Raw genomic sequence first — 576,716 nt, forward strand, 5'->3', positions numbered from 1 at the left:
AATTTTTATATACTTATATATTTATATTAAGATAAATTTATTAATAATATAAATGAAGATTTATATTGATAAAATATAATCTATATAATATTTTATATAATAGTTTCCCACATGAACTCTAGACAATGTAATGAGAGAGCAGAAAGATGTTATCCATGAGGGGTGAAGTAGGCATAATATAGCCTAAAATTTTAAGGTCATATGGCCTTAGGTCAAATTCCAATTAATTTAAGTATGATCCTGAGTCAAAAATTCTCTCTAGTTCAGTTACCTCCTTTATTAACTGGGAGAACAACAATATTATCTACTTTAAATAACTATTTTATGGCTGAAATTAGCCAATACCTATAAAGAATTTAGACCAGTGATTGACATGTAGTAAGGCCTTTTATTTATCTTTGACTACACAGCACAATTACATAAGAGAGATGGGACTTGAATCTGACTAGGAATCCAATCCTTGTTCCACTACGTCTTGGAATAATGTGGCTAAATTTCAGATTCTACGTGGCATGTTTTTAACATTTCCAGTTCACTGGCCCCAGAAACCCCTTACCCTAAGCTTCACGGATTCCTAAGAACAAACGAGGCTGCTTAGACACTAATGATATCTGCAAATTGGTCTAAGTGTGGATTCAAACATAATACCTATAGTCATGCTATTACATGGCAGAAATACGTGTTTAAACATCTGGCATTTTTCAGAAAGTTCATACTCAGAATAAGAACTGTTAAAAAAATACAAATACAGTCAGTCTGGAGCTTATCTCTTACTTTAAATCATCAAAGGACAGCCAAATCTCAACTAACTATGAAAGAATCAATGAGATAGTACTTACCTCCTCAAGGAAGAACACACAGACAGCTCATTTATTTTTCAAACCTTCACAGCAATGTGCTAGTGTAGGATTTCAGTGGCTAAGATTCTGTGAGTTGCTCAAACTTGCTCAAGCTTTCCTATATTTTTATTTAGAAGAAGAAAAGAAGGCATATTACATTTAACAATATGATAAATTCTGTGTACCCTTCAGTGGTCACTTTCTTGTATGACAATAAGTACCATAGAAATATTTGCCCTTATAAAAAAATAAATTTGAAAAGTACAGTCCCATTCTGTGTATATACGTGGTTTATGATTAAGAATGAAAGTAGTGTCTTCATGGTTCTGATATTTGAAGATTAATATCTACCCTTTTTTGTATAACCAGTTTATACCAAATAAAACAAAACCTGCCTCTCAACTCAGAGATAACTCTTTTAGCTTGTTAATATACATCCTTCTAGAATATACACACATACCCACTCACAACACATTTACATATATGTTTATGTTTCTCCCTTTAATGGGATTCACGTTATTTTTTAATTTTTTTTTTTACTTTAATAGCTTTAGAAGTATAAGTGGTTTTTGGTTACACAGATGAATTGTATAGTGGTGAAGTCTAAGATTTTAGTACACCCATCACTGGAGTACTGCACTTTGTACCCAATGAGTAGTTTTCTATTCCTTACTTCCTTCTTACCCTTCCCCCTTCTGAGTCTCCAATGTCCATTATTCCATTCTGTATGCCTTTGTGTACCCATAGCTTAGCTCCCACTTATAAGTGAGAACATACAGTATTTTGCTTTCCATTACTGAGTTACTTCACTTAGAAAAATGGCCTCCAGCTCCACCCAAATTACTGCAAAAGACAATATTTCATTCTTTTTTATGGCTGAGTAGTATTCCATGTTATATTTATAGCACACTTGCTTTATCCACTGATTGGTTTATGGGCACTTAGGTTGGCTCCATATCTTTGCAATTGTGAATTGTGCTGTGATAAACATGTTGTTGCAGGTGTATCTTTTTTTTTATTGGTTTTGCTCAGATACTTCATTCAGCCAAAAAATACCAGGAATCTATTATGTTTGGTATTGTGTACAAATACATATATATTTTTATACACCAGCATATGATACATGAGGAAACACATTCTTCCTCTAAATTGTATCTAATGATACGCATAAGGCTATTTCAGGTTAAATTTATACTACAGTTATTTATTTTACCAAGCATTATGAAGAAAGCATTTTGACATCCCAAACAGATATTTCTCTCCTTTACTGTAATATAATTTAGTCATAACTCAAGGTAATTCTGAGAAATTGAAATACAAGCAAAAGGAACAGTTCCGTAAATATCAATAAAGATAAACAAAAGACTTAAAGGGAGCAATGTGAAAACATGTCTGACTTTTCAGCTAGATCATTTAAATTTTTTCTTTCGCAAACAACTGAACAAAACCCCAAATTACCCAAATTTACTAAGGAAGTGGAGCCACATGATGATAATCAACACAAGAGTCTCTGCAGCCATCCGGAATTCAAGCTGTGCATACGGAGAACTCTGCTATTCCAAACAACTTGTATACCAGGGGTGATTCTCTATAATCCATTTGAGCTATGAGTCATTTAGGAAGCAAAATTAGACTTATTTTCCCCCCAAAGATTGTTTTTACTTGTCATTGCATGCTCATATACAGGGCTCAGAGCTGATGGATAACTTACTCCTAGTACCCTGCTTCCCAGAAATGGAGATAGCAGCATTGTGTTTTACCCAATGGATAATTTACTCTCTTGACTAATGACCACTTAGATAGCAGGCGAAAGGATTCAGATTTCTAAAATCTAATGGAAATTTAAGGTAAAAACTTAAACAAATATTTGTCAAATTATTAAATTCTTAGCGAGGCGATCACTAATGTTGATACAGAGCTACTAAAGAAAGATTTTTGGCACCCCTAAATTTATAAAAACTCATGCTAACTTAAGTTTAGGCACACTCAAAATTAATTTGAAGAATTCTAGCCTAAAACTATTTTGTAAATTCCATTCAATTAACAAATATTGAGGGACTGATAAAAACTACAAAATAAATCTTTGTTAGATGAATAGGTATCTCTCACATGTGTGGCTTTGGGTTAGACGTAAAGAATGCAAACCATAAAGGGACATGGAATTGTTTCTGGAGGAACCCAGAATTTAAAATGTTAAGAAATGTACACAGTAAATACATGGTATAGGAAGTGGAAGGTGATATATGTCTTAAAAAGATTGCTGGGACATTGTGCGACGGACACCAAAAGGGAGAAGTCATGGAAGAGGCAGAGTTGGAAGTGACTCTTCCAGGACTGTAATGCTTTGGACGTAAGACCTGGAGAAGGGTATCCCAGATACTCGCATGCAATGGCACAGAGGTAGGCAGATGCTGTCTGGTAGGAAATGGGACACCAGGGAATATTTGTGAGTAGGGAAATGATATGGTCAGGGTTTTGCGTGGGGAAAAGCAATTGGCAGAAAGTATTTAAACTGTGTGGGAGGGTGGAAAGGATGGGCGGGAGGGAATGGACTGCCTGCAGATCCCTGGAAATGCAGAGCTGGAGCTTGGGACCAGGCCAGAGTTGGGGATAAGAGTTTGGGAATCTGGGTGTCCTCTTCCTAGTGTTCATAATTGAGAAACCCCAAGAAGAGCAAAGGGCAGGGCAGTTTCTTGCTGGAGGGTGACAACATCAGAAGGGCCAACCTCCATGCCAAATATCCCGCCCAACGTCTGACACCTCAAAACAACAACAACAACCAAAACAAAACAAAACAAAAACCCACCACAAAACCAAAAACCCTCAGTACAAAGTAAGGCCACCTCCCCATAGCGAGGTGGGAAGTCAAGGTGCAGAGAATTAGAGAGGATAGCGCATTCCAGGGCATATCAGGGCTAAAACTAAGGCAAGGATGACATGGAGTATATTTAAAACAGTGTACTTGGTTCCAACAATGATAGACTGGATTAAGAAAATGTGGCACATATACACCATGGAATACTATGCAGCCATAAAAAATGATGAGTTCATGTCCTTTGTAGGGATATGGATGAAACTGGAAATCATCATTCTCAGCAAACTATCGCAAGGACAAAAAACCAAACACCGCATGCTCTCACTCCTAGGTGGGAATTGAACAATGAGAACACATGGACACAGGAAGGGGAATATCACACACCGGGGACTGTTGTGGGGTGGGGGGAGGGGGGAGGGATAGCATTAGGAGATATACCTAATGCTAAATGACGAGTTAAGGTGTGCAGCACACCAACATGGCACATGTATACATATGTAACAAACCCACATGTACCCTAAAACTTAAAAGTATAATAATAAAATTTAAAAAAACACTCAATAAACAGAAGATACAAGGAAAAAATAAATAAATAAGTAAATAAATAAAAATAAATAAAACAGTGTACTTGGACCTTCCTCAACAGCCATCCTTCTTGGTCTATAGAAACTCAGGAGTCCCAGCTTTAAATAGACTTGTCACGGCCTGCGTTCGTTTCTAAAAGGTGTTTTGAGCTACTTTGTTTTCCTGAAAGCCCCTGTAACCGTGCCAGCTGTCTCTATTTCGTGCCTGTGAAGGAGCACTGGAGTCAGAAATATGTAAGGCTCAGTGTTATTATTCAAGTTCATTGTCTTTACCGAGCCCTGGAAGTGGGTACAGGTCTAAGTGTTCACCCGGCGGCCTCGCCAAGGGGTAACCTGGCATAGTTTTCCAGCTGGTAAGTTGATAGGCAAAGGAAAGAAAGAAGGGTATGAAGAGCGCCCCCGTGAGAAGCAAGGGTTAAGGTTGCCACGGACCCGGCTTTACCCTCAAACCCAGGAAAGCCGGGTCACTCGGGGCTAGGGACGGCCCCCGAGCGAGCGGGGCTGCAGGTGCCCCGAGGAAAGTCAGATCTTATCTGCGCTCCTAGTTATCTGCGCTCCTAGTTATCTCCGCAGCTCTTTCTCCAGGAAAATAATCCTGGCACCACCACTCAGGAGCCATCTGTCTTCGCCCCAGTTCCCCGGGGTCGAGCAGTCAGCCCAGGGTCAGGGTCCTGCTGTGGGCGGGCGGGAGGACAGCCCTGCAGTTGGAAGCAGAAGGGCCGAGGGAATCCCGCGAAGCCGCCGGAGCGCGTCGCGGCGGGGCGTCCCGGGGCTTTCCCGGCCCCGGCTGCGCGGCAGCCGCGGGGGCTGCGTCCCTCTAGTCCAGTGCAGCCGGGTGGGAGCTGCAGAGCGAAGCAGGTGGGTGTGGAGCCAGGCCCGGGGCAGCAGGAGCGGCTGGCGCGCGGAAGCTGAGGGAGGCACCCCGCCGAGGTGTGGGCGGTGCCTGCCCGCGCCCCAGCCGCGCCCTGGGCACCAGAGCGCTGTCCCCGGCCGAGAGCACAGCTCCGGCGCTGCGAGGCAGAGCCCCGGCGTCCCCGGCGGTGCGCCGCCGGCTCGCGCAGCCCAGCCATCCCGCCCCGCCGCCCACCTTGACAGCCGGGAGCGCTGAGGAGGAAGAGGGGGAGGGGGAGGAGGAAGAGAAGGCGGCGGCCGCTCCAGCCCGCGGGTGCGCGGAGCGCGGGAGGAGGCGGAGCGGGAGGCTAGGGTGGCCGCAGCCCCGTGTGCGCGCCGGGCCGGCTAGCTGCGGGGCGGGGGAGCGGCGCCCCAGAGCGCCCCGCCTAGCCTCCCGCGCGCAGCCTCTACCCTGCTCCGCCACAGACACACACCCACCAAGCACCCACCGCCCTCCGCCCTCCGCCCTCCGCCCCCGCGGCCGCCGCCGCTGCGCCTCGGGCAGCCCCAGCGAGCGGCAACTCCCGGGCTGGCGCGGCTCGCTTTCTGGCTCCTTCCGCGCGGCGAGCTCAGCCCCGCTCGATTTTTCCTCTTCTGTTCCAGCCCTCTCTTGTCTGGGTGGCTGTGGCGGCGGCAGGGGGATGGGGACCCCGTGTGGGGAAGGGGGTGAAGATCGATGAAGATTATTGTTCTTTTAAAGGATGCCTTAGCTTCCTCCCACCGCCTTTCCTCTGAGCCTTCCTACTAGAGACCGTGAACCAGAGTCAGGGATGTAAAGACAGGGGGAAAGCACGCCAGGAGCTCCAGCCAGCCGGGGAGACCCTCCTCTCTGTGGAGGGGAGGGGGATTTCCAGCGACAGATCATTGGCGAAGGGGATCGTCGCGGGGAGAGGCTCCCCGGAGGGAGCGGGGAATCCCACAGCCCTTTGTGGTGCCCGAGCCCGTGCCGCCTGCTGAGCGGGGTCTGTGGGAGCTAGGTAAGTGGCGGGGGCATTGCTGCTCCCCGAAGGGGGTCTTCCTTTAAGAATGAATCATCGCGGCAGCCTAGCCAGACTTGAGTTGCTAAAGGAATTGGAAACTGCCATATGGCGCCCAGTGGACTTACACACAAAGCTGACTTAGCCCTGAGAGGGTTTTTAATGTCAGGCTCCTTCCCGGTGGGGAAGGCGCTCAAGTATTAGCCCCTGAAAAGCTTCCCAGCAGCCTGACTGGGAAGGGATGGGGATGTTATTTCTAGGAGCCGAGCTCTTGTTGCCTTCCGTCCATTTGTTGGTAAATGCCACACTCACATGCACACACTTGTGGGACTGGATTTAGGGAGTGTGATGTCTCTGATGTATGAACGATCCTCAGAACACAGAGACATGCGTGCATTTTATTCTTCAAGCGGTGCGCGGTCTCCGTTCTGTAGCACGATTCCTGAGAGGGAGAACGGGTCTCTAAGGAAAGAGCTTCATGGCTGTTTCCAACACACTCTGCTAGGGGACTTGGGAATACGTTTGCCCTGAATAGCACCAAAAGACATCGACCATTTGCCTCATCATTTGCTCCCGATGCTTAATGATCCTCTTCAAAATAGTATGCCGCCATCCATTTTCTCGAGTTGTGAGCATTTATGCGTATTCATTCATAAAAACTGTCAGTGTGCAATATGCACAAACATGCCATTTATGCAACATTTATGACTGCACATGTGTTTCAACAATAAGTAATAATGCATACAAGATTACATTGAAAAAAATTTAGTATGCACATACACTGGGTTAATTCCGCGCAGGTTCAACATTCCTTCTAATCAAGTTCTGTAGTAATGTCAAGATTTTAAGTATCGTATCACATTTTCATTTTTGCATTGATTAATTTTTTTATTTTGTTGGGAATCTGATTTTTTGAAACTGAGGGAAAGGAAGAGTAAGCATTTTATTGTTATTGTTGTTAAATGTGTAGTATAGTGTGGGTCGGAAGTCTCTTGGTTTATTTACCAATAAACAGCAATCAATATATTACATTTCATAGGACAAGCGAGAGATAGATTTCGGTCAAAAATCTTGTCTTACCTGTCAGTGCTGAATAACTTACAGGAAAGATTTTGTAAAAGAGGGTAACATTCTAAAGTTACATATAAAGAAAATAAAGTTTTGTTTTATCTATTTCAGTCTTTAGGGGCATGTGTGTGTGTGTGTCAATAAATATAAAGTTGTCCAAAGCTTAACGTAATACATGAATAAAACCCATCTAGACTAGACATCTAGGCTAGAGAGTTCTTTGTTCTTAAATTAACTCAAACCGTTTAGTAATTTGGCACATTACACATGTGTATGCGCATTTAATTGCTGTTTGAGGTGGTGTTTTTAATTTAAGGGCATGGATAAAGTGCTTACTTGTGTGATTGCATGGACTCTCTGAAAATACTGAAGGTCCAACGTAGAAATAACTTTCTTCCCCACTGAAGGAACAGTATCCTTATCACCTAGAAGAGTTAATATGCTTCCACAAAGTAAAAACCATAATCCCCTCCCTCTTGCCTTCAGGTTTAGAACAATTGTTTATCGCAAATAGAATTCTGTCTAATGTACCCTTCTTCCTTTTCTGGCACTACTCAGACTTTTGGAGAAAGAACTTGGCAGTTCTGTTTGTTTTCTTGCTCCTTTAACCTTCACCTTTCCCTCTCCATGTTAGTGTTCTCAAATCTCCCTCATACACAAACCCACACGTATCGACTCCAGAAAAATCACCCTCCTGCCTGCCACTTTGAGAGTTCTCATCTCACATCTTTCTTTTCTATTGCCTCTCTTTTCTTTTCTTCTGTTTTTCCAAATAGAATCAATCCATGCATCAGTTGAAACTATTTTGCATTTCACTGTTCTCCAAGTCCAACAATTCAACTTTCCAAGCATACATATTTACTGAATATTCAGAGGAGTTAGTAGAAATTATTACTTTATCCATTCCCTTCTGTTTGGCTTTTAAAACTTCATTGTTTAGGCAATAGGGCAACTTCCTGCCTTTTTAACACTCACTGTGATAATAAAAGTGAGATTGCTAGAAAAACGAAATGGCAGGATATGGTTTCGGTCACGTTTCCCAAGTTAATAGTGTGTCTGTCCACGTGTTTTATATACCTGCCTGAATGTCTACAAATGTGCAAGTCTGCAGAGCATCTTCGTTAAACGTTGAAAAATATTTTTTCTTGAATGCGTATCTGGCATTCTTATATGTTAGAGAGATCAGTATATGTGTATAACATATTGTGAAAGTAGACCCAAATCTAGGAAACCTATAAGATATATTTCATTCTGCCCTAATGCATTTTTTTCTTCATAAAGAACAAATTAGTTCCTTTAAAACTTGCTATCTCTTAAAGACTAATTCCAAAGGAAGATTCTTAACATTGATAGGAAATCTCATGCATATTTTAAGGAAAATATATAAAGGTAAGATATTCTGCTTATTTCAAAATGTAGTTGTTTGAGATTTGTTTATATTCTTCAGATTGATTTTGCATAAAATCATGATTTCTATTATTTTCACAGAAGCTTCAGACAGGTGGACAATACAAAGGCATTATGTGTGATTTCTTTTTTAGCCCAGAGTTTTGTTGTTGTTGTTGTTGTTGTTGTTGTTTTTAAGGCTAGAGATTATGGCCTTGTTACTCCCCAAGTGATAGAATAAACTTTATAGAGCAGAGCAGCATTAGATTTTTTAGTCACATTCTACAAGTATCTTTATAGCCTAGATCTGTAGACCATTCTGTTTCATTGCTTATTTCCTCCTTGTGCTTCTTAAATATGTATTCCCACCAACTCTTTACTGCAAGTACGGGTTGTGAGGCAGAAAGCCATGTGTGTGAGACGAGTAATCCCTTGACTTGTGTAAGCCAAACCCTCTTATATTATCTTAAAAAGTGCGTATTCCTATAGGTTGAATTTTAACTATCTTTGCTATCTGATTTGATGTCCCATAGCCACTCATTGACTCATTCATTAATTCATTTATTACTTACTAAATATATATATATAAGGAGAAGAGTGCTTGAATAGAATATAACAAATGTAAAAAATACAGAAGCTAGGCCCTGCTCCCAAGAATATTCTAGGGGGAAAAAAACTTGAAAAACTAATTGAAAAATCAGTTATAGTTCAAAATGAAAGATCTCTTTTATACAGAAATGCACTTAATAATTTTATACTTAGCAAATTAATTAAGACAAATCCATGAAGAGGATCATGAAAATTTTCACAAACTATGCATTTGGCAGTTGTTATAAAACAATAAAAATAATAGTAATAATAATTTCATTAAAATATTTAATTTTAAATGTAGAGTATTATGATTATAAGTAATACTATTTATTTTATTGATGTATATAAAATAAAGTTATTATTATAGCACTTACTTGAGGCACATACTGTTTTAAGCATTTTACAAATATTATTTTCATTCTTACAACCACCCTATGGTGTAGCTGTCAGAAATGCCCTTTATTATATAGATATGAAAACTAATGTTCAGAGACTTTTCTTAACTTGTCTAAAGTCATATAGGAAATAAATGGTAAAGTCAAGCTTGAACCTAGGCGCTCTGGCTTCACTTAACCACTATGATATTCAGAAGTGTTAAAAACGAGCCCAGGCAGAACAAGAAAAAATGCTTGCAGTTCCTAGATTTATTTGGAACTGTATCTTCTCACTCACCAAAGGATGCCCTGCTTATTAGTACAGGAGGATGCTTGAAAAAGGCCAAAAGTAAGAGAAAACCCCCATATTTTCAATATAAATTTGAAATAAGAAGGTAGTTTAGATTTTTATAATGTAGGTGGGATTTTATCTGAATGCTAACACCTTAGAAACTACTAGCTTTACAGTGACCACAGAAAATGAGGCTGGCTGATGCAGATGATCTCATTGGTCAGTTTATTTTCATCTTCAGGTTCTTTAAAAACAAGTTTGTGAATTATTTTGAACATAGTATTACAAATTTGTTTAATTTAGCTACTTTTAGAATTATTTGTTTTTTAAAAATTATTAGTTCTGAAATATAATTTTTTATGCATGTCCCCATTTTTTTCCCTGTGAAACATAACATGAATATTTCAATAGAAATTAAAATATGGTTACTTAACAGATTTACATACTAGTATAGTCTCTAGAATGCATTTATTTTATTAAGTGCAGAGTTACTATGATAACATTATGAAAACATAAATTGAGATTTTCATCAAGAAAAGTTTATATATTTGAAGAAAAGTTTTTTCTAAATAGCTACAACTTCTGTTTATGTGAACAATGTCATCCAGATTAAATTTGAAAGCTAAAATGATTAAATATTGCCTGCAGGAAGCCATAGAATCAAATATTTAGACATATCCTCATGATTGACATTTTAATTTTTCACACAATTATTAGGTCTTACAGGTTCAATCACATTGTATAGCCAACCTTGAACCTACAATTGGCTTATTAGATAAAATTTCATTTTAAAAATTTTGGTATTTTAGAACTTGTATACATTTCCTTATAAAAATAGTACTTTAAATGATGTTTAGGTCCTCAGACCAATCCACCAAAGCCCATTTAATAACTAATATACCTGAAGTACAGTACTGTTAGTATTAAAAAAACCCACAGCCAACTTAAAAATTAAAAATTAAAAATTATGTATGGCAATACTCCTGGGGAATCATTTGATTTACATAATGTTTATTGGCTTCCTTTGTGTGAGACTCACTTGAGATATGGAGGTGAATGCAGTACTGCCTAGGCCCACAAGGAGGAGAGAAAATGGAGAGGGTATTTGTACACAAGTAACTGACATCTGGCAGAATGAAGGAAACGATGTAAGACTGATAGAGGCAAAGCACTGGATAATTGATTCAGAGTTCTACCATGAAATCCAGGGACTGCAATCCCTTCAGGGTTCTCATTTGGTAGTTCATCCTAAAGGTATCTACTCAGCTTCTGTGTGCCAAGTCCTAAGCCAGTTATTAGAGACATAAATATGCATAAGACACTATGCACTCACAGCCTACATTTGTAGAGAAATAAATCACAACCAAATATTATAAATGCTATTGATAGAGTGGGATGGCAATTCAACGGAGTAGTTGTATGACAGAAGCATCCCAACAGTAAGAAAATACAGTTGCTTTGAATTTCTAAATATATTTAGAGTCACAACACTCTACTCAGTCAGATCCAATACCCCCTTTTTATAAGCAGTACTTTGTAATGTCCCCTTTACTTTCCTGAAATAATATTTATAGATAATAAATCATATCTACACATATAACATTTTAAAAAGCAATATAAATTCCCTATCTGTAATAGAAAGAGTAAATAAGAAGAAAGCAACTTAAGATAAAATAGTAGGCTTATCAATATGTGTATGCTCAGATATAACTACACTAAAAGATGTACTAAAATAGATGCTTGCTACTTAAAATGCATACGTTTGGATAAGAAGATAAGTTCAGATAAGATTAGAAGATAAACTTGGATAAGATGATAATATTCAATTGAATATTGGTAACACTTTTATATATTTGGCACTTTGAAATAAGAGCAAAATAAATATATTCATTGAGTGTGACAGCAGCAATTGCAAACAGATGTGGGTGTACTGGATTAATGAATCAGTTAACAGGAGCAGCATGATAGCTGGTGACATAATTTCCCAAAATGGTGAGCAAATCTTGGTGATAGCACCTTCTATCATTCCTAGAAAATTCCTGTGTAAAAACATGCTGTGAACAATAGGGCTAGGGTCTAGTCACAGATAACGGTAAGCAAGTTTTTTATTTACATATATGTCTGGTGAGATGTGTAAAAGTTATGGAGGAAGCAGGATTTCCTGCATTCTTGGGCCTTGCCCTTCAAACACTTGACAACTTTAGGAAACTCACTCAAAAGGATCATATTCCTCTCATTCAGCAGCACTGATTATGGCTATATTCTCCCATTGAAGAAAGCCAATCCAATTCTACTGTGTGGGTGGCTATTTTGAAAAAGCTGAGCACTCTATGTTTTTAGTATGAAGGTAAGTTTAGTGGCTGACTAAATACAAAATAAATAGCAACAAAATCAAACTATGTAGTTTGCTAAACATTAGGGACATCCTATTAGTGGGCACAATTTGATGATTTAATTATCACTGTGAAGAGTTTCATTTTCTACGTGGGATAGTCAGACAGGACTTCAGAGATGAAGTGACATCTAAGTTCATTTTTAAAAGTTGAGTAAGCATTCCCCAGGTGGAAAAGGAGGTGGATGGAGAGCATTCTAGGCAGAAGGAATAGCATTTGCAAAGCAATGTCATGAAAAGGGCTTGGCTGGTGACTGAAGGTCAGCATTGGCAGTTGTGGGGAAGTGATGGGAGACGAGGCTGAAGAAGGTTGAGGATTAGATGTGAAAGGTGTTTATGCCATCCTACATCATTTGGATTTTATCCTGAAAGGCAGGTTTTTGGGGGAGAGAGGGTCAATGGAAAATTTTTAAAAAGTGGCGTAGTCCACTTTATTTTTGGCAACAATCTCTGAGCTAATGTGAATAGGATGAACTTTAACAGGAGAAAAGATTGATACTTTGGAGACTAGTTAGGAGTCTTTCAAGGTATACAACTAAGATAATGTCTAAGACTTGCTTTAAACAGGAATGGCGAAGAAGGGGAGGAGGATTTGAATTCCTGACGGCAAACACTTGCAATCTAAGGGTCTCCAAGTCTTCCACCTCCCAATACAGGTCATAATAGTAGGCATTACCCTCCTTTTTTGCTTTTCACTGGTGATTGTATTAGTTGAGGTAACTTTAACTTCTAAACTTCCATATTTCAGTGGTTAATAGAGTGGACATTTAATTTTTGCTTATATGAGAGCCCAATGTATGCATTCAGTGCAGTGATTTGGGGACCTAAATCTTGCTCTTGATACTAGAAACATGAAGTTCTTTGCATGCAGCTGACATTGTGGAAGAGAATGAACATAGAGAAGGCACACCCAAGTAGTGACACACCTGGCTTCCATTCACATTCTGTTGAAGAGATAGTCACATTGCTCTGTCAGTATACAAAGAGGGCTGGAGCATGCAACCTCTGGGTGGGAGGCCACTTTCCAGTCATATTTCTGTATCATGGAAAGGGAAGCATAGATTTTGCTAAACAAAAATTCTACTATATTCTGCTCTCTGGCTACAGATAGGAAAACCTCAACCCCAGAAAACAACCTGAATCTCACCTAGTTACTGTATCCATCTCAAAGTCCAGGTTCTATGGCTGATGCCGAGTGCCCACCACCATTTAGTCTGGATATGGCCCCTCATTGTCTAGAAACTTTTGTACTAAAAGGCAAGTTATCAGCCTCCAATATACAGGCATACCTCATTTTTATGGTGCTTTGTTTTATTGTGCTTAACCGATGCTGCGATTTTCACAAATTGAAGGTTTGTGGCAACCCTGCATCACGCAAGTCTGTCGGTGCCGTTTTTCCAACAGTGTGCTCACTTCTTGTCTCTGTGTCACATTTTGGTAATTCTCCCAATATTTCAAATGTTATTGTTATATAGGTTATGGTGATCCATGATCAGTGATATTTGGGGCACCACGAGTTGTGCCCATATAAGATGGTAAACTTAATGGATGAATGTTGTGTGGGTTCCAACTTCTCCACTGACTGGCTATTCCCACAACTCTCTCCCTCTCCTTGGGCCTCCCTGTTCCCCGAGACACAACAATATTGAAAATAGACCAATTAATAACCCTACAATGACCTTTAAGTATCCAAGTGAAAGGAAGAATCACATGTCTGTCACTTTAAATCAAAAGCTAGAAAGGATTAAGCTTAGTGAGGAAGGCATGTTGAAAGCCAAGATAGGCTGAGAGTTAGTCCTCCTGTTCCAGTTAGCCAAGTTGTGAATGCAAAGGAAAAGTTATTGAAGGAAATTAAAAATGTTACTCCAATGAATACATGAATGATAATAAAGGAAAAAGAGTCTGATTGCTGATACGGAGAAAGTTTTAGTGGTCTGGATAGATCAAATCAGTCACAACATTCCCTTCAACCAAAGCCTAATCCAGAACAAGACCTTAACTCTCTTCAATTCCATGAAGGCTGAGAGAAGTGAGTTTTTCTGTGAGTTCTTCTTGGATATTGGTAAAGGCCCCCTGTTCTGGCAATAGGGCACATTCCTTCTTTAGACCCTGGTTTGCTATCTTAGAAGAAATTCTTTGTTCTTTGTTCTCTGTTCTTCTGTTTCTTCAAATAGAAGAAAAGTTCAAAGCTAGCAGAGGTTGGTTCACAGGTTTAAAAAAAATAAGCCATCTCCATGATACAAAAGTGCAAGGTGGGCCGGGCGCAGTGGCTCACGCCTGTAATCCCAACACTTTGGGAGGCCGAGGCGGGTGGATCACGAGGTCAGGAGTTCAAGACTAGCCCGGCCAACTTGATGAAACCCCGTGTCTACTAAAAAAATACAAAAAAATTAGCCAGGCATGGTGGCAGGTGCCTGTAATCCCAGCTACTTGGGAGGCTGAGGCAGAGAATTGCTTGAACCTGAGAGGTGGAGGTTGCAGTGAGCCGAGATTGCACCACTGCACTCCAGCCTGGTGCAGCACTGGAGTCAGAGCTGCACTCCAGCTCTGACAGCAGAGCAAGACTCTGTGTCAAAAAAAAAAAAAAGTGCAAGGTGAAGAAACAAGTGTTAAATACGGAAGCTGCGGTAAGTTACCCAAAATATTTAGCTAAGATCATTGATGAAGGTGGCTACAATTAACAATAGATTTTTAAAATTTCTTTAGAGACAGGGTCTCACTCTGTCACCAAGTCTAGAGTGTAGTGGCATGATCACAGCTCACTGCAGCCTTGAACTCCTGGGCTCATGGGATCCTCCCCCTTCAGCCTTCCAAGTACTTGGGACTACAGGCATGCACCACAACACCTGGATAATTTTTTTATTGAAAATTTCTTTAATTAAAAAAAGACAGGGTCTCACTGTGTTACCCACAACAGATTTTTAATGGAGATTAAACAGGCTTCTGTTGAAAGGTGATGCCATTTAGGCCTTTCCATAGCTAGAGAGGAGAAGTCAATGCCTGGCTTCAAAGTTTCAAAGGACAGGCTTACTCTCTTGGTAGAGGCTAATCTAGCTGGTGACCTTAAGTTGAATTCATTGCTTACTTTCTATTCTGAGAATCCTAGGGTCCTTAAGAATGATGCTAAATTTACTCTGCCTATGCTTTAGAAATGGAACAATGAAGCCTGAATGAACAATGCATTTGTTTACAGCATGGTTTACTGATATTTTAAGCCCACCATTAGAACCTACTGCTTATGAAAAAATTCTTTTCAAAATATTACTGCTTTTTGACAGTGTTTCCCATCACCCAAGAGCTCTGAGGGAGATGTACATGGAGATTAATGTTTTCATGCCTGCTAACACAGTATCCACTCTGCAGCTCATGGATCAAGGAATAATTTTGACTTTCAAGCCTATTATTTCATAAATACCTTTTATAAGGCTATACCTGCCATATATAGTGATTTCTCTGATAGATATGGACAAAGTTAATTGAAAACCTTCTGGAAAGGATTCACCATTCTAGATGCCATTAAGAACGTTTGTGATTGATGGGAGGAAGTCAAAATATCAACATTAACAGGAATTTGGCAGAAGTTGATTCTAACCCCCATGGATGACTTTGAGGGATTTAAAACTTCATTGAAGAAAATAACTGCACATGTGGTGGAGAGAAGTAGAATTAGAAGTGGAGTCAGAAGATATACATGAATTGCTGTGACCTCATAATCAAACTTGAGCAGAGAAGAAGTTGCTTCTTATGAACGAGCAAAGAAAGTGATTTCTTCAGATGAAATTTACTCTTGGTTGAAGACACTGTGAACATTGTTGAAATCACAACAAAGGATTTGGAATATTACACCAACTTAGTTGATAAAACAGAAACAAGATTTGAGATGATTGACTCGAATTTGAACAAAGTGCTAGTGTGGGTAAAATGCTATCAAATAGCATTGCATGCTACTGAGAAATCTTTTGTGAAAGGAAGACACAACTGTGCAAACTTCATTGTTGTCTCATTTTAAGAAATTGCCACAGCCACCCAAATCGTCAGCAGCTACCACTGAGATCAGTCAGCAGCCATAAACATCAAGGCAAGACCATCCATTAGCAAATAGATTACTATTCCCTGAAGGCTCTGAGGATTGTTAGCTTTTTTCCCCAATAGAGCATTTTAATTAAGGTATGAACATTTTTAATCGAAATAATATAAAATACTACAGTATTTTATAAACATTACCTTTACATGCACTGGGAAACCAAATATTTCTGTAACTTGCCTTATTGAGGTATTTGCTTTTTTGACGTGGTCTGGAACTAAACCTGTAATATCTCTGAGGTATGCTTGTATAATGATGGATGAAGTTTGGAATGATTGCCTTTAAAATTTCCATTTGGAAAAATGAACAATGGGAGACATAAACCAGTCATTGACGTGTAACATGGAAGAAGTCCTATTGGATATTGTTAAAGGCCCCCTGTCCTGGCAATAGGGCACATTCCTTCTTTGGACCCTGGTTTGCTATCTTGGAAGAAATTCTTTGTTCTGTGTAGTCCAGGCCACCTTCTGGGAGGTTCTTCATTGTCCATTACTCTCCATGGCCACATGCAAAATGGGTGTTGGGAAGTATACCCTTCCTGGAACTTATAGGGCCTTACAGGCCTGCTTCTTCCCAATCCAAGCCTAGATACCTAGAGGTGGTTTTAAAGTCATTGGGTTTTTTTTTCTTTTTTATTTTTTGTTAGGCCTGGCTCTTAATTTCTTTGACAATACAATTTCCTCAAAATTTTCATAAGTTACTTATGTATTTGCTTTCTGTCAGTTACACTACTAGCTACAGTGAAAGTTCTTTCCTATTCATAATTTTTGAAGCTGTTTCATTCCTTTGTTCATGTCTTATACACCCATGTCTTAAGTGGTTATGTTGGGTTCATCTCAAAAATAGGCTTGGGTGGTTAGGTCACTTTATTAATGAGATATTTACTGCAAGGCTGAGTCACTTTGTCGAACTGGGAGGTTATAAGGGACTTGTGTTACTCAAAGCCTTTTTCATTGTTATTTCTCACCCTTATCCTCCCTAAAGAGTGGGCTGTTGCAGCTTCCTGAGGTCTTCTGTTTCAATCGTTTTGTAATACTTTGCTACAGGCAGTGAGGAGCAACCACCACACAGTAACATTCTGGCTCTTTGCAATCTTTTTTTCTGAAGTTATAGACCTGCCTTCTAAGTTAGCACAGTTGTGCCAGGACATGGCAGGGTCCAGGCATTTCGTCTTCTATATCCCTTTCCTTGCTTGGGGCAATGCCACATAATTAGATTTTTGTAAAGGCAGCACTCCCATGTCCCCTAACATCAAGGTGTCAATGTTAGGATAATGCTAGCTCATCCTGTAACAAACACCAGAATGTTAGCGATTTGGCATAACAAAAGTATATTTCTCATTCACATAACAATCAAATGAAGAGTGCGAGAGCACAGAAAAGGCACGACCAGTTCTTAAACATCTTGACTCAGGTGTGACAACAACACTTCTGCTTATATTCCACTGATGAAAACTAGTCAGATACCACTCTATCTAGACGCCTAGATGAGGGGGCTGGGGGTAGGGGCTGTGAAATGTAATATTTGGCTCAACAGGAACTTCTCAGTGGCAATTATATAAGGTGAACTATAAATTTAAATAAACAACTGGCCATCCCTGCTGTCATCATATTTCTTCAAAATAAATTAGGGGGGAAAGTGTTTGAATTGCATCCACTCACTGGTTAATCCATGCTGTGCCACATCCTTCACCACACGCCTGTGTTCTCTTTGGCTCCTCTCAGACCTCTGGGATGTCTTCCTCTGGGACACATCTCCCTTCCTTCTCTAATCAATCAGTATTATAGTGCCCTCATATATAAAAGACTCTGGCTGAGTGCATTGGGATAAAGGATGGTAATTATAGCATAGACAAGAAACTAATTCTAATTAAATGTTAGATGTCACTGCTCCTAAAAATGCATTTACCATTCCTCATCACAGGAGTTTTCTCATTGGTCCATATCTCACTGGGGCCCAGGTACCAGCCATTTTCTGGACACTTCACCAGCCATTTGCTAGGTCTCTCTCTTCCTCTGGACACTTCCTCCCATCTCTTCATCCAGAGTTTTCCCACTATCCTTTCTCAAGATGACAATGGATGATTCCAAAAGACAGAGGTAGTTCATTATGCTGAACTATTTAACTCTTGTTTGCCTCTGACTTGCCCAAGGGCACTTGCCAGTAATAGCCAAATAGCCCATTATGTTTTTTTCTGAAATGAGAAAGCAATTCTTTCTCCAGGAGGACTTACTGCTTCTTATACTCTAACTGGCTGGAAATTGTAGCCAGCTTTTTACAGGTGCACATTCAGCTAATATTTATTAAACACTTTTCAGGTGTAAAGTACTCTGCTAGGTCATGAGGTTATGCAAACTTAGTCCTTACCCTTTCGAGGCTTATGGTCTGCCTGAAAACAAACATAGAACCCCTAGATCCCTTGCAGTGCTAATTGCAGTCAGTTTGCCCCAGGTCCAAACAATTGATAATTCTTTGGGTTGTGGAGTATTTTGAAAGGGATGGGGAGTAGCAGCATGCAGGCTGTGGTGTGCTGAATTGGGGAAGTTGAGACATTATGCTGTCATTATTTTTCAGAGATAAATTCTGTGCTCTGCTTCTGGTCACCTAGTTATTTTTTGCAGACTCCAGGTCTTAAGCTATGTGGTTCTTTTTACACTGCCTGCTCCTATTTTCTGACAGTCAGGAAAAGCCAGTCCTAAAAGGAGATCAGTCAGGTGTGGGAAAGTGGCATCTGGAGAGAATAGAGCAAATGACAGATGGCAATCCCAGTAGACAGGAAGTTAGACTTTCTTCCTAGGGAATGTCCTGGCCGAATATGGTAGGCAGTGTCTGGGAGCAGGCGATATTTGGAGATTCAGACAGGCAGGGCTGACAGAGACAGGCAGGGATAGAATGGTCCAGCCCCATAGGCTCAGAATGCTACTGCTGGAGGGGACATAGAGTTTAGGAAGAAGCCTCTTTTAAGTAGCTAGCAGGGGCCTACACAGTTAAGACATCTCCATTCTCAGGGAAACAGGGTGATGTTCACTTCATTAATGAAGGGATCCAGGCACAATGGACAGGACCATTTCTTACGCCATCACCAAAGCACCAACCCCACCTTCCTGATGTTCCACTATAGCTTACTAACTGGACTCAGCTTCTTTTCTTGTCCTCTCAATTAATTTTGCCCTTTGTTGTTGTTGTTGTTGTTTGTTTATTTTTTACAAAAAGCAAATCTGATTGTGTCACTCATTTACCTAAAACCCTTAAATGATTTCCCACTTTTCTTAGGATAAGGTCCTAAACCTTCAACTTGGGGGCCACCACATTCCTCCTTCATTTCCCAAAGCATCACTAGTAGAAAGCTGTTGTACATGACGGGCTCTGGTCAGTCTGGCCCCTTGTCGCCAGCATCATCTCAGGCCCCACTCATCCTTTGTTTTCTGTTAAAATTTCTGGCTTTATTTTAGTTCATCTGAAGTGCCCTGGGCTTTCTTGCTAGAAGGCCGTCTCGCATAGTTACTTGGGATGTTCTCTCTTCCCACTTTCACCTAATACATTCTTACTCATGTCTCTGAACTCAGGTCAAAAATCACTTGCTCAAAGAAGTCTTCTTGGCTCCCAGAGCAGGGGCGGTGACTCATCATGCCATCTTCTAGCACCCTGATTCCTTATGGCACTTACCCCAAATCTAACTTTAAAATTTCAGGCATTTACTCATTTAATATCAGCTTTCTCACACTAATATCAGCATCCTTTGCAAGAATATAAACTCAATGAAGGCAGGGACTGCTGCTTTCATGCACTTCTTTATCCACAGCACATGAAGTTGTGAGAGGTCACAACTCCATGCACATAGCAGATGCTTATTATTTGTTTGTTGAATAAATGAGTAAAGGAATGGATGGAGCTGGGGCCCAAGTCAAGTTCTAGGTCATAAAATGGAACCGGGAGCCCAGTTCCCAAGAACTGCTGTTCAGGGTAGGGCAGGATAGGACCAGAGCAAGTCTGCCTGATGATGAAGTGCCAAACCATGACCATGCACTATTTACACTCATGAACTCTTTATATTCTTCTTGAAAGGACCAAGATGGTCCTAAAACCCAAAAGGAAGTAGAGATTGTAAGCGGAGGCCCAGGGTATACCACTGCTGGGAATGGGAGTAGAGGTAGAAGGTGGTAGAAACACAATCAAGGCAAAACATGTTCTTCCAACAGAATTTTTTCTGCCATTCTTATTACGAACAGAACTTATTTCTTAAAGAACAGAACTCAGCCTCATAACTTCACAGGAAAGTTGTCTAGACCAGTGCTTCCCAATAGAACTTGATGTGATGATGGAAATGTTCTATATTAGTGCTCTCCAATACAGTAGTCACTAGGCACATGAGCTATTGAATATTTGAAACATAACGAGAGACTGAGAAGTTGAATTTTAAATTTATGTGATTTATGTTGAAATAGCCATACGTGACTAGTGGCTACCATGCTAGATAGTATATAGGTCTAGACTATTATTAGCATGAACTACCTTAAGAAACTAAGTTTAAAAAGCAGTGTGGTTTAAATTTTAGACATATTCATTTACAACCAGTGTTGGCCTCCAGTTTACTGTATAAACATGTGAGCAATCTTTGGTGCCCAGTGCCAGTTTGACTTTGATGAGTGTCTCCTAGGTACATCCTATTGAAGGGATTTGAATGAACTATCTGTTGTTTCTGTCCACTGGCACTGTTCTTTATTGAGGGCATTTCTATCTTTAGGCAGGTTGTAAAAATGTGAAGTATTGTACACATGTAGAACACTTTCTCTGTAAGTATCTATGTCATATGACTGTCTCACATCCACTTTTCCCAGGCAGGATTTTTTTTTTGTACCCTCCCCTCTTCTTTGTTTCTCTCCTTCCTCTCTTACTGTTTCCTTTTTTGACGTCTACAATGACAAAGATACAACACTGTGTCCTTTAACAAGTTCCTTTTCTTTTGCACGTTCATTTCTTTTCCTTTGTGCTTATTTCTATAAGCTGTTTTATCAGTTCAGATCCTTAACAACAAAAAAATTAAAAAAAACCACACAGACCAAAATACAGTTCAAATCATTAACAACAACAACAAAATCTGAGAAATGATGATAGCTCTTGGCTTGCTGATTCATACATTTTGGATATTGATCAGATATAATTTCAATATCAATATATGAAGAATTTAACGTAAGCCATTGCACTTGGTTTTTCCCAGTTTTCACCTAGATAACATGGTAGTTGCTTTTAGTCCTTTGAAATTGCCCATTTGTCTGACTCATGAGTTCTTCGCCCTGCTTTCCACAAATAAAAAAAACTTTCCAATGAGGAAATACCAGAATAAGAATGTGGTGTTTAGAAGGCAAAAATCTGAAATATCATAATAAAGTAAAATTTTCAAAGAAAGAGTCTATCTTTACTCCTTTTTCCCTAGTCTGAATAGCTTAGAACAAATGTGTCTCAGGGCTTTCATGCTAAATGTTCCCAGTTCATAAAATCGTGATTATTAATCAGGCTATCATTAAATATTAACTTACTTTTGAGATAAATGTCATTTTAAATTTGGAATCCTACTTTTTTTTCTAAATCTAAGGAGAGCATTTTCATTAGGCTTTATGGAAAGAGTGCACATAGAAAGCTTAGAAGCTATTAAGAAGCTACTTCTTAAACTTGGCTTCTGGTTTCATTCTAGCCCAGCCAAATAGTTTCCAGCATAATAAACACAATTTGTAAACATCTATATGAAGCTAAAGTAGAATATTATGGTAATCATTTTTGTCATTTTTTTAAATCTGGGGAGCTATTTTATTGAAGGCATTTTATAACATTCGGAATACAGTGCTTCATGGGTAGTAGATGCTCAATAAATATTTGTTGAATGAATTAGCAAATTAATAAAACCTCAAAGAGTTTTTAAAATTACAAATGGGGACTAAGACTATTGTGTCCATAAATGCATACTATATTCCACAAAGCCCCATGAATTAAAATATCCATGTCATTTGCTGGTACTTTATATTAGTTTCTCTTCTTTTACAGCAATACGTTTAAATCAGGGAGACAGTTTCAACTAGGTGCTAGTTAAATACATATTCAAGTCCATAATGTTATCTGGGCCTACAAAACACATGCTAGAACACAAAACCAAAAGTTCCTGTAATATTCTTTGCAGTGATCCTGTGGGTTTCTTGAGAGCAAAGGGCTACTTTACCCAATTTTGCATCATCCCCCATGCTCGATATATAGTGACAGTCAAGTAACATTGTTTTGGAAGGAGGAGACAGAATGAGAGGAATAATGGATCTAAATCCGTATTTCTTATTTATATTTTATGGTCTTTTTCCATTCTGACCATTATTGGAATAGTAGAAATTATAGACTTATGTTGTAGCCAGGAATCATTAATAATAAGGTTCAACTCGCCAGTATTTATAGGTTTCACTGGGTATGAGATAGTCAGATTACTCTTGCTTCACATTTTTTCTCTTCCATTGTTTAAATTGTATATTTATTTTTGGTGCTCTGCGGTAGCAAAGTCTAATACAAAGAACTAGGTTCAGAAGCAGGAGCTTTAGCTGCTGGCCCTGATGCTGAAAAGGCCCTGGGAAGATTGTTTAAATCTACCAGTGTTTTTCACCTAGTTAGAGTGGACCCCTTCTAACTATAACTTTTGTATTTTCAACGTTTAAAAAATATTCGTAGGCATCTATTTTGACCATAAATCTTGAATACTAAGACTATTAGCATTACTTCTGAAAGTCACATACTAAAACTTATGTTTAGTTTTTAAAATTCAGAGCTGCCAAAACAGTTGCCAATTCTACCATCTCTATCCATAAGAGAATTGTAACGTGATAGTAGATGTTATACATGTCATTCAGGCCAAGGGGTAGACAAAATATTACAGGAATTATTTATGTTCACTCTTACCGTCAATATCATGCTACTAGGATTGCTCAATATTGATCCCATATTTCTGCTTATTTATTATAGGCATCCAGAATCCTTCAATTCAAGGAAAATTCCCAGTGTCTTATAAGGTCAAGAACATGGTCTTTGGATTAAGATAATGCTGGGTTGGAATCTTGGAGGCAGCACCTCCTAGTTGTGTTGTGAGCAAGAAACTTACCTTTCTGAGCCTCAGTTTCTTAACCTATAAATAAAAGATAATAATACCCATCCCAAGGAGGGATGAGAAATAATGAGAATTCTCACCATGCGAATTAACTGCAATAAGCACAGTGGCTACATATAATAATCACTCAATATTTGGTAGGTGATGAAAATGATAATCATTAACAAAATTCACAAAGCAAATGAGATCATAACTTTGGCTCTCTTTCAGATACAACTCTAAGAATATCCCTACCTTCTAGGAAATGTAAATTTTACTTATGGGCATTTTGATCTTAAGCTGAAATAAAATCCAAATTGTAAAACCGAATCCACCACAATAGCTTATTTTACACCGACATGTTCTTTTATTGTAATCCTGACTACATGCAGCTTGCAAAGCTGAAAAACAGTGCTTTAAATATCACCATCTCTGAATCCAGAAAAACTAGTTCTTTCCTTGAAGAAAAAAAAAATGAAAAAAACCCATAACAATATTAAAGAAGAATTTTTTTTTTGGCATTTCATTTTGGTTTTAATTTGAATGTTTTTAAAGGTTTAAAAAGATTAAAGCCTCTTTTTAGGCTTATTGGCCATTTGGATTTTCTTTTTATTTTATTTTATTATACTTTAAGTTTTAGGGTACATGTATGTGCACAATGTGCAGGTTAGTTACATATGTATACATGTGTCATGCTGGTGTGCTGCACCCATTAACTCGTCATTTAGCATTAGGTTTTTTAAAGGAAAATAGAATCCATAATTTCACAACCCTTAACCACACTACTCCTTTCAATGAGAATAATAGCCTTCGTTTGTTTTTGAATATTTTCTCTCTTTGTCCATAGTAACATTCTCTGTTATATACTGTTGCAACCATAATTATTATGATTTTCCACACTGTTTTTCTCATTATTTATTTCAAGACTGCATCATCTGGTACAAGTCACGTGAACTCAGGGCTTCAGTTGGTCCATCTGTGGGTCCCTAATTTTTACATTTTTATTTTAGAAAATGTTGATGGAAATCGATAAGTTCATGTTCCTCACCAAATGCTTTGATATTTTCTTATCAAATTCTGCTGAATTATATTTCTAGCAGTAAATTTAACATCCTAAGATTCATAGATGCTAGTAGGTCATCTTGCCCATCTGCCTTACTTTTTTACCATTAATTATTTATTATTGTTGTAGCTTCCTAGTGTTTTACACAACAGAGACACATGGTAGGTTGAAAGAGGGGGCAGGGGAGAGGGAAAGAATATTTATAAAGTGCCATACACAGATGGATGGTTAAAAAATGCTGTTTAATGATCCTCACTAATGATAAGGATGGATGGAAAACATTATTCCCAAGGAATGTGGAGATGGTGGTGTCTATAGTTCAGGGAAACTCTTCCCTTTTCTATCTAATAATGAATAGAAATAATATCTAATAATGAATAGAAAAAAAATCAAGCATACAATCGATTTTGACAAAGTCCAATTTTTAAATTAATTCCATAATACCATTGATTTGTTAGAAACTTGTTTTTCATGCTTGAATCTAGAACACAGTGTTTTGAGTATGAGTAGTCAGGGAAAGAACAAAAAGGGACCTCCAGTTGATGCTATGCCGAGTGTCCCAAGGTGAATTTTGGAAGCGGTCTGCTTTGAGGCTGATGGTATGGTATCTTAGTCCTTTGGGACTATTACTACAGGATATCTTAGACTAGGTAACTTATGAACAGCAGAAATTTATTTCTCACAGTTCTGGAGGATAGGAAGTTCAAGATCAAGGTGCTGGCAGATTTAATGTCTGGTAAGGGCCTCTTCCTTAAAGATTGTGTCTTCTTGCTGTGTCAAGGACACAGGCAGCTCTCTGGGGCCTGTTCTATAGACACTAATCCCATTCATGAGGGCCCTGCTCTCATGACCTTATCACCCCCAAAAGGTCCCACCTCTTAATACCATCAACTTGGGAAGCAGGATTTCAACATAGGAATTCTGATGGGATGCAAGCATTCAGACCATAGTACATGGCCACCTGTGTATTGTGATTAGAATACATCAGGAAAGACTCTCACCTTTCCCCTCACGTGATTTTCCCATCCCAATTACTGCCCAGCATGTATTTCCATTATTGTAGGATTATTCCTTTGAGGCTTCGCATGGAAATAGATTCTATTATTCAGAAAGAGAAGAGACAATTGTTGACAGGTATAAGCTTATATTTTGAAGAAAAAAATGGACTCACTAACTTTGATGCATTCTTTTCTTTTACTTTTCTTTACTTTTTAATTGGTGAAAATGCCATCATATTGAAGAGACCCTCACCAGACATGAAATATCTTTCCTAGGAGTGAGTGAGTATAAGCTGAGAAATGGAAAATTCACTTGTACAACATTTTAAACTTAAGAAATTTACCAAAGTCAACTTTTTCCTATTCCTCATCAGTCCAGTGGAAGATGTAGATGAGTAGTAATCACACAGAAATCTCACAGAACCATAAAATTGCAGTGACAGAAAGCACTTGAGGTCCATCTTGTCAATATCCACAGACTAGGAGTTTCTCCTGTGCATACCTGACAGGTGATCACCTGGGTCTTCATGAACACTGCCACGCAGTGGGCCTGGTAGTTTTTTGAGGTAGCACTGTCCATTGTTGGGCAACAATAATTACTAGAGAGTTTTATATATGTACAAGTTGTTCTCTACCTAGTTCCAGGAAATCCAGCTCTTACTTTTAACACAGGCCTTGTTAAAGTTGGTAAATAAAGGTCATCAGAACTTCTAAATAAATTGGAGGTTATCCATAATAACTGGTATTATGTTAACCAAAATATCTAACAAAACAAACAAGATACTAGTGCTTTGAAATTTATTACTTATTCATTCATTTTTTGGGGGTAGTCCACAACATGTGTTAAGCATTCATATTAGGTGACACACTAGCTAGGTACAAAAGATGCAAATATGGATACAGAGATGTTTGTCAATTTTAAATAACTCACGTCAAGTAGATGTTTCCAGGTTTAAGCCCTCATGGCAACTTGTGCTTTGCTGTTGTTGCTTTTATTAGAATTGTAGTTAGTTGCTTGCATGCTTGTAGAATATCTGTCTACCTCCATGAGAATGTAAGCTGCACCATGTCAGAGACTGTGCCTCAAGCAGTGTAGGGGTTCATACATATTTGCTGCATGATAAGAAAGGATTCTAATTGAATAGTTATAATGAGAAAAGCACTGTAATAGATAAAACAAACTTCTAACCCACTGAAGCAGGAAAGATTAATTCTTTCTGGGAAGGTACTTATCCTTGATCTTGAATAATGAGTAAAAGTTTATTAGGTGGAAAATGCGGAAAAGAATATTTCATACGTGGAAGTCATATTGAATTTGGGGAATGGCAGGTAACACGAGGTAGTGGGAATGAGAGGAAACTGAATTTTAAATAAATAAGGAAGGACTTAATTAAACCCGATTATTTACTTTTTTAGTTAACTAATATTTATTGCACGTCACTTGGGGCACAATGATGAATAAGATCAGATGTGATCCCTGCCCTCCAGGAACTTAGAATCTAGTGAAGAAGATGGATATTTATCAAATAATCAAAGTAATCATCCCAACAAATATAAAATTGATGTTGTGACAAATGCTACTACAGATGAAAGGTACCTGGTTCTATAAGTTCTTACAATAAGAGGATTATTGGATCGTCAGGGAGGTCAGGGGACAATAAGATGTGATCCTTGAGTTGATATCTGAAGGTGAAGAGGGGAAAGAAAAGAAGTACAAATTCCCTGTTCCCTGTGGTAGAGGGAGAATAGCACATTAAAGAAATGAAAGAAGGATCTACAACAGAGAGAGAGAGAGGGCTGGGGGGAGCAGCAAGGGACATGTAGAAGCACAGAAGTAAGTGAAATATAGACCTTGAAGTCTTTGTATAGTGTTGTGTCTTTTTCTTTCTTTATTTTATTTTGTTTTATTTTATTTTATTTTATTATTTATTTTTTTGGAGATGGAGTCCCATTCTGTTTCCCAGGATGGAGTGCAATGATGTGATCTGGGCTCATTGCAACCTCTGCTACCTGGTTCAAGCAATTCTCCTGCCTCAGCCTCCTGAGTAGCTGGGATTACAGGTGCGCGCTACTACACCCGGCTAATTTTTGTATTTTTAGTAGAGATGGGGTTTCACCGTGTTTCCCAGGCTGATCTTGAACTCTTGAGCTCAGGCAATCCACCTGCCTCAGCCTCCCAAAGTGCTGGGATTACAGGTGTGAGCCACCGCACCCGGCCAGTGTTGTGTCTTAATCCTGAGAGCCAGGAAGCCGTGGGAGCATCTTCTACAAGAGATGGCCCTGACCTGCTGGTGTTTGGGCTGTAGTGTGCACAACTGACTGGAGAGATCCAGGGCAGAAGGAGGTTGTTATCATCAAAACCAGTGCTAGGGAAGCAGAGATAAGGAAAGAGCAGTTCTAGGAAGTGCACCTCTCTTTGCAAGAACACAATTAATTTGCTTGACTGCGGCCATTACCCTTTACTGAAACAAACAATATGTAGGAGATAACTCATCTCAACTTCGTGTAGTTTGGATTAGTATTTTGACATGGGGATAGATTAAGAAATAAAAGTTTTTTAAAACTCTGACTAGAAGGTGAAAAGCAAAGAATAATGAGGTGGGATTTAATGGAAAGAGACTTGTGTATAGACAACTAGAGATCTGGGTTCTAGTTCAAGCTCAGCAACTATCAACTGAGGTCAGCCAAGTCATGCGACCTCAGTTTTAAAAGATGTAAATAAAGAAATTGGACCAGATCATATCTAAACTCCCTTCTGCCACATTCTGTGATTTTAGTCTCAAAACATGGAGGTATATAAAGCATGACGTAATACTTAAGTCATAGAGACTTCTCAGTATTTGAGCTTTTAATACAGGCACATTACATATAATGTGTTTGATTATGGAGAAATAGGAACAGAATGATGATTTAAAGTGTATTTTTACTATGAGACAGAGCCCAACTGAGAAATAGTCCTTGTACATGAATATTACTACTAAACATTTCAGACCAATCATTACATGATCTAAAAGTTAATTTTTACTGGAAGAGACCTAACAAATTGTTCAAATCCTATCCAAATTTCATGAACATTTCCATATTTGGTTTCATAGAGGCTAAGTCTATCTTATGCCAAACATCCAAATGGAATGTAAAACTTATGTCATTCACCCAAACAGTGAATTGTGTCATCCACGTGGAATCAGGTAATGACTGAAGTTCGTGATTTATTTTTCAGGGTATTACTGGGTGGCCCATTGTTTCCCATTCCTTTCAGTAGTACCAGTAGATTCTCTGTTGGTTGCCTTCCTTATTTTTTTCATCACCTTTCATCTTTATCGCCTTCATTACACTGTGAGTCTGGGAAGACTTGCAAAAGGAAAGATTTAGAAGGACACACCTTGGACGCCAGTGTAAAGGGCACTTTTACCATCATAATAGAAAACCCACTAGCTGAATAGCTGAATGTAGATATAAAAATTTGAGCCCTTTTCTGTGTGCATTTTGAAGCACACTAAAAATTTCCAGCCATCACTATACCTTGTAGTCTATAAAAGGTCCAAGATGCTTTATAATTCAATATTATATTTTTCAGAATAAAGAAAGGTTTTTTTTCTGGTCAGCTATGTTTTATAAAAGGCCATTTTTCTAAAGACAAATCTGGTGTTTTATTCTGTAATTTTAGTGAACATATATGTTTAGGGCCTAGTTCTTTAAATAATTATCCTGATGAAGAAAAATTATATTACGGGGTCTAAACAAAATAGTTTATTTATAAATTTGGAGACAGCTATGATATTGAAAGATGCTCATATTACATATCCTATTTATTACTTGTCTTGTCCCCTTCTTATTGCAACACAATGCTTCCTTTGACCACTGAAAGGAAAGCTTTTAGGATTTCATCTGAGTGTATCTAAAAAAAGCATCGGTTATGTCAAGGATAAAAGTTCTAATTTTTTTTTTTTTTTGACACAGAGTCTTGCTCTGTCACTAGGCTGGAGTGCAGTGGCACAATCTCGGCTCATTGCAACCTCTGCCTCCCAGGTTCTGGCAATTCTCCTGCCTCAGCCTCCCGAGTAGCTGGGACTACAGGTGTGCGCCACCACTCCCAGATAATTTTTGTATTTTTTGTAGAGATGGGGTTTCACCACTTTGGCCAGGATGGTCTCGATCTCTTGACCTCATAATCTGCCCACCTTGGCCTCCCAAAAAAGTTCTATTTTTTTTTTAAACTAAGGAGAATATAGTTGTGCTAAATTTGAGGAACAAATTGATATTAGCAGCCTTTGATTGCAGAAAAGAAATGTCACCTTCCACTTTCTAAGGACAAGGACAGCATTTCAGTTATTTCTAGAACTTTATGTGTTAAAAAATAATAAGCAGTATGAAATTTATTAAATATTTCTGACCAGGTTCTAAAGTAATGCAGGTTGCAGTTTTGTTGAATTTCTTAGAATAGCTGAAAATTTCCAGGATCTTACATATATATATATATATATATATATATATATATATATATATGAATGATAGTTTTTAACTTGCTATAATGTTATTGGTTTTTATTAGTAAATTTTGGAGGTGCTTTTAAAAATTGCAGCCAACAATAGAATTAAAAAATATACATTGATTTAATCTTCAGCTAACAGTTACAATGCCTTTCTCTTCAGATATCTACTGCAAATCATCTTGTGGTTCTTTGAAACATAGTTTCTACAGAAACTTACTACTTAATGCTATACATGAAAATTTAAGAAATTGCCTTAGAGCTATATATGGAGTGATACAGACTTAAAGGTCTCAGAGATGTTTGTTTGCAGTGCCTGCTCAGCATGTTCTAGCAACACAAAAATGAAATGTTAAACATCACTTACAACTTTAGAAAGGTTTGCTTTTTATCTTCACAGGATCGCACATGTGACTTACCCTGCCTGGCTCCATGAAGGAAGTGTCAAGTGTATGACATAATGCTAGTATTTTTGAGACTATAGTAAACCCCACTCCCCCTCCAAACCTGGAGCCTCAAGCTGTAATTAGGATGCCATGATGAGAAAGTTGTGTTTTGTCAGTTTTGGCCCTGAGCGGGTGGCAGCATAATGCCACGCTGCTGTAGAAGCAGGGTGCAGCTGTGCAAAACTCAAATGTTTGTTGTTGTTTATTGTTTACAGAGCTGCTTTTTTTTCTGTAGAAGAGTAATGAAGGGATGGTGAGTACATTTGCACTGGCTGACTGATTGTAGCAAGCTTAACTTTCAATTGATTGAACGAGGTGAAATAAATGAACAAACTGCCAAAAGAAAATATTCACTAAGATTTTGCCCTTGACATGAAAACATGTGTTCTGAGGTCTCAAACAAAAGTGTCTTCTGTTTATACTGACAATTTATGTTTATAAATTATTCACAGTTGCATAATATCTACACAATTTAAGCATTGAATTATTGCATTTTATATTATACTTATATACAGAATTGAACTACATGATTAATTTTATGGGGTAAAAAATCATTATGATAGACAAATTCACTTATGAAAGTATATGTGAGAAAATGTAACATCATATCCACTTTAATTACGGAAATTAAAAACATAAATTTTGCGAACACTCTAGGGTCGTAAAACACAATACCCTTACCCACAGGGAACTGGCAGATTCATTGCTAGAAGTAAAATTAATATGGCAGAAAAGGACATAAATATAAAATGAAAAGTTAAAGGATGGAAAATCAACTAAACACTAAATAAAATAAATGAAACATTCATGATGTTCTGAAGGTAGTTTGTTTCAAGCCATGATAAATATTAAAGTAAAGGTTCTTGAAATGAAATATGAAAACCACCTTCCTCAAGAAACTAGACATGGAAAATGTTTCATTGACTGTGAGGCAGCATGATAAGTTTATTTCTATCTAAAGTAAGGATGGTGATTAGAGGGCATAGGGAGGTAAAAGGGGCAGAATCACAGTGAAAGGAAAAAATTAAGTGTCATAAGAAATAAAAGAATTTTAGGCATGGACATGCTACCACTTAATGGATGAAGAAATTAAAGTTCAATTAGCAATTGAGGGCAATGTGGAACTGAGGTGTTCTGAGCCTCAGACAGAGCCCCTTTTATGATCCCATATGACCTCCAATTCTGTTTAGATGTTTTTATCTCCTGGAAGGTATTTTCAGCCTAGGAGGCCTCTGTATTAAGATTGGCTACAGAAAACTTAATGAAGTATGTACAAGTCTGAAAAAATAGTTTGGTTTTGTGCTTGTTTAAGTGGCTGTGAGGATAGAAAGATCTAGGGATCAGGACAGGAAAGGAGGGAAAGCAAAGGAAGAAAGGTAGCATGTGGCGTTAACAGACATGGGGGAAAGTAAGAGAAACCCACAGAAGAAGAGATAGAAGGGAAAATGGCAAGCAGGCAAGCAGAAAGGCTCAGTGAGTTTCAAAGGCACTGTTGATCAGGGCTGATGCTCTGCAGCTTGCATTTATTATGGGCTTATTCTGAAGGCTTGATTAACTTTTGGAGCACTATTCATAGCTCTTCAACTGCTCAGGAACTTATGCCTTTGAGCCTGCACTCTTTATCAGGTAACAAGCAGAACATTCTGCCCAGGGAGAATAAAAAATCTTTTAACCATGGTAACAATAATAAGAGCAGATCATTTTTAAGTCTTAAGAAAATCAAATCAACAGGCCATTTTCTCACCCTTAGTTTCTCTATCCCTGCTATGAAGAAAGGGCATTGAATTTCAGTTTGTCTTTTATTGCGGGACTTGTAATCAACACTGGATCTCTTATAATAGAAAGTTCTTGATCAGTGAAGAAGATATTTTGAAAATTAAGTCTTATGACCTCTCTTCTCTTGAGACACACACCCTACAAAAAGGAAAATTCACTATACACAATGCACGTGAAATTATTTAAGACAAATAGTGACCTTACCAGTGACTATGATATAGCATTTCCTTTTTTAATGACTTTTTCAAAATAGCAAGTCACACCATGCCTTTGCCACAAACAAATGAGATATTTGTGTCATTCTGGAGTTAGTTCTCTTCCTGGAAAACCTCTTATCTGATATTATAATCAGTTAAAAAATGATTTATCTTCTTCATGTTAGTATAAAACATGGTGTTCAAAAAGTACATTTATTTTATTTTTATTTGTATTCAAATTCAAAATGCATCAGCTCGCAGTTTATTTATGTGGACAATTCAATGATTGATTGTTGAGATGACAGTGTACCTACAACTAAGTTATTTAGTGGAGACTCCACATTCAGATTAATCACTGGAATTGCCCCATCTCTAATATTTTCAGCTGTTTTTGCCTCATCCTGATAGTGTTGCTCAATTTTTAACATATATATATAGTTCATCATCACCTGAATATAAAGTTAGAACATGAACATCAGTGGCTCCAAAGACAGATGCTATGAGGTGCCTGTTATGTGTGGGTTGAGGGCTCAGTAGAGAAAAGTTTGGACCCACAATCCCAGGCCTGCCTTTATAATTCAATGGGAAAGACAGAACATATATGTAAAGAGAAAATTTAAAAGCTAGAATTTATTTAATAGACACTAATATAGCTTTAATCTTAGTTTTCTTTCAGTGCTTGGAAACCAAACTTTAGGGAGAAATATGAATATTCTTACTCTATTCAGATATACCTCCTTGTAATGAGCATTTCACATAAACAATCTCATCTAATCATCATAATACTGTACATGAAATAGATACTATTATCTTTATTTTGTAGATTAGAAAATTCAAGCCCAGAGAATTTAAGTTGCTTAGTCAATCATTATAGAGCTTCTTATTTTTGTAAAGATAAGCATTTTTGTCATGTGTGATGAAAATGTGTGTGTGTATATATATATATATATATATATGCTTAAAATATTCCTGTAACTCTGTAGTTGAAAAAACTCCTGCTGCAAGTATATTTATTGGCCACATTTAAAGTACTTCTTATATAGTCCATCTACATTTTTCATTACCTTGACTTATATTCATTCAAGAGAATCTTTGGCCTCCAGAACAATAAATAAATTTAACTTGCAGGATGAAGAAGCCAGAGGCATGCAGAAATTGGTGTGTATCCTAGAAGAGAGTTCTAATTATAAGGACCTCTTAAATCTAATAGTTTTTCCCTTTAGTATAAGCTGTTGACTGTGTGAAACATGATGTTTTACATTAAAGGTGGTATTTTGGATGAATTGCTTGAAGCTCTATGATTTTCTGCAAAAACATTATAGGGGAAGATAACTAAGAAGATGCTTGCTGCTGCAGATCAGAATAACAGATCAATAAGAGGGACTACAAGAGCAGTAATGCTTTAAAGAATTAGCACACAGGAGAAAAGAGCCATGAAGCAGAATACACACACACACACAACACACACACACACACAACACACACACACAACACACACACACATTCTGATGTATATTATATACACATAACATATAAACACAGATGCGTTTTAAATAATTGATCCCAATAACTCCATTTTTGCATTTTCTGGCCACATATATTACTTTTGTCAGCTCTCTTGTGGAAAATAATTAAAGAATGGATTAACTGTTTAATATTTATTAAACTCCTACACTGTATAAGCACTGTGCTTGGTGATAGGAATGTAATAATAGAGAAGATGTTCTTTGTCCTCAAGAGTTCCCAGCATACTATGGGAAAGGTATGTTGCAATGGTATGGTGGAAGTTTCATGATCCCAGAGTGGGAATATTATGGAGAGCTTTCTCTAGAAGGTGAGGTTTGAGCTGAGTCTTGAAAAGCAAGTACTAGTTAGTCAGAAGGAAACAAGAAAAATGTTTCTAGAACACAGTATGGAAAGGCCAGGAGCTTAAAAGGGAATGTTGTGTGCAGTCTGGGATTGCTGGAATATAATGATGAGGGAAAGACGAAAAGTGAAGGTGGAGAGGAGGCTGGACCTACTAGGACTAACTAGGCTTTAAAGTGCTGGTAGGACTTCAAAAATAAAATTCCAATAATGATGACATTTTGCAGAGTTTAAAGCATGTGAGTGGCAAGGTCAAATTTGTATCTTAGCAGAGCATTCTAATAGCTATGTGGAGAATGGTTTTTAGGTGGACAAAACCTGAGTTTGGGATCCAATTTAAGGCTGTATTAGAAGTGTAGGCAAGGGCTGGGCACGGTGGCTCATGCCTGTAATCCCAGCACTTTGGGAGGCCAAGGCCAGCGGATTGCTTAAGCTTGGGAATTTCAGACCAGCCTGGGAAATATAGTGAGACCCTGTCTCTAAAAAAAAAAAAATACAAAAATTAGCCAGGCATGGTGGTGCAAGCCTGTAGTCCTAGCTTCTTGGAAAGCTGAGGTGAGAGGATCACTTGAGCCCAGGAGGCAGAAGTTGCAGTGAGCTGAGATTGTGCAGTGAGCTGAGATTGTGCCTGGGCTACAGAGTGAGACTCTATTTCAAAAAAAAAAAAAAGAAAGAAAGAAAGGAAAAGAAGTCTAAGCAAGTAAGTGATGCTGAGAGTTCGAACCAGCATTGTGGTAATGGGAACCTTGGTAACAGTGTTGGAGGCCTTAAGCAATGGTTAGGAGGTATAATTGCTAAGACTTGGTGCTTATTTGGATGTGGATGGATGGATCAGGATTTCACAGAGTTTTAGTGAGGGTGACTGGGTATGGGGTGGGGAAGGCCATAAATCTGAGATGGAGAATGATCAGGAACTGGTTGGGCAGACTGGCACCTTGGTCAGTTTAGCTTAAGATGTCTGTGGTTTATCTAGAAGGAGTTGATCAGGGTGAGGTGCGGCGGCTCACCCTGTAACCCCAGTACTTTGGAACACTGAGGCAGGTGGATTGCTTGCACCTGGGAGGTCAAGACCAGCCTGGGCAACATGGAGAAACCCCATCTCTATAAAAAATATAAGAATTAGCCAGGTGTGGTGGCACGTCCCAGGTACCTGGGAGGCTGAGGTGGGAGGATCATCTGAGCCCAGGAGATCAAGGCTGCAGTGAGCTGTGATGGTGCCACTGCATTCCAGCCTGGGTCACAGAGAGAGACCTGTCTCAAAAAAAAGAGTTGATCAAGCACATGGATCTTTTAGTCTGCAGCTTGAGAAAGAGGTCTCTCATGACATGTTTGGGAGTTGCCAGCCTATAGGTATATATCACTGAATACACAACCTCTTCTGTGTAGTACACTGTGTTGTCTTTTCCCCCTTTCCTATATCCTAAAGCAAAGATACATATCTCCAAAAGTATGTAGACATTAATATTGTACCTTCTGGTTGTATTCAGTCGTTAATATTGTACCTTCTGGTTGTAACAACAGAATGATCCCATAGAACAGAAACACTCTAGGAAAATGCAAGTAACCAAGTGATTGTTGCTTTCTTCCAGCTTTGTCAGTGGAAATGCCTGCCCCAGAGGGATATTGCTTCAGTTGACCTCATTTTTTAAGGACCCTGGCTCTGCGGCTTTGTCCAGTTCAAAATGGCAGAAAAGGCTCCCCCGGGCTTAAACAGGAAGACTTCAAGGTCGACACTTTCCCTTCCTCCAGAGCCTGTGGACATTATCCGGAGCAAAACATGCTCCAGGAGAGTTAAAATCAACGTGGGGGGCCTCAACCACGAAGTCCTGTGGAGAACGCTGGACAGGCTGCCCAGGACGCGCCTGGGGAAGCTTCGAGACTGCAACACACACGAGAGCCTCCTGGAAGTGTGCGACGACTATAATCTGAACGAGAACGAGTATTTCTTTGATCGGCATCCAGGAGCCTTCACTTCCATTTTAAATTTCTACCGGACCGGGAAACTCCATATGATGGAAGAAATGTGTGCACTTTCATTTGGCCAAGAACTTGATTACTGGGGGATTGATGAGATCTACTTGGAGTCCTGCTGCCAGGCCAGATATCATCAAAAAAAAGAACAAATGAACGAAGAACTGAGGCGAGAGGCAGAGACTATGCGAGAGCGAGAAGGAGAAGAGTTTGATAATACCTGCTGCCCTGATAAAAGGAAGAAACTGTGGGACTTGCTGGAGAAACCTAACTCATCAGTGGCTGCAAAGGTATGAAACCCATAGTATTGCTTGCCTGTGTGTGGTCAGAAAAGATGCTACCTACGTTCTAGAGAGTATAAGTTTTTTTACTGTTTTGGTAACACAGAACAAAGTGTGGCTACACAGACAGTGAAAAAATCCTTTCCAAAATCTTATTTAGTCCAATATAGTCATTCATCCTGGTTAATGACATAAAATGGCATTACCCTTTCATAAATATTATTGTCTGTAGAAAGGGGCCTGGGCAACAGAGGATGAAAGAGAGTCCTGGTTTTCCTGGCACTGTATCAGGTTGGTGACTTGGAGGTTGAGGAGAAAGCCCTAGCTCAGACCCATCAGGCACTGAGTCTTGTGGAAGACGAGGGCCTGAGCTCCATCTTGAACAAAGGGAAGGTACTGTCACTGGAAGGAGAGGAGGTACCTCTTAGCCTGGCTATGTAGAGGTTCAAGGGAAGAGAGGAGAGCATGGCCCCAGGTAGCTCAGAGGGCAAGTGCCACACACATGAGGAAGGGACTGTTTTATTAAGCTGTGTAAAAAATGAGTCAATGTCCAGAATGCATCCACGTACCTCCCCTTTTGAGGCCTCCTTTAACAGTGCATGTTTCTGACTGTTAAATTTTATTTTTTTACAATTGAGGTATTACCATGTATCAGAGTTCATAAAATATTTGCTTAAAATGAAGGTAAATTCATATTTTCCCATTGTGACTGCATATATCTAAATCTCACAGTAAATTTTTTGTCACTAATTCCAGTATGTAATTCAACTGCATGATTCTGTTTGTCTAATTTTATCTAGAGCTTCCAAGGTTAGCTCAAACCAATTTTCACTCCATATATTTAGTTCTGTATTGCAGTATGAATGATAAGTAAAAATTCAAAAAGCCATCTTTAGCTGCAGGAGTATAGTATTGACATTTTGTGCGTAATGGATGAAAATAGAGTACGGAATGGAGAAGGGAAGAGTGTGTCTTCACATGAATTCTTTTGATTTACTGTTTTTTTCTAAAATCTTCTCTCGTGAACAGTAATGATTTCAGAATTTATAATAGAACATATGAGATTTTTGACTGGAAATTAAGATTCTACATGATAATCTATAGCACATAAATAATCAGCTAATGCAAATGATCATAAAACTGCTTTTTGTTTGATTTTCTTTCTGGTTGACTTCTAAAGGCATTTTACTTTCCAGCCAGGACATGCACCTAAGTGAAATAAAATGATATCTGTTGTGTATAACAAAGAAATGCATATTTCGTGGGAAATAGAAGACTTTAGGTTTTTTTGTAGTTTTGGATAAGTTGTTTACTTTCATTTTACTTGTAAAAAAAAAATGTGCCGCATTTGTGGGTTTTGATTGAGAAAGGCTACTGCTCTTTCCAATATCAAGTGTTTAGGTACATACTCGAGTTACTACTAAAAATATGGAGTGAATTTTGAAAATGAATGAGACAGATTCTGGATTTAAGTGAGTATTGTGGGTGTTAAATGAATTCTTTCAAGCCTTTAGGCAACTAAGGAATAAATCATTGTTCCATCAAAATTTCCAGAGAAAGTTAGCCAACTATATAAAAATAAAGCAATTAAGTCAAAGAAAGTTTGAAAGGTTACTGTGGTTTATTTGTTCATAATGACATTATTAACCTATATCTTAAGTTAAGTATTGTTACAGAAAAAATTTAAGATATATGTATATTTTCCTGAAGAATTTCTCACAAGGATAGAATAAGGTCAACAACCTGATTTCCTACACAAGGGAGTTCATTTAATCTATAAATTTTAGAAGAAATAGCCATTTCTTAATCTCTAAGAAGGTAACTATGACCATGGCTTATTATAGACCTTTACATATGTATCCAACATATTATTTAAATTTGCTTCAAATTATGTCTGTATGTATAGACAAGAAATCTGCCTACAAACTCTACCCAGCAGCCAAAGACATTGGTTTTGGAAAATTTTATGTAGTTATAAATGGTATATTTGTTTCCACATTGTTAATCAAGCTAAGTAAATCTTCACTATAAGTTGATTCTTTACTAAATTTCCATACAGGATTTATGTTTGTTTATTTATATGTCTACATTTTCCTCTCTGTTTGAATAGTGAAATATTATGGAAAGTATTTACATTTGATTATATAGTAGTTTAGTGAAATTATTGTTCATTTGTCTGAGGTTTAGAGCCTTTTAAAATGGCTCTGTGTGATGTCTTATATAAACCACTACCTTTTCCTGTACTCTTCTCGAGTCTTATAACTTGTTTTTTTTTTCTTTCTGGAGTAATTCTTGGTGAGAGAAGTGGTAATGCAGGTATGTGTGGATAGTATTTTCACAACTTAAGAAAAAGTAGTAATATTACAGCTGCAGTAGGGTGATATTCTAGCCCTCACTATTTACTTTATTGTATGGGTACATCAGGCTATTTTCTATGTTGTGAAGCCCTTGTGTAGGAATGCTTGGAACCTTCGTGTTTGTCCTCACTTGCTGAGGAGGTAAGATAGCTTTAAAGCAGAATATCTGTGGACCTTGCCTTTCCAGTTTTTGCTTATTCAGTATGGTAATTTAGTTGAACATATGCTGTATGTGTGCCACACACATTAAAGTAGATACTTAGACACTCCATTCTTTCCAGAATTTAAAAATATTCTTAAAATATTCTCTTATCTTTAACTGGGATTTCATATTATTGAAAATATTCTTGTGTTTTTCTCTTTTGGTTTTTATATAACTTAATAGATTCCTGTAATGAAGAAAGTATAAAAGCTATTAAGATTATTTGCCAGATCCCTAGTATGGAAGGAAAAACTTGACCCTCTCTGTCAGGTGTTGCATAACAGGCTAAAATATCTATTCTTTGATACGAAATAAAATACTCAATAATCAGTTAAGTAATAATTGTTCAGCCCATGCTATATGCATCCCCTATGATATAAAAAATTATTACAAGGTCAGTTGACCTATTATTTTTGTCTTTGGGTATTTCTCTGACAATAACAAGTCAACTCCTATGGAACATGTTCCCTGGTGTCACATAAGGAGCCACTTCTCTTACTTGGATGTTCTGGTGTATTAATAACTGAAAAAAAGCCAAAACAGCATTTAACAATGTGGTATATCTGAAATATTACATTTAACAAATTAACATTTTTGCACATATATAGAAAACCATGAAATATGGTCGTACTATTCAAAATATAATGACAGGGCTAATAGAAATACTTATTTCTTAGTTCTCTGGGATATGGTGTGATTTGGCAATGGGACACAGGTTTTTATCTGTATGATGGACTCTGTCATTTTTGACTCTTGTCAGTGTATCTTGGTGACTGTACATGTCCTCATATAGAAATAATGTACACAGTTTAAATTTGAGATGGTTTGTGAATGTGTGGCTCAGCTGAATGGGCCCAGGGCATGACTGGAACAACTCCCTGGGTTACCATGACAGGAATTGCTGGTTTTAGTGTGCCTTTCATAGGATCGTGCAAGGGGAAGAAAAGGGCTCAACTTGCTGCCAGTTTCCTGGGCAAAAATTGGAATTTGACTTGATCCTGTACCTCTTCCAGGCCAGGGCAATTTAGTCAGTCTCTGGACTGGAAACATTTTTCTCTTTTTTCCTTGGCCTCTTTCCAAAGAAACTGCAGTTGCTAGTTCCCTGTAAATATTGCATATAGTGACTTCAGTCTAAGAGGTGTTTAAAAGCATATTTGAGAAATGGGTCTTGTGGCAGGCAATATTCTCAGCCTTCGGGATGAAACAACAATCAGGAAGTAGCACAGCCCACCTGAGATCTGAAAGAAACTAGACTCATCAGTACCACACAGGGCCCACACTTTGGATGTCTTAAGAAGGTCAAGAACAAAGGAAATCAGCTGGGTTTCTGGCAAATCCAGCTACCTGGGTTCATGGCTGAGTCCTCTGAGGGAAGCTTCACTCTAAGAGCATAAGTGGATGTGTGTGCCGGGCAGTGCCAGACAACAGGCTGATCTCAGGTGTCAGGTCAGGAAGCTAGAACATAAGCAGCCCTTATTGGATAAGAACAGCAGGAGGCAAAATCTGCGGAAACACATTTCTATTCATCTGAACCAAACAGTGAGAGCACCCAGCAGCTTTTTCAGGAAAGCATACAGGTCAAGTGGGGCATCGTTTAGGATCTGCTTCCCACTCCTCAATTTCCTCATTAATCTGTAGCCACCACTTCCTCCCTCCCTTTCCCCCACTCCTCTCCCCGCTCCTCCTCTCTCTCTCAGGCTCTCTCTCCATCTCTCTCTCTCTCTCACACAGACACACACAGACACACACAGGCATATCTTGTGCCCCTCAGGAACTGGTTTTATTTTAGCTTAAGAAAAGGGGGGAATGATTGACTAGAGAAAGATTTCAACACTTTTTTTCATCAAAAGCTCCCTAAGGAGAAAAATGAAGTTAAATTGAAAAATGGAGTTCAGAGGGCCACAAATGATGGTACTACGTAAGTTTTTTTATTCCTCCTCACTAGCACCAGTTTTCTCCCCCTGAAAATGCATGGGACGGAGGGAAGGAGATGACCGCGTTTCCTGCCTGCATCTTACTCCCTGCACACATCCACAGGTCCATTGTCGTTGGCATGGTGCAGTGCGGCACCTGAAGGGCCAGGAGACCTTAGCCATCCTTGGATCAAGTCGGGAGCTGCTGGTGGCAGATGGGCAGTCTGTGCTTGGAAATTCAGCTCTCCACAGAGCCAGGGGTCCAAATTATGAGTTTCTTAGATGCTGGTACCTGTTTGGTTGCCCTGTTGATAACTCCTTGAGAACTAGTCCCCTATTCCAACTAAATTAGAGTGTAGGCCTTTCAAGCCACAGAAATAGTAAAAATAAAATAAAACAAAACAAAAACTCCTGTGTACTTATCAAGGAAGAAAAAATACATAACATTCTCATTCTATTTATAGTATATGGATCAGTTATTCTAATGCTTTGAATGAAAAATGAAGGAAGGCATTGGAACAGAATCATAAATGATTTTCTTTCAGTTCAAGAACAGAACTTTCACATGTTATGCTTGTAAGGAGATCCAGCCAAGTGAACAGCTTGGGCTGTATAACACTCTTTGTTTAGCTTTCTGATGACCATCTTAGTGATAAGAAAATATAACAATAGGCATTAAAACCACAAATGAGCCAAAAACATGAAGTGATGCAGTGTGAACAACACAGAAACCCCTCTACACTGAGGCCCTTCTGTGTACCGTGCAGTGCTATCCTCTACATTGAGGCCCCTCTGTGTACCGTGCAGTGCTATCCTCTACATTGAGGCCCCTCTGTGTACCGTGCAGTGCTATCCTCTACATTGAGGCCCCTCTGTGTACCACGCAGTGCTATCCTCTACATTGAGGCCCCTCTGTGTACCGTGCAGTGCTCTTCTCTACATTGAGGCCCCTCTGTGTACTGTGCAGTGCTATCCTCTACATTGAGGCCCCTCTGTGTACCGTGCAGTGCTCTCTACATTGAGGCCCCTCTGTGTACCGTGCAGTGCTCTCCTCTACATTGAGGCACCTCTGTGTACTACGCAGTACTCTCATTCTTATCTGCAGTGGGCTAATTAGCATGCCAGTCACACTGTTTCTGTATTGGTGGTTTACCATTTTCCTTTCTTTCCCTTTCCTCTGTGCATCTCATCTGTACAGATTAAGCAGTTTGTGTTCTTCCAACAACACAGCATAAGAGTTCAGAGATGTTAACAGGAGATGATAGAGTTTAAAAGAACTTGGCCAATCTGCAGAGGTTTAGCTTGAAGATTTGCTTTTTCCTTTCTTAAAATGTATCATCCATGAAGACTAACAGGTCATAAACCTGAAAGAAATAAGGCATAAGAAAATAAAACAGTTAAAATAGAAAACACCATTGAGTTTTGGTTTAAATGTCTCAAATATTCTGTTTTTTAGCTGCAGCGATCCTATTTCTAGATCCATGCTTCTCTGCTTTCCCGGAAAGGCTGCCCTGAAAACTCATCACTCTGTTCAGTTGGCTATGTTTGATCATGGGAGAGAAGGGCAAGAAAAGAAGAGGAAGTCATAAAAAGCTCATACCCCCACATCCCATTGTGACCTAAGGTGCCATAGGTTATGGAGATAGTCCTGGCTAATGCCTTTTGTCCCAGTCTAATTATTAATAGCATCTCTTTTTACTCTTCAAAGTGTCCCAGTTTGCACAATGAACTAAGTCATCACCTTGCAAGTGAATATTTTTGAAAAAGTAAATTACCCAAGAATCATGCACTTTTTGGTTCCTCTTTGCTTCTTGGTTGCATCTGAAGAGGGCCAGTCTTAATTTCCAAGCAGTTTTTCCATCTCTTTAGAAAAATCATTAGTTTTCATTAATATTAAAAGACATCAGATTCTTTTCAAGCTTTATTTTTTAAACCTCAATAAATACATTAATTATCATTTTCAACATTGAAAAAGGAGTTCTTTCTATATTACTTAGTGTTATCACAAAATAGAATACATCAACAGTATTTACATAGTCTGGCTTTGAAAATTTATATACACTGCTTTGATTATTAGTGGGTTTGTTTTCTTTATTTCAAGTGAGAAAGTTTGTAAAATAAATTATCTACTCTTTTAGGTAAGCGTAAGTGTTATTATGAAGGAAGGTTGCAATATTTAACACTGTCCACTTTGGAAGACTCTAGAAGGGTTTGAATAATGTTTTTGATTAGGTGTTCGTACCTGAGTTTTATCTATCATGAAAAGGAAGAAGACAAACAAATACTTTCCAAATGCTAAGAGTTTATAGGAAATTTCCCATGGAGCATATACCTGGACTTCAGGTAGCCACCCCATATTGTTTACTTTTAAGCATTTATGTTCTGTAGTGGAACTTCAGTCTGAAAGTTCATCTAATAAATACATGAAATTGCTTTGATTCCTCAAGGAGGTGGTTGCTCATTGTCTTATCCATGTTTATTTATATTGTTACTATTTAGCTTCTCCCCCACCCCTGCCCCAGCATGTTACAGAGAATCTCATAAGGATTGGTACATTGATATATATGGTATATATTGATATATTAATATTCATACTATTGATTAGCATTGTGATTGTGATATGGTATAGAAACAGCAGTTAGTTATACTGGGACTAAACATGAGAAGATGCTATTTTGAATGCCACTGATATTTTCCTTTTTCTTATCCACTTTTATATTTTATAGACATATTTGGCATATAATATGAAACAAAATATTCTCTTCCCAGAGAACCTATAGGATTGTTTGTTAAGGAATGTTGAATTAATCAGTTTTATTGAATATTACATATCACATATAAAATATTGAATATTTTATTGAATGCTAAATATTGCATAAATTGAGTCATGGAAACTAAACAGCTTTGGGCACTTTATTAATTTTTAATTCCTCTACATTTCTAGTTTGTTCCACAAAAGAGGCAGTCCACTAGAAATACATACACTAATTATTCAAGTAAAATTTAAAATAATTTAGAGCAAAAAATAGAACTAGAAGAAATGTATTTTAAATCATCACAGTAACTCTAGAGAATGCGTTGTTTTCCACAAAATGTTTCAAATTATTTTAATTAACAAATGACAATCTTATAATTTTTTTAAAGAGTTTGAAATTCATAAACAAAATATGTTCATAATTTTTAAAACTTGCCTTTCTGGCCCTACCTGACATTGCTAACTGATCCCAAGTAAGAGCCATTCCTAACAGAGAGACTCTGTCTGTATACCCATTTGAATTGATCATTCGGATAAAGGAAGGTGTTTTCCTTTATCATAATTAACAAAATTGATTTGAAAAGAATTGTGATCAAAACATGGTTCTATAGGAAAAAACAAAACAGCTGCTAAAGTACAATTCATGAAATAACCATAGATTACAATAGTTATTTTTGTTTTGAGCATTGACTTAGCATTGGTGGTTTGATTCTATTTGACAATAACCCCAGAGTTCCATGGCATTCGGTAATCTGTAATGCCCTGAGGCATAAATCTGCATTATGTATAATGTAAGCTTGGTGTATAGGAGCTAGTGACTTTGAGAGTGAGCGAGCTTAGCTGGTCACCCAATGCTGTCCACTTTACCCAATTTGTTTCTTTCTCCTCATTGTTATTTGCACTAGCTCTCGTTAAATGTTACTGTATTTATAAGGGAGATTATGTGGCATAGTAGAGATTTATAAAGCTCTCAGGACACATCCCTCATTGAAAATATTCTATCTCGGTATTCTAAGAGGTGGTAGAAGCTTTTCAAGATAACAGTAAGCTTGGGAATTATTTTTGCCCACTAACAGCCTGTTTGGTCATTAAAATCCTTTCTCCCTCTGCAGCAGGACAGAGAAAGATGAAGGTGACCCCAAGCCACACCAGCAAGCTGTTCCACATAGTATGTGGGCACTAGAGGCAAGTTGCACTTACTGTATCTATCAGCAACATCCAGTTCTTAACCTCCTTTCCCAGTGTCTCCTGGACCGTAGTTGATGATCACTTTAGAGTTTATAAGCAAAACATTGAGGGACTTAAAGAGACTGAGACTTCTCTGCAATTGCTATGTCAGGCTTAACACAAACATAATGAAGCTAGAATAAAACAGCTATTTATGGATGAATGAGGAACAGAGACATGTAGTAACTGGCACAGAGGCAGGAAATAGAAAAATGGAAGAGGAAGACATTTGCTTTCATCTCTCCAAAGTTTTTCCAGGAGATACTAGGAACTAACATCAGAACTATATCAGACTTTGCACCCATATAGTATTTATTTTTGGCTGTGCATATATCTAGGTTTAAGTTAACTCCTTAACTAATGCATAAAATGAATGTATTTTTCCACTTAAATCATCTCCTTTAATGTCTTTACAAAGTTTTAAGTAAAAGAATTCCTCTGGATATTACTAAGGACAGGTACCTGAACCCAACTGATGTTTGTCATCAAGTTTCTGTGTCTACGGTGGCTGAAGCCAGTAGCAGCAGCCCTCACTGAGTAGTACCCAGACAAAGTCTGTTGTATGTGCCCATGTGTGTGTGTGTGTGTATGTGTGTGTGTGTGTGTGAGAAAGAGATAGAGAGAGAGAGATGTTACTTATACATACTACCACCTCTTCATTAGAGTATGTTCTATTGTAAAGAACCCACCTGCAGAAAAAGCAATGAACTTCAGCATGTATTTGGCAATTTAGAATAGATGCAACTTTGTCATCCAAATAAGACAGTCAGCCCATTCAGAATACAAACTTTTGTGATAACCTGATAGGGCATGAAAATTCATAGGAAGTGCTCTCATGGTCCAAGAATAGAAGGAAGAAATATTTTTATTAGTCTCCCAAGATTTTGTTTCAGGATGCTAGAGGTCATTGCCACCCTAGATTTCACGCTTTAACTTCTCTCTCATTGGGTCACTCGTGATGCAACCACAAGTGTTGGATGCCACTTTAAACAGCTACTTCAAGCCTACGCCACAGCAGTGCCAAGGACAGCCAAGTCAACCCGGTGCAGCTCCAGACGGGTTTGCTTGGTTGCAGCATCCATCACTGCAACCAACCTCAGGATATTTACACAGGAGAGGAAGAACCCTAACCTTCAAGTCATCGTTTTAGCTTTAATCAATATACTATCTAGAGCTCAATTTGGAATACTGAAGGGCAGTTGTCCTATCTTGTGTCATCTAAGTTAAGTTCTTAACCAAATGGATTCTTCAAATATAGATTTTTTAAAACACTCACATTTTAGTTTGTATCTTAGAATTGCATTTGTATCTGGCAACATTTTGTATAGGACCATCTAACTTGTACATTCATGTCAGAGCATGTAGTTTTATTCAGGATTTGGTTGAATTAAAAAATAAATCAATGACACTCTGAAGAACAGCAACAGAGTCATGCTGTGATAAATTAGATGTATTTCATTAATACAATGGAAATTTACTTTGGGAAACTAGCAGAGGCCCTACATAATATCTCTGTGGTGAACAACCTGTTCTATTTCAGTGCATTTTTTAGTTTAGAGGCAGAAAAACGTTAGTTGGTAATCTTACTTTCTAAAAGGTGATAATTTGCCATACTACAGATGGAATGAACTATGTATGCAGTGAAAATATGAAATAGTAGGCCAGAATCTAGGATAACATGAATTTGCCATTTCATATTTGCTATGTAAAAAAGCTAACACACTTTATTATATTTCTTAAAAGAATTCTGCAGGTGTGAAAATTATTGTGTTATATAAGTAAAGTAATTGCATTATGAGTAATATTAAAATTCAAAGCAAAAAAAAAATTGGTTTTAAGCCCTGGTCTTTATTTTTCAGACTCTAACTCATGAGCCATTATAAATATTTTAAATTACATGGAATATTTACCAAGTGCTAGTCACACACACCTTTTAAAAATAGTTTTATATACAGATTAGCCTGAGGAAACTTTAAGGCAGTAAACTCTTTTGATAGGCAGATTTTAACAATATACCAAGTGTATTTATGAACTTAAAGAAATAAATATTATAATTGAAAAAAAACTGTTTTGGATTCTTTGTTTACCCATCTTGGTTGAGTTTTTTGGCAAATGCCAAAGCTTTGATGAGCTTTTCTCCCCCGTTGCACTTTGATGCATACATTTAAAAATAAGTGAGCCTGCAGATCAGATGACAGGCCTTTGCTGTTTATCTGACCTGGCTGTGGTGGGGTGGGTGGCCTCATGGTGTACTTTCTGTGCAGAAGAGGTTCTCTAAGGCACCATATTGCCACCAATGGGAACTTGGAAAATATCCAGATGTCATTTTCATTGCAGCACGGCCCAAATAAGGAAATGTCTTTCTTTCTTCCTTCAGCCATGATTTTATCTCTGCCTGAGGAGGTTCTGTTAATCTCTACATACCTGCTTCTTAGCTCCTTTCCCACTGCCTGCTCCGCTCAGAGCCCCACTGAGCCCCTCGAGAGCCCTCACCTAGGACTGTTTGGGTTATACTTTACTGAACAACTATTGATTTTCTACTGAATTTCTTTGGCTCCAATCAGACTTCATATTTATTTTTCATCTGATTGTAAATCTTTTCATGAGTTGATGTCTACTTAAATTTTCACAAAATTGAATATTGTAAGAGTCCGAATTGAAGAAGCTAGCTCACCCTCCAAATGGATTTCATTTGGACTTTAATCTATAAAGAAAGTGTGTGTTTTTCTTTATCCTAAAGCATCGGAGGCTAAGACAAGTAGAATTTTCTCTTGTCAACTCTTTAAAATCAGCATCTGCATAATACTTTTCCTCTTCCTTTGAGAGAAGCTGATTCTTCACCCACCCTCTGCCCTCCCTTAATCCGTGAACTCAGACTGTGCAAGTTAAGCTGGTTTTACTTTCCGCTTTCTCATAATAGCGCCACTATCCCCAGAGCCTTCTGTTTTGAGCAGAAATTTAACTCTGGGGAAAGAGGCTGTTAATTGATACCTAATACAGTAACAGATGCTTTCACAAGGCTGTATTAGCTTCTGTTTTCAAAGTCCTCTGTGAGGTATGGATACAACTTCCTAGTATCATCAGAGTGTTCTTGCAACCCTTACTCTATCTTCTTATTCTGAGACCAATTGTTTTCTAACAATACTGCTTCCTTCCCAACCTGGGGGAAAAAAAGGAACTTGTTCCCTGCAATCCAGGGTCATGAAGTGAAAAGCACTTTCTCACATCCCCTCAGTAATTAATATGACTTTCTCAAAACAGCAGGAGGGGAGAAATTTATATTTATATTGAGTGTCTGCTATGTGCCATACACTAAGCTTGTTGATTTTTTGGTGTTGACTCCACAACTTTTTCTGTAAAGGGCCAGAGAGTCACTATTTTCTGCTCCGTGGGCCATAAGGTTTCTGTTGCAACTACTCAGCTCTGCTGCTGTGGTGAGAAAGCAACCACGGGCACTATGGAAACCAATGGAAGTAGCTGGGTTCCTATAAAGCTTGACAGCAGGTGAATTTAGCCCACAGGCCATAGTTTGCCAACCACTACTTTATATCAATCCTATGAGAACACATCATTAATTGTATTACAGAGATTAGAGAGTTGAAACCCAGAAATATCAAATGTGTGTCGAGTGCCCCACACTAATGCCATATTGATATTCATACCCAGTCTAGCCACAGCCTGGCTTTCTCACAGTTGTATTTCTAGTTGTATTTTTCATTCCTTTCCTATCATTGTCCAATAGTCTCATCACTTCTTGATATTCACTGAAGGCTTTGGTTTATCACTTAAAATCATCTTATACCGCACCCACTTGCTATCCCACAGGACAACAGTGAATCATAAATTCCACCCTAAATATTTCACATTTCGAACTCTGTTACCATATGGATAAAACTAGTCTGTCTTTGGGATCTTGAATCCTATTTACAACCATGGAGCCCCCTTCCATTTCCCACTAAATCTACATTTTGTCCCTACTGCAAGTTCTCTTACCTTTACTTATCCTATTCCTTTTCTGCTGAGTTAGGACCACTGGATGCACTGCTATGATCTAGACCTTGATCATCTCATGCTTGGACTATTGTTGTAAGTCATGAACTGGGCATTTTCATTTCATTCCTGGCCTCCCCCCTCAATTCTAATCCATTCTCCATTTAGCCAACAGAATTAAAATATGTCTTTCTTGTGAGCCACTCCTGAATTAAAAACTGCAATGATTCCCCACTGCCTGCGATCTAGTCCGAACTCCTTAGCATTACATTTATGATCCCTCACAACCCTCCTATATAACCATATGCCTTACCACTTCTCAAACACAGTGCCCCAGGTGTTGCAGACTACCAACCATTCCTGAAGACAGGGCTCTGGTCTAGACAGGTTGTTCACTGAATTCAACAGAGTATTTCCACATGGCTATATCCATCCAGAAGGAACATCATTTTTTTCTAGTTTGCACAAATGTGCCTCATATACGAGCTGCAGCCACACCTGCACGTACCTGGCACAGTCACACCCCTATGGCCACCACTACTTCCTTCTCTGTCCTTCTTTCTGTCTCAGCTCATATGTCACGCTCCTGTGAGGTCTGCCTGATTTTCTCTCTAACCTGTTTTCCCCTAGTTCTCTCTTCATCCTTGTAATCTCATGATTTTGACTGTGCTGTGTTCAACTGCTCAGCTAGGTTGCAGCACTTGAAGAATCTGAACTGTTTCTTATCTTCAATTACTGATACCTAGCATAGCTCCTGACACATAAAGAACACTGACTGTGCCTCCAAATGACACAGGAGGGCAGGAATAACAGCAAAACTAAATGTTTCACGGTATTCCTATTTCTCTGTGAAGACTAAATAGCATAGATAGAGGTTGGGTATCTGATTCTAGCGATTAGACCTGAGTAATGCTGGGTTTGTTTTCAACAGTTTAAGAAAGCCGGATGTCTTCCTGGTTTTAAATGGTTGTACGTTTTCGATATAGGCTGAGAACCACAGATGTGGGTTTTACATTTTTACATTGTATAAACTCTCCATCTAAAATAGCAGTGTAGGCTGCTCTGTATGCTACAGGGTTTATGCAAAGAAAGGAATCAGGTGCTTCTGACAGGCAGGTTTGCAGATGCTTTGCTTTGCTTTGCTAGGGTTGCTCATTTGGTTATCGGAACTGTAGGCTCTGGGAACTCTTGTCATAGGTAAAGTGTAGCCTTTGTGTGGAGGAGAGCTTGATCTGACCCCCAGGGGATAGGCAGCCCTTCTACCACTGATGGCAGATGGATAGATCATTTATTTAGGTTCAACCATCCACCCTTTACAGGTCCTAGGCCCCAAGTGGAGTTTGTGAAGCAGGTTCAAGTGCATTGGTTACCAACTCGTCTGAGTCTAATGAGACACAACACCCCCACATATAAGTTACATGAAGCAGACTTATTACTTACAGATAGGCAGCAAGGGACAATAGAAACCTAGAAGTCAGGGCAAGCTGCATCCCCCAAGGCTCAGGAAAGCTGCCCAGGGCAGATGGAATCTTATCTGCATGTGCCCTACTTGCACTGCAGCAGAGGGACCGCAGAAGGCATCCTGTTCTGGGCTTTAAGGAACTAAAGCATTGGAAGGCATCCCATTTCTACGGGAGACTGGAATAGAGCCCTGGCTGTTCTGGCCAGTCCCTGTCTCAGATGTTGCACTTCCAGCACATTCTACAGTTATTCTAGAGAGCTACAAGCAAGAAAGGGGGGAGTCTGTGTTGGTACAAGGCCACCCGGGGGAGCTGTCCCTCAGAGCTATCCCAGTACTCAGGAGAAGTTACAAATGTGGATAAGTCCAGAGTTTGAATCAAGATAGACCTCCAAGATAATGTCTTTTTGTGAGGATTTGAAGATAGTCTGAAACAAATAAGTTCTTTTTAAAACTTGTACGATTTTAGAGACAAGATCTTGCTCTTTTCCTCAGGCTACAGTGCAGTGATGCCATCATAGCTCACCGTAACCTCAAACTCCTGGGCTCAAGCAATTCTCCTGCCTCAGCCTCCTGAGTAGCTGGGACTATAGATGAGCACCACCACACCCAACTAATTTTTAAAAAATTATTTTTTTTGTAGAGACGAGGTCTTGGGATGTTGCCAGCCTGGTCTCAAACTCCTGGCCTCAAGCAAGCCTCCCATGTAGGCTTCCCAAAATGCTGGGATTACAGGCATGAGCCACCATGCCCGGCTTTGAAAAAATACATTCTTAATGGTGTAATGTGAAAAGGGGAAATCAAGAATCTTTATTTTTACTACAAAAGGTAAAAGAATAATAATGGTATCAGCTTAGGGGAACTGACTTTCATTGTAATCCAAAAAAAAATTTTTTTTGGAAACTCCTAAGTTCAGGATTTAAATAAATATTAGGCATTCCTTTTTCTCTCAAAAATGCTTTTTATCAGCATGCTACTTGGTGATAAAGAATGTTCAATTCAAATATTATTCTGGTATTTCAGACCTTACTGATGGGATTCTCTAACTTAGCTTTTCAGAAAGAGCCTTAATCAGTCCCTTTTAAATTCTGACTTGTTTCAATTTAATAATTCATAAAATTATTGTTTGAAGAGTTATTTTGTGCATTAGAAATCTTTAAGCCTTATATACATCTTCTAAGAGTTTTAATGAGATAATTGCTAAGAGTAAAATTGTATTCACTTGTTTAAAGCTTCCACATGATATCTGTTTTTGAGTTTTTAGTAGATTGTATTATAAATTAATTCTTTCAAAATTCTGTGCCAAAAAAACAAAAAAAACCTGTCACATTATTTTCAGTTCTGCTGTTAATTATTTGTGCACTGATCAGAGGAAAAGCAATCTTTGAAGAGATCACAAGATTTTATAGAAGATGAAATTGATCAATATAAAATGAATGGAAAATGTTCTTTATACTAGCATAGATTTGAGTAAACTTTTATTCGGTATAGTATTTAGAATTTCAGAGGAGGGATCTAATTATGCAAATTTTATCAGATAGAGAAAGCTTTGTGAATAAGAGGAATAGAAAAATAAAGTAGCAAGAATAGAAAAATGGTTAGAGTAGAGGAAGAAAGTGTAAACAAAGGCAAAAGGAAAGAGAGGAAGGTGTCCAATGCATGCAGTGGTACTTTAGGGAAAATGTCGGTGGTAGGAATCAGGCCGAAGGGCCAGGGAGGGCCATGTACTGCCCTGGTTTGAGGCCCACCTGAGAGTCTCCATCCACACAGAAGGGCATAGGTGGATGAGGTTTGGCCTTATAGGTGTCAGCTGCTGGTAGGAAGCAGCTAGGTAGGCGGGCACACAGGTGAGGGGCACAGGCTCTGGGGTAAGACAAACTTGGAATGGAGGCTCACTCTGCCGCTTAACCACCTTGGTGACCTTGCTAAGCCTCAGATTCTCAGCTGGATAGTGAAGTGACACTAATATGTACCGAACACAGTGATTGTGAGGATTAAATGATCTAGTTAGCTCAATGCCTGGTACACACACACAGCTAGCATGTATTATGTTACCCTTATTACTCAAACTAATTTATTCTGAACCATCACAAAGAGGGATTTTTTTCCATAAATATTTATTATTCTTCTGTTGCAATTTGAGTAATCTTATTAGTTTGTGAAGGACAACATCTGCTTATAGGTAATAAACTATTTTTATCTGATTTTAGAACTAAACCCTTTAAAGGCAGTTAATTAATGTTTATTGACTTGTCCAAATTGTCATGAACATGATACTTTAGGTAAATGGATCCTGAAATACAAATTAAAATTTAAATCTTAAAGAGGCTTTTAAAAAAAAAATGGATTCTGTTAATAGAAAAAAAATGAAAATTAAACGAATGAACTGACCTTTCCAAAGTTTGCTTACATTATAGCATATGTATTTAAATGTTCCATTCTGATGGTTGCTGTCATGTTAATCACTGAAAATAATATAACTGCCTAGAAATTGAGCAACTGTAAATAGTTTTATTCTTGTTCACAAGCAGTGCCTTTGCTTTGAGAGAGGGAAGTGATCAGACTATCACTTTGCACTTTCTGGTAGGGCCTATTGGTTCTTGTTTCCTATGCAAGTATCTGTTAGTAGGGTATGAAATTGAACACAGATCATTGATCTAAAGCCTTGTCATTACGGTGCATTAACAGTAATATGTCTGATTGCAAATAATTATTTGGCTCAGGAAGAATTGGATTCAATGTAAATATATTCTCATCTATAAAATCTGTCCATGCTGAACTGCAAGAAGTCTTGAATTTATTCAAAAATGCTGTAATAACTAGGGAGTGATTAGAACGCCATTATTTATTTTTAAAAAGTTTTCAATTACTGGTGTTTCATAAGGAACCACATTTTCTGAATTTAAGATTGAAGTGGCACAGCATTTCTGATATGTAAATTTAAATAAAAATTATCTCACAATCAAAATTTCAGATGTCGTATTTAGATTAGCATTTGGTAAATTATCTTCTTGATTAAGAACAAGGTTAGGGAGTGCCTTGGGGCTGGTAGTTCATTTATTACCAGGTCTTAATTCCCCCAAATTATTTAAAGCAGTGCAAATATGTATAACATGACAGGATAATAAATGACTGAATGGATTGTGGATAGAGAGATAGACAAGATAAACTAGATAAAAAGACAGACTAGATAGATAGATAGGTGAAAGGAAAATATGGGTAGCAAAATAAAGACAAAACTGGGAAGACTGGCATATAAAAAATTCATAACACAAGTGCCTATTATACCTGGTGAGGGAGGATACAGACCGAGCGATTTTTAGTGCTAAAGCAAACAGGAAAACATCAATAAAAGGAACAAAATTCTATATAATCTATACTTTTCAAGCAGGGCACATGGGCCTTCTGTTACTAGATTCCTTTCTTAGTAGGTTCCTCCTACTAACAGGAGGTGTTTATGGTCAGCTCTTCAGGATGATCATCCATTTATTGAACAAATATTTACTGAGTACCTGCTGCTGTTCTAGATCCCTGGGAGTTCCAGCCTTGAACAGAACAAACAGACAAAACTCACCACCACCACAGAATTTTCATTCTTGAGGGACGAGATAGGCAATACACAAAATAAATGAATACATATATAACATATTAAAAAGATGTCAATAATATGGGATAAAATAAAGCAAGAAATGCAGTCAGCAAGTGCCTCGGGCTGGTAGTTTCATTTCAAATAGGTTTCCCAGGGAAAGCTTCACTGAAAAATATTTGCTTTTGAGCCAACTTCTGAATGTTTTCCACCTGGGGAGATTCTGTCCTTCAGGCACTTTGGCAATGCCAGGAGACTTTAATTTTCAACTCTGGGGGAGAGGTTGCTACGAGGCCAGGGCTGCTGCTGAACCTCCCACAGTGCACAGGACAGCCCGCTAGGACCAAAAAGTTATCTAGTCCAAAATGTCATTCCTGCCACTGTTGAGAAGCCCTGGTCTACTGCAAGGAGCCCTGGAGTGATCCTGGGGAAGCGTAGCAGGGCCTCAGCTCAGAGACATCAAAGGAGTCTAGAACCTGTAGGGCTGTGTAGCCTCTTAGCAGGGCTTTTGCCTTTTTTCCCTGAAAGATCATGGGAAGCCTGGGCGAGTTCTGAGCAGTAGTGATCTGACTCACATGGCACCAGGCTCCCCTCAGCTCCTGCATTGAAAATAGAGAATTGAAAAGATGAACCCAGAGACTATTGTAATAATTCTGGAGAGAGACTGAATCCCATTAAATGGTAAAACTATATAGAATGAGTGCATTTATTTATTCAATGAAAAATCATCTAAAATATTTACATTTCATGTCTTTCATCTTAAAACTGGGGTTTATGGGTACATTGTCCTAGATACCCATTTTTTTAATTATGAGGAAAAAAATGCTATCTTTCATAATTTAGATTTCAACAATTGCAGCAATAGAATATCAAAAAAAAAAAAAAACCCAAACCCAAAACCAAAAATACCTCTTTTTAAAGTTAAACCAGTTTAAGAATGCCAGTGGTGGTAGGTTTGTTTTCAGCAATCCTCCTAATTATCGTTGTTTAGTGCTGTCAAAAAAAAAAAACAAAAAAAAAAAACAACAACAGAAAAAAACCGTTTAGAGAAAAAGAACATTTAGACAAAAGTAAAACCAGGCACAGACAGATCTAGATACCTTTTTTAAGGGCCATTTAAAGAGGATTTTTTTAAAAAGTCAATCAGAGACAACATATAGATACACATACAAACAGGCAAAGCCAGACGAAGATAAATATGTGGGAGTCCATGAAAGCGGGGAGAGTTAAAGTCTCAGAAATGCCCTGGACCCTGTTTGGCTCTGGAGCCTGGGAGTGAGGCTCAGAGCTGACACTCCTAATGGCCTTTTCTCACTTCTGCTCCTCAGGGCTAGTTCCATTTAAATGAAGGATGCAGTCCTTTTTGTTTTTGTTTGATTATGGAACAGAGAAAAAACTATTGAAAAAAAACTCTTACCTTTTACTACTTCCCTAATTATAAATAGCAGTCATGATTTATAGGAAGTGAAAAATATATATTTTTTAAATTTAGACCAAGATTCACCCAATGATAACATAAACCACTCTCACCTGCCCACCCGTGCCCTTGCAGGAACATGGACTATGTATCAGGAAAACCACAGCAAATATCTTTGTAATTTTGATTTAGTAAACAGGTAAAATATTGTTTCTATTGAATGAAAAAGGCATGGTCTTATACATTTATAATGCTTAAAATCATGGAAAACCCTTTGGTATTTGCTTTGTGGTTATTTGCTCTTAACAAAAACTACCATCTGGAGCCCAGATTTGGAGTTGCTAAAGATAAAGAAAAAAAAAATCAGAAACCCTTGCTCCTTTCTCTCTCCCCATCTCTCCCATCTCTCTTGGCTCCCTAGTCCAGATTATCACAAAGAGGTTGAAGTCGTTTGGAGGAGGCCTCTGGAGCCTCACCTTGCTGAATATGGCTCTGGAACTCTGCCAGGGATGTACCCACCTCTTGTGCCATAGGCTGCTCGTCTCTAAGGTAGGGCGGTCATGATTTCTGTCCCATGGAGTCTTGCTGAAGACTGAGTGATTTAATACTTGTGACATGGCTTAGCATAATACCTGGCAAATAGGGAGCACTAAATAAGGGTGTTCTTCTTTTTTTTGTTATTGTTAGTTTCTGTCCCTGGCCAAGTGGCAGACTATAGACAAGAGATGCAATAAGCTTTGTACACAATTCCCAACTAACACAGAGGAATTGCCAGGAATTCCCTAGGAATTCTTCATAATATATAAGTTGATACAATTTTCTTTTAAGAAACTCCCATGCATTTATTTGTTTCTTCTTGACTGCATTTTCTGTGAATATATGTTCATTTCCTCAGTTAGAGCTTAAACCCCTTGAAGGCTTGTTTTATTTTCTTGTTTTATCTTCTCTCTCTTTCTGATGCTTAAATTGGTGTTTAGAGTGTGTTGCAAAGCATTAATCACATGATCAATAAATGCTTAGTTTTTCAATGTTTTCTTTATTTCTTTTTCTAGAGACAGGGTCTCTCTATGTTACTCAGGCTGGTCTTGAACTCCTGGCCTCAAGTGATCCTCCTGCTTCAGCCTCCCAAAGTGTTGGGATTACAGGCATGAGCCGTGATGCCCAGCGGATGTTTTCTTTAAAGACAGAGGTTATATCAATGGTGGAAAAAAGAGAAAAACCTAAGATTTTACATATGAGTGATTATGACAAAATATGATTGTTTTGTAACAGAGATCTATTGGTGTTTTTCTGAGCAGATTTGGAAAATACCTTATTTTGGCCAAATAATGGCAAATGACATTTGTTTGAATTTGTCATTTGATATTTTAAAAATCTAAATTTTCAAAAGAAAAAGGAAACTGGCAGTTTGAAAGACAGTAGTTTGAAACATTTAAAAGGGTATGGTATTTCTGTCTAGTCAGATCACTTCCAAAAATTAATTGCTATTTCTTATGTTCTCTTTCACTCTAAGTAGACTCTTATTAATCCACCAGCATTCCTAAAAAATGACATGGTGATGTTTTTCCATGTGGAGAAGAAAAAATGTCCACACTGTCAGATGCCTTAGGCTTACCAGAATGAATTCCTACAGCATTTCCATTCCCTACCTCTTATTGCAGAAAAGAAAAACTTTTATAAAATTAGCCACTTGGAAATCTGTGAGGCTGGTTACCAGTGTCAGACCCATTACCGTGTGTCAACTCCACTTTGAACAACTGTCTTTGAGGAATGAAAAGATTCCATTTGTAGCCACTTTTTATGGTTGAGGTTTTAGAGTTCCAGGTGGTAGTTAAATTAGAATTTCTCTATTGTATACAAAAGCCCTAAGATGATTGGATTAGTTCACCAAAAAGACAACAAAATTTATAAATTGAAATCATTTTTGAAACAAATGTGTTCAATGTTTTGTAATTCCTGCACTTAGTCACAGAGGGGGAGAAAAGAAAAATCTCTCAATAGAAAAGAACTAAGGAAATTGAAAAGCCTGATAGCCTGATAGTGCAGAAGGACACGATGTCTGGGAAACAGACAAGCATTAATTGTCTACCATAATACTTTTCATGTTATCGTATTTCAGTCGCACAATAATCCCCTGAGTTGGGTGCTCTCATTCTTACTTTTGAGGATGAAAAACTAAAGCTTAGAGAGATTAAGTAACAAAACCAGGGGCATTTTCAACTTGAAATTCTGTTTAGAGTAATTCCATCAGCCATGCTGTCCAGACATTGTAAACAACCCTCGAAAAAAGAAGGCAAACTATAGTCAACAATCCAACCACATCACATTTTTTAAAAGCTGCCTCCAGTCCTAGGACCTGGGTCACTTCCAGGGTCATTTATTCAATTTCCTAGCCATCAGGAAGTAAACTCTACAGAATGAATAACATATGATCCTCTCAAAGGTTGCTAGGTATTCTCAAACTTGGTGTTGGCCTCTTTTAATTCTTTATTAAAATACGGCCTATTGATAGCAAAGATGAATCTTAAATTTTCTGTTTGACTTTATACTACAGTGCATTGCTGTCAAGAAAGAAACAGTTCTTGAGATTTTTTTTCCTGGAATTTACTCAGTATGTTTAGACTGGATAGTGCAGAAATAACAAATCCTGACTTTGTGAACTTGATGAAACAGGTCATCAAAGCGTGGCTGCTTCAGGACCTTGTTTTTGTTTCCTGGCTTTTCACCCTGAATAACAATCCACTTGTCAGCCTGTCCACCTCCCGAGACTGAAAGCTTCTTGAAGACAGGGAGTATAGCTCTTAGCTCATGATTTCCAGCTCCTTGCACAGTGACAGCATGGTAGGTTCTCTGTGGATAGTGGCTCAGTGAAAGAAGCAGCGAATGACTTTGTTACATCTAAATACACTTATGTAGTCTTAGTCCAAATATTGAAAATGTAGGGGCCAGCTGCAGTGGCTCACACCTTTAATCCCAGCACTTTGGGAGGCCAAGGCAGGAGCATCAGTCTTTTGAGCCCAGGAGTTTGAGAGCAGCCTGGACAACATGGTGAAATGTGGGCTGTATAAGAAAAATACAAAAATTAGCTGGGTATGGTGTCCTGTGCCTGCAGTCCCAGCTACTCAGGAGACTGAGGTGGGAGAATTGCTTAAGCTGGGGAGGTTGAGGCTATACTGAGAGTCATCATGATCACACCACTGCACTCCAGCCTGGGCCAAAGAGCTAGACCCTGTCTCAATGGAAAAAAAAAGGAAAGAAAAGGAAATGTAAACTCCATAACAGGATGAAACTTTATTTTAAGTCACTTTTTATTTGTTAAAGTTGTTAAGGTTATTACATCTAGATTACATGAAGAAAATAGGGTTAAATATTTCTTTATAATTGGGCATGTGTCCATGAGCTGCAGCCAGAGTTAACTTTATAAAATGATTCATTGAAAATCTGAAAGAGAATGTATTTAAATGTCCATTCGCTTTCAAGAAAAAATAGTTAATGTTATGCTCCTTGTGCACTGTTTTTGTGGAACACATTTACTGAAAAGCCATTCTCCTGATTTTTGGACTAGAACAGAACTGGCTCTGGAAACATGGTCACATCTCTTAAACTTGAAAGTTCTGTCTTCCTCATAAATTTTTACAGTGGCACATTTTAGAGTTTTTGATTTTTATTTTCTAAGTTTTCTTCCAGTCTGAGGATTCTGAGTCTCTCTGGGTTTCTTTTCTTTTCTTTTTTTTTTTTTTTTGAGACAGAGTTTTGCACTTGTTGCCCAGGCTGGAGTGCAATGGCGTGATCTTGGCTCACCGCATCCTCCCCATCCCAGGTTCAAATGATTCTCCTGCCTCAGCCTCTCGAATAGCTGGGATTACAGTCATGCACCACCACGCCGGCTAATTTTGTATTTTTAGTAGAGACGGGGTTTTTCCATGTTGGTCAGGCGGACCTCAGGTGATCCGCCGACCTCAGGTGATCCGCCGACCCCAGGTGATCCGCCCACCTCGGCCTCCCAAAGTGCTGAGATTACAGGCTTAAGCCACCGCGCCCGCCAGGTTTCTTGTACTTTTCTCATCCCATTTTACAGGTGAGGGAACAGAGGCACAGACAAATTAAGAAACATGGCCTGTCAGGCATGATGGCCTATGTCTGTATTCCCAGTGCTTTGAGAGGCGAAGGCAGGAAGATTGCGTGAGGCCAGGAATTTGATACCAGCCTGGACAACATAATGAGACCCTGTCTCTACAATAAAAAAAAATTAAAAAAATTAAAAATTAGCCAGGCTGTAGTCCTAGCTGCTCTGGAGGCTGAGGTGGGAGAATTGCTTGAGCCCAGGAGTTCAAGGCTGCTGTGAACTATGATGGCACCACTACACTCCAGCCTGGGTGACAGAGCCAGATACCATCTCAAAAACAAGAACAACAACAAAGCAATAAAAAAAGAAACATGCCCTGAGTCACATAGCTGGTCAGTGGCTTAGCTAGGGATTGAACTCATAGTCCGATACCAGATTCTCTGGGCTGAATCACTGTGCACACTGCTCCACTCAGGCAGCAGTACAAAAACTTGGAGGAAAACATACCAACAAGGAGAGGACAGGCAACCCTAGAAAGGACAGGGAGCTCAGCTGAATAGGCAGTCCAGAGCCCACACCAACAGTTTATTTCTTATAGACCAAAACAGTATAAGGTTACCCTGAATGTGTGAGTGTAGGTTCCTTCTTCTGCAGAACATATAGAATGAATGATGGCAAATAAATGCATTAATTTAATTCACTTAGAAGATTTATTTGTAATTTTGGACTATGTGTCATCTATTGCCTGTTTTGTGTCAAAGTTTGTAGTATAGAGAAAAGTCTAAAAAAAGAAAAAAAGAAAAAAAAAGAGAAAAGTGTATATTTATCTTTTCAGCATATGCTCTCCTGTTAGTTCAGTATGTGAGTTAGAACAGTGCCTCTGAATAGGAGTGGCACCTCTCTATAAGGAGGCAGTGTGTGTGTAGGGGGATTGTCTCAGTGACTGTGGCACTATCAGTGCTTGGTAGTGGAGACTGGGATACTCTACTTCCTGCCTTGCTTACAGCCATCCTACGGAAGGAGGAGCTGATAGACTTCAAAAGCATGTCTAATTATCTAAACCTAGAACCTAATTCTGTTGACATATTTTTAAACTGAGTTTTAGTAAACACTGAATTTTTCAGGAATACAACAAAAGTGTAAATCTAAGACTGATTGTACTTTCTTTTGCTCTGAATTTTATAGGGATGTTCAGTCTTTCTGAGAAATTGCGTATCAGTTGCAACACTGCTCATGTTGTCTGAATCACTAATAACATACATCTGCAGATGCTGCTTTCATGGTGATTATACAACTAAGGGCAGGCATGCGACCACTTTATTCTGGTGGTCTAGTCTGAGCATTTACATTCTGGAAATACAGATTACTTTACTATAACTTATTTTCCTTTTGTCGCTTTTATATTATAGCTCATTAGGCTCTTATAATGATTTTTACAATGTATGTGTAGATTATCCACAAATTTCACTAAAGTATAGTAAAAGGGGCCACACAAAATGATGCTTTTCAAGGAGGTGTTACAAGTGATAAAATTCAGAATTCCTGGGTTCAATTCCATTTGGAGCCGTAGACACCCAGAGTCATTTTACTCTTCAAAATTTTAAAGCAATTTTAACCATAAGTAATTTAATGACCCAAGAATTACTTCCTTTTTAGGTATCATGTGGTACAACAAGGATATATATGTATACCATCTACCTGCTTTGTAATTGCTTTGAATTTTACCAAATCCAAAAACAAAATAAGAATGGCGGTGTCTTCCTGAGATTGTTCTCCTCATTTCCCTGCTGCCTTTTTTTTTTTTAGCTTCTCTCTGAAAGAACATTGGAATCAAAAAGGAGCTAATACCATTGAGCAAAAGGGCAAAGTTACTTCTTTTAAAAGAAAAGCTCATTTTTCACCATGGTAACCAGCATATCATATGACATACGTGCCACATGGCCCGTGAAAAGTGAATCCTTTCAGAAATGTATTTCTATCAGAGCATAATGAGCTTTCATATGAGTATAGCAAGGACTAGAATAAGGTGACACCTTAGGTTGATTTGGGTCAAATCATTCCTGTGATGTCTTGTAACAATTTATTTGCAGTTTGCAAGAGGTAACACTAGCATTTCATTTTTTAAAATGCTTAATGAAAGTGAACCATAGGCTATGAACACAAGATGAATGCATTCTATTGAGTCTTAGAAATGGCACGTTCCCTTTTCCTGTGTCACAAACAAGCAAAAAATCTGGGATTCATTCGATTTCTCAGGATGTGTATTTGTAGCTCCTTACGTACTCCAGTTAAAACAAAAACAAAAGTTAAAATCACAGCTAAGCATAGTATTACCATAGCCACTGCTTTCTTTTAATTATAGTAGCTAAAACCTTTGGTTCTGATTTAAATTTGACATTTAACAAAGGACTAATGAAGTAAAGGAAGAGGAAATCCTTTGATAAGTATGCGTCACACCTTGGGAGAGGTAAAAATGAAAATATTTCACTCAACTTTTAAAAATCCTTTACCCTTTTCACTTGGAGACACCTTTTGTTCAGTCAGCTCTTTTTTGTTAACTCCTTTGAAAATCTCTTGTAACTGTAGTACCTCCTAAGTGTACTTTCCCAATGCTAAGACACTTTATATTCAGTTGATCTAGTTTCTTAGGCATTCAGAGGTTTAATAGGTCCCTTAAGGCGCTGCGTAGCTTCAAATCCGATGACTCAAATAAGCACAGATTTCTATAGTCAGACACTGATCTGCTTCTTTCAGGGCATCCAATAGGATATTAATTGTTTTGGAGCTTAAAGATTTCTTTACAAATATGTAAATCAGCCTAATATACCTTAATAGTCTGGGACTGAGCTGGAAACTGATGCGTGCATAAAAGAAGGTGGACTTCTTTCACAAGTCGTAGAAAATTAAACCTGCTATCTACTATGGGAGTGAAATTTTATTCTAGTAATCCTAATGGCAAAACCGTAGAATTTCATGATGTGTTTAGGTATCAGTGAAGAAAAAGTCAAGAGTTATATATTTCTATTTCTGGATCCATTCCTTATTCTCCTCAAATTTTCCTGTTCACTAGACTTGAATTCTCAAGATTTTAAGGAGAGGATTCAAGAAAGATAAGATTCCTATGCATAATAGAGAAAATTCACTGAAGGGTAATCAGACCAGATTACCAATGGATTGAAGATATTGCCATATCTCATTCAACTTTGGATCCTGTGTACGTAGCATGGGTCCTAGTAGACATTCAGTGGATATTTAGCAAATTTAGATTATTTTGGCTATTATTTTATGCAAAGTTTTTCATTTATAATGTTAGCCTTTTGAATTATAAGAATAGTATCACTGAGAATAATCTTACATAAGTTTACATAACTAAAAACTAGATAATCTCTTGAAATGAATATTTAACTACATAAAGTATACATGCAAAACTTAAATCATAAGAAATTTACATTTTGGCTTAGGAGATTCACATTATTATTGAATTATGCTATGTCCATCTGCTCAAGTACTGGATATATTTAGGCTCTTGTGAGCCAAATTGAAAGATTCAATGGATTATTCATCTGCTTCATGCTTTGATACATAGAAACATAGAAAGAGAGAGTCATCTTCTCTGTTTCATGATAAGGAACTTGTGAAATCTGTACTTGGGTTAAGAATGACTTTGTGATTTTCCTCTACACTCTAAAAGAGAGAAAATGGAGTTAAATATAGTAGAGTAAGTGCTTGCATTAATAGTAAATTTAAGAATGGCTTTTCTTTTTCCTAACCTAATACCTCAAACAATATATCAGTATATATCTGCATGTCATAGGGGTTAGCTGAAAACTATTAAGACTTGGGGTTAAAAAACAGAAAAATGATTTAAGGGGTTAGAATTATCAACTCTGTGTGTGTGTGTGTGTGTGTGTGTGTGTGTGTGTGTAAATGGTTCATTTCTGCACGTAAAGTCTACCTAAAATTATGTTGTCTTTGGGGCTGCTCACAAGTATATTTTTTATGTGAGGCATGCCCACATGATTTACATTGGCTAGTGAAATATGAATATTGTAGTGGATGCCACTGCTGGAAACACACTTCAAGAGTCAATGTGCAATTTACACATTTCCTTTTTCTTGTCTTGGTGAATATGAATGTGTACGTTGAGATGGATCTGCCTTCAGCCAGGGTTTCTCAGTGACTTTGGTAGGTGAACACCCTGAAGGTCCATGCTAGACATATGTAGTGAGAATCAGAGACTTTTGTGCACTAAGCTTCTGAAATTTGGGGGTTTTTGTTATAGCAGCATAACCTAACCTAATGTAACATACCTTGGCAAAACCAAAAATATCCATACAGGTTATTTTTGTTTTGTTTCCCTGAAAGAAAATGCAAGTTGGTCTGGTGTAAGCATTTATAAGAGAATCTAAGGGAATAAAAATAAATAAAAGACTTTTTGAATTTGAGCTACTTTGAAATTTGTAGACTTTTATTTTAGGCTTCTTTCATAAAGTTGTCATAAGAGCAGACAACATATAAAAGGAAGTTTGGTTTGATTACATTGAGTATTTGGCATGCCTGATAGTCAGTGGTTGTAATGTAAATTAGAAAATAATGAGTACTATATTTAGTATTCATGATTGTTTGTCTACATCCTTTAAAGTTTGTGTAATATTTATGTTTTAGAAAGATGTACTAAGCCCTAAATATTTGTGTGGAGAGAAGTATTTTAAAGTATAAAAAACTATAAAAGACTTATTCAAAGACTTTTATTAAATTCTTCAAGTCCTTAAGGTACACTGAATTTTGTTTTGGGAGCTGTAGACATATTATGATGTGTTAGATTATCTCTTTGGTTATGGAAAAGGCAAAAGAAACTGGCTCTGTGGTCTTTAGCAACTAAAGAGAAAAGTGGCAATTCAGTGAGAGAGAAGACTAGCTTTTATGGAATGTGTCACTACTGAGGTCAGTATTGAGAAAAGTAGTGTATCTAGTTTTCTCTCTTATCTCTGCTTTAATTCCTGGGCAACTCTAGGGAGAGAGTCTAGAACTGATGTGAGATCCAGACTGGGCTCTGACCTGTTTCTCATTTTGTGATCCTTTAGGAGGCTGTGTCAGATATAGGACCACAGGGAGTAAGGGCCACTTCAGGGGCTGAGTGAATTTCCAATAACCCCTTCTTGACCTGAGCCATAACCTGCTGCCATGGCTGAATTGATTTTGTGGTGATCAATTGTTAAGGCCATTTTTTATGGCATTTAAAATGATAGAATCTGCTGGGTTATGGTTAATGACTTAAATATTGAACGAACCAGAGTCTGCCAAATGACTTTGCTCTGTTTATTGGGCTTATAGGAAGAACATTTGATTTTTTTTTCAGATGGAAAGAAAAAGAAAATTTCTGTGTAGAATGTCAGTTAATACAAACTTTTCACTAAGTTTCTGTGAGGATTGTTTCACTTAACTCAACAGTAATTAATTGAGCAGATATTATGCTAGATACCGTAAGGGTAGAAAGATAAGTGAAACTAGCCTCCATCTCAAGGAATTTAGAGTCTACCTGAGGAAATGATAATTTAGTTATATACCTCATCTTGGTATTGCAGATGACTCAGCTCTATTGATATATATGATAGCCTTCAAAGGATTTGAAACTGGCAATAAGAAGATAAAACAAGTTCCTTATTATTAAGAAGTTAAGATGTTTTCAATTTCCAAAAAGTTAAAAATTTACCTCTACTACAAGAAGCAAAGCAATTTGCACCCCCCTCATCCTCCTCAATCCCTGCCACTGAGCATTATTCAAATGGTCCACCCCCTTCTCTGGTCCAGTTATGCTTATATCACTAAGATATAAGTCAAATATATAGTCAGGTAGAAGAATTGTTAAACTGCTTTAGCTTGTGATGAATAGTCTTGGAGATTTGGTTGGGAATGTGTGGAGTGGGGGTTGGGGAGTTGACATTTCACATATATTTTGATGTTTAGAGAAACAAGGAAGCAGAGTACTTTATTTTGGTAGGTGTAGCCTTGGCTTTTGTTTTGGTAATGACCAAAATTTCTAGATGAACGTGTCAGTGGAAAAGCTATAAAAATTTCAGCAAGCTCTATGCTCATAACACAGCAGCGCTTTTCCATACCTGAGAATCACTGACTCAGCAGATCCAACTCAGTAAACATGCATAGTAAAAGAGTACAGATGCCCCTCATCCCTGCCCTACATGTTACTTACAGAAGAATTTCCTTGGCCAACTGACTTACTCTCTTTTTAAAACAGTATAATAAACCATTTTAAAGCATTTGAATAAGTAGTTTTAAATATTATAGCAGATTCAAAGCACCAAATTAGATTAGGAAAAACTTCCTTAGTGTATACACATTAGTCAAAAGTGATGGTTAAAAAACACCTAGCCAACAGAGGAGACAGAACACAAGAATTCGTACAAGAACAAAAGGCTCAGCAACCTGGGACCATTTAGGGTAAGAGGATTGTTCTTCATAGTTTGAAAGTTCCTGAGGGTCTTGCTATTTTACAGATCAGCCTTGCAGTGTGATCCTGTCACACAATGGAGAACAATCAACATCTTGCCATTAGCAACAACTCCTAACTCCCTAACAGAGCCCTTCCTGTGCACCTCCCCACCCCCAAGCTTCTACCTGCCCACCATCATTTCCCACTCTGTTCCAGCCCTTGAACTCACTCATGAGGCCCTCAAGTGCATCATGTGTCTCTTGCCTCTAGGTCTTTCTGATTGCTAATTCCTGAAATCCTTGCTAATTTCTTTTTTTCTTTTTTCTTTTTTTTTTTTTTTTTTTAAGACAGAGTCTCACTTTGTCACCCAGGCTGAAGTGCAGTGGCGTGATCTTGGCTCACTGCAACCTCTGCCTCCCAGGTTTAAGCCATTCTTCTGCCTCAGCCTCCTGAGGAGCTGGGACTACAGGCATGTGCCACCACGTCCAGCTAATTTTTGTATTTTTAGTAGAGACAGAGTTTCACCATATTGACCAGGCTGGTCTCGAACTCCTGACCTCGTGATCTGCCCACGTCGGCCTCCCAAAGTGCTGGGATTACAGGCATGAGCCATGGCGCCTGGCTGTCCTTGCTAATTTCTAAACATACTTGAATTCTCACCTCATATGTCACTAGCTCTGAGAAGCCTTCACAGAGTAAGGTGGTCCTGGTCATGTGTTCCCATAACACCCTGTATTCCCGTATTTGGCCCAGCCTACATTATATTGCAATTGCTTATTTAATGGTCTCAAGCAGGGTTGGTGAGCTCATGGACCAAATCCAGCTCTCGCTTATTTCTGAAAATAAAGTTTTAGTGGCACATAATCATGCTTGTTTCTATGGCTTTTTTCACGGTACAGTGGCAGAGTTCACTAGTTGAGACAGACAGTGTATGTCACACAAAACCAAGACCTATCTGGACTTTTCCAGAAAAAGCTTCCTGACTCCTGGTCTCAAGAACAAGCAATATGTCTACCATGTTCACCACCGAATCTAATAAAATTAAGATAATTAGTCAGCATCTATCATGTCCTAAGCAATGTCATAGGTGTTCATGTAACCTTCACAGCAGCCCTAGGAAGAAGGCATTATTATACCCAATTTGTAGTTGAGAAACTGAAAGGAAGGTGAGTAAATGATTTCTTAAATGTCACCAAGCTTAAATGGCTTACCTGGAATTTGACCTCACATTTCCTTTGCAGTAAGGTACTCTGATGTCAAGAGACTAGGTAATATGTCATCAGCAAAGAGCAGCCTCTGGCAGTAGAATGCAAGATTCAAATACTGGCTCTACCAAGTACTACTTTTCTGACCTTATCCAGGAAGTCATTGAATTGCTCTGTGCCTAATTTTCCACAGCTATAAGAGGTTGTTTACCCTCTCTGACCTTTTGTCTCCACATATGATAAATGCGATGATTTTAGTCTCTTACTGGGATGCTGTGAAGTTTAAATGAGATATTATGCTTATAATGTTTGAAGCACTTGACACGTATGAAACAATGAAGACATGCCCATCATTGTTACATAAGGCTGCCTCAAAATCCTTACTAATAGCTTCAGAATTTTCAAGAAATTGCATTCTATTTATAACTTACATTTTACCTAATTTCAAAGAGGATTTTCAGTGGTAATTTGTCTAGTGTTCTATATACTCTATAAAGGTAAGGAAGTGATTCAAGATATAGCCATATTAAAACAACACAAAGTATTATATCTTATTTTCTGTGATGGGCTAAAAAATCATCTTCCATCATTGTTGCCATGAACTTTGGCTACTTTTTGGAGTTTTCCAAATATCACGTGCATGATGCCAAATGTGATGCCTGAATCAGCATGTGGTTTACCTCCTAAGGATTTTCTGCTGGTTTATTTTCTGCTGATGTTATTGCCTCTGCTATTGGCCCAAACATTGCAGAAGCACTGGGAAACAGCCAACCGGCATGCTTGCTTGTTTGCTTGCTTGCTTGCTTGCCTTTTTTTTTTTTTTTTTTTTGAGATGGACTCTCATTCTGTCACCAGGCTGGAGTGCAGTGGCACGATCTCGGCTCACTGCAACATTCGCCTCCCGGGTTCAAGCAATTCCTCTGCCTCAGCCTCCCGAGTAGCTGGGACTACAGGCGCACGCCACCACACTCAGCTAATTTTCTGTATTTTAGTAGAGACATTAGTAGAGACGGGGTTTCACCATGTTGGCCAGGTTGGTCTTGATCTCCCTACCTTGTGATCTGCCCGCCTCGGCCTTCCAAAGTGCTGGGATTACAGGCGTGAGCCACCACGCCTGGCCCATGTTTTCCCTTTTATAAATGACAGGATCAACCCACTGCATAAAGGAATATGAAAGTCTGGAGTCTACAGCTTTTGGTTTTGTGTTGTTCTTGTTTCTTTGTTGTTTTCAGATGAAGCATCTGCATGTTATCAGGAACTATAAGAAAGTTTCATGAACATTTTTTAAAAGTAAAAATATGGCTACTCACTGGAAATACCATTCACCATGCCATTATAGAAATTGATTTTACAGTCTTGCTTCAAATCTATCCCAACTTCTTGAAAGTTAAACTTAGCAAAGAGGTAGAGCATTTTATTCATCAAATCACTGTTAGAAGAAGAATTAACTTTATTGGGTAGGTGAGTACAGTTTAGCCATAATGATGTAGTTAAGTTTGTTTGTACTGGTCCCATATGGGAATATTAATTTGTCCTGGATCCAGGGTTCTAGAATTCATCCCTAACTTTATCAGCCAGGAAGTCCCAATCCAAAAATGCTAAAAAAGAAATTAAACAAGTGCTGATGAGGTTGCAGAGAAAAAGGAATGCTTGTACACTGATGGTAGGAGCGTAAATTAGTTCAACCATTGTGGAAAACAGTGTAGTAATTCCTCAAAGACCTAAGAACAGAAATACCATTCAACGCAGCAATCCCATTACTTGATATATACCCAAAGGAATATAAATCATTCTACCATAAAGACACATGCATGCATATGTTCGCTGCAGCATTATTCATGATAGCAAAGGCATGGAATCAACCTAAATGTCCATCAATGGTAGACTGGATAAAGAAAATGTGGTATGTCAAAGCCTGGCAGAGACACAACAAAAAAAGAGAATTTTAGACCAATATCCTTGATGAACATTGATGCAAAAATCCTCAATAAAATACTGGCAAACCGAATCCAGCAGCACATCAAAAAGCTTATCCACCATGATCAAGTGGACTTCATCCCTGAGATGCAAGGCTGGTTCAACATATGAAAATCAATAAACGTAATCCAGCATATAAACAGAACCAAAGACAAAAACCACATGATTATCTCAATAGATGCAGAAAAGGCCTTTGACAAAATTCAACAACCCTTCATGCTAAAAACTCTCAATAAATTAGGTATTGATGGGACGTATCTCAAAATAATAAGAGCTATCTATGACAAACCTACAGCCAATATCATACTGAATGGACAAAAACTGGAAGCATTCCCTTTGAAAACTGGCACAAGACAAGAATGCCCTCTCTCACCACTCCTATTCAACATAGTGTTGGAAGTTCTGGCCAGGGCACTCAGGCAGGAGAAGGAAATAAAGGGCATTCAATTAGGAAAAGAGGAAGTCAAATTGTCCCTGTTTGCAGATGACATCATTGTATATCTAGAAAACCCCAGCATCTCAGCCCAAAATCTCCTTAAGCTGATAAGCAACTTCAGTAAAGTCTTAAGATACAAAATCAATGTGCAAAAATCACAAGCATTCTTATACGCCAATAACAGACAAACAGAGAGCCAAATCATGAGTGAACTCCCATTCACAATTGCTTCAAAGAGAATAAAATACCTAGGAATCCAACTTACAAGGGATGTGAAAGACCTCTTCAAGGAGAACTGCAAACCACAACTCAATGAAATAAAAGAGGATACAAACAAATGGAAGAACATTCCATGCTCATGGGTAGGAAGAATCAATATTGTGAAAATGGCCATACTGCCCAAGGTAATTTATAGATTCAATGCCATCCCCATCAAACTACCAATGACTTTCTTCACAGAATTGGAAAAAACTACTTTAAAGTTCATATGGAACCAAAAAAGAGCCCACATCACCAAGTCAATCCTAAGCCAAAAGAGCAAAGCTGGAGGCATCATGCTACCTGACTTCAAACTATACTACAAGACTACAGTAACCAAAACAGCATGGTACTGGTACCAAAACAGAGATATAGACCAATGGAACAGAACAGAGCCCTCCGAAATAATGCCGCATATCTACAACTATCTGATCTTTGACAAACCTGACAAAAACAAGCAATTGGGAAAGGATTCCCTATTTAATAAAAGGTGCTGGGAAAACTGACTAGCCATATATAGAAAGCTGAAACTGGATCCCTTCCTTACATCTTATACAAAAATTAATTCAAGATGGATTAAAGACTTAAATGTTAGACCTAAAACCATAAAAACCCTAGAAGAAAACCTAGGCAATACCATTCAGGACATAGGCATGGGCAAGGACTTCATGACTAAAACACCAAAAGCAATGGCAACAAAAGCCAAAATTGACAAATGGGATCTGATTAAACTAAAGAGCTTCTGCACAGCAAAAGAAACTACCATCAGAGTGAACAGGCAACCTACAGGATGGGAGAAGATTTTTGCAACCTACTCATCAGACAAAGGGCTAATATCCAGAATCTACAAACTCAAACAAATTTACAAGAAAAAAACAAACAACCCCATCAAAAAGTGGGTGAAGGATATGAACAGACACTTCTCAAAAGAAGACATTTATGCAGCCAAAAAACACATGAAAAAATGCTCACCATCACTAGCCATCAGAGAAATGCAAATCAAAACCACAATGAGATACCATCTCACACCAGTTAGAATGGTGATCATTAAAAAAGAAACAACAGATGCTGGAGAGGATGTGGAGAAATAGGAACACTTTTACACTGTTGGTGGAACTGCAAACTAGTTCAACCATTGTGGAAGTCAGTGTGGTGATTCCTCAAGGATCTAGAACTAGAAATACCATTTGACCCAGCCATCCCATTACTGGGTATACACCCAAAGGATTATAAATCATGCTGCTATAAAGACACATGCACACGTATGTTTATTGTGGCACTATTCACAATAGCAAAGACTTGGAACCAACCCAAATGTCCAACAGTGATAGACTGGATTAAGAAGATGTGGCACATATACACCATGGAATACTATGCAGCCTTAAAAAATGATGAGTTCATGTCCTTTCTAGGGACATGGATGAAGCTGGAAACCATCATTCTCAGCAAACTATCACAAGGACAAAAAAACAAATACTGCATGTTCTCACTCATAGGTGGGAATTGAACAATGAGAACACATGGACACAGGAAGGGGAACATCACACACTGGGGCCTGTTGTGGGGTCGGGGGAGGGGGGAGGGATAGCATTAGGAGATATACCTAATGCTAAATGACGAGTTAATGGGTGCAGCACACTAACGTGGCACATGTATACATATGTAACAAACCTGTACATTGTGCACATGTACCCTAGAACTTAAAGTATAGTAATAATAAAATTAAAAAAAAAAAGAAAATGTGGTATGTATACACCATGGAATACCATACAGTCATAAAAAAGGATGAGATCATGTCCTTTGCGGGAACATGGATGGAGCTGGAGACTATTATCCTTAGCGAACTAACACATGAACAGAAAATCAAATATCACATGTTCTCACTTGTAAGTGGAAGCTAACTTATGAGAACACATGGATGCATAGAGGGGAACAACAAATACTAGGGCCTAGCAGTGGGGTGGAGGGTAGGAGGAGGGAGAGGATCAGAAAAAATAACTAATAGGTACTAGGCTTAATACCTGGATAATGAAATAGTCAGTACAATAAACCCCCATGACACGAGTTTGCTTGTATAACAAACCTGCACATGTGCCTCTGAACTTGAAATAAAAGTCAAAAAAAAAAAAAGAAATTAAAATGGTAAGTTCTACTCACAACCATTTCTGTATTTTGGTCTTAAGACTGTATTGCTACCTGTAAAAAAAAAGGGTATCAGCAAACTTGTTCATTATTTTTTATATGTTTTAGTTGGCAAATTAAGAGCATTTCATTTAATGTTCTCTTAATTAACCCTAGTTTTAACTCTCAGTAGGAATTGACATACTTGACTTTCACCATTTGTGTTTATAACATTGGCCTTATGTTTGCTAGCAAGGGATTATCAATAATAAGCATTTTTTTCACGAAATGATTTCAAAGACAAAACTTTAGTAATTAAGTTGTTAATGTACATTCCAGTGGAGAGTATGGGAAATACTGTCATTAGATGTTCATCTATTAGCATTTTGCCTTGTCATTTAGAGAAAGGGGAGAATCATGAACCCTCTGAGTTTAGAAAAGGAGGCAAAATTGGAGGCACAGGCCTTTCATCCAGCAGTAATATTAGAAGTTCTGGTTACAAATGTTATTTGTTTCTTTTTGCTGGTAATATATACATGAAAAATGAATCTTTAACCCCCTTTATGTGAAGTTTAAATCTTGCATTAATTGCTGGATGGTGGGACTCGTTACAACTTGATTGATGACTGAACTTCCACTGTGAAGTGTTTAAGGGGCAAATATTCAGGCAAGATGAGTTGTCACTATGTTACTGGAAATACACCTATTATCCTGTCAAGGTAAATCTAAACTCTTGAAATAGGTACTAATGTGGTTTCTTGACCTGAGTGGCTTGAAATGCCAGTTCAGTACAGAACACTCTATCACAAAAACAATCCATTGAGAATATCACCCAAGCAGTATTTCAACAAGCCTAAGTGATGTTGGCAGCCAACTAATGAGGACATGAAGTCATGAACTGAAGCTCCACAGGCCTGCACAAATTTACACATGCATTTTAACTTGCTTTGATCTTCAGAATTGCAACTCAAGTTTGGTCAGCAATCAAGTAGTTGAAGGCTTATGCTTCTCTAGACACGTTCTATTTCTGTTCACTGTGTGCCTGGGTTGCAATGGGGGAGGGCAGTGAGGGGGAAGAAATCCTGGAAAAGCTTTGTTATCATTCCTGAAATGAAAAGTATTCTATTTAGCTTAGAAGCTTGATTCTTGATACTAATAACTGATATTAGGCAGCTCCAGCCATTTTTAAAAGCTATTGAGAGAACAAACCTGAGCATTTAATTCTCAGAACATCAGAATCAGTCACTGAGTGGTCTGTTGTGATTGTACCAGCCTAAATTTGGGGAGGTGGCCTCAAGTTTGTCTTCACTCCTTTTTTTCAGGGTTGCATGATAAAAGCAGTAAGTAGAATTTTGCTGCAGATGCTACTGAATCATGGCTAGAATTTTGCTGCCCTGCTAAATTTTAGTCAAAGGAGGACTGTGCATTTTGTATTATTTTGGTTTCTATCATTCTTATCAATATTTGTTCATTTAGCTTTATATAATTTCCATGTGAGAGATTAAATGAATCATGCTACCTTATTATATAGGCAGACTCTAGTCATTTTTTGCATTAAAGATAGGCACTATCTTTTGCATAGTAAAATGACTGTTGCTGAAGCCAAAATGTAGTGGCTTCAGCAATAGCCATTTTACTATGACTCACAATTTTATGGGTTGGGAATTCAGGCAGGGCATAGCTTGGCAATTTTTCAGTTGACCTTCCACTGAAGTCAGCTGGTTGAGTGCAGCTGACAGTTGGCTGATCTTTGCTCATGAGCCTGACACCTTCATGAGAGTGGCTGGAAGGCTGGGCTTATGTGGGATCCTCTCTCTTTCCATGTCATCTCCAAGTCTTTCCATATGATCTCTTCAGTAGAATAGTTCTTCTCCATCTCAGGGAATTCATGGCCATCTTTGATCTGTCACAAATGAATTAGTCAACTTAGTTTCCTTTGAGGTTAAGCACTAAAAAAAAAAAAAAGGCGACATGCCCGCTGATGTATACACACCTAATGTATACTTCATTCATACCTTACTTTGTACAGCCAGTGAAATTATCATCTTGAGTTGTACCTCTCAAATTTAACCTCAGGACATCTCTTGCACAGCCTTCTAACTGGTATCCTTGTCTCCTGCATCCTCTCCACTACTGCCAAAATCATTATACTAAAGCACATGTGTGATTGTGTTACTTCTCATCAATGGCTCCTATTGGTTTATAAAGCGAAGTCCAGTAGCCTTAGCCTGGCACACAAGGCCTTTCATTATTTGGTTCCAGTCTTCTTTTTAACCATGACACCCACCATTCCCTTCCCAGCTCACCCCAAAGCCCTTTGCTACCTGTCGTGTTCCATTGCACTCTGGCTATACTGTTTCCCAAATGCAACATGCCTTTGCATGACTATATACTTAGCAGCTCTTTTCTCCTTGAATATTATCCCTTCTCCCCATATCTACCTACTAATGTGGCCTATTCACCTTTCAAATTTCCATTCATATGTCACCTGCCTTGTACTCCCATAACACTGTGCTTACAGTGTCAGCACAGGAGCAGATCACTCTTTTGCTGATACTCATTTCTTGTGTGTCAGCGATGCAGAGCAGAGTAGTCAACAACACAGACTCTGAGCCAGATTGTCCCAAAGTGAATCCTGGTTTCACAACTTATTAGCTATACTGGGTTGATTAGTGTCCTCATCCTTCTAAAACCTCAGAATGTGACTGTATTTGGAAATAGGCTTGCTGCAGATGTCATCAGTTAAGATGACATCACACTGGCGTAGGGTGGCCTCTTACTCCAAACTTGCTCGTTTCCTTATAAGAAAAAAATTCAGAGGCAGACATGCACAATGTAAAGAGACACAGGGAGAATGCCATATGAACTTGGAGGTAGAAATTGGCATGATGCATCTACAAGCCGAGAAATGCCAAGTATTGTGGTGATACCAGAATATTGGAGAAAGATATGGTGTTGATTTTCCCCCAGAGGTTTCAGAGAAAGCTTGGCCCTGCTGACACCCTGATTTTGGACTTTTAGCCTCCAGAACTGTGAGAGAATACATGTTGCTGTTTAAGCCACCTAGTTTGTGGTACATTGTTATGGCAGCCCTAAGAAATTAATAAATGAGCTGTATGACTTGGAACAAGTTATTCATCCTGTCTGTATGTCAGTTTTCTCATCTGTAAAATGGTCATAATAATCAACCCTACTTCATAGAGTTTTATATACGTTAAACGAGTTAAGATGCACTAACTACTTAGAACACAACCTATACACAATGAATGCTCCATCTATAATCTATTACTGATACTTATGCATATGAATCCTTCTCTAAGGTAGAGATCATGTCCTATTTGGTTTCTGTACCTTTTTGAGGAGCATTATGACATAGCAGAAAGAGTCAGTGCTCAGAAAAACAAAAACCTTGAGATCAAGTTTGGGATGTGGCATTTAAGAGCCACCATGTGATTTTGGACAAGTTACTTAAATTTGAGCCTCAGTTGCCTTATCTGCAAAATAAACAAATAATGTCAACTTTGCAGTATTCTTATGGAAATTAAAATTAACATGTATCGGACACATAGTAGGTACTCAAATAATTAGAGCTGTATACTCTTCCCCAAAATCACCTAATGAAGTGTCATGAACATACTAGTTGCTCAAAAAGATGTTTTTAATTGGATCATAAATTAATTGTTTTGTACCCATTTAAATTAACATTTTTGGCAGTTCATTCTATATTTTTCTGCAAAGTGTTTTTGTGGTTTTAAATTTTGTGTCCTTTCACTTAGACTCCAAAGGTCATCCCTATCTTGGATTAGAATGCTGAGTTGAAGCACATGATTTTTAAAAAATGTATCTTGCATTATTTAATGAACTATCCATCAATCATACCTTCTCTTGTGTTTTGTGAAGGAGGAGAAAATGATTTTAACATTCTTGACAAGCTTTCCATGACTGCATCTTGATGCCAAGTTGGTTTTCTCTTGTTCTCATAACTTTATCAGCAGTCTTGCTTAGAATATTTTATTTTGTTCCTGTTGTGCTGTCACTTTGGAGACAGCCAATCAACCTAAGCATGGTTCACCATGGTGTGTGCCACTCAAACATGCAATAAGAAAGTATTTGCAGCACCAGGCTAGGAGATGAAGTTAATTAATAGAAGTAGGCTGTAAAAAGTCACTTGGGGAAAATGTCAGGAAGAAATGCAACGCCCCATTGCACTACAGCTGTGCTCATTACCAAGCCTGACACAGCACAGCTGGGACATGGCATTAGCAATGGGTGCCATGGAGGCCTGCTTGCTCCTTGGCAGCTGGTTATGTCTGGGCTACACTGGGGGCTCCACACTAGACATCATTAGGGGTTTGTAGTGTTGGTAGCTTTTGATTTTGTTCTTTGGGCCTATTTGTGTCATTACTACCAGTCTGAGACATGAAGATTTTTAACTACGGGGAAAACCATTGCATGGCTTTAAAGGATTTTCATAGGAGAAAAAGAAAACAGGATTTCATGAGAACCATGTGGTCTTATTAAGACAGCTTTCTAAGTCATTAGCAAGGAAAGGAAAGTCTTTCAACAGTTAGGTGTTACAGTTATACAGAGGGCTGTATTTAAGTATTTTTAATGCTGTAAAAAGTGCTTCAACCTTTGAAGTTACACACAAAATAATTTAGTCCCAGACCAATTTCATTGGAAATAAATATTCCAAATGAATCTTTTTTCCAATTTCAACTTTGTCAAGATATGTGGTTCAATAAATATTCTAATGGTGGCAGGTGAGCATAAATATAGAGAAGATGGTAATTAAATAGAATTTATCTTTATAGGAATATAAAAATCATACTTTTTAGGCTAACTTTTTGATAGAAGCTACTAAGATGTCACATCCTTAATATCTTCAAAACAAGGGGAATACTAACCCAGCAATTGAAAAAAACGACCAAAGGAGGAAGAAAATTGTCAAATTAATTGAAGAAAAGTAAATTGAAACAACCTACTTTTTCAGTTGTACACTGGCAAAGATTGCAAAGATTTTGAAAAACAGGACTCAAAGCTGGTGAGTATACAGAATACATTATCTCGCTAGAATAAGTTAAATTGGTATCATTTTCTAGAAAACAATTTAGCAGTATGTTTATATTCTTTGACCCAGTAGCTTTACTTCTGGAAATTAGTTCTAAGGAATAATAAGAAATTCACAGTATTAGGTGTAAACACTTCTCATAAAATTATTATAATAGGGAAAAACTAGAAGCAATTATAGAAGAATGACTAGATAGCAGTGACAAATCCATGGAATTCTGTACACTTTGATGAATATTTAATGATATGTTTACATACTCATAATCCAAGTAAAAGAAAATACAGAATTATAGATGGAATATTATACTATTGTATAACATATTTTTAAAAATGGGAAAATGCATCAAAGTTCTAATTATTATCTCTGCATGGCAGGATAATGGTGATTTGTGATTTTATTGCTATTAACATTTATCATACTAATTAGTAATTGTTATTTCACCATCAGAAACAAACAGCCCATTAATTTTTCAGCCTGGAGGCATTAGAGAGAGGTCCTCAGCTCCACATCCCCTATGGTATTGGTCCCTTCGGAGGCAGTTCACTGGTCGTTTGGGCCAGCATGTGATTTGCATGAAGGTCTGATAAGCCAAGGAGGAGAGATCATGAATAGTCCGCCAGGATTGGTCCCCACGGGGAAAAAGACCCAAACAAATGGATATCCACCCCTTCACTGCTGTGACCTGTGAGCACCAGGAGATGAGGTCTACCTTGCTGAGGGAGAGTAAAAGTTAAGGCGGAAAAGTGTATCTGAAATGAGAACCAGGTTCTAGATTCTAAGACATCGCTGGGGAATGAGTGCCTCTCCTATGGGCTGGAGGCTAGAGAAAAGCTGAGCTTCAGCATCTGGGAGAGCAGGCCTGAGGGATCAGTGTTGAGGACTGAAGTCAGGATCTATGGCGAAGAGTGCAGATTTGGCTAGAGAAAAGAGCAGGGCAAAATGAGTTATAGAGTGGTGGACTGTACTGTGTGTTGATGTAGACAGGAAAGGTGAAGAACTGGGTACCTGCCTCAAAAATGGGCCGATGTCTCCTGGGTTCCCTCTTGAGTTACTTCCAACACAGTTTTTGAGCAGCATGGGCAGTGGTAATGCTAAAGAGAGTGACACACATCAAAGGCAACCAGAGGAGCAGCAGTATTGGTATGGGGAGAGGGATGGAGTTGGAGGAACAGGGATGGGGCCAGTGGAGAGGCACATGAGAAGCAGAAGGAAGGAAGGTGGGCTTCCTAAAGTAGAAAGGACCATCCTTCTCAAGAATGATTACAAGGCACTCCAAGGACCCCTTGTTTCAAATGCAGTAATTTCGGGGAGAGAGATGGAGGGCTGGAAGTTTAGCAATGTATTTACTGGAGACTGAGCTAGAGAATATAATTGTGTTACCATTACAGTGACTCATTCTTTACTTTGCATTTCCAGGCTGGCATGTCCTGGCAAATGCAAATATATTGAAATGTATGAAGAATAATGAGGATAAAACATGTAAGTGTCTCTGTGCCTAACAGTAATACAATAAGCAAGGAAATATTTTGTGATTTATATTTTATGATCTGTTTAGAAAGTGTTCTTTAATCCTCAGATATAGCTATAGAAAATTCTCCTCTAGTCTCTAAAATTTTATCATTTCCATATTGAATAATTGCTTTTAGAAAAAATTTTATTTGTTATAAAATAGAGACCCATATATGCACTTAATTTAGGACTAAAGCAAGTTTGAATAACAATATAAAACACTAGAAATAAAATTTAATTTGTGTAACATTTTGAATTATAAAATTATAATTATGAAATAGAAGTGACTTATTTAACTGGGTTAGTACATAAAAATACAGAAATTCATCCACTCATCATTATTAAACATTTATTGACCATCTGCTGTATGTCAGGCACTGGTCAAAGAGCCAGCATTTGAGCAGGAACCAGGCAGATAATGTCCTGCCTAATGGAGCTTATATTCTCATGGGGGCAAGAGTTAGTGATCTGAAAATTTTTCAGATATTAATGAGCTCTTCAGGGATTTCAAAGTGGAGTGATGTGATAGAGACTTCTGGGTGGCTCCTCCAGATCTTGAGGTTGAAGAAAGCCCCTTGGAGAAGGAGTCTGCTTTGTGCACATCTGTGGCAGATGGGGGTGGGCATTCCTGGTGGAAGTGGACTGGCTGGAATAGGGAGGTGAGAGTGGGCAGAGAGGCAGGCAGAGGAGGCAGGACTTGTTCTGACTGCTGTGGGCAGGCAATGGAGGGGTTAAAACAGAGGTATTATGCTATCCAATTTCTATTTTTAAAAAATTACTCTAGCCCCTGTTTGGAAAGTGGAGTCTAGGGTAGCAAGAGGGGAAACAGAGAACATGTTGGGAGGCTGTTGAAACAGGTACTTGAGAGGTGCTGATGCCTTGGATGAGGGCTGTGGAACTGGAGATGGGGAAGTAAAGGCTGTAAGTTAGAGATGCCTGTGGGTGTGCTCCTGGAAGCTAGAGAGAAGACACAAGGGAAGAAGCTAGCCTCAGGGTACCACCAATGGTGAGGTATCCAGCAGGGGGAGAGGGCCAGCAAAGGAAACTGATAAAGAATAGAAATTACAATGGAGTCTCTCCAAGATGAGAGATAAGAATGTCTCAGAAAGCAAGAGATGAGACATCAGTTCAGCCACATTTAGGCCACCACTGGGCACATGAATTAACTCAAAACTAGTAGTTAAGAGTACATAGCTTCACAACTTGGCCCAACTTGTGAAGTTTGGGCTTCACCAGTTATCATATTGATGTCAACCATCCAAAGATCTTAAAAGGATGGTTACAAGGAGGAGTTAAGATGTTCAGACAAGTGATTTTACTTGATAACAATTTAGTGCAATTATGTATAACAAGTAATTTTCTATGATGAAGTATAATCTTAGGCACAAGTGATGTAGTGGGGAGTAGAATTGTTTCATAGAGGATTAGAATGAGAAGAAGTATGAGAGGTTATGGTCTAACACCTCTTTCATTTGTAAAGATGAGGAAACTGAGACCCAGAGCATTGAAGAGAATTTGTTCAACATCATATAGTAGCTAATTAAATATTCAAAGCTAGGACCTTGGTCCATGTTTCTTAGGTCAAGTATGTCCTTACCACTCACACACACATGCACTCTCATAAGTGCATGTAGCACATAGGACAATATAGCAGTAGTTGATAATTATTTGCTTTCAAAACTGATTTAAGAGTAATGCTGAAAAACAAACTCTCTTGAAGCATTTTCAAGTTTTATGCGATTCATAAAATTTCAGTCAACACTTCTTTTTCAAGAAGTTCCGTTATGAAGTGAGTTACATTTAACCATAGAAGAAGAAAAAAATGTATTCTTTCTGAATCAAAAAATTAGCATAATAGATATCTGCACTAGAGTTTATAATTTTCATTAGAGACAAGAGTTTTTTCTACAATGAATATTATTAGAATTTTCTGTTGCCCTTTTATTTGTGCTTGAACATAAGCTAGAGTAGACATAGATAATATCCGATTTGGAATTTACAGCAGAATCTGGTATCAGGCAAAAACACCAAGGAAGGAATATTTAATATTGTATATTATAATGTCAATTAGGATCAACTTAGTATAATTTTATTTGTAGTTCTTGGAATATTTGTAAAATATTTTAGACTACAGAGCACTATGTTTATGTGTGCACTTATGTAAATCATTTTTCATTAAAGTCCCCAGTCGAATAAAGCATTATCATCTAGACATCTTCAGTGCTGCCACACTGCGCAGACCCAGGACATCATTACATTGAAGTCCAGCATTCAGGGGCTGCTGTTCACGTGGAATATTTTCACAGCTCTCTCTGGAGTTGTACAAACTGTGGCTCTGGCTCTCTTCTTTCTTCTTATGTAAAAGATACTGAAAACCTAAAATAGATTTTTGTTGTACCTTCTAAAGTGTAATCACTTAATAATATTTCAAAAAAATTTGGTGACTTTTCTGACCACAGGGTTGGGATAAGACAACAGGAAAAAAAAAAAATCTTCAAATCAATGAATAGAAAAGGATTAGAGCAGGGAGTTGTTGGAGAGAAAAGATAATGACTCTTAAAGCTCTCCAAATCACATCTCTTGAAAAGTAGATGTTGTACTGAAATATAATCCCCTCTGCATGAAGGGTTTAGCATTCGAGTGTTCTTGCTTAAATCAGTGGGATTTCCTCCTCCAACTGATGTGCTTAAAAACCAAACTCTAAACTAAGTTAAGGAAAAAGTTTAAAACAGAATCTAGACTTTAAGCAATGAAATTAGGATAACATGAAGATTTTCCTCATATTTTTTCTTATTTATGTTCACCAAGTAGTATTTTTTAAAGCCTAGGTATGCAATTTGTTTGCCTCTTCCTGAAATTTCTAAGACAAATTATGCCTAACAAAAGGTTAGGGATATGATCTCTTATGTATGCAATAAAAATAACACTCATAATAATAGCAACCCAAAAAATAGATAGCACTTTCTATATGCAAGGCACTGTCCTAAATACTTAAAAAATTTAGTAACGTATTAATCCTCACAACTGACTCTATGATGTAAGGTTTATTATTAGTCTCATTTTAAAATGTGGTTAAGGAATTCAGACATCATTAAATTAAAAACTGAATCATTCTAAAGGAAAATGAAGGCAAATAACTATTATAATGAGTAAATTCAGAAGACAAGTGGTTTATGTAACATACAGGATTTTGGTAATTAAAAACCTATAAAAGCAAGACAGGCAGCTTATCTCACTGAAGGGGTAACAGAAAGACCTCAGGTGAAATCCAATGAGATCAGATTTGTCAGAAAAAATGATTTTGTCTCCAATCAGTAATGACCTTTCAGCCTGCCCTAGGGTTGAGGGAACACCTTCAAAACATTGACTTTATCACTGACCTGATGAAAATAATGGGCTCAGTCAATGAATCAAGACATGTATGTTGAGATTGCTCTAAATTTATGAATCTTGGATTGTAGGGAGTAGGGAGCACTGAAGAAAAGGAAAAAGAAAATCTATGTGCTATCCATTTTGAAACTGAGACCCATCTTTTAATCCTCAGAATGTTATTAGTATTTTCTTATAGATTCCTGACAATTATGCATATGGATGATGTTAAAATATCATTTTTAAAGTGGATTAATATTACAAGATAGATACCTGTATTAATTTTGCCAATACCTTTCACAAAAAGTCTTTTGTAATAAAAATTATCTAAACAAGTCTCTTAAATGTAGATAGGGTCACCGTATTTTCAGATGCTCCCCTGGGAATAGAGTTGACTCACTGCTTTCAAGCTTGCAACTCTTGGGTATTTGTGACCCCAGCACACTGAAGTTCGGTATCTGAATCTGCCAACATCTCCCTTGTTATTTTAATCACCTACGACGTTTGTATCTTGCAATATGGACTTTCAATGATCTGTATTTTCTATGATGAGAAAGACTCCCTTGCCATGAGGACTGCCCATGATCTTTTTAGGAACAGGAAGGCAGAGAGGATGTGTGTAGCAACCGGCTTTGCTGTTTACTGCATGGCACACTGAGCTCTTTACAATGGACTATGGAAGGGATACCTTCTATTTCATAGCACCTTTTAAGTGTATTGTTCTGCCAATTGCAACTTTTTGCCTTATATTGGTGATACCTGAGAATAAAAAAGATCAGGCATTGGCTCACTCCAGTTTGGCTTAAAATCCTGGGTAGCCCACTTGCTGCCCAACCTTAAGAAACCCATTTCTTTTTTCTGGATCCTCACTTTCTTCATTTTCAAATGGGAACAATAGGATTTGTGACAAGGACTAAATAACTATTAATCAATTAGTTAATATTTTTGCCTGAAACATGTCAAAAAAATCCTTAAACGCAAACTGTTATTTAAAATAGAAAAAGTAATGCCAGCTCGCTCACTCTTGAGTTCAAGTGAAATAGTATATAGAAACCTAAAAACTCCATAAAAACTTCAGATACTCTCAAGCAGTATATCCCATGCAATCATTATAAGATTTTACTTGAAACTTACCATCAATAAATTCTGTGACTTCTTAATTCACAGCAGTTCCAGTGATAGTAAGCATTAACATCATAAGCCTGACTATTGCCCCATTCCAACTTAATTAACACATATAAATGATTTATTGTTCTAAAATCAAAGGATTGAACAATGCAGTGTTCTCAGTGAAGAGTGACATTTAACCTGTCCACAAGTGACCAAAGACTTGTTATACAGATACTCAACTTTAGTAAATGTAAACATAAGCAACATAATCTTTGAAAACACAAGGAAGTAAAATAAAACTTAATGGAAGACTTGCTGGTGAATTTCTAGAGTCAGATGTCGCTTCCAGTTCTTTGTCATTCATACTGATGACATTTTGCCCTGCTTCCTTCCTTCTTTAAGTTTTCCATCTCTTTAAGCAAATTACATCATGGAAGATGCTATGGTAGTTAGAAACACTTGCCCCTGAAAATCTGGTTCTAATTTAGGTCTTCATAATAAACACATTGAAGCAGACAGTGTTAGGAACTGAGACATCAGGGTCAAAGTCTAGAACAAGATGAACAGAAACAGTTGCCTTGGGCTTTGTGGAGGTAAAATGGACATCTGAATGCTACTGGATGAAATAATTGATTTTTCCTGAGGCAAGTATGATTTTGGTCCTTAGAACTTCTAAGCTTTTTCAAGTTTTAACTTGCTAAGAATTATTTTTTTAATATAAAGTACAGCATGAGAAAATCAGCAGGAATGTTCTTTTCAGTAGATATCAAAGTTAGATTTTCTATGTTTTAACATTTTTGGAAAATTAAATATGACAGTATTGTTAGAAGATATGCTCTCCTGTGGAAATAACATTTCTATCAAGTTAGCATTATTTTATTTACATATGTGCCATGTGAACACACATGCACACAATCTCACAAATAAGTGTCATGGAATAAAAGAAAACTACATAACAATGGCTCAAGAACTGCCCCATGGTTACATATGGACTGTCTGTTTCTGTCCCACTGTATCATTATTGTGTTTTCCACACTATGGCCAGAGAGAGTGAATCTGAATTTAGAAAGATAATCTGAAAATAAAAGTGAAAACAGTGGATTTCAAACAGGCAATTATCTCCAGATAAATTCAATCATAGCAAGAAAAAAAACCCTACAAACAAGCAAAACCAACAAAGCAGGCGATCACATCTGGCCTCTGCAAGTCCTTAGGGAACCTGCCACTATGTCTATGATGACTGAATTTATATTCCTCAAAAAACAATGTTTTAAGTATCTTTCACACTGTTATCCAATATACATTGAGTCGCTGACAGACTATGAAGATTTGTCTTACGCACCTAGACAGATATTTCTAAGTAGTTCCATGTTTCAGCAGCATTTGACTTGGAAGAAACAAAATATAAAAATAAAATTCCTGTTATATCAAATTAATGTTTCACTATGTATTAAGATCTGACCATCTGTGGAGTGTGTTCAGTTGGTGATACATCATCCCTCAGTCTAAGCTGTACTACCAGAAGTGAATTTCAATCCACATTGGCCTTTCCTAGCCACTCAGGGGTATCCGATGACCATATTCACGCCTCCATTGTAGTCCCATTGTAAACCCTTGATGTGGTTGAACAGTGCACTTGTTAGTTGCTGTCATTGGCACATTGAGCATTCAGTTAGCAGAGTTCCTTTCTTCTGCTGTAAATTCAGAATGGTCCACATTTAAAATTCATCACCAGAATGAAGTAACGTGAAAGAGTGAATTTCTTGAGCTCTTGCAGTTATTCAGATGGGATCTTACCCGTTCTCAATACGCAGAGATTATGGGTTTAAACTCCCACACTGTTGCTGAGATAATGACACCAACTCAAAGCATAAATGTGGACGATCTAAATTTAGTCAGGTAGCAGTGGATTCTCCTGTAGAAATGCTGCCTTTCTGCTAGGAAGGATGAGGAAACGTAGCTAGTCACACATTGATGTAAATTAGTTTTGCTCCTGAAAAAGAGTGTAATGTACAATCTGCAGTAGGCAGCTCTTGTTTCTGATAACATCACAACCTCTTCTCCCAGTGCTGTTTATTGGGTAAAAATAGTTTTATTAGATATTGATTGGATGCCAAACAGCAAGGAAACACCTTTTAATTTTAAATGTATGTATTTTATAGATACAGAAAGATATCTATGATGTCTTTATATTAGTTTCTACCATTGAAGGATTTGTTGTCATCCTAAAGGGTCAATGCATGATGGTAGGTGTGGAATCAGAGAGGACTTGGGTTCAAATCCTAGCTCTACTCTAATAGCCCTGTGAAGGTAGACAAGGTTTTTTAAATTGGAAACTCAATTTCTTGTGCTGTTAAAGGAATCCTCCTCACCTGAGCATATTGTTCTTACAGTGAAATGAGATCGCACAGTGAAATGGGGGATTGAGCGCAGCAGCATAGATGCCAGTCTCTGACTGTTGTAGTTAGTGGACACAATTGCTCTTGTTCTCTGTGCTGAAGAGTAGGTGTTTATAAGGGCTCCTGCTCTTATAGGACTTTTCTAATAAGCATTGCTTCAGGATGCTTTAAATCTGTCATCTTGTGACTAGGTGCTCAAAGTCTTTGTCTCCCTTCCATTGGTTCTGTCCTTTCTGAAAACGTCTTCTTTCATTTCTTAAATAATTTCCTGTCCCCACTCCATCCTGACAGAAAAGTTCAGAGGAGACATGATTTCCTTGGAGACTCAGAGATGCCATAACTTACATATAACCACACAATGGCCCATGTGAGCTAGGTGGCTAAATGCTGAAATACTTTTGAGGGACCAAAAATATCAAAGAAGCAGAGACTATGTATTGTCCCTGGGAGGCAGGACCCTATGAGCAGATGATAGAAGTGGCTAAGGAAGCAGCATCAGTTCACACCATGAGGAGAGCCAAACCTCCCCACATAACACCAGCTGCCTGAGCAGGCCCTTGGACTCCACGTTTGCAGTGGGTAGGGAAAAGAAGGCCTGTCCAGAAAACAGGAGCATGGAGCTCCGTAGACCTGAAACAGCCCCAGGTCTGCCTTTTACTAATTACATATAATGGATACATCATTTGTTTTCTCTGAATCTAGGTTCCCTTATCTCCAAAATGAAACTCACGGACCTGTCTGCCTCTCACAGGGTAGTTATGAGAATGAAACAAGATGTTGTGTGTGAAAGCACTTGGCAACCTGTGGTTCTGCTTAATACCGACTGCTACATGGCTCTGAAATCACACACTGAGGGGCATACGAGGCAGAAGATGAAGCAAAAACTGCCTTTAATCCTCTGTAGTTTGGCTTCGCAGTTGTACGAGAATTCCCTAGGGTACTGGTTTAAAATACAGATTTCAAGGTTTTGCACCATAAGTTTCTAGTTTATTTGGCCCATGGTGGAGCCTGAAATCTGCATTTTAAACAAACATACAGGTGATTGGTTAGAGCTGGTTGGTCCCTTGGGCCACATTTTGAAAACTGCTGTTCTGCCCCTTAAGAGGCCAGATCACTGGGGATGGGTGTGTTTTGGGGGATTACTAAGAGCGAATAATGTGGAAAATCATATATTGTAGGCTGGAAACTTTGATACCTCTACTGTACTCTAAAATTTGGAAAGTTTATAACAAGTTGAATAGGGCAAAAAAGTTTTCTTTGCCCAAGTAAGGCACAGTTTTTAAAGGTGAGTGAATGAAATAAATAGATGAAGGAAGAAAGTCAGATAAGATCAACAGATTCGTTCTCAGTAGAGTCTTTAAGCTCTCAGCTGCAAGTATCATAACTTGCTTTGATAAGTTTTGTAAGTTAGTGAACAAAAGATAATTTAAGTTTAAGTTGAGCAGAAAATAATTTATTGCTTTTGAAATGCTGGCTGCCTTGTACAGGATTATCTCAATCTTTATCTCCAGTTCATGAAACCCAAGGCTACCTATTGACAAGGGGAAAAAAAGCTTTTCTGAGGTACATGAAGAGATTCAGGCATTTTAAGGTTCTCAATCATGTCACCTTTTCTCGCTTAGGTTTTAAGTCGAAGGATTCCTTTTGAGTTTGCACATTTTGTTGAAATTAAGTGGAGGGCCTTTCCAAATTGTCAGCTTTTATTTCTTGCCCTTTCAAGCTTCTATTTAGAATTGGTATAAAATTAGATCTGCAGTAGAACTATAGCTGTAATTTTAAAATCACTATGGATTTTGATTGTGCAAGTGGCATGCTTATGGCTAGTGGAAGCTAACAACAAAACAGTGTCACATATAATAACCTCATGAGTGTTAAGAGTTAATCTTACCAGGCTTTTTTTATTCCAATGTTTATGAAACTTTTAAATCACCAAAGTCAGCCACATCTCAGCCTGTATAAAATTCTCTAGCTCTTAGGCTTTTTTCTTTTTTCATTCAGGTCTCAGTTCATATATTAAATGTGGTTCTAAGGGTTCATCAAACTACCCCATGCAAAGGAACCCCTTTCATCTCTATCACTTTATTTGGCTTCATTTTCAAAGCACTGTCTGAATTGTCAAGCACTTCATTTCATGTAGCACTGTCTGAAATTTTCTTATCTGTGTATGCATTTATTTACTGTCTTCCTCTTCCCATGGAATGCAAAGGTTATCAGAGCAAGGACTTTTGCCTATTTAGGTTGTTGCTCTTTCTAGGACCTGAAGGTATACCTGGAGCACAGAGAGAAAATTAATAAATATTTACTGCATATATGAAGAGGAGGAGTTAATATAATAGGCACAGTTTTCTCAGAGCTCTGTATTCTGTCCTTTGCCTATTACTGAAATCTGATGGAGGAAGATTGGAGGGGCTTAAATGGATCTCACGGCTCTTACACATTGCTTAACTAAATGGCTTCCACAATTCCTCTCTCTTGTAATGCTCTGTGGCTTCACACCTCGAGCCAGGTGTCTGCTCAATTGTGATTTATGCAAGCCAGTTCCAAGTAGCAGTGAAATAGTGACTGAATAATAAAGGGTCACAGACACATCTGTGAGGCCAGGGTCAGGGGGAAATGGTCTGTGCCTTTTCATTTCCCTCTCTTTCCTCCACTTTTCTTAGCTAGGAGGTATCCTTATGTCACCTTCTGCCTGAAACCTGTATACTAATGTTGCCCCAATCCTCCCATCTTTCCAACATGATAGTTTCCCACCTGGTGTCTGAGCAGTATTTTGGAAGAAAACACTCTTATTTCCAATTCCAAAACAAAAATAGCCAGTGATGTATGTTGCAGAGAGAAAAGGAAAATAGGCAAGGACAGGATTTGAGATGGAGGCAAGAGAACATTGTTTTAGAAAGGCGGGGATTTGGCACCCAAATCAGATGTTCTGCCTTCTCCATCCAACTCCAGAAAGACCTGAAGAACTCTCATCTTTGAGTGGCAGGATCAACTTCCATGCCCTGAAATTTCCATTTGGTCCTCACTTATTCAACGTGGAGCAGAAACCAGTGCATTTTTGTCAGTATAGGCTAGCATCACAGAAGTGCAAAAAAAAAAAAAAAATGACAGTAGACTATAGCTCATTTTGATTAGTGGACATTTTTACGATAGACCCTTAATTATTCAGTCACTATTTCACTGCTACTTGGAACTGACCCTGTTTGTCTTACTCATCCAGGTTGCATGCCTTCCCCTTACTTATAAACTCTCCATCTAGTGGTTTTCCCAGATGCTAAATTCGCCACCTCCCCCCCGGCCCCGGCCCCAAGTAATAAACAACTAATTAAAAATAGAGGAAATTTTGGCAAGTGCTGTCTACAGCCTATTTTAGAAAACACACACCATAATATTATCTAAGCGGCGTCTGAAGCTCTTTAGTGAGGGTTATAACTATGTGGTGGAACGACTTCAGGGCTCACAGCATGGAGCATCGGCAGTGACATCTGGAGTCTTTCATTATGCAGTTGCTGGTGCTGCACAGCCTCCCACTCACCTTGGTACCTGCACACACTGCTGTTTCTCCTGCAGCCCCTTGTGTGGCTGCATCTGTATGGTGGGAAAGCTAAAAATGCCTACCGAGATGTCAATGTAGACTGACATTAGTTCATAATCCTTGCAAGATGCACATGTGTGTTAAAAAAAAAAATCCCAAAGAACTAACATCCCAAATGATTCAGGTTTCTGTAGGAACTAGAAGCAGAGAAGTAAGCTCAAGATCAAAACCAAATAGTGCCCCCAAATTATTTTTGAGGTCTTGTACCCTTAGAATCGGAGAAACTCTCCTTCTTTTTCTTGCCTATTAATTCACCCTAAGTATTAGTTTAAAAATATGTTTGCTGTGTTGTCATGTATCCAACTAGTTGATAAAACTACAAGATTTTAATAAACATAAATTTTTATTATTTTGCAGTTATATTGAAATAGAACACTAGTGAAAGAATTTTAGTTACTCATTTTTTTCAGAGAAAAGGTATTTTAATACGAACATTGTATATTTGGACACAGAAACTGCTATACACAACAAGAAACCATGATTTGATCAATTATGACATTATTATCTCTTCTAAAAACACAGAAATTACATTATTAAGCAATTACAAGAGGAAAAAGGAAGCCTGTAAAGTCCTATTCAATTTACTTTTTTAAGGAAAATGATGTTTATTTGACTCTGGTCACGGTTCCATTGTGTCTACTTTCTTTGTAAGTTCAGCTTCAGTGCTACCTAATTCTCTCTTTGCTTCTTCAATTTTCACTTGAGCAAGAGATGGATTCAGCATTAAATCTAAATAGAACTCCATTTTTTTCTTCAAAGGTATGGTCTATTGTTTTAACTCTGCCAGTTTCTCTGATACCGCTACTAGGGACTGATGAAATGGAGAAGCATCCATGCCTCTGGCTGAAAGTGACTCCTCTGCAGCTTTGATTTCAAATCTGAACTCCACTGACTTTGTTTTTAGAACATCCCTGTTCTGAAGATGACCGTCGACTTTGACCCTTTCCAAAGACAAATGAAACTCTACTTTCTTGAGATCCTCTTTTTGACATTTTTCCAATATTAATGTTGCAGTTAGTTTTTTTTCAAGATTTTCCCATTCAATCTTGATTTCTTCAGTTTGGGATTTTGTTTGAAAGATCAGATGTCGAATTATTCACTGCAGGGATAAACCTAGCTAGTGAGGTATCTTTAGTTTCAAGGGTGATGTGCTGTCAACCAAAGCATTCAGATACCTGGAACCAGTGCTGGAGAGATTGGCAGGGGAAAAGTTCACACTCTCCATGAGAAGGTCTTGAAGAGGCTTGGCTTCTGATTTATATTCACTTGCTTTCTGCCTGTTTCAAGTCATGTATTACCAGGTAGACATCCCTGTCCTGGAGCTTGTTGCATTCTAAAAGGTGGTGTAAAATCTCTAACTCATAGGTTCACCTCATACTATGGGTATGAGATTTTGAGTATGGGTATGAGGTAAATGGGATTACCTCCATTTTTTTTTTTTTTTAATCACACAGCAACCTGCACCTCTTTCTCCTCCTGGGGCTCCATAGCTGCCACTCCTGCCACTTCACATGGAACTCCTCAAGGAAGAAGTGCCCTGCAAGCCCCTTATTTACTAATTTTCATTTCAAGAATTTTATTTTATTATCTTCAAATTTTATTTTATCTAAATCTTATCATCCACAAAAAAAGAGTTTCTCAATATTTCACGGTGTACAGACATGGTCAGTTAGCTTCAGGTAACAAAATAATCTTCAAAACTGTAACAGTAAAAAGTTTCAAAACCATTTGGTTGATATGATTTATTAAAGGATTTAGTTATTCATTGGAGATGTTGATACCTTAGAGCTGTGGTAACTATCCAATATGGTAACTACTGAACTCTTCAAATGTAGCTAGTCTGAATTAATATGTGCTATAAGTGTGAAATACACAGCAAATTTATTTTAAAGACTTACAACAAAAAAGGAAATAGTTCATTTATAAATTCTTATACTGATTGCATGCTGCAATAATATTTTGAATATACTGTGGTGAATGAAATATATTATTAAAATTAATTTCACCTGTTTACATCTACTTTTAAAAATACCTCTTCCAAAAAAGTTAGTCTATTTCCATCACATAGCACTACTTTAGAGAAACAAAAGTTTCTGGTTACTCTACAGGGAAACAGTTAAAATATAATGTTGCCAAGGAAGACAGAAATCCAACAGGCAGTTTAGATGTTCTGCCAGAGAGCCTGATCATTGTTTCTCCAGAATCTACTGCAAAGACACCTCCTGAAAAGAAAAGGCCGTTTAATAGCACATGCTGATTCAAACCTGGGTCCCTCTTCTGCAAGATCAACCATATCAGTTAGTGCTATCTAGAAGTAGTTAATAGATCTTAAATTACTGGAACTAAAGGATACAAATGAACTAACATGTGCAGGAGAGGGAGACATTTCAGTGCCCTCTGAAGCTTGTCTGTGATAAAGCCCACTGTCCCTTTCTAACTGAAGCCTTTCCCTTTAGCAACATTGTTGTCCAAAGTTGGAAGGCCTTCCAGTACTGTATTTTATTTTATTTTATTTTATTTTTTTGAGATGGAGTTTCGCTCTTGTTGCCCAGGCTGGAGTGCAATGGTGCGACCTTGGCTCACTGCAACCTCTGCCTCCCGGATTCAAGTGATTCTCCTGCCTCAGCCTCCCGAGTAGCTGAGATTACAGGTGCCTGCTACCACACCTGGCTAATTTTGTGTTTTTAGTAGAGACGGGGTTTCACCACGTTGGCCAGGCTGGTCTCAAACTCCTGACCTCAGTTGATCCACCCGCCTCGGCCTCCCAAAGTGTGGGGATTACAGGTATGAGCCACTGTGTCTGGCCAGTACTACGTTTTAGATACATTAATTCATTGGATTACGTTTTAGGCCCTTAGACACAAGTGAATGTGGTCTCTGGACTTTTGTCTTTCTGAGAATTTTTTGTTTTTCTGTGAAACCTAACCATCTGGTTCGTGAATATTCCAGAATAGGAAATATTAATATAAAAGTGATTCTGTTTATATGAGTCTTCACTTTTGATACAAGAAATAAGACCACAAGTTTATGGGAATGTGTTTTTAAAAGAATCCTGCTAACATATGTACATTTCATCTCTTAACCCTTTCTGACCTGTATATTTTTATTTGTTCCAAGTGACTCAATCCCAACGTGTCAGTAACGACCTCCCATACATACCAAGAAGCTTCTGCCATCTGGTGGTATATGTGGAGGACGTGGTAGTCAAGATCCGCAGAAGGATCAAATCCCCCAGTCCAGATCCCAGCTTCCAGATCTGTTTTCTCAAAAAGCTTGAAAGATGGAATGGAGTATAACAACTTGACACCATCATCAGTTCAGCTAATGGTTGTTTCTCTTGCTTCCCAGAAAGTTGGTTTGTTTTGTCTTTTTATACCATAGTAATGACATCACTTGACTTGAACATTTCCCTGCACTCATTTTTAATTATTTATTTATAATTTTTTATTTTTAATGTTTGTGGGTACATAGTAGGTGTATATAGTTATAGGGTACATGACATGTTTGGATACAGGCATGCGGTGTGTGATAATCACATCATGGAGAATGGGCTATCCATCCCCTTGAGCCTGCACTCATTTTAATTAGCAGTCATTTTCTTTTTACAGAAATAATCTGGCGTTAACACCACAGTTTTAATAAAATTTAGACTAAAATTCTCAATGAATTACACAAGTAAAATAAGGATCTAACGAAATCTGTGGCATGATTTCACTATCCTTTGAAGCTGATTTTGAAAAGTTGTCTCTCAGTTTAATGTTGAAAGCTGGTCTTCATACATCTCATAAGTGTTTGTAGTATTCATGTAACCTCAAGCATAGGCAACATTTTCCTATTTCATGTTATTTCACCTGCTCTATTAGACCCTCAGACAAATTATATATGGTGAACAGTTTTCCCTTTAAAATATGTTTGTATTATCTATAATCAATTTTTTAAAAATCGTTTTGTCAATTAGTGCATATTTCATGAGTATCTATGATGTTACCAAGCCCTCTGGGAAATGTTGGGGATAAATTGATAAATAAGATAACAGTCTAATCCTTATGGAATGTACACAGAAAATAGACAGTGTTTGACTTTTCTGAGGCCTTTTTTTGTTCTGAAAAATAGGAATCAAAATGTTTGCATAGTTTCAATATGTTATAGACATTTTAAGTGGCGTATAAGTGATTTCAGAAGAAGAAAAGCCTACCTCTGTAACTAGTCTTCTCAATAACATCTACACAGTCTTTCACTGTAATCCAAGAGTATTGAGACTAATTGGAGCATTTCTTGACCCTCCAATAATAGGAGACATTCAAACATGGTATTAACATAATCTGCCATCATAGAGAACAGCTGAATTAATGTGATATGAATATCATGATCAACCTTGATGGAATAAACATCTTTGTACAGCTGCACAGTGAGATGGGGATGAAAGCCCTTTTTCTGTGTCAAGCTTCCAAAAATGGTTAATTAATCTGAATACTTTAGGTAAATTAAAAAAAAGAATGGAATGAAGAAGGATGTGAATAATCTAGATAATTAAACTCTACTGTGCACCTTCTTTGAAAGTTAGTCTAGGGTTTATGCCATAGGATTATGTAAGAATCTGTTAAGAGAGCTTATTGTTTAATTGTTCTGGTCTATATAACAGTGTTAACTAAAACATAACCTGTATTCAGTGGAATTTGGTTTGAAGTGGGTTTATCTCCGACCCCTATCTACTAAAATGCTCCATGCATCTTAGTTACCTGTAAGAAAGTCCCGTAGTAAAGCTCTGAGAGCCCCCAGACACCAGCACTTCTGTTTGGGATCTGTTACAGCTCCTGCTAGAACTTGCCATGTGGTTTTATTCAAGACACCATCTACCTGAGCTCGAATTTCTCTATCTATAAAACAAGGGAGTGGGCCCCAAATTCTGATTTTACCAAAATCAGAATACAATAAGAAGGAAACTGAAGGTTTACAAATATCATTTTTGGTGTGTCTTCATTGACTGAGTGTTAATTATACTGCCATTTCACTGCAGCATTTCTGTTGTAAAGACTTCTGTTCCAGTCAGTCAGAGTCAATCAGTGTTGAGGTTAACTTTCTCTGGCTGTATTGATTGGGTGAAAGTTATCCCCAAAGCTGGAGGAAGCAAATAAATTCCTTCTATCAACTTAAATTATAGCGATGCCTGTCACAATTTAGGGGCACTTCTTGCTATTTGCCTTTCTGGAGTTGTTTTGATTCCAGGAGTACAGAGACTTAACTCCAGCTTTGAAGGGGAGGGTTGGAGACGATTAGAGGGAGATACCTCTGAGCCCAAGGAAGCAGCATCAAGGACAGAGTGGGGAAGAAAACCAAGTGTCACTTATTGAAAAGCAAAGGCTGTGATCTGCAGTTTCTGGTTTGTTCTGATAGAAGACTTTGGAACCCAAACCATCTGGACACATTTCAGGGACAATAAAGAATTGAAAAAGGTTTTACAAATAGAAGGAAGGTGGATAGGTTATCAGGGGAAAATATGAGTCACAACCTAGTGAACTAGTTTAGAGGAACCAGGCTCCCAGCACACAGGAGGCCCTGACCAGATTAAAAAGATAACTCATTTGTCACATTTGTCTTCCTGGTCATATTCAAAAAGCTTCACCTGTATTAGGTTAATTAATTCTCATGACAACCACTACAGGTAGGTCTTTACTCTCCTTATTTAATACATGAGAAGATGGATTTATAAAGAAGTTAGGTGCCCCAAATCACAGTTGTGAAGCATCAGACCCACTGAGGCTGGCCCCAAAGACAGGCTCTCATTGGTACAAATGTCCTTTCTGGCTCCAGCTTTCTTAGTTCCCTCATGATCACCCCTTTCTTTCATGTCCCCCCAGATGCTTGAGTGCTTCCTGATCAGTATATAAGCATGTGTTCATTAGTTAAGAGTGCTTATGCTGGTAGGTAGCTTATCTACAAATCGTTACTAGAGACAGAATTAGGAGCCATGCCTCCTCCTCATTTCTCTACTCACTCTGCTCTTCTGTTTACATCAATCAAATCTCTATAATGTTCATATTAGTAAATTACTTAAACATAAGCTATTTTACAAATATATGCTAAGTTCTTAAATATCTTCATTCTGCCTCATGCATGCTTGGCTTTCTGTGCTAGTGTCTCAGTCAAAGCTATGGAATTGGATAGTTCGGGTAGAAAACTTCTCCAATTATCTATATGTTCAGAAAACTGGGAAAACATCCTCGAAGAAGAAGCACACATTAAGTGCCTTTTTCCTGACAGATTTTAGCCTACCACAGGATTTCAACCTTTTGTGCTTGGGGAAGTACTTTCTTCAACAACAAAAAAGATAACATTATGGTTCTGTGGTACATTGTGATGTCTCTCAAACCTTCTTCATAAGCCTGAGATGGCTTTTAACAAATGGTTTCTGCTCAGAGATATGGGGTTTTTTTTTTCATTGAACAAGGAATGGAAAATATGCTAATTATAATTGAATAATGGACTCAAAATTTAGATTAACCCTACCTGATCACACTAACAAGATACTGTGAGTCTGCATTCATTTGTTTGGTCAACACATCATGTTGAGCATTGCAGTAGGCAGATTGATATGGCGGTCCCCATGACCCCCACCTCCTGGTGTTCAAATGTGAATGGGGCCTGTGACTTCCTTAAAAACAACAGAGTAGGGCAAAGGCAGTGGGATGTACTTGGTTATATCACATAACATCGCAGTGCCCCTCCTGCTGGAGCCTCTCCTTGCTGGCTTTGAAGATGCCAGCTGCCATGCTGTGGGCTGCCCGTGTTGGGAGCCCACCTAGCCAGGAGCTGAGGGTGGCCTCTTAGAGCTGAGGGAAGCCTCCAGCCAACAGCTAGTGAGAAATAGAAGTCCTCAAGATCACATACATTAGGAACTGAATTCCACCAACAAAAGCAGATCCTTTCCCAGTCAAGCCCCATAGGAGACCTCAGCACCAACCAACAGACACCTTTATAGCAGCCTGGTGAGACACTAGTGGGAGACCCAGTGAAGCTGTGTCCAGACTCCTGACTCGCAGAAGCTGTGAGATGCCAGGCCTCTGTTGTTTTAAGTCACTGAGTTTGTGGTAATTTGTTATATAGAAACAGGAAACTAATACAAACACCCTCAGTATTCCAGACACATTTTGAGGAATTAGAAATGGAGCAGTGAACAAAATGAAGTCCCTGTTCTGAGGAGCTTGTATTTCAATAAATCTAAAACATAGACATTTTAGAAGCTTTAATTCATCTCAATTATAATTTCAAAGTAAAAACCTCAGTGGTCCCAAAATGGGAAAGAAAAATTTACTTAAAATATTTATCTTTAACTTTTATTATTATTTTTTGAGACAGAGTCTCATTCTGTCACCCAGGCTGGAGTGCAGTGGCGCAATCACAGCTCACAGCAGCCTTGACCTCCTGGGCTCGGGTGATCCTCCCACCTCAGCCTCCTAAGTAGCTGAGACTACAGGCGTGTGTGACCATGCCCAGGTTATTTTTGTATTTTTTGTAGAGACAGGGTCTCACTTTATTGCCCAGGCTGGTCTTGAACGCTTGGGCTCAAGTGATCTTTCTGCCTCGGCTTCTCAAAGTGCTGGGATTGCGGGCATGAGCCACTGCACCCAGAAAAATGAGCATTTCTTTTCTGGTCCAAAGGAGGAAAAATAATGCTGGACATATCTCAGCATTGACTTACCAGGTGATCTTATTCAAGGAAAGAATGGGAGGACAGGGGTTGTCAGCTGTAGAACACGAGTTCTCCATGGGCTGAAGCTTTAGAATCAGAACTTTGCAGTCCCATGATAATGCAGTCATACAGTATATGTCACTATTTCAAAAAAACAAAAAAAGATACTGAAAAGCTTAAATACATAACTGCCAAAAGTCACCAAAATAAGAAAAGCAATTTCAAAATCAGCTTATTGATTTGATTTCTATAGAAAGACCATTGTCTAAAAGAAAACCTAGGATTCATTCAGCATTTTCAGAAGATCCAAGTCACATTCATGAACAACATGTATGTTAGTTCTAGTGTCCAGACAAGACAGCTAAGAAGGGCTTGAATTTCCACACAAGCTACCTGGCTTTATAAGTAGCCCCAGAATGCCCAGGCACACGGGCCACAGAATGCCCAGAATACACAGGCCACAGTCCACCCTAGGCCCAGTGTCCAGCAAATTTGAACTGCCAGTCACTTGGGGGACCAGGAGCCTGTACTGTATTTGGGAAACCACAAATCTAAGGCCACATTCTATAGAATAGACTTAAAGGTTTTCTTGAAATTAATATGTAATCAATCACACTCAGAATATATTTGGGCAGCTTATATGTGCAATGTGTTACATGCAGCTAAATGACTCTAACATTTCTATTGCAGTGTACAGAAGGTGTTCATAGAGCTAGCTCTTGTTGAATTGCAGTTATGGTTGTTAATAACATGTGTTGAGCACTAGTTCTGTCTAGACATTGTGCAGAGCACTTTGATATGTTTTTAATTTTATTTTCTTAAAAGGATTATTGTCCCCATTGAATAGATGAGACTAAACCTTAGAAAGCCTAAGACACATACGCAAGATCCAACAATGAGAAAATGTTGGGGTTACAATTTTAATTCAGGCAGTCTGGTTGCAGAACTGGTGCCCTTGACCACTATGCATGGCACCTCCTGTTAATGTGACAAGCACAGTGTCAGATGCTGTGTTCTTTCATTTGTTCTTTATAACAACCCTGCAAAAGGTATTTGGGGGTCATGGGATGAGCCTTGAAAAACTCTTTCAAGTAATTAGTTTAAGAAAGAGGCAAGATATCGACATGCATCTTCTGATGCCATAATCACTTTTTACATAACCAGGCTAACTGGGGGCTCTAAGGGCTATTGTTCTAAGTAGGAAACCATTGTGTGTTAATATTTATCAAATATTTAGAAGATCAATCTACTTCCAAGACCTTCCCCATCAGTTTGATAATGCCTAAAATTCTAAAAGCTCATGCCAAATTTCTTTACCTTAAAGCTTTGAAATTATTCCTAGTCATTTACCCTTATCAGTCATGTATACTTTAGTAAGAATAAGTTTATCTCACTCATTCATGAAAGCAGATTTTTATGGAGAAGAGGATGCAAAAACTTGAGGATTGCAAATGCTGAATCTTCTTTAGAGAAGGAGGTCACTAGGAGTGAAGAAAAGGGCAGGTGATATTTAGCCTAATGGCTATCAGAGATATTAAGAACACTTTCTGGAGGTCTCAAATTTGATTTTTTTCTGTATAACTAATCATATTTTCTATCATAGACAACCTTGTGTATAACCTAGAAATGATAGAAAGTATATGATCCAAAAGCAAGGTACCATCAGTTCTACTCTGTACTTCTTTTGAAAATTGGAAATTGTCCCAACACATTTTGATACATTAGAGAACAATTTGAGCATAATGAAAATGTCTTGTTTTTTTAATGCATGATTTTTATCCATGATAACACTAGGTGAATGCAGAAAACTGCATCCAGATGAACAGAGCTGTGTAGGAATGTGCAAATTGCACACAGGCTCACACCTCAAACATCTGCCAGCTACCTCTGCTCACCATGTGCTTTGAGCCTCACCCATCCACATCTGGTGTTAGAACTTTCCTTCTGACTTCAGATAACTCTCCTTCCACACTTCATAATGACTTACTAACTGCAGCCTTTTGACACTCACTTCTGCAAGCAAACTCCAGGTCTGTTTTCAAGATAAAATATAGTATTTATTGTAGTATTTATGTATTTCTTAACAATTTAGCATGTGTAAAACTGTGTTATTTTTATTAGATTAAAAAAAATGTTTCCCTGATAAGTTTTTTTTGGCTTTTTGTTTTTTTTCTTTGAGACAGAGTCTTGCTCTGTCGCCCAGGCTGGAGTGCAGTGGTGGGATCTCAGCCCACTGCAACCTCCACCTCCCAGGTTCAAACGATTCTCCTGCCTCAGCCTCCTGAGTAGCTGGGACTACAGGTGTGTGTCACCATGCCTGGCTAATTTTTGTATTTTTAGTAGAAACAGGGTTTTGGCATGTTGCCCAGGCTGCTCTCAAACTCCTGGCCTCATGTGATCTGCCCGCCTTGACCACCCAAAGTGCTGGGATTACAGGCGTGAGCCATCACGTCTGGTCACTGATGAAGCTTTTAGCATCCATTTTTCTGATGAGTCCTGTAGGATTTTTTGCCCAGTGATTTTTAGGAATGTGTGTGTACATGTGTGACTTTATTGCAGAACTGACTTTATTGTCACTTATTATGCAGATTTCTCCTGTTAGGGGGTCTGTGTGTGTGTGTGTGTGTGTGTGTGTGTGTGTGTGTGTGATGCACTTAAAGGGGTAGCTGATAATTATTTGAAGTACTTCTTTTCACAGTGGTTTAGCAGGTTAGCAGATTTTTCCCAAGAAAAAAGAGCTAACCATGCATCAAAATAACACTTTTCTGGAGCATTTCTAGAGGATAGCTCCAAGGAATGATGCCCACTTCATCCTTTATTAAGGTTGGTATCTCAGGAGAACTTACGCTGATAAACATGTGTTGCCCCAGTACCACGGGAAAGCAGCTTCCAGCATGCCCCATTTCATTCTTATATCTAGCTAAATTTCTTTTAGGGTCAACATTTGGGAATAGGCCGAGCCCACCTCCTTGCACACATCTGCTGCTGAATAACATCCAAATGAGAGCCTCACTCTGAGGTTAAGGCCTTGGCCTGGTGACCATGCCAGCTCTCTCTTCTTACCTTTATAAAGTCCTGTATGCCTCCCTTCCTCCACATCAAATCTTCAGAAGTATATGTGTGCTTTTTGAACTATGTGCAGCCCGAGAATTTATGAAAGCTACAAATATAACGTACTTAACATTTTAGGCACTAAATAAATGCTAATATAACTGAGGAGTGTCAAACCAATTGTTAGGAAGTGAATGCAAGACAGTGACACCACAGACAAAAAAAGAAGACATTTGAAGCATTCGTGTCACACAATAGTCTTGATGTAGGGGAAAGCCAGGTATGGTTAAGTCTCAGAAATCCATGTCTTCTGAAGACTAAATTGAACTCATTCTCAAAGAAAAACTAAAGAGAAGACTCAGTGTTAACAATGGGAAGAGTCCTAGTAGCAGGAGAAATAGCCCCCACAGTGTCTGGTAACTCCTTATTGAGAGGCACTGATGTCACCTGAAGTTAATCCCAACTCCGCTTCCATCAGTCAGGTAAGCTCGCCCCTTATGGGAGTCTATGCTTTCTAGAAACTCCACACTTAACCATCTGTTCTCTCATTCTCTCTTTGTTTTACACAGTATCTCAATGAAAAACAAACTTCTCTTCCAGAATTTCCAAAATAATAATAATACCTATAACCCAACAGTCAGCCTTATTGGTCTGGCCTGAGTCTTTTGCCAGCCCTGGGCTAGTCATGATGACTGGTGTGGCTGGGAAAATGTGATGCTCTGATTGGCTATGCCTGATTCACATGCTCAGTTTGGAGCCAGGGAAGGAATCAGTTTCACTTGGATCACATGAATTGAGAATAGAAGATAAGCAGTTTCTCAAGGAAAATTGGGGTGCTGTCACTAGAAGGGCAATGGGTTCTGGGTAAGCAAGAACAACACATGGCCCCTTTAAGAACCTCCTAAGCCAGGCTCTGTGCTAGGCACTGAGCCTGTGAGAGTGAGCATGAAACAGAGCCAATGCCTTCCTCCAGTTTGTAGTGATTTGGATATTAATTCAGTAAGCACACAGGTAAGGAAACTGAGCCTAGAGAGATGAAGTCGCATTTTTCAATGTTGCACAGCTAGTTAGAGCCAACACAGTGTCTAGAAACTCTAAAATCATGGCCAATATTAAGATGCCATCTTGCCTTACTCATACAGCAAGCAGACCTATTTGAAGCATGGTTGTCTGTTAAGCACACAATTGTGTAGGATATTACTGTTATAACCAGTTGTATGCTGGAATTGACTCACACCAGCTGGTGCAAAATTATTGGGTACATCTCTTTCCTACTTAACATTCAGTGAAATAATGTTGGTAGCTTGAGATCAGCTATGGTGGTATTTACACTGTAGAAATTGGCAACCATCACCATGAACTGATTGTTACACCTTTACCAACATACCACCAGTTACCATGGTTATAGGAATTTAGTCTTCAAGCAAATTTTTTTTTCTTTTCTAGAGTATTTAATAAAATTCACATAATTATTGATACAGATGGATAGATGTGACAGGTCAGGAAGTTCTTAAACCATAGAATTTTTGTCTCTTTTTTCTTCCATTCTACTCCAAATCCCAAGGTCTTCAATCTTATATGTTTAGTACAATTTATATTTTATTTTCGTATTTGGTGCATGTTGATCAAAGTGAAACCACAGATGAGAGGGGACTACTGTACCACAAACTGAGCAGCTTAAACAGCAGAAATTTATTGCCTTTCAATTCTGGAGGCAAGAAGTCCTAGATCAAGGTGTCAGCAGGGTGTCTCTATTACTAAGGCATCTGTAGGTAACATGTATGAATCTTCAGCATCAGACTAGACCTTACTAATACTGATTTTTAGCATAACAAACAGACTAGACTTTAGCTATGTTCTTCTTAATTGCCCAAATTAGTGGCCAGTAACCTATACCTAAAGTTTTCAACTATCAGATTTGTCAGCATTGTCCTTTGTACTAGCATGCATTTTTTTTGGTAAAAGGGGAGAAAGAAGATACATCAGAACACCCCTTGATAAACCTAACTCAAAAAGAAATAAAGGCATTTGTATCAGTTTCTGTGGCTGCTGTCACAAAGTGCAATAGGCGCCCCTTATCTACAGGGGATACGTTCCAAGCCCCCCATGGATGCCTGAAACTATAGATAGTACTGAACCCTGTCTACAGTATGTTTTTTTCTATACATACATACCTATGATAAAGTTTAATTGATAAATTAGGCACAATAAGAGATGAACAACAATAATTAATAATAAAATAAAACAATTATAATAATATACTGCAATAAAAGTTATGTGAATATGGACTCTTCCTCTCTTTTTCTCAGAATATCTTGAGAGTTACCCCACGTACCTAAGGGTAACTGAAACCGCAGCAAGTGAAACTGCGGATCAGAGGAGACTGCTGTAACACAAACTAAGAGCCTTAAGCAACAGAAAATGTATTGCCTTGCCATTCTGGAGGCAAGAAGTCCTAGATCAAGGTGTTGGCAGGGTTGGTTCCTTTTGTGGGCTGTGAGGGAGAAATCTGTTTATGCCTCTCTCCTAGCTTCTGGTGGTTTGCTGGCAATCCTTAACATTCATTGGCTTTTGTGGCATCACTCCAACTCTGTCTTCATCTTCACATGGTGTTCTTGCTGTTTGCATCTCTGTGTCCAAGTTTCCCCTTTTTTATAAGGACATCAGTCATATTGGATTAGGGCTCACCCTAATGACCTCATTTTAGCTTGATTACATTGGTAAAGACCATATTTCTGAATGAGGTCACATTCTCAGGTACAGGGGTTTAAGACTTCAATGTAACTTTGTGGGGAGGACACAATTCAACCCATAACAGCATTGTAATTAAATTTTTAAATTGTCACACGCTAATATCAATAGATAAAATGTTCTTTGTCAAGCTAGAGTTCTAACAAGTAAATATTTCATTCCTTTTGAAAAACAGGTATTCCTACTGAGTTGATTTCCATGTTATTCAGAATGTCTTAACGACCTGGTCTTCAGCCTTGTGCTCCTTGTTCAAATGCAGCATTAATTTTAAGACAGGGCTCAGTCAACTCAGCCCACTGCCTTTTTCTGTATGGTCTACAAGCCTAGAAGAGTTTTTACATTTTTAAAGGGTTAAGTGGGCTGGGCATGGTGGCTTATGCTTGTAATCTCAACACTTTGGGAGGCTGAGGCAGGAGGATCACTTGAGGCCAGGAGTTTGAGACCAATCTGGGCAACATGGCAAGACCCCCATCTTTAAAAAAAAGATTTTTTTTTTAAATTAGCTGGATGTGATCACATGCACCTGTATTCCCAGCTACCTGAGAAGCTAAAGTGGGAGGATCACATGAGCCCAGGAGGTTGAGGCTGCAGTGAGCTGTATACTTACTACAGCACTCCAGCCTGGGAGACAGAGTGAGACCCTGTCTCAAAAAAATGGGAAGGGGCAATGGAAAAAAATCAAAAGACGAATATTATTTCATGAGGTGAAAATTATATAAAATCCAAATCTCAGTGTTGTCAATAAATAAAGTTGTATTGGCACACAGCCACACTCATTCATTTGCATATTGTCTATGGCTGCTTTCACACTACACAGGCAGAGTTGCAGAGTTGCAGAGTTGCAAAGGAGACTGTTAGTCTGAAAAACCTGAACTATTTACTCTCTGGCCATTTACAGGTAGGATGCTAATTTTGTTAACTATACCTCCCTCACAACTAATTGCTGCTGCTCCCGAATGACACAGCCTAGTCACTGAAGCAGACAGGCATCATGCTGCTGACCTTTGTGCTGTGAGGGGGGTGTCTTTATTCATAAATTATAGCATCATCATGATTCTGCCTATTTTGTTACTATCAGAAGAATCACGCAGCTAATTACTAAGCATTTAATTAGAAGTCAGAACCAATGCTGTTAATGGGCATGCTTAATATTCCATCGACAAAATTAACTGCTGGCATCAAAGGTGTGTGTGTGGTCATTGCCACCTCCAACCCCCGCCCAATATGGCAGCATTTTATGTCTATTTGTTAAACATAACTTCCATGTGTAACTTGCATCTTGAAATAATTTAGTTCCATTGAATCCACTGGGATTGTATTTAATCCTGTCTCTATTAGTTTTCTATTGCTGCCAAAGCAAATTACCACAAATTTAGCAGCTTGAAACACCACAAGTTTTCTGTCTCAGAATTTTCCAGGCTAGAAGTCCAGTGGGCTTGACTGGCTCCTCTGTTCCAGGTCTCACAAACTGAAGTCAAGATGGCAGCAGGGCCACATTTTTTTCTGGAAGCTCTGTGAAGAACCTGCTTTCACGCTCTTTCAGGTTATTGGCGGAAAGAGGAGCTGGTTTCTGCCAACAATCTGAAGGAGGGTGGTGGTCCCTGCTTCCTGGCTGGCAGTGGGTGGGAGCCTATCTTAAAGCTACATGACTCCTGCTCCCATTGCCCCCTCCATTTTCAAGCCACCAAGGGCATGTCAAACCCTTGCCATGCTTCAGATCTTCTCATGACTTCGGCCTCTAGCTGGAGAACAATCTCTCCTTTTAAGGGCTCATGTGATTAGATTGGTTTCTTTTGGGTAATCCAGGATAATCTCCCTATTTTAAGGTGCATAACCTTAACTACACCTCCAAAGTGCCATTCGCCATGTAACTTCACATATTCAGATTCCGGGAATTAGGGCATGAGTGTCTTTCAGGGGCCATTCTGCCTGGCACGCCTTCTCTGGGTTCTGTGTTCCTAACCTGAGCGTCTGCATCTCTGTTTTCTCTTAGAAGACTCTGAGGGATCAGCACTTGGCCCTAGGGACTGCACTTGCTTTTCCATTTTGGGAGCCCCCAGAAAGACTAGCCTTTGGTAGTCTCTTTCTATTGCAGAGTTGGCATTTCAAGTTAGTTTTTCATGGATGTATCACCATGTTATTCCCATGCAACACAATTAAATGACCCCAGCCACCACAGCTGAAAGCATTTATACTTAGTTATTTCATACAGCTGTGTTAGAAAACCACTGCATACATCAACTGTGATATAAACGTACCCTGCTAGAGTTGGGCAGTGAACAGCCTGCTTAGCCTGATGCTGCAGCCATGAAAAAAAAGGTCTGTGTGCATCTTGGTTGCCCATCTTCTTTCTCCGAAAGGCAAGAGCCAAGGAGTCAGACTGGAACACCTTGCCACTCTGAAGTTTAGAATACATCCATTTTCATGACTACTCAAATTATAGGTAAATTGTCACCTTGCTGTGCACTGTAATGTTTCTGGTTACCCATCTAAATCTGGTTGATGTCCACGTTTGGAAGAATTCCTTACATTTGATCCAAATGTAAGAAAACTTGAAGTATTTTGGAAGTTCAGGCTGAAATATAGTTGCATTTTGTAAATGCTAGATAGCTAATAACTAAAGGGAAATTCCAGCAAAGTGGAAGGGGAAGTAGGAATGGGGAATAATCTTTTTGTTCACTGGCCATGATCCTGGCACAGAGACCCTCAGAGTGCAGACTAGGATTTCTTAAACACTAACATGCTCATGAATCGCCTAAGATCTTAACATTCACATTCTAATTATCGAGTCTGAGATGAGGCCTGAAATTTCATATTTCTAACCACTTCCCAGATGACGCAACCTCTGTGAGTCTGTGGGCCACACTTTGAGTGGTAAGAATTTAGAGAATTTAGACTACCAACAAAATGAATCAATTTCTTCCCAAAGGGTTATTTTTTTCACACCAACTATTGTATCTAGGTTAAATGTATTCATATTACTGGCAAAGTCAAAGAGCTCAGCTTTCCTTTCCTTGCTTGGTATTAGGATTTAAGTATAACTTTAAGGAAGCTGCATTTCCTCAGCACAGGAAGAACAACCATGAAGAATGCCATTAGTTCTAATCAACTCAAACCTAATTAAAGAGAATAATGTAATTTAAAGTGAAAATTTTGATTCAAATAGGTTCTTGATGACAAGATTAGCATAAGAAGATAATTTCTTTAAAATATCTTAAGTATAGTTGGAGAATGAGACAATGTGGTTTAATGATTTGTGTTGATGGGGAGACATTTAGGGCCTGAACTAAAATATTCCCTTCCTTCATTCCCTCCTCTGCATCTCATTTAAGCCCCCTAGAATTCTTTGGAAAGCCTGGAGACATGCTAGCTTTTATCATATTGGGAGCTGGTCCAGGAAGTATGAATGTGAAATTTTAGCATTTGTGTAACTGCCAGCAGGTGTGGTCTGAATGTGTAGTGCAGGCACCACTTTCAGATTTCAGGGAAGAGCTAATTCCTCAGTAATGCTATGTGATGCTTGAAGCTTGGCGTGAAGGCTGGGCATTCCTGGGGGGGGAACTGCCTGCCAGTGGTCCTGATTCTGTGTCTGCTGGCAAGGCTGGATCCAAACAAGCTTCCTCTTCCCCTTTTTGCAGTCGGCTGCAAATCCTGAAGGTAGACAGAGGCAACACCCAAGAGGCTGACATCATGTCTTTCACCTTCCAAGATCAAAGGATTTAAGAGTGCTACTAAAGCAATGTAATTCAATTTATAGGAGATTCTGAATCACCAAGATTAGGCTTGGTTATCATGAAAATGGAGGAATTATCTTCTCAGGGATTTGTCATCCTGTCAGTCAGCTGAGTTTGCCTGGTTGACAGGAAAGGCCCCAAAGGAACTCCATGTGATTCTGCTGGGGAATATGAAGCCCAGTGTCGAATGAAGAGTGCCCCGTCTCTGCTGCTGAGATTGCACTGTGGTTTCGTGGGAAATGTTCCTAGGCTTCAGTTTTATATTCTCACCTCTAGTATTGTCAGGGGCAGCCACTTTCTGTTTTCATAGGATGGAGGTCCTCTGCAAATGCTGGTAAATGCACTGCAGTGTTTAATTAGGAAGAAGGATGTAGAAACTTTGTTTGGTGTGTGGCATATAAAGAAGAGAAGGTAAAGCGTCTCTGTCAACAAAGAATTCAAAGTGTAAGAACTCCTGGCTGCCTTCAGCCTGACAGAAAGTGTCTTATCATCTGTGTCTGCTCTGCGGCTTGGTGGCCAACAGTGCAGGCTTTAGAGAGAATCGGTCTGATTTCTGATACCTGCCCTACTACCTACTCGTTGTGTTACTGAGCAAATTTTAATTCCTTTGTGCCTCAGTTTCCTCATCGACACATTGGGAAGAGTAGTACTGTACTTTATAGGGTTTTCATGAGATTAAATAAGTTTACAGATCTGAAGCGATTAGAACAGTGCATGGCATTTATAAATGTGCCGGGAAGGTTAGCTCTTATTCGGATGCTCAGAGAACCCGAGGTAACAGCAGGGAAATCAGAAGACATGGGTTCAAATTCTGACTTTTTCATAGATTTAGGTCTATCCCAGTGTCTCTGAAATTCTTTGTAAAACATGGACTGTAATACCTATCTCCCATGGTTTTAGTTAAGCTGAAATAACAGTTTATGTGAAAGAGTCCAGCAATAAATCGTCGCTCAGGGACAGATGGTTGAAGTCCTACTTATTATAGCAAATATGTTATCCTAAAAGGTATTAAATTAACTGATAGCAAGCAAACTAGATTTTTATGTAAATTAGAAATCTATTTGCAGACAAGTGTCCATTATGAATTATGGAAAGGATACAATTTTCCTCTATTTAGCTCTAATCCTTTCATTTTGATTAGATTAGGTTATAATCCTGACAGTGACATTTATTGAGTGCTTTTTACTTTATCTCATCAGTCCTCAGTACACTCTGGCAATATTATGGTAGATAGTATTATGATCCCTGTTATACTGCATGTTGGAAATACGTGGCTCAGAGAGGTTAAGTAACTTACCCAAGGTCATACAGCCACAAAGAAGCAGAGGCAATGCTGTAGCCTAGTTTTCTTTCACTCCTGATAAAGTGCTCTTTAGAACTATGGTGTTTTCTCTACATCAAGTCAAATCTTATGGTCTCTTAGAGCAATTTTTGTCATGACAGTTCAAATTATAGATCAGATCTTAGTTTTAGTTCAAAGTCAGAAGCAAAGTAGTCAAATGAGAAGAAAAACAAACAGCCATAAAAGTCCGATATTGGCCCATTTCTGCCACCAACATGCCATAAGACTGATCATTGTTTTCCAGTCTTGAAATATCTTCTCCCCAAATCAGAGGCAGCCCCACAGTTTTGTTATAGAAGAGGCTTCTGGACACTATTGTGTCGAAAGGTAAGAGTGGTGGTTGATGCTCTTGCCTTGAGTGTAAATTTGCCAAGCAAGCATATAGTTTGTATTACAATACTATGCTTGCTAAGTGGTTTGGCATGCTTCATAGGTTTTGGAGGCTGAAGCCCCCCTGCCACATCACAGTCTTATGCCTCTGACTCAGTTTCTGCTAACAATAACCAAAGTATATGAGGATGCGATGGTTTACTGCACTGTGTGGCCAGAATTTAGTAGTGTTACTAGATTAAACCAGACCACAAAGAACAGTTCTACTCTTAAAAAACCTGTATTTTACAGTGGCCTGGTCAGGAAAATTCATCTGTTTTTGCTTAGCAAGTTGCACTAGGAGATTTAACAATTTAGTTCATTGCTTTTATAAACAGTGTTTTCCTTCCTGTCTCTGAATAGATCTTTTTTTTGTAGGGAAATTGGAGCTATCAATCTATCCAGTGTAATTTCATGCTTTTCTATCAGATGATCTCTACTAATGAATCAGGAAGCCTGTGTGTGGGCTGGGAGACGGGAGGGAGCAGAGAGGATATAGAATGAGGAAATGTAAACAGCACTGCCAGTGATGCTCATGCAGCGAAGATACGCCCCACCGTCACTGTTATAGCCTCTCTCTCTCTCACTTCTTTAAAAGCTAATTCTTGGAATCCTTGGCAGAACCCTGTGAGTCCCTCTTCTCTCATATCCCTTCCATGCAAATCACATTTAACAGACTACTTGCGTGGCTATGCACTTGACTAAAAGACTGTTCAACTACAGCTCACTAAAGACATGCCATCAAGGGATTGCACAGCCTCATAGGAGAATATGTGACACAGAGTAGGTGCTGAGAAGCCTACTGGAAGACCAGACAGGAAGGTAGTTGAGAGGGAGAAAAATAGAAATGAATGAGCTGTGGAATAAGAAGTAAGTTAAAAGGGCAAAGACTCATGGGCCATATGTCAGTGTTTCCTTCCTCCTCCTCTCACCAACTCTGAGACTGTGGCCAGCTTAGCCTTTGTGTTCTTATCTGCAAAATGGGATAATAATAATGCCAATCTCCTATTATTGTAAATATTGAGTGATAAAATGAATGGAAAGCAATTAGCACTTAGCACTTTTATTCATTCACTGTTAGAATTATCCCTTTCCCCCACCATCGTGGAGTCCAGTCTCCGCCATTCAGAACTCTGTAAGGGATCATTTAAGATCCTCTGACCTTTGAAATGGGTCAGGACCTATTCTTCTGTCCTTTCTTCTTTTTTCTGTTTATTTTTATCTTCCACATTACAGTGCAACTAGAGTGAGCACTCTAAAGTTTTCCCCTGTTCCTCTATGGAAATTCACAAAAGATTGGGAAACTACCATGAAGTGAATCCTTTTCACTCTCTAATCCCAGGGGCTATTTCCACCTAGCACACTGACCACCGGGCTTCCTAAGTGTTGCTGATTCTTTGACCTCTCTCTAAAAATAACTACATGATGATCTGTTCTTCACAGTTGAAGGTAAAGCCCCTCTTGTAGAAGCTGGGTTCTTCTTCTAATTAGCATTTCTACTTGTGTAGTTTTCTTGTATAAGACAAACATATTTTTAAGCTGGCCATAAAGTTGGAACTACCATCTAATTTCTGCCTCTGAAACAAAAATGACACAAGCCGGCAGTGTCCCCAAACCACTATGAAATCCAGTCTCAATCAAGTCCTACTCTTTTGTAGCTGGAAAAAACTCAGAAGCCATTTAATGCCATTTTCTCAATTTTATGGTTGAAGAAACTATATTGGGGAGGTTAGGTGACCTGCTAAGCATGTAGTTATTCTGGAAGAGCCTGGAACCTTTCCCACTACATTGCATTGTTTTCCATCCTCAAATGGAAAAACTCTAAATAAACACCCTTCTCACCTTTAGAGGATAGATGCCTGAAGGAAGTGCTTCCAAGCATTTCAGACAGTATTAAATCTATCACTCAACTTATGCAGATCACTGTGACTTCCTTGAATTTTCATTATTGGCTTCCAGGCACATGCGGTGTGCTTAAATCATCACCTATAAAGCTCCCTCCTTCTACCTCCAGTGATGGCATGGGCTGATAATATGAATTGGTTTTTACAATTTCAGATACTTCTATGGTTAAAAAAATCCATTTTGATAATATAGGAAGCTAGAACTATTGGGAGTAGGTCCCTGACCTTGGAAACTGATGAACACATCTTCCCCAGCTTGATCTTTGTTGCATCTGAGAAGAACCCTGGGCTGCATAACTCCTGGATCTGACCCAGCATGTTCTACCACCCACAGCAAAAGCACAGAGATATAACCAGCAGGACGCCTATTGATTAGACATCCACAAGTTATATTGCTGATTACCTACTCCTCAACCTTTAGGCAGGCAAACACGTTTTCAGCTCTCATGAAGTCATTTATTTTCATACGTCTTAATATTTCACATTTTCTTCCCTTGGTTTTAGACTTTTCTACCTCTGGCTGTGAGGTTTGCCTTGTGTATTATTGGCCCAACAGGGCCTCCTTAATCTGGTTTCTTTTCTGCCTTTCACCCAGATACTCTGCTGAATTACTCTCCCGGATAGGAGCATGCTCTTTCCTAAGGAGGGAGGTGCAGGGGTACGAAGGAATCTGTAACTTCATCCGAGTTTGGCTTCTTAGGCTTCATGATCACTGAGTAGAGCAGTCATTTGGAACCCATTCTGGTTGTTTTCTAAAGTCACCAAGGAAGCTTTGAAAAATGTAGGTGCCAGGCCCGCCAGAGACCAGTGAAACACGATTTCAAGGGAGAGGGCATGACATCGGTCTATTTTTTAAGTTCCCCAAGCTAATCTAATGGATAGCCAAGGTTGAGAGCTACTCACCTGGAATTTTCCTGTAGCAGACAATAAAACTAAAAATAGAAATAAGGAATGGAAACCCAAAAAGGTTAAACAGATGGCACAATGTCAAGAAAAGGAGAGCTGATAGCAGAGAAGGGGGACTGGGTGCGTGTCAGTATGTCATGATTTTTTTTTTTTACTGTCTTTTCAGGAGTCGTTGGTCAAATGCATCATTGCATGAGTCTAGCATTATAGCCCAAGATGGTATGGGGTGGCCCTGATTTGTGATAAAGAGGCTTTTTGGCCTTGTTAGGCAAGAAATGAAGGAACAAAGTGGTGTGTGCTTTGTTTAGTGGACAGTGACTATTACTGTGATTCTAGTTTATGCTTGCTGAAGTGAGCCTATTATTTTTATATTGGTCTTCCCATAAGACAGCAGCTTCTCTAATAATGGAAAGGTGCCTGTGCCAGACACACAGCAGGAGCTAAATATGTGCTTGTAAAATGAATCAAGGAGGAATGAGTAAGTGAACAGCTGAATTATACCTATGGACCAATCCTCTGTTTTGCTGGTATTTTTTTTTCTTTATTATGGTCATCAGTGATCCGATGTCAAGGCATATTGTGGAAGTGAAGCAACCCAAATCCTGTCTTCTCAGACTGAAATCCTCTAGAAAGTTATGACTTAGCCATTTTTAAGAAAATGCTGCTTTCAGTGGATATCTGTAGTAGCACTCAGTCCAGTGCTGCTGGAAACACTTATGCTGAGGAATATTGATTTTTTTAGAAACTTCATTAAAATTTATATTTTTAAGCTTTACAAAATCAGATCCTAAATAGGAGACTATAAGAAAGTCTGCAAAGTGACTCATGATAAAAAAAAATTAGGAAAAAGGAGTTTAATTATAGTTTATAAACTATTGATGTTACATCGTGGTTGGTTTTAACATAGCCAATAGACTCTTCATGATTTTGATGAAAAACTTTATCTTTAGACCTAAGATCTTTTAAATTATGCTATTATCAGCTAATCAATTAATTCAGTTTTATAGTAGAAGTGTTGCAGAACCAGTCTTACGAAAATGGTATAAAAGTAAAAGAAGTTGGTCTTCAGTGCCCTCTCTAGCCATAATCTTGTAACTTACATGGTAAGTGTTCATACTATGCACATCTTTTTAGGTATTGGGACAGGAGGTATGTGTGTAGGGGGCAGAGAAGTTGAGTAAAGGGACAATGAGAATTTTGAAAATGGAAGCAAAAGTGCAGATCAAGCTGTTGCTACCTTGTATAATTATGGCATTGATGAAACCACCCCAGGTTCCCTCTTTACAATCCACTAAAATTTTACTGGATGGAAAATCAAAGTACCATATATATGCTTTAATTTGGGAATGATTATTTTGGTGTTAATGGTTCCACTGTTGATAATACACTTGTTCTCTACTTGTAGATGCATTCATATTTTCTCATCCCTAAAGTTCCATTTTACAAAGCACCTCACAATATACTTATTTTTTCTGTCACTATCCAGGTGAGTTAAATCACATTCATATAATTAGTTATTTACTGTCTATTCAAGGGAGAGATATGTACTGTGTGTTTCTATGTTAGGCAAAAGAAATGGGCCTTCTAGATGTTCTGACCTTTACCTTCTTTCCTTGCTTAGTTACTCCCATTACTAAGGCTTCCAGTCCTTTTAGCCTTTGTTTCTATGTCACATTAAATTAATGAAACTAGATAACTTTGGATCTCCTTAAGCCATCTGAAACTAGATAAACCAATGAAACTAGATAACTTTGGATCTCCTTAAGTGAATGCCATGAGTGCATGATGACCAAACACTAGAATCTGGGGACAGACTGTCTAGATTTGAATCTTGACAATGCTTCTTCCTAGCAGCATGACCTTGGGCAGGCTACTTAACTAAGACTCAGTTTCTTCATCTGTAAAATGAATACAGTCATATTACCTACCTCATAGGCTAGTCTTGAGGATCAATAACATACTGTATATAAAAGAACATATGTAAGTGCCTAGGATAAGTGAGGAGCTAGATGGTTGTTAAGTACTAACTGCAGTACCAGGAATTTCATAGGAAGCTATAACAGCTACATATGTGTGCCTTCATAAGCCAGAAACACTTATTCAGTGAATTGTCAACTACTTATTAAACATGTCCTCTGAACATAGGACTCTGCTAAGCTCAGCTCAGGATTTGAAGCTGAACCTTGAAGTTTCATTAAGTAGGATTTAGTTAAGTGGAGAAGAAGACTGATCAACGTTGTTCAGTATGGCAGGTGGCCTCTAGCTACGTGTGGCTACTCAGCACTCAAAATGTGGCCAGTCTGCATTGAGCTATGCTGCCAGCATAGAATACACAGCTGATTTTAGAAACTTAATGTAAAAGGAGAAAATATAAAATATCTCATTAATAATTTTATATGGATTATATGTCAAACTGATAATGTTTTGGATACATTGTATTAAATGAAATATGTTATTACACTTTATTTTACTTATTTGTTTTTACTTTTTAAAAAGATGACTGTTAGAAAATTTAAAACGGCATATGTGGCTTCTATTGAATTTCTAGTAGGCAGCACTGTTTCAGATGGTGCAACTCATCCATCATTATAAAGAACACAGAAGCACAGGCAGTGAGCACGGTTTGTGGACTCACACAGCTTACAGTCTAGGAAAGGGACACAGTACCTTACATGACTGGGTTCATAACCTGTGGGGTTTGAGCTCACCTGTATCATTTGCACTCAGTGGTGGAGGTTGGAGGCAGGATAGTGGCAACAATGACTGTCACCCACCGAAAGCCCGCCTACACAACAGAAGAATTTTCCTAACCAGTTTAGAGAACTTAACAGCAAGTTTTGTTTGTCTTCTGCAAAACTGGGTATCAAAATAGTAAAATGAGGGTAAAACTGCTCGCTGCTGCTTCTGCAATCTTCAGAGCTTCTTTGTTCGGAGAAAAATTTCTTGCTTTGGTTTGTGTAATCTTTTGGCCAATATAGTTGAGACATATTTTGTAGTACTTTGTTGAAATAATATCAGATGTGAAATAAGCCAGAGTATAGAGGACTTGAAACAAGAATTAAAAAGGCACATTTTAAAGCTTTTAGCCTTGTCAAGAAATAGCTATTTTAACTTTCAGATAGATAGCTTTTGAGCCTGCCAAGTAAAGGAAACGAAATTTAAACTAGTCTACCAGAGCTTTATTTTTCTTCTCATATATGCCAAATTTGAAGTGGCTGTTCTGCCTTCCAGTCAAGAGTATGCTCTCATGGTGTTCCAGGTCTGCACAGTGGGTGCCTTCCACACACCCTTTCCACACAAAGCCAAAACCACACAACATCTTGCACCTTCATTTTTGGAAATAGAGAAAGGAAGGATGGAAAGAAGGGTGGAAAGAAGGAAGTGGCCATTATCGAACTTCTCGTATGTGCCAGGCCCTGTGCTAGACATCAGCATGTGTCACTGAGGAGGTATGGGATGGGCTAGAACTCCCTGGTAAGTAATTTAAGGTGTGAACCTAACAAATATCATCCCAGGACATCTGTGATGGTATGGCACACCCCAGACTCTGCATCAACTCCTAATCTAGACTGAAACCACATAGTGTTTACCTTAAAGTTTCTTTCTGCCCATTTTGTATGTCTGACTCATGGAGTGGCCTGAAATCTGCATATACCATTAAGAGCACTCCATGGTGTGGAGTGTGGCCCAGTCACTCTGTTGAGGTGTGTTGGCTTGCCTTTTGATGAGAATGCAGTGCTCATATTTGTGGCCTACTCATCATTTCCTTCTGAGCTTGTATCACTTTTTATCAATGCTAGGTTTTTCCTTCTGAAAATTATCTTTAATTCATGAATTCATAATGGAAAGTATGGAGACACTTGAACACTTCCCATCCAGATCTGATCTTTGAAGACTACTGGACTTATACATGAACAAAGGAAAACATATCAGATGGACCCATTTCTCTTTGCTCTGAGCAAAGGCTTGTAGAGAAAAGTTGTAAGGAAAACACCACCCCGTACTCAAGGAAAATATGAACCCTTCAAAAAATGTACAGAAAGGGAGTTTAAACTTTTCTAGAATGTTCCCAGCAGTTTGAAATTGGTTTAAATGAGGCAAATCAAAGGAAATAACTTTTGTTTGTCAGTAGGTTATAGTGCTTTGCAACATCTGGGAAAAGAATGCCCCTTCATTAATTGAATTGAATATTCAGTGAATAAGTAATGATAACATTATGGTCAGCAACCTAAATCTGTACATAAAATGCCATGTTCTTTGAAAGAGAGTTTTGTGCTGTATATGAACCAATTGTTTTCATACTCTGAAAACAATAATTCACACCAAAAACTTAATTACCCATGTGCACTATAACTATGCCAACCACATTAAACCCTGATTTTAAAAAGTTCACCCCCCCTTCTCTTTAGATGAATGCTAACTGGAAATAAAGTAGCATTTTTGTTTTGCTTTGCCCTGAATTGTGCTGCTGAGTGATATTAACTGGTTATTTACTGGATTTCTATCCTATGCTACTTATCCAGTCCTGACAATGCAGGCTGGGTCTTTACAATAAAAGGGAAAGAAATAAGGGATGAAAATTCATTCAACTTGCAATGTAATATGGTGGCACCACATACTGGAGCCCCCAAGTATCGCCACCATTCCTCCTGTAGTTTTAGAAAAGCCTTGCAAAATTGGAGCTGCCTTATTGGAAAGCCTACATGTTTGTCTGTGGAACATAAACATAGCCTCAGACTAGCATCTTATTTGAAGAAGTCTGGTTATAAAGTAGATAGCCATCACTTTAATTGTCAATTTAATATGTGTCAAGTGTTTTCTTGGATGTCAATTGTATTATCTTACAATTTAATTTTGATTTGTTGAGTACAACTTTCCCTGTGCCAGGTAGTTACTGAACTGCTCATGTACTTTATCTCATTTAGTCCTTGCCGAAGCCTGTGAGCTTGTTTCTCTTGCTTTACAAATAATGAAACTGATATTTAGAGAAACTGAATGACTTGACCAAACGAAATGAAAGTGAGGACTCAAGTCTAGGTTGGTTGACTCCAAGTCTCGATAGGCATGTTGGCTTTCCAGTATTCCAGGAGTCTATGCTGAAGGATGGAGAAAAGAATGCCCCAGATTGTAGTAGAGAAAAGCAAACAGTGCCAGAGTTTCCTATACAATCATCTTTTTAGAAATTAGAAACATTATATTTGTGATCTTTATGGAATATAATTGAGCCACAGCTCCATGATGCAGTCCATTGCCAATGAGCACTTGGAAGAGCCCTAACCAGTGTCACACCAGTGATGACCATCTCCAATATGGAATGATGCAAAATCCTAGATCCTATCTCCAACCTAAGAACCCTGTGCCATGGAGGCAGACATTCATCCCCAGGAGATGGCATTTTATGGCCTAAGTATATATACTAGGTCTGTACCACTTGTCATTTTACAGGCTCCTTACAGACCATATATTCTGTGGTTGGAATCCCTTGGCATCAGCTGCTCCCGTACTCTTCACATGAGCAGTTATGAGATGGCAGTAGTGCATTTTATGCTCGCAAGTGCATCATTTTTTTAAATATATCACAGCCCCAATCCTGCCTTAGCTAGGCATAGTAACAAAGCTGCTGTCTTCCTGTACTGCTAAAGGCAGACCCAGAGACAGTATTATATGTAGTTCACTTTTATTCACTTGGCTTAGCTCTTAGTGTTGTCAGAGCTACCGGGCTCCTATTTCAAAGTAACTTACGGGTGGCTGTGTTCTTCTGGAGCTTCAGAGGGGCACAGGACTGCTCTAAATGCTATCAGCTAAAGTGCCTGGTGACCTCACAACTAAACTGAATTATGTTCTGATGCTTTTTTCCAGTCTTTAAGTACTCATGAATTAAACCACACCTACTTTAGGATGAAACTTCAAATGGAAACATCAGTGATTCTCCTACCTTTACCAATTTTAGATAGTGATCCTTCAGTATCTAAATTTCTTCATTAGTAAATGACAGATGGTATTGGTGAGTCTTCACAACTGTGGTCATTGATATTTAACACATATTCTGTACAATATATTACAGGTTACAGAATGGTATGTTAGGCCACCTGCCACTGAAATGTCAATTGATGATCTTTTCCTCTTCAGTTTTTCATTAGTGTTGTCACAAGAATATTTCACCTTCATTTTAAAACATGGATGAAAGATTCACCATGTTGAGTTGGGGAGTGTTTTGGGAGTGTGAATCAACTGTGTTTTTACTATTGTTCTATGTATATTCAAGTTTAATAAATGTCAAGATACATATATACATATATGCTGATACAGGTATATCAGAAATACTATATATACTTAAATATATAATATCTTCAAATATATACATTTTATATATTAATGCTGTTTGAATTATATTTTGCTTTGTGTATTTGCATTTTTACTTACTGATATTTAGTGCTTAACATTTTATAATCCGTATATTATGAGAAGTCTAGTTAAGAGACATATTTTTTTCTAAAGTTCTTGTATCTTGTGGGTGAATATAGTGATTGTCCCTCAAAACTAAACTCTTTCAAAGAACTGAAGGATTGGCTTATAAATCTTCCAACATGTCTTTGGTTGCATGATGAAAGTTGTAAACATAATATTCAGACAAGGGTTATACTTCCCAAAAAATTGATCAAAAAGTAATTCTGTATTTAGCCTTAAAAAGGAAGGAAGTGCTGACATATGCTACAACATGGATGAACCTCGAGGACATTGTGTTGCGTGAAATAGGTCAGACACAAAAGGGCAAATATTGTGTGATTTCATTCCACTTATACGAGGTGTCTTGAGAAGGCAAATTCATAGAGGCAGAACATAGAATGGCGGGTATCAAGGGCTAGGGGCAGTGGACATAGGGAGTTAGTGCTTAGTGAGTATGAGGTGTTTGAGAAATTCATTCTAGTAGAAGTTCTGGAGTTAGTAGTGATGGTCACACAACAGTGTGAATGTGCTTGATGCCACTGACTTGTACAGAGATGCAAAAATGAGAATACGTGTTTATGAGAAAGCATTTTTTTTTGTACTGAAATCCTCTAAGGAAAGTTACAGTGATTCTATTTTCTTGGCCAAAGTTCCAAAATAAAAAGAGGTTAAGTAACCTCAAGATCACTCAGTAAATAAATGGAAGAGCTAAAAATGAAACGGAGGGTTTCCCGAGTCTCTCTTGCTCTGCGTCTTGATGAACACGTGAGCATCCTTCTCTGCAGCAGCGAGGTTGGCAGCGTGCATGAGGGGTTGGCAGGCTGAAGAGAATCTTCCATGTCCTAAAATAGTTGTGGAGTTCTAAAAACCTATCATGGCAAAGCAAACTCTGTTACAAATGCTGACTCCTCATCCCAGCTCTGGCACTCTCTACTAAGGAAACTAAGGAACTGAAGGAAATAGATGGCCTTTGAATAGCCACATTGTCATATCCTGATGAATTCCTGCTATTTAGATACTTAATTGTTTGGGTAATTTTTAGCATTGTTTTTCCTCTTTTATTTTAAAAAAAATAGCATCTGTGAAGTTTGCTAGAACTTTTTCGGTGCCACGGAAATTAATATAAATTTTAAAATCAATTCAATTTGCACATACATTAATTGAAATTCTTTGGACACCTACTCAGAGTTATAAATATAATAATTATATTTCCATGAAAAAATGAGAGCTCAGTGCTATCAAAGATAAACACAGCTGTACATTCATTAAAGCGGTGAAAACAGATTTTGTTCAGTAACCACTGACAGTGGGGGGCAGAAAGGAGTTCCATTCTGATTTGCGCAGAGGTGACTGGGTCTTTGAAAGGGAGAAGGAGGGAGTGGGAAGTGGGAATGAGCCTGGGCTCAAGAGTCAAAAGAAGAGAAAAATTACAAAGTGTTGGTCAGTGTAAATGCAATTAAGGCAGCTGTGCCCCCTAGCTGTCAATTATCTAAGTTAGGATTCTGTGCTTCCACCAGGACTGGGAAACAGAGGTTCTAACCTTCCTAATGATTACATTTCAAAAAAATGGCTTTCAGGTACTTGAGAAAGGCACTCTGAAGGTTTGATAGATACATGTAGATATCAGAGGGACAGAAGGATTCACAATTCAAAGTCCTTTTTAGTAAATGCCCTAAGAAAGAGTGGTCAGGGGCCAATGGTCAGGTGTAGGCTAGAATGAACTGTATATTCTTTTGACAGCCTTGAACTTTTGCAAACGAGAGCTCAAAAGGGGGCTGGATCATCCCAGGATGCAGCCCTAGGTTACTAGACTTCTCCTAGTGCAGAGGTGTGAATGTTCGTGTCGAGAGTTTCTGCAATACTCGGTACCCTTGATGTTATGTCTTTATAGGAGAGAATATAGTGACAGATGCAGGGATGACAACAAAAAGTTTGATTTTAAGCTGTGCTTTAGGTCTTCTGTGTCACATTAGATATGAGAATCATGAGTGAGTTTTGACTTTTGATAAATGCTTTGTCTATGGTTGACTGTGTTTGGAAGAAAGTATCAGTGGTTCATTGGCCTCATGGGATTCTCCCACCTCAGCCGCCTGAGTAGCTGAAACCACAGGCATTCACCACCCATGCCAAGCTAATTTTTTATTTTTATTTTTAGTAGATACAGGGTCTATGTTGCCTAGGCTGGTCGCGAACCCCTGGGCTCAAGCCATCCTCCTGCCTCAGCCTCCCTAAGTGCTGGGATTACAGGCATTAGCCACCACACCTGGCTTTTTTTTTTTCAGAATATAAATTAATAGTTTTGAGTAAAATATTAACAAATTTATATTAATGAATGAATGTTTGGTAATATATTCAGTTTTTGCCTTATTTTAGCTCACAAGCTGGAATTTCCCCCACTTAAGTAGGATATAAGATTTATTAGTCTAGCTGGAAAAATCTATATTGAATAATGCATATCAGAAAAAAAGAAAGAAATTATAATTCAGAAATGACATCTTGTCTAAATAGCTTTTATAAACAGATAGAAAACTATATTATTCACCAGACCAAATAGTAATACCTGAGGATTAATAGACAATATCTATAAAATAGGCACTACTTTATAAGAATTATGTTTGCTACTGAATTAATTTGATATTGTCCTCTTACATTGTGCAAGTTTTTTTATTTTTTTTTCTTGGATTGCATACTTTTCTCATCTTTACAGATATGTGCATAATACAAAACCATGCCTTCTGTGTTTTTCTATTAAAGACATTTTTATTGTCTCCTTTTAAAATAGGATGTTTTCATTATATCTAATAGCTTAAGAAAATATTTTTCTATTATTCCTCTGTATTTTACAGAATGGAATAAATTGTGCTTTTTTGACATCTTCTCACTCATAGCTTTCAGAACTTTTTCACTTTGAATTTATGGATATTGGTTTCTGCTTTCAAGTTATACATCACTGAATCTGTTTTTTCACTTGGTCTAAATGTCTCTGTGACAGATACTAGAACACCTCCCATTCACTTAAAGGATTCAATATCAGTCAATTTGCAAAGGTGAGATTGGAAGATGAGTCATGAGCCCTTTGGATTTCCCACTGAGTATTCAAGGATATAAAAATGGCAACAATAGACACTGGAGACTACTAGAGTAGGGAGGAAGGGAGGAAGGGTTGAAAAACTATTAGGTGCTATGCTCACTACCTGGGTGATGAGATGAACTGTACCCCAAACTTCAGTATCATGCAATATACTCATGTTACAAACCTGCATGTGTATCCCCTGAATCTAAAATAAAATAAAAGCTAATCTTTAAAAATAAAAGGTGATTTCCACTAATCATCAATGAGAATAGATACTTCCATGATGGGAAGTGTGGGGTCCAAAGTGTTGAGCAGTGTATTATGAGAAATATCCTAGCCCTCTGTCATAGACTAGCTCCCTTTAGAATCCCAGAGAACCCCTAAACAACATGATCTTTTTCTCTTTGTGGGGATTCTGAACAGTCCTAAACATGACATGATCAAGTGATTAATAATAGAACCACCTGGAATGACTCCAACAGGTGCAACCTTTAAATTGCAACCGAAAGGATGACTTTTGCATCTCACTAAACAGATGGTTCTCCTGCGAGTGACAGGTCTGTTCTTAATTAGCTGGTAATAAGAATGCAGTGAACTTGGAAGACCTACCAAAGGGAGCAACAGGGAGGAGTGATCCAGCGTTCCACCTCATTTCATGTCACTATGGATCATAAAGGAATAAAGCACCATTAAAAGGAAAGACAATTATACAGAGAAGCCTGTAAACTAGTCACTTACATAGTTAATTATTTAAATGAAATATGTGTTTGTGGGGAAAAAATAGTTAAGTAACACCCTGTAGCTATTTTATAGACCTTGCCTAGAAGTTTCTATATATAGCTTGCGTTTATTTTTACAAGTCCATTCAACTAATGATTCCAGATTTCTTAACTACCTTAGACACTTTTCTGAATTTCCAGCCTGGGACTTTCAGTCGCCAGATGCCTCAACCTCACCTTCTATCTCCCACTTAGTTGCCACCTTTTTCTAATAGTTCTGCCCCTGCTAACCTGCTCTTACAACAAAAAGAGACAGGAAATGACATTAGAAGAGCTCTGGCTTTGAGTGAGACATTTTCAGTACATTTCATCATTTAATCTTTCCAACAATCTCCATATCACTGATGAAGAAACTAAGATTCAGAGAGGTTAAGTAACTTCCTCAAGATCGTGTTCACAGCATTTATCAGAGCTAAGGGTCACCACCAGGTCTCTCTGATACCACCTGTACTATTCTCACTCTGCATTCAGCATCCCAAGCTCTTGTCACTGACTTAGTCACCCACTGATGAGAGAGTGTGTCTAGTATCTATAAGAGTCTGCTTGGAAAAGAGCAGTTTTAGGATTTATAAGGTATAGGTGTGCACATTTTTAAAAGGACAGTCAACATTTATCATGCTTTCTAAAGAATTAACCTTGCTTTCAATGTCTGTAAGCTCTGGTGAAGATTTAGAAATAAATACAAGGAGATAGATGTTGATAGAGGTCCCCCTCCCTGGTCAGAATGACTTTTAATCTTCCCATACAGACTTGTATTTACTATATGGCAGCCAAGATTTATTTAATAGATGAATACATTTGGAAACCTCTAGATAGCTTTGGAGCATTGGAAAATGAATTGTCAAAATTGACATTCATTTTCCAAACCCTAGAATTACCATGTTGCAAGGCTGTGGGTTGCATTGGAAAAAATGTCTTTTCCTGTGCTCTGCAGCATTCATTGAGAAAACTTCAGTGAAGAGATTATAGGGAATGAGGAAAACACTAAGCGTAGCCTAATACTTTTCTTTCAATATAAACATGTTTAGACTGTGTGCATGAGACATAGTTATATGTCATATTTCATTTTCTACAAGCCTTATAAAAATAATTTTATTAATATCCAATTTGACCTATAGTTGATTAAAGTCATTATTTCTGCTAGTAAATAATTTTCAATGAGGGCCTAGGGAGGCTATTTGGACAGAGGAATAATAAGCAATTTTGTCTTGGGAATTCTTTCAAAAGTTGCATTTCAATTAAGATGGTGTTGGATAACAAAATAGTTGAAGTGGAATTATGAATTTGAAGTACTTACCATCAAACACTAAAACAACTCATTAAACCCCTACTGTTAAAGATTACTTAACATTAACATCCACAGAGACTTTTTGCCCCCCAAAGTCAATGGAGGCAGTGCTGAGCCACACAAACCAGTGATAAAAGGCTCAGCAGTAACTTGGCTAGAGGCCCAGATGTGGTTCATCCACTATAAATTTTACTAGATAATCATAGTCAATTCCAAGCACTTTTTGAAAAATGCTCCTGTTTTTTGTCTTTGGGCACCAGATCTACATCCAGTCTATCCAGTAACCTTACACTATTAGGGAGAAATGTAACATCAATTTATTGTATCATTTCATGATACAATAACATTGGAACTGAGCATATCAGAAATTAACCCCTAATTTAGTATATGTAACTGTCTACTCAATCTCTTTATTTGAATGTTTAATAGACATCTCAAAGATGAACCCTTGAGTCCATCCCTCTCCCACATCACATGGGCATGATCCCATTTGCCCCATCTTGGTAAATGATACTACCTAGTGGTTTGAGTCAGAAAAATAAAGTCTTCTTGATTCTTCTTTGTGTCTCATTCCCTATGTCAACTTCTAAAGTCTATAAATTTCATCTCCATAATCTACTTTGACCACTTCTCAACACCTTCCCACCACTAGTCCAAGGCCCAAGCTTCATTAGCCCATGCAATGCCCTTGGACAAATTTTGTAAAGGCATCTCTTTCTCAAGGCAAAATCAACTGCTAGAATACTGGTATAATATACTCTTTCTCTAAAGAAAACATATCAATGCCCATCTGCTGAAAAGTTATTGTAATAAATATACAAGTCCATAATGCTCATGCTCATGCCGTAAATTGCACTTCTGGGATTGTGTCATGCAAAGCCCACAGAATTGTGTATGGCAGCCCTGAGTGAGGCCACCATCGTCCGATGTCTAGACTACTGCAAGAGCTATCTACCTGGCCTATATCCTCTCTTGCCCTCCTGCCACAGTCAGTGTTTTTCCATGGGGCATCTAGAATGGTGTTTTGAAAATTATATATCAAATTTTGTCCTTCCCCTGTTAAAAGCCTTCCAATGGCTTCAATTTATGCTCAAATAGAAAGTAAAATCCAAACTCCTTTCCATGATCTATAAATCTCACTAAGATCTGCCTTCAGCCTGTCTCTCCAGTCTTCCCTCCAAGCTCTCAGGCTGACATTTCATCAGTATGCATTGATAGGGCTTAATGACCGGTACCCTTTCTGACTGACTGGTGCGCTACCATGCTGGACATTAATATGTTTAGTATGTATTTTGACTCTGTTCATTTGGCTCTACTCATATGGATTTTGCGGCTCATGGACATTGCAAGCTTATTTTAATCTGTGTTACTTTCCTAGGGCTGCCCTCACAAATTACCACAAACTGAGTGGCTCAAAATAACAGGAATTTATTCTCCAACAGTTGTGGAGACTAGAAATCTGCACTCAAGGGGTCAGCAGTGTTGATGCCTTCTAGAGGCAGTGAGTGGGAACCCGTAGCCTGCCTCTCTCCTAGCTTCTGGTGTTTGCCAGCAATCCTTGGTGTTCCTTGGCTTTTGGCTGCATGCCTCCAATCTCTGCCTCTGTCTTCACATGGCCTGTCCCCTCCTCTCTGTGTCTGTATCCCCTTCCCTTCTTTCATAAGAAGAGACTTGTCATTAGATTTAGGGACTAATAAATTCAAGATGACCTTGTCCCCAAATTCATAATTTAATTTCATCCATAAAGATTCTTATTCCATTAAGGTCATATTCTGAGGTTCTCCATGAAAATATCTCTTGGAGGACCACTCTTCAATCCACTATACTTTGTAGCAGCTTTTGCATGTAAAATTTCTTCCCTGAATATTTTTCACCTGGCAGGACTGGCATTGTTCCTTTACTTTATCCCAGGTTCTTCTCAAGGAATAGTTCCTCAGAGAGGCTTTTCCTGAGTGCCCTAAAATAGCTTTCCCTTCTCCCTATCACTCTTGATTCTCTTATTCAGCTTTTATTTTTTTTTGTGACATTTTGATATCACCTGCCCTATCATTGGGTATTATTTATTTTTTGTTTATTGATTCTTCTCCTGACTATAAGCTCCATGAGGTCAGGAACTTTGTCTTCATCTCATTATTACCTAATGAGGAATCAGCAAACCATGTCCCACTGGCCAAACCTGACCTGCCGCTTGTTTCTATGAAGTTTGATTGGAGTACAGCCAAGCCCATATGTTTACATATCATCTATGGCTGCTTCCATGCTATAACAGCAAAGTTGAATCGTCATGACAGAGACCATATAGCCCACAAAGCCTAAAGTACGTGCTAGCTGGCACTTTACAGAAAACTACATGTTGATGGCATATGTGTCTGGGTTATGTTATATACTTGTTGAATATTTATTGTAAAGAGTTATTTCTAAGCGGAGAAATTTAATTTGGTTTTAGGGTTGACACTGAAGAGAAAGATATCTGGGTTCTTTTTTATCTGTTTCTAATTTAGAGCAATTCATAAATGCTAATTTCAGTGGTTAAAAGAGGAAGAGGAAATTCTGTTAAGACAAGATTAGAGAATGCACTTTTTAGATCACAAATTGCTTTAAAGGGTATGCCATCTTGTTTAATTTTCATAATGATCCAATTCAGTCAATATTATGCTCTCTGTTTCACAGGAAGATAAAATGAGGTCACCCAACTAGTAAGGGGCAAAGCCAGGACTCCACTGGGCTCTGACTTCAGGTTTCAGGGTCTTCTCTTTGCTTCTGTTCCACAGCAAATATCATCTTCCAAAGAGCGTAAACCTAGATACCTCACTGGGGCCATTTCATACATCCAACATTTTCTATGAATAAGTGTATATCATGAAGTATATCTCAGGCTTCTCAAATTATAAGCATTATCTTACATTTTAGCATAAGATGTAAAGATGAAAGAGTGACAGCTATTTCAGAGCATAAACAATGCCATCATTTTTGTATCCCCACAATCTCTAGAAGAGTGCAACATAATACCCAAGGGAGATAACCAATACTTAGTAAATGTAATTGTATTCTAATACCCAATACAATATAAAAAGAAGTGCTATCTAAAGGCCTGAGAAACTTTAAATATTTTCTTGAAATATCAAATGGCCGTCTAAACAATAAAATGATAGGTACATGGGTTTTCTTAAAAAATTTAGATTCTTTGTATCATTTACTGCTTTTTCAGATTCTTCAAGTATTTGCTTTACTAAAGGAATGTGAAGTAAAAAGGCAGTGAACATAGGTATTTTAAAAAGCAACTAGTGAACCTGAAAAAAGTCTCCTAGAACATGGGAAAGAAAGACAAAGCAGGAAAACTGTGAGAAAAAGATAAAAAATACTGCTGACGAGGTTACGGGGAAAAGGGAATGCTTATACAAAGCGAGTGGAATGTAAATTAGTTCAGCCACTGTGGAAAGCAGTTTGGCGATTTCTCAAAGAACTTAGAACTACCATTTGACTCAGCAATCCCATTGTTGAGTATATACCCAAAGGAATATGAATCATTCTGCCATAAAGACACTTGCATATGTGTTTCATCCCAGCACTGTTCATGATAGACAAGACATGGAATCAACGTAAATGCCCATCAGTGGTAGAATGGATAAAGAAAATGTGGTACATACACATCAAAGAATACTACACAGCTATAAAAAAGCATGAGATCACGTCATTTGCAGCAACATGGATGGAGCTGGAGGCTATTATCCTAAGCAAACTAACATAGAAATGGAAAACCAAATACCACATATTCTCACTTATAAGTGGGAGATAAACATTGAGAACATATGGACACAAAGAAGAGAACAATAGGCATGAGGGCCTACTTGAGGGTGGGGGATGGGAGGAGGATGAAGATTGAAAAACTACCTATTGGGTACTATGGTTATTACCCGGGAGATGAAGTAACCTGTACACCAAAGCCCTGTAACCTGCAATTTACCTGTATAACAAACCCTGAACCTAAAATAACTGTTAAAAATAAATAAATGAATAAATAAATAAAAGATCTGGAGGACAGAGCAAGGGATTCAATGTCTATATGGTAAGAGTTTTAGGGAATGACAGGATTAGTGAATGAAGAAGAGACATACAGATATCTACTACTTTCTAAAGTAAATAGAATAACTATAAACCAATAGATCTAATAGGTTCCCCAGAAAGGAAAGTTAATCAAACAGCAAACAACAAATATAGTTTTGACCATGATACATTAGGAATTCTGCTGGTATATGTAATATTATTTAAGGAGTAAAAAGGTGTTCATAATAATGATTAAGACTGTGAATAGAAAAGTGGAAATTTCACCAGTCACATTATTCTAAAAGATGGCATGGATACATCTACCTGAGACTCAGTCTTTTCTTGCTTTTTTATTTATTCATCTACAACATGTGGTTGCTGGGCAGTCGGTGCTAGATGCTGTTTTTACACAGCAGAATATGGCATGTTCCTTGTCCTCAGGGAGTACACAGTCAGATGAGAGACAATTTCAATAGATGTGGTCCTAAGAAAGGTCAAGAAAGGTTTCTTAGTAGAAGAGACTTTTGAGCCACTCAGGAAGGAAGGGACATTGTGGGCAGAAAAACCAGTGCATGCCAAAGCACAGAGGCAAAAGAATCCTACTTTAATTCTCAGAGTCCTGGGCTTTTCTCCACTTCTTCACCCCCGTACTTTCAATTTTGCAGCACTGGGACTTTCAGACCAACTATTTCTTAGGAAAATTGACATCTCCCTTCATTTTTTCAATGATATTTTCCAAATGAAGAAGTGTACAAATCAAGGCAAAAGATTAAAAAGGATAAAAAAAAGGACAAGTGTCTTAAAGACAAAGCAACTTGCACCTCTGAGAGTGAGCTATCCTCAGAAGTAAGATATTTAATATGAAATATTTTGCCTGTCTAATTCATTCAGAAAGCCCCAAGGCAGAAACCTGTTTACTCTATGGCTTATGCAATGCTGAATTGGCTGTCAACATTCGAGTCGTAAATAATAATAATAATGGCACACAAAAGCCAGGAAATGCAAAAGCAAAGGCTTTCATTGTAATGTTAACTCATCCAAATTGTACATGTATAATCTCTCTCAATATCTGGATAAACTTTCCAGGGCTGTTTTGTTATATGAAAAATGTGTAATATAGTCAAGTTACGATTATAATGAGAATCTTAGATTTTCACAATTTGGTCGTTTTCTAAGCCTTGTGGTTTAAAGCCTTCACATTATATTCACAGGAAGTTTCATGTTAAGGAATAGATGCAGACTATCTTTTGTATTTGTAGATAACACTTTTCTCCCTGTATAGAAACAATAGCACATGCACCGTGGAACCTAGTTTTTTTTCAGTAGAGGTCATAGATTTCCTCAGTGACTATCTCATCAGATCCAGCTTAGGACCAGCAGCTCACTTTCTCGTTATCGGGCTACCAGAAAGGAAGCATTGTGTTGCCTGAGACAGAAAGCTGATGGTTCATGTCCATAAACACATATGTGGGATGGAAGTCCCAGCCTCTAACTTGTTACTGGCCACAGGCTCTATTTCATTAGGGTAGAAAACCACCCAGTATATCTTCAAATTCACTTAACTAAATTACTTTTAATTCAATTTAATAAATATTTATTGACCTCCTCGGATATTTCTGTGTTTAAAACATATGGTAGGCACAGTGCAAACTACACAGATTGAAATACAGTTACTACTCCACAAACCCACAGAATTACAATCTGTAGGAATAGTGGTCAATTATACAGGGATTTAGCAAGATAATATACAACTAAAGAAGTATAAAGTACTTTGAGAGTTTGTAGGGAGAAATTACAGGAAAAGATCTGAAGCAAATTCTTAGAAAAGAAGCCACTAAAGATAACATTTTAAAGATGGACAGGATTTTTTTAATCAAAATTTATTCAGTTAATAACATATTAATCTTGAGTAAGTGTAGCCCTAGTTACACAAAAATATACTTTGAGTTTCTAATATCTCCAATTTCAAGATTACTCTTGTAAAACTCTTACTACATTCACGTTATGGAGAAGTTGTTAAACAGCAACAATTGAAATATCATCTTGAAACTAGTAAAGGAAGAAAATGGAACATTTATTCATGAAATTCACTTTGAAGGTACATTTATAAAACAGTCTCCTAAGAAATACAATTCTATCCAGTTTCCACTGAGCAATTGTATAATCACTCAACTACAGCACTGAAACTAAATGAGAGGAAATTCGAAATTACTTTGGAAAAGAAGAAAAAAAGTTTCTATGCTTCTGGATCAATAGGAGAGACTTGTTAAATAGTTCTAACAAGAACATTTGTCAATATAAAAGCAAAATAAGATGTAACCACTAATAAAATTCACATTTATATAATGTATATCTAAAAACATTCTCCTTAAAATGATAATTTTGGGGGTGACACAATTCGCACCCATATAAGACAGAGAATTTAAATGATAAATGTTGTGTGTGTCCTGACTGCTCCATCGATCAGCTCTTCCTCCATCTGTCTCCTTCTCCATGGATTTCCTATTCCCTGAGACCCAGCAATATTGAAATTAGGCCAATAGTAAACCTACAATGGCCTCTAAGTGTTCAAGTAAAGGGAAGAGTCACTTTTTCTTCACTTTAAATCAATCACAAACTGGAAATGATTAAGCTTAGTAAGAAAGGTATGTCAAAGCCAAGACAGGTTGAAAGCTGGGCCTCTTGAGCCACACAGTCAGCCAAGTTGGTAATGCAAAGAAAAAGTTCTAGAAGGAAATTAAAAGTGGTACTCCAGACAACACACAAATAATAAGAAAAAGAAACAACTTTATTGTTGATATGTAGAAAGTTTTAGTGGTCTGGACAGAAGATCAAACCAGCCACAACATTTCCTTATGCTAAAGCCTAATCCAGAGCGAGGTCCTAACTCTACAATTCTATGAAGGCTGAGAGAGGTAAGGAAACTGTTAAAGCTAGCAGAAATCTTGTCATGCTGTTAAAAGAAAGAAGCCATCCTCGTATCATCAAAGTGCAAGGTGAAGCAACAAGGGCTGATACAGAAGCTGCAAGTTTTCCAGAAGATCTAGCTAAGATCATTGGTGAAGGTGGCTACACTAAACAACACATTTGCATTGTAGATGAAATGGCCTTCTGTTGGAAGAAAATGCTATCTAGGAGTTTGATAGTTAGAGAGGAGAAGTCAAGGCCTGATTTCAAAGCCTCAAAGAACAGGCTGACACTTGTTAGGGGTTAATATAGCTGGTGACTTTTTAAGTTGAAGCCAAAGTTCACTTCCCATTCCAAAAACTCTGGGGCTTTAAGCATGATGCTAAATCCTCTCTGCCTATGCTCAATAAATGGAACAACAAAACCTGGATGACAACATATCTGTTTACAGCATGGTTTACTGACAATTTTAAGTACACTGTTGAGGCTCACTGCTCAGAAAAAGATTCCTTTCAAAATATTACTGCTCACTGACAATGCACTTGGTCTCTGATGGAGATGTGCAGGGAGAGGAATGTTGTTTTCATGCCTGCAAACACAACATCATTCAATTTTCAGCCCATGGATTAAGGAGTAATTTTGACTTCCAAGTTTTATTATATAAAAAAAATACATTTTATATGGCTACAGCCCCCATAGATAGTGATTCCTCTGATGGATCTCTGCAAAGTAAATTGAGAACCTTCTGGAAAAGATTCACCATTCTTGATGCCATTAGGAATATTCATGATTCACCGGAGGAGGTCAAAATATCAACATTAACAGGAATTTGAAATAAGTTGAGGGGTTCAAGACGTCAGTGGAGGAAGTGACTGCAAATGTGGTGGACATAGCAAGAGAACAAGAATTAGAATTGGAGGCTAAAGATGTGACTGAATTGCTGCAATGACACGATTTGTCTTTAATAGATGAGGAGTTGCTTCTTATGGATGAGCAAATAGTTTCTTGAGGTGATGGATGTGCTGTGAACATTGTTGAAATGACAACAAAGAATTTAGAATATTGCATAAACTTAGTTGATAATGCAGCATCAGGGTTTGAAAAGATTAATTCCAATTTTGAAAGTCATTCTACTGTTGGATAAAATGCTATCAAACAGCATTGCATGCTACAGAGATGCACATTGAAACTGTGAAATTTCATTGCACATTGAGATTCATGCCACATTGAAAGTAGAGTCAATATGGCGTACTTCATTGTTGTCTTATTTTAAGAAATTGCTATAGCTACTCCAACCTTCATAGCCACCACCCTGATCAGTCAGTAGCCATCAACAATGAGGGCAAGACCCTCCACCAGCAAAAACTCATTGAAGGCTCAGATGATCATTAGCATTTTTTCATAATAAAGTATTTTAAATTAAGGCTTGTACATTTTTTATTAGACATAATGCTATTGCACACTTCATAGTATAGTGTAAACATAACTCTTTTGTACACTGGAAAAACAAGAAGTTTGTGACTCACTTTAATGTATTTTTACTTTATTGTGGTGATCTGCAACTTAACCTGCAATGTCTCCAAGGTATCCCTGTAAAATTAAATGGACACAATTAACCTATGACATTCACATTTAAATACTCTAATTATAAAACATTATACTGAGAATTATAGTTATACCAAGCTTCAGTTGGATCCATTGTATAATCACTTAACAGCAATATAACTAATAGAGGAAACATCAAAATTATTTTCATCTTGTGGGTGAAAAGCCTCTTGCTGTGGTTCTAGACCTTCAGAAGGATGCTTGTTAAAGGAGAATGAACTTGGAAGGTGGCTTACTTTTTTCAAGTGGTAAGGTTGAAACTAAAGAAGGTTGCAAGTGTCTGCCAGCACATGGAGCCCCAGGAAGTGCTTTGGAGTGCCCTTGCAGAGGATGAAGGTGGTCCGATGAAGGAATCCTGCCTGAGAGTCCTTACCCCATCAGGGTGGCATCTGGTTCACGTGGGATGCTGGACCTGACTTCCTGTGCCATCACAACCAGATGCTCCTTTTTCCTTGAGGACCTGGCCACCCAGAGGATTCCCTGGTGGTTCTCACAAGCCCTACCAAATACCTCATTTCCAACATCAGAGACATAAGTATGCCTTTTGGAATGTTTAAATTCTTCCATGATAAATTTTGTCTGATTTAATCTCTCTTTTTAGGTTATTGAGATTTCTCTCAGCTGTCAGAGCTCTCAAAGTATCACCATGAGCTTTTCTTTCATGGGAAATAGCTGGCTTTGATAACAGTAATTTACTAGAGTTTTTGTAGACAGATTTTGGCTTGTATTTTCTACATGTCCAGTCTTTACTTGGATAGCTGATCTTGTCATCAGTTTTGGATAGATTCGCCTCTGTTTTTATGAGTTAAACTTGTTATTTATTGGATATTTAATGAAAATTCATTCTTTAATATAGTTCAGAAAGGAGCTAAAGTTTCTCCTGGAGTTTTTGCATCTTCCTTTCTAATGCTTTTCCCTAATTACAGGGATACTTTCTCAGCTTTAAGATTTCTAATTTGATCATTAAGTGCATCCATTATTTTGTCTTATTCAGTTAATTTAGTGTACATTCGGTTGCTTTTTTGTTTTTCAAATACATTTTTTTTTTCTTGAGATGGAGTCATGCTCCATTGCCCAAGTGGCATGATCTCAGCTCACTGCAACCTCCGCCTCCCAGGTTCAAGCGATTCTCCTGCCTCAGCCTTCCAAGTAGCTGGGATTACAGGCATCGGCCACCACACCCAGCTAATTTTTGTATTTTTATTAGAGACAGAGTTTCACCATGTTGGCCAGGCTGGTCTTGAACTCCTGACCTCAGATGATCTACCTGCCTCAGCCTCCCAAAGTGTTGGGACTACAGGCTGAGCCACTGCGCCTTACCTCAAATACATTTTTGACTCAGCCATATCAATTGTTTTCTTCAGAACTCCTTTTGATTTCTGTTCTAAGAGGTCTGCTTTCTCTGATGCATTTGTTATATCCAATTCCACATGTCCTCACCATTCGTATTGTCTTCTTCAAGAATAGCAACCCAGTCTCATCTTTAGCAAGAGATCATCTAGAAACTTCATTTGACGTAGTCATTTAAACTTGTCTCATAGATACGTTAGGATACTCTGCCATTTTACTGTTTAACGTGTTTGTTTCTTTCCATTCCTCATCGTTTTATGAAAGCCACTTTAACTTCCTTGAGGAGTAGAATTTTCATTCACAGCATCTTTTAGTGCTGTCTGAAGTTGTTCTTCATTTCTCTGATATATTTGAAGGCTGTTTTAGTTGCAGCTACTTAAAATTGGATGTGTGTTGATGCATCTTCTAAAAACTGAATCTTTCTTGTCATGTCAGGGGTCAGCTCAACTTATTCTAAATGTTTAGATTTCTCTTCTCAAAGGCCTGCTCTAAAAATCTCTATTTTAAACCCAAGTAGAGACCTGGAGACTTACAGCCTTTTATTAATGATCTCAGTTTTGTTTTGTCTTTGGTTTTGTTTTGTTTTCTTTTCTTTCTGATAATTTGTTGTAGAGTCTGGCTTCCATTAAAGTTGACTAAAGGCCTCAAATTTCTTTTTCAAAGAGGTTAAGCCTCTCAAGAATTTGATGTCTTCTCCTTGAAAGGCAGAAATTCCAGCATCCAGTTCTTCATCCTGCTTGCTTAAAGTAAACTTCCAATGATTAAACATCCTACCATGACTATCAGTGCCACCACTCCCATAGCAATCCATGGGCTCTGGGTCTGGTCTCAGGGCTCTGGCAGCACTACTGGCTCCTGGCATTGATCTCCAGGGCCAGCACAGTGCAAAGGATCATGACCACCTGTAGCTTCTCCGTGGCCCTGACCCTGCTTTTCAGGAACTCAGTGGCCACAACAGATTGTAGAGGGCACTGGGGAGCATGCCACCCAGGGCCAAACCAGTATAGGGCAACCAGCACAGGCCTCAGTGGGGCTGGGGAGGGAGGACAGTTTCTCCCAACATTCTCCACATCACGAAATACCTAGGTAATGATAATATCGCATGACACTGGGAAATATGAACTGAGGCTACTGGAGGATATGGATGATGGCTGGGGGCTCCAGCTACCCCAGGCCCTCAGGCAACTAAGAGCAGCAGTGTCACACTATAACCCATTTGGGTTACTGGTTGGACAACACTGTGGTGGAGGATTTCCAGACCCCTGATCCTGGTCAGTGCTCTTCATTTTCTTGAGTAAATATTTCATTCTGCAGTCCTGGAGATGTCATCCTACCTGTGGAGGTCACAGAAAACTGTGCTCTCGGTTCTTCCTTGTTCTGTGTCTGGCCTGCCTTGAATAGCAAGGGGAGTGGGACAGGAGGACTAATGGAAGGTTTGGCTTCTTTCACTCATTTTACATTTAAAAATGAAAGAGGAAGTAAGTGAGATTTTCATAATCCATACATTTCAAGAGTGTGCAATTCAACTATGAGCAAGGAAAGCATGATTTTCAGACTCTTTTTGAATATGGTGAAATGTTTGATGACATAGAAGTCTTCAGAAAACTGATGATCAGAATGATCATCTTTGATGCAGTGGCAAGAGTGCTGGGCCACCTGAGCTCCTCCCTACCATGGAGGCTGTCCCTGGGCACATTATACTAACCAACATTTATGGAACATTTCTGCACTCCAGGTGGGAACCAATTGCTTTACCGGGGTTAGCTCATAACGACATTATGAGATAGGTACTTATATTTTTAGTTCTTGTAGGTGGATTAACAAAGGCTTTTAGAGGTTCTATAACCTGTCTAAGGTTTGCACAACTAGTAGACACTTGATTGTAACCCATTTTTTAAATAATACAAGGCATGGAAGACTGAAAGTGAGGAAGTATTCCAAGTAACAAGTAGGGTGCTTTGGTTGAATATGGAATATATGTTGGATGTCATCAGAGAATAGTGGGAAGGTAATTTGGAATCATTATTTGTGGTAGATCTTGGGTAGCAGTGTTTTTTAAAAAGCTACTTAATTCTTCAGGCTGGAGTTTTGCACACTGCTTTGCTAAGCTCTGATGTTTCTGAATGTGTGCCATGCTGGGTGTTGGGGTAGAGTATTAGACAGTCATTTGGTCTATAGGCTCACCACTCCCACCCTACTTAAAGCAAAGCATTTCTACTTTCATCTGTATTATAATTTAGTATAACACTCATTTTCAAGAAAGGGTTCCATTGCTTAAGTATAAAAGTTTGACTGCTGTCTGGAACAATGAAAAGTCACTGGAGCTATTTGAGAGGGGAGATACATGATGCCAGATACGCTGCAGTAAGGTGCAGATATTTATGTGAGATAGATTGGTGCGGAAACAGGAAAGGTAGGACGATCAAAAAGGATGGTATTTACACTGAAAAAATAATAGCTTTCATATTTCTGTATTTTTATTGTTAATTTTATAAACAAAGACCTTAAACATTTTAAAGTATTACTTCCAAAAAGCAACTGCAGTTTGTCTGTTTGTTAGTGTAACATCATTGCCTCCTTCTGAGCCTCTTTCCATAAATAAATGGTCCTCCTCCTTCTTGCTTCAAAGGGAGCCCTGCCTTAAATGAAATTCTCTTTGAAAGCAGATGTCAGGCCATTTTAGCTTTTCAATATGCTTCAGTTTTCTGCTTTAGATTAAAGTAAAACAGGGAATTCATTCTCACTGCAGGAATTATGTGATTCACCTGGGCTTTCAAAGCTGTAAGATCCCAGGAGATCAGAATGAGGCTTACCGGCCTGTCTTTGTCCAGCGGATACCCTGTGTCAGCTCAGCTCCTGGCTCTTTTGCTCTGCAGCGCCCTCCTAGGTGAGGTCCGCACTGGTACTCTATGCAGGGCCAGCCCAGGGATTACGTAAAGGTAAAGTGTCAGCGTCTGAAGAAGGAAGAGTTTCCTACATTTTGTGCAAGGGGTGAATTTGAGTTCAAGCCAGCATGCATTTCTGTGCTTGAGAATAAAGTGCCGTAAACACATCCAGAGATAACATCCACAAACACCTGTCACTTCTCCCCCAATAGTTCCAGCAGTTTTCATCATCTCTGGTTCGATTAATGGCCTGCTGGCGAGGGTCAGCATAAAATGCCACCTCTACCAAATAAAACCCTTTTATGTCACAGAGACTGCTTCTATAGAATCTGTTATTTCAAAGGAAAGACTTCCCTTTCTGATTTGAAAGATCGAAAGCATCTCTTTCATTATAACATTAACACACATAACAAATCTTTATTAAGTACTTGTTACATTTCAGACAGTATTCTAGATACTAGGGATGTAGCAGTAAGCAAAACAAAAATCCCTACCCACCCAGTACTGCTTTCCAGTGAAGAGAAATAGACAAAGTAAATAAGTAAAATCACAATGTGTTAGAAAACGATAACTGCAAATGCATGAGACTAGTTTGGAATCATTAGGGATTGTAAGTTTAAGTAAGGTTATCAGGGAAGGCTGTGGAAGCAAACCATGTCGAGATAGGCTAAGGAAACAGCAAAGACAAAAGCCCGTGGCAGGAGAATGCCTGCAGTATAATATAGACAGAAAAAGAGCCAGAGAGACTGCAGTGCTGAGAGCCAAGGAAAAGGGCAAAAAAGGCCAAGGGGAAAGGAAGTGGGGAAGAACATCTAGGCCCAGGTAGGCACCAGCATTTACTCCATATCAGCTGGAAAGCCACCGGAGGGTATTGACTGGGGATGTGTGCTTGCCATAGTCTCACTTGCTTTTGCATATGACCACTTGAGGTGCTGCACTAATAGGGTGAAAAGGAGAGGAAGGAATAAGTAGACATGTGGCATTTGTGATAACCCAAACAAGAGGACCATGGTATTTGCTGGAGGGATGGTGAGAAGTCAATGGATACTGGTATAGGGCTTGACTGGAAAAAACAAGGAGGTCTCCAAGGCTTTTAGCTGCAACCACTGGGAGGGTGGAGTTGTCATCACCTGAAGTGGGAAACTGCTGGGGAAGTCGGATGGGGAGGAAAGAACAGAGCAGGCCTGTCACAGACCTGCTGCTTGTCCCTCCTATCCCCATTTAAAAAGTGAAAGAAAATGGTTTAGAACATCCACATATATATATATATATATATATGAAATTCCCAAATATTTTTAATCAACATTATAAATAACATAATAGAGGTGTATCATCAGGGTATTTGGGGAAAAATCTCTTATTCACCATTATACCCTCAGAACCTAAGGTGGGCCTGGCACAGAGCAAGTACTCCATGTGTATGCAGTTACTGAGTTCAATCGGATTTCCCAGTGTGGAGACTAACATGTAAGTTTGTTCTTAAATCGTTCCTGTTTTTATGGATATTTACAAATTATAGGGTTGTGTTACTCCCAGCCAAAAACTTAGTTCTATTCAGATGATTATGTTCTATTCAACTGAAAAGCAACCATAGCCCCAGCCAAAACAGACTAGCTGCCTCCCATCAAGCTAATCACTAACCACAGTCAAATTTTCCCCACCTAACCAGCTGACATGCTGTGAAAATAAACCGGTTATCACAGCAAATGATGGGGGTGGAGTTGTACACACTTGGAGAGGAGGGAACTGGCTCCCCGTGTCCCCTGGACAGGGTTTAGCGTCCCTTCTTTTCTTAACTTGCCACAGCTCCACTACTATGACCAATCATGACCATGTGTCTATTTTTTTTTAAGTAAAATCGGAAAGATATGTTCCTTTTCAAGACTACTTGACACTATGATCTTTTCAAATTGCTTTATGGGAGCCTTCAACTTTCTTTTCTTTACAAACAAAAATAATAACAATGCAATTAATACAATGAGATTCTTTATGCAGATGCTTCTGGCAGGCGTTATTTTCTCATCAGAAGTACACACCTGATACCATCTGCCTACGTGAGCAAGCTACATTTTCGATCCCTTTTTCATAGTTCTTTCTGCTGCTTAAAAGAGGGAAAAAAGGCCCTTCCACTTTATTTTATATATCTCCCACCTTGAGAAAGTGTGATTTTGCCCATTCTCTAAAAACTTTAGGAGAATAATAATGGTCAATATCTGTAACACTTTGAAAAGCACTTTTGAGTACATTATCAAGTGTAATTTTCATACCACTATCTTGATTTTGTAAAGAAGAATATCAAAAGCTTTGATTGAATTCTAAATGAAAGGTTTAGGAAGCAGTATTCTGTGGTGCTGTTTTATTCAGTAAGTTGTCTGAAATGTGGACAATTTTCTATTTTCTTCAGTGACCTTCAAATAAAAAATAAGAAGTTTTTTTTTTTTTTTGAGACAGAGTCTCGCTCTAGTCGCCCAGGCTGGAGTGCAGTGGCGCAATCTCGGGTCACTGCAACCTCTGCCTCCCGGGTTCAGGCTATTCTCCTGCCTCAGCCTCCTGAAAAAATAGAAAGATTTTATACTTCAGTTAATAATTAAATTTTTTTTCCTGAACATGAAAATTATAACTACTAGAAATTTCTTCAATTCTTATCTGTTTTTGTTGCTTTTATTTTTGGTTTTCCTTTCTACTTATAACACTGAAGTAGAATAAAAAAGAACACAGGTTTTGGAGCAGGATGTTCAGATTCTGTTTTTTCCACATAAGTGTGTGTGTGTGTGAGAGAGAGAGAGAGTGACAGAGAGGGATGGAGAGAGCAGAGAGAGACAGAGAGAAAGAGAGAAACTGAGATACTTCGGGCAAGTTATGTAAATTCTCTATGTCTTAGTTTGATCCTCTAAAAAGCAGGCATAATGATAAGCACCTGGCAGAGTCTTTGTGAGGATTACCTGGGTTAGCTCATGGAAAGCAGATAATACTGGGCCTGAAGCATAATAAGCTGCCTCTTTATTCTCTTCCTGTCCTCTGAATGATGGAGGTCCTCAGGGATTGGTGCTGATTCCTCTCTCTTGTATGTGCACACATTCTCTCTAGGTGGCCACACCCATTACTGTGCTTTAAGTATTATTCATCTGTCCACCTGCTTTCACCTCCTAAATGTATGTGTTTGATCCTCTCAGCTTAGATGTTTCACAGGATCTCAAACTTAACATGTCTAAATTTGAATTTTTTTTTTATCCCACAAGCATTTTCTTCCTGTAGTCTTCTTCGTTTTGGTAAATAACACCACCATCTGCTCAGTTAGTTAAGACAGAAACCTAGGAATCATCTGTGATTCATCTTTTCCCTCCCTCCTGAAATACAGCCCACTACCAAATTCTGCTTCCTCCATATCAGTATATATCTCAGATCTGCCAAGTCTCTTTATCTTCACTAACCTCCCTCACCCCAGCCCCATTTAAATCACCATCATCTCCTCCTGCATGGCTCCCTGAGCTCCTTGCTTCCATCCTTACCCAGTTCTAATGCCTTCCCCACATAGAAATTATGGTGATCTTTGGAAGATGTAAATCAGATGTCACCCTCTTACTTAAAACCCATTTAATGGAGTCTTGTTGCACTTAAAACATAAACTCCATAACCTTTAGAACCTTCACACCAGAGATTCCTCATGATCACGAATTCCTTACTCACTAGCCCCTGCTCTCACTGACTGTGTTGGGGGTCCCCAAGACCACTCTCAGGCTTAGTGATTCACTAGAAGGACTCAAATAACTTAGAAAACTAGTTGTACTCATGGTTATGGTTTATTGTGACAAAAGGATTTGGGCTGAAATCAACAAAAGAAAAAGACACATAGTTTGGAATGCAGGAGAAACCAGCCATGAACTTCCAGTTGCCCTCTTCCAGCAATCATACACATAGCACTTAATTCTCCCAGCATCGGTGTATCTGACAACACATATGGAGTACTGACAACCAGGGAAGCTCCCCTGAGCCTTGATATCCAAGGTTTTTATTGGGGATCAGCCACACAGGCATGAAGCACCCATGTGGCTGACCTTAATTCCTCAGTTTCCAGCTTCTCCAGAGGCCACATTGACACCACAAGTCCCCACCATAAATCACATTATTGACATAAACTCTCTAGTGTGGATTATGGCCCGTGTAGACAAAGACACCACTATCAGGCAGGGTATTCCAAGTATTTAGAGGTAGTTTCTTAGGAGCTGGTCAAAGGTCTGACTGTCATTTGGAATATACAGGGTTTGGACAACCCAGGCCTGCTAAGTTAATCCTTTACTGCACACTCACCAGCCGGCAGTTCCTAGAGCAGACCAAAGCCTTTTCCTCCTTGGGCCAGTGTCCTGTGTGCCTCCTCCTCGTTCTTCAGATCTTACTTTAAATATCACCTCTCCAAAGAGGCCATTTCTGACCACCTGACGTAAGTAGGTCCATTCCCTTTATTATTTTCCATCACAGAATCCTGCTGGAATGCTTTGAAAGATTTGAGTCATGATTATGTTTGTGTGTTCTTATTTACTTGTTTATTATTTGTCTCCCCAACTAGATCTGAAGATCCATGAGGACAGAGTTCATGTTATTCCTGTGCCTCACACATTGTGTGAGACGTGATTGTTATTCAAAAGACATTTGTCGAATGATGGAAGCTGTTATTTTTATATTATATATTTGTGTGTGTGTGTGTGCATGCATGTGTGTGTGTGTCTCTTCTCCTTGGATTTTATTAGTAATTTTAGTGAATGCTTTATAAATCTTTCTAATTTGGCATTCAAAGGTAAGGATTTTCTGTCTGCTATATCTGTAACCTCTTGGGTTAATTAGACTGACCTCGCTGGTCAGGAAATTTCTAGTTTCCATCTCTCCAGGTGTTTCTTTATGAAACTGCCCACTTTCTGAAGGAATGAGAGAGGACAGGCAGAAAGCTACCTGTTCTTCCAGCTCCTTTCCAGAATTACTGGCATAGCTCAAGATCCATTATGATCATTTGATCATCCCTCCATTTGCTTTGTGAATTGCATGTGTATGGCATTTACATTTCAACTGAACCAGTGCTATTCAGTGAGTTTCCTAGAATTAATGTATCATAGCTCGGTAAGACTTTAAAGTAAGTATGACATTTTGTTTTGAATTTGACTAATATATTTAACTAATGATGACTATAAAAATAACTGAATAAAAATGTATCTTTTTTAGTTCAAAAAAACTGACAGAAAAGAGATAAATACATTCAAAAGATTCTGATTCATAGTGATGTGTATAATTTTGGAAATGTCACTGTAATAAACAGAAACTTCTCTCAGTTTTGAAATTTAAAAAAAAACCTCTAATTGCCCATGGCAATTTTCAGAATATTCTTTTATTGTAATGAAATCATGTCACATGTATTTCATTCAGATTTTTTACAAGAATTTGAGAGACTGTAGTACTTTTAAGTAAAGCAGAGTTGTAAAAACCTTCTGTGAGTGCACATTTTCTATTTCAGTACAAAACCCTTGGCATGTCATTCAAGGATCTAGAGAATTAAGAACCAGCTTTTATGTACAGCCTCATCTTCCAATCACCTAGGACTAACCCATACCAGCCTCGTTGCCTACTTTTTCCAGCCCTCATATATTTTACGGTCTAGCTGGAACCCCCAGGGTTGAGAATATTGACTTGAACATATGAACAACATGAATGTGCCTAAGAGCTAATTAGCATCATACAGAGAACACCTGCCAGGAATGAAGAGAGCTGAGCTCTGGTCTCAGTCCTTCCTCTTATTAGCTGGATCACTTGACTACAGCTCACTGAGCCTCAGTTTTTTCATTAGTAGCATAAGGACATTGAACAAGACTATCTCCAAATTGCTTCCAGCTCTAAAAGCCTGGGTACTATCTTCCTTGTGTCGATAATCTGGAGGAGTGCATTAATTATCAAGAGATTCAGTTGTGCTCAACCACCCACGTGAACAATTCAACCTCATCAAAGGTGAATGACCAGCAAGTTGCTTCTAATGAGTGGTCACTGCTTTTAGAGATATATCAGTTTGAACTTCTCATTACTTTAGTGGTGCCTCCAAGGCTAATTACTCTCTTTGCTAGAACCTGGATTTGGAATAGATTAATTCTGATAGAAAGTTGTGGGGAAATTTTGAGAACTATCATTTATTGTAGAATATCTGAACTTTGCATGCACTTTGTCTGGCTTCCTATCAACAAGATTTCATGGGAACAGTCTGGGCTGTTCATCTCTTACCCACAGCTGTCTCTTTTTCAGAACCTCTCCACTCTCACTGCCATATTCCTAATTCAGATCCTCATTGTCTCCCACCTTGACAGTTTCAATGCCTATATGATTGCCCATTTCCTCTCCCTACTCAAGGCAGTTCTGTGCAGTGTGATCAGATTAATATTCCAGAAGTAAGAGTGTCTGTAGAAATAAGTACAAATTATTTGGCTTGCCATTCAAGGACATAAACAATATAAATCCAACCTGGCTTTAAGGTATATCTCCCAGGAATTAATCATTTACCTTTGCTCCAGGAAAATTGGATCACCCCTTGGCCCTAACCACGTCCAGCCTCAGCTACCTCTGTACCTTCATCACCCTCATTAGTTTTTAAAGTTCTGCAAGTTTTTAAATATTACCTCTCCCAAAACAGCTGAGATGTGTTACCTCTCACATGAAGACTTAATTTTCCAACTCCAAATGGATATGACCTCTCTCTCCTTTAAATTCATCTGTTATTATGGATGCCTCTCCCATAGTGCTCATATTCTGCCTTCTATTATTTTGTACCTACATAATAAAGTTACGGAATTTCAGAGCTTCAAGAAACCTTACAGAGTATTCTTATTTGACCGATGTTTTATGCATCCTACAGAATTCTAAACAGGGATGGAGGTTGAGTTTTTATCTAGCCTATTGCCTTCACTACAGATACTATCACTCACCTTCCCAACTTTGTACCATAGTGTCTTGCACAAAGGCAATGCACATTCCATATTTGTTGGATAAATTGGATGCAAATACCTCAACATGGAAAAATGATTGTAGATGTACAAATACTCTTCTTATTAATAATATTGTTGCAAGTTACTAATACTGTTGTAAGTTAATAATGTTGAGCATTATTACAGCCTGCAAAACCTTGATTCTTTGATTGGTTCATTCATCCAGCATTTATTGAACAACTACTCTGTATTAGGCACTGTGTTGGGTTATTGCCTTGGAGTACTTACAGATTAGCAACCTGCTTATTATGAGACTTGTGATTGAACCAAAGAGAAAAAGAGCCTTACCACTGAAATTATGGTGAGAAAAATTCCATCACAGCCTTAATATATGAAGGAGAATACAGCAGACTGCCAGCCATAATGCCTCCATCTTCCATCCTTTCCTGTATCTAGTTTCTCTTTCAATGTGACTCTGTAGTTTCTTACTTCAAAAGGTGTAGTGTATCTGATTTCCCCTTGATTCTGAGCTTAGCCACATGGATTGCCTTGGTCAGTATAATCTTAGCAGTTGTGCCACAGGCAGAGGCTTGAAAATGCACTTGCCTGCCTCTGTTTCCTCTCTTACTTCATTTCCATGATCACAAGAACATACTGACAGTAGCCTGCTGGAGAATAAGATAGTGCTGAGTTCCCCAAATCTTTTGAGTTGTAACTGTCCTGGGTCCACTTTTGGGCAGTTAACACCTAGACATGTGAGTTCAGCTAAGTCCAGGACAGATCAGTCTTGGCAGACTCATGGGCTAAATAAATGGATATTGCATCCCACTGTGGTTGAATCGTTGTTTGTTATGCACCATTTTGTGGCAATAGATAACTGATACAGTGAGAGGACAATCCTCAATCCTTCCCTAGCAAGGAAGTGACAATTCATTCAAATGTAGTGGTTTCTTGTTTGTTTAAATATCTAAAGGTGGCTAGATCCAATATTCATTGAATACACAAAGATATTCTGAAAAGTATATTTTGTTACAAAATTATGGCATTAAATTAGGTTAAATGAATTAGAACAATACAAAGGGCAGTTTTGGATCCTATAAAATTTCTCTATTTAGAAACGTAAAAGAGATAATACTTAACTAACTCATTTCCCTCAGGTTAATTAATGTAGACATTTCCACTACAGTTGCAGCAAATTAACATGGGCTGCTTCTCCACACCAGCAATTATCAACATGCTAACACATCCTGAATTATGGATGGTTTCATAAAATTTGACAATTTGACATTACTCTTTGAGAAATAATTCTAGTGGCACCATAAGGCTTTGGGCAATTGTGATAAATTAAGATGTATTTTTATCATAATTGGTCCTATTATCATTCACTGATATTTAATATAATCTATAGTGAAAGGTGTTTTTGATGTCTTGAATTTAACAAAAGAGCTCTTTTTTTTTTTTTTAATATAACAGCAACTGCTTCTAAGGTGTCCAAAGTCTTCTGTTTATTGTTAAGGTTTTTCCTCAAATGTACTGGCACTTTGGAAGCATAAATCTCAAACTCAAGTGCAATCTTCCTGACTCCTAGATAAGTGAGGATCTCATGACCATTAAAAATAATTCACATTCTTATAACTTATATCATGCATGCTGTTATTGATACATTGCAACATAAAAATAATTAGTAGTAGTATAAAAAGATCCAGAAAATAACAAGCATTAGTGAAGGTGTGGAGAAATTAGAACTCTTGTGCCTTGCTGGTGAGAAAGTAAAATGCTGCAGCTGCTGTGGAAAATTATATGATGGTTTCTTAAAGAGTTAAACATAACATTACCATATGATCCAGCAATCTCACCTCTGGGTATATACCCAAAAGAATTGAAAGCAGGGACTCAAACAAATATCTGTACACCAATATTCATAACAATGTTATTCACAATAGGTGAATCCACATTATTCACAAAAGGTGGAAGAAGCCCAGATTTCCACTAGCAAATGAATAGATGAGTGAAGTGTGGTGATATGGTTTGGCTATGTCCCCACCCAAATCTCATCTTAAATTGTAGTTCCTATAATCCCCACATGTCATGGGAGGGACCAGGTGGAGATAATTGAATCATGGGAGCAGTTTCCCCCGTCCTGTTCTTGTGATAGTGAGTTAGTTCTCATGAAATCTGATGGTTTTTTAAGGGGCTTCCCCCTTTGATGAGCACTTGTTCTTCTCCTTCCTGCCACCATGTGAAGAAAAACATGTTTGTTTTCCCTTCTGCCATGACTGTAAGTTTCCTGAGGCCTCCCCAGCCATGAAGAACTGTGAGTCAATTAAACCTCATTCCTTTATAAATTACCCAGTCTTAGGTATGTCTTTATTAGCAGTGTAAGAACAGACTAATACATGTGTTGTAGACTACAATGGAATATTATTCAGACTTTAAAAGTCATGACATTCTGTTATGTGCTACAACATGAGTGAACCTTGAAAGCATTATGTAAGGTAAAATAGCAGCACAAAAGGACAAATGTTGTCTTGTTCCACTTATATGATGTACATAGAATAGACAAATTCATAGAGACAGAAAGTAGAATAGTAGTTGCCAGGGTCTGGGGGACATGGAAATGGGGAGTTATTTTAAGGGATACAGAGTTTCAGTTTGAGAAGATGAAGAAGTTCTGGAGATGGATGGTGATCTTGATTTCACAACAAAGTGAATGTACTTAATGCCACTGAACTGTACACCTAAAAATTATTTAAATGGTGATTTTTATGTTAGGTATATTTTACCATAATTTAAAAAATGAAAGAGAAAAAACTATGAATTAGTAGTTTCATTGGCATCACATACCTTCCATGGTCATTGTGGGGACATTTTCCCTCTGCATCCAGATAGCCCTTCTCTGTTGGAAGAGCCAGCATGATGTGGTGTGATAGTGATAAGGGCATAGGCTATAAAGTCAGATGCATAACTCTGAACCCTAAGCATAGCTCTGATGACTGTGGGGCAAGTTAATTAACCTATTATTACCCTTAATTGTCTGTTCTGTAAATGGTGATGATAATATCTACCTAAAAAGGTGGTTTTAAAGTATTAAACATCTTGGAGTTCAAAGTGTTAGTTATTTTTCACTAAGCCTTCTGAATTTTCTTCATTTTGGTTTGCTAAACACCATTTATGTTAACAACATTTAAAGTTGTAAGTTTATTTAAAGATCAAGGACATATCAAGGTCCACTTAGGTGTTGGAAGAGTATACTGGCATTTCCCGTTTGCAGCTTTAGGCTCTTGAAGAAGCAGTGTACAATAAATAGGCTTTTATAAACATACTTTTATTCTTCAGCAACTTTAGCTTATCAAAGTTCAATATAAATAAAAAGATGCCTTGTAAATATCATCGTGATAAAGATTGTAATTCTCTTTTAATAATAAGGACGATGTGAAGTTATATGCTTAAATCACTAGCAATAGATACATGCCATTTGCTTTGTAGCTCTAGTGTTTGGCATATTTTAAGTATTTAATATATGTTTTGCATGGAAGGAAGAAACACTAACTTCTGACTGCTAGAGAAGGGTAGATTGAAAACTACAGGTATAGCAATGAAATTGTGCTGGAAGCATAAAGCCATCAAAGGAAGTTCAGTAGGTGAAAGAATTGTCAGAAAAGTTTATTTCTTGCTATTGCAGAGTGTTGGATATAGTCATACCAAATAAAAAATAAAGATTTTTTTCTCATCTAAAAATAAAAAAAGGTATTATGTAGGTATGAGAAATAAAACGTGTTCCTATAACAACCCAAAAGTAAATGTTATGGTTTCACTTTGCTGGAGGGGTTGACTTCTATTTGCTCCTTTAGTCATCCCTTTGCTTGCATACAACTAAATGTAGAAATGACTAATGGGGCTACAACACATATTGCAAGAGAACAATATGAAGGAAAAAATGGATCGTTTTCATCACAAAGCAATGTAGTATATCTAGGTATATTGGAAAAAAAACTTAATAAAAAGTGTTTAAGTATCTTTGCCAAGAATTTTTTTAATCAAAGCTTTTATGTTTATGAGTTTCCTGATGGAAGCAATGAGTAGCAGTCTTTGCTTAATTTGTTTCAAAGCAATATTGAAGAAAATTGAACAAAATATGCAATAAGAAAAATTCTGTGCTGGTCCCCAGGGTATGGACTATCTGACAATATAATAGATGTTTTCCATTTCCCTGTGTCTAGAAGTCTAGGTGGTTGCAGGCCATATATTACCTTTGGTTCACTCCCACCATTTTCCCTGACATTAATGGGAGGCTTGTTGCAGAAATAAGGCAATCTGCAGTTGGATTTTTTTTTTTGAGATGAGTCTCACTCTGTCACCCAGGCTGGAGTGCAATGGTGCCATCTCAGCTCACTGCAACCTCCATTTTCTGGATTCAGCGTGATCTCGGCTCACTGCAACCTCCACCTCCTGGTTTCAAGCGATTCTTCTGCCTCAGCCTCCTGAGTAGCTGGGATTACAGGCACGAACCTCCACACTCGGCTGATTTTTGTATTTTTAGTAGAGACGGGATTTCATCATGTTGGTCAGGCTGGTCTCGAGCTCCTGACCTCGTGATCCTCCCGCCTCGGCCTCCCAAAGTGCTGGGATTACAGGCGTGAGTCACCGCGCCTGGCCTGCAGTCTGATTTTTGTTTATGGAATGAGATCATTCTATCAGATGTAAGAGCTCCATTGTCCTTTGTTACACATTCAAGACAGACAAAAAATGCTAATAGCAATTATGTGAGTGCATTGGAGAAGAATTAAGACTCAGAAAAGTGTAGTGTTGAAAACATTCACTTAAAGACAGGGATATTTTCAGTAAAGCAGCAATAAACATTGTAAACTGGTTGAGTTGTTTTTGTTCATGTTATATATCTCCTCTACCTCCCAAACCTACTTATTTTTCACATATGCATGGAACTTCAAATTTAGAGGTGCAAATTTTGAGGAAATGACAATATTTCTTTTGCCAAGGTCTCCTTTGCAAAACCAAGTATGGAATTGCTAAACATGAAGAACTTGAAAACAGTTCATTTAAATCAGAAAGTAATTGGGTCCAATAACCAATGTGCATTCACCTAAATTACTATGGATAATAAAATTGTTGTACCTCTGTTCTGGGTTGTTAAAATCCACGTGCAGTATTTCTTCTCTCCCAAAAGCATCGTGGAAAGACTCCACCATATTCCTCCAGACTTGGTGAGAGTTTCTGCCTCTGATCTGCTCTCTCTGGTTCCTATAATCTTGCTCTTATTATCTTCTCCTTACACATCCACTAATCCACCATTCTAGGTGGTATTAAGAACTTTTTCATATACTAGATCATAACTCCTTAATTCTTAGATTGTAATTCCAGTTAGAACACTGCTGATTTGGGGGGATACATAGAACTTACATTTAAATATTAGTGGATTAGAACAAGAATCTCTGAAGAAAAAGTATTAACTATTAGCGGAATTCACTTGTAAGTTGACTGGCCAGTATTCAGCAGAGGTTTAGGTTAGTTGGGCAAGCAGGGGTTAACTTTCCAATGCTGTTGCCTTGTATTTCGTTGAGGAAATTTAAGCAATCACAGGAGAACTTCCACAGATCCCACTACCACCGCTAACCCTCAATGCATCTGAATCCATACACATTCTATTCCTTCCTTGCAGCCCTTCCACTTTATATTGGATCCTATTATGGGCTGAATTTTGTCTGTTCCCCCCACCCCTGCCAAATTCATCTGTTGAACTCTTAACCCCTCAGTACCTCACACAATGACATTATTTGAAAATACGGTGTTGCAGATGTAATTATTTAAGGTAAAATTAGGTCATGCTGGAGTAGGGTGGGCCCCTAAACCAATATGACTTGCATGCCTATAAAAAGGAGAAATTTGGACACAGACATGTACACATGGAGAACTCCTGTGATGCTTGGAGTCATGCTGCCACAAGCCAAGCAACTACAAGAAGCTAGGAGACAGGCCTGGAACAGATCTCTCCAGAGTGCCTTCAGAGGAGTCATAGTCCTGCTGACACCTTGATCTCAGACTTCTAGGCTCCAGAACTGTGAGACAATAAATGTGTATTGTTTCAGTCACTTGGATTGTGGTGCTTAGTTAAAGCAGCCCTGGGAATCTACTACAGACCACAACCTCTCAGCACCAAGCCATTGTCTTCTCCATCCTCAGGACAATTTCCCCTCTGCATGAGAATTCCCATCAGCACATAGGCATGCTGTAAGCCACCTCCAGCTATGGCCCTATTTCTTTGCTCCCTCAGATAGCAAAATTATTGAAGAAATTGCTTACACTCCTTCTCTCTACTTTCTTTCCTCCATTTTCTTTGGAACTGATTCCAATCAGGCTTTTTTCAAAACCGCTCTTAACCTCCACGCTGCCAAATCTAGGGCGCATATCTCAGTATTTATTTTATGCCATCTGTCAGCAGCATTTGTTTGGCTACCAGGATGCTTTCTCTTTGTGCTTCTCATGACTCATTGGCCACTTTTTCTTAGTCTCCTTTGATGGTTCCTTCCATTTTGCTGCCCTTAAACATTTGTATTTCAATTATATCTCAATGAAGCTTTTATAGAAATAAACAAATAGTGGAGTGCTTCAGGTCTTGGCTCCTGGACCTAATAAAATGCTCTGAATCTACATTCATTCTTAAATTAAAACATCCAGTCCTCCTGGCTTTAGATAAAATACCACTATACCAAGGCATCCAAATTTGTGTCTAGCTTGGACCTCACTCTTCAATTCAAGAATTGTCTATCTGTTACTAGACATCTATGTGTGTCAAGCAACTCAAATTAAAGCTGCCTCCCCTAAACTGGTTCTTCCTCAGTTTAAACAATGACCACTCTACTCTTCCTGTTGTGTGAACTAAAATTTTTGGACACATCCTTAGCCCTCCTTTTTGTAATACCCCACATCGATTATATGAGAAAATAACATATAACATTTAACCACTTTTCACCACCTCCGCTGCCTGTCTAAGCCACCATCGTCTCTTAACTCGTTTATTGCAAGATCATCCTAACTGAAACCATGTTGCATTAATAATTTCCCTGTAGCTTACATAGCTGCCTGGGAGATCCTTTTAAAACATAGTCACATTACCACCTGCAGTGGCTTCCATGTTACTTCCATCCAAAGTCTTTATCAGGTCCTCATAGAGTCCTGCAGGGTCCATGTGATTGTTTCTTCACTCATTCTGTTGCAGCCAATCTGGCCTCTTTGCTTCCTCCCCACCCCCGACCTCTGCCCAAGCATTCCAAGCATGATTCTAGCTCAGGGCCTTTGCACTTTTCTCTGCCTCTGATGCTTTTCTGCCAGGTGGCCATATGGCTCACTTCCTCATTCCCTTCAAGTCTCTGGCTCAAATATCATCTTACCAGAGAGCATTCTTTGATAAAACCCTTGCCTAGTTATTCTCTATCCTTCTTGCCTTATTTTGTTCGAAACAGCAACACTGAAAGATTTATGACGTCAGGGATTTTGTTTGTATCATTGGCCATTTAGAACAGATCCTGGCACATAAGTATGTGTTGAGTGAATTACTGAATGATCCAGGATTGGGCTTGACAAGGTGAGACTTCCAGGAACAGCCTGAGGTTTCTGTACTTCATTCAATGCTATGTTGTGCTCATCCTGCCCAACTATGCACCTCAATGTAAACCTTTGTTTGCTTCTCTTTATCCTGCCTAGGACCTTGCCATGGGTCTCTGTGCAGACTCTTGTGGTGATGCCCTTTGAGGAATCTTTTTTTCTCTTTATTTTTTTGGTGTCTGGATGAGTGCCCATCACATGGTCAATGAATGATTTTTTTAATGATTAAGTGTATAGTTGGTTTTTAGGCCTTTGATTTTGAGTCTTGAGCTATAATCCTGACCCAAATTGATTCTTTGGCTGTAATCTTATTTCATGGCAGGTTTGCTTTAAGGGGATTTAGATTGAATATTTTCCAAAATGTGATAGCTAAAACATGTTTTGGAAGTACGTTGTGAAACCTCAGTTAAATAACCTAAAGCAGTAAAAGCGACATCCAACTTTTAAGGAATAGTATGGACAGTGTTCTTATGTTCTTATTCATACACAGACTCACATAAGGCAAGTATCAACTTTGTTCCTTTCATGTTTATTAACGGGACATGCTCTTCATGTCTGGCAAGAGCCTTTCATCACATGATAATGAGATTCCACTTGGTCTTGGTCCACAACACTTAGCACATTACATCAGTATTTCTCAAGCGTTTCCACTGAAATACTTCAAATATCAGAGGAGAGCAACATGCATTCCTAAGGGTCTGGCTATGTAAACCAAAGAAGTTAACAGCAAATTCAAAAGTGTTTTATTATTACAATTTATGGAATTTTCCATTATACTCCAAATAAGCCTTGGAGTTTTTATGTTTTGACATAAAATATTATGAGATATTTCCAGTTAAATTATCTATATTTTGTCCTGAATCCTCAAAAGGAAACTGAAGATGAACCATGATTGTCTTGTGGCTTTGTGTAGCCCCTGAGACCTGTCATCACTCTAAATGCCTGATCTGGGGCTCACTGCACAATCTCTGGACAGCAGCAGCACTGACCATCCTTGTTAGATGTGACTCTGGCAACTATTGAACCAAACTAACTGCCTATGAAGACTGCTCCCTGATTATATGGCTGCTCTTGGCAGCTGATAACTTCCTGTCTGATCCAATCCTCATCTCTAACGGAATGATGCATCACTGTGTAATGGGTCCTGTTTTATTCATCCTGTTCTATTAAGCTAAGATCGATAATGCAACTAACATCCTGAAGGTTCACATTATACCCAAGTTTTACTATGGTGTCACTCACCTTGGCACAAGACTTAGTGTAATAATATTGAATACCTAATAAGATTGTAATTATCTGTACTTCTCAAGCACTACAACACAGTTTCAACTCTAATTCTTTTACAGGCTTTCCTGGGCCTGTACTACAGGGAATGAACCATTTGAGGTACCCTAAAGGAAGAGCTTACAAGGAAGGCATGGGTGGAAGTGTGAAGAAATGAAGCAGATGGGTTGGGGGATGGAGAACCTCAGTTTGAGGGAGTGTGGGAGGTGAACTCAGAAAGATAGGAAAGGTCAGATATGTACATGGGGCAATGCACATCTTACCTTCTCACTTGGCCCTAAATGCTGGAGTGACACAATTGGAATTCATCAAGTAAAAGCAACAATGCAGCCAAGGTGAGGCCATTGGAAGCTTTTGATCCAGAATGGGACATGATGAAAGCAGCATCGTATGGATGTGGATTGGTGAATCCTATATGGGCTGCTGTGGCATGGAACAGCTGGTAAAGCAGAGCTGAGGCTGTCCCATAGTCCAGGTGGGAGGCAGTGAGGTATTGAAGGGTAAGGAGAATGGGTTTGGGAGCTACCTCCTGACTCTGAGACCTCATCTATAAAGTGAGGATGTGACCTAGTTCACAAGGTCATACTGATGACTAATGAGATAAAATACAATAATGTTTAGCAGAGTGCCATGCCAGGCCCTCAGAAGTGCACGAGATAGAGTAGCATAGTGAGGCTCTGAACCTACTGCCTGGGTTTACATTCTGGCTTCACTACTATGGGCTGCTGGGTTCTGCTGCACAATCCTTAACTTCTCTGAGCTGCACCTTCTTCCCTGGAAGATGGGGAGAATTACAGAGCCTGCCTCAAAAGCTGGTTGTAAAGATTAGATATATTAAGTGTCCAATATGTGCTCATAATTGTATGCCCTCTACCCTCCTGTGATAGCATCAGACTGGGAGCCAAAGAAATAAAGGAGCAAACATGCAACAATTGAGAAGAACAGATGGGACTGACAACTGGTTTTATATTAAAGACTATGTGAAAAATAAGTCAAAGACGACCCTCAAAATGGTTACACTGGCAGAGAAGGGAAATCAGGATATTGAATGAGTTTGGCTTGGGGGACAAGGCTGTACAATGAGTGATGTTAAACTTGAAGAAACAGTGTAACAAAAAATTAAAAATTTTAAGAATAGAAAAAAGACAGCTTTAGAATAGAAAAAAGACAGTAGGAATATAAAAGGCAACAAAAAAAAGACAGCTTTTTTCTCTTGGCAGCTGATAAATTAAAAATTTTTAATTTTTTACTTTTTAAACTTTTTTACTAAGAACTAAGACAAACAAACACATTAACCCAGGCCTACACAGCACCAGGATCATCAATGTCACTGTTTTCCATCTTCACATCTTGTCCTACTGGAAGGTCTTCAGGGGCAATAACATGCATAGAGCTGTCACCTCCTAAGATAACAATGCCTTCTTCTGGAACACCTCTGAAGGACCTGCCTGAGGGTGTTTTACAATAAACTTTTTAAATAAGTAGATGTACCCTCTATAAAATAAGAATAAAAAGTATAGTATAACAAATACATAAACCGGTAACATAGTCATTTAATATAAAGTATTATGTACTATACAGAATTGTATGTGCTCTATTTTTATACAACCGGCAGCACAGTAGGATTGTTTACACCAGCATCACCACAAGCACGTGAATAATGCATTGTGCTAGGACATTGTAACTGCTACAGTGTCACTAGGTGATAGTAATTTTTTCAGCTCCATTATGATCTTATGGGACCACCATCATCTATGTGGTTCATCATGGACTGAAGCTCTGTTATGCACCACATGACTATGTAGTGATTTAACATCCCCTGGTCCTTCAGTGAGTGTTCTTTAGAAGACTCCTAAATCTAGGGATTAAAATTGTATTTTCAAGTCTTTAGCTTTGCTCAATTAAACGACATTTGACTTCACAGACTGTAACAAGAAGGGTTTCTATTTTCATGTTTTCTAGACATGTATGTTTAGTGTTCCTGAGATAGCATGTTACTATTAACCTGTCTGATTATACTATTTGTATGTAAAAACTAATTCATTTTAGAGAATAACTGTAGCTTAGCTTTTGAAATACATTATAATGTGTTCAGGTCATGATAAACGTCCTCTGGAGCATGGCTACCCCACCTAACATACGTAGCATAGTCTCCTGAAAAGCTCAACATGACTTACTGGGTGGCTATAGACCAAGGCAAAGAATATCTTATACTTTTCTAAATTATATATATTATTGATTATATCATACCTTTTGGAATTTAAGAAAACTGCTAACTAGTATTATAAAGGAGTTGCTAATTACAATATTAATATCATTATGTTCACCCAGGAATTTTCCTAAGCTCTAAAGTCAATTCTAGTAAATCCCAGGAAGTAAAAAATCCCATATTTGATTGTGGCTCTTTGTTGCTGTATTGCCTGACTCTGCCTCAGAGTTTTGTCAACACAGTTGTCCAGGAAGTCATGGACACTAAAGTTGAATTAAAACAAAAAAAAAAAAATGGAGAGGATTTCACTCTGTTGCCCAGGATGGAATGCGGTGGCACGATCATGGCTCACTGCAGCCTCAATTTCCTGGGCTCAAACAATCCTCCCACCTCAGCCTTCTGAGTAGTTGAGACTACAGGTGTATACCACCATCCCCAGCTAACTTTTATTTTTTTGTTGTTTTGTTTTGTAGAGATGGGGTCTCACTACGTTGCCCAGGCTAATCTCAAACTCCTGAGCTCAAGCAATCCACCCACCTTGGCCTCCCAAAGTGCTGGAATTATAGGCATGAGCCACCATGCTTAGCCTAAGGTTGAATTCTAATTGTCACCTAGGCAACTTTGATAAAATAACATCATTGAGATAAGATTGCTTCCAAATACTAGAAAAAGTTGTTTTGTGTTCTTGTTTATCGTGTATCTATATAATATGTTAAGTGGAGAGAGAATTAAAAGAATCACAGGCTCTGGTTTGATTAATAATAGGTGAATCCTTCTGAACAGTGTTTATCCTGGCATAATGAAAAAACTTTCTTATTCTTTCCTATGTAATGTCAGGAAATATGAAGTAAACAGCAGGGATGTAAAAGACACAAGTAGCTATCACCATTGAACAATGTTGGCACTGTCCCTAAGCCTTTTCCATTGCTTCTGACACTTTTTTTTCTATTCCCCTTCAAAGGTTTTGATTATTCATGCAGGTAAGCATTAATTCATTTACTTATTCCATAAATGTTTATTGATTTCTAGGCACTGTGCCAGGCCAGTATAGAAAGAAAGAAGAAAACAATAAAATCCATTTTTATTTGAAGTAGGGGGAGAGTTTGCAAGCAACTTAAAAAAATTAAAGAATCGAAAGAAGAACTAAGTTTTAGGAATGCCATGAATTAGGCTAACTCGTAGGATCTGGGTAGCAGGAATGAATGCACAGCTTCATCAGGGCACTGCTGCTGAAGTGTATCCTTCTACTAGAAGGAGCTTCTGATTGGCCTGGCCTAGGTCAGGAACCCACCACTTGATCAGGGAGAGCAGGACACCTTGATTGAAAGGTCCTCCAGTGGAGTTTGAGGAGCTCCCAAGTTCTGCTAGTAAAAGAAAAGAGAACAGATACTGTACAGGCAAAAAGAGCAGGTGCCTGCTACAGAGGAGGCTAAGTGGGTGCTATTTGTCTTACAGTGTGAGATACAGATAATTAGAGACATGGGCAGGGTGCTGCAGGAGTGCAGAGATGGGGCACTTAGGGAGGAGGAAATTAACTCATTAGGAGGCCATGGAAGATGGGGTTGGAAACGTTGGCAGGAGCTAGGTCATGAAGGCCTTTATATGGCATATTTGTGAGTTTATACTTTTTCCCTTGAATGATGGGTAGAGATTGAAGGATATTAATGAAAAAAATCACTTTAGAAAAATTAGTCTGCTGATGAGGCAGTGGGCACATTAGAAGGTAAGAGCTGGAGTGAGGTAATCAGTTAGAATAAATGGTGAGAAGTGGCCTAAAAACGGCATCCGTGGAGTTAGAAGGGGATGGGTTCTAGAGATACTTATAATCTACAGGGGTTGGTAACTGATTGACCAGGAGACATGAAGAAGAATTAGGATTCTGGGTGGCTTTCAAGTTCCTGGCTTGAGCCAAGCGTGTGGTCACTAATAGAAGAAATACAAAATAAGGTGTACCGTATCTGATTCATTGATCTGATGTTCCCCTGGGACATCTGGGTGGCACTAGCCAAGGCCGCAGTGTTGTAGAAGGATGTGAAAACCAGCGAGAGGTCAGGGCTGCAGATGTGGCAGCTGACAGTATATATAGGTGGTAGTTAAAGCCCTTGAACCAGGGGCAGAGTGCGTAGGAGTAAGGGGTGTAGAGTCAGAGTCCTTGGGAATCACAGTATTTAAGACGCAGGAGCAAGAAAGCAGGGTATGAGGAAAGAAGGAAGGTTAGCTGCCCCTGCATCACCCCCTCCTCACCCCCACCTACCCTCAAATGATAAGAAGGTTTGAGAAATCTGTAGAGATTCAATTATGTCCTTTTCTGTAAATAAAGCCCTAGTATAGTATATCCTGGTACCATGGGGAACTCTTGAATATGTTAGATTTAAAAAGAGTATTTGATCAGTGACCAACAGTTAAAACAGACTATCACTAGGAGGCTTAGAATTTATTAAGAACTGGACTGGCAGACCTGTATTGAGAGTAGAAAGTCACTGAGTAGATTTCTGAGATGTGTACCTCTCCCCTGAGATATTCACACAGATTTATTTTATGGGGTCCACCCAACATAATTTAAGTGTCAATTTTATTGTGCTTCAGCCCTGTGAACAAATATAGTCATCTTTATTCCTTTGCACTATTAATGTTTCCTCTCTAGATAATTTATGTCAAAACAAATTTAAGAGGTTTCCATGGAGTAGAAAAAATTATAATTTCACTAAGGCAAGGAAAAGGAAGAAACTCTTCTCTGAAGTACAACAGGACTTCATTGCTGTTCTAAAGCACAAATGTTGGATTTAAGAATATTATATCCTTCTTATAAGTCAGAAGAAAACTTCTGACATAAAGCCAACTGTGGCAGGCCATATAGAAATGAATTTGTATTCATATAGAAATGAATTTGTATCTGAAAGGAATGACTTGGCATTGGGGAAACATCACTCTTAAAATCAGCACCCCATATTCTTAGGGTGTTTTCAACAATTTCAGGGTTTTTTTTCTTCCAGTTCTGAAAAATATATATATAAAACATATGTTCATAAGGACTTGGGCAGTGTTAATTAATTCATTAACAAATATTATTAAGTTCGTGCGATATGCCATGCCTTGTCCTAGAAGCTAGATGTACCATGTTGAATCGTACCAACACGGTGCCTGTACTCTCGGTTTGCAGGGCAAGGAAAGACAATGTACAGTGTTAAAAATGAGGAGCGATGGGTGCTCTGACACTGGAAGTCCAGAGAGCCATGGGAACGAGTAACAAGCCTACCTAACTAAATGTAGGGGTCAAAGAAGGTAACTCAGAAGAGGAATGTTGAAGCTAAGACCTGAAGATGAGTGGCAGAGCGGTTGAGCCACGGTCTGAACGGGAAGGCAAAGGAATGCCAGTATAAGAAGGTCCAGGCCGGGTGCAGTGGCTCACACCTGTAATCCCAGCACTTTGGGAGGCCGAGGCAGGCAGATCGCCTGAGGTCAGGAGTTTGAGACCAGCCTGACCAACATGGAGAAACCCTGTCTCTACGAAAAATACAAAATTAGCCAGGCATGGTGGCGCATGTCTGTAATTCCAGCTACTCGGGAGGCTGAGGCAGAAGAACCGCTTGAACCCGGGAGGCAGAGGTTGCAGTGAGCCGAGATCGCGCCATTGCACTCCAGCCTGGGCAACAAGAGTGAAACTCTGTCTCAAAAAAGAAAAAAGAAGGTCCAGATGTCAGACAGCGTGGCACCTGGGCGCTTGTATGAAAACATAAGTTCAAGATGCCTGAAGGGCAGCACAAGAAAAGGAGAGTTCTCTTAATGCCAATCCTTTCTTTTTTTTGAGATGTTTATCTATAAGATTGTTTTTCCCATTTGAAACACAAAATATCTCAGTATATTGCTTTGTCAAGACTTTGACCTTTTTACACAGAAAGACATACTCTATCCCTTTGATAGAGTCTGCAGTATGAGCTTGTTGGAGTGTAGCCTGGGCGACCAGTGTCCTGCTATTCGTCTTATAGGCCTATTTGGGCTTCTCCAAGTTAACAGAATATGATCATCCTTTTTTGGACTTTTTTTTTTTGAAACAAGGTCTTGCTCTGTTGCCCAGGCTGGAGTGCAGTGGCACAATCATAGCTCACTGGCCCCTCTGACTCCTGGGCTCAAGTGATCCTCCTGCCTCAGCCTCTCAAAGTACTGGGATTACAGGCATGCACCACCACACCTGGCCAGGCAATTTTCTTATCTAAGAAACATGAAAGGGAAAGAGAAGCAAAGCTACAGGGCAGTAAGTTGGTATTGAAGAGAGCAATCAATAAATCATCTTGCCAGCATAGTAAGCAACCTGAAAACAACCTCAAACACAATTCATCATCGAGTGTTCGGTAATGACCTCTCAGAAATTGTTTCTTGTCACTGGGTGATAAATAATTTTCTAAGACTAATGTGGGATTGTTCACCCTATGGTAGAATTACATATCCTGGGTGATTTGGGTTAGAAACAGAGTCCTGGGCACAAAACTCAGAGATTAAACCCACGTCATTTTTATCCAGATCAATACTTAGAATTAAATGTATGACCTAAATAGCCATCTTAAAATTATTTTATTCTCCAGGACAATAGTCTTCTTCCAAGCTGGATGGCATGAAATAATGAGGATAGGCTGTCTCCAGATTCCTGTAGAATTCCCTGGAGAAATCTGATTCACAGGAGAGCTCATCTCATAGCATCAGTTACCTAGGGAGCTCTGTGGGAAGTCACTTGAGAATGCTACTGAGAATAATAAAAAGCATCCTCTCTCACTGACAGGAAGTTGATGATGCCTTCATAAATATTTGGAATGAATTAATATGATTCAATTTACTCTTTAATGTGGATGGTCTCTGATAGCAACATATTGGAATATCTGTTTCTAAAAACAAAGCAATTTTTAGAAACTCAGTTAATCAATACAGTGTTTTTCATGGTATTTTCTCATGACTTGGTGAGCATTTTTTGGAACAGTGTAAGTGTTTTTCTTTCAGCTCTGTTGTCATCACCCAATGGAAATTTTAGACAGCCTTTGTGACAATAGCAGAAAATTTTCCTTGCTAAAATGTTATTTTATTTTGTGGGTATATTATATTTAGCCTATTTTCAAGCTGGACCTGTCATCCTTCTCCCCCAGTGAGTGGTGAGAAAGCTGTCTAAGGAGATTCCAGCAAGTATGCTTTCTTGGGGTGGACATGTGGTTTTCTCAGTGGGGAGGGGTCACAACAATGGAACTCATAAAGGGTAAAACTGCAGCAATGAAAATACAAAAATAAGCCATAGTCTAAGTAGTGTGCCGTTAACCCTAAGGTCACAAACTCAATTGTTTCAAATATTTAAAGAATTAGTTGGTTCTTTCAAACTAAAGTTTTGTTTCTGTAATTTTGTTTTGACCTTATGCAAGTGATGGTTCTACAGTGTCATATTCTAGAAAGATAAAAGAGCCTTGGAAATGGAGACATTGATCCATATGCTTTTACTTGACTGTCTTTTAAAATAAGGTGCATGATGCCTCCATATCCCATGTTTTAGAGGCCCAGAAATGGCCTGCCCTAAGGAGCTATAGTTGGGAGTTGGGTTTCTCTCAGCCTAGGCAAAAGCAGGGGATCCTACATGGGGCAGCTGGAGAAGTTTGGGCTATGGAGCACAGTTCAGGCCAGAGTCTGTGAGACAAAGTGTGGAAAGACCAGAGGCCGAATCTCCTCTTTACTGGAGATAGAATCTCTTTGCTGGAGATAGAACCAAAGCCTGGAAACCTGAGAGGCAGGGCCCTGAGCGTTCACTGAGAGCACCACTATATTTGCAGCTCCTACATAAAGCATATCCTGGAATCTGTCCTCCACACTAATATGAAAATGATCTTTGTAAAATACCCATGTGATTGTCATGTACCTACTTGAAATCCTTCATGGTCCTGTAACTTTCAGGTTAAAAAATCCAAGAGCCCTTTTGAGCTCCTTAGCTTTCTGAACTGATTTCCTATTGTTCTCTGAGTTTGCGTGCATTGCTGTAGCCCCCAGGACCTATTCAACGTTCCCAAGTGCATCAGGCTGTTTCATCCCTCCCTATGGGTTTTTCCACTGGAATGCCTATTCTTCTTGGGCCATCATCTAGCTAATTCCTGCTTAACCTCCTTGGGTTGGCTGGGTTGAAAAAATATCTCCCCCAACAATACCCTACACCTGCCTTCATGATAGTATTCACCATGTTTTTCTGTAATTCTTAGTGTTTGTCTGTCTCCCCACTGCACCATAAGTTTCTTAAGGGCAGAGACCAGGGCTCATTTTACTTTGCATTTCAGTGCCTAGCAAGGTACTTAATAAATAATTGAATAAATATTGAATAAATGAATTAACTACTTTAGAGTGTAATTACCATAATTTTATAAAGAAAGGAGGAAGCTTAATTTACTCATTTTTTAAATTTATTTATTTTTTAGACAAGGTCTCACTCTGTTACCCAGGCTATAGTGTAGAGGTGTGCTGTCTGCTCACTGCAACCTCCGCCTCCCAGGCTCAAGCAGTCCTCCCACCTCAGCCTCCCAAGTAGCTGGGACTACAAGGGCACACCACCACAGCTGGCTAATTTTTTAAGTATTTTTTGTAGAGACGGGTTTCACCACGTTGGCCAGGCTGGTCTCAAACTCCTGGCCTCAAGCAATCTGTCTGTGTCAGTCTCCCAAATTGTTGGGATTACAGGCATGAGCCACCACGCCCAGCCTATTCATTATTTTAATTTGTGGTACATTATGTTTATAAATAACTTTCACATATTGAGGAAGGATAAATAAATGGTATAGATGGAAGTAGATATAAATGGAGATAGAGAGAGAGATATAGTACTTTAAAAGTTATTTCATTTGTGTAATTGTTCATCAATAAATATGGATTGACTAACTGTTATGTGACAAGCACTGAGCTTAGCAGTATAGAGAGAAAGTCATTTAGAGACAGGCCCTGTCTCCAAAACTCATTCTGGTGGAAATGAATAGACACACAAGCAATAAATGTAGTACATTTTGATAAGTACTGTGGTCAACATAAACTGAGTCTTGAACTTTAACATTTTACATTTAACATTGAACTTTATTGAGGTTAAATTTACAAATCATAAAATTCACCCATTATAAATGTATATATAACAATTTTTAGTATGTTTGCAGAGTTGTGCAAGGACTACCATGTCCTAATTTTAGGACATTTTCATCACCCAAAAAGAAAGCTTGTGTCCATTTGTGGTCACTCACTCTTTGTTCCTACTCCCAGCCCCAGGAAGCTGCTAATCTCCTTTCTGTCTCTATAGATTTGCCTTTTCTGGACATTTCCATAAATGGAATGGTACTGTATGTGATCTTTGTGTTTGGGTTTTTCCCTTGGCATAAGGTTTTTGAGGTTATCCATGTGGTGGCATATATCAGTATTTCATTCCTTTTTATTACCCGATAGCATTCCATTATAGAATATATCGCATTTTATCCATTCACCAGTTAGTGGACATTTGGGTTGTCTCCCTTTTTGTGCTAAGAACTTTGGAATTAAAAAAAAACTTCTTCTGATCGTGAGTCTGGCTTATGTTTTGCATTGCTACTTATGAAATCTGTCTTTATTTTACATTCGGTGACTAGACTGGGGCCTAATTTCTTTTATTTGTGATGCTAGAACAAAACTATTAGTTTTCCTGAAATTACTCATTCCATTAACAGGTCTGCATTAAAACCTTGCCCTCACCATAAAAAAAAAAATCAAACTTCTTAACAATTTAAAGCTAGGTAGCTGTAGTAGGGTGCTATAAGAAATATATTTTTTTCTGAAGCCAATCTGCCATATTTTCTGCATTCACTGAGCTTTGAAAGCTGGGAAGAATTTCATTTCATGTCACTCGCTCCCATGAATCGTACGCTGTTTAGAAATGGACATGTGTGAGACATCTTGATTCCTTTGAAAGTAGATTTATAAAATGCTGCCCAGTAAGAGCAACCATATGATTCCATAATTATTGTTTCCCAATAAGCTCCCAAGAAGCAAATTGCTCCCAAGAAGCAAATTGCTGTCATTACCAAATGTCATCAGTTAAATAAACTACGATCTTTGTGTCTGTAGACCAATTGAGGATCCCTCCTTTAGGGAAATAAAGCCAAAAATAAGTGTTCTATTTCTCAGGAAGTCTTCCTGCCTTTTGCATAGTCCTATACACATGCGTGCATCTCTCATAGCACTTGGCACTTTCTGTAATTCTTGGTCCCACTAGACTGGAATCTTCTTGCAGACATAACCAAGTCCTACTTGGCTAGGACCATCATTTCTGGAAGTGCCCAGTTTCAGGTTTCGATAGGACTTTAAACAACTTACCACAAAAATTTATGTGACCATTTTATTTCATTGTTTTATTAAATACATAGCTATACTTCTTTAACTTAAAAATATAAAAGTGCATTATGATTATTTCTTTAATTCAGATGCCCATGAGGGAAGCATGTAGAACTGTCTTTTCAGTATGTTTTAATGTCACAGGTGAAAGAAGAATCTCATAAATTCTCTCACATTTTAAAATCAGAAAGGGATGGTTGACTTCACATTTGCAGAATCCTCTGGCTCCATGTTCCTGAAAGTAATGACAACTGAATGTGTAGAAGTCCTGAGGGTATGCAGATGCCTGTCGTATTTGAAATACCCACGGCTGCCCCTGAACTTGCTGCATCAATGGAGCCAAGTGTCAAGTCGACTTGGTGCCCGTTTTCATATGATGGGCTGGTTCGACTCCCCCAGGCTAAGAGGCATTTAATCTGTTTCCCTTTTGAATTAAGTGTTTATATAACTTGACGTTTTAAAAAATAGGCTTTGTCTTCCCCAGTGCCTGTCATTTTCTATAATACTCTGATTTGAACTCTAGCAACGGACATCACTGTACTTCCCTGAGTACCAGACTTTCTCACAGCAGAAAAATGAAGTCGTGTAACTGTGAGGACACATAGTACCATTTTGGACCAAATTACCAGTTGACTTAAATCCTCTCATAACAGCCAATGTTGAAGTTGCCATAAAAAGAAAAGTCTTACGTACTTGAACTAATGCCATTTCAGTGCACGATGGAAAACTCCTTCCAGCTGATACCAGTTTTAGACACTGAAATCTCAGAAGGTCTAAGTCTTATAACTATTTTAGTGAATGTAACTGGTAGTTTTTTTTCACGCATAATAAGCTAATCTGTTTGCTGTAATAATATTCAACATCTGCAGGTGCCACATGTTAAGTACACATTGCAACTACAAGTGTAGCAACTTACTAAAAATTTGATATCCTCAAAAATTCTCAAGCCCAGACATTCAAATGGAGAACCTGGCAGTTTCTTGACTTTCCAAGGCTAATCATCAGGGAACTTGAATGCAGCTTCATTGTCATGGTTCATCCTCCCATTGATAGTTACATGCTTCATTCTATTTCATTTCTATTTCTTACTGTTTCCTTCTGTAATTTCAATATTTCCATGTGAGATGATTAAACACCACTAACTTTCTATTCCAGTGCAACTTGAAGTTCGTTGTTTGTCAGTGATTTGTGATGAGATAAATACAGAAATGGGCAGTAAGCATTGATATATCACAGTATGATTATATCTGCTGAATCTAATTTTTAAAATTGGAAGCTGGCCGGGTGCGGTGGCTCACACCTGTAATCCCAGCAGTTTGGGAGGCCGAGGCAGGCAGATCACGAGGTCAGGAGATCGAGACCATCCTGGCTAACACAGTGAAACCCTGTCTCTACTAAAAATACAAAAAATTAGCCAGACGTGGTTCTGGGCGCCTGTAGTCCCAACTACTCGGGAGGCTGAGGCAGGAGAATGGCATGAACCTGGGAGGCAGAGCTTGCAGTGAGCCGAGATCATGCCACTGCACTCCAGCCTGGGTGACAGAGCGAGACTCTGTCTCAAAAAAAAAAAAAAAAAAAAAAAAATTGGAAGCTTATATTTTGTACATCTTTGTCTGTTAATTGATTTTTCTATTAATTAATTTTTATTGTATTTTACAATCCTGTGAAGGATTGGAGGTAGGATGGGGAATTATATTCTTCAGCATAGATAGTTTAAGAAACACTGCCCCATTCCAGAGATATTTGGTTAGTGGGAAGAATGGACAGGTTCCCATGTTTCCCACCTGAGAATATAGTTTGTTGTTATTTGTAAAATTTAGTGTGAAAGTTCTTCTCCTCCAATGGTCTATAACATTAACTGTCTAACATTATGCCAACATCCAAGAATTATATTTTGGGATAAAGAGGCATTTGAATTCTAGGCTTGTACCCACCAAACTACTCCCCACAAATAAAGTCATTCCATCTCACGTACATAATTTCACAAATTATATAAGACAGCTTTTCTATTTCTATAATTGTATTCCATATTACTGGTTTTAATTCCTAATTTGCCATTATTAGTGCTAAATATTTTATTATTCATTATATTTTAATTATTATTTAATTATTTATTTATTATTTATTATTTTGTATTATTCATTATATTCATTTATATTTTAAAATATATTATGTATTTTCTAATATGCAAGATTTTTTCCAAGAGTATGAACTAAGAACAAAGCCTGGGTCTTTGAAAAATTTTAAGTCCGATAATAATACTGCTGATAACATGAGTCTCATGAGTTTTGTTTTGTTTTGTTTTAAGGATTTGCTCATGATAAAATTATATAACTTACTTTTGATAATGAAAAAATAAGATATCGTGATTATCATAATATTGTGATATCATTAGCCTGTGACAGCTGTCTTCTGGCCACCAGTCTTAGCTGCCTTGTCTAATTTGAACAAATGAAGAACAATTAGGTGCCCTTTGCCTTACCTCCTCTCGTTTCCTGCGGGCCAGTTTGCAGTTACAGCCAGACATGGTGGATGATATGTGTGTCTCTGTGTTTACATGGGAAGGGTGGGCAGGGCTTGGGAGCATGAACTTCCCACAGCACTTTTCTTACCCCAGTTTGTCTCTGTTCTTTGAACAAAGTGGAGACCACTCCTTTGGTGCACGGATGTCCTTTTGCAAAAGCACTCCTGTGACACCTCTTGTGTCTGAGCGTATACCTGCTGATGTGAAGTTCTGTCCTTCCTGTGCTCTTGTACAAGGTTCTCAGGGGCTTGAGAGACTGTGCCACACAGGGAGCATAAATCCTATTGTCTGTCAACCTGCACGTCCACCTCACAGCTGGGGAGAGGGCAAGCTCTGTGTTCTAAAAAAAGCAACAACTCCCTGTACAAATTGTCAGTCATTTGGCCTCAAATGGGTCCCAGGCTCAGAAATATATAGGCAGTTCGTAATATTCCAGAAATATTCTCAGAATGACTTAAAAGTTAACCAGTTTAACCTTATCTGTGGACGCCTGCTCTCCCAATAGTCACAGAGTTGTAGTTTGGGCTGGATGTGCCCTGAGAGGAAATAAAAGGAGAAGCAGAAAGAGAAAGAACCAGGGATGGGAGAGAGTACCAATATTCCTTGTGTCTGTCATTCCCTGCATTCAAGAACTATCAACCCTGCTTATCTAAAAATCAGCAAATTATCCTAAATCTGGATTTCCCTCAAACATAATACTGTGCCTTAGAGTTCGACGTTGTTTTTTCATTTCTTAAACTACAGGAACACTTATATCAAATCGAACACGATTCCAAAGATAATATAGAATGTTTATCTTAAGGACCAAATGATATATATACATTGGGAAAGAAAATAGAAAATCGATATCAAATTTGAGCATTTTAATATTATCTGCTGTCCCTATGAGAAGAGAAATAATTAATTGTATCATAACTACATCATGAACTATTAAAGGATATGGAAGTACTCTAGGCCTAATTTAATTTTTGTTTATTCTTCAAAGGTTATTTCTTAAAATATCCTCTTGCAGACATGCAAAGCCCTTTACTTTGCATAAGGTGGCTAGGACAAAGACTGGCTTTTAGAGGCAAATCAGTGAGTTTGCATGTGAGACGTGCCATATATACTCACAAATATATCCCTTTCTTCTTGTCTCTCCAACTGGAAGCCCTCCTCAGTATTCAGAAATACCAGAGTTTATATACCGTGTGCATTTGTCCTGTTTATGTATTCCTGAATTTTATAAAGAGAAATCTGCCTTAATCGATCATTCTAAAGACCAAAAATAAATCCATGATGTAGTAGCAGTTCTTAGTTAACAACAATTTTTTTAAATGTGTATGGAAACTCTTGATCAAAATATTCTGAAAGATGGAGACTTTTACATAGACAGACATTTTTAAAAAGTGTTCTCATATCTTCCCACAGATAGCAAAATAAAGGAAAATAAATACTAATTCATTAGTATGAGTCATTGATAAGCATATTTTTAAAAAATACTGAATTGTATTACCTTTATTATCAATCTGGATCAAGCAACAATTAATGGTAGTGGTTGTTTTCAATTTAAAAAGTTTTAGAGCATCTGTATGGCCATCTTTTTCTCATTAAGAAGGTAAGAGTACACTTTTAATTAATAAAACAAATAGTAATAAATTAATAAATTATTAATAAAATAAAATAGTTAATAGAATAAATAAATACCTTATTTGTTCAATTTATTGAACTCTATGTTTCAAGCTCTTAAACTGATATTTTTCCTCTGAAAACAAGAGCACCTACATTTTTGTCAAAATTAACTGTAGGTTATTAGCTTAACTGTATTAAGCTGAATCTTTATAAAATTTAATAATGATAAAACTTCATCATTATATGCCTGTATTCCCTTACCTGTAAAACAGGTTAATAACATACCAAGTTTAGAGGAATCATTTGAGGACTAAATGATATAATCAACATTAAGTAAAGAACAGTGTTTGGCATAAAGTCAGTGCCCAAAATATGCATATAGTTTGTTTGATATAAATAACTATCAACCTCTCTTATCATCTCCCCACTATTTCCTCCAGTTTGGGAAGGAAATGAAGAGATAAATATTTCACATTTTAATGAAGTAGAAGAGTCTTTAACAATGTATCTTCTACTTAGCAGCCCCTGTCAGCATCAGAAATTGTTTGCTTCAGTAATTTTCTTCTCCTGTTTTAGAAATAAAATATCTTCTTCAAAATTAGGGACCAGGTATTTAAATAAGTATAGAGTTTACTTAGAGAGTGACCTGTTTGTCCATGTTCATGATTATGTGACTATGACAAATGCTATCCAAGATGACAGATTTTTAAATATTAATCAAGTAATCTAACAAAATGTGCATTTAAAAAAAAGAGAGTCTTCTTAATCTATATTGGACATCTCCTCTGATTCATTCATGATCTTATGTTCAAAGGAAGAGGTTTCTTTAAACGATAAAGGTAGAGCCATCAGCAAATTAAACAACAGTACCAAATACCTACTCTTTTTTTTTCTGGCATGATTTTTCTATTGTCTAATTCACCTCATCAAATGTATTTCCTAAAACTGACTTTTGACACATCAGTGTATTCATAATCCCTGAGTGAATCACTGACAAAACTTTGGTCATTATTTAACAGAGCCAAGTTATTCCAGCAATTTCCTCATCCTGATTACTTAATGCTTTCTGCATCTGTTATGTGTTTTCCAAGACCTCTTGCAAATCTGGTATTAGCTGCACAAGGTGACACATCAGATTAGTAACAGAGATAGAATATAGATTGAGTTGAATCAGGGTCCTCGGCTGTAGCCCATGAACCACATTGAGAAAGTGATTTTCCTAAAGCGATTTAGTAACTGGTACTTGCAGAGTCATCTATTGGAGGCAGATTTGTGTAACCTTGTCAGGAGACGAGATGATAAATCTGATGGTTTTTGAAGTTTCCCTCCTTGCTTTCCTTCCTCTATTTTTACGTCCTTCAATAAATATTTATTAAGGGGTTTCTCTGTGCTAAGTGCTTGGGCAAGAGTTCAAGAGTGAATCAGATGTGGATCTTGCCCTGAAGAGGTTTATAATCTAGCTGGGAGATAAAGCAGGCATAAGGAGGATGCATGTGCTGAGTGGCCTAAGAGTTGCATAAAGTAATAGGATAATTCGCAAGCAAGAGATGATTTCAGTTCGGGGAATTAAGGAAAACATTAATCTCTTGGAGAACTTGATAAAGACGACAGACCTTTCTCCAGAAAAATATACCTCCCATTATGTATATAATCTCAAAGAGCTCATGGCACCACTGGAAGTGGTGTTGGGGGGTTATGATGTGGCTAGACCCTGGGTTAAGAATCTTTTTCTTAGAGAATGTGTATTGGACTAGAGCCTTCAAATCAGGTAGGATTTGGATGGGAAAGGTATAGTGGAAGAACCCGTGGATGGAGAGAGCAGCCTGAGGTCACCTGGAGTAAGTACAAGGATCTTCAGAAACAGCCGCATTCTGATCTTGGATTCTGCTGTATTATCTAAGAGCAGGTTTTCTGTATAAATCATTCTGCTAACTTTAGGGACCTTTATGAACCATGGACATGCTAAAAGTTTCTCATTTAGATAAAATTCATTTTCATCCATTATTGTTTTCCTCTATGGAGAAGGGTTTATTTTTTCTATATGCTAGTCTTTCTATGGGAAAGGCAAACAAAAAAGAATGACTCTGTGTAATTAATTTGTTGTTTTTCAAGATCACTTCTGCATACTTTTAAAATGGAGTTATCCTCCCAAGAAACTTTGCTACTTCATATTATCTGTCATTCATATGCAAGACTAAAAAGTATCGATCACAGCAAATTACTATTTAGTCAGTGTAAATATCACTACTGCCTTATTGTTGAAGCTTATTATGCTGTCCTTTGCCATTATTGGGGGTGTTTCAAAGCCTATAATCAAAATAAACAGACTGGTACAACAACTACTAAATGAACAATTCTCTTTCCGTAATATGTGAAACATGCCTTAGCCTTCCTGTCTTAGGAAAGAGTTGGTTAACAGCCAGCTCCTACAACTCTGGTGCAGATTGAGATAATACTTGTAAAATGCTTGGGGAAAGCCTCAGATTCATAGTAAGCACTCAGTAAGTGTCATCATCGTCATCATCATCATTAATTAATATTTCTACTTTTACCTTAGATATTATCTATGTCTTTTCATTACCTAATTCTCCAACTAAATGCTGCTCACATGCTATTCAACAAAGATTTTACCGAGGGAGTCATCGCTCCCTAAAAATTGGACTTATATTAGAAATAGCAGCAAGGTGCGGTGGCAGGTGCCTTTAGTACCAGCTAATCACTACTTGAGAGGCTGAAGCAATAGGATAGCTTAAGCCCGGAGTTCAAGGCTGCAGTGAACTATGATTACACCTGTGAATAGCCACTGTGCTCCAGCCTGGGCAACAAAGTGAGGCCTCAGTCACTAAAAGAAAACAGAAAAAAAGAAAAATAAATAGGGTCCACTATTCCAGAAAATTCAATTTCAGAGAGTTAAAATTAACTGAACAGATAATTTGGAAAGCAGTTATTCTCATTAAAAAAATGATTTTTTTTTCTAACATGAAGCAGCATTTGAATTACAGTTTCTTTCAATAAATTCCTCTAAAACTAGTTTTCTAAGTCTGATTCTTTTACCAGCAGCATCAGCATCATCTGACAGTTGTTAGAAATACCAATGCTGGGCCCAATCCCAGGCCTTCTGTATCTGAAATTCTGGGATTGGAGCTGAGCCACAAGCCCTCCAAGTGATCCTGATGTAGTGAGGTTTGAGAATCACCATTCTGCAATCACGCAAGAGAAACAAAGAAAGGGCATTCAAATAGGAAAGGAAGAAGTCAAACTACCTCTCTTCACTAACAATATGATTCTATACCTAGTAAACCTTAAAGACTGTCAAAAGGCTCCTGGAACTGATAAACGACTTCAATAAAGTTTCAGGATACAAAATCAATGTGCAAAAATCAGTAGCATTTCTGTATGCCAATAATGTTCAAAATCAAGCAAACTCAAGCAAAATCAAGAATCCAATCCCATTTGTAATAGCCACACACACACAAAAATACCTAGGAATACATGTAACCAAGGAAGATCTCTACAAGGAGAACTACAAAACACTGCTGAAAGAAATCATAGATCACATAAACAAATGGAAAAACATTCGACATTCATGGGGTAGAAGAATTAATATCATTAAAATGTCCATACTGCCCAAAGCAATCTACAGATTCAACACTATTCCTATCAAACTACAAACATCATTTTTCACAGAATTAGAAAAAACTATTCTAAATTTCATATGGAACTGAAAAAAGAACCCAAATAGCCAAAGCAATCTTAAGCAAAACGAACAAATCCAGAGATATCACATTACCCGACCTCAAACTATACTATAAGGCTACAGTAACCAAAACAGCATGGTACTGGTTCAAAAACAGACGCATATACCAACTGAGCAGAATAGAGAACTCAGAAATAAAGCTGCACACCTACAGCCATCTGATCTTCAACAAAGTCAACAAAAATAAGCAATGGGGAAAAGACTTCCTACTCAATAAATGGTGTGGGAATAGCTGACTAGCTGTGTTCAGAAGAAAGAAACTGGACTTCCACCTTTCACCAGATAAAAAAATTAACTCAACATGAATTAAACATTTAAATGTAAGACCGCAAACTATAAGAATCATAGAAGAAAACCTAGGAAAAACCATGCCTTGGGAAAGAATTTATGAGTAACTCCTTAAAAGCAATTGCAACACAAACCAAAAACTGACAAGTGAGACCTAATTAAACTAATGAGCTTCTGCACAGCAACAGAAACTATCAACAGAGTAAACAGATAACATACAGAATGGAAGAAAATATTGGCATACTATGTAACTGACAAAGGTCTGACATCTATAAACTATAAGGAACTTAAAGAATTCAATAAGCAAAAACAACGTCATTAAAAAGTGAGCAAACTAACTTACACTTCCAGCAACAGTGTAAAAGTGTTCTTATTTCTCCACAGCCTTGCCAGCACTTACTGTTTCTTGACTTTTTTAATAATTGACATTCCGGCTGGTATGAGATGTTATCTCATTGTGGTTTTGATTTGCATTTCTCTAATGATCAGTGATGATGAGCTTTTTTTCATATGTTTGTTGGCCACATAAATATCTTCTTTTGAGAAGTGTCTGTTCATACTCTTTGCCCACTTTTTGATGGGGTTGTTTGTTTTTTTTTCTTGTAAATTTGTTTAAGTACCCTGTAGATTCTGGATATTAGACATTTTTCAGATGGGTAGATTGCAAAAATTTTCTCTCATTCTGTAGGTTGCCTGTTCACTCTGATGCTAGTTTCTTCTGCTGTGCAGACGCTCTTTAGTTTAATTAGATCCCATTTATCAATTTTGGCTTTGGTTGCAATTGCTTTTGGTGTTTTCATCATGAAGTCTTTGCCATGCCTGTGTCCTGAATGGTATTGCCTAGGTTTTCTTCTAGGGTTTTTATGGTTTTGGGTTTTACATTTAAGTCTTTAATCCATTTTAAGTTAATCATTGTGGAAGACAATTTGTGGCGATTCCTCAAGGACCTAGAACCTGAAATACCATTTGACCCAGCAATCCCATTACGGGTATATACCCAAAGGATTATAAATCATTCTACTATAAAGACACATGTGCATGTATGTTTATTGCAGCACTATTTACAATAGCAAAGATTTGGAACCAACCCAAATGCCCATCAATGATAGACTGGATAAAGAAAATGTGGCACATATACACCAAGGAATACTATGCAGCCAGAAAAAAAGAATGAGATCATGTCCTTTGCAGGGACATGGATGAAGCTGGAAGCCATCATTCTCAGCAAACTAACACAGGAATAGAAAACCAAACACCACATGTTCTCACTCATAAGTGGGAGTTGAACAATGAGAACACATGGACACAGGGAGGGGAACATCACACACCAGGGTCTGTTGGGGTTTGGGGGGCAAGGGGAGGGAGAGCATTAGGACAAATACCTAATGCATGCAGGGCTTAAAACCCAGATGATGAGTTGATAGGTGCAGCAAAACACCATGACACATGTGTACCTATCTAACAAACCTGCACGTTCTGCACATGTATCCCAGAACTTAAAGTAAAATTAATTAATTAATTTATTTAATTTAAAAAGTGAGTAAAAGACATGAACACACACTTCTTAAAATAAGACAGACAAGTGGCCAATAAACATATGAAAAAATGTTCAACATCACTAATCAGAGAAGACAAATCAAAACCACAATGAGATACCATCTCACACCAGTCAGATAGCTGTCAAAAAAATAAACAAATAACAAATGTTATTGGTCAAAAGTCAAAAAATGACAAATGCTGGCAAGGCTATAGAGAAAAGGGAACACTTATACACTGTTGGAGGGAATTTAAATTAGTTCAGCCTCTGCGGAAAGCAATTTGGAGATTTCTCAAAGTACTTAAAACAGAGCTACCATTTGACCCAGCATCCCATTTTGGATATATATCTAAAAGAAAAAAAATCATTCTACCAAGAAGACACATGTACTCACACATTCATTGTAACACTGTTTACTATAACAAAGATATGAAATAACCCAAGTGTCCATCAGGGATTGGATAAAGAACATGTGGTACATATACACCATGGAAAACTACACAGCCATAAAACAGAACAAAATCTCGTCCTTTGCAGCAACATATAGTTAGCTGGAGGCCATTACTCTAAGCAAATTAACCCAGGAACAAGAATACCACATGTTCTCACTGATAAGTGGGAGTTAAACATTTGGGTACCCATGGACATAAAGATGACAACAATAGTCTCTAAAGACAACTAGAGGTGGGAGTGAGGGGAACAAGAGTTGAAAAACTAACTGTTGGGTGCTATGCTCATTACCTGGGTGATGGCATCAGTCGTACCCAAGTCTTAGCATCACACAGTATACCCATGTAATATACGTGCACAAGTACCCCCTGAGTCTAAAATAAAAGTTAAAATTATTTTTTAAAAAAAAGAGAGAAAATGACCACTTGAACACATTTCAAACCAAAACCAAACAGGCACTGTTGGTTACACATTTAAAATGTTATTTAACCATTTTCTTTACACTTAATATTCAAGAAATTAACCAGTTACATAAAAGCAAGCACATCTCATAGCAGTGGAAGTCATTTAATGACAAAATTATCTATTCATAACACCATCCTCTAGCATCTTCACTGCCCTGCTTTCCACAACATGTTGATACTGCAGAGATGCAGTATGAGCTGTGGTATTTTACCTTACACCTGTCCCTTTATGTAGATTTTTTAAAAACTTTCCTCTACTTCCATTTTTTTCATACTTTCTAGATTAGGAAAGAGGATAGGCTGGAGTAGGCAGAATTATCATTATCAATACTATTTTTAAGAATTTATCCTAAGGAAATAATTGTGCATGAGTTCAAGTGTACAGAGATTCAGGTATAAGGACATTAATTGAGGGTGATTATCATAGCAAAAAATGGGAAACACCTAAATGTCCAATAGTTGGGGGAATGGTTGAGTGATTTATGGAACACACATAAAAGGAAAAATTGTGCAACCATTTAAAATTATATGGACATATCATTTATTAAGTAGAAAAACTTACAAAGCAGTACTTTTTCATATAGAATAGATATGTAATATTGTACATTTGAACATCATGTTATCCAAAACATTAACAATGATTATTTTTGAAAGGTGAGATTACAGGAAATTTTAGCTTTCTTCTTTTCAATTAGGTGTATTTTCTAAGTTATCTACAATGATTATCTTAACTTAGGAAAAAAAATACTTAGCAGAACACAAAACTTCAGACAAATTCATCTTCATCTCTGTCACTGATAATGAAGCCAAAATCCCACCCCAGCACTATGTCACAACATGATCTTCTCAGAGGATGCACATACCAAAACATAAATTAATTTTCCTGGGTTCAAATTCTGTGCCAGCTCCTTTTTGAGGCTGGAGGAACTCACTCAGCACTGCTCTCATTTCCAGTGAACTCAGTTTCTTCCCTACCCTCCGCTTGTCATTTTCCAGGGAACTCCCCACTGAGACCAAAACATAGAGGAGTTTCTGAACATGAGCAGCACTGCTCATCTTAACACCAAACAAATTGTGCCAGCAGTATGGAGTCTGTACCAGTATCCTAAAATTATAAACATGCTCTATAGGTGGCCTGGTTTTGTTTTCATTTTGTGTTATGTCCCTCAGAGTCTGGAAAATAGGACATGAAGTCAATTACTTTGCTAGTGGCCATTCAGAAAGCTTGGATTCCTTGCACATTGGAAAGGAGGGGAGGGCTGACCTTATCAGACCCAAACTGTCTCAGACCACCACTCTTGGAAGGAAAGAAATAATGTGGAAATATTGAATCATGATGTTCATTTAATTCAAAAGTCAGCTTCCGCCAGGAATCTGCTAGAAAAAAATAGTGGACTTGAGCTGTTAAATGTTGTGGTTTGTTTAAGGGAATCCTTTCAGCCTGGCTGACAGCTCTGGCAGGAAGTTGTGATGTGGAGCTGCTATTATACCTTAGAAGAGGCTCTGGAAGCAGCTGTGTCACCAGGTGTTAGGGGAGAATGCCGGGTGTCCTATGGATTTCCAGGGATCCACTCCCCGTGGCATGTCTTTCCATCTGCTTTCTGTGCACTGCGTCTGGACTACCCTTCTGCACAGTGACCTGGACCCGCCTGCAGACTGACAAGGAGCATTAAGGGACCACTTCCGCAGCTCATTTCTATTAAGAAAGCTTTTAGATTTGTTTTTCATCTTGCTGGAGCAACAATTGAGAGCTCTTATGTAAATATCAATGAAGGCTTAATCAGAAGGCCAGCAACATCAGCGTATAGAAATTAAAGGCCTTTTCTTTTCCTAGCTACGCCATTTTCTGCATAATTCTAAGCTCAATCTGGTGCAATTGGGAGGCAGGAGTTTAACCATCAGCTTACACAGAATGTTACAAACACTCCCACTATTGTGAGATAAGAGTAGCAAGGTTCAGCTTCTGGGAAGCCTCTCAAAGATGGAGATTGGCAGGCAGTAAGTGATTAGGAAGTGCCCCTGGACTCAACACCTGTGGGAGAACATAGAGGAGCACAGAGAGCTGGACTGGGCAGGGGAAGAAGTTGAACTTCAACATCACTGCCACAACCTCCAGCTGGTCTAGAGCTAGGGTGATCTTTCACAATTGTCAGCAGTTAGGGCAAGGGGCACTGGGCCTGTATACCTCTACACTGACCAGTCCTTGGGTACAGTGTGTCCCATGATCTTCGACCAAGTAGCTCTCTTCAGCCTCAGACAGTTCCCAGAGAGGGTCTCAGCTGAGAGCTGCTGGCTGCATGTACTTTCAGCATCAGAGAGGATGAGGGCTTCTGTGCCAAGGTCAGGGTAGGAGAGAAGCTGGGCCATGCCTTAGTGTCTACTATAAAGAATAGCTACTCCCCCCACACAAAAAAATCTCACTGTAATAGGTGGCTAAAATAAAACCATGGGAGTAGCTCTGGGACAAGAGATATGAAGTCATTGAATGCCATAAAAACAACTCATGAAAACGATGTGTGATTAGGAAGGAAGCACTGGACTGAAGGATATGTCATTCTTAGAGAGTTAATAATCCTTCCATGCATCATTCTATTAATTTCACTCTTAGTAGTACATTGCCTTTGATTCTATGCTTAAAAATGTAAACATAGTAGATGAAGTTCACAGAACTAGAACCAAAGCTGATGTCTGCATTTGAGTTTTCAGTGTACAGTTTCCAGAGGGTAGTCATCCCACACGTAAATCTCACAGCTCGAAATTTATCTTGGATAATGTCAGTGACCATGAAAAACAGATCTTTGCTACTAGAGTTAATTGAGAGAGTTCAAGTCCCAATTATTTTATCAGTCATTTAGTCAGTGGCATTTATTGAGCAAATAACCTTTTATATAAAGGTTGTAGGGCACTACCAAAGTGGAATGGCATTAATGACTACTAACATTTGGCTCATTCTTCATTCTCTATAGAACATTTTAGCATAATTTTATCTCATTTAATGAGTTGTGTTAGTGTCCCAGTTTATAGATTAGGAAAGTGGAGTTCAGAAAAGCAAGTAACTTGCCCAAAATCAACTATTAAGGGCTATTATTACCCTAAAATTTTGCCAGGGGTCTTCCATCTGAAAGGAGTTACTGAAATGGCAAAACTATTACAGCTCTCTCGGAGATACTGTCAGAGAAAGCTAGTGTGTGTGTGTGTGTGTGTGTGTGTGTGTGTGTTGGTGAAACAGCCAAGTAATCCTAGACAAAGGGCACAGATAAGATGAGCAGTGTGTCCCCAAAAGGACCTCAGCTTTCAGAGGGACTCTCCTACCTAGCACCAAAACTATGGAGTAGGCTTCAAGATAAATCAGGAGTTACTGTCTTGAGTGATGTCTTTAAAGATGAGGAATTTAGCAGTGACTCCAAATACAGTCATCCTTCAGTATACACAGGACTTGATTCCAACCCTCCCTCTCCCTCCACAGGTAACAAAATCTGCAGATGCTTAAGTCCCTTATATGAAACAGCATAGTATTTGCATATAACCTATGCACACCCCCCTTATACTTTAAATCATCTCTAGATTCCTTATAATACCTAATACAATGTAAATGTTACGTAAACATTTGTCATACCATATTTTTTAATTTAATTTTTTATTGTTGTATTGTTATTTTTTCTTGCTTTTTTCCCAAATATTTTTCATCTGTAGCTGGTTGAATCCTTGGATGCAGAACCCATGGGTACAGAGGGCTGACTGTATGAAGCTGTGGGAGGTAATAAAGCCTAGGGTGGTTTAAATCTTATTTAGCTCAGATGGACCCTCTCTTTCTGCATGAGTGAGTCCCTTTGACATCTTTTCTCACTTCCTCACTATGTTCTTCAGCTAATCATTTTTGGGGACTGAAGCTTGAGCTATTTACCAGTAGGGTGATTTGGCTGAAGATTTGTTATCCCTGGAACGTTTTTCTTGAGATGGCCCCTCTCTGTTGCATACAGGCTTAATAAAGTTGTCTAAGCCCACCTAGTTATCTTGTCCTGATTTTACATGTAGGAACCATCTCCCATCCATTAACTTCATCAAGGAATTCCCTCCCATACATGGTCCAATCCAGTTTATCTGATAGAATGTAAAGTCAGAGTAATGACAGATGACATTAGAAGGCATTTAAGCTAGATCTCACTCATGTAGAGAAGATTAATAACATTGGAGACACTCTGCCTGGGCAGAAGTAAATCTCACTGGCAGGTTGTGCAAGTGTCTGTAAAGATGGAAGTGAGGGAGGTGTTTTTCCAACCTGCTGTAAGTTTGGGTGTAGTGTAGTGGTAGGGTAGCTCAGTAGACAGGAGGAACTCACTCAAAATTTGTTGGCTGGTGGAGGAAGACAATCAAGCCAACTAAACCACAGCATCTGGAGAATATGGGTGTCCATGGATCTTAAGAGACACCAGAGTTGGTTTGTGTGACATGTGTAGCATGAGAATGAAGTGATTGTTACCAGGGTGTCTGATAGCAGATAATGGCATCCCAAGCACCCTCAATGGGAGAACTGAGAGTGCAAACAAGAGGCTCAGTTTGTAAAGACCTGAGGTGCTATGCAGGTTGTTCAGACAGGTTCAGACTTACAGAGACAAGAAGAGGACCAGGTTCCTGATTGTGCTACTATATGGAGAGTTGGTTACAGGACTAGGGCAGAAGGCCCATTCCTAGATCTGAGGCTCCTCTATTAGTAGGAGCCAACAGCAGACCTGGCTAGGGAGGGAAAGATGGCAAACAGCGACTCCCAGAGAAGGCCCCTCCAGGGCCAAGGCAAAACTGAAAGACTGTGAAGAAGCCTGCATCTGGTCAGCATAGAGTGCAGGTATCTGTTGAAATGAGTCTAAAACTCTTCTGAAGAAAGACTCTGATCCTTCCCTCCTCTCACTAAACTCAGCCAAAGTCCAGAGTTTCCACAATTAAAAATAATTGCTACAAATAATTGTAGCACTGTTCTAATAGCTAAATATTGATACTTGGTTATAGATCTGTTGATGGAAGTGCATCATGGATTTTGGCTCAGAGTGTTGGTTTCAAACCATCAAATACAACATTTTTAAAAAGTAAAAAAAAAAATAAGTGTAGTCCACAGTGACCCATATTAAATAAAATGCCTTTTCTTTAAGGTGACTGTGAATTGTTCAGGCATCAGGATTGCTGTTTAATTTCCCCAGAAAGGTAAATTACCAGTTAGTGTCATGGTGCCAGGTTTTTCCTCATGCATATAGGCACAGGGATTTATAGCTTTTTACAAAACCATTTCTGGAGTCTTATTGTTTCTATCTATACACACTGCTGTGCTGAACACTCCATGAGTTAGGAAAATAAACATGACTGGTCTTTTCATTGTCTCACATATAATAAAAAATATGCTGATAATTTTTGTGTACTATAAAATCCCCTTTGAAGAATAGGGATGGGTAAAGTTGCCACAAATTTCTTAAAAATAACAATTGGGCCTTATTGCTTTAAATCACATACTTCTCAAAAACATATTTCCAGAAATTAACCTGCTTTAACCTACCCACAGTCCCAGTCTCTGTTCATGAATCTGTTTGTTAAGGGTTTGTGCTGCTCATTGCCTGACTGGTTCTCTGCTGAATTGCTCTTCTGTTTTGCTGCCTACTTCCTGTGATCAGCTCTGGGACTTCTTTGTTAAATACCAACCTTGTACTCCATTCTGCATATTACCTTGTAAAAGTTGGTGCTTTCCAATTAGTACTTTATGCGATTCGTAGGAACCACGAGAGGTTATTTAATCTCAAACCTTGCCTTCATAAGGCAGAAGTAAACCATCCCAGAGAGGTAAGAACCTGAATTACAAAGACATCCAGAGAAAGTAATTTCACAACTTTCCTTATAACCGACTTTAATGTTTTAAAAAATAATAACCCTCACAAAAATAATAACCCTCACAGACAAAAAGTGGCTCTGCTTAAAATCTTTAATTTAGGTTCCTCATGCTGCAATTTAAATTCTTCTTGGGAGCCCAGAGAAGATGAAAAATAGTTGGTGGATGCGTTTATGTTCCAAAGGAACCTCCTAATTGTCCCCGTATTTCGCTTCTCCTTTAACGACCTGATCATTGATCTGCAAGCATAGCTTTTTGTTTGGTTGGGTTCCTTGGGTCTTTTCTTTAATCTCCATTTCCACAGAGCCTCAAATGGAACAAAAGGAGGCATGGTGTGTCAGTGATATAAGCTAGACAGTATCAGAAGGCCTGACCCCACTCCCACAAACACATGCTTCAGGGGAGCATTCATCTCCACACATACGGAAGTCCTGCCAACATTCAACACCCATAAAGAGGCTATCCAGAACTCAAAAACGAAAAGTGGCACACTGTCTAAATAAGAAAACAGAACGTGAGTAAGGTTTAACGTTTTTCCTGCTCACAGTGTTGTTGCTGTTCTTTTCTAATTTTCCTAATCATCTAGATATGATTTGGGAAATACACACTTTTGCTTTCAAGGAAATCATCAATTAAGGTATCAGCCAGCAGGAAACAGACCACAGAACACATTCACATTAGGGTAATTTGAGGGCAGTGCAAAAAAAGGGACCTTTTACAAAGGTGGAGAGGGAGAGGGGAGCCCCAAGAGGTGGTGTTTAGTGGCTCTCTTCCTACCCCAAGGCCTGAAGAGTTGAGGAAACCAGAACCCAGCCACAGAAGGACTGTGTATAGAGAGGCCCAGACAGGAGCTGAGACCTGGGGCCATGGAGGCATCCAGACCAATGTGACACCATAGCCCACTGCAGCCAGTCTCTCCCCAGCACACCCAGTGGCTAACCCCAACAGGATGCTGGAGTGCAAAGGAACCTGCTGCTGTGGTCCAGTCCAGGTAGCCTTCCGGGGCCAGAGCAAGATATCGGGAAGGGTGGGGAGAGAACTTGGGGAGCAAATGAAAGATTTCCAGCACAGATGGTAAGAAGAAATGTGGCTTCTTATGAGAATTTGTGTTCTCTATTTGGCTTAGTTTCTTTTTTTCTTTGGAAAGGACATTATTTCAACAGTGCAATTGTTGGACAAACAGCTAAGCGCTCGTGGAGGTGAATCTGCAATTTTGTTCTAATTTGCTGAGATCATCTAAAATGACTTATCCTAGTACAATAAGGAATCAATAGTTGACTATGGTCTGGAAGTTGCCATTGATTTCAGAGAATGCCATCTTCTGGTGCATTATCTTAGAGTGAATGCTTCTCTCATCAAGGGTTGAAACAAGCCTCAAATCTCCCTGCAAGCTTTTCTGTACCAGTGTTAATTATTCAGACATTTTACCCTTTAACAGTGGAAAGAGTGATTACTTTTCAGTCTTTGATTTCAGTATCTCCATGAGTCTGCCTGTTCCTCACTCCCCTCAGCCAAGAATCAAATGCAGACTTGTTTTATGTCAGTCTTGTGGTTAAATATCTTTCCTAGTTCCTACCTTTGAAACTCACAATAATGTCTTTTTGCCTCTATTTTTTCTTAATAATGGGAGCAATATGTTTCCAAAGTCTGACACAGTTTAAAGAATGAGAATCTGGCATAAGGTTATTCTTATTCCTATCCTATTTTTATCTGCAGCCTTAGTTACATGAGAGATTTTAGAAATCAAACTCTCTCCCAGGATCCCCTTTCTACCTTGTGGACATGAATAGCCAAACATGTAACTTGGCTATATATCCTGCCAGATTGTTAAGGAGCCACTAATAAAAAATGGCAGGCACTGAAAAAAGAGACACATCGTTCACCCTTTGATAATACTGCTCTAAGTACTAACATTATTTACTTCCCCTTTACATATTTTCATCAAGCAGCCAGCTGTTTGAGCCTAACCTCTTCAGTTAAATGTATCTAGAAGAACAGAAATAAGATTTTTTCTACAGAAAGAAAAACAAAAGTAAAAGAAAAATCTCCCTAAGCTGTCTCTATCACTTTCTCTGTGAAACAAAAAATTTTTAAATTTACATTGGCATGTGGTAAGGACAAGAGAAGATTCTCAAAACAAAATTTCTAACTGTGAAATTTGGCTAGCCTTCTGTATTAGACCATTTTTGCATCACTATAAAGGAATACCTGAGACTGGGTAATTTATGAAGAAAGAGATTTAATTGGCTCACAGTCCTGCAGGCTGTACAGGAAGCATGGTGCCGGCGTCTGCTTGGCTTCTAGGGAGGCCTAGGGGAATTTTTGCTCATGGCAGAAGGTGAAGCGGGAGCAGGTGTGTCACATGGCAAGAAAGAGAGTGAGAAAATGAGAGGAGAGATGCCACACACTTTTAAATAACCAGATTACTCTTCAACTAACTGAGTGAGAACTCACTTATCACCTCAAGGGGATGGTGCTAAGCCATTCATGAGGGATCCACCCCGCTGATCCAGTCACCTCCCACCAGGCCCCACCTCCAGCCCTGGGGATTACATTTCAACATGAGAGTTGGAGGGGACAAACATCCAAACCATATCACCTTCTTAAATAACCAGATTCTTGCAGTCTCCAAGCTTTCTTGTCAAGCATGGCTCTGTTTCATGATAATGGAGCCACTACGTTACTATGTACCCGAATGTACAGATGTTTCTTCCAAAGATGCTTCTTAGAGCTGAGTGGTTGCACAGTCATGGGAAATGCCTGGCCTGATCCTGAATGAAGCTGTAAAGTAGGGGCTGTTGACTTTGTCACCTCCTGCATTTTCAGTAACCCATACCCCAGGTGTCCATGGCCTTCAGTCTGCACTTCCCAGTCCAGGGAGCCTATTGAACCACTCCCCATCATCCATCAAGACATTGTTATCCTGCGTGCCCATGTTCTCAGGACCATGTTAGCTGGCAGATATTTTAGGGAAATAAGGAATAAATTTTCAACCATCCATGAGTGAGCTATTTAAATTTTATAAGGGCTTCTCAGAGACCCTAACACAAAGGAACATTGGTGATTTAAGGGCAGTTATGCCATCTGGGCCCCTTCAAATCACATGCCAAAAGATGTGGCTAATACTTTGCAATTCTACTTCATTTCTCATATATCATCTCTTTCAAATCATATAATAATCCCCAAATAGGAAACTAATACTTGAAAATGATAAATACTTCAACTAAAGACACCAATTAGAGCCAAAAATGAGGCCTTAGTTATCGTGCATGCTCTGCATATATATATATATAAAACTAAAGAAGGGTATGTGTGTTTGCGTGTGTGTGTGTTGAGGAAGAGCAAAAACTAAAGGAAAAGTGGATAGGAAGAGCAAGCAGGCCCATGTACCTCAGTAATGGCAACAGTCAGCCTCACACTGAGCTGACTTACCAGTGGCCTGGCTACAATATCCCAGACCCAATCACATAGTGAAACTACCCAGGACTCTTCAGTATGGCCAGAGATGCTGTATTATGTATTACGTTACCTCCTTGGTTAGATACAAAGAAAAATTTCTTAAGATGTTATTAAACCTCCAAATATACTTCTGAAAATCTCTAGATACTTTAGAAAGAAATTTAAATTTCATCTTAAAATGAAAGTAAAGGTTTTCCTCAATGGGAAACAATGGATTAGAAGGCCTCTCAAAGCTATTTAAGTGGATAGAGAAGTCAGAGTGCTATTTCCTCTTTATTCGTTCATCAATATTATGAACTTCATCGATCAACATAGGCTAAGTTATGCTAGTGACAAACAATACCAAAATCCCGGCAGTCTGTGATGGCAAGGATTTGTTTCTTGCTCTTGTGTCCATCAATGATGCTGAGCAGAGGGGCTCTTCTGAGCATCGCTCTCACTGCAGGACCCTGACTGATGGAGCAGCCAGTATCTAGAAAGTTGCTGATTCTCATGGCAGAGGAAAAGACAGCTGAATAAGGTCTTGGACTGACAATTGATTACTCTGGACCAGAAGTGGTACCTTTTGCTTCCACACAAAACTACTTGGCCAGAGCATCTGCACAGCCCAACACAACCATGGGCAGGCCAGGAAGTGCAATACTGCCATGTGCCCAGTTGGCAAATACTCCCAAGAGCCAGAAGTATCTGTGAGCAGCACTCGTGACTCCCATGCCATGCCTGCATGCGCCAGGCCTCCTACAAGGTCCGGGCTCACCGTCTCTCCCGCTGTGGCCTGTGCATTCACACTGAAGAGTCTATCTATAAACTGGGAACTTCAGTAACATTTAATAAGGTCTGCAATAAAGGATACACAAGAGCATATAGGAGGGAAACCCTTGCTCATTTTTCAAGATTCACAGGAGGCCTTTTAGAGAACATAATATTATATTTATGATGTACCCTAGAGGATGAATAGCCAGGCAAAGACAAAGATGGTGCACAGGGTTCCTGACAGAGGGCACAGCATGTCCAGAGGCCAAACACCGGGATCTTGAGGGGACCATTTAAAAAGTTAATTAACTTGGGACAGGCACGGTGGCTTACGCCTGTAATCCCAGCACTTTGGGAGGCCAAGGTGGGCGGATCACTTGAGGTCAGGAGTTCAAGACCAGCCTGACCAACATGATGAAACCCCATCTCTACTAAAAATACCAAAAAATATTAGCCAGGCTTGGTTGCAGGCACCTGTAATCCCAGCTACTCAGGAGGCTGAGACAGGAGAATCTCTCAAACTTGAGAGGCAGAGGCTGCAGTGAGCTGAGATCACACCACTGCACTCTAGCCTGGGCGACATAGCAAGACTCCATCTCAAGAAAAAGAAAAAGTGAATTAACTTGCCTTCTGTCCTAATGGATTACTTATTTAATATGTTACTTATTCTAAATGTATGCTCAAATATCCTTTTAATTTGCCTTCATTTAATGATGACCACTTTCTATAAAAGAAAAAGCACATAATTGGTAATAGATATTTTATCTTGTAGACTCATATGAGCAAGCTCAGTGCAGAAAGAGAAGGCAATGAGGTGATAGGAAGAGAGGAAAGGAAAAGGGAGAGAAGAAGGAGCATATTTTTAAGGACATGCCAGGTGCCACATCAGGCTGTAAGGCCTACCCCCAGTCTTACTGGTGGAATAGATAGTAGTGTCTTACTCACAGGTTCCTATTTCACTGGAAGGTTTCTTACCCTCTTTTATCTTATGATATGCTTTTTGTTTTGAAGAAAGTTGGCCTGGTGGCATAATTCAGAAGGCCAAACTCCTCTAGGGGCTGGTCCTGTGACCTAGGCTAACTTTTAGTTGGATAATGTGGTTTTCTTTGGTAACAATTATGTAACAGGAGCTATCACTGACTGGATGCTTATTAAATGCCACAGTCAGTGGTCCAAGCTTTACATGTGTTATAGTTTAATGTGCTTCAATATTCTTACATTTAATAACAACTTTGTCATAAAGTTATTCATTTTGACAATAAATCTTTAAGGTGAGTATTGTTGGCTCTTGAGCCAAGATGGCCGGATAGGAACAGCTCCAGTCTACAGCTCCCAGCATGAGCAACGCAGAAGACAGGTGATTTCTGCATTTCCAACTGAGGTACTGGGTTCATCTCACTGAGGAGTGCTGAGCAGTGGGTTCAGGACAGTGGGTGCAGCGCACTGTGCATGAGCCAAAGCAGGGTGAGGCATCGCCTCACCTGGGAAGTGCAAGGGGTCAGGGAATTCCCTTCCTAGTCAAAGAAAGGGGTGACAGACGGCACCTGGAAAATTGGGTCACTCCCACCCTAATACTGCACAATTCCAACGGGCTTAACAAATGGCACACCAGGAGATTATATCCCGTACATGGCTTGGAGGGTCCTACACCCACGGAGCCTCGCTCGTTGCTAGCACAGCAGTCTGAGATAAAGCTGCAAGGCGGCAGCAAGGCTGGGGGAGGGGCGCCCGCCATTGCCCAGGCTTGAGTGGGTAAACAAAGTGGCCAGGAAGCTCAAACTGGGTGGAGCCCACCAAAGATCAAGGAGGCCTGCTTGCCTCTGTAGGCTCTACCTCTGGAGGCAGGGCACAGACAAACAAAAGACAGCAATAACCTCTGCAGACTTAAATGTCCCTGTCTGACAGCTTTGAAGAGAGTAGTGGTTCTCCCAGCACCAGCTTGAGATCTGAGAACGGGCAGACTGCCTCTTCAAGTGGGTCCCTGACCCCCAAGTAGCCTAACTGGGAGGCACCCCCCACTAGGGGCCGACTGACACCTCACACGGCCAGGTACTCCTCTGAGACAAAACTTCCAGAGAAACGATCAGGCAGCAGCATTTGCGGTTCACCAATATCCACTGTTCTGCAGCCACCACTGCTGATACCCAGGAAAACAGGGTCTGGAGTGGACCTCCAGCAAACTCCAACAGACGTGCAGCTGAGGGTCCTGACTGTTAGAAGGAAAACTAACAAACAGAAAGGACATCCACACCAAAAACCCCTCTGTACATCACCATCATCAAAGTCCAAAGGTAGATAAAACTGCAAAGATGGGGAAAAAACAGAGCAGAAAAACCGGAAACTCTAAAAATCAGAGCGCCTCTCCTCCTCCAAAGGAACGCAGCTCCTCACCAGCAACGGAACAAAGCTGGATGGAGAATGACTTTAACAACTTGACATAAGAAGGCTTCAGGAGATCAAACTACTCCGAGCTAAAGGAGGAAGTTCGAAACAATGGCAAAGAAGTTAAAAACTTTGAAAAAAAATTAGATGAATGAATAACTAGAATAACCAATGCAGAGAAGTCCTTCAAGGACCTGATAGAACTGAAAACCACAGCACAAGAACTACATGATGAATGCACAAGCCTCAGTAACCAATGCAATCAACTGGAAGAAATTGTATCAGCAATGGAAGACGAAATGGATGAAATGAAGCGTGAAGAGAAGTTTAGAGAAAAAAGAATGAAAAGGAACAAACAAAGCCTCCAAGAAATATGGGACTATGTGAAAAGACCAAATCTACGTCTGATTGGTGTACCTGAAACTGACGGGGAGAATGAAACCAACTTGGAAAACACTCTGCAGGATATTATCCAGGAGAACTTCCCCAATCTAGCAAGGCAGGCCAACATTCAAATTCAGGAAATACAGAGAATGCCACAAAGATACTCCTCGAGAAGAGCAACTCCAAGACACATAATTGTCAGATTCACCAAAGTTGAAATGAAGGAAAAAATATTAAGGGCAGCCAGAGAGAAAGGTCAGGTTACCCACAAAGGGAAGCCCATCAGACTACCAGCGGATCTCTCGACAGAAACTCTACAAGCCAGAAGAGAGTGGGGGCCAATATTCAACATTCTTAAAGAAAAGAATTTTCAACCCAGAATTTCATATCCAGCCAAATTAAGCTTCATAAGTGAAGGAGAAATAAAATACTTTACAGACAAGCAAATGCTGAGAGATTTTGTCACCACCAGGCCTGCCCTACAAGAGCTCCTGAAGGAAGCACTAAACATGGAAAGGAGGAACAACCGGAACCAGCCACTGTAAAAACATGCCAAATTGTAAAGACCATCAAGGCTAGGAAGAAACTGCATCAACTAACAAGCAAAATAACCAGCTAACATCATAATGACAGGACCAAATTCACACATAACAATACTAACCTTAAATGTAAATGGGTTAAATGCTCCAATTAAAAGACACAGACTGGCAAATTGGATAAAGAGTCAAGACCCATCAGTGTGCTATATTCAGGAAACCCATCTCACGTGCGTAGACACACATAGGCTCAAAATAAAGGGATGGAGGAAGATCTACCAAGCAAATGGAAAACATAAAAAGGCAGGGGTTGCAATCCTAGTCTCGGATAAAACAGACTTTAAACCAACAAAGATCAAAAGAGACAAAGAAGGCCATTACATAATGGTAAAGGGATCAATTCAACAAGAAGAACTAACTATCCTAAATATATATGCACCCAATACAGGAGCACGCAGATTCGTAAAGCAAGTCCTTAGTGACCTACAAAGACACTTAGACTCCCACACAATAATAATGGGAGACTTTAATACCCCACTGTCAACATTACACAGATCAACGAGACAGAAAGTTAACAAGGATATCCAGGAATTGAACTCGGCTCGGCACCAAGCAGACCTAATAGACATTTGCAGAACTGTCCACCCCAAATCAACAGAATCTACATTCTTTTCAGCACCACACCACACCTATTCCAAAGTTGACCACATAATTGGAAGTAAAGCACTCCTCAGCAAATGTAAAAGAACAGAAATTATAACAAACTGTCTCTCAGACCACAGTGCAATCAAACTACAACTCAGGATTAAGAAACTCACTCAAAACCGCTCAACTACATGGAAATTGAACAACCTGCTCCTGAATGACTACTGGGTACCTAACGAAATGAAGGCAGAAATAAAGATGTTCTTTGAAACCAACAAGAACAAAGACACAACATACCAGAATCTCTGGGACACATTCAAAGCAGTGTGTAGAGGGAAATTTATAGCACTAAGTGCCCACAAGAGAAAGCAGGAAAGATCTAAAACTGGCATCCTAACATCACAATTAAAAGAAGTAGAGAAGCAAGAGCAAACACATTCAAAAGCTAGCAGAAGGCAAGAAATAACTAAGATCAGAGCAGAACTGAAGGAGACAGAGACACAAAAAACCTTTCAAAAAATCAATGAATCCAGGAGCTGGTTTTTTGAAAAGATCAACAAAATTGATAGACTGCTAGCAAGACTAATAAAGAAGAAAAGAGAGAAGAATCAAATAGATGCAATAAAAAATGACAAAGGGGATATCACCACCGATCCCACAGAAATACAAACTACCATCAGAGAATACTATAAACACCTCTACGCAAATAAACTAGAAAATCTAGAAGAAATGGATAAATTCCTTGTCACATACACCCTCCCAAGACTAAACAAGGAAGAAGTTGAATCTCTGAATAGACCAATAACAGGCTCTGAAATTGAGGCAATAATTAATAGCTTAGCAACCAAAAAAAGTCCAGGACCAGATGGATTCACAGCCGAATTCTACCAGAGGTACAAGGAGGAACTGGTACCATTCCTTCTGAAACTATTCCAATCAATAGAAAAAGAGGGAATCCTCCCTATCTCATTATATGAGGCCAGCATCATCCTGATACCAAAGCCTGGCAGAGACACGACAAAAAAAGAGAATTTTAGACCAATATCTTTGATGAACATTGATGCAAAAATCCTCAATAAAATATTGGCAAGCCGAATCCAGCAACCCATCAAAAAGCTTATCCACCATGATCAAGTGGGCTTCATCCCTGGGATGCACGGCTGGTTCAACATACGCAAATCAATAAACGTAATCCAGCCTATAAACAGAACCAAAGACAAAAACCACATGATTTATATCTCAATAGATGCAGAAAAGGCCTTTAACAAAATTCAACAACACTTCATGCTAAAAACTCTCAATAAATTAGGTATTGATGGGACGTATCTCAAAATAATAAGAGCTATCTATGACAAACCCACAGCCAATATCATACTGAATGGACAAAAACTGGAAGCATTCCCTTTGAAAACTGGCACAAGACAGGGATGCCCTCTCTCACCACTCCTATTCAACATAGTGTTGGAAGTTCTGGCCAGGGCAATCAGGCAGGAGAAGGAAATAAAGGGCATTCAATTAGAAAAAGAGGAAGTCAAATTGTCCCTGTTTGCAGATGACATGATTGTATATCTAGGAAACCCCATTGTCTCAGCCCAAAATCTCCTTAAGCTGATAAGCAACTTCAGCAAAGTCTCAGGATACAAAATCAATGTGCAAAAATCACGAGCATTCTTATACGCCAATAACAGACAAACAGAGAGCCAAATCATGAGTGAACTCCCATTCACAATTGCTTCAAAGAGAATAAAATACCTAGGAATCCAACTTACAAGGGACGTGAAGGACCTCTTCAAGGAGAACTACAAACTACAACTCAATGAAACAAAAGAGGCTACAAACAAATGGAAGAACATTCCATGCTCATAGGTAGAAAGAATCAATATTGTGAACATGGCCATACTGCCCAAGGTAATTTATAGATTCAATGCCATCCACATCAAGCTACCAATGACTTTCTTCACAGAATTGGAAAAAACTACTTTAAAGTTCATACGGAACCAAAAAAGAGCTTGCATCGCCAAGTCAATCCTAAGCCAAAAGAACAAAGCTGGAGGCGTCAAGCTACCTGACTTCAAACTATACTACAAGGCTACAGTAACCAAAACAGCATGGTAGTGGTACCAAAACAGAGATATAGACCAATGGAACAGAACAGAGCCCTCCAAAATAATGCCGCATATCTACAACTATTCGATCTTTGACAAACCTGACAAAAACAAGCAATGGGGAAAGGATTCCCTATTTAATAAATGGTGCTGGGAAAACTGGCTAGCCATATGTAGAAAGCTGAAACTGGATCCCTTCCTTACACCTTATACAAAAATCAATTCAAGATGGATTAAAGGCTTAAACGTTAGACCTCAAACCATAAAAACCCTAGAAGAAAACCTAGGCAATACCATTCAGGACATAGGCATGGGCAAGGACTTCATGACTAAAACACCAAAAGCAATGGCAACCAAAGCCAAAATTGACAAATGGGATCTAATTAAACTAAAGAGTTTCTGCACAGCAAAAGAAACTACCATCAGAGTGAACAGGCAACCTACAGAATGGGAGAAAATTTTTGCAACCTACTCATCTGACAAAGGGCTATTATCCAGAATCTACAATGAACTCAAACAAATTTACAAGAAAAAAACAAACATCAAAAAGTGAGCAAAGGATATGAACAGACACTTCTCAAAAGAAGACATTTATGCAGCCAAAAAACACATGAAAAAATGCTCATCATCACTGGCCATCAGAGAAATGCAAATCAAAACCACAATGAGATACCATCTCACACCAGTTAGAATGGCAATCATTCAAAAGTCAGGAAACAACAGGTGCTGGAGAGGATGTGGAGAAATAGGAACACTTTTATACTGTTGATGGGACTGTAAACTAGTTCAACTATTGTGGAAGTCGGTGTGGGGATTCCTCAGGGATCTAGAACTAGAAATACCATTTGACCCAGCCATCCCATTACTGGGTATATACCCAAAGGATTATAAATCATGCTGCTATAAAGACACATGCACATGTATGTTTATTGCAGCACTATTCACAATAGCAAAGACTTGGAACGAACCCAAATGTCCAACAATGATAAACTGGATTAAGAAAATGTGGCACATATACACCATGGAATACTATGCAGCCATAAAAAATGATGAGTTCACGTCTTTTGTAGGGACATGGATGAAGCTGGAAACCATCATTCTCAGCAAACTATTGCAAGGACAAAAAACCAAACACCGCATGTTCTCACTCATAGGTGGGAATTGAACAATGAGAACACATGGACACAGGAAGGGGAACATCACACATCAGGGACGGTTGTGGGGTGGGGGAGGGGGGAGGGATAGCATTAGGAGATCTACCTAATGCTAAATGATGAGTTAATGGGTGCAGCACACCAACATGGCACATGTATACATATGTAACAAACCTGCACGTTGTGCGCATGTACCCTAAAGCTGAAAGTATAATAATAATAAAATAAAATAAAAACAGGTGAGTATTGTTATGGGGTTCCTCCCCTCTTTCTTCTGAGTAAGAAAACCGAGGTTTAGAGAATACTATGGGAATAAATTGGCCGGGTCATAAGGTGAGATTTTTTCCCCCACCTTTTGATAGATCTGAATACTTCCTCAAATGTCAAGATAAGGGTTATGGCAAATAGTAGTAACAAGAGACTTTAGAAAACATCTCAAGAAAACATCTGAAGAGAGGCAACAGTGTTTTTTGTTTTGTTTTGTTTTTTTGTTTTTTTTGTTTGTTTGTTTGTTTGTTTTTGCTGGTAAGTTAGACCTGGAATCAAGTCTAACCTTGCAATGGGAATACATGGAATATTCTCTCTAATCACTGTTTTAAACTCCTTTTGATATTTCCCTCGACCTGCACATAACCCATGGTATTAGCCACATCTATAAGGAAAAACTCAGCTCCCAGTAAATCCTGACTTTTCCATGTTCTTGTGGAAATAGTGGAAGCACTGGGAAGATATGGCCCTGCTCTCTTAGTCTCTGAAACTCAATTTTCTTGCGGACAAGAAGCATAAAACAATCTACTTTGTCTATCTTTTAATGTACAGAGAATAATGACATTCCTTTCATCTCAGATCTTTCCTGCTGAAAATATCCTGTTGTGTTTATTGCTAAATAGATTTCTTTAGCAATTAGGCACTTACCAATTTAGTATGCCAAGTGGCTAGCGTTTTCATATGTATATTAAAAAAAACTCTAGATTACCTCTTACTTTTCTATCTGCCTAAGTCATTATAAATGTCCTCCTATTGGTTTCCTTTTAATTTAAAAGTAGAAAAAAGCTTCTGGGCCTGAAGGTTCAACACTTTCCTCCTTTGCTCTGCTCCCTCACCATCTACCAGGGAGGCATCATGAGCAGGGAGTGGCATTTGGCACTTGCAGTACTTTAGTGGCTTAAAAAAAATAAAACAAAACAAAAGAATGAAAAAAGAAAATTTGATTGTAATTGAAAAACAATGAGCCAAAAAGACAAAAGGAAAATCCTAGGAAAAATGAATTTCATAAGAAAATATAACAGGAAAAAAAAGATGGTTAAGAAACAGATGGTAAGATGGCCAGTCTTTCCTGTCTGTATTCTGAAGAAAACCCTCAGAGGCTCTGAAGCATTCATGATGGTGCTCCTTGATGTCTATGAAAAATGGAGCCCAAAGCAGTTAATGACCAAGCCTGGGCTAATTACCCATTTTATCTCCCTGCACGTTTCAGTCTCGCATCAACACACTGTACCATAAGTTTTTAAGTATATATTTATGCTGTCTTCTTCAGAGATGAGCTGTTAGCCACTGAACTCCAAACATGACTAAGTCCCGATCTCTCAAGGTACACTGATATCTTGGTGCTTGGAAGGAGATATATTAGCCGGTCAGTTTACTGAGACTCAGTTTGGAGGTGTCAAAAAGCAAGAGATATTGGTCATGTATAGAAGACATGTATTCTTCTTTCCATTTCCTCATCTGTTCTGGAGAAAACCTCTCTGCATCTTAGTCCTTGCTGTTTTGCTGTAATTCTTCACCTGACAGTGGTTTCTCTAAATTTCCCTCAGAATATGTCTTCCCCAATTTCTTTAAACTCATCTTCAAAAGGAATCTTTCTTTCAAAAGCCCTTCATGGTCAAGTTTATCTCCTTGCAAAACTTTTCCCGACTCTCCACACTCTTCCCATCATATTTGTTTCCTCACTGTAGTCACATTTTCTGTTTACCTCTCTTGTCACCTTCATCATAGTGCATTACACTTAGTTGTCTGCACTCTCTCCCCTACTCAGTCATGGGTCCATTCATCTTGGTGTCCCCAGGGCGCAGCACAGTGACTAGCACATAGTAGACACTTGATAAAAACTAGTTGAATGAGTGAATGAACATAATGAACATAGGTTGGGTTTTGTCATTTGACAGACATTTATTGAGCAACTACTGCATGCCACGGTACTCAATCTCAATAATGTATGATCCACCCTAGATACTATAAATTATCAGTGAATCTAAATACTTTTCGTTATAACTCTCATGCTTTTCCAAGTACTTATTACTTAGACATAAATTTTCTGAGTAAGTTTTCTTCCATTTCTATTAAGTCTTCACATTTTGTTTTGTACTGTGTAGATACAATAAAACTAGCTGATCAGAGCTTTTTAAAGATTGGTAAGAGAGAGATGAAGTTTCATTTAACCTTGGCCTTGAATTCACAAAGAACTCCAAATTTGGACTTTGTCATAATCTCTAAGTGAGGCTATGCCTACATTGAAGATACACTAAAAAAACTGAAACTTTAAAATTGAAACTGAAACATCATCTAACATCATCCTTTTATCCCGTTCTTGGCTCACACAGCCTCTGGTGTATATACTGCTATTGCTATGACACACGTTTCTTTATTGGATCTCTCTCAAGCCCAGCCTACATACACCACATCATCCGGGGGTTGCTGTCTTTGCTGGTGAACTCTGCTGAATGGTGATAATGTGGAAATGAGTTCAGTGTGCTCTTTCCTCCTTTAAAATAGAAGCGTCATGAGGGCAAAGACCTCTTCTCTTTATTCCAGCCATATTCCCACTATCTAGCAAGAAATCTGGTAAATAATACATCCTCAATATTGTTACATCTCTGCTACCTAAAAGAAAGTGAGAGTAAGGTTATTGACTGGGCTAATGTAAGAAACAAAGGAAAAATAAGATGTCAAAGGCAGAAGGAATGGGAAGGTAACAGTGGCTCAGTGGTCAGTATAGAGCCATTCATCCCTGGTGCGGGACTCTACAGTTAACTCTGTGCCCTCACAGACATGAAATCACCTTACTCAGACCCCACCCTGCACCATCATTCTCATTTAACAAATGCAGACATTGAGTCTGCATGGAGCAGGGAGGGTCTGGAATCAGTCGTGTGGCTTGAAGTTCCTTATTCTACCCACTACGGCCCCCAAAAAGCAAACATGCACCTTCCTCTTTGACATAACTGGGCAATAGAAACTTGAACCAATGGCTTCTGTGCTCCTTCTCTGAGCTCCAGACCTAAATATACAGCCGCCAACTGGACACTTTCCCCTGAATGGCCCAAGAGCAAGCTGTCCGAGACTAAATGCACTCTTTTCTCCATTGAGAGTCCGTGCTTGATCCATTTCCAGCATGTGCTGTCTTAGTGATAACCACCCTAGTTTTCACAGCTATGCCAGCTGGGAACCCCAGGATCCTCCCTGAAGTCCCCTTGCCACATCTATGAAAGCTATCATCAAATCCTGTACATTTGCCTCCTCATATCTTCTCAAATCTGACCACACTTTCTCTACCACCATCATCTGTGCAGGCTATCCTGGTGGCCAACAACCCCAGCAGCATGCACCTCCTCACCAACCTTCCTGCACATTCTCTGGCCCCCCTTCCAGTCTGTTCTCCACCCTGCAGGCAGAATGATCTTCCAAACTGTAAATCTTACCTGCCAAGATCCTTTCAAATGGTTGGATGGCTTCTCATTGCTTGCACAATTAAGGCGAATCACCATGATGCCCAAAGGACCTGCTGCCTACCTCCCTCTCCCACTATCCTCTGAACCAGCCATGGGGGCTTCCCTCCTTCCCTGGGATATGTAGTGCTCCCCTCTAGCCCAGAGGCTTTGCATGCGCTGGGCCCTCTGCTCAGACTGCTCTTACCACTCTCTTTGTCTAGCTAACACCTGTTATTCCTTTGTAGTACTTGTCAGAGTTGTATCTTATGGGGTCATCGAATCAGTGTCTGTAAGCTCCAGAAGTCCAGGGTGTGTCTCTTTCTGCTCACCCAGGACAGTAAATGCTGATTAAATAAATGGACAAAATGGTTCTAGGCATATGCAAGTTAAAGCAGACTTTGCTCTAGATGCCTAGAATATCTCTTTTGTTTCAGAAAAATTAGGGAATTAAAATAAGCATGCCTAGAAATCTATTGACAAAATCAACTACATTAAATACAATATATGTATTATTGATTAACAAATTCAACAAAAGTATTTAGTGCCTGCTATGGAGAATGCTAGATTTTGTACATACTCCAAGCCCTGTTCACATTCTCCTAGTCCATGCACACAGAAAACCTCATCATTAGAAAGAGCTCTGTCTTTTTCTCACCAGTCACTTGAAAATTTAAACTGCCCAAAGTGCTGAGAAGAGCCAACCTCCCTTCTTCTTTTGACATTAGTGACGTTATAAACAGTGCATATTCTTGCGAGAATTAACATTTGCCTGAGAGGACTGAGAAGTATTTGATTTGAATATGTCTAGTAATTTGGAATTTTTGCTTTTTATACTGTTTGATTATGAAATGATTAGTTAATTAAATTGGCAATTGGACAGGGAGATGCACAGAAGTGAAATTCCTCTTAAATTACTCACCCTCCATGCCTCACTTTAAGTAGAACATCAGAATGATTGCATTAATGCATGCTGAGAGTATGCTTTGCACGAGGTGCTTATTTGAACTAAAACATATTTAAAATGGGGTAACACTAGAACTAAAGAAACTAAAATTCTTAATAGTCACTAAAAAACTACATCTTGTTGTCCCAAATGAATTGACCATCCTTATTTCTTCAGTGTCCACTATAAAAACCATCTCTTGACAAACCTCAGACTGTGTGCGCTCTCACAGGAAGTGATTGTCCTCATGGTCTCCCTGGACACAGGAAGTGATTGTCCTCTTGGCCTCCCTGGAGCCCCAATCCCTCCTGTGTCCCACACTCCCACTCCTGGGAGACCCGGTGGGCTCTGTTGTCATGTTGGTAGCCACTCAGCTTCTGGTGTCAGTCCCTCCTCTACCTAGCCTCAGACACTAGGTAGAATTGCTTCCCTTACTCTCACAATCTAAGGGCCCCAAATACAAAAGGCCCGGTGTGGTCATATTTTCTAATCCAAACCTGTTGGACATGCACTCTTTCAGAGACCCAAGAAATGGTAGAATTTTCCAAGCCCACCCTAGGACATTCAGTTATGGAAACATTCTGAACCAGATTTCTGTCACTGGCAATTATCTGAAGAGGCTAGAGGGCTTAGCCGTGACTTGTTAAATTAGAGCAAGTACTCTCTATGTGTGCATTTCTACCATGATCACTTCCTGTATCGATTTTTTTTGGGCAGATTATGAGTAACCAATTTCTCCCTGGCTGTTCTATCACAATGTTTATTACATCTTGTGCCTGGGAAGTGGCACTGCTTTCCTCATTCCTTTATTCAGTTTCAGAGTACCTTCCTCATATGAGTTAGAGCTTCTCATCTTCTGCTCAATTACTCTCTGGTCCTTTTATTTGTTCTGCCCTCTTGTCATGGTGTTATAGCAGTATTTCGTCTTCCTTGAGGATATCACGTGTCACTGTCTGCTTTGTATTTTTGTTGTGTACCCACAGTTCTGTAAATTAAATATGAGTGAGTGGTTATGGCCAGGAAAATCAATCTTTAAACAAATTAATATTTCAATGCCAGTTGTACAGCTATTCCTCCATTTAATGTGTGTCTTGGCTTACAAATGGAGGACAAAGAATGTATCACTTTGGAAAAACTTAAATCAAAGTGAAGATAAAGAAAGCAAGCCAAATATGCCATAAGATTTTGAATCTGAGTGTTGGAGGAGAGCTAGTGCCTTAATTGGTAGAGTCCGGATATTTTAAGACAAACAGCTGCACCTTTATTTGATTTCTTTTCCGGCCATATCATTTTCATGATATGGAAAGTAGAATATGAATCACCATACCTACCTAAAATTGCCAAATACAATATTAGGACACCACGTTAAATTTGAATTTCAGATAAATAACAATAGTATGTCTCGAATACTGCATCAACATACTTATACTAAAAAATTATTAGTTGTATATCTGAAGTTCAAAGTTAACGATGCATCCTGTATTTTTTCTTGCTAATTCTGGTAATTCTACCAGATACAGCAGTTGTGAGAAATTAAAGCAATTTCCTGAGATAATGTAAATGGACAGATCTAGCATAATACCTAACACACAATAAGTAAATATATTAATTTCCCTTCCCTTTACTAGAAGTCACAGGTTGTCATTCTGATAATAATATTTTTTATTCAGAGAAATGGTTTAGTTTTGAGAGCTTTAACACCAAAGACATGCTACTTTTTATTTTTTATTTTCCTAACCTTGGAGATATCACATTTACTTCCACAAAATTGTTTTAAGGTTTAGTTGTCTTTACATCTCTAGAAAATCAATCACTCCCCTTCTCCATTTGAAAAAAATATGTTTAAAAAAGAAAATTATTATTTTGTTTGCAGCAAAAGAATAATTTTTCTCCCCCACCAGATTATTCCAAAATTAAAATATAGGCAAGAAATGCCAGGTATTTTGAAATTTTCATATTTTGATTGTACCTCAAACAGGGTATTTGTGGCAAATGCACATATTTTATTTCCTTTTCTGTCTAATGAAAGATATTTCTATCATTATTTGTAACAGTTCTAGGCATGGAGCCAGCACATTGATTACTAGCAATTTAAAAGAACAAGAAGAGTTGTAGTGTTGGGGCCAAGTGAAAGTCAAATTCAATCTAGCAAATTTTCAAAACTGAACTAACACTTAGGGAAGTCGGCTCTCTCTTCTGCTCGTGGGAGCATTGTAAGTTTTCTAGAAGGTGGACTGGCATATTTGGCTTGCTTTCTTTGTCTTCATATATATACACACACACACACACACACACACACATGCATATATATATGCATGTGTGTATATATATGTGTGTATATATATATATATATATATATATATATGCATTCTTCTGAAATGAACCACTTCTGTAGAGAGAGAGAAACTAAACTGCCTCAGCTCTCATCGTTTGCTTGCCGGACCTCCTTTCCAGCCCCCGTCCTTCTGCCCAGACTGTGAACTCCATAGGAGCAAGGTTTATCTTATTTTTTCCTTGTATGCACAGTAACTTACACATAGTAAGCCCTTAGTAATGATTTGCACACTGAATTAATTTTGAATGAACTGAGTATAGGATTTGGTTATCCTAAATTAATTTTTTAAAAGGCCTCTAAAAGCACATACCCTTTTGTCCAACAGTTCTATAAATTTATGCCAAGTACAGAGGACTTTACATTTGCAAAGATATGTGATGAGGATGTTTATCACAACTTTATTATACTACTGCGAAGTGCAAACAACCTAAATATCTACTGTGGAGTGAACTGCGTCCCCCTGCAAATTCATATGTTGAAGCCTTAACCCCCAATGTGTTGGTAGTTGGAGATGGGACTTTTAAGAGGTAATTAGGTTAAGATGAAATAAGGATGGTGGAGCCCCCATGATGGGGTTAGTCCCCTTGTAAGAAGAGACACCAGAGAGCTTGCTCTCTATCTCATCCTGCCATGTGAGAACATAGCAGGTTGGTGGCCAATCACAAATCAGGAAGAGACCCCTCAGCAGAAACCAACCATACTGGCACCTTGATCTCAGATTTCCAGTCTCCAGAACTGTGAGAAAACAAGTTTTTGTTGTTTAAGCCACACACTCTATGGCATTTTGTTACGGCAACCCATGCTGACGCAGACCAATATCTAAGAGTAGGAAATTGGTTATATAAATGATAGTAAATACATACATAGATGATTGTGCAGTCATTCTTTAGCAGACTTGTAATATGGGAACATTTTCATTATGTTTAAGTGAAAAGCCAGACTATAAGACAGTATTAACTATGGTACTATTTTTTATAAAAACTAATTTATATACACATACGACATATCCAATTTATTTTAAAAATAGAAGGTCACATATCAAAATGTGAACAAATAATTGTTTCTAAGAGATTGAATTACAGGTTATTTGTCTTTCGTTTTTCTTTGTGCTTTTACAAGTTCTGCATTTTAAATATTTTTTACTTTTGTAATCAGGAAAATCAATTAAGAGATTTTTTTGTTGGTTGTTGTTAATGAGCCAACATCCATTCCAGGAAGTGACATTGAAAATGAAGAGGCAGCTCAGGAGGTACCTTCAGGAGGTACCTTCTCAGACCCAGGAGTCTTGCTGCATGAGAACAGAAAGCTCCCAGCTCCAGCCAGTAGCCTCTTGATGTACTAAGAGACAGAGTTCAGAGCTCTGATAGCAACGTGAACCTCACCTAATGAAAATGCTCTCTATTTGACTCTCTTTCTGCTTTTTATCTAATCACTATTCACTTGCCAATTTCCTGGATATTTTTGCTCATTGGATTAAAAAGACTAGTAAGCTAAAAAAGAGTCAGGAAATCTTTAACAAGTAGAAGCAGAAAGATTTTTTAATGAGCTAAAGAGACCTTTAGAAATTGAAACGAAATGGAGAGAAATGTTTCAAGCAGAAAATGACTTGGCTTTTTTATACATCCCCCCCAGACCTATTTTAAATCCCCAGTACACTCACTCATTTGCCTAATTTCCACACAGTTTGAAAATTTGTTTAGCTATCAAATATTTTAGCAATAAAACTGAAAACTCAGAAATAGGGATAAGGGCCTCATCTTCCCTTTGCTATTGTAGTAAGCTCATTAACCAAGAATTTTGCTCCTCTTTTCTTTGTTCTTTTTTGTCGTACAGCTCATTATAGTAGCACATATGTATAACTTTACTGCACTGTTATAAAGTGGAAGCATTTTTATAGCTTACATTCAAAAGCCAAGTAGAGCTACCAGTCTATGTATTTGCTAGGTGACCCTCAGCCCTCAGCATAGATAAAGTCTTTATACCTTGGCATCTTGTTTGAAGTATTGGCAAAGTCTGTATATAATGGGAAAGGCTGTGGTTCTCTTACATTGTCACAAAGTATGTGAAGGAACCATTAGCCAGGAGAATTACATGGACTTCCTGTGAAATGGCTGATGGCACACAAATTCATAGTAGAATAAGTCACAAGGAAGATTAGACAAGAGATCATATATCATGACTGAAAAACACAGAATGTAACATTGAAGATCCTTTATATAAGAAGGAAATAGACTTGCTAGTATTTCTAGGAACTGATTACAGATTCTTTAGCTATTTTAAAGCATAGTTTTATGGAGTGCACATAAATAATAGTCTTAGCAATACGGCACATTTTTCCGTTTATAGACTTTATTTGACTACCAGAATTATATATCCAAAAAATGCAAGGAAAATGAAACTAATTTGGAAAGCATAAAAACCAGTTCAAAACTGCAGAAAACAGCATGCAGTCTCCTTGTTGGGTAACTTGTAATTGTCCTGTTACCTGAACCATGTTGCAGTTATGAAACCTTGCAGAAGAATGGAGGCCAACTCTCCTTTTAATTCTAGGGCTTCCAGAAATGTCCCTGTTCTCAGTTTGTCTCTGTTCTCCAGACATTTCTGCTCAGTTTTTAACTTGAGAGAATGGAAATAAACGTTAACCCCATGTATTGTTGACTAAATATTCGGGTCAAATATCTGTATTATTTATAATGCTTTCATTTAGCCTGGTTAGGTATGGCACTCAGTTATTCCTCACAGAGAAGCTGATCAAGAAATGTCATACACGGCATTCCATCCTGTTCCTGTTAATCCTGCTTTCTGGTCTTGTTTCTTTGATCTATACATTCATCTATAAGAGCTAGATTAATGAATAATCATTCAGGACTAGTTAAAACAAAGACTAGATCAGACAAACCAATGAACACCTACATGTATTATGTTTCAAGCACCATACTCTTCTAAAATATAAAATGAGACTGTAGCCATGGTCTGTGACACCAGCAGATGTAGATAGATATCTATGATATAATATATAATGTGATACATACTATAATGGAGGCATTAATATAAATATGGGAAAATTAGCTGCACCTAAATTAATAATTAATTTTTTACCTGTAAAGCAAAGGGAGAGGGGAGGGAAAGTAATACAAGAGAAGTTACTGAAAAGGAGTAACATTTAGACTGGGCCTGGAAGTATCGTGAGGTCTTTGCCAGAGAAAGCAACACAGGGTATTGCAAAAAGAGCAATAAACCATTTGTTTATAACTGACATTATTCTTCAAAGAATTTGAGGTGAATTTAAGTTAAGTGGTTTATCTTGCAATAAAGTAAATAAATAAAACTTTAGTGTTAGGAAACTATAAACAAGAGTACAACGTTAAAGACTGGGTTTAGATTAGGATGCATGTGAAGACCATGATGTCTTTCACAGTTAACAAAAACTGAGAGATAAACCTGTGTCCTGGCAATTAAAGTGATCAAAGAAACTCTTTGTAACTTGGGATCACTATTTAGTTGTGCTCCAGCTCTGGGTGTCAGTTTGTCCTCTGCACAATGAGGAGTTCCCACTGCATGGAGTTGTGGTAAAGATGGTGTAAAGCACATGGCCCATAGGAAGTGCTGAGGAAATCTCAGTTGACCTTCAGACCTAGTGTCCATTGACTTTGCATATTGTTCTGCTAGGAATGCACACCAATACTATTCCAGTGGTCCATTTTCTATTTTTTTAATTTGGAAATATTACTTTGGGCTTCTGCTCCAGCATTTTGGATATAGAGGACCCTGAAGGTTAAAAACTGACTCTTAAATGCAAACTCACAGGGAGGCCAATTTCCTGACCATACACGGGTTCTCAGAAAGAGAAATCTGCAGTAAATTGTCACATGTGAAGTTTCCCCTTGATATCAGTATATTCCAGAACATCCTTTCCTCTTAGCAAATGTTTGAGGAAGGCAAATCCATTTTATGAAGTACGAAGATAGTTGACAATGTTCAACAACTCCATCTCCTAAGAATATTTGGGTCTTGCCGGACGCGGTGGCTCATGCCAGTAATCCCAGCATTTTGGGAGGCCAACACGGGTGGATCACCTGAGGTCAGGAGTTCGAGACCAGCCTGACCAACATGGAGAAATGCTGTCTCTACTAAAAATACAAAATTAGTTGCGTGTGGTGGCACATGTTTGTAATCCCAGCTACTTGGGAGGCTGAGGCAGGAGAATCGCTTGAACCCGGGAGGTGGGGCTTGCGGTTAGCTGAGATCATGTGTCATTACACTCCAGCCTGGGCAACAAGAGCAAAACTCCGTCTCAAAAAAAAAAAGATTACACACATATATATATACACACATACCTACATATAAATATATGGTCTTAATGGGGGGCAGAGAATAAACTTTTAATTTGGTCATTTCAGTTCTTTGATAAACATGGGGAGAGAAATTTTCCTGATAATTCTGTGGTGCTGTTGTTTTTGGTGTTGTTTAATGTAAAGTTCCTTCTTGATGCCCCTAGACATCATCCCACATAGGAAGCCCCCAATTCTGTCTGCTCCTGAGGGGAGAACTTATGCTATACATTAGTAGCAAAACTTTCATTGTCGCCTAGAGGGTGGGGGAGGAGTTGAGCTTGTTAAGGGCCAACTAGAGCCAAAAGTACATTTATAGTTTTGCTTTCTATGCATCTCCCCTTGCGACTTTTCTTATCTGTAAGCAGTCAACTGCCATTCCAAATACATTTCAATAAATTTTAACCTGGATATCTAAAAGAGCCTTTGATGAAATCTAGATTAATTTGTATTAATTTCAAATTAAATGTCAATTGAATACTAAAATCATATTAGGAAATAACAGTGTATCATGCTTATCTTAATGATTGATTAATTATACCTGTTGTGATTTGCCTTTTTTATTAATCTAGCAAAGTCTTGCTGAGTTCATAATAAGGCAATAACTCACAAACTAATTCATTTGTCCTGGTTCCTTCACAGTCAATGTCATTTTTTTTCATTTTCCCTTTTTAATAAATAGTAAGATGTGAAGGGAAAAAAGCCATTAGCTCTTTCTTAGATACTTTTACTTTGAATACTGAACCTCCAAAGATAAAATGGCAGAGTTAAATCTTCTAAGTAAAATATAGTATGTGTAGAGAGAAAGAATATAGCATATAATTTTTTAAACATCAGAATCATAACGTGTAATTAAGCCCAATGTTGAACTACTGAAGACCAGCCAACTTGGACAATTTCTTATAATCGTATTTTTAAGAAATTGTTCAGATAACTCTCACTAAAACAAACCACCTTAGACTATTAAAAAAAATGAGAAAACTTCATACCAGAAGAAGATGTTCTCCTCTACAAAAGCAGTGGTGCAGGGGCTTAGCTTTCCTGACCAGGAAGCCATGGTTAACCGTTCTTCCTATTCCTTCCCTTCTGTTGTGTGTCATTTCACTAAGGGCTAGGAAATGATTGCTGGATGTGAGATGTGGATCCTTAATGATTCTGTTGCAGTGGCCAGAAACTCACACTTCAAAGAACTGGTCTATAAAGGTGGATTGGATGGAAGGGTGAGTGAGTGAGTGGGGAAGATGGAGAGAGTAAGAGGAAAACATCTTGCATCGTACATATATTATCCTATACTTTCAGAGGATAAAATGTTTTGGCTACTCACATGTTTCATTTGCAAGAAAGTCATCATATATATCAGTGATGAATAGTTCACTTAAGAATTAACATACAATTAAATACACTGAAGACAAAACCATATTGGACATAATTAATTTCTTTTAATGATTCAGAAGGCATTTCAGAATCTGGCAATCCTCATTTTGAACATCAATCATCATTGTATGTTAAACATGGAAGTATCTGCCAAGAGAGTTTGCCCATTAACCAAGTGTTACTGTGCTTTTAAAAATATTTCACAGACAAGAAGACAGCAGCTTCATATAAAAGTTACTAGTTTAGGAGCTGCTTTGGGCAAGGCCACTTCCTCAAGGATAAATACTGTGATGCAGTGTGGCGCTTAGTCACAAGTGAGAGGCAGTGTTCAATGTGAGTGTGAACATATCATTTGACCTTTCTCAGCTTCCGTTGCCTCTCAGGCAATGTGGAATGCTAAGGCCACTCCTCTCAGGACAACAATGAGAAATGAAGAGGAGAGAAAAACAGATCATAAATCAATATATGTCACAGAACTTCTAATGGAAAGTGTTCTATGTTTGTACAAATAATTGATTTTAGAAATTCTGATTCTTTGATGTCATGCCTGGTAAGCTAGATCTTTGCCAATTTCAGTCTTGTGAGTCTGGGGCCACTTTGGTTTCCTAGGAACCAGCTGCCTAAAGATTGTCTCTGCTGAAGTCATATGTGGCATCTGGTAGCGCCCATGAGTTTAGCTAATTAATCTTTGTAGAATAGAAAAGGTTTCTACACAGTTAGATGTGAGTTCCCTGCTGAATCTCCTCCTTCAGATGCCAAGAGGAAGCCTCTGTTGGAAGTCACTGCAGCCAAGTGGATTCTATCTGGTACAGGGTGTTTTGTTTATTTCCCACAGAATATGTTTTCTTTTTTTCTGTTGGCCTTGGGAGTTGAGCTGTCTGCCGTAGTAGCTTTCTTACTTGTCTGTACAGTTGTCTATTCAGAGGCAGCTTATTATGTGTCTAGCTGCAGGTCTTTAGTTGGAAGGTGCTACTCCTTAGCTAGAACCTGTGAGCACTACAGTTTATCGGTCTGTCAACTCAAACTCCAACTTTACAAGTGAATGTGAGGCAGAGCCCGCTTATGTGACAAGCTGTAGTGGTGTAGTGAGTCTTCACTCCTCCCTGACTCTGCTGCTGAGAGGCAGCCCACAGGCTTCTAGGGAATGTCTGGCAACATTGTGCTGGTCACTTTCTATCCTTTGAACATTTAGACATTGCAAGAATATGTGACTAACAGAATTGAGATATTAGTTGATAGCTAGATTTGTTTTTCAAAGGATTTTTGACTGCAAGAATTGATGAGCTAAGAAAGTACTTAGAAGCACCTAGCCAGCCCATATTTACAGCAACTGAGATGTTTCAGCCATTGCTGGTGATCCTGTGGACTTGGGGAAAGGAGTAGGTTGCATAAGCATGACTTCCATCTATTAACTGTTTTTCAACCATGCTTGAGATTAATATTAAGTATAAGGCATTATATTAAAAATAAGATGTGTAAGAGCATCTTGTACCTCTCTAAGACTAGGCTGCCTACTCAGCCCTGGTGCTATGATGGTACTCCATGAGATGTCCCTGTCATAAAGTATATCATCCTGCACTATCACTGACCTGTGACTCACCTCTCTCCCCAACTAAAATGTAAGCACTTTGAGAGTAGTAATTTTATCTTTGCATCTCCAGCACCTAGCACTCTGCCTGATGTGTTGAAGATGCTAAAAAAAAAAACAGAACAGATAAATGCATGAAAAGATAAATTAACATGTAAGAGAAAGGGAGTAAGGAGGGGAAAATAGAGAGAAGGTATGGAAGAAAGTAGAACAGAAGGAGGGAAGGTCATACAAACGTGAAGGTTATTGTTATTTAGTCTGAGCAGATGTTATACTAAGAGTTGTAACTTCATTTATCACCTTTAAGCTATGTGTTCACATAGTGTGTTTAGTTTTCAAATAAAGATTTAGCAAAATGATATCCCTTTATTTACTTTTCACTTACATTGTCTTTTTAAAATACAAGCCAACTAGATTCAAGAATTTTGACTTTGGCTTTGATGTGTGAGACAAAGTGTAGATAATTGACATACTCACCTCAACCAGGATGGACTTTCAACCAGGACATGCAATGAGTCTTCCATTCTTGACCAAACAGGAGGCAGCCTAGCATAATGGCTGAAAGCATGGGTTCTGCAATCAGATCTGAGTTCAGAGTCTACTCTACCACTAATTAAATATATACCTTTGAATATGTGATTTATCTGAGTCATCATTTCCTCATCTGTAAAGCAGGGATTATAATGACTGTGATATAGGACTGTCAGCAGACTCAATGAAGTTGTGCCTGTAAAGCATTCAGAATGGTACCCGGCACCCTGTAGACATGTTCTACATGTTGACACTCCAAAACCATCCCTTTCCAAGAAGGTAGTCATTAGGACAGCAAGGAAGAGGAGTGTTCTGAGCTGATCACCCCAAGCTGCAGTTTCTGATGTAGCCCCTGATTTTCGATGTAGCCCCACGTTTGGTGTGGATGACTCGAAGGCACCTGCTATGAGCACTGAATTCTTGGAGGTGGGAAGGGAGACAGGGTGGTTGGAGGGGGAAGCCTGACATTGAAGTGAACTAAATCTGTGCAAGTGGCTATTTTTGTCAGCCCAGCCACAGTGGGTGTGTGATCGGGCGTCTACTTTTGATCCAGCTCTTTTTATAGATGCTGCTTTTTCTTAAAGGCAACTCTCCTCAATCCTCTCCCAGGCTGCTGAGCTGATTTGGAAGATTGCTTACGGAGTATTTATCATCTGCAATCTGGAATAGAAAACATTTAGATTAGTAATTAGATACTCCTTTAAGATGTAAAAGCAGTCTCATTATCAACTGTAGCATAGATTCAGCGTAACGGTATTTTATCCATAAAGACTACAAACACAGCATTATCATTTCAAAAGTGCTTCATATTGTCAGCCTAGGCTCAACCTGTACAGGCAGCTTTGGTGAAAATAAGAGCCAACATCAGTACATCCCAGCAGCCGATTGTCTTTATTCTTATAATGAAACTTTGACTTCAACCGTTTCAAAATATATCCCCATTATTATCACTCAGACTGGTTCACTTAGAATCCCCTAGCTCTTTCCAAAGAGCATGTATATGAAGTTACAAACTGTTGGATATAAAGGGAGGACATCTGTGTCATTTGGTGCTTTTAAATATTTTTTAAAGAATTGTCTGAAATCTTTCCTACCTGTATTGACACACTGAAAAGGTATTTTTAAGAAGCTGGATGCTACTATGATGCCTGAACTACAGGATCCATAATACGATACCAGGTGTGTCTCTGGTAACCATGGGTGAATATTCCCTGGGAGAAGAAAGCTGAATGAGGCTCATTGCCATGTCCCCTGAATGTCTTCAATACCAAGTAGACTGAACACTACGTCTTGAAAGAGGAAATCAGCGTCAGTCAGTGAAGGCGTGCTCTAGGGGATTACCTGGCTGTATGGTGCATGGAGCACCTCATAATAACAAGGAAGATTTTCGACAGCTTCAGATAAAGGTCAGCCGTTTTAGAAAACTCTGAACTCTTTTCTCCCTTGTTCTTCCCCACCAGGGCCAGGCAGGTGGTCCATGCAGGCTTGTGCTAATGAATTCGGCAGCTTGTACTGTAAGAAGTGCGTTTTCATTACTATGAACAAAACAGGCTGCAGGGGGAATTTGATAGGTGGCTTCCACTCAAAGGACAAGATGCATTTATCTGAAGGCAATTCAGTGGTTTATAATGGACAGCAGGGCCCCTTTGTCTCCTTGTCACAATCTTCCTGTGAGCATCACCATGATTCATAGTCAAATTATAGTCACTTTATACCAACCCAGCTATTTAAATCACAGACTCCCCAATCCACCGTCTTCACAATTCTAAATGGCATCCAGGAGTGAAGTTCCATTATTTAACACAAATTGTACAAATAAGAATTGGTCACCAGGAAGTGACTTTTTTGATTATTTCTTGTGCTTTGCTATAGATAAGTATTGAGGCTTTTAAAAGTACTTTGATTAGAATCACATCATTTCCCAGAAAGACATATTATTTTGCTCATAAAAGTCATTGTGTATCTTACCAAAAAAAATGGCAATAATTTCCTATTTCCCACAAGAAATCTGTACATCACCCTTGATACTCAGCTCGGGTAAAGGTCTCACATGCAAAAACAGCTGAGGTGATAATGTAACAAGGTATTGTCTAGATCAGTGATTCTCAAACTTTACTGTGTGGTAATGTCATCTAGTACAATCGGCAAAAATTCAGACACTGAAGCTCATTCCTACTTCATCAAGGCTGGCCTTTCTATTCTGTATGTTCTCTCCAGGTATTAATACACATTTGACTAGCTAATTTTATTTGCTTAGTATATTAAGAAGAAGAACAATCCTGGTCTGTCTTTTGGGAGCAGTAGGGCACAGTTTGTGTAGGAATATGCATATAATAGACACAGTATGCATAGCAGTCTTTTACTAAATGGATTGCCAGTCCCTTCGTCTCTTGATTTGTTCAGATCCAGCATGATTGCTGTTAATGGATGTTGTTAAGATGTATCGCAGAAACTGGGCAGAGTGGGCCAAATTTCATCTTTCATATAAATTATAGCTTCCCAGTAAATCAAACTACAAGTTGATAGACAAGTTGTTTGATGATTGCTACTGCTTAGAGAATACGGTATGGAAACAATTTCCATATATCTATGCAGGCCCACAAGATTTTAATCTGTGATTCCAAAATTCCAACAACACTGAAAACTGAAATATTTCTCAAGTTTTACACCAAAACTCACTTGACAGCAAAACTTGGCCTGAACTGATGTGAGGCTACTAATAGCCTTTACTTATTGTATAATTACACAACTTAATGTGAATATTGAAACATTTCACTGAAAAAATATGAATGATTTGGATTCTCTGATGGCCATGTTACACAGATTCAATATATACAACCTATTGTCTCTCCATCATTTAAAAAAAAAAAAAAGCTTGAATTCTAAAATATATCTGGCCCCAAGATGTTTGGATATGAGGATGTGGACCAGAAATATATTATTCTATTTTGATGACGGAGAACTGGAGGACTTGTCTGCTACCTTGGTTTTATCCCAAGAGTTGTTATTAGCAAAATTCAACAAGATAATCAGTTTCCAAGGTTCATTAGTTGAAACCTAAAATGATTAACTCGTCTTGAGAATCCATGACAAGTGTTAATGTTCATTTATTACTCAACCGTGGATTCTCCTTACATTTGTTTGACAAGATGCCATGTTTGAAGCAAACAAAAAAAGAGTTTGCTTGGTTTTCAAATTCATTTCTTATTATCCCCTACCTTCCAGCCAACTCTTTCAGCACCCCCGCTTCAGTCTCTAACTAACAAGATACAAGGATAATGCATTCTAAATTAACTTAAAGTTTATAACTGAAATTGAAATGAAGGTAAATACAATGGTAAAAACTGAGCCAAGTTAACATAACATGTGATTAGTTATTTTGGAATGATGTCAGAGATTTCTTTGGGAGCACTCTACTGCAGCGGACCTCAACTGCTGAGAAATTTAGTATTATTCCTGCTATAGTAAATGTACTGGTGATTGCTTGGAAGATATGCTCCTTGAAAGAATATACATATATAAATATTTTTCTATCCTTGTATATACATTTATATATGTTACATGTTAACCTAAATAATTTATAATTGTGCTTTACAATTGTGCAGCATTGAAATGTAGTTGCTATTGTGTTTTTTTTTTTTTTTTTGCTCTTTTGTTATGGTTGTTTTTATTTGTATTATTAGGCACACAAGAAACCAAGGTGACTGAAAATTTACAGTTAGTAAAAAATACTCTTTCTCAGGATATTTAAGCATAAAATAAGCTTTGTGAAAGAGTCAAATGATAGTTCTGATTTTTTAACATAAGCTTGGATTATAGTTTAGTTTGCAAATAATTTCTGAACTAAATAAACAGCAATGTACTTGCCTTCCACCTAAGGACCATTAGTTGTGATTGATCACATCTGGATTTTGCCAACTATATTAAGCAATAAATGCTCCTTATGGGCAAAATTGATAGCCTGTTCTGATTAAAATCTTGGCTTCAATTCAGAGTTACTGTGGGACAAGGTTACACCTTCACAGCTTGTAAACATGGCTACTTAGCAGTGTTCATTAATGCAAATTAGTTGAAGAGAAATGTTCTCAATAGTAGTATTTAAAGAGAATGTAGATCCTTCTGTGATGTTTTCTAGTACATAGCCAGATTCAATGTTTAGTTTCAACTATTATAATTGGCAAACTTCATGGCAGCATGGAAGACATCATGATTGAGGTATTGAGTTGCAAATTGAGTCCTCTGCGGTAAGATGGGAAGATTACTAAATTTATTAGTACTAACTAGTATTGGACATGGCAATGGGATGGACTGGGGCAACAGTTGAGGAGCACTGTCTTGCTGTAGGTTCAAGAACAGACAATAGTCTGCATTCCTTCTCCTCAGAAGAATACACAAAACTCAGTTCTTCATGGTTACAGAGCCTTTAACTCCTAACATTTGTTTTTCAGATTCCCTAGTTTTGATGGCATTTCTACTATAATTTAGAAACACCTCTATCAGGTACCACTAAAAAAATATCCGAATGAGATGCAGGATTTTCCTCATTTTGGAAATGGTGGCCCTAGACCCACTTTAGCCTTGCACCATGCATGTATAATCCAAGAATTTCCAGACTATTTATATCAAAAATATACCCTTTTACACAAATTGACATACTCTAAACCAATATAGTTTTCAGAGATTCTTTAAAAGAGTTCTCAACTTGAGGGGCTCTCTGAGAGATGGGGTTTGGGTAGCCCATGCTCTGTTATATGTAAGAATTGTGTATTTTCTCCTGGAAGATGATCCATAATGTCCACCAACTTCTCAGAGGCTCCATGACACCTCAAGAAAGGTTAAGAGCCCTCATTTTAGAGGAAATGGCTACCTACAATTTCTGAACTACAAACATGTATCTTTCTGCTTTTATTAGAAGTTTGTGCCGACCTTTAACTTACCCTGAACTCTGACTGTAGGCAGGAAGCCCCTCTGGGAATTGATCACCAAATCATAACCTGAGTGCTCATTCTATCAAAAGTGACTTCTAAGATTGTTTCCTGATGCTTAAAGGACTGTTGTCTAAGTTGTCTTCTAAGATAGCAACTGCCAGCCCCAAGTTTGTTTCCTCCTTCTCAGCTCTCTCCAGTGTTTGCGTCTATCCTTCAGAGCCAGCCCCAGCTATGTGTCACTGAATATGCCAATGCATTAATGTGGGGAGCCACATAAAGCCCTTTATGCCCTCTGCCAATCCCTGGGAGAAAAGCAAGTCATCTCTACTCCACTCCTTGCTGTCCTGCTGTAACTGCACACTGTTGGCATGTGGTGATTAAGATTAATTGGTTGCTGAGACTTGGTGGTTCTGGCAAAATGCAGCTCAGTACCAGGGCACAGAGGGTCAAGTTTGAGCATCCCTGGCAAGATAATAACACACTGAACCAAGAGTTAAGTTTAAAAGAGTTTTATCATATTAAGTAACATCTATCTTCTAGCCAGAGTTTTTCTTCAATAGGGGCATCTGGGAACATTTTGACATAGGATGTAGTTTTCATTTTGATATCAAGTTTAATAGGTTTTTTAAAAAATTATTTACATATTCCAACTATACCATTTATTAGGATTAAAAGATTCTTTTCTTTCTCTTTGAATTTACCTTTCAAGTAACAAGTGACTGATCCTGGCTTTAGGATATATTGTGGGTTTCAGTGTATCTGTTTATCTCACCCATATCCTATATGGTTTCATAGATATCACCCCATAATCACTCTGACCTACTATGTTCTCACTCAAAGTTTCTTCTTTTATAGTCAAATATTTCAACCCTCTGGAAGAAAATCTGCCTACCATCTGTCTCCTTCCAACCCCCACCCCCCAGAACTGGAATTCATTTAATAAATATTTATTGAACACCTATTATGTGCCACGGTTTCACATTAGGCACTGGGGACAAAAATATCAATGAGGTATGGATCCTTACTCACTTTTTGAAAACTATGGTGACAGGGGAATTAGACGAGTAGAGAAGTTTTTCAATACTTTGTGAAATTGCTGGCATAGGGTTAAAGACATAGATACAATAGAAAGAAATTGGAGGACACAAAACTTTTTAGGGAATAGAGAAGACTTCTTAGAGGAGAAAACTTTTAAAGAAACATGTAGGAATTAAGCAAAAGCGAGTGGAAGTGCATTTCAAGCAGAAGGAATGGTCTGGAGGTGCAAAAACAGATGATAAATCTGGAAAATTACATATGGTTTGGTAGGGCTGGGGCTTTGAGTTTATAGAAGAATGTGCTAGAAGATGAGCCTGGAAAAATAAATAGAGACCAAGAAAAAGGATTCCCTAAAACATGCCAAAAGATTTGGACTTTGTCCTGTAGATCAAAGGAAGCTTTGGAAGAAATAGAAAGGGTACTCAATCATCAGTTCTATCAGTAGTACCATATTGTTCACCCTTTTATTTTTTGTTCTGATTGTTTGATGGGAATTCTAACTTTCTAACTAAACAGAAGAGAGAAACCACATAAAGTTGTGCCATGTACAATACTGTACACAAAACAGACATTTAGTGAATATTTGCTGATTGATTTATTGGAACAGTACAACTGCTTCTAGATAGCTATACTTTGGGCCTAGTATAATGATGTAATGAATAGCATTTTGTAAATACTCTTCTGAGAGTTTCAGAGTCTGTCTGTTAAGAAAAAAAAATACTTCCTTGTGAACGTATGTGTTGTATCTTCTTCTTTCTAAATTTGCTTGATATTGATATTCTTTGAGCCTGGCTAATATTCAATGGTAGTTAAATTCAGATCAAGTTGAATTATTTGTATGATGTTTGAAATTGTGTCATATCAAACAGGTACTGTTTTTATTGACATATTGACACTGACCCAGAAGAGAAAATGAGGTGATCATTCCTGTAACAGATTCAGAACAAGATTTATGGCTAGTGGATATAAACAGGGACCCATGTGTTGAACACTAGGGCTCTTGGAATGCCTCAGATCAAGATTCAGCTCTCAATATAACTGGCTAAGGCTTCAAGTTCTTCAATAAGAAATTGAGGCCACTGTCCCCTACTAAAAAGTGAATATGGCAGAGGAAGATACCCTATTAAGCCATAGTAGTCATTCATATCTCATATGAATAGGCTTATAAAACCCTTCCCAAAGAGCAATTTCTCATGGGGAAAAGATGAGAGGCCCATGAACAAATGGCTGCCAAAAGGAAGGGGCAGAGCAGGAAAAGGCTAGATGGAGAAATACAATCTTGACTTTCTTCACAATGTGCTTCCAGTCCTGAACTCTCCTTTGAATGCTTTAGTCTGAATTACAGCCAAAGAAAATCCCTCAGCCTATCTTTAAATCCTAAATACTGACCTTTCTTCTCACAAGATCTTATATTTGTCAATTCTTCCAACTACAATCAAGCATTTTGAAATTTATGTGACTTAACTATTTTTTAATATTGACAGGTAGAGATTTGCAGCAAGAGAAAAATGAATTATAAATTGTTCCATGGTTTACATCCTGAATATTGTAACTTTGGGTATTTTAATTGATGTCTTAGATGTCTCACAGTTTGTAATCTGTATTTCTCTACTCTCAAGACATGTTTACTTTTCAGATCCATTTTCAAACTGTGAACTGAAATACCGAAATACTGTTGATTACTAAAATGAAGAGTTTTCTCTTTCCATTATGTTTTAATTTCATGTGTTTTCTATATATCCCTTTTTGATTGTAATCTGACATTTCATAGAAGCTGATTCTGAACACATTGATTTGAAAGGAAGAAGACCAGATTTGGAGCCTGCCTTCCAGCCTTGTATTCTGCCACTTCCCCACGAGCACCTGGCTTGTGAACTACCTGCAGTTTCTAGAATGTTCCATGTACCTTTGTACTTAGGAGCCTTACCTTTGAAAACCTCCTTCTGCCCCCTGTTACCTGCTAAGTTCTTACTCAGCCTTTGATACTCAGTTCAAAATCAACTCTTTCTTTACTGCCCAGGTAGAATTAGTGACTCTCTTATCTGTGCATATATTTCTTTTATTATTATTATTATTTCAATAGATTTGAAGGAACAGGTAGTGTTTGATTGCATGGATAAGTTCTTTAGGTGTTATTTCTAAGATTTTGGTGCACTCATCACCCAAGCAATGTACACTGCACACAGTGTGTAGTCTTTTATTCCTCATTCCACCCCCTCACTCTTCCCCCTTGCCCCAAAGTCCATTGTATCATTTTTATGCCTTTGCATCCTCATATCTTAGCTCCCACTTGTAAGTGAGAACATATGACATTTGGTTTTCCATTCCTGACTTACTTCAATTAGAATAATGGTCTCCAATTCCATCCAGGTTGCTGCAAATGCGATTATTTTGTTCTTTTTTATGGCTGAGTAGTATTAAACCACAATGCCATACCACCTTACTCTTGCAAAAATGGCCATAATTAGAAAATCAAAAAATAATAGATGTTGGTATGGATGTGGTGAAAAGGGAACACTTTCTACACTGCTGGTGGGAATGTAAACTAGTACAACCACTATGGAAAATAGTATGGAGATTCCTTAAAGATCTGAAAGTAGAACTACCATTTGATCTAGCAATCCCACTATTGGGTATCTACCCAGAGGAAAATAAGTCACTGTATGAAAAAGACACTTGCACGTGCATGTTTATAGCAGAACAATTTGCAGTTGCAAAAATATGGAACCAGCCTAAATGCCCATCAACTAACATGTGCTTATATTTCAAATTGTGTATATTTCTGCTACCCTGTTTTTACATTATATTGTTATGGTTTCAATGAAGGCTTCTTTAGATTTTGCATAGTTTAAAACTGTATTTGTTCACCATTGATCTTTGAATCCCATTCTTTCCGTCTGAGTAGAAGTTTCTCCTTCTTGAAGTACATTCTTTAGTAATTCAGCACAGGTCTGTAAAAATTCGTGTAGTCTTTTTCTGAACATGTTTATAATATTGCTTTCTCACTTGAAAAACAGTTTAGCTAGGTAGGGGTTGTCTTTGCTTAGGATTCCTAATACCATAAGGGTGGTATAAATTAAGACTTTACACCCATGGCTGGTGCAGCCTTGGGATTTCTATTTATCACTGGAGACACCTCCCACTTCACCACATTTCAGAGCCACAGGCAGAATACGCTGGCCTGCTGCCTCTCTGGCTGGCTGATCCCTCATGCCAGCTATGGGCATCCAGGTGGCCTCTAACTTCCCACACCACAAATAATGTGGTGATCAACCTCCTCATCCCCTTAGGTACTTGTATCGGAAGAACGTTTCCTGTCCTCCTGTGCGTGGAAGGGGCATTTTCTCCAGAGACCTGGCTTTCTGCAGCATTCTTCATCCCAGCTTCCACTCACATCTCACATCTCCCATCCTTGGCAGAGTGGGCCAGAGCCAATGCACGGGATCCTGCAGTCAGCCTATGACTTTACCCATGACGTCTGACGATAAATTCTTCTTTCAGACTTGGCTCTGTATTTTTAAAAAATGATAGCTACACTTTAACAGCATTTATAAATGTTGCCATTGGGGTTGGGGTGGAATCTATACCAGCTCTGTCCCATATGTTCCCAGGACTAGAAACATGGTATGGGCTATGTCTCACTCAGCCATGAGCACCTTTCAGGCAGATGACGACTCTTAGTCATATTTTATTTTTAATGAAGTGCAGTCTACATCCATAAATAAAAGAAAGAGGACATGGGCTCCAGGTGAAACCATGGATATGTCACTTACTAGTATTAGAATGATGGCCTCAGCCTGTTCATATATAAAATGAGGACCTTGAATTGCAGCTAAACATTCTGAAAGATATTTTCTAGCTGTAGTATATTATGACTTTAAGAAACATTAAGACAATTCCTTATGAAATGTTAGACACTAAAGTTGCCTGTCCATAATCGAGTTATAAATGTGGCAATATTCTAGGCAGTTATGGCCCAGAGAGAAAACACATGACTACTTGTGTGTGTCATCTCTAACTGTGACCTGTACCTTCCCTAGTATACGTTGAGTGTGTTGCAAAAGACTGCGTGTGTTTATCTAGAGAATAAATATTCAGGTGGAATGCCAATTTCCCTTTAAAAGCACATTCTTTATTTCAAAAGACTGTATTGGATGGCAGTTTAAAAGGGATCGCAGCTAGTTAAATTTAGGGTGTTGAACAAATTCCAATCCAAGAATAATCCTTGGCGCTGAGCCCATGGCATTTTTATTTGATTCTAAATTGGATAAATTGTAACTCATTTAAATTACTTGCTTTCTGTATTTTTTCTTCTGAGACAGGCAACCAACCAATGGTATTTTTTCTGTCTTTCACAAGACAGTGAAATTATGACATATTGTATATATACTATCACATTTCCTGTAAGTTTCACATATTATTATACAGATTCAACTATACTTTAAAATATGTCAATCACATCAGATAAAATCCTACTAAAACTTTGCCCTTAGAAAAATATGAGAAAATAATTGCTCCATGAGTCTTTTTCCTGTAGTTAAGATGGCCTTATATTTCATAATGTAGTTTTAGTGAATTCGGGAGCCCTAAGTCTTATTTTCCTATATATTTTTCACCAATTTCTTTATCAGATTTTGTATTCTTCTTTTTATTGGGTGGGGGGCTTTACTTTATGCTTCCAGAGAGACAATATTAACTTTTAAAAATAATATAAAAAAAGAAACCAGCCTTTTATCTATTTTGTTGAGACGGTTGAAAGTGATTTAGGGATACTATTTGAAATTGGGAGAGGATAGATCCATAAAGCCGGGAATAAGAGAAGACCAAGTGCAGGACTTTCAATGAGACCTAGTAGAGAGCAGAAGGAGCCACAGAAATGACTGCAGTTTGCTCTTTCATATGTGTATGTGACTCAGTTTCCACAGTTTCTTAAGAGAAGAAATGAGTATTGTGCATTTCCTAAAAGCCTCATACCACCTACCACAGTGAGCAGCACTTGGTGAATGCTATTCCACCATTCATCCAGTAATAACTGCCAGTTACTATTCCATGGGCCAAGGACACAGTGTAAACAAGGTAGCTGTAAAGCCCATGTCATCACAGTGCTTATGTTAGGGTTATTTGTGTGGGAGAGGTGGAGACAGAAATATATTTATAACAAAATATAGGAATAATATAATATCTGTAGCAGTAAGCCCTTTAAAGAAAATAAGCCAAGTAATGGGCTAGGAAGTAGCTCCAGGATGGGGCTAAATAGAGGAAAGATGGGGAGCCTTTCCACTCCCTCTGGATACCTCTGGAAGGAAGTAATACTGGAGCTAAACTGTCCATGCTGAGAAGGAACTGCCATGTGAACTGCTTAGGGCCGAGCATCCCAGAGAGAAAACACAAGTGCCAAGGACCTGAAGCGAGAACAAACTGAGAACAGCTGAGCAGTAGTAAAAAGGCTAATGTGGCTGGAGCCTAATGCACAATGACAAGAAAAAGCCATAGGGGTAAGCCAGATCCTGAGGGCCCACAGCCAGGAAAGTTGTTTGAAATGTATTCTCTTTGCAATGGGCTTATAGGCTGCCCCACTGGATCCTGTGTGTCTTGTCCTTCCACTGCTGTGGCTACTGCCAGCTTTGCTGAGCTGCATGGTCCTGGTTGACAGAGTCCAAAGAGACTTAGGACATAGGCAGAAAGAACCCAGCACACTGCTACTGCAGCTCTCTCTTTCACCTCCTGAATTAAATGTGCATGTTGGGATCCCTCCACCTCCCTGATCCAGAGAGAACTGGTGCCAACTACCCACCCCACCTTGGGAAAGAAACCTAACAAGTAGAAAAGCTGCACTAATAAAATAAATCTGCAATAAGGAGTTTTTTTTATCCTAAAAATATGTGCAGTGTTAATTAGGAGAGAAGGAATGTAAGAGAAAATGAACATGCAAATTTTTAGGGCATGCATGCTCCTAGTTACCCAGGGGTTAAGGGCACAGTCCTCCATAAGACTGTCCTCATTTCAGACACCAGCCACAAATTCAGAGCCCCAGAGCCATGCTCACTCATGACCAACTGGCCACAAATTCAGGCATTCCTACTACCTTTGTAGGTTTGATAATTGACTAGAAAGAACTCATTGGAAGCACTGTGTTTGTGATTATAGTCTTACTGAAAAAAATACAAATTAGAACATATACACATAGGGCAAAATCTAGGGTGATTTCAACCATGAAACTTTCATCATTCCCCTCTCAGCACATTGATATGTGACAGTATGCAACGATTTGCCAACCATGGACATTCAACCTGGGCTTCACTGTCCAGAGTTTTTAATGGGGTTTTATTAAATAGGCAAGACTGATTGGATAAGAGATCAGAAGGTTGATCTCTGATCTCCAGCCCCTGCTGCCCTCCCCAGAGATGGAGTTGATATCACCTGGCTTGGAGCTCCCACCCTTTAATCACATGGTTGGTCTTCCTGGCATAGCCAGTCCCCTTCCTGAGTCACTTCATTTGCATAAACTATCAGGCACCGGCTCAGAGGCCCACCATGAATAACAAAGACACTCTTATCACTCTGAAAATTTCAAGGGTTTAGAGGCTACCTCCCAAGAACCAAGGACAAAAGCCAGTCAAATTTTTGCTTGCATACTAAAACTCTCAAATCAGATTTGTAATCAATTATCTATTCTGTGTACTAGTCCTGAGTACAATTTAGGTTGCTTGAGTATTGCAGAAGCAGTACTTGTTGCTTGAATTTCATGGCAGGCTAGAGCTGTGGGATTTAAGGCATCATTATAAAGTACTACAGATTTTTGTTATTCATCCTAGGCATTAAGCACCCCTTTCCCAAGCAGTATTTCTGTGTGCTTCTTTCCTAGCTGACAAGCATCATGATGCTACTACCTCTCTCCTCTACCAAGTGCATGTTGTATATTTGCCTATACCTGGCAAATGTTACATTGAGCAGATGACATCAATATTATGAAAAGTGGTGAGAGAAAGGCAACCCTAGCTTGTCCTTTTGTCCAATTGAAAGTGGTCATAAATAGAACCTCAATGTCCTTAACATTTAGAACCAGAAGCTGCTGAAAACTCTTTAAAATGTTCTTGTCTACTAAAGAAAAGACACCAACAAACAAAGAAATATAAAACAAACCTGGGTGACTCAATGGGGAGATCATGCAGAGAATTTCATGTCTGACGGCCTAATGGTCTGGGAGACATGTGGCTTCATCTACTGGTTTTCCAGATGACCTTGAGCGATACACAGAAACTCTGCCTTCTGTGCTTCCCGACATGTGTGACAGCTGTAAGGTACAGCCTCAGAATGATTGCACTGCTCTTTGAACGGCTGCAATATATCTTTCTGTGATTGCTGGGCCTGCACTGACCTGAAGAACTCTGTGGGAGATGATGGCCACATGACGGCTAATTTGAGGTGGAGAGCCACAAAATTGAATCACCCAAATGTTTCCAAGCAGTGCGTAGACCAACCATCCAGAAAACTAGATTTTCTTCAAACTAAATTTTATTGTCTTGGCGCCTCAGTTTAATACCCCTTCTCACTATTCCAATTCATTCCAAGTGAAGGTTTTTCTAATCACAATTCCTGAGGAAATCTGATGTCATCTTAATGGGTTTAGTGGGGTGTTTTAAAAGGGTACCTGGGATTTGTTTATTGAGATGTAGAAAGACAACCAACATGGAAATGATTGTCATGAAAGAAGTTTTTTTATACTCACAGATCCCTAGAAATGGGAGGCATGACACATATTTCACCACCACAAAGGGAAGCCCCAGGGGCTGTCAGGAAGCAGAGGGAGAGGGAAGAAACAAGAGCAGGAGCCATTGTGGTTTCTGCCAAAGGAACGGGCAAGGCAGGGCAAACAGGTTTAGTACTGGCTAGTTTGAATAATTTCAGCGGGCTCTGGGAAAGAGGAGCTGTCCCTAGTTGCATGGTGCCTGGCCCCATGGTGATTAGGGCAGATGGACAGTGAGTGGCCCAGATCGTAAGAGCTTGAGCTCCATAGAGGAGGTGGTTGGGGGTATGGGCTCTGACTGGTTGGTTTGCACATGAAAGGCAATCTCCAAGACAAGTTGTGTACTGTCTGTGACAGAGGCAGTCCCTCCAGGGTCAGTCCTTCCAGGTCAGCAAGGTCTCAAATCTCAAAGTGTTACCAGAAAGGGGTCCCAATCCAGACCCCAAGAGAGGGTTCTTGGATCTCTCACAAGAAAGAATTTGAGGCAAGTCCATAGAGTAAAGTGAAAGCAAGTTTATTAGAGAAGTAAAGAAACAAAGAACCTAATTTATTTCCTGAATTAGAGATTCTGTAGGTTCTGTATCAATAAAACCCCTTGACTTTGCAAATCCAAAGTCTGAAACTACAGTAAGAAAATATATTTCTGAAAGAATACTGTGATTATTTCTAAAAGCAAAGGAAACGAACAAGATAATTGTCAACTTACCGTAATATTGTCATGCTTAGCATAAAGTGCAAACCTAGATGATGCACTTTTTATTTTAGAGAGCAATTGAAATTATATGTTGACACCTTTTTATCCACTCAGTCAAATAAAGCAACTGCAGTTTTCTTCTGTTTAGGAACAATCTGGTGCTTCCATCTTCAAAACTGCTATTTACTTATCAACAGCTTTGTTCAGCTCCCCTGCTCTTTGGTCAAGTGTGAAATTAGAATGAAAACAGGGTGGTACCCACAGATAGTAAGATAATAAAAAAAGGCAAAGAAGGAGTAAATAAGGTGATTAGAAGAAATAAGCAATATAATTTAAAAGTGGACATGGATTACCTTAATTTAACATGAGTTTAATTTTTATTGTTATAACTTCTTTGAACATCCTGCATGTTAATTTCCTCATTGGTTCAAGTCTCATTGACCTGAAAAACGTGAAGTATTTTTTTTCCTTCTGAAGACACTTACTGAAGTAAATGTAGCCTCTAAGATGATTTTATGTCATTCAGCCTTGTTCTATCAGATAAGCTTCAACAGACCTCCCAGCCTTTCTCTGTTCTGGATGATTGCACACCAAATCCATTAGAGGAGCAAACTGTCATTGATTCATTTTATAATATTGAATTTTGTCATGATAAATCTCATGCTATTTTTATTTCAAAGATCTGTAAGCATTCAGTGCTTTGAGGGGAAGGGTCTTAGAGAAGAAGGATGAAGTTAAGTAAATTAATATTTTTCCAATCCTACTGAATTTACAGAGTACTGAACTCACTTTGGTTTTTTTTTTTTGTTTTTTGTTTTTGAAATTAGAAGCCAAAAAACATGGAGTTTTATTATAATGGTTTATTCGTTTTAAAAATCTCTGATTTTTTAAATTTTATTTTTATAATTTATTTACTGTTTCTTACTTTTATTGAGTGACAACAATATTATATACTTATTGTGTACATGATTTGAAATATGCATACATTATGAAATGGCTCAGTGAAGCTAATTAACATATGTATTACCTCACATACCATTTTTTTGCAGTGAGAACACTTAAAAATCTATTCTCTGCAATTTTTGAAACACAATACATTGCTATTAACCACAGTCACCATATTATTCAATAGATGCCTTGAACTTATTCCTCCCGTCTAACTGAAATTTTGTACCCTTTGACCAACACCTCCCAACACCCTTCCTCGTAATGGTTTTTTCTGATGTACATAATGTGTATAGTACTCCAGAACCTCAGGGTCTTTTCTAGTCCACTCATAGATTCTACTCTGACCAATCATTTTCGTTTTCATTTTATTTATTTATTTATTTTTTGAGACCAGGTCTCACTCTGTTGTCCAGGACAGAGTGTGATGATCACAGCTTGCTGCAGCCTCCAACTCCTGGGCTCAGTTGATCCTCATGCCTCACCCTCCAGAGTAGCTGGGACTATAGGCACATGCCACCGTGCTCTGCTAATTTTTTTTTCTTTTTAGAAGAGACGAGGTCTCAGTCTCATTATGTTTTCCAGGTTGGTCTCAAGCTCCTGAGCTCAAGCAGTCCTCCCACCTCAGCAAGGGATTCCAAGAGTGACCCACTGTGAGTGGCCTGACCAGTCATTTTCTCTGAGAGTGTGAAAAAAATGATTTTTAGCTGGTGAATGTGTTTTTATGATAAGAAATGATCATTGTATTTTTATGGACTCCATAGATAATGTCCTTTGCCCATCTCAGCAAAGGAACAAGAAACTATTTTTAAACATAAATATAAATACTTATAAGCCAACCTACTTATTATTGCCTGGAACTGTTCAGACAAGAGAGGTAACATTTTACACCCAAAAAACCATGATATTGCTTTAAAAGATTTTTTTACTATGTAATATTTGGCATATACAAAAAAGTAATATATATATATAATATAACATATATTACTTTTTTGTATATGCCAATATATATTTGTATATATACAAATATTATATATATAATATATAATATATAATATAATTATATATACACAATATAATTTTGTATATATTATATAATATATATTATATAGTATATATTATATATAATATATATTATATAGTATATATTATATATAATATATATTTTACATATAATATATAATGTATATAATATATTGTATATTTTACATATAATATATAATATATATTATATATTATATATATTATATAATATATATATATTTTTATATATATATACATCCATGTTTTAAAACATAATAATAAATTAAATACTCATGAACCAACCAAACAAATGAAGGTGTAGAATATTAGTAATATCTATGTGCCCCTTCCCTGCCTCCCCACACTCACAGAGGTCCACTAGAGTGAATTTTGTGTTTATCAAAGATTTTACCATCTATATTTACAGACTTAAACTACATACTCCTTAGCTGTGCTTCTTGTTGAGCATTATAAAAAGTGACATCATACATAGTGTCATAGTGACTCTACATAGTCACAACTGTATATAACCTTCTGTGACTTGCTTTCCTCCATAACATTATGTGTCAAATATTGATCTATTTTGTTACATGTCACTGAACTTCATTCATTTTTTCCTATTGTACAGCATTCTCTTATATGGACATCACAATTTACCTGTTCTCCCAACAGTGGATATTTGTGTTGTTTCCAGTCACTTGCTGTTATCTCAGTGCTTATAAATGATTGTTTCTCTTACACCCAGGAATTCCATTCCTGGGTTATGGGTTATGCTTATTATGCTCACCTGCACAGTTGAATTTCAAATTGTTTTTCAAAGTGGTTAGACCTCCTTCTCCTTCATCAGCAATGTATCCCATTGGTCCTTTGTATGTCAAACTTAGCAGTCTAAGGAATAATTAATGTTTGCATCACTGAACTGATTGGGAATACTTGTTTCTGTGAGTTACTTACTTTTCAAGGTCTCCAGAGGAGACTTTCAGGCCTTAGTAAGGTCATTACAGCACATTAATTTTGCCTTCTGGGTTTCTTTACTTGGTTTTACTTTAGTTTGCTCACAGATGCCCCTTCCAACCAAGCACCAGGTGCTTAAGGTTTTCTTCCATAATTAGTTCCATCAACAGTTTTTGTTTTTTGTTTCCTGAATACACGTGCGTTAATGGCTACGTGTACTTTCCTACTTATAAAGGGCAATAACCACCTTATCAACAATAATAATATTGACTAACATTTATAAAAATCAAATGATATCAGTCACTCACTTATCCTTCTCTCCAGTTTCAGCCAGGAAACAAGTTAAATCGAGATATGATATCGCATTTCTGCTTGTAAAATTGTGTTGGAGAAATGGAAAAACTTGGCCCCATCCTTATTCAATCTGTCTCCAGTTACTCCTGGAGAAACCTAAGAAGGCTACCCTGCCTGTATCAGGGGTCAGGCCCTGACTTGAGACTATCACTTGGTAGCAAGAAGCTAAGGAGGAAAGGATATTCAGCTTCAAGGGATGCAGGTAGGAAGCAGAAGACAGAGACAGACAGACAAGAGTTGGAGACTTAGGATCCCTACATTTCAGTGTAGCAACCCCACCTCTGGAAGCCATGGCCCATTGCAAGCCAGACTCACCACAATCACATAGCTCATCCCTCTTCCTATGGAGGAAATGGACCACTCTATTAAACACTCTATATACATTATCCTATTTAATTTGTAAAACATTCTTATGCATGGATATTAATATTTCATTACAATGTTATAGATGAAGACACTAAAAGATTACAGACATACTGATAATTTCATAGCTAAAAGTGATAGAGCTGAAATTTGAACTCAAGTCTATTGACAACAGAACCCAAAAGTTTAGCCTCTTCCCTATACTGCGTCTTCTTAACAGGAACCTTCTGGAAACCCTGCCTTCATTCAGCAAACTAACTATGCTAAGGTAAAGACCTGGCACCAAGGCAAGTCATAAGGAGATGCCTCAGGACTTCTTGGTTCCCCTAAAAATATATATTGTGCAATCGTCTTTGACTTCAGAATTCCAAATTCAGCATTGAAAAACTAGTTTAGTAATGTTTCCACTTAGACATTTTAGTACTTAATTAAATGAATACCCATGTGAGGCTTATTATGTGCCTGGCACTCTTTGGATTGCCATCTGAGCCCCCACCTACATGCACATGTACACACATGAACACATATACACATATGCCCATACACACACAAAATGAAAAAAAGACATATTGCCCACCCTCAAGAAGTTTGAAAGCTAATGGAGGCCAGGAGGGAAGAAGGAGAAAACATTTCATCCAACAACTTTAAGTGTCTTCTTTAGACAGAGCGAGGCCTGTGGTGTACCTGGGAGAAACATGAAGAAGGAGATGGATGCAAGAAATATTCAGGATTCAAATGATTGGGTAGCCCAGTGCATACTGGTGTGATAGAAGTGAATGGTGAGGTCTGGGTGAACTCCCCACTTTCAGGCTTGGATGGCCAGGTGGTATCATTTGCCAGGAAAAAGAATAAATGGGGGAAGAATAGGTTTAAGGGAAACATGGTTAGTTAAATAGACAAGTGTGAAAATGGCTGTAAAATAAAGCCACCATGAAAGATGATCATAAAACTCTGTAGCTATTACCATAGAAGCTATGATAGTTAATTTCATGTGTCACCTTGACTGGATCAGAGGTACCCAGATGTCTAGTTTAACATTATTTCTGGGTGTATTGGTGAGGTGTTTCTGGAGGAGATTAGTACTTACTCCATAAAGTAGATGGTCCTCTTTAATGAGAGTGGGCATCATTTAACCTATTGAGGGTCTGAATAGAACAATATGCAGAGGAAGGAATTTGTCCTTCTTTTCTCCCTCACTGCTGGAGCTGGGACATCTCTTCTGATCCTCTACTGCACTCAGACTGGGAGTTACACCATTGGCTCCTCTAGTTCTCAGGCCTTCGGGCTCATACTGGAAGTACACCACCAGCTTTCCTAGTCTGCCTTGTTCAAGGAGCTTAGAGTCTAGTCCAACTTGTAGATGGCAGGTCGTGGGATTTCTCAGCCTCCATAATCACATGAGCTAATTTCTTATTTTATATGCATATATCGATATAGATATATTTCCCATTGGTCTGCTCTCTGGAGAACTGTGAATAACACAGAAGCTAAGGGCTTTTTACCAAGATAAATGATCATTACTCCAATTTCTAATCCTTCCAAGATATCACACACACTCTACTCAGGTTCTTCCAAGACACTGTTCACTGAACTCTCAGACAGGACACCTAAGCTCTCATGTGTTCCCATTTGCTTCCTTCTAGAATATCATAAAATCAGTGCTGACATTTAGATGACATATTTCCATTTTTTTTAGCTTCTGAGACCTCAGTCTATGAATCAAAATGTTAAGCACTGAAGGAGAGATTCTGTCCTGAATATGTCAAGCTGACAACGTGAGGAAATATGCATTCTTCTTAAGACTGCTGTATTTTCTTCTTTTAGAGGTATCTGGATAGCAAACCTGGATCTTTGAATAGAGTTGAATAGATTTTTGTTGGTAGGAGTGGTGGTAAAAATCCATGTTTTCTTCAGAACATTAATTTTCATTCATTCATTGTTTCCTTTGACTTAAAGTCTTTAGTTCTGCTTACTAATGAGTTTATGTTGATACCACAATATGATATTAAATATGTGACATAACATCATAATGATCATTTTAGCAACATCAGTTTTATAATAGTACAATCGAACACATTTTTATTTAGCAACTCTTATGCCTGGCAATATAGTAGTGAATCAGGCAAGTGCAGTGTCTGCCTTGTTCAAGGAGCTTATAGTCTAGTCCAGAAGAGTCATTGAAAAAGTAGTTGCAGCTGGGTTGAGAGTTACACACTGGGAAGTACAGAATGCTATAGGAACCTGGAAGAAGAGGATGTAACCAACTGAGTAGCTTGTCAGTAGCGAACAGCTTTTATTTGACCCTCATATCAACTATGTGCAATAGGTTATCCCATTTTAAGTTTGAGAAAGCAGGCTCCATGAGCTTGATAGACTTGCCTTCATAGTTAATAAGTGTTTAGGACTAGAATCAAACCTTTTGTTCCAATCCGCAAGCTCTTTCCACTAAACCACTGCAGAATAGCAATCATGATTTAGAAGAAATTAATCCTAGATATGGATAAAAGTGAGTATTAGTCACTAGCCAATCAAAATTTAGCCTTAGAAACTCTTCCTTTTTCCTCTCTAGTCATCCAACAGAACACACATTAAGCAATATGTTCTTGGTGATTTTCTGCTTATTTGAATCTGTGAGAACTGGATCTGGAGTCCTGCAGCATTGCACCTGTTGGGTGAGGGGAGGCGCCTGCAGTTCAGGTACTGCCCATGTGGAGCCTGAGAACAGAGTCTCCCTGGGAAAGTACAAAGACAGATTGGCTCCTGGCAAGAGCTTGGCCTGGAACTCCCTTAAGACTCATCAAGCCCACTCTGAACTGGAGCTATCAAGTTTGAATAGGTGCATGGAATCACTACTGGAGGACTCTGAAAAATAAATTGTAACAGGCCAATTGGGGAACAAGACCAGAACCTGAGGTACCACTATGGCAGTTTCTCATTTTCCTATGGAATTTCACAGCCTGGAATCAAGGAAGCCCAAAGCCTGGAAGGGGACCTTGAGTATGGACAGAGAGAATGCCAGGAGAAGCCCCCTAGGTCTAACTCAAGACATGCAAAAGGGAAAACCAATGAAATTTTTTCCTCTCAATTATTTGCCTGAACTCCCAGACAGTTCCATTGCAGCAGCCACAACAGGAGTCTAGTCTGCAGGTCCCTAAAACCCTGAGGGAGGGGACCCTTCCATTGTAATTCAAGGAGCTGTAATCCCAAAAGGGTATGGAAGACCTACCACCTCTCTGCCCTCTTGCTTAGCCCTGAATGTAGGTGCAGTTGCAGCAGAGTTGTGGCTAGACCCCAGCTTTTCGGCTGTCCAGAAGACAGAAAATGAATAACTTAGACTTGAGTAAAATTTATAACTGTTATCTTGCAGAAATACTGTTAAGAAAATAAAAAGACAAACTGTGGTCGAAAAGTAAATGTTTGCAATTCATATATCTGATGAAGGACTTGTGTGCTGAGCATTTAAAGAACTCTTAAGACTCAGGAGTAAGTAAACACATTCAGTTGAAAAATCAGCAAATCAGAAGAATTCCATGAAATTTATATAAGTCCGCCCTCAAGGAGAGGGAGCAGAACTACCCACTCCTTGAGTGTAGGTTGTGCATAATGACTTCCTTCCAAAGAGTGCACTATGGAAAGGGGGAGGGATAACTTTACAATGGAGAAGCCTGACACACACCACCTGAGCCAGATGATCAAGGCCAACATCAACAGTTGGTAGAAGATACTCTTGGTAAGATATGATGGGAATGGCATTTTTCCTCTGTGGCCTTCCTCCCCCAAACCCACAATCTCAGTCTAATATTTAATTAGAAAAACATGAAACAGATTTCAATTGAGGGGTGTTCTATAAAATAACTGACCAGTACATCTTAAAATTATTACAGTCATCAAAAAAACAGGGACGTCTAAGTAACTGTCACAGCCAAGAGGCCTAAGGAGACATGATGACTAAATGTACTGTGGTATCCTGGATGGGATGCTGCCACAGAAAAAGGACATTAGGTTAAAGGAAAGGAAATCTGAATTAAGTGTAGACTTTAGTTAATAATGATGCATCAACATTGCTTCATTAACTGGAACAAATGTACCGTATTTTTTATGCAAGATGTTAATCACAGGGGAAACTGAAGACATGATGTAGAGGGACTCTACAATATATGCAAATTTCTTACAAATCTAAAACTGTTCTAAAAAATAAAGTTTATTTTCTAAAATTACATTAAAAGGCAAAAGAAATGGCAAACGATTTGACCAGACACTTCTTCAAGGAGGATATATGAATGGCAAATAAGCACATGAAAAGCTGCCCAACACCTTTGCTCATTAGGGAAATGCAAGTTAAAACCACAATTAGATATTACTACACAATACCCGACAGTACACAATTCTAGAATCCAAGAGGTCTTAGTTGTCATTTGTACCCAGTGTGCTTACGAATGAAGGATTGTTGCTTGTTTTACAAGGCAACTGTTTTGGCTTTCTTAAGCCAAGAGAAACTTTCCATTCTTGAAAGTTCATTGACAAGGAAAACGGTTCCCCCACCGCACCCAACTCCCTACTCACTACAACACCTCCCTGTGTGCAGGACGGGTATAGGAACCGGTAGCATCTTCATCCTGCAGGGAGGCTGGCTGGGGAAGCTGTGTCCAGGAGTCCTGCCAGCTTGGGAAAGCTGGCTCCTGTAGCCCTCCTCAGCTGTACATATGATGCTGCTTTCTGGCCATGACTACCAGAAAAGGTCTGGATCTTCTCACAAGTGGATCAGTCGAGAAGTGGTCTGTATAAGCCTCATGTGCCAAGAAAAGCCCAGCTCATTGTAGTGGGAAGGACTCCATGGGGTCCGCAGTCAGGAGCAGGCTCTGAAACACCTGGAAGCAGGTCACAGCCTTCCACAAAGCAGGAGCCCTGTGACACCACACAGGCTAGTGAGTTGCTAGGAGCAGTGGCTCCCTCTCACTTCCTGCCATTGCTGCTCTATCCCTCCCTTCCTGTCTCCCTATCCCCTGTCCCATCACACTGCCCCAGTCCTCAGTTATCCTCCACTCTGAGTCTTACCTCTGTGATATCTTATACCAGTATCCTATGTCCTGTATATGAGCTTGGGTTTTATGTGACAGAGGTAGTGCAAAGACAGTGATTGGAACAACAGTTTAGACCCATGGTTCTTGACCTTGGCTACATACTTGAATCACCTATGGAGTTTTTAAAATTCCAATGCCTAGAACTGCCCTGGCTAATTATAACATATTTTGGGAAATTGGGAGCCAAGCATCAGTATTTTTCTAAAGCTTCCTAATTGATTCCAATGTTTGGCCAAGCTTAAAAAGCCACCAATTTAATCGAAAACACAGTAGAGGAAAGTAGGGAAGTTATTGGTCTAGCTATAGCCTCTGGCCCTTCTTACAGCTCAGTTGGAAAGTTCCTGCAGTAGGTCAGGTAAGAGGATAAGAACAGCAGTAGTGATGAAGAGGTGGGACAGCTTTGAGTGATCATGAAAGGTGGGATCAGCAGACCAGAGCTTTCAGGAGTCATTGAATAGGGAGTCAAAGAGGGGTCTAGAGGAGGCCATGCATTCAGATTTTATTAAATCAGTATAAGGAAGGCAGGAAGATGAGGAAAATGGTTTTGGTTGTGGACATGTTGGATGTCACATAATTCTGGAGCTATCCAGGTGGCATTGTCAGATGCTTAGAGGAGAGTTGGGCCAGAAATATAATTTGGAAATCATTGGCAGAGCATGATACTTAGAAGCTTGGGAGTCAATGAGATTATCTTAGGAGAGCAAGTGGAGTGGAAAGGACAGAGCCTTGGGGAGCGCCAATGTGCTTAATGGGAGGGCAGAAGAAAAGCCAGCCAAGCAGACTGATAAAAAGAGAACCATGAGAACTGTCATGAAAGACAAAGGAGCAGACAGTTTCAGGAGGAGAACTCAGCAGGTCCAAGGCTGCTGCTAGATCCAGTATGGTGTCTATTGAATTGGCAATGTGAAGGTCAATGGGGACTTACACTAGAGCATTTTAGCTGACCACAATGGGGTTGGAGAGGGAAATGAGGAAAGGGAGACAGCAAATATAGATTACTCTTCTGAAAAACATGGCTGTGAATGGAAAGAGATGCTCAGTGGTACCTGGAGGAAAAGGCAGAATTCAGGGAGGAATTTTCTTTATCTGGTGAATTTATAAGGTATAGGGAAAGAGATTGAAACTCTTACCAATAAAGAGATTGAAACTCCAAGAGAGAGATTGGTAATTGATACATCAAGGATCCTTAGTGGGAGGGAGGGATAGGTATTTAGAGATAGTGGAACTTTGAGCACAAGGGACCCCTTTGTTTTATTTATTTTATGTGCGTGTGTGTGTGTGTGATCCTAGAGAAACAAAAAGGGTTTCTTGAGGGAAGATTATGGTATCAACACACTTTTATTTGAGCCTCCTTGTAGAAGGCCAGGGTTGGCACAATGGGGGCTGATGCTGAAGTTTGGGCACTGACAGCAAAGGAAAAGTGAGACTTTCAGGAACAGAGGAGCCAAGATGTGAGCACAAACCAAATCCCAAGAAGTGCTGAGCTTCAAAGTTGAGGAAATCAAGAGTGGTCTTCAAGTTCAAAGGTTACAAGTGGGGCCAAGATTACGATACCAAGCCAAGGCCACATGCCCTGTGGGGTGTGCATGGCATGGCAGAGGGGAATCAAAGGCATAATAAGGAGACTCCTAGGAGCTGAGGCTTTGTTATTCATTACCTGGCCTGAAAGGAGAGCACAGGAAGTTGAGAGATTGCCCTCTGCAGAGTGGCTCTTTCTTTCTGCTCCGAACAAGGCAGGACTCATGGTGTCTGATGAGCAAAAGGGGGCAGGAGTTTGGTAAGGAGACTGCAGGAGAAAGGAACAGTTCTGGAACGGCCACTGAGAAGATTCGAAAAGGAAGTTGACCAAGGACAAATAAAAGAGTGGTCCAGCTGAAATTGGAGACTAGCAATATGTAGTGGCATTAATCCTCATGGTTGAGTTATTGTCTCCATTTGCACTTGGCAGCCTAGGTGTAGCAGCAAACAAACAACATTGTGAGATCCATCCTGCCAGGCAGGTGTGGCAAAGTCCAGGGTCCAGGCAGGCAAGGATGCTGGAAAAGACCAAGCCGAACAGGCTCAAAACAAATGTGTATAAACATAGATCTAAATATAGCCATGCACTTATATAGCTAATGAATGACTCACAATTATGAAAATTAATCCAAGCCTGTTTTTAGATGGCATTTTCTCACTTTTCTGAGAGTAAAATCTCCTGTTTGTTTTATTCAAGATGCTTATCTGCTCCATGTTTATTACACAAACCTCTGAGTCTTCATTTCCATTTTGAAAGGAGAATATTCTACTCTCTCTTCTCATTGTTGAACGGTTATCAGGCAGATAGCGAGGTAGCTGAAGTTCTAGCGGTACTTTTGCAGTGAGTACCTAATGCTTAAATAGTGATTTAATTGGCAGTCATTGAAAACTCAGGGCCCACAATTCTATATTTTTTGAAGAAAGAACATTGGTTATTTCCCATGGGCATTTCACTAATGGAGAAAAAACAGAACTCTGCGGACTAACCTGGTTTGACATTTACTTAAAATAAGCCAAGTGCTATTTATCTGGATTACCTTATTATATGCCCCAGCTCTGTTGGATAATTAAGGGACAGCTGGAGAATGAGGATAAAATCGTGCCAATATTTTACAAGAAGAAGTTTTAGGGCTCCTTTTCCTGTGTTTAATGAACTTAGTCTGAACTAATGAAAGTGTTATGTTGGGGCCACGGGGATAGAGTGGAGGCAGAGGGTAAGGTTGAACTCCCTCTTGTTTTAAAAAGAACCTTGCTTATTTTAATCAGTAAAAAAGAGGGATAGAGGGAAGGATGTGAATCTTTTCTGTTTTAATAAAAAAAATTCATTCTTGGCTCATTTATTCTACTTTATGATACTATATTACATAATAAAATATGGAAAATGAAACTCGCCCTGTGGAGAAAAGAATACCACCTCTCTATATTTATTGGAAATTAAGACATAAATCTTAATGGGAATTTATGATAAAAACCCCTGGGTAATCTGGGAAGAATCCTGCAAAGGATCATGCCTCCTATAGGCACTTGCTGTATGTTAATAGGTGGCCATCAGAATTAAAATTTGGTTCTCTGCTCCAACTCTGCTGCCTTCTTTCTCCTACCACTGTTACCCAAAATTATGCAACCACACTGTGCAAGGCTTGGAAAAGAACTTATATTCTCATCTTTTTGTGGGATGAATTAACCAAACTGCAACATGGCAGATCCGGAATGCTGCGATCCACACTAACCATTAAAAGTAATAGAAATCACCATTCCTGTACTTTGGAAGCAGTGATAACTAGGGCCTTGGAGATAGAGATAGAGATAGAGAGGGTGATACAAGGTTCAGTCTGCCCCAGTTCTGAATGGCATCCTCATGAGTAAGGTGGCTCAGCAGGCAATCATCATTCATGGGAGGATTTATCAGGAATCCTTTTAGCATAAGCCCGTTATTCAACAGCTAGGAGTGCTGACTGGATAGCTGAATGAGATGAGATCAGAGTCAAGGTCGGGACAAAGCCACCAGAATTCAGGTAAGGTAACCAGTGTCACTGGCAGAAGCAAGGAAACTCAGTGTGATTGGGGGTGTGGTGTCTAGAGTTTGGACAGCCTCTTCCTAAAACAAATAAATCAGTGGTCCACATAGTCAACCAAGATGCATGCTTTTACATAGCCTTACTTTGTCCTTCTTTGGAGCTTTAAAAGATCCTTCTTACAAAAAAGAGACAAGTTGTTGTAAGGACAAGCCCAGATGTCATGGAAAGTCTACAGATTTGGAGCCAGATCAACCAAGGTGAACCTCAGCCTCAGCACTTGCTACTTTCATGGACTTAAGCAAGTTAACTGACCTCTCTGAGCTTCCATTCTCTTAACTTGGAAGTGAGGACAATAATAACTACCTATCAGGCTGCTGTGAGCATTCAGTGAGGTAATGTATGAGGTTTCTGGCACATAAGAGTGTCTTAATAAATATTTCTCTTTCCCATTCATGCATAGACATTCAAACAACTGAAATCATGTAGGCCAGTACTGAAGTCCCCCATTTTTCAAATGGGGCAAGTAAAACATTTTCTTGCCCAACACCTCAAACCATCATTCCCAAATTTGCTCCCTGGACCAGCAGCAACAGCATCACCTAGGCACTCAGGCCCCATCCCAGACCTACTAAATCAGAAACACATGAGATGGGATCCTATGTTTCACTAAGCCCTCCAGCTTATTTTGATACAAAATGAAATTTAAAAACTATTGTATGAAGGTAAATCAGATCAGTAACTCACAGTATATGACAGGTACGGAGCTCACAGTCCTCAGTTAGCAGCATATACTAAGTACAGCCTCATATTTACCTACTAAGATTGACTTGGTGTTGGCAGTACTTTACTTTGAGCTGCATGATCTTGGCCTCAAGTGGGGTCCACATCATCATGGTACCAAAGTCCTGGACTTGGGGAGAACAGTAATTTCCCAAATTATTTCTACTGTCAGACCATATATTTGATCACGTATCTTAATCAGGTTTGAGAAACAGAGCTCATCACCTCCCTGCTGCATGAAGCACCATCACCTCCTCTTTCCCTTCTTCCCAGCTGTATTTGGTGACTGAATAGCAAGTGGTCACTGGGTAACTTGGGATGCTTTTGACTATTGTACAACCTCAGATTCTCAAAAACCGTTATGACTATCAATAGCAGCAGCCCAGAGGATAAGCTTCCAATTGTCCTTGATAGTTTAGCCTATGCGTTTGGGGAGCAAGGTCAGTCTGCAATATCTGACTTACATAGTCCAGAACAGAGGCGTACTCAGAGGAGATGCTGCCCCGCTCTCTACCCTGCATCCATCCTGGGGGCCCTGCATTGGGTGCTGCCTCACTGTGGACTTTGAAATACTCTGCAGCAGGCGTCTGTCATGCTATGGGTTACCTGCACACCTGCTCCCTCTCTCTTCTAGTCCTTCCATGTGAGAGAAAAACAAAATACAGCCTTGAGCTTGAAACACATGCATTCACAAATGAGCCCCTTCCAACAATGCCTAAGGAGATTTGGGGAAAAAACCCAGCTCTTTCTCTCTTGTACACACTGTGGTTGCCAAAGGATAAGCATTGTTCTGTCAAGGTCCAACACTTGCTAGAGTGATTGCTGGAACCTTCAGGGAGGAGAGATTGTGTTTATAATGAGAGGAAAATGGATTAATCAAAACTCTAGCCTTCAGCTGTCAGCACTAGAATACAATATGTCAATTGGAATATGAGGTGGCTTTGACAAGAATACCATCTTGCTTGCTTTAGTCAATCCTATTTGGAGCAACCTGATTTAAGCAATGATTTTCTCTGCAGCAAATGAATGCATACCAACAAAATCCATTAGTTATGAAAGTTACGGCATTGATTTTAGAATAAAATATTGTTACAAAAGAAGGAAATCATATTCTAATATCTCCACTGCTGACAGCCTGTACAAGTCTCAGGAGAGAGCTGCTTGCAAAAGTATATCCCCTTCATAAGGCACAGATAACTTGTATATCTTAATCAATAGCCTATAGACTCTATAGTATAGTATAGAGTCTAGTCTATAAATAAGATCACTAGCAGTTAGATTTATATTAGAAGTCTAAAACAAAAATTTGTTTTAAATTGGCATTACTTTTGGGGTTTAGAGATACTTGTATTTCTGTAAGTTCTTTATGAAATACATTGTACTACCTACCAATGAGTTCAATCTGAGTAACGCCACCCTCCTGCTCTAAACAAACATGCAACTATGTCACCAACTTTACATTAGAAACCCATTTCAAGTTACCACCTGCTTCGCAGCCAATGTGACTTTCTGACAGTGTTCTGTGATCGATGGGGGGATGTGCTGTGGATTTGAGGCTATAGCTTTAACATTTTCCAGGCATGAATGATATGACATCTGTACCTATTCCAGTATAAGCATATCAGCAATCTAAAAGGGATCTGCTGACATGTTTAGACAAATTGCCTTAATATTGCCGAAAGCAAAACTGAGAAGAAAATAATTTTTAATGGAATTTCACTTAGAATCCATCCCATCTGAGTTCTCCTCCACGCTTAACATCTCCATTCTCCCCTGGGTACACAATGTCTTCACACCACCTTGGGCCTTACTCTATCTGATAAGGGATGCATTACTTGATTTCTTCATATGTAAAGTGAGGATATACATTATTCATATCCATTCATAGGGATTTCAGAGGATTCAATGAAATAATAATATATCAGGGAGCTTGCCTATAGAAAGTGTTCAGTAAATGTTAGCTCTTATTATTCTGTGTATGCTGATCTGTTCCAAGAAGCCTAAAGCTCAATAATTTGATGTTTCTGTTTCTCCATTTGAGCACTGAAAAGTTGACTTTGTTTCCTAGTAGCTAAGGAAAAAACAGAACAAAGCAAAAAGTAAATCACATTAACAAATATATATATATATATAGTGTGCAAATACTCATAAACATACATACATACAATAAGTGAATTTTTCATTTTAATGGCAAAATAAGGCATATGTATGTATATATGCAGAAAAATCCTTTCTTTGAATTAAGTTATCTTCAACGAGAGCTTTGCAAAGTGAAAAAAAACAGAAAAAGAAATGCTTTTAAACAAACTGTTCTTGGGTCATTTCTATCCTAAAGCTGAGGAACTGATATCAGGTAGTAACTGAGAAAGGGCTTCTCTCTAGAGTTTTTCTCGCTAATGATGTATGTTAGCTCGAGGGTAGAACCTGAAGACTCTGGAGCAGTGCACATAGCTCACCGGCACCACTTGGGTATTTCACTAAGGTGCAGATTCCTAGGCCCAACTGACACCTAAGAAATCTGAATTTCCAGGGAATCCTGAGTCTCCTTTTTTTTTTTAACTCCCCCTCCTCCCCAAGGCAATTACAACAAGCACAGAAGTATCAGAACCACTGATTTTTTGCTATCTCTGTCTACATGTTGACAGATATGCTTTTGAAAAATCCAATGTCTAGATGGGCATTGGACAGATGCTGGATCCTCTAAAACTGAGATGGAGCTAAATGGGGGATTGGAGCAGTTAATGAATTGGAGAGCCATTTGCTGAAACACAAAACCCAAGGAGAGAGGCACCATTTGGTTGTGATTATTTAAAACCCAGACTTCAATGTCTCAAAAATAATTTAGCATGGACATTGGAAACTGAGTGTCTGCGGGTAAAGCCAATAGTTTCCATTGATAAAAACAGAATTCTTTAAACGATTACTCAAATATGTGGTTGAATCACTGAAGTCCTGTACTGCTTGGCACAGTTTAGGTGCTCAATATGATAAAAGACTAAATACCAAGAAGAATGTATTATAAGCTTAAACAATAAGTATTATTGTAAAGGCCTATGTGCCACACTGTTGGAAAACAGAAACAGAAGGTTTCCCAGAGGAGGAGACCCTGGGGAAGGAGCTGGGCTTTGGTAGGAAGGTGGAGGAGAAGCAGCATCCGAGGCAGAGCAAACAGAATATACAAGGCACAGGCACAGCAGAGACCTTGTCTTGTTCAGGAATTACAAGTAGTTCTCCATGCCAGGAGTCCCATAGTCCCACAGAGAAAGCCACAGAAACCAGGGCCAGTGACCAACAACCACTGAGATCCTGGAATATGATTTCAGGGGTGAAAGTGGAAAGGAGGACTCAGCTAGATGCCAATGACCTTAAGGAAAGAGGCGCAGTGCCCTGAGAGTTGGCAGAGCACAGTGACGGAGAAAGGCAGGATGGATAAGATGACTTTCACTGCTGGATGATAGGCAACCAGCACCTGACTGGAGCAGATATGGGAGAATGTGCCACCTTTATTCAAGATTTGGCAAATAACAGAATGAGGGCCTGCAGAAGGCAAGGAAGTGGAGACAACACCTCACAAAGAGGTTGGAGATGTAAGGGAACTGTATGCCAAAGGACACAGAGAAATGGCCAAGGAGGGGACCCTAGGGGTTGGAAGAGCTGGAAGAGGGATAAAACACACAGGGCTCATGGTTCTATCAACTAGTGTGATGGTCAGGAAGGACAGCCATGGGAAACAGGCAGTGCCATCCACTTGGCATCCAGTTCTAAGTAGAGTCTATCCTGAGCCCCAAATTGCCTTTTGGACAGTTGATGTACACAGTGTACCTCTAGTGTACCTCACACAGTGAGTAAGGCCCCTTGTTTTGGCCATCATATATAGTCTTATATTCCATTTGCCTATGTTCTTTCTTAGTTAAGAAAACAGGCAATAGTAATCACCACAGAATAATCCTACCCAATTCCTGATTGCTTATGCACATATTTAGGAGAGTATGTTCTCAAATTTATCAAGAGAAAATGAGCACTAAGAGGCTGGCTTGTTTTCAGTGCTTTTCCACTCAACAGAAGCATAGACCAGAATTAGTGTCTATTCTGGGCAAAATATATCTGCCAAATTCACAAGGAGAAATTCCCTGACAGGAGATGACAGGAGTACCTCCGCCCAGCACAGAGCACAAACTGGCTATGACAAATATTCTTTTCAGTTGATGAAGTTAGTGGTTCTCAATTGCAGAATATCCCAGGAATCTATAAAATAGGAAGAGACTGACATAACTCTGTTTAATTGTGAGGAATTTCAGGTCTAGTCATCAGCAAACCTTGTTTCTGGATCCCAGTTGCCTGAACTACACTGCAGGAAATGATGTCCTACACTTTCACTCATTATTCCCCACAGCCAAGCTGAGCCCCAGCAATTAGGATGGACTCTCACCCAGAGTTGTTTGTCAACAGTTTCCTCCTATTGGGGAGATAATTGCTGGGAAAAGTCCCTAAACCTGTGAAGCCTTCAAATGGAATTATCTGACTTCCATTTGTGTGTTGTGTTGATAAATATGCCATTAGTTTCACCACCACTATCTTTTCTGGCAAACCTTATTAACCCAAATTTAATGGCAATTCTCTGCTAATTTCAGTCAGTCTCCTTTGTGCTCAGATGTAGTTAAAAGGAATATTTCTCCCCAAACCAGAGTGAGTGTAGTCATATCCAAATCTTTATCTCTGAGAGGCTCCTCAGTTTTAACCTCTTTCACAAAAATATCACAAATTTAAATTGTGTGTATTGTCAGCAGTTTTGAGGGTCAGAATAAGTTTAATGGAAAATAGTCACTTTCAAGATGATTGGGACCTCTATCTGTAGAGCTGAGATAAGCACAGACAAGCTGATTATCAAATAATCAATATACTGATTAGTTTATTTAAAACACATAGGTAATGAATGCTACAGTGGTTCTCGAACAGCAGCATGCATCAGAATCACCATGGAGGACTTGTTAAGACACAAATTGGTGGGCCATAGCCCCAGACTTTCTAATTCACTGGATCTGGGATGGGGCCCAAATATTTAAATTTTTAACGCATTACAAAGTGATGTTGATTGCTGCTGCCCTGGAAACCAGGCTGTGAGAACTTCTCTTTTATCCCAACAACTATTAATATCATTTTAAAATTGTAGTTTATGGTGATAAATTGATAGAGACAGATATTTTTCTCTTTCATTCTTAATGCTGCTTCTCAAAGAATGGCATAGGGCCAAATACACCCAACTCACCTGGATGCTTGTGCACAATAAGAGGGGTCTATCTCAGATCTATGAATCTGAGGCCTTGAGTGATGAACAAGCTTCCTAGGGGCACCTTTGAACTGCCCTGTGATGCTTATTCTCAAGCCTTGGCTCCCTGTTGGAATCACTTGAAGAGCTTTAAAGAACACAGATTCCCAGGTTTCAGCTACAGAGATGGTGATATAATTGATTTAAGTGCAACCTGGACATTGTGTAAAAGCTTCCCAGAGATTCTCACATCCAGCCAAAGAATCACTGCTCTGAAAGGATAGCCTATGAACAAACTCTTCCCAATTTCTTCTTTCTTAAACTATGTTCCGCAAGAGAATTTGTGGTCCACCAGATGTTTGTAAGTGGATTTTTCTAATCTAACACAGCCAAGAAATACTGGGTTAAACAAAGTTACTAGGTTGTTTGACACCAAGATGCCTCAGGGTCCTTAATATATTTCTTCACATCACAGTTCTTTCCTGTGAGATTTCCCAAACAGTTTCACCAGGGAACACTTTTTCTAAGAGCACTTTCTTGAGTGAATTTCAGAGAACCCCATAAAATTGTGTGTATGCTTATATGTGAATGTATTAACGTGTGCACTTACGTTTGCTGGAAAGAAACATATTCATCAGATTTTGCAACCAGCTCTGAATATGATCCATAGATACTTAGGAAATACTCACCTAGACTGTCAGATCCATTTGGAGTGCTAAGAAGATCTATAAGGAGTATATAAAGGAAACAGAATTATTCCTTCATTGTCTGAGACATGATGTATTAGTCCATTTTCATGCCATTGATAACGATATACCCAAGACTGGGAAGAAAAAGAGGTTTAATTGGACTTACAGTTCCGCATGACTAGGGAGGCCTCAGAATCATGGCGGGAGGTGGGAAGCGAAAGGCACTTCTTACATGGCAGCAGCAAGAGAAAAAAAATGAGGAAGAAGCAAAAGCAGAAACCCCTGATAAACTCATCAGATCTCGTGAGACTTATTCACTATCACGAGAATAGCATGGGAAAAACCAGCACCCATGATTCAATTACCTCCCCCTGGGTCCCTCCCACAACATGTGGGAATTCTGGGAGATACAATTCAAGTTGAGATTTGGGTGGGGACACAGCCAAACCATACCACATGGTATATCCACCAGGTTATCTTTACACTAATACATGCTAGTTCCTTTCTTTTTTTTTAAATATCTTTATTGATATAGTATTTATATACTATAAAATTCACTTATTTAATGCATACAATGTAATTGTTATAGTATATTCACCAAGTTACACACTCATCACCACAATGTAAGTTCACAACATTTTTGTTCCCCAAACAGAAATCCCATGCTTATTAAAGAGTCACCTCATCCTCTCTCCCTCCCCAGCACTAGGTGACCACTAATCTGTTTCATATAAATGGAATCATACAATATGTGGTCTTTTGTGACTGGTTTCTTTCACTCAGTATAATGTTTTTAAGGTTCATCCATATTATAACATATGTCACTACTTCATTTCTTTTTATTGTTGAATAACGTTTTATGGTATGGTTATACTACATCTTATTTATCCATTCATCCATTGATGGGCATTTTGATTGTTTCCACATTGAGGCTATTATGAATAACACTGCTATGAACATTCACGTATGAGTTTTTGTGTAGATATGTGTTTTCAGTTCTCTAGGAGTGGAATTACTAGGTCACATGGCAACCCCATGTTTAACATTTTGAGGAACTGACAAATTGTTTTCCAAAATGCCTGCATAATTTTGCATTCCCACCAGCAATGAAAGAGGGTTTCAGTTTCTCCACACCCTTGCCAACTCTTGTTAGTATTTGTCTTTTTTATTATAGCCATCCTCCTGGGTATGCAAAGGTATCTCATTGTGATTTCTATTTGCATTTCCCTAAGGGTTAATGATGTTTTACATCGTTTCATGTGTTTATTGGCCTTTGTATATTTCCTTTGGAGAAAAGTGTATTCAAATCCTTTGCTTATTGTTAATTGTATTTAACTTTTTATTATTGGGTTGTAAGACTTCTTTATATATTCTGGATAGAAATCCTTTATGAGATTATGATGTTCAAATATTTCATATTTCATCCTATTTTGTGTGTTGTCTTTTCACCTTTGTGTGTGTGTTTGTGACTGAGTCTCACCCTGTTGCCCAGGCTGGAGTGCAGTGGCATGATCTCAGCTCACTTCAACCTCCATCTCCCAGGCTCAAGCAATCCTGCCTCACCCTCCTGAGTAGCTGGGACTACAGGCATGCACCACCATTGCCCAGCTAATTTTTGTATTTTTAGTAGAGATGTTGTTTTGCCATGTTGCCCAGGCTGGTCTCGAACTCCTGACCTCAAGTGATCTGCCCACCTCTGCCTCCCAAAGTGCTGGGAATACAGGTGTGAGCTACCGGGCCCAGCCATCTTTTCACTTTCTTAGTGTAATTTTTTTTTGTGCTGTATTATATGCAGCACAAAAGCTTTTTTTCATTTTGCTATTGTCCCAGTCCAATTTATCCTTTTTTTGTTGTTGTTGCTTGTACTTTTTGGTGTCATAGGTAGAAAATCATTAGAAATCATCCTAATCCAAGATCATGAAGCTTTATGCCTGGTTTTTTTCCTAAGAATTTTATAGTGTATCTCTCACACTTATTCTATGATTGATTTGGGGGTTAATTTTTATGTATAGCATAAGGAAGGAGCTGAACCTCATTCTTTTGCAGGTGGACATCCAGTTGTCCTAGCACCATTTGTTGAAAACACTATTTTTCCCCCCATTAAATTGTCTTGGCACCCTCCTCATTCTTTCGAAAGTTAAGTGACATGGCCTGGCATGGTGGCTCATGCCTGTAATCCCAGCACTTTGGGAGGCCAAGGTGGGCAGATCACCTGAGGTTGGGAGTTCAAGACCAGCCTGACCAACATGGAGAAACCCCGTCTCTGCTAAAAACACAAAATTAGCCAGGTGTGGTGGCACATGCCTGTAATCCCAGCTGCTCGGGAGGCTGAGGCAGGAGAATTGCTTGAACCCAGTAGGCGGAGGTTGCAGTGTGCCGAGATCGTGCCATTGCACTCCAGCCTGGGCAACAAGAGTGAAACCCTGTCTCAAAAAAAGAGAAAGAAAAAAAAGAAAATTAAGTGACATAAAAAGACAAAACAGTAATATTTTCATTGATTAAAAGATTCACTGCAAACTAGATAAGGTGGATATGTATGCTGGACACTGTTAACATCCTAGAGTAGTTTAAGAGCCTAATTCAGCCTCTATTGGGCACTGATCAAGTAGTTCCTGTGTTCTGGATTCTAGGATAGAAAGGTAAATTAACCATAATTTCTATCCAATCTCTCAGTCAGATAAACAAAAAAAAAATTGCACTATAGCAAATGTTCTAATAGAGATATGCACAGACAAAACTGAAACATATTAGTAGTCCAGTGATTAATTCTGCCAGGGGTGCAATTTGAGCTCAGCTTGGAAGGTGGGAAAGACACTTCTGAGAGAAGGAAATGGCAGTGGAATGGAGGGAAGCGACCCTCAGGGAGTTCCACTGGACTGGAGGCTTGGAGAGTGAGTGGATGGTGTAAAGTACTTGGAGAAGAGACAGACAGGCAATCAGATTGGAAAGAGCTCTGCATGCCTCCTGTGGAGTTTAGGCCCCATTCTATGGGCAAGAGGAAGCCACTGAAGGACCATAGGGAAGGAGTGGTTTTGTGAATTTCTGGGAGGTTGCTAAGCCCTCTTTGGACATCTGGCTTTGGCAAGAAGTGATCCCAGATCTAGCATCACTGACCAAGAATCATAGAACTTTCATTGTTTCCAACCCATATTTATGGTTTGGTGTCAGGTGTTTATGTTACCCCTTAGGAAATCTTCCACCCTAAGGATCCCAATCACAGCTCAAGCTTCCTTCATTATACAGAGCCCTGATAAAACCAAAGCCTGGGGAAGATAAAAGAATCACTTCTCATCAGAGGCCAACCAACTCTCATCAATTGGAGAGTCAGTCCCCATGTTAGTTATTCTTTGTAGAAGGGAATAACAGCCCTTCAAACTATAGGAGCACCATAGCTCCAGAAATCCACAGCTTATGCCTATAGCTACAGCAACTAAAAAATATGCCTTCATCAGCAGTCATGGGATAGCCCAGAAAACAATAAAAAGTGTTTTTCTTGTGCAGATGGAGTCAGCACACAGACACCTACCTGTAACTCTCTATACCCCATGTGCCATCTGTGTCCCCAAAGACTGTAATGGTATTGGATGATTTCTATTATTAAGACATAGGTTTTGTGTGTGTGCTTAATTGAGAAGACCTCTTAAGGAAACAATTTATAATGTCCAATCTGAGCTCCAAGGAGGAAAGTCCAAGTGCTGTTGTTCATAAAACAGAGTAAGAAAATGTCCCTAAACATTGCAAGAGAGAAATACAGTCTTCAAAATTAGCAGTGAGGAGGGTAGCATAGCAGTGAAGTATTGGAGCATGGTCATGCTATATAAATTTAAACTTGGTGTTTGTCACTTACCGGCTATATAATCTAGGGCAAGTTACTTCCTAGGCAACATTTCCTTGATCTCTAAAATAAGAAATAATAATGACACCTATCTCATAAAGCTGTTGTGGGGATTAAATTGAATAATCCGTGTAAAAGGCTTTGCTACCCAGCACAAATTAAGTGCTCAATAAATGATCACTATTATTATTACTAGGACAAAGAGAGTTTGTGTTTTCACTTCAGAAATCAATATAGATGCAGTATACTGCAAATAATTATGTGTATTCACTGGGTATAAAAGCTTCAGAACTGAGTCGATAGCCAAACCACACAGCTACGCACATTCACCTTAAGCAACATACATTAACTTCTGGGCAAATTGCACTGTTCTTGTATTGCTCCAAATGATATTTTAAAAACATTCCATTGTGATAGGAACTCAGCTACATTTGTGTATGATTATTTATGTATTGTCGCAGAAAAAAGCTCCCAGCTATTGGCTAAGAAACATGACCTGGAGTAGCTCAAGCTGAAATCTGTGGTTTCTCCAGAAAAATCATCTGAGGTTGCAATTACTACACCAGATATGGATGTAATCTGTATAATTAAGGAAGGGATACATTAACCAAAAAGTTGTGATGATAAAAAGGAGGAAGATGATATGTAATTAACCTTTTCAACAGTTAACATCAGTGGTTACCTAAGCCTCCTTTCACAGAACTGCTCATTTGAAAAGCAGGGAGTTTTGCTGTGGCATTTTCTTAAATATTTAATTTGCCTGCCTGCAGATAAAGTGATTTCCTTTTTATATATTTTTTATTTCAGCTATGGAGTTCTGCTTTCATCACATCAACTTTCAAAATTGTATTTTATTAAATGAATTGATTTTGAAAGGAGCTGATTATTCTCTGGATTCTTTAAATAGAAACTCATATCTGATAAATATTAATTATGGTGAGGTCAGCCTACTGTTTTTATATTAGGTTGGTGCAAAAGTAATTGCACTTTTGCCATTAATTTCATTAAATAATAAGTTTGAGAAGGGGAATTTTAGGTTCTGTGATAGCCAAGTCTCAGTGAGTAGGTGACAGGCCAGGCAAGGAGCAAGTAGGCGCAGAGACCAAGGAGACCTCTGGGATCAGACAAGTGCAAGCAGAGGGTGTCAGAAGATTTGGTATGAGGGAAGTCTTGCCAGGGTCAAAAGCCAGGTATTCAAGGAGCTGGAAAGAGCAGACCTTTTGATATAATATTATAAAAAGAAAGCCCAGGCCTTGAAATTTGAGAGGTAAGCATGTTTATTCAGTCATCATAGGGTCTTCAGGAAGGCCTAGGAGCGGGAAATGAAGGAGATATCCTCAGCACAGATTAGTTAGTATCAAGAAGATTCCATGGAAGGCCACAGAGTGCTGGCCCAGAGGACTAGTAGGTGGGACTCAGGACTTCAGTTGCTGAAGGAGTCGGGAAGAAAGCTAAGACCACAGTTGGTGATGAACCCACCAAAACACCAGTTAGGAAGCCAGCAGAGGAACGCAGGGACACGGGATGGAGAGGAGGCAAGAGCCAGGCACAGTGGATCAAGGGCAGAGCAGTCTAAGTTGCAAGGCTGATTCTTCAGCCAGAGGCATTGGCTGGAGGACCCTGAGCAGGGTCACATTATCCTCGATATACAGCAGGTCGTACCCACAGGCGTGAGTTAAGCCAGAGTTGCCCAAACTCAGCACTACTCCATTTTGGACCAGATAATTCTTTGTTGTGGGGGCTGTCCTGTACATCATTGGCTGCAGCATCCCTGGCCTCCAGCCATTAGCATCCAGTCATGACAATCAAATTGTCTCCAATTGGTTAAATCAGTCATTGCTAAATATCCTCTGGCGGGCAAAATTTCCCCTGATTGAGAACCACTGACTGGGTTAAGGGGGTAGCTCCCTGAGTTTGAGGAATCCCGAGATGAAAAGCCAAGTATAGGATTAGGCATTCAGAGCTTCTGTTTTGCTGTTGTTGCTGATTAAATTTGTCTTCCCCACCCTTTCTATTTGGACTTCCCAGAAGACCTTCTTATTCTTAAGCACCAGGTCTTTTCTGGTCATGTTTGTCATTTTTCTAGACTCCTCTGTAGTGTGGTGGTAGGAAATATCTACAGTATTCAGTGTTTTCCCTGAAACAGTTATATACCTACATGTGATTTACAAGGTGATGGTTACAAAATACACCGGTCTGTCCATTTCACGTAAATACCTGGATGAAAGATGTTCTGTTCCAAAGCATCAGTGGCACTATGCAAACACAAGTATGACCTGTGGGGAACTCCATTTTAGGTTAGGTGGCTCTGCAATACTGGTTTCTAGTCAATGCCTGTCTCTGAGATGTCAGCTAAGGCATTCTAAAGCCCTTAGGCACAAAAATATCCCTCTTGCTGGCTAGTCATTAATGCTTAAAATGGCCAAGGGTCAGGTGGCAATGGTGACAAGTCCAGCTCACCCTGCCCAGTAGGGGGAATTTTTCATAATAATCCTCCTCTTTAGTCCATCCTCTCAACTGGCCAGAATCTAATCTGGAAGGGTGACACATAAGATCTTAACAGCATTAGCATCTTTATTGGCCCGGGCATGTTCTAGACAGCACTGCTTAGCATCTGTCGTGTGAATTATTTGATAGATGAGAATCAGTCACTCAGCTGCCTCCCTGCTAAGCTGCACGTCATGAAAACTCACCCAGCCTGCTTTGTATTGCCCAGGCCTGCCAACTACTCGTATGTCTTCCCCCATGTGGTGAAAACAGGTTGAGTTTTTTTTAAGGTGGAAGAAAGCAGACTCTAATCCAGTCACGTCAATACTAATAGATTGTCAGAGATCTACATGCAATCCCATAGAAAGCCCTGTAGAGGCTGTGTGGGTCTCCTGAGGAGAACATGACTCCAATTTGACCATTCAATTATTCCTTCATCCTCTTACTAACATAGATTACATTAGGCTGGCTCCAGAATTTCTCCATGGTGGGAGGGAGATAGTAGAGGTTTTGCTCAGATTATTTTTGGTGTGGGATAGATTTAAGGGTACTAATAGAAATTGTGGGGAGGGGCCTAAATTCTGCCCAAGCTGTTTTTGGCTGTATTAAATTTTATTACTAGAGTATTATCTGTGATGTTAAGTAAAATCTTTCAACTTATCAAATATTTTGAGCTGGTCAGGTTTTACTTTTATTTTCCTAGAGTTCACTTACCTTCACAATTAATTTTGTACCTAAGAACTTTCAGACTTAAACTATAGAACTATGTGCTAAAATATTTGTATGCAACTACAAGTTGCTCATTCATTGTAAGGTCTGAGCTGTGGTTGATATGAGATATAATAATTAGTGAGAAATTCAAGAACCTAGAGTGAAAGTCCTGTGAACTTCTCAGATTCTTAAAAAGAGTATCATTCAAGTCAGGTTATTAATTATACTACATAGTAACAATAATAACAATAATTTTAAAATATCAAGGGCTTATTATATGCTACTGGACCAAGGGCTTTTACATGCATTTCTCATTAAATCCATTATAACCCTTTGAGATTGTTACTGTTATTAACCCCATTGTATAATAAGGAAACTGAGGCACAGAAAGTAACTTGCCTATGATGAGTCATGGGGTTAGTGGGTGGCTTAAATGCTAGCCAAGTATTGAAGCCCAGGCAACATGACTTCAGAGTCTGAACCATCCTGATTATACCATTCTGCCCATTTTTCTTATAAATGAACCAAAGGAGAATATTTCTACAGTTTTACTTCCCACCCTTTTAAAAATATTTTGTCATCTTCTGTCATCTTAATTATTATCATTATTTTTTGAGACAGAGTCTTCCTTTGTCACCCAGGCTGGAGTGCAGTGGCGCAATTTCGCCTCACTGCAAACTCCGCCTCCCAGGTTCAAGCAGTTCTCCTGCCTCAGCCTCCTGAGTAGCTGGATTACAAGTGTGTGCCACTACGCCTGGCTAATTTTTGTATTTTTAGTAGAGACGGAGTTTCCACATGTTGGCCAGACTGGTCTCAACCTCCTGATCTCAAGTGATCCCCCACCTTGGCCTCCCAAAGTGCTGGGATTACAGGCATGAACCACCGCACCCAGCCCTGTCATCTTAATTATATATACACATATATAAAATTTACATATATAAAAATTATATTGATCAAAACATAAATAAGAATTCTCATGTCCTACTATAAATTTATATTACCCTGAGTTATATACACTGCAATATGTTTAGAGCAGTAACTACAAATAAAATAATGTGAGGATCTAGTATTAATTCCAGTGCCTCCTATTTAGAGACCTGCTAGAATTCTTTATCCGTGTAGCTCAGGAATGAAATCTTCTGGGCTCCAGAGACAGACAGCAACCCAACCCGGTTTGCATTACAAAGAGAAAGGAGAGCAGCCCATTAACAATTGGCCAGGTAAGAAGCATTTAAGCAGCTGAGATCAGGATGTGAGAGAGGTGTCAAGGGACCAGAGAAGTCACAGCTCATCCCTGATGCCAACACTAAAGGAATTCTTGACACAGACCACACCTCACTAGCTCCTCACCTTCCCCCTCCCATGGCCTCTGAGGCAGAGGAAGGACAGTGAGACGAGCTCTGCCCTTCCGGTCAGGGCCTTCCACAGCCTGCAGTCCTTCCCTGGAACAGACAGTGACTGAAAAACCCAACCACCCAGGGGCTAGCCCAGCCCACATCTGGAGGTGGTGGTGGACCCCAAAGAGAAGGAGAAAGAGCAGGTAAAGTCAAGCAACACTGACATTCTAATTTTTAAAAATACTGTGCCTGCAGAGCAAAGCCATCTGCGGCCAGATTGTGGACCCAGGCTGCCAATTTTGAGCCCTGTTAGAACATCCCAGAATGAGAAGGCCCAAGGAATTCCTTCAGAATAGAGAACAGTTTGACCTAAGAGGAACTGTGGCGTTCCCTTCAATAATAAGATGTGTGCGTGTATTTTTTAAAAGCATGTTCTGTATTCTCCCTTTAAGTAAATATATATTTTAAAAACACAGATGCGTGACTTGACTTCGTGACTCACAGTAAACAATCCAATGGCAACACCCCTCAGCCTTGGAGCAACAGCAGAGAAGCACTTTGCCTCCTGACCCTCCCCGCTTCCAGCCTTCTATTATAAACAGGGGAGATTAAGTGGCTATATGAATGAGCTTTAAAAAAAAAAAATGACCCACAGGTAAGAATAGCCAGGTAGGCCACATTTTTGGGTTACAAAATCTTAGGCTGTGCCTTTCTTTAAAAATCATAACCATTGTGGAAGACAGTGTGGTGATTCCTCAAGGATCTAGAACTGGAAATACCATTTGACCCAGCCATCCCATTACTGGGTATATACCCAAACGATTATAAATCATGCTGCTATAAAGACACATGCACACATATGTTCATTGCGGCACTATTCACAATAGCAAAGACTTGGAACCAGCCTAAATGTCCATCAGTGATAGACTGGATTAAGAAAATGTGGCACATATACACCATGGAATACTATGCAGCCATAAAAAAGGATGAGTTTATGTCCTTTGTAGGGACATGGATGAAGCTGGAAACCATCATTCTCAGCAAACTATCGCAGGGACAAAAAACCAAACACCGCATGTTCTCACTCATAGGTGGGAATTGAACAATGAGAACACTTGGACACAGGAAGGGGAATATCACACACCAGGGCCTGTCGTGGGGTGGGGGGAGGGAGGAGGGATAGCATTAGGAGATATACCTAGTGTAAATGATGAGTTAATGGGTGCAGCACACCAACATGGCACATGTATACATATGTAACAAACCTGCACATTGTGCACATGTACCCTAGAACTTAAAGTATAATTTTTAAAAAATCATTTGATTATTTCCTGTGTTTTTAAAAACACATTGCTCTTTATTTATCCTCCTGTTCTAATTTACATATGTTTGGTTTGTGTGGGCATTGGGATCTCAAGAGGATGCTATCAACTCTGCTGGTGAGTATTTTTGGCGCTTTCAATGTGGGATTTCTTGTTCACAGCATCTTACTTGTGTTTCTATGATTGCTGCTAACAAGTCTCCTTTACACACATATGTGGGGTAGGGACTTGAGGGCTAGGCCTGAGGCAGATGAATCTTTAACATGGCTAAGAAAAGGGTGTAGGGTGACGGTTATGACACACACGTTCGGAGATCGGCATGCAGTATCCAGGTGCTGTGAATCCGTTAGTTGTAGGTTGTGGCATCTCCTTGACCATCTCCGGAGCAAAGGTCTTTAGGGAGAGAGGAGACCTTGCTGCCTGCTGAATCAGCTGAGCAACGTTGGACCTAAGCTCTCCACCTTTGATTGGAAAATGAGAGGGTTCAATGACTTTTGAGGTTCCTTCCAGTTTGACATTCTAGGACTTTATGATTCATTACTGTATTCTTTTATCTAGTGCTATATGATGATTTAAATGGAATAGTCCCCCAGAAAATACACAGGAAACGTAGGCATCATCTTAAAGCAAAGAAGATGAATTTCTTTATTTAATTTAATCCACATTGCACCAAGACTTTAAAAATTCTCATGTGACTTAATTTAAGCAGTATCTTCTCTCTTCCTCTTTTTGTAGTGTACTGATATACCAATGAATCAAGTGCCTAGAGGTGAAATAGTGCTATCTAAACATAAAGATCAACAGATTGGTGAATAATATTGTCAATTTGTTGTGATCTTAGCCTTGCATATTTGTAAGTGCTACTAAGACATTTCATGAACCAGTATGATGTGGCACTTGGCAGATGAGAGGACAAGACCCTTAGGTTTGTTGGGTATGGGGGTGATGACGTTTTCTTGAAGCTCTTCCAATTTAGAAATGATAGAGACTGTAAGAGGACTGAATAGTGTCTCAGCAGGCCAGGTCATCCAAGGTAACCCCTACCATAGGAAGTCAGGGGCGTAAGGGTTCAATATGCCTTAGAAAAATCACTCTCATTTGGTCTCCAGTTCTTGGTTTATAAACTTGGTGTGAGAAAAAGTATTGTCCCAGTTAATTGTTGCCACCATGTTTTTTCTAAGAATTTCCAGGATCCCAGATGTTTACAAAGTGATAAATGAATGTGCAATATGGTTATATTACTAAATATACTCTTTAAAAATTGTGTTTGTGTCAGTATGCTTAAAATACCTAATTTACTTCTTACACTCAGGTTTAGTGGTCATTGGAGAGAAAGAGGAAGTAGTATAATACAGGACATTCTACCATTTTTAAGACAAGAAACATATATATCACTCTTCAAAAAAGTTGGCTGGTATAATGTTTTTGGAATTTATACATTTCTTGCTTTGCTGTAGAGCATGCAATTTGTTACTGCTTCTGAGGAAAAATCCAATACTGGATTTTCATTTGAAGTTTTCTCCTATACTATCTGTCCCATTATTCCAGACAGCCTGTTTAGCTTTCTTAAAGTCAGCCTTTCTTCCCCACTTTTTCTTTAGCACGGGATATTAGAGGTGCTGCTGTTTCCATGTTTTGTTATAAACTAATGTTAGACTAAAAATGAATTGTCTAAAATAGCATCCATGAGAGTTAATAGCTCCTGTGGGTGGGCCATATAACACTACCATCACTTGCTGTGTGATATTTATAATTAATACTCTCTCCTTTCCAGCCAACAGTTCTGCAGCTTAGTTTTCTAATTATGGAAACAAAGAGTGAGTTTTCACACAGAGGTATTATTGTTTTTACTACCCTGGAAAATGAGGATTTATGAAAAGAAAGTTATTTCCATTGGCCCCTGGCTTCCTACCAATCCTTTCGGTGCAGCAGTTACCTCACCTTCCTTGAGGGAGGGGAAGAAGATACACCTCTTTATTGGGGGAATATTAAAAGGTGGCTCAAATGATTCCACGTCTCCTTTCTCTAGAAATTTATCTGGGCCAGGCACGGTGGCTCACATCTGTAATCCCAGCCCTTTGGGAGGTCCAAGCAGGCAGATTGCTTGAGCCCAGGAGTTTGAGACCAGCCTGGGAAACATGGAGAAACCCGGTCTCTACAAAGAATAAAATTTACTGGGTGTGATGGCATGCACCTATAGTCCCAGCTACTAAGGAGGCTGAGACAGGAAGATCACTTGAGCCCAGGAGGTCAAGGCTGCAGTAAGCCGTGATCACACCACTGCACCACTGCACTCCAGCCTGGGCCACAGAGCGAGCAAAAAAAAAAAAAAAGAAAGAAAGAAAAAGAAAAAGAAAGAATTCTTTCCAATTCAATAAAGTTTGAGATATCAGAGTCATATATTATATCCCAACACAACCTCGTAGCCTCATTTCCTGCTGGGTCACTTGGAAAGCCAAGTATAGCATTTGGCTGGCGTGTTCTCTTTTAAACATAGCTGCCAGTGCTACCTGCAGAGCAGGTGGTGGTAAGAAGCCAGGTCGCACCTAGGCAGCCAATTGGAAGTTGTTGGATTGCTGAGCTCTGTGGTGATTCCCTGTGCCCCAGTCACAGCAAGTACACAAACTGCTGGAAAGGAGCCAGTGCCCTCCTGACCTGTGGCTCAGTCACAGCTTAGTTTGTCGCTTTCTGAGTAGATGCTGATCAAGGCTTTGGCATGAGAGACTCGAGAAGAGAAAACTGGGCTGCATCCTCAGCCTGCAAAGCCAAAGGATAGTGCAGCGTTTCTTTCACTTCTCTATCCTATGGTGCAGTTGTTTTTGCCTCCATTAAAGGAAGGCATTGGTCTCTCTTCAATTTCACCTAGTGCTGACCATAGCAACAAAGGATAAAACTGCAGCCACCCAAATATTTGCATGCAGGACAGCTTCAACACAGAATATTCCTATTTCTTGGGCAGAATGTCCAGGCAGGCTGGCATCTTTATACTTCAGGCTGAATTAAAACCAGATGCCTTCCTGCCAGAAATCTCCCCAGCCAGCTGAAAACTACTTAGAACCTGAGTTCACCAGTGAGGACACGAAAAGAAAAGTTTTAAAATATATCTGACATGGTTCTTCAATTCTGATCCTATTAATTTTCATTTTCCCATTTCTGGAATTATTGCAAAACTCAATTAGTGAGTTTTATGGCTCTGAAAATCTTACCGTCTGGCTAGAGCTCTTCTTTTTTAAAGCAACTTGTCAATTTTAGAATAGAAAATTACTGATAAATGAGGAAAAGGTGCCAGGTCAGTACACGTAAAATTGTGGTGATTAAATGATATTGAGGGTAAGTCAGCTGAATATTATTCTCAGCTCAGCACAAAACTGAATAATGAGAGCTGTATAAAAATGACTGCTGCTTCCCAATGACTCGGTATTTCAATATCCACCACTACGTTTCAGGATTATTCCTTTAGTTTGACAATGTTACTGAGATTTATCTAGCACCTGTCTTCCAATCACCATGGACAGTGCTTGGGTGATGGAATAGACCTCTCCATTTATTCTGGGTGGTTGCTCCCGATAAAGCTGTCCTGCAAAGCTGCCTTTTCACTATAAATCAAAGCCTCTATGTCTAAAGTGTTACTTAATAATGTTCAAAGCTGTAAGTGGAATCTAGTGGTTCACACTCAGAGCTAAGAGCCAAATACTTTACGCTGCCCTCTTAGCCCAGACACTTTTACTTTATGTATAACTTACGACTGTCTCTGTGCTTGGAGACAACGGAATATCTGAGGCCAATTTAACAAATGAAGACCAAGATATCTGCAAGAATGTGATCTTGAAATCATTTTATCTTAAATTATATGGTTAATATATGCTTTCCACTTCACTTTGCATTATTCCTCTTCTATTTCCTCTGTCAAATAACTGCAAATATCATTTAGCTGTTGAAAAAATTTTAATATTGTCATGTAGAAAGAGATCTGTAAAACAAAGTATTCAAGATCAGAGAGCTTTCCAAACTTGGAACCAGATTTTAAGTCTGTTCCTAAGTATTAGTTAATTGCATAAATCTCAAATCATTAACAAATTCTTATTTTTTTCCTTCAGTCCAAAGTTTCTTAATGATTAATATTGTGCTTAAATCACATTGAAAGTCCACTCTTTTCTTTATCTAGTCTATCATTGATGAGCACTTCGATTGATTCTATGTCTTTGCTATTGTGATTGATGCTGCAATGAACATATGTGTGCATGTATCTTTATAACAGAATGATTTATATTCCTTTGGGTATATATCCAGTAATGGGATTGCTGGGTTAAATGATATTTCTGGTTCTAGGTCTTTGAGGAATCTCCACACTGTCTTCCACAATGGTTGAACTAATTTACATTCCTACCAACAGTGTAAAAGCATTCCTATTTCTCAACAGCCTCACCAGCATCTGATGTTTCTTGATTTTTTTAATAATCGTCATTGTGACTGAAGTCAGATGGTATCTCATTGTGGTTTTGATTTGCATTTCTCTAATGATCAGTGATGCTGAGCTTTTTTTCATATGTTTGTTGGCTGCACAATTGTCTTCTTTTGAGAAGTGTCTGTTCATGTCATTTGCCCACTTTTGATGGGGTCGTTTTTTTCTTCTAAATTTAAGTTGCTTGTAGATTCTATATTAGACCTTTGTCAGATGGATAGAATGCAAAAATTTTCTCCCATTCTGTAGGTTGTCTCTTCACTCTGATGATAGTTTATTTTGCTGTGCAGAAGCTCTTTAGTTTAATTAGATCCCATTTGTCAATTTTAGCTTTTGTTGCAATTGCTTTTGATGTTTTTGTCATGAAATCTTTGCCCGTGCCTATGTCCTGAATGTATTGCCTAGATTTTCTTCTAGGGTTTTTAAAGTTTTGGGTTTCACACTGAAGTCTTTAATTTATCTTGAGTTTATTTTTGTGTAAGGTATAAGGAAGGCGTCCAGTTTCAATTTTCTGCTTATGGCTAACCAGTTCTCCCAGCACCATTTATTAAATAGGGAATCCTTTCCGCATTGCTTTTGTCAGTTTTGTCAAAGATAAGATAGTTGTAGGTGTGCAGTCTTATTTCTGAGATCTCTATTCTGTTCCATAGGTCTATGTGTCTGTTTTTGTACCAGTACCATGCTGTTTTGGTTACTGTAGCCTTGTAGTATAGTTTGAAGTCTGGTAGAGTGATGCCTCCAGTGTTGTTCTTTTTGCTTAGGATTGTCTTGGCTATATGGACTCTTATTTGGTTCCATATGAATTTTAAAGTAGTTTTTTCTAATTTTGTGATGAATGTCAATGGTAGCATGGAATACTATGCAGCCATAAAAAGGAATGAGATCATGTCCTTTGCAGGGACCTGGATAGAGCTTGAAGCCATTATCCACAGCAAACTAACACATGAACAGAAAACAAAACACTGCATGTTCTCGCTTATAAGTGGGAGCAGAAAAATGAGAACACAGGGTCATAGGGAGGGGAACAACATACCCTGGAATCTGTGGCAGCTGGGGAGAGGGAGAGCATCAGGATAAATAGCTAATCCATGCAGGGCTTGATACCTAGTTGATGGGTTGATAGGTGCAACAAACCACCATGGCACACATTTACCTATGTAACAAACATGCACATCCTGCACATGTATCCTGGAACTTAAAATAAAATTAAATTTAAAAAATTTAAAAAATGAAAGGCCACCCTTTCCAAACAGCATGTTGGTGTGAGATGTCATGAAGTTTTTATTATACTTACTGCCAAGATGTATATTCCTCATATAGTGTTACTAAGAATTCCAGGGAAGTCCACTTAATCATTTAGAGTTGCTTAGATATAGGGAAAATTGTAGGGTAAACGCACCTGATAGCAATAACAAGCATATCCTGAGACGGCAGACACATCTGAATGCGTGTTCCGAGCTAGAGAATCCCCTTCGCCACCACGACTCTCTCCCCTCTATGAAACCCCCTAATAAAACCCCATGTCTCGTTTGCTGGCTCTGGGTCTCTTCTTTGGCCTCTTGAACTTGGTGCTTTACCTACTGAGGTTAATAGAGGTTTGGCACAACAACAGTGTTCAAGGAATGCCTTATTGCTTCATTTTGATTATTAAAACATCTGAGAAGACCCCAAGCCTGGAGCTCCTTGTTATGACCCACTGCTTTTATGAGACCCCCATCCTTCTAAGCTATCCATTCTAAGTGGCTCTTTCCATCCACTTTTTCTGAATAACTCCTGTGTAAGACCCACTTCCCTCAAATAATTTTCCCAATATTTGTCTCGCTGGCTGTGAGTGAAGTTCAACTTGAAGTTCAATTCCATTTTGAAAAATTTCTGTTGACCTTGGCAGAGTTTTTGAGGACAGTATTTAACTATTAAGTTTTTCTCCCTCTGGGCCTTTTTTCTTTTTCTTTTTCTGCATTTGATTATACTACAAGCTTTAGTTTAAGAACCTTTCAAGCAATTGTTACCATTATAATATAAGAGAGAGATTGCTTTTACTATTCATAAGAATGGTCATGGATTCAGAGCTAATTAGAGTTGTAAGTAACTTTAAAGTTTACCTTCTGCAACACCATCTGATGCTTCAGTCTACTCTACATTATAGATACATCCAATCTTCTGTTTTACAGAACTGTTCACTGCAATAGTTCTAAGAACTTTACAGATACCTTATGGGAATCCATTTGTTTCCACTTCACAAGAAAATAGTCAACCCACCATTATTTCTAGCTTCTTCAAGGGGTTCCAACTTCTACTTTCAACCCCTTCCCTGTAATTTATTCCTCACATAATAGCCATGGTGATCTTTTTAGAGCATAAGTCAAGTCATGTCCTTACAGTGACTTCCTGTGAAATTTAACCCCTTACCCCGGGCTACAAGGTCTTGCAAGACTGACCTCAGGTTCCCTCTCTCCAGACTTTTTTCATGCTGCTTCCCGCCTCTTCTCTCTGTTCTTCAAACTGCTAATCTCTCAGGCCCTTGAGTATGCAGGTTTCTTCTTATCTCAAAGCCTTTGCAATTGCGGGTCCCTCTGCTTATAAATCCCTTCCTGAGTCTTTGGATGCTCAGGGTACAATTCAATGTCACCTTGTCAAAGAGGCTGTTGCTGAGCCACTATCTGAAGATGCCCATCCTCCCCACAAATCTTCATCTCTATCCCATTAACTGTTTTGTCCTCTTCACAGAATCCATCACTATCAGAAGTCACTTACTTGTTTGCTTGCTTGCTGTCCTCCACTAAATGTAACCTCCATGGGACCAGGGACCTGCCTTTTGTTTCCTGCGTACACCAGGCACGTAGCCATTTGGATGAATGAGAAATTATGATCCAAGTTTTTATAAAACTTACATCTAGTCACACGAGAATGGAAACAAGCTCCTGCTTCTGTGAACATGCCCTGATATTCATGATTCCATGACCTCATTCCTATGCTTTTCTTTACCTGAAAGGCTGTTTGTTGTTTTCTGGTTAAATCCTATCATCCTTTAAAACCAGTCCAGCTGCCTTGCCATTTAGGATATCCAACCTCCTCAGGCTGGATACATAACCAGTTCTAAGTGAATATTCTAATATTATCATGCTCCCTGCAATCTCTACCACTGTGTTTTAAAATATTTAATTGGGAAATATTTAATATATTCAAGATATACAATGGGATGATTGGATATATTATACATATACATTGTGTAATGATTACCACCTAAATATCCATCACCACTCATGCTGTGTATCATATCCCCAGAACTTCTTCATCTTATAACTAAACCTTTGTATCTTTTGATCAGCAGCTCCCCAACCACCAGCCACAACCCCCTACTCAACCTCTGGTAACCACCATTCTACTCTCTGCTTCTGTAAGCTTGACCTTTTTGGATTCCAAAGTGAGATCAGACAGTATTTGTCTTTCTGTGTCTGGCTTACTTCTCTTATCACAATGTTTTATCATTATTTGTTTGGTTGCTGGGTGTGTTAGTCTATTCTCACTCTGCTATAAAGAACTTCCTGAGACTGAGTAATTTTAAAGGAAAGAGGTTTAATTGACTCACAGTTCCACATGGCTGGGGAGGCTGCAGGAAACTTACCATCATGATGGAAGGGGAAGCAAACATGTCCTTCACATGATGGCAGGAAGAAGTGCAGAGCAAAGGGAGTAAAGTCCCTTATAACCCATCAGATCTCATGAGCATTCACTATTACGAGAACAGCATGGGAGAACTGCCTTCATGATCTAATCACCTCACATGAGGTCCCACTCCCAACACATGGGGATTATAATTTGGACTACAATTCAATATGAGATTTTGGGTGGGGACACAGCCAAACCATATCACTGGGCTCTTCCAGGAGACAGGGATCTACTGCAGGCAAGGGACTATTCATCTTTATTTTCCCAGCCCTGAGCTTGCCTCTCAGCCCCTGCACAATAAAAGTTTGTTGAAGGAGAAAGGAACCTTAAACTTCTGACTATAGTTGACTATGTTGCCAAGTTGTATTGTGTGTTCTACAGATGGCAGCCATTAATATTTTAGTCCACATTTCATTACTAATAATTATTTAGACTTTCAGAGTTTTTAAAAATAACACCTTTATAATCTAATGCCTCAATTTAAATTATTTTCAACATAAAGGGAATGTGGCTTGCTGCTATAATTTTAAAAATAATTTGAGTAGATAATTTGAGTGGTTGCTAGGGATAACCTAAATCCACAAATAATCCACAAACCCCATTTTAGAAATTAATTACACCAAACATTGGATCAAAGCTGCTAACCAATAAGGAATTAAATTGATATGAGTTTAACTTCTGTACATTTGTCTTCCTAACAAAATATGAGAGAAAGGCAGGGAAAAAAGCAATTATAAACAACCCAAATAAGCTCCTGAATAATTGGGAATTGCCTACGTTTGTGTTATCCATTTCTTGTATTTCCCTAGGACTGTCAAGTTCATCCTTGGGAGTGATGAGAGCCATTGAGGAAATAATAAAATACACTCTGCTATGGTTCTTTCACTCTCTGGAAAGAAAATAAAGTTAATCAAGTTAGCAATTCAGATAAAATCAGAAAGAAAAATGACAGGGATTTAATAATGCTCTTTAATTGAAACAAGTTGTTTTGCCCTAAGAGAGATGATACCATTTAATCAGGGATTTTTTTTTGACATCCTGTTTTATATGATTGGAGATATCTACTATGAATAATAAGTCATTTGTTTTGTTAGTGTATTTCTAAAATTTCTGGTATATTGTCTTCTCAAGCAAAGTAACTTTGTCTCCATAAATCCGTTTTTCCTTTGGCAATGGTTTAAATAGATTCAGAAACTAAATGTAGAAGATGAGATTCCTTCATTCAGTAACTACTGAGTGCCTGCTGTGTATCAATCACTGGTTTAGGTGCTGAATGAGACACATCATGGGTTTCATATTTAATGATATATTTCCCCATAACCAGCATACTGAAAAGGCCAATTCCATTTTTAAATTCATAACTATTTCCATATTGAAATGTGACTTGAAGACACAGAAAGGTCAATAGTTCTCTGCAAAAATAAAGTTGTTTATAATTAAATGTGAAGGGAGAAAAAACCCAAAAACGAAAAAAAAAAAGCAAAAAGACTTCACTCGCATTTTCACATTTAGTATGCTCACTGCTTATCTGTTTATAAAATTATAAATTATTCTAGATTTTCATGTCAAATCCTACAAGCACAAAAATAACTTTACAGTATAATTTGACCTAGCTGTATTATTTAATATATGTGCACTCATTTCTGATGAGACCCAGAGCACATTTTGCTCATGAATACCCGTAATCCTTTAGGCATTTTATGACAAATCTCTTATTAGCCACAATCTTAGCATGAGCAATATATGATAAATGGCTCAGCAAAGGTTGTTCGGTGAATTTGAAATGCTCTCAGGAAGAGTACCCATGTTTAAGAATCTACCCAATGCTTTATTCTTTATACTTGATTCTCCCTTGTCTGTGTATTTGATTTTCAAACAACCATCCCAAAGTACTTTGTAAGACTGCAATATGAGATTGGTTTCTGGAACTGCAGGATTTTCCATGGGATATTTTCTCCTCTTCCCATACAACTAGGTAAATTCAGCTGGGGTTCAGCTCTGAGGCTGTGAATTATCACTGGAGCATTGCTATCTCAATACTTCTCTGTTTGATTCATTGGACAGATTATTTTACATGATCAGACAATTCGGTTAATCATCTTCAGGGCCAGGAGAACTTGAGGATATCTTCTGATTTGCTTAATTCTGAATATTTCAAACTGATTATGTCTATCTCAAAGTAAAAACAGTCTTTAAAGGCACTGTAATAAAAATGGGTGAGAATAATAATCATTGGAAAAAGAGACTCTTAAGGAAGAACAGACATCTCATTTTCCATTTTCTTCTCATTATGTCTGCAGAGTAACACTCCCAGGGCTCAGGGATATCAAATTTGATATAAATTCACAAATGAAAGTGACAGTAAATCAATGCCTAGAGCTCTTATTTCATTGCTTCATGCTAGTACTTTCCCCACCAATCATTTGCTGACTATGCTACTGATAAAGTACTCATCATTTTTGCCTCTGATTCTAGTTAGAAAATGAGTCTACCCTTCCCCTGACACAGGGAGTAAACTGTGAAATGATAAGCACTTTGCCTAAGAACAGGAAACACTCCATGAAAACACTGAGATGAAAACCTCAAATATGACATTTAAATGAATGGGTAAGCCTGGGCAACATAGAAAGATCCCGTCTCTATAATTTTTTTTTTCACTTAGCTACCTATGGTGGAACACAGCTGTACTAGATACTTGGGGTGGGGCTGAGCTGGGAGGATGGCTTGAGCCCAGGAGTTTGAAGCTGAAGTGAGCCTTGATCATGCCCCTGTGCTCCAGCCAGGGCAACAGAGCAGGACTCTGTCTCTAAAATAAATAAATACATCTGAATTTTTTTTTTTGCTTTTATGTAAGATAAAGTGAGTGCTTTAAAGATATTCAGGAAGAGTGTGTGGCTGAATTTTTTTTCTTTTTAATTAGTATAAGTATGGCAGTTTTAAAAGATTGGGGAGAGGAAGAGTATAAAACTCCTGACAGATCTTCACACAAATGCTTAGCAAGGGTCTTTAAGGACTCTTTTCACTCTGAAGGAATTACAACTGGAGATTGGAAATGGTAGATTTCAGAGTACAGTTTTGGAAGAAAGATAATGCAGAATTCTAACTGTCTATATCAAAGAAATGAGAGTTGCCTTGCCTCTTCCCTAACCCCCACCCCAGTAAAATATTGGCAAATGAATGTCTTTTATGCATTTTACATTAAAATGACATTTTTAAATTATGTATTATGTTTTTTACTGATTTTCTCACTTTAACCAATTTTTGCTTTAATTACTACTATTTTCACTCATGTCAGATAAATCAGCTTTCCTGCATAGCAAGGTGGTTGAATACATAGGCTCTGTAGACAGACATCCAGATCTGTTGCTTCTTACTGTTTGTGACTTTAGGCAAGCTGCTTAACTACTCTGATTTTCTATGTCACTATTTGTGAAATGATGATGGTAATATATCTACTTCTTAGGTTTGTAAAGAGGATTAAATAAGATCATTCATATTAAGGACTTGGCATTCTGTTCATCTCTGACAACACAGTAAACTCTTAATAAACAATATCAATTTAGATATTTTATAGCAAAAATTGTAACCCAGGTGCATTGGTCTCTTTGGCCTGCATAACAAAATACCACAAACTGAGTGGTTTAAACAACAGAAGCTAATTTTCTCACAATTCTGGAGGGTGGAAGTCCAAAATCAAGGTACCAGCAGGATTGGTTTCTAGTGAAGTGTTTCTCCTCAGCTTGCAGATGATGTCTTCTCATTCTGTCCTCATAAGGCATTTTCTTTGTGCGCACATAAAGAAAAGGAGTCCTGGGGTCTCTTCTTCTTACAAGAGCAGCAGTCCTATCGGATTAGGGCCCAGCTTCATGACTCCATTTCACCTAATTACCCCCTGAAAGGCCATTTTTCCAGTATAGTCACATTAGGGCTTCAACATATTATTTTTGGGGAGACTCAAGTTGGTTCAAACACTAGTACATTTATACTCTACTTATAAAGAGTAGAGTAGCTTTGGGAAGCAGAAATGACCCATCATGAAGGATGAACTCCAAAGAGTTCTCTCCAAAAAGAGGACAAGTTTCAGTCCACAGTGATCCAAATTGAAGAGAATTAGAGAACCTGAACTCCATACTTAAATCTACCATTCACTATATGAAATTGCAATAATTACGTAATTTCCTTCTTTCTTAGATACACACATTAAACCTAATTGTAGATGAGCCCATCATCTACTTGCTTCAAAGGATGTATAAAGGACTAACATAACACTGCTTAATGTAATAACTAGTCTGAAATTTCTGGAAAGGGTAAGGTAAATTCCAAGGAGCAAAAACAAGCTTATTCTCCTTGGTTTTATCTTTATTGATTCTTCCATTAGTTCATTAAAAATGTATTGATTACCTACTATGTGCCAGACACTATGGGTACAAAAGAAATAGTTTCTAGAACATGACCTTAAATGACTCACAGGCCACTGGGAAAGGCAGACATGTAAAGAAGTAATTGTGATGAGCCAGAAACATAGTACACAGTTGCAAGGTTAAATGCCATGAAAATGTAATAATAGCTATCACTTGTTGGGTGCTCACTATGATATCCCAGTTACCATGGCACATGCTTTATATTCACCATCTCATCTAATGTTTGCAATAATATTGAGTTAAATACTGTTATTAACAACATTTTATGGGATTAGAGAGACTAGGTGTCTTGTTCAACGGCTCATAATTGAAAAGCAATAGACCTTAGGTGAGAATTCAGTTGTGTCCAATTCTTGAGTGCATTTTCATAACCACAGTCTCTACTGTCTCCCTGCTCTGGGAGCACAAAAGATTATCTATATCTTTTTGAACCATAGAAGATCTAACAGAAGACATTACTGTTGAGCTGGTTGTTGAAGGATGAAGAGAAGTTGACCAGGTAGAGAAGGGGGAGGCAGACATGCAGGAAGACAAAGCCGTGAAGTAACACAGCTTACTCAGGCATGGAGAGTAGGACTTATATCAGGGAATGGCCCTGTGTGAGATCAAGAACACAGAGAGGACCATGCTTTATCCTCAAGACAGCAAGGGACCCTGGAGTTTTTTGAGCAGGAGAGAAACATAAAATGAAATAAGTTTTGTATTTTGTTAGGGCACTCTGATGGGTGCCCTAACGGGGTATTCTGGCATGGAGAGGGCAGTATATCAGAAAGTTGCACCATATTAGAAAGAAGAATACCAGTTCACCACTATAGTAGGCCAAGCAGGAGGTGATATTAATCTGAATTCAGGAAATGGGAGTAGAACTGGGGAGGAGAATGTTGAAAAGATATACTTAAGAAAGAGATTTGCCAGTAGTTTGCAGTTAATTAGAGATGAGAAATGAATTAAGTGAGAAGGTGAGACTGACTCCCAGGTTCCTAGTTCAAAGAATTGGGTGAAATATGATGCTCAGAAGCAATAGAGGGGAAATAGGAGAAGTAGGTTCAGAGTGGATGAAAGAATTCCATTTAGATACTCTGAGTTGCTTGTGTGGTATATAAGTAAATGTTGCTGTAAGACAACACTAAATGCAATTCTGGAAGCCCAGGGAAAGAAGTCAGGGCTGGAAGTGGTGATTTGGAACCAATTATCCATAGACCTTGACCTCAAGTCAAGGTAGTAAATGAAAGACCCCAGGAGAGCAGCTTGGGAAAGAGAACCCTGCTAAGGTCAGCACCCAGAGGAACTCGAGTAAATGAAGAGACACTAACCAGGGGAGTCAGAGACACAGGAGAGAACCAGGGCAGAGTGGCATTCTGGAAGTCAAGAGAATTCAACAGGGTAACAGGACTCAATGCCACAGAGGATAAGTGAGGATTTTTTAAATGTCCACTGAATTTGACAAGTAGGAGGTCACTGATGACACTGCAGAAGTGGCGTCATTAGAATGTGGGGACAGATGCAAGATTATAGTGGGTAATGGGAGGAGGAAATGCAGGCCTTGAGAAAGAATATGTTTCTAAGAACTTTGGCACTCGAGGGAAGGATTGTTCTGTGATAGCAGCCAGCAGGGAAGCAGGACCCAGAGAGAACGGGTGGTTTTTTTTCTCCTACTACCTCTTCTATTTCTAACAATATCCTAACTTTTCAGGTCTTTGAAAAACACCTTACAGATACTTTTTAAAGTTTTCATTTGCTAGTGATAAATAAAATGTGCTTGTATGTGTAATTTGTATAGAATATTTTCTTATACTTAACTCTATGTCCAGCTGACATAAAAGTCTTAATAAACTGGTCTTTCCTAAGGAGTATCGAGTTCAGAATGCTTTCATATACTCTTTCTCTGTTGGTTTTCATTCAAACATATTCTAAATCTGTTAATGTTATTTAATTTGTGTTTACTGTATGACGAGAATGAAGAAAACAACCTATGTGAGCATTTCCATGAATAAACAGACTGGCTTGGGGAAAAAACAGTCAGCAAATGACTCTTCCCAAGGATTTGCATGTTCAGAGCATTGACAGGGAGAGATTCTTAAAATGTGACTGAAATGTTCAGAGTGATTAGTATGAGGCAAGATGTTAGAGACTCAGGCAGTTTTCTAAGTTTCAGATAAGAGAAATCTACAGTTCTAAGAAACAGGGATGTACCCTTTGCAAGTAGCCCATTTTGGCATCCTATAGGGATGCCAAACAGCTGTAAAGAATGCTTGGGGCTGGGTGCAGTGGCTCACACCTATAATCCCAGCACTTTGTGGGACCAAGTTAGGTGGATCACTTGAAGCCAGGAGTTTGAGACCGGCCTGAGCAATATAGCAAGACCCTATTTCTACAAAAAATAAAAAATTAGCCAAGCATGGTGGTGCATACCTGTGGTCCCAGCCACTTGGGAGGCTGAGGCAGGAGGATTGTTTGAGCCTAATAGATCAAGGCTGCAGTGAGCCGTGATCAGGACACTGCACTCTATCCTGGGTGACACAGGTGAGACTCTGTCTCAAAAAAGAAGAAAGAAAGAAAGAAAGAAAGAAAGAAAGAAAGAAAGAAAGAAAGAAAGAAAGAAAGAAAGAAAGAAAGAACGAACTCTTGGATCCAGGCTTCACTTACTCCTTAGAGGAAACACAATTAATTAACTGGATTAGAAAGCCCTCCTTGGTGAAATACAGAGTTCCCTTTAATGAAGCATCTTCATCAGTTCAAACTGAAAGGCCACCTCTCTTCATGAAATGCCAACTGAAAATCATTTGAGAGCAGCCAGTACTCTCCAATTTTTCTGGCTTGGTTATCTGTTCCAGAGGCCCCAAAACTGATCCAAGCACCTTTGCAAAGTAAAGAAAAGAAAAGACCTCAAGTAACATGTTGAGATAATATCTTCTAGGGCTTGAAATAAGATTTGTCCATGTTAAAAATCTATTAGTAACAATAGGCCTACTTCTTTAGTACTTATTATATGCCAGGCACAATCCTACCAGTGAGTATACCTATAGTTCAGAGGGAGAAAGAGAAAAATCACAAGGATTGCCTGGGGCTTTATAGACATGGTTCATGTTTACTATAGCAATCCAATGAGGAAGGATGTCTTCATCCCATTTAGCAGCAGTAAATGGGGCTGAGAAACTCAGTGGTTTGTCCAGGGTCACAGAGCTGGCAATAGCAGAGTGTCCAATGTAGGGCTCTGGGCCTGAGGTCTGGTCTCCGCCTTGCTCCAGGATGCTTTCTTGTGGCCAGATAGTTAAGCTAACAAAACCCCTTTGTGCCTCTCAGTAGATTGCACATCCCACATTTCTCTGGCTTAATCAGCATTTTAAAAATACTTTTCCCCACCTCCCAAGCTGTGTGTTTACTTTTTATGACCACTAATAGCATTTGTGACTTTGTAAGCTAAGATGATGAAGTAAAAATCAATTTGTCTCAAGGTAAAAACTAACCATCTTTATTATCAACAAAAGATTTCTCTTGTTAGGAATATTTTCTACCTGTATTAATGTATTTATGTATTTAACAGATTTTCCCCTTCTCCCCAGGCCAAATTGTATTGACTGTCAGTGGCATTTAAACTGGTTGCATGGTACTTGGGCAGCCTAGGGAAAAAACTTTAAAAAATACTGATGCCAGGATCCCATACTTGATATTCTATTTTAATTATCCTGTGGTGGAATCCAGGCATATATATATTTTTAAATTTTCCTAGAGGGTTCTGTGGTACAATTAGAGTTGGAAACCACTGATGTCCACAATCTGATAGCTGTACTGATAGCCTGCAAGCTAAATCATGAGTTTATAAGACATCCAAGCCTACCCAGTTAAGTATCTTACCTTGATCTTTTATATAATGTCAGCCATATGGAAGATAGCATAGTGAAGAATCAATAGCACTTATCAATAAAACCATAGGTCCCTGGAATTATTTTTATCCTTCTGATTAAATATCTTAGAATTTAAGTTGTTGAAATGTTTAAGAAAAATGAACAATAACACCCTTTCCCTCTCCCCTCTTCAAACCAAAGAATGACGGTTTGAAACCTGTGACCAGCTAGACAATTCTAAATGTTCTTGTTTGTTAAGCAACTAAAATGTCCTGGATTTTCCAGTACAGCATCAATTTCAAATATCCTTTCGTATTCTGATGATTACACAGATACCACATTTATGTGTTCATTCAAGTATTTGGTGAGAACCTATCAGATTCTAAGTACTGGGGTTGGTTTCTGCTTTTACCAAACTTAAATCCTAGAGGGAGGATTAGAAATGAACAAATTAATGAACCAGAAAAAAACTAGTGCTAGGAAGAAAAAAACAAGTGTGTCACAGATACTAATGGGTAGTTACCTGAGATTTAGTGATTAGGGAAGGCTTATCTGTGGAGGTGACAATTGAGCCAAGAAACAAATGACAAGAAGGAGCCAGCCTTGTGAAAATCTAAGGAGAACACATTTGGAGCAGAAATTCCCTAAGCAGGAATGGGCTTAGTGTGCTAAAATACCACGAAGGAAAGCAAGAATCAGAGGAGACATGGATGTGGAGGTAGGCAGTCAACCAGTCATGTAGGCAATGTTTCTATAATAACTCTGACTGCATCTTCCAGAGCTCTTTAAAAAAAAATACCAAAGCCTAGGCCCACCCCAGTCCATCAATTCAGAATTTTTAGGATTAGGGGAGTAACTCCACAAAATCACCCCTTAAATAAATGATCTGAATGTTTTCTGCTACTACTTTTAAGAGTTCTGTTAACAGTTGTGTACTGTGAATGGAATGGTATTTTTAAAGCAACATTAACTAGTTTAACAGAAAATACACTGCACGAACTAATCCATGTGCCACAAAAAGGGCCAAATGTTTCAGTGACACAGGAAATCCAATTACAGTTACCTTGAGCTTAGTCATTTATTCATCAGAGAGTTTCAACATTTGATTTCTCCCATGTGCAGAAAGGACTGAGCCACTTAAGTAAGCCTTTGAAGGCCAGGGTAAGGACGTAAGGAAATGGAGTTTTGTTTTATGTATAATGAGAATTAACTAACTGAATGGCTTTAAGAAGGGAAGTGATGCCACTCAGTGGAAAATGGATTTGGGCTGACTCAGCAAGATCAGAAATGAGGAAAGCGGTTAAGAGACAACTGCAGTATTCTAGAAGAGAGGCAATGGTGGTTTGTCCTAGTCTGGAACAAGTAGAGAGAAGTGGTCAGGTTTGTCATGTTGCAGGCATAGTTACAAGTGTAGTTAGAGTCTACAACATTTACTGGATTGGAGATGGGATGACTTCTACGGTTAAGGTTAAAAAATGGTGGCCGGACACGGTGGCTCACGCCTGTAATCCCAGCACTTTGGGAGGCCAAGGTGGGCAGATCACGAGGTCAGGAGATCGAGACCATCTTGGCCAACATGGTGAAACCCCGTCTCTACTAAAATACAAAAAATTAGCCAGGCGTGGTGGCACGTGCCTGTAATCCCAGCTACTTGGGAGGGTGAGGCAGGGGAATCGCTTGAACCCCGGGAGACAGAGGCTGTGGTGAGCTGAGATTGTGCCACTGCACCCCAGCCTGGGCAACAGAGCAAGACTCCATCGCAAAAAAAAAAAAAAAAAAAGGCATGGATGGTGATATTCTTTACCAGGACAGAGAAGGCTAGGAGAGGAGTAGGTTAAAGGTAGGTGACTAAAATATACATATGTAGAATCTGTCATTCAACTTGCTGATTGGTCAGTTAAGTGACAAGATCTAATAGGCAGTTGAATAGATAATTATGGAGCTCAGCACAAGATTGAGGTGAGAAATACAAATTTAGAAGCCCCCATTATGTAGAAACTATTCAGAGTCATTGAGATTGCTTAAGAGTATCTGGGGAGAAAACAGCCAAAGGAGAAAGTATTTAAAGCAGAAAGGAATGGCCAGCTGGGCCAAATACTACTGAGGGTCTAATAGAGAAGTAACCACTGGAAAAAAAAAAATTGTGTCTCCGTTTTAGGGTTTAGGAAATATGGTCACCATAGGAAATACTGGTAATGACAATAAGATTCTTTCCACACGTTAACAGATACATTTGGCAAAATAGCCCTGGACTGAAAATATATAGGTAAAAATGGTAAAGATGTGTGTGTGTGGGATTGGTACAAGATCATTAAGAGGTAGTAAGATTTAGAGTTTTAATACCACCCCAGACAAAAAAAGCACATGTATCACATTTCTTTCTAAAGTAGAAAAAGTGGATGTGTTACAAAGTAGACAAATAGTGACTCAATAAATTTTACATATTTTCTACTTGCCTATTTAAAAGAAAATTCCACTGGACCTAGAGTTGATATGTAAGATACAACAGTTGTGGGCTAGGCTAGAAATTTCAATCCGTAAAATGACCAATTCTGGGACTAGGGGAGCAACTCCACGATATGACCCTTTAAATAAATGATCTGAATATTTTCTGCTACTACTTTAAAAGTGCTACTGAAAGTTGTATAATGTGAATGGAATGGTAAGCTATTTTTTAAAGCAACCTGAATTTGTTTAAAGTAAAATACAATGCATGAGCAAATCCATGTGCCACATAAGGAGCCAGATGTTTCAATGACACAGGAAATCGGATTACAGTTACCTTGAGCTTAGTCTTTTGTTCATCAGAGGGCTTCATTTCCAAAAACAAACAAACAAAAAACTAAAATTAGAATTTCACCCTTCAAATGTCCTAAAATGCTTCATACATATTAGTGTGAACTGGGAAAGGGAGCTGAGACATTGTAAAATTCCTGAAGATGGCTCTAAACACATACCAAACAAAGCCAAAAACATTTGTGCAACCATTGTTCATACTGATGGTAAAGAACAGCATATTCCTGTTATTCTTCATACAGCATGCAAGCAAGCAAGCATCCCTCTCAGAGAGGCATAAAATTATGCATCAAAAACCAAGTTAGCTTCTATAATTTGAAAGAGTTTGAAAGAAGTAAAGTCTTTTTCCAAATGACTGATACATGAATATGTGGCCCCCAGAAACTCTTGTCCAACTTGCAATATGGTGTGTAACGCCCAGAAAAAAGTATACCCAATAAAGTAAAGCTCCTTTCTTACATAATAAATAGATCATAATAGTTACCCTTTTAAGGCTCCATCTGGCATGCCTTACATTAGGCAGCCACATTTATGACCCATGATCTCTTGTATCCCAGGAAATATTTACTGAAGGAAATATTTGTTCAGGTTTGTTTGTCGTGGGGTGACCACCTGGTTGGAGCCGATGTGATAGTCAGTGTTTGAATTATCACAGATTCAGGTTTGCTCTTTACAGCCAAAATCTGGCATTTCTCATATCTCCCTGGGTTTTCCTCACAAATACAGAAGGGTGAAATTAAAGACATGATCTTATGTATTAAAGGATATAAAGATAAATATGTTTGCTCCTTTTTTATTGAGGTAAACAGCTGGCTATGTTTAACTATGATTAACAGTTAATCATACAGCCAGCGATTTGGTAACTTTCCAAATATATAAAAAATAAATTTATTTTATCATCATTTCTGTGACTTTTAGATGGTTTCAGAAAACAGATTCATGTCAAATTTAAAAGTAATTATGGTTTTCAGCTTCCCACTGGTGCTGTGGGAGAATTTAGAAATATATAGGTCATTTTTTTGAGATAATAAGATTGGGATTAATGTACCTATCCAATCAAATCAGATTTACTCTAACTTACTAAAAAGTGTAAATCAAAATGCCCTAAAAACTCCTCTGGAAATGAATCAGGGAAACAGTTTTGGCCCATTGTTACAGAATAAGTAAGCCAAACAAATATTTTTGATCTTATAGTAGCTAAAGTAATTGTATGAGAACTTTGGTTTGTCACCAAAATGATATCAACTGAATACTGAACAGTATACTCTGGGGTGCATGTCTTATGTGGAAAATTTCAGTTCCATTTTGCAGTGTCCGGAAAGTTATTTTCTGATAATTCCTGAGCAGAGAGAGCTTGCTAGATACTCTCAGAAATGTTTTTAGGTGAATCTGATAACCAATTAGGAACAAGTGTGTGAAAGTGCTTTGTAAATTACAAATAATTCTATTTATTTGAGCATCATGACCTCTCCAGGTCAATAACGATGATACGATATGACATTTGATATGATATAATTTAATAATGAGAGCCTCAGATTCTACTGGGCTCCTTATTTTATGATTCAGGTGATGCTGAGGATGACATTTGTAATCTCTGAAAGAGAATCCTTGTTTGCTTGAATTTGCAAAGATTATTGTTAAAAGTATCTTAAAAGATTTTTGAAGAGTCTATCAATACAGTCAGCTCAAAGACTTCTGGAAACGTACTGTATACTAAAATGAGTCTTCCCATTTTGTCACCTCAGAAACCAAAAGTTCCAACTTCCATGGCTTACTAATAAACATAATCCTGCCAATAAATTATCCCCCAACCTGTTTGTGTAATAAAAAATTGACCTCATTTAAATTAACAGCGGAACACCTCCAGGCCAGGGGGCTGCTTTCCCCACCCTAGAGGCCACAAGAGTTTAGCTTTTACCTCCTGTCAGTTTGATCAGTTTATTTTTCCACTTATATTTTTAACTTTATCACTGAGAAAATGTGCTACAAATAGGAGTAGCTTAATAAAGTGAAATGAAGTTTGTGAGATTCAACATCTAGCACCTGCCAGGTTTAGAGCATTTTCTCATCCATCTGGGATAACCCATGCTGACAAAGCTTAGCTCTGTGAAACCAATTATCCACATCGCTTACAGGGACATGGCCTGAACTAGATTATGATTATGCCCACTGCTGTGAATACATGACAACTCCCAGGGGTTGCGTGTAATTCCACTGTGGCATACCCCATGGATGTCTTTTTGGAGGGTGGGAAGGCTGAAAGAGGACTCCCAGTGCGTTGCAATTTTTTAAATGTGTTTTCATGGCCAAAACTTTTAAAATTTTATATCTGTGTCTAACCATGTCTTAGACCCCATTTCCTATCTCACTTGTCCTTTACAACATTGTTTTCCTATCTCATTTCTTTCCCTACCTTTTCCCTTCTTCATATACAACACTGAACTCTTTCCTTCAAAGTATTTTCATCAGGATGGTTTATGATGGGTCAAGGTTGGAAAACACATAGCAATTCTGCATTTGCCGTTGATGCTAAGAAGCAACTTACATCTTCTGCATTTTTATGACTTTTAAGAAAATAGCCCCTAGTTTGAAAATCTGCAAGCTCTGCCTAGATTAGTGATACCCATGGGAACTTTCCTGTTATGTTTTAAGACTAGCCTACAAAGATTGAGTTTTATCCCAAATCTCTGCATCTCAATGATTTTGTAATCCAAAACAAACATGCAATTCTTCAGTGACACAAGCATGAATGCCCTGACACGCCTACTGGAAGGTGAGCTTTTTCTGAAGGCAGGCTCTGTGTATATTTCTTATATCATCCTACCATAGCACTCAGCATAATGCCTTGCTCACAGAGTGGTTCACTAAGTGCTTGTGAAAGTGGCCCTTCTACTTCTACCTTCTGCCCTTCGACTCCTGGGAACCCCCAAATAGCTAAATATTAAAACCTACCTCCCGTAACTTGGGAATCCTGGTCAAATTTAAACACATACCAATAGAGATGTTGATAAAGAGTGGTGTCTTTTTGGTGGGAGAAAACGCCCCCTGGCTCATTCCCACCTCCCATCTCCCACCAAACACATTGGTATTCCATTTCTATTTCCTTACTTCATCAAGGACCCATTCTCACAGTATTACTCCCCCTAATGGTAGAGACAGTCTACCATGTAGTACAGATTTGTAGGTTTCCAGTGGATTAATACGAAAAGCCCGATTCCTTTAAGAACTGGTATTTTAGGGGAGGAGGCACAGGATGAGTGAGTTACCAGATAACTCTCTGGTGGGGCAAGGAAGTGACAAAAAAGTGAAGAGAATCTCTCGCTATCTTTTTTCTTCTTGCAGCCCCTTGACTGCCAAGCCTCTCCAGGACCACATTTGCCAACAGAGCACCACCATCTCTGGGGGCACTATCACTGTGAAGTATCTCAACGGGAGTCTCAGAGCAGAGCTCTCTTAGTTATAGGCTTTAGTTCCAAAATGCAGAAGACACCCAAGCTATGTCCCTGTGTGAAGACCACATGAGAGTGCCCCATCACCATCTTCTCACCTCTATAGATGACCCCTTGGTCACATCATCACACTTGTTTTGCACAATTCAGAGAGCCAGGTGAAAAGTACTAGAGAATAAGTTTTTCCTACATTCTAGTGTAGTGCTGTCACCTTCAGCAAATCAATGTTAGTTTTCTTAACTAGAAAATTAAAATAACACTTTCCTCCTGACCCCCATCTAAAAAACTAAATAAATAACAAATAAATACGCATTAAGGACTCAACTCTTTTTAAATAAAATGCACTGTTCAAGAGCACATTATTATTTATTATTATTATTATTCTCCAATACAGGTTTGGTTTTCAGAACTCCACAAAACATAGAGATATTCACACTTTTAAACAAAAATAATTTACATTCAAAACACTGATGAAACAAATTTCCTTAGCACCTTTCTATGTTTCTAGACGCTCGAAAACCACATTGTGGATTTTAAGAAAGGGTAGGGAATCAGACAAGACAATGATGTCCATGACCATAGAGTCAGAATGTTTGGTCTGTCAGGTATCTAAAAAGATAGGAAAAGAAGGACGAGTGACACAAAAGTAGCAAATATGTATTCAGTACCTGCAGGCTCTGTACCAGATACCGAAAGATAGAGGTATCTGAAGATGTGGACATAAAAAATATAATTGAAGGAGAAATTTGATTTGTGGGAGGACCCAGATTAATTTTAGTCAGAAAGGCTTCTAGGAAGAGGCTGTGTTCAATATGAGCCCTGAAGGATAAGAGATTTTCAGTCCTGCTTAGAGCAGGACAGTTTACCTGTTGGGGTGCTTTCTGGCAAGGCTGCGGTCCATTTCCCTGGTCCATGTGCGAAAGGGAAGATAAGAGAACATTGGGCTAGCCGGTTGAGGCCAGAGCACGGTGGGCCTTGAAAACCAAGGCGAAAACCAATTTAAATGTCACCTGTAGTCCTTAAACTTTGAAAGGTTTTGAGCATGGAACTGAAATGATCAGAATTATCTGTATTTAAGTATAGAAGCAGGCATTTATCTAGGGTCCCATGAAATACATACGTGTGTAAACATATTTTGTTTTGCTTCTTGGAATGGCTTCATAGGCTGGAGAGGATAATTTTAAAAATAGACCTTTAGAAACCAAGGTTGGCAGAAACATCATGTCATTGAATATAACTATCCTCCTTCAAGAAAACAGTCCGATTTATTTTGTGGAAGATACAACAAGCTGCAGCTCTGTATTTCAACTACAATTCATAAATGTTTACAGCGTTCAACACACCTGACTCTTGACTATAGACCACTGTGTCTCTTGGCTAATGATTTTTGTTATTAAATAAATTTGAATTTTGTATGATAAAAAGATTCCTGAAGTAGTTTGTTTATTCCTCAACAAAAGCTTCTGTGTTTGTAAAGAATCCCCAATGAGGCCAATAGCTCACTTGAATCAGTGCCTACCTCCCTTAGGCTCCATATTTGAAAAAATATGGTTATTACCCAGAGCTCCATAAAAGATTCAATATCTAATTTGTCTGTTGGGAGTCAATAAATAACTTTTGCCAATGACACAATCTTTACTATCTTTTTATAGAGATTTTTGTCCCCCAGACCCTCAAGGGCAAGGAGGCAATTGGCTGCCGTTGTGTTTATTATTATAACAGATAGAATTTCAGATTCTGTTTCTGAAGTGAAACTTTGTGGAGTGACACTGCATTTACAGTTACTGATAATAAAAATGGCTCTTAAAGTGGTAGAGTTTGGCTTCCAATAAGAAGAATACCAACTAAGTTAAAACTTCCCCATAGGTGCAGAGTCTTCCTGAAAGAGTGAAACTTCAGTTCCAACCTAGGTTGATGCCAGAACTCACAAGTGTCCCTCACATTATGTTTGCTCTGTTTCCTGTATGAGATGGTTCACTAGTGGCTCAAAATGTGAGCAAGAAAAATTGTAACTGAGATCTGAGTGTTTTTCTGCCCCCTACCCCCACCCCAGGGAACATAATGCAAGCTAAACCCCTGTTAGACCTTGAGAGGATGGGGGCAATGCTAAGTTTTACTAGAGTCTTTTGAATTAAAAATATGCCATTACTTGGTTTAAATAGTACTGTTTTACAGCATAGTAGTCATCATATACCCATTTTTGTAGATGCTTGTCCTAAACACCTAAGATATCTTTATTGCTAGCAGTGTCCTTTCTTTCTAAAAGAATAAACATAATAATACATAACATTTTAATTCTGTAAAAAGAATAGAACATGCTCACTGATCAGCTCTGAACACTTTTTTGGTGAGCCCCCTTGGGAAAATGTATATTGTACCCATTGTAGTTCAGGTTTTAGAACTGAATCCTTTGAAGGTCAGATAGCAAGATGCTTTACTTTTGTAGGTCATTTTGTTGTCATAATAGTTTCCACCATACCTAATTTTTTTTCTGAAGCATTTCTTCATTTCAAAATACATTTATTGAGTGTGAATTGAAGCAGTGGATAAATGAAAATGAATGACATGTTCCATTCCTCAAGCCTAGTGAGGAACAGCCATTGAGTAAACTCTTCGCTATAATACGATACAGTGAGGACTGTGATAGAGGTAGAATCAGGGTGCAATAAGACCACCAAGGAGGAGGCTCTTTACCTTGGCACATCTGAGAAGGTGTCTACAAAGAGGTGGCCTGTAGAAGCTTGGAGGGGGAGTAGAAGTTCCCCAGATGGACTAAAAGAGGGCTATGTGACAGAAAAAGAAAAAGAAAAACAAAAAACAAAAAACAGCAACCTGCCCTCATTTTCAATTTTACACATTTGCTACAACAAATGTAGAATCACTTAAGCTGTTCCTCTAGGCTCTAAGAAGGGAAAAACTTAACATTTAAAATAAAATTTAAGTAACTGATTTCCTTATCAAACCTCTGTAAAAGATAAGTTTATTATTAGTCCTGTTAGCCTGCCCAGATCTCAATTTGAATAATTACATTCCTCCTACCTAATTCATCCCTGTAGTTTTAATTGGTTTCAGAATTTGACTTGCTTCTTTTCAATTGTTACGCAGTATTGTTATTTGGTATTAAACAACTGTTACGTTCTACCACAGAGCTGAATATTTTTCAGCAACTGATGCGGTGATTTCAGTCCTATAAGGCAGATAAAACAATTTGCGAGGGCTTTGACATGACAAATAACCCCTAAATGGATAGACGTGGCATTAGTTATTGGTAACAATAGTTACCATCCATATAGTCACTGCTCTTAGAATAACACAGAGTATTGTCTTCAGTCTATAAAGTCACATATGCACAGAAAAATTCTTGTTTCCTTAGATATTGTCTTTAGATATACACTCAAAAGTATTGATGTCCTTTCTTTGCTGATATTATATTAGTTTTAATTAAATACAAGTTGTAGTATACTAAGAACAGATGCTTATTTTGTTTTTTAATCAACTTAGAGGAAGTTTTTTTGGGTCATTTATGTGTTTGGCAATGTGCTATGTAACCATTCTTCCTTCCATCACTTGTTTGTTTATATCTTACTGGGGATGACAATATTGAAAGTCTGCAACTAAAAGCTACTCTGAAGCCTGACTTCATTCAGCATGTTCATGAATTCATCATCTTAGGGAGCCATCTTATTGCTGCCACTGTTGTTTAGGGCCCTATTTGATACCCCTAATGGAGACTAGCATTCTCTGCCATCCATTATGGTTTTCATGTTTGGTTAAAGTTCAGGCCCAGGATAAGCAATAATGACCTAATTAGTAGAAATGTAAACAGCTTCCTTCTCCATCTCTTTCACATCAATAAAAGGTTTTCTTCACTCTTTTGATGAATGCTGTGGAATGTCTGAAATATCTGTCTCTGAAAACTGGTGTTCAGTGAAAGATTTATTTCTATCTAAATGTCCTTGAAATGTACCACCCAAATCTTTGAAAAGTTGTGCGACCTAGAAAAATGATCGCCACCATGAGACACATCCTCACTGCTGACAACTGTAGCTCTGTGTCCATGGTCTCGACCTGTGGAAATGAAGAAGGCAGAAAGCACTTCCTTCACGTTGCGGGGTGTATAAGGAGCAAGGGCAGCACAGATAGACAGCATCAGCATCAGGGAGTCAGAGCAGATGATTGCTGACCCGGGCTGGACCCCCAAGAGCCAGCCAACTCCCTGTCCTCTGTCTGTTGTGGACACAGCAGTCCACCCTCCATAACTTTCCCTGTATTGCCTGCTGCTTCCACTCCAGAATGGTTTCAGATGCCCATGTCTTGTTTTATAGCATCTCACCAATATGTTCCCAAACTTCCCTGATGGCAGGAATGTTCCAAAAGCCATTATAGTCACTCTAGAAAACTAGGAACTACATCACCAAAGTAGCCTCCTACCTGGACCACCAACATCGCATCTCTATACACTGGACGCAATAGTACTTTCACATACCCATGGTAACTAAAATACATATCAAACTCCCAAAGAAGTCCTGGTGTATAAGACTGTGTAGTAAATATCAGTTCCCTCCTTCACTCCTCTCTATAATCCTGTGAGTTTACGGGTCTGAAAGAGAGGGAGTTAACACTACCTGCAGAAAGTGACATAAGAATTTAGTATCCCAAGATTAGTTTTGGCCTAAGGGCAGGAGGATGCAATGCTGAGAGAAATGCAAATGAGTGAAGAGATGTCTGGCAAGGGCAGAGAGAAGCCAGAAGCATGAACGAGGGTTACAAACTGTGCTTCTTCTGGGCTGCTGGGATAATGGGGTTGGAAGAACAGAGAAAGCAGGAAGGAAGAGGTGAGTAGGCCTGACTTTGGGCAATAGCTTTACCTTTCCATTCCAGGTAGAGAAGTGTATCTGTGCAGGCAGGAAGGCACTTTACAAGGGTAGCAGAAAGTGGTGTGTTCCAGAAAAGAAAGTGGTTCAGTATGCCAGAATGAACGCACGTGAGTGGACATGGCGGGAGAGGGTCTGGAAAGGAAGTTGGGTCTGCTTGTGAGGACTTGCAGGCCTTGTACAGAGTCGCCCCTATCCCCAAGGCAGTGGGAAGCAATCAAAGGACTGTTAAACAAAAGGGCAGTTTCTGTTAGCACAAGTACAGCCAATATACTGAAGTGGGGAGAGATTGTAGAGAAGCAAAAAAGAAACAAAATAAGGAAGCTTCTTCAGTAGTCCAAGGCAACGGCTAACAAGAGCAAGTATACCTGCCTTCCTCCCGGTTTTTTTTTTTAACCTACGTGTTACTACATATCCTTCTCTTTACTCACTGCTGTGATGGAATATGGAGCCTAGAAAATCTAGTCTATTTTGCGTTATAAAGTATCATCAGGATATGAAAACTGCTAATGGTCATTTGGAAATAGGATCACAATGGGGAAAGATTGAACACCTAGGAACAGAAAAAAGAATTAATTAAATTAAATCTTGTGCTGATGAAGATTAATATTGGTATTTGATTGCACCTCCATTAAAGGTTTTCCAAATCAAAAGTTTTAATCAATGTGTTTCTTCCTGGCTTTCCATACCACCCCAACTCCCCTGAGGTTAAGCCAAATTAACTGCTAATTAAAACATAGCATTTGAAAATGACTTGTGGGGCTTTGCCACATAATTAATAAAATGAAAAGAATGGCAATTAAGTTCTGAAAATTCATTCCCTCATTGAGCAAACACTATTGGAACACCTGTTGTCTGTAGTATTCGACTTATATGCTAACTGTTGGCACTACCAAGATGGAAAAAGCTATTCCTGCTTCTTAGAGCTGGGGCAGAGGCATGGAATGGGTACATCAGGATTGGACTGAGTGAGAGAAATGAAAAGGAAATCCTGGACCCCACAGGTTTCACAGAGGAGTGGGTCTTTTGCTCCTTTGAGTAGATGTTGCAATGAGAATATCAACCTCAAGTCATTAGGTTAAAGATGAGACATGGCTGTGACTCTTCCGCTGGGCACTGGGGTCAGATTGCCAGGTTCAAATCCCAGTTGCTCACTTACCAGCTCAGTCTCCTCACTGGAAAAATGGAGAGCCTCACCTCACAAGGATAATTCTGAGGATCATGTGGGTTCATACACACAAAGTGCTCAGAGCCGTGCCTCACACACTGTTATCATTGCCATTAATATTAAGATCAGTAGCCAAACACTTTACAATAATGAAGAGGAAAAATAAAATAAACTTCAGCAAGATCAAATATGTCAGGATAGAAATGTCTTTCCCCAATGTCTCCTCCCTCTACAGAAGTATATTTTCTCCCTTTGGCCATGGTTCTAATCAGAGAGTTATCATTTCTACAATCAGACAACCACAAAAAAGATACTGTTGCTCTCACTTTCCAAAATTCTGCCTGGCCTCCTCCTGAGGAAAGTGTGATATGGTGCTGTGTGGATCCCCTAAGGGAATTAGAAGATGGAGTTGAAGAACATTATCTTAGACTATAAGTCTGTCTGCATACAGCTATGTTCTCAAAGATTATTTCTGCTGCAAATAAAGATCTTGGGAAAGAGCAATATAGAGTTATCACAGTCTATTGACCCAAAGATGTTTAAAATTAGCCCTTTTTACCCCTCATTAACCAGATTGATTCATGCTCCTCTCACCCCTAAACTCATTTTCAGTCTGGTTTTTTAAATGGTATAACCAACCAAAATGCTTACAATTGTTCTCAAGGTATGCGACCCTACCAACATCATTATGCCCCTTTGGCCACTTCATGAAATGCTTCTCTGTAGTTTGTTGGCATAAAACCTGCAAAGGTAACCTTTGTGCAAAAAGAGACCTGACTACTGGAACCATGTATTAATAATGTCCTTCTCTGTTAGCAGTCAAGGTGTTGTAGGAAGGGCATTGGGCTGGATGAGGAAAAGAGACCTGACTCTAGTCCTGGCTGTGACCTTGAGAAACCACAACTTCTACAGCTTCAATTTATTCATTGCAAAGGGGCAGCAATAGACTTTGTAACCCCCTATTGTTTTACTTTACTTCATGCTCTCAATTCATTAAAAATGATGAGGCCAGACACGGTGGCTCACGCCTGTAATCCTAGCACTTTGGGAGGCCAAGGTGGGTGGATCACGAGGTCAGGAGTTCAAGACCAGCCTGGCCAACATGGTGGAAACCCATCTCTACTAAAAACACAAAAATTAGCCGGGCATGGTGGTGCGTGCCTGTAATCCCAGCTACTTGGGAGGCTGAGGCAGGAGAATCACTGGAATCCAGAAGGCGGAGGTTGCAGTGAGCTGAGATCATGCCACTGCACTCCAACCTGGGTGACAGAGCGAGACTCTAAGAAAAAAAAAAAAAAAAGAATAATTTGGCCAGGATCAGGAGATCCAGACCATCATCCTGGCTAACATGGTAAAACCCCATCTCTACTAAAAAATACAAAAAATTAGCCAGGCATGGTGGCACATGCCTATAGTCCCAGGTACCAGCTACTCAGGAGGCTGAGGCAGGAGAATCACTTGAACCCGGGAGGCAGAGGTTGCAATGAACTGAGATTGCACCACTGCACTCCAGCCTGGGCAACAGAGTGAGAATCAGTCTCAAAAAAAAAAAAAAAAAAAAAAAAAAAAAAAAAAAAAGATGAATAATTTAATCAAAGATGTAATTGAATAAAATCCTTAATAGAAAACTGTAAGATTATTTCATTTCTTCATTCAACAAGTATTTATTGAATGTCCAGTGTGCACCTGCACCAGGTACAGTGATGGGACAGGTAGTGGACAAGGATGGGTCTTTAATGGAGCATATATTTTAATGGGCAGAACAGACAATAAACAGAGAAATTAGCAAACTAATTTCAGATTGTTGGAAGTGCTCTGAAGGAAATAAGTGAGTGATGAATGAGAGAACAGCAGAAGGGGGCTCGCACAGCTAAAGAAGGTATCACAGATCTCTCTTTCTTCTTCCCTCCCTCTCCTCTTCTCCTCACCCCCTTTGGGGCAGATACATCTTAATGGTGGCTAGAATGATAAAGATTGGCCTGAAGGAAATGGCACGAAGGAAAAGGAGGAGAGGTTTCCTAGAGAGGGTGCAGCCCACTATAAAAACCCCAAGGAAGGAAAATAATTGGGATTTTTAAAAAACTACCAGGCCTAAGTATGCACACATTAACAGCCAGTGGAAGATATATGGCTGTTTTTGGAAGCTGCAGAGATATGGTTCACAGCATGCAGCCATGTAGGTTATGTCCTATATCTCAAAACATGTCTCCTCCCGAAAGAGCTCTTGAGATGAGCATAGGAACCATATACTGTGTGAAAGCCAATACAAGCAAGCTGTTTTCTGGGATACAAGGTTCTTGTGAGAATCATATGAGATGCTCTTGAGTAAGCCTTTGTAAACTTGACCACCCTGCAGGTATAAGTTATTACTGTGCTTCCTGCTAATATAGATCTTGTTGATGGCTTCTGAAAGCACCATTCACCCTAAGTAGACATTCGGAATGGCTCTGTGGGCAGTTGTGTCTTTCCTGCTTCTATCTGCCTTTGCATGTATCAGACTAACCTTGCTTGGAACCCTACTCAGAGCATCACAAAGGTGAAGTCTGACCTTTCATTATCCCGACAGACAGATTTGTGTTTGACTTGCTCACTGTGTCCCAGAAAACTGCTCAGCAGCATGAATCAGAAAACACCATCTAGATGACATCTGGGCAGGGGATAGCCAGCTACTTCTGTGTCACACAAATGAAAAACCAGAATAAGTGTCTCGTTTGGGTCACGCATTTCTTCAGGATAATAAATAATAATAAATGAAAGAAAGAAATGTAGATAAAAATGAGCACATGTAAAGAAGTGAGCATTTTTCTAAATCCTCTGATGAGTTAGTAAGTGACATACTAATTTACTTACTCTTATTTCTTTGGTTTAAATAAGAAATTAAAGATAAGGAAACAGAAGGGCAAAGCCAGTTAGTAAAGGTGAGGTATGAAAAGAGCTGAAATATTGCCAGAATATCCTACCATGACAATCTCCCGATGCTAATCTTGCCAACAGTTTCAATGCAAGTTATACAAGAACCAAGAATCTTCATGTTGCAATGTTTCTTGGTTTGCCCAAATAGACCTTCAATTTGATTTCACTGAATCTTATGCTGACAGGGATCAGTACTGCCCTGAAACATGGTTTTCTAATATGAGCTCCAATGCCATGAAATAGGATGGATTTTATCAATAATTTCCTGCATATCACTGATAAATTTTAAAATCTATACTTTGATCAGAAGTCAATCTAAATCTATATAATAATCTCATAATATTTTTTGAATATTTTTTGAAGCTTCATACTATTTCTAAATAAAAGCTTTAGATTTTTAGATGACAACATACGAATGAACTACTAAATGATCTGTTTCATGTCATAGTTTTTAAAAGCACCTAATATAGTGCCTGGCATATAATGGACAACTCAGTAAATGTTTCTTGAATGAAAACTGTTCAGCACAGTCTATTTCTAACAAGAGTCAATGTAATCTAGCCCCCATACAAACCTTAAGTGTGATCTAGAATCCATATCCTTCATTTATAAAGTGGATTAAAGTTTCAGAGGATGCTTGCAATTAGAAATATTAGCCATGAAGCTTTTAGTGTCTTTGCGGACATTTTTCTAATACCATTGAGGATTAGATCATTTAGTAAGAAAATAGACAAAGATCCCATGTACTTGACATAGTGCCCCACCCCACCCCCAAGCCAGCTCTTCAGCTAGTTGATGCCTCCTTATCTATCTAGTTCAGGGTCATGCCCTAAGGGAACCTTCCTGACCCTAAATCTGCATCAAATCTTTTACACACCCATAGTACACATTCATTGCACTCATAATTCTAGCCTTGTTAAGGATTCTACTTGGAGTTTTGTGAAGATGAGGTCCCTTTAATTGTTCACACAATTCTAATTTTGTATCTATTTAGTTCATTACTCTTTGCACCCTAGACCATAAGATCCTTGAGGACAGGATCATGAAAAATGTTGCTTGCCATTTTAGCCTGGTGCCTGGCCAAAACAGAGTGTTCAATAAATATTTGTTTACTTCATATAGGAAGTATGACATGGTTTTGTGTGCAGGACCTGTGTGGCCCATTAAGTTATCTTAGCAATCAGAAAAGCTGCCTTTAGATCTAGTAAGGTACACTCCTGTGTTTTCCTTTAAATGCCCAGATCTAAGTAGGGATAGTACTTCATTCCACCTGAAGATAAAGTTCAAACATCATGTATTCTTTCTCTTTTCTAAGACAAACACTTTAACCAGTTTCCCTAACCAGTTTATCTTCTAATATCTGAAAATCAGCTGTCCTTCCTCCTATAAATCTCATTTTCTCCCAATGGCATATATGACATTTACAAATTAAAATTAAACTTTAATTAAAACACACAAAAGAGACAATGTTGACCTTGGAGTAGTTACAGCTCTTCTCCCTGGAACTCCTTGCAGCAACTATCATTACCCTGGAGAATTAAAGAGAAGTAAATTTGATTAGCTCAGGGGCATTGGTCTCTGAGATAAAGAAAGACTTCTGCTTTCAACTTTATTAGAGAAATACATCTTTAAAATGAATTCATAGTGTTAATATTGCCCCCAAATATGACTTCTATTACTTCTCTGGCAAGGGTAATCAGTTTGTAAGAATGCCTCTTCCTATGGAAGCCCCAAAGATCCCAAATGCTCTCAGTTCTCCAGTAGATTCAGTATACCATGGACGGAATCAGACCTTCCGCCTTAAAATTTAGAAACAAATACCAAACTGAAATCTTATCGTGTCCTCTTTTTAAAGAAATAATTGCTTAATGCCTTTTGCAAAGGTACTTCATTTTTAGCCTTTTCTTATTAGCCTTTGTTTCTTATTATTTTCTTTGTATCTCTTAGTTTTCAGTCTTAATACCCATCAGTCTAACTATAATTACCTCACACTTTTACATACTGTCAATGGGACCAGAACACTAAAACCCCATTGGCTTAATATCCCTCTCACCTTTGCTCCTCCTAGAATGGTTTTTACCTGTACAACCAAGAGGCCTCCTGCCTAGAATGTAGGTGGGTGTGGTGGGTGCATCACTTGTACTTAAGATGCCATGGGGAAAGAGGAATGTCTTGAGAAAATGCCAGTCAAAAATCAGAACAAATCATCCAGTCAGGCTGAAGGAACTTACCGCAGAGGGTTCAGCACCAAGTGGACAGAGGTGAGAAAACAGGTGGGACAGAAAGGCTGCAAGGTTAGGAGCAGGAGGCTCATCTAATTTATCATCCATTTTATTTTGAGAATGAAAGGCACTATAAATAATAAGAGGCAGAAACCTGGACTGTCACTGATAAGCAGAGATTTGTGATCACTGTCATCAGAGTGGGAAAGGAATCCAAAACAATCCTGCAGGCTCTGCTGTGGTGGAGGCTTTGTCTCTGTCCTTCTTTGTCCAAGTGTCCATTGCTGACCAGCCCTCCTCTGATGGGCATATGAATTTCTTCCTTTGTTTAGATAAGGAAATACCATCCATCAGATATGGCAAGTCTTGTCTTTCACTGCCAATGTCCTTAAGATGATATGCCTGGATGTCCCTAATGGGACCAATTATGTGTTAATTTTATAGTATAGCTATTAGAGGAGGACAGACTTATGTCCTTTATTCTCAAGTTTTTGAAGGAGTTCCTCCATCCTCCTTTAGTTACTTCCAAACATTTCCTATATTCATTAGAAGGACTTCCGTTTAAAAAGAGGTATTTTTCAAAGTTTTAGTGTTTGGCATCAAGCAATCTTGATGTTTGGCAGAGGAAAAGCATCCTTAACATCCCAACCTAAAATCCACATGTTTTGGGATGGACATTCTTGTCTAAAATGCAATCAAATCAGTCAGAAGGGCAGGGCATCTGTTATGTCAGTTATGGTCATATGAATCATGGCTGAATTTATTGTACAAGTCACAGTTATCAAGCTAGAACATAAAAGCAAAGAGAAACAAGCATCACTTCATGAAAAGACAACTGTCCAAACCATATTTATGTTATCTTTTATCCTACCTTCTCGATCATTTCTTTTTTAGCTGATATCTTACATAGAATGTTTCAGTTACCTGGAACAAGTCACACAATGCCAGATACCAGATATGGAAGGGATTTCTTTTTTTTTTTTTTAACCTTCTTGAAATTAAGTCAAATTTTTAAATGGCTTTTCCCATTCTGAGATTCTAAAAGTATTTTATCCTTTTCTTCTACAACATATATGGTTTCATTTTTTTAAAACAGGTAAATCTCTGGTTCATTTGAAGTTTATCTCCAAAAATTTAACATAATAAATTTTGAGAGGGAGAATTGATAGCTTTCTGTTGCCACATATTTTGATCTAAAAATATGGGACATCTTTTCACATGTCCAAGTCTTACTTTTTATTCTTCCAAGATGGCTTAAGGTTGTTACTTCCACATTCTCATTGTTTTATCTTTGAGAATACTATCCTAAATGGAGTCTTTTCTTCGATTATGTCTTCTAACATGTATTTATGTATACAGAGACTATTGATTTCTATTAATTGATGTCTTACTGAATTCTCTCATTGTTTTTATGCATTTCTGCTGATTCTCTTGGGTTTTCCAGGTAAACGTTTCCTTTTTTCAATTTGGAAAGGAAATCTTTCTTTCTCATAAAAGGTTGCAGCCTGCAGTGTGGCCATTCCAACAGGCTGGGAAGCACAGCCTCCTGTCCAAAGCCAGAAAGAAACACTTCAAGGGAGGGACAAAGGGAACAGGAATTAATGCTGAACAGGGTGGCCAAATGTATATATTCAATAAGGTATAGGAGGAGTCATGAATATTTATGAGAAGAGAAACATGTGCATGCGCAATTGAGATTTATGCACCTTCATGGGTCCCACGTACAAAAAATTGTAGCATTAGCATGATCTGAAGGTAGAGCTTCCAGCCCTCTGATGTCAAAAGGTGAAGCAGGCTGGGCACCATGGCTCACGCCTGTAATCCCAGCACTTTGGGAGGGCAAGGTGGGCGGATCACTTGAGGCCAGGAGTTCAAGACCAGCCTGCCCAACATGGTGAAATCCCGTCTCTACTAAAAATACAAAAATTAGCTGGGCATAGCAGCGTGTGCCTGTAATCCCAGCTACTCGCGAGGCTGAGGGAGGAGAATTGCTTAAACCGGGACCCGGGAGGCGGAGGTTACAGTGAGCAGAGATCGCACCACTGCCCTCCAGCCTGGGCTACAGAGTGAGACTCTGTCTCAAAAAAAAAAAAAGAAAGAAAGAAAAGTGAAGCAGAGGACCCTTTGGGTATTCTTTCTTATCTAAAAATAGTACCAGATTTACTTTCTTCTTTCCAGTTTTTACACTTGTAATTTCTTTTTCTGGTCTAATTTTGTTAAATATTAGTGGTAGTGGTGGGTATCCTTATCTCATTTGTAACAGCAGGAATACTTTTTTGTTTCTCCAGTAATTTTGATGCTAGTTTTTGACTAACACAGATGACAAATGGATAGATAAAAATATAGATATATATTTATTACATCAAGGAAATATTTATCAATTCTTACTTTAAATCATGTTTTTTTAAATAGAAATAGTTGCTGGATTTAGGCAACTACCTTTTCTGGGTCTATGGAGATGACTATATGTTTTACCTAAGTCTGTAAATATAATAAATTATATTAATAAATAGTCTAATATCAATCCATCCTTGTATTTCTGAAATAATCTCTACTTGGTCATAAAGTGTTATTATAATGTGTGTTGCTAGATCTTGGTAGCTACTATTTTAGGTAGTATTTTTACGTTGATATGCATAAGTTCTTTGAGGCTGTAGTTTTCTTTTTTGTGCAGTGCTTTTCAGCTTTTGGTATCAATGTTGTGCAGACATCATAAAGAAATTTGGAAGCTTTCCTTATTCTTCTGTGCCTTAGAGAAGAATAAATTGTGGGGAACTAGATGCTCTTTAACTATATGGTAAAATTCCCAGCAAACTTGATTGATTGCCTGCTCTGAGCCAAACACTGTACTTGGTTGCTGGAGATACAGAGATGAGTGAGGGATGGTCCCTATCTTCAAGGAACTCACCATCTAATGGAAACAATAATATATTACAAAATGGGGTATTGGTTTCTACAGTGAAAGTATGTAGGAAGTGCTAGGAGAATATGAAGAATGGTTTCATAAAGAGAGTAGGAAACCGTGCCCAACCAGTGTTGGTGTTTCTCATGAGAAGGGCAAGCAAAAGCCCAAATGAAGTTATTTCAGAAGCTCTGTTCCACAAACCTGCCTCTGCTGCTGAAGTTCCTGTTGTAGTCTGAAGACTTTTTTTTTTCAATTAGAAACATCGTAAGACTTAAAACGCAGCTGCCCCTGGGAGATATGAAACTGCCACTTAAGTTTACACCCCAAAAAAATAACTTACAGACATCTCCCGAAGATGATTTTGGTACAGAAACAGTAAAGATTGTAAGGTCCCCAGCATGAAAGTGAGACTAATGAGGAAGTTCTAAAAGGGGAAGAAAGGGCCGTCAAAGGTAAACTTTGTCAAATTTACTCATTTACCTGAGTCTACCCAGGATGCAATCAATGAGTAGATTAGCTTGTCTCTTCACAAGTGTCTCTCCCTTTCTCTGCCCCCAGAAAGTTTTATTGAAGAATTATACACATACACAAAAATACACAAATAGAAAGTGGATAGCTTAATTAATTCTCACAAATTAAGCATTCCCATAGAAACATCAGCCCCTTTAACCACCCCCAAGGGGTATTCTCCTCACTTCTATCATCATAAATTAGATTGCCTGTTTTTGAACTTTATGTAAATGAATTCATGAGTGCATGCTTTTTTCTTCTTCTTTTTTATTATACTTTAATTTCTAGGGAACATGTGCATAACGTGCAGGTTTGTTACATAGGTATATATGTGCCATGCTGGTTTGCTGCACCCATTAACTCATCATTTACATTAGGTATTTCTCCTAATGCTATCCCTCCCCCTACAACCCACCCCATGACAGGCCCCTGTGTGTGATGTTCCCCACCCTGTGTCCAAGTGTTCTTATTGTTCAATTCCCTCCTATGAGTGAGAACAAGAGTGCATGCTTTTTTTGTATCTAGTTTCTTTTGTTTGATGTTATTTTTGTACATTCCAGCCTTGTGGATACATATTAATTTAATTATCATTGCTGTATAAGTATTGCCTTGTATGAATATATCACAATTTATCCATTCCAATACTGATGAGCATTTAAACAGCTTCCAGTTTGGAGCTATTGTGAATATCTTGTACCGCTTATAAGCATTCTTGTTCATGATTTTTTGTTATCCTTCCTTTAGGGTATATACATAAAAAAGTGAAATTGACACGTCACTGAATAGGCAAATGTTCAGCTTTTATAGGTACGACCAGTTTTCCAAAGTGGTTATACCAATTTATATTCCCTCCAGCAGTATGTGAGAGTTCTCTTTGCTCCATATCTTCAATGGTATTTGTTGATTCCCATCTTTATCGTTTTAGCCATGCTGTGCAATCCACAAATGAAAGTTAGTTTAGTGCTTTGTAAAACTTTGGCTAATTTTGATTAAAGGAATAATTTTTTTTAAAAAAAGAAAAATAACAGAAAGTTTTTAAGTAGGCAAAGCCTTCATTATTCAGATGATAAAAGTCCGCTATTTAAATTAATTTTCATTTAGATTGATACTAGGCAAAGTTCTAACATTGAGGACTTGCCCTTTTAAATGTTTCCATTCTAATATTGCTACTTTATTCTGCACACCATAGCTCTAATAAATGACATCGCCAAGTGTGTGTAATAATAATTGCTTTGAATAAATAATGCAAGATAATGAGCCAAAGAATAGTGTTTTGAATTACAGAGAAAACAGTGGGCTGAGCTATGATAATAACTAGAAAAATTAAAGAAGTCAATCTGAAGGTCAGTACAGTTATTAAAGAGAAACAAAGCAGAGCCAAGCAAAGAGATATTTTTCTACTGAGGTTGTATAATTCCTTGTAAAATGATGAGTTAAAGGTCATGAAGAAGAAGTTGCAAAAATATGCTTTTTAATTTTTAGGATGTTTTCTCCACCATGATTCATGAGCTCTTTAACAAAAGCTACCCAGGTAAAAGTGGCAGGCAATTGTACCCATTAATGCAAATACTAAGCGCATCCTCCTTTTAATATTAAGGAAGAAAGGAAATGGAAATGGACGGGGTAAAACAGAGAAGTTGGAATATTCTGAAATGGTTTCTGGGAAGTTACTTTCATGAGATACGGATATTTTAATTTTTTACTGCAAACTCTATCCAGAATGTACTCAGACATAAGTGCTAAAAAAAAATAAGGAAAGCCTATTTTATACCTTTCTATTCATTCTTAAGTATAAATTTTTAAATATACATAACATGTGCTTTCTCCTGTAGTAGCACTTATCAGTGTTACAACTGACTGTTTGTCTTCATTCCCCATAGACTATGCACTCAGGAAAGTCAGAGACCTTTGACCATTTTTCTCTATTGTATCTCCATTGCTTATCATATCATCTAAACCACTCAATAAATATTTGCTGAATAAATGAATGAATGAACAAACAGGGACCGAGACTAGGTTAATACTTTCCTTAGTCCTTCACTGACTAACTCCCAAATCTCATCTTTCATACCTTACATCTTAAAACAAAAGGCAGGGAGTTGAATCTAATCCATTACACTGAATTTCTTTACTAAAAGAAAAGTTTTGCATGCAGGATTCTACAGCAAGAGAGAGAATGAGAAGACCAATTTTGTCCTTGAGGAAGGTCAGGAGAGGGCATGAAGCATTCCCTAGAACTCTGAGAGCAAACCCAAAAATTGAAACCTTACTATGAAAAGCTTGTGAGAACTACATGAGGGTATGAAGAAATGGTGACATAATATAAAAGAAAAAATACTCAAGTGTAATTGTTTTGAAATAACAACAAATGATAGCAATGAGAGAGGAGAGAAAACAAGAAAGATTAAGGTTTTTGTAATTAAGTGATTCTAAATCACACCACTGTCAGTAGGACAAATTTTAGAATACTGTATTTTATAAAGAGAAAAAAACTTGAAGTCAGCAATGCTCAAGACCAAGAAGGGAAGCTGGGGTAGCATGGATCGTACTAAAATGAAAATAGATTTCCTTAAAGAGGGAAGATTGAACAGATTTCTGCAAAATGTGATGAATAGTAATGCTCATCACCATGAGACGTTAGCGAAGATAAGCCTCTCAAATTTAAGCTAGATCCCTGAACCTGGGTCCTTTGCAACTCACACAGCTGCCAATGCATCAGCCAGGTTTTATTTTAACAACATTTACAATTTCCCTTTCAGTTGAAGCAAGGCTGAGGGACCATCTGAACAGATAATGAAATAACTGTGAAAGTTCAGAGCATGCTGAACAAAACAAAATATGTTTTGCCTGATTTATGCAAACTAAACATATTGTCAAGGTTTTGAAGCAGTTAGTCCAAAATATGCACAAAATACAGCAATTTCTCAAGTAGCCTGGCAGCAGATGAATTCAATGGTAATATGTCTCTGAAACAGTTTAATCAGACTATGTAGATGTGCTGAACATTTTGATATTTTTGTGGTATGAATTCATGAATAATGTATTTTCCTTAAAGAATGCCCTACCAAGCTTACCCTAAAACTTCAACTCTTGACCTGTCGTAGTGCAGTTCTTCCCTTAAGGATTCTAGGAGCGTCTTCATTTTTGAAGCATCTGTTAAAGAAGAAATGGAATTAAATGTTAATTGCTCCTTTCCCTGTTGTAAGCAAACCAGATCAATGGTGGGCCTCCACCGCCATTTCTTGCACACTGTGACTCATCCCGAGGCCTCCAGATGTGGAACTTCCAAAGCCAATTGGAAGAAACTGTTCTTTGATAGCTCAGAAAATGTCCAGGTCTTTCTGTGTCTGTGGGGAGTTTTTCTACTCCCAAATATGGCTGCAATGAAAAGATCATTGAATTCTGCAAATATCTGAAGTTAGAGAATTCTGAAATCCAATTTTTTATACACCCTGATGTGTTAGGTACTGGAAAAGAAAACAGCCTTTAGAAAAATAATCTTTCAAGGCCAGGAGGGTAGGGGGGCAACATTGTCCTTAGAAAATACTTTAAAGGGTTTTGAATGAATCAAAGAGTATCTGCTTATGACAACTTATCAATGGTTTTACATTTCTGAAAGAGGAAATTGTGATTCACAGGGCAAAGCCTTAATTAGGGTTGTGGCAAGTGGTGCTGAAAAAAATCTTGTCCCCTTCTTCTCGCCGTACACCCCCTCACCGAGCAGGTTCATCCAAGGCCTCCCCTGTAGGACTGAAGAATAGACACTGCCTACTGCCTGCTTTGGATGTCACTGTAATCAGAAAGAGACATAGCAAAACAGCCCAGATAGTCATTGATTTTTCTGTAATGGCTTTGGAGCAAGCAAAATAATCAAATGTTTGACTCAATATTATCTTGGATTTTGGTGTGAAGAGTTTTTGCTCTTATGAAAAGCCAAATGTCATCATTTCTCAACTTCTTTGAGGGTGACTGATCAGATTTCTAAGTCCTTTGTTTTTCACCTTTCCTCATTAAACTCTGCAGTAGTCAGTTTCATTCCACAGAATTTAACATTTCTTTCAGTAACTTTCTCAACAGAAACCCAATAAATTATTTCTCCTAGGAATTTATGGGTGAGTTGCCTAACCTGCTGGATTTATTGTTAGCAATTTTTAGGGGATTCCTTAGTGACTGAAACAAGTGAAGGCAATGGCTTGCAATTCTCTCCTCACAGAAATCTTCCATTTTCTCAGAACAGTACCTGTAAATGTTTTTATGCTCATTCTCAATCGTTCTAAAATCTAAACTAATAACAATAAATAAATAATTTCTACTACACTTCAAACCAATAAAATGTTTTATAAATATCTTCATGGATGTCTGTCATCAAATGGGAAATCTGAGTTGGGGAGGAAGGATTAGCTAACAATACTGTCATTTCACAAGTAAAGGATTATGGAAAGAGGCATTTGACGGATATATACAGATTTACCCAATAAGATTTCATTCTTAAAATGTGCTACTGATTCTACCACAAAATGGAAAAAAATCCTGCAATGGTTCTATTTCTAGGCAAGGGAAATTTATCCTCCAACAACAACAACAACAACAAAATCTTTAAAGAAAAAAATTATGGCCTATCACCCTAGTATGTAACAAAAATATTATATAACTTTTTTAGTAATGTCAAGATATTATTTTCTGATATTCAGAAAACTAGATAAATTCAAATCTATTACTCCTATTACAATGCATCCAAATCCAATATTGTTTGTACCTTAGGAGAGAACTTGATTTGGAGTAATTATGTAATAGGCGGCAAAGAAGACCAATACAACCTTAGTTCCACTATTAACTTGATCTGTGACCTTGAGACTGTCACTTTAACTTCCTAGGGCTCCCCTGGAAAATGCACAGTCATACCTCCTTCATACACTGCTATTTTAAGAACTAAGTAATATGAACTAACACAGTGCCATGCCAGGTGGGTGGGAGAATCTTCTAGGTAATAATGATGTAAATCTTAAAATTAATTGATATTGAATGAATATATTTTATGATGCTAGTTAAGAAACCATCTAGTTTTATTTTCTTATTCATCTGCTAATTTTTAGGCTCTATATTTCCCTTCAGTAGCCAAAAATAAAATTCTTCCTCTTCTACTCCTCCTGATGCCCTCCTTGGTACACCTACAGGATGCCAAGATACACTATATTCACTGACTTCTCTCTCATTTCTCATATTTAATTAATCACCAAGTTTTTCCAATTCTTTTGTTCACAGCACCTTTCTTTTCCATTCTATCTGAGTTTAGACTCTCCCAATCTCACACCTAAACAACTGCAGGGTTGCATCTTGGTTCTACTGCTTACCAGTTGTGTAAAACCATTCTTTCGTGTCTCAGATTCACCATTATTTATTTGTAGAATAGTGAGATAGTAAAACCTAGAACTGAGAAAGTAAGCTCATCCTGCTAGCAATCAGGCTGTGATAGCAGGTAGGTAAATTCAGAGTCAAAGCCAACACAAAATAATGATTCTTCCAAGGTCACGCCACAACCACAAAACGTCTTACACCCTTTCTTTTGAACAAGTACTGCTTTTTTATCAATGACTTCCCAAGACCCATTTTGTTGCTCTGCTTTCTAAAAAAAAACATTACAGCACTACCCAGTCACTAAGCTACCCCCACTTCATGGCAGCAACCGGCCCAGAGCTAATGCCCATTTCTGCTAATCCAAATTCAGAAATAGCACCCAATCCAGAGGTGATCCCCATTCACCTCAGCACCCCCTTAGAAATATTCAGCCAATCCCAAAACCTACAAAAAGCCCCTGCCTACTTCTTCTTACCAAGACACTTGACAAGTTCTCATTAGTGTAGGCTCACCTTTGTTGTAGCAAGTTGAATAATCCTTCTGGGACTACAGGTGTGTTTCTTATTGTCTCTGTTGCATGAGATAATATCAATAGGAATAGGAATCAATAGGAATGTGATAATTATAGGGAATTATAATAATATAATTCCCTTAAGGATGCTGAGAGAATTCTATGAGATAATATATATGCAGCACTTAGAATGCTAGGTGGCACATAGTAAGCCCTCAATAAATACTAGCTGCTATTTTTATTTTTGTTGTTATCATCATAATCATTATCATTCTAACACCTTCCTTATTGATATATGCTTCCAATCTCTTCCCTCCCAAGTCACTCTGCATGGGACTTCAAGTTATTCTCATCTATGTATTCCACTGTCTGAAACTCAGCAGATTCTCCACTGCTATCAAAAAAGTGCAAACTGTCTAAAATCTAACACCTGTTCTGTTGACACCAAGTACCTGTGTCTTCATATTCTCCTACGAGATGCCTCCACTCTAGTTGGCTGGTTTTTTCCTGGCTCCCAAAGCACGGGTTACACATGGTCTGTGTGCTTCTACTCAAGACAAACTCCCATCTTGTAGGCCCCCTGACTTCCTTCCCATCTCTCCAGATACCCATCCTTCAGCTTACTGCAAAGACCTCCTCCTCCAGAAAGTACCCTCATCAACCGCTCATCCCCTTTGAGCAGCACCAAGCCTGAGGTTTATTCCACTGACTTAGCACAAAAGCACAAAATCATATCCTTCTTTGCATGGCTACTTTTCCCACAAACACATTTTTATCTAGACAGTAAGCCCACCAACAAGTACTGGATCACATACCTCTTGTCATCACAAATAATTTTATCATAAATAAATGATATCCCTTGAATAAAGAGCTTCGCAAATCAACCTTTCCATTTTCCTAAATAGTATATTTATTCCAATGAACTTTCCAATTAATTTGCACAATGAATTTCTCTAAGCATGCAGGGCTGTCAGGGTGGCCTCCTCAAGCATGTTCAGAGTGGGATTTTCAATTCCCAACTGCAAAACAGATAGATAATTTGCACATAGTTACATTGCCTTTATCTGTCTTTCACAAAATTGTATCTAGATATACTTCCCTGTATCTAACCTATGACTTTTTTTTTGCTCTGTGACAGTTCTCCTTTAAATTTTTCATTTTCTTACTTTGTGAAATAGATTGTAGTGAATCTTATGATTATTTCTACCTCAATTCTTTCCCTCTAAATTAATTTAATATTACTTTCTTTGCCTCTTGAATTTTTCAAAACTAAACTTATCCTCTCTAAATTTCTTATCCCACTTCTGATCCTCTCTGTCAGATCATTTTATAATAAACTTTCATTTTGATTCTGATTCATTCAGACAGAATCATCCTATTTCCATAAGTTCACTGGTTCTGCTAGTGTCTTCTGAACATTCTTTCTTTCCTTTGAGGATTTCCTGCTACAAAGTCCAGGGCATATTTTCATACAAACCAAACACATTTTTCCTAGTCTCCTTCAAAAGAACTGTAATCTGCTAAAGTTTTTTTACAGTATTCTGTAACATGTTCTGGTATTCTTTTCATACAGATTTAAATACTTCAAAATGCTGAATTAAGATTATATTTTCTTCTTCAATTTTCATATCTCAAAAGGCGATATTATCCAATGGACAAAAACACAGAAGAGGTTGGGGAATTTGTCCCACTGCGACTTTCTTTTGCTCCTAACCTTTCACTGAACCCTCTTGTTCATATGCCCATCAGGCATCAAGGACCATTATGTTGGCCCAGGGGAGTCTTATCTGCTTTTTAAAACTGTTAAATATATAGTGTTTATTATTAATATGCCTGATTATTAGAAAGTTAGTCTGCTAATGTGCTAACATATGACTAAAGAAGATCTGTACAACATTTGCAGGGGTTGGGGCAGCACTAAGCTCAGGTGTAAAGACCTAAGTTCAAGTACCAGCTGCAACCTCTTGTAGCCAGATGGCCTTGGATGATGCTTAGCTGCTCTAAACCTCCGTTTCCACTATGAAGTAGGGATAATAATAGCTATGTAATGGAGTTGTTACGAGTTTTGCAAAGTGTGAAATATCATCATAGAATTTGTTAAAGAATTTGAAGCTAGTGATCTGTTTTCTGGTATACTCATTCAAAGTAAGTTCCTACACACACACACACACAAAACACACACACACACCAAACCCCCACAGTGTATGGAATTGGAAAAAACAGACAGTCATTAATTAAATGTGGTACCATTCAATTTACCTTCTATAAGCAGTCACAGATAACGAATGAAAGGGTTTGCTTTGTTTAGTTTGTGTTTTTATAACAAAGGTGAAGGGAAGGATGGAGGGAGGGAGGGAAGGACGGAGACAGAGAGACAAAGGGAATCTGCAAGTCATCCTTTCTTCCTGCCTCTCCCTTAGCCTACCACTCCCCACACACATCCAGTCAGTTACCAAGTCCAGTGGATTCCGGCACCTCAATATATCTTACACTCATCCCCTTTCCTCCATCCTCTTCCCCACTACCACCACCAACAGCTCATCCCGTGCTACTTGCAACTGCCTGCAAACCAGTGTAGCCTCACTCCAATCCATTTGCTAATCTGATCATGTCACTGTCTTGCTTAAAACCCTTTGGTGACCTCCCAGTCATTTTAAATAACCTTTCTTCAGGAATTAGCTGTGTGTTCCTGTGGCTGCTGCCCTCTCCTTCAACAAGACTGATATTTTTGCCTTTATGGCACCTGCCAGATGCTGTAGTGTTTGCTGGTTAATTGTATATTTGCTTTATGTTTCCTCCCTTCTGGAAAGTTCCTAGATGGGGAGGGCCAGTGTCACACACAGGGCCAGTGATTGGTATCTATGTATCGAATGACGTGACAGTCTAGTTGCAAAGACAAGACACAGATAGGAAAGAGTGGAGAATGCATTTGAGACAACATCCAGTCATCATGTGCCACAGGCTCTACGCTTAAGTGTTGAGTGAGGTGTTCTGATCTTTCATAGAAAGAAGCAAGCACAGTCAGCATCTCTCACTCACTGTCTCTCCACCTCCACCACCCTAGTCCAGGTGCCATGATTCATCATTCATTCTCTTTCTGCTTACCTCTCCCCACCCTGGCCCCCACCTCCTAGCCAGTTTAATCTCCAATAGCAGCCACAATGATCTTTTTTAAGTGACTATAAATCAGCTTACCTCACTCCCCTGTTTATAACTCTTTAATGATTTTCTACTAAATTTAGAATAAAATCTAAACTTAGGATAGGGTTCTCCAAATTCAGAGACCTTCCTAGTTCTCTGACCTCTGGCTCTTCTGTGTGGCTGGAATCTTTGCCAGGATCTTCCCAAGATGGAGATCTTTCCTTTCTTTCACATCTCAGCTTAAGTACACCACCTCGTTTCCTTGACCTCCTAAAGACTGTCCATGACAGGTGTCACTGTGGGATCATTTATTTGTGTGCATGATCTCTCTTTCACTGTGACCCCTCCCCACCCAACCCCAGCAGCTCCCTGAGCGAAAGGCACCCATCCACGTGGCTCACCACTATTTTCCTAGTGCCCAGCCTTCCCTGGCTCCTAAGAAGGAAGAAGGGAATGTTTGTCAAATTAATGAGCACTCCCTCGTGTTCTGAGCAGGTCATTTTGCAAATCCTTCATCTCTGCTTTTATCAACATGCTCTCTGCCTCATCTGGGATCTCTGTAACTTAGGAACCTCTTGAATAGCGTATGTTTGCTCAGCATCTATGACCCAGCAGAAGCCAGAAAGAGAAAGCCACCATGAGTCATGCTGTGCAATTTTGAGTACCTTGAGAACAGGTGATATTTTTCACAGTGTCAGCTGCAGTGCTCTGTAAGTGCTTCCCTGTTGCCATGGTAAAGGTTTTATGAAGCAAATCCAGCCTGGGGAAGCAGGTTATCATGCATTGGAGTCTGTGCACAGATACTGTCTCCCAAAAGGACCCTGGACCCAGCCAAGGGTGTTGTTCATGGAAGGTCCTTCATTAATCATGATCTGAGTTCAGTCAAACTGGGATTTGATACCTGTCATACTCTACTTTCAAGCTCCTTGTCAAATGCAAGTTTCCAGGATTTCAGATAGAAGATTCATGATGTTCAAGTTGTTGAAACTAAATTCTCAAGAGGCAAACACCTGTAATTTTTCTACCCATAACAATAATTATAGCTCACATTTATTAAGCATTTACTTTCATTGTCTCATGAATTCTAAGAACCATCTAGCTGGCAGATACTATAATTAGCTCCATTTTACAAATGAAAAAGCCGAGGCTCGAAGAGGTTAAGTAAATGGTCTCAGGTGACACAGGAAATGCAAAGCAAGCTAAGTGTTGGAGCTGAGAGCAGACCAAAGCCCAGGTGTCCTGTCACCCCGAGGGCCACAGGCTTTACTTACACCTCTAAGGGCTTTCCAAGAAAGCCTATACCAGTTCTTCAAGGACCCTGGGAGCCCCATCTTGTAGCTGGTATACCCAACAAGCATGGGAGGTGGTTGACAATCACAATAAGCCTTTTTTAAATTTCTCCCACCCCTTTGAACTCTATACAGTATGAGTAATATTGTTCTTGTCCACAGACCCCATAATTTTTCTTCTCACTCAGAGGGAGCTATTTCATGTGGCAAACACAGTCTTAGCTGTGCAATTCAAAGTATTAGTCAAAACTTGGAACTTGACCAAATATCAAATCTCTGCCTTCTCAGCTTGGCTCACTTTAGGCCACCTTCATGCCACCCACTTCCTGTATCCGTTCTGCAGGAGTAGGGTGAGAGGCAAGGGAGTAAGACTGCTCTTATGTGAACTAGCATCCCTGTAAGCTGGCTTCCTGCTCCTCAGCCCAGCAGGGGTTTAGAAGCTGACTCTGTGCCATGTGTCTCTGTACTCTGGAGGATCCCTGCTGGGTTCTGCCCCCTACAGTTCCCCAGCCCCCCTGTAGTGGCCAGGTGTCACTTCCCAGGCTTCCCTCACCTCCCAGGCATCTCGAGGTGTGCCACCAGACCGCTGCTGCTGAGACCCTCTTACCTCTAAAACAAGCCTCTTGGGTGGTATCTAAGGAAATCTGATGACTCTCTCCTGCTTCACCCTAGGCACACTCATGTTCCTCATCTCCCGAAACTGCAAATGCAGGCCCATCCCAAAGAAGCAATTTTAATATAATGAAACCAAAGCAATGAGTCCGCCCTTCTCTATAGATACTGGTTAATGATGTCCCAGTTGCAGAGACAAAGCTGAGTGTCCCACAGCTGCCCCCATTCCCCATCACTAGACCTGCAATGAAGGAGGGAGCTGCCCTCTGGGAAGAGAGAGAGTGGATGGGATCCCTTGCAAGGCTTCCTCCTTAGACCTTCTCACAGTCCCCCACTCTCTACTCTGCACTCTGGCTCCTTTTTGAAAAAATGGTGGTAAAATATACATAACATAAAATCTACCACTTTACCCATTTTCAAGTGTACAGTTTTTGGCATTAAGTACATTCACATTATTGTGCAACCATCACCATCATCCACCTCCAGAATTTTTTTATCTTCCCAAACTGAAAGTCTGAACCCACTAAACACTAATTCGTCTTTCCTCTCTCTTCTCCCAGCCCCTGGCAACCACTGCTCTACTTTCTATGAATTTGACTACTCTAGGCACTACATCTAAGTGGAATCATACAGTATTTGTCCTTTTGTGAAGGGGTTATTTAGCTTAGCATAATATCTTCAAGTTTCATCCATGTTGGAGTATACATCAGATTTCCTTCCTTTTTAAGGCTAAATAATATTCCAGAGAGAGAGAGAGATCACAAATTGTCTATCCATTCTTCCGTCTATGGCATTTGGGTTGCTTTCACCTTTTCGTATGTGTAAGTAATGCTACTATGAACATGGGTGTACAAATAACTCTTTGAATCCCTGTTTTCAGTTCTTTTGGGTATTTATCCAGAAGGGGAAATGCTGCATCATATGGTAGTTCTATGTTTGATTATTTGAGGAATCACTACCATTTTCCACAGTGGCTACACCATGTTATGTTCACCCCAGTAGTACACAGGGCTCCAGTTTCTCTACATCCTCCCTGATGCTTGTTATTTTCTGTTGTTTTGATAATAGTCATTTCAATGGGTGTGAAGTGGTATCTCACTGTGGTTTTGATTTGCATTTCCCTAATGACTAATGATGCCAAGCACCTTTTCATGTGCTTACTGGCCATTTGTATATCTTCTTTGGAGAAATGTCTGTCTAATTTCTTTGCCCATTTTGTAATTGCATTGTTTGGCTTTTTTAATTGTCGAATTATAGAGTTCTTCATATATTCTGGATATCGGTCCCTTATCACACACATGGTTTGCTAATATATTCTCCTGCTCCATGGGTTCTCTTTTCACTGTTTTGATAGTGTCCTTTGACACATAAGCTTTTAATTTTGATATAGTCCAATGTATCTGTTTTTCATTTTGTTGCCTGTGCTTTTGGTGTCATATCAAAGAAATCATTACCAAATCCAATGTCATAAAGGGTTTCCATTACCTTTTCTTTTAAGAGCTTTATAGCATTTGCTTATGTTCAGGTTTTGGTCTATTTTGAGTTAATCTTTATAAATGGTATAACGTATCTGACATCCTTTTTAAGGTCTTAATCTGCTGTGGATCCTAGCATCATGGATTTTCATTGGAAATCTCATATGCAACTTTCTCTTACACTTACTTTGGTATCCATTACCTATCATATCAGTACCTCAGTCATAGCTGAGGCTGGAAGAGTCTAATTCTAACATCTGTTGATGGGAAGTATCTACAGGAAGTAGGAACTGCCGATTATCAACAGTCCTCCCATAGGATCCCATAGAACACAAATCCTACTGCAGTAGCAGGTCTACATGTTGGTGTTTTGCATCCTAATGAAAGTGCATTAGGAGTGGAATTTTTTATGCCTATGAACAATAAGGAAGGGGAAGAGGAGTATTCAACTGGAAGAAGAGAAGGCTGCGGGGGATAAGAATAGTTTGCAAGCATATGACAGGGGTTGTGGACAGCTGTTCCCGTACCTCACGGAGGAAAGAATAAAAGGAAATAGGTTTAAATTGCAGCATGGAAGATTAATTTAGATATTTCCTGAGAGTGTGTATCTAGGTTACCAAGGATGGTAAATCTTTTCCTTTAGAGATTTATCTTTTTAAAGAAAATAAAAGTGAGGTTGAATGGAGGCGGGGATGAAGTAATTGACTCCTTAGAGTCTTCCCTATTGGGACATGATATTGCAGAAGAAAATTCATATTTTGAAAAGAACTAATTTCTTCACTAGTCAGTAATTTTGAACACAAAGGATTAAAATCCAAAGCACTCTCAGGTATAACTTCCAAATATGTTGCTGTCTATTGCCTTTGCACAATTTCTGTGCCATTTATGATGGGTAAATGTAAGCAGCAGTAATAGCTACATAGCATCTTTGTGTTGCTTTTGCTTCTTAGTTTTCTGCCATATTTGTTTTAATTTGAATGCTGCAGAGAGAGGATCAAACAGTGGTAAACATTTCTTTGCTATTATCATCATCTTTTGACTGGCCAGTGTATTGAAGAGGGTCCTGGCTTGAATTTCTGTAATATTAGATAATTCAATAATTATTTATGTTTAGTTTTAGAATGTATCATGTGACTTAGCAGGGAGAGATTGACCTTCATATGATGGCTGAGGGCTGGGGAAGCTGGCTATTAGTAAAACTAGTTTTCACCCTCTGAGCATATACCAGCTGCTCAGAAGAAGAAAAGAAAGGGGAGAAGTAACTTGGATGTATGCTAGGAAGTCAATATGACATTGAGACTTTTTTCCCACAAGTAATCCATTAAATAGATCCTTGATGTGTGAGGGAAACCAAATCTATCCTTTAAAATATATCAGAGATATTTTTTAAACCAATATACTCTGCCATGGTGAAAAATTCCAACCAAAACATTTCCTTAGCCATGACCTTTAAAAAAAAACTGAACAATAAAGGACAAATGAGAAAAATGCTTTAATTGCTACATCGGGACCCAAGAGTTGTAAACAGATCCTAACCTCCAACTTTTATTCACTCATTTACATAGTCATTTAACAAAACTTTATGAATGCCCACTCTCTAAATAGGTCACAGGCCAAATATTGGAGGTACAAGCCTCAGAAAGGCCTCATTTTTTTCTGTAGCTGGGCTCCCTTTCTGTTCTGTGCCTTCAATTTTAATGAATATTGTTCTTTCTACAACAAAATATCTTTCTAATTGCAATCATATAGAAAAAGAGAAAGGTTGATGTAAGGGATAATATGAAATATTTGAGAGGAGAACAAGGTTAAGTAATACAAGTTTCTTTCTTTTTTTTTTTTTTTTTTTTTTTTTTGAGATGGAGTCTCACTCTGCCGCCCAGGCTAGAGTCCAATGGCGTGATCACGGCTCACTGCAACCTCCACCTCCGGGGTTCAAACGATTCTCCTGCCTCATCCTCCTGAGTAGCTGGGATTACAGGTGCCTGCCACCATGCCCAGCCAATTTTTGTATTTTTAGTATAGACGGGGTTTCACCATGTTGGCCAGGTTGGCCTCAAACTCCTGACCTCAAGTGATCCACTTGCCTCAGCCTCCCAAACTGCTGGGATTATAGGCGTGAGCCACCACAACTGGCCTATAAGTTGATTTCTAACCACTTCTCTCATGAGGACCCAGCTTAAGTATTAATAATCAAAAAAAAATCAAATTGTAAACATGGTCTTAAATTACTATAGTGTATTGTTAAGTAATGGGCTGAGCGCCTATGAGAAAATAGCTTCGTTTTTATGGAATTTCAATATGATTCTCTGTTTCATCTAATGTCCTGAGTGCTTGGATTGTTAAAGTAATAAGCATCCCATAAGTACTTATACATATTTCCATTAATAAAAAATGGGTTAATGTTCATGCTATGAGGCCATTCATCATATGGCCCTAGCGGAGAAGTTGGCAGGGGTACCTGGATTTTTTTTAATGTGCACATTTTATTACAGCAGCTCTCCTAATCTCATAGGATTTTGTCTGAGAAAGGACAGATTTGCCGCTGCAGGGTTTCAGTGTTTATCCAATTTGAAAACCCTGGACATGTTACAAAACAGCACATGGGCTTCCATCTGTTTGCTCTTTCTATGGATATGTTTTTTGAAAGGATTGAAAGATATATTATGCTAAAAATATATTCTATTCTATAGTTTTCAAACCAAGCTAAGATCATTCATTTTCCAAGCCGTCTAAGAATGAGGATGCTATAATCACGCGTTCTTTAATTCTTTAAGCCTAGAAAGTCCTTTACACTACTTACCTAAAAGTCCCAAAGTAAAACATACACTAGTAGTAAGGCTAGTGTATTTCCCTTCTAGCACTCAAAGAAAGCTTAACATTTTTGACAGTTTGCAAATACCGCCTTGTATTTCTGATTCAGCCTTATTCAAAGTATCATAATAAAATATTATTAAATGTATGTTGACCTGCGTGCATTTATGATCTCCAGATTAACGTTAGGCTTCTCTGTTGGGCCCTAACTTGGAGGTGCTTTTTGGATCCCTCCTCCCGTGATTCATTGTAATTTCATTTCCCTTGTCATGGCTCTGACCAGATAAGATTCTAAATATCTGCCCCCAAAGCCAAAATTATATCTTTTGAAAAGTGAAATGAAGAGTTGAGTCAGTAATTTATTTTAGATATTACTGCCTAAAACAATTCCCCAAAATTTATGGATGTTGGAGGCCTGAATTATCATTCCTGAAGACACTGTCTTACAGGACTTATGTACATGAAATACTCCACATTTAACTGAATTCAGTCATCATCCAACTTGCCACATCACTCTAGAAAAGCAGCCTAGATTAATGAAACTACTTTATCAGTAAATGGTAGATACACTGGACCCAATTGAAATCTTCAGAATGAATGGAAATCTACTAATATTGTCAGAAAGTTGTTCTTTGATGCAGTGATAAGACAGCTTCTGTATAAAGAGTAGATGGGATAACAATGAGGGGGAATTAATGTTTGCACGGCTGTTCATAATTCCCAAAGAATTTTTTAGAAATATTTTCTCATAAGTTCTCACCACAGCTGTATAAGGAGGATCCTGTTTTTACTACCTCACAGATGGGGAAAGTGAAAATTGCAGAAATGAGGTGATATTGCTTCAGGTCACATTACTACTAAATGATGGGTTGGAACTGCAGCCTGGGTTTGGTGCTTCTAAATTGCACTTTCTTTTTACCATGGTACATTCCAATATTACCCTTTAACATATTGTTCTATTTGGCTTTGTCAACCCTTTTCTAGGACTGGATCATTTGAAATAAGCCAAAAAAAAATGTGTCTGAAATTAAAATGTCTTACTGATTCTTTTTATTATGGGCTCGGCCTTCATAACCATCAATATATGAATACTGGGAGACAAAGTGAAAAATTGTATCCAAAATTATTATTCTCTGTGAGGATAAAAGGGTAGTAAGAAGGGAAAAAGAAATGGAGGAAAAAAAACTGCTGCTTCAGAAAAAAAAAAAAAGCCAACTAGGTTTTCCATAATTGGTTGGTAAAAATTGCTACTATTTGTCAACTGAGAATATCCAGTCTTCTTCAAAATCGTATTTCTTCTCCTCTTCACTATGCCTTCAGCTTTTAGTGTAACACAGCCCACTTCATCATAATCTCCTTGCCTTCAAATGACATACTCCCACATATGTTGCTGTAACAGCAGAAATTCTTGGAGCTGAAAAATGTCTTCATATTTTCCAAAAAAAAAAAAAAAAAAAAAAGGCAGGGAGGGAGGGGAAAATAGAGTGAGAGAAGGAGAGAAGGAGACCTCAGCTTTTCTATCCAGACGATTATCCTCACCTGTGGAAATGTGCTCACTTACCCACAGGTCCTGCTCAACCAAGATGGACCCATTCAAAGATTCAGGGCTATTCAAAACCCATCCTAGTGCTAATTCACACTTAAAGAAGGAACCCTTGGACATCATATACTAAATAGAACAAGTCAACCCACTCCTTATTCATGTAAGAACTGCTTGTCGAGTTCTCATTACTATCCATCCCACCCATCCCAGAAGTAACTTGTTTCATGTTTCATTTACCCTCCTAACCATAGTGCATGGTAACGTTCCATTTTAATATCTATGGATTGGATTATCTTTCATGGTTTATGGAATGCTTTTCAGTCCATCTGTGTACCTGATCATGCTTCTGGCTCATCAGCAGGCAGACATGCATGCCTGTCCTTCCATAGGCACACCAGAACTAATAATCAACACCTGGTCTCTTGGTTTTGAATGCCATTTTAACCTCACCCAGGTGACATCTTTTATCTCTGCTTTGTGGCACTGGGCAAAAGAAAGCAATAAAACTTTGAGTGACACGAGACTCATGCCTGATCATTTAATCTTCATTTGGAATGAGGAGGAGATTGAAATAGTCTGTGGCTTCACAAAAAATCCCAGGTTTACCAAAGCTTTAGCTCAATTCTTAAGCCACTTATGTTTGAATTTTGAGCAATTTCTGTTTTGTTATCCTGCTGATATACCAATGCCATAAAATAGGAATTAATTTTAAGTACATTAGAAGCCCTCTTAACCTTCTGCTTTAACAACTACTCAGATTGGCCTTGCGCCTCATGTCCTGGGTAGTCATGCTGACTGGGCCTCTTCTCAAGCCACAAGCTTAGGCTGCGGGCTACCCCAGGATGGTCTTGCACTTTTATCCCCACAGCAAGAGCTCTGTGCTCACCAAAATCCCATTACATTCATTTACCTCATTTATACTTGTATTATAATTATGTTATTTAAGTAAATATTACATCTGCCAATAAAATATGAACGCCCAAAGAGAAAGAGTTGTTTCTATTGAAACTAAAATGAATGCCTTAGAAAGACACGATCAAAGCAAGTTTTAAAAAATCACCACCAAACCAGATATGGGTTATAAAAGATTAAGAAAAGAGAGTGTAAAACTCTAGAAGGAATGTAGATTGTTTGCAAAGTTTTAAGCCACTTTAGGGAAAGTTAAATGGGACACTGAAGATTACACTTTGTGGGTATGATTCAAACAGTGGACACGGAACATAAATTGGCAGACATACATGCATATTTATGAGGCCTTTGCCTATATCAAAAGGTTATCAAATGAATGTACATTTATATGTTTTCAATTAAAATAAAACATTGCAAATATGTTCATGTCAACTTTTATGCTTTCCCAAGTTGTTGAACCAATTTTTGGTCCCAACTATGTGGAAATACTTCAAGAACCCATAACAAAGATATGAAATTGGAGTGAATAACTGTTCAATACTTTGTCTGAGAAAAGATGCAAGGAATTAGACCTTATATATTACATGAGGTATTTGAAGAGACTATCCTTCACACAATCAGATCATATTATACTTGATCTTAGCCAAAAGGCTAAGAAGCAATCAGATTATATTTTAAGTGGTCATTTTAGAACATTGTCTTCACCCTTTTAAGAGTCAGATTTTGAAACTATCTTCTAGTAATGCCGTAAAGGTTAGGAAAAATAATTGGGGAAATATTCAAATATAAACATTATTTGGCTGATCCTTAAAGGCTTAAGAGAGATAGGAAAGACAGAATTTGAATCAGAAGAACTAACATGGAAACATATTTTTACAGGAATGTATAATGTATGCTGTAGGAGTGAAGGATATAATCCAAGTTGTCAGGGAAAATGTGTACATGTGAGAGAAACTTGGAAAATTACATTATAAAAGGATGGCCTGGAATGTCAGCCTAAACTCTTTGGACTTTATTCTGCAGAAAATGAGTTATGAAAGCATCCTAACAGGATATAATATGGTCAGGGTTATATTTTCATATAATGAGGAACAATGAAAGATAATTCCCTGAACTTAGTAATTAGAAAATTATGGGTGACTCTTGGGGAACCGTTTTAGAAGGATTGGAGGCAAAAGTCTAGTTCAAGGTAATAATGAGTACATAGTAAGGGAAATTTGAGAAACAGCATAGACGTTACTTTTGAGAAGTTACACAGTGGATGCCAGGGAAAATAGGACTAAAATTAAAGCAGTACCAGAGCTGAGGGAAGATTATTTAAGGGTTTGGAGACCTACATTATTTGTAAGTGTCAAGAGCTCTAAAGGGTCTGAGACTTAACCCGCTTCCAAGCTATCAAGTTAGCATGCCACAGTTCCACAGATGCTGGCAGAAGACGGAGCCCCTGAGTCAGAGACAAAGGACTTTATTACTGCAATAGCAGTAACCAGAGAATAAGTGTTTTCTCGTGCTATTTCCCGTATGTCCCCGTCCCACAGGGCAACAGAGAGAAGGCCAAGTGACACCTACATACACAGTGGGTTTCTTTATAGGAGAGAATGCTGGGTTTAGAGATCCCAAATCTTTTATAAGTGAGACAGAGAGCGAGATACTCTCTGTCTTCCAAGGCTATTTGCTATATAAACATCCTTAGGATACTAGTCCAGAACAAAGGCAGCCACGCCTCTGCTCAAAGACAGAAAGATATATAGGAGACCTATGGAGAACTGCTTCCCAATAGTAAGTAAAAGAGATTTGGAGGGGGAAATATTGAAGATCATAAAATATTATCAGATAATTTAATGCATAAGGTTTGACAAGGCGTTAAAAGAGCTAGAATCAAGAGCATTGAAGGTAACGTTGGTTTTGGAAAGCAGAAGGAACTGTTTCTATCTAGAAAAGGAGAGATCAAGCAAGTAATGAGTATGTTACAATAAAATTTTAAAGAAGAAAAATAGGAAGCTTCAGGAACTTTGATCAGCATGAAGAGATGAGGCCAACTGTGAAGATCTACCAGGATGGTTCAAGGCTGGGAGTAGGGAAAGGTAAGATGGAGAAGACAGGAAAAATTTTCTAAAGTTTTAGATACCTACTATGAAAAATGTGACACAATGTCAACAAGGAACAGATAAAAAGACTGCAGGAAATAGTGAGGTTCTAGCGTAGGAGAGGTAGATTGTGTGACTTCATAATCAGGCAGATCAGACCAGTTTTTTGACTTTGACCAGTAACTCTCTGCTCTATGAAAATTGAAAGAGGGGAATCAAATGATAGGAATTATTTAGGGTGGGAGATAGCAGAAGGCCTAGGGGGTGAGGAATTCTAAGCTAATGGCATCTTTAGGAGAAAAAAGAAAGTTAATCATTAAATCAAAAAGTGTGGAAAGCAAGGAGCTGTCCAGCAGAAGTGTGGCTGATAGCTGGGAAGTACAGATGTTACAGTTGCAGAGGTAGAATGCAGTTCCACAGAAGAGCATTTCTAAATGAAAAAGGGCCTTCAGAGTTGAGAGGAAGAAAAGTTAGAAGTCAGGAGAAGGCCTGTCAATCAATTGACTCAGAATGAAGGCAGAAGAAGACAGCATGGACAACCAAGGGGTCCACCACCCTTCTTGTTAATTTTGTTTCTTTTTGTAGACTTGCATTTGGCTCTTGCATTTTCTCACATCAGCAAATGTGATTTTGCCCAAGTGACAGCAGTTATATGTTGATACAAACCAGATACTGTTTTCTCCACAAAAGCATTTTTCTTCCCACAGGATTTTTAAAATAATAGTACACTGAGAAATATATTCATTCTGTTTTTCACATAAATTAATTATTTCTAATTATCTACTTATTTATGCATCTGTGTGAGACATTATTTAACCTACACAGGAATCAAGTATCTCACATTTTAAACTTTGCATTGTTTCCTTAGTGTCCTTAACTTCCTCCCTCTATCAAGTCTCTTGGTGGCAAAAATATCTCATTATACTAATAAGGAAACACTGAAGGAAGAAACATCTGACCCTGCAGATTACAAGCTATGAGATGACTCTAGAGTTTTGATATATTTGGAGAACCATTGCTACAGGAAGAGGAAAGCAATTCATAGGAGAAAATAATAGCTGAAGCAGACAGGGCATGAACTTGGGTCAGTTCTGGAGCGATGTGAGCATCAGCCTTCACTTAAGCCTCCCAGGAGACACCATTCCCAAGGACTCCTTCTCTAGCCCAACTGACAGGAACTCAAATAATTTCAAATCTTTGACGTGGGGTGGAACCAAACCAAAATTCCTTGCTGGAAGTCCTGAGACACAAACCTGAGCCAGGCCTAGAGCAGGCTTCCAAGGAACTAGAACTTTCCTGAGGCAACTTCAGTCTCCTGTTTGGCACAAGAGTAGGGGAGTGATCTTGGTGTCCATACTAGTATTAATTGATAGAAAGGATGCACCCAACCTGGGCATACCTTTCTATAAAAGAAATGAAGTGATATTCTGCTTGTCCCAGTGACATTTCAGGGAAATAATTACTATGAAGATATAGAAAAAAAGGCAATCACCATCTTTGAGTATAATTTCGGAAGTCATGCCTGAAATGTATGTAGTATCACCTTCTTGTTTTTGTCACTCTGTGTGGAGCCAGGCAAATAAGGCAAATGATTTCTCCAAATAGTGCCACTGCTAATGATTGGAAAACCAGCAGGAGGAAGGGGATAGGGTGATTCCTTTAGTGAATATTCCCCTAGTGAGGCTCATTCCTCCTGTTCCAACAACAATTTTACCTTTGTAGAGTAACTCAGCTTATACATTACTGAGGGGGTGGAAATTAAGCAAATGAAGTATGCATGTGGGACAGAAGCTCATCAGGACAAATTCTGACCAAAACCACTTTGTCAGAGTATTTCAGATCCTGAGGATGTTCCTGAGACTTCACATTAATGCAGAATGTAGTTGTGTTTTCAAGCATTTTAATTTCATCTACAAATAATGATTTTTATTTTAGAAAGAAAAAGTATACCTCACCACCCTCAAAATTAAACTAAAACCAGCTGTAGTTTTATGGGATATGGTCACTTTGCCTTATCAGGAAAGAGAAAGCAATAGACAACAGGAAGGTAACAAGCTAAGCATAAGCTCCAAGATGCCAAATGAAAGATGGAGAGTTCCCAAGGCAGAGTTCTGGGAATCATGTTTTCTTTATTACAACTCTGGCAGGATAACCTATAAGTGAATCGCCTCTATCTTTTAAGGTTGGCACTGAGAGCTACGGGAACTGTACTTGACAATACTTACTGTACTTCAAAATAAAAATCTGCACTTATTCTGAAGTTTTGTGTGCAAAAAGCTCCCAGGTGTGTAATTTGTAAGGACCCCAGGGGTGTAAGCAAACTAGAAAGTACAAATCACATATGGCACAAGTTGAAAATTCATAATTATCTGATTAATGGGATAGTATGGAGAGCCAAACTGAGTAAATCAGATTAAAAATCTACCTCTTTCCCTAACCATTGCAAATTCACTTATAGAAAATATTCATTCATTCACACTCCCATTCTCTCCTTCCGCAATCCCACTGATGCTCATTACATTCAACAGGTGCTGTGCTAGCTGTGAACCTGAACAGACTTCAGAGTACACAGGCCTCAACATTTGACTTTCCCAACGTATGTCAGTCTTGCTCTCACTGCCTTTTTCGTTGTCTTTTTGTAATAATTCATATTTAACATTTCGTCCTTTACTAATTTTGGAACGTAACGGCAAAATTTTCAATTGGGATGTTTTGCTCAAAGAATTCTCTAGATTTTAAGTTAAAATGTCAATGCCACATCTATTCCACTTCTGTTCACCTGCCATTGTTTCTCTTTTCTTGAATTTGCCAAGTGCCTATCACAGGATTCACAGAAACCAGTGTTCAGTAAAAGGTTCACTGCAGAGATGTTACTCAAAATGTTCCCATCACAGTTATAACTTTGGTTTTATTTTAAACTGGCTACATTTAAAAGTAAATTTCTTTTCAAAGAAGGCTATTTTCTCATCAACTTATGGTAAATGAAACAACAATTAAAATGAAAAGTCAGATATGTTTCTTTGAAAAAAGTCTCCAATCGACTGAATAGAAAATGGAAGTATTTTTCAAGACCTGTGACATGCCTTTACTGGCAACAGCAGACAGATGCTTGTTGCAAGTCATGGTGCCAGCCTGGGTTGACTCTTCTTGGAGTTTTCATGGTTTCCTAGAAATTTAACAAGATAATGTGTTCCTTTAACAAATGGCTACCCCATGCCAAGGAGTAGAAAGTTGCTCCATATTACTTTTTATCTTTGTACCTTCTTATTCTACTTTCATTACCCAAAACATTGTCAAGAGGATGGGCATAGTGGCTCACACTTGTAATCCCAGCAATTTGGGAAGCAGAAGCAGGTGGATTGCCTGAGCTCAGGAGTTCGAGACCAGCCTCAGCAACATGGTGAGACCCTGTCTCTATAAAAAATATAAAAAATAGCTGGGCATGGTGGCACATACCTGTAGTCCCAGCTACTTAGGGGGATGTGGTAGGAGAATCCTGGAACCCAGGAAGTTGAAACTGCAATGAGCCATGTTTGTGCCACTACACTCCAGCCTGGGTGAAAGAGTGGGACTTTGTCTCAAAATAACAAACAAACAAACAAAATATTATCAACAGCTTTCTCCTTTTGTGCAGGTACTTCAAATTAAAGGTGGACTTCAATAAAACACTTCCCAGTGGGTACCTCCACTTAAGGTCTGAACATTTCTCCAGATGATGGCATCTAATTCTATAAAAATGTGTTTAAGCCCTACTTTTTCAATTCAATATATTTAGAATTAGACGTACTGTTCCTGGAACAAGAGAAATCTTTACTGATAACTACTATCTGGGATACTGTCTAGTGTTCTCATAATTGCCCTTTATTCACAATCAAAAGCACCACACTATGTCTGTAGGTCCTTCTCAGAGCAGCCACATCCTTCACACTACCTGGAGGTCTCCAGAGGTGCCACCTACAGTTAGAAGCTCTTGTGCCTCTGTTCATTGACTGAACTACCATTATGTCCACGATGGCTGCTGGGGGAATTTGAGCCCTCTTGCTCTCCAGAGATACTTCTTAGAAACCTGGATTTTTAACAATTACCAACAGCTTTTCACATTAAAACCCTCTGATACTTTAAAAGTTCCTAAATCAGATAGACAGGCACCATCCTTAGTTGTGCCATGACATTTTCATCGATCAGATTACTTCTCAATCTTCTCTGGACTTAGGTTATTTGAGCAAAAGCTATTAACTACATACAGTGAAATCTGTTTACTTCAAAATCCCACCAATTAGGAATCCATGGTTTTTAGGAAATAAAGAAAATAAGTTTAAAATTTATTGTCTCATTAGTCAATAAAATATTGTTGAGCCAATTAATAGCATAGCAAGATCTGTTAATCCCATAATAATCAACCCCATAGCAATGAAACCACAGCAACGGGAAATGTTACAGACTTTTAAAAATGAAATTTTTCAGGCACTTTAAAGTACTTCCTATGCTAACTTCAATCCTTTAAAAAAAAAATTATTTACTAACTAATTTATTAACCAACAAAGTCTATGAAATATGTTAGCAAAAGTTAGGCCTGCATGCATATTTAAACAACACAGATATATTTCTAGATAATTATTTATGGAGTTTTATTTACATATTCATACTGGTATTACCTTTTTATGTTAATTAGGTTTTGTGCCATTAATATTATTTTTAGGAAAGTACTCATCCTTCATATTCTCTTAAAATATTCATTAACAAAATATTTTAGAGTAAATTCTATAGGTATTATAGCTATTTTATTTTCTTTTATTTTTTATTATACTTTAAGTTATAGATTACACATGCACAACGTGCAGGTTTGTTACATAGCTATGTATGTGCCATGTTGGTTTGCTGCACCCATCAACTCATCATTTACATTAGATATTTCTCCTAATGCTATCCTTCCCCCAGCCCCCCACCAGCCGACAGGCCCCGGTGTGTGATGTTCCCCTCCCTGTGTCCATGTGTTCTCATTGTTCAGCTCCCACCTATGAGTGAGAACGTGGTGTTTGGTTTTCTGTCCTTGTGATAGTTTACTGAGAATGATGGTTTCTAGCTTCATCCATGTCCCTGCAAAGGACATGAACTCATCCTTTTTTTGGCTGCATAGTATTCCATGGTATATATGTGCCACATTTTCTTTATCCAGTCTATCATTGATGGGCATTTGTGTTGGTTCCAAGTCTTTGCTATTGTGAATAGTGCCGCAATAAACATACGTGTGCATGTGTCTTTATAGCAGCATGATTTATAGTCCTTTGGGTATTTACCCAGTAATGGGATTGCTGCGTCAAATGGTATTTCTAGTTCTAGATCCTGATATCGTAGGTTCACATTACAATTACTGGATCTAAATTGTAATATATACAGGTCTAGATTTGCAATAAAATGGATAATAACATGTAAAATAAAGAAAATTTTGTACATGTAGTTTTTCTGAAATTTTGGTTAAAGAATATAAAAATCCTTGATTCATATGAAATTTCTAGGTGTTTGAAGCCAATAAGTGTTTGGGGTATTGAATGAGCAAGACAATCCTCCCCCTACTTTTTTATTTGCTTATTGTAATTTCTTTTCTAAAATAACATCAGCCACAAATAATTTTCAAAGTAATTGAACTTATTTTCTGTTATTTTAGAAATTTTTAAAATTTTAATTCACAAGGTAATCTAACATACACTATTTTAAACAATTATAATAATAGTAAAAATCACCCCATTAGAATAAGATGCTCATTATCCAAATACAATTATTTTCCATTTTACAATTTCTTCTGCTTTTCTCATTACCACACATATACCTTTTCTAGTTAAATCATGGTGCACATAATATTTTATGTTCTTTTCTCTGAATTCTGTAATAAATATTTTCTTTTTTCTTTTTTTTTTTTTTGATCTGTCTTTGGTTAGTTTATTTTTTTTTTTATTTTTTATTTTTTAATTATACTTTAAGTTTTAGGGTACATGTGCACATTGTGCAGGTTAGTTACATATGTATACATGTGCCATGCTGGTGCGCTGCACCCACCAACTCGTCATCCAGCATTAGGTATATCTCCCAATGCTATCCCTCCCCCCTCCCCCCTCCCCACCACAGTCCCCAGAGTATGATATTCCCCTTCCTGTGTCCATGTGATCTCATTGTTCAATTCCCACCTATGAGTGAGAATATGCGGTGTTTGGTTTTTTGTTCTTGCGATAGTTTACTGAGAATGATGGTTTCCAATTTCATCCATGTCCCTACAAAGGATATGAACTCATCATTTTTTATGGCTGCATAGTATTCCATGGTGTATATGTGCCACATTTTCTTAATCCAGTCTATCATTGTTGGACATTTGGGTTGGTTCCAAGTCTTTGCTATTGTGAATAATGCCGCAATAAACATACGTGTGCATGTGTCTTTATAGCAGCATGATTTATAGTCATTTGGGTATATACCCAGTAATGGGATGGCTGGGTCAAATGGTATTTCTAGTTCTAGATCCCTGAGGAATCGCCACACTGACTTCCACAATGGTTGAACTAGTTTACAGTCCCACCAACAGTGTAAAAGTGTTCCTATTTCTCCACATCCTCTCCAGCACCTGTTGTTTCCTGACTTTTGAATGATTGCCATTCTAACTGGTGTGAGATGATGTCTCATAGTGGTTTTGATTTGCATTTCTCTGATGGCCAGTGATGATGAGCATTTTTTCATGTGTTTTTTGGCTGCATAAATGTCTTCTTTTGAGAAGTGCCTGTTCATGTCCTTCACCCACTTTTTGATGGGGTTGTTTGTTTTTTTCTTGTAAATTTGTTTGAGTTCACTGTAGATTCTGGATATTAGCCCTTTGTCAGATGAGTAGGTTGCGAAAATTTTCTCCCATGTTGTAGGTTGCCTATTCACTCTGATGGTAGTTTCTTTTGCTGTGCAGAAGCTCTTTAGTTTAATTAGATCCCATTTGTCAATTTTGTCTTTTGTTGCCATTGCTTTTGGTGTTTTGGACATGAAGTCCTTGCCCACACCTATGTCCTGAATGGTAATGCCTAGGTTTTCTTCTAGGGTTTTTATGGTTTTAGGTCTAACGTTTAAATCTTTAATCCATCTTGAATTGATTTTTGTATAAGGTGTAAGGAAGGGATCCAGTTTCAGCTTTCTACATATGGCTAGCCAGTTTTCCCAGCACCATTTATTAAATAGGGAATCCTTTCCCCATTGCTTGTTTTTCTCAGGTTTGTCAAAGATCAGATAGTTGTAGGTAAGCGGCGTTATTTCTGAGGGCTCTGTTCTGTTCCATTGATCTATATTTCTGTTTTGGTACCAGTACCATGCTGTTTTGGTTACTGTAGCCTTGTAGTATAGTTTGAAGTCAGGTAGTGTGATGCCTCCAGCTTTGTTCTTTTGGCTTAGGATTGACTTGGCGATGCGGGCTCTCTTTTGGCTCCATATAAATTTTAAAGTAGTTTTTTCCAATTCTGTGAAGAAAGTCATTGGTAGCTTGATGGGGATGGCATTGAATCTGTAAATTACCTTGGGCAGTATGGCCATTTTCACGATATTGATTCTTCCTACCCATGAGCAAGGAATGTTCTTCCATTTGTTTGTATCCTCTTTTATTTCCTTGAGCAGTGGTTTGTAGTTCTCCTTGAAGAGGTGCTTCACATCCCTTGTAAGTTGGATTCCTAGGTATTTTATTCTCTTTGAAGCAATTGTGAATGGGAGTTCACTCATGATTTGGCTCTCTGTTTGTCTGTTGTTGGTGTATAAGAATGCTTGTGATTTTTGTACATTGATTTTGTATCCTGAGACTTTGCTGAAGTTGCTTATCAGCTTAAGGAGATTTTGGGCTGAGACGATGGGGTTTTCTAGATAAACAATCATGTCGTCTGCAAACAGGGACAATTTGACTTCCTCTTTTCCTAATTGAATACCCTTTATTTCCTTCTCCTGCCTGATTGCCCTGGCCAGAACTTCCAACACTATGTTGAATAGGAGTGGTGAGAGAGGGCATCCCTGTCTTGTGCCAGTTTTCAAAGGGAATGCTTCCAGTTTTTGCCCATTCAGTATGATATTGGCTGTGGGTTTGTCATAGATAGCTCTTATTATTTTGAAATATGTCCCATCAATACCTAATTTATTGAGAGTTTTTAGCATGAAGGGTTGTTGAATTTTGTCAAAGGCTTTTTCTGCATCTATTGAGATAATCATGTGGTTTTTGTCTTTGGCTCTGTTTATATGCTGGATTACATTTATTGATTTGTGTATGTTGAACCAGCCTTGCATCCCAGGGATGAAGCCCACTTGATCATGGTGGATAAGCTTTTTGATGTGCTGCTGGATTCGGTTTGCCAGTATTTTATTGAGGATTTTTGCATCAATGTTCATCAAGGATATTGGTCTAAAATTCTCTTTTTTTGTTGTGTCTCTGCCAGGCTTTGGTATCAGAATGATGCTGGCCTCATAAAATGAGTTAGGGAGGATTCCCTCTTTTTCTATTGATTGGAATAGTTTCAGAAGGAATGGTACCAGTTCCTCCTTGTACCTCTGGTAGAATTCGGCTGTGAATCCATCTGGTCCTGGACTCTTTTTGGTTGGTAAACTATTGATTATTGCCACAATTTCAGCTCCTGTTATTGGTCTATTCAGAGATTCAACTTCTTCCTGGTTTAGTCTTGGGAGAGTGTATGTGTCGAGGAATGTATCCATTTCTTCTAGATTTTCTAGTTTATTTGCGTAGAGGTGTTTGTAGTATTCTCTGATGGTAGTTTGTATTTCTGTGGGATCGGTGGTGATATCCCCTTTATCATTTTTTATTGCGTCTATTTGATTCTTCTCTCTTTTTTTCTTTATTAGTCTTGCTAGCGGTCTATCAATTTTGTTGATCCTTTCAAAAAACCAGCTCCTGGATTCATTAATTTTTTGAAGGGTTTTTTGTGTCTCTATTTCCTTCAGTTCTGCTCTGATTTTAGTTATTTCTTGCCTCCTGCTAGCTTTTGAATGTGTTCGCTCTTGCTTTTCTAGTTCTTTTAATTGTGATGTTAGGGTGTCAATTTTGGATCTTTCCTGCTTTCTCTTGTGGGCATTTAGTGCTATAAATTTCCCTCTGCACACTGCTTTGAATGCGTCCCAGAGATTCTGGTGTGTTGTGTCTTTGTTCTCGTTGGTTTCAAAGAACATCTTTATTTCTGCCTTCATTTCGTTATGTACCCAGCAGTCATTCAGGAGCAGGTTGTTCAGTTTCCATGTAGTTGAGCGGCTTTGAGTGAGATTCTTAATCCTGAGTTCTAGTTTGATTGCACTGTGGTCTGAGAGATAGTTTGTTATAATTTCTGTTCTTTTACATTTGCTGAGGAGAGCTTTACTTCCAACTATGTGGTCAATTTTGGAATAGGTGTGGTGTGGTGCTGAAAAAAATGTATATTCTGTTGATTTGGGGTGGAGAGTTCTGTAGATGTCTATTAGGTCCGCTTGGTGCAGAGCTGAGTTCAATTCCTGGGTATCCTTGTTGACTTTCTGTCTCGTTGATCTGTCTAATGTTGACAGTGGGGTGTTAAAGTCTCCCATTATTAATGTGTGGGAGTCTAAGTCTCTTTGTAGGTCACTCAGGACTTGCTTTATGAATCTGGGTGCTCCTGTATTGGGTGCATATATATTTAGGATAGTTAGCTCCTCTTGTTGAATTGATCCCTTTACCATTATGTAATGGCCTTCTGTGTCTCTTTTGATCTTTGTTGGTTTAAAGTCTGTTTTATCAGAGACTAGGATTGCAACCCCTGCCTTTTTTTGTTTTCCATTTGCTTGGTAGATCTTCCTCCATCCTTTTATTTTGAGCCTATGTGTGTCTCTGCACGTGAGATGGGTTTCCTGAATACAGCACACTGATGGGTCTTGACTCTTTATCCAACTTGCCAGTCTGTGTCTTTTAATTGGAGAATTTAGTCCATTTACATTTAAAGTTAATATTGTTATGTGTGAATTTGATCCTGTCATTATGATGTTAGCTGGTGATTTTGCTCGTTAGTTGATGCAGTTTCTTCCTAGTCTTGATGGTCTTTACATTTTGGCATGATTTTGCAGCGGCTGGTACCGGTTGTTCCTTTCCATGTTTAGCGCTTCCTTCAGGAGCTCTTTTAGGGCAGGCCTGGTGGTGACAAAATCAGTCAGCATTTGCTTGTCTGTAAAGTATTTTATTTCTCCTTCACTTATGAAGCTTAGTTTGGCTGGATATGAAATTCTGGGTTGAAAATTCTTTTCTTTAAGAATGTTGAATATTGGCCCCCACTCTCTTCTGGCTTGTAGGGTTTCTGCCGAGAGATCCGCTGTTAGTCTGATGGGCTTCCCTTTGAGGGTAACCCGACCTTTCTGTCTGGCTGCCCTTAACATTTTTTCCTTCATTTCAACTTTGGTGAATCTGACAATTATGTGTCTTGGAGTTGCTCTTCTCGAGGAGTATCTTTGTGGCGTTCTCTGTATTTCCTGAATCTGAACGTTGGCCTGCCTTGCTAGATTGGGGAAGTTCTCCTGGATAATATCCTGCAGAGTGTTTTCCAACTTGGTTTCATTCTCCGCATCACTTTCAGGTACACCAATCAGACGTAGATTTGGTCTTTTCACATAGTCCCATATTTCTTGGAGGCTTTGCTCATTTCTTTTTATTCTTTTTTCTCTAGACTTCCCTTCTCACTTCGTTTCATTCATTTCATCTTCCATTGCTGATACCCTTTCTTCCAGTTGATCGCATCGGCTCCTGAGGCTTCTGCATTCTTCACGTAGTTCTCGAGCCTTGGTTTTCAGCTCCATCAGCTCCTTTAAGCACTTCTCTGTATTGGTTATTCTAGTTATACATTCTTCTAAATTTTTTTCAAGGTTTTCAACTTCTTTGCCTTTGGTTTGAATGTCCTCCCGTAGCTCAGAGTAATTTGATCGTCTGAAGCCTTCTTCTCTCAGCTCGTCAAAATCATTCTCCATCCAGCTTTGTTCCGTTGCTGGTGAGGAACTGCGTTCCTTTGGAGGAGGAGAGGCGCTCTGCATTTTAGAGTTTCCTGTTTTTCTGTTCTGTTTTTTCCCCATCTTTGTGGTTTTATCTACTTTTGGTCTTTGATGATGGTGATGTACAGATGGGTTTTCGGTGTGGATGTCCTTTCTGTTTGTTAGTTTTCCTTCTAACAGACAGGACCCTCAGCTGCAGGTCTGTTGGAATACCCTGCCGTGTGAGGTGTCAGTGTGCCCCTGCTGGGGGGTGCCTCCCAGTTAGGCTGCTCGGGGGTCAGGGGTCAGGGACCCACTTGAGGAGGCAGTCTGCCCGTTCTCAGATCTCCAGCTGCGTGCTGGGAGAACCACTGCTCTCTTCAAAGCTGTCAGACAGGGACATTTAAGTCTGCAGAGGTTACTTCTGTCTTTTTGTTTGTCTGTGCCCTGCCCCCAGAGGTGGAGCCTACAGAGGCAGGCAGGCCTCCTTGAGCTGTGGTGGGCTCCACCCAGTTCGAGCTTCCTGGCTGCTTTGTTTACCTAAGCAAGCCTGGGCAATGGCGGGCGCCCCTCCCCCAGCCTCGCTGCCGCCTTGCAGTTTGATCTCAGACTGCTGTGCTAGCAATCAGCGAGATTCCGAGGGCGTAGGACCCTCCGAGCCAGGTGTGGGATATAGTCTCGTGGTGCGCCGTTTTTTAAGCCGGTCTGAAACGCGCAATATTCGGGTGGGAGTGACCCGAGTTTTCCAGGTGCGTCCGTCACCCCTTTCTTTGACTCGGAAAGGGAACTCCCCGACCCCTTGCGCTTCCCAGGTGAGGCAATGCCTCGCCCTGCTTCGGCTCACGCACGGTGCGCGCACCCACTGGCCTGCGCCCACTGTCTGGCACTCCCTAGTGAGATGAACCCGGTACCTCAGATGGAAATGCAGAAATCACCGTCTTCTGCGTCGCTCACGCTGGGAGCTGTAGACCGGAGCTGTTCCTATTCGGCCATCTTGGCTCCTCCCTGTATTAAATATTTTCTACATTTCTATGTAGTCTTATTTTTAATATTAAATGATTCGTCATTATTTAAGTGGCAAAAAAGAACACAAATTTACAAGAGGTGTGTCTTCTGTTTTTTAGAAAATCTCAGATTCAACTTCCATTCAGCCAATATCTTTTGAACACCAATTGTATGCCTTGCCATGTAATGTGTTAGGCATAGCAATAGAAAGAGGAATAAGACACCATCTCATCCCCAATGAAAGCAGAGTCTAATAACGAAACAGCAAAACCACACACAAAATATGTTCAATAATTCCTACAGGTGCTATAGAATATACATTTCACTCCAGCGGGGGAAGGCTAGAAAAAGTAAAGAGGAGTGCCCCTTGAGCTAAACTTTGAAAGGCTTCTTTTTTTTTTTTTTTTTTTTTTGTGACGGAGTCTCGCTCTGTCGCCCAGGCTGGAGTGCAGTGGCGCGATCTCATCTCGGCTCGCTGCAAGCTCCGCCTCCCGGGTTCACACCATTCTTCTGCCTCAGCCTCCTGAGTAGCTGGGACTACAGGCGCCCGCCACCACGCCCAGCTAATTTTTTCTATTTTTTAGTAGAGACGGGGTTTCACCGTGTTAGCCAGGATGGTCTCGATCTCCTGACCTCGTGATCCACCCGCCTCCGCCTCCCAAAGTGCTGGGATTACAGGCGTGAGCCACCATGCCCAGCCTTTTTTATTTTTTAATACTTTAAGTTCTGGGATACATGTGCAGAACGTGCAGGTTTGTTATATAGTTATACACTTGCCATGGTTGTTTGCTGCACCCATCAACCCATCATCTACCTTAGGTATTTCTCCTAATGGTCTCCCTCCCCTAGCCCCCAACCCTGCAACAGGCCCAGGTGTGTGATGTTCCCCTCCCTGTGTCCATGTGTTCTCATTGTTCAACTCCCACTTATGAGTGAGAACATGCCATGTTCGGTTTTCTGTTCTTGTGTTAGTTTGCTGAGAATGATGGTTTCCACCTTCATTCATGTCCCTGCAAAGGACATGAACTCATCCTTTTTTGTGGTTGCATAGTATTCCATGGTGTATATGTGCCACATTTTCTTTATCCAGTCTATCATTGATAGGTATTTGGATTGGTTCCAAGTCTTTGCTATTGTGAATAGTGCTGCAATAAACATACATGTGCATGTGTCTTTATAGTAGAATGATTTATAATCCTTCGGGTATATACCCAGCAATGGGATTGCTGGGTCAAATGGTATTTCTGGTTCTAGATCCTTGTGGAAGCACACTGTCTTCCACAATGGTTGAACGAATTTACTCTCCCACCAACAGTGTAAAAGCGTTCCTATTTCTCCACGTCCTCTCCAGTATCTGTTGTTTCCTGACTTTTTAATGATTGCCATTCTAACTGGTGTGAGATGGTATCTCATTGTGGTTTTGATTTGCATTTCTCTAATGACCAGTGATGATGAGCTTTTTTCCATATGTTTATTGGCCACATAAATGTCTTCTTTTGAGAAGTGTCTGTTCATATCCTTTGTGCACTTTTTGATGGCGTTTTTTTTTCTTGTAAATTTGTTTAAGTTCCTTGTAGATTCTGGATATTTGCCCTTTGTCAGATGGATAGATTGCAAAAATTTTCTCCTATTCTGTAGGTTGCCAGTTCACTCTGATGATACATTATTTTGCTGTACAGAAGCTCTTTAGTTTAATTAGGTCCCATTTGTCAATTTTGGCTTTTGTTGCCATTGCTTTTGGTGTGTTAGTCATGAAATCTTTGCCCATGCCTATGTCCTGAATGGTATTGCCTAGGTTTTCTTCTAGGGTTTTTATGGTTTCAGGTCTTAGGTTTAAGTCTTTAATCCATCTTGAGTTAATTTTTGTATAAGGTGTAAGGAAAGGGTCCAGCTTCTGTTTTCTGCATGTGGCTGGCCAGTTTTCCCAACACCATTTATTAAATGGGGAATCTTTTCCCCATTGCTTGTTTTTGTCAGGTTTGTCAAAGATCAGATGGTTGTAGATGTGTGGCATTATTTATGAGGCTCTGTTCTGTTCCATTGGTCTGTATATCTGTTTTGGTACCAGTACCATGCTCTTTTGGTTACTATAGCCCTGTAGTATAGTTTGAAGTCAGGTAGCGTGATACCTCCAACTTTGTTTTCTTTTCTTTTTTTTTTTTTTTTTTTTTTGCTTAGGATTTTCTTGGCTATGCAGGCTCTGTTTTGGTTCCATATGAAATTTAAAGCAGTTTTTTCCAATTATCTGAAGAAGGTCAATGGTAGCTTGATGGGCATAGCATTGAATCTATAAATTACTTTGGGCAGTATGGCCATTTTCACGATATTGATTCTTCCTATCCATGAGCATGGAATGTTTTTCCATTTGTTTGTGTCCTCTCTTATTTCCTTGGGCAGTGGTTTCTAGTTCTCCTTGAAGAGGTCCTTCACATCCCTCGTAAGTTGTATTCCTAGGTATTTTATTCTCTTTGTAGCAATTGTGAATGGGAGTTCACTCATGATTTGGCTGTCTGTCTATTATTGTTGAATAGGAATGCTTGTGATTTTTGCACATTGATTTTGTATCCTGAGACTTTGCTGAAGTTGCTTATCAGCTTAAGGAGATTTGGGGCTGAGACAATGGGGTTTTCTCAATATACAATCATGTCATCTGCAAACAGAGACAATATGACTTCTTCTCTTCCTATTTGAATACCCTTTATTTCTTTCACTTGCCTGATTGCCCTGGCCAGAACTTCCAACACTATGCCGAATAGAAGTGAGAGAGGGCATCCTTGTCTTCAGCCAGTTTTCAAAGGGAATGCGCCTAGCTTTTGCCCATTCAGTATGATATTGGCTGTGGGTTTGTCACAAATGGCTCTTATTATTTTGATATATGTTTCACCAATACCTAGTTTATTGAGAGTTTTTAGCTTGAAGGGGTGTTGAATTTTGTCAAAGGCCTTTTCTGCATCTATTGAGATAATCATGTGGTTTTTATCATTGGTTCTGTTTATGTGATGGATTACATTTATTGATTTGTGTATGTTGAATCAGGCTTGCATCCCTGGGATGAAGCCATCTTGAACATGGTGGATAAGCTTTTTGATGTGCTATTGGATTCAGTTTGCCAATATTTTACTGAGGATTTTCTCATCAATGTTCATCAGGGATATTGCCCTGAAATTTTCTTTTTTTGTTGTGTCTCTGCCAGGTTTTGGTATCAGGATGATGCTGGCCTCATAAAATGAGTTAGGAAGGATTCCCTCTTTTTCTGTTGTTTGGAATAGTTTCAGAAGGAATGGTACCAGCTCCTCTTTGTACCTGTGGTAGAATTCGGCTGTGAATCTTCCTGGTCCTGGCCTTTGTTTGGTTGGTAGGCTATTAATTAATGCTTCAATTTCAGAGCTTGTTATTGGTCTATTCAAAGATTTGACTTCTTCCTGGCTTGGTCCTGGGAGGGTGTATCTGTCCAGGAATTTATCCATTTCTTCTAGATTTTCTAGTTTATTTCTGTAGAGGTGTTTGTAGTATTCTCTCATGGTAGTTTGTATTTCTGTGGGATCAGTGGTAATATCCCCCTTTATCTTTTTTTATTGTGTCTATTTGATTCTTCTCTCTTTTCTTCTTTATTAGTCTGGCTAGCAGTCTATCTATTTTGTTGATCTTTTCAAAAAAACAGCTCCTGGATTCGTTGATTTTTTGAAGAGTTTTTTGTGTCTCTATCCGCTTCATTTCTGCTCTGATCTTAGTTATTATTTGCCTTCTCCTAGCCTTTGAATTTATTTGCTCTTGCTTCTCTAGTTCTTTTAATTGTGACATTAGGGTGTCAATTTTAGATATTTCCCTCTTTCTCCTGTGGGCATTTAGTGCTGTAAATTTCCCTCTAAACACTGCTTTAGCTGTGTCCCAGAGATTCCAGTACATTTTGTCTTTGTTCTCATTGGTTTCAAATAACTTATTTATTTCTGCCTTAATTTCGTTATTTACCCAGTAATCATCCAGGAGCAGGTTGTTCAGTTTCCATGTAGCTGTGAGCTTTTGAGTGAGTTTCATAATCCTGAGTTCTAATTTGATTGTACTGTGGTCTGAGAGACTGTTTGTTATGATTTCCATTCTTTTGCATTTGCTGAGGAGTGTTTTACTTCCAACTATGTGGTCAATTTTTGAATAAGTGTGATGTGGTGCTGAGAAGAATGTATATTCTGTTGATTTGGGGTGGAGAGTTCTGTAGATGTCTATTAGGTCTGCTTGGTCCAGAGCTGAGTTCAAGTCCTGAATATCCTTGTTAATTTTCTGTCTCATTGATCTGTCTAATATTGACAGTAGGGTGTTAAAGTCTCCCACTCTTATTGTGTGCAAGTCTAAGTCTCTTTGTAGGTCTCTAAGAACTTGCTTTATGAATCTGGTTGCTCCTGTATTGGGCACATATATATTTAGGATAGTTGGCTCTTCCTGTTGCATTGATCCCTTTACCATTACATAATGCCCTTCTTTGTCTTTCTTGATCTTTGTTGGTTTAATGTCTGTTTTATCAGAGACTAGGATTGCAACCCCTGCTTTTTTTTTGCTTTCCATTTGCTTGGTAAATATTCCTCCATCCCTTTATTTTGAGCCTATGTATGTCTTTGAACGTGAGATGGGTCTCCTGAATACAGCACACCAATGGGTCTTGACTCTTTATCCAATTTGCCAGTCTGTGTCTTTTAATTGGGGCATTTAGCCCATTTATATTTAAGGTTAATACTGTTATGTGTGAATTTGATCTTGTCATTATGATGCTAGCTGGTTATTTTGCCCATTAGTTGATGCAGTTTCTTCATAGTGTCGATGGTCTTTACAATTTGGTATGTTTTTGCAGTGGCTGGTACTGGTTTTTCCTCTCCATGTTTAGTGCTTCCTTCAGGAGCTCTTGTTAAGGCAGGCCTGGTGGTGACAAAATCTCTCAGCATTTGCTTGTCTGTAAAGGACTTTATTTCTCCTTCGCTTATGAAGCTTAGTTTGGCTGGATATGAAATTCTGGGTTAAAAATTCTTTTCTTTAAGGATGTTGAATATTGGCCACCACTCTCTTCTGACTTGTAGGGTTTCTGCCGAGAGATCTGCTGTTAGTCTGATGGGCTTCCCTTTGTGGGTAACCTGACCTTTCTCTCTGGCTGCCCTTAACATTTTTTCCTTCATTTCAACCTTGGTGAATTTGATGATTATGTGTCTTGGGGTTTCTCTTCTCGAGGAGTATCTTTGTAGTGTTCTCTATATTTCCTGAATTTGAATGTTGGCCTGTCTTGCTAGGTTGGGGAAGTTCTCCTGAATAATATCCTGAAGAGTGTTTTCCAACTTGGTTCCATTCTCCTTGTCACTTTCAGGTATACCAATCAAATGTAGGTTTGGTCTTTTCACGTAATCCCATATTTCTTGCAGGCTTTGTTCATTCCTTTTCATTCTTTTTCTCTAATCTTGTCTTCATGCTTTATTTCATTAAGTTGATCTTCAATGTCTGATATCCTTTCTTCCGCTTGATCAATTCGGCTATTGATGCTTGTGTATGCTTCATGAAGTTCTTGTGCTGTGTTTTTCAGCGCCATCAGGTCATTTATGTTCTTCTCTAAACTGGTTATTCTAGTTAGCAATTTCTCCCACCTTTTTTAAGGTTCTTAGCATCCTTGCATTGAGTTAGAACATGCTCCTTTAGCTCAGAGGAGTTTGTTATTACCCACCTTCTGAAGCCTACATCTGTCAACTCATCAAACTCATTCTCCATCCAGTTTTGTTCCCTTGCTGGTGAGGAGTTGTGATCTTTTGAAGGAAAAGAGGTGTTCTGTTTTTTGGGATTTTCAGCCTTTTTGTACTGGTTTTTCCTCATCTTCTTGGATTTATCTACCTTAGGTCTTTGATGCCGGTGACCTTTGGAGGGGTTTTTGTGTGGATGTCCCTTTTGTTGATGTTGATGCTATTCCTTTCTGTTAGTTTTCCTTCTAACCATCATGCCCCTCTGCTGCAGGTCTGCTGTAGTTTACAGGAGGTCCACTCCAGACCCCATTTGCCTGGGTATCACCAGCGGAGGCTGCAGAACAGCAAAGATTGCTGCCTGTTCCTTCCTCCAGAAGCTTCGTCCCAGAGGGGTACCCGCCAGATGCCAGCTGGAGCTCTTTTGTATGAGATGTCTGTCAACCCCTGCTGGGAGGTGTCTCTCAGTCAGGAGGCATGAGGGTCAGGGACCCACGTGAGGAGACAGTCTGACCCTTAGCAGAGCTCGAGCACTGTGCTGGGACATCCACTGCTCTCTTTAGAGCTGGCAGGCAGGAATATTTAAGTCTGCTGAAGCTGTGTCCACAGCTGCCCCTTCCCCCAGGTGCTCTGTCCCAGGGAGATGGGCATTTTATCTATAAGCCCCTGACTGGGGCTGCTGCCTTTCTTTCAGAGATGCCTGGCCCAGAGAGCAGGAATCTAGAGAGGCAGTCTGGCTATAGCAGCTTTGCCGAGCTGCAGTGGGCTTCGCCAGGTTCGAACTTCCAGGCAGCTTTGATTACACCGTGAGGGGAAAATCACCTACTCAAGCCTCAGTAATGGCAGACGCCCCTCCCCCCATCAAACTCCAGCATCCCAGGTAGACTTCAGACTGCTGTGCTGGCAGCGACAATCTCAAGCCAGTGGATCTTAGCTTGCTGGGCTCTGTGGGGGTAGGATCCACTGAGCTAGACTACTTGGTTCGCTGGCTTCAGCCACCTTTCCAGAGGAGTGAACAGTTCTGTCTTTCTGGCATTCCAGGCACCACTGGGGTATGAAAAAAAAAAAAACTCCGGCAGCTAGCTTGGTGTCTGCACAATCAGCCGCCCAGTTTTGTGCTTGAAACCCAGGACCTTGGTGGTGTAGGCACCCGAGGGAATCTCCTGGTCTGCAGGTTGTGAAGACCATGGGAAAAGCATAGTATCTGGACTGGAATGCACTGTTCCTCACGTCACAGTCCCTCACAGCTTCCCTTGGCTAGGAGAAGGAGTTCCTCCACCCCTTGTGCTTCCCAGGTAAGGCGACACCCCACCCTGCTTCGGCTCACCCTCCATGGGCTGCACCCACTGTCTAACCAGTCCCAATGAGATGAACTGGGTAAGAACACCTAGGCAACACCACCCAGGACATAGGCATGGGCACGGACTTCATGACTAAAATACCGAAAGCAATGGTAACAAAAGCCAAAATTGACAAATGGGATCTAATTAAACTAAAGAGCTTCTGCACAGCAAAAGAAACTACCATCAGAGTGAACAGGCAACCTATAGAATGGGAGAAATTTTTTACAATCTACCCATCTGACAAAGGGCTAATATCCAGAATCAACAAAGAAACAAATTTACAAAAAAAAGAAAAAAAAACATCAAAAAGTGGGCAAAGAATATGAAGACACACTTCTCAAAAGAAGACATTTATGCAGCCAACAGACACATGAAAAAATGCTTATCATCACTGGCCATCAGAGAAATGCAAATCAAAATGACAATGAGATACCATCCCACACCAATTAGAATGGTGATCATTAAAAAGTCAGGAAACAACAGGTGTTGGAGAGGATGTGGAGAAATAGGAACACTTTTACACTGTTGGTGGGACTGTAAACTAGTTCAACCATTGTGGAAGACAGTGTGGCAATTCCTGAAGGATCTAGAACTAGAAATACCATTTGACCCAGCCATCCCATTACTAGGTATGTACCCAAAGGATTATAAATCATGCTGCTATAAAACACATGCACATGTATGTTTATTGCAGCACTATTCACAATAGCAAAGACTTGGAACCAACCCAAATGTCCATCAATGATAGACTGGATTAAGAAAATGTGGCACACATACACCATGGAATACTATGCACTCAGTTGGAAATGCAGAAATCACCCACCTTCTGCATTGATCTCACTGGGACCTGCAGACCGGAGCTGTTCCTATTCAGCCACCTTGCCAGACTGGGGGCAATGGCTCCTTTAAAATGTGAAATGATTTCATGAGTTGGGTCAGGATTTCACTCAAGAAACAGAATAAAAGGACACTTTCTCAGGAAGAGGTTGGGGTCAGAAGCAAACTTCAATGTTCCCTTAGGAAAACCAAGCACCCAACTGGTGCCCTTTACAACATCGCCCCCTTGTGGTCTTCCCATCTCCACTTCAACATGGGACCTCCCAGAAGGCCAACCTTGCAGGCTTTTCAAATCTTAATTACTAGGATTGCAAACAGTGCTTCTACAAACAAGTCTCTTTACATCTTCCAGCCCTTCATTGCTACTTTAGCTGTTTGGTTTCCCAGATATTCGTTAACTCATTTATAAGTTCAAGTATTCTTATGTCAAGACTGTAATTTGTTTTACATCTTTACAACCAACCAAGGATGGGAAATCACTTTAAATGTGTAAAGGATTTTAATTTCATTTGATGGACTCATCTGTTGCTACCAACCTAGGAGGCCCTGGTTTTTTGAGACATCATTAGAATTTCTCTATGCTCAAACTGAAGAAAATGCAAAAAAAAAAAAAAAAAAAAAAGGTGATTGTCCAAGTAAAGTAAGGCACAAAACACCAAATATATTCGCCATAATATCCCAGATATTCCAGGCAAATGGTTGAGAGAATCACTAGATGAATGTTTTCTACATGTAACCCAGATAGTCATCTCAGTTCCCCAACTCATTATAAATAGCCCCTTCCAGAGCGATATTTGCTACAGTAGGAAAGCTAGGGTAGAACAGAAATCTCTGTGGGAAGTATTTTAAATTCTCTCCCCCTAAACACTCATTCTCCTCACCGTAGATCACAAGCCAGGCCTGCCCTATTGCATAAAGCTCTCACTTTCTGTTATTTCATGTGTGTTTCTTCCTGCATTGTATTGTTTCTGGCATGAATCCTAAATATTAATGCTGCTAGGGGGCTGTTATTTATACCAGTGAGGCCCAATTTGCATTTGGAATATAGAAAAACAACTGCTTTCTATTTCCATTCTATCAATCATAATAGGTCATAAAGTTTAGCCCTTAACTACAAGATTTATCTGTTTTCCAGATATGAAAGGGCTTGGAGCTTTGGCTCCAACCACCCCAGCCTTTAGTAGCTACTTGAATTGTTGGCTTTGGTTTCCAAAGTGGGGATTTTAGGACATACTTTACAGCAGTGTTTTTAAAACTCTCTGGTGAAGGAACAGTTTCTACTTTTTTCTTTGTTTTGTTTTGTTTCAATTTATTATTTGTAAAGAATAATAATAAATTTATTATTTGTAAAGAATAATAATAAATAAATCGAGATAAACATAGTCATGTTCTTGACTATTTGGGCAATGTCACAATTGCTGTAAAGGAAACTCTAAATGCTTACTCTCAATTCTGTTACTTTTCTTGTCTTGTATTAATGACAGTTTGCAGATGGGTCCAGTCCATGGACCACATTTTGAGTAGCATTGCCTTAGAGGACTGATCTGTGACTTCCTATGTAAAACAAGGCAAGGCATAACATATAATAGGTCTAAATAATGCTAGTGTCATTTCCTTTCTCCTAAAATTCAATATTAAATTCATTGATTAATTCATTCATCCATCTATTTATTCAACAAATATTTATAAATAACTTATTAAGATTCAGGCACTGTTAAATGCTAGGTATACAGTAATGAAAAGAACTCAGCTTATACCATCAAGGAGCTTACAAGCTATTGGAAATGTTTTCACTAGAATATCTCAAAAAAATGAAATTAAAAATTTAACATAAAGTTATACTTTTTAAACTTTTATATCTAATATTCTTTTTATTTTTAAGTATTTTCATCATCTTTAACATTATATGATGTATATATGCTATATTAATATAGTATATAGTATTAATGTATTATATAAGTATATAGTATTTCTTCTAAGGCCCAGCTAAGTATTTATGACTCATTTTCTTAGCCACAAAAAGAGGTTTTTCCATCATCAGCCTTGTAATTTTTTTATTTTACAATATCTAAATCATAATTCCCTTTGGTTTCATGTTCTTTTTAAATTTTTTTAAATTAACAATAATTGTACATATAGGGTACATGGTGCTGTTTCAATAGATACAATATGTGATGATCAGATCAACATAATTATATCCATCATCTCAAACATTATCATTTATTTGTGTTGGGAATATTCAAGATCCTCCTTCTAGCTATTTGAAACTGCACATGATAACTATAGTCACCCTATAGTGTAAAGAACACTAGAACTTATTCCTCCTGTCTAGCAGTTTTCATCTTCTCTCACTGTTCCTGAGACATTGGAATGAGTTCTACCAATCTTTCTAATGCTAAGCACACATATTGTATGAATATAAAACTCATTTTTCCTAAATATAAACTCTTTTAATCTGCCAATCATCATTTAAAAAAGAGAATATAGACCAGCATTCTTGCTTACTTTTAAAAAAATCTTCCCTCCTTTGAAAATTTATAGACTTTTAAAGTGAGAAAGTTAAGTGTCTTTATTGCTTTGGAGAAGAGCTAGCCAAAGATATGCTTTAAAAGCAGGAGCTCTCCTGGTATCCATTTTTCTTTTCAGTCATTCTTCAACAGTGCAAGTTATCTGTGTCATCCTATTATCATTGCTCTGAAGCATAAGGCTTGGGAGGCAGTCTGGAATCCTTCTAAGACTTTGACTCCAAAACCTAACATCTAACAATTATGTGCATCCAGGTAATCAAAGTCTTGCCATCAAGGTACATTGAGGGTCAATTATCTACAACACCCACCATTTGTCAAACAGAATCATGTGCGTTGTGAGGGCTGGGACCATATCTAGTCTGTCTTTGTATCCCAAACCTGGCACTGTTTTGACATCTAGTAGTGGACACCCAACAAATGTTTGTTGAGTGAATATTAAACACAATAACAGGAAATTTTCAGGGATGTTTGTATATAGATCTAATTTTGCATAATTAAAGGTATTTAGGATTGCTCTTGCCATTTAGATATTTGGGTGTGTGAGTGTATGTAAGAGTGTGTGTGTGTGTGTAGATAGGGTCTCACTCTGTCACCCAGGCTGGAATGCTGGGGTACGATCTTGGCTCACTGCAACCTCCACCTCCCAGGTTCAAGCCATCTTCCCATATCAGCATCCCGAGTAACTGGAACCACAGGTGCCTGACACAATGCCTAGCTAAGTTTTTGTATTTTTTGTAGAGATGGGGTTTCACCATGTTGCCCAGGCTGGCCCTGAACTCCTGGGCTTAAGTGATCCTCCTGCCTTGGCCTTCTAAAGAATTGAAATTACAGGTGTGAACCACTGCACCCAGCCACCATTTACGTTTAATAAATTGCAAAAAGCCTCTTTACCCATGATAGCCAAATGAGTAATTATGGTGAACAACTCAGATTCTGTTTTACAGAAAGAAATTATTTGATGGAGACTTTCATGGGTTGTGGTACTCTCCACAAAATCCTATAAATTCCATAGTCCAGCTAGTGTGTAGAATACCAGAAAAGAAAATTTAATGGAATAGTTTTATAACCCTGGCTGAATGAGATGCAGAAAGTTAAGACATGGCATAAATTGGATAGGCTAATTATTCTAACCTTTTGCCATTTATATGTGTGCATGTGTGTGATTGTCAAATAAGACAGACTTCTGTATGAGTATCAATCTTAAAAATTTCTTCTTTTATAGTCAATTTGATTGGGAATCCAATATTTGTGGCTGTGTCTAATTCGGTATTCCATAGAGCTCCTCTTATCATCCTCTAATATATGTCTACAATGAATAACTCTCCACTGTGATTGGCATGGCATAAACCAAGGCATCCAGACACAGGCACTAAAGCATATCCCATAAAAAGAGTTGATGATCACCAAACTTCATTATCTTCCTAGAAGCTAAAGCTAATGCCGCAAAGTCTATAAAGATTATGATCAAACTGGCTCTTTCTATGGAATGAACTAGAATCTCTCCAAAGGTGAACTGCAGAAAACTCCACCTCTCCTTATTTGTGCTTCCACGTCACTGCCTTAAATCTCAAGTACGTGTGAAACTTCTCCTGTGTGCTGAGCCTGAGGCCTGGGCACAACTGGGTGACAATAAAGTCTAGTTAGGAGAGACGAGTTGTAGCATCTGAGACAATCGGTGACAGAACAATACATGATAAAGTGACTGCACTGTACTATTTAGCACTGTATTACATTTTCACATTCATTTTGCATTATTCTATAATTTGAGGTTCAAAATGAATTTTGATGTGGAGAATTTGAAATGACCTTAAATCTTTCTAAAGAATTGGACATGGGTACCAGAGCCAGAGCTCTCCTCCAAAAACTAAATGCAGTGTACCTCTCAACTGAACTTCCATCACTTTCTCATAGTAGCACGAACCCTTCGAGAACAGGCAAGTTGACTTCCACCCCGGACCTCTCACTGAGCATTTAGTCAGGTTCCACTGCTCTAAACTGTCCGATGGCTCCATGTAAAGGAAGGGAAGATTCCAGTACTACCATTGGCATGATTTGTTTAAGCAAGGATGCTGCCACTCCTTTGGAGGGGAGAGCTGATATTTACCTGAATTGAGCAAAGTGTTCTTTCTTCTTCCTTTTTTTTTTTTTTTAATGTAGAAGCTGTAGGAAAAAAAAAAAAAAACACGTACTGCTGAGTTCCAGGATTTTCCCTACTGTCATTACAGGTTCCTGATTAGATATAAGAAAATCTGGTGTGTTATGTGTAAAAGATAAAAAGGCACATAGAGGCTGGGCGTGGTGCCCCGTGCCTGTAATTCCAGCATTTTGGGAGAGCAAGGGAGGTGATCACTTGAGCCCAGGAATTCAAGACCAGCCTGACCAGCAGAGGGAGACCCTGTTTCTAAAAAAATTTAAAAAATAAAAAATAAAAAATTCAGAAACAATTAGCCAGGCTTGGTGGCGCACATCTGTAGTCCCAGCTACTCAGGAGGCTGAGGCAGGAGAATCACTTGAGCCTGGGAGGTCAAGGCTGCAGTGAGCTGTGATTGCATTACTGCACTTTAGCCTGGGTGACAGAGAGAGACCCTGCCTGGAAAAAGAAAAGACCATTTTGAATGTATTTCTGAGGTTCTTCTTCCCAGATATAACTTTTAGAAACAATATTATCCTCTTTTCACTATTGTACCGTGTTTTTCATTACCATTTCTACTACTTTTCCACTAATCAAAAGAGAGATTTATATTACTCATCAGCAGTATTTCATATTTTATTTACTTTTTTGTTTATGCTTATACCACTATGATACAAACCACAGTTGAAATATTGCAGGGCCCATAGTTCTATTACATTAATCTTGGTTTTATAGCAGAATATATTATTAAATACTTATGTGAGATGCAAAAGCCATCAATAGCTGTCTTCTACAGTGGATAATCTGCAACTGAATACGTTCAAATGTAATCATTTTTTGCACAGGATGGTAGGGATACTCCAATAGAATCTGATGGTTAATTTCTCAGTCTTATTTCTCTATGTAAAGGTATTTTATAAATGAATGTGTAACAGTGAGCAAGTACTGAAAAGTTTTTAATTGTCCATCATTTTAGAAGTTTATAAAGTTGATCAGGTAACTTTTTCGTAATGTGGATTTTTCACTTCTGGATTTCTCATACATAGAATTCAGAAAATAAATCTGTGATCATAACACTTTCTCATTAATACAATGTAATCAGTAGCATCAAAATAGTGACTATTTGGAGAGTATTTGCACTAGCATATGGGTAATAAATTCTACCCCTTCATGTGGCAATAGCCTCTTTTTCTGGAGGGGAGAGGGAGTGAAATCATTGGTTTCTATTCAATTGTGTTGAAAAGAGCACTAGATTTGCAATCAGTAGGTTTGACTCCAAAGCATAGTTGATACTTATTTGTGTTATCTTGGACAGCCACTTATAGTAAATATTGTTAGCTCCTCTTCCCAATCCCCTTTACCAGGTTAGTGTCCCACTCCCTCAACTGCTCAGAGTGTTGGCTCCAACAGAGCAGAGCTCTTTGCTTCTCCAGGCATGGAAGCTCATGGAAGGCCAAAGAGGAGCTGCCCAGGAAATTCAGCAGCCTGTGGCTGAGCTGACATGGCACACAAAGGCTAGTTCCCTTGCCTCCAGGTGGGACCAGCTCTGTGGTGCAGCATGCTCCAAAGCTCCAAGAGGGATCAAGCTCAATCTGACCTCCAGCTGAGACCATATTCCTTCATCGCTTTTTCCCCTTGCACCATCCTACTTTCCTCACTCACCTTCTGCTGAAAGCACTCGTCCAATATATCATTGCACAAGAATCCCTGTCTCAGCCTCTGGCTCTAGGGAACCTGACCCAAGATACTTTAACCTAATGTCTAGGCCTCAATTTCTTTATCTGTAAAATAAGAGTAATCACTGATCCATGATATTATTGTGAGAATTAAGCAATGCATCATTAGGTGAAAGTGCTTTTGTAACCTGGAAAGAATTAAACAAATGTTAGCCATCTTCAATGTTATTACTAAAACCAATGCTAATAAAGTGACTCTTGTAATTCTCTGAGAGTTAATGTTTCCACTCCCTCAAAGTGTGCTATAAATGCCCTTTTTGGATGCATCTAAAGTGACAACCCTTTTCTCTGCACCATCACGTGACTTGAATGAAGATTTTCCCAGTTTCTTCCAAATTCTGCTTATGTTAAAATTTTAAGTAGTGTTTTTCCATACAAGTAGATAGATATTTCCGCAATATTCAGCTTTCTTATCTACCCTCCTCACTATCCATGAGATGTTATCTTAAAATAATTTTTAAAAAGTGACAAAAACTCATCTGTAAATCTGAAACACTTCCCTCAATTAAATTAGAACCATTTAGGGCTATTTTGCTTCAAATCCTATGAGGTATTTATTTACTTATTTATGGGATATTATTTACTTTTTATTTAGAGCATCTAATTGCTTCCTGGACTAGTCAAACCTAGTCAAGAAAGCTATTATGGGATTCCCTAAACTGGATCTTGCTACCTTTTAAATATGATGCATTTTTTCTAAGCAGGCAAAATAAATTGGAATGAGTAAAACCTCACGTTCTTACATACACACTGGGCATATACATCTGAGATAATACACAAGTATCAGTTATATATTTTTTAAGTGTTAGGAAAAGACTATTTAAAATTTAGCTTTTGATGTTCGTTTTTATCCTAGGGACTGTCATGTTTCATAATGCTAACACTGGGCCATACTTTTTCAGATTTTTCAAAATGCCTAGAAGAATAAAAACTCATTCATTCACTTAACAAATGGTTACCAAGTATCTGCTAAGTGCAGAACACTGCGCCAAGAATCTGCCGGTACAATGGTGAGGAGAAACATATAGGACACCTGCCCTCTTCAGGTGCAGTGTAGATAATGAGACTGACTTTAATCAAAGAATGAGCAAATGTAGCTAACTTGTGCTAGGTACTATAAGAATAGTGAAAGTTGAGCAACTCCAAGTTGTCAGAGGAAGCTTCCCAAAAAAGTAATCATTAAGCTGACATTGGAGAAAAAGTGGGAGGAAGTAGAGGGGGAAAGAGCATTCCAAGCAGAAATAGTAGCATGTGCAAAGGCACTGTGGCAGGAGGGGACATGGTCAAATGTTACAGGTCAGGTTAGAAGGCTTAAGATAATAAGACAAGCATTTAAACTAAGAGCAATAATCCAGACAAGCTATGAGCAGAATTGAAAAGGGAAGGTCCCTAGCTAAGATCCGTCTCAGTCCAGTGAAAATGTATTTTGTGTCTTCCACATCAAGCGACTGTGCCCACGTTAGTTCTAGGAGGCCTTCCCAGTGGGGACCCCACCAACACCTTTCAGCACTATTGCACTCTGTCCTCCACACACCTGCCTCTGAAAAATCATCCTTCCTTAGCCCTGAATGTCTGGCTCTCACACAAAGGCTACTAAAAGCAGTGAGATCCTTATCATACAGTTATATTTATTAAGTCTGAATCCATCGTCCACAGTAGCTTCCTGGGTTATATGCCCGACATGGTTGTGCTTTAAACCCTCCAGAAGTTTATCCTTGCTTGTAGAATAAAATTTGGTTTTGCATAGAGAGATCTTCAAGACTGCACTCTCTTCACCCCCATCTCACATTTTTTCCTGTATCATTAAATCTGAGAAATTCCAGACAGCTTTTGATATCAAGTTTTCAGCAAAGTTGGTGCATACCATAATGTTTCAGGCTTCTGGCCTTTCTTCTGTTTCAATGCTCAGCTCAAACAACCCCTCCTCAAGGAAGCTTTTTCTCACTTCCCATTGCCCCCTCCCAAACAAGTTATCTGTCCTCTGCTGTGACCCAATGTCATCTCTCCATATTCTTTGTTATATTTTCCATATTATTAAGCTTATTCAATTATGTGTCAATCAATAGCCCCCACTAAACTATGAGTTCCACAAAGGCAAATACATGATTTTTTTTCTATATCTCCAAGGACTAGTATAGCTTCTGGTAAACAAAAAAGATTATTAGACGAACTGAGCTGGTGGCAGGTCAGTTTGCCTTCCAGACCCTTTAAATCAACTGTCCAGGAATCTAGACCAGCACTGTAAAATGGAAATACAGTTGTCCCTCAGTATCTTTGGGGAATGGTTCCAGGACCTCCCACGGATACCACAATTGGTGGATGTTCAAGTCCTTTATATAACGTGGTATAGTATTTGCATATAACCTATGCACATCCTCCCATATACTTTAAATCATCTCTAGATTTCTTATAATACCTAATACAATGTAAATGCTCTGAAGATACTTGTTACAGTGAATCGTTTAGAGAATAACAAGAAAACAAGTCTGTGCATATTCAGTACAAATGCAATTTTTTTGAACAGTTTTAATCTGCAGGTGGTTGAATGAACAGATACAGAACTCATGAATAGAGAGTGCTGACTATATAATATAATGCAAGTCACATTTTAAATTTACTAGTAGCCATATTTAAAAAGTAAAAATAAATAGGTGAAATTAACATTAATAATATATTTTATATAATGCCATATAGCCAACATATCATTTCAACATATAATCAATATGAAAATTAATATATACATTTTTATACTACATATCATAAATCTAGTGCATATTTTACACTTACAGCAGATGTCCATTTGGACTGATCACCTCTAAAATTCTCAAGAGTCACATGTTGCTAGTGGCTGCCATATTGGACAGTGCAAATCTAAGATAGTTGGCATCCAGGTAAGGTCAGCAACCACAAAAAAAGAAAAAACCTGAAACTAAATCGAACAGAATCAATAGGGGCCTCATCGAAAAGACCTTGAAGAAGTCAAATGATAATTTAGACGCTTATGTAATCTGATTTGGTTTTCTATGTTGATGGGATGAAATATCTCTACTTGTTTCTACATAATATCTGTAGATAGTTTAAGTATTGTATCATTATTACCTGAAAAAATAAGTCAAATCAGTGTTTCCTCTGTTTTTTATGAATCCCTGTTCTTGGTTCTAAAACCTCAGATTCATTTGAGGTAGTTGGATGCAGTGGGTTAAAGAACATTGTGAGATGATATTTTAAATTCTGGAAAATACTGTATTATGGAAGAAAAAAGCCAACAACTGGAATACTGTTGCCTAGGAACATTTCTCCTCTTGCCCCAGAATCAGTATTTTAGCTTTTCTCAATTGGTCAATTTGTTAATATCACAGAGTGAGTGAGAATCAACAAAGTATCCTGCCCCCCTTCCCCCACCACAGAAACATATGGAAATGCAGAAGTAAAGTATATGGGCGGAAAGACCGTAATCCTCCTTGGTATGACTATTCAACCTTTGCATCTAGTTCAAGGACTAGCAGTTATTTCTTGAGAAATATAATCTTACTTCATTCATTCTTTTAGTCACTTGTTCAATGAATATTTATTGAGCATTTATTATATGCCAGACCTTGTGCTAGGCCCCACAGCCATACAATCACTGTCTTTCAGGTACATGAGCCTCTTGAGGGAGTCAGACTTGAACAATATGCACAGTGAAAGGTATGAGAGCTTTTAGAAGCAGGATGGAGCCTGGACCAGAGGTTCATTAAGGAAGAGTCATTGAGGTGAGAACTGAAGGGGAAGCAAGAGTTGACTAGTTGAATGGAAAGGGGCAGAGCATTCTAGGTAGAGGAATGAGCATATGGAAGACACAGATTTAAGATTGCATATAGTTATCTTGGCTTCCAGAAGCTAGCCCTTCTAGGAGTGAGAAGAAGCTCATGAAGAGTGCAGGGTAGAACTTAAGGACTAAAATGGCAGTTAGTGAGGCTGGAGAAGTAGGTTGGAGGTCAAGTTCACAAAGAGCTGAAAATGATAAAACCCCAGGTGCCTACGAGATGGTTGTTTGCAATGGGTTAAAAAGAGTGGCAGAGTACCTGCCTGGAGATGGAGGTGGGTAGATGAAGTGGAAGCAATGGGGCAAGGTGGCAGACAAGAGGGGGGAAGAAGAATGAAGAGTCAGAAAAAAAATTAGAGGACTTCATTAAACACAATAGATCAAAACTGCATTTGAACCAATGATCATGATGCAATAACCTTGGAAAGGCAATCCACTCATCAAAAACCTATTATTTTCAGGCTCTGTGCATATATTGTCTTATTTCATTCTCCCCACAATGTATTTTGCAATAGAGAAACTGAAGCTCTGAGCAGTTTTGTAACTTTCCCACGATTATTTCTTAACAAGTGGGTGCACAGGAATATAAAATATGATCTGTCAAGCTGCAAAGTCTACACTCTTTCCACTAGGCCAAGAAAAAAGGGAATTTTACTTAGCTGATGTTTAAGAGTAACTTTAGAGTTAAAATAGAGTTAGTCTCTGACATTAAAAGTTATATTGGAAAAGTTGTTAAACCTTATCTGCTTGGCCTTAAATGTTAAAACTGAGCATTTTCTAGTTTCATTGCCTTTCTACATGCATAGGTAGTCATAAGATGATATATTTGAGTACTTTGAACTAGCAGACAGAATGGTAACACATAAAAATCCACATTTATTACATTCTAGTTCAGATAGATAACATTTTTTAAAGTATAATATTTTAAAATCATTAAAAAGTTTAACTAAATTAAATTGCTTTGGTCCAAAATATTTTATGAGATTTACATAATTTCAAGATATGTCTTTAAAGGAAACCATAATCAAGTCCATTAACAGCACTATTGTAACTTTTTTAAAAAAAGACATGTGGTTTTACAAGAAAAAAAGATATATGTATGCTTAGATCAAGGAGTAACTTTGACTCTCTACTATAATGTACAACTTAGCCATTTTCTACTGAAATTTGTTAAATAATTTTTTCATACCTGCATTGTTTTGTGTTAAGGCACTAAGCAGTTTTCCTGCTTTGCAGAGCTAAACTGGCAGCACAAACTTGCTTTTCTCCACAGCTTGACGCTGTAGTCATGACCCTCTCATACAATGAAGAATATCAAGAAAAAAAAGATCTGGAAATGAGGAGGGCAATACATGAAGTTTCAAGATAGTTGTCGCTATAAATCTCTAATAGAACCTGCCAGCATTGCCAGTGGCCTTGCAATTGACTACGGAATGGGACCATCTGAAAGTACAGCTTTTATTGTTGCCTTCTCTCTTCCTCAATACGTGTTGTCTTATACAATAAGGGTTGCTCCTCTTCCTGGTAACTTTCTCTGAATAAGTGTAATTCTCCAAGGGTAATAATGTTCTCTGTTTGCTGTGCCATTTATGTCATGTAAATTAGTCTTGGCTTTAAGAATGGAGCTTCTAATTTTGTTTGCCCCCATCACAAATATAGGATTACACAAATTCTAAGATGATTGCTCCTGCAAAATGTCCTCATAGGTTGACCCTACGAACCTTCAGTTTTCACAATTAATGCCTCCAATTTTTAAAGCATCAGTCTTAGAGAGAGTAGTACCTCTCAGTGTGAATCTGGGACACAAATGTTTGGTCTCTCTGGGCCCCTATGAGGAAGAAAAAGGATGAAGTGGTCTGCTGTGGTTATTGGCATCTCACAGATGGGGAAACATAAGAAGGAGTTGACTTGAGATTCCTCACGTATAGCAAACAAAGTGGGGAAGTGTAGTGTGGAATATTACCAAGCAGCAGTGTCCTATAAGTTATCAATACATTGATGCCTATTTCAAATAACATCATTATTGAAATATAATTCACATCCCATACAATCCACCCATTTAAAAGTACAAGTCAATGGTTTTCAATGTATACAGAGGCCTGCATTCATAACCACGATCAATTTTAGAACATTTTCTTTACCCCGAGAAAGGAACTCTGTATCCCTTAGCCATCACCTTGTCATCCCACCTCTACACTTTCCAAACCCTAAGCAAGCCACTAATCTACTTTTTGTCTCTCTAGATTTGCCTATTCTCGGCATTTCATATATATTCACAGTACAGTATATGGTCCTCTTGGATTGGCTTCTTTCATGTAGCATAATGATTTCAAGATTCATCCACATTGAAGCATGGATCAGTACTTCATTTCTTTTTTTTTTTTTTTTGAGATGGAGTTTCGCTCTTGTTGCCCAGGCTGGAGTACAATGGTGTGATCTCAGCTCACCGCAACCTCCGCCCCTTGGGTTCAAGCAATTCTCCTGCCTCAGCCTCCAGAGTAGCTGGGATTACAGGCATGTGCCACTATGCCCGGCTAATTTTGTATTTTTAGTAGAGTCAGGGTTTCTCCATGTTCGTCAGCCTGGTCTCAAACTCCCGACCTCAGGTGATCTACCCGCCTTGGCCTCCCAAAGTGCTGGGATTACAGGTGTGAGCCACTGTGCCCGGCCTTCATTTCTTTTTATTGCAAGCAATATGCCATTGCATAGATATAGGATATTTTATTTATTTATTCATTAGCTGATGGGCATTTATGTTGTTTCCATCTTTTGGCTATTAAGGATACTGAGGTCAACATTTACGTACAAGTTTTTGTCTGGACATATGTTTTCATTTTCCCTCAGTATACGAGGTAGAATTGTTAGGTCATATGGCACCTTCTGTTTCACCTTTTGAGGAACCATCAGACTTTTTTCCAATGAGGCTCCATCATTTTACATTCCCACCAGTAAGTAGTATATGAAGAGTCTCAATTTCTCCACATTCCCATCAACACTTGTTATCTTTTTGTTTCTTGTCATCCTAGTAGATGTGAAATGCTATCTTATTGTGGTTTTGATTTGCATTTCTCTAATGGCTAACGATGTTGGGCATCTTTTAATGTGCTTACTAGTCATTTGTATTAAAGCCTGTTTAAAAAAAAGTTTCTCTGCTGACTTTTAAAAGTAACACCAGTTGAATACCAGGTAATGGGCAGAGTCCTTCAAATAAACCATTGGCTTTTTGGCCTTTCCTGTTTTTGCTCACATCTATAAAGCTGCAGCTCCATTTGAATGGAGAAGCAGCATCTCATAGCAAGCAGGCCCTTTACTGCTATCTGAGGAAATGCACTTAAAAGAAGTCATTTCTACCCCTAGCATAAGGAAATCAAGAGGCAAAATGCATTCCGCTGTCCTTTTTTCAAACTATATTTAAATGGTCACAAGAACAGATGAGTATCCCTTCAGATATTTCTCAAATGCATGATGCATCTTCTTGAAGGATGAACCAAAAAGACTTTTGAAGGAAAAGTTTCCGATTTACACAGAAAATATTTACAAGTTGTTTTTAATGTGTGTGTATACTGTATTATAAACCACTTCATATCAAGAGCTGTGTCATTTCTTTAATACCACTAAAGTTCTTTACAAAATATAAAGCATACTGTAGCTTCTCACAAATTAGTACATTAGTAACTGAATTATCTGGCTTAGAAGAATCCACACCTTAAGCCTCAGTAAGCTAGGAGGACACCGGAAGTTTCTTTTCTGTGTACATTCATTTATATGTTCTCAAGATAGTAAGATCCATAATGAGAGTGATTTTTCTTGCTTTTCAGCTTAAGTGTCTTGTCTGAACAAAGTCCATTTATAAATGTTGAGCTGCTACACATTTGCTAATGTCCCCAATGGAAAGAAATCAAAATGATCAAATTTGCAAATTGTGATTTTTCTATGTATTTCCAACCTCAAAAGCATTATGTCATTTGTTATAATGCAATTTTGGCAAAAATAAGAATTTGATCATATCCACACAATTTAAAAGCCAAGGAATGCTGTCTAGTTCCTCTTACTTGACAGTCTTTCAGAGGTAATTACAGCACCATTTCCCGAGGCTGGTCTTGAGAGATAAAAGCTCACGAAAGAAGCCTGATGGTTCAAGGGTGGGCAGCAGCACCTGCTGTAAAGTACAGGCAGAAGCAAACTCCTGAGACTCAGCTGTTGAGTACCAAGGCTTCCTTTGTGCAGCAGAATGTAGGAGGAGGCCCGAGCTGGTTTTGACATTGACCCTTCCTGGTGGGCCGCTCACCCAGCCTGCCTGCAGCAGGACTGGAATAAACATTCCCTGCCAAAAGGAAATTCTCAATCGGCCTGCCTGACCAGAAAAACAAAGCAAATGAAAGACTAATTCAAAAAAGTTCATTGATCTTGTTAAAATTAATGATGTGCTTAAAGTTTACTTACTGTTAATTATGGTGGCCTCCTAATGTCCCATGAATCCTCTGTAAAATAGGGATAGTTTACATCTCCTGTGGCCAAAGACTTTCCTTATCAGAGTTGTTACCAAGGCCAGGTGCGGTGGTGCACACCTGTAATCTCAACACTCTTGGAGGCCAAGGCAGGCAGATTACTTGAGGTCAGGAGCTCAAGAGCAGCCTGGCCAACATGGTGAAACTCCATCTGTACTAAAAATATAAAAATTAGCTAGGCATAGTGGTGCACAACTGTAGTCCCAGCTACTCTGGAGGGTGAGACATGAGAATTGCGCCACTGCACTCCAGGCTGATGGACAGAGCAAGACTGTCTCAAAAAATCAAACAAAAAGAATTGTTACCAACTTAAGAAATATTTGGTTGCATCTTCATTTCATTGAGAAACATTAGCAATTTGAAACTCAAAGAAACTTGTAAAAAAAAATGGCCACCATTTTTAATTTTTGCAAGTCTAGAGACAAGGCAAATTTAATCTTTTTAATTAGTTAAACAAATAATTAGTTTTCAGGTATAAATACAGATGTAAAGAGAAGTAAAAGTCATGAACGCACTACTATTTTTGCCAGCTGTGGCTATTAGTTAAAAGTGGCCACTAACTGTATAGTCCATTCCTTTCTACAATTTTTTTTTACACAAAACCTAAGACCTACAAAATTTTTAGTAGTTACTAAACATGAAGTTTTTCAAGATATTTATATTAAAGAGATTTTATGGTTTCTAAGATCACTTTTATTGAGAATCTTTTCCTTTTGTAAATCTAGGTCATTGGATTTAACACTAAAATTATAAAGGACAGGAGTTTCCAGTTTCCTCACCTATGAAAAGGGGGATTCAATAATAGCTGGCACTCAGTAAATGAAGCTGTTATTTTTACTGTTACTATCGTTACTCAGGTCTCCACTCTTGTTCATGTTCCAGTTTGTGGGCCCATATTGTATTTCTGTGGGACTTTCATTTTTACTTCTCAATCCGAAGGCTGTCTAGGTAGAAACACTAATGAGCCCTTATTATGTGCTAGGAGTGGTTCTGGCAGCTTTACAGGTAACTGTGGTATCTTCATAGAGACTCACAAAGGTCAGCATACACTCTTCACTTTATCTATGAGAAAACTAAAGTTCGGAGACATTAAGCCACCCAACCAAAGTTACAAAGATGGTTAAATTAAAAACCTGTGATACAAATTCAGACTTTTCTGATTTCAAAGCCCATGTTTTTTGCCCTATTCCAAGTATTCTTTTTAATTACAATATAATGTTAAGAAGTACAGTTTCATTCTCTCAAAAAACCATACAATAACTCAAAATAATCCAATTCAGTTCTGCCTAGTAGGGAAGATCTGATTTAATTAATAAATTCTAATGGTTTAGAAGCAGCATGTCATTTGTTTCTATGTAAACAGCACTCCTACAGGGCTTGTCAGAGCTGAAAACAATTTGTCCTGTAAGTATTTTAAACATTCCCTCTGCAATCTGGTTTGCACTATTAATTTTACACTATTAAGAAAGCATTTACCAAGCAAAAATAAGCCAACACAGCTTGAGCCTATCAAAATGATAATAAATTTTGAATTCGTGGAATTTTTATTAGGTTTTTGTATATTTTAGTGGATTTCAGAATTCACACCAGATTATTATGCAAAAACCCAGGTCAACTAAAAAATCCTTTAAAGGAAAAGAAAAAAACAGGCATATATTTGTATCAGCATCCCTATCAGCAGTGCTGTTTGAGCTGTCTTCCCACCTGGGCCTTCACCATCGTGTCATCATTAGTGGTCAGTGATCTAAGAGTTGGTGTCTGTACATACACAGGACATTCCTTTATAGGCCTCCAGCCTCTGAGACAGTAACAGAGCCCCCATGGCAGCCCGCCAACTTGTGAAAATGTGACAAGGTGTGTAAAAAGGCCATAGCCACTGCTGGGCATGGTGGCTTATGCCTATAATTCCAAGAACTTAGGAGGCCAAGGCAGGCAGATGGCTTGAGCCAAGGAGTTCAGGACCAGCCTGGGCAACATGGCGAAACCTCATCTCTACAAAAAAAAATAACCAGGTGTGGTGGCATGTGCCTATGGTCCCAGCTACTTGAGAGGCTGAGGTGGGAGGATCACTTGAGCCCAGGAGGCAGAGGTTGCAGTGAACCAAGATGGCATCACTGCACTTCAGCCTGAGTGACAGAGAAACTGTCTCCAAAGAAAAAGAGGGGAGGTGGGGGAATAGTCGCTTTTTGCACACTTACCCGTGGCAGAGGAGGGAAAAACCACTGATTTCTCAAACCAAACTCCAGACTGCCTCACAATTGCCTCAGTTGTCTCAACTGATTCCCTAATCCTGATTCAAACCAATTGTACTTCCTGTATAGAATGACTGTGTGGTGGCCAAGGCAAAGGATCAGAGCTTAAAGGACACAAAAGTCATTAAATGAGTAATAAACATCAGGTTGAAGAGTCCAGTGCCCCCAGTGTCCACCCAGAAGACAATGGTGGCCCTTTCATGCTCCCTATCAAGGAAAATATCCACTAAATAGATCTATGAAAATGCAAAATTGTTTCATTCTAAAGTCTATCTTTTATGTCTTTAAGGTGGGTCATTTATTCTAAAGCTATTCTCTTTTATCCTGGTTCTTTGAAACAAAAACCAAAGCAAAAAACCTGTGAGTTCCCTTAGTAGACACACTTCTGCCTGTGGTAGAGGAGGTATAAATAATTTATTGCATTTCCATTAAGGTCAACCTACAGTGTACATGTGTCAGAGGAGTATGAGCTCTGAGCTAATGATTAAGGATCAAGATAGGTGAGGTTTCTGATGCATTCTGTGAATACCGATGTGTGCTGACATGTGATTTGCCAATAGAGATATGGAAAGTAGCAGAAAGACGAAGGTGACTGTAATAGGATTCTACAGACAGCATGTTATATAGAGTGCATTCCAGCACTTTCTCCTCTTTCCTTGCACGGCTTGATTAGCCATCTGATGTTTCTTCAAGAGCATTTGTGAAGGAATAGGAATTGCTGCCGGCCAGGCTCTATTAGAGCCCTGGTTAATTAAATCTCTCAGAAGGGATTCTGTTTGGTTTAATGAAGTGGGTGCGAGAAGGAATCAGAACCAGCATTAGATACTTATGTGTTTGTCCTGCTGACACCTAACAGGTTTCATCTTCTCCCCCAACCTCCTGCTGGGCCTCATTCACCTCCCACCTGTCTCACCTGTGTCTCTCTCATCTGCCTGTGGCCACTCTCCTGGGAGGGGCCTTTGGTCTCTTCCCAGAATTATTGCAACAGGCTCCTGGCTGACCTCTGAGGATTATTCTGGGCCTTTCCCTTTACTTCATCCTGCTGTTGGCTGAGTTGTAGCCATAAATTAAGCATGCCTGGCCTCTGCTCAGAAACGCCTGAGGGTCCCTTGCCACTCCTGTTTTCATTCCCCATCGCTTACTATTGTCCTTTGCTTGGCCCCCAAAGGCTTGGGATCCTATTCCCTCCACCAGGACCAGATACCCCTCTGCTAACTATAGAAATACTCTGCCCCAAAGCATCTAGTGCCCAGGCCTATGCCTCAGTTTCCTGTCTGCCCCATCTTATTGTTCTTTTCCGTTCTCTCTCTCTCTGAAAAAAGTCCCCTGGAACTCCAAGGACATATTTTGTTTGGCCGATTTCATGAGAAAATGTATTTTGAATACATATAGCACAGTACTTGACACTCACTAAATAATTAACAATGGTGATGATAATCATTATAAAATCACTTAGAATAGTCCCATAACAATTGCTTAATATTAGTCTTCACCCTTCCTTCGTTGCTTACATAAGAGCCATTCGCAGAACTCCGAAATTATAAAAGCTTTACTTCTTAAAAGCTTTTGACTTTCAGAGTTGCCAACACACTAAACTCTTTCATGCCTTCTGTATTCTTGTCTTCCTGCTCTTCAACTCACTGCCTCTTACTTATCCTTCTGGTCTCTTCTGAATGTCACCTCCTCAGCAAAACATCCCCTGACCATCCTAAGGAAACACCCTGGCCCCCATCCACTCTAACTTCACTTTGTCCCTTTCCTTTTGGTGTTCAGTGCTACTTGTAATCATCTATGTGTTTGCAGTAATCTGTTTGTGTGATACCATCTGTCTCTCACCCTATACTATGAGGTCCACAAAGGCAGAGGCCGTGATGTGTCCCAGCTCCTGGCACAAGACCTGCCCCATTGTGGTCACTCCATAAATATTTGTTGAATTAATGACCCATTTCAACTCTTTGCACACTGTCATTCAGATGTTGGAAATGAGGACCACAAAGAGCTATCAGTAATGGAAAAGGCCAACAAAAACATCTGAGTATGCTGAGCATTCTGACTTTGGAGAAAAACTGTTCTCATTGTGAAACTTCTGCTGTGTTACTCCTAGAACACACTCGCATTGCTCTTCCCAATGTGTGTGTGACCTGACAAGCCATCCTTCCCAGTTCCACTCAATACTGAGAGCATTCTACTGGAAAACAGAAACATTATCTGATTCAAACATTGGTGATATCTGAATTCAGTAAAGTGCCCATAGGGACAGTCAATGGAGCAAGCTTAGAAAATAGGAAACTGTCCTTTAAGTATGTTTGCACAGATTTATTTCTACCTCAGCTTCAATTACCCAACTTAAGTTTCTACTGAACACCTTTGCCTAACAGGTACAAGATAGGCATACACAGGATCCCAAAATTATCAAGTTTTCCACTCCAAAAGTACTTGATTTTGAGAGTTAAGCTTAAAATTCTTGTTATTGCAATTGCTCTGTTTGAACACATTTCAGAACAATCCTTTTGGGAATACACGTTTGTCAAGGTAACATTCTTGAACCTCTCAGGACCCACTTGCAGGAGCATTCAGAGAAGTGGGTGTGCTTCCTACAAGCAACCCAACAACTGCTATGGGCACCTCTCATTTTACTGTTTTTTAAAAGAAAATCAAAATTCTCATCTCATTTATTTTAATGCTTTAGCACAGGAAGGTAGGTATTTTTTTTAAGTTAGGGACTCCCAATTAAATTAATCACAGGCTTTGAAATTAATTCAGGTGGAAGTGTCAGCCTCTCCAGGGAGGTATCCCAGAACCCCCAGTGTGTGCCTGTGGCCCTTTTCTGTGCTCTCACAGCATCCTACACATCTCAGTATTGCACACTGTCCCAAAGGACTTGCCCCCTTGAGGACAGGGACTGTGTCTTTCAGCTCTGAGTCCCAAGGAATTTCTAAATCCCAAACTATATCTTGCACTTTGCCTGGCATATAGTAGGAGCTTAATAAATAATGATAAATGAATAACTAGCCAATGACTTGGAGATATGGGTCAACTGTCCATCCCTTTATAACCCTCTTAATTTTCCTGTATTTTAGACAGTATCTACACAAGTAACACCTAATTAATATGTCACCAAATACCATATTGTGAAGCATATGGCTTGATATGAGGAATCAGGTAGCTCCAGATGTGAATATTTACTCATTTATAAAAAAAGTTGTTACCTATATTGTACAATAAGTACCGTGTTGAGCATGTCTTAAAACAGTGGGCCAGAGGCCGGGAGTGGTGGCTCACGCCTATAAGCCCTGCACTTTGGGAGCAGAGGCGGGTGGATTGCTTAAGCCCAGGAGTTCAAAGCCAGCCTGGACAACAAAGGGAGACCCTTTCTCCACCAAAAACAAAACAAAACAAAGCAGTGGGCCAGAGATTACCTTGTTGATAATAAACAATGGCTCTTGTTTAAATTTAGTCAAATGAGTGCGTGATCTATAGACCTATGTAAAAAGTAGTCCACAGTGACACAAGCTACATTTGTCATGAATATAACTAGTGAGTTGAGACATTTTTTGCTTCTGCTTGTTGAGGTTTCGAGAAGGCATGCCCAACAAATCCACTCATACTTCAGGTTAGTTATTAGCACATACTAGACATGGTATGACCTGAACCATTCATCCAGTGACAGCGGCCCTATTTCAAAATCTTTTTTTTCTTTTATGTCAGATGAAGATGACATCACTACTATCACTTTCTAGACTAGGGCAGTGGAGCAATGGCCACTCGCTGTAGATAGATTCCAACATTATTTGGCTGTTATCTTCTTTCTGCGTTTTACCTCATAAGGATGACATGAGGATTCACAGGAAAAATTGTATCCAGTTCTTTGAAATGATTGGTAAACATGGCAGATACTAATTTCATTGGCCAATGAAATAATAGTCTACAAGCCAGTGGAGGTTGATTTTGGTTTTATTTTTTTATTATTTATTTATTTTTTTTTAAGAGACAGGGTCTCACTCCATTGTGCAGGCTAGAGTTCAATGGTGCAATCATAGCTCACTGTAGCCTCAGACTCCTGGGCTCAAGGAATCCGCCTCCCTCAGCCTCCCAAAGTGCTTGATTACAGGCATAAGCCACTGCACCCAGCCTATTCTTGCTCTTTAATCATCACACATTCATGCTTTCCAATTCTAATAAGGACCCCATTACTGGCCGGGCACAGTGGCTCACACCTGTAATCCCAGCACTTTGGGAGGCTGAGGCAGGCGGATCACGAGGTCAAGAGATCAAGACCATCCTGACCAACATGGTGAAACCCCGTCTCTACTAAAAATACAAAAATTAGCCAGGCGTGGTGGCACACACCTGTAGTCCCACCTACTCGGGAGGCTGAGACAGGAGAATCGCTTGAACCAGGGAAGTGGAGGTTGCAGTGAGCCGAGATAATGCCACTGCACTCCAGCCCGGCAACAAAGCAAGACACTGTCTCAAAAACAAAACAAACAAACAAAAAACCCCAAAACAAACAAAAAAACCCCAAAAAAGGACCCCATTATTAAAAGCAACTCCAAAGTTTAATTGTCTACTTTAAGTGAATATTTTTATAATGCTAACTTAGTTGCCTGAGGTATAGCTTAGGCAGCAAGACATAAAATGTGTTGTTCTAAATTGATTTGTTCATAAAAGTAGAAATACTCAAAATAGAGAAAAATGGCTGAGTATCAGAAGGGCACATGTGGGCCATAGGTGCACATCTTTGTCCATGAAAGGCTCTAACCAGGACCTCTCCATATCCCAATATCACCACCACCCATTACAAAGCAAATGACCCTTCAACAGGAAAGTCTCTTCCTTTTTTCCACCAAAGTCCTCATTTATCAAAATCAGAACTAGGCAGATGACTATAAATTGGGGGCAAGGTAGGGGATAGTTGTTGGTAAGAGAAATTGGTGCCAGACCCCAAGAAGATGACCACTCCATACAAAGCCAGCACCAGTTCTTTCACTAACATAAAGAGGAAACGCATCTAGCTCAGGAAGCTGCACAGAGATAAGAACTGGGGTATGGTTGAGTTACCTGCCTTGAGCTTGATGACAGCAACAGGTTTAAGTGGCCTTGGGAGGCAGAGAAAAGTAGATGAGTGCATCCAGACCAGCTAGAGGGGTTTGAAGGGAGAAGCAAACACAAGGAAAACTAAACTCACAGACCCTCCTCAAGGGTTTAGATACATTAGGAAGGGGACAAGGGAATAAAGCTGCATATTTATTTTCATGGGCCTCAGGCACTTTTGCTTTTGTGGGCTCCTTCCTTTATTAAAACCATATTAAAAGAATAGGAGAAAATATTTGCAAGGCATATACCTGATAAAGGATTAATATCCAAAATATGTAAGGAACTCCTACAACTCAATAGCAAAAAATAAAATAAAATAACCCAATTTAAAAACGGACAAAAGAATTAAACAGACAGTTCTCCAAAGAAGACACACAAATGGCCAACAGGTATATTAAAGATGCTCAACATCACTAATCATCAGGGAAATGCAAATCAAAACCACAATGAAATATCGCTTCACACCTATCAGATTGGCTGTTATCAAAAAGACAAGTGTTGGCAAGGATGTGGAGGAATTGTAATCCTTGTACACTATTGGTTGAAATGTAAATTAGTGTAGCCACTATAGAAAATAGTGTGGAAGTTCCTCAAAAAACTGAAAGTAGAACTACCATCTGATCAGGCAACCCCACTTCTGAGTTTATATCCAAAAGAATTAAAATCAGGATTTCAAGGTGGTATCTGCACCCCCCTATTCACTGCAGTATTATTCACAATAGCCAAGGCATGGAAACCACCTAAATGTCCAGCAGCAGATGAATGTATAAAGAAAGCATGCTATATACATACAATGGAATATTACCAGCCTTAAAAAAGGAAATCTTACCATATGCAACAACCATATGGATGAACCCGGAGAGCATTATGCTAACTGAGATAAGCCAGTCACAGAAGGACAAATACTGAATGATTCCATTTATATGAAGTTCCTAGAGTAGTCACATTCATAGAGACAGAAAGTAGAATGGTGGTTGCCAGGGGCTAGAGGGGAGAGAAATGGGGGGTTGCTGTTCAATGAGCATAAAGTTTCAGTTATATAAGATGAATAAGTTCTAGAGATCTGTGTACAACGTGGTGCCTATACTTAACAATACTGTATTGTGCACTTATTTTGTTAAGAGGGTAGATCTCAAGTGTTCTTACTGCAGTAAAAATAAATTTTAAAAAACATATTAAAATTATATAATTGCATTGAGAAAAATATGAATATAATTCAGGCTGGATTCATTACTGTATATTACTTGTATCATAGTCATTTTTCTTCTAATTCTAACTGAACTTGAGTTCAATAATGCAGAACTGGAACATTCCTCATGTTATGTTCTCATCTGAAAGGAAACAGTGTGTCCCATAATGGGAAACAATATAGGGTAAGGGTTCAAATGTCACTTTTTTCCACCTATGTATGAGCTTAAGCAAATTAATATATGTGAGTTTTGGCTTCCCCATAAGTTGTAATTTTGAGGATTTAAGTGAGGTAATGTATACAAAATACTTTGCCTACTGCCTGTGACAAAGCACTACAAAAATGGTGGCTCTTAATAAGGATAGCAATTTTGTGACATATAGAAAAACTACCAGCCTGGACAACATAGCAAAACTCCATCTCTATAAAAATACAAAAATTTGCCAGGTGTGGTGCCATGCACCTGTGGTCCCAGCTACTCAGGAGGCTGAGGTGAGAGGATCACTTGAGCCTGGAAGGCAGAGGTTGCAGTGAGCCAAGATCACGCCACTGCACTCCAGCCTGAGTGACAGAGTAAGACCTTTTCTCAAGGGGGAAAATAGAGAAAAGAAAAGAAAGAAAAATTATTGAAGTGGAGTCAAAATAGATGGCTTCTAGTTCTGTTCCCCCCACCAACATACTAGCTATGTGACCTTGAGCCAGACAATTAAATTTTCTGAATCTTAGTTTCATCATCTGTAATAATATCCACCCTGCCAACCTCACAGGATTGCTGAAAGGAATGAAATAACAGATGTAGAAACACATGTATTATAACTGAAAGTATCATACAACAGGAATTATTACCAAAGAAATTGAAAAATTATGTAGAGAAGGGAAGTATATAGTGTCTGGCACACAAAAGCTATTCAGTAGATGGTTATTGAATGAATTAACAAATGAATGCATACCTCACAAAGTTCCCAACACTCAAAATACCAAAATCTTGATTGGTATACTTCATTGTGAAAAGCATTATAAAGACATCCCTAGAAAATAATATCAAATTTCATGAGAAGGAGATCACAACTAATAATCCATAAATATAACTTTTGCCAGCATTTAAGTGTCTTAGATTGCAGGCTTCTGCAAGATACACATTACTTGTAGTTTTGTATCCCCAGCATTTCCCATCCCAGTGTTGACATGCAATAGGCACCCAGCAGGTACTTACAAATTGAACTTATCCAATAACCCTACAAATTGAACTTATCCAATAACCCTTGCTCTTGTAACCAATCTTACAATAATATCTCTTCATAATGAATCATTCTTAATTCTCTTATTTCCTCCAAACTCTCCCTTATTCTCTGTGTCAGTAAAACTCTGAAATTAAAAAGGGCTTTCAAGGTATATTATTTAAATGGATAAATTGCCAACTGCACTTCTATTTTAAATTTATGTTGTTACCTTTACAGCTAAAAAGTGCTTGAGGAAACATACTTTGTATTATAGGAGATCCAGTAGAATAGTTTGAACTCATATGGTATCTTACCCAAATCAAACTTCAGAAATTCACTAGTGATTCTTGCTAGTATGAATGGCTTCCATCATGCAAGTCCATTACACCTTGGAGCATAATCATGACCAAATCTAGGAGTTTCTCACTGATGGGACCAGTTCTTCATGCTCTTTTCTCAGCCTTAGAGAGTGGCCCTTCCATGTCCAAGAACAATGTGCTCAAATGTGAAATCTTAAGCAGCTTGTCAGCTTCACACAGCCTGTTGAATCCTTGAAGTAGTGACCATTTGCTTGTTAAAATAGAGAGTGTCTTTGGAGAATAAGCATGTGGTGCATTTTATGGAAATTGCTCCATTTGGCAGCATCTGAGTATAAATTGGCATCTCAGCAGTGCAGCTGTGATTGTAATTGACTAAAGTTCTCAGCAGAAAGAGCTCTGACCATCTTTCTCAGGCAAATAGCTCTGTCAGAAAAGCTTCATCCCCAACATTTCCAAGTCAGCCTTTCAAAGTTAAATCTCATAAACCGGCTTTCTTTGATGTGGTCTTCTGCAGTTTTCTCCCTTCCCCATCACTTCTAATGTGGTGGTGGTTTGTGCATTGCAAGAGTCCCTGGATAGTTGTTTGGTTGTTAATCAGCTTTAGTTCTGGGAAGAAACTTCCCCCAGAAGGAAGCTTGTAGATTTCTCTTACAAGTTGAAAAGGTTTCTGTGACTCTAATTTCTGTCCTAAAAATCACCAGTGAATTGTCACGAGTGGTACATAACAGTTAATGAGAGCAAGATATTCTACACGGAAGAGAGAACAGTTTTTCAAAACAGAAATGCACCTTTCTATAAAAGAAGAGCATGAGTTAGAAACATGGTCTCCATTCTTTGTCTAAGCTGCTCTCATTAGGATAAAGAGTACAACCATCAAGAAGAAAAGTAAGTTCTAGAACAAGTCTAAAATATCCTGAGGGGTTAGCTTATCTGCCTAGCACAACTTTTACATTTCTCTGTGTGGGCCAGCTCTGTCCTACTATCCTGAATCTCCTCAAAGAACGGTGTCTCCCCCAAATAAAGATTGTGTCGGAATATTCCTCGTTGAATTCCCAGTGCCTCTCCATGGCTGGCACAGAGAAGGAACTCAGTAGATGTTTATTGATGAGGTGAATCACCTAGACTCCACTGTGTGCACCGATGCAGCAGCACCCATGCTTAGCACAGTACAAAGTCAGGTTCTTCTCCCAGACTCCCAGCCACTTCCTTGTCCCATCATGGCACAACTGAGCATCTCAGTGGTGACTTTTTGTCTTCAAATCCCTCATTCATTAAAATCCAAACTTGAGAGTAAGCCAGAATGGCCAGCCTCCACTGTAGTCATTTCCTCTTGTGCCACAGAGAGGGGACCACATGTCACATGGATTAAGGCTGCTTCATTGGTGAACGGCAAGGCAGTACACAAATGCAAGTCCCCACCCTTTCACTGTTTAGCAGGGCCAACAGAAAGGACAGAGTCTGAGAGTCAACATGACTTTGAAACCTGGCTCAGACACAAGCCATGTGGCCTTTGACTTTAAAAACAGCAATAGAAAACCTCTTTAAGTTTGGGATTTTTCATAATTAGAATAGTGAAAGCAGTGTTCCTTACCCCACTGGGGTGGGATTTGGTGATGTACATGAAAGTGCCTGGTGCAAAGTAGCTTCTCAATGAATGTCATTTGCTATCCATAAGGGCCTCTGGCGGGGCCAAGCTGACCAACAGGTGAACAAGAACCCATACTATAGTTGTTGAGAGTGTGGCAAGAGAGTAAGACATACATAATCTGGTCTTCTGTATTTGTGTGACAGCACTGGGGACAAAGAGAATGACACAGACCCATGGTCCTACACAATGTAGTGGGCATGCCTGTCCTGAAGAGTCTTTCCATTGAGAACAAAGGGAAATTCAAATCTTCTGCTGTAAGTCGCCTTGCAGTTCCACTGGGATTGGGTGACTCGCAGCAAGCAGCAGCATCCACCTATTAGCCCATTTACCTTTAGGTGAACAGAGCTCCTCCTATGGACTTCAACTTCTCCCTTGTATGTAGAAATAGCATGTCCTGAAACTCATTTTCTGATAGCAGATAGAGTGTCATTTACAGTTTTGACATGATTTGGCATTCCATGAAATATAAGCAGTATTTTCCTTACTTCTGAAAGAAATATCAGTAGGCAACTGTGGACTTACCTTCTCCTGCTAGTTCAGATCTTCAATTTAAAATGAATTGGGATTATTTGCTCTCGTATCAGTTGGAGACTATTCTTTTACTTTAACTCATTTTTCTTAATTTGAGTAGGACATCATTCTAATTTTTTAAAAAATCTTTACCATTACCAAAATTATTTTGGAAAAATCTTAGGTGTAACTTTGTCCTAGGGACTGATCAGAATTAGTTGGAGATATTCTAAAAATTTTGAAGACATTGTACACTGAGGGCTGCTGGCTTTATTTTACTCCAGCCATGATGAACACTGATGAGCCAGCACCTCTATCAGGGTGTATGAGAGAGGTGGTGAGTGGGATTCACCAGCTGCAGCATCTGGACAGTCAGTGAGTCTGCTTTCCCCCTAAGTCTGTATCTAAGGCCTTCTGCAATAAAGCTAAATGACAAGCAGGGCAAGCTTTGGAAATGCATCACAGCCCCTGCCCTTCGGTAGCTAACCAGCCAAAGCCTGGACAGGTGGACACAGACACCTCTAGGAAAGGAGTTGTTCAAAGGCAGAGCAGCAAAATAACTGGCTGAGCCAATGAAATGTTTACATTGCAGCCGAGGCACCTGCTCAGCTGCCGGAACCAAACAACATCTGTTGCAGTCCTACAAGGCCCAAAGGCCCTCATCACCTTTGTGTCAGGAGCAGGAGGAGGGCTGGCCTAACTGTGACACCATCTGTGTGCCAGGGACTCGGGCCAAAAGGCCTGGCACTTGAGAGCTTAATTTCACTCCATCCAGTCTGCGACAAGGAAAAATCTTGGAGCAGACTAATAGCATCCTCACCCTCTCTTTCAATTACCTAGTCTGCTACAACCTCAAAACAAACACAACTGATAATTTGTTGCTTTCAAGAGTCCACAGAGCTTCTTTCCACTAACACCCTCTGATGGCAGGCTCACCTCCTCCAGCCTCAGCTGCTGCTCTGGAATCCTGGAGAATATTTGTCAGGGGAGCTAAAGAACCAGAGCTGCTGTTCTCAGAACAATGACTGCTAGCCCTGTGATCTTTTTTCACAAAGAAACACACACCCCCAGCCTCCTCCTGGGCCTTTGCTGGTAGCGGAGGCTTCCTCCCAAGGACGTAGGCTTGGATGATGGATGATTATCCTGGGTGAGAAGAGAACAGACACACCCTCAGAACAAAAAGAGGGAACCTGCATCTTCTCCTTCTCACCCTCCTCTACTGTTATCCTGAACCCTCCCTTGCTCCTCCAGGTGCTGTCCATGAGCCAGCAACATCAGCACCACCTGGGAGCCATAGCAGCCTGGCAGCCCGCTCAGCAAACACAGGATCAGAATCTACCTTTTAACAAGATCCCCCAGGTGATTCAGATGCATATTCAACCTTTAGAAGCCCTGGTCCAAGTCTTATATTAATGATCAGATGTATGATCATTTTATATTAACACCAAGTGGAAGGAAATCTCTGCTCATTGCAAATCTTAAAAGATAAAGGAATTAAGGCACTCAAACATCTGTAGACAGAAAAGTACTATCAGAAGTTAGATGTTAATATTGGCAATCTTATCTAAAGGTCTGGCTACCTCTGCCCTGCCTCTAGCTCAGAGAGGGAAGAAGAGAAAAGAATGTTGTACAGGCACAATCTGTGAAGCAGCAGCACCCAGACAATGGAGAGGGCGTGTTTCCTCTCCCTGGCTGTCCCTTCAAGCAGGGGGAGGTCCTAGCCATAGCATCCACCTTCTGCTGCGGCCAGAAAAGAGCCAGTGAAAACCACTCAGAACTTCCCTGTCACTGAAAGGCCATTAAATTTTTACAAGATGAAAAGTACTTTTTCCAAAAATAAAACCCAGCGTTATCATTTTGGTAGGCTGGGAAAATGTACAGTTCCTTTTTATAACTGCAAATAAGAGCAGTTCTGTACCAATTCTAATTTTTTTCTTCTGATTCTGCAATCTTCTCTCCTTAGCAGGAAAAAAAAAAAAAAAATGTACTGAAGCGATCAGGTGTTATTTAGACCCTCAGGGCACACCTGTGCCCGACAAAGCACTCATCAGATTCCTGAGATACCACCAGCACCTCCACACGGGGGTGGTTTTTCGGGTGAAACAGTGCAGTGTTGTGACTCATGGGCCGCCTATACCACTCTGGCCCTTGGTTTCCCCATCTGCAGTAAGCTGTTATAAAGGAACTGGAAAAACTCACGTGCCTTCAGGGGCTACCCTTGGAATGCAAGTAAGTGAGGAAGTGGGAGGAGACTGTGAAGAAAAGGGAGAGTGTACACTGAGGTCACAGTTAATCACGCGGTGAGTGCCATGGCTCTTTCCAGCTCATTCAGTGGTCCCGTTTGGATTTCACAAAGCTGACATGTCAGGTCTGTGCTTTATTTTTGACCATGCCAACTGCTGACAGTTGAGAGAGAGAGAGAGAGAGAGAGAGAGAGAGAGAGAGAATGTGTGTCTTCATTACTGCTCTGCACTTGAAGTTCCTAGCAACTGGGCCAGTAGTGAGACCCAGTCAGTCGTGGGATTCCAGTAGCTGGTGCTTTCTCTGCCAATTCTAAACAAGATGATGTTCTGCTAGCAGAAATCCTCAAGGAGCTCTAGAAATAGAATGAATAGGAAAAAGAAAAAGAAAAAAAAATCCAGGAGAGGCTTGCTTCATGTTGCTCTTGTTGTTGTTTTGTGCTACATATTATTTTAAGATATGTTCAAATTACTTGAAGCATTTAAAAATCAGGAGATTTCACATTTTTAAAAAGAATTCAAATTTCTGGCTCCGTCTGAATTGGAAAACCTGATGACACAGCCTCATTTCCATGTGCCCACAATCAGCTAAAGTTGTGGCCACTTCCCTCTTTATCTGCCTTCTCCAGGCCCTTTCCACTTCCCCTCCATTCCCCGGGCTACACCTGCCCATGTCTGGATCCTGATTATTTACCCTCCTGGTCCCAGAAGTCATTTACTTTCTCAACGCTTTTACAATCTGATGCGAAGCCAGGTTCCCAGTCTCTGCAAGGCCAGATGGTTGAGAACATGGCTGGGGGAGGGTCCACTTCACTAGGTTTACAAAGCACAAAAATGTTTCTTTATCTCAGAACATCAGATTTTAAAAATAGGAAGGCCCTGAAAAGAAGATGAAACAACTATGTGGTGAAACTTAGAGGCAGTTATTTAATAGTGTGCCAGCCACCAACAAGCATCTTATCCTGGTGTAACTACAGTCTCTCTGCAGAGGTTCCTGCTGTCCTCAGTTATCCACTGACCTGGCTGGAAGGATGGTCTTCGTCTCTCAGCTGACTCAGTGACCCATTGTTGCTGGATTTGTTGCTGCATTTCACTTCAGTTGTATAAAAGCAACTCATTTGTTGCTGTCCCTTTACTTCAATTTATTAGGAGTTATTCCAGATCTATAGAAGAGAACTGAGAATAGCATAACCCAACCACTTCCCAGCTTTATTGGAAGCTAACACTTTGCCATATGGCTCTAGGTTGTTTTTTTCTAAGGAATAAAACAGTAGTGTATAAGGATAGTTGGAGCTCCCCCCCAGTATCCCTCCCCAATCCCATTCTCTTTAACTTTCCAGAGGTTAGCAGCAGCCTAAATTATCTTTTTTGTGCATTATTTTAAATATACTTTTTAGATTTAACCATTTGACAGGCCCATTTTGAAGCATTACGTAGTGTTCCACTGTGAAACACATCATGACTGATTTTAATATTCTTTTCTTGATGGACATATAAATTGTTTCTGACTTTTTGCTGTTACCAACAACACTGCAATGCATGTTACTACATCTGTCTCCCTACACACATGTGTACCGGTCTCTTTACACACCCAGAAGTGGAATTGCGAATCACAATTGCAGCACTTTTTTACCTTTATTTTGTTGCCAATTCTTCTCCAAAATAATTGTATTGTTTTAGCTCTTTGAGCAGCAATATATGAAAGCTTTCATTCCTCTTTCTCTTTTCTAGTACTTGGCATTGTCGAGGCTTCTAATTTGGGACAATATGAGGATAAAATGACATCTTGTCATTGTTTAAATTTTTGTTTTTTGATTTCTAGTGAGCTTGAGCATCTTTCCATATATTTGTGGACCATGGGCATTTCTCACACCATAGATTGTCTATTCCTTTATTTTCCCCTTTTTTTTTTCTTGGGTTGTCTTCTTTATGTTGACTTGTAAGCATGCTTTTTAATTCTAGTAACAATCATTTGAAGGTTTTGTGCATCACAAATAACTTCTCCCAGTGTGTGTGTGTTAGCCGGGGGAGGGGAGGGGGTTGTGTATGCGTGTGCACGTGTTTGTATGTGTTGTGGGAGCTTTTGTTTTACAGAAGTTTTGATTTTAATGGAGTCCAGTTTGTTAATACCTTGCTTTATGGCTTATGCTTTTTATGTCTTGTTTAAGAAACATCTCCCTACTTTGAGGTCATAAATATATTTTCCTGCATTATTTTCTAAAAGTTTTCAAATTTCACTTCTCACATTTAAATCATTGATCCCTCTGGAATTTGTGTATGTTGGGAAATAGGGCTTTATAATTTTCCATCTTTATTGAAGACTTTATCTTTTCCATGCTTATCTGCAATAACACCTCTATCCTATATGTATTTTCATGTATGTTTGCGATTGGTTTTAGGCACTCTATTCTGTTTCATTCGTCCTTTTTAATCTATCCCACACCAAGATCACATGTCTTAGTCACCAAGACTTCATAATAATGACAAGTCCCACTATCTTTTGTATTTCAAAGTATCTTAGCTCTTTTTAACCTTTTGCTCCTCCCAATGACTTTTAAGATAAGCTTGTCATGTGTCATAAGAATCTCTATTGGGATTTCAATTAGAATTACAGTTATAGATTAATATGCAATTTTATTTTAAAAAGATATCTTTTAGCAAATTAGGAAGTTCTTATTTGTACTTTGGTTAGAATTCTTAATCCTAAATGAGTGTTGAATTTTATCAAAATTTTTGGTGTCTATTGATATGATCATATATGGTTTATGACATAATCTCCTTTATAGTATATTCATTAATAGATTTTAAAATATTAAACTATGCTTGCATTCTTAAATAAATATTCCTAGGTCATATATACTACTGACCTAATTGACTAATATTTTACTTGGGAATATCTCATTATATTCATTAGTGAGAATAGTCTGTAACTTTATTGTACTTTCTTGTTCACTTTTAGCTACTAGCCAGATGAGTTAGGTAGCTTTCTCTTTTTCTATCCTCTAAAACACATTATGCAATAAAGAGATTACTTATTGCTTGAAGATTTGTTAAGCATCACATATAAAAGCATCTGAGTTTTATGTATTTTGGGTAAGCTTAGCCTTTTGATTACTGATTCAGTTTATTTAATGGTTGTTGGTATATTTAGATTCCTAACTTCTCCTTGAGTCATTTTTTAAGTCATTGTTTTCTAGGAAATTATACATTTTGTATTAGTATTAAACATTGGCAGAAGGGTGTGCATCAAAATATATTATGGACTTTTTAAATTTCTACAGTATTAGTAGTTATATCCACTTTTAATTTCTATATTGTTTCTATTACTGTGTCTAGTTCTCCATCTCTCTTCCCTGCCTCTTTCTCCTGCCTTTTTCCTTTTTCATTTAGACATCACAAAGCTGAACTCTGAATAGTAATTTCTTCTGCTACAATTTTGAAATTATAATTTATTTTTGAGATAGCATGTAGGGCTATTTCTAAATACTCATGATTTTAAGTAGAATATGCTACGATAAAGACTGTCTCCTGGTATTTTACTCTACTGTTTTCCAAGATATTTTTCTAATTCTGACTAAAGATATCAATGTTGCAGCTTTGAGTGCCATCAAACCCCATCCCTCAACCCCAGGACTTCTAAACTAACTGCTCTGGAAGAAAAAAGAAAAAAACATGTTATTCCCTACCTTCGTATCCCATAAATTATCTTTCCCTATATCAGAAATAATTTTAATTGTTCAACTTTATATATTTAAAGATGATGTTTAGATCAAACTCAGTTTAAAAACATATTGCTTTTTAGATATCCTGTGTACCTACTACTAAGCTTCACTTCAACGGCAGCCTGTGAGCCTCTTCACTCACCTCCTGACCTGGGCACCCTGCAGCCTTCCCCACCTCCCTGTTACTCCGATCTGCATTGTCACCTTGTAGAATCTGTTGATTTGTTTCTCTCAAAGCCCGTATCACATTTCTGTTATCCTAAAACCTGTTCTCTCTCAGTCTCTCTCTCTTTACCAAACACTGAAAAGAAAGCCAAGCCACACAGAAAAAGGGGAACAAAGAACATGGCATTCTTGTGACAGTCCTCTGGCTGCTAGCCAAAAGTTCTACTTAGAAAGATTTCCTCTTTCTTTCCTAGACATTCTGTCTCCCCCAAGGAGTTAGACATAAAGCATCTTTCTATCTGGGAAACATCAGTCCTCACCATCTACTCTCTGCTCAGAAAGAGATATTTTCTCCAAGTCATGTTCCTTGGGGAAGAGAACAGAGCTACTTGCACCCCTGAGCTCATTCAGCTTATCCCCACAAAGCCTAGAGCTGGCCTCGACACTACGTAATTTCCCCTGATGCTGCCCTGGCAATGACGTTCACAGTCCAGACTCTTTCAGCCAAACAAAATAGTAGCGATTTAAACAGATCATCAGCTACTTGCATCGCAGTGGCAGCTGGCACATTGTGAACATTCAGTAAATATTAATCAATAGCTATCCAGTGGCACTAAAGAGAGACAAAAGAATAATCTGAAGGCTTAACCAAGGTCACATTAAACAATCGCTGGGCCCTAATTTTCAAGGGATGGCACATGTTCCCTCAGCTAGAGAGACACAGGCCAGGAGAATTTGCCCAATGCCAAAAGGATTTTGCTTCTGGGTGCCAAACTCTCTAGGACAAAGGATATATTCTGTTTATGGTTGATCTGTATTAGTGAAAGGGGATAATTAAGGACACCTTAAGCCAGCTTAGTGAGAACTTTCTATAACTGCTTTCTGAGCCATAAAGTAAGGGAGCTGAGTTAGATCCTGAGTATAGACCTTAAAATAAAGCCGCAGCATTAGAAATGCCTCATTCCATCCCAGAATGGCCTATTTGTCTAATACAAATGCAGTCCACATCACACCTTGTACAGTTTTCTACATCTGAAAGTTGGTCATGAGGGCAATGGATCTTGACTACTTAGTGACCAACCTTCCAAAAACTAAAGCAAGATGGAAAATATTACCTAAAAGCACAGAGAGAGGGAACTTTACCAAAATGCATAATAAACTTAGTGTACCAACTAGTTATACAGGAGAGGAGCTGACATGGTTCCTGATTTTCTTGGATGGCCCAATTTCAGATAAACACTGTACGAGCTTATCAGAAGATGGGCCCAGTCTCTAGCCAGGAACAGGAAGACAGGAAGAGGGCTTCTGACCAAAAGCCACTGTGTAAACTGGCTCAATGGATTTATCCTGGCCCCCTACACACAGGAGGAGCTACAGTTTCTCAGGAAAAGGCTTCCTTCCAAGGCAAACTCTTGTTCCCAGAGATATTTCAAGCCTCTACTTTCCTAAGTGCTTTATTTCTCTGACCTAACTAGTTATGCCTCTCGGATTTTTGTTCCTGCCATTCCCAGGTGGGATCCAACCCAACCTTGTCCCAACTCTTCTCATTCAGTCAACTCCAGCTCTGAAACCCCCAGATGGAAGCCAGGGCCCTACACTTTCTCTCTGCCCAGAAAGGAGCTTGGAATGTGAACAGGCCTGATGGTGTGAACACACCATTGCAATCCTCTTCAGCCTATTCCCTGGCTCCCCAAAGGGTGTTACTTGGAAGATACACCCAATAAACACAGTCTGCCTTATACCACCTGTGTGTCTTGTCTCCCCAAGATTTTAAGCTCCTTAGGCAAGAGCCTTACTGCTTTAATCAAGTGTTTTGCACATAATCATCTCTTGATAAATATTTCTTGATTGATTGCCAGTTTGTTGTTGTTGTTGTTGTTGTTGTTGTTGTTTGAGACAGGTTCTCACTCTGTCCCCCAGGCTGGAGTGCAGTGATGCAATCATAGCTTACTGAAGCCTCGACCTCCTGGCCTCAGGTGATTCTCCCACCACAGCCTCTTGAGTAGTGGGACTACAAGCACACACCACCACACCCTGGGTTAATTTTTGTACTTTTTTCTTTTTATAGAGACAGGGTTTCACCATGTTGCTCACGCTGGTCTCGAACTCCTGGGCTCAAGAGATCCACCCACCGCAGCTTCCCAAAGTGCTAGGATTACAGACGTTAGTCACCGCACATGGCCACAGTCAGTTAATTTTCTAATCTCCCTATAATCACAGTCATAATTATAAAAGATACTTTTAAGCAGCTATTAAAATTTTGCTTTTAGTACATAAAATTCTCGGAGAAACAAGACTGAAGTAAATTTCTTAAGCCCTTGGCTCAGGCTGACTATTGTTTTTGACACAGCTATGCATTTTAAAATAAGAAAACATTCCATAAACATAAAGGTAAATTATACTCAGTACTTTGCCATCATTAAAGCCTGACTTGAAAAACAGCAAAATTAAGCTCCTTGTTTCTCAGTAATAAAGGCTTATGTCACAATTCTCCAGTAAAACTATGGGATATAAACTGCTGCTGCCTCTCAGTAGAGGGGAACATAAGCCAGTCTCTCTCCTTCATAGTTATTTTATTTAGAAGGCATAGAAGAGACATATAGAAAAATAACAGTATAAAGAGTACAGGGAGAACTCATTTCTTGGAGCAGATTTTAAATGAATTAGAAATGTATTTTTGCCATCTGCTGCTGCTACTGCTCTTATGAAATTTGGGATTCACAAATTGCAGTTTGTATAACACTAACTCTGGGACTTGGAAAATCTACTGCAGGATCTGTCACCTGAAGGAAATGTTCTGGATTACTCCTGGAAGCTGCTCAGCACAGTAGAGAGCACACTCTCTGAAGGACTTTCCCAACATGTGACAAGCATTACCCCATGCTTCTTAGGGGAGAGGGAGTGTGATAGCTGCATGGTACCAGGTATTGCACCACATTGCATGGTTGGAAAACCCCTTTGCAACACATCACTGTTACTATTCCCAGCATCACTGGATGTAGAAATCTTCATTTTACAGCTAAAAAGACATACTTACTGAGGCTAAATAACTTATGATCCCAGGGCATTAAAGGATAAGGTGGGAATTTAAACTAGAGGCACGTTTTCACACAGCCTCACTCAATGAGGAAAACAGACATTTCCCTAATGAAAACAAAAACAAACAAAACATATCAACAGCCACATGCGGTAGCTCATACCTGTAATGCCAGCACTTTGGGAGGCTTAGGCGGGAGGACTGCTTGTATCCAGGAGTTCAAGACCAGGTTGGGCAACATGATAACACCCTGACTCTACAAAAAATAAAAATTTCACCAGGCATAGTGCTGCATGCCTGTAATCCCAGCCACTCTGGAGGCTGAGGCAGAAGGATCACTTGAGCCTGGGAGGTGGAGGCTGCAGTGAGCCAAGATCGTACCACTGCACTCCAGCCCGGGCAAGACAGAGACCCTGTCTCAAAAGAAAAAAAGAACACACGCACTTGAACAATCAATAAAATGGAGTAATAAATGTAAAACTCTTGGCACCCAAACTCCATTTATATATATATATGGAGTCTCACTTTGTTGCCCATCTGGAGTGCAGTGGTACAATCTTGGCTCATTGCAACCTCCATCTCCTGGGTTCAAGCAATTCTCCTGCCTCTGCCTCCCAAGTAGCTGGGATTACAGGCATGTGCCAGCATGCCCAGCAAATTTTTGTATTTTTAGTAGAGACAGGGCTTCACCAGGCTGGTCTTGAACTCCTGACCTCAAATGATCCACCCACCTTAGCCTCCCAAAGTGCTAGGATTACAGGCATGAGCCAACATGCACGTCCTTATTTTTTCATCTTTATTTCTGGGCTTGGAAAGAAAAAAGAAGGATGGAGAACATGTTCTTTAATCATCTGACAAAGGATCTGATTCAGATTCTACAGTTCTATAACATTCTCTATAACAAAGTGACCACAGATGATTCATCTACCTAAATACAAATATCTAGAAGTCATTCCATATATTCTTCCAATAATACCAGGCACCAAAACTACAAAGATGAAAAGACATGCACTGAAGGAGCTTTTCAAGTCTAGTTGAGGGTGGGGAGTGGCAGTCACAAGGGTGTGGCAGAGGCGGAGATTGAACTCTGCTGCTTTGCAGACACAATACAAGTAAGTCTCAGCCCCGAACAAAACAACATTAGCCCCTTGTTCCTCAGTAATAGAGGCTTATACTATGCCTTCTTAGTAAGACTATGGCACATCAGCTGCAGCTGCCTTCAGACAGTGCTCTTCAGACCTGTGAGGCTCAGGTCCCTTCCCCGGTCCCATCACACTGCCTCACCTGTTCCCAGTGGTCACCACAAGAACCAGCAGCACCCTGCCTTATGGAGGAAAAAGTAAATGTGCATTAACTTTGAACTCTTATTGCCTACAGGGGGCATTATTTTATTGAATCCCCACTATAACCCCGTTTTCCAGATGAAATCACTGAGGCTCAGAGAAGTCAGGTAGTACTAACATCAGGAAGAAGTGAAGGAGACACCCCAGACCTCAAAGTCCATTATGTTTCACTGGTTCCACTGCTTTTGCCCGTTAGTAACTGTAAACAACGATAGATGTAGTTCTGTTACTGTCTACTTAAATTGAGACTCTTTAGTGTAGATTGCAATTCATGGCAGAAAACTGTCAACAATGGTGGCTTATTACATAAATTTTAAGACTGCCTTAGAGAATCCTAAGGAATACCAAGTGTAGTTCTCTCATGTGAGAACCTCAACACAAACCCCATTGTCCTTAGAACCAGTAAAGTTACATAAGCGAAGACTGAATCCAAATGACACATAGTTCAACAGTGGTAGTGGCCAAGATCATCGCCTCTCCATTCAGATTGTGCCAGGGTACAGTGTCATTTCTGAAAACGATTGAGATGGAACACCAGTTTTGTGTTTTGTTAGAAAAATCTTAATGGTTCTAAAACCACATGCTGCTTACATATTTTTAATGTAAAATAAATATGTTTTCTTGGCACTGTAAAGATTGTGGTCATATATCATCAGGAGGCAGCAATGGTAGAAGTAGCCCAGATTAGAGCTGGAGATGGTAGCATTTACCACTTCAGTGTACAGTATAGTTGTGGGTTATGCAGGATGCGTTCCATAAAGCTCCACCACTGTCTTCAAAATTATTTTACATGCTTATGTAGCAAGACTTAGGAGGGATTAATAGCAAAAGGACATGCTTATACAATTAGGAATGGACCAGGGTCATATGAGGCAGTTCTCTGAAATGGTAACCATTCAGCTTAAATTGCAAAAGAATCACATCCTTTCCAATGTAGTATCAAGAAAGCCAACACCAAAAATTTAGGCACCCTGGTGTCTTGTGATCCATTTTGGCACTTAAGTACAACACCTAAACTGCAGACAGAATTTTGATGAATAAATTACTAAATGGATGACTTCATTCACTCATAGTTCATACATCTTTGTATTATAGAACATTTTCTGAGACTTAACCAAAGCTGGTTATCCTCCAGATAGAGGGGATGATGCTTCAGCCTAATCTAAAGGGATGCTTTGGCCAAAAGTACCTAGAGATTTTTTTTCCTTTTAAATTAGAAAAATAATCCCTCAGGAATTAACACATCCCACTTTCTACCAACCATTACTCCTTGGTGTGAATAATTTAATCAAATGTCATCCTTTTGATGGATGACTGGTCACATGGGATTTTGATAGGCTCCAAGTGGAGGGGAGAGAATTTGGGAGCCTGGCAGGTGGTCACAGGTCTGAGAAGCCAGAGCAGCTTGAAGGAAAGTGGGTTAAAGGATAGAGGGAAGCCAAAGATATTGTTTCAACACCCTCAGTTTTGCTCCATTTCATTGTTAATGCACACACAAAACAGCAGGAGAGGAAATCTGAAGTTTCTCCCTGAGCTGTATTAGGTTCTTCATTTTAAACCCCTCTCCCACTGAGGATTGGTTCAAAATTAGTATATTCCCCATACTGGGCTCTCACTATTTGATTCCTGAGGGGTAGTGATCTCACTACCCACGTAAGAAGGGGGAGATAACAAGGTCTGTGTGTGTGGAAGGCAGCCCCAGAAGCAGGGACCTTAGGAAGGGTTCCAAGTCACAAAATGTGGCAGGAAGGAGCTTCCAGTTGGGCTACTACCCACAGAAAGTCAAAAATGACCTCTTCGGTAAATTAAAACATCTAAGCCTACTTCATCCTTTTTTCCCATTTTTGACATGGGAAAACTGGCTCTTCTCAGTTAATCCAGGGTAATTTGCTAGGCATCCAGCACATGCCACATGTTTCATGGAAATCACTTCCTTGAACCCTCAGCAGCCTGAAAAGTTTACAGACCATCCATATTTTGTAGACGAGGAAACTGAGGCTCCTGAAGTTTACATAGCTTGCTCAAAGTTTATGTCCCTGCAAACTGGCACAACCAGAATTCAAACCCATCTATGAGACTCCCAAGCTTAAGCCCATTTCCTTCTCCTATACTACCTCTTATCCTAAGTTCCATACCTTAATTCTTGTTTATGTTTTTCTAAATCCCATATGAAAACTGTTACCCAGGGAAAATTTTCCACCATCCTATAGCTCTGGACATACAGCTATTAGGTTGTAAATTAAATTATTGTTCAAATAAGTATGCAAAATTATTTCTAAAAGCAGCAAATGTACTTAAGGAAATGGCCATGATAACATTTCACTTCAGAAACTATGAGCTTTGCAGTGTCAGCTGATCAACCCTTGGGAATATTTAATGATTTTGTCCTGGACTACTGCACAGTGAGAAAATTTGCTTTGACCTTAGGGTAGTGAATATTTGTGATTTAGATCTGAGGACTGGTAAAAGGAAGGAGGTTAATGCAAGTTGATTAAAAAAAAAAAAAACAAAACTAGATGGCCATGGCATGGTATATGATTTGCTATTTATGAAGAGATTTTGTTTGCTTTTGTGATAGATTTACCTGCCCTGATATTTATTCTGCTTATTAAAAAAAAAATCACACTCGTCAGTTTGCTCTCTGGGCATGATAAATACATTTCATGTCCCAAGTCCTATTACAGTAAATTTATTATTTTTTATTTCAACATGGGGCAAAAACTATATTTTTGATTTGTTCTTTCCAACTCTGTCAAGTATTTTATAACTTAGATTTTATGCATTTCTTACTTTTAGTTATTGTATTTGCATTTCTGGGACTTCTACCTATTTTAATAAAAAAAAAACTTCCATGTTTAGTAAGCAAAATTAAGAGCTAAAATTTAACCATAATACCTTCCACAAAATAATAGCACTAAATGAGCTGTGTGAAGTATTTTTATATGTGCATCACCATATTCAATCTCCATGTATAGTGCTTATCAAAATTAGTTGAAGCAACTAAGATTAAAACAACTCATTACTATTATCCCATCTTTTTTTGGCCCCTTAGCAGATAACACAAGAAAAAATGTTGAGGCTTAGATAGTATCTATACACACCAAAATGACTAGCCAGTTTCTTTTTTCAACACAGATGTTTGTTGTTATCCAAACTTAAAAGCCAAATGTTTTGATTGAATTGATTTGCTACATAGCCAGTGAACAGAAATGTTCACAGAGAACAGAGCAAATTTCATGACAATGTAAAATTAGGTTTGAACCCAGGGGTGTGCCATCAAAAATAACACAATAATAAAGTCATGTGTAAATCCAGTTGTCCATTCTTTCATGCCATCCCTAATTATTGAGCCCCTACCCTCTGCCAAGCACTGTTCTGGGCACAGAGGATACAACAGTGAGCCACAGTGATACTTTCTTTGCTCTTTTGGAGCAAATTACCTAGTTACAAGAAAAGTCTCAAAGTGATAAATACTATGCCAGGAATTCAAATAAGGGATTGGGGTAGGTGAATGATGAAGGTCTCACTTGAACATGTAACCTGAGATCCAAATGACAAGGAGGAGCCAGCAATGCAACAGTGTGCAGGAAGAACATTGCAGGTGTAGGGACAAACTAATACAAAGACCGTAAAGGTGGAGTAGTGCAAAGGCCCTAAGGGTGGAGCTCAGCAGGAGGGCTGTGTAGCTGGTGATCACTGGTCAAGGTGGAGGGGGAAGGAGATGAGGTCAGAGAGGGTGGAGGCGCAAGGCCATGTGGGGCTTTACAGGCCAGAACAAAGAATTTGCATTTTATTCTAAATGTGAGAGGAAGCCCTTGGAGGGTTTTAAGATGAGGGATGTGATTCAATTTATATATTCTTTAAGTTTGAAAAGTTTAAGTTAGAATCATAACTATGCATTAATTCTTAGAATAAAGACAATGAATTGTGTGTTGATTACATTAGATTGCATGACATCATATCACCTCCTGGCTTCACTTTTCCCCTTGCAGTGTGACCCACATTTGAAACCTTCATCAATCTTTCCAAGGCCTCTCTTGTGAAGTGTCCAGGGCAGCAGCATCCTTCCCAATTCATCCTGTTTGGATGTTGACTGGTCTAAACTCCATTTCCCAATAGCTTTACATGTGATTTAAGCAGTTCTCCATCACCTTCCATAAGTTCATAAAATCCTGCCTCTTTTCAGGAATTGTAATTTCACTTTACAATAGGTTTGCATTGCATATTTTAGACCATCTGGACATTCAGTGAGAACACAGACATGATGGGGATAGATAGACCCCAGATGGAAGGGAGGGATGTTTGAAAAGTATTGTTAAGTAATCAGGTGAGAATTTTCATGTTGTTTCCCTAGATCCCTTAAGTGCAGGGACTGAGATCATAAATATTCCTGTGATCCACTGGACCCTCCCCCTAAGGCCCTTAGAAAGTGGTTGGGAAAATGGACCAACAGTCATAAAACAATCAGTGAACACAACAGAATGATACTTATTAGGCATCTATAATGACAGATGTGAGAGGCAGAATGATGTTCCCTTTAAGATGTCCATATCCTAATTCCCAGGACATGTCGATAGGTTATGTCATATGGCAGAAAGGAATTATGATTGTGAAGGGAATTAAGGTGCTGATTAGCTGACCTTAAAATAGGGAGATTATCCTGGATTATCCAGGTGGGCCCCAGGTAATCACAAGGGTGCTTGAAAGTGGGAGAGGGAGTCAGCAGACAGCTGTAGAAAGATGGAGTTATGGAAGAAAGGCATAGAGCAATGCAGTGTTGCTGCCTTTGAAGGTGGAAGAAGGGGAGCATGACCTAAGTAAGCTGGAAAGAGCAAGGAAATGGATTGTCTCCTAGAGCCTCCTAAAAGGAACACAGCCTTGTCAGGATGCCTTAGTTTTAGCTCAGTGAGATCCATGTCAGACTTTTCAGCTACAGAACTGCCAGATAATAAATCTGTGCTGTGTAAGTCACTACATTAATGATAATTTGTTACAGCAGCAATAGGGAACAAATGCAACAGAATAAAGTTCCATGTCATGGAGTAAATTAGAAAGTGCAAGAGGTGAGGATGAGAGACGAACATAAAGTCACAGGCTCAGGGTTTCATAAAAGAGGCAAATCTTTGTCCATAAAACCTGTGATAGAACACCTTACCTTCTGCAGAGGGTAAGACGAAACAAAACTCTTAACGCTTTTAAGACCAATACTCAAGACCAGCAGCCTGACTAAATTAGTACAGGGTACAGGGACGTTTTTGATTGATTTCTGTAGAAATTAAAAAAATATTTAGGCTAATTAATATGACTACTGATTAGGGATAGATTTTGTTCCTAATTTTAAAAGTCTATATTTTATAACTATTTAAGTTGTCATTTACAGCTCATAAAATTTGCAAGGCATAATATCCTTGAGCCTTTATTTTTTTCAAGTTTCCAAAATAAGTTTCTGTAAACTTTGAGAGGAGTTATGATGAAGCATTATCTATACTCTGGCAGAGTTTTGTTTTGCTGAATGTTCCAGACTAAAAGAAAGTTAGCTCAGGAAATCCTCTCAAGTGGCTATTGATATTTAATAAGCTTAACTCTAATGACAAGTTTCAGCCAGTCCCTCTTCCAGAAAGTCCACAGGGTCACTGTTTATCTGTTATATAAGTTAGAGGAGGATACCATCACCTGGATTCCTTACACTGGGAATTATTGTGGATTTGTCATTTGTCCCTCTCTAAATTTTCTCCTTCCTTTGGGCAAATGCAACATGTACCTTTCACCTTTGTTTCCACATGGCTATGAGCACAGTATCTTTCATAAGGTCAACACTAAATGATATTTCATGAATTAGTAAATGAAACGTTCAAATTATAGCAGAAAGGTTGAGCAAAGTCTCCTTTTCAGATTCATAATTATGTATGAATCTTTATGCTTATGTAAGAAACTACTGCATTTAAACATTTGTGCAAATATGTGTCTGTGTAAATATACAAAGGTTATCCTAATATATCTAATTTTGCCAGCAGCAAATATCAGGCTTCTTAGTGCTAAATTATTAGATCAAATACACTAATTTCAATGATCCAGAAGATATTTCAAAAAAAACATTGTATTTAAAACTCAGAAATTCCCTTTCTCACTGTGCTTTTTCAAAATGACTGATTTTCATATACCATCTTAATTGAGGGTTCTTCTACATCTAGGCTCTGTCACTAGGAAGAAAAAGTCAAGAAATGAGTCATTCATATCTTCAAGCCTAACAAAGACATCAAAAGACATCAAAATCAGAAACTTTATTTTCACTCTCATTGTCAATATCTATGTACCCCAAAAGAGCATTTTTGAATTGCTTTTTGTTGTTGTTGTTATGAACTAGTAAATTGGAATAGTCTTACGGAAAATACAGACTAGGCTTGTGCTTGCAAATGCATAGACTTATGTAACATAAATGCATTTTCTAGATTCTAGACAATTCCAGATGGAACTTTTTTTATTATGTCATTACAATGTAGGAAATTGCCTTGATCTTTCCTATGCATGCCCCTATAGTGTGACTGAGACCATACCTTATTAATTTTGTCTAATCCCTTACACCTAGAATATAGTGGCCACCCTAAATTTTTGTTGAATTTTACTCTGTAGATAATAGAAAACTAATAAAATAATACAAAATCAAGTGAAAATAAAAAAATTATCTAATTTACCTGTTTCATATGCACAATAAAACTGAGTAATTAAGCCTCCAGATCCTAGCTCATCCAGTTTAGCAGGATAGTAGAGAATATGAGAAATTACCTGAACATCAAATTCAGAAAACCAACTTTTGCCACTAAGATATTTGAAATATAAATCATCTTCAGTTTTAATTATACACCAAATATTTCAATGCCCTCTCCTTGTTTTGCATGTGTAATCTGTGTAATCATAGATCAAAATTAAGTGTTTTATTTAAGAACCTATTTAAAAGATGATAGCAGCTAATCATTTAAAATTAGCTCCATGACCAGAACGATACAGCCATGCAAAACTGAAGCTTAGGGTTTGATCCAAATAATTTACATTGTCTATTTGTCCCAAATTCGTTAATTCGTAACTTCTGTTTCCAGCATGCCCCCACATTTGGGCTGTTTTGATCATACCTTTGAAAGCACTATTGCTTGGGGAGGAGGGATGGCTGTTTTAAATGAATCCTAAATGTGGGAAATCAATATAAATTCTCATCCATAAGAGAAATTTTTACCTTGACACTTTGTTTTTCATTTTCAATTTTGACTTCTTGGGTGCACCCTGTTCTCAGATATGGAGGGTACATCTTGGAGAAAACTGTCACAGACCCTCTTGGAGGGACAGAGGTACCCTAGGTAGTGACAAAGCCTGTGTGCTTCAAAGGCACACCTCTGATACCTCTAGCTTTTAATGGATTTCTTGGGCTTTCCAAAAGCAGCCCTTGAACCCTGGGAAATGGATTATCTGTCTTTTGTTTCATACTTCAAAGTCTATTTTTTAATGGGGATTTATTTCTCTATGGAATTCAGGAGGATTTGCATATCTAACAAGGACTGACATATATGGAGAGAATTGAGGAGAATTCCTTTGGAAACATTGAACACCTTTAACATTGGAAAGCTGATCATAGGTGGGAATTGAACAATGAGAACACATGGACACAGGAAGGGGAACATCACACACCGGGGCCTTTTGTGGGGTTGGGGGAGGGGGGAGGGATAGCATTAGGAGATATACCTAATGTTAAATGATGAATTAATGGGTGCAGCACACCAACATGGCACACGTATACGTATATAACTAACCTGCACATTGTGCACATGTACCCTAAACTTAAAATATAATTTAAAAAAAGAAGAAAAAAACATTGGAAAGCTGACCACTTATTTTGTCTGAAATAGTCCCTGGACTGCATTAGAGGCCAAAGCAACATTGGCTTAAAATATACTTACCAAATGTATTGAAGTCAACCCAGGGCCCTTATCAAACCAAGCCAGAAGTTTCCCTTGCTCTTTCCTATTCCTTTCCAACTTTGTTGAGCTTCCTAGAAATGTACTTTTTATTTTTTAATTTCAACTTTTATCTTAGATACAGGGGCTACATGTGCAGGTTTGTTACATGGGTATATTACATGATGCTGAGGTTTGTGGTATGGATTCCATCATCCAGGTAGTGAACATAGTACCCAATAGGTAGTTTCTCAACCGAGTACTCCACAGTGTCTGTTGTTTCCATTGTCCCCATCTTTATGTCCATGGTACCCAATGTTTAGCTCCCACTTGTGAGAATATGCAGTATTTGGTTTTCCATTTCCTGCTTTATTTGGCTTAGAGTTATGGCCTCTAGCTGCATCCATTTTGCTGCAAGGGACGTGATTTCATTTTGTATGGCTGTATAGTATTCCATGGTGTATATGTACCACATTTTCCTTATCCAATCCACCATTGATGGGCACCTAGGCTTTAATCCTGGGATGCAAGGCAGGTTCAACATATGCAAATCAATAAACGTGATTCACTACTTAAGCAGAATTCAAAGCAAAAACCATATTATCACCTCAGTAGTCACAGAAAAAGCCTTCAATAAAACCCAATATCCCTTCATGATAAAAACCCTCAACAGACAAGGCATCAAAGGAATATACTTCAAAATAATAAGAGCCATCTATAACAAGCCCACAGCCAACATCACACTGAATGAGCAAAAGATGGAATCATTCCCCTTGAGGGGAATGATGGCCACTCTCACCACTCCTATTCAACATAGTACTGGAAGTCCTAGCCAGAGCAATCAGACAAGAGAAAGAAATAAAAGTCATCCAAATAGAAAAGGAAGTCCAACTATCTCCCTTCACTGAAAATATGATTTTATGTCTGGAAAACCCTAAAGACTAACCAAAAGCTCCCAAAACTGATAAATGACTTTAGTAAAGTTTCAGGATATCAAATCAATGTACAAAAATCAGTAGCATTTCTATACACCAAAAACATTCAAGCTGAGAGTCAAATCAAGAACACAATCCCATTTACAATAGCCACAAAAGAATTGAAATACCTAGGAATATAGCTAACTAAGGAAGTGAAAGATCTCTACAAGGAGAACTACAAAACACTGCTGAAATAAATCAGAGATCACATAAATAAATGGAAAAACATCCCATCCTCATAGATTGGAAAATCAGTATCATTAAAATGGCCACATTGCCCAAAGCAGTTTATAGATTCAATGATATTCCTCTCACACTACCAACATCATTTTTCACAGAATTAGAAAAAAGTATTCTAAAATTTCATATGAAGCCAGAAAACAGGCCAGGTGTCATGGGTCATGCTTGTAATCCCAGCATTTTGGGAGGCCAAGGCAGGAGGATCACTTGAACCCAGAAGTTCAAGACCAGCTTGGGCAACATAGTGAGACCCCATCTCAAAACAAAACAAAACAAAAACAGCCTGAATAGCCAAAGCAATCCTAAGCAAAAAGAACAAAGCCAGAGGCATCATGCTACCTGACTTCAAACTATACTACAAGGCTGCAGTAATCAAAACAGCAGGGTCTGATACAAAAACAGACACATAGAACAATGGAACAGAATAGAGATCCCAGAAGTAAAGCTACATACTTACAAACATCTGACTTTGACAAAGCTGACAAAAACAAGAAATAAGGAAAGAACTCCCTATTCAATAAATGTTTCAGGGATAACTGACTAGCCATATGCAGAAGAATAAAACTGGACCCCAAACTGTCATCATATATATAAATTAGCTCAATATGGATTAAAGGTTTAAATGTAAGAACTCAAACAATAAAAATCCTAAGAGAAAACCCAGGGAATACCCCTCTCAATGTCAGCCTTGGCAAAGAATTTTTGGCTAAGTCCCCAAAAGCAATTGTGACATAAACAAAAATTGACATGTGGAACTTAATTAAACTAAAGAGCTTCAGCACAGCAAAAGAAACTATCAGCAGAATAAACAGGCAACATACAGAATGGGAGAAGATATTCACAAACTATGCATCTGACAAAGATCTAATACCCAGAATCTATGAGGATCTTAAACAAAATCAATAAGCAAAAAACAAATAGCCCATAAAAAATGGGCAAAGGACATGAACAGGCACTTCTCAAAAGAAGACATACAAGTGTCCAACAAACATGAAGAATGTCCATCATTACTAATCATCAGAGAAATTCAAATAAAAACTACAGCGAGATACCATCTCACACCAGTCAGAGTGGATATTATTAAAAAGTCAAATATTAACCAATATTAGGAAGGCTGAAGAGAAAAAGGAACACTTATACACCATTGGTAGGAATGTAATTGGTTCAGTCTCTGTGGAAAGCAGTTGGAAAGCTTCTCAAAGAGCTTAAAACAGAGCTACCAATTGACCCAGCAATCTTATTACTGGGTATATACCCAAATAACTCATTCTACCAAAATACACACACACTCAGGTTCACTGCAGCACTATTCACAATAGCGAAGACGTGGTAGCTTTTGAAACCATCATTATTTCATGATCTGGGCCCTCTGCACTCCTCCACTCTGGAAGCAGCAGGCCAGAGACCCGTGGGAACACCACCAGCCAGGCAAGGAAGAATAGCAAGCTGGGATCCAGTGGGAGGCATAGACTTGCTGCAGGAGATGACTCCAACAGTACAGTGAGGGGGAGGTGGCAGACTATCTGAGGGCAGTAACAATGTTGGGCACATTTTAGCAGTGACTGGCAAGAAACAGTAGCAGGGTTTCAAATAAAGAGATGAAACCCTGCCTTGGGATATCCAGGCAATAGTCAATATGTAAGAGTCAAAGAGCTACACATTATTCCTTTTGAAAATATAAAAAAGAATGTATATAGATTCATATTTTTACCACCTTTTCTGCACCAAAAGCAGTATATTATGACTTTCTTCTATACCTTGCTTTTTTCACTTAGTGAATACCAAAGATCACTCCACTATAATCTATGAAGATCCTCATTTCTTTTGTACAGCTGCACAGTGCTCCATTTTGGATGAGCCATAGTTTATGGTCCTGAAAAACATTTGGGTCGTTTCCAATCTTTTCTTCTTACAACAGTGCTAGAATTAATAGGCTTGTGTGTGTGTTTGCCATTTTATCTCTAGGATAGATTCCTAGAAGTGGGTTTGCTGAGTCAAGGTATATGCACTTTTGCTGGATGCTGCCAAACTCCCTTCTGTGGAGGCTGCACTATTTTGCTTTCCCATCAGCAATGACCATCAAATGCAGATAATTTTATATTGGAGAAGCAGGGTAGGAATTTGAGCTACTTTAAGCCTGGTGCTTTGTTTTCTGTTGAAGTAGAAAACAATGTCACCAGTGAATAGAGGAGATAGGTTTGAGTTGATGTCTTGAGGGGAGCAGGGAAGTTATAGCAGAAAAGGGAAGTACTCAACAAGTGAGACAGGACCATTCAGTAATGTGAAGGGCTCAGTCAAGACTCTGTTCTTTGAGATTTTCCTAACGTTAGTCAGCATGGTAGGGCAAATTTCTTCAGCAGTGGTCCATGGACCAAGTATAGGACTTAAAAATGACAAATGGTAAGATTAATCTATGGCAAGGTGGGGGTGGCACATAGACAAGGGGGTAATGAAATTGAAGTGTTGGCAAAACAATGGAGTCTAGACTGAATGAAGAAGGAAATGAAGCTAAAAGGGCCTAAATAGAAAGGACTTAAGGAACAAAGGACCATGATGAAGAGCCAAAGATAGGTGTTGTGGATGGAGAGTGAAGGGAAAGCCAGAGAGTTATGAAGCTGTGATCAGAGGGTGGAGTTTTAGAGTTTGAGATTTCAGATCTGGAGTAGTGCCAGGTCATAGCAGGGTCCTGGTGGGGAAATGCATGTGGACAGATGAATTGGGAGATAATTCAAGTTAAGAAGGTTCAGAAACTGAAATGCTAGGGCATTAGAAGGGTATGCTACATGGATATTGAATTCTCCTGGGGTTTGAGCTAGATTTGACCAAATATTTTATCAATGGAGAAAATGTCTGTTATTTCACTCTGATAGGGCCTATTGCCTAATCTGTAGCTGAAGTTCATAAAATAATCATTAAATGAACAACTGAATGAGTAATCCAATTGCTGTAGGAGGGACTTATTCAGCTTTTAGGAGATAATATGACTTAAGAATATTAGTGATATCTACTTTTAGTATTCAAGATAGTATTACTGACTTGTTCTGTGATTTTGTCTGACAGTTGACTAGTAAGGAAAATTGGCATATTTCTTTCCCTGCATCTTATTTTTCCTCCATCTGTGAAGAAATATATAGTGGAAAAATGTCTAAACAATAAGACGGGAAATCAGAGATTTGGTCCCAGATTTGCTACTCACTACCTGTAACCTTATTCAAAGCTCTTACTGATTTATCTTCAGAAATAAGGGTGGTTCTGGATAACCTCCATTTCATTTCTAATTCTAAAATTTGGGTTTCTTTGAGTATGGAATTTGAAGTAACTCAGAAAGTAAACATTCTAGTTGTATTCACCCATCTAGTCTGAAATTCTTTTTGTTTAAGATTGTTTTGAAGGCAAACACTGAAACTCTTGAGTTGTCCCAGGAACAGATCCTGAAACAAAGATGTGAGGACAAGTGGTTTATTTGAGAGGTGATCCCTGGTAGCACTAGTAGGTGATTAGCGAAGGGAAAGAGCCTGATACTGGGTGCGTCGAGGACCAGGTCTTTACTGTGGGTGTTTGAGGTTGAGTCCTGGCAGGGACTGCTGGTAGGTGGAGGTCAGAATTGACCACCCACACAAGGAAGGAAGCTGGGGCATTTGTGCTCCAACTCTTGTCTGTCACTGGCTGGACAACCTAAGAATTCAACTGGCTGGTCATGGTGGTGCATGCCTGTAGTTCTAGCTACTGGAGAGGCTAAGGCAGGAGGATCTCTTGAGCCCAGGAGGTCAAGGCTGCAGTGAGCTATGATTGTGCCAGTGCACCCCAGCATGGGTGACAGAGTGAGACATTGTCTCAAAAATAAATAAATAAATAAAATAAATGACTTAAGGGAAATTATGCCAGTTCCTGGCCAGAGAATGAGGTTCAAGCTGTTGGAAATAACCTCTGAAATATTCCAGTAACTCTAAATCAAAGGTCATCTACGGAAAGATGTTCTTTCCCATGAAAGCTGGACATCTAGGAAGCCAGATACCTCCATTTTCATCATGTCAATAACATATAACTTTCTCCTTCTACTTCTTCTAGGTGGATTACCCAGGTTTTAGAAGGAAAAATATCTCTTTATTCAAAAAAACTTAATTTTATGGAGTACTTAAATGGACAAGACATAACTTTTTGCCCTTGACGAGACTCCATGCTAAAGGGGAGATAAAACCGTGGGGAAATATAAACAAATAACCACAGTCCAAAGCTGCCTTACTCCCATTTGAGTAGTATAAGTAAAAATAGATCTCTGGGTTATTTTTTAAAGGTGTTTGAGAAGTAGAGTAATTGAAACATTTTGCTTTCTCGTTTTTTATTTTTATACCATCTTTTTTCTATTTTCATCTATTACTATCTTTATCTAAATGCCTTACTCTTGTATATAGAAGTTGGCTGCATCACCAATCACTTTCATCAATGTGCTTACAGATAAGTATAGCATTATTCAGATGCATAACTACATGATTTTTAAAGTGTGTATAGATCGTTTTAGACTCTTTGAAAGTTATTCACTTTTCTGTATCATATTAACTTCACCCCATTTTTCCTCTGCACTTTGAAACAGATTTGGACATCCTGAAATTTTTTAACACAGGGGGTAGAAGGAGGGAGAGGATCAGGAAGAATAACTAGTGGGTGCTGGGACTAATACCTGGGTGATGGGTTGATCTGTGCAGCAAACTACCATGGCACATGTTTACCTATGTGACAAGCCTGCACATCCCACACGTGTACCCCTGAACTTAAAAGTTGGACATTTTAAAAAAGAAAAAGAACAAAAAAGAAATTATTTAACAATTAGACAAGAGAAAGAAAGATATATACAAATTAAATTAGCTTAGGTGGTTGCCTCTAAGTAGATTTGGTGTTTAAATGTTTTTTTATTTTTTTTATTTTTTTTATTATACTTTAAGTTTTAGGGTACATGTGCACAACGTTTTATTTTTTAAAATGTTTCTTCATTAGTGTTCCCATAGCACTTTACATAAACATCTACTTGAAAATTTATTACTCCATATATTATCATCCCTTGCTCAAATGCCTCCCCACCCCTCTCTCCCCTTACTTGCCTCCTTCCCTCCTCCATTCTTCCCTTCTTCCCTCCATCCTTTGCACAAGAATACAGTATCCAGGAAACAGGAACCTTGTCTTATTCACTTTTGTGTTCCTTGTACCTTGTACTGGGTGATGTATAGCTGGATGGATGGATGAGAGACAGCTGTAAGTGAACTCTTCCACAAGATCTGGAGAATGATGATGATCATGATGATCTTTTAACCATGAAACACCTGCTAAGTACTGACTTCACCTTCAGTGTTCCTGCTCCTATCTATCAAATGGTTATGACCTAAGAACCAAAGTCTTTAAAAGTTTATCAAAATCTCTTAGAAGCTAAGCTTGACCTCTGAAAATGAAGGTAATTGAATATTTTTAAAGCTCACCGCAGACTGAGTGAGCCAAGTGATGAAATGTACTCATAGGCTGAATTAACAGAGTTTTATCAAGGATTTTCTCCTGTCCTTTTTGCCCCTTTAGTCTGGCCACCTAAAATATCCCCAGTTCCCAGAATTCCACAGCTCTCTACTTCAGTTTGCCCATTCAGATGGAACTTAAGGAAAGACACTTGGAAGTGTAATTGCAGAAAATAAACATGAAATTCAGAACTTTATAGAAATATTTGTGCACTAAAATTATAAGAGGGTTAGAAAGTTAAGTGAATTTTAATGGCTTGAGGCAATTTTATAAGGAAGAAAGCTTTCAGTACAAGAAGAGTAATGGCACTTAAGCAGGGTGGAGGGGTCACTCGGTGCAGCCGACTGCAGTCCTTCCTCTGCTGTGGGCATTTGTTTCTGATGGTCGGAGAGCACGAGTATTGCAATGCCATTGACTGTCTGTTAGCAAGTAGAGCACTTCAACTGCTGTGGGTAAGAGGCAGGCTTCCTTCTAGCAAAAAGGCTTTCAGTCAGATGCCCAGTGTTTTCCAAAAGCCTGACTTTAACTCTGAACCCACCAAGAACGTTGGGGAAACTGATTATTTCAGTCCATCCAGAACTCATGCAGTAGACCATGCTTACCAAATGCCACCAGACCATCAGGAATTCATCTAAGATATTTGGGATATAGATCAAGGGTGCCCATGAAGGAGTTTAGAATCCCTCAGGGTCACTGCCCATAGCAGGGACAATTTCAAGCCAAACCCATTGGATTCACCCTGAATAAGACTTTCTCCTCTATTATCTGAAGTAAGCCAAAATTCAGTTTTCTTTCTTCTTCTCAACATTTTTGTTAAATTGTCAAGCAGCTCGAAAGCTGCCATTTTCATTTTCAGATGAATATCTTAGTCTTTGCTTTTGCACATAAGTAAAACTGTTTGCTATATTTAAGGAAGCTTTAGGGGAGGAAGAAATACATAGCAAAGTGAGACCCAGGCCTTGTGCCTTTTGCTCTTTTCCACTAAAAACAATTCATTTCTGATGGTTTAATTTCTTTAGCCATGTATAATTTCTAATCTAAAACTCCTATTTTAAGAAGCCAATGAATCTTTTGCTTTTCAGTCCCCTATAGATCTTGTGATTCTGGCTAGTATCAAAAACACTTCCAGAAGAGGTTTGGGTCACCTTCATCAGTCCTGGTATTAGCTCACATTAAACAAGAGAATTTATAATTTTGAAAAAAGTATTTGTTTCCATTTCTTTTACAACCAAAGTGTTCAATGGTTTAAAAATAGTTTAAAAGATACTCTGTAAAATTTAAACTATATGGTGAAAGAAAGCTGCTTTGGTGATTTTATGTAAAAAATCATTTCCTCTCTTAGAGTAGAAGTTGGTTTGCAAATTAACGAGGTGGAGCCAAAATAGAGAATTGCATCGTAAGAGAGTGACTCACAATGTTTTGACTTTTTAAAATATATCTTTCCCGACAGCAATGACTGCCTTGTCATTTGATTGCTTTCTAATTAATGTTAAGTTTTCCATTATAAATATCACAGTTTTGCCAGCAGAGCTACCAGTTGTGACCTCGTATTTCCTGTCCTTGTAGGACGCACTGGGCAATTAAGACCATGGGTGTCTATGACTACAAAGATGTATCTCCTCATATTCTAACCTTAGGTGTGGTACAATCAGTACTGCCATAAGAACATTTCCATTAATAGCAGAGAAACAAATCAATGTTTATTTGCTTGGAAGTAAAAATAGGTACTTGCTGATAAGTGTGTGTTTCTTGCTACTTTTATTTATGAAGAATTAACCAACCATGAAGTATCCTTGATAAATAAAACCAAGTTGCAACCTTTAAAAACTATTTAAGGCTGTGCACGTTGGCTCACACCTGTAATCCCAGCACTTTGGGAGGCCAAGGGAGGTGGATCACGAGGTCAAGAGATCAAGACCATCTTGGCCAACATGGTGAAACCCTGTCTCTACTAAAATTACAAAAATTAGCTGGGCATGGTGGCACACGCCTGTAGTTCCAGCTACTTGGGAGTCTGAGGCAGGAAAATCACTTGAACCCAGGAAGCAGAGGTTGCAGTGAGCCAAGATCATGCCACTGCACTCCAGCCTAGGGACAGAGCAAGACTCCATCTCAAAAAACAAAAAACAAAAACAAAAACAAAAAACCACACTCACACGCACACACAACTATTTAAAAGTAGAAGGAGGAGGAGGAAGAAGAGGAAGAAGAAGAGCTGTACACTATGCAAAGAAGAAGATGGATGGAACAGATAAAGTCAGTCCAAGGCTCATGGTATGCTCAGCAGAGCAGATTCTGCTTGAAGCCCCTCCCTAAGGCTTCATGCAACCTAAAAGGAGAATTCAACCTGGAAGGAATACAGAGACATATTTGGATTATTTAACACAAAAATGTTTGCAAATAGAAAATCAAAGCTGTGTTTAGAAGTCTCTGCAGTCAGACCATGCCAAATGTAGGCTCGAAAGCATCAGTAACTCTCTCTCTGCCTCTATGTCCCTATGTTTAGTCATTTAGAGTCAGAGGTAGCTGAAGGTGGCCTCCCTACTGTCTGTGAACCCAATGGACAAATTTAGAAGTTTATAGCCTTAATATACCCTGAGTGTTATATAATAAGTTTTACAACCTGAATTAATAAGTTCTTACATTTAACTTCCAATTTATTTTTTCCTTTTTGAGTTAAGGAAAAAAGCTGTGCACCTGTCTACAAGAACTGTCATCCTCCACTTGAACAAAGACCATTTATCTCTTCTTCTGGCACATCCTGAAAATTTCAAGCTTTTGAATCATATTGTATGCATAGTTTGGTTATTCTTCCTCTAAGAAAATGTCTAAACTGACTTTTTCTTGGGTATTTTTTTTTCACCTTGCCTGATTCTTTCAGCAGATATTTATTGAGCTCCTCTTTTGTGCCATGCACTGGAGAGATCTTTGAACTACGAAGGAATATAAACTTTTCTCCCCATTTTATACTTAATTTAACTCTTTCTTTTCCTTCATCTTAAGCATCAGTTCCTCACAGAAGCATCCCTGACCTTCTAGTTTAGGTTGGTCATGTTTATTGCATAGAACCTCAGTGTTTCCTTTATAGAACTGATTTCAGTTGTAAATCAACTCATTTATTGATTATTTTACTATTATCTATCTCCCCAACATTAGAACAGGAGCCATGTCTGATTTTGTTCACCTATTTATTCCAGTACCTGGCCCACAATACTGCTCAGTTAATTGGTGGACTGATTAGTACTTGATGAATGAATGGATGGGTCAATGAATGAAACATAGTTTCTTCCTTCCAACAGCTCATAGCATAGTATAGGAAAAGAAGCATAGCTGGGCAGGGAAAGTAGATGAGACTGGAAAGGTAAGTATGGGATAAAATTATAAACAGCCTGGCTAAGGTGTTTTCACATTATTTTGTTGGAAAGAAGATGCCAACGAGATGTGGTTTAGACAAAGGCAACAGCTGCAGAGCAGCAGGAGCGCGGGAGCTGAGTCAGAGCACCTCACACATCCCTCTGCTTCCTTGGAAGAGTAATCAGCATTGCAAGGAAGACCCTTTAAAAGATTATCTCCTTCCCATAGAGTGGGGCCTGGCTTACAGAAACTCCCTGACCCAGGGGACCCACATGACAAAAATAGACTTGAACCAAGGGCTGATTCAAACTTGGTTTTGACACATGTGGCCATACAGCAGAGTAACGAGTTGCTATTTTTCTTCCCAGCCATTTTTCAGACAGTTTCAGCAAGATTGGAATTCCAGGTGTAGTCAGACAGTCAACAATATTTATTAAGCACTGGTCATGTACCAAGTCCTGGGGATAGAAGGATTTTTTTTTTAATTGATGTGGATATGGCCACTGTCCTTGCAAACCTTAGAGACTAATGAGCCAAAAACAACAGCAAATAATCCAGGGCAACTCCATGTGGTAAGTGTTCCGATAGGGAAGGCACAGAGAGCTGTGGGCTCACATGGGTGTAGCTCATGTGTCCCAGGTGACACGTGGTCCCAGAGGACATGTGCTCTAAGATGTGAACCCAATGAGGAGAGTTAATCAAGGGAGAAGGGGGAAGAAGAACACATCAGGCAAAGGGACCAAAGTATGCAAAAACTCACAGACAAGAGAGAACATTGCATGTGAGAGGAAGGGAGAGGGATTCTGGAGCATGGTGTGGAGGAGAGGAGTGGCAGGAAGGCACAGGGGCAAGAGGTGAGGGTGAACCTGTAGAGTTCGGCAGGACAAGATCACGCAGTGCCTTATAATCCACGTCAGGAGTGCAAGCTTTATGGTGAGAACAATGGGAAGATTAGAGGTGATGGGAGTATTGAAGAGCTGATGGTTACAACATGGTGGATGTACTCGAGGAGCAAGAAATGGGAGGAAAGACAGTTCCAAGGTTTGGGCATGAATCTGGGGGGTAAATGATGGCAGTCCCACACTCAGGTAGTGGCAAAAAGGATGAAGAGTAATGAGGAGGTATGAGAGATATTTAAGAGGTCAATTGGTTGGGCTTTGGGGACTGATTGGATGATAAGGGAAGAAGAGATGAGGAATCAAGGATGCTTGCATCACTACAGGATGGTGGGACCTTCCCCTAAGCTGTGACACATGGAGGAGGAATAGATTTAGTGCCAGAGGAAAGATGGTGAATTCTATTTGAGTTATGTTTGAGTGAAAAGTACCCATGGGACATCTTAGGGGAAATATTCAGCTGCCACTTGATTTGACAGATCTGGAGCTAAGGAGGGAGATCCCAATCATCTGTGTGACTCCTCTTGTTGGTAGTCCTCACATGTTGGCATATACAACAGTCATAACAACGTGGACTTTCACGTCAGGGGAGACCAAGGCTCAAGTCACTTATGAGTTGTGTGGGCTTGTACACATTACATTGCTAAGCCTTTCTGAGCTTTAATTTCTTCATTATAAAAATGTGTTAATAATGTTACCTACTTCATAGGCTATTGAGAGAAATAAATGAAATAATCTTTGTAAGGCACTTAGCCTCAATCAATCTTTATTGGTGGCAGTAGTGGTAGTGCCGGTAGTGGGAGTAGTGTTGGTGGGAGTAGTAATTGTCATCTACCCTGGAAATGTAGATTTGAGAACCACCAATGCATGGAACCATCAAGGGTGGATTTGAGAACCACCAATGCATAGATGATACCAGGAACCACTGGAGGAAATGATGATAAGAGTGTAGAAAAAAACACCAACATTGAAGGGATACATAAAGGGCATACACAATGGAGATTGAAAAGTAGCCAGGAAGGTAAGAGGAAAATGAAGAGAGTGCCATAGCATCATGGAATCCAAGGGAAGAGAGGGCTTGAAGAAACTCTACTGGAAGTGGTCAGTGGAGTAAAATTCTACCAAAGAGTCAATAAAGGTAAGGACTGTAAAGTGACATTGAATTCAGGGACAAGTTAGGATCAGTGACCCCTGAGACAAGCGTTTCATTAGAAGGGCAGGGATAAAAGCAAAATTATAACAGGTTGAGAGAAGTTGCCAGATATGGCTCACTATTTAATATGCAAATACTTCTCATTAAAAACACTGCAGGGCAGGAGCATAAGAACAAAGTTAAAAGAGTATTCTGACTATTGAAATTTGAGTTTGCCTCATGCCGTGGTTTGAAGTATAACAAAAATACCTTCAGGGTCTGAATTTGGATGCTCCATTCTAGTTCTTTATCGTGCATTGTCAGACACTGCTGAAGGAAAGGGAAAATAATAATCCTAAAGTCATTTCCTATAGAGGAGACTTCTTGAATACACCATCCAAGTATAATGTGTTTATTCTGTTCTCAAGGCTTTTTTGAAAAGGAATTAAACTCTATATAGCATCAGTAGCAATTTTCTGCATTGCATGTGTATTCACTTGGAGAATTCATTTTCCCATTTACAGCATTATAAGGTCTCTATCGAGCAGGAATTCCGACAACAGTCTGCATCACTAGATCCCATTTCAGGGTCTTCTCAATGACTTTTGTGGATTTGAAAGCATCCTTGCCTTCCCTTCACTATCAGAGAGAACACACAGATTTGGGATTGGTACTCAGGATTCATTTATCTTTGTGAGGACATTTTACATGATCTGTGTTAGGGCCTTTGCCCTCAAATGAAACAAGCTTTATTTGTCCGAACACACATGCAGAGAAGCACACACTCCTATACACATGTGCACATGCGTGCAGGGGCACACACCATTCAAAGCCTTTCACCTGGAAATAGCATTGAACAGATAAGGAAAGTGAGGCACCAAATGAATCGTTTTAGCCAAGACTGTACCATGACATCATTGATCAAACTAGAGCCAGGTCCCATTATGGCCTTCAAATAAAAGGCCAACACTGCCTTTTTAGCCAGGACTTTCCAGCTGTCATGGTAGTCTCCAATGTTCAGCATCATCTCAATGGGCTGACTTGCAGCGGGTGATTCTTATTGTGCCATCTCAAGTTTGAGAACTACTGCACTAATTCCTCCTTTTCACAGGGCCATCTCTAGAGCCAGACTGGCTGGGTTCAAATCCCAGCTAGGCCACTTAGTAGCTATGGACAATTTACTTAATCTCTTTGTGCCTCAGTTTCCTGTTTTGTATAATGAGAACAACAGTATCACCTAGTAGGTAGAGGCAAGGACAACAGGAACTAACACATGTCAAGTATTTAGCACTGTGCATGGACCTTAACCATTGTCTTTCTGTTTCCCCTTCTACAACCAAGGGTAATAATGGTACCAACCTTAAAATGTGGTTAAGAGTCTGGCATGAGCTGATGAATTTAAGTGTTTAGTTGTCACTATTAAATATCTCACGTCATTCACTTTATATTCTAATCAAACTTGATTAAAAAACCAGGCTAGCTCCTGGGCTTTGTCATCAAAAGTTGTGTGCATCTTCATGTGGGTCATTTTCCCATGATTCCTTCCCAATTTATGTCACTGTCTTCATTTCTGAAGTTGTGTTTGTAACAACCCAAAATGTGTAACCCAACTCCACATGGAAAGGGGTTTCCTGTGTTGTGGGGAGTGGAAAACCTCTCAGGTGTTCGGAAGATGACTGGCAGCTCTCCACTTATGAAAATACATGAGGTGGATGAAATGACTAACTTCAGGGAAAAGGCCACAAGATTTACATCCATTCCAACATTCATAGCCTTTATGAGACAAGTCACAAAAAAGGTGCACATATTCCCTACAGTAACCTTAGTGCCTCAGTTCAGCTATACAAAGTAGTAACTAGCTTTTATTCATATATATATATATATATATGAGTAATATATAATATGATATATAGGGTCTATATATCCTATATATGTAAAAGATATATATAATCTATTATGTCTTGCAGTGTTCTGAGCAGTTTAGATAATTTAACCTCTACAACAACTTTATCATGTAGTACTAGGATTATCAGTATCCTCCTTTTATATATGAAGAAACTGAAGCGCAAAATGAGTAAGTAGCTCAAAGAAGATCAATCAGGTAATGAGAGGCAGTGCCAGGATTTGGACCCACATAGCCTGGAGCCAGAGGCTGCATACTTAACTGTTACCTATACCATCACTCAGTAATTAACACCTGAGATTATCCCAAGGGATGCTCAACCCAGGGCTTCATTTTATGGGCAAGGGAATAAATGTTTTGGAGAAAGATTTTTACCTTTGAGCAGCTTCACATACCTAGAAGCTTAGTTGTTGCTGTTTTGCTCAGAAATGCACCTCTGATCTGTGTGAGATAAAGCTTAGCAACAAAGCTAATTTAAGTACCAAAAGGTGAGAGGGGGTTTATCTTGAAAATGCACTCCAACATTTTCAGCAACCAGTTCTGTGAAGCAAGGCCAAACTCAGAGCTAAAGTGAATATAAGTAAAAAGATAAGTTATTTTATCTCTTCTCTATAAAATATACAGTTTCTAAAGAAAAGGTGCCTTTTATGTAACATCAATATTTCCAGGAGAACCCTGGGCAAGTTAGGGGCAGAGCATGATCGAACAGAGACACCTACTGGTGAGAGCAACTCTCACTTCATAGATTTCTATCATCATTTATTTCAGGAACAACAATGATCTCATTATCATTTGAAATGTATTGGATATGGACAGTATGGTTGTAAGATACAGAGTCTTCCCTTCAGGAGATTACATTTTAAAAAGAAAATATCATATGTATTCAACTATTTATGTAATAACTCAAGCACAGGATTGCTATTCTCCCTTATAGAAATACCAAGGTACTTTTGAGGGTACTGCAATAAGTAGCTGTACTTGGGTGAGGCAAATACCAGGCTAGGTGCAAGGTCCCTGGAGTCCTACATTCCTCTCATCTCAATCAACAGTGTCTGTTGATTGAACACTGGCATTCCGAGGATGGATGAGACAGAGGGCCACAAGGCACTCTCAACTCAGAAGCCAGGAGCCAAGGGGCTGATCATTCTAAATGTCTCTGGTTGCCCTTGACAGACACTTCCCAGCCAGTCCGGAGTTCCAGGATCAGACCTGGTCTTATGAGATCAGATGTTCGTATCTCTTCTGCAGTACTCAGATGTTACTTTGGTTCTCCAGATATGATACTTTTCAACAAACATTTCATGAATATATCATTGTTTGAATTCTCTCTTGTGACATGTCAGTTGGTTGATGTTGAGATTGTACGTTGAATATTGTACTTTCCTAAGTTTTGACTAGGAGAAAGAGTTCAGAAAGGAGAAATGGGGAAAAGGATGTGTCTTAGTACATTCAGGCTGCTGCAACAAATACCATATACTGAGTAACTTATAAATGACAGAAATTTATTTCTCACAGTTCTTGAGGCTAGGAAGTCCACGATCAAGACACCAGCAGATTTAGTGTCTGTTGAGGGCTCATTTCTTTGTTTGTAGATGGTACCTTCTCACTGTGTCCTCACATGTGATCTCTCCTGGGCCTCTTCTATAAGGGTACTCATCCCATTGATGTGGGCTCTACCTTCAAGACCTAATCACCTCCCAAAGCATTCCCCCATTCTAATACAGTCACCTTGGGGCTTATGATTGCAACATATGAATTTAGTGGGGACACAAACATCCAAACCATAGGAGGATGGAGGAAAATGAAATTTAGGAGAAAATAAAACTATATAGGGAGATGACAATATTACTTTTTTTGTTTTATTAGTTAAAACACTGGATTCTCAGTTTAAACTTTCTAAACTTCCTAGCCATGCTTACTTATAATTGAAAACTCTTAATGGCTTTAGAAGAAATAGTTCTCAGTTGGGTTGTTTGAATGCAATAGTTTATGTGGTTTGGTTTTAGGTTCCATGTGGAATTTGGAGTTAAAGTAAGATAGTCTGCATATCTGAAAGTGCAACTGAATGACACAAAAGTGATTACACCTCAGATCTAAACAGGATACTTTGATCTAAGGGAGAAGAGAGGATGAAAGAATTTAAAACAATTTAATGGACGATACATTGGTGTTGAGAATTCAGCCAACTATTGAGATACAGACTTAATATTAAACATAAATTCATGAATATTACTGATTAGAGTTTATTCATGAAGCACCTAAGTATAAGCATTGTGTTAGGTGTTGTAAAGTAAACAGATCTCAATCAGACATATCCTGACGATTGAGGAGTTGTAATCCAGCAGGAAAGATAAGATAAATGACTAATCTTTTTTTTTTTTTTTTTTTGAGACAGAGTCTCATTCTGTCGTCCAGGCTGGAGTGCAGTGGCACGATCTTGGCTCACTACAACCTCCACCTCCTGTGTTGAAGTGGTTCTCCTGCCTCAGCCTCCTGAGTAGCTGGGATTACAGGCATGCACCACCATGCCCGGCTAATTTTTTTTGTATTTTTATTAGAGACGGCATTTCACCATGTTGGTCAGGCTGGTCTCAAACTCTTAACCTTGTGATCCACCCCAAACTCCTGATTCTATGATCGGCCTCCCAAAGTGCTGGGATTACAGGCATGAGCCACTGCGCCCAGCATGACTAATCTTTAAAACAATAGGAAGAAGTTGCAGGGAGAATGAAACAGATAAGGACAATGGAAAGCACCCTTCACTTTTTGAATTCCCTCTTCCTCCGCATCCACTCTATCCCAAACAGGAAACAAGCAAGACTGGAGGTAGTTGAACCAGTTAGAAGGCTAATCCTGTTGTTTGGGAATGAGAAGTTAAGTTTCTTAATTAACATGGGAGGGGGAAGGAGGTAGGGATTGGGGAAAAAATTTGTAAAGGATGAATGAATCAAATTTAGGGAGTTCGATGTAGAGCTTGTGGAAGAAGAGCTGAACATAAGCATAGATACAGACATAGAATATTAGAACTGGGGGAAAAAACTTTAATTTCCAAGTGGAAAAATGAAATAAAGGCAGTATTTTTAACAGAAATAGAAAAATCTGGTGCCGGGCACGGTGGCTCATACCTGTAATCCCAGCACTTTGGGAGGCTGAGGCGGGCAGATCATGAGGTCAGGAGATCAAGACCATCCTGGCTAACGCGGTGAAACCCCGTCTCTCTTAAAAATACAAAAAATTAGCCAGGCATGGTGGTGGGTGCCTGTAGTCCCAGCTACTCAGGAGGCTGAGGCAGGAGAATGGCATGAACCCGGGAGGCGGAGCTTGCAGTGAGCAGAGATTGTGCCACTGCACTCCAGCCTGGGCAACAGAGTAAGAATCGTCTCAAAAAGAAAAGAAAAGAAAAGAAAAATCTGAAAGGATTCTTTGCAGGAAGGTAGAGTAGAAAGTAACATCATGAGTTTCCTTTTTCAACTATTTGTAAGGCTAGAGGGACTAATTGATTTGTAAGTGAAAATATCACAGAAGAATTTGGAAATGTGGAACTGGTTTCAGGACACCATTTCTAAGCCCGGAGATCCATGGAGTGGATCCAGGAGATCTTGGGAGCTCACCGATATCTTGTGCAAAAAATGATATTAATTTGTTTATATTAAGGGTTAATTTTAAATCACTTTTTCTCCCACATGCTTTTGGAAAAGGTTGGTTAAATATAAAAGATTATTGATTATAAGGGAGATTTTTGAGGCAGGATATTTCCCTGACCCCTTCGTGGGCAGGAACTGGAGTGCACAGATGCTGGAACTAGCCAGCCGCTTCACTGGTGGCAGGAGCAGACTCCACTTGCTTGGTCCCGCTGTGTTCCACCCCCTCACGGGACAGGGAACAGGTGAGAGGAGCCAGGGTGAGAGCTTTTAGGCACCAGCAGGAGCAAAACTCCATGGGGGCCCTGCAGCAGCATCTGAGGGTGGTGTCTGTAACCCCTGAAGCCCCAGAAGGAGTGCTACAGTGCTGTTTTAACTTTACTGTCTGTGGACAGCTTAAGTGTTAATAGCTCAGTGTAGGTTCAGCGTGACAGCCTTTTGCATCTGCACTCCTGGCACCCAAGTTCTTATCTGGCATCCAGGAGGAATGAGGTCACATGAATGAATTGAATGAAGATGGTAAATGTGGGAGATTTTATTGCTAATGAAAGTGGCTCTCAGCAGGAAGGGGAGCTAAAAAGGGGACAGAGCAGGAAGGTATTCTTCCCATGAAGTTTGGCTGTCCCCAGCCAGACTTCTCTCTAAAGCTACATCATCAAGTTGTCCCTCTGAAGTCAAGCTGCTTCTCTCCAGTGTCCAACCTTAGTCTCCAATGTCCAGCTGCTTCTCCTCTCTCTGTCAGCTGAGCCTGGCATTTTTATGGGCACAGGACGGGAGATGGGGCAGGCCATGGGTGCTTTGAGAAAAGGCAACATTCGAGCTGGAAAACAGGGATGGAATTTATCATTTTGGGCCACAGTATCAGGCTTTTGGGCTTGAGGGTCCCTCACTGCAGACCCACCCTCTTCCACCCAGAATTTCCTTGCCTTCTGTCCCTATCAGTTTCTAGACATAAACAACAGTAAATCATTAATCTGAGAAGGAAATCATGTCCTTGTGAGGCTTTTTCGATGAGTACTAAAGTTGAGAAATGATTTAAAGAGTGAATAAATCAAAGTGAAATAAACTCATGTACAGCAAAGAGAAACAAGGATCAAAAGGTTGAATTTAGCACCAAATAAACTTCCAGTGGAATGAGAAAGTAAATACTATAATCAGTTGAGTAAAAGTAATCATTAATATGTGAGATATCACCCTTATTATAATGTTCAGATGTTTTAAAAAAGCAAAAAGAGACAATATGAATAATAGAGAATTTATGCTGTTATTAAATGAACATACGGTTATTTTATTGAAAATTAGAAAAAATTCCAGAGTTAAAAGCCTGAGACCTAGTCAGTAAATCAACTCCATTTAAAATACTCTTAATTGGCAATTGTATGTGACATGACATAGTATTTTGGTTTCAGTACTTTGGTTTCAGTTCAAACAATTTGTATTCTGTCAATGGTGTTGAAATTGGGAAAGGAAAAAGATGGTTATATATAATTTAAGTGGTAAATTTTTAAAAGAATGGTGGTCCCTTATACCAAAATATATTTTCCAGTAATGTCAGCTTTACAACTAGGTATAATAGGTGAATGTTTTTGTGGTATAATTTAAAAGCCCCCACTTATCAAAAATATCTCCATTGCCTGAAATTCTACTGATGAAGATGGAATTCTACTGATGGGTCAAGATATAATCTGACTCTCATAGTGATATCAGGTTGGTAGAACAGGAGGTGAAGGCAATGGTTGCTTGGGCAGATATTTTGACAGGGAAGAGAAAGGACCCAAAGAGGTGTGAAAGGTGTAGAGAGAAGGGGAAGCAGGCTGAAGGGTATCCAAGGTAAATAAAACTTGCCCCACAGTGTTTCCCAGGCTGATCAGGAATGCCAATATGCAAACAGGCAATTATATTCTTATTTTCAACCTACCTAGTCATGATTTTACAGAGAGAAAATTAGTTCCTTTCAGCCTATTTCTACTGTGAATTTTGGTGTTCTTTATTTATCTGCCAAATATGTGGTACCTGACAATCTCCCAACCATATCATTAGGATGAGAACTTTAAAGCAAAAAGATCAAGCAGCATAAAAGTTGTGTCTTCTGTAGCAGTGCTAAGTCATCATCTGTCTGTGCTTTGTTCTCTTATCTACTTAGACTTTCAGAAGCAAACACTATTTAAGCAATGAGAGAATGGGGTTGTGGGAATGACACTGGGCATATTTTTTATTATTATTATGTTAACTCCTTTATTTATGTAGAAAGCTTAGAATTTGTTTTGCTAAGCTTAATGTCTTAGAAAATAAGATAAAGAAAGCCTAAGGGCCACAGATAGTATTTGTTGGATTGCATTTGCATAAATAAAAATTTGATGAAAATAACACATATTCAATAGGCATTTAAGATAAGTACTCAGATCTGGGAAAATTCCTAAAATTCCCCTTTTTAAGGAATTCTAAACTAGTTTATAAATAATGTGGCAAAATGAATTTTGTATATTTTATTATGTTTATATAAATGATTCAAAAGCATAAAATATTACTCCAATAGTAGGAGAAAATCAATGATTCAGTCTCTCCTGGTGCACAAAGCTTTCAGCCTCCTAGAGGCCATTTAATGTGGTGCAGCTGGCCAGCGGCAGCCAGGGCTCATTGGGTTGCAGTTTTATGTGCTATTGTAATATAATGTGTTTAGTCATGCCCTCTGCCTGTTTTAGGAGGTCAAATTTTAGATTCCTGGCATATACAAAACTAGTCTGGCATTTAGAAAACCTAGAAGTCTAAAAGACAACACTGTGCTCAGTGACCAACTCTGCAAACAACAGCTGTGGCCACAAATAAAATACCATCTATCTGTGAGTAAATAGAATGGAAAGGGCTTTTGGGCACCCACAGGTCTTTTTCACCATATCTTCAAGCACAGCTAGCAATATTTATCAGTATTATCATCTCCAAAGGAGATATACATCTGTTTATATATGTAAATGCATGTATTTATATGCATGCATATGTTACACCATAGCATTAAGGTGTTTCTATGAGAATTTTTCACTTCTTTACGTATTTAAGCATCTTCAGCACTATACGGAGGAACAGCTCCACCTGGTTCGTGGCCGAAGTGGAGTTCCCATAGCCCTGCCCACTAAGTCTTCTCCTTCTCTCAGCAGTGGCCCCCCCAAGGCACATCTAAAGAGCCCCTAGGCTCCTGAAAACCACAGAAGGAAGTGATTCTCACTATGGAGATTAAGAAAGACTTTTGGGACGGTGGGGGTAATGGGTAGTTTTTAAACTGGGACTGATTCAAAACAGTTGTGTACCACACAGAAGATAGGCTTCTGAACAACCACTGTTTTTTCCATCATCAGAAGAGAAGATTTGTGTGGTAGCCTTCAGACATGACCTGCCACCTCCCCTTTGCAGCTGATGAATATTTGACAGGCTACAGGAAATAAGGCCTGGCCGCAGGCTATGATGGAGTGACCATATGTAGGTCTACCACTGACAAACTGATTGCATTCGACCAAGTGAGGATCCCTAGCTTGAAATTACAGAAACATTCTAAACTTCTACATAAGAAGTAAGAAATTTAAACATGAAAATGTTTAGGCTATATGTGAAAATTATCTGGACATTTGTCATAATATACTCGGTGTATTTTTATCTGTAGACTAAATATCAGTGGTGGTTAAATTTTGCTTTGATAATCAGATATTATTGCAGACATATGTCTTCATCTATGAAGACTATTTGTTGAATATATGCAGTAATGTTAGCCACTATTTAAAAGCACTTACTAGGTACTAGATATATTTAAGCTCTAATCTCAATGCTATCACCTCTATTACCTGAAGAGTAGATGCCTCATAGCCAGATGAGCGATAGAATTGAGATTTGAATCCAAAATGTGACCTATAAGCTAATATTATAGTTTAAAACTATTGAATCAATTATTTTGAAATTAATTACTTAAGTTATATATAACTTAAGTCATGTAAGATCACTAGATCTCAAGTCATGTAAGCTCGATAAACATTTACTTAATCAAAAATTGGGTCTTTTTTCTTATTTTGAGACAAATCATATAATGAAAAAAACCCACATATTTAGAAACCAATATCAATCAATAGTCTATCAATAATGTTAACTTTGCTTAAATATTGAAGGATTTCATCAGAAGTTTAAAATAATGTCCTGGCCAGGCACAGTGGCTCGTGCCTATAATCCCAGCACTTTGGGAGGTCAAGGCAGGCAAATCACTTGACCAGCCTGGGCAACATGGCAAAACCCCCTCTCTACTACATATATATATATATTAGCTGGCCATGGTGGTGTGCCTGTAGTCCCAGCTACTCAGGATGCTGAGGCTGAGGTGGGAGGATGGCTTGAGCCCAGAAGGTGGAGGTCACAGTGACCTTTGATTATGCCACCACACTCCAGCCTGGGTAACAGAGCCAGGCACTGTCTCAAAATATAAAATAATAACAAAAATACTGTCCTAATATAGCACTAAAGACCAGGTGTAATTTAATATATGGCATTTTCTTATGATGAAGATTTAAGTACTAAGTAGCTTTGCTAGTGATTAATGAAAATGTATCAACCCAACTTATATCTTCAGAAATATTATGAAGTAAACTACTTTATTCAAAACCCAAATAACAACAGAATACAAAAAGCAGTAAATAAAAGATCAAAAATACAAATGTTAGAGCTAAGAAAGGACCAATAGGACCATAATACAGAAACTATAGATAAGGTATACACAGGGGTATAACAGGTAGATAAGTTGGAGAAGTCCTAAGCTAAAGTTATGTCAAAAGAGCGAGAGTTCTGTCCCTTTTTGCAGAGCGCGGAAGGTAGGCTACCTTCTCTCTTATTGAGTGAAATTATCCAAAGTTCAGCTTGAGAAACATTGGGATCATGTTACCTTCATATGAATCATCAAAGTGTAATAATTATTATAATTTAATATAATAATTACTATTATTATCATCATTTGGGGTAGGAATATGGCTTAGTATACACATGCAAACATCAACAAACATTTTACAAAACACTGTTTACCCTTTCTTATGTTTTCTATTCTACTCTCATCTGTTCTATTCTACTTTTTTTTAAAAATGCTGATTAAGACTATTAAATTGATTTATAACCCACCAATGGATTGCTACCCACAATGTGAAAAAATGCTGTTCTGATGAGCCACACATAGGTAACTGCCACCACGTTTCAGCAGGACCTGCTTTTACTAGGAGCTGAATAGCAGAGAGATGAGGTATGGTACATAGTTAAACTTACTGGTGTTTCGGATGTAAACATGGGTTTATCTAGGCAACAGGATGAGAAGTCCTTAGCACCTTTAACTTACAGACTACCACTAGAGGAAGTGTTTTAAAAATTGGTTTTTAAATTTCCTAACATCAAAGAAATTTCTTGTTGCTAAACCTAACTGTTTTAATATGTTATTTTGTAGTATTTCCTTATTTATATTTCTCCCGCATTCCACTGGTGTGGAATGATTTTTACAGCTTCTGGGACCACATGTTCTAACTTGTCCTGGGCTGCGGTTTAGAATGCAGGTGTTAATTACCTATTTAACAAATCGTTAACTATTTACTTCCAGCAGTAAATACAACTTAGTTTCTCCAAATTAAACTGGTTTTCCTGCTGACTAAGGTTCCAAACCCCTATGACTTTCCTCTCCTTTTCAAATGACATTAGATTTACTTTTGAAAGGAATGTATGAAATGGCTCTGTGAGTGTTCTTAGCTCTATCTGTCATTAAAGTCTGGACCTTCTCACTGAATAATATAACCTGGCCATATTCATTTCCTCGGGCTAAGAAAGGTACTCTCTCACAGTTCTGGAAACTAGAAGTCTAAAACCAAGGTGTGGACAGGGCTGTGCTTCTTCTGAATGTGCTAGAAAAGAATCCTTCCTTGCCTTTTTCTAGATTTTCCTGGTTGCTGACAATCCTGGCTTGTAGCAATACCACTCCAATCTCTGCCTCTGTTGTTACATGGCTATCTGCCCTCTGTGGGCCTCTCTGTGTCTCTCATGGCCTTCTTATAAGGACACTGGTCATTGGATTTAGGGCCCATCCTAATTGAATATGACCTCGTCATAACTAATGACATCTGCAAAGACCCCATTTCCAAATAAGATCACACTCTGTGCTTTTGGATGTACAAGAATTCTGGAGAGATGCCATTTGCCTTAGTCCATTCCTGCTGCTATAACAAAATACCTTAGACTGTGTAATTTATAAACAATGGAAATTAATTTCTCAGTTCTGAAGGCTGGAAATTCTATGATGAATACTCCAGAAGATTCAGGGTCTGGTAAGGGCTCACTTTTTGCTTCAAAGATGGAGCATCACTGATGTGTCCTCACATGGTGGAAAACGCAGGAATGCTCTCTTCAGCCTGTCTTATGAGGGCACAAATTCCATTCATGAGTGTAGACCCTCTCTGTCTCAATCACTTCCCAAAAGGCCCCACCTCTTAGTATTATTTCATTGTGGATTAAGTGTCAACACACGAACTTTGGAGGGACGTAAGCATTCAGACCATTACACTATTCAACCCAGTATCCTGATTTCCCAAAGGGATCTGTAAACCAAAAAGGATCTGAAACAGGTCTCAATCAATTTAGAAGCTTATTTTGTCAAGGTTAAGGACATGCCCATGGCACAGCCTCAGGAGGTCCTGATAATGGGTGCCCAAGGTGGTTGGGCTACAGCTTGGTTTTATATGTTTTAGGGAGACATAAGACTTGAATCAAACAATATATGTAAGATGTACATTGGTTTTGTCTGGAAAGGCAGGACAACTCAGGCAGTGGGGGTTGGGGGGTGGGGGGAGCTTCCAGGTCATAGGTGGATTCAAAGATTTCCTGATTGCCAATTGGCTGAAAGAGTTTGTCTAAAAACCTGGAATCAATAAAAGGGACTGTCTGGGTTAAGATAAAGGGTTGTGAAGAGGAAGGTTTTTATTATGCAGAGGAAGCCTTCAGGTAGAAGGCTTCAGAAAGAATAGATTGTGTTTCTTATCAGACTTAAAAAGTTACCTGCCTCTTGGTTAATTCTCTCCTGGATAAGGGGGTTTGGGGGGAGACCTAGAAATGGAAAGGAATTCTCTACACAATGCAGATTTTACCCACAAAAGACGGTTTTGTAGGGCCATTTCAAAATATGCCAAAGATATATGTTATGGGATAAAATACTTGGATTTATTTTAGGGCCTGCTATCTGTCATGTTGGTATCTTACTGCTACAGAGTCTGCTTTGTCAGTCTTAAGGTCTCTGCTTTAATGTTATATGCTGGTCAGCTGTCCCTGAATTCCAAAGGGTGGAGCGCATAATAAGGCATGTCCAACCCCCACTTCCCATCATGACCTGAAATAGCTTTTTAGGTTAATTTAGAATGCCCTTAGTCAAGGAGTGGGGGTGGTCCATTCAATTGGTTGGGGGGCTTAGAATTTTATTTTTGGTTTACAGACTATACATTTATCTGTACCAAACTTACTGAAATTAGTCAGCAACATGCACAGAAATGGGCTAACTGGCAATTACATAAGAAAGGAGGCACTAATGTCAAATAGGATGTAATAAGGATAAAGTTCTTCTACCCCTAACATTATATAGTAGTTAATAATTCTGCCCAAACTCTTTAGTTCATTTATTTTAAAAATGTAGTTAATTATCATTAAAAATTGGCATTTATACTGAAATGTCTAACTTCCAAAACATCTTCACATGCATTATATCATTTCAGCACTACACCCTACTTCTGTAAACATAATTGTCATGACTAGCACCAGTCTGTGGATGAAGAAACAGGCTCCGTGTCTTGACTCAGGTCATGCAGTTAATTCAGTAATACAGAACCAGGATGAGGGTCAAGTCATCCGACTCAAAATCCAGCATTCTTTCAACTACCAAGTTGAATTGTGTTATGCGAAAATGTTTAAAGCAATGGCTGTCAAGCACAGGCTGGGAGAGGAGGTCAGGGTGGAATTAGAGACCACGTCAGCATCATCTCCAAGGTTTTTTTCTAGCTAATTACACCCACCCATCCCAGAACCTCTAAACAGTGTTGAAAAGCCCCATAGCCTATGAGAATCCACTCCTGTCCCCAGAACTGAGATCCGCTGGTTAAAACTGTATGGGAGAACCTCCAATTCTGATTTTTTTTAAGTGGCATGCATTTATGTCTGAGGTCAGTGCCTCTCAAATTTAAATGCACATATGAATCATTTGAGAATCTTGCTAAAATGCAGATTCTGATTCAGTGGGCCTGGGGTGGGGCCTGAGATTCTGCATTTCTAATCTGTTCCCAGGTGATGCTAAAGATTGAAGAACCACATTTTGAATGGCAAGGCCTTATGCAGCCCTCATAACAGAACCCAGGAGCAGATAATAGAATGTGTCTATGTGATTGCAGAAAATGTCCGCATCAGACAGCTATAAAAAACAGGGCCTCTCTGCCCAATAAACACCTCCTCAGTCTCTAATAAATACAGAAGTGCTTGGGCCCATTCAAATTATGAGTCCTTGATGGTTGCTGCCCAAACAGTCTAAATAAGACTCAATGAAAGGCCCTTGTCTGTGATGCTTAGCTTCATGACAGGAAGAACACCTGTCATGCTTGCAACGGAAGATTCAGTGAGACACTACTGTTCATAGGGCCCTGGAACGCATAGCAGCCTCCCATAACAGCAGATATAAAGTGGATCACGCAAGCTCTCTGCAGTCACGGCTGGATTTGGCTCCTATCTGACTTTCCCTTGGCAGAGCCACTCCATTTCAGCATGGCCGTCCATATATTCTATTTTCTGGCATTGTGTAATGTGGTCTTAATGATGCTGACCCCAAAAGTACTTTTCAAAAGAGGTTTACTGCAGAGATTCATTAAAAGGAAAAATGATTGCATTATGGCTTTTGTTTTTTCTTTCTTTCAAGCTGCTGGGACATGGTCTTTAGATATGGGGATAATGGTGGAAATAAATCCCTGCAATTCTCTGTTAATGGTGATAGATGAGATGATGAAGCCAACTAGGTGTCCAAGGAACAAAGCCAGCTTTTAATGGCACTTTAATTCTGGAAATTTAGAAAACTTCCTTGCAGAAATTGGAAGTTGGAGTGGCAGAGAAATAATTCAACAAATGAATATGCTTTCAGGGGACAGCTAGTATAAATAGGTCCTTAAACTGGTCTTCTCCCTGTGTGATTTCAGAATGTACACTTAAGATAAAATTTTATAAAAGAAGAAAGGTCTGTTAAATAATATAGTATTTATCTCATCATTTTCTCATGTACCAATGAACTGTTGTTTAAAAGAGGAATGTTTAAACATATGGAGAAAAAGCTCAACATCACTGATCATTAAAGAAATGCAAATCAAAACCACAATGAGATACCAAGCTGGCGAAATTGTGGAGAAAAGGGAATGCTTTCACACTGTTGGTGGGCACGTAAATTAGTTCAACCATTGTGGAAGGCAGTGTGGCGATTCCTCAAAGATCTAGAGGCAGAAATACTATTTGATCCAGTAATCCCATTACTGGGTTTATACGCAAAGTAATATAAATCATTCTATTGTAAAAATACATGCACAAGTATATTCATGGCAGCACTATTCACAGTAGCAAAGACATGGAATCAACCCAAATGCCCATCAATGGTGATAGACTGGATAAAGAAAATGTGGTACATATACACCATGGAATACTATGCAGCCATAAAAAGGAACGAGATCATGTCCTTTGCAGGGACATGCATGGAGCTGGGAGCCATTATCCTCAGCAAAGTAACTTAGGAACAAAAAAACAAACACCACATGTTCTTACTTATGAGTAGGAGCTGAACGATGAGAACACATGGACACATTGTGGGGAACAACACACACTGGGGCCTGTCAGGGCTGGGGGTTGGGGGAGGGAGAGCATCAGGAAGAATAGCTAAGGGATGCTGGGCTCAATACCTAGGTGATGGGTTGATCTGTGCAGCAAACCACATTTACCTATGTAACAAATCTGCACATCCTGCACATGTACCCAACAACTTAAAATAAATGTTGAAGGAAAAAGAGAAAGAAATGTTTAACTCTAAGAGAAATTTCATAACCTAAAGTTCTTATTAGAATACTCTTTAACATAAGGAAATATTTTTTCCAGAACACATAATCTTTATTTATCTTGCTCTCAACTTACAAAATCTAGTTAAAATGTGTTCACATTTATTATTTTCATTTTATCATTTCTTTTTTTTTATATCCAACTTTTATTTTAAGTTCAGGGATACATGTGTAGGATATGCATGTTTGTTACATAGGTAAACGTGTGCCATGGTGGTTTGCTGCACAGATCATCCCATGACTTAGATATTAAGCCCAGCACCCATTAGCTTTTCTTAACATAAATAAATATTATTTGGAAAGATAAATGATGATTTAAGTCAAGGATCACTCTCTTTCTACATCTGTAAGATAATAGTGGAGATTTGTTGGAGCTACTCAATCTTCCTGGTAAATTTTATCATAAACGTGGGAAGTCCTAGATCCTTCTATCTCCATAGCAAGCAGGGTCGAGATTCTACTTCACATATATTTGAATAATGTATCCCCTTCTTTCCCTTTGCTGCTGCCATGGCATTAAAAATGTATTGTCTTATCTTCAGCTGCACCCTGCGCCCCCCATCAGTCCTATGCATTACAGTCAGTAATCTTTGTGAAATGCAAATCTGAGCATAGCTTTGCCTTGCCTGAATTCCTCGAATGGCTTTTACTCCTTACGGCAGCATCCTCAAGCTTTGGCAAGCATCAGAATCACCTGGAGAACTTGTTAAAACACAGATTGCTGGGACTTTCCTTGGAGTTTCTGATCCAGGAGGCATGGAGTGGGGCCGGAGAATTAGCCTTTCCAGCAAGTTACCACATAAAGCCAGTGCTGCTGGAGTGATGCGGTTGTTCTGGGGACAACACCTTGAGGAAAACTGGTCTATAGAAGGAAGCGCGTCAAACTCTTCATCACTACACCGAGTACCCTTCAGAATTTATCTATCATCCAACTCTCCAGAAGTGTCTCACCCCCACTCTTTTCTTTCTTTTTTTTTTTCTTTTGAGATGGAATCTTTCTGTGTTGCTCAGGCTGGAGTGCAGTGGTGCGATCTTGGCTCACTACAACCTGCACCTCCCAGGTTCAAGCAATTCTCCTGCCTCAGCCTCCCGAGTAGTTGGGATTACAGGCACATGCCACAATGCCTGGCTAATTTTTGTATGTTTAGTAGAGACAGGGTTTCACTGTGTTGGTCAGGCTGGTCTTGAACTCCTGACCACAGATGACCCACCAGACTTGGTCTCCCAAAGTGCTGGGATTACAGGCATGAGCCACTGCACCGACCCCCAACTCTTTTCTGTGCTTCTGCCTGCATTCAACCACACCACACTACTCAATTCTCTGAAATCAAGGCTCTCGCAATTGGTTGTGCAAGTTGTGCACTGCACAAAAGATAGAGGCATCATTCACGTTATAGTCTCTTGATGGGCTCTTTCTGGAATTGACCAGTTTACAGCCTATACCCTTATATGCAGCAGTCCTGAAATAATCACAAACCCCTATGTGTCATGCCTCTTTATGGATGCCCCCAGCCACACAAAAGTACTTGGAATTTTCTGAGCAAACCATCATCTTTTGGGCTTCAAAGCCTTTGCCCACCATTTTCCTCAGTCTGTAATGCCCTTTATCCCTTTTCTGTGTAGAAACCTCCATGAATCCTTTAAGGCCTCCCTCTCAAAAAAGATTTATGATTAGCATTATCCTGAGACCAAATAAAACACTTTTCCAACAGGAAAAAGAAGAGTGTTATAGAATCTGAATAGAGCCATAAATACTCTGGTGTAAAAATTCAAAACATTCCAAGTATTCAAAATCTGTTTTTTCTCCCTCAGGTTTTCATGAATTATCTTTTCAAAGAGCTAAAAACTGATAAGGAGAAAAGTGAGGACTTCTTTCCACTTTCTTTCTTTTTTTTTTTTTTTTTTTGAGACAGAGTCTCCTTCTGTCACCCAGGCTGGAGTACGGTGACGCAATCTCGGCTCACTGCAATCTCCATCTCCTGGATTCAAGTGATTCTCATGCTTCAGTCACCCAAGTAGCTGGGACTACAGGCACACGTAACCACACCTGACTAATTTATTTTTATTTTTTGGTAGAGACAAGGTTTCACCATGTTGGCCAGGCTGGTCTCGAACTCCTCACCTCAAGTGATCCGTGCGCCTTGGCCTCCCAAAGTGCTGGGGTTACAGGCATAAGCCACCTCCACTTTCTTATTTTGTTCTAGATCTCCACATATCTAAGATGTTGTATGTATGTGTATGTGGTAGTTTAACAAATTATGTTTGCAAATATACATTTATTAAATGGAATATACAGCATTCTTAAGTTTACATTTTTATGACCTTTTATTACTTTCCTGTGGGGCTTTACTTTCAATTACATGGAACACACACACAGACACACACACACACACACACACACACACACAGTTTTATAAAAAACATATTTTAAGACATGAGACAGGTCAAGTTCACCTGGAGAAACCTCAGTTTAACTCTTTAATAAACATTGGCAAACTAGATAGTTCAGTCCTAAGGAAAAAAAGATTCAATTGTCTAGGTTTGTCATGCAAACCATTGCTTAAGTGAATGTGTTTGAAAGTGTTAAAAATGAGCATTAAATAGTTCTGGAATTGTATTTAACTGGGAGATAAACAGTTTTTTTTTAAATTATTTCCCAATGCTGGCTAAAGGCATTTTCCAAACACATCTCCAGCATTTCTTACACTTATCACATTCTGCACTTGGCAGGATGCTTTCATGTGCATGATCCAGTTTGAGCCTTAATAACCCTCTGAGGCAGCTGAGGCAAGCATGAGGCACCTCATTTTGCAGATGAGAGAACTGAAGCTCACAGAGGGACCAGGCTTGTGCATGCAGCAAGCGGAGGTAGAACCATGTGTTTGAATTGCTGGTCCTGTGCTTCTTTCCACCACAAAACGTCCATTATCTTCAAAGGACTAAAATCAACAAGCTGGTTCAATTGAGGCAAGTCTCCGGCTGCTTTACTTCCTCCCACAAACAGAAATCAATACAACCAATGTTGGTCCCTACTAATGCGAGTGCTGGGAGCCCTCTTCTGAACTCCCTGTGATCCTGCGAATGTCTGTGTCTAAGTGAAGAAATAACGTAATCATCCAGGTGATTCAAGGGAGAAAAAAGGTTGTAGCCAGAAAGAATGTCTATTCCCAGTAACTAAATGCTTAGAACATACACAGCGCAATATTTTTCAGTCTTCTCTTTTGAATGTTTTACTCATTATGTAACAAAAATTTACTTTGGACGTTCAACTAAAATGACATCATCAACTGTGACTTGTCCTGGGTTTGGTTGACAGACATTACTGGAATTAGTAAAATGTTTTAGTTTAGACAGAGAATCACCAAATGTTAGAGGTTAAGTGACCTTGCAGATGACCTAATCCAAATTTCCAAAGGGTTTAACCAACATCACGCAGTTAATTGTTTGGAATCTTCACTTCCCTGGCCATATACACACATAATTGTTTTTTTTATTTCTTTTTTTATTATTATACTTTAAGTTCTAGGGTACAGGTGCACAAAGTGCAGCTTTGTTACATATGTATACATATGCCATGTTGGTGTGCTGCACCCATTAACTTGTCATTTACATTAGGTATATCTCCTAATGGTATCCCTCCCCCCTCCCCCCACCCCACAACAGGCCCCAGTGTGTGATATCCCCCTTCCTGTGTCTCTGTGTTCTCATTGTTCAATTCCCACCTATGAGTGAAAGCATACAATGTTTGGTTTTTTGTCCTTGCAATAGTTTGCTGAGAATGATCGTTTCCAGCTTCTTCCATGTCCCTACAAAGGACATGAACTCATCATTTTTTATAGCTGCATAGTATTCCATGGTGTATATGTGCCACATTTTCTTAATCTAGTCTATCATTGTTGGACATTTGGGTTGGTTCCAGGTCTTTGCTATTGTGAATAGTGCCACAATAAACATACGTGTGCATGTGTCTTTATAGCAGCATGATTTATAGTCCTTTGGGTATATACCCAGTAATGGGATGGCTGGGTCAAATGGTATTTCTAGTTCTAGATCCCTGAGGAATCACCACACTGACTTCCACAATGGTTGAACCAGTTTACAGTCCCACCAACAGTGTAAAAGTGTTCCTATTTCTCCACATCCTCTCCAGCACCTGTTGTTTCCTGACTTTTTAATGATCGCCATTTTAACTGGTGTGAGATGGTATCTCATTGTGGTTTTGATTTGCATTTCTCTGATGGCCAGTGATGATGAGCATTTTTTCACTTGTCTGTTGGCTGCATAAATGTCTTCTTTTGAGAAGTGTCTGTTCATATCCTTCACCCACTTGTTGATGGGGTTGTTTGTTTTTTTCTTGTAAATTTGTTTGAGTTCATTGTAGATTCTGGATATTAGCCCTTTGTCAGATGAGTAGATTGCAAAAATTTTCTCTCATTCTGTAGGTTGCCTGTTCACTCTGATGGTAGTTTCTTTTGCTGTGCAGAAGCTCTTTAGTTTAATTAGATCCCATTTGTCAATTTTGGTTTTTGTTGCCATTGCTTTTGGTGTTTTAGACATGAAGTCCTTGCCCATGCCTATGTCCTGAATGGTATTGCCTAGGTTTTCTTCTAGGGTTTTTATGGTTTTAGGTCTAACATTTAAGTCTTTAATCCATCTTGAATTAACTTTTGTGTAAGGTGTAAGGAAGGGATCCAGTTTCAGCTTTCTACTAATGGCTAGCCAGTTTTCCCAGCACCATTTGTTAAATAGGGAATCCTTTCCGCATTTCTTGTTTTTGTCAGGTTTGTCAAAGATCAGATAGTTGTAGATGTGTGGTATTATTTCTGAGGGCTCTTTTCTGTTCCATTGATCTATATGTCTGTTTTGGTACCAGTACCATGCTGTTTTGGTTACTGTAGTCTTGTAGTATAGTTTGAAGTCAGGTAGCATGATGCCTCAAGCTTTGTTCTTTTGGCTTAGGATTGACTTGGCAATGGGGGCTCTTTTTTGGTTCCATATGAACTTTAAGGTAGTTTTTTCCAATTCTGTGAAGAAAGTCATTGGTAGCTTGATGGGGATGGCATTGAGTCTATAAATTACCTTGGGCAGTATGGCCATTTTCACGATATTGATTCTTCCTATCCATGAGCATGGAATGTTCTTCCATTTGTTTGTGTCCTCTTTTATTTCATTGAGCAGTGGTTTGTAGTTCTCCTTGAAGAGGTCCTTCACATCCCTTGTAAGTTGGATTCCTAGGTATTTTATTTTCTTTGAAGCAGTTGTGAATGGGAGTTCACTCATGATTTGGCTCTCTGTTTGTCTGTTATTGGTGTATAAGAATGCTTGTGATTTTTGCACATAATTCTGTTTGCTAGAGCTGAAATAGTTCACTCCTGCCAGCTCTGGAGGTCAGTTGTTGGAGGTGAAAGGGATTAAAAACCTGAGGCAGGTGGGGCATGGTGACTTATGCCTGTAATCCCACCACTTTGAGAGGCCAAGGTGGGTGAATCAACTTGAGGCCCAGCATTTGAGACCAGCCTGGCCAACGTGGTGAAACGCTGTCACTACTAAAAATACAAAAATTAGCTGGGCATGGTGGTGCACACCTGTATTCCCAGCTACTTGGGAGGCTGAGGCACAAGAATCGCTTATGTCTGGGAGGTGGAGGTTGCAGTGAGCCAAGATCGTGCCACTGCACTCCAGCCTGGGCAACAGAGCCAGACACTGTCTCAAAAACAAACAAACAAAAAAAAACACCTGAGACAGTTGGATTCTAACCTGTGAATGGTTGTGGTAAGTGAAGCAATACCTAAGTGTTCCCAGACCAAACCAAGGGTGAGGCTGCTTATTCTCATGGCCCAATAATGAAATGCAGAGGAACTGGGAAAGGAGAGAGTTTATTTCTGTAACCAGGTACAGGGAGAAGGCCTGGAAATTATCCCCAGACCAACTCAAAATTACAAAGTTTTCCAGAGCTTATATACCTTCTAAGCTATATGTCTACGTGTAAGTGTGCACTCATCTAAAGACATAAGTGATTAACTTCTTTTAATCTATAACAAAGGCCTGAGTCCTGAAGACCTTCCTCTGGAGCCTCAGTAAATTTACCTAATCTAAATGGGTCCAGGTGCTGGGGTGGTTACCCTTGTCTCCTGCTAAATCACTGAAGTTTGGGGAGTTCCTTCAGACCCCCAGAAAACTCGTTTGTGAAGACCTGGGGAGTTTCCTTAGACCCCCCGCTATAAAACTTGTTTAATCCTAAACAGGTCCTGTTAAGAATTCCTTCATTATCTTGTCATGCTTCAAGGCCCAGGAAAGGCCTGGGCAAAACTCTTGGTGGGCTTTTGTTGCAGTCTAACCTTTATATAAGGGCATTGGCTCTTTCAGCTTTTAGTATATAACTTAACCACTCAGTCAGTGCTGAAACAATTGTTGTGGAGGCCTGCGTTAGTGAGACCTGGCTTGCCACATAAGTGCCATAAGAGCTTGCATAAAGTAAATATTCATGTTTTGAAGTGCATCCTCAAGCTTAAAGCAAAATTTCACATTTATTATATTTATTGTATTTTTAAAAACTCTACAATAAGACAATAAACTTGCATTTGGCTCATTGCACCACACATCACCTTGGTATTTATTGAATCATTTATCTAAAGCACTGTCTTTCTGGGAGAACTCCAAGCTTCACAAGATGTTTAAAATAAGTCCTTCCTCTAAATTGAGAGCAAATGGGTTTTGACAAATTGAATTTCAACATGAGAAAGATAATAATGCACTTCAGTACCTATGGTTTTCTTTAATGTGAATATGGAATGGCTTAAGGGCTTGAATGATTAGTTTTTCCTTTAGTAACTATTTGTCTTCAAGAATGTGTCCTAAATCCTGTTCTGCATATGCTAAATTTCCAAGTGTTAAAGTGGTCATATTTGTTAAGCTGTGGTCAACTAGACAATAGACTACAGCAAGACTCTATTGTGTTTCATCATCATTTCCCAAAATTAGCTGCAGAAGTAAAGTGACCTACAGTCTAGCTCTAATTGTGGAATGAAGGACTGAAGGCCCCCTTGGACCTTTCACTTTATCCTTTGCCAAAAGGTGGAAGGCAATAGAATGGATTCACTTGCATTTCTACTTCTGTCCTCTCTTTGAAGTGATAAACACATGTCAGTAAAATGCATTCAAAATTAACAAATGAACAGATTAGATATAGAAAATCTAGAGTATGGATTGTCAGTACAAGAAGAATGGCAGTAATCCCAATACTTAAAATGCCCAAAGATGTATTAGCAACAGCGTGACCTCCCGAAAAAATATCTTGGTTCCTTATGATAAGAGCATAGGAATGGATGGGATCTGACCATTGATTTTTCAGGAATATTTTAGTGGCAGAATATTGTACATGTTACCCTGCCATTGGCTTCTGAGGGTAGGGATTCAAGGTGAGCATTCCCAACTTGCCTTTAAAACCATCTGAATCTATTAGCCAGGGATTTATCTAAATCTTCTCAAGGGAGTTTCTAACTTTAGCCTTCACAGCCTCGTAGAGGAGTTAAAGAGGACCTTTATTTTTCTATTGTGATACACTGATCCATATTTTTAAAGAAAATTCTGAAGTACTCTCAAAAAGATAGAAAGTATTTAAGCTAGTTCTAAGAAAAAGTATAAAACACTAATAATAAAACACTGCACTTTAAGTTAAAGGTCCATAAATCTTTATTTACTCTACAACACATTCTGAAATGCATTATACTGTTGTTTCACTTTATAGCAATTTAAGGAGGAAAGATGGAAGCTGGAAGAAGAGGAAGAAGAAAACAATGAAAGATATAAAGGGGCCAGGCACAGTGGCTCCCAGCACTTTGGGAGGCCGAGGCAGGTGGATCACAAGACCAGCCTGGGCAGCAGGGCGAAACCCCGTATCTACTAAAAATACAAAAAAAATTAGCTGAGCATGGTGGTGCATACCTGTAGTCCCAGCTACTCAGGTGGCTGAGGTCAAGGCCAGGGGATCACTTGAGCCTGAGAGGCAGAGGTTGCAGTGAGCTAGTGAGCTGAGATTGCACCACTGCACTCCAGCCTGGATGACAGAACAAAACCTTTCCCCCTTCACCCCCCGCAAAAAAAAAAAAAAAAAAGTAAAGGAGACATAAGAGGAGAAAGGAGGAAGTGAAAGGAGAATAACCCAGAAGTGGAGAAATTTAGAGAGATTAAAAAGAAGAAAATGCAGGGAGGAAGAAGTAAGAAGTCCTGATGTAAACTTATTTTTTAACAATCTAATGTGTACTGAGCTGTGTGGTATCAAAATGTCTAATCACTGCCCTTTGAAGTGTTTACTAGATGCTCAGTCTCTAAATGAAACAGTCACTTCAGAATATTTTTCTCAGTTCTACGTATGATAACTGAAACCAATGACACCTCCCACCAAGGTCACTGGCAAAGGTCAGATGAAACCAAGCCAGACCTAACCTAGGTAAGAGAGGTTTCCTTCTCCACCAAGAATTGAGTATACTAAATACACAATTTAAGCAAAGAAGCACTTCCTTTGCCTTACCCTCAAATCTGCATCCTTCTGCTTGCCCCATAAATCTAGAACACTGGGATTTGGTGAGAAAATCCCCACTTGGGCTATCTATGTCCTATATGGCTTTACAGATATTCCACATACCTGTCCTTGGCCTTTGTCCTTCCAGACTGCAGTTCTGGGTCATTTCATTTATTTAGTGATGTCTATGTACCATGTAATTTTTATAACAGCTGCGAAGTAGCTATGATTGTTGCCTTTATTCAACAGATCTGTACTTTGAGACAGAAAGGTTAAATAACTTGCCCAAGGTCACCCAATAAGTGGTAAAGCCAGGGTCAGAGCTCAGACTGCCTGACTCTAAAACCCAGTCACTAGTCCTCTCCTTACTTCATTCTAAGCTCTTCCTCTTTCCTTCCATGTCTGACATCATGCCACCTGGAATGTCAGCCCTGCACTGAAATCATCATGGTTGTTCTTCAAACTCTTCTTTATGAAACCTTCCTGCACTCTTTGAAGTTAGCATATAATCTTCCTTTTCCACATGATGCTGGCCAGAAGTCCACACATCTGAGGACAAAGGCCATACTAACTTGGTTCTGATGTCAGTGCTTGCCACATGAATATTACCTGTTCTTAGAAGAAGCATTGTTGTACTGAGTGCCATGTTCTCTCTCCAGGTGTCGGTCTGAGTTTATATTTTTAATTGTAGAATGAAATTCCCGGCGATCACCAATTCTGTCTAGCTTACATGGCATGTAAGACAATTCCTTTAACAAAACACAAACCAGGTGGTTAAGAGAGAAAAATACAGATAACTAAGAGAGGAGAGATAATTACTCCCCCCAAAAACTATTCCAGCCATATGTGGCCCTCATCCAAATGTTGGATGCCCATACATGTTCCTAAGAACAATGAGTGTGGAAGGGGGGAATGGAATTTAAATATACATTAGGCTTCTAAATGAAGTATTTGTGTTAGTTAGGGAATTTTAAGTTGTAAAATTACCTTCTTATAATCTTCTTGGAAGAACTTGGAGCATTCCATATTAGTTAAACAATCACCGACCCATCTGTCTCCTAGCTGCCTAAGCAACTAAGAGGATTTGCTGACTTGGACTTTTCTCTTTTCCAGATCCTGGCCATCGTGTCTATCCTGTTCATTGTGCTTTCCACCATTGCTTTGTCTCTCAATACGCTGCCGGAGCTGCAGGAAACAGACGAATTTGGACAACTCAATGACAATCGCCAATTAGCACATGTGGAGGCTGTGTGTATTGCATGGTTTACCATGGAGTACCTTTTGCGATTCTTATCCTCACCAAATAAATGGAAGTTCTTCAAAGGCCCACTGAATGTCATTGATTTGCTGGCCATCTTGCCGTACTATGTCACCATTTTTCTGACGGAGTCCAACAAGAGCGTGCTGCAGTTCCAAAACGTGAGGCGCGTGGTCCAGATCTTCCGAATCATGCGCATCCTCAGGATCCTGAAACTCGCCAGGCATTCGACAGGCCTGCAGTCTCTGGGTTTCACCCTTAGGCGGAGTTACAATGAATTGGGCTTGTTGATATTGTTTCTGGCCATGGGGATAATGATATTTTCCAGCCTGGTATTTTTTGCTGAGAAGGATGAAGATGCTACCAAGTTCACCAGTATCCCTGCATCATTTTGGTGGGCCACCATCACCATGACCACTGTTGGCTATGGTGACATTTACCCTAAAACATTACTAGGGAAAATTGTGGGAGGTCTGTGCTGTATTGCTGGAGTTCTGGTTATTGCCCTTCCTATCCCAATTATTGTGAACAATTTTTCTGAGTTTTACAAGGAGCAGAAACGCCAAGAGAAAGCAATTAAAAGGAGGGAGGCTCTTGAGCGGGCCAAAAGGAACGGAAGCATCGTTTCTATGAACTTAAAAGATGCCTTCGCTCGAAGTATGGAACTGATAGATGTGGCTGTTGAGAAGGCCGGAGAGTCCGCCAACACAAAGGACTCCGCCGACGATAATCACCTGTCGCCAAGCCGGTGGAAGTGGGCCAGGAAGGCTCTGTCGGAAACAAGCTCCAACAAGTCTTTCGAGAATAAGTACCAGGAGGTTAGCCAAAAAGACTCCCACGAGCAGCTGAACAACACGTCTTCCTCCAGCCCACAGCATCTGAGTGCCCAGAAACTGGAGATGCTATACAATGAAATCACCAAGACACAGCCTCATTCTCACCCAAACCCAGACTGCCAAGAAAAGCCTGAGAGGCCATCTGCATATGAAGAAGAGATTGAAATGGAAGAAGTGGTGTGTCCACAGGAGCAGCTGGCCGTGGCACAGACCGAGGTCATTGTGGACATGAAGAGCACCTCCAGCATCGACAGCTTCACCAGCTGTGCCACCGACTTCACAGAGACAGAGAGATCGCCGCTGCCGCCGCCCTCCGCCTCTCACTTGCAGATGAAGTTCCCAACCGACCTCCCAGGGACAGAAGAGCACCAAAGAGCTAGGGGCCCCCCGTTTCTAACTCTATCCAGAGAGAAAGGGCCTGCTGCCAGGGATGGCATGCTGGAGTATGCCCCAGTTGACATAACTGTGAACCTCGATGCCAGTGGCTCCCAGTGTGGGCTACATAGTCCTTTGCAGTCTGACAATGCCACCGACAGTCCTAAGAGCTCTCTAAAAGGCAGCAACCCACTAAAGTCCAGATCCCTCAAAGTGAACTTTAAGGAAAATAGAGGCAGTGCACCACAGACCCCGCCCAGCACAGCCAGGCCACTGCCGGTCACCACAGCTGACTTTTCGCTCACTACCCCGCAGCACATCAGTACCATCCTCTTAGAAGAAACCCCCTCCCAGGGAGACAGACCCTTGCTGGGCACTGAGGTTTCAGCGCCTTGTCAGGGACCTTCCAAAGGGCTGTCCCCCAGGTTTCCCAAGCAGAAACTGTTCCCTTTCTCTTCAAGAGAGAGGAGGAGCTTCACTGAAATAGATACCGGTGACGACGAAGACTTCTTAGAGCTCCCAGGGGCAAGGGAGGAGAAGCAGGTGGACTCCAGCCCAAATTGCTTTGCAGATAAGCCTAGTGATGGGAGAGACCCTTTAAGAGAAGAGGGCAGTGTGGGCTGTTCCTCCCCGCAGGACACAGGTCACAACTGTAGGCAAGACATTTACCATGCTGTGAGTGAAGTCAAAAAGGACAGTAGTCAAGAAGGGTGCAAGATGGAAAATCACTTGTTTGCCCCAGAAATTCATTCCAACCCAGGAGACACAGGTTATTGTCCCACACGTGAAACCAGCATGTGACTAGTTACAAAAGCAATAAATTGAAAAACAAAACAAAACAAAACAAAACTTGTTTCTTAAAAATGTGGTTAATAATGCCTGTGAACTAAAAAAATGGGAAGCCCTCCCCAAAAAAAGTGCATAAAATGTTATTTTTGCATGGCATGAACAGTTTAGCTTAAGTACTGTTTAAATAAAGAGTCAAGACTGCATTTTGTAACAAACCAACAAAAATGACTGAAGAACAGTGAACAAATAAAAAGAGCTCTATTAGGAACCAGTATTCTGCAATGTCTGACATTTTTGATCCTTTCATTTCAAATTGTAGGCCGATTTTCAAGTCTTAACGTTTATTTTACAATGAAGCTTAGAATTTTCACATGAAAGGATGAAATGTCATTGCATGCATTCATAATTATGAAGAATAAGGTACTGTGAGCTTGCAAAATGCATAACTTTGTAAATAATGGGGCCTGGATGCAAAAGTGTCATGAACACATGGAAACAAGTTTCTGAGACACAGGTATTTCCTTCACAGCTACTGCCTGGAGGAGCTGTACAGACTTCCTGTTGCAAAATTGCAACCTCTCCTTAAACCATCTCGCATATCTTGCTTTGAGTTATAAAGCTCTTAAAAGTACATTTGTTTAAAGGAATACAGTATTTTTTATTTATTTGTGATATAATTCATAGGCTGCATTTTACTTTTTTGCTTCTGCTTAGTTGTGGCATTTGTGGTTCATTTATAAATCATAGACATAGGCAAGATTTAATGACCAGATATCAAAATATTTGAAATTTTGCCAATAAGTTATATGTCATGCCACAGCCGATTACAGAAATGCATTTTTTAAAAACCTGAAATTATTTAAAAGGTTGTATCATACAATTAAATGTTTTTAAGGCAGTCTACATTTGGAAATTAGTTCTGTTAAAAAATTTGGCCACCTAAAGATGACTGTATTTTCCACTTGTATCCAACATAACATAACCTTTCTTAACTAAAGTTCTAAAAATAGAATACAGATATGCCAAAATGGAAATTCCAAAAAGTGACTTGAGAAACTAAAAGCAGAGTCATTTAAGTGAGATTGCCACTGCCACTCATAGAGTTGGCTGGGAGATGAGTTACTATGAAAAGAGCCCAGGCGTGGTAATGGGTCACCCTATATTTCTCAACATGGGATGCGAGGTGGGGGGACACTGCAATGTGTGGGAGGAAGTTGTTCTTTTTGCAGGATATGAATTACAGAACCCAGAGCACAGATGGCAGTCACACCCTCCTGTAATTACAGCAACTAGAAACACCCCCTTGCATTTCCAACCTTTTCAGGGGGTGGTTGGGACTCTCTTTGTTCGAAATGACTTTCAGCATTTTTGACTGGGAGCGGTGAAATCCAGAGCAGTGAAGGCACTGACCAGAGATTGCCCTGTTGGTGAAGTCTGTGCTAGAACCCAGGTCATCTTAATTCACTTTGCTTCACAGGAATCAAGGCTCTGGTCCAAATTTGCAACCACCAGATGTGGGATTCTAGGCAAGCCTGTACAACCTTTCTTGATCTCAGTTTTGCCCCAGTAAAAATCAAGACAAAATTATTTCCAAGGTCCCATAAGACTTTAATATGATTCCTTGGTCTCCCAGGAAGGTCCAGATTTTGCCTCAGCCTGATGCACTTTGTACACGTCTGTGTGTGTGTGTGTGTGTGTGTGTGTGTGTGTATGTGTAAAATTCAGGGAAACAGGAAGATGCTGGGCCAAATTTAAAGCACAATTCATGTTTAAATTAAAAAATTCTAAATTTTATTTTATTTTTAAAAGGAAAAAATAGCCCAAATATTTAGACTGTTATTTAAGTCTTTAAAGAAAAACATTTCTTTATTAACAGAATCTGGTCATTATATCTCAGATAAGAAAACAGGTTTTAATCTTAGTTGAAACACAAGCAGACCTACTGCTAAAAATAATTTTAAACATTTCTTTTTTCACTGTGCTTAGAATTTCTTAGTGGTTTTCATGTTTGTTTCAAAACATAACCTTAAAGAGTTTATGGTCATTAATCGTTGATATTTACATTACTCATACTTATTTTAGTGTCGAAAGCTAAATATTGATCAGTTTTGTAAATAGAGTGTTTGAATTTCCTGTCTATAGTTTTTCAAGGTCAAACAGGTATATCTGCTGTTAGATGAATAGCAAATAATTTATGAAAATCATTTTATTTACATAGCCTCATAAAGCAATTATTTTTGAACGTCTCTTATTGATGAATCTCAACTCTTTTTATTCATCTTTCTGTATAAGTGGACTTGTCTTAATGCGCTAAGAGTTGACTGATGCCCACCTTTCCTATGTCTGTTAGGCCTTCTGCTGAGAACACTGCTCCAGAATGTTTAATATTAGAAAGCTTGCCTAGTCGAAGAATCCTAGACATTCCTCCCTGGAAGAGTCCTCCCCAAAATCTTTTTTCCCTTCATTCTAAGGTACATTTTTAAGTTTTAGAGAATTTTCTAGTACAATGCATGGAAGCTTATCCTTCCATTTTCCTTAGTTCCTCTGAGCCAAAAGTCTTCAGCTAGGAAAAAAAGAAAATGCTCCTCTAAAAAACATCTTCGACTTTGGTGTTTCACAAGGAGGCAGTGTGGGGACTGAAGGCTCCCAGGATGCACTTGTGTAGCACTTCCTAAGCCTTTTCCATGAACTGCACCTAACGCAGAGAATAAACATGTGTGCCTGGAATGGTCTGGGAATGTCCCAAGCACAGAGTTCTTTTGGAGTCTTATGTTTTACACAAAAAATTCATGTAAATGCTGCATTTTACTTCATAATTTTATATATTCCATATGTTTAAATATTTTAAAAATAATGTTTTATATTATTTACCAACTAGTAAAATGGATACTTGTATAACTTTAAATACGTCTTTTGTATCCCCTGGAAAAATAGATCCCCAGTTTGAGATGCACTGCATGAATGGCAGGAACAGAGATTGGTTCCCTGAGGGCCACTGGAGGTTTCTGCTGCTGAGAGCGCTCACCCCTTGTTACAAGTGAGGATTATTTGAATGACTACAAAATAACTCAGTTCCATGTATGGCTAATTTGATTCTTCTGACTCTCTTAACAACCAGCACAAATTACCACAATATTGTTTGAGGTCAAAGATTGAGTCCAATCCTATGAGGATAGAAATGGGTGCATCAATGTGTGTCCTGAGTCAGACCACACATACAAGGATGATATGCTAAGTGGGTCCCTGGAATTGACTTGATTCATCTCTAAACATTTTTACTAGAAATTTCTCTACCATGACACAACCAGCTGCTTTGAAGCAAGCATTTGATCAAGTGTTATCCTGATATAACTAGATTTGGTAACAAGGAGAATATGTGCCAAGTGTCTGTTCCCATTAATTTCTTCTCAAAACAGTCTCACTCTCCTATAGACACTGGCCTAGGAAAGTCAACAATTCAACTATTTTCTCTTGAAATTTGAATACCAAAAAAAAGCCATATGTATATAGAGTACTTATAGTTTCTTATCTCACAACAGCCTTTTGAATATTCAGTAAAGGACTGGAGGGGTTATACATTTTGCTCAATTTCACACACGTCCCTGGTGAATAGAACTTGGCCTCATCCATGCCGTCCGGCTTCAAGTCTGGCATTCCAGTATACTACAGGAAAGTATGTTTAGTTAGGCTTGGTTTTTTTTTTCTAATAATATCAAAAATATGTAAATAAAACTGGAGGTGTATTTATAGTCACACAGCTTGTTTAAAGCAGCAGTAGATGATGCCAAATGGTAAAAACATAAAAGAACTGGCATTGACCATCTTTTGCGTATATGTTTCCCAATTTGGAATTCTGACCATAAGATATACATTCCTTGGTTAAAGAAAAGAATTCATTGTTCATGATATCACATGACGTACTCATTAAGCAGAGGGCTGCAGGAAGACACTTAATCTGAAACAAAAGCAAATAGAACTTTAGAAATACTTCTAAGTTCAAAAATATTGTCTAGTTGAATTTGATAATCATTTCACTGTTCATTTGTTCAAATACTAGTTGAGCACCCCTGTATGGTGCTAGGGTACAACCCTGGCTTCATGGAGCTTACTGCCTGGCCCACTTAAAACCAAGCTGAGGATTTGGTTACTGAAAAATGTCTTTTCTGAGGATGGAAAAACCATTCAATTATCAAGCCAGGGAAGCACACAACAGAAACAAATGAAGTGATTTTCCAAAGAACCGTTTTCCTAAAAAGTAGATGGATGGAATAAAGTCTAATCTAAAATTATTTTTGAATCACAGTTTAGATTTCATGTTTGAAATAACAAATTGTTAATCTGATTGAGTGAGGTTATGGGTTGTCTTTCCTTATATGATACAATGAAAAATAATTTTTTATTAGATATATTGCTTATCAAAATAGCTAATTATAGTCTGTAACAAGTCACTAGAGCAAAATTTAATACTAGTGGAAAAGTCTGTTAAAAAGTTTATGTTTTAATAGTGTGTTTGATGGTTATATTATTAAAAGCAAAGCATTTTAATGCTTTTTCTTCCTATTAACTATCGGCAACATTTTAGGGATATATCATTAATCATTGCTTAGTCCTCTAAATTTCTAAATGAAAGATTTTTAAAATTCAGTATTTAAAAACTACTTAGTTTGACTCAAGGTATTTATTCTCTAAGTCCATATGGATTTTGTGACTGCACTGCCCTCCCCCAAAACAGCACAACAACAAAAAAAGAAAAAAAGAAAGAAAGCAAAAGAAAGCCACAAAATCTAAATTAAAATTGAAAAGTTTAAAAGCCCATCCCTACTAAGAAAGAGGAAAGGTCCCAACTCCAAAATTTTGGTGAACACCTCATATTACTCAGTTTAGCATTTATTGTGACATAGTGACATAAATGCTCTCCTTTAGTGGTTTCAATGACCATTTCTTCTACTTGCCTTTTTAAAACAGCCTAACTTAATTTTATAAATCCTTATTTACCATAATCTCTTCCTTGTTAAGTCTAAAAGAATTTTAACCTGTAAATACACATCTAAATAAAGGGAAGTGAGGGACTGTCTTTAATAGTAAGGTCATCCAAGGCCAGCCAAAGATACAAGTACAAAATAAAAGAAGAAAGACTAAGAAAAATGTAAGTAAATTAAATATGTTTTTAAGCAGAAAAATTTATATTAGGTATAGGCATGCACCTGCATAAAATTTAGACTAAATACTTACTATTTATAGGAAATTTAGAATTCAGGCCATAATTCCAATTCTACTTTCTCTCCTGAAGAAATTATTTCTTATCATCTGACAGATATTTCCAGATTGTTGTTGATAAAGTGTTTTATTCAACAAATGTATGTTGAGGGTCACCTATGTGCCCAAAATTAACTTAGGTACAGTTCATTCCCTCAAGTTTGCAGTCTAGCAGAGGTTTCATATTTAAGAGGTTATAGTCCCAAGTAAAATCCAATTCCAGTGGATTGCAGTAAGCTAATAATAGTATGACAGTAGATTTGAGTTTGTTGTTGGAAAATGTCTGTAACTCCCTTTTATTTTCTTTCAGACCCAAGTTATTTTTTTCCATTCTCTAATCTAGAATCTGAATTTCCACCACATAGGGTTTCTAAACACTCATGCTTAAAATTGCAGTAGCTGTCTGAAATCTAGTGACAATGTATTTGAATGAAGACATTTCCCACTTTAGCAGAATAGGATTCTAGCCAAAAATGACTTTGAAAATGATCGTTTTTATACTCCCGTAACTGTTCTGTTTGATTTTTTTAAATCCTAGGCTGTATGCTGAGCTAGATGCCACCCCAAGCTGCTGATTTTATGAAAGCCGAACGCCCATCTGAGCAATGTTTATCTTCCCTCCGCGGTGGGCAATGCTGGCCAACAGTATGGCTACATAGTTTTTCTTTTAACTATTTTTGCTCCATTTCAACCTAAAACACACTTAGGATGGTATACCAAACACTTAAAATAGACTTTCAAAATCAAAACTCAGGGAAACTGACACGGAATAGTGAGGACAGAGCAGCGTGGAAAGATACAGGTTCAGAGAGGATGTCAGGGGCGCTCCGCCGTCCGGCTTGTTACTCCCTGTGTCGAGTGCCGTCTACTGGTCAGTCTGAGAGAAGGGGGAAGTGTACAGGCCAAGAAAGGATGCCTTCACCAGGACTTGAAAACCACCTTCAGTTTTCCACCTTCAGTTCCCCCTGCATTTAGCCAAAACCACAATTCCATTGCTTTTTCAGTGATTACATCTCAGGTTTTTTTTTCTTTTTCCAAAATATTTGATAAAACTCTTGCTACCCTTTGCACAGCACTTTCAGAGTATTCCTACCTCTAAAATCAAAACAAAATCACAAGTGTAGCTGAATGTTTAGCAGTGCCCTAGTCTACACTTGGGATACACAGTAAATGCTATTTTTACCTTTCTGCCATTAGTGGGAAGCAAGATAAGAACTCAAAATGGTGGGTTTAAAAAAAAATCATGGATCTGTAATGACAAGGCTATTTGGGTTGACTCACTCCAAAACCCACAGTTTCCATTCGACTTGAAGATTACAAGTAGAGCCTGAAATACCCCTGAATTGACTCTTGGGAAAAGAAAGAATGGTTTCTAAACTCTGCTTAGACTTCTGTGTGTGCTGGCCAGATATTCTACTACAGCCAGATTTCTGGCCCACCTTTAAAGCAAGATGTTTCTAACATTTTTATTTGGGTATGGGTTAGGCTGTTTTCAACCTGTAAATTATACTCACATCATAATGTTTCATGACAAGAAGATTTTTGTAAGGAAAACACGCAGAAAGAAACATATTGGTATTACCCAAATTACTTATCCAACAAAATGCTATCACTAGAATTAATTAATAAAAATGTACATATTCTATGAAAATCTCACTAAAGAACTAGCAAAAATTTTCCTATTAATATTTAGCTCAAAACCAAAGAGAAGAGAAAAAGAAAAACACGGAACTTACAAAACACTTACAAAAACTAGTGTGTGACACTATCTTGTCACACAATAGCCAAGTTCCAAACTCATGCAATTTTTAAGAGGTATGATATTAAACCATAAAAAATTCAGTGAATGCATAAAGAAGGTTTATTAAGCAAATATGAGGTACCGTTAACACACTGAAGCATTTTTAATAACCTTTAATTTAACTACATAGCGGCTGTGTTTGCTTTTAGCACTTTGATTTCAATCTGAAGTCTTTCTGTTTGATATTGTTACTTGTGTGTTTGCTTACTTGATTTGCTTTGTTTGGAGAAGTGAGGGTAGGTGGGAGAAAGTGTTTGAAAAGGAATATTATTGGGCAACTTATTAACATTACCTAGTGTACCTGGAGTACAATAGAAACCATTTGTAGACATGCCTCAGCCATCACACTCCCCTCCCCCTTTTTGTCAAGTTTTACCATCCTGGTTTAGAAACAGATTCTTGTGATCAAATTTCAGATCCTGCTGATTAAGACTTTTATCAACTTAAAGTATAATAAAAAAATACAAAAAAAAATCATTCCTCTCCTGTCTGCAGTACTCCCCGCAATCCTTCCCTAGAATCTCCCTGAGCAGAGTATATCAGGTACCAGGTCAAAGGGAAGACCAAATGAGCCATTAGTAATCACAACTTGAAGCCCAAAGCCAAGAGCAACAGGAGGATATCCCAGCAGTCAGAAAACGTAGCGAGGCCTGAGGACAAAGGAATTGTCTCTGTACAGTATAATAATATGATTTGACCAACAAAACAATCACATAGTGTTTTCCCCCAAGATGGACAAAAAACAAACAAACAAAAAAAACAGTATGTTTTAAGCCTCTATTAAGTGCTTTAACTTCAAAGGTAAATAGCTGGCTGGTGAGAAAGGTGGTCCCTAATTCACTAGTTTATCACGAGGATTTAGGCATCATCCTAAATGCAAACTCTCCATCTAATTTGTGTGTGTAACAGGTTGTTCGTGTGCCTGTTTTCAGGGCAGAATACAAAGACGAAAATACCATTATTACCCTTTTTATCATTTTCTTTTTTTTTTTTGAGATGGAGTCTTACTCTGTTGCCCAGGCTGGAGTGCAGTGGCACAATCTCAGCTCACTACAACCCCCGCCTCCTGGGTTCAAGCGATTCTCCTGCCTCAGCCTCCCGAGTAGCTGGGACTACAGGCACGTGCCACCACACCCAGCTAATTTTTTGTATCTTTAGTAGAGACAGGGTTTCACCGTGTTAGCCAAGATGGTCTCTATCTCCTGACCTTGTGATCTGCCCACCTCGTCCTCCGAACTTTTTGTCATTTTCAATGGTAATAAACAGTTCAATCAGGGAAAACTGATATTGCTCTGGTAGTTTTTATATGGTTCTGGGCCAAAACTGTAATGACAGTTTAAGCAAAACTTTAGCAAAAGATTCTAGGCATAGAGAGAAAGCCATATTGAAAATTTGTACTTTGCTGTACATCCAATTACAAATAATTTGCATTTGGATTCTTTTTTTCTAATATTCTTTCATGTAAAAATCTTTTTAGGTTATCATTTGAAATTAATACTTTTTATTTTCTTATAAATATAGGTTTTTTTAAAAAATTGCATAAGCAAGATGATACAGAGTAAAGCACCTAGCACAATGCCTGACAAATAGGAGGTATAGATTTTCTTCTTTAAAAGTATTCCAAAAAAAATTATTCAATCCACATTAGTATGCTAATGACTTAGTCTTCTAAAATTCTTCTGTGGCTTTCTAAACAGTCAAAATTTTACGTGTGTATGTGAGTATAACTCACTGTTACATAAAATGGAAGGCATTTTACTTGCTAAATTATACATATTATACATATGTATATTATATATATTATACATATGTATAATATATATAATATACATATGTATAATATATATTATACATATTATATTCTATTATATAAATTATACATATACACCCCATGTGGCTTTAAAAATACATTGACATTATTTGGACAAACAACATTCTATTAAAACTAGGTAGTGCATTTCTTTTACCTAATTGCCTTAACTTTTTAATGTTTAATAGACAAATAAAAATTTCTCCTTAAGGAAGGAATTCTTTGTCCTCTTCTCCTGCAATTATTTTTTAATTTTTTTTATAGAGATAGGATCTTGCTATGTTGCCCAGGCTGGTCTCGAACTCCTGGCCTCAAGCAATCCTCCTGCCTCAGCCTACCAAAGTGCTGGGATTACAGGTGTGAGCCACCACACCCAGCCCTTAAAATTATTAAGACTTCACATATACTATCTATTTGAGGAGTCTTTTACAGCCTCCTTGTTACCACACATTTGAGTATGCTTAGTCATTATGTGAATATTCAACAAACTGGTCCATCTTTCTGATTTAAATATTGGTACACCTAAGGATGTATTTCATAAAGTAATTCATACCCAGTTTGGTTCTAGATTTACTGTAATCGGCTATCTGCCGGAATAAACTATAAAAATGAGAATAGAAGCTTTTGGTGTCAAAATTTTTTTTCATTAAATTTTGTTTTGATTATCTAGTCTAAATTGTCATCTGTATAGATTTCATCAGAGACTTTTTTTTACTTTTTAAATGTCAATCTTATTGATCAAGAAAGGTAACAAAGAGGGAGGCTCATTTTCTATTCTGATTTGTTTAAAATGCCAGATCACATAAATTTAGATAGGGCCCTTATTTTCTACGAGAGCAGTGGAGCTGGGTGATGACCAAGGACTACATATAATGCAGCAAGCATGCTGTACAGTCCTTACACTATCTAAATGCATCTACTCAACCAAAGCAGATAGGCACTGTGGAACGAGGAGAGTGCAGCCAACACTAATGCTAAAGACAGGCTAACTTGGAAATTCTTGCATTGAAACTGCAAAGGAATTTCCAAATACACTAAAAATTCACTTTTAGAGTATCTGCTAGCCATCATCAGTAAAAGGAAAATAATACCTTGATTTTAATAAGGTTTTATTGTTTGGTTGGTTTTCGGGTGGTTATTTGGGGTATTTTATTTGTTTGGTTGGTTTGTTGAGGGTTTTTTTTGCTTATTTATTTTATGAAAACTTTAGTATAACACACTACTTAGTTTGGACTTGAAATCAACTTATTATGATGCTTAAAAAAATCCATGTTCTAAATCATAATTGCATGACAGTTTAGATCTTATTACTATTTAGTTGTAGCCTAACAAATACTGTATTCCTCTGTTTTCTCAAAAAAAAAGTTCCTAGTTTATGAAATAGTATTCAGATAAAGCCTTATGCTGCCCACCAGCCCACTAAATGTATTAAATACCTGTCTCTATGTAGCTTATGTAAAAACTCAATGTTGACTGTCCCGTGTCTGCTGCATTTAAAAGCTCATTGTGATTCTATCATCTTGCTATGCCAATGCCTTATGTTATGGTGTCATGTATACAGGCCATGGTACAAAAGTGACTGTCAACTGCTTACTCAACATCTAGTCAGAAAAGGTCTGAGGCAGTGCAATAACGCTTTTAGTCAAACTGGCTCACTGTTGGAATCATTTACATCTGTGTATTCTTTACCGTAAATACTGAAGTAGTATTTTTTAACTGTTTTTTCAGGCTTGTAATAAATATCTGTGTCATATCTACATAGTCAAAATACATTGAGTAATTCAGTTTAAAAGTGTTGCCTACTAACAAACTAAAGAGAAATATCTACTGAGTTTCCCATATAATTGCTTATTTTCCATTGCCAATGTAGACCTGCCTGGAATGGTGTTTTTGACCACTATCATGTGTAAAATAAAGGGAGGCTATTGTGGTGAATTTTCACCTGTCTGACATTAGCTCTTTCACTAGTCAAAGGATGTACATACCTCAGAGGTGACCTGTCTACCAAGGTCCAGTTTTCAAAAGTGCATCTTATTTTAATTTTTGCCTCCAAAAATTAAAATTGGATGTCTACAAAACTAACATATGTAGACTTTCAAAGGCCAGCATTGGTGGGGAAGGGAAAAGAAAGGATGGAAGGATGGAAGGAAGGAAGGGTGATGAGGAGATGAAGGGAGAGGGAGGGGAAAGAAAAGAACAGAAAAAAGCTAATAGAGGAAGGTAAATCTCTAAATGAGTTAAATAAGGCTTAAATAAAGTTTACATGGTATATTCTGTAAAAGTTGATTGGCGTGGAGGAGGCTGTATGTGTTTGTGTGTGTGTGCACATGGGCATGTCTATGTGTAAGGTCAGAAGGGGGAGCCTGAATTATCTACTGCTTTTTTGGTTAACTAGTCCTATTTTTAAAACTTTGTCTAACTCCCAAAACTTATTAATGCGACATGTAGTACTGAAATTATAAGATTATTGTTAAACTCAGGACAGCTCTGTGGAGATTCACAAAGTAATTTCATGAAAACTTATGAGGAAGTTGTTCAGTACTGTCACTAATTAACGCGCACAAAAAAGAAAAAACTTGTGAATAATTATGGGTGATTTCACTGCAAAACAAATTAGTATACAAATTATTATTTTTTCTCAAGTTGTAGAGGTTTTGTTTCTATTAAGTCTCTAACATTTCCCAGATTAAAAACACCAAAACTATTTTTTAAACTTAAGGAATAGAGTATCAGAGATTAACCATTAAATTAATAGTTCTTAAAGTTGCTATGTATATGGTAAGTAAAACAATTTCCTGTTTCTAAGTTATACATGGTATTAGATTTCTAGGTACAGTCGCATGAAGCATCATTGACTTTTATTAACTTCAGTGTTTTAGAGGGTTTTCATACTAGTCTATGAATGCTCTGAATGCTGCAGGGAAAAAGAAGCACAATCAGTATTTCATTTTTTATGAATTCTCAATTGAATTATCCTATCCTGTCCACACACATAATAGCATTAGCATTTCTTCTTATACCATGTTGAAATACTTTTAATACAAACTCTCAATAGAAGCTTAAACATAAGTGGTTAAGTCTTGTTGTCTAGTCTCATTCACCTGCCTCAACATGCTTTGTTTCATTCTATTTGCATACAAAATGTTCTTATTTCAGTTTTGTAGACAGGATATGAGTTAGTGTACTCGTGTTTGTTCAGCTGTCCATCCTGCATCGTTACTACAATGCCTTTTTCTGCCATTTAATGGTGTTTGTATCAATGTTCCCATATCTGCTGCATTTTAACTCCATAAAAAGGAAATGTGATTTCGTATTAATAGTTTTGTTGATCAACTCAATATTTCTGCACCAATCAGCATACCTATATGCATGTAGTAGTCTGTACAATTGTTCAACATCAAAATACTTGTTTACTTTATGTCAAAATGTCTATAAAATTGCTGGCATTGTTCTCCATTTCAGTCTGGTAGAATAAGCGAGATAGAAAATAAATGTGTAAATGAATCATCGTGTCATTTCGCTTCTCTGCATGAAGCCACTTTAACATGAAGCATGGCACACATGCCTGCCACCCAACAACCCATGGTTTCTTGACACCTTATTACTGACTCTTTAGGCAGGCAGCTTTTGGAGGAAGTGTAGAATAAAATGACCAAATCTGGAAAAATAAATAAAAGTTGGATCCATTGCTGTTCAAAGAAAAGAAAGATAGTACTCTCCTTTTCAAATGAATCCTTTTACACAGCCAACAGATGTATCATTTGGTTGATATTTTTAAAAAGTTCAGCACAAACCACCTTGTTGAAATTCTGGGGTGAGATCATCAAAAAGCTTAAAGATAGTTTTGAGGTAGTCTCTCTCTGACATTTCCTGACAGTCCTTGTTGGGTAAATTAAGTCTTAATTCCTGACACCAGGGCCAGCTCGATGGGTGTGCGACTTGTGCAGTTGCATGGAAGTGCAGACATTTAAAAGGAACCTACACTTAATTTAATGCCCTATTTTCATCATCTTGAAGTTCTTAATAGTTTTAGAATGATGGACCCTGTATTTTTATTTTGCATTAGGCCCCACAAATTATATGGCCAGTCCTGCCTGACCAGTGAGGTAGTGATAAGACTTCTCATTGATTCAGTCTCTTCAAGACAAGAGGTTAACAGATAGTGAGGAAAGAGGCTTATTTATTTAACAAAGTCTTTTTTTTTTTTTTTTTTTTTTTGAGACAGGGTTTAGCTCTGTTGCCCAGGCTAGATAGAGTGCAGTGGCGCAATCATAGTTCATTGCAGCCTCGACCTCCTGGGCTCAAGCAATCCTCCCACCTCAGTCTCCCGAGTAGCTAGGACTACAGGCGCACACCACCACACCTGGCTAATTTTTGTTTTTGTTTTTGTTTTTGATTTGTTTGGTAGAGACAGGGTTTCACCAAGTTGCCAAGACTGGTCTCAAACTTCTGGGCTCAAGCAATCTGCCTACCTCGGCTTCCCAAAGTGTTGGGATTACAGGCGTGAGCCACCGCACCTGGCTCAACAAGCTCTGATATAGCACTTACAATGTGCCAAGTCCTATATGTTCATTTGTTCATTCATTCTTCATAATACTAGTACTATTATCATCCCCAGAGGAGGAAGTCGAGGTACAGAGAAGTTACGTAGCATGCCCAATGTTATACAGCTAGTAATGCCAGGATTTGAACCCAGGCATCCTGGCTACAGAATTTTGGGCACCTGACCATTGAAGCTGTGCTGGCTCTTGCTTTGCTGTGATGCCTTTTCATCAAAAAAAAATTTATCATTTTGTTTGTTAACAGAGCACTGGGGCTATGCATTACACTCTTTACCTTAAAGACCTTTGCATAATACTATAAAAATTTTAAGGATGACTCCTTCTGAAAAATTGCAGCTCTCCACAGCAACTGTTCCCCACTCCTGTTGCCAAAGACACTTGCCTGAGTTAACAAGAGTTGTCTATAAATATTGAGTAAAATATTGCCGGTGTATCTGTGCCCCAAAATGGATGTGAGTGCAGAATGCCTGGTCTCTCTAAGTCAATTCTTACACCAATGACAGAGAGGAGAGAAGTGACAAGGAGAAAGGGCTGGTTGTAGGCTCGATGACACATTCCTCCATTTGCTCCCTCTGCCTTTCTGGTTCAGATATCACCATGCAGCTTCCTGAAATTAGAGGGGCCAGAATGCACGAACAATTGACACTCTGGGTGTCATTTCATTTGGAAGAGGAAGAAGCACATAAAAGATGCATTTTGATGGACATAAGAGGTGGGCACTGGTAATGCAGGGTAACTTGGTCCGGTATTCTGAGAATTAGACAAGAAGCAGTGTGCTCCATGCTCATTCAGTCTGCAGGAGCCCTTCTACGTTGGGCCAATGCTCAAGGTCAAAGGCATAGATGAAGAAAGGATACTTAAAAAGCCTGCCTTATCCACACCATTCAAGCTTGACTGCACCCCCCACCCCCGCAGGAGTGGCTGTTCCAGTCAAAAGCTAGGTAGGATTCTTTAGTCATCCCAGAGGGCCAGCAGTCTTCAGGGGAAGGGCACTCTGTCCACATAAGGAAATATAAATCTTCTCCCACTTAAGTTTCCCCCTTCTATCCACCGTGCTCATCTCCTGATTCCTTCTTTTTGAAAGATCAGGAGAAACAAACTAACTGAAAATAACTAGGAGAAGTTGGGGAGGAGTCATCCACTTGTAGATTCCATCTGAACTAAGAAAAATGGAATTAAAACAGGTCTTCCCTCTGTTGACCTGGCTGAATGCGAAATTCCCATCCCAAGATATGGTCCCTTCTCTCTGCTCCAGTCGCCCTCTTCACCCTCTTCCCTCAGCCCTAGAAAAACAAATCCTACAGTGCACAATTTGGGCCACAAAAAAGATGAAGGTGGGAGGGGGAATAAGAGCATGGCATCTACTCTAAGAGAACTAAAAAAAAGATATTTTTTCTTCCTTTTCCACCTTCTTCCATATTCAACCTCATGTAAACAGATGGGTTTAACAGTGTGATTCAGACGGCTGCAGAATAGCAGAGAGAATGCTGGAGCCAAAACTGAGCATATTCAGCCCCAGGGTTTTCATTTCTCAGCCCTTAGGACTCCTCTGGCAGTCTTCTAAGAACTAAAATTTATCCAAGTCCTCCAGCAACAACTTTACAGCACCACTGGCAAAGTAGTCAATGACTCTGATCAGGGCTAATTGTTGCATGAACGTCTCTGATTGGCTGGAACATGGTGACAGCTCACATGACTTTAAACATTATTATTCTTCACATAAGAAACCAGTGTGATACCAGGAAGTGTCAGTGCAGAGCGTGAAATAGCCAAACTCATCACAGTATTCAAGGTTGTCACAAGACACAGGGTTTACTTCTGGCCTCTATAACTCACAAATAACCTGGATGAACTTAAAGCATCTCCAGAGGAGAGTCACAGTGGCCTCTCCGCCAAATTGAAGAAAACAGCAAAGGGGAAACAGAGAAGGTGGACCTGAGAAATAGCAATATGTTCAAGAACAAATTTTTTTTAAGTGTACCACCAGACTAGGTGACAGGAATATCAGTCATACAATAACTTATATTTTCTTGAGTGATTTTTTAAAGATAGTCAACATTCAATTATTCAATACATATTTTGTTCTTCTTTGTTAGACACTGTGCTAAGTACTAGGGACACAGGACTAATAAGATGGGGTCCCTCCCCTCAAAGAGCTTACAGTCATCATTACAGGGATGGCAGACAGTTGATGCAATGTGGCCATTCCTTTCCTGCCCCCTTCCCTCACTCATGTCAGCCATTAATCATGTGTTCCTTGCCACTGACCCAGGATGTAACCTCAGGGTACAACACCCAAATCAACCACTACCAGGCAGTCAGAGCTGCTAATCCCAAAACTATTCAGTGTTTTTTTATCACCAGATAGACAAAAAACCTGGTGTCTCCCTCCATAATTTTACAATCATTACTATTATGGCAGCTAATGTTCTTTGAAAGCCCATTATATGACAGACACTGTTCTAAGAGCTTTATAGGCACTCCTAGCTCCTTCAATCCCGTTTCTCTAAGTGGTTGGTTAACAGAAATCTTATGTGGTCCTCACTGAAGTCTCATTTAAAGGAAATGGGAATAAACTCCAGTCTGAGGAAATTAGATGTCCTTCAGACATATTTTCCACAAGTGATGGATGTTTCACATTAGCGATCATTAGCGATAACGAGAGAGCTGGTGAGATCTTCTTCCCAGGATGTCTTCAGAATTAGGATAGATTCTCCCCCAGTTGTAATGAGAAGTGCAAACCTGTCGGAATGAAGAAGGACAAACCAGATGACCTTTCTGTGTTCATTTCCAAGATTTTATAATTTGTGGTGCTCCAGAATCAAATTTATGTTATGCTAAAGTCTATGGTAAATTGTATTCATTAAATTGTCTCCATATCCACTTAGCACAGATGACAAATCAGTAATGAGGGAAGACAAGCAATTTACAATAATATATTTTTAAACCTCTGTTGGTTGAATATCTACATTTTTGTGCTGAAGCACAAATCTTGCTTACAGAATTATTCTCAAATGTATCTCAAACCAAATGCTAGACGTGATGCAAAGGTTAAGGCCTGGAAACTCAAGCAAACTAATTACTGTAACTTGTGTGAATAAATTAATTTGTGCTGAAAAACCTTATGTTAGGATGGGTGTAATTTCATGAACATACATTACTGGTAGACACAAACTGATTCTGAAAACCCAATGATTTAAAGAAGAAATAAAAACAATGAAAAACATTAGACAACATTTTTCTATTTTAAGAATTCAATTTTTTTCTAGGCAGAATTCATAAAAACATAATTTATGTTGCATCTGATTTCGACAAGAAATTGCCTTATTTTGCTTATTATAAAGTCATTTCCCAAAGAAGCTAGAGCTTTAAATTAGAAAATCCCATTTTGTTTTTCAGCTTTAAATAATGGCATTCTAACATTTACATTCCATCACATAGGACCATCTGGCTTTATCTATTCTTAAACCCATTGTCTATAGGGTGAAGTCTAACCTAGGGTCCCAGCCCCCCAACATTACCCAAAGACAACATAGACCTTTTTTTTTTTTTTTTGAGTCTCAATCTGTCACCTAGGCTGGAGTGCAGTGGCACAATCTCAGCTCACTGCAACTTCTGCCTCCCAGGTTCAAGCGATTCTCCTGCTTCAGCCTCCCTAGTAGCTAGGATTAAGGTGCGCCACCATGCCTGGCCAATTTTTGTATTTTTAGTAGAGATGGGGTTTCACCATGTTGGCGAGGCTGGTCTCAAACTCCTAACCTCAGGTGATCCGCCCACATCTGCCTTTCAAAGTGCTGGGATTATAGGTATGAGCGACCGTGCCCGGCCAACATAGACCTTCTCAAACAAACTAGAATTCCAATTTCCAGTGACTATCTTAGGGAAAGAACAAAGCACATGGCAGTGCAATGGAGGAAAAAAAAGTACACAAGAAACTGGAAAAGCAATTTACAAATTACCAAGATTATTATCAAATCAGGAAACACAGACAAAGAAAAGACACGAAGGCATCTGTCTTTTTGTTCCTTTATTTTCCTTTTTTTCCTTTTGCACAACATTTTGGAAAAGCCACAAGGGAAGAGAAAGTCTAGCATATCATGAGTCCTAAGCACTGCCTCCCTTTAGAGACTTTATCCAGATACCAGAGGTCTGCCAAAAACATCAATTGGATGCTTCTCCTTCAAGGGTGCAAGCCTTTCTGTGGCCCCATGGATGGTGATCACACCACTGGGTGTGGTGCAAAGAGAGGGATGGAGGACCTGGGGCAGCCAGAAATGGCATCACCAAGGCAACTCCAGTGCACCTCACCAGAGGAGTTGAGTCACTGTTGAGGGCAAGAGTCAAGCCAGAGTCAACACTCAACTCCTGGCCATCCTAGCCATGTTGTGCTCTATCACATCCTCTGCTTTATTTTCCCTCATAGCTTATCATACTGTGAAATCTTTTTCATTGCTTGTTTTTTGTTTTGTTTTGTTTGAGTTTTGTTTTTTTTTTTCTTTGAGACAGGGTCTCCCTCTATTGCCCAGGCTGGAGTACAGTGGTATGATTACAGCTCATTGCAGCCTCAACTTCCCAGCCTCAAGCAATCTGCCTGCCTCAGCCTCCCGAGTAGCTGGGTCCACAGGCACACACCACTGTGCCCGGCTAATTTATTGTATTTGATATTTTGTATTGACAGGGTCTCTGTGTGTGGCCCAGGCTAGTCTCGAACTCCTGGGCTCAAGTGATCCTCCCACTTCAGCCCGCCAAAGTGTTGGGGTTACAGGCATGAGCCACCATACTCAGCCTCCTACTCAGATATTTTCTTATGTTTATTTATTTGCTTGTTTATTTGCTTTATTTATTTGTAGTTTGTTTTCTACTCCCACCACCTCATCCTGTCAGAATAAGCATTTTATGCAGCAGAGCCTAGTCTGCCTGTTCATCTCCATAATTCTAGCACCTGAATAGTGCCCAATAAATATTTATTAAATGAAAAAGTGGGCAAATGAGGGTAGAAAAATGAAAAGGAGATACTGATATCCCAAAAAGATGAAAGCAGGAATAGATCCAATGAAGTCAAGGTAAATGCATCCTGTTGCATGCAATAAATATACAAAACTTTATCAGTTTTTTTAAAAAAGTAATCAAGAAAAAGAAAATGAATAGCAAGGATACATCTCAAAAGCATTATGCTAAATAGAAAAGCTTTACACACACACACATAGACACACACACACACACACACACACTGAGAGGGAACCGGGACATCCCTTGTTAGGAGGTACATGAGAGGAATGATTTCTTAAAGCACACCAGGCTGAGCTCCTTACACTATGCAAGGTCTTGTGGGAAAAACAAAGGAGAAATAGAAGCAACCTCTGCCCTCAAGGAAGCTATATCCTGTAAATTACCATCTACAAATAGAGGCAAAAAAAAAAAAAAATGCCAGGACCAAAGTGCAAGCAGAGTACAGTAGCACAGCGGAGGATGTAGAAATGAGGTATGGAGACCTCAGAGGGCTTCACCAAGGAAGCAACATATGTGTTGAAGAGCTTTGGGGAACTAAAAAAGGAAAGGAAGGAAGGGCACCATGATTAAAAATAAAACAGTGCCCAGTGTGTTCCAGAAGCAGCAAATACTTTGCAGAATGCATAAAGATGCTGTATTAGTCAGGGTTCTCCAGAGGTAGGACCAACAGGATAGATAAAGATACAGAGTAGACATATGAGAGGGGATTTATTGAATTGGCTCATGCTGTTAGGGAGCTGAGAAGTCTCACAACAGGCTGTCTGCAAACTGGAGCCCTTGGGATACTCATAGCCTGGCTCAGTCCAAATCCAAAAGCTCCAGCACCAGGGATGCCGATGGTATAAGTCTCAGTCCAAGGCCAAAAGCCTGAGACCCTGGAGGGATTGGTGGGGATGCTGGAGTGAGACTTGGGGTCCAAAGCCTGAAGAACCTAGAGTTCTGATGTCCAAGGACAGAAGAAGAGAGAGGAAATATCCCAGCTCCAGAAGAAAGAGAGGAAATCACCTCTCCTCTGCCTGTTCTTTCAGGCCCCTATTTGATTGGATGGTGCCAGCTCACATTGAAAGAGGATCTTCCCTACTCAGTCCACCAGCTCACTTGCCAGTCTCCTCTGGAAACACCCTCATAGGCACACCCAGAAGTAATGGCTTCCCAGTTCTCTAGATTTTCCTTGATTCAGTCAAGTTGACACCTAAAATTAACCATTACAGGTATAGAGTGGCTTGAGGTTATAGGTTATAGGATCTTGAAAGTTATACTAAGGAGTTCCACCTTTACACAATAAATAATGAGATTTCTTGAAGAAGAGAGTGTCATAATCTGATAGGAAGCGAATGGGACATTCAAGCAAATGGGACAAATTTGACAGGGGGAAAATGTTACCAAGCACTTACTTGTCATGCAGTAAAAAATATGCTAGGAGCTTGACGTGCCTAATCTTATATAATAGTCACAAGGGCCACATGAGTAAGGAAGGCACTCCTACTACCCATTTTATAGCATAGAAATTGAAGCTTAGAAACTGAGTTTTGGAAGCAAGAACACTATTTTAATAATTTAGATAAGAAATAATGAGGGTCTGAACTAGGACAGAATAAGGCCCAAGAGAAATGGAAAGAATGAATGGTATTTTAGAGAATTGCATTTTATATGCATTATGCTCCATTATTTCCATTAGCACACTTTGTATTACAAGTGACAAAAAAAAAAAGCTCACATTTGCTTAAATAATAAAAGGAACTTACTGGCTCAGGAGCTGAAAACTCTAGTGCCAGTAATAATTTCAAGTGTGGCCTGTTTGGCCACCCAAACTATGACACCAATGACACAAATGCAGTCGATCCCACTGCTCTTCCACCTTTGGGGTCAGAGTTATCTGCAGTCACCTCATGGTGCTTTGGCAGCTCTAAGCTCTCCCCTCCTCACTAAATAGAGCTGCCTCAGTTTCAGGATTCCCATAACATTGTGGCTCCCTTTAAGAAAAAGAATAAGAGAAACAAAATCAGATATAAAGGAAAATAACTTTTAGAATGCAAAAAGAAATCATACGAAACTACAAATTTTAAAAGCTGACAAGGCTGGGTGCAGTGGCTCATGCCTGAATCCCAGCACTTTGGGATGGCAAATCAGGCAGATAGCTTGAGCTCAGGAGTTTGAGACTAGCCTGGGCAACATGGCGAAATCCCATCTCTATTAAAAATACAAATAATTAGCCAGGCATGGTGGTGTGCACCTTTAGTCCCAGCCACTTGGGAGGCTGAGGTGGGAGAATCACCTGAGCCTAGGAGGTCAAGGCTGCAGTAAGCCAAGATCATGTCTCTGCACTCCAGCCTGGGCAACCAGAGTGAGACCTTGTCTCAAAAAAAAAAAAAGCTGACAAATACCAAAACATTACATGACAAAATTAGTATCATGCTTTATTATTAGTAGTAGTAGTTAACTTCCTGATACAACTCTAGAATATTTTCTTCCTATATTTTTGGCTAAAATAACTTTGAACACTTCTTCATATTATGGTTTTGTGACATTTCCTATGGAGAATTATAGAAATTAATTCAATTTTTACTCTATTGTGGTGGATAAATATTTTTATTATTATTTCCAGTTTACAAAAGGGTTTTAGCCCCTACCGTTTTACAACTAGTTTTCGGCAGTACTGCTTCTGCCACTTCCTCCAGAGCTTCCTGCTTAGGCTGTGCTTTGTATGCCTCAGAAAGTTCAGTCATTTGATCTTTTTTTTTAATATGAAAACTTCATTTATTGTTATTCTTTACATTTTTTACAGCAAAATTAGTCATGTTTTATTGTATCTTAAGAGTAAAAGAAAAATTAACCTCGTACTACAGTCTACTGTTCCACTATAAGTGATGTCTACTCAAATATACATTAGTTTTTAGATGCACTATATTTGGGGTTGTTCAAAATAGTTTTTCTTAAAACTATAATTAAAAATGAAAAAATTTTAAAGTGGTTTAAAGGTATTAAAATGTGAAATTCCCTTAACTTCCAGCCATGTGGCATTATCATGTCTCTTTCTCTCTCTTCTTGGGCTCTCTCTTCTCCTCCTCCCCATATTTTCTGTCAAATAAGTACTATTTACTCATTTAGTTGCTTATCAAGTACTTATTCTTGGTTTCAAAAAAATTAATGGTAACTGTATTTTTCTCATTTTTTAGCATTATTCAAATGTTTACATTTTAATACCTAAGTCATTTGATCTTGCTGGTCGTGGCCTCCACTGGCCAGTCCTGAAGCAGCTGGCCCCAATCCACCCTGCCTTTGGTTCCCACACATACACCTGAGCAGGGAGGGAGTAGAGCAGCCTTTTGTTCAGTAACTTCTCTTGGTGTCAAAGATGGGATATGGATGCTCCATGAAGTCAAGCAGGGCCTGAGTGAATGGGGTCTATTGCTAGCTTCAGGGCTACCACCAGGTCTGTAGTAATGCTGTGAAACACTCCCCAAAATCTTAGTGGCTAAAATTACAAATATATCTTTTTTCACTCACAGGTTCACAGGTGAAATGGGATGGCTGTGACTCGGGAGTGGGTCTAGATTTAGATGGACTCTGCATCTCATTCTTGGATGCACGGCTACCGAGGGCTTGTCATTCCCATGGTGGATGGCAGAAGTGAAAGAGGCTAGCCAAACCATGCAAGTGCATTTAAAACCTCAGATTGGACGTTATATTTGCTCACTTACCACGGGTGAAGGCAAGTCATATGACCAAGCCAAAAGTCAGTTGAGAAGGAAGGTATACTTTGCCCAGGTGGATCATGGCAAAAGCAGAGAGGGAAGGAAGAATCATGAACCAAAATCATCATCCACCAGAGTTCTCCCTCTTTGCCACAAATGATCCATTTGTATACAGGAAGGAAAATACCCTCACCCCTCACCAAGACACCCCAAAAGTCTCATCTAATCATTGCATCAGGTCCATAATCTCATGAATGTACATCAGGTCCAACTGCAGCTCTACTTGATCTGAAGGCCTACAAACTGCCAAGCAAGTTATCTCCCCCAGCACATCCATCATATAGTGGCAGAACAGGGATGGAATAACTGCAGTAAACACTGCCATTCAAAAAGGTGAAGAAGACCGGGTGTGGTGGCTCATGCCCATAATCCCAACACTTTGGGAAGCTGAGGTGGGTGGATTGCTCAAGCCCAGGAGTTCAAGACCAGCCTGGGCAACATGATGAAACCCCATCCCTTGAAAAAATACAAAAATTAGCCAGGCAAGGTGGCGTGCACCTGTAGTCCCAGCTATTTAGGAGGCTGAGGTGGGAGGATTGCTTGAGCCCCAGAGGCAGAGGTTGCAGTGAGCAGAGATCATGCCACTACACCCCAGCCTGGGCAATAGAGTGAGACCCCATCTAAAAAAAAAGGAAATAAAAAAAAAATGGAGAAGTATGGTAGGCATATAGGCACATGGCAATTGCCAGTCTGTGAAAATTTCAAAAATCTTTTGGGCAATGTTTGCACATTTTCTCTACTCTAGGAAAAGGATATATTATTTGATTAGGGCCTGGTTCTGCTCCGTAGACATAGCTCTCTATAGCTCTCCAATCTACTGTGCTCCATGACTCTTGGCTCCCCGCTTTGAGGTCTTGGTTTTCCATTTCCTCAGTCATATCTGAAGAGAGTATTGGAGAACATGATCTTTTTGGTAGTTTGGACAACTTCCTTAGCCCACTTTATGATGCAGAAAATTTGGAGTCCAAAGGTCTTTTTTAAAAAAATAGTTATATTGGCTAGGCACAGTGGCTCACACCTGTAATCCCAGCACTTTGCAAGGCGGAGGCAGGTGGATCACTTGAGGTCAGGAGTTCGAGAACAGCCTAGCCAACGTGGCGAAACCTCGTCTCTACTAAAAACACAAAAATTAGCCAGGCATGTTGGCACGCGACCATAGTCCCATAGTCCCAGCTACTCGGGAGGCTGAGGCAGGAGGATCGCTTGAACCTGGGAGGCAGAGGTTGCAGTAAGCTGAGATTGTGCCACTACACTCCGGCCTGAGTGACAGAGCAAGACTCCATCTTAAAAAAAAAAAAAAAAAAAAAAAACTTTATTGAGGTATAATGTGTAGACATACAATTCACCCATTTAAAGCATAAATTTTTTTCTGATATTGATATAGCCGCTGCAGTTTTCTTATGGCTGTTATTTGCATGATATGTCTTTTTCCATCCTTTACTTTCAACCTATTTGTGCCTATGACTCCAAACTTTATTTCTTGTAGACAGCATGTAGTTGGTCCTAAAGAAGCAGTTCACACACACAGAATAAAGAATTCCCAAGGGCCTAGAAAGTGCTCAACCTCAGTCAAATCAGATGCAAATTAGAGCAAAATGAGATATTTTTCTCCCATTAGAATAGCAAGGATTTGTTTTAAATAACAACATAAAGTGTTTGGACCTTGTGTAGGAAACTGGCTTTCTCATACACTATGGGAATGCAAATTGGTACAATTTCTTTGGAGAAAAATTTAACAATGTCTATTAACAGTTTAAAATTTTATTTGCCCTAGCAATTTATCTTTAGGGGTTTATCTTTAAAAAAATATTCCCACACAATAAGATATGTATACAAGAATATTCACTGCACTCTATTAAAAGAACAACACTAAAGAAACTTAAATGTCAATTAATTGAGAGTGGTTACACTAAGAACAAAAATGGATTTCCATGAAGCTGTTAATAATAATAATAATAATAATAATAATAAGGTAGATCAGTACCTCCAAGACAGTTTCTTACATGAAAAAAAAAATGGTAATCATGGCTGCCTTTGGGAAGGAGGCCAGCCTAAACACTCAGGGCTGGGTTGGGGAGGAGATTTAATACTTTTTGCTGTAAATTTTTTGTACTATTTGGATTTTTTTTCACATGCTTGTAATTTGTTTTCAAATTAAAAAAAAAAAAAAAAAACAGGCTGGGCATGGTGGCTCACACTTGTAATCCCAGCACTTTGGGAGGCTGAGGTGGGTCGATCACCTGAGGTCAGGAGTTCAAGACCAGCCTGGCCAACATGGCAAAACCCCGTCTCTACTAAAAATACAAAAATTAGCCGGGTATGGTCGTGGTGTGCCTGTAATCCCAGCTACTCTGGAGGCTGAGGCAGGAGAATCACTTGAAACTAGGAGGCAGAGTTTGCAGTGAGTGAGATTGTACCACTGCACTCCAGCCTGGGCGACAGAGTGAGACTGTCTCAAAAAAAAAAAAAAGAAACAAACAAAAAAATAGGCCAAGCACAATGGTTCACACCTGTCATCCCAGCACTTTGGGAGTGAGGAGAACAAAGATTACCTGGTAGCAATAAAGCAGAACATCAGGCAGACCATCCAGAGCCAAAACTTATCTGAAGAATTCAGAAGTAATTAGACTTTCCTATTGTCTAAAGCATCTGGTACCAGGATTCTTTCCTAAAAATTTGTAAGTAACTAGAATTTCTATACATCTTCAGAATGCATGCATGTTGAAACTCATTATTCAATCTTTGGTCAAGTCACCAAAATGTCTACAAATGTAATCATTTATCATGACCTATGTGACTAATATGATCCAAATTACCCTTACATTCCTGCTTTAAGTTCCATAAATACTCCTAAGGAAAATTCCACCATGGCAGTGAGCTCAGTCCTCTTTTACTGAAGCACCCTGCTACACTCTTCTGCAGTGTTCTATCTCTTGACACTTTCCTTTTCCTTTCCTTTCCTATACTGTTGTCAGTAAATTCTTCTTATTACCCATGAGCCAATCACTTTCTGTTTTGGGGGCTCTCACACCTTGCCTGGCAGGGAGGCCAAGGTGGGAGGATCCTTGAGCCTAGGAGTTTGAGACGAGCCTGGGCGACATAGTGAGACCCATCTCTACAAAAAAACAGAAAATTATTCTGGTGTGGTGGCATGCACCTGTGGTCCCAGCTACTTGGGAGGCTGAGACAGGAAGATCACCTGAGCCTGGGAGTTTGAACCTACAGTGAGCCGTTAGGGTGCTACTGCATTCCAGCCTGGGTAACAGAGTGAGACTCTGTCTCAAAAAAAAAAAAAAAATGTTTAAGACAAGAAAAAAAATTGATCATAGCAGTAAAGTGGGAAAGACCACAGCTGGAGTGCAAGCATGTGGGTGCCAAGGCCCTTGGATCCCTGAAGCTTCACCGAAAATCAGTGACTACCCATGACAAATTGATTAATAGGAGAAAAGGCATAGAAATTTATTTAACATGTTTACACAGGAGTTTTCAGAATGAAGACCCAACCCCACAGTGGGGTACAGAAGCTTATGTACCGTCTCAAGGTTACAGAAACAATGGGCGTTCAAAATGTGGCCAAAAGTAGGCTTTAGTGGCAAGATAGGTTATAGGAGGGAGAAAGGAAGAGGCTCAGCTAGCACAGGTGGCCTTGTTTTGTAGATGAAAGCTCACAGGTAGCAGCCTTCAGAGAGAATACATGATAAATGTTTCTTTCACATCTTTAAGGTGTCAAACTCTCAATTCATCTTTCCTAGATCCAGACAAGGGAAGGCCTGGCTACATTAACAGAGTTTCTCTACAGACGCAAATTTCCTCCACAAAAAAAACAGCTTTGCAGGGTCACTTTAGTCTGTTGGCCCTGTGGCAGCCATCTCAAAATATGCCAAAGAAATATATTTTGGGGTAAAATATTCTGACTTCCTTCAAGAGGTCATCTAAACTCAAGAAATGCAAAGAATGGAGGGGAGGGTAGAGCATCTGGGCTCATCTTCCCTTTTCTTTCATCCTGATCACATCCTACCCTGCTACTTACCACTGTTTTAGGGTCAGAGAATAAGCCTCAGGGAAATATCTCCAAACTAAGATGAGTGGCAGGGAAAGGTAGGGTGACAGACTCTGTGCCATGCTGGTGTGGACCCTGACAGTGCACAATCCCAGTGGCTGCTTCCTCCTTCCCACTGACCTGCCTGCTGAGAATTGCTTCCAAAGGCACATCCTGTGAACATTTTGAGGGAGCCTTATACTTCCTTTTAAACTTGCTTGAATTTTCCCTGGGCAGTTCACAGATATTGAGGCACTGAAAGAAATTTCCCAAACAGCCTAAAAATTCTTCTTTGTGGAAATGAAAAACTTGCTCTCACTGAACAAGTAATCAACCATTATTCTCCAAAGAGCCATTTCCTCTTTGTAAGCTACCAAGTCCACTTCGTTCCTAGTTTCATAAATGTAACCATTTTTTAAAATGAGCTGCCATCACAATGGCCACTCCACCATTATAGATGAAAGCAGCAAAGTAGGAAATAAGGGACTTAGCAGTAGTGGGATAATTCCCCTGGCTCTGAGAAATTGTCTGCATTGCCTTTTAGGCTGCAGTTTTGTAGATGGGCCAAGCAATTCCAGACTCAAAGTATTATTAATAGTTTAACCATCAACAGAAAAAGCAGGCCAATTTAAATTTGCTGGGGAAAAAAAATAGCTTTAACAAGATTAAAGCACATTCTTTATCCAGATGAACCAAGATGCAAAAAGTTAAAATGAAAACAGCTGCCATTTTTGCAAAAGATAAAAGGAATGCAACATGGAGTCATAGAGTATAATTACAGAAAAGATCTAGAGCAATCTTTATAATCACCCAACAGAGTCTTCCTGGCTGCTGCACAGACAAAACCAGTTTATTCGAGACCATGGTACTGCAGTAAAGAAAGAGTTAAATTAATGTGAGACTGGTCACACAGAAGCCAGGGTTATTCCTCAAATCAGACTCCCAGAAGGCTTAGATTAGGGTTTCTCAAGGATGGTTTGGTGGGGAGGGGACCGGGGAATGGCTGCTGCTGATTGGTTAGGGATGCAATCATAGGAGTGTGGAAAATGGTCCTTGTGCACTGAGCCTGCCTTTGGGTGGGGGCTACAGGAGCAGTAGAGTCATGAGTCATGAATCTGAGTGAAGTCATTCTGAAAAACATCTCAAAAGACCAACCTTAGGATCTACAATAGTGATGTTATCTACAGGGGTAATTGGGGAAGTTACAAATCTTGTAACCTCCTGACCAAAAGCTGGCTATTGTTTATGCCTACATCTTAGCAGAATTCAGACCCCTCTCATATGCTAAACTTGGAGCCTTTCATTATGTTTACAAAATGTTGGGCAGGACTGTTATCACCCTTGCTTTACAGTTGAACTATAAGCTAAATTCCTCCCATGGTTAGCTTGGCTTAAGCCCAGGAAAGAGCAAAGACAGCTGGTCTGCGAGGCCAGAAGCAGGATGGAGTCAGCCATGCTGGATTTCTCTCATTGTCATAATCTTTGCAAAGGCAATTTCATTAGCTAGTCTCCATTAAAAGCAGGTGGTAATGGTTTTTAATCTTTTCTGGGGTCAGAACTGTCCTTTAGAATCTAGTAAAAATGTAACCGTTTAAAAATACAGGTCCAAGAGTTAGATGGCCTGAGTTCATACCTGTCTACCATTTATTACCTTTGTACCTTGGGCAACTAACTTAACCCTTACAAATCTCAGTTTTCCTATCTATAAAATGGAAATAAAAACAGTGACTGTTTAATAGGGTTGTTGTGAGAGCCAAACAAGATAACCCACATATAGAGCTTACAACAGTGCCTGGCACTCACAAAGCACTTAGTAAGTGCTACCTATGACTAACACTATATGGGCTCCAGTATCCAAAAATACAGGGATTTCTGGCTTTAGACAGGGTTGGATCCAGCGGCTCAAATAATGCTCTTGTATCTCCTCTGCTTTCTCTGTGTTGGCTCCATTCTCAGGCAGGCTTTCCCCAACAGGAGTGTTCTCTTGGAAACATGAATAAAAAAGCATATCTCCTTAATATTCCCGGATTTGAGTCTCATTGTCTCGATGTCATGCCCAAACCTGAACAAATCACTGTGCTCAGAGAAATGCAAAGCTCTGATTGGCCAAACTGGTGTCACTGAGGGCTGGGAAGATCATCCCCACCCAAGAACACACAGGGACAGACAGAATGGAAGGGTGGTGTTTCCCTGAGAAAAATCGGGATGTCATCATTCCTAAGAGAAGACAGAATGGAAACTGGACAGGGAAAACAACAGACAACCACCTATTCCAAGGTTAATAACCTCTGTTTTACTCAAACACCTTTTCAATTGTCAGGGAAATTGGAAAGACTCCATGATTTTTTCCTTTGTCCATTCAATACTTAACAGTTCTAAATGTAAAATATTATTCTTTTGCCTAACTATGAACATTTAAGAGGAATTAAAACTCTCTTTCTCTAAGACTCTAGAGTCATTTTCAAAAGAAAACTTGTTTTTACCATGTTTTGATTCTGTGGTATTTGGTTTTTGGAATCTTGGTTACTTTGTCTATAAAAATGAGAGGGTTGGCTTGGATCAGCTCTAAAGTCCCAAGCAAACATCTGTGATTTCTAAGAACAATAGCAATGACTCAACGAAAATTTTGCTTGTTAGCGTCAATTCCATGTGCTCTAGAAAAGTCTTTCTTTTATCTGGGCCAGTTCTTCAGAGCTCATCTCTGGAGTGGATTGATTTCAGAGGACATACACTAGATCCACAGTGCCTGGTCCATGTCCTGCCTCAGTTTATTACAGCTGTGTGACTTTGGACAAGTTACATAACCTTTCTGAAAATTAGTTTCCTTATCTGCAAAATGAAGGTAATAATAGACCTTACCTCATAGGGCTATGTGAGCATTAAATAATTTAATACATGGAAGTATATGGCCCTGTGTTAATAAAGGTGTTAGGGTAACTGCAGGACCAGCCCAAACTGGGCCTACTCTGTGCATAACACAATGTTGAGTTACCTTGTAGGTAGAACAGAACCAAAACTGCAAGTTATGTGACTCAGGCATGTGCAATAGAAAAAGCTTTGACTTCTAACAATACCCAGAACCAACAATGCCTCTCCAAGGAACCAAGAAGACAAGGACATGACCAGAACCTGAACATTAGAACCTTTCAGAAGTGAGGGGGTCCATTGGCCCAGAAGATCTGGGACTGAAATCTACCTCAACATATCTTACTGTAAATGGTCAAATTTAAAGCCCTCCAATCAGACCCTGCAAAGCCCACATTCCTAAATCATTTTCCTTGACCTCTGACCCCTTAAAGCTTGTCCCAAACCCCAAACCCCAAACTTCAGAGACGAAATCAAGCTGCACCTCCTGCCTCCTTGCTAGATGGCCTCAAAATAAAGCCTTTCTTGTCTCAAAAGCTAGTGCCATAGTAGTGGCTTCTAGGCACGTCAGGCAGTAAGCCCATTTTCTTGGTATGATAACATTAGCTATTACTAAGAAAGCCGCATCACCACAAGTGAAGAAACGTAGTGGGCCCCCAACAGCACGCTGAATTTTTTCATTTAAAATTTCCATCTTGACTGGGCACAGTGGCTCACACCTGTAATCCTAGCACTTTGGAAGGCAAAGCCAGGAGGGTTACTTGAGGCCAAGAGTTCAAGGTCAGCCTGGGCAAGACAGCAAGAATCTGACTCTATTTTTTTAAAAATTAAAAACTAAAAATTTCATCTCTTTTTCCAAAGATCCTTACCCTTCCAAAAATAAGGATATTAGTTTTCTTTTCCTTTAGTTTTTCAAATATGTATTTGAAAATAATTAGTTAAGTAAATGCTTCAAATGAAGACTCTTTAGCCCAAGTTATATTCAAAGTAGAAAAAAATGAACTATCAAAGACCATTCCCTTCAGGCAGTTCTCCAAGTTACCGAACTTGGACTTGACATACCCATTCTGCTATGGCTTCTGGCACAACTGACTCTAACAGGTCCAGCTGCATAATGGAAATCCTGCCATCTTCACATAAAGGTTTAACAGATTCACATTATGGTCAAATAGACAAACCTCTAAGTCCTAGAACCAAACAATATGTAGCACATTTTACATTGTAACCCAGCACATATGTATACATACAAAACTAGATACATATTTATATCAAGATTCATAAAAATTTGATGACACAATATGTAACTTTACTAAGTAAGACTGATTTTTTTTTTTTTTTTTTCTGAGACGGAGTCTCACTCTGTGGCCCAGGCTGGAGTGCACTGGCATGATCTCGGCTCACTGCAACCTCTGCCTCCTGGGTTCAAGCAATTCTCCTGCCTTAGCCTCGTGAGTAGCTGGAATTACAGGCACACACCACCATGTCCAGCTAATTTTTGTACTTTCAGTAGAGATGGGGTTTTGCCATGTTGGCCAGGCTGGTCTCCAACTCCTGACCTCAGGTGATCCGCCCACCTCAGCCTCCCAAAGTGCTGGGATTACAGGCTTGAGCCACCACGCCCGGCCAAGACTGATTTTTCTATACTATTTTATTTCATGTTTTACCAAAAAAAAATTTTTTTTTTTTGAGACGGAGTCTTGCTCTTTCGCCCAGGCCATACTGCAGTGGCGCTATCTCGGCTCACTGCAAGCTCCGCCTCCCAGGTTCACGCCATTCTCCTGCCTCAGCCTCCCGAGTAGCTGGGACTACAGGCACCCGCCACCGTGCCGGGCTAATTTTTTGTATTTTTAGTAGAGACGGGGTTTCACCATGTTAGCCAAGATGGTCTCGATCTCCTGACCTTGTGATCCGCCCTCCTCGGCCTCCCAAAGTGCTGGGATTACAGGCGTGAGCCACTGCGCCTGGCCTACAAAATTTTAGATACCCACTAAATTTATTTCAAGATCTGCTAATAAGTAGTACCATAAAGTTTAAAATAGCCTTAGAGACCTCAGTTGGTACATTAAGGAACTTAATAAGAAAATAAACAACAAGGTAACTAAAAGCTAAATAAATAGTTTCAGTTATTTTGAATTTTTACTAATTGGGATCTTCTTAGTTTCCCTCCAGCCGGAAACAATTGCATCCTTCTCTGAAGTCTCATAGACTTATTTCCCAAATCAGTCAAATTTATTCCCCAGCTCTGCTGTAAACTCCTGGGAATACAGATACTGCATTTTTTGTGTTAACTAAGTTATGAGGGAAAGAACTCTGAATTTAAGTAGGAGAATCTAGGTTTGAAGTCAGTTCTGCCATTTGGAAGCTCAGTGATTTGGGGTAGGTCACGCAATATCACACAGCCCCAGTTTTCTCATCTGTGAATTCAGGATAATAATAGTCACAAAAAGTCAAGTAGAACTTTCAGTTTCAGGTCCAATGTGTAAAGAGCTTGTAAGTCATCATTCCCATTCTCAAAACAAGAAAAAAGTGGAACAAACTGAAAATTAATGACTTTTCTTGGATCCATCAGAAAATTGAGGTCACAGAGCAAACTGCCACCCCCAAATCTGGAAAGACAGCTGAATGCAGACAATCACAGCCAATATCTACTGACCTGGAGCAGAAACCGCTGGAGTCATAAAGTGGTAGGAACACTTACATGGAGGCTGAATGGACTAGAATGAGAGTGAGAAACTCCTGTGGGCGTAGTCGTGGGTGAACCCACACACTTTCATGGGCTTTATCTTCCAGAACTCCAACAGGTTCTCACATTGGAGAGCCAAGAAAGATCCCCCCATATCTCTGGCAGTGGGAGGGGGATTGTAACCATTTTGAAATACACTGAGTGGTCCAGAGCATTCCCCAAAATGAAGGTCAAATCTCTAGCAAAAAGCCTTCCGGAGCCTTACCCCATCTACAGAAAAGGCATTTATCCAACTCTACTCCCTCTAGCCTTACTGTATCACCTAAGATGGAAGAAAAAAAGCTGAAAAATATTTGCAAAGGGCACAACCTAGGGAACATAAGACCAGTAAAAGGCTAAGATTAATTATGTGATTATAGAATGTTTCCCCTCCCTCACGCTTTACCACCACCTCAGCAAGCCTCCAGTATAATAACAATGGATTGCTGCTGAAAGAGCTGCAAGGCTCAGACTCTAGATAAGGAGGACTTAAGGAAGACAATAAAGTAGACCACAAAAAGAACACTAGAGTAATTTGAAGCCTCTGGCTTCTACAACTGTAGCAAACATTAAACACAGCTCAACTCCTAGCCAAATTAACATTAAACCTCACACTAAAGGTCTTTTACCTCATTTCCTATTAACAAATACCTCATGCCCTAATTTCAGGGAAAGAAAAATTTAAGGCATGCTAAAAAGCAAGAAAATCACAGTCTGAAGAGACAAAGCATGATGAGAACCAGCATCAGATATGACACAGATTTTGTAATTACCAGACAGAAAATTTTAAATAACTATAATTAATACATTAAGAACTCTGCTGGAAAAAGTAGACAATATGTAAAAACAAATGGGTAAGGTAAGCAGAGAGATGGAAAGTCTAAAAAAGATTAAGAAATGCTAGGAATCAAAAACACTGCAAGAGAAATGTAGAATACTTGTGATAGGCTCATTGGCAGACCGGACACAGCTGAAGAAAGACTCTGTGAGCTCAAAACTGTGTCCACAGAAACTTTTCAAACGGAAAGGCAGAGAGATAGAAACAAAACTGAAATCCATGAAGTGAAATCCAATGTGGAAAGATATAACATATGAGTACTTGGAATACCAGGAGAAAAGAGAACAAAGCAGAAGAAATATTTGAAGTAATAATGGCTGATAATTTTCCAAAATTAATGGCAGACACCAAACCACAGATCCAGGAATCTCAGCAAACACCAAGCAGGATAAATACCAAAAAATCTACACGTAGGCATATCATATTCAAAGTGGAAAAACCAAAGATCAGGAGAAAATCAGGAAATAAGCCAAGAGAAATAACATCTTACCTATAAAAGAATATTGATAAAAATTACAGGGCCAGGCGTTGTGGCTCATGCTTGTAATCTGAGCACTTTGAGAGGCCGAGGTGAGCAGACCACTTGAGTCCAGGAGTTCGAGACCAGCCTGGGCAACACAGTGAAACCCCATCTCTACTGAAAATCAAAAAATTACCCAGCCATAGTGGCGTACCTCTGTAGTCCCAGCTACTCCAGAGGCTGTGGTGGGAGAATCTCTTGAGCCCAAAAGACCGAGGCTGCAGTGACCCACCATCACACCCCTGCACTCCAGCCTGGGTGACAGAGCAAGAACTTGACTCAAAAAAAAAAAAAAAAAAATTACAATGGACTTCTTGTCACGAGCCACCCAAGAAGCGAGAAGAGAAGGAAGTGAAATATTTAAAGTGCTGAAAGAAAAAGTTAACTAGGGTGATTGGTTTCATACGTATATACATTTGACAAAACCCCCGGAACTATACCTTAAAATTGGTACATTTTATTTTATGTAAATTATAAAACTTTCATAAAGTTTGGGTGTTTTTTTTTTTTTTTTTAATCTACCAAAGTCCCCAGTTTCCAAAGGAGGACCTGGGGCTTTAAAAAAATGAGTAGGCCAGACGCAGTGGCTCACACTTGTAATCCCAACACTTCAGGAGACCAAGGCAGCCAGATCACTTGAGGCCAGGAGTTTGAGACCAGCCTGGCCAACATCGCAAAACCCATCTCTACCGAAACAAATACAAAAATTAGCCGGGCGTGGTGGTGCATGCTGGTAATCCCAGCTACTCTGGTGGCTGAGGCACAAGAATCCCTTGAACCTGGGGAGCAGAGGTTGCAGTGAGCTGAGATCATACCACTGCACGCCAGTCTGGGTGACAGCAAGACTCTGTCTCAAAAAAATAAAAATAAAAATGAGTAAAGTGGCTAGGTGCAGTGGCTCAAGCCTGTAATCCCTCCAGTTTGGGAGGCTGAGGTGGGAGGATCCCTTGACCCCAGGAGATCGAAGCTGCAGTGAGCCATGAGGGTGATACTGCACTCCAGCCTGGATAACAGAGGGTGACCTTGTCTCAAAAAATAAAAAATAAAAATAAAAAGTAAGCCATAGTCCTCATCTCTCATGACTTAAAAAAAACCGTTAGAGATAATCATGGAGTGGGGAAGAATAATTAGCATAGGATGGTGAGTGGCCTAAGAAAAATAGAAACAAGGCACTAGGGGGGCAAAAGGATATGCCTCTGATGATCCTGCAAGGTCAGGGAATGTCTTTAGAGGAAGTGACATTGGGGCTAAGGCCTAGAGAATAAGTGGGAGATAACAAGTGTCTTTTACTGCCTGTCATGTTGTTGTCTCCAGTTACCACTATAAACACCCATTTAACACCTAAGGTGCACAGCTTCCCGAATGGCCAGCCCGCTGGCCCCAGGAGGCCACTGCTGTGCGGAGAGTCCTGGAATTCCCCCTTGGGCTCAGGGTGAGGAAAGACAACCAGGCTGAGTGCGGCTTTGGAATCAATTACTTTGTGTCCTTGGGAATTTGTCATTTCTTTCACTTTAAATTCGAGACCATAACAAATGTCCAAAATGTAGCCCAATTTCAATTTATAATGTTTTACTATGATTCTTTTCCAAAAAGCACAAATTGTAGGCAGAAAAATTCAGGTGTCAGAAAGACTCCAATTTTTCACTTTGTTTTTCATTTTGTTCGGGTTTTGTGTCCACATAGTTGTTGCCATGCTATTTTCTAAAGGTCTTATGAGTGCTGACTAAACTTGGGAAAATTAAAAATAAAGTCAACCATTTAAAAACAGCAGTCTTCCAGGGATTGTTTCTTACCTCTTACTCCTCTCTGCAGTCCCCCTCCCATTCATTTGCCTCTCTCTGTTCTGCAGGGCCCAGTCCTTGCAGCCCTTGCAGCCCACGTAGGATTCATTTTCTGTAAAATTAGTGCAAATTTAGCTTCAGGGCACCTTACTGCAAGGGCCTCTTCCAGATCCTCAAAGGGACAACAGCTCAGACTTCACAAAATCTGGATCTGCTCTGAACCTATTTCATGTGACATGAATATTTCTTTTATTTTTATTTTATTTTTTGAGACAGGATCTCACTGTGTCACCAGGGTGGAGTGCAGTGTTGCCATCACGGCTCACTGCAGCCTCCACCCTCAGGCTCAAGTGATCCTCCCACCTCAGCCTTCTGAGTAGCTGGGACCACAGGCCTGCACCACCAGGCCTGACTAATTATTTATTTTGTTGTAGATACTGGATCTCCCTATATTGCTCAAGCTAGTCTCAAACTCTTGGGCTCAAGTGATCCTCCTGCCTCAGCCTCCCAAAGTGCTGGGGTTACAAGTATGCACCACTGCACCTGGCTAAGTATCTCTTAATCTGGGTTCGAGGGGCATCTTTACAGCCACACCCCACAGTAACCCCCAGGCTTATCCGGAGGGGGACTATGAGGAAGGGGTGGATCCAATCTTTTCTCTCTGGTTGCCTTATAAGTAAACCTATAAGTAAACCAGATCTGATGAACCTACTACTCCTTGGCTCTTAACCTTAATAACCTTTGAACACACAATTTTAAATGTGAAGCCTAATGAAACTGATAACACCACTACTTTTCATTTTGTGTGTTAACGGGGACACACAGAGGAACTACAAGTAATGACTCTCATAAAAGGAAGATGAAATTAGCATTTATGGATTCTAATTAAATTTTGGCTTCCAGATATGATGTTTTTGCTTTTCACTAAAAGAGTGAACTTTTACATTAGAGAAGGAAATAATAAAATGCCCAAATAATCAAAAGGAAATTAATGCAAGAGTGGCACCATTTTGTTTCACAGTTTCTGATTCTTCATGGCCTATCCAGAGTTCCATGAGCCTTCAGAAACCCAGGTTCACCAGCAAGACAGAATAAGATCAATAGTAAATGTGGGTTGGGCGTGGTGGCTCACACCTGTAATCTCAGCACTTTGGGAGGCCGAGGCAGGTGGATCACCTGAGGTCAGGAGTTCAAGACCAGCCTGACCAACTTGGTGAAACCCCAAGGTGATGAAACCCCATCTCTACTAAAAATACAAAAATTAGCCAGGCATGGTGGCATGCACCTGTGATCCCTGCTACTCAGGTGGCTGAGGCACGAGAATCACTTGAACCTGGGAGGGGGAGGTTGCAGTGAGCCGAGTTCTCTGAGGTCACACCAGCGTACTCCCAGCCTGGATGACAGAGTGAGACTCTGTCTCAAAAAAAAAAAGTAAATGTGAATGCACTATGAAAAAGGTAAACATTTCTTTAAAATATCAGTTGTGTATTATTATTGTTCTTGCTGTTTTCATAATAACACTAGCCCTTGGGACTAGAGCCTATATGGATCACAAAATATTGAATACATAAAACTGAAAACTTTTAGCACCTTCAGTTTTGCCAGGGTCATGAATATCAGAAATTGTTCAAAGTCTTTAAAAATAAAAAGCAAACATACTTCCATGTGGCATGAATGGTTAAAACAAAGAAACAAAAAAGACCCTGGGAGCAGTAGCATTTCACCTGGACCCTGTATAACATACTCGCACAAAAATAAGGCTTTATTTTCCTCCACAACACTCCGAAAAATGCCTACAACTGGTTAGTTACTACTGAGGGAAGATGTCTCCTTCTATTTTGGTGGCCCTGCAGCTTTCTCTCCCTAATTAGAGCCTCCATATTGTCTGGCCATCTGCTTCTGGGCTCTGCCCAAGTTGTGGTGATGAAGGGGTATTTTATGATCTCATCCATTTAGTGGGAGGATAAATTCCATATTAGTCTGATCAGGACAAAATGCCTTTGGAGAAAACACATAGACCCCATCTGGTGCTTCCTGTGCAAGAGCTAAACATTCCCCCTGGCTACAGAGGTTCAGGTTTTCCTATGTGACCATCTCACAGCCGCCTAGCATGAAGATGCCATAGGCAGAACATATTCTCTCTACTTTCTCAACCTCTGTCTCTTTCTACTTCATTTGTTACTTGATAGAAATATTTGTATTTTCGCCATGTCTATCTGCCTTCTCCAACATTGAGTCATTTTGGCTATTAGGTATAACTCTTTGGAGAACCACCAGCCTATTCTAACACTTTGACCCCAACTTCTCATATTTTTACATTCAGGCAAACACTCTGGTACATTGTCTGCAAAGATAGCCTTCAACAGCTCTTCTCAGCGCCAGACATGCACATTCCTCCTCCTATCAAGAGGTGGGGTCTACTTGTCCACCACTGGATCTGGGATGGCCTTATGGCTTGCTTCGACTAAAGGGACAGGGAGATAGTGACACTGTGCTGTTCTGTGCCTGGGCCTTAGAGGCTTGAGTGTCTGTGTTTGCTATTTTGGAGTCTGGCTACCATGGAAAGAAGTCCAGTGTATCCTACTCAAGAGAGAAGCCATGAAGACAGGTTCTGGAGGAGACATCATGTGGAAGGAGAGATCATATGAAGAAAACCAAGGACTCCCAACATATGCATGAGCCCAGCCAATACCATGAGAAGAGAGAGGCCCAGACACCTCACAGACTTTTGAGCCATCCCTGCTAAAGTGCTGGATGTGATTGAGATCATCTCAAGTCCTCCAGTCCCAGCCAGTACCCTGTGGGCAAAGGAAAGCTATTCCCATCAAGATGCACCCAAGTTCCTGACCTACAGATTTGTGAGCAATAAAGCAGTTACCATAAGCCCCTAAGTTTTGAGATGGTTTGTTATACAGCGGTAGGTAACTGACAGAAGTACTGTGATAGACCATTGTAATTGTGGCCCCCAAAGCATGAGGCTTCCCTGTGTCTATGCTCCCTTGTAATGAGATATTGCTGTACCTCCCATCACAGGTCTCCACCTCTCGATGAGAGGTACAGCAATATCTCACTACAAGGTAATGAATGTGGCAGAAGAAACTTTGTGCAAGTCCCAGAGCCGAGGCCACAGGAGGCCTTGTAGCTTTACCTCTCACACTTCTGGAACTTGAAGACCACCATGCTGGAAGAAGCAAGCCAGGTTAAATTAGTGGTGGGTGGGAAGCCACATGGAAGAAGGCCAAGGTACCCTGCTGACAGCCAACTCCATCTGCCAGAAATGTGAGGTCCTCTTGAACCCTCTGCCAGTGGATTACCGTGGACACATGAGTAAGCCCAGGCAAGACCACCCACATTGTCAGCCCATGGAATCATGAGAAATAACTGTTTTGTTTTAAGCCACTAAGTTTAGGGGTAGCATTCTGCCTAGCAAAGGATAGCAGAAAAAAAAAAAAATACTCACCTATCTGGCTCCTGGCTGGTTTGTTTCGTCTGGGTCCCTCAGGCTTCCCCATGCCAACCACAAGCACCAGTAGCCTGACAATCCAAGCACACCATGTGGTGTGACAATATACATAATATATTGTCAGGCCTGACAATATACACAACCTCCTAGCTCCATTTGACTGTTGGGAGTACAGAGCAATGGTGAGGCCCACAGGATCTAGAATTGCACTGGCTGGAGTCAATAAGAGCTCCACTATTGGCAAGATGGGCAAGCCAAGGCAAATTTCCCTGTTGGTAAAATAGGGATAATGATGGTAAGGACCTCACTGGGTTGTTGTGAACAGTCAATGAGATAATCTACATAGAATGTACTCAATAAATGTTAGACACCTCATTTTCCAAAGGCATGAGATAGGTTTTTATGGAAAGTCTTTGCAAGTTTTTAAATGAAGTCATATCCTTCAAAAATCTTTTTATAAAATGAAACTGAGAATGAAAAGCCCACATTCTATAGCCCTCCAAACCTTCTTCAGGGAGTTGTCATGGTAGTACTGGAAGGATTATAGAAGAAATGCTATAGGGCATTTTTTACGGGATAGATCTGTAGGAGGGAAGGCTTCTAAATGATAATTGAAAATATTTTTGGGCAACGCTTTAAGCTCCACTTTAACAAAAAGAACTGCTATTTTCAATTATTTCTTAAATGAGAATTCTTGAAACTTCCTGTCAATATGAAAATAAGCACCTAAATACTTGTTGTTTTTTTATCATACTTTTAAAAAATAAAGATATGGTCTCACTATGTTGCCCAGGCTGGTCTCAAGCTTCCGGGCCCAAGTGATCCTCCTGCCTTAGCCTCCCAAAGAGCTGAGATTACAGGCGTGAGCTCACCATGCCTGTCCCTTGTTTTCTATTGATGTTGCACACAGAAACATTGATAAACTAGAAAAAGCACACAAAAATGGCACTGGTGTTAAATTTCTTGGGATAGAGTGAAAGGATCTCTTGAGGAGATATGGCAATAGAAGCAGAGAGAGAATTAAGCAGCTCTAAAAATTGGAAAATAATCACTGAAGATTGAAAATTTGATGAAAAGATATGTATATGCATCACAAATTTGTACACTAGGAATAATAGGAGCAGAATAAAGGTATATGGTCCAATTTCTTGGATTAAAAGACAAAGAATGTCTTTTAATTAGTTAGGGGCTCTCACCTTAGTACTGCTTCATACAATCGAGATATCAACAAAATTGTCAAGATAGTGGATTCAGAGTAAAATATTCTCTTTAATAAGAGCAAATAAGATGAGAATTCTCTAGAGCCAGAGACCGTACCACAACTCTGGAATATTTTTAAAAATCAGCATTGAAAATACTAAGAAAAGAAATTTGTTCTCCTTAGTAGTCTCATTTAGTTCAGGCTGCTGTGAATACAAGACACCATAGACTGGGTAATTTATAAACAGCAGAAATTTATTTCTCAGAGTTCTAGAGGCTGGGAAGTCTAAGATCAGATCCAGGTGGTGGCAGATCCAATTCCTGGTGAAAGCCCTTTCCTGTGCAGATGGACAGCTTCTTGCTCTACCCTCACATGGCAGAGAGAGTGTGCTCTTTCCCATCTCTTCACATAAGATCACCAAGCCCATCATAAGGGCTTCACCTTAAGACCTAATTACCTTTTAAAGTCCCCATCTCCAAATGCCATCACACTGGGAATTAGGGTTTCAACATATGAATTTGGGGAGACATCAACATTCAGTTCGTAGCATTAGTTAAAATGTCACTGTGGTAGATAGTATTTTCTTTTCTTTTCTTTCTCTTTTTTTTTTTTTTTTTTTTGAGACTGTGTCTTGCTCTGTCACCTAGGCTAGAGTGCAGTGGCATGGCGTGATCTTGGCTCACCGCAATCTCCACCTCCCGGGTTCAAGCGATTCTCCTGCCTCAGCCTCCCGAGTAGCTGGGATTACAAGTGCCCACCACCATGCCTGGCTAATTTTTGTATTTTTAGTAGAGATGGGATTTCACCATCTTGGCCAGGCTTGTCTAGAACTCTTGACCTCGTGATCCACCCTCCTTGGCCTCCCAAAGTGCTGGGACTACAAGCGTGAGCCACCGCGCCTGGCCAATATTTTCTTAAATGGCCACAACAATCTTTCTTATATCACATACTCTTCCAGAACCTTGCCATTCTCCTATAAATAGATGGAAGCTATGTCTCTTCCCCTGGATCCTGGGCAGGACTTTGTGCCTGCATCAAATAATAGAGCAGTGGTTTTCATCCAGAGGTATTTTACCCCCTAGAGAACATTTGACAATTAGTTGTCATACTGGTGGGGCAGGTGCTACTGCTGCTAAACATCCTATAATGCGTAATGTCTGTAGTGCTAAGGCTGAGCAACCCTGTAATAGAGTGTGGTGGAAGTGATACTTTATGACTCTGTAGGCTAGGTCATGAAGGGCAATACAACTTCTGCTTGGCGAGCACTTTTGAGGGTTGCTCACCTTTCGAACCCAGCCACCACACAATGAAAAACCCAGGCCATAGGGAGAGATCCACATGGAGAAGAACTAAAGCCCTGGCTTTTAACCCTTGCTGAGATCCCAGCCAACAAGTAATGGCAACTCAGCCAGACATGTGAGTATGCCATCTTATAGTCAGATCCTCCTCCCCTCAGTCAAACCACCTAAGCTGATGTTGTATGGAGCAGAGATGAGCCATCCCCTATGAGCCCTGTTCAAAGTGTAGCCCTGTTCAAATTGCAGATTCATAAGAAAAACATGAATTCACTGTTTGGAAGTGGTTTGTTACATAACAATAGAAAACTGTTATCTATCTACCCATCTGTCTATCCACCCGTCATGCATGCATGCATGCATCCATCCATCCAATCTCATGAGTTGAGAGGTGCTAATCATAGCACTTCAATAAATGGTATTATGTTGTTGACAAAACATTTCTATAGCTTATTCTCACATGCCTTCTTACTTAGTAAAGACAGACAAGTAGGGGATCTTTGGACAGCAATGGGCCCTTCCAGGGGACCCTTTAGTCACAATGCATTAGTGGTCACCTATACAGAAATACCTGTGAATCTGACATGAAGATCATCTACAGTTCTTAAGCCAGTAAAAATAACACAGCGAAAACAAATTGGAATTCTAAGATTGTATAGCAATAACTTAAAAGAGCATAATTATTGATCCTTTCATAACACTTTTGAAATAAATATAAGGTTTAGATGCATTCAGCATGGTAAGAATATTATTTTTAAAGAATCAATACATATAGTATTCAGCTATAAAGCTTTATAGGAAAATTTTTTCAATAGAAAATTGCCCCTGGGCAAATTAGTAGAAGACATTTAGATGATAGTTTTTATTTCTATTCAGAATTTCTATTACAACCTCTCAAAAATTATACCAAGAAACTTTCACCAGGCCATTGACATACTAAATAAAATTATGTTGGCAATTGGAATGTTTTAAACATGAGTTGGTATCTTAGAATTTATCAGGATATTTCTAGTCCACATCCTTACCCTTTGTGGTACCATGGTTTGAATTTTATATATCTTTAGAAATTAATACTTTTTTCATTAACAGAGTTTTACATAGTTAATATTTAAAAATCATAATAGTAAGGTAAAGAATACCATATTTCTTCTTTCTTCACCTGATCCTTTTTTTTTTTTTTTTTTTTTGAGACAGTCTTGCTCTGTCACCCAGGCTGGAGTGCAGTGGTATGATTTCAGCTCACTGCAACCTCTACCTCCTAGGTTCAAGCAATTCTCGTGCCTCAGCCTCCCCACTAGCTGAGATTACAGACATGCACCAACACGCCTGGCTAATTTTTGTATTTTTAGTGGAGACAGGGTTTTGCCATGTTGGCCAGGCTAGTCTTGAACTCCTGGACTCATGTGATCCACCCGCCTTGGCCTCCCAAAGTGCTGGGATTACAGGCATGAGCCACCACACCAGGATCACGTTATTCTTATATGTCTTATTTTTGCTGTAAGTACTTTGTGGAATGATATTGGATAGATGGATGGATGGATGGATGGATGATAGGCGGAAGAGTGAATAAATTGATAGATGACAGATAAGTAGATAGGTAGGTAGGTAGATAGATGATATGTAGATAGATAAAAAGACAGGCAGACATATATAATCCTCTCTGACAGCAGAATTAATCCAACTAAGATTTTAAATCATTCTGGTTTTCTAAGTAAAATTTATCACTGAAAATGTGATAAGAAACCCCAATCTCTACCTGGAAAGAACTGACTGCCTTTTTCTCTGTCCTCTTACTGCCTGCTTCAGCTCAGTGTCCTCACTTATCCCCAGGCCTACCAGCTGCAGATCAAGCTACAGAGGACTGGCCCCTGACTATATAGGAACTTTTACAAACATAATTCATGGCCTTGTTATCGTTGTTTCTCTGAATCTTGTCCTGCCCTTCCTCCATAGTTCTGTTGGGGTTTCTTGCCCTTTGTGTGTGATCATCTTCCTTGTTCCTGAAAATCACATCATTCCTACCTGTTGTTTTGTGCTGGCCTTTCCATTGTTTATAATCTTATGGTTGTGTGTGTTCTCCTGCTTTTATAACTGGTCCTGGGAAAGTCTTCCACAGCCACCTGAACACACGCTTTGGACTCCTTGTCAGAAGCCCAAAAACAAACTTGTCCCTCCTAGATATGATGGCTCCATAACCATCTTCTTCTGCTTTCCCCATTCATTGCTACCCACAGAGGCTTCAACCCCATAGTGACCTGGTGCAAGACCTGTAACATAGTTTCTTGCAACCAGAAGAATGTATAATAATCTTTCAGAAATCTTTCTGAAATAGTAACACTGACTAATTTTTGAATTGGCTTAATTGATATGTTTAAGTCATTTTAGAACAGTGCCTCAACAATCTGTGGTGAAGGATCAGTTTCTTTTTTTATTTCCAATCTCTGCTGTGCATGACTAGTTTGCAGGTCTTACCATATGTTCATATGAGATTCACCATATTGAGTTCAACACCCGAACTTGTCTAGACCTTTGCTCAACAAGACAAGTCCACTGATTATATGCTTGGATGTCTTAGCAATATTCAATGCTATAAGATTTCTAAACACTTAATTTCAGCTTTGAACTTTGTGAGTCACTAATCAATCATTCACAGACTGGCACCAGTTGTAGACCACACTGTGGATAGCATTGAACTAGAAAATTACTTGGCCTAAATGCCTGCTTCCTGAGATTATCAGTTAATGAAGATATTAAGTATAGAAAATTTAGAGTCTCTTTGTTAGAATTTTATTTGTATATGTTTTGCATTCCAATGAGTCATTCTAAGAGTAAAAAAATAAAAGTTTGACATCAGTGGACATAGACTCCAATCCTAGCTCCATCACTTACTAGATACCTGTCTTTGGACAGGTTATTTAACTTTATATGTCTCAGTTTCCCTCATTTGGAATATGTGGATGACATATTACAGAGATTGTATGAGAATTGACCTGATGATGTCATAAAGCATTCAGCACAGTGCCTGCAATGTAGCCATGAACGATAAATTGTGGTTCCCATTATTTTTACATAGTTAAAGCTACCTTGCTATTAAAATTGTCTTCCAATTCATATCATTTCATTTTCTTCAAGTAAGACTTTCTTAAAACTGTCTTTCCCTCTCTGGTTGAAAACAAGAAAGAGTTATTTAACAACTCTAACCAATGTCTTTAAACTGCAACAAATTGGTTATCTTATTAATAAGTATTAACCCAGCAACTATATATTGTAATTTCTTTCCACATATACTGGAATATCTTTCCATTATTGAATGGCCTGAAAGAATCTATGAAATCCAAATATATCTAATTTAAATCTAAAACAAATAATTGTATTGAGAATATCAGGGCTGTTCTGTGTCAACCACAGCCTAATGAAAATTGCTAGGAAGTATCGGAGGCCCACACTCCTCATTCTAAGTCTCTTGCAAAGACCTGGAGACATAGCTGGAACTGGCCTGATATGGTTTGGCTGTGTCCTCACCCAAATCTCATCTTGAATTATAGCTCCCATAATCCCCACATGTCATGAGAGGGCCCCAGTGGGAGGTAATTGAATCATGGGGATGGGTTTTCTCATGATATTCTCTTGACAGTGAATAAGTTTTATGAGATCTGATGGTTTAATAAAGGGTAGTTTCCCCTGTACATGCTTCCTTGCCTGCCGCCATGTAAGATGTGCCTTTGCTCCTCCTTTGCCTTCTGTCATGATTGTGAGGCCTCCCCAGCAATGTGGAACTGTGAGTCCATTAAACCTCTTTTTCTTTATAAATTACCCAGTCTCAGGTATTTATTCATAGCATATGAAAATGAACTAATACATGGCCCTACTGATCAAACACACATTTTACTGCTAAGTGCCTTTCTGCTTTGGGACAAAGAGGGTTTGTCCCAAATTCTTTCTTGATTTGTGTCCTTTCATTTGGCTGTAAGAAATCAGGTAGACTGAAAAATAGTGATAGTCCAGGTTGGTATGGATGGTTAGGCCAAGACACTGAAAACTGAAATCATATGCTTTAAGTCAAAGTGCTTCAAATTAGTTTATCTGTTTGTTTTAACTGACTTGTTTAGCTTGCCCAAAACACATTGAAAAGGACTGTATACACATGTTGTTGTTTTTTGGGAGAGGTAATTGCCTCTTAGAGACAAAGGTTCTAAGTGTCCTGCATGTTCTTGCTGCTTATGCCAAGAATGCAAGATCCTGACAGCTCTTTAGCTGGACCATTTCTCAGGGTTGTGTCTGTAACAATCTTGAGGCAATGTCTCCCCTGAAGGTAAAAAGAAGGCTTGCTTATCACCCACTATAAAAGCAGTGGCTCCCTCAAGCTCAGTGTCCCTCAGTGTAACAATCCATTGTGTGCAGAGCATCCACCTGGACCCATCTGTATCACCCCCAATGGAGTTAGAGGAGAGGGAGGAGCAATGCAATATCATGCTCATGCTTGCTGTACTGTGAGGAATAAAGTCTTTTGTTTCTGATCCCAAATCTTCATGCCTTCTGCTACCATCTATGAAATGGTAACAGGCTAACTTGTAAGAAGTATAAAATCTCAGACCTTTCACAGTTTTTTTTCTAATATAGTAGTAAACTAAAATATTGGCCAGAAATAAAGCAATGAATGGGATAAGGGAGGTAGAGTACGTTGAAACATGAAAACTAGTTGTATGTATCACTTAATTCTCTCTAAAAATAAATGTGCTCTTGATATGTTGATAGGAATTTTCTGGATCCAAGCCTCTGGATTAGCAAGTGGTGGCAGGGTTCACTCCAACTACCTTAGCTTCTCTAACTTCCTGCTATTGTCAAGACATATGAAAGGAAGGATCTGTGTCGCCAAAACAGTTTGTCAATACTATTGTGTCAAAGCTTCCAAGGCATAGCAAATTTCTTAAAAACAGTTTCACACACACACACACACACACACACACACACACAAAGCCATGCCTAAGTTTTCTTCCTTGCATCAGACAGTGCAAGAGGATTTGCTTGGGTAAGCTGTTGACGTAAAAGTCCAATAACAATAACAAACTGGTATAATGTAATCATCATTTGATATTTCACAAAACAAAAGCCAGCATTGGTTATTTAAGTTTTCAGTTATTAAGATTAAAGACATTGTAATAATATAACTACTAAGCAACAAAGACCATTCAAAATTCCGTCAGGGTTTTTGAGCAATGTGAGACAAATTTTCCACAAGAGGCTTATGAATTTGTTTCAAAGTAAGAACAGTGACAAAAGTGGGATTGCAGCTATGCCCTACTTTTAAAGAGCATACATACAGGCTGGGCATGGTGGCTCATGCCTGTAATCCCAGAATTTTGGGAGGCCGAGGCGGGCAGATCACCTGAGGTCGGGAGTTCGAGACCAACCTGACCAACATGGTGAAACCCCATCTCTACTAAAAATACAAAATTGGCCAGGTGTGGTGGCACATGCCTGTAATCTCGGCTATTAGGGAGACTGAGGCAGGAGAATCACTTGAACCCCCAGGAGGCAGAGGTTGCGATGAGCTGAGATCGTGCCATTGCACTCCAGCCTGGATACCTGGACAACAAGAGCTAAACTCCGTCTCAAAAAAAACAAAAAAGCGTACATACAACCATTTAGATTTACAAAACAAATAGAGGATGATTATTTGAATCACAAAAACTCCTTGATTTAGAAAAGCATTACTTTCAGTCAGTGGTTCCCAAGTTAGGGCAGTTTCTCCCCCAAGGAACATTTGGCAATATCTAGAGATATTTACGGTTGTCGCAGCCAAGGGAGAGTGACACTGGCACCTAGTGGATAGAGGCCAGGGATGCTGTTAAACACCCTGCAATGCACAGGTCAGCACCCATAACAAAGAATTATCTGGCCTAAAATGTCAAGACTTCTAAGGTTGAGAAATCCTAGTTTAAATAGAAATTTTCAAAAACATGTGTTTAAGTACATTTGAAATTGATATATTGAGTCCGGGCATGGTGGCTTACACCTGTAATCCTAGCACTTTGGGAGGCCAAGGTGGGCAGATCACCTGAGGTCAGGAGTTCGAGACCAGCCTGGCCAACATGCAAAACCCTGTCTCTACTAAAAATACAAAAATTAGCCCTGTGTGATGGTGCATGCTTGTAATCCCAGCTACCTGGGAGGCTGAGGCAGGAGAATCGCTGGAACCTGGGAGGTGGAGGCTGCAGGGATCCAAGATTGCGCCACTGCACTCTATCCTGGGTGACAGAGCGAGAGTGGCTCACGCCTGTAATCCCAGCACTTTGGGAGGCTGAGGCAGGTGGATCATGAGCGAGGTGGGTGGATCAAGAGGTCAGGAGTTCGAGACCAGCCTGGCCAACATGGCAAAACCCTACCTCTACTAAAAATATAAAAATCAGCTGGGCATGGTGGCACAAGCCTGTAATCCCAGCTACTAGGGAGGCTGAGGCAGGAGAATCACTTGAACCCAGGAGGCAGAGGTTGCAGTGAGCTGAAATCTTGCCACTGCACTCTGGCCTGGGTGACAGAGTGAGACTCCATCTCAAAAAAAAAAAAAAGAAAAAGAAATTGGTATGTTGAAAAAGCACTAGTTACGACATAATCAAAACCTATCTACTTTTTATATTCCATCTTTCTTTTAAATGTTACTTACTGTGGATAATTGTACTCTGGGCCCACACTGCCCCATAAACAAATAGGTTTGGTCCTAGCCTTTATATTGGCTCTTAGTAAGATTATACATGCAAGCATCCCCGCCCCGGTGAAGTCGCCCTCTAGATCACCATGATCAAAAGGAGCAAGTATCAAGCACGAAATAATGCAGCTCAACTCTTGATGAATATTATTGACAGTTCCCTGACTTTTCTGGTCTTCACTCTTAGGTCCTATGGCCACTTTAATGGACAAACACAGGCCAAATTAGCATATTCAGTCCAGAAGTTTAATCAAAACTCTGAATTTGATTTAATTCCAAATATCTCTTGCCCTAGCTTGAGTTCAGAATGGCAGCCTGGTGTGGTGGTGGGGGTGGGGTCATGGGGTGAGGGTGGGAGGCTGTTGGTTGGCATCATTGTCTCTTGGTTCTCTGTTTCTCTGTTCTCGCTTCTCTTAGGTCCTAAGTTTTACCCCTAAAGGGCTGGCACACTGGAAGAGAAGAAAGGAAAAAGTAGCAAAGGTCTTGCTTGAACTCCTACCATTAACAGCTGCTTTCTCACATTCTGGGACTGGCAGAAGTTTAAAAAATGGATCTCTCTCTCCTGGTGCTTTCTTGGGCTCTTCAGAGGTTCCTACTGAACCCTTTATTGTATAATAATTATTTGTATGGTCTTTGTCCTCGGTTCCTGGCACAGGGCTTCTAAAAATCCTGGAATTTTCTGAGTGATAGAGATGCCTTTGTTATGATAATGGGGTGACTTGTGGTAGTCCCTAGGTAGCTTTAAGATGGGGGCCAGTCACCAGAAAGACCAGCCATGTGAATGGAGGGTTGGGACTTTGGGCCATCTGGACCTCCAGGGAGAGGAAAGGGGCTAGAGATTGAGTTCAAAGATGTGGCCATTGATTTAATTATTCATGCCTAGGGGATAAAACACCAATGAAAACTAGACAGAGAAACTCTGTGGAGCTTCCTGCCTGTTGAACACGTTCATGTGTTAGGAGGGTAACCTGCCTTGACTCAATGGGGACAGGTCATAGAAGCTCTGCATTCTCCCCTAGACCTCACTCTATACATTTCCTTTATAATAAAACTGTAACCATGAGTATAGCACTTTCCTGAGTTCTGTGATTCATTACAGAAAGTTGTCAGTTGAGTGGGTCATGAGAACCTTCAAATATATAGTCCTTTGGGTAGGAAGTACAGGTAGCCTGGGGACCAGTCTTGTTGGAGAGCATGCCCTTAAATCTGTGGTCTCTGACACTAACTCCAGGTGGTTAGCATTAGACTTGTATTATAATACACACCAGTTGAGTTTTTACCAAAATATCCTCCAACAATACTTCTCTGCTCCCTTGATAAATTGCAGGTGTTTCTCTACCAAAGCTTGTTCCTAACCACAGCTTCCTCAGCTTCTAAGAATTCACCTTCAGCTTCTTGCTGCTGAAGTGCTTTCACTACTCAAGGCAGCCCTAGTGGTCAGGACTCAAGACCACTCCACAGTGATTCAGTTGAGTGCTGTCTATGTCTGGTCCATAGGGAGCGCTCACACCTCCTTTGCACAACAAAATCAACAAAACAGTGACTTTTAGCCACCCCCACCAAAGCAAGAGCTCTTTTCTTGCCCTCCGTACTTCCCGAAAAGGAGTAACTCTCCATCTACTACTCCTTCAACTATTTGGTCACAAGTTAAGGTTCCTGTAAGAGAAACTTCACCAGGTGTCTGAGGAAGCTTCATTAGACCTGATGTGAAGGAAATAGAAACTACCTCCCATACCTTTTCCAATAAAGAGGTACAGGCTCATGATATAACAGTTCTGTACAAAGAAATTTTTTTCATAAAATCTCCCCTTTTCCATTATCTGGGACTTTTGTGTAATCTTAAAGTAGGTGAGGGAAATTAGAATAGGTTCTTAGCTATTTCCTCTGAAAACCTGAAAACTTAATGGCTATTCAGTCCTTCACTTTAACATTTCATATTTATTATTTTTTGGCAGCACTTCACTTGGAATTTTAACATATGTTATATATTTAATTAAAGATTACAAACAAAGCTGAAAAACTAGGAGAAGATAGGATTTTAAATAAAAAATTATAGAATGTCTTAATAATTGAAAGCCAAATGTCAATTAAGACAAAACAACCCTGAGTTAATCAGTCAGGAGTAAAAACATTAAACTAACAAAAAGTGGTTTATAAGTAACTTTTTCTGGGAACCAATATGTTGTTAGATCTGTTAAAAAACAGTTAACAATGTACATTCTACTTGGTTATTTCAAAGTGATCCCTGCTTTAACAATTTCCTATAAAGGTTAGGGAAGGCAAAATAGAAAATGGATCTTGAAGTTCACAGCAAGATTGAAAGTTTTCCCAAAAACTACACAGCTCACAACTGTAGTTAACATGTAAGTCACATCACTAATATTGTCCTGTTCTGTGGATATTCATAACATTGTCTTCTATCCCCTATTAGAAAGGCTTATAAGAGTAAGTGCTAGTTTCTCTGTCACTTACTAGCTTAGTCAAGATATTTAATCTCTCTGAGCCTTAACATTCTCATATGTAATATGTCAAAAACAAAAACCCTACTCAATGAAACAATTCAGGTTAAAAATGGTGGGTGAACGCATTTTTACCTCCTCTCTGCAATGCCTCTAAAATGAAAGTAAATAAGTGATTTAATAAAAAGACAGAGCCCTTGCTAACATAGAGAATAGATGGGGAAATAGCAGTAGATAACAGATGTCTACAGAATTATGGAAAGTAGATGAATCAGGGGTCATTAACTTAGCACATCACGGAAGCATGAAACTGAAGTCAGGGATGAGGGAATTCTTCTTCAGAACTCTAGAAAACCTAAGAAATTAAACAAACCGGTTACCTCTAAAAGCAGAAATAAAGTGTGAGGTTCAAAAAGATACAGATAGGCTGAGCAAAGTGGCTCATGCCTGTAATCCCAGAACTTTGGGAGGCTAGCTTGAGCCCAGGAATTCAAGATCAGCCTGAGCAACAAAGCAAGACACCCATCTCTCCAAAAATATTTAAAAATTAGCCCGGTGTGGTGACATACGCCTGTAGTCGCAACTACTTAGGAGGCTGAAGTGGGAGCTGAGGTGGGAGGATCACTTGAACCTGGGAGATCAAGGCTGTGGTGAGCTGTGATCGTACCACTACACCAATGCCTGGGTGACAGAGAAAGACACTGTCTCAAAAAAAAAAAAAAAAAAGTTCAGATAAATTCAGATGCTTTTCCCCCCCAGGTATACAACTGGATTCACCACCACATCCTCAGTTACATAGGCCCAGCTGAAGTAGGGTAGGGCACTGTGCTAAAAACAGAGATTTTGTGTGAAAGTCAATATTCTGAATGTTAAACCCCAGCTCTTTCCCTCAGTTTGGCTCCCAGACCATGGGCATTCTGGCTGAAATTACAGGGAGGGTTCCTCTCCACAGAAACCAACCAAGTCAAAAAAAAAAAAAAAGACCTCTAGATACTAAAAATTGGTAGAGGTTAGGGTTCCAGTGAAATATCTAGGTCTCTCTCAATCATTCTACAGCATGGCCCACAGTAGACCAGCCCCAACAACAACATATACAGCTTCCAACTCACTTTTATTTATTTATTTTTTTTGAGACAGGGTTTTGCTCTTGTTGCCCAGGCTGGAGTGTAACGGCGTGATCTCGGCTCACTGCAACCTCTGCCTCCAGGGTTCAAGAGATTCTCCTGCCTCAGCCTCCCAAGTAGCTGGGACTACAGGCATGTGCCACCACGCCCAGCTAATATTTGTATTTTTAGTAGAAACGGGGTTTCACCATGTTGGCCAGGCTTGTCTTGAACTTCGTGACCTCAAGTGATCCGCCCACCTTGGCCTCCCAAAGTGCTGGGATTACAAGTGCGAGCCACCACAACTGGCCCCAACTCACCTCTCAGTGTTCCATTCTCAAATATGGACAAGGGTTGTGAGGTATTGAGGAAAATATTTAATATTAAAGAAGAAACCAAGACAAGCAAATAACCAAAGAAGTCAGAGGGGAACACTGAAGTAATCAGGCTAGAGACAAACTATATAACACATACTTTGAGAAAGATAAAAAAAGATCTGACATCTGTGAAACAAGAACATTAAGCCACTTTTAAAAAGGAATATTCAGAGGAAAAGAAAGAGCTCTTGGATATTTAAAAAAAATAGCTATAAGGATTTCAAAAGAAATGTTTAAATTGAGACTATTTCACAGAAAGTAAAAAGATAAAAAGACAATTTTTCTTTTCTTTCCTCTTATTTATTTATTTATTTTTGAGACAGGGTCATATGATTTGGCTGTGTCCCCATCCAAATTTCATCTTGAATTGTAGTTCCCATAATCCCCATGTGTGGTGGGAGGGACCTGGTGGAAGGTAATTGAATCATGGGGGCAGTTTCTCCCATGCAATTCTCATGATAGTGAGTTCTCACGAGATCTGATGGTTTTATAAGTGGCTTCCTCCTTTGCTTGGCTCTCATTCTTCTCTCTCCTGTGGCCCATGTTAAGACGGACGTGTTTGCTTCCCCATCCGCCATGATTGTAAGTTCCCTGAGGCCTCCCCAGTCATGATAAACTGGGTCAATTAAACCTTTTTCCTTTATAAATTACCCAGTCTTGGGTAGACCTTTATTAACAGCATGAGAAAGAACTAATACAGTAAAGTGGTACTGGGAGTAGTGTGTTGCTGCTGTAAAGATACCCAAAAATGTGGAAGTGACTTTGGAACTGGGTAACAGGCAAAGGTTGGAATAGTTTGGAGGACCCAGAAGAAGCCAGGAAAATGTGGGAAAGTTTGGAACTTCCTAGAGGCTTGTTTGATGGCTTTCACCAAAATGCTGATAGTGATATGGACAATGAAGTCCAGGCTATAGGTGGTCTCAGATGGAGATGAGAGACTTGTTGGGAACTGGAGTAAAGGTGACTCTTGCTATGCAAAGAGACTGGCAGCATTTTGTCCCTGCCCTAGAGATCTGTGGAACTTTAAACTTGAGAGAGATGATTTAGGATATCTGGTGGAAGAAATTTCTAAGCAGCAAAGCATTCAAGAGGAAGCAGAGTATAAAAGTTTAGAAAATGTGCAGCCTGTTGATGCCACAGAAAGAAAAACCCATTTTCTGGGGAGAAATTCAAGCCAGCTGTAGAAATTTGCATAAGCAACAAGGAGCCAAATGCTGATGAGACAATGGGGAAAATGTCTCCAGGACATGTCAGAGACCTCAATGCAGCCCCTCCCACCACAGGCCCAGAGGCCTGGGAGGGAAAAATGGTTTCCTGGGCCAGGTCCAGGGCTCCCCTGCTCTGTGCAGCCTGCGGACTTTGTGCCCTGCATCCCAGTCGCTCCAGCTCCAGCCGTGGCTAAAAGAGGCCAAAATACAGCTCAGGCCATTGCTTCAGAGAGTGCAAGCCCCAAACCTTAGCAGCTTCCACGTGGTGTTGGTCCTGCTTGTGGGCAGAAGACAAGAATTGAGGTCTGGGAACCTTTGCCTAGATTTCAGAGGATGTATGGAAATGTCTGTATGTCCAGGCAGGAGTCTGCTGCACAGGCAGAGCCCTCATGGAGAACCTCTGCTAGGGAAGTACAGAAGGGAAATGTGGGGTTGGAGCTCCCAGAGTCTCCACTGGGGCACTTCCTAGTAGAGCTGTGAGAAGAGGGCCACCATCCTCTAGACCCCAGAATGATAGATCTACCAATCGCTTGCACTGTGCACCTGGAAAAGTTGCAGACACTCAATGCCAACCTGTGAAAGCAGCCGGGAGTGGGGCTGTACCCTGCAAAGCTATAGGGGTGGAGCTGCCCAAGGCTATGGGAGCCCACCTCTTGCATCAGCATGACTTGGATGTGAGACATGGAGTCTCACATGTGAGACAAAAAGGAGATTATTTTTGGAACATTAAGATTTGAGGACTGCCCTATTGGATTTGGACTTCCATGGGGCCTATAACCCCTTTGTTTTGGCCAATTTCTCCCATTTAGAATGGGTATGTTTACTCAATGCCTGTACCCCCATTGTATCTAGGAAGTAACTAACTTGCTTTTGATTTTACAGGCTCCTAGGCAGAGGGACTTGCCTTGTCTGAGATAAGACTTTGGACTTGGACTTTTGGATTAATGCTGGAATGAGCTAAGACTTTGAGGGACTGTTGGAAAGGCACGATTGTGTTTTGAAATGTGAGGACATGAGATTTGGGAGGGGCCAGGGGTGGAATGACATGGTTTGGCTATGTCCCCACGCAAATCTCATCCTGAATTGTAGCTCCCATAATCCCCATATGTGGTGGACCCTTCAATTACCAGTGTGAGGTAATTGAATCATGGGGGCAGTTTCCCCAATACTGATCTTGGGATCATAAGTTCTCATGAGATCTGATGGTTTTTATAAGGCATTCCACCTTTGCTTGCCTCTCATTCTTCTCTCTTCTGCTGCCATATTAAGAAGGAAGTGTTTGCTTCCCCTTCCACCATGAATGTAAGTTCCCTGAGGTCTCCCCAGCATGCAGAACTGAGTCAATTAAACCTCCTTCCTTTATAAATTACCCAGTCTCGGGTATTTCTTTATAGCAGCATGAAAACAGACTAATACACAGGGTCTCACTCTATCACCCAGGCTGGAGTGCAGTGGTGTGTTCACGGCTCACTGTAGCCTCAAACTCCTGGGCTCAGGTGACCCTTCCGCCTCAGTCTCTCAAGTAGCTAGGATTACAGGCATGCACCACCACACCCAGCTAATTGTTTTTTTGTAGAAATGGGGTTTTGCTGTGTTGCCCAGGCTGGTCTTGAGCTCCTGGCCTCAACAGAGCCTCCTGCCTTGGCTTCCCAAAGCACTGGGATTATAGGCATGAGCCACTGTGCCCAGTCAAGAGACAATTCTTATGGAAAGAAAGGATCTAAAAAACTGAAATGTTTAGTCATAGAGCCATTTTATGACTATCAAGAGTTCCAGAATGGGAGAACAGAAAAAAAAATGGAGAGAAAGAAATTACCAGAAATAACACAATTTATCAACATATAAGATAGAATAAATAATATAATTTTCCAGATTAAAAATAACCACCAAGGGTCCAGTACAATAAATAAAAATAAAACTACATGAGAGAACAGTATCATGACATTTCAGATGACTAGATATAAAGCGAAAATTATAAAACCTCCCAGACAGGAAAAAATAGCTTCCAAACAAAGGATTAAAAACTATAAATGTATCAGATCTCTCTATAGTATTCCTGGAAGCTAAGAGACAATGAGCAATATCTTCCAGCTACTTCCACTTGTGCATCCTGTACTCAAACTATCATTTCAATGGGAAGGGAGAATTACTGCATTTTTAGGCAAGAATAGTTACCTCCCATATGGAGAGTCAGACCCTGGAGAAAAAGGCACTGTTGGTTGCCTTTTTCTGCCTCAATTCTCCTGCAGGCCAAAGCCTGATATCCACCCCCACATCTCTCACCCCCCAGTATCCACAGCCATATGCTTCAGGAGACTCTGAACTCCCCCAGCTCCAGCTCCAGAGGTAAATCATGATTGGTCTTTTTCTTTTCTTTCTCTTTTTTTTTAAAGACAGGTCTCACTATGTTGACCAAGCCAGTCTGGAACTCCTGGCTTCAAGCAATCCTCCCACCTTGGCCTCCCAAAGTGCTAGGACTACAGATGGGGGCCACCACACACGGCCTGTGATTACTCTCTAAGTCAGCCTTGGGGATCTCATTCTCTTGAGGTAGAGTTGGCTAAGGCAAAAGCATGTGACCCTCTTGTGGTCAATGAGAGGTAGGGGAAGTTGGCTGGGGGTCTCCTGTGAGAATTTCTTTTCAAATTAAAGGTATGTGGCTTAGGTCAGGTTTAACACCAAGATGGGAATTTATGTGCAAATAATTTATCATGGAAGTGGTCCCAGGTGTGACAAGAGAGGAAGTGGAGGAAGCAGGACAGGGAAGGGGAGGAGACCAAGCAAAGGTGACTCTCACTGATTCCACAGAACTCTGAAAGTGTACATTTCACCACAGAGCTGTCCCATGAAGGCAAGGGAGCTACACTTCATACTCCTGCCCCACCGGTCATTGGTCAGGGGCCTCCCAGGGAGAAGACAATGCCCAAGCACATCTTCTGTGCTCTTGCTGGTGATTTGCCAGTGTCTCTCAGGCCTTTGGCCACAAAGGTTGTATTTTTGGCTTCCTATTTTGAGGTTTTGGGACTCAGACAGGTTTCCTTGCTCCTCAGCTTGCAGACAGCCTATTGTGGGACTTCATCTTGTGATTGTGTGAGTCAATACTCCTTAATAAACCCCCCTTCATATATACTTCATATATATATAACTGATCTATCCTATTAGTTCTGTCCCTCTAGAGAAAGCTAACTAATACAGCGCTCCTATGAGAATCTAATGCCACACTGATCTGACAGGGGGAGCTCAGGCAGTAATGCAAGTGATGGGGAGTGGCTGTAAACACAGATGAAGCTTTGCTCACTCACCTGCCGTCCACCTCCTGCTGTGCGGGCCCCATTCCTAATAGGCCACAGACCAGTACTAGTCCACGGCCTGGGGGTTGGGGATGCCTGTTCTACAGGATGCAAGAGGAATTCTCTCTGGCCAATCTTCTTATACGATGAAGGGGAGCATTCAAAAAGAAGGCAGGGATGCACTGAGTGGGGTAGAGTGGACAGATGAAAAGAACCTGGGCCTTTGATGATGTTGCTGAGCCAATGATTGACCTACATTGGCAGTGACCCACACCCAGCCTTCTTATTGTATGATATAATACATTCTCCTTGTGATTTGAACTATTGTAAATAAGGTTTTCTGCTATTTTCAACCAAAATCATGCTAAATGATCCAAGGAGAGAGATAAATTATCTATGATAGAAAAGAGAATAGTTGTAAGTAAAAATAAAAGCAGCCCTGATGCAGAGTGAGCATTGAAAGGACCCTTCTGGGAGGCAAAGGAGAATACTAGTGGGAGAATGGGGTGCCAGTGGGTACCACCTTGGCCTTTTCCACCAAGGCATCCTCTGAAAGGGTGGCTCCATGCTCCTCGGCTCCCTCTGATAGACTTAGTTCCAAAAGATTCCACATTGGTGCTCTGTGGAGAACAAATAGAGAAAACTTACATTTTGAAATCAGCAGAAATTTTTAAGGCCAGAAAAGCAAACATAATATGCCGCAGTCACAAATGTTACTTGTATTTGCACAGTTGCTTTCAAACCAGCTTCAGGGATCTCAGGCCTCCACCCCATTTTGTGTTTAGCCCTTTGGCATATTGGGGTTACATGTGAACTTGTAAGAACGAATTTTATAGATGAAAGAAAAAGAAAGATTGAAAAATCTTTGCATTATACCACGTAGTCTATTGTTTAACGAAATATTTCATTGCATGGTGACCTCTACTGGCAGAATAAATGCATCACCAGGGCTGACAAAGACAATTTAGTCGTTTAGTCAAGGAATTGGCTAATATGGAAAGACAATGCTAGCCAAATATGTTGCTTAGAATTGTTAAGGCCCAGTTGTACCCTCAATATGTTTATTTTCAAAAAGATTTTATAAAATATCTCAAACATATGAGATATAGAGGATAATATAATAAATACATACTTGCCACCTAAACTTAACAAGTCTTAACATTTTTTCTTCTTTATCCAGAGTTTTAAAATTAATTAATTATTTATTTTAGAGACAGGGTCTCATTCTGTCACCCAGGCTGGACTGCAGTGGTGTGATCATAACCCACTGTAACCCAGAACTCCTGAGGTCAATCAATCCTCCTGCCTCAGCCTCCCAAGTAGGTAGGACCAACATCTTTTTTATGTTTTATTTATTTATTTATTTTGAGATGGAGTCTCACTTTGTCCCCCAGGCTGGAGTGCAGTGGCAGGATCTCTGCTCACTGCAACCTCCACCTCCCAGGTTCAAGGGATTTTCCTGTCTCAGCCTCCCAAGTAGCTGGGACTACAGGCACCTGCAACCACTACCAGCTAATTGTTGTATTTTTAGTAGAAACAGGGTTTCACCATACTGGCCAGGCTGGTCCCAAACTCCCGACCTTGTGATCTGCCCACCTTGGCCTCTCAAAGTGCTGGTATTACAGGCGTGAGCCACCGCGCCCGGCCTCCAACATCTTTTTTAAAAAGTAAGACAGTTACACACATGTGAAGCCCCTATACCCTGACTTCCTGAAAATAGCCCTTTTATCACCTCTCCAGAGAGCATTGCTTAGCTGGGTGGGGTGGCTCACACCTGTAATCCCAGCACTTTGGGAGGCTGAGGCAGGAGGATCACTTGAGCCCAGGAATTCAAGACCAACCTGGGCAACATAGTAAGAAATCGTCTCTACAAAATAATAATAATAATAATAATTAGCTGGGCATAGTGGTGTGCATCTATAGTCCCAGCTGCTTGGGAGGCTGAGACAGGAGGATTACTTGAGCCCAGGAGGTGGAGACTGCAATGAGCTATGATCATATCACTGCACTCCAGCCTGGGCAACAGAGCAAGACCCTGTCTCAAAAAAAAAAAAAAAAAAAAAGCAGGTAGCACTGCTTGGTGTACATCTTTCCCCTGAATCTTTTCATACTTCTCCTTCATATGTATTCATACAGAATATAGGATATTGTGTTGCAAGCTTTAAGTTTTTAAATAAATGGAATAACATATATATAATGACAAATTTTACAATTTTTTGCTGGTTGAATTGGCCCATTATTGAGATCATGTTCCCCTTCCCCAGGGCAAAAAACAAAACCCTGAGATTTAAACTGATGGGGAGGGCTGGGCCTGTTGGCTCACACCTGTAATCCCAGTCCTTTGGGAGTCAGAACGGGGAGGATTGCTTGAGTCTAGTTCAAGACGAGCATAGGCAACATGACGAGACCCTGTCTCTTAAAATAAATAAATAATAAACTGATAGGGAAAATATGTCCCTTCATAATAAAGGTATGGCCCGGGTGCAGTGGCTCATGCCTGTAATCCCAACACTTTGGGAGGCGGAGGCGGGCAGATCACTTGAGGTCAGGAGTTCGAGACCAGCCTGATCAACATGGTGAAACCCTGTCTCTACTTAAAAAAAATACAAAAATTAGCCAGGCATGATGGCAGGTGCCTGTAGTCTCATCTACTCAGGGGGCTGAGGCAGAAGAATCACTTGAATCTGGGAGGTGGAAGTTGCAGTGAGCCGAGATCGCCAAGATCGTGCCACTGCACTCTAGCTTGGGTGACAGAGTGAGACTCTGTCTCAAAAAAACAAAACAAAACAAACAAACAAACAAACAAAACACACACACACAAATCATAATAGAGGTAGGTAAGATAAAGTTGTCAAAAGAGATCAGGTACAAAAATGTTTGAAAACCAGGACAATGGAGAAAACTAGCAGTAGCTGATATTATTGAGCACTTATAAGTGCTTTCTTTAAATCATTGAATCCTCACAGCAACTCTATGCAATATCTTCTATCATGACCTCCCTTTTACAAAGAAGGAAACCAAGGCAAAGAGGTTGCTAGCTTGTCTAAGGTCACATATCTGAGTAGCGGGACCTGCAGTCACTCCCTGCTCTGAATGCGATATGATATGTAGATGAAGCCCCGTGAAGAATTCTAAGCACCACAAGAAGCACCCCTATAAACCAATCACTTGCTGCTGATGATGCACTTGAACTCCACAATGCCCCTTCCTCGTGGCTTTCTAAGACCCCCAGCCAGGTTCACAACGGGGCTGAGAGTGGTCCTCTTGTCTCTTTTCAGAGATTTAACTGGCCAGAACTTGAGCATCCTCTTATGTGCAAAACTTCATTGTCCCTTGGCATCAGAAGCTATTAATGAGATTTACTCCTGATTCCAACAACTGTGACCTGAGACAAGTTAAAAATATTTTTTTCTGGATCGTGAACCTTCTCTAAAATAAGACAAAATATTATCCTTTTCCATCTGAAATAATCCTGTTGTGACGAATAATAATTTATCATGCTGTGACATCCTAAGTCATTAAATGGGAGGATCTGGCAGCCCTGCTTCATACACCCACGCACTTATCTGCAAAAGTTGATATGCAAGAGAGCTTCTGGCTTTAAGTATTTAGCAGAAAGAGGAGATGGATCTCCAGCCGTAAGGAACAGAGACGAGGAACATGAACTCTGGCTAATGTCTACTCCCCTTGGGGAGGCCTTATTGGGAGAAAAGAGAATAATGTGTGTCAGGCCTCTGAGCCCAAGCTAAGCCATCATATCCCCTGTGACCTGCACGTATACATCCAGATGGCCTGTTCCTTGCCTTAACTGATGACATTCCACCACAAAAGAAGCGAAAATGGCCGGTCCTTGCCTTAACTGATGACATTCCACCACAAAAGAAGTGAAAATGGCCGGTCCTTGCCTTAAGTGATGACATTATTTTGTGAAGTTCCTTCTCCTGGCTCATCCTAGCTCAAAAGCTCCCCTACTGAGCACCTTGTGACCCCCACTCCTGCCCACCAGAGAACAACACCCCTTTGACTGTAATTTTCCTTTACCTACCCAAATCTTATAAAACGGCCCTACCCTATCTGCCTTCGCTGACTCTCTTTTTGGACTCAGCCCGCCTGCACCCAGGTGATTAAAAACCTTTATTGATCACACAAAGCCTGTTTGGTGGTCTCTTCACACAGACGTGAGTGAAAATGTGGAATCTGAGTGTCTGGTTTCAAGTTGTGTGTCCCTAACTTGCTAACTAGCTTTCTCACTTTCCAACCTTAGGTGATTTAATAACCCTCTCTGTGCTGCAGGTTCATCCTTTACAAAATTATAAGATAATAGTAATATCTACCTGATAAACTTGCTATGAAGATTAAATGAGTTAATACATATGGTACAGTTAGAAAGTTGCTGTCACCTGGCCAGGCGTGGTGGCTCACGCCTGTAATCCCGGCACTTTGGGAGGCCAAGGTGGGAGGATCACCTGAGGTTGGGAGTTTGAGAGCAGCCTGACCAACATGGAGAAAACCCATCTTTACTAAAAATACAAAATTAGCTAGGCGTGGTGGCACATGCCTGTAATCCCAGCTACTTGGGAGCCTAAGGCAGGAGAATCCCTTGAACCCGGGAGGTGAAGGTTGTGGTGAGCCGAGATCACGCCATTGCACTCCAGCCTGGGCAACAAGAGTGAAACTCTGTCTCAAAAAAAAAAAAAAAAAAAAAAAGAGAGAGAGAGAGAAAGTTGCTGGCAACTATTATACATGATGCAATAAATGCTAAGTATGCAGTATGGTCTGAATTGTGGTGTCACCCTCAAATTCATATGTTGGAACAGAATATCCAGCGTGATATATTAAGAGTTAGGGCAGGCTGGGTGCTGTGGCTCACGCCTGTAATCCCAGCACTTTGGGAGGCCAAGGCAGGTGGATCACGAGGTCAGGAGATCAAGACAATCCTGGCTAACACGGTGAAACCCCATCTCTACTAAAAATACAAACAAATCAGCCGGGTGTGGTGGTGGGCCCCTGTAGTCCCAGCTACTCGGGAGGCTGAGGCAGGAGAATGGCATGAACCTGGGAGGCAGAGCTTGCAGTGATCTGAGATTATGCCACTGCACTCCAGCCTGGGCAACAGAGCAAGACTCTGTCTCCAAAAACAAAAAGAGTTAGAGCCTTTTGGGAACTGATTAAGTCATGAGAACATCACCCTTGTATATGGAATTAGTGTCCTTATAAAAGAGGTTGGGCTGGGTACAGTGGCTCATGCCTATAATCCCAGCAATTGGGGAGGCTGAGGAAGTAGGGTCACTTGAGCCCAGGAGTTTGTGACCAGCTTAGGAAACATAGCAAGACCCTGGTCTATTCAAAAAAAGAAAAAAAAAAAAGTCGAAGGGAACTCCTGCCTTGCCCCTTCTGCCAATTAAAAACACAAAAAGAAAATACCATCTTCGAAAAACAGAACAGACTGTCACCAACACCTCAACAATGAGTGCCTTGATCTTAGACTTTCCAGCCTCCAGAACTTTGAGCAATACATTTTTATTGTTTATAAATGTCCCAGTCTGTGGCATTTTGTTATAGCAGCTCAATTAGACTAAAACAGTGTGGTTGATATGATCATGATCATTATCATCATTAGTATCTGTCTCAGAGGACTTGGTCTGCCCTCCTATTGGGAAAGGGGGCAAAGATAGAAACTGAAGGTTCTGTTTTTTGTGGATAAACAGCAAATCTGAGAGTACTATTGAGTTCTTAATAGCTGATGTTTTCAAATGTATAAGGAATTTCACTGATAAAAATGTTTTCTACTCTTTGAGTATCAATTTTCTTCTAGCCATGTCTAAGAAAAATGTAACAGATTCATTCAATATCAACTGAATGTCCACCACATGATAAGCAGTTTTCTAGCCATGGGGATACGGTAGTGGACAACACAGACAAAAATGCCTTCCTTAGCGTATCTTGTTTTTTAATGAGACTGACAAAGAGAAAACTAAAATACCATCAGTTAGTGAAACATGCTATGTAGAGTACTGCAGATAGAAAATATTTAAATAGTCAAAGAAAGTATCTCTGAAGAAAGGTGACATTTGAATGAAATGGGTTGGCAGGGAGCAATACAAATATTGGAGAAAACAATCAAGTCAAAGCAAGTGCAACGACCCTGGAACAGTAACAAGCTTAACCTATTTGAGGAATAGCAAGAAGGCCAGAATGGCTATAGCAGTGGTGGCAACAGACAGAATTTTTAATAGATATGGTTAAAAACTAGGTAGGGAAAATATCACGTAAGGCCCTGTAGTCTTTAATAAAGAGTTTGGGTTTTATTCTAAAAATGATCACATATCATGGTAGGTTTTGAGGAGGCGAATGACAAGTTGTGATTTACATTTTAGAAAGGCCATTCAGATTATTGTGCAAAAAATCGCTGGGTGCAGTGGCTCATGCCTATAATCCTAGCACTTTGGGAGGCCAAGGTGGATGGATCACCTGAGGTCAGGAGTTCGAGACCAGCCTGGCCAACATGGTGAAACCCCCATCTCTACTAAAAATACAAAAATTAGCCAGGTGTGGTGGCAGGTGCCTGTAATCCCAGCTACTTGGGAGGCTGAGGCAGGAGAATTGCTTGAACCCAAGAGGTAGAGGTTGTAGTGAGCCGAGACTGTGCCACTGCACTCCAGCCTGGGTGACAGAGCGAGACTCTGGCTCAAAAAAAAATAAAAATAAAAATAAAAGACCATGTCAGGGCAAGAGTGGAAGCAAGGAGAGCTATTGTGAGGCTACTATGTGGGCCATATGAGACATGAGGATCACTTGGCTGAGGGTGGAGATGCAGATCATGGTAAATAGTCAGATTATGGATCTATTTTGAAGGTAGAGCTGACCAAAGCTGTTGAAGGACTAGATCTGATGTGTGAAATAAAAAAAGGAATCAAAGATGAAATTTGTGTCTTTGGCCCAATTAATTGGCTAAGTGAATGGCAGTGCCATTGACTGTGATGGGAAAGATGAGGTAAGGTCTAGTTCAGTGGTGTCCAATCATTTTGCTTCCCTGGGCCACATTGGAAGAAGAATTGTCTTGGGCCACACATAAAATACAGTAACACTAACAATAGCAATAGCTGATGAGCTTTAAAAAACACAAAATAATCTCATATGTTTTAATAAGGTTTATGAATTTGTGTTGGGCCGCACTCAAAGCTGTCCTGGGCTGCATGCCACCCACAGGCCGTGAGTTGGACAAGCGTGGTCTAGTTTGATGGGGTATGGGTTATATTTGGACTTGTCAATTTAGATGCACAAAAATCCAAGCAGTGATGTGGGGGTGCTCAGCAGAAATTTTAGAGAGGGAGGTTTATGTTTGGGTCTCAACAGGATCTAGATGATATTAAACAGAGAGAGTAGATAAGATCAACTAGGGAATGAAGTTCAAAGGCTGAGGTTAAGGACTCTACAACATTTAGAGTTTAGCAAGAAGAGATATAGTCAGCAAGGAATACTAAGAAGCGGCTAGTGAGGTGTGAAGAATACCAGCAAAGGATGTTATCCTGTAAGTCAAATAAAGAAAACGCATCCAGGAGGAGGGCATGATCAAATGGGTCAAGTGATCTGAGTCTTCTATAATCTTTAGATATCATGGAATAAACTTAATAACTGTTAGCTGTCTATATTTGCCTGGTAGTTTACAGCAGCATTTCTCAAATTGTGTTTGTTGATATTGAAGGAAATCAAAATATTTTACCCCAAAATATATTTCTTTGACATATTTTGAAATGGCTGCCACCTGGCCAGCAAATAGAAGTGGCCTTGCAAAGCTGTCTTTTGTGGGGAAAATATGCATCTGTAGAGAATTTCCATTAATGCCGCCATGCCCCCTCCCCTTTCTATGCCTTTCTTGAATCCAGGAGAGGCTGAGTGTCTGACCGTTTTAAAAGTCTGAAAAGAAACATTTACCATCTATTCTCTCCAAGGGAGGTTTCATTTACATAACAAGGCCACCTTTGCTAGCCAAGATTGTTACTTTCTCCCTCATCACCTGCTGATTTATCAACATAACCTGTTTCTGGCCACCCTCTGAGTCTGTATTCTTTACTGTGGCTCAGGATGTTGGGTCTTCATTCTTAAGGCTGCCATGTACACACATTAAATAAATTTGTATGCCTTTTCTTCTGTTAATCAGTCTGCCTTACATTAGTGATTTTTCAGTGAAGCTTTCAGTGGTCAAGAACCTATGGTTCCCGGAGTACGATAATTATATAGGATGTTCTGCAAAAAAAGGAGTGCAGTGATCAATTATGGGACATGTTTCACTCAGAAATTCATGATCCACATTAGTGTATTTAAAGCTCTGAGAAGTCCATAGAAAAGAAAACTTCTACCTTTTAAAAACAGGAATCCCCCAAATTGTTTTTTCTTAAAAATCAGATTGAGGATAACCTACAAGCAGGAAAATCCAACCATTTTAGGGGTACAATTCTGAGTTTTTACACAATCACATAACCACCCCTGCAATCCCAATTGTTTTTAAGTCACAAATCATGCCATCTATCAATGGCTCTAGTTCCACTTTAAAAATGACTGTTGCCAGTTTACAGAGCACTTTCGGATGTATTTTTCCATTTAACTCTGATGTCAATCCTCTGAGTTTGGAACCATTATTTCCAATGAGACAGATAAAGAAAGAGGCATAGAGAGGTAAAGAATCATCCCCACAATCACACAAAGCTACTCAGTGGAAGAGGTAGATTAAACGCAAACATTCAGATGAGTTAGATTTTCACTTGCTATAGTGGAAAGATAACACTGGATAAGACTATCAACAACCACAACTATTCATTGAGTCCTTCAACCACCAAACACCTCTTTAAAGTAGGTGTTGTTATTCTTACCTTACAAATAAGAACATAGGAGTAAAGTGTCTAATCGATTTGCTCAAGGGTAAAGAGAAATTGGTGGAGAAAGAATTCAAACCTAGGCCGGGCACGGTGGCTCATACCTGTGATCCCAGCACTTTGGGAGGCTGAGGCAGGAGGATCACTTGAGGTCAGGAGTTCGAGACCAGCATGGTCAATACGGTGAAACCCTGTCTCTACTAAAAATACAAAAATTAGCCCGGCGTGGTGGGGGCCCCTATAATCCCAGCTACTTGGGAGGCCAAGGCAGGAGAATCAGTTGAACCGGGAGGTGGAGTTTGCAGTGAGCCAAGATGGTGCCACTGCACTCCAATCTGGGCAACAGAACAAGACTAATCAAGAAAGAAAAGAAAACAAAAGAAAAAAAGAGAAAAGAAGAAAGAGGGAGGGAGAGAGGGAGGGAGACGGGGAAGGAAGGGAGGGAGGGAGAGAGGGAGGAGGGAAAGAAAGAGAGAGAGAAAGAAAGAAAGAAAAGAAAGAAAGAAAGAGAAAGAGAGAAAGAAAGAAAGAAAAATTCAAATCTAGAACTCTGACTCCAGAGCCTGAAATCCTAACTGCATGGGATTCTGCTGTCCAGTATGATAGCTACCAGTCATACTTGGCTATTTGAGCACCTGAAATGTGGCTACTCCAAACTGAGATGTGTGTAAGTGTAAAATACACACAGGATTTTGAAAACTGTTTTTTTAAGTAAAATATCCAAGTTTTAAAATTACATGTTGAAATAATAGTTGGGATATATTTATAATATTAAAATTAACTTCACCTGTTTCTTTCTATGCTTTTTAATATGGCTCCTAGAAAATTAAAAATTACATATATGTGGTTCGTATGCTGCTGCAAAAAGTAGAGGCTGTTCATGGTTTTCTTTCTTAGTGCTGTCAAGGTCAAGGCGCTTCCTGTTATTTCTCTATTCAAGGGTAGAAAACATCACCAGGGTGCGTTGTTTTATTGGGCATTGGTTTATTTCTAGGAGGTGGAAACGGGATTCTTCCCCTAGGTCCCCAGCTGTTTGTAGTCATATTCTTTTACTCACACACAATGTTATTGCTTTTGCTTTTGGGAGATGTGTTTTATTAAAAATAGTGGCTAATCAGGGACTTGTTAACGGCATACACTAGAAGGTTTTTTGTCTGTTTTTTGTTTGTTTGTTTTTTGAGACAGAGTTTCACTCTGGTTGCCCAGGCTGGAGTGCAATGGTGCAATCTCGGCTCACCTCAACCTCCGCCTCCTGGGTTCAAGCGATTCTCCTGCCTCAGCCTCCTGGGTAGCTGGGATTACAGACATGCGCCACCACGCCTGGCTAATTTTGTAGTTTTAGTAAAGACGGAGTTTCTCCATGTTGGTCAGGCTAGTCTCGAACTCCCGACCTCAGGTGATCCGCCCGCCTTGGCCTCCCAAACCGCTGGGATTACAGGCATGAGCCACCACACTAGGCCTTGGTTTTTTTTTGTTTTTTTAACAAAACGATCAAACAAAATGACCGTGGAGAGTCAGTCCTGGGTTCCAGTTTTCAACTAACTGCGTTTTCTTGCAGAGTGAGCCTGCACCACCACAGTGCCTGTATTCTGTATTCTGTCAGACCCAGGCTACGCACGGATCTTGTAATGCATAAAACAACTTAAAAAAAGTCTCAAGAGGCTACAAAGATCTTTTAAATACATTAAAAGCTCTAAATGATTAGAACTGCCTAAGATAATGTTTCTCTTCCTGAAACCTGCTTTGTTTTAAACTCAAAACATTCCTTCAGTCCTTGAGCATTACCTTATTGATTCTGAAAAGGGAGGAAGTCTTCATGAGTAGGAGTGTGCTTCTTTATCATTATTATATACTATGTCCACTACCTCGAAATGGAGTGGTTCATTTTATTTGTATGGTTTGGTAGCTAGCGACCCTGGTTCTATATTGGAATCACCTAGAGCTACTTTGAAAAACACATATGCTTGAACCTTGCCCTTAGAAATTCTGATTTAGTGAATACAAAGTATAACTCAGCCAACTGAGAACATATGACGTGCGGTCGAGGTTGAGAACTATTTATGAGGATAGTGAAACTAGTGTTTTAGGCCCTGTAAAATTTACTTTAAAAAAAATCAGTTCATACCCAGGTACTTCCCCTCCGCATCTCTGTTCAAACCTTTTTAATGAAATCCCACTGGCTTACACACTCTCCCTATAAAACCACCTTTGCAAAAATCATAACTGAGAAATTATAGTGAAAGAGGTCTGACCTAACCGATACTACCTTTCTTCTAACATTCAAGCTGTCCATTCCTAGGTGTAGGCCAAACTAACTTTGGGAGGAACATAGTTTATAGTTTAGCTTTGAAACAAAGAATATAACGGCGCTTTCCCCCAAACAAACCCCCTTCCTGCCTGGGGACTAGACTGCCTTTGCAGGACTAACAAATTAGCTACAAGATTAGAAGTTATGGTTTAGCAATCATGAAACTGGAGGCTGCAAGACTGTAAACCTCCCCAAATGGCTCCTGGGAATAAAATCACTATTGTAAAACCTAAGATCAGTGCTTGAGATATTTTGCAGACCCTGCACTCAATGCATCAGCTGGCACCACCCAGATCAATAAACAGGCTCATCTAGTCTTGTGGCCTCCACCCAGAAAGTGAGTCAGTGCAAGAGGACAGTTTTGACTCCTTACGATTTCATCTCTGACCCGACCAATTATCACTCCTGACTCACTGGTCCCCTACCCACCAAATTATCCTTAAAAACACCAATCCTCGAGTTTTCGGGGAGATTGATTTGAGTAATAATAAAACTCTGGTCTCCCATACAGCCGGCTCTGCATGATTTACTCTTTCTCTATTGCGATTCCCCTGTCTTGATAAATCAGCCTGTCTAGGCAGTGAGCAAGGTGAACCCGTTGGGTGGTTGCACCCCCACCAAACTCCTATTAGGGTTACTGTTAGCATCACTCATTAGTCTGATGTTTATGTACAATGTGTGTGTGTTGCTTGTCTTACCAACTGGTCTATAATTCTTTATGGAGAGGAGTAGTATCTTTATATTTACCATGCACCATCCTAGCGCAGTACATTTCACATAATAGTTACTCAATAAAGGATGTTTCAAAAGTACATATGTAGTTTGGATATTCACGAGACATTTATAAATGCAAAAATAAAGCAATGTATATAATTCATAATGAGACCATTAGCTTATATTAGCAATGGGATAGACTAAAATATGGGTTAAAACACAATTATTTAATATGGTAGACATAAGAATTTAGGAAACTTATAGATTTCAAAGTGTTGTTTAGGAAATAGTCCAAATCAAAAACAGTCTTGGGAAATGCAACAGCATGGGGAATGTCATCTAGGCTTTATGGGAATCTTTCCACAGTGTCTCTGACTACTGGCATCCAGAATCATAGATGTATACTTACCTAGCAGGGGAGATACCACGATCACAGGATCATTAATGATTCCAGTGGTGAGAAATCAGTACCTGGCAGTAGAAATTGGCACTTTATTGTGGGAAAGCCTGAATGGTTAGGAACCATGTGGGATATGAAGTCAAATCTGCCACCCCAAACCTTCAAACTTTGGTTTCAGGTTGTGCTCTTCAGATCATCACAAAACAGATTGAATCTCTCCCCTCATAACAGTCCCATTAAATGAGGTAAAGTCAACTATACTTGCGAGTCTTACTCCATGAACTCAGGTTTGCAAGAAACATAATTTTACTCAAGGGATGATTTTTAAATCACTGAAATCACACAGGATTCTCTTTCCTAACCCACTCCAGCGCAAAGGCACTACCTCCCAATACCATCCCATTGGGGGTTAGGGCTTCAGCATGTAAATCTGGGGAGAAAACAAATATGCAGTCCATAATACTAGGTTCATAATGTGCTGTAACCCTTATTCCCTTAGCCTCTATCCCCATTCCACTGTATTATTTCAAAACAGACCTTACTTCCCATGGGACAATTAGAGCCTGAAGAAGAGATCTCTTCTGATGCATCATCATTTTTCCTGGCAGCACAAATATTCTGCTCTTCCTGCTAATACTAATTGAGCACTTACTATTTCCCTGGCTTTTTTTTTTTTTTTCGGTAGAGATGAGATCTCACTATGTTACCCAGGCTGGCCTCAAACTCCTGGGCTCCAGTAATCCTCCCACCTTGGCATCCCAAAGTGCTGGGATTACAAAATGAGCCACTGTGCCTGGCTGAGGTTTCGTTTTAAAATCTTTTTTTTTTTTTTTTGAGACGGAGTTTCGCTCTTGTTGCCCAGGCTGGAGTGCAGTGGCCCGATCTCGGCTCACCGCAACCTCCGCCTCCCGGGTTCAAGCAATTCTTCTGCCTCAGTCTCCCGAGTAGCTGGGATCACAGGCATGCACCACCACGCCCGCCTAATTTTGTATTTTTAGTAGAGACGAGGTTTCTCCATGTTGAGGCTGGTCTCGAACTCCTGACCTCAGGTGATCCGCCCGCCTCAGCCTCCCAAAGTGCTGGGATTACAGGTGTGAGCCACTGCGCCCGGCTGTTTTAAACTCTTTACATTTACCAAGCCCTTTAATCGTGCAGGTATTATTATTATTCACATTATACGGACAAGAAAACTGAGACATAATTTACCCAAGGTCACACAGCTAGTGAGTAACTGGTAGGGAATATTCTAACCTAAGCATTCTTAATACTAGAATACAGTGCCTTAGTTACTCAACACTTAAACTGTACCACCTTAAAGACAATAACAAGAAGTGTGTGAAAATGTGGAAAGGCTTTGATGATGCTGGATGCGTTATAAACAGAAAGGTTTTTAAAATAAACTTTTTATTCAATTATGACACACATACTGAAAAGTGCATAAACGATGTTCAGTGAATTTTCATAAAGTGAACACACTGATGTAACCATTACCCACATCAAGGAACAGAAAACGGAGCCGGGCGTTGTGGCTCAGGCCTGTAAACCCAGCACTTTGGCAGGAGGATAACTTGAAGCCAGGAGTTGGAGACCAGCCTGAGCAACAGAGCGAAACCCTGTCTCAAAGGAAAAAAAAAAACAAACAAAAAACAAAAACAATAACCAGACCACCCATCCCCATTTAGAATTTCCTTTTGTGCTAAGTTTCAAAATTCAAAATAAGCATTCACTTGTTTTCTACAAACTGCGTTCTATAGTCGATCTCAAACCTTGATTGAGATACATTTCCATTATAGTATACTCTTTCTAGAGCACTGATCTCAAAATGTGGTGCCCAGCCAAGTAGCGTTAGACTTTCAAATTCAAGGATCCCAAGCTAGACCAGCAGAACAGGAATTCTGGGAGTGGAGCCCGGGAATTTGTGTTTTAGCAAGCCCCCAGGCTGATTCTGATGCATCTTGAGGTTGGAGAAGCATGGATGTTGTCAGTTGTAATAGTTGTTGTTCGTGATCACGTAGTAACTGTTAGATGAAAACTAGGGTTTAAAAGTGTTACGCTTGTCTAATAGTGACAAGTTCTCATTACCCATCTCTTTCTGAAATAGGCTGCAGGCAAATGCGTTTTCATTTTAAATAACCGTGTTGTTGTTCCAGTCAAGGTTGCATTTTACAAGGAATAAGGAAGATAAAGCTGCCTCCTCCCTATCCTAATCTCACTCCTCGCTCAGTATGGAGTCGTCCGGTTTATCTACAAAGCTCTGCCCTAGACTGGCGGCAAATTCAACGCCCAGAGGCAGGAACAGGTGTCGGCCAATCAGAAGCCGGAACAGGTGTCGGCCAATCAGAAGCCAGGCTTGAACCGCTCGCCCATGTCCCGCCGGCGGAAGAGACTCTCCGCGGCCACGCCCCGCGCCCTCGAATGCGAGCCAATCGTTGCTCGGCGCCTGAAGGGGCAGTACCCAAGCGAGCCATTTAACATGGCGGAGGACGTCTCCTCAGCGGCCCCGAGCCCGCGGGGCTGTGCGGATGGTAGGGATGCCGACCCTACTGAGAAGCAGATGGCAGAAACAGAGAGAAACGACGAGGAGCAGTTCGAATGCCAGGAACTGCTCGAGTGCCAGGTGCAGGTGGGGGCCCCCGATGAGGAGGAGGAGGAGGAGGAGGACGCGGGCCTGGTGGCCGAGGCCGAGGCCGTGGCTGCCGGCTGGATGCTCGATTTCCTCTGCCTCTCTCTTTGCCGAGCTTTCCGCGACGGCCGCTCCGAGGACTTCCGCAGGACCCGCAACAGCGCAGAGGGTGAGGGCAGACCGCGTCCGGGCCGGGACTACGCGGGGGGCGGATGCGGGCTCCGTGGTGCGCGGCAGAGGGCTGGTTCCCTAGGTCGCCGAGGGAGGTCGGGAGAGAGGGGCTGCTGCGGCCGATTAGCTGGGAGTCCGAGGCTCCGGGCTGAACTTTGTTCGAATCCCAGTTCGCCCGTTGTCAGCACCTGAGTTTTTCTCAGATTGATTTCCTCTTCGATAAAATGAAAATAAGACCCTGTTTAGGTTTGATGCAAGCATTACATGAGTTAAAATGTATACAGTTCCACTCAACCCAGGACCTTTGTCTCTTTTGGCGCTTTCTACTCAGGTATTCCTGTAGTAATATTCAGCAGTCCCTGTGGCCTCCAGTGACCCCCCAGGCATCAGTGTTTTATGTTAATTTGTGAGCTATTAAACCTTATTTGGCCTGCTGGCTCTACAGCAGTTACTTTTATTCTGTATAGTCTCAGAATAAAAGTAAATGTTGGCCACATGCCTGCAAGTCCCAGCTACTTGGGAGCCTGAGGTGGGAGGATTGCTTGAACCCAAGAGGCAGAGGCTGCAGTGAGTTGAGGTCGTGCCACTACAGTCCTGCCTGGGTAGCAGAGTGATACCCTGTATGAATAAATGAATGAATGAAACTGTTCATGAAATCTGCTGCACTCCGCCCCCGTCCCAAGATGGGGTCTCACTGTCACCCAGGCTGGAGAGTGTAGTGGCGCCATCACAGCTCACTGCAGGCTCGACCTCAGGCTCAGGTATCCTCCCGCTTCAGCTTCTGGAGTAGCTGGGTCTGCAGGCGTGCACCACCACCCGCAGCTGTAAGATTACAGGTGTGAGCCACCGCGCCTGGCCTAGTGTAGCTTTTTGAAAAACAACAGAAAGATGTTCTGGTACTTCATTCATAGTTGGCGCTAAAATTACTGTGCAAGTATATATTTATAATACTATAATTATGCTATTTAATAGAATTCTTAGAAAGACATTTTGACACATTTCATCTTCACCATAATCCTGTGAGTTAGGCAAATAATCTTAGTTTTAAGGTACTGATAGGTTAAAAGGGAGTGTTTCAGCCCCATGCTTTATCTTCCAGTTCAAGGATCTTTCCTCTGTATTGCGGTTAACACTGGAGCCAGGGATAATTAATATTAAGTAGAAAATTAAATCCTGGAATGAAGCTAGTTCCTCAGAATTCTCTTAGAGTTCTCTTAGAGTTGGAGACATCAGTATGAACTGTTTAGCTCATGTAGGTATAGATGACTTAGAAATATTTGCATATGCATGTGTAGACATAGGTTACTATACAAATATGTATTTCCTTACTCTGTCAGATAAAAGGGCACAGAAGCAACCTAACTCTAGTAACAATGAGTACACCTAGCACCCCGATCTTGTTTACAACTAAGTTTAGTTTAAAGACCTCACTTGGCTTTATTGTGATTCTGGATTCAGGTAATACTTTATTCCATAAAATAAGTGCTCAATGAATTGAGCAGTTGGGGGTTGGCTTTATAGACAGTAAGGACTTAAGGAAGCTGAAACAGAACAAAAAGAAGATTGGTTATTTCACAGTTACTTGTAAGGCTGGGACAGGGAGACAGAACAATAGATACATGGGATGCAGAATGGATGTTGTGTTATCAGGCATGAAAGCAACAGTAATTTCCTTGTATGTACGTCTCCCTCAGAGCTCTTGAGTGGTTAGGCGCATTATCAATGAGCAATGGTATTTTGAAAGGAATCTTTTTTCCAAGCAGTAAATCTCAATAATGGGCTTAAAATATTCAGTAAACCATGGTGTAAACAGAGGCACTGTCATCTTGTTCCATTTCTAGAGCACAGGCAAAGTTGATATATCATTTTAAGGGCCTTAAGATTTTCAGAATGAGAAATGGGCAATGGGTTTAACTTAAAGTCACCAGCAGCATTAGTCCCTAACAAGAGAGTCAGCCTGTCCTTTGAAATATTGAAGTTAGGCATTGACTTCTCTCTGGCTATGAAAGTTCTTCTCTATGACATCTTCTTCTAATATGAGGCTGTTTCATCTACAATGAAAATCTGTTGTTGGCTGGATACAGTGGCTCACACCTGTAATCCCAGCCCTTTGGAAGGCCAAGGCAGTTGGATCACTTGAGGTCAGGAGTTTGAGACACCAGCCTGGCCAACATGGCAAAACCCCATCTCTACTAAAAATACAAAAATTAGCTGGGCATTGTGGCACACATCTGTAATCCCAGCTACTCAGGAGGCTGAGGCACGAGAATCAATCACTTGAACCTGGGAGGTGGAGGCTGCAGTGAGCCGAGGTCACGCCACTGCACTCCAACCTGGGTGACACGGCGAGAAAAAAACAAAATCAGTTGTTTAGTGTAACCACCTTCATTTGTGATTGTAGCTAGATCTTCTCAATAACTTGTAGCTTTTACTTCAGCACTTGCTGCTTCACCTTGCACTTCTATGTCACAGAGATGGCTTCTTTTCTTAAACCTCATGAACCAACAACCTCTGCTAGCTTCCAACTTTTCTTTTGCAATTTTCTTACCTCTTTCAGCCTTCTTAGACTTGCTCTGGATTAGGCTGTGGCTTAAAGGAATGTTGTGGCTGGTTTGATTTTTTTTCTATCCAAGTCAAACTTTCTCCATATAAGCAATAGGCTCTTTTACTTTCTTATCATTTATGTGTTCAGTGGATTAGAACTTTTAATTTCCTTTGAGAACTTTTCCTTTGTATTAACAACTTGGCTGTTAGACACAAGAGGCCTATGTTTCAGCCTATCATGGCATTTGACATCCTTTCCTCACTAAGCTTAATCATTTCTAGCTTTTGATTTAAAGTGAATGACTTGCAACTCTTCCTTTCACTGAAACACTTGGAGGGCATGTAGAGTTACTCATTGGCCTAATTTCAATATTGTTGTGTTTCAGGAAATAAGGAGGCCTGAAGAGAGGGAGTAAGGGGAAGGGCGGGTCAGTGGAGCAGTTAGAACACACACAATATTTATGGAATAAGTTTGTGTCTTATATGGGCATGATTTGTGGTACTCCAGAACCTTTACAATAGTAACATCAGAGATTATTGATCACAGACCACCATACAGATACAATAATAATGAAAAAGTTTGAAATATTGCAAGAATTATCAAAATGTGACAGGTACAGGTACTGTTAGAAAAATGAGCCGGACGTGGTGGCTCATGCCTGTAATCCCAGCACTTTGGGAGGCTGAGGCGGGCGGATCACGAGGTCAGGAGATCGAGACCATCCTGGCTAACATGGTGAAACCCCGTCTCTACTAAAAAAATACAAAAAAAAATTAGCCAGCCTTGGTGGTGGGCGCCTGTAGTCCCAGCTATGCGGGAGGCTGAGGCAGAAGAATGACATGAACCTGGGAGGCGGAGCTTGCAGTGAGTGGAGATGCACCACTGCACTCCAGCCTGGGTGACAGAGCGTGACTCTGTCTCAAAAAAAAAAAAAAAAAAAGGTGCCGTTAGACTTGGCTCAAGCTGGGCTGTGGTAAACTTTCAATTTGTAAAAAACATGCAATCTGCAAAGCACAATAAAATGAGGTATGTCTGCACCTATCCTTCGTGGTACTCATTAAAATTTTAATTAGTTACTTACATAACTTTTTGTTTAATTGTGTCTTCTCAGATTAAAACCTTCATGGGGGCAGAGACTGGCTATCTGAAGTCATCACCTCCTAACACAGGCTGGCAGTAGATGTTCAGTAAATATTGAATGGCTTGTGTTTAAATTCTATATAAATTTTGTGCTCTCTTAAAATCCTGTTAATTTCTATTATGACTGTGTATGGTCCAGATAATCTCTGGTGTAGCATAAGATTATGTTAGAATTGAGGGAGGAAATTGGGTAAAAATATATTTGTCTTATATGCCTAATTGCTACAGAACTGCTTTTCAGTTTGCTAGTTATTTAAATTTTTTATATACACCAACCAAGCCCTGGGTTAAGTATAATGGTAGTAGTGGCACCTTCAGGTCTTAGGTTAGACATTATTTCCTCAGAGAAGCCTTCCCTGACACCTCCTCTGTGCAGAAGATACTTAAACACACAGATTTCTTGTTATATGCTTCCAAAGCATTCTGTACTTGTCTTTTTGAAGTTTTCACCACATTTTTACTTCAGTAGTTCAATCGCTTGTCTCATTGCTACATGGTAAAAAGCTCACTGTGGTCCAGGAGTATGGCTTACTTGGTATTGTATGTAATCACTGCCTGACTCAACATCTGGGTGGGCATTCAAGTTTTGGGGAGGTTAATATTAATAGGTTTTAAAATACAACTTTGTAAGCTAAACAGACTCACTTAACTGAAACCTAGATAGAAATAATATAAAATATTTTCTATTATATGAAATGTTTCTAGGTATAAGTTTCCAACCAATGATTTTACACATTTTACAATTTGTATCTAAATCTTTTTTGTTAATGTAGACTGCTACTTGTGAAAGAATTTTCAACAATTTTTATTCTACATGTGAAAGTTATATTTTGTAAGAAATGTCTTCATTGCTATTCTTTTTTTTGTTCTGAATTTTAATCAGATCTTAAATGTACAACTCTAAATTTATGATAATTTTTACAATATGTTTGTAGCCTATTACTCAACAAACCACACAGTGGCACTACTGGATCAAGTTTGATTTTAATAAAATTTACTTTTTTTCTTTTTTAGCTATTATTCATGGACTATCCAGTCTAACAGCTTACCAGTTGAGAACGATATACATATGTCAGTTTTTGACGAGAATTGCAGCAGGAAAAACCCTTGGTAAATATGTGTTTTTATTTTATATTGGAAATATTTCAATCTGTTTCTAATGTAAGACAATGGGAAGAAACAGACGTTTTTGGGGGAAGTTTGCCTACAAGTGTCTAGTGCATAGGGGTGTAGGGGGGTGGTGTGTGTGTGTGTGTGTGTGTACACATACAGTCATATCTAAAGCAAGTAAAAGAAATGTAGTCCCTGTCATCTTAGAACATTGGTTCTCAAACTTTAGCCTGCTCCAGAATTACTTAAAGGACTTATTTAAAAAAAACATAGTGCTGAGTCTCCCTAACTCCCATGAGTTTCAGATTCAGTAGGATGGGTATGGGGCTCTGAAATGTACATTTCTAATAAATTCCCAGGTGATTCTGATGCTACTCTTGGGGAAGTGTGTTTCATTGACTCTATTTGCTAACTTTGTGGTGACTCCAATCATACACACTCTGTTTTTTACTGGCAACTATTATATTTGAAACCTTTTATTTGAACTTGATGCCAGCACTTACGTAAGAAGTACAGTTTATAGCTGTAATCTCTCTCCCTTGTCTCTGTAGTTCCATTTTAGATTGTAATGGGCAAGGCTGATTCAGTTTATCAGTAATGGCTGGTATTTACAACATGGTCATTTTAAAAGGCTATTTGATGCAAATAATTTTGTATTTAGATTGGTTTTTATAATTTACAAAATACTTTTCCAACAATCCTGAGTAGTGGGCAGTACTTACATAAAACTGCTTGCTTATTGAAGTGTTGTCTTACATAAAATCCCAGTGTATTAGCACCACTGTCAAGGCCCTCACCAAAGTATCTCTGGCTGATGTAGTCTGCTTTGTTTAGGGGGTGAGGGTAGGTCTGGAGTTGGTACCAGGACCATAAATGGATAGAACTAGATAGAGGCAGAATAGTTGTGAAAGAGACAGAGCCATAGGTAGGCCTGGGCCAGTTGCTGGAGAAGTAGCAGGCTGGAGCAAAATTCCAGACCATGCAGACTATAAGTTGACACTGTTGTTAACAGGGTTGTTTTCTACATTAAGGTGGAAAAGTATTCTAAAGTGCCTGGCAGTGCGTTACACATAGCAGTTGTTCAGCACATCTTAGTTGCTTCCTGGATAACCTTTTCTCCAAAAAAAGGCGGGGGGGGGGGAATCCAGATTTTATGTGTGATTTCATGGTTTAATCTTGGAATTTACCAGGATACTCTTTTGGATATATCCTAGATATAATAGGCCAGGGTCAGCTGTCAGGAATCAATGTATTTCACCATAATGCACTAAACTGAGGCAGCATTTAAAATTTTATGTATTGGATTTTCGGCTATACATAACCCTTTTGCTTTTTTTTTTTTTTTTTAATTTTGCTCTATAGTGGCACTGCCTAATAGAGATATGTGAGCCACATGTCTAATTTAAAATTTTCTGATAGCTATGTTAAGATAAGTAGGCCAGGCGTAGTGACTCACACCTGTAATCCCAGTACTTTGGGAGGCCTAGACAGGAGGATTGCTTCAGCCTAAGAATTTGACACCAGCCTAGGCAACATAGCGAGACCCTGTCTCTACAAAAAATTTAAAAAATTGGCTGGGCGTGGTGACTCACGCCTGTAATCCCAGCACTTTGGGAGGCCGAGGTGAGCGGATCACGAGGCCAAGCGATAAAGACCATCCTTGCTAACATGGTGAAACCCCGTCTCTACTAAAAATACAAAAAAAAATAAAAATAAAAAGTTAACCACGTGTGGTCCTCTGGAGACTGAGGTAGGAGGATCGTTTGAGCCCAGGAGGTTGAGGCTGTGGTTAGCTGTGATTGTGCCACTTCACTTCAGTATGAGTGACAGAATGAAATCCTGTCATGAAATTTAGAAATTCCCATTCCAGCAGGTGTAGCTAAAAAATAATACTAATAATTAAAATAGGTGGAATTAATTTTGATAATCTTATTTAACTCAATATTTCTCAAACACTATGTCAACAAGTAGTCAGTGTAAAAAATGTTAGTAAGGCCAGGCACATGGCTCACACCTGTAATCCCAGTTCTGGGAGGCTGAGGTGGGTGGATCACTTGAGCCCACGAGTTTGAGGCTGCAGTGAGCTATGATCACATCACTGCACCCCAACCTGGGCAGCACAGCAAGACCCCCATCTCTTAAAAAAAAATCAAATGAGATATTTTACCTTTTTTTGGAGTAAGTCTTTGAAATCTCATGTGTACTTTATACTTAAGGTGCATCTCAACTCAAACTAGCCATATTTTAGCTGTGCAGTAATCATGTATGGCTAGCAGCTACCATATTGGGTTTAGTCTCCTACCCCACATAGGTTTGACAAGATTGGACATGTTCGGGGTGATGTGGTCGTAGACCCCCACGTAGCTCTGAAATACAGCAGATATCTTAAAGGGGAAATGCTTGTCATCCTCCTCTTATGGAACTTTAAGCTTTTTTTTTTTTAGCCAGGGTGTCTCTCTGGCCCAGGCTGGAATGCAGTGGTGCCATCATAGTTTATTGCAGACTCAAACTCTTGAGCTCAAGTGATCCTCCTGCCTCAGCCTCCTGAGTAGCTAGGACTACAGGTGCACCATCAGGCCCAGTTAATTTTTTAATTTTTTGTAGAGACGAGGTCTCATGTTGTCCAGGCTGGTCTTGAACTCCTTGCCTTAAGTGACCCTCCCGCCTAGGCCTCCCAAAACTCTGGGAGACTTAATGTGCCTTTCCACTGCAGCCTATTGCATTGCCCTGGAACTCAGCACATGTCCTGTGGAGAAAAGCCAATCATGTTTGCAGTTCCTCTAGTTTCCAGTCGACGTGCCAGCCCCAAGGAAACCACCAGAAGCTGTTCTTATTTGTCTTTCTCCAGTAAAGTCTCTCTGGCTGGATTGCACTGGATCCTCAGCCTTATCCAAAATCAGCAAATCGGCAGCTCACCTCAGAAGGGATTCTCTCTGGAATTTTAGTTCATCTCATTTTCATTGCTTCCATGGCTATCCCATGTCTTTAGCAATGTGATTTTGGAGTTTATCTGTTTTCTAGTTGTAGTGTGAGTGTTTTGTTTGCTGCAGTATACTACATCCCACCTGGAAGTGAATGTCTATACTGTAAATTTTTTGAAGCTAAGATCTAACATACATTTTTCTGTATGTCACATTTATAAGAAGGAAGGCAGATAAGTGAGAAGGGTTAAGTAATGTCAGTCAAGAAATACTTATTTGAAAATGTGTGTTGAAATTAGCTCTTGAAAGAAAGCAAGCAGATGAAAAATGAGGAAGAAAAATTAGGCAGTCTACCTTTGCATTTTCATTTCACTACTTTTGAGGCATAGTAAGTGATATTTAAGTGTCTTGGTGTCTGCTTGTATTACTTGCTTGGTGTGTGACCTCTCTAGCTCTCAGATCTTACTGTATAAAACAAGTGCCACAGTGCCTGACACTCAGTGTTAGTTACTAGCATGAATATCTTTTGTACACCTCTTTCTTACCTTATGCTGCTCCATTTTCCTGAAGTGTTCTCCTTCCCATCCTTGTAGTCTACACTTAGTTATCATCTGTTTATCCTTAATGCCCCAATTTGGATGACTTCTGTTTCATGAGGGATTCACTTCTGCTATTCCTACTTAGAGTTAATACCATGTTCCTCAAATACACTAGACTCTGCTTGAGAATTTAATCTCTGGGAGATGGGTATAGGCATCAATATTTTGTTTCTTTTTTTTTTTTTTTTTTGAGACAGAGTCTCACTCTGTCACCAGGCTGGAGTGCAGTGGCGCCATCTTGGCTCACTGCAAACTCCGCCTCCCGGGTTCAAGCGATTCTTCTGCCTCAGCCTCCTGAGTAGCTGGGAATACAGGCGTGCGCCACCATGCCTGGCTAATTTTTCTATTATTAGTAGAGACAGGGTTTCACCATGTTGGCCAGGATGGTCTCAATTTCTTGATTGGCAGATCTCGTGATCCGCCTGCCTTGGCCTCCCAAAGTGCTGGGATTACAGGCGTGAGCCGCCGCACCTGGCCATGCATCAGTATTTTTCAAAAGCTCTTCAGATGTTTCTGAGGTATAGCAAACATTGAGAACCATTGGCATAATGCACAATTCCATTAAAGTACCAGTTATATTGGTTTGTCTGCATGTCTTCTTCCATAGCTAGGATGTGAATTCCACAAGGTCAGGAACTTTTTTTTTCATGTTTGTATCTTAAGTACCTGACACAGAACCTGGAATATAAAGAGACTTAGTATGTGAATGAATATATTTTTATATCTAAAATGTTGGAAAAACAATTTGGAGAGGACAACAGGATATAAAGTAAAAATATTTTAAACTACGAATATTTAAACTGCATGCTCACTCTGGTTTTTCAAGGAAAAAAGGATGTGCTATTTAAAATTCTCTTTATTCGATCAGGCTCGGTGGCTCACACCTGTAATCCCAGCACTTTGGGAGGCTGAGGCGGGTGGATCACCTGAGGTCAGGAGTTCGAGACCAGCCTGGCCAACATGGCAAAACCCCGTCTCTACTAAAAGTACAAAAATTAGCCCGGCGTGGTGGTGGGCACCGGTAATCCCAGCTACTTGGGAGGCTGAAACAGCAGAATCGCTTGAACCCAGGGGGCGGAGCTTGCAGTAAGCCGAGATCGCATCACTTCACTCCAGCCTGGTCAAAAGAGCAAAGCACCGCCTCAAAAAATAAATTAAGTAAAAATAAAAATAAAAAATTCTCTTTATTATGCTTATTTGTTGCATACTTGCTATGGAACTACAACTGTGCTAGGAATTACAGGGATTTAGAAAAATACACTTAAGTGGCTTCTGCCCCCCAAAATTTGAAATATTATGCATTATAGAGTAAGAAGTTTTTTGTCTTCAAGACACTGTAAAAGCTAATAGGGTTGTTGAGGTAAGTATAAAGTACTGCAAGGCATTAAAAAATGAATAATGATACAAGAGTTTCTTTTTAATTAATGCAATGCTCATGAATTTTTGTGTCATCCTTCTCGAGGGGCCATGCTAATCTCTGCATTCTTCCAATTTTTATATATTTGCTGCCAAAGCAAGCACATACAGGAGATTTAGAGAAAGGACATTTCCTAGTCTCTTAGCTGCTGGGGTAAGGACAGCATTCAAGAAAGAGGTGCAGTTTGCACTATGCCTGTAAGAATTGCTAGATTTTGTCAGAAAGAAAGTATAAAAATGGTAGTCTATCCACATCCTCAGATGTGGTGTGGGGGTGGGGGGAAGGTAGTCTAGACAAAATGAAAACATTAGCATTATTTTGAAAATAAACTATAGTTTACCTGGATAATAGACTCTTGATTTCCATATACAACTTCATAAACTTGGTCCTCACCCAGGCTTCCTATGATAGTAAATGTTAGCACCATTTATCCAATTATTAAAACCCAAGAGTCCTCCATTTTTTCCTCATGCTCTACATGCAGTCCATTAGCAGGTTCTATTCTACATTCAAAATAAGTTCCAAAACAGACAACTACTTGCCTCTTCCATCATCCTTCTAAGAGTATGCATCCAACTTGCCCACCGACCTTCCTCCTGCCCTTTGTATTTGTTTTTTCAAGACAAGGTCACGCTGGAATGCTGTGGTGTCATCATCACTCACTGAGCCTCAGACTCCTGGCTCAAGTAGTCCTCCCACCTCAGCCTCCCAAGTAGCTGAGACTACAGGCACACGCCCCCACCTGGCTCTTCCTGCCCTTTGAACATCAAACTCCTCCTCAGGACCTTTGCACTTGCCATTCCCTCTGGAATGTTTTTCTTCCAGATCTTTGTGTGACTGTACCTTCTGCTTCACATTACGCTGTTCTCAGCTCCACTGTCACTTCTTCAGAGAGGTCTTTAACCTGTCTGAAAGAGCTTCCCTCTCCCCTACCATTCTTCATTTCCAGAACCTTTTTTCTTTTTTCTAGCCCTTACTAATCTGAAACTATATTGTTTACTACTCTGAAACTGTATTGTTTACTACTCTGAAACTGTATTTATTTCTCATTAGCATGTGAGTATCATAAGAGCAGGATTTTGTCTTATTCACTGAGCCATTCCAAGTTTTTAGGCGAGTGCCTATATATACTGAGTGATCAATAAATATTTATTGAATGAATTGTAGACTGTAGATGCTAGACATGTAAGACATTATCATGAAGGCTCTTGAATGTCCGAATGGGTTGTTGCTGTGTAATTTGCTAATTAGTTATCAGCTGTTGTGAGTCTCTGTTCTGAATAACTTGATCACAACTCTTTTAGGAAAGCTTAATAATAGTACAACTATTATCTCATTATATATTCACATAAATTCTGTGAGATAGTATTTATTGTCACCATTTTATAGGTGAGAAAACTGGCCTGTCTTGAGGTTTGTTATAATGCATTAGACTTAGGAACCACTTAAGAATTCTGTTGCTATGACATGTTATGTAAAATAGTTTACTTTCGTTCTTAAAATTCATGTTTTTGTAAAGAACATCTTCAAATGTTTGTAATCTCATCAACCTTTTTCTATTTGAAATTGATCTTAATGAGCAAATTAACTTAGAAAATAAAGTCACTTCTAAACTGGTATAAACAAGAAGAGTACCTAGCACATAGTATACACTCAGTAAATATTTAAAGGAATGCATTATTAAAAACTGACAAAGTTCTACTTAGCTTTCTGAGTTACTTATTTTTGTTCTGTTTTTAAAAGATGCACAGTTTGAAAATGATGAACGAATTACACCTTTGGAATCAGCCCTGATGATTTGGGGTTCAATTGAAAAGGAACATGACAAACTTCATGAAGAAATACAGAATTTAATTAAAATTCAGGTATGAATAAATTACTTTTATGCTTATTATATTTCTAGAAAATAAGAACATTTAAAAGAAATTAAGAGGAACCTAGTAGAAGTTGAGCAGTAGTAAAATTTAATGTATTGTTTCTCTTCAGAAATTTGACCTTTGGTTTATAGTCTTAACATGAGCACTGGGGGCTGGAACTTAATGTGCCATACTTAAGCATATGTTGCCCCTATGTTGTGGAAAATTTAAAAACCAGGGGTTTGTGCACTCCCAATTAATACTTAAAGATTATGTAAAAAGTAGATAATATTTTTAATTAATGGTAAATTTTAGATTTTTGTAATCAAGAATATATAAAATTTTAACCAAGTAGGGAGAATTTTAGTAGACAGTAAGTAGCCCAAAACGTCATTCAAAGATACAATAGCTAGCAGTCAAAGCAAATACTAGGTACTTTCTTAGTTAAATAAACTTTTTCTCTTTTGAGAATTTTAAAAATTTCTTTTCAGGTTGGATAAAAGAAAATCCAGGTCATTCCCCACCTTCCCAAGAATTAGTGTGGTGATTGTCAAGTAGAATTAGGACCTGAGGAAAAGAAAATGGGCAGAAAAGCAACTGCTTCCTTTATGAATTCAACCCAGAGCAAAGAGATTTGTCATGTTATTGCAATCTTTTAGGCAGCTAGAGAAAGCAAGTCTTTCTTAATACACTACTGTAAAATCAAATGGGTGACAAAGTTTATAGCAAACATTTAATATATTCCTTACTATTTGCCAGGCACTGTTCTAAACTCTTTCACATAAAACTCTTACATCCTCATAACAATCCTTTGAAATAGGTACTATTGTTTCCACCATTTTACATATAAGGTAACTGGGGCACCAAGAGGTTAAGTAGCTTACCAAGTTTACATAGCTACCCAAATGGTAAGTGGTCCTGTCTTACCACGTTACCAAAAATGCCAATGCATGAAAAAAATGATCATTAAAAAACATCTAGCTTCTTAGGTGTGTATTAGATATTTTCCAGGGATCTGACTAGCAAATTTTATGTATCCTAATCATCACAAACATCATCTACCTCCTCTCATTTCCCTTTTACTCAAAATTAATATTTAGGTGGGTCCTAAATGTGTGTGGTATGGCTTCTAATTTATTTATTAATACATACTTTTCATTTGGTCTAAATTAGAGATAGAATGCTGGGCATTTATGAATAAATGTGCATGGGACCAGTGCAAATTTTTCATGTCATTTCAGGCGACACTTATTTTGTCTTTGAAAAATAATTTTATATCATTTATCAAATTAAAATTATTAAGCTAAGTAAAAATGTTCTCAACAGAGGATTTCAGACTTATCTGAGTTATCTTAACAATTAAATAACTATTGGGTATTTTTAAACGCAGTCTAAGGTTGGTATTTTTCATCTTTTAGGCTATAGCTGTTTGTATGGAAAATGGCAACTTTAAAGAAGCAGAAGAAGTCTTTGAAAGAATATTTGGTGATCCAAATTCTCATATGGTAATTATTTAAATTAAAACCATAGAATTTTAGAAGTGTTTATGTAGAGTGAGGAAAACTGAAAGAAAATTGGAGGAGAAAAGAAATGCTTTATCTTTTAAACAGTATAGAATAATACCGTGCAATAGAAAAACTACGCAAGTCACATATGTGATTTAAAATTTTCTAATAAGCTGGACGCAGTAGCTTACACCTATAATTCCAGCACTTTGGGAGGCTGAGGTGGGAGGATCTCTTGAGCTCAGGCATTCGAGACCAGCCTGGGCAACATGGAGAGATCCTCATCTCTCCAAAAAGAAGGAATAATAAATAATGAAAAATAAATAAAATTTTCCAGTAGTCATATTAAAAAAGTAAAAAGAGGCCTGGTGCAATAGCTCATGCCTATAATACCAGTACTTTAGGAGGCTGAAGCAGGAGGATCATTTGAGGTCAGTAGTTCAAGAGCAGCCTGGGCAACACAGCGAGACCCTGTTCTCTACAAAAAAATTAAAAATTAGCCAGGTGTGGTGGCGCAATACTGTAGTCCTGAGGTGGGAAGATTGCTTGAGCCCAGGAAGTCAAGGCTGCAGTGAGCTATAACGCTGCCACTGCGCTCCAGCCTAAGCAACAGAGAGAGACCCTGTCTCTAAAAATAAATAAATAATAAAATAGTATAGTATTTGCATATAACATATGTACATCCTCCTGTATAGTTTAAATCATCTCTAGATTATGTATAATAACTTACACAATGTAAATAGTTGTACTGTTTAGGAACAGAAAGATACAAAAAAGTCTGTATGTGTTCAGTACAGGTGCAATTTTTTCCCCCATACATTTTGTGGAACAAATATATGCATTTCTTTTGGGTTTATATGAAGAGTAGAACTGATTAGTCATAAGATGTGTACATACTCAGTTTTAGTAGATATTGCCAAACTGTTCTCCAAAGTAGTTACGTCAGTTCCTCCAGTGGTGTGAAAGAATTCTAGTTGCTCCACACACCTTGTATCTGGGTTTTCATTTTAGCCATTCAGGCAAATATGTAGTGCTATCCTGTTGGATTTTAATTTGTTTCCCTGATGAATAATCAGATTGAGCACCTTCCCTTGATAATGTTAGTAGATAGAGTTGGAGAGTGACTACCTTAATCCAATAAGGAACCTGGGCCTAGTAGAGAGTAGGTTGGGCAGTTTTGGCAAGGCTTTGTCTATCTCTAATTTAACCCTGTACCTGGGGTATAACCCTCCAGAAATTTCAGCCAATAGCCTGATATGTCTGTTGGGTTTTCTACCCTTAATATTTTCTCCATAACACTATGAGACTACTGAAAATTCTACTCTGCTTATACCTCCCAGAAGAGGAAAACTTAATGGCCAGGAAATATTAAGAGGTTAAGATAAGTACTTAACCTCACTAGTATTAATGTTGCCTCATTAGGGCAATATTAAGTACTATATTGAAATACCACTTTCCATGCCTCAGACTGGCATCAATTAAAATGTCTTAGAATATCAACAGTTGTCTCAACAAATTGAGAAATGATTGTACTGCCTGCCATAACTTCCTTTCAAGACTGTAAATTGGTACTTCTTTGGGAGATCATTTTAGCAAAATATTTTAAGCATGCATTCCAGCAATTCCACTTCTAGACAATACCTTAGAATAGCTGGTTTCACTTTTAACTGCATATTTTAAAAGCCATGAAGTTTAAAGGCAACAAAAAACCAAGGCCTTCCTGAGACAGTTGCTCTGGGATTGAGCCTAAGAATTTTTTTAAAGTTCTACATTTTTTATTGTGCAGCCAGCATTGAAAAAGCTACTGTCCAAGAAAAACACATACAATGCACAGAAGATAATGTAGAAAAATGTTGAAGAGCGATACAATAATTGCAAGTAGCCTAAATCCCTCAATAGGCTTGAAGAATGGATGAATAAGTGATGTTTTTGATCAGTGTAGTACTTTACAATGGCAAAAATAACTACTTCTAGGAATATCAAATCAGCATGGATAAATGTTGTAAACATAGAGTTGAGTGAAGTATAGCAAGTTTCAAAAGAATACGCATCGTACAACACCATTTGTAGAGTTAAAACCATGCTAAGCAATGCTACATATTTGTGGATACATACATATGTAGTGCAAGTAAAGGAATTCCTGGGAATGGTGAATTCTAAATTCAGGGTAATGGTTACAGTTAGGAGAGGAAAGGGAATACAATCAGATTATGGTAGTAAACAGGGATTTTAACCATACTGATTATGTTTTATTTCTTAAACTGGGTAATGGATACTCTGGTTTATAATACATATCTTTTTGAATCTGTCTAAAATGTAAAATATTTTTTAAAATGAGGAGAGGCCAGAAGAAGTCAGAAAAAGGTACATTGGCATGCCATTTAAAACTTAATTTTAAAAATATCTGTGTCTCTTGAGTTTGTAAAGTGATTTCTTTTCAATTAAATAATATATGACAAAAATCCTTGTATCTGTAACTTTTTGTGATTTATGTTAATATATTTCTTCTGTTTTCTTTAGCCTTTCAAAAGCAAATTGCTTATGATAATCTCTCAGAAAGATACATTTCATTCCTTTTTTCAACACTTCAGCTACAACCACATGATGGAGAAAATTAAGAGTTATGTGAATTATGTGCTAAGTGAAAAATCATCAACCTTTCTAATGAAGGTATACATATTATTCAAGAGTGACTCTAATAATAGACTTAAAGGAAACGTTATAATAAAGGAGAATACTTGAAATAGAAATCCTTTAAAATTAATCAGAATTTTTCATTGTGGTTTTGTAGAAAGGTGTGGTAAAATGTTATATTTTGTGGACCTAATTAAAAGATTTATGAGTGATATGTACTTTTGTAACTTTTCAAAATTAGTTTGGGAAAATTTTGAAAAGAAAACGTTGAAGGGAAAACTTAGAATGAATTAAAAATAAGAAATAGGCAAAAGCAAATATTTTAATTTAAGTAAATTTTAAAGACGTTTTTAAACATATTTTTGGGGAAAAAATAGAATTGTATTAAAGAAGGGCCTTTTAAAATTTTTCTAGGCTGGGCGCGGTGGCTCATGCCTGTAATGCTAGCACTTTGGGAGGCCAAGTTTCAGGAGTTCGAGACTAGCCTGGGCGACATGGTGAAACCCCTTATCTACAAAAAAATACAAAAAAATTAGCTGGGCCGGGCGCGGTGGCTCACGCCTGTAATCCCAGCACTTTGGGAGGCCAAGGCAGGTGGATCACACGGTCAGGCGGATCACACGGTCAGGTGGCTAACATGTTGAAACCCCATCTCTCCTAAGAAAATACAAAAAAATTAACTGGGCGTGGTGGCAGGCGCCTGTAGTCCCAGCTACTCAGGAGGCTGAAGCAGGAGAATGGCATGAACCTGGGAGGCAGAGCTTGCAGTGAGCTGAGATCGCGCCACTGCACTCCAGCCTGGGCGACAGAGTGAGACTCTGTCTCAAAAAAAAAAAAAAAAAAAAAAATAGCTGGGCATGGTGGCATACACCTGTAGTCCCAGCTACTTTGGGGGGTTGAGGCTGTAGTGAGCTGAGGTTGAGCCACTGCACTCCAGCCTGGGTGACAAAATGAGACCCTGTCTCAAAAAAAAGACATTTCTGGTCAGGCGCAGTGGCTCATGCCTGTAATCCCAGCACTTTGGGAGGCCGAAATGGGTAGATCGCTTGAGCCCAGGAGTTTGAGACCAGCCTGGGCAACATGGCAAAACCCCATCTCTACCAAAAAAATAGAAAAATTTAGCCAGACATAGTGGCACACGCCTGTAGTCCCAGCTACTTGTGGCGGCTGAGGCAGAAGGATCGCTTGAACCCAGGAGGTTGAGGCTGTAGTGAGCTGAGATTGAACCACTGCACTCCAGCCTGGGTGACAAAGTGAGACTTGTCTCAAAAAAAAAAACACATTTCTGGTCAGGCGCGGTAACTCACGCCTGTAATCCCATCACTTTGGGAGGCCAAAATGGGTGGATCGCTTGAACCCAGGAGTTTGAGACCAGCCTGGGCAACATGGCAAAACCCCGTCTCTACAAAAAAATTACAAAAATTTAGCCAGGCATAGTGGCGCATGCCTGTAGTCCCAGCTACCTAGGAGACTGATGTGGGAAATCACCTGAGCCCAGGAGGTTGAGGCTGCAGTGAGCTGTGATTGTGCCACTGCACTCCAGCCTGGGTGACAGAGTGAGACCCTGTCTCAAAACAAACAACAATAAAATTTTTCTAATAACATTTTATTTTCTGTCTTGGCCTCCAAAGTTTTAAGTTGACAGTGTTATAGTGGAGCATCTTGATTGATTTGAGATAGTTTTTATTTCAAAATATCTAGAATTTTTATTTTTATTTTTTTCATGCAGCCTTTTCTCTTAAAATTGCCTAGAGAGCATTTTGTCTATCAAATAAATTTACAAGGAAAGATCACCTTCGTAACGCTGATAAACCAAGCAGATAGCTAATGTAGCTGCTGGCAGTGTCATAATTATTGGTGAAAATAACAACACAGTGCCCTTCATTGGCCTGTGAACAGATACATTGGCTATGACTATCAAAGAATTACAAGGCTTAATTTAATGCTATTTGTTTAAAATGGCTTAATGCATTTCTTCCTATCCTCCTACCTCCACGCACACCGTCTTTTAAGGCAGCGGCAAAAGTAGTAGAAAGCAAAAGGACAAGAACAATAACTTCTCAAGATAAACCTAGTGGTAATGATGTTGAAATGGAAACTGAAGCTAATTTGGATACAAGAAAAAGGTTTGTAATTTAATCAATTTGTATATTTTTTGTTTTATGAATGTTCTGTCTTTATGTAAAATTGATGTGAGTCTTTTTATTAAAAATAGTTATTGAGTAGCATGTTATCTTGCTGATGATTAACATTTAGGTATTTGGAGTACTGTAGAGTTATTTCATGACTTGTGCAAATTATATATGCTAAGCAAAAGTAGAGAATAAGAAAATATTACAGTTTAAATAATGTGGATAGTTTACCATTCTTACTGGGGGTATGCTTAGGAACAAGGGTGAGGTTGGACTCCTGTGCCCCTTAGTTGTGTTTAGATTCTACATGTTCTCGTTATGTGATTCATGTTTCACTGTACTAAGAGTCTAGTATTTTAAGATATTATTCATATATCTTCTCTAAGCATAAGCTCACTTTTCATCTGGTGCTCAACTGAAGAAACAGTGATTTGCTTTAATACTGGAGGAAAACAAGTTGTGTCAGTCCTATATATTGAGAGATAGTTGTTAAGTCTCCAAAATTATTTTTTCTTTAGGGATTTTCAGGGGTGATTTTTGTCTTTTGTTTTAGAAGCTTAAGTATCTTCCCCTATTGAGAAAGATATAACTCTTAACATTATAAAGATCTTCTTTTCTGTTGAACCCATGGTCTGTTTTCTCTGTTCTTCTACCCTTAAACCAAGGCCAGATAATCAAATCTCTGTGGTCTCTGGATGGGTATATTTGGAAATGGATGTAATATTACTTTCTTCTTGGGACCATGACCTAAGTGTTGCAGGGACCCCATCTTAACTACTTATTTAGAGGTGGAGATTGGGGTTCAAGTTGGATCTACACTGCATTTGTCACATCTTAGGACTGAGGTTCTGTCATCTTATAGTGGCCCCTCCTATTGTTCCTGCCTGTCAAAGCATGACTTGTTCCTCACTGGTTCATCTCTCCAAAGGCTGTACTAAAGTCTTATTTCACATTGATGTACTTTTTTCTAAATTCCAATTTAAGAAGTAGAGATTCCATTTTTATTGGCCCAATTACTTCCTTTTGTTTCAAAAATCAAAGTTTAATGATACTAATACCCAATACATTCTTGTGGCCAAGCCATCCTGCTCATGATAATATTGCTAATACCATGGTTCTTACAGATAATCATGAGCACACTTCCTATGGACTCTCCTTATATAGTGCTACCCACTTATTTCAGATGCTCTCCTAGACACAAACACAGTGCAATCCATGTGTACCAAACAGAACTCTTCATGTTCTCATTTGCCTCTCTACACCCTGCCTCTCTTTAACCTCACACATCCAGCTGCTCTCCAAGTATTAGGAACCCCACCTCAGAAATGCTTCTCCAATCTATTTTTATCTATATAGCTTTGTACCATTCAAATCCATCCTTGACATAACTTCCAGAGTTAGCTTCCACAAAAATAAATCTCTGTAGATCACTCCCAGCTTAAAAACCTTTTGGCTCCTATTTCCTACTAGATGAGTCAGAATTTATTGGCATGGCTTATAAAGCCTTACGTAGACCCATTTTTTTTTTTTTTTTTTTTTTTTTTTACGTACAGTCTTATCCCTAAGCATGAACTCCTCCCTGTCCACATACATGGTACTTTCTAGCAGCACAGAAGCTTTGTTCCCTCTATTTGAATTCCTATCATTTTATTCTCTCCAAGGCAAGCTCTTCCTTGCCATTCAGTCTATCTCAGAGATCACCTATATGAAGTCTTGCCCAGCTCTGTAATCAGAGTTGTTACTTCTGTGCTTTCATAGCATACATCTCTATAAAAGGACTTATCTTCGTTGGTAACTTATTTGTTTACCTGATTCTTTCAATAGATTGAGAATTATTTGAAGGTTCTTACTTAGCTTTGAAGCATCTTAATTAGCTTGGTATCCTTGTTGCCTAATTCATTACCAGGCATACATTAGAACTTGCTGTACACTAGTTACAGGGAACAAAACTAAAACTAGAAACAGGGTAAAGATCAAGAATCGAGCAAATACCAAAACCATCGTGGAAGCAGAACCAGGGCAAATAAAGCATCAAACCACCAGTGTCATGACAGTTACCAGTAAGGATTCAAGTAAAGCAAGTATAGAATCAGAAGTGTGATTGTGAGGTCAGACAAATCCTAGAAAAATGGAAACCTCCATGTTATGAAGACTAGATGAAATAAATATTTTGCTCTGATAAAGCTTATACAGTTGTTCCTTGGTGTTTGAAGGGGATTAGTCCTAGGACATCCATCCTTCATGAATACCAAAATCCATGGATGCTCAAGTGTCTTACAAAAATGGTGTAATAGCCAGGAATAGTGGCTCACACCTGTAATCCCAGCACTTTGAAAGGCTGAGGCAGGAGGATCACTTGAGCCCAGGAGTTTGAGACCAGCCTAGGCAACATGGCAGAACCTTGTCTTTACAAAAATTAACCAGTCTTGGTGGTGCATGCCTGTAGTGCCAACTACTTAAGAGGCTTAGGTGAGAGGATTGCTTGAGCCCGGCAGGTCTGCAGTAAGCTGTGTTTGTGCCACTGCACTCCAGCCTGGGTGACCCTCGGCGAGACCCTGTCAAAAAAAAAAGGGGTGTAATATTTGCATATAACCTACACACATCCTCCCATATACTTTAAATCATCTCTAGATTACTTAAAATATCTAACACAGTGTTGAAATAGTTGAGATGGACAGCTTCATGGAGGTAGTAGTCTTGAACAGGGCCTTTTGTAGGATGGTTAAGATTTTTACAGATGGATAGAAGAGGAAGTATTTTAGGAGAGAGGAATATTACTAGTGAAAGCATGGAGGTGTAAATAGTCATGCTGTGTGTATGTGGAAACCATTTTAACTATAACAAACGGGAACTTAATCAATTCCCAAAAGTTCAATTGGAGACTGGTGGGGAGAACCATAAATTAAAATTGAACCCATCAAATTGTATACTTTAAACATGTGCCATGCTTTTTATGTGTCAATTATACCTTAATAAAGCGGTTTTTAAAACTTGAATTCATGGAAATAAAGTGCCGTAGAAGAGTTTTTGAAAGAGTGTTATAAATGCTTGACTACACCATTAATTATGCTTATGTTTGGAGAAACTTGATTTAATACCTCTTATAAGCATGTCTGGACAAAAATTAGCCATGTTGTAATGGACTGTATATGTCCCAATGTTACCGAGGTTTCTTTCCAAAGTTATTTTTTTATAAATTGAAATATGCCTTGACTATGTGGAAAGTACTATCCTTATGAAAAGTTTCTTTTGTTTACATTCTTACAAATTTTTTCTTCTTTTAAAGTGTTAGTGACAAACAGTCTGCGGTAACTGAATCCTCAGAGGGTACAGTATCCTTATTGAGGTGAAGTAAATTGACGTTTTTCTTCTTTGTCTTTCAAATCTTTGATTGAAGCAATTCATGCAGACCTAATAAAACTACCACATAAATGGTACAATTGAAAGAATATCTCAGGGTCCTAGTTAGCCCAACAGATAGTCACGACTCTGAGACATCTTGAAATTCCTAACTGTAGAGACCTGCTCTGAGACTGGGTTGTTTCACATTGTTTCTACAAAGCCATTATTGGAATACACATATAGGGAGTTCTTGAGCTTAAAACAGATGTTTAGTAAACACTTCTCTGTCATAGAAACAAAGATATGATACTGGGGCAGGAAGGGGATGGCAATTACATTTCTAATGAATGCCCCATGCCAATTTTATGAAAGTTACTTGAAAAACTTTATTTGATCTAATAGAATCGCTGTGACAGACAATACAACCTGTCCCGAGGGCAGAAAGTCTGCATGAATGATTTCTAACATAGAGCAGTTGGGATCACAAGTGGAACCATGGGAGGAGGTGGCTGACTTCATGTGGAGGAGGTGATTGGACATGAGGAATTGAGAGGTCAAGATGGTATATGAATTGTCTGTGAGAACACTGAAATAATTCATAATAGCAGCACTTAGGTGTAGAGAAAGATCTGTGAATGATGAAGAAGTGCTTGGAAGGATGGTAAATGGCTGTGAAGAATGATCGAAGGTGATACATCTCAGTGGCATGAATCCTCAAGGCTGAAGTTTCTAATGGAAGCAGGATCTTGAAAGTGGCATTCATTAGGAAATGAAAACTGCTGTCTCTGGAGTCCTATAGTTTATGGAGGGTGGAAGATTAAGCCAATCTCTACTTGAGAAGGCTACCAAGGAGAGAAACATTGTCCCCAGGGGAAAGCTAGATTTTAGACAAGGCAAAGAGCGGAGAGGAATGGGTGAAGAGATTGAGAATGACATTCTAGAAAGGACTTGGGAAGGAGGGACAGAGGGGAAGAGAGAAAGGATGGCTGGTCACCTAGATTATCTATAGGGATAAAAGTATAGCTAAAATAACCTACATTTTAGGTGGAGATAATACAGCTGCCTAAGCTTAGGTGAACTGCTTTTTGAATCTTAGTTTGCTCCTTCATAAAATTGGATTAATATAATACCAATTTGGCAGAGTTTTCAAAAAAAATGATGCCACATCCTGTGTTTCCAAACAGCCTTACCTTTCAAAACTCTTTTTGGAAGCTGTAAAGATAATCAAGTGATACCTGCCATTATGTAAAGGAATTTTGGAATCCGTCTTTGGGGAAATAAAAGCCATAAGAGAGAATGAAAGCTAATACTTTGTAGTTTAAGGATTTTTTTCCTTGATGTATCTAATTGGAAGGCCGAAAGAGTCTTGTCTTTTTTTTTTTTTTTTTTTTTTTGCCTGCTTCTTCTGAGACATCAAAAAACATCTTGATTTCTGCGGAGTAGATGAGATGGAGAAAGATGAGACAGGCAACAGAAATCTTAAGAGGCCACAGGTTAAGATGGGGCACTAAGCAGGGAGAGCACCAAAGGAAGTAGGCCAAAGTATTAATAGAAGATCCTAGAACAGATTAAGGCAAATCATTTACCTTTTTTCCATTGCCTTACTAATCTTTCTGGAGCCAATTACAAACTTTCATGTTTTATTTTAGGTCTCACAAGAATCTTTTCTTTTCTAAGTTGCAACATGGAACCCAGCAAGAAGACCTTACTAAGAAAGAAAGAAGAGTAGGAACTCTTCAAAGTGAGTACTGTTATAACAGTTTTAGAAGGGGAGAATTGATGTGTCCTCAAACAATCCAGCCATTGACTTTACCACTATAGCAAAAAAACACACACTTCAGAAAACTGAAGCACAAAGTCTTGACTTCATAGAGTTAATTGAGATAGTGTTTAATTTAGAAAGTTAGCTATTTTGACTGTCTAGCTTAGGGTTCTTTTGCTATGGTGGTACACTGCTTTTCTACCTTCACTGTGTTCAGCAACTTCAAGTATAGTCATATGCCACATCATGACATTTCAGTCAAAGACAGACTGCATTGCATATAGGATGGTGGTCCTGTAATAATGTAATGGAGCACATATGGAAACTTGATAATGTGACACTTGATTGATATTGGCATTGCATATCAAGTAGGGGAAATGATTGATAATTAGCAATGGTACTGGGGACCGTGGGTTTTCTATATGAATATATATATATGTATGTTTGTGTAAGTGTACTCTTAATAATGTTCACATAAGGACAAAATCACCCAATGCCCCATTTCTCAGAACATATCCCCCTTGTAAAGCAATCCGTGACTGTAGTTACTTTTCAGAAACATTAAGTACAGTTGATTCTTGTTATTCACAGTAGTTACGTTTAATAAAGTCTGAGAGTGTTGACTTAGCAAATTACAAGTTTCTTTTTGGTATGTATTCATTTAACAAATGTTTATTGACCCCACATTAATATTTTAGGTACTAAACTGATACTGAGATTTTTTTTTTTAATACTTTAAGTTTTAGGGTACATGTTCACAACGTGCAGGTTTGTTACATATGTATACATGTGCCATGTTGGTGTGCTGCACCCATTAACTCGTCATTTAGCATTAGGTATATCTCCTAATGCTATCCCTCCCCCCTCCCCCCTGAGATTTTTAATATGGATCTAAACCTAAATACTTATTGATAAAAATAATAGACATAATGAAATTAGGTTTATTTCTCCATGCTCATAAGGTACCATCTTGGTGCCAGGCAAATGATAGGCCTGCAGTAAATATTATAGAATAAATTTGTTCATACCTGATGGCTGATGACATGGCAACCATTAGCAAATATTTATAAATAGAGTTCTAAAATATTTACATTCATAGATATCATTCCCATTTTTAAAGATGAGAAAACGGAAACTCAGTAAAGTTATGTGCTTAATGTTGGTGGAGTTCCGGGATTGGTTTTCTATACCTATTGCTGCAAGATGGCTGGGAATCATTTTAAATGAGAATAATGTGAGCATTTTCCTAGGGTTTTAATTTCATAGTATGAAATTCAAAGAAAAGGAAATGTAGGCCAGGCTCAGTGGCTCACGCCTATAGTCCTAGCACTTTGGGACGCTGAGGCAGGTGGATTGCCTGAAGAGCTCAGGAGTTTGAGACCAGCCTTGGCAACATGGCGAAACCCCATTTCTACTAAAAATAGAAAAAATTAGCCAGGCATGGTGGTGCCTGCCTGTAATGCCAGCTACTCAGGAGGCTGAGGCACGAGAATCCAGCTTGAACCCAGGAGGTGGAGGTTGCACTCCAGCCTGTGTGACAGAGCGAGACTGTCTCAAAAAAGAGAAAACATGGTTTATCAGCAAACTCAAAGACTATAAACTCTTTGCAAACTGGCTTGACAGTGACTGTGGCTATTGAGTCTATAAGGTCTTTGAGTTTTAGCACATTTTATTAGGTGTCAGTAATAAGTACGTTTTCTTAAAAAAATCCAGTGTACTTCAGTGGTACCCAGGTACCCCCTCTTTATAGTTTGAGGATAATAATTTTGTTTGTGCTAAACCTTTTTTTCTCTTCTTTTTCTGTTTTTGGAGACAGAGTCTTACTTTGTTGCCCAGGCTGGAATGCAGTGCAGTGGTGAGATCTTGGCTCACCGTAGCATCTACCTTCCCAGGCTCAGTTGATCCTCCCACCTCAGCCTTCCAAGTAGCTGGGACCACAGGCACATGCCGCCACACCCTGCTATTTTTTTGTTCGTTCGTTTGTTTGTTTGTTTTGAGATGGGGTCTTGCACTGTCACCCTGGCTGGAGTGCGGTGGATCGATCTCGGCTCACTGCCACCTCCGTTTCCAGGTTTCAAGCAATTCTCCTGCCTCAGCCTCCTGAGTAGCTGGGATTACAGGAGTGTGCCACCACACCCAGCAGATTTTTGTATTTTTAGTAGAGACGGGGTTTCGCCATCTTGGCCAGGGTGGTCTGGAACTCCTAACCTCAGGAAATCCGCCCACCTCGGCCTCCCCAAAGTGCTGGGATTACAGGCGTGAGCCACCACACCCGGCCTTTTTGTGTTTTTTGTAGAGGTGGGGTTTTGCCATGTTGCCCCGGCAGGTCTCTAACTCCCAAACTCAAGCAATCTGCTCGCTGTAATTGTGCTGAGATTACAGGCATGAGCCACTGCTCCCAGCCCTGACCTTTTTTTCAAAAACTAGTTTTTGTATTGTAAAATTGACATATGCTTAGGGAAAAAAAATCAAGTTAATTCAGAAAAGTTGAAAGAAAAAGCCAAATCATCCAGATTTCATCAGTGCAGAAAAACTCACCAGCATTGAGTGAAATTATTAATATTTGAGTTGAAAGCTTTTTATAGGTAAATGCATTCAATCCTCAAAACAACCTTATGAGATTAGTGCTGTTTTTTTTTTTTTATCATCTCCATTATACAGATGAGGAAGCTGAGACTTAAAAAGGTAAATAAAATGCCTTTGGTTACACAGTGTATGAATAGAACAGGAGCCAAAATTTGAAATCAGACAGTCTGACTCCAGAGCCCAGGCCTTTAATTGCTTAGATGGACTACCTCAATAGAAGAATGTACAGATTGAAAGCAAATCAAATTTTAGAAAAATGTCATCAAGTTACATATGTTACTTTAAAATATATTTACATTTAATTTTTAATATGTAAAACTGAAGGATTCAGTACTTCAGATAAAGGTGGTTTCACAAGAAATCTATCAGTTACCTTTATGATCTGTGTAAAATAAAGAATATGAAATGCTTTAAGAGGTCAGTCAACTTTAGTTAATCAACTTTAGTCTGTTAATTGACCTTGCAAAAATTTCTTCCACCAATCCCCAAATTTTCTTGGTTATATTTTATATAATCAATAGTTGTAGCATTGTTTTCCTATGTTGGATTTTCAGTTCAAAATACTTTTTCATTTTGTAGAGACTTTTTTACTGACCTATGAGGGAAGTTGTTTAATTTCCAAATATCTTTCTGTTGCTGATTTTTAGTTTAATTCTATTTCAGTCTGTGAATATGCTTCGTAGATTTTTTTTTTTTTTTTAAGATTTGTTTTATGGCCCACAGTGTGGTTTATTTTGGTCCATTTGGATGTGCACAGAGAAGAACGTGAATTCTGGCATTGTTGAATGAAGTGTTTTAAAATGTCAATTAGGTCAAGTTTTTAATAATGCTGTTCAGGTATTCTATATATGTACTCTTTTCCTGTCTATTGTTGTATCAATTAGAAAAGTGATAAATCTCCCAAATATAATTATGAATTTGTCTTTACATTTATGTGATTATTTGCTTTTTGCTATTTTAGTCCCCTAGCACCTATTTAAACGTTTCTCCTAATGCTAAAATCTCTCCATCAGAGCTAGTGTGGTTTCCATTTTCCTGACTGGAACACACCCAATATATATGTCAAAATCCCATACATGTCAACATCCCATGTTTGTAGTAGGGTAATCTTACTGTTTTTCAAGAGTATCTTGACTATTCTGATGTTTTGGTGTTCCATATTGTCAGGGAAAAAACCTAGCCATAGGGCTTTATAAGCAGTAAACCTGCTGCTACTTTATAGGTACAAAAGGTAGACAACAAGACTTAGTGACTTAATGAGTTAGAGTAAGACAGATTATTATAGCAAACAACATGGCATTGATGTAGTTGTTCAGATTTCCCTACCCCAAGTCCGGTGGACTATGCAACAGGCCTAAATGGATGCTGTGAAGGCAGTAAGTTATATTTCAGCTGAGGAAAACTCAGAGCCAAGGGCCCAGTGCTTTTTGAGTAAGCAACAAAACATTGTAACAAATAGCAAACAAGCCAGTACCCTCTCCCAGGAGAGAGCAGTTGGCCTGGTCATCATGTTGTGGTTTCCTTGACCTGCTTAATTGCCTATCTGACTGGCTATAGAAAATGCACTATTTCAGGAGATGAATAAGGCTTTTGTACATTCAACAGGAATTGCAGGAGTGCTCAGAGCCAATAGTGGACTACCTTGTCTTAACACATAATTTTAGAATAATTTTGTTAAACTATACGAAGAACCCTGTTGAGATTTTTATGTGAAATTGCATTGTTAACAATAGATGATTTTGCAGAGAACTGACACCATTACATTAAGTTTCCTATGCATGAACAAAATATATTTCTCTAACATGTTTTTATATATACAGTCATCCCTTGGTTTTCACAGGGGATTGGTTCCAGGACCCATCCCCCTGCCCCCACAGCAGGGATACCAGAATTCTCAAATGCTCAAGTCCCTTACATAAAATGGCATAGTCTTTGCATATAGACCTGTGCACCCGCCTACCACATGCTTTAACTCATCCCCAAATTACTTACAGTAACTAAAACAATGTAAATGATAACTAAATTGTAGTAAATAATTGTTAGACTATATTTTTTATTTGTATCACTTTTATTATTGTAGTTATTATATATAAATATATATTATATATTACATATAATATATATTTATATATAATATATTATATATATATGACCTATGAGGGAAGTTGTTTAATTTCCAAATATCTTTCTGTTACTGATTTTTAGTTTAATTCTATTTCAGTCTGTGAATATGCCTCATAGATTTTTTTTTTAAAGATTTGTTTTATGGCCCACAGTATGGTTTATATATAATATAATATATAATATATAATGTACATAATATATATAATTATAATATATAATAATTATACTATATATCATATATTATATAAAAACCCATATATAATATATTATATAATAATTTATATATTATAATATAATTTATATAAATTATATATAATATATATAATTTATATAAATTATATATTATAGTATATATAATTATATATAATTATATAAATTATATATATTATATTATATATAATTATATATATAAATTATATAATATATAAATATATAAATAATATATAATTATATATATAATTATATATTATATAATTATATATATGATTTTATATAATATATAATTATATAATATATAATTATATATTATATATAAAAATATATAAAGAATATATATAAATTATATAATTTATATAAATTATATATATTATATACATTATAATTTATATATAATTATAAAGCTTTACTATGTATATAAAACATGTTATGAGAAGCTTTATCTATCTATCTACCTATCTACTTACCTACCTACCTACCTAACTGTTAGCCCTCTATATTCGCAGGTTCCACATCTGTGGATTCAACCAACCTTGGAATAAAATATTTGGGGGGAAAAATACATATAAATTTTTATATATTATATATGTAAATATATATATTGCATATAATATATATTATATATGTTATATTAACATATATATAAATATATATTAAATATATTTATATATAATAAATTTATATATTGGTTGAATCCATAGATTCAACCTTGGAATAAAATTCAACCTTGGAATAAAATATTCGGGGGGGAAATATATATATATTTTATATATAATATATATAGCATATTATAAATTTATTATATATAAATATATATTATATACAACATATATATTATATATAACATATTGTATATACCATATATTATATAGTATAATAATATTATATATTATATATAAATATTATATATATATATAATATATATAAAACATATATCTTTTTTTCACCCCAAATATTTTATTCCAAGGTTGGTTGAATCCACAGATGTAGAACCTGCGAATATAGAAGGCCAGCAGTAGGTAGGTAGGTAAGTAGATAGGTAGATAGATAAAGCTTCTCATAACATGTTTTATATACATAGTAAAGCTTTATAATTTACTACATACAAATGTGTCACTTTTGCTAAAGTTATCTAAGAGGCCATGACATGATGGCTCATACCTGTAATTCCAGCACTTTGGGAGGCCAAGGCAGGAGGATTACTTGAGCCCAGGAATTAAGAGACCAGCCTGTGCAATATAGTGAAACCATGTCTTTACAAAAAAATTTTTAAAAATTAGTCGGGCATGGCGGCCGGTGCCTCTAGTCCCAGCTACTCAGGAGGCTGAGGTGAGGGAGGATAAGGCAGAAGTATCACTTGAGCCCAGGAGTTTGAGCTATGATCATACCACTGCACTTCAGCCTAGGCAAAAGAGAGAGACCCTATCTCTTAAAAAAAAAAGTTATCTCTAAGAATGTTAGATTTTTTTGTGGCTATTGTAAATAGTATCTTTATATTGTTTTAATTAAATTATTTTAACTGTTTGTTGCTAACGAATAGAAATCCTATTGCTAATGAGTGAAATCCTTTTTGTGTATTGATCTTACTGATCTTTTAATTCTATTTGTAGATTCTCTTAGGTTTTCTGCCTAAACAGTTATCATTTTTCAGTAATTACAGTTCTGTTTCTTTTCAGTTACATATATTTGTCTTACCAAACTGACTATGAATAAGAAAGAAGGAGTGAGGAAAGGATTATGCTTCTTAGTACTCCTAAAACATTATCGTAAGAAAATTTCAACGATCCTATGCAATAAATATTTTTCCTTTTTTTTTAAACAGATAATGAAAAGACAGGTTCAGGGATGTGAAATGATTTATTTAAAGACATATAAAAGAATCAAGACTCAAAACACCCCCCCTCTGATTTCAAAGGCTGATCTTTGCACTATACCATGCTGCTTCCAGATTTGAAGGAAAAAATTAAACATGTACTTTTTCTTAGAATCGCTTAAAAAAGGAATTTCATGATAATCATTAAAAATATAATTGCTCTTTTTTCTTTAATGTAAAACAATATTTATGACATTATTTTTCTACTTTTAGGTACAAAAAAGAAAAAAGAAAGCAGAAGAGCCACTGAAAGCAGAATACCTGTTTCCAAGAGTCAGCCGGTAACTCCTGAAAAACATCGAGCTAGAAAAAGACAGGTATTTGGTTTTTTTAATATTCGAATAACACTTATGGACATTAAAGTTATAAGTTGAATAATTGTGGTTATTTCTGTTCAACCTCCCCAAAATTTTGAGTGTAAAATATTTACCCTTTGCCATCTTTTATTTTGCCGTCTTAGATAGGTGACTAATCAGCCTATTCAAAATGAAATACTTCACCCACATTAAAAAGTCTTAAGTTGGGTGTTGGTACTGACATCTGTTTGGAATTATTGTGATACTATCATAAAATCTATTTATTAGATGTAAGGTGGGACTTAACTCCACATTATAAGCTTTGATGTTTAAATTTTCCTAACAGGGATCCAGTTTAAAAAAGAGTTTTCTTTACTTAAAAACAAAGAAAAGATACCGTTTGATCACAAAATTTTATTAAGGTGGGTCAATTTAGGGCTTGATTCATTTGCTTCCCCTTTCAGTGACTATAGTCTTGTGCCATCTGTCCAGTGTCTGAAACCATTATTTTATGTATTTTTTGATTGTCTAGTTGTTCACAGCAGATGGATAAATCTGGTCTTTGTTTTTGTGGGGTGTGTGTGTGTGTGTGTGTGTGTGTGTGTGTTTCCCCCTTGTTTTTGTAGAGATGGTGTCTCACAATGTTGCCTAGGCTGGTCTTGAATTACTTGGCTTGAGTGATCCTCCCGCCTTGGGCTCCAAAAGTCCTGGGACTGTAGGCATGAGCTACTGCACCCAGTCAGGCCCTTGTTTTCTTTTGTGGCTGGAACCGTTTTCTTACTCGAAGGTGCCTTTTTTTTTTTTTTTTTTTGACAAGCTAATTGCAAATAGTTCATACTGAGGTGTTGCAGATAGTGTCAAGTTGCACGCTACTCGGAATATCTTCTGTGACTCAAGGTTATGTTACCCTTCATTTCTCCCCCAGTGAACATAGCAAGCAACTTCTACTTTTGATTTGCTTCCTACACATATTACTTGCCTTTGTGATTCCCTTTTTTAGCCTTGCCATCTCTGGCCTTTGGTAGGTTGAGGGGAGCTCCTGCTGTTGCTGACCAGAGATTTAGGGGGTGTACCTCAGGGTATTTTCATTAGAAAAACAGATGGCACACGCTTCCTGAGATCTGTAGACAGAGTTGCTTTTTCATACACCTAAGTTGCACTGATTATTTATACCCTTTCTACCTACATTATGGTTCAGGTTGTAAATTTCTCTTAACTTTTTTCAGAGTTTGGGATTTTATTTCTTGTTGCTTTTGGGTGAATTCCCAAAGGAGAAGAGGGAAATGCTAACCTTATGCTACCATATGCGACCACAGTCATGCATACGTTTTGTGCTGGATTTTTTTTGCAGTTTGAATATGATGTACATGTATATAGTTTGTTTATTTATCCTGCTTGGTATTTTCTGAGCTTCCTGAATCTGTAGTTTGGTGTCTGTCTTTAGTTTTGGAAAATGCTCAGCCATTATTACTTCAAATCTTTCTTTTGTTTCTTTCCTTCTTCTTCTGGTGTTCCCATTATGATTCCAAATGTTACACCTTTTAAGATTGTCCCACTGTTCTTAGTTATTCCTTTATCTTTTTTCATTCTTTTTTCTGTTTACTTTTCAGTTTGAGAACTTTCTATTAATATATCTTCAAATGTACTGATTCTTTCTTCAGCTGTGTTTAATCTGCTTATGAGCCCATCAGAGGCATTGTTCATTTCTGTTACCATGTTGATTTCTGGCATTTCCCTTTGGTTCTTTCTTAGAGTTTTCATCTCTCCATTTACATTTACCCATCTGTTCTTGCATGTTGTCCACTTTTTCCATTAAATCCTTTGACATATTGATCATAATCATTTTAAATTCCAAGTCTGACAATTTCAAAATCTGTGCCATATCTTGAGTGTGGTCCTGGTGCTTGCTTTGTCTCTTCAGACTGTGTTTTTTGCTTTTTAGCATGTTTATAATATTTTGCTGATAGCTAGACATGATATATCAGGTAAAAGGAAATGAGATAAATGATCCTTTAATGTGAGGTTTTATGTTTATCTGTCTAGGAGTTATCGTTTGCTGTAGCTGTAGGTGTCAAAGGCTAAAATTTCCTTTAGTGTCCTGTTTTTGTCTCTCTTGTTGTCTCTGGGTTTCCCTAGAGACTGCTTTTTAATAAGAATCTGAGGGACCTCTTTCAACTATAATGCCCAGGATCCTGACTAATGTGGTGGTAAGGTAAGGGGAGGTGAAGCGTTCTGGAGTCCTGTGCATAGGTCTCCTTCTTTTAGTAAGCCTGTGTCCTAGGCTGTGACCTTCATAAGTGCTTCTCAGCCCACCACCCCTTGGGTGAGACATGAAGGCTAGAGAGGGGTGGAGTTGAGTATTTCCACAGGTAAGTTAGGTTCTGGTAAAACCTCAGTTGGTTAGGTTCTGGCAAAATTAGTTTCTCTTGAGGAAAGGATTTTGTTAAGAAGACCAGAACACTTTCCTCATTTATTTTGAAATGGGGAGTATTTCTAATTGGGGAGTATTTCAAAATGGCTACTTTTTCCCTCTGCCTGTTAGAAGCAGTAAGGAATTTTTGTGTGATCTTTACCCTGAGACCTGGGGGGGCTCCTGGAGATAAAACTCACAAAAGTTTGTGAGTCCCTCTGAAACTGGGCCCTTGGAGTTTTTAACTCTCAAGCTTATCCACACTGATCCTCCATCAGTTCCTCAGTCACAGTTAATTGCTCCTACCAGTATTGGCTCCAGCTGTGAGCTTCTGCTCCTGGCCTTTCTGTCCCCAGTAATTCTTGTGATTTTCTCAATCTGCCTCTCTCTTTAGTTTTCAGGGCAGCAGTTTGCCCTGTGACATTTGTTCTTTGATGTATCTAAGAAGAGTTACTGAGTTTCAGTTTGTTCAACAGTTTTTTTCTTCTGGGGACTGGAGTGATGATTTCCAAGCTCTTCACATGTTAGATTGGAAACCAGAAGTCTCTGCCTTGTACATATAACTGATCTTTCCCTATAGTTCTTCCAGCAGCCATTCCAAATGAGGTGTTATTTACAGATATATATGAAGAAAACAGTTGTTTCTCTTCTATTCAAAACGAAATGTAGGATATTGACCACATAATCAGTGATAATATCTATCACCATTTCCTATGCCAAAAAAGAATTCTGTGGATATCACAAGGGCCTGGTTTTATTTTTTAGCTTTCCGTTGTTGGCCTTTTGTTAAAATACTTGTTTTAGAAGATAAGTGACAGACTTAATTTTATTTTGTATTGAGGTTTTTTAAAAAAAAAACTTACGGCAATAGCCCATGTCTACTTGGACAGTTTTCTTTTGCTGCATTGGTCTGTTAAAGATATTTCTTCCTTCCTTATCAGAATTAAAGAGCCCTCCTTTTATAAACTTATTCCATTAAAGAAGAAAGTAAATGCCTTTCAAACTGTTTTCCATAAACAGTATGTAATGAGAAATACTGTAGCAGTATTTTCTTTTACTATTCGTAGTATCATTTTAAGGCATTAAAAAGCATTATTTGTTCTTTAGAATGGATATACAGTTCAGATCTGAGTTATGTAATCTCTAGCCTTGGGAAAGAAAAAGATTGGTGTGTTTTAATTTGTTATGTGCTCTTTGTATCTTTTCAGGCTATTGGCATGGCTGGGGTTGTTACGATTTTGTATTTGATTTTTTGAGAAAATAAAAGACAAATGACAATAAAACAAAGGAAATGGGGTTGTATGGGTTTAATGTCCAGAAATACGTCATCTTAAACTCTTCCCTTAATTATTACTATCAGTGGAATCTGGTACAATCAGTTAAATGTATAAAATGAGGAAATGGAAAGTTTTAAGCACAATAGTAGACTTTATGAAATTGTACTGCCCATATGTTTTCTTTCTGATCTGACACAGGTCAGTTGTGTCACTCATTAAACTCTAGCTATAGAAAGTAGAAGTTGGTACCAATGACTACTAGGCCACTTGAACCTCTAAACTTAAAAATTACAGCTTTCCTTACCTGCCAGACGATAGCTTATTCTGTATGATGTTTTCAAAACTCTTTCAGTCACAGGTAAAATTAAGCAAAGACTGAAAACATTTAGATCAAGCAAAACAATCAAGGCATAATCAACCATGAAGTAACACTATATCAAGCTAAAGTTACTCTTTTTCAATAGAAGAAAAAAATAAAATACTTAATGCTAAACACTGTTAGTTTTCAGTTAATCTATACTGACAACATTACTACTTTCCTCTAGGTTAGGGGTGAGCAAAATTTTTCTATAAAGAGTAAGATTTATAATATACTTATTACTAATGGATTTTATGTATATTTCACATACATAGTTTCTGTTACATATTTTAAATATATTTTTTAAATGACTTAAATTTTAATATGGTTCTTAGCTCCGGGGCTGTAGAAAACCAGCCTTGGGCTGGGTTTTGGCAGTGGCTTGCTGTCCCCTGCTATAGATGATACATTGGAAAATACTGCTTAAACATACTGCACCCAGGACCCCAAATAGGATTCAGAAAACATTGGTCATTTCTTGAAAGAAAGGGGCTTTTGTATTGTATCAAACGTCGTCTGTGCACCTTATTAAAAATACTACAGCTCAGATAAGAACAAGAAAACAATGCTGTATATGTGTATGAAATTTGTCTAAACCACAAACTACTTTTTAAAGCTGAATAAAGTATATGACAAGTTTTTGAAAGAACAGAAATGCTTAACTTGGAGACCATGGAGTTGATAACCTCTTTAAAGAGAGTTTATGTGGCCCCCAAATTTGTATATGAAATTTTAGATACTATACTTTTCTGTGGAGTATGTCTGTAAGATTTATATGACCCCAAAGATTAATAACCCACTGTTGAAGTGCTTTTAATCAGTCACCCCACACATGAAAAATTTATTAATGCATCTCTTGTTTTTTGTCAGTTAATGACAAGCAGTGTAGTGAGGTTTTGTAGGAGTGAAGGCCGAGTCAGGCAGTAATAGATGGTCATAGGAGGCTGTCAGCCTTTGTCTAGCGATTGAATAGCCATGTACTTGTAAGCAGCACAGTTGCCGATAGGTGTGCTGCAGACAAACAAAAGCAAAAGCACGTACAGAAGAGACCAGGTTCGTATCTTGGATTTAAGTCACAAAGCAGAGGAATAGCAAGAACAGGGGATCAGGTTTAAGGTAGCTCAAACAAACTTCTGCATGGGTTTGGTTACGGTCACTGCCAACTTTTTGGTACTGAGTCATACACGAGATGGTTCTCATGTCATGTTTGTATTCTTCAGGCCACCTTGAATTCTTTCTAATATTGCATCAGACAATTGAACTGGATTTTTTTTTCTTCGATTATAGTAAAGTACACATGATATAAAATTTACCATTTGCCATTTTAACTATTTTTAAGTGTACAGTTTGGTAGCATTAAATATATTCATATTGTGCTACCATCACTACCATCTATCAATAGCACTCTTCCTCTTACAAAACTGAAACCGTACTCATTAAACAGTAAGTCCATTTCCATCCCCCCAGCCCCCTTGCCACCATCATTCTACTTTCTGTTTATGAGTTGGACTATTCTAGGCACCTCATATCAGAAGTAGCATAGTATTTTTCTTTTTCTGTCTAACCTAATGTCCTCAAGGTTTATCCATGTTCTAGAATGTGTCGGAACTTCCTTTTTAAGGCTGAATTATATAAGTATAATATATAATATAATTTTGTTTATCCATTTATCAGTTGATGGACAGTTGGGTTGCATCCACATTTTAACTATTGTGAATAATGCTGCTATGAACATGGATGTACAAATACCTCTTCAGGTCCCTGCTCTCGACTCTTTTAGATATGTACCCAGAAGTGGAATTGCTGGATCATATGGTAGTCCTTTTAAAAAATTTTTTGGGTAACTGTCATACTGTTTTCCATAGTGGTGCTATAATTTTACATTCCCACCACTAGTGCACACAGGTTCCAATTTATCCATATCCTCACCAACACTTATTTTGTTTTTTTTTTGATAGCAGCCATCTGAATGAGTGGGTTGATGAACCGGGTTTTTAAAGAAAATGTGAAGTGCTGGAGAATTTCTTGTAGTCTAGACACAGTAAATAACCACGCAGATGGTCAAATTGCTCTTTCACCATGCCAACAGAAGGAATAATTAGTTGCCTGTAGCAAATGCCAAGTATCAGTAATTTTTCTGTGTATAGTATTAAATTTGATTTTTAAAAATGTTTAGGAATTTTCTCCCAGCATAAAATTAAATGTTTTTAATTAGTTTATGTTAGTTGTGTTTTTGAAAGTCTATTTTAGACAAGATTTGAGTTTTATATGGGTGTGTAATACTTCCCCTACCATAGGCAGAACAGGTTTTTCACTGAGTTCATTAGTGAACTACTAAACATTCACAAAGCCTATTTGGAGATTTGGAGGATAATAAATACAACTATTAACAATTGTAGAAGAGCATTTTAAGAGACAGTGTGGGCTTAAAGTCAGACAAATTCAGTTGACATGTAGCACTGCCACTTTCTAGCTATCTGATCTTGGGCAGCTGAGCTTACATAAAATGAACAGTAATAATAATGACCCCTAAAAATGTTATGATAAATGTAAAATCTTTTAAAAATCTAAGAAATGTTTAGAGAAGTCTTCCGTCTTTAAGAAACTAAGCATTATTTTGATTTTTTAAAACTGGCATTTATAGTAGGTATTTTCTTTTTGAATAATTGTTTCTGTAAATAACTGTTTTACTTTTTATCAAAAGGCATGGCTTTGGGAAGAAGACAAGAATTTGAGATCTGGTGTGAGGAAATATGGAGAGGGAAACTGGTCTAAAATACTGTTGCATTATAAATTCAACAACCGGACAAGTGTCATGTTAAAAGACAGATGGAGGACCATGAAGAAACTAAAACTGATTTGCTCAGACAGCGAAGACTGATTGTGTTTGTAAAAGCTTGATGAAAGGACAGTTAAGTATTTTGATCACTGCATTTTGTTTGAAACTTGTGTCATTGATGTAATTTAAAACTTTTGTTTAAAGCATTACAGTATTTTTCTGTGACCATCAATTAATATGAGGGTTTGTGCTACAAGAGTTAAAGCATATGCTATCCTTGTATTCTTTAAGAACCTTATTTTGATAAAATGTAAATTTGTTGAACCCTGCCACATTTAGTATCCCCACCCCCAAATCCTGTTCCAATGAAAAAATTAAAACCTGATACGAAAAAAAAAAAATTTCAGTTAACCTATTTTGTGTCTGTAGGCTGACCTCAACCCTGTAACGTAACCCATTAAAATGAATTTCTTTTTTTTTAAGACAGAGTTTCTCTCTGTTGCCCAGGCTGGAGTGCAGTGGCGCAATTTCAGCTCACTACAACCACTGCCTCCCAGGTTCAAGCGATTCTCCTGCCTCAGCCTCCTGAGTAGCTGGGATTACAGGCACACACCACCACGCCCAGCTAATTTTTGTATTTTTAGTAGAGGCGGGGTTTCACCATGCTGGTCAGGATGGTCTCCAACTCCTGACTTCATGATCCACCCACCTCGGCCTCCCAAAGTGCTGAGATTACAGACGTGAGCCACTGCGTCCTGCCTAAAATGAATTTTCTAGATGATTGAATAACAGTAGTCCTTTGATAGAAGATAATGACTTGGTTTATGGCCTTAATATACTACTTAATTACTTAAGATGTTTATTAATAGAATGATAAATGTACAGAGTAACCTATAAGCATGACATACTTTTGCTTTCAGTAGTTTCATGTAAAGAAAAAAACTTGAAAATAGTAATACCTGAGGACCCATGGGAATAATAGACACTGGGGAGGTAGGGTGGGGAGCGGGAGCAAGAGCTGAAAAACTACCTACTGGGGACTGTGCTCACTTCCTGGGTGACAGGATCATACGTACCCCAAACCTCAACATCACACAGTATACTCAGCTAACAAAACTGCACATGTGTTTCCTGAATCTAAAATAAAAATCGAAATAATTTTTTTAAAAAAGAAAAAGACAATAGTATTACCCATGGGACAAAATTTGTACTATTAGCAAGAATCATTTTGTGTCTCATTTAGAAACCATTTGACTTTTGTTCCAGTGTTTAAACTTTGACAAAAATGGTTTTGAATAGATCTTTATAACCTGATGCCATAAATACAAGATTCTCTGATACCTTCATTTAATATATCAATATTGGGCCTAAAACAGTATTCTGTAAAACTTAAATTGGTATTAACTATGATCATCTTGATGTCTATGATAGATAATAAACAAGGTCATACATACCTTACTAAACAATTTTGGTTTTTCACCAACATTTTATTCTTTAAAAGATTTAGACTAACAGAATTATTTAGCATTTCGAGTCGTGTGCTTTATTTAGCAAGTGAGTAAAAATATTGGAATATTGAAGTATTTGCATAAAAAATCAAATAGTGGTGTTTTGTAATCTCTATTATATTTCCTATTAAGGTTTCATATATTACTTTCCCATTGTTCCTGAATTTGTTATCCTATATATAAACAGAAACATGGATGAGTACCATATGCTTCCTGACTCCTTTATCTTGTTACACCACAAGATACTGCACTATTTATTGGAGATATTTTGTAGTGCCAAGGCTGGCATCATGAGCCAAAATAGACTTGTTAAGTCAGCCTCATTCCAAACACCTGCTATAAATCATCAAATCTAAGTTGCCATTAATTGTAAGATGTCCTGTTATTTCACACACAACTAGAAAAGAAAAATCGGTATCAATTATAGTATGGTGCTTTCTTATTTTGAATTTTACTTATTAGAAGAGCTATTTTAGATGTATTTAAACATAAGATTTTTATCACATAACTTGTGGATACAAAAAAAGAGAAATTGTAAGCAAAATAAGTTGGGTAATATATTCCTAAAACCTCATCTTCTCCAGTCTGAGTATTTTTTTGAATCCTTTTTTTGTTTTGTTTTGTTTTGTTTTGTTTTGTTTTGTTTTGAGACAGGGTCTCACTTCATTGCCCAGCCTGGAGTGCAGTGGCACAATCACAGCTCACTGCAGCCTCTACTTCCTGGGCTCAGGTGATTGTCCTACCTTGGCCTCACAAGTAGCTGGGACTACAGGCATGTGCTGCCACGCCCGGCTAATTTTTGTATTTCTTTGTAGAAATAGGGCTTCTCCATGTTTCCCAGGTTGGTCACAAACTCCTGGGCTCAAGAGATCCATCCACCTCAACCTCCCAAGGTGTTGGGATCACAGGCATGAGCCACTGAGCCCTGGCCCCTGAATTCTTTTTAGTCAGAATTTCTGTTGAGGTAATGTAAATTCACATGCAATTGTAAGACATAATATAGAGATCTCTGTACACTTGGCCCTGTTTCCCCAAATATTAATATTTTGTAAAACTATAGTGTATCACCACCAGGATATTGATATTGATACAATCCATTCAACTTATTTCCCCAGTTTAGTATTCTGTGTATTTAGATCTAAACAGTATTATCACTTGTGTTCATACATCCACCACCATGAGGATCCCTCACATTGCTCTTTTGTAAGCACACATACCTCTCTTTCCCCAAATCCTGACAGCCACTAACATATCCTCTATTTATAAACGTTAATCATTTTAAAATCTTATATAGTGACATCACCAAAAATAGCAAAATAGGGAGCTCCAAAGATCTGTCCCTCCACTGAAGCAACCATTGCTAGCAAAAACTTAAGATCAACTTTTTGGATCTCTACTATCTAATAAAAACAACAACCAGAGGAATGCTTAATGAAGAGGCTATTTAGCTTTGGTAAAAGAGTTTTTGTGGTTTTGCTTACGCACCTACCATGCCCTGTCTCCCAGCCAGGCAACAACTGAGAGGACAGTGGCCTGTGCTCCTAGTGCATCTTGATACCAGAACGGGCAATACAGATCTTGCTCTCCAAGAAATGTGGGTGTGCTTTGACCTGCCTGGCAGTTCCTGAAGGTTCAGCTCAGAGGGTTGCCTTTGTTTTGCCCCCTCCACACTAGAACAGCCTCACAGTGCTTATCAGAAGCATTACCTGCAACCATCTGGGGCTGGGGACGGCAAACGGGGCAAGCAGCAAACAGACCAAAAAGCTTGGGAAGGAAATAACTGGGAGGAAGATACGTGGGAGAGAGAAGGCTCAGAAGGGCCCTTGTCTGTACTAGGTAGTCCGGAAGGCCACACACATGCCTAGCACTGGACACATTTTTGGAAAAGACTGAGAGGACTCTAGGCCTGCACCTCTGACTGATCTTTAGGCTCCACAGAAGTAGGAGGTGGAAGCTAAAGCAGAATTTAGGTGACCTGGCTAAGCGCTGAAGGAATGCCCAAGTCAGGACGAATCTACAAAGCCTGGGAGAATTACCATTTTTAACTTATTTTATTTTATTTTTTTAAAATAGAGACATGGTCTCGCTTTGTTGCCTGGGCTTGTCTTTAATTCCTGGCCTCAAGAAATCCTCCTGCCTCAACCTTTCAAAGTGAAACAGTATCTTTTGTTCTTTTGGACTCATGACAGTTAAGGAAATTAAGTGAAATGCTGTACGTATTCTTTGCCATCTTTCAATCAGCATGTTTGTACAATTCAAATTGTAGCTGTAGCTTGTTTATTTTTATTTCTACACTAATCCACTACATGATTCTATTAATAATTTACGCTGTTGATGAGCGTTTGTAAAAATAATTGAAGACCAAACATGAGAAAAACAGACTTTTTATTCAGAGCTTGCGGTAGCAAAGGAATCAGCCACGATCTCTTGTGTTTAGCAGACTCAGAGGCAGATAGGTTTATAGTGGGGGGAAAGGGGCAAGGTTCAGGAATGCTCTGCTTGGAGGGTGTTGGCATGAGGAAGCTGGAGGCTGATCAGCTCACTGCAGGTGACTTACAGGATTGCTTTGGGGAACCTATTTGGCTGTCTCTGATTGGTCCCATGTTGGAAGAGGGAGCAAAATGTTGGGATGATGGCAGTAACTGAGTAAGTCTTGACCATTCTGAATGGATCACTGGGGAGATTGTGGTTTGGCTTCCAGGAGTGGTTGCTGCAGAGGGTCTGGGTGAGAGTTTTGTTGTCACGGAAGCTCGTCCATCGTCCGTGTATATGCCTAGTCTCAGAGTTGTTTCCAGTTTCTGGCTGCTAGACTTTTACATTTCACAATGAAGTGTGATTTTAGAAATAATATGAACTCTTGCCTGCCAGAACAAGGGCCAGTGAATTTTAAAGGAAGGAAACACAATCTAGAACTCGACAGCAAGGGTCAACCATGAAAAGTTAGGTATGAATATTGTTAATTCCTAGAGCAAGCATTTTTTCAAAAATATAGATAGATAGCCAATAGAATACTAAATTACTCTATTTGGAATAATAATAAACCAGAAACAAAAAGTAGTGAAACAAAAACAAAATCACAGGGACAAACAGAAGAAATAAAAAGGTACACCTAAATCCAACCACATCAATAATTATATCAAATGTTAACGGTCTAAGCCAGAAGGTGCGTGGCAAACTTTTTCTGTAAAGAGCCAGATAGTACATATTTTAGGCTTCGCAGGCCATACAGTCTGTGTACTCTGCCTCAAATTAGCCATAGGCAATATATAAATGAGTGGGTATGGCTGTGTTCCAATAAAACTATATTTACAACAGCAAACAGGCTGGATTTAGCCACAGGTTATAGTTTCCTGACTTTTGCTGTGGAATTCTAGAGTGTGTTTCCTTCCTTTAAAATTCATCGGACCTTGTTCTGGCAAGCAGTTAAATTACTTCTGAATCTGGGAACTTCTTTTAATTCTCTTGGCTTTTTTTCCAGTTTTGGAAGTTTCCAAGTATGGAACCACTTATAAATTAACAGGTTAGTTTTCCAAGATCAGCCTGGTGATGAGAATTTGGGCTACAAATAGATAGGATAGCTGACTGCCAATGACCTCTTAGTCCCATTCAATGCTGCACAATTCCTTGAGCCTTAAGGGAGGGTTTGAGGTGACTTCTGGTTGAGTCTCCCCCTAAGAATATAGTCTTTCAGTGTCCTCATTTAATTATTCCCATCTCAATGTGTCCTTGGGCTTTGACTTCTGGCCCCCTTGCTGAGGAAGAGAAGACAATAATGGAAGTAAGAAGTATAGGACCCCCCTTTCCTCCAAGGCTAAGATTCAGACCTCGTCAAAGAGAGGAACTTCCTACACCTGGACCACAGCCCACAGCGGGGAAGAAACTGGCCAGAGGGCACAGGTGGTGCTAACCTGGAACAGCAGCCCAGGAGGTTGTGGCTGGGTGGAAAGGTGGCCTGGGGGCAACTGGAACTCATCCACATCACTCCCCCCCTGAATAATAATGATAGGACCAGGACTGGAAGGGAATGGTCTTCCTGTCCATTCACTCCAGAGACCCTCCAAAGCCCTCTGTTGGTAAAGCTTAATGATCATTGTGTCAACAGATGTTTACAGAGTCCAGCCCATGTCCATCTATCACAAAGCAGGGCAGAGAAGGGTGGATTTGGAGCTGAGAGCCATTATATTGATAACTGGCACATAAAGTGCTTTTATTTTTTTCAACTTACTCCCAACACACACACACACACACCCCTTCGTATGTCAAAATGACATTAAGTTTTCATTTAAATCTATCCTATATTGAAAGAGCAAAAAAAAAAGTGACAGTTTGACTCAAGAAATGCAATGGTTTATATGACCTACAACTCTTGAAGGAAAAGAGTAATAATTTTGCAATGTTTTGATGATATTTACAAGTCATAATTTAAAGAGATACATAATTTTTCCCTTTCTACGTAAGTCCTCAAGGAACTCACATCTGTTTTAGCCCAGATTTGTATCGTGTTTTGCTTTGCATGGATTATCTCATTTAATTCTTGCAGAACTTTGATGAATGGTATTATTAATTAGCAGAATGGTAGTAGTAACAGGCAAAGTGGTATTGTTCATTGCATGTAACAGATAAGGAATCGAGCTTCAGTTATTTTCACTTGCCCAAAATTGATTTGGTAAGTGACAGAACTTTATTTGCTGATACTCCACAATTAAAACTTTTCATTATTCAGGTAGAATTCTTTTCCCTTTTATTCTATACATGTTGATATGCTTGTTATAAAGAAGCCCAGGCCTGTGATCTCGATACCCGTGGAGCTCTGCAGCTGCAGCAGATAGTAGAATGTATGGGAATTCACCCAAATGCACTTACAGTAGAAGTGTATTTTTCATTATTTCAGAGATGCTTTTTCCTCTGTGTCTGGTTATAGATCAGTTGGCATGGCATCAAGCAGATTGTTGTTCCTCTTATCCCAAGCCCCAAGCCTTACTTTTTCTTTTTTTGTTTTTGTTTTTTTGAGACAGAGTCTCACGCTGTCGCCCAGGCTGGACTGCAGTGGCACGATCTCTGCTCACTGCAACCTCTGACTCCTGGATTCAAGTGATTCTCCTCCTCAGCCTCCCAAGTAACTGGGACCACAGGTGCTTGCCACCACACCCAGCTAATTTTTTTGTATTTTTAGTGGAGACAGGGTCTTGCCATGTTGCCCAGGCTGGTCTTGAACTCCTGGCCTCAGGCCATCGTCTCACCTCGGCCTCCCAAAGTGCTGGGATTACAGGCATGAGCCACCACGCCCAGCCATCCCAGCCCTTTTTACTTCTACCAAGTGGTTACAACAACAACTTTGATGAGCTGTTAGTCAAAGGAATCCTGTGATGAGCAATTTTGAAAAGAAAAATGATCTCTGTATTATATATTTGGAATTTTGAATAGGAAGTAGGTCAAACATGTTTTTAACACTTAACACATCCCAGGGGCCTCTCAATTGTGGCACAGTGTGACCCCTACATGCTATATGTGTATGAAGCACAGTAGAAGCACAGAGGCAAAACAAACCTCAGTCGGCTTCCCTTGAGTTCCCTTTTAAAGAGTCTTTTCTATATTTCTGGATCATTCCTTTCTTTTTTATGTTTTTGTTTTTGTTTTGTTTTGTTTTGTTTTGTTTTGTTTTGAGACAGGGTCTTGCTCTGTCACCCAGGTTGGAGTGCAGTGGTGCAATGACTCACTGCAACCTCTGCCTCCTGGACTCAAGCAATCCACCCACCTTGGCCTCCCCGAGTGCTGGGATTACAGGTGTGAGCCACCATGCCCAGCTTTTTATTTTTTATTTTTTTGAAACCTATTACAGTAACTCCCTGAGATGAAGATGAAATGTTTAGCTTCCTCACACTCCCTCCTCCTCCTTCCCCATGCACCTCCCATGCTTTGTTCAATGTTACTCTCCTTTTACTTGCTTAAGGTACTCTTTCTTATGCCATTGACTTTAGACGGAATTCCTTGGCTTTACTGAGTAAGATGGGGAAATTAGAAATCTGCAATCCCCAATGTTAACACTCACTCATTTTGTTAGCTATGACTATTTCATTGTCAAGCGGTTGGTTGGTTGGTTAGTTGGTTGGTTGGTTTGTTTTGTTTTGGTTTCACCATTCATGCACAGTCTGTCCACAAATTATAATTAAATATTTTGTGCTTTATGTGTGGATAGATTCTAAAAAATCAGAAACCAATAAACCTGTATTATGATTATATAGTATATTATTCACATTAGTTCCTAGAAGTGTGGTTGACTCATTAAAAATGTAATCCTATATTACAAAATTCATACAACTAAAGTGTCAAAGGAAATTAATGTTCTCTGTTTCCCCCCTCAATAGCTCAGGATCATGCCACATTTAAGCTTCATATTTTGATCATGTTTTTATTTTCAGTTTCATCCTGAAACTTTTATTTCCAGTTTTATGAAAGTAGTACATGTTCACACTTTTAAAACTGAAATAGTTCCACATGGCTTAAAATGCAAAACACACTTCCCTTTCACTACCCTTTGGTGCTTCCTAAAAGCCACCATTCTCAATTCTTTTAGCTCTTCCCTTAGCTATTGATTTTTATATTTGTTAAAAACATGCTCTTACTGCTGTTTGTTGTTTTTCAGTTTGAGATATTATATTATGATTATTATTATTAATATTAGAGACAGGGTCTTGCTCTGTTGCCCAGGCTGGAGTGCAGTGGTGCAATCTCAGCTCACTGCAACCTCTGCCTCCCTGGCTCAAGCAATTCTCCCACCTCAGCCTCCTGAGTAGCTGGGACCACAGGTGTGCATCACCACGACCGTTTTTTGTTTTGTTTTGTTTTGTTTTTAAGGACACAGGGTTTCACCACGTTGCCCAGACTGGTCTCCATCTCCTGGACTCAAGCGATCTACCCACCTCAGCCTCCCAAAGTGCTGGGATTACAAGTGTTGAGTCACCGTGCCTGGCCAGAGATAATATCTTATTGACCTCCTCTATATGGAATGCTGTGCCCAGCCACACCTCACATACACATATTGCACTCACACATGTGCTTCGCCTCCCCAGTTCCTTCAGCATGTTTATGCCAGTTTTTGTTGAATCAATAGTAAGTGTTCATATTAGGTTAACTCTGTAATTGTTCTTTACACCTGAGCTGTGTAGTTTCTATGTACATGTCACTTATTCATCTCCAAATTCTCCAACCAAATTGAAAATCTCAGAACATAATGAAAGATGTAGGCCCTCCTTCGGATTGCATTGTTTTTTTGGAGCCATCCCTGCCCCTGCTCCCAGGTAGTCTGGCTGCTCTGCAGGCCTGCTGCAAGCTGTCAGGCTTACATTGCCCTTCGTCTGCACTCTGGGGATCCTCATTTCTCTCCCAGGTTGTGTTCCTTATTACCTGGACCCTCTTGCTTGGTTTACACTCCTGTTTAGATAGAGCACCTCCTCCTGTACCTTCACAGAAAAAGCACAGAGAATGGAAAACTCATATTTTGCATGTCTGAAAATATCCTTATTCTGCCTCACATTTGAATAATAATTTTATAGGATATAGAATTTTAGTTTGGAAAACATTTTCTTTCCGAATTTTAAAGGCATTGCTCTGTTGTCTTCTCGTTTCAAATGTTGCTTTACATAAACATTCTGATGCAATTCTAATTACTGATTATTTGCACATGACCTACTTTTTTCTCTCTGGAATATTTTAGATTCTTGGGTATCTGATAATCTGGAATTTCATGGTAAGATGCCTTGGTGTGAACCTTTTTTTTTTTTGAGATAAGTTCTTGCTCTGTCACCTAGGCTGGAGTGCAGTGATGTAATCACAGCTTGCTGCAGTCTTGATCTCTTGGGCTCAAGTGATCCTTCTGCCTCAGCCTCCCAAGTAGCTGAGACCGCAAGCACGCACCACCACACACAGCTGATTTTTTAAACTTTTGGTCCATTCCAAGATGGCCGAATAGGAACAGCTCTGGTCTGCAGCTCCCAGCGTGACTGACGCAGAAGACGGGTGATTTCCGCATTTCCAACTGAGGTACCTGTTTCATTTCATTGGGACTGGTTGGACAGTGGGTGCAGCCCATGGCGGGGCATCACCTCACCCGGGAAGTGCAAGGGGTCGGGGGATTTCCCTTTCTTAGCCAAGGGAAGCCATGTCAGACTGTACCTGGAAAATGAGGACACTGCCACCCAAATACTGGGCTTTTCCAACAGTCTCAGCAAACGGCACACCAGGAGATTATATCCCACACCTGGCTCAGCGGGTCCCACACCCACGGAGCCTTGCATACTGCTAGCACAGCAGTCCCAGATCGAACTGTGAGGTGGCAACCTGGCTGGGGGAGGGGTGCCTGCCATTACTGAGGCTTGAGTAAGTAAACAAAGTGGCTGGGAAGCTCCAACTGGGTGGAGCCCACCACAGCTCACCAAGGCCTGCCTGCCTCTGTAGACTCTACCACTGGAGCCAGGGCATAGCTGAACAAAAGGCAGCAGAAACCTCTACAGTTTTTTTTTTTTTTTTTTTTGAGACAGTCTCACTCTGTTGCCCAAGCTGGATGCAGTGGCGCGATTTCAGCTCACTGCCAGCTCCGCCTCCTGAGTTCATGCCATTCTGCTGCCTCAGCCTCCCGAGTATCTGGGACTACAGGCGCCCACCACCACACCTGGCTAATTTTTTGTATTTTTAGTAGAGACAGGGTTTCACTGTGTTAGCCAGGATGGTCTCAATCTCCTGACCTCGTGATCTGCCCACCTTGGCCTAAACCTCTGCAGTCTTAAAACATCCTTGTCTGACAGCTCTGAAGAGACCAGTGGTTCTCCCAGCACGGTGTTTGAGCTCTGAGAACTGGACAGACTGACTCCTCAAGTGGGTCCCTGACCCCCGTGTAGCCTAACTGAGAGATACCTCCCAGTAGAGGCCGACTGACACCTCATACAGGCGGGTGCCTCTCTAGGACGAAGCTTCCAGAGGAAGGATCAGGCAGCAATATTTGCTGTTCTGCAGCCTCCGCTGGTAATACCCAGGCAAACAGGGTCTGGAGTGGACCTCCAGCAAACTCCAATAGACCTGCAGCTGAGGGACCTGACTGTTAGAAGAAAAACTAGCAAACAGAAAGGAATAGCATCAACATCAACAAAAAGGACATCCATACCAAAACCCCATCTGTAGGTCACCATCATCAAAGACCAAAGGTAGATAAAAACCACAAAGATGGGGAGAGACCAGAGCAGAAAAGCTGGAAATTCTAAAAACCAGAGCATCTCTTCTCCTCCAAAGGATCACAGCTCCTCACCAGCAACGGAACAAAGCTGGACGGAGAATGACTTTGACAAGTTGACAGAAGTAGGCTTCAGAAGTTTGGTAATAACAAACTCATCTGAGCTAAAGGAGGATGTTCGAACACATCGCGAGGAAGCTAAAAACCTTGAAGAAAGATTAGAGGAATGGCAAACTAGAATAAACAGTGTAGAGAAGACCTTAAATGACCTGATGGAGCTGAAAACCATGGCACAAGAACTACGTGACGCATGCACAAGCTTCAATAGCCGATTCGATCAAGTGGAAGAAAGGGTATCAGTGATTAAAGATTAAACTAATGAAATAAAGCGAGAAGAGAAGTTTAGAGAAAAAAAGAGTAAAAAGAAATGAACAAAGCCTCCAAGAAATATGGGACTATGTGAAAAGACCAAATCTACGTTTGATTGGTGTACATGAAAGTGACAAGGAGAATGGAACCAACTTGGAAAACACTCTTCAGGATATTATCCAGGAGAACTTCCCCAACCTAGCAAGGCAGGCCAATATTCAAATTTGGAATTACAGAGAACACCAAAAGATAACTCCTCGAGAAGAGCAACCCTGAGACACATAATTGTCAGATTCACCAAGGTTGGAATGAAGGAAAAACTGTTAAGGGCAGCCAGAGAGAAAGGTCGGGTTACCCACAAAGGGAAGCCCATCAGACTAACAGCGGATCTCTCGGCAGAAACTCTGCAAGCCAGAAGAGAGTGGGGGCCAATATTCAACATTCTTAAAGAAAAGAATTTTCAATCCAGAATTTCACATCCAGCCAAACTAAGCTTCATAAGTGAAGGAGAAATAAAATCCCTTACAGACAAGCAAATGCTGAGAGATTTTGTCACCACCAGGCCTGCCTTACAAGAGCTCCTGAAGGAAGCACTAAACATGGGAAGAAACAACCAGTACCAGCCACTGCAAAAACATGCCAAATTGTAAAAACCATCGATGCTAGGAAGAAACTGCATCAACTAACGGGCAAAATAACCAGCTAACATCATAATAACAGGATCAAATTCACAAATAACAATACTAAACTTAAATGTAAATGGGCTAAATGCCCCAATTAAAAGACACAGACTGGCAAATTGGATAAAGAGTCAAGAGCCATCAGTGTGCTGTATTCAGGAGACCCATCTCACGTGCAGAGACACACACAGGCTCAAAATAAAGGGATGGAGGAAGATCTACCAAGCAAATGGAAAGGCAAAAAAAGCAGGGGTTGCAATCCTAGTCTCTGATAAAACAGACTTTAAACTAACAAAGATCAAAAGAGACAAGGCCATTACGTAATGGTAAAGGGATCGATTCAACAAGAAGAGCTAACTATCCTAAATATATATGCACCCAATACAGGAGCACCCAGATTCATAAAGCAAGTTCTCAGAGACCTACAAAGAGACTTAGACTCCCACACAATAATAATGAGAGACTTTAACACCCCACTGTCAATATTAGACAGATCAATCAGACAGAAGGTTAACAAGGATATCCAGGACTTGAACTCAGCTCTACAACAAGAAGACCTAATAGACATCTACAGAACTCTCCACCCCAAATCAACAGAATATACATTCTTCTCGGCACCACATCGCACTTATTCCAAAATTGGCCACATAGTTGGAAGTAAAGCACTCCTCAGCAAATGTAAAAGAACAGAAATCACAACAAACTGTCTCTCAGACCACAGTGCAATCAAATTAGAACTCAGGATTCAGAAACTCACTCAAAACTGCACAACTACATGGAAACTGAACAACCTGCTCCTAAATGACTGATGGGTAAATAACTAAATGAAGGTAGAAATAAAGATGTTCTTTGAAACCAGTGAGAACAAAGACACAATGTACCAGAATCTCTGGGACACATTTAAAGCAGTGTGTAGAGGGCAATTTATAGCACTAAATGCCCACAAGAGAAAGCAGGGAAAGATCTAAAATTGACACCCTAACATCACAATTAAAAGAATTAGAGAAGCAAGAGCAAATTCAAAAGCTAGAAGAAGGCAAGAAATAACTAAGATCAGAGCAGAGTTGAAGGAGATAGGGACACAAAAAAACCCTTAAAAAAATCAATGAATCCAGGAGCTGGTTTTTGGAAAAAAACAACAAAATTGATAGACCGCTAGCAAGACTAATAAAGAAGAAAAGAGAGAAGAATCAAATAGACGCAATAAAAAATGATAAAGGGGATATCACCACCGATCCCACAGAACTACAAACTACCATCAGAGAATACTATAAACACCTCTACACAAATGAACTAGAAAATCTAGAAGAAATGGATAAATTCCTGGACACATACACCCTCCCAAGACTAAACCAGGAAAAAGTTGAATCCCTGAATAGACCAATAACAGGCTCTGAAATTGAGGCAATAATTAATAGCCTACCAATTAAAAAAAGTCCAGTACCAGATGGATTCACAGCCGAATTCTACCAGAGGTACAAAGAGGAGCTGGTACCATTCCTTCTGAAACTATTCCAATCAATAGAAAAAGAGGGAATCCTCCCTAACTCATTTTATGAGGCCAGCATCATCCTGATACCAAAGCCGGGCAGAGACACAATAAAAAAAGAGAATTTTAGACCACTATTCCTGATGAACATCGATGCAGAAATCCTCAATAAAATACTGGCACACCAAATCCAACAGCACATCTAAAAGCTTATCCACCACGATCAAGTTGGCTTCATCCCTGGGATGCAAGGCTGGTTCAACGTATGCAAATCAATAAATGTAATCCATCACATAAACAGAACCAAAGACAAAAACCACTTGATTATCTCAATAGATGCAGAAAAGACCTTTGACAAAATTCAACAGTGCTTCATGCTAAAAACTCTCAATAAACTAGGTATTGATGGAATGTATCTCAAAATAATAAGAGCTATTTATGACAAACCCACAACCAATATCATACTGAATGGGCAAAAACTGGAAGCATTCCACTTGAAAACTGGCCCAAGACAGGGATGCCCTCTCTCACCACACCTATTCAACATAGTGTTGGACGTTCTGGCCAGGGCAATCAGGCAAGAGGAAGAAATAAAGGGTATTCAATTAGGACAAGAAGAAGTCAAATTGTCCCTGTTTGCAGATGACATGATTGTATATTTAGAAAACCCCATTGTCTCAGCCCAAAATCTCCTTAAGCTGATAAGCAACTTCAGCAAAGTCTCAGGATACAAAATCAATGTGCAAAAATCATAAGCATCCCTATACACCAATAACAGACAAACAGAGAGCCAAATCATGAGTGAACTCCCATTCACAATTGCTACAAAGAGAATAAAATACTTAGGAATCCAACTTACAAGGGATGTGAAGGACCTCTTCAAGGGGAACCTCAAACCACTGCTCAATGAAATAAAAGAGGATACAAACAAATGGAAGAACATTCCATGCTCATGGATAGGAAGAATCAGTATCGTGAAAGTGGCCATACTGCCCAAGGTAATTTATAGATTCAATACCATCCCCATCAAGCTACCAATGGCTTTCTTCACAGAATTGGAAAAAACTAAAGTTTATATGGAACCAAAAAAAAGCCCACATTGCCAAGACAATCCGAAGCAAAAAGAGCAAAGCTGGAGGCATCATGCTACCTGACTTCAAACTATCCTACAAGGCCACAGTAACCAAAACAACATGGTACTGGTACCAAAACAGAGATACAGACCAATGGAACAGAACAGAGGCCTCAGAAATAACACCACACATCTACAACCATCTGATCTTTGACAAACCTGACAAAAAGAAGCAATGGGGAAAGGATTCCCTATTTAATAAATGGTGCTGGGAAAACTGGCTAGCCATATGTAGAAAGCTAAAACTGGATCCCTTCCTTACACCGTACATAAAAATTAATTCAAGATGGATTAAAGAATTAAATGTTAGATCTAAAACCATAAAAACCCTAGAAGAAAACTTAGGCAATACCATTCAGGACATAGGCATGGGCAAGGACTTCATGACTAAAACACCAAAAGCAATGGCAACTCAAGCCAAAATAGACAAATGGGATCTAATTAAACTAAAGAGCTTCTGCACAGCAAAAAAAACTACTATCAGATTGAACAGGCAACCTACAGAATGGGAGAAAATTTTTGCCATCTACCCATCTGACAAAGGGCTAATATCCAGAATCTACAAAGAACTTAAACAAATTTAAAAAAAAAAAATCAACCCCATCAAAAAGTGGGCAAAGGACATGAACAGACACTTCTCAAAGGAAGACATTTATGCAGCCAACAGACACATGAAAAAATGCTCATCATCACTGGCCATCAGACAAATGCGAATCAAAACCACAATGAGGTATCATCTCACACTAGTTAGAATGGCGATCATTAAAAAGTCAGGAAACAACAGATGCTGGAGAGGATGTGGAGAAATAGGAACACTTTTACACTGTTGGTGGGACTGTAAACTAGTTCAACCATTGTGGAAGACAGTGTGGTGATTCCTCAAGGATCTAAAACTAGAAATACCATTTGACCCAGCCATCCCATTACTGGATATATACCCAAAGGATTACAAATCATGCTACTATAAAGACACATGCACATGTATGTTTATTGCGGCACTATTCACAATAACAAAGACTTGGAACCAACCCAAATGTCCATCAATGATAGACTGGATTAAGAAAATGTGGCACATATACATCATGGAATACTATGCAGCCATAAAAAGGATGAGTTCATGTCCTTTATAGGGACATGGATGAAGCTGGAAACCATCATTCTGAGCAAACTATCCCAAGGACAGAAAACCAAACACCGCATATTCTCACTCATAGGTGGGAATTGAACAATGAGAACACCTGGACCTAGGTCGGGGAACATCACACACCGGGGCCTTTCCTGGGGTGGGGGGAGGGGGGAGGGATAGCATTAGGAGAAATATCTAATGTAAATGACGAGTTAATGGGTGCAGCAAACCAACATGGCACGTGTATACCTATGTAACAAACCTGCATGTTGTGCACGTGTACCCTAGAACTTAAAGTATAATAAAAAGAAAAAAAAAACTTTTATAGAGACAGAGGCCTCGCCATGTTGCCCAGGCTGGTCTCAAATTCCTGGGCTCAAGTGATCCACCCTCATTGGCCTCCCACTGTGCCGGGATTATAGGCGTGAGCCACCATACTGGGCCAGCCTTTCTTTGTAAACTAAGGAGCCTGGCACTCAGTAGGCTTTGACGTGCTCACATTATTCAGGTGTTGTATCTTTTTGACTGATTCTCAAATGTCCTTATATTTTACCTCCTAATTTCTGTCTCTTTAATTTGTTTACTTTCTGGGGAAAATGGCATTAAGCTTTATGTTATAAATTTTCATAACATTTATGTATGACTATTAAACTTTTTAATCTTCAAGAGCTTTAAATATTCCTTTTTTAGAGCATCCTGTCCTTATTCCATGATTTATCATTTAATCTCTTCTGTTCCTGGTAGCGATCAGTGATTTATTTCCTCTGAGTTTTGTTATATTGCTTGTTTGTTCATGTTTAATTTTGGTTGCTCTTGTTAGTGGTTTTTCTCAAATGTCTGGTTGTCCTGTGCTGTCCATTTATATTTATGGGTAAGAACAAAAAAGTTGATTGAAACCAGATGAGGTGGTTCATGTCTATAATCCCAGTGACTTGGGAGGCTGAGGTGGGAGGATCACTTGAGTCCAGGAGTTTGAGACCAATCTGGACAACATAGCAAGTTACCATCTCTAAATAAATAAGTAATACTTAAAAAAATAAAAAAGCTGATTCAAGTTCTGCGAGCACTGATAGGACATGTCAAATGTTATGAACTGCATGGTTGTGTCCCCGCAAAATTCATATGTTCAAACCTTTATCTCAAATATGATGGAACTTGGAGTTGGAGATGGGCCTTTGGGAGGTAATTAAGTCATGAGGATAGAGCCCTGATGATAAAATTAGTGCCCTTATAAGAAGGGAAATGAAAAAGCTTTCCGTGCTTGCTCTCCTCTTTCTCTCACCTGTCCCATCTCTCTCTCTTCTCTCTCTTTCTCTCCCTCTGTCTCTCTCCCTGCTATGTGAAGACAGCGAGAAGGCATCCATCTCCAAACCAAGGAGAGGGCCCTCACCGGACATCAGATCTACTGGTACCTTAATCTTGGACTTTCCAGCCTCCAGAGCTGTGAGAAATAAATGTTTGTTTTTTAAACCACCCAATCTATGGTATTTTTTTTTTTTTCATATAGCAGGCTGAACAAAGACATCCAGGTAGCAATATGCCTGTAGTGATTAGACACAGACATGGCTCTTTCATTAGGGGATCCTCAACTGTCAACACCTATTGTCATTTCTCTTGGATAATCCACTTCCTTAGAGAGGAATCTAACAAACTGGTGGGTAGGGATGAGAGGAGTGGCAGTGAGGGAGTGAAGGAGTGCCATATCTATCCCTGCTTGCAGTATTCTCAGAGCACATGGAAAAGGGAACCAGGGGTCACCAGTCAGAATAGAGACTTTCATTCAGGCTTCATTCTGTCCTTGTGACTGGTGTTTCCAATCCAAACTCCTCCATAGACTGAACCTTCTGTCAGGCTGTTAACCCGCAGCATGGGGGAGGGAATTTAAGGCTCTGACTTCTTAGACCAACCATCAGCCATTCATTCCATTGAAGGAAATACCTGGAACCTTCAGTTCCAGAGCCTTTCCAGAGTGCTAGAAATTACCTTGCTTACTCAAATTCACCCGTAGATCTAGGTGTTTGGCTTTCTCCTCCGATCTTAATAGCCATCTTCTTTTCTGGTCCTGAAATGTGGCCATCTCTTCTGCATTTTCTCTCTTGAACTCCTCATTATATATGGGCTTTGTTGTTGTTTTGGTGGGGGGATGGCTTTGAAAATCCCTTAACTGTAATTTTATTGGAAATTGGGACATAAATATATGTGTCCAACCTGCCATGTTTAACCAGAAAAAAGAATGTCCTGCTTAGGACCTTTTAATAAAGCTTCTGATCCTTGTGCCTTTAAAAGTCTGTATGTTGCTTTCACACTTTATTAGTGATGGCTGCTATCGAATGTTAGTTTCACATTCATTTTCCCTCAGAGCTTGGAGGCTTTCTTCTGTTAGATGTTAAGCATGCACTGATGCTGATGAGAAGAGTGCTGTCTTCATGGGGACTCCTGTTCCTTTACAGGTAATCTGTTGTTCTCTCTCTGGAAGGTTATATGGTCTTTTCTTTATCCTTCATTTTCAATTTCACAAATTTGTCTCTAGGGCTGAGAGTCTTTTTATTCATCCTTTGGTGCTTGGTGGGACTGCCCCACCAAGAATGGCTCTCATCTCTGATTCCAGCTTCTTCTGTACCCCGTGTTAAAGGATATGGCCCCTTTATTCTGGTTCATCTATCAGTAGGTTATCATTTGCTTTCAATCTTAAAAAAATTATTCGAACTGTAGGCTGATTCTGCCCACCTCACTTCTCATCTGCTGTGGACGTATTCTCTTCTGTGAATCGTGTCTCTTCAGTGGGATATGAGGAAGGAGAGAGGGTAAACGTGTGTCTGTCTGTCTTTCACCCTGACCTAGAGTGTGACCTCCCTCACGGTGCTCTTTGTCTGATTGCTTGGACCTCAGAAGGCCCAGGTGTTTGTTTTCTAAGCCAACTTGTGGTTGTTTGTATGAACCTTCACTAGAATATTCTTAGAGGGCAGGAACAAGTTTTATTAACATCAATTTTGTGCATATCTAGAAAAGATAGCTAACTGAAATTTTTATGCCAGATGATAACCAAACACTTTAAATTATTGCTGTTGCGGTTTATGCTTAATTGTAACATTCTCGAATAAAAACCAAAGCAAAACTCCAAAAAGAATACTGTGATTATAGTTCACCTTATTCCTTTTTCTATTCTTTTTTTCCTTCACTTGTTTTTCACTTTTCTCTTCAAAAATGGCCATTATCCCTTGCTTCTTTTCCCTTCTTTCCTGGTGGCTGTATTTATTTTTGTTCAAATTATTTTCCATGAGCACTTCTGAAAATCAGTCTATTAAGGGATTTTAGAGTTCGTAAATCTTTTTAGAGTGCCTGGGGATAGGGCCCTAAGACTAAGGTACTTATTAAAAAAGCGTGCCAAGAGGTCTTATATACTTTGATTTTTAAATTTGAAAATAAAAACTTTTAGTTTTTCATTCATCACTTGGACTACATGTTTCAGTTCTGAACTATTTCCCTTGGGCTTTGCTAAAATTAATAACAAGCTTTTCAAAACTGTTATTTAACAGTTAACTCCTCTAGCCCAAAAAATTTTCTCAAGAATAAAAATAACAAAAATTTAACTTCAATAAGAAAGCAATTACTGGTCATCCACCAAAAATTAAATGCATAAGGTGAAAAATTTATTTTATACAACTCAATTATGTTAAATGTTATAACACATATTGGAACTATAAATGCACCATTGCTTTATTGCTATTAGTAGTCGTTGTACCTACACCTATCAATTCTGAAGGATTTTTTGTTTTATTTTTGGTGAAATTTTATCATTCTCTGACTAGTCCAGAAAATTTGGGTTATTTTCTAGTCAAACAAATATAGAGCTTTTATAAATGTGAACAAAAGTTTATTTACTAGTATAAAAATTTTAAGTAACAGGCCAGGCGCAGTGGCTCACGCCTGTAATCCCAGCACTTTGGGAGGCCGAGGCGGGTGGATCACGAGGTCAGGAGATCGAGACCACCCTGGCTAACACAGTGAAACGCCGTCTCTACTAAAAACCAAAAAAAAAAAAATTAGCCAGGCGTGATGACGGCACCTGTAGTCCCAGCTACTTGGGAGGCTGAGGCAGAAGAATGGCGTGAACCCGGGAGGCGGAGCTTGCAGTGAGCCGAGATGGGGCCACTGCACTCCAGGCTGGGCAACAGAGTGAGACTCTGTCTCAAAAAAAAAAAAAAAACTTTTAAGTAACATTGGAAATTACCCAGACATAGCTTCAAAAATCTAGCTTTATAAATGTTAGAAACAGTATGAAAATGTTAATACTGACTTAAAGTTGCTAGCCTTGATGAGACTCACATATTTTAGTATTAATTTCTGAAGAATTTAATTTTCCACACAAACAACTTTGACAATTAAATGAAAATACAGTCAAAAATATTGCTACTCTCGGTGTTATTAATTATTAGGGAAATTTCCATCCTTATTGCTGTTGTGAATCTGTCGTTACATGATAAGGACCAAGAAATACGTATTTTAGTAAATCATTTGTTAGTGAATATTATTCAATTGAAACCAAAGAAATCTCATGTAGTTTCCATCTCAAGACTCAATTCTCTAAACTAAATATCTTGAATTTAAAATTTACTTCACAAATGAAAGGGGCTTAGCTTTTCCAGCACAGTGTTTGGCAAAGTCAGGCTTTTCATGGAGTTCTGGATGAGGAGTCCAAATTTGGCTCTGTGGCTGACTGCAGAATGACTTGTCATCCCAGGTCCTTAAACATGCTATTTTGCCTCTAGGTCATTGATTTTCCAATCATAAAATAAGGAGACTAACATTTCCTTGTGTATGTGTGAGATCGCAGCACCTGTAATGATGTCTATGCCTTCTATAACCGACACACCATCCACCCCAAACATTAGAAAATGCATGCAGTAGGAAAAAAATAGTGAGCTTACATCAACTAAACTTGAAGTCGGACTCTGAAAGATTATTTTATTCATCTTCAGGCTTTAAGCCTTGGAAATAATCTTAGATGCAAATGGTGGTAGAATTTTCAGAATGAAAGCAATTGTTTCATTCACTGGTGTCAACATTTCTCTTCATGAAAATTATAACATTTAAAAGAACTGCCATTGACCTACAATGAGCATTTGATCCTTTCACTTAAGCGAAAAAAAATTTCTTCTTCAAAAAATGTTTTTAGTATAACTGTTGGTTTTTCATTACAGAATGCTTACTAAAATTTTAAATAATTTGCCCTGTGGAAAAATTATTTGTGATAATTTGCTTGAAATTATTTCAGAATGTATGGAATATTAAATATATGGAAATATATATACAGAGTGTGCATACCTGTATACATTTTTTAAAGTGAGAAACTTTTAAAAGATTATAAAATAGAAAGAAAGACTGCAAGATTCAAAACATAGATCCCCTTAAATGACACTTCCGTCACCAGTAATCGGACTGAGTTACAGTAATTTTACTTTAGCAAACAGACATGTATTCTGTGTCTCACGGGCCACCTGCTGAATGAGAGGACTCCAGTTGAAAGGTCAAGAACATAAAACCACAGGAGCTTTTTGAGTGGGTCTTCAAGTTAGTTAAAATAAAAATAAAGGACCTGTGTTCCTTGAGAACTGGCCCCTAAATTTTCTTTCTCTACTTCAGAGTGTGGCAATGATGTGTTTGGGAACTTTGGCCAAAATTGAAGGTTTAGGAAACATTGAACATGACTTGAGAATATTTAGCATGTTTACAAATGCATTTGGAAATATTTATATCACCATCTATATAAAAATAAAACTGTGAACAGCTGGACAAGAACACTGGTCTACTCGCCGAACTTTTTTCCAAGTTCCTTGACATCGAGGATTACCAATTGCTTGCCAATGGAGAGTCTGATTTCTGAAACGATATTTCGAAAATGTTAGTTACACTAAAAGTATACCAAAGAAAGGTCTAATTTACAGAATTAAAACTCGGAGTTAAAAAAAACTGATCACAGCCTGAGCAATATAGTGAGACCCCGTCTCTACTATATATATATATATATATATATATATATATATATATATATATATATATATACATGTATGTATTTTTTTTTCTAATTAGCCAGACATGGTGGCACACGCCTATGGTCTTGGGAGGCTGGGGTAGGAGGATTGCTTGAGCCCAGGAGCTGGAGGCTGCAGTGAGCCATGATCTCACCGCTGCACTTCAGCCTAGGTGACAGAGTGAAACCCTGTCTCAAAAAAAAAAAAAAAAAATTATTTGTAACGTACTTGAAAACTGTTATCTCCTTCCTTCCTCTTTTTTTTTTTTTTTTTTTTTTTTTTTGAGACAGGGTCTCCCTCTGCCACTTAGGCTGCAGTGCAGTGTCACAATCATGGCTCACTGCAGCCTCGAATTCTTGGGCTCAAGCAGTCCTCCCACCCCAGCCTCCAAGGTGGCTGGGTCCACAGGTGCATGCCACCACGTCTGGCTAATTTTTATAAAGAAAAATTATTTGTAGGGATGGAGTTTAACTGTGTTGCCAAGCTGGTCTCAAACTCCTGGGTGCAAGGGATCCTCCTGCCTCGGCCTCCTGGCTCACGCTGGGATTAGAAACATGACCCACTGCACCCAGTTCCCCAGTTTTTTTTTAATGATCACAAACAGAGTTTCCCTTGTTTAGTTTCTGTCAAAGCAAGTTTTAATTCATTGCTACTTTAGGACACCCTCATGTTGACAGAGTAACTTGGGGTTACTGTATTTGCTTTTCCCATTCTCTCTGAGCACAAGTGCTGCATAAAGGAAAATGGCTGACTGTTCTATGTGTATTTAAACTGGGAGGTCTGAACTAAATGATCTCTTTTAATGCTTTCCAACTCTTTGATTTCATAATGAAAAAACAATGAGAGAGCTGAAAAGAGCAAAGCCAGATTATTAAAATTATTATTTTTAAAGTCACTGCTACCTCAGCCAGGGTTTAAATACTATATGGGTACAAATTAAATTATAAATTCATTTAAAACCAAAACATGGATGACGTATTCAGAAAAATATTATGTAAATATTTTCTATTTGATATAAATTCCTTACCCACTTTATTATTCTTATGGTGTGCTCAATGGAGGCCATGAGGCACTAGTGACTAATACACATAAATTCTAGTTACTAAATATGAAAACATTCTACAGGAATAATAATTGACTGGAAAGGCCCATATTTTACCTTTTAATCTGTATTTCTACCAGTTACACCTGACATACTGAAAACCATAATCTATGTGTGACCTAAATTAGTCTTTGCCCAATAGTTGCCCAGCACGAAGTTGACTCTTCTTTTAGTTTTGTATAGTGTTATCAAATTTAAACACTAAATAAGTGCAGAACTGGGATACAGGTGCATGACTGTAAAATGTTTTTGGAGTCAATTATTTCAGAGAAATCTACAGATTTATATAAGATTATTATACTGCAGAGATGACCCCACCACTGTCTCAGTCAGGGTTTTATGAAGAAGCCCCATTGAGCAACAGTTCTGAAACTTCATCGTGGGTATGAATTACCTGGGCAGGGGTCCCCAAACTAGGACCCCGTAGAGGCCAAAGCCGGCCTACCCCTTCTTTGTGTCTGGACTGTGAGTTAAGAATAATTTTTATGTTTTAAAGTGTTAAAATCAAAACAATAATATTTTGTGACACATGAAAATTATATGAAATTCAAATTTTAGGGTCCATAAATAAAGTTTTGTTAGAACAAATCCAAGGTTTGCATAGTGTCTGTGACTGTTTTCCTGCTACAAAGTCAGAGTTGAGGGGTTGTCACAGAGACCACACAGCCTGCAAAGTCAAAAATATCTACTCTCTGGCCCTTTACAGAAAAAGTTTTCTGGATCCTGACCTAAGACATTTTTAAAAATCCACCTCCAAAGAGTGATTCAGTTAGTCGGAAATGAGGTTCAGGAATCTGCACATTTTACATCTCCATCTCACGAGATTCTGATTCTAGTGATCTTCAGAACACCACTTTGGAGTGATCAGGTTTTTGGTGATCATTTGGGAATGTGATCTAAACTCCAATATCCTTTTTTTTTTCTTCTGGAGACAGAGTCTGGCTCTATCACCCATGCCAGAGTGCAGTGGTGCAATCTCGGATCACTGCAACCTCCGCCTCCTGGACTCAAGTGATCCTCCCCAGTAGCTGAGACTACAGGCATGCGCCACCATGCCAGGCTAATTTTTTATTTTTTGTAGACATGGGGTTTTACCATGTGGCCCAGGCTGGTCCCAACTCCTGAGCTCAAGCAATCTACCCACCTCGGCCTCCCAAAGTGCTGGGATTACAGGCATGAGCCACCACTCCCAGCCCCCAATATCCAAATGGACCCATATTAACTGCTGGTGTATAGGGCCTGTGGGTTCCATAGTGGGAACTGGAGCCCTGGCCCCAGGCAGTGCCAGAGGATGGTCCTCCTCACCTACTGTTTTGACTTCCCAGTCATCCCTTGATATGTTACATACTGGTCAGCTGTCTGGACATGGAGAGGACAGATTTCTCAGAATGAGTGACAAGAAAAGTACTTCAGTTAATTTCCATCCTTACCCATCGGAGTCCAGGCCATCTCCAGAACAACGAAGGCTCACAGAGTTCATAGCTGGAGGCTGACAATCCACACACACCGTGTATCCCTCTCGGAGATACTGCATCCATCTAGTCAAGGGCCGGTTTTCCAAAGCACAGTGAGGAGTCAAGGACTCTGTCTTAAACTCCATACAGTATCTACAGCAAAAGAAGTAACAATGACACTTGCTGTAATAAGCAGTGGCCTAACGCTGTAGAAAGTCTTAGAAAGCCTGTCACCTCCAAGGGCATTTGGCCGACTGGAGCAGGTAGTGAGTACATCTTCACAAGTTACGTGTCAATCACCTTTAAGGTTTCTCATTCCCTGAAGCATGGTGAAATATTACTGATAATCACAAAGAACCTTTGTGCCCTTTTTCAGTCCATCATTGAGCTCTCTGGGCAATATAAATGTGCAGAAGTTTCAATATCCTGTATCCTGTCTAATCAGATCACTAAATTGTGCACAGAAGTCCAGGTTTTTGTAGAAACCCAGTCCTTGATAATTTTGCTGATCTAAAGGAATTCTATAAATTGAACAAGCACTTGCTTGAGCCTGAGAACCCTAAAAATGTGAGCCCAGGAGGGCTAGCCCTTAACACCTAGGTCAGCACCTCTGCTGTTCTGCTCCACGAAAGTACCCGGGATCTTCCCCACCCTCTCCACCCACCTCACTTGTATGGTCTGGAGTAATGATGATGAGTTTTGACTTGAAGTCAATCATCACAGTTACATTGGGCATCGCAGGTGAAAGCAGAAGTGGGAGGCTGAGACACACTTTTCTGACAGAAGTTAGTGTCACCTTAAACTGAGCTGCAGAAAACTCTAACATTATATGTGACTGGACACTGAAAGCCCAGGGGAACATCCAGACATGAGGAATATTTTAGAAATTTGTACTTCAGTGCAGTTTTCCAATTCTTCAGGGAAACAAGACATAGTAAAAACTCCAAGTATTGTAACAGAAACTTGTTGCATTTTCAGTTCCATGGGCTAATTTCTTACCCATACAATTATGAGTTGCAATAGGTTAAATGGGAAGTGTTTGGAGAATCTGCTTTAAAGATCTTTAAGAATGATAGGTACAGATAATTAGTAACTAAAGGTAACAAGTATCTTTAGTTATTGAGGTAAGAAATCCTACAATGTGGCTTCAATCAATTTCAGAGAGCTAAGCCCAGACAGCTCTTTTTTAAAAAGTATTTATTTTTCATAGAGATGGGGTTCTCACTATGTTGCCCTGGCTGGTCTCAAACTCCTGGGCTCAAGCAATCCTCCTGCTCCAGCCTCCCAAGGCACTGAGATTACAGGTATGAGCAACCAGGCCCAGCCTCAGGCATCTCTTCAATGTTATTTTCTCATTAAATGCTCATACCAACCTCATGTGGTAGGTTATTAACAGTCTCATTTTTTAGGAAGAAAAAACTGAGGTGGAACAAGTTGTTCAAGGTCTTATGCTAGTGAGGGCAGTGTGGGGACCTGAGCGTGCAGCTGTCTGGTATCCCTTATCTGACAGCAGAAGAATGGATTTCAGCTGAGCATGAAGGTGACTTCCAGCCTGTGCCAATAGGTTTCCATAAGAAACCTCTGAGTTGAAGTGTGTGTCACTTTCAAATTCACCAAACAGAGGTGGTGCTGAAGTCTAACGTCCCATAAAGACTGTAAGAGAAGCATCCTTAGTATGATTGATAAAATAAGCTCACAAAATAATCTCATTTGTATATAGTTTGTTTCTTGTTGGAGATTGGACCTGAGAGGTAGATACATCTTTATAGCTCCACAAAAACCAGGAGGGGACAAGTATTTTCCCAACTCTGATGAAGAGTCCATATTTTAGCCAAAGTCAAAGAGCAAGTAGAAAGAAGAAGAAAACACAAACCAAGTTGACCCTCTTGCATTGACTTGACTATACAATTGAAAAACATGATTAAAAAAAAAAACAAACACGAAATTACCCAGCATCCTCTGTGTGTGTAGACCAGTGTGGAGACGTAGCTTGTCGTGTTCTCTCCTTGTTGAATGCAGAGGTAGTTATAAAGGCAGGAACTGGAAAAGGGAGATTTCTGTTGAATTCAGGGAGCCAAAGTACTCAGAGCATCGTTTCCCAATTTTGGTTTTGTACCTGTCTAAGGGTCTCCATTCCTAAACTCACAGGGCTACGGCACACCATCAAGGTGTGAAATGAGGCCAAGTTACAAATTCAATAAAGATGTGTGTGCACACAGATGGGTAGGGAGGGGGCCTGCAGGCCTTTGACAAGCACATTTGTCTGCAGTAATAAAACTGTGTGAGAGGAAGGAGAGGGGCCAGGAGGAAAAACCAGAAGGAAAGGAAGATGGGGGTGAGAAGGGGAACAAGGGAAAAAGTGAGATAATAGAGATTATGAAGAGAAGAGGAGGTTTTTAAAAATGAAAGGAAGAGAAATAGAGAAAGAAAGGGAAAAATAAGAAGAAAATAAAAGAATAGAAAGGAAACAAAGAAGGAAAGAGAGAAGACAAAAGAGAGTAAAAGCGGATGGAAGGAGAGAAAACAGACAACCAAAGGGAGAAAAAAATGAGAAAGGAAAAAAGCAGCCGGCGTGTTGGCTCATGCCTGTAATCCCAGCAGTGTGGGAGGCCATGGTGGGTGGATCATCTGAGGTCAGGAGTTCAAAATCAGCCTGGCCAACATGGCAAAACCCTGTCTCTACTAAAAAATACAAAAATTAGCCGGGCGTGGTGGCAAGTGCCTGTAATCCCAGCTACTCAGGAGGCTGAGGCAGGAGAATCACTTGAACCCGGGAGGCGGAGGTTTCAGTGAGCTGACATCGTGCCCCTGCACTCCAGCCTGAGCAAAAGAGTGAAACTCCGTCTCAAAAAGAAAAAGGCAGAAGCAGAGGAGGAAAGAAGGTGAGTCTTCCCCAAGCCTCAGGTAACCACAGCAGGAAAAGTTCATGGAAGCTCTGCCCACCACATAGTATCAATGTGGTTGCCCAGTGCCAGCCTGCACAGCATTGTCCCCACACCAGCTCAGGGAAAGGAAGTCTTCAGTGGTCCCCTTCTTTTCCCTCTTCCTCCCCACAACCCTACCCCAACTCTGATGCTCTGGGTCAGAGAAAAAAAAATGGCACCAAGAATCCTTCCTCCTGTCTCTGCTCACTTTAATTCTATTGTGTTTGTGTGTCTCCTCTCTACCTCATCACTAAGTCTAGGGAGGCATTTGTTGCTATAATAACACCTATAGGTGTCAGTCTCCTGGACTGACTCTGTTGTCATCTTGAGGAAGGCAGGGTTTTGCCTTGTCCATCACTATAGCTTCACACATTTACACACTCAATAAATATTTGTGCAAGGAATAAATGGGCCAGTGGGTGAATGAATGAGGTCATGGGCTTGCAGCCAAGACACACAGGCCCTACTTCCCCGCAGTCTTCCGTTCCTATACTGAGCCTTGCAGCCAAGATGGCTCAGCAGTCCTCTACCTCTGTTTCAGAAACTGGGCGATTCCAGGAAGGGTAGATACAAGCTGATATCAACTTGTGAGACACCAAAGTTATCATCAACATGAACTCAACAATGTGAGGATACTGGTTGCAAAATAGATGCTTCAAGCCTACATATTGATTTTACCTGTCTCTTTACTATCCCAAGATGACAAACCTTAACTCTTTTTGAGCTTTTCTTAATGAGGAGTTATTTTTGTATTACTAGGGAATTTAAGACAAAAGGCCAGGCACAGTGGCTCATGCCTGTAATCCCAGCACTTTGGAAGCCCAAGGCAGGCAGATCACTTGAGGCCAGGAGATCAAGACCAGCCTGGCCAACATGGTGAAACCCTGTCTCTACTAAAAATTGTACAAAAATGAGCCAGATTTTGTGGCATTCGGCCATAGACGCATCTGTTCGGGAGGCTGGGAAAATCACTTGAACCCAGGAGGTGGGGGGTGGAGTGAGCCGAGATCACACCACTGCACTGCAGCCTGGGCAACAGAGTAAGACTGTCTCAAAAAAAAAAAAAAAAAAAAAAAAAAAAAGACAAGAGCAGCTGCCTAATACCGGATAGCCACTTGTTCCCGTGTGGCTCTTTTTTGCTGCACTGACATGTTTAATTGTTTTCTAAATGTGACCGTAGCGTTTGCATTTCTAAGATCTACAGACAGAATTAGAAAGAACAAGTGAGTGCATGTATATCAGGATCCCTCTCTGTTTCTCTGAGACCTAATTATCAGAAACACAAACATCTAAAGGATTTAATTCTCCCATACATTTTCATTTCTGTTCTTCAGACACACGTATGTGTTTCTTCACTAAGTGAAGAATCAATTTACTGCTAAATCCATGCAGCATTACACAAGTCCATCTGTAATTTTTTGGGGATTCTTTAGCTCAGATATTTATGTAATCAAATTTGTACTGCATATAACATTACAAAAGTTCAAAGGCAAGGTACTTAATGTATAGCTCAGAAAAAGAGGCTATGAAATGGAAGGAAAACATAAATATATGATTCTAGTTTCTGATACAAAATTCTTGGAAAAGGTTCTATAATAATAAAAATACGCACTTCTAAGTTTCCAGGGACAACTCTAAGTCACTTTTCAGGTATTTATTTAATTCTCACAAGCCTCTTGAGATAGATCCTATTATTTCCCCATTTCACAGACGAGAAAATTATGGCACAGAGAGGTTAAGAAATGTGTTTAAGGCTCACATCTAAATATAGCACAGCCAGGCAACGTCTCCGAAATCAAACTCCTCAGGGCGGCACTCCACTGCCTCTATAATAATACAGATGACAAAGTTCCAGTACTGTTTGCAGCATCTTTCCCATGAATTATTTAAATTTGGCTTTATTTTCCCTTTCTGTCACGAATCATTATGCTCTATGTGAAGTCAGATTTAAGAAAGGAAAAGAGAAACTTTTAGTCCCTTGTATCTGGAGTCACCTCAGTCTATGAGAGAGGTGAGGAGGCCAGGGAGGGCACACAGTGGGTGCAGGGTCACCCTCTGGGTACCATGGCCCCTGGTATGTGTATAGCCTGCTCATTTACAAAGTAATTTCACATCATGTGTTACCTTCAACAAAAACTTTGTAAAAGGGTGTTATACCAATTTCATTCATCAGAAAACTGAGGCTCACCGAGGTTAAATGAACGGAAAATAAGTAGTAAGTGACTAAGCAAGGACCCAGCACAGAAGCTATCTTCTGAGAGCTTGGGGGTTTGCATTTTTGTTTTCCATTTTCTGTTTGTGGTAGAGATGGGGTCTCACTCTGTTTTCCAGGCTGGTCTTCTGGGTCCCAAGCAATCCTTCTGCCTTGGCTTCCCAAAGTGCTAGGATTACAGGCATCTGCCACCAAGCTTGGCCCATCTGTTTTTCAGGACTTTCTATCAAGCTCAGTTTCATGCTCTTGGGATTAGGGTGCATCCTAAGAGCAAGCCAGGTACCCAGGGCTGTCCCCAGGCCTTGGGCTTGGTGGTGGCACATTCTATTGCCAAGGTCCCTCTCACATGAGCCAGACTGCCTGGAGGTCCCAGAACCAGCATCACTTTTTAATACACCCCCCAAATTCAATCTTCATTACTTAAGTAATGAAATAACTTAGAAATTATTTTTGCCTCCCGCCACACTTCTGCTAATGTGCGGAAGCACGTAACCCAGCATCCCTGGGACAAAGGCCCCCAATAAATCTAAGTTCCCCTTCCTGGCAACAGTATTCAAGTGCAATATATTCTTTGTTCACAGGCGATTTGCCAATGTTTCTGGCGTTCTATCAGCCTCCCATTGTTTGGTTTTACAACAACTTCCACTTCTAAAAGCAGGGCATTGCATATACTTACTTTGAACATAAAAGTAAATTAAATTTGCTTTGAGAATTTCATAACGCCCTCTGACACAATGGGGTGTCACAAAAGCAGGCCTGGGATCACTGGTCTGTAGATATAGTACAGAAGAGAGTAAAATGAAAAATTGACAAACAATATCTACCTAGAGGCATATGGTTTATAATAATGCACATTGATCTCCTTTTAGGAGGAAAACACATATATATATAAACAATTGTCAATGATGTGCAACACATTCAGTAATGTGGCTTTTTAAATTTGTTTTTATAATAAAAATATAATCATGGTATGCATTAAATGAAACAGGAAAAAGGAAATAGCTACTCAATCATTAATAAGAGAGCTTCAGGGATCATGTTTCCTTCACTAGCTTCACGGGCATTTATATTTATACTTAGTTACAAGAATCTGTAATTACAATTTTAGCTGTAATGATGACAGTTAATAGCAAAACACTATTGAGGTGGGAAAATCCCATAAGACTTAGAGCCGGCCCTTCACACGTGCTGTCACCTCTCAGAACTCCAATGTCCTCAGGTGTAAACCAAGGATAATGACTCTGTCCTACCTCTCTGTGGAGGCAGAATTGTGGCCCCCAAGGAATGTCCATGTCCTGATCCCCAGAATCTGTGAATATGTTATATTACATGGGAGCAAAGAATTAAGGTTACAGGTGGAATTAAGGTTGCTGCTCAGCTGACCTTAAAATAGGAAGCATAGCCTGGGTTTTCCAGGTGGACCCAATGTAATCACAGGATCCTAAGAAAGAGCTGGTCAGAACCTGGCCAGCATGGCGAAACCCCATCTCTACTAAAAATACAAAAATTAGCCGGGTGTGTTGGCGCGCACCTGTAATCCCAGCTACTCGGGAGGCTGTGGCAGGAGAATCGCTTGAACCTGGGAGGCAGAGGTTGCAGTGAGCCATGTTCGCACCACTGCACTCCAGCCCGGGCAACAGGGCAAGACTCCATCTTATACGAAAAGAAAAAAAAAAAGATGTGGCAACGGAAGAAAGGCACAGAGAAATGCATTGTTGCTAGCTATGAGGATGGAGGACGGCGGCAGTGAGGAAAGGATGTGGGCAGCCTCTGGAAGGTAGAAAAGGCAAGGAAGAAGAGTCTCCCCTAGAGCCTCCAGAAAGGCCTGTAGCCTGGCTGACACCTTCATTTTTGCCTGGGGAAACCCATGTCAGATTCTGATCTTCAGAAATGTAAGATCATAAATCTGTGGGGTTTTTTGTTTTGTTTTTTTGAGACAGAGTTTCATTCTTGTTGCCCAGCCTGGAGTGCAATGGCACAATCTTGGCTCACTGCAACCTCTACCTCCCAGGTTCAAGCAATTCTCCTGCCTCAGCCTCCCAAGTAGGTGAGATTACAGGTATATGCCACCACACCCAGCTAATATTTTACTTTTAGTAGAGATGGGGTTTCACCATGTTGGTCAGGCTGGTCTCGAACTCCTGACCTCAGGTGATCCACTCACCTCGACCTCCCAAAGTGCTGGGATTACAGGCATGAGCCAGCACACCTGGCCTAATCTGTGTTGTTTTAAGCCACTAAATTTGGAGTAATCTGTAGCAGCAGCCGTAGAAAATGAATACACTCCTTCACGGGGTTGCTATGAAGGCTGAACCAGTGATGCCTGTAAGATCTCTCTGCTATGCAAACATGAGGGATTCGTGTGCCGCGCCTCAAAGGCGCCTGATCTGCGAACAGGAAGTCTAGTGGGGGTGGAAGGCAGTAACAGGGACACAGGTGACCATGCAGCAGGATGAGAGCCTCCAGGTTGAGTGTGGGCTTCTTCTCCATGCTCCCACGCCAACCTGTGTTTCCTTCTATCCCAGAGCTCACCACCGTGAGTTCTATTTAGCTGTGATATGTTTGTTAATCAAGTTTGGATCTCTAAAACCTAGCACAGTGCTGGCACACACAGGAGGTGCTCAGTGAGTGTTAAGTTAATGAAACACATAAGTGAATGCATAGTGCGTGGAGCCAAGCAGGGCCTGGGGCCCATGGAGAATCCACCAAATTGGATGTTCACGTGATTGCCTCTCATGTCCCTCTTGTTTTCCTCTAGTAAGCCATCATTTTTCAAAGATCATTCCACAGCACATGAATGATTTTAGTGGGACGCTCCATAGAAAAGGGGATCATATAATCAAATTAAGTGGGAAAACACTGCAAATCCTCTCTCTCTCTTATGGAATGAAAATGCAGATCCACATAATAAAGGCTCTGAAAAGTTCTTTGGTAGAGAAAACTGTCTGATTTACCACATATTTTCCTACTAATCCCTTTTCTTGCACAACTATTCTAATAAAAGAGGATACTCTTTGGGAACTTCTGCCTTCAGGAAAGTGCTGATTAGGTGACCCAGCTATGACAGAGGGGCATCTGTCATGCTTGGGCTACAGCAGTGGCTCTCAAACTCCAGTGAGCATCCGAAGCCCCTGGAAGCCTTGCTAGAACGCAGAGTGCTGGGCCCACATGCAGGGATTATGATCCCATGGGTCTGGGTGGGGCTGAGGAACCAGATCCTAATGCTGCTGATCCAGGACCACCCGTTAGGAATCATCAGACAGGGTTGCTGGAGGGGTCCTGTCTTCCCCCAACTAGCTTGTGACAGGAGTAATCATCACCAAGACATCTCCAGCAGGAGGGGAATGCTGGGGACCAAAGTCAGGACTGCAAATGCCAGCCGCCCTACCTCGAGTAGAGATTTCTCCTCTCTTCCCAAGCTGGCATCTTTTATTTTATGATAGTAGGGAAGGAGGCTGTTCAGTACAGATATGTTAAGACACAGTCTCTAACAACTTCCTGCATTGTCCTGGTGTAGAGACCCAGGGCTGGGAAGGTGAGTGCGACGGCCTGGTGCCCCACTGAAGAGCCCGATGTGCTGAAGGAACCCTCTAGCAGTCAGGCACGGCACAGGAGTAGGTGGGCTGCTTTTCCAGATAGGTTGGCGCTAGCTTTTAAGATCCACCAAAAACATCCATAATGTCCTACAGTGTCTTCCTCCCCGAGCAGTTTGTGTACTGTCTCTGCAAAGTGACTGAGCGTAATTTTGTTCTATGGCTGTGTCTGTGAGCAACCACGTCTGAAGCACTGAATGACCTCCCTGTGACCTTAATATGACCACCGTATCAATGGGGGAACAACACTCTGGCCCCTCCATTTGCCACTCCACTACCACAGTGATCTTCTCCCCGGCAAAGAACACCCCAATGGCTCTTAAGATAAAGCCCAGAATCCCAAATAGGGTGTTCTCTGTGCGCCCCACATGCCGACCTTCCTTTGCCAATCGCATGCAGGCCTTGTGCTCCCCCATGTTACATAAAAGAGCCAAAGATGCTTATTCCTCACCCTAGGCTGAGACCCTTTAGCTCACAAACATGCTGGCACAAAACTCAAATTTTTTATACATGCAACTGTTTTTAAATAGACAAACAGGCAGATTTTTAGCCATTAGGGCCTGCCTGCCTGCACACCTGTGAAACTATACCCAGCATCTGTTGGCCACTGATAGGCCTTGTGTTATCAGACCCCAAGATGCTGCTGCCCTTCTGAGGTCTCTGACCAAAAGACTCCCCACTGTGCTGCTGGATGACCTCACCTTGACATTTAAGGCCCCTTTCCAATCTCCCTCTCCCCCAGGAGTTGCTGTGCCCTCCTCCCCAGCCCACCATAAGCCTCTGAACAGTCTCATGCTGTGAGGACGTCCTCTCTCATGCAGCCCTGTCCAAGCACAGCCCAGTGAACTTCGCTGTGCTACTGCCTCTCATGGATATAGCTTTTCCCTTGATCAGCTCCCAAATCCCTCAAACCCTCTACACCTGGCCATCAGGTTTAACCACACTAGTCTGCCTGCCTGGGCAGCTCTACATACCTCAGCCCCACATACCTCAGCCCCACATACCTCAGCCCCACACACCTCAGCCCCACATACCTCAGCTCCATCTCCAGGAAAGCCCCTCCTCCTTCTCCCCCAAGACCGATGGGAATCACCTGATTACACCCGCTGAGAGCTCCCTGCACCTCTCACTCGTTTGCTACCAGCTGCACCAATTACTGCAGCTGTAAATCCATTAATTCCCTGGATTATCTGATAATTGCACCCCTCTCACTAGGCTGTGATCTACCTGACAGCAGGCTCCACATCAACTTTTCTCCACATCAACCATTGTGACCCCAGCGCCAGCCCAGCACCTGGCATCAAGTAGACTCTCAATAAATACTTGTGTGTGAAAAAAAAGAAGAAACAAAATGGCTTGACAAGGATTGTGTTGACATGAAATTTCCACGTTCCTATGAGAAACATATGGTTTTTGCTATCCTGAGAAGTCAGTGTTTTGCCCTGTTGGATTCAATGCAGATCAACACATCAGCTTTTTCATTTATTTCTCTGTGAGCCTTGTATGGTCTCTGGCTCATTAATGAGCCGATTCCTGGCCCCTCCATTGGCCACTCCAAAACCAGAGTGATCTTTTCAAATTACATTAGCCCCAATCCAGTCTTGAGAGGAGAGGCAGGTAAAACGAATCATTAAAAAATAATAATAAAAGGCCAGGTGCAGTGGCTCATGCCTGTAATCCCAGCACTTTGGGAGGCTGAGGCGGGTGGATCACAAGGTCAGGAGATCGAGACCATCCTGGCTAACACAGTGAAACCCCGTCTCTACTAAAAAATACAAAAAATTAGCCGGGCGTGGTGGCAGGCGCCTGTAGTCCCAGCTACTCGGGAGGCTGAGGCAGAAGAATGGCGTGAACCCAGGAGGCAGAGCTTGCAGTGAGCCGAGATCATGCCACTGCCCTCCAGCCTGGGTGACAGAGCGAGACTCTGTCTCAAAAATAATAATAATAATAAAAGAATCACTTTATCATTGTTTAGAATTCTGTGATTTTTCCACGATTTTTCCACATGCGTGAGTGTGCATAATGAAACAGGAATTGCAGTGGAAGGTGAAATAGCATTATACTTCCTGGACACTTACTGTGCTGTGTGAAATGTCATCCTCCTATCTAAAGTCCTTTATCACCAGCTTGATTGAGTTCACTCAAAACCACAAGCATGCGGTTTATTTCATTACTGAGTCCATGCACAATGAGAATGGGCCATCGGATTATAAAACACACCAAGGGAAGTGAGGGAAAGGGAGGCGTCTGCACAGCTGGCCATAATTCCTTTATTAAGCATTTCCTGAGCTTCCTATCTACTTTGGGCAGCCTGGCCCATACCACTCCCTGTGGTGCATGGAACCTTCCCTGCACAGCATATGGCCTTTTATAGGATGAAGTGGTCAAAAAGTCATCACAGATAACAAAGGCAGCAACCATGAAAACATCAGTACCATAGGTGTGCCCGCAGTCCTGGCCCTGCGGGGTGGAGTACTCCAGGCAGCCAGCTCTCTCTTCCAGGGGTGGGCAGGGCGCCCCGCCGTTCTGAGGCTCCTGCTGCACCGAGCGCCTCCGCACACGGGTTGTAGGCTTGCACTGGTCTGCACAACCACTCCAGGGGCTCCATTCCCCCACGAAGCACGGGCGAGCTGAAAAACAGCACAATAGGACGCTCACCTGAGTAAATCCCGCCAGGCTGCCAGGCTGTTCCCGCCAACACAAACAGCTGAGTTTAGCTCCATGTAAACTTTGCCTGGCCCCAGGCCCTGTATCAGGAGACACACACAAAGCCTCAGCAGGTCCCAGATGACACTGATTCCACCTGCCCACCCCGATGGTGAATTGATAACCTGGTACCCCTTAGAAGTAGCTGGATACCCTGGGATCCTAAATGTGGGTCTGACCCAGGGAAACACACCCAAGGAGATGAGACGGATGCTTTCAGGGGAATTTCTCATACTCCCTGGGCTGAGATCAGATATTTGCTTTTGTTTTTCCTTGATATTAATTTTATCTGCCCCTGCCCATAACATTTTTATTATAACAAGACATTCTCATCATAGACAACATAAACAAAAAAAAAAAGTATAAAAAAGAAAATGTACTTCACCCACCAACAATCCCATCACCTACTCAGGTCAATTCTTCTCAGCAAATGTGTCTTCATAAGAAACAGGGCTTAGGGCCATGCACAGGGACCCCTATACTCTAAGCTTCTCCTGTTTACTCTATTTTCTTTCTCCATGGCTTGTAGACTCATGAACTATGAGGGCTGAAGTTTAGAGATGAGCCACCAGGGCCCAGAGAGGTAAAGAGTATTCACGGTCACCCATGAAGAGGCAGTGTCAGGCCAAGAATCTGGCCCTGGAGTCTTGTTTGTGCTGTTGGTCTATGCTTTTCCACATGATTTGGTCGGTGTGGGGCTCAGCTGGTTTCTCAGCAAACAGCCGTGCACTGGGCTGCTCCCTGGAGTCCAGCAATACATACTGGCATTCCCCTGATGGACAACTAAAGCCATTCTCCTTCCTTGATTGTGAAGTCCACTTAACAAATCTGAAGATGTAATTTAAAAATGCAATTTCCTCACCATGACCATAAAATCAATATGGCGTCACGTTTAACTTTCTCATTGAAAGTTTTAATGTATCTCAGACTGTAATCAGCTTTTAAGTTGAATTATTTCAGGATTTAAAATTAAATATAAGGAAAGAACCAGAAGACAGAAGACATGCCCATGACCTAGATGCCAAACATTTTTTTCCCCTTGAAGTGTGATCCACTTTCCTATCATCCTCACACTTTCTAATTCATAATGTTTCCCACAAGAATTAGCACTCTGACTTCTTTGAAAGCTTGACTTGAACTTCTGCATTCACGGTTTTTGGAGGACATGTGATTTGCCAGTGCATAGCTACCCCTGACATAAAAAGGGTCCCATGCAACATAAACATGTCAGTAATTTTAAAATTTCCATACTAGTTTAAAACATGCTTTCATTCATCAATGAAATACCCACAGGTATCACATGTCAACTACCTAAAGAAGCCAGAATAAGCCACGTTACAGTTCATTCCCAATATCTGCCATGCATACATCTTTTGGAAAAACACTAACAGGTCATTTCCTGCTTTTGTTGGCTCTTGTTAGCCCTTCCCTTTTTATTTTCTTGATTTCATAATTTCATTGGCCCATCAAACCAAAAAGCATTTAAAGAGATCTCCTAGGCTGCGAGCTGATTGAGAAGGACTCCTTCTATCCTTCATTATTTCAATGCCTCTTTTCTTCCACCTTCAGCCTTGAGTCTAGCTAGTCCTGTTGTGAGGTGTTGGGCTTGAACAACACTTAATATTGCATACAAAAGAATGCACTTGTTTCAAAGATTAACATTTGGACATCACTATAAAATACAATTTTGCCATAGCATTAACTCAGAACTTACTAATATGGCCTTGAATTAGACTTGGTCCTTATGGTAAAAGATGACACTGGGGAGGGTTTTCTGACTGAACTTAGCCTCCCAGGATTCCATCGTCATATGTGTCTCTTTTTTTTTTTTTCTTTTTTATTGATCATTCTTGGGTGTTTCTCGCCGAGGGGGATTTGGCAGGGTCATAGGACAATAGTGGAGAGAAGGTCAGCAGATAAACAAGTGAACAAAGTTCTCTGGTTTTCCTAGGCAGAGGACCCTGCGGCCTTCCGCAGTGTTTGTGTCCCTGGGTACTTGAGATTAGGGAGTGGTGATGACTCTTAACGAACATGCTGCCTTCAAGCAGCTGTTTAACAAAGCACATCTTGCACCGCCCTTAATCCATTCAACCCTGAGTGGATACAGCACATGTTTCAGAGAGCACAGGGTTGGGGGTAAGGTCACAGATAACAGGATCCCAAGGCAGAAGAATTTTTCTTAGTACAGAACAAAATGAAAAGTCTCCCATGTCTACCTCTTTCTACACAGACACGGCAACCATCCGATTTCTCAATCGTTTCCCCACCTTTCCCCCCTTTCTATTCCACAAAACCGCCATTGTCTTCATGGCCCGTTCTCAATGAGCTGTTGAGTACACCTCCCAGATGGGGTGGTGGCTGGGCAGAGGAGCTCCTCACTTCCCAGTAGGGGCGGCCGGGCAGAAGCGCCCCTCACCTCCCGGATGGGGCGGCTGGCTGGGCGGGGGGCTGACCCCCTCCACCTCCCTCCCGGACGGGGTGGCTGGCCGGGCAGGGGGCTGACCCCCCACCTCCCTCCCGGACAGGGCGGCTGGCCGGGCAGAGGGGCTCCTCACTTCCCAGTAGGGGCGGCCGGGCAGAGGCGCCCCTCACTTCCCGACGGGGCGGCTGGCCTGGCGGGGGGCTGACCCCCCCACCTCCCTCCCGGATGGGGCGGCTGGCCGGGCAGAGGGGCTCCTCACTTCCCGGTAGGGGCAGCCGGGCAGAGGCGCCCCTCACCTCCCGGACAGGGCGGCTGGCCGGGCGGGGGGCTGATCCCCCCACCTCCCTCCCGGACGGGGCGGCTGGCCAGGCGGGGGGCTGACCCCCCACCTCCCTCCCGGACGGGGCAGCTGGCCGGGCAGGGGGCTGACCCCCCCACCTCCCTCCCGGACGGGGCGGCTGGCCGGGCGGGGGGCTGACCCCCCCACCTCCCTCCCGGACGGGGCGGCTGGCCGGGCGGGGGGCTGACCCCCCCACCTCCCTCCCAGACGGGGCGGCTGGCCGGGCGGGGGGCTGACCCCCCCACCTCCCTCCTGGACAGAGCGGCTGGCCGGGCAGAGGGGCTCCTCACTTCCCAGTAGGGGCGGCCGGGCAGAGGCGCCCCCCACCTCCTGGACAGGGCGGCTGGCCAGGCGGGGGGCTGATCCCCCCACCTCCCTCCCGGACGGGGTGGCTGGCCAGGCGGGGGGCTGACCCCCCCACCTCCCTCCCAGATGGGGTGGCTGGCTGGGCGGGGGGCTGACCCCCCCACCTCCCTCCCGGACGAGGCGGCTGGCCGGGCAGAGGGGCTCCTCACTTCCCGGTAGGGGCGGCCGGGCAGAGGCGCCCCTCATCTCCCGGACGGGGTGGCTGGCCGGGCGGGGGGCTGACCCCCCCCACCTCCCTCCCGCATGAGGAGGGAGGACGCTCCTCACTTCTCAGACGGGGTGGCTGCTGGGCGGAGGGGCTCCTCACTTCTCAGACGGGGCGGTTGCCAGGCAGAGGGTCTCCTCACTTCTCAGACAGGGCGGCCGGGCAGAGACGCTCCTCACATCCCGGACGGGGCGGCAGGGCAGAGGTGCTCCCCACATCTCAGACGATGGGCGGCCGGGCAGAGACGCTCCTCACTTCCCAGATGTGACGGCGGCCGGGAAGAGGCGCTCCTCACTTCCTAGATGGGATGGCGGCCGGGCAGAGACGCTCCTCACTTTCCAGACTGGGCAGCCAGGCAGAGGGGCTCCTCACATCCCAGACGATGGGCAGTCAGGCGGAGACGCTCCTCACTTCCCAGACGGGGTGGCTGCCAGGCAGAGGCTGCAATCTCGGCACTTAGGGAGGCCAAGGCAGGCGGCTGGGAGGTGGTTGTAGCGAGCCGAGATCACGCCACTGCACTCCAGCCTGGGCGCCATTGAGCACTGAGTTAATGAGACTCCGTCTGCAATCCCGGCACCTCGGGAGGCCGAGGCTGGTGGATCACTCGCGGTTAGGAGCTGGAGACCAGCCCAGCCGACACATCGAAATCCCGTCTCCACCAAAAAAATACGAAAACCAGTCAGGCGTGGCGGCGCACGCCTGCAATCGCAGGCACTTGGCAGGCTGAGGCAGGAGAATCGGGCAGGGAGGTTGCAGTGAGCTGAGATGGCAGCAGTACCGTCCAGCTTCGGCTCGGCATCAGAGGGAGACCGTGGAAAGAGGGGAGAGGGGAGAGGGGGGAGGGGGGAGGGGAGAGGGGAGAGGGGAGAGGGGAGAGGGGAGAGGGAGCTCTATCTACCACACAGTCTCTCACTCTCGCTTTTAACCCATATGTGTCTCTTGTCTAGTATTTGTTTCTTGTATTCGGTTTGGTCTCACAGTTGAAGTCCTCAAAATTACAGAATCAATCATTGCATCAAGTTGCTCCTATTCGTTAAAGTTTGTCCTTAGCAAAACACTATATCCTGTTTTTCCAATCCATGATTTTAAAAGCTCCATAAAGAGAATCAGAAAGTTGTAGGGTCCAGAACAATGACATCTCAATAGCTTCATTATGAGACAAAATAAAAAACACTCACTCAGAATTATAGGAATAAAAAGGTGTTTCACAAAATATTTTGCATCGGAAGATTAAATAAATTAAGAAGTATTTATTCCTATTCTGCACCAAAGATTCTATTGTTGGTTAGCTTGTGAACTTTTGATTATTTGGATTGCAAGCCATCATAGATCACAAGAGATCTTTGGTCATGGAGGTTAGGGGAAGTACGGAAACCTCTGACAGATTTATTTCAAGTCATTTATTACAGCTGCCTGACACAGATTTCCTTTTGGACGATGCCAATAGTATTCATGTCCCCTTTCCCACTAGCTTATCTAACTCACATCTATTCACAGCATATCAAAATATTCTTTTTACAATCTGACCTTCTCAATCTTCACTTGAGTTTCACCAGCTGTTAATGGAGCCGATAGACTGTGGCACCTAGGAGCGGCATGGTGGCCTTTGACTCCAAGTTTGTCACAGCTTCTCAGTTGCTTCAGAGTTAGGATTTGATGACATCATCCACCCCTTTTAGGAGAAGAAAGCCTAGATTTAATGGGTGCCAGGAAGCTCAGTAAGCTTGCTGTTTTCTTTTCTTCTTTGTTTAAACTCAAGCTAATATTCAGGTTGGGTCTCCCCAGAAGCAGCCTGTGAGACATGGATTTAAATGCAAGTAATTTATTTGTGAGGTGATCTCAAGCACCATACAGGAGTGGAGAACAGAGTCAGAGAGGGAGACAGAAGAGAGCACAGACAGAAAATAAAAAAAGCTAAAAGCTCTGCTGAAGGTCTGGTGGGCACCCCTGGCTTTCAGCTCATTGGAGAGTGAGATAATGGATGTAGATTCAGAGTGCAAGAAATTATCAAGTCCTTGCCCATTTACCAACTGGTCCCCCTTTCTCAAGACCTTTCCAGTTATCAGAGATTCCTACCACAGCCAAAGGAGAATAAGTTATATATCTCAGTAATGAATCACACACAAGAGTGCAGCACATTTTCACAGTCCTAATGGAGATAGCCAGTCACGTCCAAGTACAATTACTTTAAAAGATGTATCACTAATTTTTTAAAAGTATAAATGACTTAAACTCCCTCATTTCCTTTGGATTTCATCTGACATCTGAACTCCCTGCTGTGACCTACAAGGTTCTGTTCCTGTGTGACCTGGCATCTGCCTGACCTTCCACTTCCACCTGCACTTCCCCGCCCACCTCTGCTCCAAGTTCAGCCACATGGGCCTCTTTACCCCTTGAACACACCAAGCTCTTTCCCACCCTGGGACCGTTGTACACATTTTTACTCTGCTGGGAATATTCTCCCCACACTGGGCATGGCTGGGTCCCACTCACCCTTTAACTCCCAGACTAACTACTTCCTCTTCAGGGAGTCTTTTTCTGGCCAGCTTTTTCTAGTCTTCGCCTAGCCCCACTACACAGACACAGACACACACACACACACACACACTTATTTCCTCTCAGAGCTTGGTGTTCCTCACCTTGTAGCATTGCCATAATTCATAATTACTTATTCATTTGTTGTGTTTATTATTGATGCCCCTGAGGATCATGATAGTTTTTTATTTCATTCCTGGTGCTTGGCACATGGTAGGTGCTTAATAATATTCATTGAATAAATGAATGAAATGGCATTGGGCATGTTTCCCCTCCTCCCTAGATAATGTTCTACATTGAAACAGACTCTGATCTGCTCATATCATTAGTTAGAAGCCGAAGTACTGAAGGAGGCTCCAGCAAAGGAAGGAAGTGGGGTGGAAGGAGACGAGTGAATCAGAAGCCCCCACAGACAAACCCATGGGAATTCTTAGCCTGGCCCAGAGTGTGGGCTCTCCTGGCAGCAATGGCCCCAAGGGTGTCCATCGGAAGGAGCATTGTTTTCTGTGCCTTAAGATCAGGTAGGTCCAAGCTTCTCCTGGCAGCTACAAGTCCTTTAGATCCATTCTGATCTATTTATATCTCCTGCCAGGACCACATTTTGAAAGTAACAAGCTTCTTTACTTTTATTATCTGTGGCACAAAATGGCATTTCCTTTCATTTGATCCAAATTTCCCTCACTCAAGAATTTCAGAATATGGTGAAAAAAAAAAAAATCCATGCTTACCTTTTCTATGCCACTCATAGTCTGACATGGTCTGTGCCACTCATGGTTTGGGGAGGTCTCCTTTCCTCCCAGCCAGACTCTCCAAGGTCATGTCTTCTGCTTTTGGACCCATCTTTCTAGGCACTTCTCATCTCGGAGTTACCACTGGACTTTCTCCAGGTCTGTTTGCAGTTCGAGGAGTTGTGCCAGCCAGAGCAAGACACCCTATTCTCAGCCTTTAGGTACCAAAGGGTCATTTAAAAATATATATATTTTTTCAAATGCTTTTCTAGGTGATGTCAAATACATGCACACAGAGACAACAAAATGAGCCGACAGCCAGAGCCATTCATTTTATAAAGAGAGTTTGGACTATTTTTTCTTCGAGGTGAGGCCTTGTTCTTGTTTTCATGTAGCAGTGTCTCCTTGGTTAATCACAGAGACTCAAGCACTCTCCTTTGTAATCTAGCCCTGCCTTTTGGCTTTTTGCCATCTAAAAGTTTAAGGCCACCCACAAACAAGTGCTTTCTCCCTCACATCGTTAAGTTCAAATAGTCCTAATCATTCCTAAGGAAATGTTCTTACACCGTACCCACAGCAGTACCCATTTATGCATAGCTATTGTTTCTTCACATTCTGTGGAAGAAAAATAAAACAGCCCTATTATCCCCCAACACCCACACATGCACACCTCATAGTGACACAAATTTAAATATATATCATCTCCCTTTTCTTTTTTTTTTTTGGAGACGGAGTCTTGCTCTGTCACCCACGCTGGAGTGCAATGGCGTGATCTCGACTCACTGCAACCTCCACCTCCTGAGTTCAAGAGATTCTCATGCTTCAGCCTCCCGAGTAGCTGGGATTATAGGAGCGCACCTCCCTGCCTGGTTAATTTTTTGTACTTTTAGTAGAGATGGGGTTTTGCCATGTTGGTCAGGCTGGTCTCGAACTCCTGACTTCAGGTGATCCTTCCACCTCGGCCTCCCGAAGTGCTGGGATTACAGGCATGAGCCACTGTGCCCGGCCATCATCTTCCTTTCTTTTTCTCCATGTGTATTCCTCTTTCCGTAGAACCTTGTCAAAGCTTCTCTGAAAGCCAAATGAGACTACATTCCCCGACTGCCTATTACTCCCTCAGAAAGCTCAAATAAAATGATCAAGACTTTTCTCCCCCTCTTGCAGAAACCATGTTATCTGGCCCCCAAAGGGGTTTTTTTTTCTTTTGAGACATTTACTGAACTAGTTCCTGAAGTACTAGCAAGATGATATGAGCTGTGTCATTTGATAAATAGAATTTTATATACTATGTAACCCAGGAGAAAAAAAGATATGAATAAAAAAGATAATAGTACTTTTTCTTTCTGGGTAACAGGTTTCCAGGTGAGTTGTTTTCTTGTTTTGTGCATTTCTGTATTTTCCAAATTTTCTGCAACAAACATATATTTTGTAGTTAAGGAAAGAAAATCTTTTATAGAGGAAATGTGGCTCCACCCTGGATGGCAGTGCCGTCTGAAGCCATGGATAACATCACCTGGTGGGGATGGGTGGGACGACTGCTCACATTCTTTTGACAAACATTATTAAGTGGCATCATGATAGCCATTGGAGTTTATGAAGACAGGCAAGACACACTCTGCCCTCGAGGAGCCCCGAGTAGATGGAGGGAGAAGCCTTGCTCACTCTGTTGGTGTTTATGTGGGGCCTACCCCGCAAAGCACACTGCTTCTCATAAGACCTCATTTCTCTGAGGCAGAAAAACATCATGTTTTGACGTATGGCCTCTGGATCCGGATGACCTGGGTTCAAATCTCACTACACCAGTTATTAGTGGTGTGACTTTGGACAAGTTACCCAACCTGTCTGTGCCTTGCTTACCTCGTATGTAAAACGAGACCAAAATGAGGACTAACATCAGCGGGTTGTGGGATCCAAGTAAGTTAATAACTGTGAAGTGCTTGGGAGAGCGCCTGGTATGGAGGAAATGTGAAGTGTTAACAACTTGACCCTCCTTCACTGCTCACCCAGGGCTGCAGCCAAATTCTGCTAAGTCAAGTCCATTTGAATACTGGCTCCAGTCAGGCCCCACTCGTTTTTTTTCTTCAAAGCCAAAGGCGATGTCTCTCAGACTGTTCTGGTTCCTGTAAAGCCTCAACTCTCTAAATCATCGTAGACTCTCGCATCTTTCCTTTGGGTGAGTTTGGAGCCCATATTTTCAAGCATGGTGCCTCTTTCCCTCCAGATATGATGTCATCAGACTTTGACTAGTTTGTTTCCTAGACTCTCCATAAATCTAGGAGAAGACACCAGCCCATATAGGCTATTCAATGTTTGTCCTGCTTCACTTGGGTTAATTATTACCCTCTCCTTAAGCTGCCAATCAATGATCTAATGCAACTACTGTTCTATGATCTTAGAAAATGCAAATTCTAGGAACCCAGCTGGAGAATCAGAGATTGGGATGTTATCCACCTCATAAGCAAGTTTTCCAAGAAGTTCTTCCAGGGCAGGGTAACTTGGATCTGTTCCCCCACTCTACTTTTCCCCATCCCTGGTAAGGCACAGCCAGTGGAGAATTTTCCATCCCTTTTTTAGAGGAGGTAGGAAGGGAGCTGTGATGCTCCCTTGGTGTTGAAACTCATGCCATTGTCATAAGGAGATTTCCTGAGATCATTCCAGAACAGATGTCTTTGACAGTTTAGTAATTGTATAGATTCAATAACATTTTAGTTTTTACCTGAGAAAAAAAGTCTTTTTACTTAGAAAAAGAAATGCCAGTATTTCATCTCTTAGCCACATAATAACAATAATAATAATGCATTTATCAAGATGAAAAAATCAGAAGGAATAGAAGTAAAGCATGCTTAGTTACACTGACTCAGTTACATTTTCCATTCACATTGAATGTAATATCAGTCAAAAAAGGCTTTAGGCAGCAACAATAGGTAAAATAATGGGTAAGAAGGAAAAGAGGGCCAGGCACCCTGGCTCACACCTACAATCCCAGCATGTTGGGAGGCCAAGGCAGGCAGATTGCTTGAGCCTAGGAATTGGAGACCAGCTTGGGCAACATGGGGAAACTTCATCTCCACAAAAAATAGCCAGGCTTGGCAGCACACGTCTGCAGTCCCAGCTACTCCGGGAGTTGAGGTGGGAAGATGGACTTGAACCTGTGAAGCAGAAGTGTGGAGGTTGCAATGAGCTGAGATCACGCCACTGCACTCCAGCCTAGGCAACAGAATCAGATCCCATATCAAAAAGAAAAAAAAAGAGAGAAGAAGAGAGTCTAAGAGGCAGAATGGTTCTATGAGTATAGAGTAACTAGGGGTTCTAAGATGCTGAAACCTGATTTATCTAGGAATAAGTAATAGCCATAAATTGGCAAATATATGTGGCAATTGGCAGTCTGAAATCAGGCACTTCAGATCTCAGCTCTGCTCATTGGTGTTAGCTTGAGTAATGGAAACCCTTGGAAAGCCTTAGCTGTTCTGTCTGTAAAAATGCTAGTATAGGTCACCAGGTTCTTTTCCCAAATGCTTGAGGCAGTTGAGTCTCAGTACTCAGGACTTCCTGGATCTTAGAAAGGGAATACAGTCTATGTACCTTATTTGGGGTGTCCCCCTCTCCTCAGCAGGGTCTGGAGCAGATCCTTGCAAAATAGATTAATATTTTTGAGGCAAAATATAAACAAAGATTATCAATATCCTTCTATCAGTGCAAGTCAGGTGAGACTTTTGCCACCAAATGAGTTATGAAAAAGCTTTCAAATGTTAGCACTTTTTAGATTGGGATTGTCATATGGGTTTGTGGACCTGACCTGCCTTTCTTAACAATTGTTAGGATGGCTGGGCGTGGTAAGCTCACACCTATAATCCTAACACTTTGGGAGGCCAAGGCAGGTGGATCACTTGAGGTCAGGAGATTGAAACCAGCCTGGCCAACATGGTGAAAACTTGTTTCTACTTAAATTACAAAAACATTAGCCGGGCATGGTGGCAGGTGCCTGTAATCCCAGCTACTCAGGAAGCTGAGGCAGGAGAATCGCTTGAACCTGGTAGGCGGGGGTTGCAATGAGCCAAGATCACGCCAGTGTACTCCAGCCTGGGTGATAGAATGAATGAGACTCCGTCTCAAAAAAAAAAAAAAAATTGTTGGGAGGATTAAATGAGACAAAGTATTAAGTATCTGGCACATGGTGTGAGTTGAATAAAATGTATTTATGATTTAATATTAACAAATACAAATTATAGCAATATGTTGTCAGAAAATTATGATGTAAATATTTAATCAAATAAAATATTCTCCGCTGTCAACCAGTGCTAAGAGCCAACCAACAGTACATTTGCTACCTAAATGTCTACCACATGCCAGGTGCAGTGCTCTGGGCTTGCCAGGCATAGCCTCCTTCTGTCAACTCCACAGTCCCACACAGTGGTTTCATCTCCCCTGCCCCCACTTTTTTTTGAGACAGGGTCTTACTCTGTGGCCCAGGCTGAAGTGCAGTGGCATGGTCACAACCACAACTCACTGTAGTCTCTACCTTCTGGGCTCAGGTGATCCTCCCACCTCAGCCTTCTGGGTAGCTAGGACTACAAGGGCACCACCACACCCAGCTAATTTTTGTCTTTTTAGTAGAAATAGGGTTTCACCATGTTGGCCAGGCTGGTCTCAAACTCCTGAGCTCAGGCAATCCATCTGCCTTGGCCTCCCACTGTGCTGGGATTATAGGCATGAGTCACTGCTGCCTGGCAGTATCATTCCGCTTTAATGAGGTACTTTAGGCCCCACGAGGGTGACTTCTCCAAAGTCACAAAGCCAAACAGCACCAGGGTAAAGGCTGAACCCAGGATTCTGCCTTTAGAGGCAAAATTGAGGCATTCGGGTTACTTCTGGGATTAAAAAAAATCACAAATAAAAAACAAATATTTGAGACTTAGAATCTGTGAGAGGGAAGGCTGCATTCCAGGAGTTGCCCCGAACCAGCTTCCAGCTGCCAGGTCAGCTCTGAGCCCGGGAGGCAGGCGGTGGCCGCCCTGCCCAGGAGCCACAGTCGGCATGGTTGTGGCACGGGTCCAGGGCTGAGCAGGCTGGGCCTCTCGGCTCCGGGCCTTCTGCCCTCACCCTCGGAGGGGCAGGCTCAGTCCCACCAAGTGGCCACCTTCCAATTGTCTTTGTTTTCCTCCTCCCTTCGCAAGAAACTTCAGGCACAGGGAATTTCTCAACACGGAGCTTTTCAGTCCCGCACCTGCTTCCTTCTAGGCCTGCAAGGTCCTCTGTTGACTCTGCCACAGGGTATTGAGGGCTTCAGAATATGCTCCTTTTAAAATTCAATCTGACACCATCTCCTTTTCCCCCACTCACAGCTCTCCTCTGGGGCACACACTCACAGTGATTTCTGAGAGCTTCACAAGACAGCAGGCCGTCTCACCGCTTCCATACTTACCCACTAAATCCCCACTCCAAAACCATAGGCTCTTTGTCTCACTATTCTACCGCCTAGACTGAAAATAAGCAATTTCTTTTTGACCAAATAAAGACAGGGTTTTCCAATTCCTGGGAGCGCTGTTAGGTCTCACTAGAAAGCAAGTTCTTCTCGAGACATTCTCCTTGTCTGTCCTCATCCCTCTTATGTGCCTGAATCTCTCCAGATCTGGCTGCCTCCAGCATCTGTCCTGTTCACCATTTTGGCCTCAGGGCCTAGCACAGGGCCTGGCACAAGCAGGTGATGCCCACAGTAACTGCTGGACTGTGACATTGGGCTTCCCTCCTACAGCCTGCCTCTCTCTCCTCCAGCAGGCCTCTTCCTCATTCTCCAGGCCCAGGCTCGCCCATTACTTCCTCAGGTGAGTCTTCCTTGAATTCCTTGGGTCTTTTAAGTGCTCCCTTCCAGGTCAGCTCCTGGATCACCTATTTCAGTGCTAAGTGTGTCGAACAGGAGTTTGCACAGGTTGCCCAGCTAGAGTAGAAAGTCCTAGAGAGCAGAGACTGCATCTTCGTCACTTCTCTATCCCTGCGCTTACCACAGATCAGGGGACATTAGCTGGGTCACAGGAATTCCATAATTACCTTTAAAATGTACGCAAGCGCCTCATGAGAGAGAGGCTTTGCTTGAGTCATGCAGGGAAATGAGGCCAACAGTTTAGGATGCTGTGAGGAGGGGCTGGAGTTACCTGGCTCAAGGGCACTGCATTTCCTAAATAGCTGACTCTTCCATCTTACTTTAGTAGTAAAATACTCTGACCTTAGAGCCAGAAAGGGAAAGAAGCTTATCAAAAAGCTTTATCAAAAAGAATATCAATATTCACAGGTAAATCATTAGCTTTCAACCAGGGTCAAAAAATCTTAATGCTTTCAACTGTGTTCTTTCAGCATCGGGCCTGGCCACGGGTTGAAGCCCTCTTCAAACAGCGCAGAGGCAGGAGGGGTGCTCCCCGCCACTGGGTATCCGGTTGCCCAGGGAATGGCATAGCCCCAGAAAATGCTGAGGCTCCCACATGTCGGGATCCTTCAGCTCGAACCCTAATATCTGTGTGGCTTTGGGGATGATGTGATTAACAGGAGCAGGGCGACTTCCACTTCCATGGCTGGCTTCTCTCAGGTACACCTTGTTCCTCAAGGCTGTACTCATCATTTGTTCCTTTATCTTTTAATAAACCAGCTTTTATTGAGCCCTTACGGGGACAAGGAACTGTGAGATACTGTGGGAAATTTAAAGTTGAAAAAGACTGACCCTAAAGGAAAACCAGCAAGATTACAACATAATAGGGACCTCGAGATAAAATCCTTGTCATGCTGTACAGAGAAAATTAAATTCCAAGAACATACTGTACACCTCCTAGGAGAAAAGAGGCTGTTCTACATTTTGGGGTCCAGAGATGAGGACATCTTCAGATTTTTAAGACCTTGCTCTCCAGAAGAAAGTGTTAATACCTTCCCAGAGCACGCCCTTGGCACAAAGTGGGAAGATTACACAATCCTGCCCTCATCACCCCTCACCAGCCCCAAAGATCCCTGAGGGTTAACAGAATGAAGGTGGTGGAGCCTGGCCCAGGGGCATGCCCCTTATCTGTCAGTGCCATCTCTGCCGGCCAGAGGTGGCCCTATCCATCTGGAGTTTCTGAGTCGGAGATTTCGTCTCCGGGCTCCCTTCCATCCCGCTGGAGAACAGCGGGATCCAGCCCTTCCATCCGGGCTCTGGTCTGTCTTGGGGGTGGGGGGACACTTCGATGTCTAGGAGGGGACTGGGAGACCCTAGGATGAACGGAGCCGGGCGTACCTGGATGGCGGTGGTGGGGATGGGTGGGGATAAAGGGGCTGGAGGACACCTGGCTCAGGGACTGAGGTCCTTGGCACAGCGCCCTGCCCTGTGCCCGTTGGTTGCAGGCGAACGGCCGGCGCCCCACTCTCGGCCTGACCACCCACCTGGGCACGCCCTGTCGTAGTCGAAGCAGCAGTCCCCGGTGAGGCGACAGGCTTGGTCGCAGAAACACGTCCCGTAGACCCTGTCCAGCCTCCAGCCGCGGGCGAAGCAGGCGGGGTCCCGGCCGGGACAGCAGCGCCCGGCCTCGGCGCAGCCGGCCTGGGCCCCGGGCCACAGCCGCGACAGCGCGCACAGCGCCATCCACAGGGTCCTCATGGCCAGGGCTCCGGCGGCGCCTGCGACTCGACAGACCCCCGGGGCAAGCGCTCTGCTCCTCGGCTGGCCGCGGCCCGGGAGCTGCCCGAGCGGCCGGCGAGGCACAGCCGGGCCCTGCCCGGCGCCTGGCCCCCGCCCTCCGCGCCGCCCCTCCCCAGCCCTGGCGGCGCGCCCGTCGAGGCCCGGGCGGGTGGCGGGGCTGCCCTGCCCAGGTGGGGAGGGCGCTGCAGTTCCCGGGACGCGCCCGCAATCGACGGTCCGGGCGCCACCCACTTCCCGCTGCCAGCTCGCGCCCCAGCTCCAGCCCGGGGACCTCCGGGGCGCGGGAGCTGAAAAGCAGGTGCTGGCGGGGCGGGGGTCGGGGTGGGGTGCCGGGGCGTAGCCAGGAGCCCGGCGGGGGAGGCCACATTTCCTGGCTCTAAACTGTACTTCTAACGCCTGGGGACACATTAACGGGCGGGCATTTTCACTCTAAAGCCATGAGACCAAGAGCACTCGATGGGCACCAAACGTGTCTCAGCAGCACTCTGCGCGGGCCACCCCGCCTTCGCCCGGGAAAGCTCATTCAAATACAAAGTGGACACCAGCTCGCCCACCCTCTCAGTCCCCGCAGGCCGCAGAGAAGCTAGGAGATAAGTCCAAAGAAACATCCTTTCTTTCTGCTGCATTTATAATGGGACTCTTCTGCCCCAGGAAAATGCCACTTCGCTTCACGAGGAGGCAATTTGTGAATGGTGGGAAGAACAAATAAAATAACGGGGCTCTGTTTTCTGATAAACCAATTTCTCCCCCTAAAAACTCTGTGTACTGATATTTTAGAACTTTCACTTTAATAAAATGCTTGCCTAACTTTTAATATATATATTTTCTTCTCCCTTTCTCTCCAAATGTGTTACGTTTTCTGCACCACTCTTTTTGTTCACCCAAATTTATTCTGGAATTTTCATTTTATGTTCTTAAATCATTTACCCTAATATGGTTTTTATGTGAAACCAGGAATATAACGTTTTTTGCATCTGCGAACCTAAGAAATCAAATTAATTTCATAGACTTTCTTTCTTTCTCATATAAGGATTTACAGAGGAATTTTCTTTACTCATCAGAGAGAAAAGTTAACAAAAGTAGAAATGAAAAACTTGACTACAGAAGTAGTGAAACAATACGGTAATCAACCATACAAAACACATTGTGAAATGAAGAAGATTTAATACATTATAAGAATATTATCTTATAAACTCTAACCACAAAGTTTGACCAGTGGAGACTGTAATCTTATTTCATCTTCCAAGAAAAGCACACTCTAAAGTCAAAAAGAAATTTTTTCTTTGTGAGCTTATACAAATAAATTCTCAACGTTGAGATTTTTTTTCCGTCTTTAGGTAAGTCTGTCTTACTTTTGTAGTCTAAAGAAATAACATATACATATATATTTATATGTGTGTGTGTGTGGGTGTGGGTGTGTATCTTTAGTTTTTGTAGCTGGAACTAAATAACTGCCAGCAAATTATACCCTCTGCCTTTTCCCATGTCACAGATTTTATTAGCAGTTTTGTATTAACTCATTCATGTAATTTATACCCACGCCTTCTCTAAGGCTGTCTGCTTTATAGAACGCCTTTAGGCAGATACTTTTTTTGTAATGCCATAATAATCTGGAACAGTTCCAGAAAGATGTAAAGGAAAATGATCCGCCGACAAGTTCACTTTCAGGAATAAAACATGAAACGAAGTGATAACAGAAAGGAGAAGAGGAGGTCTGGTTTAAGAGAATTAAAAGTATAATGCCAAATGCCTGCTCAAATACCATTTTTTTCAGCCCGCTCCCCACCCCCACCAGCCCTTTTCCTTATAGACAAAACCAAAATTGGAAATCGAAAACAAAAAGTTAGGGGGTCTGTGCTCATGAGATTTAGCTTCCAGAATTACAAAATCTGGGTCTAGTTCTGATCCTATGATTTCTGACAAATCTCAGTGCCCTCAACTCAAACATAGAACACTAAATCTTTTCAGATTGTTGTGAGATGCCCACAGAGACGAGGCGATGTTAGTGGGAACTAAATATCTATTAATGTCCTAATGTGCACCCCACTCCCACTCCATAATTTAAGCCTAAACCAAGCAAAGACAAGTGCAGTTTTGGTTGTGTGCAAAATAGGGGAAAGCAAAAAGATTTTGTCGCTTAAAAAAAAAAAGAAAAGAAAGGAAAAGAAAACCACAAATGATTACTACTTTAACAGCACAGATAAAAAGGAGTTTGTCTCTGGTAAGTAACATTAAAAGAAACAATCTCAAGTTAAAGCTTGTACTGTCTTGAAAATATGAAGAAAAGCCTCCCGTAGCAGGCTGTAGCAAAGGAAGCAGTTCCTGCAGGAATGGGCAAAGTCAGAGGACCCTGACATTTAAAGCAATGGAGTTCACATCCTTACTGGAAACTGGATGCAGTCAACTGTAACAATTAGTGGCTTTGTTTTCCTTGCCCTGGAGATGTTTGGAGAGCAGAAATCATCCCAGTGATCAGGTGGATGACTATAGGAAGTAATAAAATGCACCTTAGAAGACACACTTTCTTCTGAAGTGTTGTCTTTGGAAGCTGTCCAGGATTGGTAAAATTATGGGGGTGGGGTGGGGGGGTGAGAGTGGGGAGAGAATGGAGATCTACCTATTCATCATTCTAGAACATAGTAATTTATTTATTTATTTATTTATTTGAGACAGGGTCTTGCTGTGTCACCCAGGCTGGAGTGCGCTGGCACAATCATAGCTCACTGCAGCATCAAACTCCTGGACTCAAGCGATCCTCCCACCTCAGCCTCCCAAGTAGCTAGGACTACAGGCACATGCTGCCACACCCAGCTAATTATTTTTTGGAGACACTAGGTCTTGCTGTGTTGCCCAGGCTGGTCTCAAACTCTTGGTCTCAAGCGATTCACTTGTCTTGGCTTCCCAAAGCACTGAAATCACAGGTGTGAGCCATCACACCTGGCCAGAATATAGTAATTTAAGAAAACATCCACATATATGATCTCATTTGATGCTGTATAATTGTTAGGAAAATATTAGCATCCTCATTTCGCAGATGACAGAGAGATTAGATATGTAGCTAATTAGTGACAAAACAGGACTAGAACTGAAATTATTCTTTCCAAAACACCGCAACGTTCTTCCCCTTACATAAAGCTTTTTATGAGGGGTTGGGAAAGATTGGAATAGAAAGTAAAGACAAATAAGATTAAGTACTGTACTAAATTCTGTAACTATAATAGTGTATGTGGAAATCAAAATACAAATACTCTCCAGAAAGGTTTGGGTACATTTAAAATGTAAATTTTACTTTTTTTTTTTTTTTTTGAGACAGAGTCTCACTCTGTCACCCAGGCTGGAGTGCAGTGGCTGGACCTCAGCTCACTGCATCCTCCACCTCCTGGGTTCAAGCTATTCTTGTGCCTTAGCCTCCAGAGTAGCTGGGATTATAGGCATGTGCCACCAGGCCCAGCTAATTTTTGTATTTTTAGTAGAGACAGGATTTCACCATGTTGGCCAGGCTGGCCTCTAACGCCTGACTTCAAGTGATCTGCCTGCCTCAGCCTCTCAGTGTGCTGGGATCACAGGCATGAGCCACCGTGCCTAGCCTATGTTTTATCTGTGTAAGATGAATAAAAAGTTTTTAAAAGCAACCAGGATGCTATGAGGGCTGTAGAGGGAATATTTTGAGGTTGACAAATAAGGTAGTTGATTCTTACACAGTTTGGGGACATTTGTCAGAGGCAGAATACTGCATGGATAGAGAGAGAGAGAATATTTCATTGGATATTAGCCACTTTTGCTTATAAGATGCACCAGTATTTTATTTGACACTAACACAGAAAAAAAACCAAAAAACAAACAAAAAAAAACCCTGCCTGCCAATTACACTGTGATGCATACTTATATGTGATTGTAGGACAGATTTCAATTTCAGAGATGTTTAAATTTGGAAGCATGTGCATCCCTGAACCAATGAAAAAACGGAACAAGATATCATTTTCATCATTTTACATTTTATAACACGCTTTTGTGGCAATCCTATGAAGTTGTTGTTAACTTACTTGTTTTGCTGAAGGGGAGGTTAAAAGGAGCTAAATGACCTGGGCAGTGTCCCACGGGCTCAAGCCCAGCCCCCTCTGGAGAGCTAGCGCTGTTCATATGGTTGCATTCATTCTCTTCCTGAGGGTGTGATGTCATTCCACGTTGAGGGTCAAACGTGGGTAAAAATGGTTCTTCCCTAAGGAGATCAGAATCCAGTGGAGGAGCTGGACATGGAAGCAGTCACCACAGCAGGTGGTGATAAGTGTTACCATTAAAGGGAAGGGGGAGGGATGTCTGAGATACTGACACTGGATCAGGGCAGACAAGGAGGATTTTGAATTTGGATTATAAAGATCAGGATTCGTCCCTTTACGTTCTCCCTGGAAAATGCAGATTCAGCCACCAGGAAAGCTCCAATAACTTTTGGAAAGGTACTGCCTGTATAGGCTAGTACCTGCATTTATTTAATAATGCCAAAATGTGCAGACAAGTATCCAAAGATGCTTGTTTAAGGTGGTATTCATAACTCACTTTGAGTAATTCTTCTCCTATCACCTTATAGAAAGCAGTCAAGTACATCACCACTAAGGTTTATGCTGCCATTTCTATGCCCTTGACCCTGTCAATGAATTTATTTTACCACTTCCATATCCAGTTTACATTTTTTTCATTGACAGAGGAAAGAAGAGAAAAATTGATGACCCTGTCACTGAAAAAAATGTAAATTGGATATGGAAGTGGTAAAAATAAATTCAGTCGATTTTTCCCTTCTTTTTCTAACAGACTTTTTAGATTTTCGTTTCCAGAGGAAGCACCTTTTCCCTCCATTATTAGACTGCACCCCTAGTTCTAGGGATGAGCTTTGACGGTTAATCTTATTCTCAGTCTATGAACCCATCACTCAGAGGCTGGTCCAATCAGAGCCCCAGGGACCAGGGACATTTGTTCAATAGATGACTTGGTTTCATTTCTTCACATACTAGGGGAGAATGGGGACGCGTTTGGCCATGTGAAGCCAGCCTGAGATCTTAGGCGACAAGCCAGGGAAGAGAGAGCCAGGAAATCACAGGGGCTTTGCTTGACATTAGAAGTCGAACTTCCCCCTTCTCAATCCTCTGCCCTATTAAATTCTTTTTATAATTTATGCCATTTTCAATTGCAGTTTCCGTGGCTTTAAACAAAAGCACTCAACAGAGGGGATATGGAAAGTGAAAAGAGCTCAAGTTTTAAAGAGAAAAGTAGATTTGAACTGTGGCTCTATCACTAGCAACATGAAATAAATTATTGTAAACTCAAGCCTCAGCTTCTTGAGCTGTAAAAATGGAGATAAATAAGAAAAGCATTTAATTATATAATTTATACATGTCTAGTATAGTTCCTCCTTCATAAAAATGAGCGGGTAATTAATAATTATTGTATTTTAGCCCTGGACTTTAACACAAAAGACATGCTTTAATGATGACTAATTTTTTTTTTTCCATTAACTAGTGTGTCAGGCTACATGGTGCAATCAGAAGAGTTCTGTAGTGGGAATCTAAAGCCCTGGCTTTGATCCTGCCAATGAGTGATCTGGGGCAGTTCATTTAGACTCTCTGGGCCTCAATTTCCCTTATATAATTTGATAATGGGAGCCAAGAAAATCTCCAAGAACCCTGTTAGCTCAAAAATTGTAATATTCAATTTAAGTAACAGTGTAAGCCACAAGAGAGTGGTCTCACGTGTGATCTCTTTGACCTTAATAGTAGGATGCAAGTAACACAACTGCAGAAGTGACTTTGCAAAGTCTCTCCAAGTACAGCTAATTTGGAGACAGACATTTATGTCCACAGGTTAATTGCAAGTTCATCGTAGATGCTTTCCTGGATGTGCATAAGTCGTGGTGATTATTGAAGCAATTACATGGTAAAAAGAAATTTTGATTTAAGAATCAGGAGATGGATATTGTAGTTTTGTGTCCATAACTCACTAGCTGTATGACCTTAGGGAAAGTATGGAATTTCTCTGTGCTCAGAATCCCAGCTATAAAAAGAAAAGCTTTGAGAGGATCTATAAGATCTCCTACAAATCCAACACTGATTCTATGAATAAAACCTTCTAATTCAGGGGTAGGCAAATTATGCCTATTTTTATGGCTTGTAAGCTAATTTTTTTTTACATTTTTTAAAATGATGGGCAAAAATCAAAAAAAGAATATTATTCTGTGTCATGTGAAATTTAAATGAAATTCAAATTTCTTTTTTTTTTTTTTTTTTTTGAGACGGAGTCTCGCTCTGTCGCCCAGGCTGGAGTGCAGTGGCGCGATCTCAGCTCACTGCAAGCTCCGCCTCCCGGGTTCACGCCATTCTCCTGCCTCAGCCTCCCGAGTAGCTGGGACTACAGGCGCCCGCTACCACGCCCGGCTAATTTTTTGTACTTTTAGTAGAGACGGGGTTTCACCGTGTTAGCCAGGATGGTCTCGATCTCCTGACCTCGTGATCCGCCCGCCTCGGCCTCCCAAAGTGCTGGGATTACAGGCGTGAGCCACCGCGCCCGGCCTGAAATTCAAATTTCAATGTCCATAAGTAAAGTTTTATTGGAACATAACCATGCCCATTTGTTTCCATATTGTCTATGGCTGTTTTTATGCTAGAAGGGCAGAGCTGAGTAGTTGCAGCAGACAGAAACTGTAAGACCTGCAAAGCCTAAAATATTTACTACCTGGCCTTTATAGAAAATGTCTGCCAATGCCTACTGAATCTGTCCAGCTCTAAAATTCCGTGAACTAAAACATAGAGCTGGGCTGGGCACACTGGCTCACACCTGTAATCTCAGCACTTCGGGAGGCTGACGCAGGTGGATCACTTGAAGCCAGGAGTTCGATATCAGCCTGGCCAACATGGTGAGACCCCGTCTCTACCAGAAATACACAAATTAGCCGGGTGTGGTGGAGCACACCTGTAATCCCAGCTACTCGGGAGGCTTAGGCAGGAGAATCACTTGAACCCAGGAGGCGGAGGTTGCAGTGAGCTGAGACTGCACCACTGCACTCCAGCCTGGGAAACTGAGCGAGACTCTGTCTCAAAAATAAATAAATAAAAAATAATAAAATTTAGAGCTGGACGCATTCAGTAGGCAAAGTGACATTAAACACTTTGTAAACTACACAGCATTCATCCATATGTAAGGGGTTCAGATAAAATGGAATTCTGAAATTTAAAAGGCTCAGCCAGAACACTCACGCCCAGCAAACATTGTTTATGATGGCAAAACTACGGATAGTGCCAAGGTTAATCCTGTGCTGCTAGAAAATGAGATTATAAGAGTGCTTCCAAAAATGAAAAGGAGAAAATCATCGGATGAGATTAAAGAAGTCATCTAATTTTGCTCCTTTTGTAGTAAATAGCCTTCTCTGATCCACAGCAGAGATTTTTATAGCAAATTGTTCTTTCTTCCTACATGCAAAACTCTCCTTGTGTCAGCGAAGGGCAGAGAGTCCTAAGAAGCCTGCCACACGACAAACCAGAGAGAAATGTGCCCCTTTGAGGGAGAGGAATGTTCTACCCCATTTAGTTCTAACAAGTAAGTGGGAAGTAAGTGCACTCACTGGCCAGCAGCAGCCCTGTGTGGGCGTGAATGCAGCTCATGGATGCATATTATGGTTTTGACCTTGATCCTAGACATTTGCTTGAGGGAAAACGTGTTCTTTGCACACTAAGCCTCCAAATACTCTCTTATTCACAATACATTTATTAAGGCCTATTTAGTACCAGGAACTATATTAAATATTTAATGTATCTTATCTTGTTGGAGCTTATAAGGCAGGTGTTACCATTTATATTCCACAGCTGAAAAAAATAGAAGTTTGATGATGTAAAATAACGTGCCCAAATTAGAGATATTCAAACCAGTTCTGCAATTTCCAGAGTCCACATTTTTTTTTCTACATAGAAAACAAATTGCATACTTAGCAATTGGATTTCTATTAAGATTTCATAGGCTTTTTATGATAAATACCTTGATGACAAATAGGGCATAGTTAGACAATTAAAAAAACCTAAGACCTTAAACCTTGTGGTGTTATTTTCTGTTGTTTCTTAAATTTTAAAATATTTAGTTAATGATAAAGAATATTGAATTGGAGATGGAAAGAACTAGGTTCTAAAGGTTTGTTTGTTTGTTTGTTTGTTTGTTTATTTGAGACAGGGTCTCACTCTGTAGCCCAGGCTGAAGTGCAGTTGCCCTCACTGGAGTGCAGTGGCACGATCTCAGCTCACTGCAACCTCCACCTCCCGGGCTCAAGGGATCCTTCCACCTGTTTCCCAAGTAGCTGGGACTACAGATGTGCACCACCACACCCAGCTAATTTTTGCATTTTTTGTAGAGACAGGGTTTTGCCATGTTGCCCAGGGTGGTTTCGAACTCCTGGGCTCAAGTGATCCTCCAGCCTTGGCCTCCCAATTTACTGGGATTACAGACATGAGCCACTGAAACTAGCCAAGGTTCTAGTTTTGTTTTTGCTACTCTCTACCCGTGTGATTAGGGCATTTACTTAAACTCTACAAGTCTGTTTTCTTCATCTGTAAGGGAGGGACAGCAAGATCTACTTTGACAATCCCACAGGGATCTCGTAAGGGTCAAGTAAAATGGTATATGTGAAAGTGCTTTGAAAACACTCACTATTATTTCTTGGTTACTGTTGGGTTCCATTTTTTATATTGAAGTTTTTTATATTAAAATGTTTATATTCTAAGAAATAAACAGAAGCATGTCTCAAAGATTTCAGTAGATGTAAATGCAGGCTTTGTACATTTACTATTGGCTTAAAAATATAACTTTCAAAAGTATGTCTCCTTTCACCAAGCTTAAAAGGATAAAATTATTATCACAAAGAAAAACTATCTTCTAACTTTGCATAGGATGTTATGCCAAGAGAGTGGTACAGCCACAGTTACAAACCCTTTAGGAGTTTGCATTAAAATACAATGTCAGATGTGGCAAAAGTTTAAATTCCATGCCCACACACCACACAGCACACATGTGCACCCACCTAGATTATAGCCACCAATATTATTTCCCACAGATTCCTGCTTTTACAGCCTTCCAAGAGTCACAGAGGATGCAGGGCCACGGATTAGCAGTAGTCTGCCTGTCCAGCAATTTCCATGTTGCGGCTACGTGGACACTCTGCTTTCAAATATCTAACAAATCAGAAAGACCCACTGAGTACAAACATCTCTCCTCCTCCTACAGAGAGCTGTTCCAATCAGCATCCCATCTGCAGGCTAGTGCCAGGAACAGAGTCAATATCTTCTCACCTTTTTTCCTCCTCTGAACTGTCTAGCACCAGCTGTCGTCCTCAGACCTGCTATTTCACAGCCCACGATTCAATTAATTCTGTCTCAGTAAATCATTCTTTGACATGCACACACACATTCTCTGTCATTCCTGCATTGGTTTGCTAGGGCTGCCATAGCGAAGTACCACAAACAGGGTGACTTAAAGAGAGATTGACTGCCTCACAGTAGCACAGGGAGTCTGAGATCAAGATGTTGGCGGGTTGGTTCCTTCCGAGGGCTGTGAGGGAAGAATCTGTTCCATGCTTCTCTCCTTGGCTTATAGAAGGTTGTCTTCATGTTCACATGGCAGTCTTCCTGTGTACGTGTCTCCGTGTCCAAATATTCCCTTTTTATGAAGACAACAGTAATATTGGATTGAAGCCCTCCCAAATTTCAACTTAACTGATTACATCTGCAACAAACTTGTTTCCACATAAGGT

General features: G+C 39.5%; 3 protein-coding genes, 1 long non-coding RNA gene and 2 pseudogenes across 6 annotated transcripts; 3 read left to right on the forward strand and 3 right to left on the reverse strand.

Moving 5' to 3' along the window:
- The first annotated feature begins 4,802 nt into the window (after positions 1–4,802).
- On the forward strand, positions 4,803–411,349 carry KCNB2 (potassium voltage-gated channel subfamily B member 2). Of its 2 annotated transcripts, none has more exons than XM_034966232.3 (3): positions 4,803–5,096; positions 35,832–36,503; positions 406,959–411,349. In XM_034966232.3, the coding sequence occupies exons 2-3, from the start codon at positions 35,925–35,927 to the stop codon at positions 409,113–409,115; spliced, it is 2,736 nt and encodes a 911-aa protein (XP_034822123.1). In that variant the 5' UTR covers positions 4,803–5,096; positions 35,832–35,924; the 3' UTR covers positions 409,116–411,349. The 2 variants fall into 2 exon arrangements, with proteins under 2 accessions (XP_034822123.1, XP_034822121.1); XM_034966230.4 differs by lacking the exon at positions 4,803–5,096 and adding an exon at positions 5,445–6,106.
- LOC103783805 (HAUS augmin-like complex subunit 1) lies at positions 89,435–90,785 on the reverse strand (annotated as a pseudogene).
- LOC130541757 (uncharacterized) lies at positions 202,874–222,839 on the forward strand. The gene is made up of 3 exons (XR_008955861.1): positions 202,874–202,930; positions 220,181–220,248; positions 221,247–222,839. It is a non-coding gene; the product is annotated as an uncharacterized LOC130541757 (long non-coding RNA).
- A 68,507-nt stretch (positions 411,350–479,856) lies between the features above and the next one.
- On the forward strand, positions 479,857–518,845 carry TERF1 (telomeric repeat binding factor 1). 2 transcript variants are annotated; one of them, XM_008956694.5, is made up of 10 exons: positions 479,859–480,251; positions 484,953–485,048; positions 491,729–491,850; positions 493,260–493,346; positions 495,867–496,016; positions 497,994–498,106; positions 501,399–501,458; positions 503,104–503,195; positions 510,229–510,332; positions 517,061–518,845. In XM_008956694.5, the coding sequence occupies exons 1-10, from the start codon at positions 479,933–479,935 to the stop codon at positions 517,235–517,237; spliced, it is 1,320 nt and encodes a 439-aa protein (XP_008954942.3). In that variant the 5' UTR covers positions 479,859–479,932; the 3' UTR covers positions 517,238–518,845. The 2 variants fall into 2 exon arrangements, with proteins under 2 accessions (XP_014201439.2, XP_008954942.3); XM_014345953.5 differs by lacking the exon at positions 501,399–501,458 and having other exon boundaries at positions 479,857–480,251.
- On the reverse strand, positions 489,986–490,085 carry LOC112440731 (U6 spliceosomal RNA; annotated as a pseudogene).
- Positions 518,846–538,102: 19,257 nt separating the features above from the next.
- On the reverse strand, positions 538,103–567,001 carry SBSPON (somatomedin B and thrombospondin type 1 domain containing). The gene is made up of 5 exons (XM_024929796.4): positions 566,683–567,001; positions 552,415–552,609; positions 543,200–543,290; positions 541,227–541,403; positions 538,103–538,542 (listed from the first exon to the last, which is right to left on the reverse strand). The coding sequence occupies exons 1-5, from the start codon at positions 566,894–566,896 to the stop codon at positions 538,425–538,427; spliced, it is 795 nt and encodes a 264-aa protein (XP_024785564.2). The 5' UTR covers positions 566,897–567,001; the 3' UTR covers positions 538,103–538,424.
- Between the last annotated feature and the right edge of the window lie 9,715 nt (positions 567,002–576,716).

This window comes from Pan paniscus, chromosome 7 (assembly GCF_029289425.2).
Source record: "Pan paniscus chromosome 7, NHGRI_mPanPan1-v2.0_pri, whole genome shotgun sequence".
NCBI lineage: Eukaryota > Metazoa > Chordata > Mammalia > Primates > Hominidae > Pan > Pan paniscus.

Bases quoted from the DNA above. Each gene is read 5' to 3' on its own strand.
- KCNB2 (XM_034966232.3), top strand. From the start codon at position 35,925: ATGGCAGAAAAGGCTCCCCCGGGCTTAAACAGGAAGACTTCAAGGTCG. The intron at 36,504-406,958 runs GTATGAAACCCA...TCTCTTTTCCAG, and splicing joins ACTCATCAGTGGCTGCAAAG to ATCCTGGCCATCGTGTCTAT.
- TERF1 (XM_008956694.5), top strand. From the start codon at position 479,933: ATGGCGGAGGACGTCTCCTCAGCGGCCCCGAGCCCGCGGGGCTGTGCG. The intron at 480,252-484,952 runs GTGAGGGCAGAC...TTTCTTTTTTAG, and splicing joins GACCCGCAACAGCGCAGAGG to CTATTATTCATGGACTATCC. The intron at 493,347-495,866 runs GTAATTATTTAA...TGTTTTCTTTAG, and splicing joins GTGATCCAAATTCTCATATG to CCTTTCAAAAGCAAATTGCT.
- SBSPON (XM_024929796.4), bottom strand. From the start codon at position 566,896: ATGAGGACCCTGTGGATGGCGCTGTGCGCGCTGTCGCGGCTGTGGCCC. The intron at 552,610-566,682 runs GTGGGTGGTCAG...GCTGTTTTTCAG, and splicing joins CTACGACAGGGCGTGCCCAG to CTCGCCCGTGCTTCGTGGGG. The intron at 538,543-541,226 runs GTAAGGATGGAA...ATATCGTTTCAG, and splicing joins GATGGCCTGGACTCCGATGG to AAATCAGACTCTCCATTGGC.